The sequence below is a fragment of the Talpa europaea genome (assembly GCF_964194135.1).
Source record: "Talpa europaea genome assembly, chromosome: 12".
Taxonomy (NCBI): Eukaryota; Metazoa; Chordata; class Mammalia; order Eulipotyphla; family Talpidae; genus Talpa; species Talpa europaea.
In genome coordinates, this window is record NC_140079.1 from 33,851,718 (window position 1) to 34,428,433 (window position 576,716).

General features: G+C 37.8%; 1 protein-coding gene across 1 annotated transcript; it reads left to right on the plus strand.

The window, feature by feature from the left end:
• Positions 1-108,490: 108,490 nt before the first annotated feature.
• Positions 108,491-393,184, plus strand: GUCY1A2 (guanylate cyclase 1 soluble subunit alpha 2; the record flags this gene model as incomplete). The annotated part of the gene is made up of 8 exons (XM_084249569.1): positions 108,491-108,781; positions 139,703-139,764; positions 153,849-153,970; positions 185,022-185,740; positions 293,457-293,942; positions 316,140-316,283; positions 374,472-374,626; positions 392,847-393,184. 8 exons carry the CDS (start codon positions 108,491-108,493, stop codon positions 393,052-393,054), a joined length of 2,187 nt encoding a protein of 728 aa, XP_084105695.1. The 3' UTR covers positions 393,055-393,184.
• Between the last annotated feature and the right edge of the window lie 183,532 nt (positions 393,185-576,716).

A 576,716-nucleotide genomic window follows, 5' to 3' on the forward strand; every position in this document is an offset into this window, starting at 1 on the left:
CCTTTACATACATTTTTTATCACATATCCTGATAATCAGAAGACATATGGTGCTAATGTTTCCTTGGCATTTTATGAATAGAAGCAGCTGGTAAGCAGAATGAAATTTTTAAAAAAGGAACAAGTGAGCCTAAGAGAATTGAAGTTGTTATCAATCAGTCCTGAATTTTTCAGGCTTCAGTCATGTTTTGAACTAGCCAGAGTGGGTGGAGAGCGGACACAGAACTGGCTCTACTTTGAAGAGCCTGGCTAGTCAGGTGTCATCTATTAACAGGAACAGATATGAGCTTCTCTGGTCCATGGACCTCCCTTGTGACAATAGGTGGGTTTTGGCAGGGGGTGGTAGAGAGTCGTAGTGGGTGTAGGGGCTAATATGACTGTCCTTATATTGCTCTCTTCCCAGAAACAACTCTCATTGCATTTTGTTAAAACTATGATGACTAAACTTGGAACAAGTTAAGTGAACCAACTTAAATGATTCACAATTTTACTGGGAGTTAATTTCTCAACTTAGTTCAAATTATTAGGCTCCATTTTTGTACCTTGTTTTGTCTCCTCTATTAATAAAGTTCCCAAGAATTTCTGGGACCATCTCTATTCCATTTGAAATCCATACTAGAATAAACATTTTTATTCAATGGTGATCTTATACTACGTGCTGTGGTAGGTGCACTGCATTCATCATCTAATTTGAGTCTTGTAAAGAACATGTTGCTCTTTGAGAAATAAGGAAATGAAAGTTCATTTAAGCAACCTAACTGTAGCCAAATGAGTAGTTCAGCTAGATTAAACCCCAGGTTTTGATTCAAAGCCATCCTCTGACTCTTGCCATTTTCATTTTCGGAGGAATTGTAATTGCTGTGGTCATGTGATCTTAAACAAAGATTGCCAGAAGCAGTGTGTTCCAGTGTTGAGAAAGGGGAGGATACACTTTATAAAGTATTATGTAATTCTCAAAGGATTCAGAGCATAGGCATCACCCTGAACTTTGCATCTTTGGCAGGAGAGGCTGAGAGATGGATGGAACATACCTTAACATAATGAATGTCATCTGTGACAAACCCACAGCTAACATTATACTCAATAGTGCAAGACTGAAAGCTTTTCCTCTAAGATTTGGTACAAGATGAGGATGAGCACTTTTACCATTACTATTCATTTAATTTTGAGTGTCCTTGATAGAGAAGTTAGATAAAATAATTGTTTTAAAAGTGTTATAAAAGAAATCCAAATTGGAAAAGAAGTTAAACAGTCTCTATTTGATAATATACAGAGAAAATCCTAAAAACTTCATTAAAAATATAATTGAAATAATAAATCAATGCAGAAAAGTGGTAGGGTACAAAATAAATTTACAAATAAAATAAACAAAATCAGTTGCTTATATACAATGAGTGAGAAGAGAAAGAAATCAAGAAAAAAAACCCTTTTACTAATGAATCAAAAAGAATATGTGTTAGTAAAATTTACAAAAGGATATGACGTACCTATAAAATGAAAACTAGGACATTCTGAAAAGAAATGGAAGCTATGAAGAAATGGAAAGATAGTCCCTGTTCAGGGATTGGAAGAATTATCATTGTTAAAATGGCCATTTTACCCAAAGCCATATACAGATTCAGTGTAATCCCCATCAAAGCTCTAATGGTATTTTCCAAAGAAATAGAACAGATATTACTGAAATTCATATGAAATGCCCAAAGACCCTGAATAGCTAAAACAATCCTAATAAAACAGGAAGAGTGTGGTAATCACACACCCAGACTTAAAATTATGTTACAAAGCCATAGTAGTTAAAATAGCATGGTACTAGGGTATGCATGCATGTACACACATACACACCTAGAGATACTGACCAATGTAATAAAACTGAGAGCCACACATCTATGGCCAGTCATTCTACAATAGAAGAGCCAAAAATATGCACTAGAGAGAGTCTCTTTAACAAATGGTGGTGGGAAACTAGACAGATGCAAAAGAATGAACCTAAACCACCATCTCCCACCTTACACAAATAATGAACTCAAAATGGATTAAAAACATGGATGCAAACCCAAAATCTTGAAATACATTGAAGAAAACAGGCAAAACACATTACGTTGGCTTCAGTATGTCTTTGTACATTTGTCTCCAACAACAAAAGAAACAAAAGTGAATATAAATGAATGGGACTATATCAGGCTGAAAAGCTACAGCACAGCGAAAGAAATCAGCCAAACAAAAAATATATCCTATTAAATGGACGAAAATATTTGCATATCATACATTGGACAAAGGGCTTATATCCAAGATATATGAAAAACTCATAAGATTCAACAAAAAGAAAATAAATGACCAGTTAAAAATGGACAGAAGAGCTAAATAGATGCTTCTCCAAAGACAGCATGCAGATGATCATTGGACACATGAATAAATGTTCATCATTATTTATCAGGGAAATTAATTCAAAACCACAATGAGATACCATTTCACACCTGTGAGGATGGCCCATATCAAAAAGATAGAAACGACAAGTGTTGATGCAGATGTGGAGAGAAATGACCTTGTATACAGTTGGGAATGTAGACTGGTTTGGTTCTTTTAGAAAATATTGTGGAAGCTTCTCAAAATATCAAAAATAGATCTACATTACTTAGAAAATTTACTCCTAAGTATCTACCCAGAGAATTAAAAAATGCTAATTCAAAGTGATATGTGCGCTCCAATGTTCCTTGTAGCACTATCTACTATTGTCAAGTTATGGAAACAACCTAAATGCCCAAGGGTAGATGAGTGGATTAGAAAATTGTAGTGTGTATACACAATGGAATACTTTTCAGCCATAAAAAAGACAAAACTTTGCCACCTGTGACAACATGAATGGAAGTGGAGGGAAGGATGCTAAGTGAAATAAGTTGGAAGAAGAAAGAATAATACCTGATGATCTCATAAATATGTGGACTATAAAGAAAGCAAAGGAACAGACAAAACCAAACCATAACAAACCCTATAAATGTCACTGTAAAATTGTGGCTACAAGATGGAGAGGGGGAAAAGTGATGAAAGTGATGAGGAAACAATGGATTATGGTGGAAGATTGTGGATGCTTAGGAGGTGGGTGTGGTGAAGTACCTCCGAGGTGATGTGATCTTGTGCCTCTGAGTCACATCTAGTGTTGTAAACCAGTGTTACCTCAAAAAAGAAAAGAAAAAAAAAACAAAAACAATGATCCAGCTCCTACTGGCTCTGTAAAATTACGCTTCTTCAATGTTCCCTTTTCCTCCACAGCTATTTTTTTAAAACAGGTGAGCAGTTCTAAAAGGGATGGTAGGCAATGATTCTTCTAAAGGAATGAAGATTTCAACATCTCTTGACAAAATTGCTCCATTAAGTTGCTAAAATAAATAAAATGGTCAGCCAATTTTTTTATAAATTGTCCAAGACTGCTGCCAACCTGTTCCTCTCCCTCTAAATTCCACACAAGGAGCTCTTTCTGTTTGCATCTCCTTGTCCTTCCTGCAAGGGGAGGTTTTGAGGCCTGGTGCCTGAAGGAGATAAGTCTTCCAAACCCCGTCTGCAAAGCACAGGTTTTGTTCTGTAGACTCTGCCTTTCCTGGTACTTGGCTTTGAGAACAGGTCATCTGCTGACCATGTCTGATACATGTTCATTCACACAAGTGACCAGAAGGCTTTGCACATGCGGAAGGTCCAGCTTCCTCCAGTGACTAATGTCTCACACCTTCATACTATTTTTTGAAATGTTTTGAAACCCCCCACAGTGATTCTGTGAGGTAGGAATATTCTCAGGTGATGAAATGAAGGCTCAAAGTTACAGAGCTTGTAAGCTGAAGAGCTGGAATGCAGACTTAGGATGCTTTGACCCCAACGCCTGTGCTCTTAAGATAATACCACACTGGCTTTTACAGACATGAAAATGGCCTTGGAGAGGTGAGGCAGCCGGTAACCAGATGCATAATGACTTTTCTTCACTGTCACACTTTTGTCTCTTAAAAAAGAAAGTGGTATTTTATAATTACTCATTTCTTTTAAACACTTTTTAGTTTTCAATATTCAGAAAAATTGTAGAGATGGTAGAGAGTTCCTATATACCTTTCATCCATATTTCATATTTCCCATTACTAACATTTTGCATTGGTGTGCCATATTTTTTTTTTACCATACACTGGGAATTAATTAACAAATGTTAATTAATATTTTATTTTTTAATTAAACTATTTTATTGTAGCTTTGATTTATAGCACTGTGTATGTTTTGGGGGTATAGGATCACACCTCTTCAATATATGTTATCACACCACATATATGATACTATACCTACCGGATAGCCCCTCCTACCTCCTACCCCTGTAGCCCCACTTCAGTTACCATCCCTACCCTCTCCTCCTTGTAGCCTCAGTTTTGCAATCAGATATCAATGGTTTATTTGGGTTTTGTTTTGTCTGTTCCTTTGCTTTGTTGCTTTACAATCCATGTATGAATGAGATCATCTATTTGTCTTTCTTCTGGCTTATTTCACTTAGCATAATTCCCTCCATTTCCATTCACGTTGTAGAGGACAAGATTTATATATATATATGTATATATATATATGTATATATATTATAGTATAATGGCATCCTACTGTGTAGATACTACACGTCTTTATCTACTCATCTGTTGTTGGACATTAAGGTTGTTTCCATAACTTGGTTATTGTAGCTAGTGCTGCAATAAACATAGAGGTTTTTTTTTTTTAAATTAGTGTTTGATATTCTTTGTAGAGATACCTAAAAGTGGTATGTAGACCTATTTTTAATATTCTGAGAAACTTTCATACTGTTTTCTATAGGGGCTGGACCAGTCTATCTTCCCATTAATGGTGCACACAGTTCCTTTTTCTCCACTTCCTCATCAACACTTGTTGTTTCTGGTCATTCTCACAGGTGTGAGATGGCATCTCTGTGGTTTTGATTTGCATTTTCCTGATACATGGTGATAAGCAGTTTTTTTTCATGTATCTGTTGATGATTTGTTTGGCCTTGGTGAAGTGTATTTAACTCTTGTGCCCATCTTTTGATTGGGCTGTTTGCATTCCTATTGTTGAGTTGTTAGTTCTTTGTAGATCTTAAATATTAGTCCCTTGTCTGATATATGATGTGCAAAAATCTTCCCATTATTGTTTATTTTTGTTTTTGTTTCCTTTACCATTTAGTTAATTCCCCCAACACATCACTGAAGTAATCTTGTAAAGTGTCTTAACTGTATGTTTTGCTATATAGTTTATTCTTTCAGTTCTTACATTCAAGTCTTTAATCCATATTGAGTTAATTTTCATGCATGGTGTCAGATAAATTTCTAGTTTCCTTTTTTTACATGTGGGTGTCCAGTTTTCCCAACACCATTTGTTGAAGAGAGTTTCCTTTCTCCATTGTATACTTTTAGCTGTCCATACAAATATGGATTTACTTCTGTACTCTAATTGTAGTCCATTGATCTGTGTGTCTGTTTTTATTCAAGTACTGCAGTATTTTGATACTATTGCTTCATTGTATAGTTTCATTTTGCCTCTTCATTTTTGGATCGGTGTTACTTTGGCTCTTCTAGTCTTTTGTAGTTTTGTATATATTTCAGTAATATTTGCTCTGTTTGGAAGAATGCCTTTGAAATTTTGATAGGGATTGCATTAGCTCCATATATTGCTTTGGGTAAGATGACTATTTTCAGCTCTCAAAAACTCTCCTGATCCAAATTTTAGCCTGAGTTTTTCTTCAGTTTCACTTCATAGGATAGAAACATAAAGGAACTAGTGTCCAATAATAATGCCTTAAACTTGTTAATTTCTTCATTCAAAAATTTCACTTAAAATTACCAAAATTCTCAGTCATTTTCAATAGATTCATCCCAGATTCCGAATGGTCAATTGCAAATACTTCTATTGCCATTCATGGGATGAGAGGAGACTCCATCTTCTTCATCATGATGTGGATGTGGTCACGTTCACATGGTCACACAACCATTTAGCTGCCGCTTCCCCTGACAATTTTGTATTCTCTGCATCTACTGAATCTTTGGCTTTGTCATCGTAATGTATAGTACACCAGGCCCGGCAGTCATTGAACTTCTCTTACTCACTGGCCACAGGGCCTGGGCTTGAACCAGGGGTATGGCGATGTACAATGTTCTGTTGTACCTGCTGCAGGAACATGAGACCCTTCATTTTCCAGATATTTTCTCTCTCCAGATTCTTTGTCTTGAAATCCACTGCCTCCTGTACCTGGAGCTGCTGCAGCACCTCCAAGGGGACTCTGTACTACACTACACTCTGCTGGTGCCCCTGTTTGAATAATAGTTACATTTTATTCAGATTCCCCTAGGTTTTTTTTTTTTTTTAAGATGTATTTATTTATTTATTTATTCATTCATTCATTCATTCATTCAAGTACTGGGTACAGTCAGAAGTGCGGGAGGGTGAGAGAATTCACCAGAGCCAGAGCGGGGAGCAGAGCAGGCAGACTGATGAAGTACACTGCTGAGGGGAGCAGTTGGCGGCAGGAGAGGTCTGCACACCATGTGGGACCCTCGCCCGTTGGCTGGGATTGAACTGGTGCTGCAGAGGCTGCAGGCAGCTTCGCAACCCAGCACTCAGTGGCTGTGCCACCGGGGAGGCCCTGGATTCCCTTAGTTTTTAACCTACTATCCTTTTTTCTTTTCCAGGATCCCATCCAAGATACCACATTACCTTCAGTTGTCATGTCTCCTTAAGCTTCTTTTGCTGTGACAGTTTCTCAGACTTTCCTTGGCTTTGGTGACCTTGACAGCTTTGAAGAGTGCTAGTCAGGTATGTTTTGGGTAGTTCTTCTATTGGCATTTGTCTGATGTATTTCTTATGAGAGGTCCATTAAGGATTTTTAGGCAGAAGATCACTTAAGTGCCATATTCACTTAGCAAATGTTTGCTGTTGATGTTGAATTTCATCACCTTACTGAGGAAGTCTATGTTAGCTTTCTCCATTGTAGATTTTTTTTTTAATTTTATTTTCATCCTGTACTCTTTGGGAGGTAGTCAATGTGCAACCCCATTTGAAGAAATGAAGAGCTAAGTTCCATTTTCTTGCAGGCCAAATATCTACATAAATAATTTGGAATCTTTGTGCACGAATTTGTCTGTTTCCCTCTTAAATTTGCTGATTTTTATCACTATGTATTTGTGGGCATTTATTTTTTGCATTAAAGGTTATCCAATCTGTTGGAACAATAAGAAAGAAGGGAAAGGGAAGTGGATGAGTAAACTCGGCAAAAGGTGTCACTTGTATGATGAAGTATGGAAACTATAGACTTTTGGTGACAAACATAATGTAGTTTATGCAGATGTTGATTTATAATGTAAACCAGTGTTACTGCAATAAAAATGTTTTTTAAAAATAAAAAAGTGACAACTGGTAGAGTCCCACTTACTCCAGTTAGTAGTAGAAGTTTTCTGCTTATTGTGAAGAGAAAGTGTTACTTCTAAGTGTATATAACCTTTCTATGGGCTATTCATTGACTCATGGAATATTGCCACTAGAAAGTGTGCTTCGCATCCTGTGTTTTACTGATGAGGAGATGTAGTCACAGTTATTAAGACCCCTGGCTCAGTTCATTGTGCACCTGCTCAACCTCTCCCCAGTGCCTCCATCTGGCCAGATACTGAGGAAGCCCAGTAGCTTCTGTGTGTCTCAGAGAGCTGTGGCATTTCCTGACTGGAATTAAGACAAGCAGCTGATCTCTCACGCTTTTATCTTTTCAATGTCATGAAGAACATCAAGCCATGCTCTTTCTTTTGACCACACAGAAGGAGAGCCCAGGTAATCTTTAATGTGTTGAAGCTCTTCTTGGGATGACAAGAATGTGATGTTTTTGCTTTCCCTTAAGTGCCTATTGTATTATGTGGGAACTGTTTTGGCAAGAAATAGCCAAATATATCTGGGCAGTAATTTTAGTGTTACTTGTGCATAATTTCAATTTAAATTATAAGATCTCGGGATTCATACTAGCCTAGTATGGGAGAAACCAATTAGTAATTTTTGGAAGCAAGAGTAGAATCTTAGCCACCACCCATGCTGTCCCTGTGAACTATCTGTGCTGAATGAAGGTCTCCTCAGCACCCCTTGGCCCTTGACAGAATGGCGTGTGTAGAAATGTAACAGAGACTGATGTGGAGCCTGTTGCCTAAGATAAACAGGACAGTATTTACAGCAGGGGAAAAAACCAGTTGAATAAAATTGATGTGGAAGACCCATTACAAGACTGGTCAGGGAAAGAGGAGGCTCAGAGTTTCTGTCTCACAGGTGTTGGGTTCTTCATGCTGCTGAATGGGTTGTGTGTTCATTTTCATGGGGGGGGGTTAGCATGTGCTCCTTTGGGGATCTGGAGAGTTTGACATTTAAGGTTACTCCTGGTGCTCTCTCTTCTCCTGGGATTTGCACATGCGCCTTGAACAGAGCTGCTCCATAACCCATTAGAACCTGCTTCAACCAGGTCAGACTCAGCTGACCCTGCAAAAACAGCTGGCAAAAACATGTGGAAAAGAGGGGGGGATGCTTGGGGAGAGCATGCTTTGGCAGCTCCTTGTGTTATGGGCTTGAACATGGCAAAGCAGTTTTGAGGTGTGAGGGCTCTCACCTTCCCTTTAGGCATGTGTGAAGAACCAGAGATATCCTGCCTCCCAGCTGGAAAATCCCATACAGCCCTAATTCTTTAAAGAATTATCTTGTCTTTCAAGTGTCATCATTTGGCTAAGATCACTGTGCTGATCCCAAGGGCTCAGCAATTACCAACCTATTTGCTTTCTTGTCTGGGCTGCTCCTTGACCAAAATTGTTTTGTTTATTTCAGAGACATAGCTCCCTTTCTGGGACACAGTAAGTGTTGGTTCAGTGATGCAGATCATCCTGCAGAGGCAGAAGGCTGCCAAATAGTTCTTGGCTTGTTGGAAGGCTGACCTTCAAAGAGTGATGTGCCAGTCTGCCCATGGGGAGTTACAGGTTCTACCTAATACTTCTGGCAGACAGCACAGACTGTGGGGGAACCACTGGCATGCATGTAAGAGAGATTGAGTTGTAATCCTGCTCTGTCCTCCCTTATTAATCAAGTAAGTGACTTTGGGCATTTAACCCTTGTGAACTCTGTCTGCTCATCCGTGAATTACACTCAGAAAAACCTCCTTTATGGGATTTCTGTATGGATTAAATGAGACAAGGTACATAGAGAGTCCAGAATCTAATAGGAACTCCATAAATGATAATAGTTACCACTCTCATTGCCAAATTCAGATGGTTTTGTTGCATGGGGGTGGAAAGGAAAGGAGGCTCTTGACCTCCCAGCTTTGCACGGATCTGAATTATAGTAACAGGTAGAGTGGACTTCCTGATGGAATGTCTCTGATTCTGCAGGGGGTTCATTAACTTCCATCATCTTGGGGTAGTTCCTTTTACCTGTTTTTTCCCAAAGGCAATACAAGTTCATTTATCCTTACTAATCATTTGTGGTGGAATGTGGTTAAAGCTGCTCTGAAGTCTTGACTGATATATGACCAGAGACCCTCAAACCTCACTGAAGCCTCACAAGTCCTCTGTCCTTGCTCGCTCTGCAGGAATCCTGGAACATTTGTGCATAAGTTGTGTCATGCTTTTGCCTTTCAATTGGGTGGGGCTAAAGCAATATAAGTGTCTACTTGCCTTAAAAATGTTTTTGATTTTCATCCAACACATTTCTTAGCAACCTCTCCATATGCCTGATGGAACCCCCATGCTATCCTATTTATATCTTTTCTGAGCTTCTCAAGAGAGTGGACACTTTGCACATTCACTCCTTACCCTGCACTCCACATCTTGTCTCTACCACCATTTAAAGTTACCCCTTGGCGGGGGGGGGGGTCACACATTTTTGGTAATATGAGTGTTTTAACAAATTATATTCCCTAAATTCCATCATCCCTCCTGCTGTATCTGACCCTTGGCATCACCTTTGTCTTTTGGCTGTGCTTTCTGACTTCTAATATTTGATACTATTTGGATTCTCTTGCTACTTGTCAGATTATTCATCTGTCTGCTAGGCTGGTTTTTCCTTCTTCGCCCACCTTAGAAATGTAGGCATTCCCAAAAGACCTATTCTTATCTGCATTCTTTCATCTTCCTGCCCACTCATTTTCTCACTCATCTCATCCACTACCAGGGCTTCAAATATCACCTTCTTACAGATAACTTAGAAATCTTTATCCAGATCTTCACTCTTTCCTCATCTCCTGTTCTCTTTTCAGTTGATGGCTGAACCTTTTCACCTCTTGATAGCTCAAAAACAATTTATCTCAATTTCAGTCTATCATTCATCTCAATGGTTTTCAAAATGTGTGTTCCAGATCCCTAAGTTTTATGAAAATGCCTTAAATGCTAGTTAGTGGAGGGACTGATGGGCATGAGAATGAGGGCACTAATCCTCTACTTCAACTCTCTGGAGCTTTTCTATTTTATATTAAATCTTTGAGTAAGATTTCATTTTTCTTAAGAATTGCAAAAATCTTTGGAAACCACTGAGTTACCCAAGTTTTCCTGAACTAGTTCCTTCTACTTTTGACTTTGATTTCAATTATTGTTAGCAGGAATCAGGAACTCACATGCCTACAGGGCCTAGGAAAGACATATAAATAAGTAAATTGTTGTAAGACAAAAGAGAAGCATGACAAGTGTGGTGTATTTAAGATAACAAACCACTTCAGGTACAAGGCCTTCAGCTGAAAAAGTTAACTCAGCGTGTGAGCCATAAATCCATTTCTGCAAGCTTTATCTTCCTGAGTTAAAATTTTTTATTTTTTAATCTCTGGGTAGCCGCAGTATCCTAATTACCCAGGCTGGAAACCTCAGAGAGGTTTTATTCCCTCCTTTTCCCTTCCTGTCATTGGTTTTCTTCCTTACCATTCATTAGGGGCTAAAAACTAATACTTCTTTTAAATTTATTTTCTTACATTGTTGTTCATTTTTGTACAGTAATTGGCTTCTCCCCTCAGGTGTAGTTCCCATATTTCTCCCACCACCATATCACCCATGAATCATCACCGTAATCCCTTGTGCTCTTCTCTCCCCTGTTTGACCCTTCTTCCTCCCTCTCCCTTGCTGTATGTCTCAGATCTATGGTCAAAAGCTAAGGGGTTCTTCCTTCTCAATGATTCCTTCATCTTTTCATCTCTTCCTTCCATTCATTTCTTACTAATTCAGGTTTACATTCTTTACTAGGTTGTTCATGGAATTTCTCTTTGCTCTTCCCTGTCTGAGCTTTTGCACCCTTTATGCAAAAAGTGTCCACATTGTTTGTGATGATAAGTCAATTACCAAGCTTGGGTTTCAAGGTCACTTACCTTTCTGCCTTATCTTTGCGTTTCCACAGAATATAATTACAATCATCCTGTATTTGCTACCTTTTGTATCTTCTGTCTTATAATTGCTAATATGCTTGTCTCATCTATCCTCTTACGTTGTGAACTTCTGTTTCATTTAATGTAAGTACACACTTCTTAGCACCTATCTTCCCTAACAGGTGTTCTTATAGGTGCTTTAGACAGTCTTTGTTCTTAAAGAGGTGAGTCATGAAGATAATCATGCAAACAAATCATTACAACATTAAATAGTGAAGACTTATACTAGAGATACATACAAAATACTCTGTGAATACAAAAAGTAAGTAATTAGTTCTGAACTGGTTCTAGAGTGTGTGACAGGTCAAGGAAGGGAGGTCTCCTTGGTGTATAGGTTCGCCAGGATGTAAGAAAGAGAAGGGAAATAACTATAGGCATTCCAGATGGATAAAACTGAACCTTTGAAATAATGTTACATAAGGAAAGATGGAAAGTATTGGGACTCTTTGTGTGAAGAATGGATAATATGTTTGAAGAGAAAACGGACTGTCCCTTAGTTAATAATAAGACCAATATATGGAAATTACAGAGAGAAATTTTGGATTCCATAGAATGAAGATCTTTTCCTTAACTAAAGAGTCTAAACTTGGCCATGGGTTGGCCCAGTTGTCAATTCTGACTCTGAATGAGCATCAGGAACAGTAGCAGATGAATCTTGAAATGGAAAGTTTAGCCATAAAATACTTTGAAAATAAGTTTTAAGGGCGTTTTTGTATCAGCCAGTCTGACCGTCTTGGTCAAATCGATTAGAGCATTATCAGACTAATTAAATGTGTTGGTTCTATCTATACTGCTTAGCACAGGAAAGGCTCCCAATAACTGTGGAATTGAATCCAAGTGGGTGAATAAACTGTCTGTAATCAATAGACTGGTTTCTGAATAGGAGCTTTGTAGAATATTTTCAATTATTCTGCTTTCAAATCTCTCTGCAGGGAATCAGGAAATGGGCACTTTCATCCCCTGCTGGTGGGGAATATAAATTAGCACAACCTTTCAGAAGGGCAATTTGGCTTCACAGATAAATAGCTTCAGCACATTCATATATTTCAACCTAATAATTTTATGGGCAGTAACTACTCTTAAGGCATACATTGTCAAAATTTTATCTATAAAGATGCTAATCACAGAAATAGTAATAAGAAAAATTAGAAATAATAACATCATTAATATGTAATTGGTTAAATAAATTTTGGTACATCTGTGCCATGAAATAGTATTCAATGACTAAAAATAACATCATAAAACAACACGGGCATACTTAACATACTTAATATGGGCAGCATGTTCATGACCTGCTGTTGCCTTGAAAAAACCAGTTTCCTAAGTGCTGTACGTCTACTCATGTCTTGTATACCCATTTGATTTCTCAGTTGTATGATTATGGGTGATTTTAATTTTTCCTTCTTATTTGTAGTATTTGTCTATAATATATAATGCTTTTTTAAAAATTGAAAATGCTATTAAAAAATCCCTAAAACCTATCTACACTGCTGCTCACTTGTTAGAGCCACCACTTCTACCCTTTGGGGAGCCAGGGAGGTATGGAAATTGCAGCCAGGCCAAGCTGGAAGAACAGTGAGGTCTGAGGATGAGCTCAGTCTCCAGGGCTGGTCGGGCTTCCCTCTCTTTGGCAGAAGGGCTATTTTCCTCCTCTGTATTGAACTGGTCACATATTCATATAAGGAATTTTCCTTTCTTTTTAGCTTTTTCCCCCCTAATGACTCAAGCCACTCTGCTTTTCTTCCTCTTTCTCCTCCTCTTCACTCAAGCCCTACTGTCACCTTCATGCCTCATGTCACCTGTTGATGCACAGACCGTGGAAGTTGGTCCTCTGTGGAGGAAACAGGGAATAATTCATGTGTTCCCTTGGATGGGCTGCCACAGCTTTTGCTACTGAAGTGGGCCCACTGGTGACCATTCCTTGACTATCTGCTTCCTCACCGAAGTAAGAAGGGAGCAGGACTCTGCAGCAGTGTACATCTGTAAGGAGCCAAGCACCTGCAACCTGGAGTCTCACTTCACTAGGCCTGTACGGCAATGTGACAAGGGGAGTGGGGTGCTGGGCTAGGTAAGAAGGCTTCATTCTTGTTCTAGTGACTGGGACGTAGACTAAATGATTTCCCTATCCTGAGTGGATGTGATTTTATTGTCATTGTGTTCTTTTCTCCCTTACTAGGAACAGAGATCACCCTCAATATAGACCAGTTTCTTTTAACTGTAACAGTAGATTTAGTGAGAGACATTTCCCTTGTACTTGTTCTAGCTGAAGTGAGAAACTCTGAGTTGTAGGCCACATTCATTTTATTTTTTCCATCAAGATGTGAACCATAGTACATGCATTATGCTGGGGCAGCCCCCCAAAGCTCAGTTGCTACATAGCACCTTTCCTATGTAGCAACTGTTCCACATTTATTCAACAAAAATATACAGCCACTTTGGTTCCATGGGTGCACAAAGAAGATGGAGCCATAATTTCTGTTCTTAAGTTCAAGAAATAGACTTTTCAGGTAATTCCAGATTATGACAGTCTGTGTCACACAAGGGCATAGGTGTACACAGAGGTTGGAGCACTGTGAGGAGGGGCTGGTACTGGGTGAGGGTAGGACTTAGGAGCCAGGTAAAACTGGAATTGAATCTTTAAGGAGGTCAGGAGGTAAGCAAAGATAGAAGAATGTGGTAGATGATGTTCCAGAAAAACAGAGAGCATGAACAGAGGCATGGAGGTGGGGAAGTCCATGATGTGTCAGTGAATGAGAACTTGATGTGAGCAGGCTTTGGCAAGGAGAGGAGGCTGTGGCATAATCACATCTTGGGGGATCTGTGTACTTCATTGATGTTATTGGACTTACCCTGTAGGTAATGGGGAGCCATTTAGGAATTTAAGCAGGAATGCTTCGCTTTCCCGTTTGAGTTGGGGAAGGTCATTGGTGGAAATGGTATTGAATGGAAGGACTGATTTAAGGGGCCACTGGGAAGCAATTGTGACAGCTTGGGGGGAGGGTGGACAATACTTTAACGAAAACAAATGGGATTAGTAGTTTGGAAAAATATTTAGGAGATGAAATTAATAGGATTTGAAGATTAATTGGATATGTATGTTAGAGAAGATAAAATTTGAAAATCAAAGCCTGGATTACTGGCAACTGGAGCTGGATGTAATGAAGGTAACATTTTCTTCTGGGTTCCGTGTTACCAGGAGCAGTTACCATGGACAGAGTTTTGGGTATCAGTCTGTTTGACTTAGCATTAGGATAATCTGGTTGAAGGCGTTTTTTTATTTTATTTTTTTTTATTAAAAGAACATGAGACAAACATTTTTCATCTGAACCTTCTTTTTAAAAAGAGGGCTGGGGAATATAAAAAAGGAAGAAAACAACCCTAACTAATTTGATACCACCTGGTATCAAAGCCCTAGGCATTAATGTCCCAAATCTGTTTTAACTTTGGATGTGAAGAATAAAATGCTGGCAAGCACCATATCTGTTATGAAAGGAGTAATTTGAATGCCTATATAGGTAAAACCCAAGGTAGTTAATTAGACTAAGTGCTGCTGTGGAAGGCTCTCCTTTGGAGTATTGCCAGGAGAGATAATTAAGGATTTAGAAAAATTAATTTTGCATCCAGAGAAAGGTGAAAGACACCCAGTGATTCATTCAGTGGCTGTTAAGGACATTTTGGCATCAGAGCTATAAAATAAAATGCTGTCTTTGTGTGAATTGTTTCCCTGATTGTTTCCTGGTAGAGGCTGCTGGGCACAGGACTCACTTTTTCTACATGTGTCTTCTGGGGCATGGTGAGGGGAGTGAGGGCAGAAGCAGAGGTTGTTGGAGGGAAAAATGATGGGTATGTGGTAAAAAAATTGAAGGAGTTGTACTTCTTTGGGGGACCCCTTTTCTGCACAGGGTGCTTCCATCATGGTGTAATCATGTTCCTGTACATACTCATCTTTCTCCTTTTTTCTTTGCTTTCATCTCTTTCTTTCTCTTCTGCTCCAATCTCTTCTCCATCTATTTCCTTACTAACCTATAAACTATTTAATGAATTCAACATGTTAAACAATACAAAACCAATTTATTTTACAATTAGGCAAAGAAAAGAGGCACAATCTGCAATCTTTTGCTCAAGAGTCATATTAAGTATGCACCTTTTCAGTGAGATACTTTTTTTTCCTCTTCAGGGAATACTGATAGTAGTCTTTCACTGCTAACCCCAAATGTCTCTGTGGGTATCTGTGTAAAATACTAACTTCACAAAAATATTGGTGAGTACCCTGAAGGGTGAACTTTTATTTATAATATATCTTCTTACTGTAAAAATAGTCATACCACTTATCTATTTGAAGTTCTTTTGTATTCAGAGTAATTTCTCTAAGTAATGTGGTTAGATAATTATAATAACATGCTGACAGGACAATAGGTCTTTGAGTTAAAAAAAATGGCAACAGCATGATGGTGTCGATGTTCAGTCCAAAAACATGTTTCTTATGGATCTAAATGCCAATTAATATGATGTAGGAATTGGTGACACAAATGAAGGGGGAGTGAATGTCAACATCATTAATTATCTCTAATTAGCTGCATCTCTGAAAACTCAGAATGTCCTAAAAATCCACTCACTGAATGTTTAATAAACTTTTAGTCCCCCGTTTTGATTTAGCAGTAGAACTGTCAGTGAAAAGACATGATAACACACACATGAACAGAAATTTTATTATGTTCTTTTTGGACCCAACGGGTCACTTTTTTGATGACAATCATACATTTCCTTTACCTAAAAGCATCCTAGCTTATCTTGGGGGAAATAACCTCTTTCTCATTGAGTACAATTGATTGAAATATATACTCTGACCTTCCTAGCCAAGAGGCACACATTTCACAAATGTCAGCCAATTGGATGATTCTTCATTGAAAAAAAATTTTCAATTAAGACTTAAATTTTCATGAGCATTTTTTGATTGGATTTTTTTCTTTGTTGTTGCTGAGTCTCATCAGCTTTTTGCAGGTTTTTGTGATCAGTCCTTTATCATTAGTGTTGGGTGCAAAAATGTTCTCCCAGTTGGTGGGGTTTCTCTTTGTTTTTGTTATTGTCTCTTTTGCTGTGCAGAAGCTCTTTAATTTGATGTAGTCCCAGCTGTTTATCTTTGTCTTCACTATCATTGCTTTGGGTGATGTGTCTGTAAAGATGTCTTTGATGTGCAAATCCCGTAGTGTTTCGCCTATATTTCCTTCTATGTATTTTATGGTTTCAGGTCTTATGTCTAGTTCTTTAATCCATTTTGAGTTGATTTTTGTGTATGGTGTGAGGTAGTGGTCAAGCTTCATTCTTTTGCATGTAGCGACCCAGTTTTCCCAGCACCATTTATTGAACAAACTTTCTTTGCTCCAATGCATAGTCTTTGCTCCTTTGTCAAAGATTAGTTGACCATAAATCTGTGGGTTTATTTCTGGATTTTCTATTCGATTCCATTGGTCTGTATGTCTGTTCTTATTCCAATACCATGCAGTTTTGATGATTATGGCTTTGTAGTATAGTTTGAAGTCTGGGAGTGTGATGCCTCCATTTCCTTCTTTTTTTTTCAGTAGAGCTTTGGCTATTCAGGGTTTTTTTGTGATTCCATATGAATTTCATCAATAATTGTTCTATTTCTTTGAAGAATGTCATTGAGATTTTGATTGGAATAACATTGAATCTGTATATTGCTTTTGGTAGGATGGCCATTTTGATAATGTTTATTCTTCCAATCCATGAGCAGGGGATGTCTTTGCATTTCTTTGTGTCTTCTTCTATTTCTTTTAACAGTGTTTTATAGTTTTCTTTGTATAGGTCCTTTACCTCTTTTGTTAGATTTATTCCCAAATATTTGATTTTTTTTGTTTCAATAATAAAAGGGGTGTTTTTTTTTATTTCTTCTTCTTCAGATTTATTGTTTGTGTATAGGAAGGCTAGCGTGTTGACTCTCTGAAGAGGAAATGCAAATGGCCAACAGACATATGAAAAAATGTTCAACATCACTTGTAATCAGGGAAATGCAAATCAAAACTACCATGAGATACCATCTCACACCAGTGAGAATGGCACATATTAAAAAAACTAGCAACAACAAATGTTGGCGAGGGTGTGGAGAAAAAGGAACTCTTCTGCACTGTTGGTGGGAGTGCAAACTGGTCCAACCACTATGGAGAGCTGTGTGGAGATTTCTGGACCTACTAAACATAGAGCTTCCATATGATCCAGCAATTCCACTCCTAGGTATTTACCCAAAGGACACAGAAACATCAATTCCAAAGAGCACCTGCACCCCTATGTTTATAGCAGCACTGTTTACAATAGCTAAGCTTTGGAAACAACCCAAATGCCCAAAAATAGATGACTGGATCAAGAAGATGTGGTACATATACACCATGGAATATTACTCAGCATTCAAAAAAGATGAACACATGCAATTTGCAGCAACATGGATGGCGCTGGAAGGGATCATGCTCAGCGAAATAAGCCAAAAAGAAAAAGAAAAATACCGGATGGTCTCACTCATAGCAGGAATCTAGAAAACTTAAATAAGGGACCAGGAAAATGAATATAAGAAAGTGAAAATCAAAATCAACAAAAAACTATGAACCAGAGATACTTTTTGGGGGGCGGGAGGGGAAGGATTGGGGTCAGAATGGGGCGTTTGCAATTGTATGGGGGAATATAAAAATAAAATTTATTATTTTAAAAAAAGTAAATTTCATATTCTACCTGTTCGTTGCTGTTATATATGAAAGCAGTTGAATTTTGTATATTACCTTTTTATTCTGAAACTTTGTTATAATTGCTTATTAGATATAGGAGTATTGTTTTTGGTTATTAGATCTGGGAGGGTTTTTTTTTTTTTTTGGTCAAGTCTTAGGTTTTCTACATAAATGATCTTGTCATTTACAAACAAAGATAGTTTTATGTCTTCCTTCCCAGTAATGTATCTTTTATTTCCTTTCCTTGGTGAATTAGCTAGAACTTCCGGAACTGTGTTGAACAGGAATGATGAAGGGGACATTTTTGCCTTGCATTTGATATTTCAGGCAAGTCTCTCATCATTAATAATGTCAGCTATATGATTTTTGTAAATTTTCTAAAGTTTAATTTCCCCTCTATTCCAAGCTCACTGAGAATTTTTATCCTGAGTGGTTATTAGATTTTACCAAATGATTTTTTTTTATTTAAATATTTTATTTTATAAAATTTTTACATCTTTTTTCATCTTTGCACAATATAACGTTTTGGTTATATTCCCCGTACAATTGCACCTCCCCTTTTATTTTGACTCTAGTCCTTCTTTTCCCCGCCCCTCCCTTCTCTCCTACCCCCCGTAGTGTGTCTCTGGTTTATAGTTGCTTGTTGATTTTGATTTTCACTTTGTATTGATTAGTCTTTTTCCTGGTCTCTTATTTAGGTTTTCTAAATTCCTGTTATGAGTGAGACCATCCGGTATTTTTCTTTTACTTTCTGACTTATTTCGCTGAGCATGATCCCTTGTAGCTCCATCCATGTTGCTGCAAACTGCATGTGTTTATCTTTTGTGATTGCTGGGTAATATTCCAGTGTGTATAGGTACCACATCTTCTTGATCCAGTCATCTATTTTTGTGCATTTTACCAAATGATTTTCTACCTCTATTGTTATAGTCATGTAATTTTTGTTTTTAACCTATTGATGTGCTGGATTATATTAATTGATCTTCAAATGTTGCATCAGTTTGGCATGCCTGGGATAAATCCATTCCACTTGGTGGTGGTGCTGTCTTATCCTTTTAATAAATTTTCCCTTCTTTTCCTTTATATGAAGTTTGTTTCTGTTTCTTACAGTCAAAAACCCTTAATCAACAGAGTTAGCTTGTGTCAATAATAACTTTGAATTTTCATAATTAAACTACTTTGGGTGATGTCTAATGTGGACCTTATAAAACCAGTGAAATAGCAATGTTCATCATATTTTTAATATATTGGATTCAATGATTAAACAACTGAAGCTTATTCCTGTCATTTGAATTATATTATTTCCCATTAGATTAGGAAAATTTCTCTGGTGACATGTCAGTAAGTAGAACTTATAGAGGGACTGGTAATTTGTGTGTGTGTGTGTGTGTGTGTGTGTGTGTATGAATTTGAATACCAGAAGTATTTCTACAGTTTCCATTCATTACTCCAGTTGAAACTTTTGCTTAACAATAACAATGATGATGACTTTATAGGAAGTATGACATGTTCCATTGCAACTGGAAAAATCGCTAATAAGACTTCTGAAATGGTAGGCACCATGTGTGGGAGACTAAAGACCCCAAAATATATGACAAGTCTTTTCTACCTATTTATGACCACATGCTGTACATGTTATTCTGCAGTTGCAGCAACAGAAAGATTTTTCAGTGTTTCCTCATCTGTTTCTGGATATAGCACCATTGCTTGAGATAATTCAGTTCCTTTTGGAGCTGCCTGCAACTCGGCTTTTGAGCCAACCTTATGTTATAGAGACCTTCAGGTATGCTGTGTTGAATAAAATGGGAGATATAGTTCAAGCTGTCACTAAGTTGTGCTGGAAATATCCCTGGTCAACAGCTTCCATGGCACCCAGTTGTCATTTGTTTCCACCCCCTTACCAGTCCATTCTCAGTCTATAAAATGGCTCTTATTATATGAAATGGATGGAAAGTAAAGAGGGTGTGACACTTATCTTGGACAGGGAGAACATACTGAGAAAATGATAGTGCTGGCAAAAATCTCTTTGAACATTTCTTTTACTTCCACCAGAATAGAACTTCAGGTGGAGCAAAAATTCAACCAACATACAATAATGGGCTCTGACCTATTTCTCTGGGAACACTACTAATGTGTGAGAGGGAGGGGGAGATTGCAGGAGCAACCTTCTTGAGAAGGTCATAGAGAATTGACTTCTAGCCCAGGTGGAAGGGGGACTGAGATAGCAGCATGCACCCCATGCACAGTGATGGCTAGAAAAGCAGAGAATGTGGGTGTGGATACCCAAAGGTGACAAGAAGAGGGTGTGTCTGTCTGATTTTAAATTTCTTTTGATAAAATTTGAGGCAAGATTGTCAACTGAGTGTGGTGCATGACAGCAAAGAGAAGTATCAGAGGAGAGTGTGAAAGAAGCACTTGGGAGAGTAGGGGAGTGGTAGGGTAAATGTTTTTTCAGGCTTTTCTGCCCTCCCACCATTAGGATTGCCCTGCCTGATAGGGCACCTACAGTTGTTACATTGTTGCAGGCTGACTTGGGTACTTCTGTGGGCCATGGGAGGACTATTGAGATAGTCACCAAGAGAAGAGAAGCAGGTGAGCGCAGGAGAGAGAAGGGGAGAAAAGAAACGAGAGAAGCCCAGAGTGAAGACTTGCTGGGGGCCTGGAGGCCTGCAGGCCTTCTGGCACCCCTGCCTGTTGTGTACCTGTTTGCCACACTACATGTAAAGCTCAATAAAAGCCTAAGAAAGCCACTGAGGGCTCTAGGACTCTCCTTTACCCATCTGCTGGATCATAGATAACCTGCCCTGTGCCCATCCTGCCCCTACAGGAGCCCATGTGTTAGGGAGGGTTATAGAGTGCTGGTCCATGACAGGTGCCCATTTGAAATTGTTGGTCATACATTCATATAAAATCAGTTAGAACACTTGTGTTATTTTTCATCCACGCTTAGCTACTTGAATAATGACTCAGAGAAAGTAATATTTGAGTTTTAGAAAAACTGAGATTTTTTTTTTCAAGTTAGGATAAGAAGAGGAAGAGAAATGAGCGTGGTTAGGCAGATGGATTGTGTCAGGTGGAAATAAGAAAGAGAGGTGATGGATAATGAAAAAGAAGTCAGGGTCAATGTTTAAGATGTCTTGATGAGAATAGGAAGTAATGATCACAGAGTGTGAAGCTTAGAATCTCAATTATAGACACGAACCAGTTACTGGAAATGACAAGGTCAAACATTTAACTGTAAAATTGGGTGGCTGAGGAAAATTGTATAAACAGTGAAGTCTTGATGAGCATATACATGCATGCATAGTAAATCTTAAATAGCAGTAAGAAGTAAACTTCTTCCTATATTTTATTTCTGTTAGCCATCCAGTGATGTAATTAGGTACAATGAGAGCCCTGCATCAATCAAGCAAACTCCTGATCACAGATTCAGGACTCTCTAGAATTGAACTTGCTTCTACATTTAGAAGTAAATGTCCACTCCAGTATCAGCTAACCCCTTTCTAAATCTGTGCAATGAGCTATATAAAGTAGAAGGGTATATTTTGTATATACTTACCTGTGTGTGTGTATGTGTGTGTGTGTACATGTACATTTACATTCTCTTCTAACAAATTTCAATCATAAATATTAAAGTGACACAGGAAATTACGGTCATCAAACCCTCTGAGTCTGTGCACTGTCATGTCTGGAACATGTTACATGTTATTATTTCTTTGGTAGAGAAGATTGTTGTCTACTGTAGAAATGAAAAAGAAAGTGGATGTTTCCATCGACAGCACTTCCTTGGATGAAAAATGATTTCTGTTTGCTTTGGCCCTGTTTTCATCTTGGAGCACCTGCTTTATACTACTATTATATATGAGGCATTACCATAAGCATGGGACATACCAAAAAGGATGTATATGTATGTGCATGTATTTGTGCATTTAATTTTTATATAAAACAAATATTTTTTGAAAATCTAGTATTTGACTGACCATAGATTAGGTATTATTGATAGGGGGAAGAATTCAAATTCCCTTCCCTAAGAAGAATGTGAGTCAGTGGGGAGAGAGACATACCAACCAATTGTTACAGTATAATAATGGCTATAATCAAAGTTATTGTCAAGAGTAGTAGAAACATTAGGGAAGGAGAGTCTGTCTCTGGAGGAATCAAGGACTTCTTCCTATCATATACTGCTTTGTTGCTGACTTTTTCAGGAGTTAGCATTTGAGAGTTTAGTTTCAGAGGTAACCGTGGGTTTACATAGTAAGGTGCTATATAAGTTCATATGCAAAAACAGTTTATTTTGCCTGAGTAAGGATCAGAGAAATGTATAGACAACTACCACTGAAGCTGGGCTTGGAAGGATGAGGGGATGTGTTGTATTGGCAATACTGCACTGACCAGTGGGAGTCGTGGAACAGGATACACAATGCAGAATCCAGGCCTTTCATTGATAGAATAATCATACAGCATCAATTGTGTGGGGTGGGAGAACAAAGGGGAAGGGTGTGTGAAAACTGAAAAGGTACTTGTCTCATTAAGGGCTTCGGGGGCTGGCGAGGCTACTGACCATGTATTGATAATCTGGTGTTGTAATGGAAATTTTATCCCAGACTCCACCTGTGGTTCCAGTCTTATCAAGGTGTGCCACTGATCAGTCTCTGGGGTGTAAGGTCATACATCAGTCCCCGGCTCACCAGGCGTTCCCAGCCATACCTCATGATGCATGTGCATCGTCCCAGGATGATCCAGCATCCTGCTCTTGTTTAATTCAAAAGGAGCCTTCTAAGGTCTGGTATACCACATTCTTTTAGGTCAGATAACTAATTGAGCAGGCTGTTCTGATCTTGTATGGGAGGGTAGAATTGCATGTTACTAAGATGATGGCTGAGAGACCATTTAAGTCTAGCAGACCCACAAGAATGGAAGATGAGTATAACCCTATGGCCACTTACCCATGGAGTACAAGCCAGCAGTGACATCACTGATAGACAGCTTCCCTCACCAGGGAGTGATTTTCCAGTCCATCATCTTGAACAATCATAAATTACTATTCCTTCCTGTGGCTTGGTCTTTAGGTTTATTTTTGGCATCATGGCATTCTGGGGAATCTTCTTAGACCCACTTTTCAAGACTTCAAGTATTAAATGAAAACCATTACTGAGATTGACATGACTTTTTCCCCATTGAAACTAAACAAACATGCGCGTACACACACACACACACACACACACACACACACCTCCCATCCTCACATACAAGAACTTGTAATATTCATTGGATATAACATTTTTGCAGTGCCATCTAAAATGTCATTATTCAACCTTTCTGGGAAGATTAATTCAAAGATGAAAATGGGTGGACACATGAGTGAACAAAAGCAGATGATGGAATGCGGCAATCTATGCATTCATGCATGAGTGTGATAACTAGGGAGTGCTGTAGTGGGTCTTGTAAACACATTTTAATACGAGAACAATGTAGGACTCATCAAGATGGGAAAGGAAAAAAATGTACTTTCTTTTCTCATGCTTGAGAAAATCCTCATCTAGAGATGATTTACTCAGGTAAATAGTTAAGGGCACTGCATGTGGCATTGCATTGTTTGCCAGATGAGAACACTGTGTAATTTTTGAAGTTTTAAAAAGCTCCCACAGCAGGTATGTGTTGTGCAAAGGTCTCTCCCTTGCATAACTTTTGAGGGTTACTTGGAAGCGGTGAGATTTTATTTTCAGTGAGCACAGACTTATTTCTAACCATTTTGTCTTGAGGAGGTTCATAAGCAGGGTTTTTGGCAGTGTTATTTGTTGCTTTTATTATCATTTTAAAAAGGATTTTTTATTTTTATTCATACAAGAACTGGGGTACAGGCCAGAGGTATGGGAGGGTGAGAGGATTCACCAGAGACAGAGTGGGGAGCAGAACAGGCAGATCCACTGAAATACACCGCTGAGGGGAGCAGCAGGCGAGACAGGAGAGGCCCGCTGTGCCATGTGGGTATCTCCAGATTTTATTATGATTTTTGTAATTGGTTAGAACTTGAGCTCCTGAGCAACCAAAGGCTTCCACTTGAGATGGAGGCTCATGTTTGAAGTTAGGCGTTGGAGAGGACTCTTAAAACTACCACTACATGACAAGGTGCTGAAGAAACTGCTCTTGACTCCCGCCAGGGCTGTTGCTGCTACAGTTGAAGGTGTCTGAGGCAGGGGAGGTGGGCATGGTTTCTTTGTAAGAATCTGAACAGAGGCATTTGTGGCCTATGGCTTGGTCTACCATTTTCTCAGTGTATCATGGGGCTGATATCTTAAAAAGCCCACTAAAGACATCAGTGGCCCATGATGTCAGGTTTGTGGCTGGAAAGAGTGGAAGAGGGGAGGAAAGAAAGGGAATGTGGTAAGCAAGTGGACAAAAACCCTTCCCACTCAGAATGAGACTGAAGATGAGGATTGCTGAAATCAAAAAGGCAATCAGCAAAGACACTGAAATGAGTCCAGGTGAAATCAATACTATATAGCCTGACAAAAATATTCAGGGTAAGTGTTTTCAGAGATCTAAATGAAGGCATGACTTCATTAAAAAGGAACTGGAAAGTTTGAAACAAGATACAAACGAAGCAAGAACAAGGTGTATGAAAGAAAGTTTTTGAAATAAAAAATAAAAATGCAGTCAATGGGATAAATTCTAACCACAATATAGAATTTGCCCATAGTGTAATTTCTAGAGAGGAGGAAGCTAGCTATCATAATATACTTTCTAGATAAGAGGAAGCTAACTATCATAATGTAATTTCTAGATAGAAGGAAGCTAATTATAAAAGGAAAATAAATTGGGAGGCTTTGTATCACTTAAGCATTACCATTTAACCAATCACCCCAAAACTTAGTAGCTCAAGACAACATTAATACCTTTGCAGCGCAGCACTCAACCGCTGTGCCACTGGGGAGGCCCAGTGCTGAAACTTTAATGCCTGCACCATCAGGGATACCGTCTCTGTTCGTTTTCTTAACAAGGTCTTTTGAAACAATATTTTAAGTTTTGATAAATTTTTTTGATCTTTTTCTTTTATAGTTTTTGCTTTTATGTAATTTTAAAGAACTCCTTGCCAAATCCAAATTAACTATGATTTTCTCTCATTTTTATTCTAGAAATTTATAGTTTTAGGTCTCATTATGTATGATCCATTTTGAGTTAAAATTTGTTAGAGTATGAATCAAGAGTCCGTGATGATTACAGTTCTTGCACAATTAGTTGAAATTAGTTTATTTTTTGCCATTGAAATGCCTTGTCAAAAATCTATTGACCATTCAACTCATCAATCAGTTCAGTAAAGTGGCAGGATACAAAATCAACATGCAAAAGTCAGTAGCCTTCCTATACACAAACAATAAATCTGAAGAAGAAGAAATCAAAAAAACCATCCCTTTTGTTATTGAAACAAAAAAAATCAAATATTTGGGAATAAATCTAACAAAAGAGGTAAAGGACCTATACAAAGAAAACTATAAGACACTGTTAAAAGAAATAGAAGAAGACACAAAGAAATGGAGAGACATCCCCTGCTCATGGATTGGAAGAATAAACATTATTAAAATGGCCATCCTTCCAAAAGCAATATACAGATTCAATGCTATTCCAATCAAAATTTCAATGTCATTCTTCAAAGAAATAGAACAATTATTGATGAAATTCATATGGAATCACAAAAAACCCTGAATAGCCAAAGCTCTTCTGAAAAAAAAAGAAGGGAATGGAGGCATCACACTCCCAGACTTCAAACTATACTACAAAGCCATAATCATCAAAACTGCATGGTATTGGAACAAGAACAGACATACAGACCAATGGAATCGAATAGAAAATCCAGAAATAAACCCACAGATTTATGGTCAACTAATCTTTGACAAAGGAGCAAAGACTATGCATTGGAGCAAAGAAAGTTTGTTCAATAAATGGTGCTGGGAAAACTGGGTCGCTACATGCAAAAGAATGAAGCTTGACCACTACCTCACACCATACACAAAAATCAACTCAAAATGGATTAAAGAACTAGACATAAGACCTGAAACCATAAAATATATAGAAGGAAATATAGGCAAAACACTACGTGATCTGCACATCAAAGACATCTTTACAGACACATCACCCAAAGCAGTGATAGTGAAGGCAAAGATAAACAGCTGGGACTACATCAAATTAAAGAGCTTCTGCACAGCAAAAGAGACAATAACAAAAACAAAGAGAAACCCTACCAACTGGGAGAACATTTTTGCACCCAACACTAATGATAAAGGACTGATCACAAAAATCTGCAAAGAGCTGATGAGACTCAACAACAACAAAGAAAATAATCCAGTCAAAAAATGGGCAGAAGAGCTAAAAAGAAACTTCTCTGAAGAGGAAATGCAAATGGCCAACAGGCATATGAAAAAATGTTCAACATCACTTGCCATCAGGGAAATGCAAATCAAAACTACCATGAGATACCATCTTACACCAGTGAGAATGGCACATATTAAAAAAACTAGCAACAACAAATGCTGGCGAGGGTGTGGAGAAAAAGGAACTCTTCTGCACTGTTGGTGGGAGTGCAAACTGGTCCAACCACTGTGGAGAGCTGTGTGGAGATTTCTGGACCTACTAAACATAGAGCTTCCATATGATCCAGCAATTCCACTCCTAGGTATTTACCCAAAGGACACAGAAACATCAATTCCAAAGAACACCTGCACCCCTATGTTTATAGCAGCACTGTTTACAATAGCTAAGCTTTGGAAACAACCCAAATGCCCAAAAATAGATGACTGGATCAAGAAGATGTGGTACATATATACCATGGAATATTACTCAGCATTCAAAAAAGATAAACACATGCAATCTGCAGCAACATGGATGGCGCTGGAAGGGATCATGCTCAGCGAAATAAGCCAAAAAGAAAAAGAAAAATACCGGATGGTCTCACTCATAGCAGGAATCTAGAAAACTTAAATAAGGGACCAGGAAAATGAATAACTATAAGAAAGTGAAAATCAAAATCAACAGAAAACTATGAACCAGAGACACTTTTAGGGGGGCGGGGGCGGGAGGGGAGGGATTGGGGTCAGAATGGGGGGGCTGCAATTGTATGGGGAATATAACAATAAAATTTATTAAAAAAAAAAGATATCAAAAAAAAAAAAAGATGGAGATTGAAACAACAACAAAAAAAAATCTATTGACCATAAGGTACAGGTTCATTTCTGGGCTCCTTAATGTGTTCTGTTGTTTGATTCTATCAGTACCGCACTGTTTCAGTGAGTGTGACTTTATGGTAATCTTAAAATGTAGCAGAGTAAAATTTTCAAGTTTGTTCCTCTTTTCCAGAGTTGTTTTGGCTTTTAAAGATCTTTCACATTTTCACATAAATTATGGTATCAGTTTTTTGATTTCCACAAAGCTCCTGCTGGCACCATCATTTAACATTGTTTTGAATTTATAGATTACTTTATAATCATTATCTTGTCAATGCCAACAAATTTTCTGTTTCATGATATGTTGTATCACTATATTTATCTAATCCCTCTAATTTCACTTCGCAGTTTTTCAGTTTTCAGTATGCAAGTCTTGCAGATCTTTTGTAAGATTTATCCATAAATATTATTTATTTTTGATGTTTTTATAAGCATTTAGTTTCAGTTTCTGATTGTTTGTTATATAGTTATATAGTATATAGACATACATTAAATGGATATGATCTTGCATCCTGAAATTTTGTTAAATTTGTCTATTAAGTCCTCATAGCTTCCTTTTTAGATTCTATCGAATATTTTATATAAACCTAATATAATATTAAGTTTCTGCTCTATTCTTCATATCTTTATTTATTTTTCTGATTGAACATCCAGAAATTCCAGTTTCGTGTTGATTAGGAGTGGTGAATCGGCCATGCTTGTTTTATTCCTGATCTCAAAATGAAAGCATTTTGTCCCACCATTGAGTGTTCTGTAAGCTGTTGGTTATTTATAAATGGCTTTCATCAGGGTGAAGGAAGTCTCTTTATATTCCTGGTTTGCAAAGAGATTTTATGAGGGATAGATGTTATATTTTCTCAAATGCTTTTTTCTGTATTTACTGATATGATCATACATTTATTTTTTAGTTAATATGGCAGAATAACCAAAAAAAAATTGGTTATTTCATCTGTTTTTAAATATATAGGCACAATATTAGTATTCTTTTAATTTTTGTAGAATCTGTAGTAATGTCACCTTTTTCATTCTTGTTATTTGTCATTGTCTTTTTTTCCTGATCAGCATGGCTGGAAGTTTATCAATGTTACTGATTTTTTTTCAAAGAACCAGCTGTGGTTTTGTTGATTTTCTGTAAAGTTTTTCTTTTTCATTAATTTCCATTGTTATCTGTATTGTTATGTTTTCTTCTTTCTTGGGTGTAGTTTGCTTCTCTTTTTCTACTTTCTTATGGTGAAAGTTGGGGTGATTAGATTTTTTAAAAAATTCTTGTTTCTACCTAATTGTTTAAGCATAAGGAATGGACTTATCACAATTGTTTACTGTCATTGTCTGCTATTCCTAACATCAGTGACAGTGCCTGGAGTTTTTAATTAATCAGTTTTTCTAATTATGAACCATGTTTTCCGGCCTCTTTGCATGTCTGGCAAAATTTGACTGGAAGTCAAACATTGTGAATTTTACTTTGTTGGTTGATGGGTACTTTTGAGTTCTCATAAATATATTAAATCTTTGTTCTATTATGCAGGTAATTTATTTGGAAACTGTTTGATTATTTGGTGTCTTTCTTTCACAGTGATTTGTTCAGACACTCTGGAGAAGTATTCAGGCTAGGACTAATACTCCTTACCACTGAGGCGAGACGTTCCCAAGGATACCACAAATACCCACTGAATGATGGAATTTTTTCTAGTTTTGCTGTTGAAACAAGGACTATTCAGTGTTCCATCTAACCACTGTTCTCTAAATACTTTTTGATATTGTCCCTGGATGTCAGGCAGTTTCCTCACACAAATGCACTGTCTGTACCTTGCTGAATAACATTAGAAAAGGGCTTTACTACAGATGACTGGGGTTCTCCATGCAGCAATTTTTCCTTTAGGTCTTTGTGCATGTCAGTTACCTTAATCTCCTTGTACTCTCTACTCTGTCTCCTTAACATGGGTATCTATCTTCAGGGCTCCATTCATGTTGTCACTCCCTGCATTATGTCTGTACTTTTTTAGACTAATGTGGATTTGTTTTTTTATTTTACTTTCTCTCAGGTATCATTGTACTTCACTGCTTGATGTCCAATGACATGAAACCCATTTTTCATATATTTTTTCTTTTTTGCTTTTTGTTCCCCAAAGAAGAAATTCAGTCTCTGTTATTTCATTTTGGGCATATGTCATCACCAAAACTTTTTATATTTGTTTTTCAGTTCATATTTTGGATGGCTGAATTTCATAACTAAGTAATTTTTAAAAGAATGTCACAACAGAACATTTCCTGAATCCTGGAATGTTACTGCCTTTAAAGTAAAAAGGAACATTTTGGTTTATTTTATTTGAGATTTTTTTTTTAAGATTCATTTTATTTGTGTATGCATGCAAGAACTGGGTATAGGCCAGAGGTGCAGGGGTATGAGAGGATTCACCAGAGACAGAGTGGGGAGCAGAACAGGTAGATTGAAATACACTGCTGAGGGAAGCAACGGGTGAGACAGGAGAGGTCTGCTGTGCCGTGTGGGTCACCTCCCTGGCTGGGGATCGAACTCATGCTGCAGTGGCTACTGCAGATAACTTCATAATGCTGCATCTTAACCCCTTGCACCACCAGGGAAGCCCCTTTTATCTGAGATTTTAAAGACATTCTTTCATAGTCTTCTTGCTTTTATGTTGCTAAGAAGTTTCATGCCAATTAGAATTTTTCCTGATTGCCTAAATACTGCATTTTAATACTGAAGTCCAATAACTTTCTTTACCCATAAGTATCTTTCTATATATTTTCTATATAATATATAGAAATATATATTTTTTTCAATATGCTCACTATATATTTTTCAGTATGATAATACCCCTCCTACATTAGACATAGTCTGTCAGTTACATCTCTCTTTGGTGTAACCTGGAGATCAGGCTGGCTAATGGTGAAACTGTGCCTGTCAATAGTTGTTAACATGAGACCCTAGCACTGACTTCTCTATCCACCATAGAACTTTGAAATATAGCAGGTCAGAATGAGTCCTATTAAAAAAAAAAATTTGCATTGAGGTAACTGCACTGGTTTATAACATTATGTGGATTTCAGGTGTACAACATTATATAACATTATAATTGGACCTCTGTGTATGCTGTGTTGTCATCATCATCAAAAGTCTAATTTCCATCCACTAATCAATTCAGTCCTTTTATTCATTTTACTAACCTCAAGCCCCTTTCTCTCTGGTAACTACCAATTTCTTCTCTGTATCTAAGAGTTTGTTTTGTTTGTTCATTAGCTTTGTTTCTTTATATTTCATATATAAATGAAATCATCAGGAATTGTCTTTGTCTGACATATTTCACTTAGCATAATACCCTAACGTCCACCCATGTTTTTGCAAATGGCAAGATTTATCTTTTTTTATAGCTGAGAAATATTCTGTTGTCTGTCAGTATCTGTCTATCTATGTGTATCAATCATATCTTTCTCCATCATCCATCAGTAGACACATAGGTTATTTCCATATCTTGGTGATTGTAAATAATGCTGCAATGAATACAGAGGCATGTATTTTATAAATGGGGAGTATTCAGTTGTATATCTATACCACATCTTCGTTATTCATTCATCTGTTGAAAATACTAATTAAAAAGATATCTCCTCCCCTTCATTCATGGCAGCATTACTTAGAATAACTAAAACATGGAAGCAGCTTAAGTGTCCATCATCTCTAATCCGTGTTCTACCTCATGACTCAATGATCTTCCTGTGCCCAGGAACAGGGCACCTTGATCTTGCTGCATCATACAGTGTATCAGTGATTTGTTATATCAGTGTTGCCATATATATTGGGTGGATTTGGGAGCTATTGGAGTTCTATAGAAAAATGTTTTTGTTTGGTTTGAGTTTGGTTCAAACTGTACTGTACTTGAGCATTTTGTCCTTCATAGATTGTGATTTGGAGTTGTAGCTATTTGAGTTGTATCACAGGTGAGGTAGGATTTTTTTATTTCTCTTTTAGAGAGAAACAAAATTCATTTTAGAAATTGTAAAAGGAAAAAATCTACTAATTATACAAAACCTTTGTTATTTTCTGTAGTTACCTTTAAGGTGTTAAAACCACCTGTCAATCCTTTTCTGTTCCTACCTGGGTCAGTGTTGGACTGAGGAGAAAGGGGAGTAATGAGGTGGAGAAAGGACTTTGCAATGTATCTGACATGAGCTTTCTCAGTACGAATCCCATTTGTGTCCTGCAAAGATCACCCAAACACGCTGCCTTATCAAACTGCTTCTTACTAAGCCAGCTAAGGTAAAAATGACTGCAAAAATCCCAGTACACATGCAGAAAGTTATAATTGACTTAGCAGTATCCTAGAACCTCATTATTGCAGTTATGTATGGCAATCCAATGTCCATTCTACCTATGTCATCTCTGGCTCAGTTTTTCAAGTCCTAATTCCTTGGTACGGATCTGGTGCAGTTTTGCTCCCTGGTTGTTTGTCCAAGCACCTGAGATTTTTTTTTTTATATACAATGTGAAGAAACTGTGAAGTTCAGAGAGTTTCAGTGAGATATTTAAAGATACTAATTTAGACATTTTAGAACCAAGCTCTGTGTCCATCTTTTTTGATTCCTAGTGCTTTTATTTAAAGAAATCATCTCTGTTTTTGGGATCAAGAGGATGTGGTATGTATATACAGTGGGGTACTATTCAGCAATCAAAAAAGATAAACTCATGCCATTAGCACCAACATGGATGGAACTAGAAGGGATTATGCTCACTGAAATAAGTCAAGGAAAAAGAAAAAATATCGGATGGTTTCACTTATAGGAGGAACATGGAAATGGAAAAAGGGTAAAAAAAAAAAGTCATACAACAGGGGAGGGGAACTGAGATGAGTTAGAATAGGGGAGGGAAGAACACAAGGGACTATGGTGATGGTTCATGGGTGATGTGGTGATGGGAGATTTAGGGGACTACACCTAAGCGGAGAAATCAAATTTTGTACAAAAATAAACAACAATGTAAGAAAATTAAGGAGTTTATTATTATTATTTTTTTTACATTAACCTTTTATAATACATAATTTGTAAATAAAGGAGTTTAATTAAAAAAGTCATCTCCAATAACTGTCCTGGGAGGATTTTTATATATCTATATATATCTATATATGTATCTATCTATCTATCTATCTATCTATCTATCTATATTTATTTTTTTTTAATAAAGAGATTTTTTTTAAAAGATTATTTATGCAAGAACTGGGGTACAGGTCAGAGGCGCGGGAGGTTGAGGGACTTTACCAGAGACAGAGTGGGGAGCAGAACAGGCAGACCAACTAAAGACACTGCTTCGGGGAGCAGCGGGCGAGGCAGGAGAGGTCTGCTGTGCCATGTGGGAATCTCCCTCGCTGTCCTGGAATCAAGCCCACACTGCAGAGGCCCGGGAGGATTATATTGTATCTGTAGTAACTGAATCAGAATTTAATTCACTTGCCTAAGGTAATGTAGATGATGATGTGCTAAGACTCAGATGTGACTCACAGCCTGGGCACCTTCCATGCTCACGGCTGCAACCTGACCAGCACTCTTCTCTCTCAGCCCCACAGCTCCAGTCACACCTCCTAAGCTTTGCTCTTGTACATTTAAGTCTTAAATATTCCTTATGTTTCCTTTGAGTCCTCATATTGTGTCCCCAGGCTCTGGAGCATTGATTGTGCCCTCTGAGAAAGTTTAAAACATTTCCATCCTTTTTGTTCCATACCAATTCATTTCAGATTTTGAAGGAAGTCAGTGGGAGGGAAATCCATGCTTATTATTAAACTCTATGTTGCTAACTGCTCTAAAAAGTCACCAAAGGAATAGGGATTTGGAAGTTTCCCTCTATAACTAGGCTATCTAGCCATGAGATGCTAAGTTAGACGTTCTAGAAGCTAATAGATTTGCATTGTAAAGACTGCAACCTGAGTTTTATTTTCTTGCTTTAGTTTTACCCTACCTTGAACACAACTGGGCTGCTTTGCTATCTGGGATGGCAGAATTTCCACAATTTATCTGAAATATTAGACCATGTCAGGTAGGTAGCAAAATTATTTTCCTGATCTCTTTCAAGGTGTCTTGAAAGATATATACCTGCATTTAGAAGTATTTATTAGGTTTCTTAACAGTTCCTGAAAATCAGCTGTTGTGACATCAGTGCATGGGACAGTACTCAAACTGCAGGGGCAGGCATTTGAGGGAATGTGGGGTGAAGGGGTTTAAGTAGATGTCTTAAACCAAATCCTTACATATTTAATTACATAAAACTTGAATCTTTCCTATCTAAGATTTTTATATCTAAAGAAATTTCAAACCGAAGGGAAGTGTTTTTTTTTTCTTACAGTTTTCTGATTGCAATATCATTTGATTTAGAATATTACTTTTTACAAAGGGAATCTAGATGTTAATAGTAACTAAAGAATTTAAAACCTGTAACAACTACATGGTGGGTATAATCTGAGTATTACGTTCTTTCTCTTCTTATCTAAACAAACTGGTTTCTAAGAGGGAATGTGCTACTGTCAAAGACAAAATTCTAAGATTCATAAGTTTTTTTGGTTTGTTTTAATTTTGTCAAATCCACATTGCCTCACTTAATGAGATGTATTTCTGTCCTTTCTAGTATTCTAGATTTACATGCTGCCTTTTCAGTAATTTCTAGTTTAGTAATGTCTAAGGAGCTTTGACTGTCTCTCTAAAACTGATTACATGTAAATGATAATCAGTCACCAGTGAATGATATTTGATTTCTAAGATATGAGATATAAAACTGGCTGCATCAGATTTTTTCATTTTAGTTTCCATACTGGACAACTCATGGAATTGCAATTGTCTGTCATGTCACAATTCCCTTTTAAAGAAATGTTTATTTGAAAAAATAACCCCAGGTAGTTCAGTCTTCAGAAATTGTTAGGCTTTGCGGCACGAGATCCTGTTATCTTGGCCATAACACATTTATTGGTGGATCTGTACCCTAGTCAAAGTAAACATCTATGAGTGATTCCTAGCCTGAGGTCTGTAAATGGATTTTAGGAACATTTCACATTTCCTTTGAAATTTCTTTGAGAGAGTCTATAGTTTTATTGAATTTTCTAAGGCAGCATTTGTTAAAATGTGGCTAATGCAGCACTCAGAGTCCCTCTAAGGCTATAGAATACTCAGCAGGCTTTTGGCAATTTTAGAAGAAAAATTGATGAAATAACTCCACACAAAAGCATTATACATTTGAAACGTAAGGTTGATTATATTTTCAGGAAATATAGTACTCTCTTTTAATCACTGTATCTTTAAAGATGGAATGATTTAGGATTGTATTCATCAGTCCTTTTTAATATTCAGTAATTAAGTTGAAGTTTAAATTGGCTAACCTGTCTTTACATTATTTGTATGCTGTTGTACTTGCTGACTTTACCTTTTTGTTGTTGCACTGTGAATTGCATTACATAAACAACTCACAAAAGATGAATATATACCTAAAAATGATAGTAATTTAAATACAATGACTCTAAAATAGATATGTGAACAAGACCCCATTGCTAATAAAAAATGTGAAAAGTTTGTTGGCTTGGATAACAATACAAAGTGTGATAACTTTCATAAAGATCCAAAAATAATAAAGAATACAAAAAAGGATTATCTAAAAGTATACATTTATAAATAAACTATCTGAATGTATATGTCCCTAGATCTGTCTTTTTTTTTTTTTATGCACACAAGAACTGGGGTACAGGCCAGAGGTGCAGGGAGTGAGAGGATTCACCAGAGACAGAGTGGGGAACAGACAGATTGACTGAAATACACTGCTGAGGGGAGCAGCAAGCAAGACAGGAGAGGTCTGCTGTGCCATGTGGGTTACCCCTCTGGCTGGGGATGGAACTTGTACTGCAGTAACTGCGGATAGCTTCATGGTGCTGCACCTTAACCCCTTGCACCACCAGGGAGGCCTAGATCTGTCTCACAAAGATTTGAAAAACATAACAGGAACTCCTAGAGGTTTTCATGTCAATTTCAAACAAAGCACAGTGATCGTTCCGGTATAATTGAATTTTTCCAAACTAAGCATAATATATTACTTTTCAATATGAAATCGACACATTTTGATATTAAAAGCAGAGAAGAAGTCAAAACAAAACAGTTCATCATAAAAAGTTATACTCTGGATAGCTAAAATTAAGACAATATAGTGGTCTGGTGTGACCAAGAAACTTGTAAAAATCAGTTGCAATCTTAAGTAAAATGATTTCCCCAATATAGCCTACTAAAGTTATATTCTATTTGATGGCACTATCAACTTCATTTTTAAAAAATAAACTGGAAGAAAGCTCCACATCACATCCTTGGAAGCTGAAGTGTAAATGTGTTTTTATTTACCTGCATAAGAAGTACAGTTCTCTCTTGTTTAATCACTGTATTCTTAAAGATGGAATGATTCTAATGGAGGGTAGAAAAAAGTCATCCTTACAAAATCAACCACCCATCCAAACCTATGGAGGGAAGCAGTATAGTTTAAGTTTAAACATACACAAGTATAATAAGTTGAGAAATAATGTAAAATTACTCTGATGAGACGTCCTCATTTGGCTAAGATGGAGTAACTGAGAACAAATTTACTGTCTATCTGAAATGTTTAAAAAACAGACAAACGTGGGAAACAAAGACTTTAAAGACATTGGGCATTAGGCATAAGAATATCAATCCTTAGAGATGGAAAGAAATTAATTGAGCCCTATGATTATTATCTAGAGAAAACCCCTGGAAAGTCTCTGGGAGGGGGAAGCTCTTCCATGAGTTAAGGAAACCTGGAACTTTGTAAAGACTGATGCATCCGGGAGTTTGCAGAGGGTAAATTTAGTAACTAAGTGGCATTAAAAATTAATTATGACTATATTCCACATGTTCAGGAAGCCAGATGAAATGATTAAAAAACTTGAAGAGATGAAAAAAATAATTTCTGAGATAAAAATGTACTGGGTATGAATAATAGAATATTAGACAATAGAGCACAAAATATTAGTGAACTTGAATACTTTGCAATAGAAAGTATCTCCATAATGAAACATGGTGAGAAAAAAAATACTTAAAAATAAAGAGCATAAGTGAAATATGGACAAATTCCAGGAGTTTAATATGCAAATATTTTGAGTCCCCTGAGGAGAGAATAGAGGGCATTAAACATTGAAGAAAAAGATCTGAACAATTTCAAATGTGTTGAAAATTAACAAACATGCACATAAGAATTTCAGTGAATGTCATATACCAAAAAAAAAAAAAAATGAAGAAAATGATAACAAAGCACACAATCAAATTGCTTAAAAGCACTCATAAAAAGATCTTATAATCACTCAGGAAATACATGCATTATGTTCACAAGAAGACGCTATGGATGATGAGAGATTTCTTCTTGGAAACAATAGAAGCAAAGAAACAAAGGTATAGCATCTTTACAATGCTAGAAAAAAAAATCTGTCAGCTTAGAATTGTATACCCATCAAAAATACCATTCAAAGACGAAGGTTAAACCAAGACCTTTGTCTCAGACATACAAAAGCTGCAATAATTTTTCATGCAAAGTCTTAGATTATAAAACTTGTTAAGAGAAGTCCTTCAAGCAGAGCAAATTACATCAGATACAACAAAGAAAGAATAATGGAAATGGTGACTTCATGTGACTCCTTCTTTAAAATAATTTCCTTTAAAATTTTCTTGTAACTGCTGAAAGATTATGACCCTCTCAATTAAAGACTGAATTAAAAGTGGCTCTATGGAAGACCTATGCTCAATAGGGTGGAACCATAATGGTTGAAGACATTCTTACTCAAGATTCTGTTCTGGAAAGATGAAATCCACATGAAGGAACAGGGAGAATGAATCATAGGGGAATTAGGTAGTGGAAGTGAAAGCATGTAGAGGGAAAAAAACAAACTGAGGCTTAGATACACTAAAGACACAGAATATTTCTAGAGCTACTGTAGGGTAACAGAAGTGATATATGTGTACTGAGTGGTAAAGAACTGAGCCATGGCTGCTGAAATGGCTAGAAGTCTTAGTAGCTTCACTGGTGTGACTTTCTTAAATTAATATCTGTTAATTAGAGCCTCACGTTGCTGGATGGTGAGCCAGGATTCAATTAAAGATCACAAGGGAGTTGAAATAGAGAGGCCTGTTACTCTTAGGACCTGACCTGGAGGATCTCCATGACCTCATGGGAAGGTAAAGGCTGGGTGAGGCAGACAGAACAGTGCAGGACCTGGGGCACATACCTTCATTAGGTTGGGTGGTGTGCCTCGGAGTTTTGTGACGTTATTTATAATAAGAAAGATGTATATTTGGTCTTTATCCTTTTTCTGGCCCAGAGATACTAAAACCCTTAGGATTTCTTAAGTGAGAGAGTGGGAAATATGTCTCTTGTTATGTAAATGAAGTAACTTTTACACCATACTAAGAGTGGGGGCTAGGAGAACCAAGGGTGTAATTCAGGGTTAATTTCTTCAAAAACCCCCAACTTCCAGAAAGGGGATAGGGACTGGAGGATGAGCCAATCCTGAGTGTCCAATGATTTATTTAATCATGCCTATGAAATGAAGCCTCCTCTATAAAGAACCAAAGGAGGGCCTGTGGAGAGCTGCTGGGTTGGTGAACACTTGCAGATTTGGGGGAAGTGGCACATCTGGAGAGGGCGTGAAAGCTGTGTCTCTTCCCCATACCTTGCCCTTTGTGTCTGTTCTATCTGACTGAACCTGAGGCATATCCTTTTATAACATACTGGTGATCTAGTAAGTAAAATGTTTCTGAGTTCTGTAAGTTGCTCCAGCAAATTAATTTGAAGGGATAGGAAGAACATGGGGATCTCTGTTTTATAGGTGGCCAGTCAGAGGTACAGGTGACAACCTGTACCTGTGGCCGGTGTCTGTAATACATATTTGTGGAAACAATGTTATGAGACTGAGCTCTTTACCTGAGGAATTTGTTGTTATCTCTGAGTAGATAGTGTTGGAATTGAGTTAAATGTAGGATTCCCAGCTGGTGTTTAAAGAATTGCTTATTAATGTGGGGAAACTATTGCTGAACTAGATAGGGTTGTTCCTTGGATGTGCCCACATAGATCTGACCCAAGTTTTTCTTGGAGAAAGAGAAGTTTATGATTTGCAGATAAGAGAGTGTGAATTTCTACTTATACTATGTCACTGGGTAAGGTCTGGAAAGGGTATCTAAAGGGAAGAAGGGCAAAAGGGAGACTAAGGAGTTTTTTGGTGCTTGGATTTTGGGGGTATTTGGTGCTGCTGGTCATCTGGGCATGCCCACATGAATGGAATTCATGCTTCTACATGCTTCTGGTATTCAGAAAATGTTACTGCACTCCTCCCTGAATTTTAGGTCACAGATGGAAGAACTGCACATACCAACATGTGCTGTATTCTTTACACGTACTCACTTAAACCACTTAGGTAAGGTTAGAATTTAAGATTCAAATATATGGCTTAAACATTTTGCCTCTGAGTAAATAAAGTGATAGTAACTTAGAGACATTATCTTCCATCAGTAAACCTGTTGGAAACTCAAAGGACCCTTGAGGAGTGATTTCAACATCAACTAGTAACACATAGCATAGCCTCTCAAGTCACCTTGGCATCCTCAGTAACTTGATGTAAGTAAAAGACTGGGGTGGGGAGAATTCTTTTCTTTGCTAGTATTCTGAAACCCTAGAATTACCTGATTATCTTTCATAACCATTTGTTTCCTGGTTCTCTGAAGTCCTGATTTGACAATAAAACTTTCACACAGACATTGGAACCAGGAACCCTGAACTATTTCCTGGTCTAATGCAGGAGTGGTCAATACAAACCAAAGAGAAGGGTTTGGGTATGCTTCACGGGGGGCTTTTGATGTGTACCCCAGGGGAAGGCCCTGGATGGGACAGATGAAGAAATGCTTATCACAAGGGCCCTTGGGGAGGCCTACCAGGAAAGGACATTTATTTGTGAGTCTGGCAGCTGTTTCCTAGAACAATTGTTGAGGGGAGGGGTTGGTCTTGAGAAGGCCCCTTGAGCAGCCAAAATGGATACTGAGATAGTACTGTCATGCAATAGTTTAGCTAAATTCTCAAATTCATTCTTTTCTATCCCAATATTGCCATTACCTAAGGGTGACTGATCATTGCAATTAAACAGAACCTACCTACTCACTCTAATGCAGACCTCACTCTAATGCGAACCTCAAAATCATCATTTTGCAGTGAAGCAGTCTATATTTGCTACTTTCATTTTCTTTCCAGCTTTTACTATTTTCTTACTTTTTAACTTTTTAAAATTTTATGCTTTTTTTTTTTTTGCATAGAAGAACTGGGATATAAGCCATTGTGAGGGTTGAGAGGATTAACCAGAGACAGAATAGGGAGCAGAACAGGTAGATCGACTGAAATACATTGCTGAGGGGAGCAGCGGGCGAGACAGGAGAGATCTGCTGTGCCATCTGTGGGTAGGCTCCCTGGCTAGGGATTGAACTCAGGTTGTTGCAGTGATAGCACTGACACTTAACCCCTAGGCCACCAGAGAGGCCCTCATTTTCATTTAGTACAGAAATTTGCTTTTATCCAGTAGACCACTAAATAAATCAGTTGTCATTCTAGTGAGTCGAGTAGGTGCTAAATTTATTTAAAATTAAAGATTAGAGTTTGAGCCAAAGGCTGATGAATCTGAATCTAAAGGCGCTTTTGTATATATTAGTTTTATGAATTAGTGTTATGAATGAGTTATGAATTAGTTTGTGTTAAATTAACTACATTCATGTGAAAATTGCCCAAGGGCAGAAGGACAATCTCAAGATAAGAAAACATTTCTATTTATAACAATAAGTGTAATATTCTTTATGGAAGGAATTTAAGAGAGAGCGAGGTGCAATTGTCAGGACAGGAAAACTGAAAGAAAGGATTAAAACGTGACAGATTTACATCCTTTCTCTTTGTGAACTCAGATTGGCTATAACCTGCAGACACACTGCATTGCAATGTAAACACTATGTAAAAGGTCCCATTGCAGAGTAATTTGAGTTACAGTGGAGAAATGTTTTCTTTTTCTCAGCAAGATTGCCAGAAATACATTAAGCACAACAAAGCAGCCCACTAACCTTTGATGCTCTCCACAGATTGGGTTGTTTTGGAAAGGAGTCAAATGCTGTCTTCTCACGGAAGTCAGAAGCCAACATCTTATACACATATTCACATAGTCATCTTCTGGATTTAGATCAGGAGAAAGCACTTAGGGAAACCCTCACCCAAGATGAAAAGAAGATGAGAGGTAGGTGGTCAGAGCCCAGAAACAACTGTGGGTAAAAGGAGAATTTTGTCTTGTTTCATATGAAGTCTAAAAAGATAAATTCATGCCATTTGCAGCAACATGGATGGAGCTAGAAGGAATTATGCTCAGTGAAATAAGCCAGAAGGAAAAGGAAAAATAGCAGGAATGTAGGGGAACCAAATAAGACATCAGTGTAAAGAAAAATAACAACAATACAAAACATAGCAAAGCAAAACCAGACAATTATAAACCAGAGACATCCTGCAGGGGAGGAGGAGGGAGAGGGATCAGAGGGAGGGAGGGAGGAGCACAGGGGACTGAGGTGATGGTACACAGGTGCATTGGTGAAGGAAACTCTGTGGGACTACACCTGAGGGCGTGGGGGTAAGCAAATATTGTTTAAAAATGAACAATGATGTAAAAAATTAAAAAAAAAGAAAGTGTCAAACAAAGCTTGTGTTTACCAAAAATGTGGAAAATTCCTAGATTCTTAAGAATTTAAGGCACATCTCTAGAAAGAGAGCTTCTATTTTTGTTCACTTGCTATATCTCAGGCACTTTATGTACCCTGTAACATTTACTATGTAGATTCCCTGTTTTCCATAGGATGAGAGATAGCAACTTCGAACCTAGGTGACTTAATATCTTGTCTTCACAATGCACCAGAGACTTGTTGGTAACCACTATGTTGGAGACATCTCCTTAATAGGGGGAGGTACCGTGTCTTCTGCACCACTTAATGTTGGACAGAGCTGAGTGGTCAGATGAAGTTATACAACACAGGCAGGTTGGCTCTGGGGGAAAAGAAAGAGAAGAAGTCTGGTTCCTGAAGCCTGAAGTGAGGTTCCTGAATGGTGCCCTGGTACTGCTGGCAGGAATACAGGTAGAGGAGAGACATGGAGAGACATGTGGGGAGGCTGACAATGGCAGTGTTACCTTGATTTGCACATTAATTTTACTACCTTTGTCCCAACTTTGTGGGACCTGCTTCAGAGCCCCTTTTCTATGGTTCCCTGCCAGAAGGTCCCTTAGACTTGTAGCAAGCTTTTGGGCCTCAGTGGCCCCGCTTCAAGCCAAACCTCTCTGGCTGGGCATTTGCTCAAGAGGGGATTGGTAACTTTGGAGGTTTTTTTTGGAAACTTATTAGGTAATCCTCTCTTCTCTGTGTACACTAATTGTATAAAAGGTCTTTCATACTGAGTCTACATTGCCTTTGTGTGCTTGGATGACCAGATCCCATTATAGGGTGCAAGTTTGGGGATCCCTGGGTGCCCTTTGGTAGCATTAACATATGATTTTTATTTACCTGCTGGTCTTCTCTGCTGAACTGTTACTTTTACATGGTCAGGATCATGCCCTGTCTTTACTGTGGTGTTCAAGAGTTTTTCAGGCTGTCTAATGCAAAGTATTAACTTAGTAAATGTATGTTGAATGACTGAACAAACTGGAAAGCAATCTGGCCTCAGGTGCTTGATGTGTATCACTGGAATTGTATAAACAGTGCCTCTTCCCCAGCAGGCATGTGTGGGTCTACTGAGAGAGAAACCAGATTCCCTACTAAAATGCTTCACCACTATGACTAGGGAGATGCTTATCCCTCTTAGGTAGACAGTGAAACTGAATTGCAGAAGAGTAAGGCATTTTTCCTAGTTAACTTGTAAGTGATTGGACTGGTATTCAGTACCCAGACTTGGCTCCGAAACCTTCCCATACTCCTCTCCTACACTAAATACTAGAAAGTCTACCATTTTATTCGCTACTCTAGGTCATTGAGGTTTCGAGTGATCCTCCCTCTCAAGGAACTGTTTTCCAAAATGACTGTTGGTGTGTGTGTGGGGGGTGTCTGGCACTATTATCCCTGTTCTGTGTCAGGATAAACTCCACTAAGATCTTGGGGAACTGACTACCCGCAGGGAATATAACTCCTCTCTCAGCTCCTTATTGAGTATCAGCCCCTTTGATCAAGTTACACGTCTTTCTGCATTCTCTGAAGAGTTCTCATTTACCAAGAAAAAAAGAGGCTACACTGAAATCATATTTTTGGATTCAGAATTTGTTTTTCAAATGCCTTTGCCATCTCCCTCATCTCCTGACTCCCCAAATACATTTATGTTCTCTCTGCCTCCACTCTAAGTTAGGCTACCTCTACCTTGCATTTCCAGATTGAATTCTAATCCACAGTTGACTTTAAGTGGCAGCATTCTCTAGGCAGTCACCTGTGTACTCCAGCATCTCACAGTGTGAGAAGAAACATGTAGAATTTTTCTACATGTGTGGACACATGGTAAAGTTTCTGGAACTCCCCATTCCTGGTTTACCTGGCAAGGTGAGTACAGCCATCTTCATAGACTTAAGTCAGAACAGGATCCACACTGTGCAGGAAGCCACTGCATGAGGGTAAGCCAGCATTTCAGCCCACATTTAGATCAACGAGCCAGACAAAGACTATTGAACAATGGATACCCAGCATTGTATTTCCAGGGTATTCTTTAGAAGTCAGGAGTGTGCTGAAGCTCCAGCATTTGCCTTTCCTGCTCAAAGGATAACATTGACATCTTTACATTTTTAATGGCTCACTGTTCCTACCTACAAAAGTAAATTCAAACTAGTATTTGTTAGAAAGCAGTTCACACAGAGTAAAGTCTATGGAAGTGCTTCCCTGGTTCAAATCCTCATTCTTAATTCTTTAATAAATGCACTCATTTTTTTAATGCCCAAATTTATTTAAGTCTGTGGGTCTAACAAGTCTTGTCTCTTTCCTTTAGATATAACATGGACACAGTGAAATAACTATGTATGTAGGAAATTAAAAAAATACATATTGCCTTTTTATTAAAAGCTGTGATAGGTCTGTGTGTTGACCCAGGGGTTATTGATTGACCTTTCAAATCATGTATGAAGAAAATTTGTGGAGACATCTTCCTTAAGCAGATGGGGTAGAGGGTGAGAAATGGCATTATAGAGAAAGAGAGGAAGAAAGAGGAAAGAGGAGAAGTTTCTCCTCTCTCTCTCACACACACATACAATATTAAGCAGTCAAAATCTGGCACACTTAAATTTTTTGTTTCTCTGTGGACCTTCAGAGTAAACTTGGGTAACACCTACCGTTGAGTTCAATGGAATGGAATTTTCAAGTTAAATTAATTAGATGTTATTAATTAACAAAACGTTTATACTAGGTTTGTTTTTTACAAAATAGGAAATCTCAGTGGAGCTGAGGACTGGGACGATAAGAATGCTGGAGTCCTCTCTCATATCAAGTCTGTAACAGATGAGTGGAAATTCCTAATTTCAGATTTATGATGTAGGGAACAAAGTCTTCCTTTAATAAGCTTGCTCTTCAGACTGTAGATATCAATGCAAAATGGGAATTCAAATAGTTAACGTAAGTACAATGAGGGGAAATAAAGCAAACGTTAAAGGGGTGATGGGCCTCCCTGGTGGCTCAGGCAGTTGAGTGCAGCACTGCAAAGCTGCCTGCAGCCTCTGCAGCGCCGGTTCCATCCTTGCCAGCCTCGGAGCAACCCATATGGCGCAGCAGACCTCTCCTGTCTCGCCCGTTGCTCCCCTCAGCAGTGTATATCATCAGTCTGCCTGTTCTGTTCCCCACTCTGTCTCTAGTGAATCCTCTCATCCTCCCGCCTATCTGGCCTATACCCTGGCTCTTGTATAAATAAAAAATAAAAATCTTTAAAAAAACAAAAAACAAAAAAGGGGTGATGTAGTCCTCATTACTCAGTGGCTTTCAGAAAAGTGTTGCATTTGTAAGGAAGACTGAGGGGTATAACCTGATGTGTGGTAAAGGAAGTCAACATGTTGCAAGGACACACTAGGGGAGAAAACCCCTACTCCTTTGGAATGCAAAAGAATCCTGCCTTCTATTTTTGTTCTTACCCTTTTAGTTCTGGATGCTCTTTAAGTTTTTAGCAGAATTCTAAAATCAAATGGAGACATGACTTAGAAAAATTAAGAACACTGTTGCTGCATTATAAAATACAAATAGACTTAGAATGATACATTGTCAGTTTTGTTTACATTCTGCTATTAGTTATTTTCACTCTTTTAACATTCTGATGGGCCTTGAAACATCTACATATACAAAAAAATTAAGTGTAGGATTTAATAAGTTATAAAGCTTTTCATATCCAGATAAAATTTTGGTACGTGTGTGTTTGACTTGACTAAAATAAATACATATTGTTTGATGTTCTTTGAGGAATTTGAATTTGATTATTTTATTGCTAAAAATTATGTATCACAGCCAAAAATCTATCATCACCAAGACCAATGTCAGGCTTTTTTACCTATGTGTTCTTCTAGGAGTTGTACTGTTTCAGGTCTTACATTTAAGTCTTAAATCCTTTATTTTCCTTAAGCAGTTTTATAACTTTGAAAGTGGTTCGTTCTCATCCACATTGTAGATTTTTGAAAGTGCTGACAGATACATAGGTAACAAACATAGAGAGGTTGTTTGGTGAATCTTCATCCTTATGGTTTCTGGACAGTGGAAACCCTATGGGACATTCTTTATTCCTTTGGCCAAAAGAAAACATGGTTGAGTCTGGTGTCCGTGTGCATATGTGCAGTGCCCGTTTTCTTCATTGAAAATTTCTGAAACTCTTTTGGTGGTTGAGGGCACAACTTCTTTTTTTTTTAATATTAATTTATTTATTTGTACAAGCACTGGGTACAGTCAGAAGCGCAGGAGGGTGAGAGAATTCACCAGAGCCAGAGTGGGGGACAGAACAGGCTGACCAACGAAATACACTGATGAGGAGAGCAGCGGGCACGGCAGGAGAGGTCTGCGCACCTTGTGGGACCCTTGCTGGCAGCCGGGGATCGAACCGGCACTGCAGAGGCTGCAGGCAGCTTCGCAGCCCAGTGCTCAACCGCTGCGCCACCAGGGGAGGCCCGGGGGCACAACTTCTTGAACCCCACTCTGGATGGGATTGCGACTGTTCACATTATATTCTCAGGAAACTACCATGTTGATGACAGAACTGCCCTTCTTTGAATAATACCCTTTTTGCAGAAGCCATTCTGCCACTCCCAAAATAAAATGGAAGAAGCTGGTCTTTAATTCTTTTTTTAAAAATTATTTTTATATCATTTTTCATCTTTGCACAATGGATGCATTTTCTCCTTGGTTATATTCCCCACACAATTCCTACCCCCCTTATTTTGACCTTAATCCCTCTCCACCCTGTAGTGTGTCTCTTGTTTATAGTTGCTTGTTGATTTTTACTTTATTATAATTAGTCTTTTTCCAGGTCTCTCATTTTGGTTTTCTAAATTCCTGCTATGAGTGAGACCATCTGGTATTTTTCTTTTTCTTTCTGACTTATTTCACTGAGCATGATCCCTTCCAGCTCCATACATGTTGCTTCAAATTGCATGACTTTATTGATTGTTGAGTAATATTCCATTGTGTATATGTACCACATCTTCTTGATCCAATCATCTATTTTTGGGCATTTGGGTTGTTTCCATTGCTTAGCTATTGTAAACAGTGCTGCTATAAACATAGGGGTGCAGGTGCCCTTTCGAATTAATGATTCTGTGTCCTTTGGGTAAATACCTAGGAGTGGAATTGCTAGATGATATGGAAGCTCCATCTTTAGCAGGTTGAGGAATCTCCACACAACTTTCCATAGTGGTTGGACCAGTTTGCACTCCCACCAGCAGTGCAGAAGAGTTCTTTTTTCTCCACACCCTCACCAATATTTGTTGTAGCTAGTTTTTTTTTTTTTTAAAAGATTTATTTATTTATTTATTTGTTTGTTTATTTATTTATACAAGCACTGGGTATAGTCAGAAGTGCGGGAGGGTGAGAGAATTCACCAGAGACAGAGCAGATAGCAGAACAGGCAGATTGACGAAGTGCGCTGCTGAGGGGAGCAGCAGGCGGCAGGTGGGGGGGGTTCTGCGTGCCATGTGGGACCCTCACCCTGTGGCCGGGGATGGAACCAGTGCTGCAGAGGCTGTGGACAGCTTCATAGCCCAGCACTCAACTGCTGCGCCACCCGGGAGACCCGTAGCTAGTTTTTTTAATCTGTGCCATTCTCACTGGTATCTCATGGTAGTTTTGATTTGCATTTCCATGATTACAAGTGATGCTGAAAATTTTTTCATATGCCTGTTGGCCATTTGCAATTACCATTTCAATTTCACTGCTTGTAATTGGTCTGTGTAGGTGTTCTGTTTCTTCTTTATCTACCTTAGGGTGATTGTAGAGTTGTAGAAATTTGTCCATCTCTTCTAGATTGTTGAGTTTGTTTGCATATAACTGTTCACAGTAGTTTCTGATTATTCTTTTGATTTCTGCTGTGTCTGTTGTGATTTCTCCTCTTTCATTTGTGATCCTATTTATTTGTGTTTTCTCCTGTTTTTCCTTTGTAAGCCTGGCTAGGGGTTTGTCTGTTTTATTTATTTTTTTGAGGAACCAACTTTTGGTTTCATTGATCTTTTGGATCAATTTTTTTTTAGTTTCTATTTCATTTATTTCTGCTTTGATTTTTATTATTTCTTTTCTTCCACTGGCTTTAGGGTTTTTTTGAGTTTCTTTTTTTGTGTGTCTTTGAGTTCTTTCTTGTTTCTTGATGTGAGCCTCTATTGCTATATATTTTCCACTTATTGCTGCTTTTGCTGCAGTCAGTACATTTAGGAAATTGGTGTCCTTGTCATTCATCTCAAAGTATATTTTAATTTCTTCTTTGATCTCCTCATTAGTCCTGTGGTCTTCCAGTTGTGTGGGTTTCAATCTCCATGAGGTAGGAGGGTTCCTTGCCTTCTTTTTATGGTTTATTTATAGTTTGATGCCTTCATGGTCAGAGAAGATGGTTGGTATGATTTCCATCTTGGTGTATCTGTTGATGTTTGTCTTGTGTCCCAGTATGTTATTGATCCTGGAGAATGATTCATGTGTGCTTGAGAAAAATGATTCACACTTTTAGGGCTTAGTGTTCTGTAGATGTCTGTTAAGCCCATGAGCCCTAGATCCTTATTTAGAGCTTTAGTGTCCTTACTTATTTTTTGTCTCATTGATCTATCCAGTGTTGATAGTGGTGTGCTGAAGTCTCCTGCTACATAAGTGTTTTCTCTGATGTCTGTTTTTAGAGATGATAGTAGTTGTCTGATATATTTTGGTGCTCCTTCATTTGGTGAGTATATGTTAATGAGTGTTGTTTCTTCTTGAAGTATTGTCCCCTTGATCATAATGTAGTGACCGTTTGGGTCTCTTTTTACCTTTTTGAGTTTGAAATCTGTTTTATCTGATATAAATATAGCTATTCCTGCCTTCTTTTTTGGTCCATTTGCTTGTAGGATTGTTTTCCATCCTTTTACTTTCAGTTTATTTTTATCTTTTGTAGTTAAATGTGTTTCCTGGTGACAGCAAAAGGTTGGATTTTGTTTCTTAATCCAGCCTGCGATTCTGTGTCTTTTTATTGAAGAGTTTAGTCCATTTACATTTAGAGTTAATATTGATATGTTAACGTCTGTATTTGCCATTTTGTTTATTTTTTCTTTGGTTTTATTTATTTATTTTTAATTAATTTTTTGGTCTTGTTTCGTTGTTATTCATCCCTCTGTTGGTTCTGGCTTTTGGACTCCTAGTAGTACTTTTTGGAGTGGGGGTTTAGTCATAATGAAATTCCAGAGTTTCTGTTTGTCTGGGAAGGCCCTTATTCTTTCTTCATAGAGGAAGGAAATCTTTGTGGGTTAGAGTATTCTTGGTTGGCATTTGTTGTCTTGGAATCTGTTGACCATGTCCCTCCACTCTCTCCTTGCCCATAGTGTTTCTTTGGAGAAGTCTGATGTCACCCTGATTGGTTTTCCATTGTATGTTATCTGTTTCTTCCCTCTTGTCAGTTTCATTATTTTTTCCTTGTCGTGGATTCTTGGGAGCTTTACTATTAAGTGTCTTGCTGTACTTTTCCCTTCATCATGGAAGTTTGGTGTTCTTCTTGTTTCTTGTATGTCTATTTTCAGCTCCTTCTTCACGTTTGGGAAGTTCTCTTCAGTTATTTCCTGGAATATTTTCTCTGTTCCTACATCTCTCTCCTCTCCTTCTGGGATTCCTATAACTCTTATATTTCCTTTCTTCATGGAGTCAGATAGTTCCTGAAGTCTCTCTTTTGTCTTTTTCCTTCGTACTTCTCTTTCCTTTTCTGTTTTGGTTCTTTTTATTTCTGAATCTTTGGGAGTACTTATTCATTCTTCCATTTCATCTATTCTGCTTTCACTGCTTTTCCCAGAGTTCTTTAGTTCCTCCATTAGTGCTTTAATCTCCTGCATTTCTTTCACTTCTCTCTTTAGGGACTCAATTTCATTCTTCTGATCATTGATTATTTTTCCCATATCACTTTTTTTTCCTTTATGAATTCTGTCATTTTTTTAATCATGGCAATTTTAAATTCTCTATCTGGAAGGCTCAGAAATTCTTCCAAGTCATTGTTGTTATATTCTGGTGAGTGATTTTCTTTTTGTGGTGTGTCTTTTCCTTGAGGACTTGCTTGGTTGCTTGTAGTTTTTCTTCTCCCTGCTGCTTGTTTTCTAATTTGTCCTATGTATTGGGACAATGTGTCATTGGTACTGTCTGGCATCTTTTTGGTGTGCACTTTCTGGGATGTCAGAAACTGGTGGGCTAATCGAGTCAAAAACTTATGCTAGAGGTTCAGTAGGGCAGTGGTACTATGAATATGTTAGTGTTCACTGTCACAGACTATCTCCTCCTTCTGTATTTGTTTAATTCTAGAGGTGTGTCTTGTGATCCCACAGACTGCCCTGGCCATGGCTGGATTGCCCACTGGGCTCCAAATCACTGGATCACCCTCTGGACATCAACTGGCGGCCAGATGGGGCCTGGTTTGTGGGGAATTTTCACCTCACCTCTGGTTTGGGGGCAGCCCTTCCCCAGTTCCACATAGTCTAGGTGGGTTCTGGACGCAAAGATACCTGTTCTAAAATTGTCTTTAATTCTTTTTTAGCTATTTTTTTTTTTTTTGTATAATAGGTATCCGGTTTCATTCTTTTGCATGTGACTATCCAATTTTCCTAACACATTTATTTTTTTTTAATTTATTTATTTATGCATACAAGAGCTGGGGTACAGGCCAGAGGTGTGTGTGTGGGGGGGGGTGGGGTGGGATGAGAGGATTCACCAGAGACAGAGTGGGGAACAGAACAGGCAGATTGACCAAAGTACACTGCTGAAGGGAGCAGTGGGGCAAGTCAGGAGAGGTCTGCTGTGCCATGTGGGTTGCTCCCTGGCTGGCCTGGAGTCGAACTCCTGCTGCAGTGGCTTCAGACAGCTTCATAGGTTGCATTTTAACCCTTATGCCACCAGGGAGGCCCCCCTAACATTTATTGAAGAGATTCCTTTTCCCACTGACCATCCTTAATTCTCTTGTCAAATAATAATTGTTGTATATGTGGGAGTTTATTTCTGGACTCCTGATTCTGTCCCATTGGTCTGTGTGTTTTTCTGCTAGTACCATACTGTTTAGATTACTATTACTTTACAGTATAGTTTCAAATCAGGAAGGATGATGTCTCTGGCTTTGTTCTTGTGTTGATCAGGGATATTAGCCTATGGTGTCCTTATATTTGGTGTCCTTGGCTTTAGTGTCAGGTAATGTTGGCTTCATAAGATGAGTTTTAGAATATTTTCAGGTTTTCTTGTGGTGCATGAGATGGGTTGGTATAAATTCTATAAATGTAAGGAACAACTTTTTTAATAGTGGAAAGAAACTTGGAAAAACTGGATCATTAGACTCAATTTTATATTACAGACTGTTACTAGTGAATGTCCTTGGACCTCATAGAGCTGGCATGCTCTATGGTCTCAAGGTAAAAGGAAGAGGGTAACCAAAGAGAGATGGTGCAAAGGGATTTTGTGGTTGTGGTTCACTATCCTGACACATTTGTGTGGCCACCAACTTCATATTGTCAGTTTCTCTTCATTTTTTCTTTTTTTAAAGATTTTTAAAAAAATTTATGCATACAAGAACTGGGGTATAGGCCAGAGGTGTGGAGTGGTGTGGAGTGGGGTGGGTGTGTGAGAGGATTCACTAGAGACAGAGTGGGGACCAGAACAGGTAGCATAACTGAAATACACTGCTGAGGGGAGCAGTGGGTGAGTTAGGAGAGGTCTTCTGTGCCATGTGGGTAGCCCCCTGGCCTGGGCTTGAACTCGTGCTGCAGTGACTGCGGACAGTTTCATAGGCTGCATGTTAACATGTGCCACCAGGGAGGCTCCCCTCTTCATTTTTTCTTAAATCTTATCTTCACCAACCTTTCCTTTTTACCATTTCATGTAACTATCTTCTCATTTTCCCTTTTATATCCTCTTTCCATCCTGGCTTGTCCCAGGGATGCTGACCTGTAGCAACAGGCTTCTCTTCTGGCTACAAGTTGAATTTGGCTAATGGAGAATCACAGGGTCTAGAGGGTTAAAGTGGTTAAGATCAGGGCATTTATCAGCCTGATTCCCTCTGTTTAGGATCATCTTGGGCTTTTTACTTCTTCCTCAAATGAAGAAAGGCCATAGTGACTTTCTCCTGGCCTGCTCCACATAGTCCCTTTGCTTCTAAGTTCTAGACACTTTTACATTCCTCAGTTGTCAAACTCCAGGGTGAATGTAGTCATCATTCCATGTTATTTCTCTGATGCCTCCTCAAGCCTTGTAAATAACCCCCCTTTTAAAAAGATTTATTTATTAGGCATACAAGAACTGGGGTACAAGCCAGAGATGTGGGGGGGGGGGGCGTGAGAGGATTCACCAGAGACAGAGTGGGGAACAGAACAGGCAAACTGACTGAAACGCACTGCTGAGCAGAGCAGCGAGCAAGTGAGGAGGTTTGCTGTGCCCCATGGATAGCTCCCTAGTCGGGTGGGGGCGGTGTTGAACTCTTGCTGCAGTAGCTGCAGATAGCTTCATGGGTTGCCTCTTAACCCCTTGCGCCAACAAGGAGGCTCTAAATAACCCCTTTGTTAAACTCCCTTCAAATTACCCAATTTGAGTGTGCCAGCTGCTACTTACTGGGACCCTGACTGAGGTAATTGCTGTGCTCACCATCTTACTGTCTTCCTCGCTCTGTTATTCATTATTTGAAAGGAGCATGGATGAATGCCTTTCCCTTGCAACAAAGTATGCTAGTAGGATTCAGTTTTATTTTTGTTTTGTTTTGTTTTTAGGTTTCTTGGAACTGAGACATACTCATGCTACCTTCAGTAATAGGAGTTTATTGTGAGAACATCCACAGAAATAATAAGGCAGTAGTTTCTATCACAAGCTAGCCTTTACAGAAGAGCTGGTATTGCGCACAGCTTGATCCCAAGGGAACTTAGAAAGCAGTCCAATTTCTGTTAAGTTACAATCCTTTTTCACACTCTTGAAGAGCATCAAGGACTCTCATATATATTTTTCTAGGGTCATTCTTAATCTCAACTCTCCTTGGGAGGTGCAGGGATCCAAACAATACCACTTGAAATAAATTCAAGACCATGTTGTTAGTGGCTAGCTATTCTGGACCAAGCATCTAGAAGCCTTGTCTTGAATTTTGTCTTCACTTAGTGACAAAGTGTCTTTGGGCAAGTTGCTTAATATTTTCAAAGACTTATTACTCCACTTGTGAAAAGGGAATTATGACAATTCATTTTATTGTGTTATTTGGAAAAATTCAATCCATAAAAGTTGGGTTGGGTAAAGAAAAAATGCTCCATAAAGGTAAGGTAGTGCTACAATAGTTTTTACTGGAAGAGGAATTGTTTGGCAATGACTTAGGGTAAAATCAGTCAACAAAACCCCAGTCTTCTAGCCACCCAAGGAAGTAAGACCAGCCTCTGGTACTTACATGATGTCATGGTGGTACTGTGGACAACAACAGTGTGCATAATCAGGGTCAACATCAATTGTTGCTAGGATATCACAGGAGACTGATTGCAGCATCAGCTAACCAATGAGAACTGGTAAACAGTGTAGCTCAGTTGCTGATTAGAGCTTATGGACTCCATCATAGAGTTGGATTGGAGTAGATTCTCAGCTCTGGAGCTGACTTTCATTGTTAGGATCCCTCACTGTAGGGTTATCGTGTTCTCTCTGTTAGTATGATAACAACTTCTCGCACTGTCTCTGCTATATATTTTGGGTGTTGGAGTCTAGCTGCTAAGTCTTCAATTCTCCGCATCTTAAATTCAAACTCTCAGAGAAGTCTATATCTGGTGACTATCTTTCCTCTTGGGCAGGACTTTCCTCATTATTCACCCCATGGGCTGCAGGACACCTATAAACTGTCTGTCTTTGGGTCTGGAGTTCATTTCTTGTTGAATCAGCTAATTGCTGTTTTGAGTAGTGATGTGGCGGTAGCTTTGTGACTTATGTGAAAGTAGTTATGAAGCAGACTCACAGCAGAGGCCCCTTAGAAGGAGCTTTGCAAGTAATAGGTATTTCAGATTTGGCCCATGCTAGTAAAGGACATAAATTCATCCATCCAAATGAATTTTATGGCATGTAAATTCATGTGAATAAAGCCATTTGGTTAGGATAGAGCAGAGGAAATGCAAATGGCCAACAGGCCAATGAAAAAATGTTCAATATTACTCATAATCAGGGAAATGCAAATCAAAACCACAATGAGATACCATCTTACACCAGTGAGAATCGCACATATCAAAAAAACTAGCGCCAACAAATATTGATGAGGATGTGGAGAAAAAGGAACTCTCCTGCACTGCTGTTGGGAGTGGAAACTGGTCCAACCACTATGGAAAGCTCTCAGGAGGTTCTACTAAAAATGAAGCTTCCATATGATCCAGCAATTCCACTCCTAGGTCTCTAGCCAAAGGACACAAAAATATTAATTCAAAAGGGCACCTGCATGCCTATGTTTATTGAAGCACTGTTTACAATAAGTAAGCTATGGGAACAACCCAAATGCCCAAAAATAGAGGACTGGCTCAAGAAGCTGTGGTGTATAGACACAATAGAATATTACTCAGCAATCAAAAGGGATACAGTCATGCCATTTGCATTACCATGGATGGAGCTGGAAGGGATTATGCTCAGTGAAATAAACCAGAAAGAAAAAGAAAAATATTGGATGGTTTCACTTATAGGAGGAATGTAGAAGAACCAAATAAGGGATCAGGAAAAAAATAACTATAATAAAGTAAAAATCAAAATCAACAGACAACTATCAACCAGAGACATTCTGTAGGGGAGGAGGAAGGAGAGGGATCAGGATAGGGGTGAGAAGCGCACACGGGACTATGGTGATGGTGCACGGGTGAATTGGTGGTGAGAATTTCACAGGAAATCATACATTGTGCAAAAATGAAGGATGATGATGATGATGGTGTGTGTGTGTATATAAAAGATGAGAGCAGAAAGGATGAGTATTGAATAGAGTGTTCATAAAAATATTGGGGTCATTGTCCAACAACAGATATTTGTTGATACTTACCTGTGTAAATATCATACTAGCTATTGGATGTAGCATTGTAACTAGATAAATTCTCTACCTTGTTGAGATACTATATGGAATATTAAATCTATATTTCACTTCTTGGTAGAAGTACAGTATAGATGGCATTATAATATAGATTTTATTTCTCTGAGTCTGTGATAAAAAGTCATATTTCTGTATCTTGTCTACTAAGTATGAAAATCTTTATGGAGTGACAGAGTGTGTTGAGGAAAATTATGTTCCAGATCACGCAAACTTACTCTCTAGACTATTCTTTCAAATACTGAGGACAATTTTGGGGACTGGATGTCTAACTGACAACATAAAATAAGCTGTACATATTTTTTCATTTCCTGGACATGGCAGAGAGCTCTTGCCGTCCTGACAATGAACATACTCTTAAGTTACTACTCACATAGGTATATACAGTTTTTTCCATGGTCTTGTAGAAGTCTTTTAATTTATTGCTCTTCATGCTTGATGACTCTGAGTGTATATGTGTGTGTGTGTGTGTGTGTGTGTGTGTGTGTGTCTGAGTAGAAAATGGGTTAGAGAGAACATAACAGTCTAACAAGTCACTGGCTGTTTGGTTTTTCAAAGGAACATGTCTGTACTGCCTAGCAGATGGTAATTATTACTTTTTATTGAGGTATATGTAGTTGATCTTTCACCATGTTTACATATTATTCAGCAGACCTATTTTCACTATTTTGTGCCAGCCTGTGGTCTTGCTACTAAATATAATAATGCAAACTATGGCCCTTTAACCAAAAAAATCACTGCCCCCAAATGATAAGCAGTGTGATGCCTGTGGTATTCCCTTCACATTTGGGAAGTATCTGCATGTCATTATGTTTTATTTTTTTTTTTTTTACAGATTTATTTATTTATATAAGCACTGGGTACAGTCAGAACCGTGGGAGGGTGAGAGAATTCACCAGAGCCAGAGTGGGGAACAGAACAGGGAGATTGATGAAGTATACTGCTGAGGGGAGCAGCGGGTGGCAGTAGAGGTCTGGGTGCCATGTGGGACCCTCGCCTGTGGCCGGGGATGGAACCGGCATTGCAGAGGCTGCGGGCAGCTTCGCAGCCCAGCGCTCAACTGCTGCGCCCCCGGGGAGGCCCCATTGTGTTTTATTTTTTATTTTTAAGTACTTTTTTATTTTTAAAGATTTATTTATTTGTGCATACAAGAGCTGCGGTACAGGCCAGAGGTGTCTGGGGTGAGAGGACTCACCAGAGACAGAGCAGGGAACAGAACAGGCAGATTAACTGAAATACACTGCTGAGGGGAGCAGTGGGCAAGTCAGGAGAGGTCTGCTGCGCCATGTGGGCTGCTCCCTGGCCGGCTGGGGATCGAACTCATGCTGTAGAGGCTGTGGACGGCCTCATAGGTTGCATCCCAACCCCTGCGCCACTAGGGAGGCCCATGTCATTGTATTTTAAAACATACAGTGAAATAGTAGTTTGTGAAATAGTAGTGAAATAGTAGTTTGATTCACGAAATAAGTCACAGGCTCTATCATTCTCTTTTTTGGCATTTTCTTTTTCTAAATTTTTAAAAAAATTTTTTCATCACTATTCATTTTTAAACAATATTTGCTTTCCCCCCACCCCCTCAGGTATAGTCCCCATAGAGTTTCCTTCACCAATGCACCCATGCACCATCACCTCAGTCCCCTGTGCTCCTCCCACCTCCCTCCGAACCCTCTCCCTCCTCTTCCCCTGCAGATGTCTCTGATTTATAATTATCTGCTTTTGCTTTGTTGTGTTTTGTACTGTTACTATTTTTTTTTACACTATTTGATATCTTATTTGGTTCCCCTATATTCCTGCTATAAGTGAAACCATCTGATATTTTTCTTTCTCCTTCTGACTTACTTCACTGAGCATAATTCCTTCTAGCTCCATCCACGTTGCTGTGAATGGCATGAGTTTATGTTTTTGATTGCTGAATCCATGGTGTATATGTATCACATCTTCTTGATCCAGTCATCTATTTGTAGGCATTTGGGTTGTTTCCAGGTTTTACCTATTGTAAATAGTACTGCAATAAACATAGGGGTGCAGGTGTTCTTTTGAATCAATGTTTTTGTGTCCTTCGGGTAGATCCCTAGGAGTGAAATTGCTGGGTCACATGGTAACTCCATTTTAAGTAGACTGAGGAAACTCCAGACAGCTTTCCATAGTGGTTGGACCAGTTTGCACTCCCACCAGCAATGTAGGAGAGTTCCTTTTTCACCACATCCTCGCCAACATTTGTTGTTGCTTGTTTTTTTTGATATATGACTGGCTCTATCATTCTTTAGAAATGTGTGCTTGAGTTTACGCTGCAACACTTTTAGCTGTTAGCCCATTGTGGTCTTTTAGATATGGAATCTTGGGGACAAAAAATAGAGAGGGCCTCCCTGGTGGTGCAGGCAGTTGAGCGCCGCACTGTGAAGCTGTCCGCAGCTTCTGCCCCATGGGTTCGATCCCAGCCAGCTGGCGAGAATCCCACAAGGCGTGACAGATCTCTCCTATCTCACCTGCTGCTCCCTTCAGCAGTATTTTGTCAGTCTGCCTGTTCTTTTCCCTGCTCTGTCTCTGTAAATCCTCTCACCCTCCTGCACATCTGGTCTGTACCCCGGTTCTTGCTTAAATAAATATATTAAAAAAAAATAGAGAACCAGAAGTAACATGTGGATCTCTTCCCGTCTGAGCCATTGCTGAAGCCCCAGTGGCCAAAATGAAGTCAGTTACTTTGTGACTTCTGACTGGAACAAAAACAATAAAGGTCATGTGGGTATTTGCCCACATTCGTGGGAGGATTGTCTTCCTCTGTTTCAAAAGAACGGAGACAGTACAGTGTTTGATCTATGCCCACCCAGGAGGATGGTGAAGTTCAGCCTGTATGAGGACCCTAAAGAGGGCAGTAATTTGGCAAGGCAATCCAGATTTATGGGAAGAAGTATGTCATCTGCCTTGAGCAAGTGCAACAGGAGAAGGTGAATATAGCCCAGCTGTTCACGTGAGCTTCACACCAGAATGGTGGGTATCACTAGATTAAAAGTGGACAGAGACCACAAAAAGATCCTGGAACACAAAGCCAAATCTCACCAAGTAGGAAAGGAAAAGGGCAAATACAAGGAAGAAACAGTTGAGTGAATGCAGGAATAAAGTCATCTTATATACAACTTTCATTAAAAACTGCTAAAATGAAAAAAAAATCAGATTAAATGTTGGTAGATAATGTCAAACTACCTTCCAGAATTATTGTAATGACTTGCATTCTTACCTACAATGTTCAAAACTATACATCTTATATACTAGCCAATCTGTATATTACCAGTTTTACATGGCATTTTATTTTATTTTATTTTTTTTAATAATAAATTTTATTTTTATATTCCCCATACAATTGCAATCCCCCCCATTCTGACCCTAATCCTTCCCCTCCCGCCCCCCACCCCCCAAAAGGTGTCTCTGGTTCATAGTTTTTTGTTGATTTTGATTTTCACTTTCTTATAGTTATTCATTTTCCTGGTCCCTTATTTAAGTTTTCTAGATTCCTGCTATGAGTGAGACCATCTGGTATTTTTCTTTTTCTTTTTGGCTTATTTCGCTGAGCATGATCCCTTCCAGTGCCATCCATGTTGCTGCAAATTGCATGTGTTTATCTTTTTTGAATGCTGAGTAATATTCCATGGTATATATGTACCACATCTTCTTGATCCAGTCATCTATTTTTGGGCATTTGGGCTGTTTCTAAAGCTTAGCTATTGTAAACAGTGCTGCTATAAACATAGGGGTGCAGGTGTTCTTTGGAATTGATGTTTCTGTGTCCTTTGGGTAAATACCTAGGAGTGGAATTGCTGGATCATATGGAAGCTCTATGTTTAGTAGGTCCAGAAATCTTCACACAGCTCTCCATAGCGGTTGGACCAGTTTGCACTCCCACCAGCAGTGCAGAAGAGTTCCTTTTTCTCCACACCCTCGCCAACATTTGTTGTTGCTAGTTTTTTTAATATGTGCCATTCTCACTGGTGTAAGATGGTATCTCATGGTAATTTTGATTTGCATTTCCCTGATTACAAGTGATGTTGAACATTTTTTCATATGCCTGTTGGCCATTTGCATTTCCTCTTCAGAGAAGTTTCTTTTTAGCTCTTCTGCCCATTTTTGGACTGGATTATTTTCTTTGTTGCTGTTGAGTCTCATCAGCTCTTTGCAGATTTTTGTGATCAGTCCTTTATCATTAGTGTTGGGTGCAAAAATGTTCTCCCAGTTGGTGGGGTTTCTCTTTGTTTTTGTTATTGTCTCTTTTGCTGTGCAGAAGCTCTTTAATTTGATGTAGTCCCAGCTGTTTATCTTTGCCTTCACTATCACTGCTTTGGGTGATGTGTCTGTAAAGATGTCTTTGATGTGCAAATCATGTAGCGTTTCGCCTATATTTCCTTCTATATATTTTATGGTTTCAGGTCTTATGTCTAGTTCTTTAATCCATTTTGATTTGATTTTTGTGTATGGTGTGAGGTAGTGGTCAAGCTTCATTCTTTTGCATGTAGCAACCCAGTTTTCCCAGCACCATTTACTGAACAAACTTTCTTTGCTCCAATGCATAGTCTTTGCTCCTTTGTCAAAGATTAGTTGACCATAAATCTGTGGGTTTATTTCTGGATTTTCTATTCGATTCCATTGGTCTGTATGTCTGTTCTTGTTCCGATACCATGCAGTTTTGATGATTATGGCTTTGTAGTAGAGTTTGAAGTCTGGGAGTGTGATACCTCCATTCACTTCATTTTTTTTTCAGGAGAGCTTTGGCTATTCGGGGTTTTTTGTGATTTCATATGAATTTCATCAATAATTGTTCTATTTCTTTGAAGAATGACATTGAAATTTTGATTGGAATAGCATTGAATCTGTTTATTGCTTTTGGTAGGATGGCCATTTTAATAATGTTTATTCTTCCAATCCATGAGCAGGGGATGTCTTTCCACCTCTTTGTGTCTTCTTCTATTTCTTTTAACAGTGTTTTATAGTTTTCTTTGTATAGGTCCTTTACCTCTTTTGTTATATTTATTCCCAAATATTTGATTTTTTTTGTTTCAATAATAAAAGGGTTGGTTTTTTTGATTTCTTCTACTTCAGATTTATTGTTTGTGTATAGGAAGGCTACTGACTTTTGCGTGTTGATTTTGTATCCTGCCACTTTACTGAACTGATTGATGAGTTGAATTAGTTTTTGTGTGGAGTTTTTGGGGTTCTCTATGTATAATATCATATCGTCTGCAAATAGTGATAGTTTGACTTCTTCTTTTCCTATTTGGATTCCTTGGATGTCTTTCTCTTGTCTTATTGCTCTGGCTAGGACTTCCAGTATTATATTGAAAAGCAGTGGTGAGAGTGGACATCCTTGTCTTGTTCCAGATCTTAATGGAATTGCTTTCAGCTTTTCACCATTGAGAATGATACTGGCTGTTGGCTTGTCATAGATGGCCTTTATGATGTTGAGGTATGTTCCTTGTATCCCAAGAATTTCAAGGGCTTTTATCATGAATGGGTGTTGCACTTTGTCGAAAGCTTTCTCAGCATCTATTGATATTATCATATGGTTTTTATATTTCTTTTTTTTGATATGTTGGATAACGTTGATTGATTTTCAGATGTTAAACCATCCTTGTGTCCCTGGAATGAATCCTACTTGGTCGTGGTGAATTATCTTATGGATACATTGTTGGATTCTGATAGCTAAAATTTTATTGAGGATTTTTGCATCAGTGTTCATTAGGGAGATTGGCCTGTAGTTTTCCTTTTTTGTGTTGTCCTTGTTTGGTTTTGGTATTAGTGTAATGTTGGCTTCATAGAACGTGTTTGGTATTGTCCCTTCCTTCTCAATTTTTTGGAAGAGTTTGTGAAGGATAGGCACTAATTCATCTCTGAATGTTTGGTAGAATTCATTTGTAAATCCATCAGGTCCTGGGCTTTTGTTTTTGGGGAGGTTTTTGATTACCATTTCAATTTCGCTGCTTGAAATTGGTCTGTTTAGGTGTTCTATTTCTTCTTTATCTAGCTTTGGGTGATTGTAGAGTTGTAGGAATTTGTCCATCTCCTCTAGATTGTTGAACTTGTTTCCATATAACTGTTCATAGTAGTTACTGATTATTCTTTTTATTTCTGCTGTGTCGGTTGTGATTTCTCCTCTTTCATTTGTGATCCTGTTTATTTGTGCTTTCTCCCTCTTTTCCTTTGTGAGCCTGGCTAGGGGTTTATCTATTTTATTGATTTTTTTCAAAGAACCAGCTCTTGGTTTCATTGATCTTTTGGATTGTTTTTTTAGTTTCAATTTCATTTATTTCTGCTTTGGTTTTTATTATTTCTTTTCTTCTACTGGTTTTGGGTTTTTTTTGTTGTTCTTTTTCTTGATCTTTGAGCTTCGAGATTAGGTTGTTTCTTTGAGTTCTTTCTTATTTCTTCATGTGAGCTTCTATTGCTATATATTTTTCTCTTATTACTGCTTTTGCTGCATCCCATACATTTAGGATATTGGTGGCCTCCTTGTCATTCAATTCAAAGAATTTTTTAATTTCTTCTTTGATCTCCTCATTAGTCCAGTGGTCTTCCAGTAGTGTGTTTTTTAATCTCCATGAGGTAGGTATGTTCCTTGCCTTCTTTTTATGGTTTATTTCTAGTTTGATGCCTTCATGGTCAGAAAAGATGGTTGGTATGATTTCAGTCTTGGTGTATCTGTTGATGTTTGTCTTGTGCCCCAGTATGTGATAGATCCGGGAGAATGATCTGTGTGCACTTGAGAAAAATGTGTACTCCGTTTTTTTGGGGTTTCGTGTCCTATAGATGTCTGTTAAGCCCAAATGCTCTAGGTCCTTATTTAGAGCTTTGGTTTCTTTACTTATTTTTTGTCTTGTTGATCTATCCATTGTTGATAGTGGTGTGTTGAAGTCTCCCACTACGTATGTGTTTTCTCTGATGTCTGTTTTCAGAGAGGACAACAGTTGTCTGATATATTTTGGTGCTCCTTCGTTTGGTGAGTATATGTTAATGAGTGTTATTTCTTCTTGAAGTATTGTCCCCTTGATCATAATGTAGTGACCATTGGGGTCTCTTTTTATCTTTTTGAGTTTGAAATCTGTTTTATCTGATATAAGTATAGCTGTTCCTGCTTTCTTTTTTGGTCCATCTGCTTGTAGGATTGTTTTCCATCCTTTAACTTTGAGCCTATTTTTATCTTTTGCAGCTAAATGTGTTTCCTGGAGACAGCAAAAGGTTGGGTTTTGTTTCTTAATCCAGGCTGCAACTCTGTGTCTTTTTATTGAAGAGTTTAGTCCATTTACATTTAGAGTTAATATTGATATGTTAGCATCTGTATTTGCCATTGTGTTTGTCTTTCCTTTTATTTTATTTATTCTTTTAATAACTTTTTTTTTTGGCCTTCTTTCGTTGTTATTCATCCCTCTGAGGTTCTGGCTTTAGGACTCCTTGCAGTATTTTTTGGAGTGGGGGTTTAGTTGTAATGAAATTCTGGATTTTCTGTTTGTCTGGGAAGGTCCTTATTCTTTCTTCATAGAGGGAGGAGAGCTTTGCGGGATAGAGTATTCTTGGTTGGCATCTGTTTTCTTGGAGTCTGTTGACTATGTCCTTCCACTCTCTCCTTGCCCGTAGTGTTTCTTCGGAGAAGTCTGATGTCAGCCTGATTGGCTTTCCTTTGAATGTTATCTATTTCTTCCCTCTTGTCAGCTTCATTATTTTTTCCTTGTCCTGGATTCTTGGGAGCTTTACTATTATGTGTCTTGCTGTATTTTTCCTTTCGTCGTGGAAGTTTGGTGTTCTTCTTGCTTCCTGTATATCAATTTTCAGCTCCTTCTTCACATTTGGGAAGTTCTCTTCAATTATCTCTTTGAATATTTTCTCTGTTCCTACATCTCTCTCCTCTCCTTCTGGTATTCCTATAACTCTTATATTTCCTTTCCTCATGGAGTTAGATAGTTCCCGAAGTCTTTCTTCATTCTTTTTCCTTCGTACTTCTCTTTCCTTTTCTGTTTTGGTTCTTTTTATATCTATGTCTTCAAGAGAACTTATTCATTCTTCCATTTCATCTATTCTGCTTTCATTTCTTTTCCCAGAATTCTTTAGTTCTTCCATTAATTCTTTGATCTCCTGCATTTCTTTTACTTCCCTTTTTAGTGACTCAATTTCATTCTTCTGATCGTTGATTATTTTTCCCTTATCATTGTTTTCCTTTATGACTTCTGTCAGTTTTTTAATCATGGAAATTTTAAATTCTCTTTCTGGAAGGCTCAGAAGTTCTTCCAAGTTACTGTCGTTGCAATCTGGGGGCTGGTTTTCTTTTTGTGGTGTGCTTTTTCCCTGAGGAGTTGCTAGGTTGCGTGTGGTTCTTCTACTCCCTACTGTCTGTTTTCTAATTTGCCGTATGCGTTGGGACACTGTGTTGCTGGGGCTGGCCGGCATCTTGGGTGAGCTTCTCTGCTCCCCTCTGGCTCCTCCGGGAGCCATCTGTCAGTTTCAAGCAGTCTTTACTGAAGAAAGGTCCCTGATCTAAAATGCCGATTTGGGGACACACTCCCCTGTGTGCCTGGTCTGCCTCAGCGGTGGGTTCCCGCTCTCACTCTGGGCTTGGACTGCAGGCCAGAGGGGGTCTGGTGTGGGCGAACTTCCCCCGCTCACCTCTGGCTCCTGAGGAAGCCTTCTGCAGGCAGTCTTTACTGAAGAAATGTCCCTGTTCTAAAATGGCGATTTGGGACACACTCCCTGCGTGTCCGGTCTCAGGCACACTCTTCTGCGCGCCTGGTCTGCCCCGGCTGTGGGTGCTCGCTCCCTCTGTGGGCTCAGACTACTGGTCGGAAGGGGCCCGGCATGGGCTAACTCCCCAGCTGGCCACTGGCTCCTCCAGGAGCCTCTGCTGGTTTCAAGTCGCTAGGTGGCACCAGAGATCTCTCCTAGAGCCCTTGGGGAGCTGGTTTTTTTTTTATTTTTTTCACCCCGTGGGACAGGGAACAGAGTGGGAATGGTAGGGTAAACCTCAACGGCTTTTGGTTGCTGTGTCTGCCTTGTGCCCCACCATCGTGGAGAACCCACGCCCCGAATTTCATGCCCCGGGTCTCAGTTCCAAAGCTCTCAGGTCCAGGACGTGGGCTGTAGCCCAGTTCAGTGTCCACAGAATGACGTCTTTTGCACCCGCTCCCGTGCCTGGGTGCCTGGTTCCTGGTTACTCAGTGAGGGACTTTCACCTCAGTGAGGGTCTTCGTGCACATCTCCCTGCACGCCTAGGTCGCAGGCGCAGGGACCTGGGCAGCCGCGATCCCGATCTGCGCTTGCTTTTCAACTGCGCTGCTTTTCCGCGCCATCCCGATCCCGATCCGCGTTTGCTTTTCCAGCGAGCTGCTTTTCCGAGGAAGCTTACGGGGCTGCACGGGGCTTTGTGCTGGTCTGGGCCTCCTCCTGGGGGGCGGGGTCTCTGTTTAATGGCGCCTCGAGCTCAATTCTGTGGTGAATCCTGCAGGGTTCTCCACAGCTCCCGTTCATGGGGTGTGGTGGCTGCAATAGTTCCTTTCCACCCACAGTCCCGCTTGCTGCGTAGTTTGTTCTTGTTGGTCGTTTTGGTTTGTTGTTTTCCTCCTCTCTGCGGGTTGGAGAGTGCCGACTCTGTGGGTGGGGGAGGGGAGCAGGGTTCTGCACTTTCCTCCCTTCTAGTCCTCTTTTATGGCAACTTTCTTCTTCGGGTAGTTTGCTGGAGTCACCCGTTTATCTTCCGTGTCCCAGTTCTCACTGGGACCTGCCGCCTTTCCTCCCTATTAACTTTTTTTAATGGGAGATCTTACTTGCAGCGTCTCCTCGCTGCCATGTTGCTCCGCCCTCTCCCTCTTACATGGCATTTTAAACTAAACCCAATATGTAAAACAGATTAAAGCTGAGTTGCCTTGGTTGAAATGGTAGCCCACTTGGGGAGAGCTCTTAGCCTTGACTAGTTGGCTTCCCTGTGGGTTTGGTACCTGGTGCATCACTAAGGAATCCCAGGGCTCCATTAAATAGCTTGAAAATTGTGGTTTTCTAGTTTGTCTCTATGGCTGCAATAGGTTATTTCTCATGAGTAACAGTAATACATCTTTCCTGGCATTTGAAGCGAAGAAACTTAGCTCTCAGTTGAACGGTGTGTTTCTTTTGATTGTAGTGATATTTAAATATTTCTAGTTCTCCAGACATAAAATAAAAAGTCATTATATGCTTATGCATTGTTTTCAAAAGCTACTAACACAGATCTCAGTAGGATGCTAACATGAAGAGCTTTATATCTTCTGCGCTCAAATGCCCTCATTATTACAAATTTGGCCACGTATTTCCCATTAACTCCATCAGGCCACAGGAGAAACATTTAGCAAACTCCAAGGGCAACATCTCTAAATTGAATATATTAGTGTAGTCCATGGTGGTATGAAAAGCTTTCTGAGGGACTGAACTAATGTTTATGGAAATTTTCATGCTTAGGTTGGAAGATTTGTAAGTACCAAGGAATGCACAGGGCTCTAACTACACTGCATCAGGGTCAGGCCATGGGTAGAATTTGGGCAGTTATATCTGTGGCAATGGAGCTTTTAGATCATGCTCTTCACTTTATTTTTTAATGAAGGCATATCCTGAAATTGCACGTACCATATACTGGCTATCAAAGTAGTTTAAAGCAGTGCGATGTGCCTGCTAGATGTGAGCTCTCCTCCAAGATGACTGATTGGTTTCTAGTGTCTAACTAAGCAGCATTGTGCTGCCAACCCAGGACCTCAACAAAGCAGCCACCATCACACAGACATAAATGTATGTCAGTGACTGTGTGGTGGGGAGCCTCCAGTCACCCCCATCTCCTGGTATTCCTACTCCGTATCATTTCCTCCAGTGAGTGTGAACTGGACTGAATGATTTATAGTGACCTGTGTAGCAGAAGCAATGGGATGTGTCACTGAGATTAGGTTATGGGTAGACACACTTCAATCTTGGCTGCTCTCATTCTCTTAGATAATTTGTCCCATGGAGGGGTCCTCATGGCTGGAAACCAACGCTTCTCAACCACCACATGTATGGGATTGAAGGAAAGGAGAGGTGCGCTTTAAGAGAAACCCAGTGGAGCTGTGGGAAATGTATCAGTGCGTCCAGGGGTCAACAGAAGGCACACAGATACCATTTGCTCAGGTGATCTGATGCAGCTCTGCCAGTTATAAGGTAAAGTAAACTGCCAGCTACATCTCACTTAGCCTCTGGCTATTGCTACCTTATTGTGACCAAGGAGGAAGTTGTTAGGAATCTAAATATTCAAATCACTCACTTATATTATGGTTAGTCAAAAATATCAGTGATTGTTTTTGTAATTATTTCCCATTATAAAAGCAGTTACAATACATGAAATTTAATATACCTAATTATATTCCCCTGGGATTTATTATTTTTTTAAAGCATTGTGTATAAGGCAGAATTTGCATTGCTTCATTTAACACTGCTGAGGAAAGGAATAGATACTGAAATATTTTGAGGTGGAGTTTTACATAGACAAAGAGAACTTCAAATACTGATTGCTAATTATATTCACATTTTGCATTGAAAAAAAAATCAGGTGAAGTTGCAAGTACATTTGGCAAGAATCAAACTTTAGCATTGACTCCCTTATGGGGTAATAATTTTTTCAGCTTTTGGTGGGGGTTGGGGGTTGTAGAAAGAATCCCTGCAGGTGAATCCCACTCTGAGTGACTGCCTCAGGAGTTCTAGGAAATTTGTGGGATCAGTTGTGAGTCCTATTGGCATGAGGATATGCAGACATGACTCATGCAGGAAATAGAAAATTCAGGGGCTGATGTGGGGGAGGAAGAGTTAGCCTTGCAACCAGTGAGTAAACTTGCGAGAGTTGCCGTCCCTGTAAGCTTTTTCCTAGGATGCTAGTCTTGAATGAGACTTGGTTTTGTGTCCTTTAAAAGATAGTGCCTTCCATCTCTTATAGACCCCAGCCCAAAAGATTCACTGGAAACTGATGGAGGACAAGAATAGGAAAAAAAAAACAACCTGAAAAGGAGGTGCACCACTAGACCAGAAACCTGGCTCACACAAGAAGGTGGAGGTAGAAGAGATTAACATAGCCATTGACACAGCTATGGTGTAGGGCAGGAACAGACACGGTGCAGGTTTTCTAAAATCCAGCAGACTGGGTAAAGGAGGAGTCAGAGACCTCAGTGGTTTTTGCAGGTCTTTTATTGGGGTTCACCAGGCATATGGCAGGCAGGGGTGCTGGGGGGCCAGGAGGCTGGCAGGCCTCCCAGCCCCCAGCAAGTCTTCACTCTGTCTGGGCTCTCCGGCGTTCTCTGCTTCTCTCTCGGCTTCTGCTACTTCTTTCTCTACTTCTTTCTCGGCTTCTCTTTCGGCTTCTACTGGCGGCCCCGTGATGCCGCCCTTAAAAGCACAGTCTTAGTGCAGGTGTACTCACTTCAGGCATGCATTCAGGATAACAGGATTCCCTCATCTATCCTGATGGCGGGAGGGCAGAAAAGCCTGATACCTTTTACCTTACCCTACATATGGAAACCAAAATCCTCAGGTGCAGACATATAGTTGTGGAAACTAGTATCCTTAAGCATAGACTATGATCCTTAGGCCCGGAAGCCTAGATTACAAAGCATAACATCTGAGCAGGTATCAGGAGGCACATCCAAAGGTAAAGACATGGAGATTGAGCCCATTGTAGAATCTGTGGTCCCTTTCAAATTCTGCATAGTTATCCAAAATCAGCAACTGACCCAAAGGCTCACAAGGAGTGACCCCTCCCAAACAGAAGAGGACTGTATCAACGCTGTCTCTGCACAGGCTCAGGGCAGCAATCCCAATGCCCACCTGTGACTATGCAGGTGCTTCTTTTCACCAACTCTCCTCTGCAGGGCAGCATCTTCCTGCCTGCCAGAGACCTGTACCATGCTAGGGCTTCTCTTCACTGACCTCCCTCAGCTGAGGCCTCAAGGCCGCCCACCTGCGACCATGCAGGCCTCTCTCAGCAAACCTGTCTCTTCTGGGGCAGCTCTTCCTGCCTGCTTGTGTCTATGCAAGTGTGCTTTACTCTTCCGTCCCTTTCCCTAATAAACCTGCCTTTTAAATATAACTAACATCTCTGTCTTGTGGAGATGAACCCAAGGACCTCGGACTCCAAACCCACAGACTCCAAAAACGACAACAGAAAACACTAGGTGTAGTTGAACCAATGCAAGACTTTATTAGAGATTCATGCATGAGGGAGCAAGTGCTGGAAAGGAGAATTCAGCCTGACTCTTGAAGGGTAGTAGGAGGTGATACTGTAAGGGTGAGTTGGCAAGGGGGCTGGAGGAGAACGGTGCTATCATTTGTTCTGAGTTGGGCTCTGCCTGGGCGTGTGTGCATGGGTTGCATTCCAATGGACAACGCGGGCTCTCTGCCTTCTCCCTCCAGGAAATTGTAAGGTAAGCACTAATCAGGACCTAATACTTTTGTGTAGCATGGCGCCTTATGGCCAATGTGGTGGGCCAAGTTTGGACAGGATGTTGGGGTAGGGCTCAGCAGTCCATGATATAGTTCACCTGTGCAAACAGGAGTTGGGACAACTCTTATTTTACCAGCTTGCAATTTCTTTTCCTTAGGCTATCTTAATCTGCCCTGAAATTAAATTAGATGGTAAATTAAAGGGCCAGGATAGCTGTTTCTTTTGGAAGCCTGCTGTGATCCTTAGCTCACCTCTGACCCATGTACCACTATGATAGCTCTCTGCTTTGATTTTGTGGTATCAGTCTCCCTGGAAGGGTCAAACAGACTTTCCTCAATCTGTCCAGAGTAGCCCTTTTATTATCTTGCCCTAGGGGCCTCACGATTTAAAGAATGCATATTGCTCTGGGTTGAAACAAGTAAGGGCCCCCAGGACAAGGAGAAGCTTCTGTCCTTGCTTAATTCCTTTGCCATTCCCTCGTCAAAGAAAAAAATCCTCGCAACCTAAGCATGTGGTTCTTTACTTATTGGGAAATTACAAAATCACTGCCCCACCTTTTGTGATCTAGAGAGACATAGTTTGAGGTTCTCATCCAATTTTACATTTATCAGTAAACATATTTTCTCTAAGAATCTCATCTGAGAGTAAAGATGAGGTCACCCTTCCTCATCTGTCATGTGAAGTCTCCCTCCTCTATCTTTGATACCCCAGGTCCCAAAATGCATGATAAATATTCCTGGTCTGCTCCATTACACTTCAGAATTTACAACCATGTGACTTCTCCATATACATGTTATTTAATTGATTCCCTCTGCTCTGCTAAACTGTCTGATGCAGTTTTCATTACTGTCCCAGCCTGAGAAGAACCAGAGGGGTGTGGGATGATTTCTTCAGCATCCATACAATTTCTACCCTATCCCAGAGTCTTATAGAAGATATTTAAAAGCACCTCAGGATGAGGGAGGGGTTTCTTTTACAAATAGTACTTCAAATAAAACAGCTAAATATTTCGTTGCTTATTTCTTAGGGTCAAGTTAAAATGTAAGATCGTATCTGTATCAGGTTGTCTTATTGGTCATCATGTCCTGGAAGCTGCAGTGACTAAGAGGGCCTCTCCTAGCTCAATGTCGGGTTGCAGGGCGGCGCCAAGACAGCTCCCTGGTCTACAGGGAGTGTGCCCCATCATTTTGTTGTTGCCCATGAGCCTGCCAGCAACTCTCCCCTTACAGCCCTCCTCTGATATTACAGCACAAATTAGATTGACAGGGCCAGTGGAAGTGACTCTGGGCTTGGTAGAGGCCAGGGCTGTTGAGGTCAGGTATGAAAGCAACTAACATTTACTGATCATCCAATTTATGCTGGTGCTGTGCCAGTTGCTATTTGATTTCCACTTAGTCCCCACAAAACCCTCATGTGTTAGATAACACTGACCTCATTTGGAAAGCTAAAACACTCAAGGAAAAAGGGTACATAATCCTATGGTTGTTGTTTGAATCTGGTTTGAATTTGGGTTCATCTAGCACATGTTATTTTCTTGCAATTTTGTGAAGGGATATGTGTATTCCTTGAGATGTTTGGAGTTTCAGAAATAACACTTGTCAACCATCTTTTATTCTGTGTGTGAGTATGTGTGTTTGCATTCACGTGAGTGTGAGTATAATAGCTGAACGAAGGGATGGTCCTCCCGGGGATTGTGGAAGACTGAATTATTTAATATGATTGATCATGGTAGTTACATGACTAAAGCTTTACTGATTTATAATCCTTTCTGGCCAGGAAGTGGGAAGTAAAATTGATTCTCATTAATTTAGTTATCACAGTTTAGAGGGAACTTGGCAACCTGTTTAACTTTGATTCTGATTTCTGGGCAGATCCAATAAATCAGGGGTTGTTAAATGTGAAGGTCAACCCTAGAGGAAATGGGAAGAGGCACCACTCTTGATGAAACAGGAAGAGGAAGAGTAAAATGGAGGGGGGCAAGAGATCAGGAAACGACTTCTGCAAACAAGTTCTAGTATTCGTTTCTATTAATAATATTCCAGTATTTGTCTGTTTTGAGCTATCTCTTTTTCCTAGTGATATATTTAAGCCTTTCTCTTTATCAAATGGTCATCCATGCATTTTTCAATAATTTTTTTGATTGGTTGAATATATTTCTAAGTTAACCTGGCACTCTCCTATTTATCCTTGTGAACTTGGGAGAACTACTGTTCTCTCCTTTCTTTCTCCCAGTGTCCCTGTTTGAATAATCAACTGTATGGTCACTCTGTTGAGCACCTACTGTGTGCCAGGCACTGGCAAGAGACTCAAAAATGAACAAAAGAAACATGTTCCCTGTCCTCAAGGAGCTTATGCTATAGTGAAAGGTCCAGGGTCTCCCGCTAAGAAATTCACAAAAAAGAACAAACATAAGAATTACAGAGTATATATGAAAGAATCAAGCAGAGGGCCTCCCCGGTGGCGCAGCTGTTGAGCGCTGGGTTGCGAAGCTGCCCGTGGCCTCTGCAGCGCCGGTTCGATCCCCGGCCGCCAGGCGAGGGTCCCACATGGCGCGCAGACCTCTCCTGCTGCCAGCTGCTCCCCTCAGCAGTGTACTTCAGTCTGCCTGCTCTGCTCCCCGCTCTGGCTCTGGTGAGTTCTCTCACCCTCCCGTGCTTCTGACTGTGCCCAGTGCTTCTATAAATAAATAAATAAATCTTTAAAAAAAATCAAGCAGAGATAATATTTGGGGATGGGGAGCATGCTTAGTGTAACTGGGAGATTTTTGGCGGAGGTAACATTTAAACCAAGATGAAAGTGTAAGTAGTTAGCCATAAAGGAGGAGTATCTCTGGCTGAGAGTAGCAGATGCAAAGGCCCTTCGGCACTAGTATTAATGGTATATTTGAGAAACCAAAGACTACAGTGTGGAAGCTGTTTAATAGAGAAAAATGACATAAGGTCTAAGACAGGAATCTTGTGCAGGGCTGAGGATTCAGATAATGGCAAAAAGCTTGGTTGTTCATCCAAGAGTAATGGGGAATGACTGGAGATTTTTTTTCTTATATTTATTAATTTGCCCATCATTTACAAAACTTTGTATCTTTGGAGGGTACATTTTCATGCCTCCATATGTGCAAATATTTCACTCACCTGCCACCTACACTCTTATGCCAATGACCTGTCCCTTTCTTTCCCCTATGCTCTCATCTCTCCCCTCATTTGGGGATTCTGGTTAACCAGTATATTTTCACAGAGTCAAAGGATTAATTTTGCTGTGCTTTGACAGTTCATTTTCTTTGATTATTTACATTTCACAAATGAGTGAAACCATGACGTAACTGTCTCAATTTCTGACTAATTTCACTTAGCATCATCACCTCAAGGTCCATCCATCTTGTCCCAAAAGATACTGTTTCATCTTTTTAAATAGCTAAGTAGTAATTCATGGAGTATATATTCCAGAATCTCTTTATTCATGCATCTGTCATTAGGCGCTTAGGTTGCTCCCACAGCGTGGTGGTGGCTAATGCTGCTTCAAGAGTGCAGAGATTTCTTTGTATTAGAGTGTTCATATTCTTTGAGTAAATACTGGGGTGGTATTGCTGGATTATATGGGATTTCCATTTTTATTTCTTTGAGGACTCCATTGGAGATATTTGAGAACATTTTTTCTTGTCATTTCTAAGCCCAGATTTCTTTTTTAATTGTATAACATTTAGTTATTTTTAATACATAGAAGTGCAAAAATTAAATGATTCATAATCTTCCTGCCCAGAAAGGCTAGTGATATTTTTGATGAAAAAGTTTTGATTTTACACATGTAAGTACACAAATACACATTCCTATTTCTCTTTCTTACTTTGATGTGCCTGTCCTTTTCTCAGGGTAGTCAGTGCTAGCTTTTTGTATTTTCTTCAAAATCTTACACAAATGTTTACCAAAAAAAGTGATAATTTTTAGTCTGTTATGTACTTACCTTTTCACTTAATTACATTGGCCTTCACAAAATATCCTTATAAAAAGCTGCATAATATTCTATTTCATAGTATGATTTTAAAACCCATCACCTATTGATATTTTTACAGCTTTTCCTTTTCCATTTTTTGCCTATAAAAAACAATACTGCCAGACACATCTTTGATTTTAAATCTTGGGACATTTTTGCAAGTGTAATTATTGAGTAACATGACTGTGTTTTTAAATTTTTGAAAGATATTGATTTGTTCTTTCAGAATGATCTCCCCAATTTAAAACTGCTCCCTCTAATATATGGCAGTGACTGCTTTCCTGCACCCACGTGAGAATTGAATGTCATGAAATATTTTTGCCTGATTGGTTAGTAGGAAATGGTGCCTCAGTGTCATTTGAAATGACTATCAGTTGTGAATGGGATTGAATTTCTTTCCTTATATTTCTAATGTTTTTGTGTTTGTATCTTTTGTACTATTCATACATTTTAATCATTTATTCTACTGGGTTATTATTGTCATTGCTGATTTATATGAGTTCCTTGCAAAATGATTAATTAGTAATTAAGGAAAGTGTGCCTGGCAAGATAATAACAAATACGTTTCCCAGCTTGACACTTTGCTCTCTAGAGTTTGGTTTTTGCAGGTAGTCAGACCCACCAAGTTGTTCTTTGTGGTGCCAAGGTTTTCTGCTACGGTGATGAGACTTGTACCAGTCCCAGATTATAAATAACTCTATTTTCATCTTCTATTTTGACTTTCAGTTGTTTTAAGCAAGATGATGTTATGGTTTGGTTTGTATTTGAAAATCTTATTTTTTTTTTGGTGCTATGTAACATATAGGTTTGAGGAAAGTATGAATGAATATGGGGAGACTACACAGGTGGAAAGAGGGGTGAAACCTGGTTTATTAGGAAGCAGAGAAGTTCCAGAAAAACACTTTGGAGCCTGTGTGGGCAGGGTGGAATTATGTACTGGAGGGTACTGTGGGATGGGGTGAGAGGGTGTCCCAGTGTTTTCCTTCTGCGATTGGGTGAATGTCATGTTACTCACTGAGATGAAAGTTGGAGTTGGTGAGAGAAAACCTAGAATTCTAATTTAAACTTGTAACTTTTGACTTGTTTGAGAGACATATAATTGTAACTGTTTTTTTCAGGTTGGTAACCGAGTGTATTGATGTGGAGCTCAGAGGCAAAATATGATGTGGACAGTACTACAGTCATTGAAGTTAATCAGAAAAGAATATGAAAAACTCTGACACCAGTCAGGGTAAAGGAGAAAGCCAATAAAGGAGTCTGAGAAACAATGCCTAGAAAGATAGGTGGAAATCCTGGAGAGAGTGATATTGCTGAAGCCAAAGAGATTCTGAGGGAGGGTGAAATCAACTCATATACATAAAGTGCATATGAGAAACCACATAATATAAGAACTGGATTTCACCTTGGGCATCATTGGTGACCTTGACAGAAAAATCTCAGTGGGATTGTGGGGTAGAAGTCATATTTGATGGATTAAATTTGATGGTGTAGGCATATTTGTTGGTTTGTTCCCCATCCCCAATAGCCCAGCATCCTCATAACACTGCCTGCTTTGAGGTTCTCCATGAACGAGTCTCATGATGACCATCAGCAGGTATGCCTCCATTGGATCCCTGGCTCCCTATTGTCCCTCATGTCCCTTACAACTGTGCCTCTCCTGTTATAACCTCCTTCCCTTCCTCCTTTCTCTCTGCCCTCTGAAAATCAGTTCATTATTAACAAAATTCTGTAAATCCTAGCCATTTCTCGGAACTCCCCTTTCTCCTTGCTCCCACAGAAACCTGGCCATCCCTAGAGGACCCTGTAGCCACCCTAAGTGGGGCCTGTTTTAAGTCCCATTGCCCCTACCAGGTCTGGAAAGGGGATGGGTGCCTGTTTACTCCTCAGTGTTATGTTTTATACCTGGCTCACTCTTCCTTTTCTAAAAATTTCCACCTTTGACTCATTGTATTACTCAGTACCACTCATTGTTCTTTTCATCTTCACTCTGCGAGTTATTTCCTCTTGTTATCCCATCATTTTAGTTCCTGCCTATTTGGAACTCTTTACTACAACTTATCACAATTCCAATATTTTCAGTATACTTGAACCTTTTAACACCTGCACTGTCTTTCCTTGGCATTGTCTTCTCCAGGAGCCTCATGCTACATGCTCTCTGAGCAGGTCAGGCCCACTGAATATGCCACGTCTGGTCATAGCACTCCCTGCAGCTCTGCCAGTATTGCAGGGGTATCCTCTCAGCACACCAGTCCCAACAACTCATCAGTCCCTCTATTATCGATAATCTATGGATGAATTTCACCTCCTTTCCATAGGACTTAACCTTACGATAGCCTCTTCCTTCTTCACCCAGCTCCCATTTTATGGAAAATTATTATAATCCTTCTCTTATAAACTCTTTGGCTCTCTTGACCCTCTCATTAAATTCATATCCATGACCCCTACCATTCCCTAATGGTGTCAGGCATGCTAACTATATTTTTTGTAGTAAGTTCTCTCTCACACCCTCTAGAAAATTACTTCAGATCTTTCCTCACCTCAAATATCCAACATTGTCTTTCCCAACCTTCCCTAATCCTAAGAAACTTTTTACTTCACTGAGTAGTTGAAGAATTCCGACAAGATCTTACATTGATTACTATTCTGACGTTTATTTATCCACTAACACCCTCTGCCCACATTTTCATGTTTCTCTTTGTCTTCTCCTTCCACATTGTCTTACTTCAAGCCCATCTTACACTTTTTTTTAAATACTTCATGCAATATTTTATTTATTTATTTTTAATATTTTATTTTATCTAATTCTTGCTTCATTTTTCATTTTTGCACAATGTATGCATTTCATTTTGGTTATATTCCCCATACAATTGCACCCCCCCCTTATTTTGACCCTAGTCCTTCCTCTCCCCCCCTCCTCGCCCCCCCACCCCCATAGTGTGTCTCTGGTTTATAGTTGCTTGTTGATTTTGATTTTTACTTTGTATTTATTAGTCTTTTTTTAAAAGATTTATTTAATTAATTTATTTATTTATACAAGCATTGGGTACAGTCAGAAGCGTGGGAGGGTGAGAGAATTCACCAGAAACAGAGCCAGAGCGGGGAGCAGAGCAGGCAGAAGGACCGAAGTACACTGCTGACGGGAGCAGCTGGCGGCAGGAGAGGTCTGCACACCATGTGGGACCCTCGCCCGGCGGCCGGGGAGCAGCCGGGGATCAAACCGGCGCTGCAGAGGCTGCGGGCAGCTTTGCAACCCAGCGCTCAACTGCTGCGCCACCGGGGAGGCCCTTTATTAGTCTTTTTGCACTTCTTAACCAGTCACGTCTCTCCCTGCTCAAAGATAATGCTCTTTCCTGCAACAGAAGTCACAGAAAATACTGTGTTTAATAAAAATACAGATAAGGAAACAAATCAAGAACTTCCCTACAGACTTATTTGTTTGTGCCCCTTCCCAGGAACTCCTCATAAGAGTTGTGTACACTCAAATATTTTCACTGTTTCCACTTACTTTCTCTCTCAAGCCACTTTCATTCTCTCTACTTCATCTGACTTACTCTTGTCAGAGTAACCAAAGACCTCCTTGGTACTGAATTCACTAATCTATTCTCATTCCTCATCTTAATTGAATTCTCACCAGCATTTAGAGTTATTCACTCTCTTCATCTTGTACTTTCTTCATTTGGCCTCCAGGACATCCTGGTTTTCTTCCTACCTTATAAATCATTTCTATATAGACTCTTCTTGGTAATTCCTCTTTTACTCCTTGACCTCTTAATCTTGGAATATCTCAAGGCTCAGTCCTTTGTCTTCTATATATTTCTATATGTGCTCCTTTGGTGATCTCCTGATGACAGTTGTCCCATCTCCAGTGTGGCCCTTTCTCCCACACTTCAGACATACATATTGAGCTACCTACTTGGAGATACTCTTAGAGACCTTCAGCTTCAGTTCAGTATGTCCAAAACTGAATTCATTTTCCTTCCAAACCTGTTGCATCTTCATCTCTTCTCATTTTGATTGACATCATCACTGTTCTTTCATGTAGCTGTTTAACCCAAGTGGTGTTATTCATGACACTTTTCTTCCTCTCAATTCCCATATACAATCTCTCAGGAAGTCCTTTGATTCTACATTAAGATTACTTCAGGGGGCCTCCCCGGTGGCGCAGCACTTGAGCACTGGGTTTGCGAAGCTGCCCGCAGCCTCTGCAGCGCCGGTTCGATCCCTGGCTGCTCCCCGGCCACCAGAGGAGGGTCCCACATGGCGCGCAGCCCTCTCCTGCTGCCCGCTGCTCCCCTCAGCAGTGTACTTCGGTCCTTCTGCCTGCTCTGGTGACTTCTCTCACCCTCCCACGCTTCTGACTGTACCCAGTGCTTGTATAAATAAATAAATATTTTTAAAAAAATTAAAAAGAAAAAAGAATACATTCAGGAAGAGACCATGTCTCACTATCCCTAGTGCTATCATCACTGGGTTTCCTCAGATTGTTGAAGTAGCCTCCTAATAGATTTCCCTGTTTTCATTCTTCTCCTAACCCTACCTCCAGACCACCAGACCATTCTTTTTTTTCTTTCTTTCTTTCTTTTTTTTTTTTTTTGTGGGACCCTCGCCGGCGACTGGGGAACGAACCAGCACTACAGAGGCTGCAGGCAGCCTTGTAGCCCAGCGCTCAACCGCTGCACCACAAGGGGAGACCCCAGACCATTCTTAATGCAACAACCAGAGTGACCCTTTTAAACATTAGATTATGTCACTTCCCTGCTCAAAAATATGTAGTAACCTTTTCTGCTCTTGATTTACCCAAAGGGTAACTCTTGAAATGTCCTCTAAGACCCTATGTAATCTGTATACTCAACTTTCCACCTAACCTTTTTGACCTTCTTTCTTACTACTTGGCCTTTAGCTCAATCTGTTTTAGGAAATGACTTCCATGATGTTCTTTGAACTTTAAAATGGCTAGACCTCTCATCTCCTACATGGTTTTGTTCAAATGTTTGTAAGACCTAATAAACCAGTCAATTAAAAACGACAGTCCATTCATTTCACTATTTCTTTCACCATTATATTTTCTCTTCTTGTTACACTTAACACATCCTAACATGCTCTGCAGAGTTACTCATCTTTATATTATACCTATAGTTTATTTTCTCTCTCTTCCTGGTAGACTAGGAACTCACAAGGAAGGGAGCTTAGTTTTGTGCTTTGTTTTATCACAAATGTGCCTAACAAATTGTCAGTGCTAATTTCGAATGACTAAATGGTACTTTTGAGTAAGTGCATGAATACTTTCAAAGTCACCAGTTACTTGCAGAAATACGGGCACCATCCTGAAAGTGAGGTGCTATAGCTGGAGCTCATCCTTGGCCAGTTCCACTTACTTTCCAAGACTGTATTAGACTAATAACCTAGATGCTGCATGTTCAAAGGCGAAGGAAATTGACTCAGACACTTATTACTCCATAGACATGACCAAATGGGTCTACTTATCATTCATAAAATCTCTAAAAATCTGTTAGACTCTCTAGGGTCTGTTTACTAAAATCAATACTACAAACCATATTATTAAAGAATTATGATGGCAAAATTGAGTGCATGAGTGCTTTTGATATACAGCCAAAGATATATGCTAGTGAAGCCAAAAGAAAACTCACTGTCGCCTTTTAATCTTTATAGTTGGTTAAGTATGATTAGTGAATTTAGTTCTACCTAAAGTATTTTGCTAATAGGAAAGACAGAAAAATGAACAGTATCCAATATTATGAGTGTGTATTTAAACTAACTCTAATTGTTCTGGAAAGTAGGGTAAACTAGACAATACTTTTTGCTACCCTCTAAAAAAGTGATCATGATTATAATGACTGTATTATTAACATAGGTGATTATATTATTGATCTATAGGTGATGAAAGAGTAATTCAGTTCTGCCTTTTAGTTAGACATCAAGATAAAGTGGAATACATTTAAATATTTGAAGAGAGGCTATCTTTTCTTTCATAGTACCCTTGCCAATTTAGACATGGATTTGTTATTTTAGAAACAAGTTTGGCAACAATTAAGGAGTAGGAAAAAAATCTCTAAATTAATTCCTAAGGTTCTAATCCCCATTCTTCTAACAATGTGGGTGTGGATGTCTGTGCATGATGGAGGATGTGATATGTGGGTGGGTGATATTTGTTGAGAACAGAATATACTTGCTACTGTCCTTTTTCCAAAATACCTCATAACCCACTAATTAATATGTAAGAGTTCACATGCTCCTGTTGTGAAGGTTTTTATAGTTATTCACAATATAATTGTATCACATGCACACACATGTATGCATGTGCACATTTGTGTTTATTGGGGAAGAAATGTTGAAGATGTTTGCAACTTAGAACTCTTCAAGGAGAGCAAATCTGGAAGGAATTATATAAAAGAGGTCATTGTAATCCTCCAAATTAGCTGCTGGAGTTGGGAGTGCTGGTGATGGGAAGTTGGGAAAGGAAGTTGGGAGTTTTGGAAAAGGAAGAAAGGAGATGCCTTATAAGTAATCATAAATAAATAGAGAGTTTGTGTATTTATAAGAATGAGTGGTAGAACATTCTCTGAGTTCAAAGAGTGGTATTAAAATTATCTGATACATTCCACAGGGTATCTTTGGGTACATATTTCATAGACCACTTGTGACTGCAGTCTCTTTATTTTGGATGTGAGCAGAGCATTTTCAGAAGGGTTTTGCTTCTATTTCATACTCTCAGATCTACAGAAAACACTTAGCCTGTCCTAATGTCTTTTCCCTTAAGTTCTCTTTGTTAGCATCTGTAAACTTTTCTTTCTGACTTATAAGTTGAAGAGATTAGATAACCTAGACCTTGTAATTTTAAGTTGACCTTCCTATCAGGAGTCTGAAAGGAAGGTAAATTTAAAATTCATTGGTTTAAAAAAGTTGTTCTTTGTCTTTAGAAAATGTGATTTGGTCCTTTGAGACTAAAATATGGAATAACTTTAATCTTCATTCCTTTCTTGATATGGAAATGAAGAATGATGCTTCTGATTAATGTTTATGATATTATTATTTTGTCTGGATATAGCCATCCATCCACCCATCCACCCAGCCAGCCAGCCAGCCAGCCAGCTAGCTACTCCTCCATTTTTACCTCTATCTGTGACACAGTTGGGGTAGGGAGCAGAGATAAATTTCTAGGTTTATGCTGGAAGTAAGAACAACAACTAGCCTTAGTTAATTTCTTTCTTTACAAACCCCCAAAGTTGGGCTTTTCATCAAATGTTGATATGGTTGCATCTGGTCAGGACCCTTCATTTGAAGTAATCTGAGGGCACTATTCTGGGTAAAATGATGTGGAAGATTTGAACTTGAGTAAAGCTCTGTCAAATTCTGAAAAATCTATGGTTTACTTCAAAGCAGAAAATTTATGCATCCAGAATTCTATTGACTCCAGAACTATGGTATTTTATTTCTGTTGGAGTTACTGACATAGCTGCTTAAATAAGTCAGGTTTAAGTGTAAGTTTGAGGATCTTAAATCTGTTTTACAAAGCACCTTGAAGAAAGGATGTTTTTGTCAGGGTTCTCCAGAAAAATAGAGCCAGTAAAATGTGTGTGTATATGTGTGTGTGTTTACATATATAAAGAAATTTACTATAAAGAATTAGTTCATATGATTATGGAAACTGAGAAGTCCCAAGATCTGCAGTTGGAAAGCAGGAGACTCAAAAGAGCTGATGACCAAGTTCCAGTATGAAAGTGGGCAGATTCAAAACACAGGGAGTCTTAACATTTCACTTCAAGTCTGAAGACAGAAAGAAAAAAATCGGTGTCCCAGCAAAGGCAGGCATTTTGGTCTATTCAGGTCTTCAGTTGATTGGATGAGGCCCACCAATGTTACTGAGGTCAATCTGCTTAATGTGCACTCCAGCCCTAGTTAAATATTAAATTAATTCAAGACACCCTAATAGAAAACTTTGGGAGATGGTACATAGATAGACATATGGCCTTTTTGTTGGTGATGGTGTCATGGGTGTATGCTTACCCCCCAAACTCATTGAAGTATACATGTTATATATGTACAAATATTACGTCAGCCATACCTCAATAAAGTGGTTTTTTTTAAAAAAAAATTGTTTGACCAAATAGATGGGATACTCCATGGTCTCAGTCAAGTTGACACATAAAATTAACCTTTACAAGTCCACTGCTTTTCAGCTGTACACTTCTATGCATCTCCTAAAAAACATACTTAATCTCCACATGAAGATGATGCAAGGTTGTAATTCTGCCTAATGTGCTACCACAGTCCTGCATTTGGATGGAATATTAGAGTAAGTGTTCACGCCTCCCATTCTGCCACCCCTTACCAAATTAATGTTATACCTTGACCCCAGTTTGACTATTTGGAGATGTTAAGAAGGTATTGATGAAGTTAAGTGAGGTCATATAGTGGGTTCCAATCTGAAAATTGGCGTACTCCAAGAAAGAGATGCTAGAGTACTTTCTTGAGTTTTCTTTGTTCATTCACTGAGGAAAGGCCATTTGAGGACATAGAGTGAAGACACTGTCCATAAGCCAGGAGCCAAATAGGCCACAACCTTGATCTTCCACTTTCCCTCTTCAGAACTGTGAGAAATTAAATTTCCTTTATTTAAGTCACCCATTCCAAGGTATTTTGTTACCATAGCCTGAGTAGACTAAGACAAAGGGAAACTTGCTGAACAGAATGTACATCTAGTCCTCAGCCTTTTTGATATCAGGTATTTTTTTAAGTGCACGATTATTTTAAGCAGAAAATTTATGCAGGTTTCATGACACATTACTAAATGAGAAGTCTTTAAAGAATAACAGCGAGGAATAGAGAAACCTTTGTTGAAGAAGTGCTTCATTCCACACACTTACCAGAATGTTGTTGTAAAAAACTCTTGCATAAATAAACCATGTAAAATGAATATTGAGCTTTTATAGAGAAAATTCACTGAAAATTTTAAAGTTGTATTTACATGACTCAAAATAAGGACTTACTCCAAACTATTCTTGTCTGCCAGAGGTGGAGATTTTTATGGTTCATGTACTTAGTAGAGTCTTATGTCATAATCAAATATTATACTTATGAATGCCATTGGGGAAAACGTTTACCATATATATTAAAATATAAAATGTATTCTGTTATGCTTATATGAAATTATAAAGACCTTTTTATTTTATAGTAATTTTATATTAGTACTACATTTGCAATGCTGCTTAAAAATTAATATTTAATTAATGACAAAAGTGCCTCAAAGTTGCCCATATCTATCATGCTGTGAAGCCAGTCCTTTATCATCTTTGCATGGATTATAGATTCCTTTGCCTCAGCGAGCCAGATGGCATGCATACATCAGAGAAGTGAGCTTGACATCCATTTGATTCACACGAAATGTATGATTAGTTAAATATTTCACTACCTTCTGAAATCATTCTAATTAAATATCTTCTGTAAAGAGCACAACTTTCTTCTTTTCCTGTGCAGAAGCAAAAGTTATATTGAAGGAAAGGGAATAAGAATTAAAATGGTAAAAGTATAAAGGTGGGAGGAAAATTTGAAAAATTATAAGCCTATATTTGAAATCATAAACATCATTGTTAAAGGCATAGTAGTCCACTTTCGTATTGTATTAGTACATTTTAGCAAAAACCCACACATCCTCCATTCTTCCACGCTCATGCTTAGTTTTATGTGCTTCTACACGGCTCAGTTTGTTTTTAGGCTTTATTGACTATAATATTTAAAAGGGCATTCAAAGTCTTTTATTGCCATTTCCATCTCTTCCCACATTCCCTTTATGGTTGTTCCAACCGAGAGGTCACTGGGTGGCTGGATCACCTTCAAGCTACCTGTGCCACAGGAATCTTGGAGATGGAGCTTGGGGGCATGGTCTGGCTGTATGTGGACTTGGACTGGAGGTTCATAGAGGACATGATTTGACTTGTAATGCAAGTCCAGAAAGGTGAATGTCCCAAGACACATTTGTTTTATCTAATGCAAAATATTTTGTATACCAAAAAAGAAAGTCGGGATATCCCTGAAGGGAAAGGTAGATAACTTTTTTGTCTCAATGCTGAGAATTTCCATAATTCATACAAACTATTTGTCATTTTCATAGGTTTTTAATCTAATTATTTCTTTGGCAAACATGTCCGTGTCAGGAATATTCTCCTTCAGATATTTTGACCTTTTTTCTACCTGACTTTAAGGATGGGGAAGGGAGTGCCATGATGTTATTCTTCCTGGACATATCAGCCACTATGCCAGGCTCTTGACTCATTCACTCAATTGGTCATTGACTCAGAGCATTTAACAAGATTCACCCACCTGCCAATGCCAGGTTCTAGGCTAGCTCAGGGGAAATAGGCAAAAATCGCCCTTGAGGACCATTCATCTTTTCATGGATTACAGAATTTCATTGAAGCCTCATGACAGACCTTTAAGGTCATAGTTGTTATCCCTGTCTTATTAAGAGGACACCAAAACTATGAAAGATTAAGTGTCTTTAAGCAAGGTCATATAACTGAGGAGTCAGATTCAGTCCTTATTCTGAGTGTGGGGAAGTTGGAGGTCTTCCCTGCATTTGGCCTGCACTAAAGTGTTCACTGGCTGATATGCTAAAGATCTGTGTGGATGGCACCTTTCAAAGAGCTTGTACAGTAAACAATATCAATGAACTCATGCTTCAGTTCTTATTTCATAAGCATCTAATATGTTCCAGGCCCTTTTCTGGAGCTGGAGACACAGTGGTGTGCATGAAAGACAAGACCAGCTGGTGTGGGACATGCAAACATTAAACAAATGTTTAATATTATTTGTCATATAATTTCAGGTAGCGATGAAGGCTATAAAACTTAAGCATAGGAAAGGGATATTCATTGAAGGGGGGAGAGGATACTTTTATGTATGTGGTGACTGAGACATCTTTAAAAAAGACATATTTGGGCAGAGACCTGGATGAAGTATGAGACTAGGCCATAAAAATATCTCAGGGACAGGTAGGTGCATCAGGTAGGGATGATGAAGTCCTGAAATGTGAATGGTCTTCCCTTGTTTGGGGGCCAGCAAGGAAGCCAGAGTTGCTTGAATGGAGGGAATTTTGATGTGGGGTAGGCAGAAGGTTAAATAGGAAGGCAGGTAGAATAGTATAACCTGTGAATTTGGAGTTTGGGTTTTATTCTTCTAAGTGTAATGGGAAATCAAAATAAGATTTTAAGCAGGAATTATGTTAACCATATGTACGTTTTTCAGGGGGATCATCTGATAAAGAGGTTTTGCCACAGGAAATACTGACCAGCCCTGATTAAGTCTTTGCTAGATAACCATGACTTCCCCAAACTGCTTCCTGAAATTATCTGAAGGTATCAAATGTCAAACACTATTTGAAGGTTAGAAAAGGGAAGTAAACTAAAGAATTGGATAATAAAACTTAAGAAGAAGGACTTAGATTTTGGCTTCCCAATAATGGATGGTTTCCACAGAAGCACAGGTGAGGGACCTGGTAGAGAAGGTGGACTGTTCTTCGCCTGCTCATTACCTCATAGCCAGACTCTCAGCTTTGATAGAGAACTCCTGGCTGGTGCTACAGAAACTCTTTTAGCAAAGTGCTGTGAAATGTGGGTGAAGCTGTACTTCAGCCCACCTGGACAGTACTGGCATGGAGCTTCAGTGAATGAAGCAAACACAAGTGTGGTCATCTGAGGGCGCTTTTCAGGGGTGGGTTATTGCTCAGGCAGCTGGGGCTGCAGCTGCTAGAATCTGCATTACTTTGCACTGATGTGCTTTCATGTCAGACAGGTGAGTGAGGCCTAGGAACAATTAAGCAGAAGTCTGGTGCCCCCTCACTTCTGCTTGCTGTCACTTGTAAGGGGAACTACTTATGAAGTGGCAAGGTTACACAGAGATGTTGGCTGTTCACACTAATTTAGCAGACATCCTGATGCCAGGAACTGTAAAATGTGGAAGAAAAAAAGTTTCTTGGAATGAAGGAGATAAGATATATAGTATGTATCTATTAGACTCTAATATGGTATAGCAAATGTGATAATAAGTATATCTTACTGTATTGACATACAATGTATCACTTTCCAGCAATACTTTGGAATTAGAGATCTGAATTTGTGTGCTGACTCTTCAACAACTAAGTTACTTATTTAAAAAAAAATTGGAAACATTGGTTTATGACATCACACAGGTTTCAGGTGTAGAGACTTACGTATCCACATCTATATATACTACTTGCTTGTCACAGAAATTCTAGTTTAATGATTTATTTAGGTTTCTTGCACCTCACTTTTAGTCAATGAAGAGAGCAATGATCAAGTGAGCATCATAGGAGATAATACTCGTACAGCACTTAGCATGCTGGTCCCTCAAAAATGGTAGTAGTTTTTATTTTGTTTTTGTACTTTGGAAAAGTAAATTTAATAGGGACACAACTTAATAGAAACATATTAATGTAATAGAAACATCAACAGTTTGGAGAAGGATCTGTAGGCTGGGGACGGATCAATTACCAAATCATAAAAATAATTGGTGAAAAAGTAGAACAAGGCATAAAGTGGATTGGCAAGGAAAAATGTATACTTTTTATTATGATGTTATAAATTTCATTATTGAAAGGTATAATTGCAAAGTGAAGGACTGTTGTGTATGTAAAATGAGGAATGGATTTGTTATGTGACAATGTAGGTTTTTAGATGATAATTGTTCCATGCATTGATGAGCAGGAGTTTTAAAATGTGTCAAACTGGCTGCATTCTCACTCAAACCTGGTCACTGATGCTTTCCCAACCACACATACTGCTTCTCATTGTCCATTTTCAGCTTTGATCTGCGTGGAGATTGTAAAATTTCCAGAGGACAATGCCTTAGAAATTTCAAACAGTGATGGGTTAGTATGACTTAGCCCGATGACATCTTAGTGGCATTTAAAAGTCTTTATTTTTGATCTTTTATATAGTGGTGATATGGAAAGAAGTTAGTATCTTGTGGGAAGAAAAGATTGGTGACTGAAATGGTCTAAGTTTTTATTTCATTAATCACCATCAGTTGAAACATAGAAAATTACTTCTGATCTCTTGTGCTGTAGGCTCCTTCTCTGTAGAAAGAAATTAATACAGGTTTGGGACCTCAGGTAAAGAGGCTGCTTTCATCTTGGTCTTATCAGTTTGACTTGGTGCCAGATTTAGTGGCAGTTGAGTTCAGAGAATGAGTATTGTCATGGACAATACACTTGCTGTGGCCTTCAAAGTAGTAGTATTGGGCCTCCCTGGTGGCGCAGTGGTTGAGCGCTGGGTTGCGAAGCTGCCCGCAGCTTCTGCAACGCCGGTTCAATCCCCAGCCACCAGGTGAGGGTCCTACATGGCATGCAGACCTCTCCTGCTGCCCGCTGCTCCCCTCAGCAGTGTACTTTGTCAGTCTGCCTGCTCTGCTCTGCTCTGTGCTCTGCCTCTGGTGAATTCTCTCGCCCTCCCGCACTTCTGACTGTACCCAGTGCTTGTATAAATAAATAAAAAATAAAATCTTTAAAAAAACCCCAACAAAGTAGTAGTATCTCTTGATTGACAGCAGCACTGAATCTTACTCTTCAGGTGTGAACCATGGACCTGGCAAAGCCTATAGATGCTCACTGGCAAAACTCTTGTTTAGTCCATCTCTTTCATCAATGTGACCCATATGTGGCAGTAATGAAAGTCTCTGTGTGAACTGAGAGTGGTGTCCTTGTGTATCTCTCTCCATTGTATTGATGGCTGTGTTTGACTTTAACTAGTAAGTTGTAAGCTGGTGTCACATTCCTGTGATGGGAAGAGATACAAATTTAAGGAGCTTCTGGGAAAAAAAAGGCAAGCACTGAGACAGAAGAAAAGCATTACCACCATGATCCTGGAATTGGGAAGCTTCATTATGATTTGCTGTGCTGCTCCTGTGTTTTTGGCTATGTGAGTTTTATTGCTGCAGACAAGTAGGTAGATGAACCCATCGTCTGTTCCATTGCTGATCTGTCACATTTGCAACAGTATAAAGATGTGTACTGTGGATAAGGAGCTGAAGATGATTTTGTATGTGCCAGATGGGAGTGAGTGGTATGGTCTCCCTGGATGGTGGAAGTGCCTGGCTTAGAATGTTCTTGAGCTACAAAAGTGTCTCCTCAGTACTGTGTACAATTAATTACATGCCATGAGCTTATTGTTTGCTATAAATAGCACAGATTTGTCTTCATTTACATTCTGGAAGGCTTACTTGTTGCTCAACAAAGCATCTCTAGGATATTTTTCACAGGAATGTGTGCTAGAGAGAAATACAGATGCTGTGTCGCTAAATGAGAGGCTGCAAGCCCTGGCAGGACTATGGTGTATTTTTACAGTAGCTCTTGGTTCCGAAGAGTTTCTCCCCTGTTCATTAAGGATCTCTTTTATTCCTTTTCTCCACCAAGCATACCATGTTTTCAAAATTGTTGCCTATCAAACTGAATGGACTAAGTAAATTTTCTTACTGTTTTAATCAATAATTCAGAAGCTCTTAATAAAATTATAGCTAGAGGAAAGAAAAAAAATGCATGTTTTAGTTAGGCTTTTGTTGACTTTTACAGACATGATGTAATATACTTTAGTTATTCTTTAAGAAAGTGAAAAATAGTGCTACCACTTTTATTACTGCCTTTCTAATCCAGTAACATATCGGGCTCCCTAGACTAGGTAACTTAAAATTTCCAGTTTCTCAGCATCACGTAGCTGTTACATTTTTACTAATTATAATGACCATTATAATTTATATTTTTATAAGTAATTGTCTTATATTACCTTATGCAAGTCATCAGTATAATTTCTTTAGATAAAGATTCATTTCCATATAATGAAGAAACTTGTAGTCAGAGAAATACAAATGATTGATCCAATACCACATAGCTATTCACCTTTGAAATCAGGTTCTAAATTCCTTTGTCAAATATTTAATCATGTACATTCTGAAAGGTTTGAACAGCTCTCCAATCCTACATACTTAAAAAGAGGGTATGTAAAACTTTCCATTACAAGTTTAAATACTTTCAAACTAAAGTTTGTAGCATGTTCTAAATGTTTCCGTTTTTAACTTGAAAACTATTACATCAGTTTTTGACTGTATCCAGTATCATAAATGCAGTCATTTCCCTTTACAGAATACATGGTCAAGCTCTTCATGGTCAAGTTCTTCAACCACAAATTTGACATCACTTCTCCTTAGAGTTGTGTTTTTATTCCTTTTCCCCTCAAAGGATTTGTACCTAACCATTTTATTAGTCATATCACGTTTCTTTGCAATGAAAGTGCATTTGACCTCACTGTGTATTGATTCCATATTTGCAAATTAGCCTACTTACTAAAATTTAGTGGCTTTTTTTGGGGGGGGGTGGAGGGTGTAATTTGCAGACATACACAGAGAAGAGAAAAATTTGAGTCACCTCACATAGTTAAAATGTGTGTGCATTTGTGTGTGTTGTGAGAGAGCACTTAGGATCAGCCAGCTCTCTTAGCAAACATCAACTACACTGGTTTCATTAACAGGAGTTTTCACACTGTGCATTAGATTTTTCCGAATGACCATTCATTCATTGATTCATTTATCTATGGAAGTGATTGTCCGACAAGGCTATGAAGGATAAAATTTAATTATGTGAAATTTATAGAAATTATATCATCCAAAGGAAAAGAAGTATTAGAGATTTGTATTACTTTAAGAAATCCTGTGGAGGAAAATTAAATGCAGAAATCTGATAAAATAGAAAAAATACATGTATATTCTAAAATTATTCTTTTTACTAAAGAGTCGTTAGATGGGAACATCTTACAATATGGAGGTCTTAGTACATACATATGTCAACTTATCAGTTAAAGTGCCTGTAAAATAAATATACGACTTAATCTAGTATGAAAGTATTACCCAACCTCTAACCTACAAAGGAATTGGATCTATTTTAGGAACCTGTTTATTGCATTAAGTGAGAGTACCTCTGCTTCCACCAAGTTTTGTCATGTACATTAACTTCATCTTCTTCCATCCCAACTTAAATGGTAGCATAGGAAGAGGTTCTTGGACTGTGTGCAGTAAGTCAAGTATTTGACGTCCACTTATAGTTCACATTTGTCTTTGGGCTTTAATTTGCAGACCACCTTGACACAGACCTAAACATAAATATTTTTGAAATTACTGAGTATCTAATTCAATCAAATTCAGTTATATGGTCCTGTCTGGGTAATTCTCATTTTGATAATTATGAGTAATAGTGGTATTCAGAATCATACTATGTTTAACTACCTAAATTAGATAGAAAAAAATATCTGTTTTGGATTGCATAGAACAAGTTTCATCTAGTACTGAAAGGTCAGGCTAAAGACATTTCTAAATGGCACTTCCAAAAGCTACGCAGTGCTTTTCTTGCCAAAAGAAAGAAAAAAAATTCATTTCCCCACATAATTTTGAATGTAGAAAAAAGGAAATCAAAGAAATAAATTCTAGCTTCATCTTCAGCTGAATGTCACTGATCAGCATGAATCTTTGCCAAAATGTCTTCCTTAATAGCTTTATAAACTGCCATTTGCTCCAAAATTATAATGGTTGTTAAGATGGTAGAACGACATCATTCTGTTCTTTTTGAATGGTTCAGCTTTCCCTAGCTAGTTCCCAAAGATGTCTTTTGCGCTTCCTTGCTTTTGGCTTGTGGAATCAGAAGAGAAAATTTACTTGAAGACTTGTTTTATCTCGCACTGGTCTTCTTTGAAAACAACCTAGTGAGAGAATTAGTTTGAGGAATCTAGATAATTCATAAGTACTGTAGAATGTCTTTATTGTGCATCTAAAAAGTAGGCAGCTGTTCATTCATTGACCTTGACTTCCCCTTGACCCAGTGTATTTGTTCTTAAACATAGCTAGGAATAATGTCATTTATGCCTACAGTTTCAAAAACACAATAGGTCAGTGAGAACCTTTAGTCACAGCGACTTAGACTACCACAAGATGGGGCTAAATTATCAGTAGACAGTATTTTTTGTAGACTACAGAGGAAGCAGTTAGCTGATTACTTTTTCCCTATTGGCCCTTTTGTGAAGGGGGAAATGAGAGTGTAACAATATATAGCCAACAACTTCAACTAGTAAGTGAAATATATTAAAACAACTGGGGAAGAAATAATTCTCCTTTGAAAATGATTTTAGTGAGTGAATTTCTTCCCTTGCCAAATAGTACATTTGAGTTTTGCATTTACAGTATAGGTGCCCTGAATTATAGAACTGGTTGATTATGCATCTGCATATATGACATAAAATGGAACTTTTAAAGAGATTTTTATAGCCCTCCATAAGATGAAATACCTCTTCCTAGTCAGTTTCTTCCCCCATATTTCCCTCCCCCCTTCTTCCTCCTCCTCCTATCTTCTTTCCCATCTGTCTCCCATTTTTACCCAGATGACTAATATGCTAAGGGTGTTTTTCCATTTCCTATACCTCCTCCCACCACTGTGACTGGGGAAGGCTGAGCTAGCCAGGCTTAGCTAGAAATGAAGGAATTTTCTGGGTTGGAAAGAGTGTGTTCTTACTTTCTAAATACTGATTAAAAACCAAATTATGCTGATCATCAATAAACTATTCATTGAGTATTGACTCTGGGCTAGGTTCAAGTATGCATTGGTTAATAAAGCCCGCCCAAGTTCTTTCCCGCTCAAATTTTTATAAATTCACACCTAATACATTTTCATTATTATCTCACACATATATTTATCTATATGCTCACCACCCAAGTCAAGGTAGGACCTTTTCATCACCTGAAAAGTTCCCTTAACTCTACATTAACTCATTTCAGGTCTTTTCTCCCTGGCTATACCCTTTCCTAGCACTGTTGATGGTTGCATATCTGTCAGTGGAGATTAGTTATTATGAGGGTTTGCTGCCTTTAACTTCAATAGATGGATGTGCTTTCTTAAATGTCTGACTACTTTTCACTCAACACAGCATTTTTGAAGTTTATCCGTGATGTTGGATGCATTAATAGTGTGATTCTTTTAATTGCACTATTCTGTTATATAAATATACAATATTGTATAGATATGCTACCAATTGCTTGTCCATTCTATGGTTGACAGATGCTTCTGTTGCTGACAGTATTTAACTTTCATGAATAAACATTCTTGCATACCTATCTTTTTGAAGACACATGCTTTCATTTCCTTAGAGATATACCTAGAAACAGCATATCTGGGTTCCATTGTAGGTATATGTTTAACATTACAAGAATTTGCCAAACTGTTTTCTGAAATAAGGTTGTGCCATTTTATATTCCCAACAATAAGAAAATTCCAGATGCTTCACATAACTGACAGCATTTGGTATAGTCAGTTTTAATCCTAGCCATTCTAGTGGTATAAAGTGATATTTAATTGTGAGGCTATATACCTAACCCAGTTGTTAACAATACTACCAGAACCTTTGAAGAGATGATAAGAAAGCTTGAAAATGAGGGTCAGGAGTGCAAAGAGGAATCTTGGAAAGGGATGCCAAGGTAATTTGGGGAGGAGATTGTGGTGAGAGGGAACAGATGACCAGTCTTTCAGAGTGAGCCATTGTTTGGGGCGGGGAGAATCATGAAAAGTTCAGGTGTGGTCAGGGAGAGACCTCAGGTATGTGGTGTGTTTAGCTCTTGTAGCCCAATTAATAGTTGGCTTAAACTCTACTAGGTGTCCAGGTGATTGGAACCTTTGAACTATTATAGCCCAGAACCTCTTTTTGGTTTCCTTTTATGGTATTTTAAAGTACAGATCATATTCTGTCAGAGTATTTCAACTTGTTACAAAGACATTCCATTCTGAAGAGTATTCTAACATTAAATATACCTTTTATGCTTATCTTTATCCAGAATCATTTATAGATGAGATATTATGGTTTGAAACTTCCTTTTAATCAGTTGAAAAAGTTGTCTTCTGTGGGTCTTCTCATAGTATGATAAACAATGTATGCTGAAAGGGGGACGTAGAACTTATTCCTACCATAGGTTATTAAACCATTTTGGCAGGCTTAATGATCATAGATGTGATGGATCTACAATATTTTAATTTTATCAATAAAAAAAATCACTTATCCTTGTGGTTATATTTCACTATGTCAAACGTTAAATTCTGCCTTTTAAAATTAATCAACCAATTTTATAAAAAACACTTTATTTTGGGATAGCTTTAGGTTTATAGGAAATTGTGAAGATAATGTGGAGATCCCATATGCTCTTCACCCAGATTCCCTTACTGTTAAGAAATTGTATAATCACAGTACATTTGCTAAAACTAAGACATTAACATTATATGTTACTACTAACTTAAGATTTTATATGAACTTCATCAGGTTTTCCACAAATGTCCTCTTCCTGTTCCAGAATCCAGTCCAGGATACCACATTGCATTTAGTTGTCATGTATCCTTAGTCTCCCAGATGTGTGACGGTTTCTTAGTCTTGTTTTTCATGATCATAATGAAATACCAGATATTTGTGGAACATCCCTCAGTTTGGACTGTCCATTGCCTTATGTATGATTAAATTAGGGTTATGATTTTTAGGGACAAATACTGCAGAAGTAGAGTGCCCTTGTCATCACCTCATCTCAGGATACATGATTCAACATGAACTTCCACTGGTGATGTTGACCTTGCTCACTTGAATAAGGTGGTTTCAGCCAGCTGTCTCCATCTTGAGGCTGCTCTTTCCCTTTTCATACTCTACTTTTTTGGGAACTGGATCAGTAAATCTAGTTCATATTCAACACATGTGTGCCTCAGGTAGGGGCAAGGGAAGGTCAGAGATTAAGTTCCATGTCTTTGTGGTGACTGGGTGGGATGGGGGTAACAATATACATTATTTGGATTTTTTTCTCTAAGGAAATCTGTACTGTTCATTTATTATTTATCTGTCCAATACTTTATATCAGAATGGATTCATGGGTACTTATTTTATTCTTTGGGTTATAGTCCAATAATACATTATTGGTTCAAATTCTGGCCCTGCTCATTAGGAGAACTTTTAGGTTGTCTCCTGTTTCCTTTTGATATACACACTCCCTATATCTTGTTTGTTTGTTTTTTTTAAATGAAATTTTGCTGATGTATCATATTTATTTATACATACAAGAACTGGGGTACAGGTCAGAGGTGTGGGGGTGAGAGGATTCACCAGACACAGAGTGGGGAACAGAACAGGCAGATTAACTAAAATACATTGCTGAGGGGAACAGTGGGCGAGACAGGAGAGGTCTGCTGCACCATGTGGGTAGCTCCCTGGCCAGTGATCGAACTCATGCTGCAGTGGCTGAGTATAGCTTCATAGGTTGTGTCTTAACCCCTTGCACCACCAGGGAGGTCCTGATTTATCATTTTTGTATAAAACCATATCATTTTAGGGGTCCAACTTCATGCCACGGCCTGCAACGTGCTTCACCTACCCACTACCAAAAGCTCCAGGGTCACCACATGATCACATTGCCTCTCTGGCTCCTCCTGGCTTCCCCCACCCACCCCATCTTCTTTTGTAGCCACCATAATTTTCAGAATCTAAGAGTTTTTTTTTTGTTGTTGTTGTTGTGTTTTATCTGTTTGTTTTCTTTGGTTATTTAAGTCCCACAGATACATACAACCATCTCATAATTGTCTTTTACTTTCTGATTTATTGGAATTAGTATCCTCTCAGTTTCTGTCTTGTCAAAAGGGCAGCATAATTTTCTCTTTTATAATAGCTGCATAGGACGCCACAGAGTATATATTCCACAATTTCTTTATCCAGTTGTTGATGGGTATTTTGGTTGATTCCATGTTTTGGCTGGTATGAATTATGCTGCTATGAATATAGGGGTGCACAGGTAATTTTCTATTAGTGTTTTTATGTTTTTCAGATAAATTCCTAAAAGTGGTATTCCTGGTTCATGTGGTGTTTCCATTTGTAGCTTTCAAAGGGCTCTCCATACCAGTTCCACACAGGCTGTGCTCGTATACATGCCTATTAACAGTGTGTGGGTGTTCTTTTTTCTCCTTCTCTTTGCCAGCACTGTTGTTTTCAGTCTGTTTGAAACAGGCCATTCTCACAGGGCTAGGTAATATCTCTTTGTGGTTGTGATTTGCATTTCCCTTATACTAGGTGATGCTGTACAGTTTTCTCCACATGTCTGTGGGCCATTTGTATGTCATCGTTGGAAAAGCGTTTATTTAGGATTTTTGCTCATTTTTGATTGAGTTTTTGTTGTCACTGAGTTGTGTATATATATATATATATATATATATATATATATCTTGGAAATTAATCCCTTGTTGGCATGTGATGTGTAGATAATCTTCTACTGACTCATACTTTGCCTTTTTGTTTTGAGGTTGCTTCTTTCTTTTGTTTCGTTTTTTTAATTATTCTGACACTGAGGCTGTAATTAATGTGAAAGATCTCTTAGAACCAAAGGGTCTGAAAAGTACAAGCATCACCGACTCCTCGTCAGCAGCTTCAGTCAGTGAGAATGACTTTTAGCTCAATATACAGAAAAGGAGGTCTCTTTCTTGATGCTGAGTGTACATACTACATGGTAGACAGATTAAAACATGTTGTCTTTTAAATTTGAGTAAGTGTAACTGTTGGTTGAGCTAATAATTGAATAAATGCCCTGAAAGTAGTGCTGTGAATTTTGTAGATATTACATTAAACACTCCTTATAAGATATCTGTCCTACTTATCCAATAATGCCTTTACATCCAACTGCTAGATCCCCAGATTCTTTCTTAGAAGTCTCAGAACTAGGTTTGGGGAATCCTGGAACAAATCCAATTTTGTGGAGCCATCTTTAAACATAAAAAGATCCAACATTACAAATATAAAAGGGATCTATGCAAGTGAGGGTATCACTTTGCCTCATAGTAAGGCCCTGTCTATTCAGAACTGTAAGGTAGAAGTCACACCCTTGGAAAGGGCTGGCCGTGTGTATTGGTGATTTATTTTGGAGGTTTCTTTTTCTGTACAAAAAGCTTTTAGTTTGATATAGTCCCATTTGTTTATTTTTGCTTTTGTTTCCTTTGTTGTACACATCTCTGTGGCTGGTGTTCAAGAATGTGTCTTCTATGTTCTTTATGATTTCATGTCTTATGATATTAGTTCTTTATTTTCCCTTTTAGTGCTTCTTTACTTTCTGGCAGTAGAAAATGCTCTGGACTCTTCTCATAGTTTCCTTGTACCAGTCTAAGAATCAGTCACTTTTCCAAGGATTTCTAGTTCCTTTTGTTTGAATATTGTGTTTAGAAACCAAGTTCTGAATATTGGATGTGCTTATTACTGCTGCAGGGTATATTCTGTAGTTTCTCCAAGGACAGAACTAGGAAATACGTGTGCTGTGTGCTAAAATGACATCAACACCTGTCTATACCCTATCTATGTATAATCTGTCCATCCTAGACTTGATTTAGTAAGGATTTCTCTGACACTAATCAAGTAGCCTTCCTCCTGACTTAAGTTATAATTAATTTCTTCAACATTAAGAAACCTAGATCCTATTTATCTAGCATTTATCCACTTATTTTTTTTAATCCTAGTAAACATAAGGAGTAGTTTCATATAAAAAGTTTTTTTTTAATTGTCATTCCTTTGTTCAGTGGTATATGTTGTTACGGTATATAGGTACCCTCAATTTTTTAAACAAGTTTTAGTAGACTGTTTAGTTTAGTTGACTGTTTTTTTTTTTAATGTAACAAGTCCTGATGATTTCAACATTTGAAAAAAATCATTGAATACATCTATAAATAAAGCCTTACTTATATACTCAAAGCTGTCTTCCATTATCAGCCCTTGGACTCTCCATCTAGCAGAATAAACCAGATGTAGTTCCCCTGATCGTGTGCCAGTGCTGTCTTGCTTTATTCTAGAGTGCTCTTCAGTCTTCAAGACATTTCTTTTTTTTTTCTCCTTTTATGGTTAATTTTGGTTGTCCAGGTATCTTAGTCACTATCAATTAATTGCTGCTGCTGCTTCTATGCATTTCTCTATCCTGCAGGATTTTGTTCTTTATTTTTCTTTTTTCTCTTCTATAGATTTTTCGCCTGCACATGATAAAACTCCTAGAGCCTTTGTCTGGATACCCAGGACCTTTATTTGTTGATTGTCACTTTGAGTAGTTGGGGGTATATATTTATATTTTATATTTATATTCATAAATAAATCAGGGTACTGTTTACAATACTCTCTTCTCAATATCTCCATTTCCTCAATTTCACTTTGCTCGACTCTCTGCAAGTTGGCTTCGAGCCTCCACTAGAACTGATCTCTTTAAGTTTTCCCAAGACTTTTTCATTGCTAAATCCAATGAATATTGTTCATTTATCAAAGTTATTTTTGGACTACTCTGCCATGTCTGACTGTTGACTCCTCCACTCCTGCCATTCTGTGACAGGATACTCTTCATTCTAGTCTTGTCTTTCTTTCTGTACTCAGAGAATGTACTCATACAATCTCTGTATTATTGCTAAAGTAACAAATTCCCACAAACTTATTAGCCTAAAATAGTCATTCTCTTACAGATCTGCAGGTCAAATGCCCAAACTTAGTTTCACCGTACTGGACTAGATGTGTTGAGAGGGTTGGGGCTGGCTCCTTCTGGAGGCCCTGAGGGGGAGAATAAGTTTCTTATGTCTCTGTGTTTCTAGAGGCCACCTGCATTCCTTGACTTGTGGCCTCTTTCTCCATCTTCAGTTGCACCCCTTTATCTCTGATTCCATTACTTCATCATCTTCTCCTCTCTTTTCTCATGTATTCTTTTTACAAGAACTCCATGATTATGTTAGGTCACCCAGATAATCCAGAATAATTTGCCCATTTCAAGTTCCTTAACTTAATCACAACTACAGATTTCCTTTTGCCATATCAGGCAACATATTTACATATTCCAGGGAATCAGATGTAGATACCTTTGGGGGAGCCATTATTCAGCCTCCCACATTCTTGCAGATTTCCTTTATTCTTATCTACATGCTAATGATTTTCATATCTAAATCTCCTACCTGCCCTCACTCCTGCAATCAAGATCCATAAATCTAACTGCTTGATAGACATTTTTATTTGGATCTAATTCAATTATTATAGAATATATCTTATAATCTTCACTAGACCTTTTTTAGTCCTCTGATCTTAATATCAGTTGATGATCTCCAAAATTAAAACATGGTGTCATTCTTAAATCTTCTCCCTTGTTCAATTTCCATATTATCAGTCACCGTATCCTATCAACATCTATATTTGTCTAATCTGGTCCTTCTGATTCATCCTTATTCCAATGCTTAGTTTCCTCTTTCACAATGTGGGATGTTAGTGTATAATTTTGTAAGCATCATTATACTGACCTATAGCTAAAGAAATTGAAGGACAGGGTGATCAGGACCTTATGCCAAGTTGTGTAGGGAGAGAGAAATCCATGGGATTTAAACTTAGGATCTGGCTATTTCTGTTATTGTTAATTTTTTTTTGTCTCTTTCTCTGTTACTCAAACTGTTTTCCTTATAATTGTTACCCGTGATAATAGATTTGGCTCTTCAAGTCTATTCACATAGTCACATGGTAATTCTAATATGCAAATGACTCCTCAGTGAGATATACAAGTTTCTCTGAGTTCTGGGACCACTTTACCATTCATTACATCATGCTGAGCCCTGCTTTAACTTCATACTCTGGTAAATCTGTACTTCTTGTGTGTCTTGGTACATGTCTGTTCTCTTCAGTTTTATGCCTTTACTCTGGCAAACCCTCCACCTTGACTTCCTTTCCAGTAACTCTTCTGGCTTCAAAGTCCTGTTTGTTCTTTAAAACTTCAGCATATACATTTTTTACCCCAAGAAGGCATTTAAATTCCTTCTTTCTATGTTTGTCTTAGGTCCTTCTCTGTATCCTGTGTGTATCTCCATTATAAAACCATAAGCATATTACATATATGTGTGTGTATATATGTGTTTATGTGTCTTTTTCTCCTAAAACTTTATTTCCATTTATGTTTTAGCTCTGTTTTAGATTCTTAAGGAGAACCACAATATTTTTATGCTCCCCTCTCTCTCTGCAATACCACGTACAGTGCCTGGAACAAAATAACACACAAAAAATGCCTGTTGAAAGAAGGTCTGATTTAATGTATACGTGCTAGTTTTGTTATTTTTCTCAACCAAACTGGAAACATTCTTTATGTTTTCTGAATGAAAGCATTATCTCTAAGTGTTTAGACAATAATCATAGTAGTGACAATTACCATGCTGGAGAAAAGGGAATTAATTCTACCCTTGATATGGATTGGAGCATTCATAAGGAATTGCTTTACACAAGATAATGAAAACAAAACACAAAACTAGTGTTTAATAGAAAGAATGCTTTCATTACCACTAAGAAAACATTTTGTATTTTTCCCTTTTCAATATAAGTAATTGAAGATAAAATGAAGAGAAAATGTACAACCATTTATTCGTGCAAGTTAAGTTTCCCGTCACTAACTAGTGATAGAAGTGAAATCTTTTCTGTCCGTGTATATATATATCCATTCAGGCATGAAAGTACCAATATTTAGTTCTACATTGTCAATTTATTCATGAGGAATATGACTAGTTTGTACCTCAGAAACTGGGTACCAATAACTTGCAAAAATAAGGTTATTTTTCTTTGCAAAAGCAATGGATAGCTGTTTCAGAACATTGGATGTTGCCTCAATCTAATGTTAATTTTTCATTTATAGTTGTATTCCAATAAATTTGAGTAACAGTCTAGCTTTGACAATGCTCATGTTTACTTAACTCCCCAGTGTATGAGGATAGTATAATCTTTTTTATAAACTGGCACTATTTTTTAGTGATTAATATTGACTTCCTTTTAAATCTGGTGGGATTGCACAGAGATTATATTATGTCATTTGTATAATAAGAATAAGGTATTGTTTTCTGTTAATGGAAAACTACCAACTAAAAGCAAACAGCAAAAAAGCAGAAGTGTTCGTTTTTGAAATAGGACACCAAATAGAGCAGGGAACAACTGAGGAAGAAATTCTGCTAAAATAATTGGAAATCAAGGACACCAAGAATCTATGACCTCATCAGCCTGGAGACAATTAATTTTATTATGGTTCATTATATAACCTCCTGAAAATACAAGCACCATGTAAACTAAGAGAAATGAAGCAATGAGAACTGCGGATAGAGAACAAATTGAGCAGTTCCCTTTGGTGGCTTAATCCTATTTTCGTTTTGAAAATACTTTAGTTACCTTGTTAAAAAAACATTTTGGAAGTAATTAATTGTGATATTTGGATGGGCCATTTGTATTTATACTCTAATCTAATTATTTGAACTATATTTTGAAGGAGCTTTTAAAGTTGCAAATGGTGCTACTGTCTTACAAAATGGATAGTGTGCAGGGGAAATTTGGGGAATGACGGGGGATTTCAAATCTATTTTTTATTTGTTTTGTTAGAGACGAGCAGTGAGCACGCTTGTGCTGTCTCTGAACCAAGACCCCATTTGTTAAAATATTCATTAATATCTTAATGCTGTCCCCTAAGGTGCGCTCCTTCACAGTGTGCTCAGTTGATAGACTTTTCTCGCCATTGTTTCATCTTCATGCCAATCTAGTCATTTCAGATACTGCGTCTTGTCTTCTCTCCTGGTGAGCTGCCTTTGTTCTAACTGATACTGATATTTATTGCTGCTAATTTGATATCCCTGGATATGCTAATATGCTTCCTGGATACCCTGTCATCTGAACAAATCTCAATATTCTCAGCCTTTGTATGTGCTCTCTTCCCTCTCACCTTCTCTCCTCCACCCTCTGTGCCATTACCCTCCCCTCCTCTTCTCTCTGACTCTCCCAGCTGCCCTCCCCCTTCTCCTTTAAGCCTCTGGTCCTTCCTCAGCCTGACTGACAATCTTTTATCATGTACTTTTTTTTCTGAGAAGAAATTCCTGAGAGGCAGGCTTTTCCGTGTTTGTGTGGAACCTCTAAGCTAACGAACTCAAAAATCTTTCTCTGGTTGAAAAGGGAAATTTATTAGATGAATATAAGAACACAACATATTTACTGTGGGTTAGGGTAGACTAATTTCCTTGACCATTCTGGTTTAGATTCCTCTTCACTGAATCCACCAAGTTACTCTCTCAGGACACCAAATGAACAATGATTGGGTCTCTTTGTCAAGGATAAGACACACCAGTGACCCAAAAAACAAAATTTGCTATTTTTGGATTTTTTTAATAAGGTTTTTTTTTTTTAAGATTTATTTATTTATTTATACAAGCACTGGGTACAGTCAGAAGCACGGGAGGGTGAGAAAATTCACCAGAGCCAGAGCGGGGAGCAGAACAGGCAGACTGACAAAATACACTGCTGAGGGGAGTAGCAGGCAAGGCAGGAGAGGTCTGCGGCCATGTGGGACCTTTGCTGGAGGCGGGGGTGGGGGGGTGGGAAAGGTGGGGGGTGAACCTGTGCAGCAGAGGCTTCTGGCAGCTTCATAGCCCAGCGCTCAACTGAGCCACCAGGGGAGGCCCTATTTTTGGAATTTTTTTTCAGTTAAAAAAAAAAAATTTTTGTAAAGGGTAACTTTTCCTCCTGTTGGGTTATTAATGACTGATGTGCATTGTAAAATGGCCATTTTAGACAAATAGAAAGTTAAAGCAGGGAGGGAATGTTCTTTATTGACTTGGATTATATTCTTAGGCAATATCGTAGGCAGATCATATATAATAGATATACCCAGTATGAATAATGTAGAAAATGTTTATGTGTAGGTATGTGGGCACACATATGTTTATAAGTAGATGCCGCATACATTAGTTTTGTTGGTATGCAACTGACTTTCTGGACCACAGAGATAGTCTGTCTTGCTGGTTCACTTTGTTGGGGATACTGGACTGTATGTATAGATGAATGGGTAACTTTTCTTTAACCGTACAACATTTTCTTCATGTGTCTTCCCAGTCCAAAAAGTCAAAGTGATTTTTTTCCCTCAATGACTGACAAAGAAAGTCCATAGTAAGACCTTTCCATTCTTGTCCTTTTTAATTCTACTTTGCATTCGTCTCCCATATACTTTCTCTGATCCAATTTGGATTGCATACTTTGTATTTCCAATCAGAATTCTCCAGGCCCATTTTGGTCAGTTCCATCTATTCAAATTTTACTCATTCTTCAAAGGTCCATTGAAGTCTCATTCCATTCACGAGGAGGTGTTTAGAATTGGTCTTTTCCTCTTAAAGTATTACGATGCTTATTTTCCACATGGCATCTAATCTGATACTCTTTTATATGGTCATTTAACTTTTGATGTTATTTAACTTTTCCTTACATTTATTAGAGTATAAATTCTCCACAAGCAGAGACCATATTTTGTCTTTTTAATGTATGCTGTGCATGGTTTAATACTAAGTTTTCAGTTATTTGAATGTGTGTCAAGATGAATGAATATGGATGAATTATCTTAGCCCTAATGGGTATGTGCAACTTGATTAAAGCAAACCCTCTCTTATTACTTAAGAAGACAACTGAAATGATATTCTCTAGAAGTAATGAGTTAGACTTTTTTTCCTTCCCCAAGGGATAGTCTTTCTTAGAGACAGCTTTCTACAGTAGAACTATGAAATGAGATTTTGCAGTGCTAAGAGCTCTACCTATGATGAACTATGTGCCACCTGACCTTGGACAGGTCCTTCAATCTTGGGATGCCTTCGTTTCTCTATCAACAAACCGCAATAAAGAACCTTCTTTCCCCTGCTTGACAGTCGAAGTTATAGGGAATAATGAGTCCTTCCCTTGCCTTTCCTGTTCTTTTCAAATAATAGTTTCAAAAAATAGTTACCAGGATTCAGCATCAGTTTTTAAAAAGAAAATATTTAAAATATTTAAAAATATTTAAAAAATAAAAAAAATTAAAAAATTCTTAAATATTTAAAATTTAAATTCCAAAATATTTAAAAAATTCTTCTTGTGATAATATTCTACTAACTATCAGCATATACAGTCTTAGGTAAAAAGATCATTTGTCTAAAACATGCCAAAGGCAGATGTTTTTTCTATTTCCAAATTATTTAATCTCTTATTATATGTTCAAAGTTATTGTTAATATTAAATTTTAAATTATGGAATAATGTACTACACATAAATAACACTTTAATAGTCTTTACAGAAATTTTTAGAACAGATAGTGACATCAAAATACATAATTTTTATTTTACATTTTTAAGCTCTTATTGTTTCTTTACGATGTGTATGTAATCAAGATAAAAGATAAGCTTTTTCTGAGAAATTTGAAGGCCTGATAACAGTTCCCAAACTATGTGCCAGTCACAGTGGGATACTGTAGGGAATGCACAGGGGTGCTGAGGGATATTTCAGAACTTTGAGGGAAATACATGGATATTCAGCATCTGATAAACACTGAGCAGACAGTGAGCTTTCCCTGGCGGAGACATTGGTCCCATGGGGGGTCTTGGTGCATGGCACCTGGGCTTTAGAATGACCATCCACACAGTAACATGTTACTGATCTGGAAACAAGATTTCCTCTACTTATGTGGCCCTAGTAAGACCTGTTGTGAATTAAGAGAAATGGGACATTTTATATTTAGGTACAGATGTCTGTCCATTGTTTGTTTGCCAAAGGAGAAACTAATGCTCATTGTGCTCATTTTAAGGAGAACAATCAGAAAACATATCTTTTACTTCATTTTACATCTCTTGGAGAAATGTTTAGAATTATTTTAACACTAATTTGTTTTTAGATTTGAACTAATCTTTCCATTGCTACATCCACTCATTTCATTAATATCCACCATGAAATGTTTTCCAGAAATGATGAGTCTAAGTATAAATTGTCATTTTTTCCCTTAATTTCTTAAACAGAAGAAGTTTCCTATTAGTTTAAGGGGTTTAAGTGCATTGTCATTAATTCATTATTAGTAATATTATGCTAATGTTTCTTTATTTTACATCTAGTGACAATGGCATAACATTTCATTTTTAATGATAATACCGCCAAGATTTCTGGTATTTACAGTAAAACTGGATTTTTCAAATGGATAAATTTTCAAATAATTATTAAATAATAGATTGTATATTCATGACAAATTGGACATATTTAAGTAAATGTCTATTAACATTAACAAGGTTATGTCAAGACATTCTTATTGATAATTCATACTTATTGTTATTTGTCAAGCTTAATAAGTTGCAGACAGGAAGATCTGATTCCTTTCTATAATATAATAAGGCAGACAGAAGAATTAGGTTATAAAAGACAGGGAGATGGTGAACATCTAACCAAATGCAATTGAGTTGAAATTTTTCTTTTTTATTCATTTAGTCCTGTGGACCATGTTCATGGCAGCTTTGTATAAGAAGATCTTAGGTAGTTAAGCAAGGGGCTAGCATAGGAATTGCATTTTCAGAGAAGACATTATCGCGAGGAAAAAGAATAGCTAATCTTCTCATGTGTGAGGGGAAGTTTTTCTAGGCACAAGAACATCTGGAAAGAAAACAAATAACTCTACAACAGAAAAATTATAAATTATTGGTGTTTGAGGGTACTCTATAGGTTTTACCCAACCCTTTAAATTTAGGTATGAAGGGTCTGTGTCCTAGAGAGGTTAATCAACTTGCTTCTGGGGTTGCATGGCTAATTACTAGCTGAGAAGCTATTAGAAAATAGAACTTCTGCAGAGATCAGTGCTTTTCTATGATGTTATGTTCCAGGGAATAATTCCAGCAGGTTAATTGTATATGTGATGTTTATTTTTAATTCAATAAACCACTCACATTGTGATTTTAATTCAGCCAATTTGTTTTTCTCCATGTTTTTAGGACATTTGAGGACAAGTTATAAGGGGCAGGCAGGAAACTTATTTTAATTGAAATAAAATGGATTAGGAGTCAGGACTGGAATTCTGATTCTGTTATTAGTTCCACAAGCTTGGAGAAGACAGTTATAATCTCTATGTAAGAACTTTCTTATCTGTAATACTGGGGAAATATACCTCATAGTGGTATTGTAAAGATTAAATGAAGCAATACATAAATAGGGACTAAGTAATAGCTTTTCAATAAATATTAATTTGCCTCTAGTTAAGTCTGTTTGGTAAGCAAGGAGTTTGGGCATGGATACAAGTGGAAATATTTAGCAAAATGATTGAATGCTATACAGGACCACAATTGAATCACTTATCAACAAAATTCCACTCTCACTGGACATTGGACAATATTGTGTCCTACCAAAACTTACAGAGACAAACAATGATCTTGCAATGTAGTCTACAGTTGGTGCTTGAAAAAGATCCCAACTTAAATGTGTAGAGATCTAATGATGCACAGTTGAAAGAGTGGGATTTGTAGGAAGCCCTGGAGCTGATGCTTTTATTTGAAGTATTGAATTAGAGGGTCTCTCTCCAAAGGATGAAGACTTCCTTCAGTGCATCGTCTAATGGAGTGCATAGTCACTTGAAGCCACTTGAGGAAGAGGGTGCTGTCTGCCAGAGGCATCAAAAGATGCTTAGTCCTTTCCATCCTTCCTGCTTTCCTGGATATGGTGGCATCAAAACACAGCAGCTGTCACACTCATAAGCACCTTTTTTTCCTTTTATTATGAAGTTTATTGTAAAATGAAATACACATAGAAGTTAAATGATATTTTCTGTGTATCATCTGAAAAGTTTAGTCTCTTTTTATAACATCTGTCAGAAAAAGAAATATTTCTCTAAAACTAATCTCTTATTAGTGGCATATCCAGTCAATCTTATCAAATCTTTTTTAAAATTTTATATAGTTTTACATCATTTTTCATTTTTGCACAATGTATGCATTTTCATTTTGGTTATAGTCCCCATATAATTCCCACCCCCTTCATTTTGATCCTCATCCCTTCTCCCCCGCCGCCATAGTGTGTCTCTGGTTTATAGTTGCTGGTTGATTTTGATTTTATAGATTCTCCTAAGTGTTGTATTGACTTTATTGCTTTTCTCTATTTCTTCTCCTACTCTCCCTTCTCATTTGAGCAGCAAATGCCCTGTCCCTTCAGAATGGTTTTATGATACTATGGGTTGTATGGTCTTCCATGTGTCCCTTTATAGACAAAGCAGATGGGTCTTCTCATTTTGCTATTAGTCTTAGTATTTAGTTAGAAAGTTTTTCAAGAACATGAAACATAGTATCTCCACTTTTATTTGTCTACAATCTTTTAGGGAAGAAATGCATTTACCTCTTGTAAGAGAGAGTAAGAGAAAGTGTGGGGTATAGACAGCTCTCATTCAGGGAACATGTACATAGGGTAAACCTGCAGATGAAGTGTTTATTTGTGTTTCTGCCCATGTTTGTGTAACTTTCCAGGTTAGGGAAGCAGAAGAACATGTGCTAGTGAATTCACTATCTTCTATATTGCTTTATAGGACTTGCATTGAAGTTACATATACCATTCCTGTGCATTACCAGATGTATATAAAGTTTGACTAAGGGAGCAGTTTCCTCCAGTTTTCTGACATCAGGCACGAGCTCTGCTCCAGGGAAATTTTATGCAGATATTGTGGAGTTTCTTAATGTAGACTTAGATGGATGAAAAGAAGTTAAGAGAGTTTGGAGCTCTGAAATGCAAAGAATCTGGAGACTGAGGACTAATGACAGTTTTTATTTAAATTTGAGAGAGGTGATTTTTCTTTAACCACTTCTCTGGGAAGGATACAAATGAAAGTAAATGCAACAATATAAGTGAAGGGGATTTATAATTTGCAATGCTGTATGTGAAGCTGAGGCTTACACAACAGGAGCTGTTTTATGCTTAAGGGGGTAGTAGTGATCAATTAAGGTGGAGAACCTGCTTTTTCAGGACTCCTTCCTAGTGTTTAGTCAATCTAAAGTGAGTTCTTCGGTGTCCTCATCAAATTCACAAACAAACCAAGTAAATTCCTGCATTCTCCTTTCTCAACAGGACCTGGTACATCCAGTAGGGCTGGGGTTGTGAGCACAAGTGTCCTAAAATCAGAGCAGAAACTATTCATTTTCAGTGAACTACTCTTTCCTAACATATTTCAATTCCTTTTGCTAGCTCTTGGCATTTTTTTTTTAAAAGGTGAATAGGTTAAGCTTCTTTTTAAAAATATTAATTCAAACACAGAACATAGCACTCTTCATGTGGAGAGTTTTTGAACTCTGCCCCTGAATAGAAATACAAACTTGAAAGAATTGCAGATGATGTCCTGGCTACATCTAGGCCTTTCTTTGTTTATAGTTTAAAAATCAGTGAGAGAATCATGATCCAAGGCAGGGCAATTTATACAGAACATTGTAAGACCACTTCATCAGGCTAGGTTCTGTAAAGAATCTTTGATTCAGCTGTTTCACACCATGCAAAAATGTCCCATAGGTTCAGAGTTCTTCCTGGCAATAAACTTAGAGTGTAAACAAGAAGACTCTGGGCCTCTTGCACGTATTAGAAACAAATGATACTTGTTCGCATTCAGTCATTTTTACTGTGAGGCAAGAGTTGAGGTGATTAGTAAGAGTTATGGGTTTAAATTCAATGCAAAGTTTATTTATCATGGTAATAGTAGAACTTTCTTTGGTGGGCACAACAAAAGAATGTAAAAAAAAAGAATATGAAGGATATTTGCTATTTAATATCTTTCATAATCTCTCTAAAATTCTATGACTCTGAAGAACTTGATGATGACATCATCATTACTAACATAGAGAACAGGGAGCCCCCACCTATTATGCTGTGACCATATTGCACAGCAAGAATATTAAAGTGTCCCCAAAGTTGGAATAGTGTAATTTTCAAAAGCATCATCCATTTTATTTTTGGGAAAAAGGCCAGTGAAATTTCTTTGAAGAATTAATGACTAACCTTTTTGATAAAAAGTATAATTTGTGTCTAATTTCTAGTGTAAACAAACACATATAGAATTAAGTGAATTAATAGGGGACATCAATAGTAGTTCCATTGTACAATCATTTTGAGAGCGGCCTAAATTTCCTGCTAAGAGGAGAAACTATGCAAGTAGCAACTTAGCAGGCTGAGAAAGGTAATATAGTTATAAATGGAAATATGCAAGTGATAGTACACACTTTTCATTTCTTTCATACCTATTTGAGATATGGCGATGTGCATTTCTCTGAATCAATTTGAATGGATTTTTTCCAAAATATAAAAGGAAGATGCAAACAGCATTTATATTTATTTGGGTGCTCATAAAAAATTGGGAGTATTTAGAGTAAAAAGGATTTTTGTGTAGGGATATAGAACAGGTTTGTTTTTATTTTTAACTAATTTTAGAATTTCTCCCCCCCCACCCCTTTTTAAGCTGGGTGATGTTTGTTTATGAAACAGTATATGTTTTAGGATGACAGGTTCATGCCTCTTCAAATATATGTTACACTATACCCACCACCAAAGTACCCATAATCCTCCATCTCGTACATTGGGGTCCTTCCCTCCCTTACTCCCAGCCTCCCCCTAACCCCTGCAGTTCTTCAGTCAGAGTCCAAGGGTGGGTTTGAACTTGGTTTTCTGTTCCTTTGCTTTGTTTCTTTATATTCCACAAATAAGTGAAATCATCTGGTATTTGTTTCTATCCTCTGACTGACTTCACTGGCATAATCCCCTCCAGTTCCATTTGTGTTGTTGCAAATGGCATGATTTCATTTTTAAAAAATTGCTGCATAGTATTCCATTGTGTGTATATGTGCTGTATCTCATGTGTCTAATTATCCATTGTGGGGCTGTTAGATTGTTTGCACAGCTTGCCTGTTGTAAGTAGTGTTGTAATGGACATAGGGGTACACATGACTTTTTGAATTACTGTTTTCATATCTTTTACTTGGTTGTATAGGATTGAAATTGCTGCATCGTGTTTTGAGGGGCTGCTATAATGTTTTCCATAGAGGCTGAACCAGTTTTCAGTCCACCAATGTTCACTAGGGCTCATATTTTTCCCGCCACTCTTCCCACCATTACTTTCTAGTCTTCTTGCTATAGGAAATTCTCATTCATGTAAGCTGATATGTAATTGTGGTTTTGGTTTGCATTCCCCCCATCATAAGTGATAGCATTTCTGGTTTATTTTTATATAAACACAGCCCATAAACCTATCTGCCTTCACTTTGGAAGGACCAGTCTTCAAATGTTTTTTAAAAATTTTTGTTCTGTGGTGTTAGGGAACTAAAGCCCCAGCCCCTGAACTTTTCTTTCCCAGGAGGGGGAAGAAGTCGAGGTTGCTCATCTCCCTTGCTTCAGGGGGAAGAATCAGGCAGCCTGGAACCCCTCTTCCAGGACACTCTTGTTTGCCCCTTCTTCCTATTCCTTCTCTTAATGTCAGCACGAGTGGGAACTTTTTCTATAATAGTGCAGTGAGTGCAGGCATTGAGGGTTGCTGCTGCTAATAAGCCATGAGGCAAGCGTCACTGTGAACTCTCCACAAGGGATGTGCTTACGCTGAGTCTGTTCTGGGCTTGGAAACGCTTCCCTCCCTGTTTCCCCTTAGCTTTGCAAGCAGCATTTGAAGCGAAGTGCAAACAGACCGCTCTTTGGTGCAAAGAGCTGAGAGAGTGAGGTACGTGGGCTTGCGCCTGGGTCTTTGCAAATGTTGTCTGCCTAGAAACTGTCTTCCAGCCTGAGATCTGGCTATCACCGCTGCTAGTGGCAAGTGGAGCTGTCCAGCACTAGTGCAGAGCTGGCGGTAACCGGGAACCCTGAGCCTGGAGTGCTCCACCGGACTGATGCTGAGCAACAGGACTCTGGCCCTAGCCGGCGCTGTCCTCATTCAAGGCTCTGGGATCTCTCTGAGCCCACACAGCCTTTCCCCTAGTGGAGAACACTTGTCCCCCTGACCTGCTCCTGCAGGACTGGTGCCAACATATTGCCCCTTCTCTTCCCTTGTAAGCATCTCCCCTGGAACCAGTGGGCTGGACCACTTGGCTTTCCCCCTTGCTCAGAACTTCCTTAAAAAATCGGAGCAAGGCAGGGGAAGGACAAATAGGGACCCTAACTGCCCACTTTGAGCTTTCAGGCTTCCTGAAGTGGCCCTCCAAGGAGGTCTCCAGCTTCCAGTCCTGCGCCCTCTCCCTTCCTGTGTGCCTGCCTGGCTCTTCGGCTCCCCCAGCTGCCACTCCCGGGGAGGAAGGGAAGGGCATTTGGGGTTGGAGCCCTTTGATGCGATCTGAGCTTTGGGGCGCTCCTCCTCCTTGGAGGAGGGGGTGGTGGGAGCGGGGAGGGCGAGCAGAGGACGGCTAGGAAGTGTCCTCATTGCTCCTGAAACGTGGGGACAGGCAAGGCAGAGACTCCCAATGAGTATGATGGCGACACGTGATACCGGCGGAGGGAGAGCATGGGGGGGGGAGGCGGATACAGGCAGAAGGAGGGGGGCAGGCAGCAATGGGGGAGAGGCGGGAGGAGAGGGCGGGGGGAGAGGGAAGAGGGGCGAGTTAGGCGCGCAGGCGGCAGAAGCCTCAGCCTCCCAGAGCGCACGGGCCTCGGCCCTCCCCGCCCCGCCGGCCGCGGTCACACACTCGGAGCCTCCCCGTGCGCGCGAGCAGGAGCTCGGGCACCGATGCGCCGAGGCGGGCGCTGAAGCGGTGCAAGGAGCAGCGGAGAAGGCGGTGGCCCCCCCGCCCTGTGCCGCCGCCAAGCCCGGGCCCCAAGCAGCGCCGGCTCCCCAAGTTCCCACCATGAGCAGCCGGCGCCGGGGTCTCCGCAGCTGCAGGGGCTCCATCCCGGCCGAACGCAGCCGCCGCGCGCAGTGGCCCCAGCGAGCCTAAGGCGGCCGCTCCCGGTCCTGTCGCCGCCACCGGTCGGTCTCGTCCCCGCCGCTTCGCCGCCGCCACGCCGCCAGCAGCATGTCTCGAAGGAAGATTTCCTCCGAGTCCTTTAGCTCCCTCGGCTCCGACTACCTGGAGACCAGCCCCGAGGACGACGGGGACTGCCCCCTGTCTAGGCTCTGCTGGAACGGCAGCCGGAGCCCGCCCGGGCCGCCCGAGCCCCGCGCGCCGGCAGCCGCCACCGCCCCGGCCCCGGCTGCCTCCGCTGCGGCTGCCGCGGCCACGGCCGGGGCCAGGAGGGTGCAGCGCCGGAGGCGGGTCAATCTGGACTCGCTGGGTGAGAGCATCAGCCGCCTGACGGCGCCCTCGGTGAGCAGCGGGCGGGCGGAGGGCCGGTGTCTCGGGAGAGAGGACAGGGTCGGGAAAGTTGGCGCCAGGCTCACCCCCGCGTGTGTGTGCCTAGCCCGACCGCTGGGGGGCGGCCCGGCCCCGCCCGCCCGGCCGAGGGGTGGGGGTGGGGGTCTGCTGCAGAGCGACCGACCTCGCGGCTCTGGCAGAAGGGCGCTTTGGAGCCCGCCAAGGGGGTCAGACTTGAGCCTCCTGGGCCTCAGAATTGGGGGCTTGTGCGCCCCCTTCCAGCTTTGGCCCCACTTGGTAGAGCTCCCCCTGACAGCCTCCTGCTGCTACACACCCACCTGTTTTCTTTACCCCAAACTTTCCCAGGCTCTGTGCCTTCCACATTTACCGTTGCCAAGTCTCCAGCATCCCCAAAGGGCTCCTACCACTTTCAGGAAACCCTCATTTCCCACCCACCCTCACCCCCCCATGCACTTTTGCTCTTCAGCGTGACCTTCTCTGACATCATTGAATTCCACAGCTATGTGCATTCTCTGTTGCATCTTGAGAAATTGACTGTCAGATGCTTTTTTTGAGTTGCCTTCTTATCTCTTGTTTTCACTGGACCCCCCTTTTTTTTTTCTGGTTGACACTTCTTCTCTGGGTAAATTCAAATTCGGTGTTTGATTTTCTAAACCTCTGATCCTTGCTCCGGGTGGTCATCTTTCACTCTCTTTTCCTGGCTTCTTAAGTGCTTTCTCGCTCCTTTTTTTTTTGTCCTTGCCTTCTGTTAGGCCCTTCATAAATATCTGTTGCATGAATGAATGCCTTCCTAGCCTTCTCTAAACTTGTGATCATTAGGGAATATCTGTATCAGCCATTTCAGGGGTATCAGAAATCCCCCCAGCTTCTAGGCATCCTTTCAGAGCCCCTCTGTCTGATTCCTGCATGTGTATTCCAGCTACCCTTGACTTTTACCATCTGCAGGAATGCCAGACCTCTTCCCAGTCTTTCTCTTTCTGGAGGAGCTGTTTTGAAGGAATCTATACCAGCGGACAGAATCTGAAGGAGATTCAGTGTCAAACCACTATCACTTTTTATCCTCATGCTGACCTTGGGTTCAAGGACTTTGGCTTCTAACAGCATTTTATCCACCTACCCTGAGAACTTCTTTAAAGTTTCCAAAATAAGTCTGGACATGGGTCTTGTTTGCACAGTCCTGAGTTTCACTTTTGAAAGTACTCTTGCAATTGATGGTGTGAGAGACCTGAGAAGGTGTGGGTCCTGAAGGGCTTGGGACTGGTGACAGGCAGTCCTATAAATATTCCTGTGGTACTTACAATTATGGAGAATAACCTTTGCTGTTAGCACTAAAATGATTCTTTGGTCTTCTTCCTTTTCTTGTGTATTTTCCCTTCCTTCCACTTTCTTCCATTGATAAACTAGGAACTAAAACTCAAAATGGGCTGGGTTTTTTTTCTTCTGTATTTTACTGTAAATATTTCCCAGGAAGCATAACTTTAGGAACTATTTGATGTTGCAATTTTTTAAATATAAGTCTTTATGAGATGAGTCCAGTAGTTATATGCATCTGCAATTTTGTTTTAGTGCCTAAAACATTTGTGTGACACACTAATATCTGATATAACTTTGATTAATTTGGGAGAAGAATTATTTTTAGTTTTCTTTTGCCTAACAATCAGAATTTACAGAATTCTAAAAAGTAATGGTTGCATCTCTGGTGACACCAATTTAACTTAAGAAAATTCTCAACACCTTATGTGAGGAATACATAAGATAAACTTAAGTATGTATTGCCAAAATAAGAGAAAGGTAATTTTCACTTTTATAAATCAAATTCGAATAACCCTGGCTTTTTACTGGATAAGAAGCATGTGTCCAGATAATGGTTTTCAGGATAAGAAATTTGAAAATATTTCCCATGGTCAAATCTACACAACAGTGATATATGCTTTACATGAGTAATTCCTGTCTTTTGAAAAAATTACATCACATATAGTGAATATAATAGACATTTTTAATATCATAAGGCAGGTAGAAGCCAATTCTCAATGACCGCTCATCAATAGACTTAGTAACACCAAAAGAACAGGTTATATTTCAAAGAAGTGACTTAGTTCTGTGGTCTCCACTCACATTTTCTTTTATTTGGTGAGCTAGCGCACTGCTTCAAAAGTTACAGTAGACTCATTCTCTTGCATAGTCAAGATCCTAAACTTGGGGCCTCCCTGGTGGCGCAGGGGGTTAAGACATGAAGATATCCACAGCCACTGCAGCACGAGTTCAATCCCCAGCCAGGGAGGTGATCTACGTGGTGCAGCAGATCTCTCCTGTGTGCCCGCTGCTCCCCTCAGCCGTATATTTCAGTACATCTGCCTGTTCTGCTCACCCCTCTCTCTGGTGAATCCTCTCACCTCCCCCCCATATCCAACCCGCACCCCAGCTCTTGTATGCATACATAAATAAATATTTGAAAAAAAAGATCTTAAATTTCTCTGAAAATACTTAGGGAGATGGTTGTGTCCTGTCTACTCTTTTTCATTAGAATGAAGGTACTTTTATTTAAATTTCTGAAAATAGCTGTTATCAGAGAACTTTCTTTCCTGAGAATTTCTGATGGTTTTGCATGTTGTAAGCTTTCTTGCATTGTCCCACAGTTATACTTCAGGAGAAACTAGATGTGGAAGCTCCTGTTTTCTTAGTTTTCATCATGGAATATTGTCTCAATCACTGGAGATTGGTTCTTTATTCACAACAATTTGCAAGTAGGAAAATAGAAATGAACTTAATAAAAACTGGATATTGCTAAGTAAGTTAGTGATCTGATCAATGATCTAGCCAAACTGAGGCTTCTGATATTTTAAGTCATTTTCAGTGCATTGATGTTGACTGTAAAGATTATAAAACTTTACATGATTTTAATAATAAGTCAGTTGAATGAATGAAATTGAAACAATTCTAGAATATATGACACCTAGTTCCCATTCATTGTACCTTGGACATCTAAACACTCTTACATCTCCAGGCCCTTTAGTTTTAACTCCTCAGGGCACGTCTTGTCTGCAAGGCTTTATAATGAGGCTCCCTCCAATTCTGGGACCTTAAAAAGACATGTATAACATTGCCAAACTTTGGCTAAACTGTCAAAATAGCATTTAAAGAAAAGGAAGCACATATTAGGAGTTTTAAAACTTTGAGGAAAGTAGACTACTTTCTTAAGTAGGGGCGTCAAAGAACTATTTATACCACCCAATCATTACAAAGTATTTTAGGGTCTTCTATGTGGCAGATATTGCACCAAGTACTGGCAATGCAAATACAGACAAAACACTCCCAATCTTTGTTCTTTATTTATAGCCTTTATTTTAAGAGAACTGTATTGAGGGAAAATATAAGCTCTCCAACTATCCTGGACATATCCAGGGGAAGTTTTATTTATCATGCCTTTTGGATTGTTCACTCTGAATCTCTGGAACACAGACATAATAATGAAAACAACCCTAAAGACCTGACTGAAGATATATATCTTCAGTATATATCACTTATTATGTTACTTATTTTCAAGTGATTTAGTGCTTGGGAACACATATGGAGAAACAGCTGGGAGTTTCACATCATGATGAATTTAGTAACTCATTCATTTCTATTTTATTCGTAAAAATGAGAGTTGCTTGGAACCATAGTGCTTTGACATCAGGCTCAGGTTTGGTAATAACTGCCTGTGAGGAGGGTACTCTAAGAGACACCCCAAGAGCAAGGCTTCCCTGTGTTCCCTGTTAGGGCACCACTGGTGTATCAGCATTGCAGGTGGCTTGGAGAAAGAGGAACAGAACTACTGGAAGGTTCGAAAATAAGGGGAGGGAGCTCCAGACACAGTGATTATCTAGTACATTGAGAGAACAGTTAGGAAAGAGAATGGAAGGGAAGCCTGAATTCAAGTAGCCATAAAGCAAAAATTATTTATTTTGGGAGAGGAAATTATATTGAAACATTCCTGTAAAAAAAATGAAAGGACACTCAAAGTACAGGTTTTGCCTCTCCTGATGTTACATAAAATGAACTCTCTTACATGTGTAAGACATTACAGAAAATCTTAGAAAGTGTGAGAGTAGCTGTAATAATATGTAAATAATGAAAAAATTATTTGTGAATTTGGATAGTTGATGCATTTATATTTTGTAGTTGAATTTTTTTAAATTTCCCAAATTACAGTTGGGAAATTTGCTAAAATGTATTCTAGTAGTTGTAATGTTTTCATTGTTGTAGGATTTTGATGCCAATATCAGAAACCAGAACTTAATGGTCATTTGCTGCTTTTCTTTAATTCATCCCTAGTCACCATTAAGCAACATGTTTAGAGTTAAAAGAACAGGGTTTGGTGCTTGGAAGCCCTGGGTTTGACTATTCCTCTGCTGTGCCCTTACTAAACTTGAGAGTTTGGGAAAGTAAAAGCCTGCCTTCTGGGAACCTTGGGTTCCTAGTATGTAAAATTGGAATAAATACCATGTAGATTTGTTGTGATACCATGTAGATTTGTTTTTTGTTTATACTACTACATTTTATTTTGCATAATCTCATATAACAAAAAATACAGTAGACCACCTAATCACAGAAACACTGTACTTTGTTAATCTCAGAGCTTAACAGTAACCACTAGCATTTTTATAATATGTTATGGTTTCCAAAATGCTTTTACAAACATTGTGAATAAAATGATTCCAAAGATGTCCTTAAACTTTAGGTGGTAAAAATGTAAAAAAAAAAAAAAAAGTGACAGCGCATTGCCTTACATGCCTTACATTGCCTTACATTACATGCCTTACATTGCCTTACATAGCTCATCTTCTGCAGCCAGTTTTAAAATGATTTGACATCTTTGTAAAACTCCCTGAAACTCAATAAAGATGGTTTTAGGTCAAGACCCTTTAATTTCAATGAAACTTGAATGTCTGCAAATGATCTAAAATTTCTTTTTTTTTTTTGAATAATTACTGGCTACTAGTAGCCTTATTGAAAGAATTTATAGGTTAACTGATGTCTTGTTCCTAAAAATAATAAAAGTGATAAGGAGATTATTTCATTGGCACTTATCACTAGTCCATTAAAAAAGTGAAAACTGCAGTACCTTTTAGGCCCCCTGGCTGTGACTTGTGTATACACAAGCCTATGTAATCCTTGAAGATTCAGGCTTTTCTATCAAATTGCTGAGTGCAATGTAGAAATATTTTTTTTTATTGCTTTTACAAATTCTATAAAAGTACAAGGACATAGACACCTGGTAGATAGTGGATATTTTGTAACATACTAGTTTTCTTTTTTTTTTTCTTTTTTTTTTTTTAACATACTAGTTTTAAACTAGAAAATGAATCACATAGGTGATAGAGAATTTCAAGCTTTCCCCGCCCCTGCATTGTATGTGTATTTAGTTGTGAAGTGCAACAGTTACGCAGCTAATAGCACTTGTGTTCCATGTACAGCGTGCTATTTTGTTTGGCTACCAACTCAACTGTTAGGTCTTTATTTTGAAAATATATTTTGGGGCCTCCCTGGTGGCGCAAGGGGTTAAGATGCAACTTATGAAGCTAGCAGCAGCCACTGCAGCATGAGTTCGATCCCTGGCCAGGGAGCACAGCAGACCTCTCCTGGCTCACCCGCTGCTCCCTTCAGCAGTGTATTTCAGTCAGTCTGCCTGTTCTGTTCCCCACTCTGTCTCTGATGAATCCTCTCACCCCCCACAACTCTGGCCTGTACCCTAGTTCTTATATGCATAAATAAATAAATCTTTTAAAAAAACATATTTTGGCAGTAGGAGATGACATCAGTTGTTAGTTAACAGCTAGAGGTCATACATGACCTCTATATTCCTTCTTTAGTATATAATTTATCTACCCTCAAATGTGTGGAATGAACACTTGAGTGATGTTATATATTTTTTTCCCTTTGTATCATCATCGCTGTTTTTTCATTCACCTTGGTTTTGTCTTGTTGCCTCAGTCACAAGAAACTGAGCTAGCCCAAAAATTAAATTTGTATTTTGTTAAAAATGATAGTAAAGTCAATGCATTCTTTGTCTAAATCTATTTACTGTCTATCTACCTTGTTCGTAAATCCTTGAAAAGATATAGTTATCCACTTTAGATTTTCACACACATCTAGGAAGAAAAAACACTACATGGCTACTGAGGGGAATATTTGCAAGGGCTCTCTGGTGATGGGTGTTCTTAGCAGGTCCTTGTTTGATGCATGAGCTAGTGATTTAACTAGAAATTCAAAGTTCCGCTGTTTAATTTCTTTTTTTTTTAAATATTTATTTATGCATACAAGAACTGGGGTACAGGCTAGAGGTGTGGGGGATGAGAGGATTCATCAGAGACAGAGTGGGGAACAGAACAGACTGATTGAAATACACTGCTGAGGGGAGCAGTGAGCGATTCAGGAGAGGCCTGCTGTGCCATGTGGGTTTCTCCCTGGCCAGGGATCGAACTCATGCTGCAGTGGCTGCGGATAGCTTCATAGGTTGCTTGGATATTCAGTAAAATTCTCAGAATAATTGAATGCATATTCTTGTTTAATTGTTGATGATTATATTTCTTTTGTGTTTAATATTTTTGGTCTAATGGTTTGTGTTATCAAACAAAAATGCTTAGAATTTGCATCCATTCTGTGCAAGATGCAGTCAAGTATGCAAACCTGTTTGAATTTGACTTGCATGTACCATTTAAAGCAAAATTGTAGCATGAAGTTATGCTAAGAGAGAGCAAATGGGAAAGCGTCTTCCTCCTGGAGCTCTTTGAGTGGACTGTTCTATTTTAAGAAGTTAGGTAAATGTATGACTCTCCTCTCATATCCTGCATAAGTCTGCTTAGACTCTGCACAGTTTCTCTCAAATGAGAGAAATATTTGTTAGCAAGTAGACACCTGTTGCCAAAGATGCACTGCTAGGAGATGGAAGGACATATCACTTCAGGACAGTATTTGAAGACACAGAATCATGTGCTGCAAGCTTTTAGCCACTCATAAAATACAAAATCCCAGCCTAGTGTGATTCAGGAAGCAGGATCACTGGGATTATCTCTGAAGGTGCAAGATGTGCTATCCCTGTTGTACGGAATTGAGAAAGCGTTAATGTATTAGAACTAAAATAGGGAGCAATCACTGCCTGGGCAGGTTTTATTTGAGGCCTATTAAATAGTTCATTATTAGGCTTGTGACTATCAAACATTAGTGAACATAATATGTACCTGAAGTAAATTGAATGCAGATTCCGGAGCCTCTTCCTCAGAGGGTCTGATTGAATAGCTCTGGGAAGGTGTCTAAACTCTACATTTTAAAGTGGGTATGCTATAGGGCTGCATAAAGGTGATGGAATTCCAGTAATTCCAACCGTTGGGATCACTGATCTAGACTGTGAGTTGCACACACTGATTTTTGAGATAGAATCTGGAAATGACACTATTGGAATAAGTATATCACTGGAAATTCTTCCCTAAAAGAGAAGGAATAAAGAGGGTGAGTTGGGACCACATCCTATGTGGTATCTTTTGTGATCAAAATAATCTTGTTGCTTGTGTGGTAGATTTTTTTGTGGACTCTTACCCCATTTTTCTTAAGAATGTTTTGGTAGTTCCCCTAAATTTATGTCAGTAGATTGCATGCCTTTGTTATTTTAAGTGTCCTGTCACCTCATTCCTTAAAATGATGAAACAGCTATTCAAAAACTTTGGGAATAGTGAAGGGGCAGGGAGAAGCAGGACTGTTTTGAGGGGTCATTTTGACATAGGCATAAGCTTCTGTGTTTTCCAGAATAAAACTGATACAGTATTCTTCAAAAGCTCCATCTACTGGTTCATTTTGGAATGATAACTTGTTCACATGCCAATGAAAATTTTAGAAAGGGGTGGAGGAAGAAAGAACAGATCTTGGTGCCAGAAAAAAGTTTTTTTTTTCTTTTTAAAAATTAATTAATTTTTAATTGAAGTAATATTTGAATATTCCCATCGTGTTGCCACCACAACACCATCAGTTGTACCTGCCACCGAGTCACCAACAGTCCACTACCCTAGTCCATTGTGCTACCTTTGCTTTTTGTTTTTATTCCTCACCCAAACCCTCCTCTCCTCTGAGTGCTTCAGTTCTATAGTCAGCTCTCAAAGATTAGTTTTTAAGCTTGTCTTTATCTGACACTCACTGTAGTCACTCTCTATTCCACATATTAGTGACACTATCTGATATTTATTATTTTCTTCTGGCTTATTTCACGTAGCATTTTCCCTTCCTGCTCCATCCATATTGCTGGCAATGGCATGAATTTATCTTTCTTGATCACTGGGTCATATTCTATTGTGTATATATATATCACATCTTTTTGATCTACACATCTGTTTTGGGTCACTTAGGTTGTTTAGCTATAGTAATTTTTTTTTTTCTAGAAAGGAAGCCATCAGAGGTTCAGATATAGAACCACTCCTCAAACACTACCAAAATATCATCAATATAATAAGGTTCTATTAGCTGCCTCTTTAGCCAATTAGTCTTTCTTTCTTTCAGTGGCTCACTTGGGTGGCAGACTAGTTGAACTCTACAAATAAATAGTGAGCCAACATTTGAAGAAGTTTGCATTTTTATAGAGGTCTAGAGCCAATCTATCATGAGAGTGAGCTATTCATGTAGAGATCCTAATGTTACCTTAATTGCAAGTACTTGAAGGTCACTTGATTCTTTTTCCATTCATTGTATTGCATTTGTTATGTGTGAATCAACCTTCCTCAGTGGAAGGAATAAAACTATTGTAAGACATGCTTCCATTCCTTGTTGCTTTATGCTTGTGCTTGTTCATGCATTGACTCTCCAACTAAATATTAGGAGAGACTGATTGTTATGATTAATTGTATTCACATGCACACATACATATAGATGCACACATATCCATCCCATTTTCTTTCACTTTTTTTCCCCATCGAACATTAAGTTATTGTTCACATCTGAAGTATAGGAATTACTATAATGTCCTGTGGTTTTGGTTCATCCAGTCTCCTATGTATGTCTGTCCATGCCCTGCAAAAGATCTAATTGATAAAGGCAGTTAATATGTGTTTGCTAGGTGAATGAATAAATGATTGAATAAATCCTTGTGTACTTTTTGTTATAACTGGTTACGTTCTGTAGACTTCATGCTCTATTTTCATTCACTATTTTAGTTGATTATTTAACTATGTGCAATATTTTTATCAACATAAATAAGTGTATGTAGAGTTTCATAGAATGCCCTGCGATTTTCCAATCACTCACATTTGTATGTTTTATCGGAGCTTCACAGTAATCTAGATTTTAGGCTGATCATTTATAGTTGGATTAACACAATTATGTTAAAATGCCTGTAGACGCAGAAATTGATTAGGGGAGCAGATATACTGCCACTTACAAGTGTTTGTATTCTGTAAGTTAAATAGGTACAAAATAGGTACAGGTAGAGACATGGTATCTCTACCATGTTCTTTTGTTCATTTTTTATTTATTTATTTATTTATTTATTTTTTTGTGGGACCCTCGTCAGTGGCTGGGGATCGAACTACCACTGCAGAGGCTGTGGGCAGCCTCGCAACCCAGCGCTCAACTGCTGCGCCACCAGGGGAGGCCTGCTCATTTGTTCATTATTATCTCAATATGCAAGAAATTCTGTGCTATTAAACATTCTATTAAGAAAAATCTCTACAAACCAGCATATGCACAAATCTATCCTGCCCTAGTCGTGAACAGATAAAATAGCACAACACACATGGAGGGATAAAGTTCTAGAAAAAAGTGGCCAAGTAGAAGTCATTGATTTAGAAACAGGTAAACTGGTATTGGGTATTGTTTGAGGGCCCAGCTGATATTGGAGAGAATGAATTTGTAGCCTAAATTAAGAGGAGGAGTGTGACTTAGAGAGGCATAAAGTGGTAAAGGTTTTCCTTACAAATTAGAAGGCCTGTAGGTAACATTGAGCTCGAGGAGCTTGGGGACAGTCCATTGCAGCGGAGGCTGTGTTCTGGCAAGTCCCGTACATGGTTGTGAGGCACAGCAGACCTGCACCTTCAGTACCAACCTTCCTGGATTGGATACAGATATTTAGTGTACAGCTGGGCCTTTAATTCATTCTCTCATGGGGAGGCTGTTGAACAGAGGAAGGCAAATTAGGAGTTCTTAGGACTTTAACAAAAAGTTTTCCAAACTTTCAGCATTTGGTGTATAATTTAATTGATGTGTATGTCTTTTTTTTTTTTTTTTTTAAGATGCCTGTAAGCCTGTTTGTGTATTTGTGTGCCCCAGATGGATGGGTGCAGGTGAAGCAACTCAATAAATGTTACGTTTGGATTTTTTGCTTTAATCTGACTTTGGGGATGGAAATTTTCTGTCTCTTTCCATTTTTGAGATCACATAATGCCTACCTCTCACTGAAGGGTAAATATGTAATGAATTGTGAGCAGAGAATTAAAGACACTGCTTACTATCGTGCATCACTGTCAATGACTTCCTTGTGCTGCTTTGCTGCTGTCTTGAAGACCAAAACATCAGTGTTCAGATGCTTTCCCTCCTTTACTATGGTAAAGAACAGGTTTCCAAGTCAAACTCTAACCCCTGTTGTTACTTCAGGCATTCTTGGATAAGTTTCTCTGAAGCTCAGTTTCTTACCTATAAAATGTGGGTCATACTTATTATATAGGATTTGGAGATTAAAATTATGAATAACAAAGTATTTAGAATACTGTAAAGGGTCATTTAATTTTGGTGTCTTTTTCTAACTTCAGTTCTCTGTAGATATGCATTTTGGTGATATTGTCTGATATCTTCCGTTCCTCCAGCGACCATCTTTGGCAAAGCCTCTAGTTATTTTCTTCCTTTACAGTTTTTGCTTAGCACTTTCATGATTCTTGTAGGAAATATTCAACATTTCTGGGTATACAACATTTCAGGGTTATTCTCTAGGTCTAATATGCTTAGAAGTGGTATTTCCTCCCAGAAATCACAAATGTGATCATATTGGTTATGTATTTATCCACTCATTCACTTACCTCTCACTTCATTTTTTCAGATGGCATTTATTTACAAATGGGCACTTCCAGATTCACTCAGCATGGACTTGATATGTGTTAAACACATGCAAGAAGTGGGATACTCAGACAACATTGATATTTTCTGTTTGGATTTAAAAGATATAAAATCATATTAAAAAAGTCACAGGCTAAAGTATGTGACAGCTATTTTTGCACCTTCCTCTCCATTCTATTCCCACCTTTTCTTATTTGGCATGATGTAGAGGACATATAGACTGAAAGAAGGGTTTGTTTATTGAATCCTTATGTATCAGGCACTGTACTCTTAACACTTTATGTCATGAAATACAACAGTTTTTCTGGAGTGATGCATTACCATGGTCTAGGAAATAGCAAGAACCAGACCTCTCTGACTTGAGCTTGTGATACTCTAACTTCCACTCAAGGTTCTACTGAGCACTTCATGAACTGGCTCAGTAAGCTTCATCTTCCCCTGTGGCCTGTGTCCTAGTAGTACTCAGGATTGAAATACCCCCTTGCTCCACTTTTCCATGTGATCAGCCCTTTCATGACTTTCAGAGTTCAGCTCAGTATCACCTCCCCTGCCTACCATTCTCTTTCCCCACACTTTTATTTCCATCATAACTCTGATCATCAGAAGCTATCTTTTTATTTACATGTTTACCTGTGTATTATTGCCTTTCTTGTCTTGCTGAAATTTAAGCTCTGCAAGGGCAGAGAACTTGACTGGGTCCTCATGATGAACTTTCCCATACTTAGAATAGTCCTGGCTGGATTTAGGTTCTTAGTAAATCTTTACCTACTAAATAAATGTCATTTTGGAAGAAGTCTTAGAGTTGGAAAAGTAAGATTGTAGTTACAAAATCTGTAGGGTAGGAGAGGGAGAATTATCATGTAGTTGGTGACTATTTTGGACCCAGCAGCAGTGTTTTTAATATATGTTCATTGTTTTTATAATATGTATTAATGAATTAAAAAAATAGAAAATCTTGTGAGAAATTTGGAGACATTGAGTAACTTGCTTATGATCACAATTAATTACTGATAGAGATAAGATTACATCTTGGTGTGTTTATCCCCAGGCTTTGTATTCCTTCCACCATATTTTATGTGTCAAACCTCTGGGCATGGCAGACACTGCCATTCACTGCCTAGCTCATTAGGAAGGAAGTACTTCTTCCCCTAGATGTTGGGAATGTTGCTGAGAGTCACCTTGAACTGTCGCTGGTCTAAGAGAGCTGCCTTGTCCAAGGTCATGCCCTTTACTGGTGCCTTACTAACATGGAGGTATGAAAAAGTGTCCCCTTATCTTAATTGAGCCAACAATGAAGTTACAACCTTGTGTAGGGTCAGCTGATACCACTGTTGGAAGTGTGTCAGAATCCATCTTCTCCCTCATTCCAATTCTGCTTCGTTTGTTGCTCTTTCATGGTCATTGATCCCAAGAGTGCTCCATAATAAGCTTTCTGCTTGCTACTCTTCTCAGAATCTGCTCCCTAGGGAGCTCACCCTACAGTAGTGAGCTTGGAAGCTGTGATGGCATTAATAAAAGTGCAGAAGTCAGCAATGGGGAGGTGGCATTTGGAAGAAATATAATAAGCTTAGATTTGGATTTTTTGAATTTAGGGTATGAATGATTAGCTCTAGATTATAAACTTTTTGAGGGCTTAGGCTCATTTGTCTTAGCACAGTGTCTGCCCCAATGTAGGCAGTTGAGTCAGTAACTAGACCATTGTTAATTGGGTGTTGGAGTTTGGTTGAAAATTCATGGAGGTAAGAGCTAATATCATTGCACTAAAAGAGCTGCCTTGCCCAAGGTCATACTCTACCAGTACCTAATCACAAGCTCTCTGAAAAAGAAAAAGTAAGAGCAATAAAATATTGAGAGTGCCAGAAGAATAAATGCCTTATTTTTGTTTCTGGGGATGGGTGGTGTCTGGAGGCAACTGTGAGTAAAGGTGGTAGTGGCTGGTATTTGTAAAATAATGGCAAATGACTTGAGGGCGGTTCTGTCTAACCTTGTGTGAGAGAGAAAGTTGGTAGTCTTAGTAAATAAGTGTCAGTCCTCTACCTAAGGTAGAAACATGGCTTTAAGGAGGGAATATACAAGGAGTGAACACAGGATATTATGGGCATGAAATTTCTATCCAAGACATTTTGCCATAAAAGTAAAGAGAGAGAGTGGGCCTCCCCAGTGGCGCAGCGGTTGAGCGCTGGGTTGCGAAGCTGCCCGCGGCCTCTGCGGCACTGGTTTGATCCCCGGCTGCTCCCCGGCCACCAGAGGAGGGTCCCACATGGCGCGCAGACCTCTCCTGCCGCCCGCTGCTCCCCTCAGCAGTGTACTTCGGTCCTTCTGCCTGCTCTGCTCCCCAATCTGGCTCTGGTGAATTCTCTCACCCTCCCACGCTTCTGACTGTACTCAGTGCATGTATAAACAAAACAAACAAACAAACAAATAAATAAATAAAACATGCCTCTATTAAAAAAAAAAGTAAAGAGAGAGAGGTAGATGGCAGGTCTTGAGGCCTAATCAAAGTTTATTAAAGAAGTAGAGACATATTTGGAGGTAATAGACTGGCCATAAAAATTGGAGATGAATGAGATGAGTAGTCTTTGTGAAAAGATAGGGTTGACTTAGGGGCATTCTCTAGCCTGTAGAGTCAGGATACTTCTTTCTTTGTAATCAAAGGGAATGCCTCACGGCAGAATATGTAAGACAGCTGCCACATTTACACCTATTTTATAATTTATAACTGGTCAGTAATTTTGTATGTACTGTGGCTGTTAAATTTAAATTTCCTTGCTATTTGCAGTTTTCTATGTGTATCTTAATTACGGTAGCTGCAGTGACCTTGGGGTGTCAAATGGAATGTCACTAATTTAGCCTTCAGAAGTTATATATTCATGAAGCATACTTTTTTTTTCATTTGTAAATTCCACTGTGGATAACTTTTGCATTGCTTTATCAACCTGAAAACTTCAGATTTTCTCATCCTTTTAAAGAGAGGATTTTATAAATTGAACTTGTGGAAGGAACTGTTGTTTGGTTTGTGCTTATTTTCTCTGCTCTTTCTGTTTCAAAGTTAATTTGGGATATGTATTTTATATAGATAACCTCTGTTATTACCCCCTTTGTGTTTGATATGACTTTGTTTAGTGTTAGAGCTCTTTTTGACACTGAAGAAAAGGTCACTAATGGAAAGAACTCTCAAGATATAAGAAGCCAACTGAATAGGACTTAATTTTGTTGTTATATCAAAATAGCCTACACAGTTGAAAGGTGATATGAAAGGTGAAATAAGGTCAAGGAGGACACACACTATCAATTGTGGGTTCTTAGCTCACTCCCCTTCTCTTTCTGGGTAAATGTCACTCAGTTTTGTCAAGCATGTATTTTTGCCTACTTTGTATACCACCAGATCCTAAGTCTGGTAGTGCCTGGCACATAATAGTTGATCAGCAAATATTTGTTCAGTGAATAAGTTTAATGCGAATATGTTTGTCTACCCATGCCACACAAATGTTGTAAGAACAGAGTAAGATGATAAATGCAGATGTACTTTATTAAAATAAAATCAATACCAATAACAAAGAATCAGAAAATACAAATATAAGCAATTATAATGGCCTGTTATTTCTGTTCTTTCATCATAAATTTACTAGACACCCACTCTCTGTGTGTTAAGCCAGAGCACAAGCTCTATGGAATAGTCATTCTAGTTATTACCTGCAGAATTAAGGAACAAAGAAGTGCTAGATTTTCTGGAGATACTCTTATAACCTGTGATACCATTCAATTTACATTACATACTGGAGGGCGAGGGGATGGAGAATAAGTTTATTTCTACATGATCTAACTATATTAAAATTCAAAAGAGGTTCATTAAAAAGGTATTTATTGGCCTTTTATATGCCAGGAGTTTTTGAGATATCGTTTTAGGGGGGGAAAGTATTTATAATTCTTACTTCTCTCAATTTTTTCTTCTGTTTTTTTGTTTTGTTTTGGTAGCATTTCAGAGATGAAATTTCATAAGGATTTTATCCTTCTTTGAACTCTTTCTTGTGAAAAAAAAAAAAAATCTTCCCAAAGGAAAGCAAGGATCTATGGAAGAGAAATTCACATTAGCCCAACATCAGACTTGAGATCTGCAATCTGCATTAGCAGGAAGTCTGCCTTCTTCTTCTTCTTTTTTTTTTAAGATTTATTTATTTATGCAAACACAAACTGGGGTACAGGCCAGAGGTGTGGGGGGTTAGAGAATTCACTATAGACAGAGTGGGGAAGACTGTCTTCTTAATTCAGTTTCTGCAGACCTCTGCAGAAGGAAAAGTGTCTTGTTTCTTAACCAAATTCTTGCCGTGCAGGGTCACTCTGAGTCTGTTTTCCCAATTTTTTTTTTCCCTTCTGTGACTGGTTTAATTTTTGAATGAGCGATGTCTTGATTTTTGAACATTATCTTACCAAATCTTTGATTTTTAACTTAGGAAATTTTTGTAATGTTTTTATATTATAGAAAGGAAAGGATACAGAGATTCTTAAAATTGCGCTTTTATGATAATATTTACAGGCATAAATCTGAGTTCTTTCTTTGTATGTATATACATATCTCTACCTATCTCTGTGTATCTATATCACTATGTACCCCCACCCCCACTTCTCTCTCTCTCTCTTTCTGATTGATTATATAAATCAGAAGGGAAATGACTCTGTGATTGTATTCCAAATTTAAAAATGTCATTTAATAGAAACCTGGAATGGGTATAATTACACTCTTGTGTATAAGAATTTGCCACAAGTAATGAAAATGTCTTTTACCTCCTTAACAAAAGAATCTGCCTCTAAAGGCATTTATTGTAGGGAGTTATAATGAGATGATTGTGTTGTAATGGAACAGAGATGAGGGAAAGAGTCAATTTTAGCCATAGACTATTGTAATTGCATGTGAAGCTTCAGACATATGGGGGAGTTTCTTAGTGTGGATTCTGGAGAAGAAAGATTTATTGTTTCCTCCTGATATAAAGATCAATAAACGCTTTGTGGACCTGACAGTGTTTGGAAGCTATAAAGTCTCTTTCTCTCTCTCTCATGTTAACTTACTGCCTTTATAAACACATTTCAAAGAAAACCAGCTATCGCTTTTTTGTTCTGAATTAAAAATTTTTCTCCCCAAAGTTTGTTTCCAAAGTGCAAACCTGCCTTTCCTACTGAAGGACAATGAATGGGGTTACTTCACTGGTGCCAGAGGCTGCCAGTATGAATTGTGGTGTAAGAGGCTGCAGTCTGCTGGTCCTCAAGCACTGGGGCAGATTTCTCCTACTCAGCTATGTTCTTGAGATGGAGGTGGGGATGTTGGAGGAAATCAAACACTAAGTCAGTTGTGAAAGTAATTTTCCACCATTAGTCTTGCTTTCTTGACTGTTGGAAAAAAAAATCCAGGGAATCTAGGTATCAATACCTGGTTAACACAGATGCCCAGTGCTTTGATCATAGCAGTGGCCTTTATCACGTGAGTGGAGTCAGTGGTGACTGTAATGATAGACGTTGACAATCCCTCTGAACATGTAATTGTAAGAAGCATTTTACTATATCCTACCCCAATGGATATGACACTTTTTTATTTTATTTTATTATATATATTTACATTATTTTTCATTTATGCACAATGTATACATTTTCACCTTGGTTATAGTCCCCATACAATTCCCACCCCCTCGTTTCAATCCTAACTTTTTCAAAGAATTTATACTAGTAAGTCACTTTAAGTGAATCTATAAAAATATTACCATAGTATAAAGTATAGCATATGAGCTTACAAACATGGATCTAAAAATAAGAGCAAAACAAAAACTCCTGGCCATTAGATAGGTATTCAGCTACTTTATGTGCTTTATAAATCAAATCAAGATATGCTCACCAGGAAGCATCTTAAAAATCTAAAATAACAAAGCTTATTATTTTGCTCTTCCAGAGTATCTATTAAAAAAGGAAGTAAAGGTTACCAAGCAAAGCATATCAAAGCTTCTGCCTTGGCATTTACAAAAAATTGTGATTTATTTCTGGTAATCCTTAATCTCAATCTCTTTCTCAATTCCTATATCAAAACCTCATGCCACAGAAAGCTGCTCCCATGAGAAAAATTAAACTGTACATTATCAATAGCTTAACTTCTTAAACGATTAATTGATAAATGTCTCTCTTGATTTTATGCACCTATACAGGGGTGGAAAGTAACTTTTTGGCTGGCAGATTGGGGGTGGATGGATGTGGATAGGTCTCTTGGTGCTCCTAAAATTGAATCCCATGTCTCTTCCACAGCTCTGGCATATATTTATGGCTGTCTAGCATTGGGTACTTCTGTGTACTTTGTGACTGCTATCTGGAGATCTCTGTATCTCCAGTAAATAGTTTAATATTCTTGGTCTGTAGCAATAACAGATTTCTTTGGGAGGTAAATGTAAATTAAAAATACATAGCACCCTTGATGATCTGGCATTATACTTAACCATGCATCGTAAATTATTTCCTGTTACTTTAAAGAACAATTATTTCTCACTTAAGTGTTTATTTTTTTCCAGTTATGATTCTTTAATTGAAGTAACATTGCATTATAACAATATATATGTCTCAGGCATGCATCTTTGATAATTAGCATGTGTACCTGCTATGTGAAGTTCATGGCTAAACTTCCATTTCTGTCCTTTGCCACACCATCATACCATTTGTCCTGATTTATCCACTTCTCTTTGCCCTTCCCTTCTGATAGCCACTAAATGGTTCCATAGTATGAAAGTTTAGGTTTTATAAAGTTAATCTTTTTGTTTGTTTTTTCTGTTTACTACATATGAGTGAAATAATGTGGTGTTTGGCTTATTTCAAGAGTATATTTCCTTTTGTGCTCACCATGTTATTGTATATAGCAGGATTTCATCTTTTATATAGTTGTATAGTATTCCATTTGCATATTTTCCACACCTTCTTTATCCTTTCATCTGTTAATGGGCGCTTAGGTTTTTTTTTTCTAGCTCTTGGCTAGAAAGTGTATATCTAGATTATATGGAATCACTATTTTAATTTTTTTGTACTGCTTTCCATAATGACTGTACCATTTTACATTCCCATCAACAGTATAGAATGGCTTTTCACAGATGATTTGTCATTGTTGTTTTGGTTTGTATTTCTCTAATAATAAGAGATGATGAACATCATTGTCTTTGGAGAATGACTGTTCAGATTTTCTGCCTATTTTTTAATTGGGCTGTTTGTTTTTTTATTGTTGAAGTGTATGATTTCTTTCTATATTTTGGGTATTAACCCCCTGTTGGACATATGATGTACAAATACCTTCTTCCATTTAGTAGGATGTCTTTGTTTTGATACAAGTTTCATTCGCTATGCAGAAGATTTTTAGTTTGATATAGTCCCATTTGTTTATTTTTGCTTCTGTTTCTCTTGCTCATGGAGGTGAGCCTCCAGACACATATCTAAGGCTAATGTCAGGAAACATTCCCCCCTCCAATTTCTCTTTCTGCTAGTTAATTATTTGAACATATAAATGCAACATATTTTTATATATTAATTTTGTAACCTGCCACTTTACTATATTTGTTTATTATTTCTAAGAGCTTTTTACTAGAATATTTGGAGTTTTCTATATATATTTTGTCATCTGCAAATGGTTACAGTTTTACCTCTCCTATCCCAGTTTGGATACCTTTATACCCTTTTATCTAATTGCTCTTGCTAGGAGTTCCATAAGTATATTGAATTTTAATGGTGAGAGTAGATATCCTTGTTTCTTAGGAAAAGTTTTTAATTTTTTTGCCATTGAGTATGATGTTAGCTGTGGGCTTGTCATATATTGTTTTAATTGTGTAGAGGTACATTTCTATACACATTTTGTTGATTTTTTTTAATATCATAAAAGGCTGATGAATTGGGTCAAATGGTTTGTCTGTGTCTGTTGAGATGATCATATGAGTTTTGGCAGTGTTCATTTTAAATAAAGCTCACAGGACTTAATGGGGATGACTCTGTCCTTATGTTTGTAATGTTTAGAGGTTCCAGAGATTTTGCTACTTACATGAATAATTTATGAGTAGTATGTGGTGTGCCGATTATAGATACCCCTTAAATTCCAGTTAAGAGCCCTTATTCATGCAAGAAAATTAACATGTTTTTAGAAACTGGAAAACAATTAGTGATACCGAGTGAGTAGCATCTTCTTAAACATCATGTCATTACAGTTCTCTGCCATTTGGTGTGAATGGATGTATATGGCTTGTGTGGGTCATCATTTGACTGATATTTGTAAAACTGAATGGTATTCTAGAAAGAACTTGAAAATAATATACTGTGCTGGAGACACTTTTCTACTTTTGTAGGCAGCTGTTGCTCATATCCCTTTACTCACATCCTTTCACTGTCTCCTTTCTGTAGTTATTAAATTTCCATAAGTAATGAGACAAATGACTAAGAAATACAAGAGGGTTAAAAATCAGATTTGAAAGTGAACAAGTTCTGATGTATTTTGTTAGAGGTCTTCGAAAATATCCTCTATCACAATTCACATTGTGATGGCTATTTTTGTGAGAAATGGCTTATTTGGATTAGTTTTTAGTGCAGGCAGTTTGGAAGAGAATTTTGAACAACCAAGGCTTTCACCAACTCTGCTATTTCTTAACTCCTAAGAACAAAAGGTATTAGTGACATTATTTTTTCTTCTTAATTTTACCCACTTGGGGACTGTGAGGGAATGATATGTTGATGTATATTTCCCATACTAAAAAGCCACGTGCAATGAGTGACATTCATTTAGAGTTTACAAAGCATGTATAAAACACACGTCCTACTCTGGCTCACCCAGGAAATAAGTGAAATAGGCAGGGGCAAGGATTATTAGCTGGTTCAAGTTTAGGCTGATGACACTGAAGCTCAAAGAGAAACAGCAGTTTGTCCAAAGTCGAGAAGCTAATACACCTTAACTTCTAAGTCTAGCTCACCTGATCCTACACTCTTCCCACCCTGACATGTCTCTCATTATGTCCATGAATAGTTCCTTCCTCAACATTTAGTGTATAGTCCTGTTCAGCACAGAACTCTCCATTTCACTACATGTATGTTCTGTACTTTGTATACTGCTGTGGGGTGGCTAGTAGCAATTTTTGCTGGGTTCTGACCTGCTCTCACCAGTTCAGTTCTTGATCATGCTGAGTCCACATGACATAGAACTGTGTTAGAAATGACAAAGGACTCTCTCTTCATCAGGGTTCTGGCTCAAGGCTGACCTAGCTTGCCTGTCCACTGTCATGTTTGCGAGCTTCAGGCTCCCATGAGGCAGCACTGGCCAGAGTGACAAAGCCACTATCAACTGTTGAGCTTGATGCAGAGGAGTATGGGAGAGCAGTGGTATTACTTGTACTTTGATTTCCAAATATGAAGGAATGATTATCACCAAAACAGTTACATGTGTAAGGTGTATATTTGTCTATGTAGATTGTGTAAATAGCACAAAACCATACACATACCTTGGGGTAGTGGCATATGGATTAGAGGGAATGAGGAAGGAGTATAATAGTTATTGTATAATGGAGTGATATCTGGGTTAAAAAATGTGCTCATATAGAGTTAAATGGAAAAATAAACCACCTAAGACTTTTCATGTCATGCAGCATTAGTGCTTGCATGTTTGTTTATTTTTTTCCCACATGATGTGATTATTCTGTAACTCTAGCTCAGGAAAGCAGTGCATCACAAACAGGTGATCACCTGCCCAACACCTGCCTAGTAAACGTGGTTTCATGTCTGTTTGAATCATCAAATTGTCATCAACATGAGATCTGATTTTATTCAGACCCTTGTTGAATTTTCTTCTGCCAAGGTGGTAGGGCTGGACAGGACCCACCCTGGGTAGTATTTTGTCTTTATTTTTTTTTTAAAGATTTATTTATTTATGCATAAAAGAACTGGGGTACAGGCCAAAGGTGTGTGTGTGGGGGTGAGAGGATTCAACAGAAACAGAGTGGGGAGCAGAACAAGCAAACTGACTGAAATACATTGCTGAGGGGAGCAGCAGGCGAGACAGGAGAGGTCTGCTGCGCCACGTGGGTAGCTCCTTGGCCGGCCAGGGATCAAACTCCTGCTGCAGAGGCTGCAGATAGCTTTGTATGTTGCATCTTTTTTTTTTTTACATTTTATTTAAATTTTATTTTTTATATTCCCCGTACAATTACAACCCCCTTATTTTGACCCCAAGCCCTCCTTTCCCTGCCCCCCACCCGCCATAGACTGTATGTTACGTCTTAACCACTTGCACTATCCACAAAACTGGGTAGTATTTTGGTGGTTTCTTGATGTTTTGGCATCAGAGACTTTTAAACTCCTTGGACTTGCTCTTGTCATTGTCCTGAAATAATCAGGCTCTCAGCCACTGACTGGTTAAACAAAATCCCCAAGGCACTTGGGTTGGTATCTAAATGACAATTTACTTATTTATAATGGGATATAACTGTGAAATGAGGCTTATCATTTCAAGTCAGCACATTTCTTGCCTGTTCATGTGGCATCAAGTCATAGCATGCTGCCAACCATTTGAATGGTTAAGCAAAATGAATTTTATGCCAAATTCTTCAATCCAGTTTACGAAACTATATGGTTGTAGAGAAGACCTTCCCAGTGAGACCTGATGATCTGTTCATAAGACTTGTTAGGAATAATCTTTCTCCATGTTTAAGAGGCCCTCCACTCCCAGATGCTAGTTCTAGAGCATCATAAACTGTGCCCCCGCCCCCCCACTGTGTCCTCCTCACCTGTTCTCCCCATACCTCTGTTTTCATCTTCTTTAGCTCTGTTGCCTCCATTCTTCAGTGGCCTACTTTGCTTGAAGCTGCATGCTGGATGGTGATTGGACATAATTCTCTGCCACCCTTTTGTAAATTATTATTTAAATTGGTATGTGTAAGTGGTGAGAAAACATCTGCCTGTTTCATGTATTAACTGTTAGACAGAAGTATTATTTCTCTTATTTCCAGGCTCTTTTTAGGAGACACTGCACTGTAGCTCCCTAGAGCTGGAAACAATAGGGACTTCTTTGAAAGAGCTCATGTGGAGCTGCAAAGATGTTTCAAAAGGCTAGAAATGATTTCCTAACATGAACGCCATTGTAATCCAGTAGGATACTCCTGATTGGAAATGATGCTACTTAGCTTTGCGGCATTCTAATTGGCATCTCTGGGCTGTGAGACATGCCTGACAACAGTCTTCGATGTTAGATATGGTCAGTTTAGATCAATTGAAGTTTTGATTATTTCCTCATTGAGAGATTTCTGCATAGAATCATCATATAACATATACTTGTCTAATATGGTATAATTTTATTTCAGCTTGACCTTAAAATCACCCTGAGCAATAGTTATGCTAGGAATGTTCTTATTTCCTTAAAAAATGAAACTGAGATTCAGAAAAATCAATTTGATCTGGAAAATCACACAGTATAGCTAAAATATAATTCCTTGCAACACTAACCTTCTTTGCTTTGGTGAAGATAAAACAATGTATTTCATTTTAGAAGGGCAGATGAAAAGCTTGATTTTTGGAAACATCCAGACTTAGAGGAAACACTGACTTAGGCTCAGATACACTACCTAAGTGACTTTAGGTATATTTTTCAGTTTTCACATTTGTAAAATTGACCTAAAACATCTTTTCACTTATGATTTTTGTGAGGATTAAATGAGTTGTTGCCTATAACATATAGAACCCAGTGTTTATGGTTAGCCAGTGCTCAATCTGTGGTTGACTGCTAATCCTCTGTCTAATCCAGAAACTTACTCTTATTTTCTTTTATAGATGGAGACAGTCTTGTGCCCTCAGTGAGGCTGTGTTTGGTTTAAGGGTTCAAGAACTGGGGCCATGCCTCAAAGTTTTGATATACAGCAGAATTAATTTCTTAGACGATGTCCAGAAACAGTATCAGCTTGTCTCCTGGTCAGTATTTTTATTGACTATCAAATTGTTCAAGATGGTGACCAGTGCAGTGTGTTTCTCCTTATGGTTTCTCTAATAAGTTTAGTGATCCATACTGGGATGGCATAAAAAAACAGTAGAAATGTTGACACATTAGGGAAGCAGTTTTACAGCATCACTCTCATAGTCCCTAAAGAAAAACTAAAAGGAAATAAGGAATTTCAGTTACATACTTGGCAAAATTTCCTGACAGTCACTGAGGTGAAATGGGCTAGCAATGAAGGCAGCAGTTTGTGGGAGAAGCGGTTCAGGGGACCTACATGCTTGACTTGTCAGTGGCTCCCTCCCGCTGTGTAGCAAAACACTGACCTCTTAGAATCTGTTTTTTTCATCTTTAAAATGTGGATAATTATGTCTAAGACTCATGAAGTTGTTGTGTCTAATGAGTGAAGGAAAAGAAAGTGACTTGTAAACTGTGAAGTGTTAAACACACTGAAGATAGTGTTATTCTCTGGGGTTTGTTGAAAAGATCAAAAATTCTGGGATGTCTGAAATGTGCTCATTCCTGAAAGTACAAGGAGGATGAAATACATAACCCTTTGCATCTATTTCAGTTCAAGGAATACACATTTTCAGCTTAAGTTAATATTGATGGCATTAGGTCTTGAATCATATTGAAATTCCATGACTATTTTTGGAAAGGCATTAAAATAAAATAACAAAGGGGAAATACTTGGAGAACAAACATGCTTTGTAAAGAAAGATTTACTATCATATTGCTTATGTGTTAAGCATACTCAGTTACAATTAATAATTACAATGATAATGACTACTGTGTTTGCTAGTTAGAACCTACTTGTGAAAAAGTCAAGGTCATTACTCTGAATTCCTTTGTGATTCAGTAAGCATCATGTCAGCCTTCACCCTGGTTTCTCATGAGGTCATTCAGTTGTATTGTGGTGGTCACAAGATTGGACGAAGTCGTGCAGGTGTTCAACTGGTATGGGTCGAAGAGCTTTGTATAATCCAGCTCTAGCTTTTAGTTTTCCCTTTAACACCAGTCATTTTTGCTTTCTGTTTAGCCAATTACTAGTTTCCAAGTTTACTAGTTAAATTACCAGTTCCTTTGGACCTTATTATAAGTGCTAACTTTGTAATTTTTACTTCAAAATGACTCTGAGAACTAAGAATTTCTTATAAGAGTTTTTCAGATGGGAAAAGGGAGGCATTTTTTTCCCAAGGTTTCTTACTCCCAGGTGAAGAGATTTTAGCTAATTTTATAAAAAGGTCAGTAGAACAGCTGGGCTTGAAATACAGAGGTCCTGACTCAGAGTGCTATATTTAAAGTGCAGTCTATTTTTGGAGTAAGGTTGGGGAGGGAGGGGTTAATATGTAGTAAGTTCTGTCTGAGACTGGGAACATGGATATTATATCTGGATATTTAATAAGATTGATGATGACTACAATTACATCTTTTACAGAAGTAGTTAAGCTGGTTGTTTGAAGTCACTTATTTTGATTAGTTTTGTTAATAATATCAATCATATAATTTAACTATTGGTATCTACTGACCCATCTATTAATATGTGATCTAACATTATAATTGTAAACACTTTAAGTGATGGAATTTGGCATGTCATGTCCTGATAAGCAAAATGCTTTTTTTTTTTTTTTAATGTGGAGATAGTTGAGGTCTTTGTTTTGTGCTTTGCAGGAAAATGAGAAAGCTACATTGCCCCTTCCCCCCAATTTTTCTCCTTTGACAAATCTATTTACCAAGAAATACAAATTACATTCATAATGTAGGGAAGCATATCCAAATTCTTTAGTAAGGACTGAGAATCCAGCTTTTGAGGAAATGGAGTAAGGATCCTGCTGAACACTGAGATCAGTATAAAGAGATTTGAGATTTTGATGAAGGAAGGAAAGGGAATTTGCAACAAATGGTTTCTGGAGACCTGTTTTGGGAGTCAGAAAATGATAGTGATGGGGTTTAGCGTGTGAAAATGCAGCTTAAATACACTTGATGCCCAGAAGGTAGGGCAGAAGTGAACTCATGGAAAAGAAGATGCACTTATCAAGGGCATCTGAGACAAGACTTAATTCATGGTTCTGTCTACAGAGATTTAAGGAAGATTATGTGTGTTGTCAAGAAGCAAACACTTTGAATCCATGTGATTGTTTACTTTTTCACTGATGTTAAAAGTCTGCATTCTTATTGATGGTTTCTCTTAGGGGAGGAGACACTACTTGTAAAGTTCTTCTAATCTCTAATTTGGTTCTTTTTTTATTCAAGTGGTGATAATACCACTAGTCTAACTATTTTACTGGGTTGGTACAAGGTTCATTTGTGATCACATGTGTTTAAAAGTGGGAAAAGGTGGATAACCACTTTCTAAGTGTCAAGTACTATGTTCACTTGTAGGTTGAGGAATCCATGCTTGGATTCTGGAGCAGATTATGTGAATCTCAACCCTGGTTTTATTCCTTATTACCACTGTGATAGCTTAAAGGCAACTTAAACATTCTTTGTCTCAGTTTCCTCATCTGTAAAATAATCATACCTTTCTCATATTGTTGATGTGAAGAACAAAGTAGTTAATGCATGTCATGGGCTTGAAGTAGCCTTCCCATAGAGGAAGTACAGCAGTCACAGGAATTCTGGTGTTGTGATGTACATGTTAGTGCAGACCCAGGAACACCCCATGACCCTCAAACTTTCATGCCTAAAGGGGTCTGGCTATCTGTGCTCACAAAAGACAAGCATATTCTTGGTGTAAAAGAACTTTAATACAATTACTGTGCATAAAGAGGTAGACAGGATAATAGTTTCACAATAAAACACCCAAAGTTATACATGCTCTTGTGGGTAAATGCCCAGCCAGACAGCATTGGCCTGAAGTGGGGCCACAGCCCAAAAACTTAGTACAGGTCTAAGGCACTTTTTGGGGGACCATAGGAAGGGAATGAAAGGGGTCAGGCAAGTCTGGGACAATAGGAGCAAAATCAAAGTACAAATCAAGATAATGGCTGCCATTATCAACCTGCCTACATGTCTCTCACCCACTTGTCTCTGTCACTTGTCCCTACTTGTCTTTCTTCCATGTTTCCTCCAAGCCCCCTAAGTCCCTGGTGAGGAGAAGCAAGTGAGCCCTTCTCTGTATGTCTCCCCAAGCCCACCTGCCCCATGTTATATAGTTATACCTGGATGCTCAGCCCGGCCCTAGTTCCAGTAGCTAGTCCAAGGCTGCTGCATGTAAGTGGAGGTGGGAACATGGTACCTCCCCCTTTTACGGAGCTGCCTCTGTTATAGCAACAGCAATGGAGTGAAGAAATAAGTACAGGGAGTAAGTTGCTTGGAAATTGAAAAAAATCCTTGTGATATGCTTCAAGCAATATAGTTCTTTGTTTAACAAATTCATATTTGATCTTAAGCCATTAGTGACAGTTTATAAATGGAACTATATTGGATTTACCAGTGATGTGTGAACCTTTCTCAGAAGTTTACTACTTTTGATATTAGAATATGAAATTACTCTCATTAGTGTCTATTTGGGTAAAATTTATAGAGTATTGCTCTGAATCATCATATTTACACCATAACTGACAGGTAGGTGTTCCATCCTGAATATACATTAGAAGCAACTGGGTCCCTCAGACCAATTAAATTGGCAAATTTGGGATGAATCTCAGGTATTAGTATTTAAAAGACAAACTCCCCAGGTGATTTTATTGGGCAGAGTTGAAAACCACTGGAGCATTAATAGTTAAATATATATCTATATCACTTAGTTTCTGACATTGTTATATAATTTTTCATATTTAAGTAAATAAAACAATATGGGTAATTATGGGTGTTTCTTTAAAAGCAGATGCATTGTCTCCATTCTGTAACTTATTCAGCCTGTGTTACAAAGGAGAAATGAGTTTGTTTTTATCTGTAAATTTTTTGGTTTTGGCACGTGAAGTATTGTATATATCAAAAAAGAATATGAATTTCATTATATTAAGGAAGAGAGGGGCCCTCAAGGCATCTAGTAGAAAGAAAACACACTTTAAAGCCAGTGGTGTCTTGCTGTGACTGACTCGCTTACTAGCTGCGTGAGCTTACCAGACTTACTTAACCAGGCTGAGCCTCAACTTCTTTCTCTTTTGAAATTGAGATGAGCATGTGCTAAGTACTGTGATAGCTGCATTTCATGCTATGTCCATGCGTGCGTGCGTGTGCGTGTATGCGCGCACACACACACACAAACAGAACTTGACTCCCTGCCTCCTGCCTGCTCCCCACACCATCTGGTGCGGATATCCAGAGCAGGGACTGTGTGGGAGCCTCTGCGGGGCTGTCTGCGCTTGCAGGGCCAGCTGCTGGGAACTGCTTCCTCCCACTCCTCAGGGATCATTTCTCTGGCTCTTCTGGGACTGTGCATGGCTGGCTCTTTGGATCCCATGACCTTTCCTGAGCACGACATTTAGTGCAAAACTGCCCGCCAAGTGGTGAAGCCCCTAGTGAGACTGGAGATGAAGGTGGCTTCTTGTCACATGATGGAAGTTTTTGGGTGCCTTATTTGAGCCCAGACATTATATGTGTGGGGACACAGATGGCTGCTTTCACTTCCAACTGCCATCCTAGCCACTGCTTCTTTGTGTTGGGTGGGGGTCGATAAGACACCACACACTGTTTTTTCATTTGGGGGAAACAGAAAAATCAAAGATGTTTGATTTTTTTTTTTTTTTTTTTTTTTTTTTTTTAGTGAGGGAAACTTGGATTCTGTCTCCTTCCCTACCCTAATGGGTCCTGTCCTATGCTATACGGCACTAAAATTATTAGGCTACCCAGCTCTCCTGTTGCACATTCTTTGGGTCTTCAGAAGGAAGTTCATGGACTGTCTGTCATTAGTTGTAAAATATAATGTCTGGATTGGAATTTTAACTGTGTTGCTTCCATGCCCTTCCCACTTGCAGTCCTGACTTAAAGTCTGTCCTCATTTTTAATTGTGAGAATTCTGCTTTTGTAACCATCTCCCTGGACTGATATGAAGGTTTCATTGGCAGTGTTTACAAATTCAACAGCCTTGTCCCTGCTCTCCCTCTGTGTCCTGGACTTGGCATCATAATCACGTTGTTAGCAGGGGCACGATAGCTCTGTTGATATTTTAGGAGAAATGTGAGCTTGGGGGTGATTGAGTGCTCCTCCACTAGATCACAAGCCTTGTGAAGATAAAACCATGTTTTTCAGCAGACCATAGTTGTAACTGTTAGCGATTACGCACCTACTATGTGCTATAGACTTTGCTTTCATTATTTCAGTTCATTCTATAAAAATACTGTACACAAAGGAATCTTCTTTCAGAGAAATTAAGTCAACTACCCAGGGCCATCTAGTTAGTGAAACACAGAGCTGGATTTTGAACTGAGTTTGACCTTACGTCCTCTCTTCTAAATCATCTTTCTAAACTCTCAGAGCCATCTTTCTAAACACACACAAGAGAACTGGGGTCTTGACCTGTGGAAGGTTGGGTGGAACTGTGGACTAGCGTACAGGTTGGAGTTACAGTCTTAAAGAAGAGGAGCAAAGGTCCTTATGTCTTCAAATCCTTCCCTTTCTCACTGATTAACACTCACTACATGTCTTACGTGGACACCTAACAGAGAGTCCTACAATCCCCAAGGCAGATACCACCCCATGGAAGGCTTTGCCTCCAGGGGGTCCTCATTTCATGCTTTTTCAGGTCAGTGAGACCTGAGTTGATGTGAAGATGCCCCTCACAGATAAAGCCACAGGTTGAGCAGTCACTCACATTCTGAAGAAGATTGGCGTGAATTCAGGGTGAGGAGGCATTCTGAGGAGCAGGTAGATGGTGACATCGGCCGTGGCTCTCAGGTACAGGAGCTGCTGTCAGTCTTTCTCTTTGCAGGTTTGGCCCCCAGGACGTGTCCACTCATTTGGGATGGAAGAATTAGGAAGTATATTTGTTTTATGAAATTGAAGCTTTGTTGAATGTGTCCAGAGAATATTTTCCTTTTCATGTATTTGGAAACCATAAATTTATCTCCTGCTGGGGAGTAAAAGTAAATTGCTTCACAAAGAGAAAAGCTCTTAAAGCTCTTTAAAAGGCTTGACATCTTTCACAAACATGTGCTTTTTAATGACTGGGAAATTCCTGGTAGAGGGAAAAAATTGTCCTTTTGTACAAATGAGGTCATTCTGGCTCTGAGTATTCTGGTGCCTGCGCGCTGCTCCATGTTTTGTGACCAGAGGTTATTGGCAGGATAATTCCACTGTGGATATTCACTGCTTTTAGGGCATGTTGCCAAAGAGAAAGTTATCTTAGCTGAGAAACTGCCAAACCATTGCAAGAGGTCCATTTCTCCTGGGGCCTGAGCTGGTGACTGATAATGGCTGGGTTTAGGTTGGCTATGGTTGAGTTTTTGAAGTATGCTGTCCCGCTGCACCAGGACTGCTGTGTCTGCCTCGCCCTCGTTTACATCTCAACAGCTCCATTGCTTCTCCATTCAGGAATGATTTTCCTCTCCAGGCTTCCTTCTGTGTTCTCAGCTTTGATTCTCTCCTGATGAGCAGAAACATCTGTGCCACTTTGAGGCCTCACATTCATCTTTTCAACCTGGTATAAATGGAAAACAACTGTTGAGATAACTTGCCCTGTCCTACCTTTGAACACTTGGAGTCTGATTCCTTCTAAAATTAATTTCTGAATAGGATCAGCTGTAGAAAAGACAATATCTGAGGTCTTGGAATGGTCAGTGAAAGGGCTTTCCTCAGTGGTGAGATTGAGTAGGCCTCAGTGGATGCTAAGGGAAGCTCATTTTTCCTCTATCTTAAAAACAGCCATTTCCATGGAAACTTGGAAAAGGGCTAGGTAGGGAGATGGTTACTTCTATCCTGGAAGTTTTCACAAAGAGGTTGACTTGGAAGCAGCTCAGGAGCTCTGACAAATGACCTCTGTAGTCTCCTTTAAATTATTTATTTTAACGGCTATGTTGAGGGGTCAGGGATGGGAAATAAACTGAGAGTTATTAACTGATTTATAGGTAGCAGCACTGTGCTGGGCCCTTTAGCATATTGCCTTTTTAGACTTATCTTAGTTAATCAGTCCAACCATACTGCCTCACATCTTGATGGGTCTAAGCTGGAGTCATTAAATTTCCCCAATTCACCCATGTCTGTAATGCATCCATTTCTTGATAAAATTGTGTAGCTCTTACCCGTTTTTGATCAACTACAGGTTTTTATTATTTTAAAATTCATTTTCCTAATGCCGAGAATTTGGTTCTGAATCTGATTTGTTAAGAAAATACGTGTTCTGGCATTGTGAATTGATTCCATTGCTCCTTAGACCTGAAACTTCTGGCTTCAGGCTCTGTTGCCTAAATATGTGTAAGAATAATTTATTAAAAAACTATCTTTGGCCATCACAAAGAGAAGATAGTTATAAAATCTGGTCATAAGCTACTTAGGTATTTGCTGCAGATCACATTTCTTGCCCCAAAAAATATCACTTCTCTAAGAGATCCCAGAACCCTTGCTAGAAATCTCTCAGGCTTGACCATGACACATCCATATTCATTCACTGCTCCCCCACCTCCGTCCACAAAGCCTAGGTTTATCGGCAGTACCTATGAGTATTTTACTGAACCAAACAGCTGGTACAAAAGAACTGGAAAAATATGGCTAGGAAATGCTATCATACTTGAAATTGGGAAATTCTGGGTAATTGCTGAGTGCCTCTTATTAGTTCCTGTGGGGAAGATATATGGGAAAGTGCATACTGGGTTAATATTGTAAAAATGCCATGAGCTAAACCAGAAGTTATATATCTGCTGTGATGCTCACAATGGGAATGGCACTGATTTGCTGATAATGTTTTTATTATTATTATTATTATTATTCTGTAGCCTCAGACGATACAGCAGACTCTCAAGAGGACATTGCAGTATTATGAGCACCAAGTTATTGGGTAAGTAAAAGTGGATTTTGGTCATGATTGGGGGAAATTAAAGATATTTTCTCAAACTTTGCTGTTGAGCATATGGGTTTCTGCAGCCAGGTCAGCCTCCCTTCACAGAGTTTATGTTCATAGTCTGGCATTTTTGGACTGATTTCCTTTGGTTTATTTGTGATTAATCCTTTCTAAATGAAATTCCCTTTTGGTATTGCTTTTTTTTTTCCTGTTTTCTTGTCTTCTTACCCTCTCATTCTCATCCACTGCATCTCATAGTTTTGCGTTAGTAATATGGTGAGATTTATTGGTACAACCAAGAGGCTTTACATGGGATTATAGAATACTTCAGGGAAGTTGACTCAAAATCACTACAAGTTTAACAGTTGAACTAGGTGTTTCTTTGCCTGGCATCACATACTTCCCTTTATTATCCCCCTTTCTTGATGGATGTGATGAGGTGTAAAGTGAGATGACTTGAGGTCAGTTGAATTTACTTACCAGTACCTAATAACTTTTCTCTTTTGTAAAGGCTAATGATGATATTAATTAAATAATCAAGGATTAGGTTTATATGCAACAATTTCAATAAAAATATTGTAAACAGAAAGCTACAAATGAGTGTTGGTATACCTTTGATTGGCTCAGCAGAAAACAGTTGGCAAATATAGAAATTTAAATTACCAATTTGCTGCAATATAACTATTCAAATGAAATTCATTGACCTTAGAGACTGTACATATTTTTAATTCACTTTGTGGCTATTTTCTATGTGTTCCAATGACCAATCTATGTAAGATTTTAAGAACTGTTGAAACTCTTGAAATGCCATTGGAATCATTTAACATTTGTGGCTAAAAATCATTGATTTGGGGATCAGGAGTATGATTTTGGTTCTTAGGGTATAGTGTGATTCCCCCCCTACACACACAATACAGAAGGGAGGAAACTTAGTGGAAAATAATTCAGTACCTAGTATAATGCCATATACTTTTAGGTTCTTCATGATTATGTTAATTTTCATTTCAAAGGGAATGGCTTTGAAACTTTGTCATATCAGCCTCAAGAGTGTAGTACTCAGAAAGACATATTTTTAATTTTTTTATTTTTTTACATCATTTTTCATTTTTGACAATATTTGCTTCCTCCCACCCCCTCAGGTGTAGTCCCCATAGAGTTTCCTTCACCAATGCACCTGTGTGCCATCTTCTTAGTCCCCTGTTCTCCTCCCTTCCTCCCTCTGATCCCTCTCCCTCCTCCTCCCCTTCAATGTGTCTCTGATTTATAATTGTCCATTTTTGCTTTGTTGTGTTTTGTACTGTTACTGTTTTTTTACATTGATGTCTTATTTGGTTCCCCTATATTCCTGCTGTAAGTGAAACCATCTGATATTTTTCGTTCTCCTGGCTTATTTCACAGAGCATAGTTCCTTCTAGTTCCATCCACGTTGCTGCAAATGGCATGAGTTTATCTTTTTGATTGCTGTATAATATTCCATTATGTATATATGTCACATCTTCTTGATCCAGTCATCTATTTTTGGGCTGCAATAAATGTAGATGTACAGGTGTTCTTTTGAATCAATGTTTTGTGTTCTTTGGGTAGATCCCTAGGAGTGGAATTGCCAGGCAATATGGTAGCTCCATTTTCAGTAGACTGAGGAACCTCCAGACAGCTTTCCATAGTGGTTGGACCAGTTTGCACTCCCACCAGCAATGTAGGAGAGTTCCTTTTTCACTATATCCTTGCCAACATTTGTTGTTGCTTGGTTTTTTTTTTTGATACATGCCATTCTTACTGGTGCAAGGTAGTATTTCAGTGTGGTTTCAATTTGCATTTCCCTAATTATAAGGGATATTGAACATTTTTTCATATGCCTCTTTGTCATTTGCATTTCGTCTTTGGAGAAATGTCTTTTAGTTCTTCTGCCCATTTCTTGACTGGATTGATTATTTTGTTTTTGTTGAGCCGTGTGAGTTCTTTGTACATCTTTGTGATCAGTCCCTTATCAGTTGACTGGAGTGCAAAGACTTTTTCCCTATCAATGGAGTGTCTCTCTGTTTTGGTTAATGTCACTTTTGCTGTGCAGAAGCTTTCAGTTTGATGTACTCCCAGGTGTTTATTTTTTCCTTGACTTTCTTTGCTTTGGGTGATGAGTCCGTTATTGCGATACTAGGAAAAAGACTAATTAATACAAAGTAAAAATCAAAATCAACAAGCAACTATAAACTAGAGACACACTATGGTGGGGGCAGGGGCAGGGAGAGGAAGAATTAGGGTCAAAATAAGGGGGGGTACAATTGTATGGGGAATATAACCAAAATGAAAATGCATACATTGTGCAAAAATGAAAAATGATTTAAGAATTATATAAAATAAAATATTAAAAAAGGTTATTATGATGTATGTCTTGTAGTGTTTTACCTATATTTTCTTCTATATATTTTATGGTTTCAGGTCTTATGTCCAGTTCTTTTATCCATTTTGAGTTGATTTTTGTGCATGGTGAAAGGTGCATTTTGTTGCATGTGGCGGTCCAGTTTTCCCAGTGCCATTTATTGAACAAACTGTCCATGTTCCATTGCATATTCTTTGCTCCTTTGTTAAAGATCAGTTGTCCATATAAGTGTGGTTTTATTTCTGGGATCTCTATTCGGTTCCATTGGTCTGTGTATCTGTTTTTGTTCAATACCAAACTGTTTTAATTATTATGGCTTTGTAGTATAGCTTGAAGTTCGGAAGTATGATACCTCCTTTCTCCTTTGTTTTCATCAGTAGGGCTTTAGCTATTTGTGGTTTTTTGTGGTTCCATATGAATTTCATCAGTGTTTGTTCTATTTCTTTGAAGAATGTCATTGGGATTTTTATTGGAATAGCATTGAATCTGTATCCTGCTTTTGGGAGGATGGCCATTTTAATAATGTTGATTCTTCCAATCCATGAGCAGGGGATGTCTTTCCATTTCTTTGTGTCTTCTTCAATTTCTTTTATAATTTTCTTTGTTTTATAATTTTGTTTTATAATTTTTTTGTTTTATAATTTTCTTTGTATATGTCTTTCACCTCTTTTGTTAGGTTTATTCCCAAGTATTTGATTTTTTTTGTTTCAATTATAAAAGGGATTTTTTTTTTTATTTCTTCTTCTTCCGATTGACTGTGTACAGGAAGGCTACTGATTTTTGTGTGTTGATTTTGTATCCTGCTACTTTACTGAATTTATATTTTACTTATACTTTACTCAACTTATATGGTTGATTATTTTGAGTAGTTTTTCTGTGGCATTTTTGGATTCTCTATGTATATTATCATATCATCTGCAAATAGTGATAATTTTACTTTTCTTTCCCTATCTGGATTCCTTGTATGTCTGTCTCTTGTCTTGCCCTGGCTAGGATCTCCAGTATTATATTGAAGAGCAAGGGTGAGAGAGTGTATTCTTGTCTTCTTCCTGATCTTAAAGGAAAGGCCTTCAGCTTTTTGCCATTAAGAATAATATTGGCTGCGGGTTTGTTGTATATGGCTTTTATCATGTTAAGGTATGTTCCTTCTATCCCGAGAATTTCAAGGGCCTTCATCATAAATGGATGTTGGACTTTGTTGAATGCTTTCTCAGCATATGGTTTTAATTTTTCTTTTTGTTGATATGTTGGATTACACTGACCAATTTTCATATGTTGTGCCATCCTTGTGCCCCTGGGATGAATCCCACTTAATCATGGTGTATTATCCCTTTGATGCATTGTTGGATTCTGTTGGCAAGGATTTTGTTGAGGAGTTTTGCATCAGTGTTTATTAGGGAGATTGGCCTGTGATTTTCTTTTTTGTGCTGTCTTTGTTTGGTTTTGGTATTAGTGTAATGTTGGCTTCATAGAAGCCAACATTTGGTGGTACAACATTCGGTAGTATTCCTTCTTTTTCAATTTTTTGAAAGAGCTTTTGTAGGATAGGCAATAATTCACTGCTGAATGTTTGATAGAATTCATTTGTGAAGCTGTCTGGGCCTGGGCTTTTGTTTTTGTGGAGTGCTTTGATTACTGCCTCAATTTCACTGGTTGTAATTGGTCTGTTTAGGTGTTCTATTTCTTCTTTGTCCAGCTTTGGATGATTATATCATTCTAGGAATTTGTCCATCTCTTTTAGGTTGTTGAATTTGTTTGCATATAAGTATTCATAGTAATCTCTGATTATTCTTTTGATTTCTACTGAGTCTGTTGTGATTTCTTCTCTTTCATTTATAATCTATATAGGATTATATGTGTTTTCTATTTCTATTTATATGTGTTTTCTCCCATTTTTTCTTTGTAAGCCTGGCTAGAGTATTGTCTATTTTTCAAAAACCAACTTTTGGTTTCATTGATCTTTTGGATTGTTTTTTTAATTTCCATTTCGTTTATTTCTGCTTTGGTTTTTATTATTTACTTTTACTGGCTTTAGGGTTTTCTTGTTATTTTTCTAGCTCTTTGAGATGTGAGATTAGGTTTTTTCTTTGAGTTCTTTCTTGTCTGTTGATGCGAGCCTGTATTGCTGTATATTTTCCTCCTAGTAGAGCTTTTGCTGCATCCCATACATTCTGAAAGGTGGTGTCCTCCTTGTCTTTCAGCTCAAAGTATTTTTTAATTTCTTCTTTGATCTCCTCATTAGTCCAGTGGTCTTCCAGTAGTGTGGATTTCAATCTCCATGAAGTGGGAGGGTTCCTTGTTTTCTTTTCATGATTTATTTCTAGTTTGATGCCTTCATGATTGGAGAAGTTAGTTGAAATGGTTTTGATCTTTATGTATCTTTGGGATGTTTGTCTTGTGGCCCAGTATGTGATTAGTTCTGGAGAATGATCTGTGCGTGCTTGAGAAAAATGTGTACTTGGACTTTTTTTGGGTGCGTTGTCCTATAGATGTCAAGTTCATGAGTACTATTTCTTTTTTAGAGCTCTAGTGTCTTTGCTTATTTTTTGTCTCGTTGATCTGTCCATTGGTGAGAGTGGGGTGTTGAAGTCTTCCACTATATATGTATTTTCTTTAATGTCTGTTTTCAGAGCTGATAATAACTGTCTAATATATATTGGTGTTCCTTCATTTGGTGAGTATATGTTGATGAGTGTTATATCTTCCTGATGTATTGTATCCTTGATCATTATGTAGTGTCCATCTATGTCTCTTTTTACCTTTTTTAATTTGAAGTCTATTTCATCTGATGTAAGTATAGCTATTCCTGCCTTCTTTTTTGGTCCATTTGCTTGTAGGATTGTTTTCTAACCTTTTACTTTCAGTCTGTGTTTATCTTTTGTGGTTAAATGTGTTTCCTGGAGACAGCAGAATGATGGATTTTGTTTTTTAATCCAGCATGCTACTCTCTTTTTATTTGTGAGTTTAATCCATTTACATTTAGAGTTAATTTTGATATGTTGACATCTGTATTTGCCATTTTGTTTGTCTTTTTTGTGATTTTTATTTTATTTAATTTTTTAAGATTTATTTAATTTTTTAAAGATTTATTTATTTTTTAGACAAGAACCAGGGCTCAGGCCAGATCCGTGGGAGGGTGAGAGGATTCACCAGAGACAGCATGGAACAGAACAGGCAGACTGACGAAATACACTGCTGAGGGGAGCATCAAGAGAGACAGGAGAAGTCTGCCGTGCCTTGTGGGACCCTCGCTGGCCGGTGCTGCAGAGGCTGCAGACGGCTTCACAATGCTGCGCTCAACCACCTGCACCACCAGCGGAGGCTCTTTTTTGTGATATTATTCCTTGCTTTATTCTTTTCTTCTTGATCATTCCTCTGTTGGTTTTGGCTTCAGGATTTCTTGTAGAATTTTTTGGAGTGGGGTTTAGTTGTAATGAATTTCTGGAGTTTCTGTTTGTCTGAGAAGGTCCATATTTTTCCTTCATAGAGGAAGGAGAGCTTTGCGGGGTAAAGTATTCTTGGTTGGCATTTTCTGTCTTAAAGTTTGTTGAATATATTACTCTGTTTTCTTGCCCGAAGTGTTTCTTCGGAGAAGTCTGAGGTTAACCTGATTGATTTACCTTATAAGTTATCTGTTTCTTCCCTCTTGCCAGTTTCATTATTTTTTCTTTGTCTTGGACTCTTGCAAGCTTTACTATTATGTGTCTTGCTGTAGTTTTCATTGTGGTAATTGGGTGTTCTTCTCACTTCTTGTATGTATTCATCTCCTTTTTCATGGTTGGAATGTTTTCTTCAATTATCTAGGAAAAACTTATTATTTAAACTCATCAGATGGTTTTTTAGTTTGAGGCCATTAGTGAGTTTAAATGGTTTAGTCTAATGTGATGAAGAATGTCAAATTAATCTCTCCCCACATATTTTAAAATGAAACTTAATCACTCACATTGGATTTGCTTTAAAGTATGGTGTTTGGATTAACACAGTCAATATACTTAGCACAATTTCTGGCATGTGATGCCCATAACATACCTTTTTACTCTAAGGTTTATTGTTATGATTATTATTTTAATGATAATATCAGTAATAAAATACAGATAATTTTTTTTGAATTATGAATGCTCTCTCCATTTTGAAAACCAAATAGCTAATGAATTAATTTCACTTATGAACTAAACTTTGTCTGCAGAACAAATTGAAGTAGGAGTCTTATAAATGTGCTCCAGTTAGATAACTAAACTGTATTACCATAATCAGCAGAAAATTCTTTTTTCCATGACTAGGATGGAGTTCTCTTTTATCTAAAAAACTGCCTGAACTCTCCTCTTCTCTCCATCCATTTGGTCTTTGTTCACTGTTACATGATCATTTCCTGGTTCTGTTTATTGCAGACAAAGTACAAAAAAAGCAGACAGGAAACAGGACTCCAGTATAGGTATCTTAATGTCTGCCTGGTTCTATGTAGGCCTGTTAGTGTCATTTTGCTCAGGTGTTGTCTAGCTTCTGAGCCCTCGAAATACCTTTTTTGAAATACCTCAAAATACCTCACTGTCTTTATCCTCATGCTGAGGAGGTCAAAGGGGGAAAGATGGCAGCATACTTGAGTTTGTCTTCCCTTCTCCCTCAGTTGTGGTTTCTCTGTCCAACTCCCTCTTTTCGCTTTCTATTTCTTTTCAATACTGAAAAAGGAGTGCATCTGTTATCACTAACACTTGTATTAAGATGTGTTCACACCTAGTGTTATGCCTCTTAAGAGCACACAATTTAAAGCATTTTATCTTTAACTGTGAAGAGGGATGTGTTTCTTATAGTTAATGAGGTTTCACATGATTGAGAATACTTGCTACCAAGCATTACTTTACATATTCCTGGAAGGCAGGGAAAGAGTTGCTTTTCCAGATTTCCAGAATTGGCTTTGCCCAAGGCTGGTCTTGAGGTAATTTAACTTTCGTTGCCTTGGGATGGGCTGATGAATCAGATTGCACAATGGAGACTGTGCACTAACTCCCCCTTCATTTCTTATTTCAGCCTCTAACTACTAATGTTCTTATTTTCACCTTCTTCTCTAGAAGTCTGTCTTAGTCCTGCTTTATTTGCATTCCAGGATTGTGTAGTTATGCTCCCTGATGAATTCTGTGTTCAGTAGCCCATAGAAACTCTGAGGTTTTTTAGTCTTCAAGACCCAGAATGCAGGGTGCAAGGGTCACCCACATGGAGGATGGAAGGGAAGGAGCAGCTGAGGGAGCCTCTTGGTAGAATGTCAGATGTTCTCTGTGTCTCAGCAGTGTTATCTTTAAACATTTATTCTGCTCCTTAATGTTTCCATTCACTTGTTCACTTATTTATTCATAGAGATCATTCAGGTTGGGAAAATGAGTGCTATAATAATTTATTCATGCCTCACGATAAATCTTCTCTTCCTCTCTACTGTTGGCCATCCTCTCACACCTAGTGATGCCAGTCTTGTTCTCTGCTTTCTGCTCCTGCCCCTCAACATTATATTTCACCACAGCAAGGTGATTAAAACATTCAATCATGCCACTTTCTCGCTTTAAACCAAGCATTCTCAAAAGTTTAATGTGCATCAGAATTACCTGGCCATCTGTTAAACAGATCGTGGGCTCCACTCCCTAGGTTTCTGCCCAGGTATGTCCAGGTGGAGCTCAAACATTGCAATTTCTAACAAGTTCCCACATAATGTGATGCTGTTGGAAGAGGGACTACACTTTGAAATTCCTGCTTGAAACAAACAAACAAACAAAAACAATTTACTGTGATAAAATAAAATCTGAGCTCTTCCTGTGATCTGGCGATCTGGCTTCTGCTTACCCTTCTGATTTCATTTTCATCCACGCCCCCCTTTTCACACCATGCGGCCGCTCAGGTTCTGCCATGGCTTAGATTCTCTGCTGTACTAGACTGGCTCAGCCTCAGTGGAACACCCTGCTCCATTTTAATTTTCCAAGGATGCTCTCTCTCCAGATGTTTGTATGGATTGTGATTTTTATACATTTAGGTCTCTGTTTAAATGCCATATCTACCCCTTACCTTAATCGCTAACTCCAGCCATTTTCTATCATTCTCTATTATTTTTCTTTCTTTTTTGATTGAACTTTATTTTCTTACATTGTTGTTCATTTTTGTACAATATTTGATTTCTCCCCTTATTTTTATTTTTATTTTTTTTTATTTTTTATTTTTTCTAGTGGGGAACAGAACAGGCAGACCGACCGAAACACACTGCTGAGGGGAGCAGTAGGTGAGACAGGAGAGGTCTGCCATGCCATGTGGGTTACTCCCTGGCCAGCCGGGGATAGAACTTGTGCTGCAGAGGCTGTGGATTTCTTCATAGTGCAATGCTTAACCCCTTGAGCCACCAGGGAGGCCCCTTCATGTATTTTTTTTTTTTTGCCTAATTCTTTCTTTTTATTTTTTTTATTTTTTTTAATTAATAAATTTTATTTTTATATTCCCCATACAATTGCAATCCCCCCATTCTGACCCCAATCCCTCCCCTCCCGCCCCCCAGCCCCCAAAAAGTGTCTCTGGTTCATAGTTTTTGTTGATTTTGATTTTCACTTTCTTATAGTTATTCATTTTCCTGGTCCCTTATTTAAGTATTCTAGATTCCTGCTATGAGTGAGACCATCCGGTATTTTTCTTTTTCTTTTTGGCTTATTTCACTGAGTATGATCCCTTCCAGCGCCATCCATGTTGCTGCAAATGGCATGTGTTTATCTTTTTTGAATGCTGAGTAATATTCCATGGTGTATATGTACCACATCTTCTTGATCCAGTCATCTATTTTTGGGCATTTGGGCTGTTTCCAAAGCTTAGCTATTGTAAATAGTGCTGCTATAAACATAGGGGTGCAGGTGTTCTTTGGAATTGATGTTTCTGTGTTCTTTGGGTAAATACCTAGGAGTGGAATTGCTGGATCCTGTGGAAGCTCTATGTTTAGTAGGTCCAGAAATCTCCACACAGCTCTCATTCTTTCTTTTTTGATTGAACTTTATTTTCTTACATTGTTGTTCATTTTTGTACAATATTTGATTTCTCCCCTTATTTTTAGTCCCCATAATTCTCCTAACACCATATCACCCGTGAACCAACACAATAGTCCTTTGTGCTCTTCCTTCCCATTTTGACCCCTTCTTCTCCTCCCCCTCCTCTGCTTTATGCCTCGGATCTAAAGTTTGCCTTCAAGTTTTGTCTCTTTCACTCTCACTCTCTCTCTTTATTTTTTGACTCTTTGTTCAGTTTCCCTATATTCCACCTGTAAGTGAAACCATCCCATATTTTTGTTTTTCTTTCTGACGTATTTCACTGAGCATGATCTCTTCTAGCATCATCCATGTTACTGTGAATGGCATGAGTTTATCTTTTTTGATTGCTGAGTAGTATTCTCCATCCAGTCATCTGTTTTTGGGCATTTAGATTGTTTCCATATCTTGGCTATTGTAAATAGTGCTGCAATAAATATAGGAGTGCAGGTTTCCTTTTGATTTGTTGTTCTTGTGTCTTCTGGGGAGATTCTTAGGAGTGGAATTGCTGGGTCATATGGTACATGCATTTTTAGTGTATTGAGGAACCTCCACACAGCTTTCCATAGTGGTTGGACAAGTTTGCAGTTCTACCACAGATCTATTATTTCTTTTCATAGTGCTCATCATTAGCTTTTATTACCTTTTTTAATTTTTCTTGTTTGGTTATTTTATTTTGTTAATGTCACTATTCCTGTGCCTTTGTAAATGCTTATTTGTTGGAAGGACTAGCTTTTTTTGGGGGTAAGAGGGATCTTGAATAAATTGATAAATAGCACCCTGCAGATTTAAACACAGAGTTATATATCATATATTAAAGAGTAAATTTTGCTTGCAGAGTATAAAATGAGAAGTAAAAATTCTCCAGACTTCATTACATTTTTAAATCTAGACTTCTACTACCCAGGGCCATTTTCTTTAGGACATAAATTCTACTGACTTTTTGGGCATAGGTTTCCATTTGCTCTTAATTCCTGCCACTGTGTGTCAGATTGGCTTCGTGGTGAATTTTGATTCCTCTATAAAGACTGCACGTACATGCTGATGCGGAGAGTGCCTAATTCATATGGCACAGCTTCTTCCCTCAATCTAAAATGAAAAAAGTCAAACAGAGTGTACATCTGTTTGACGTTCTTTAATTCAAACTCCAGGAAATGGATGCGCTTTTGGGGCAGTGTAGGGTAGAAAGAATAATGAGAAAGGTAAGTAGGAGTTACCGTAAGAATTAAAGAGGTACGGGCCTCTCCGGTGGCTCAGCAGTTGAGCGCTGGGTTGCAAAGCTGCCCACAGCCTCTGCAGTGCCGGTTCGATCCCCGCTGCTCCCCGGCCACTGGAGGAGGGTCCCATATGGCGCGCAGACCTCTCCTGCCGCCCGCTGCTCCCCTCAGCAGTGTACTTCGATCCTTCTGCCTGCTGTGCTCCCCGCTCTGGCTCTGGTGAATTCTCTCACCCTCCAGTGCTTCTGACTCAACCCAGTGCTTGTATAAATTAAAAAAAAAATGAACTTAAAAAAAAAAAAGAATTAAAGAGGTAAGTAGGAGTTACCGTAAGAATTAAAAGGAACTCAGGATTGAGGAAAAACTGGGTTATGCTAACTTCTATTTTCTGATGTCATTGTTGTCATTATCTCATGCCCTTTCCTCTCTTTGTGAGTTTTTGTTGTGTAGTTCAGAGCACTGACTGAGAAAATACACTTTGGGAGTAGACATAATATATTAGTAGACTTAAAGTCAGGGTCTGCTTTTCTATGATCTTGGGCAGATGACCTAACCTCCCTGTAGCTCAATTTTATTATTTTTGAAATGGAAATAATAACAGGGTTGGGATAAATTTTAAATGAAATATTAAGGATAATGTGTGTTGTCAGTCACATAAACTAGTTAGCACAGCAGTTTATACACAAAGGTAATCAATGTTAGTTGAATTATTCACTGTTAATGCCTCACTCTTTTGCACTTTCAACAAAATCAGTTTTCCTCCTTACGATTTTAAAAACTTGGAATCAGTTATTTAGCATAGGACCTCCGTTCTTGTTCCAGGTATAGACTTCTTCCTATAGAGTTCAGATATTTTCAACCTAAGTTTCTACCTCTAGAGTGTCTGTTTATGCAACATGACTGCTGCTGCTCACAAAGTGGATTATGATGGCAGTGCAGATGAAACTGATTTATTTCAAACCAAGATTGGAAAACACAATAATCCATCCTTGTGAAATGTAATGTTCATTCATATTCTGTATTTTCAACACTAAAGAGTTTTATATTTAGAATTGTGCCATTCATTTATATTTTTCTCCAGAATAAAGCATCATTGTGCTAATAACCTGGGTAGCACTACTGCCAGCCTCATGTGAGTCTGGGAGACCATTTGCTAACGTCATCTAAAATTAAATTGTTATTACTTCGATGATCAGTGTGGACCCTATGTTTACTTTATACAGCCAACCTTCTGTTCTCCTTTAATTTTGACAATTGAATAGGGATTAAGTTAGAATAATTTCAGTAGAACATTAGAAGTGAAATTAGGAGTCAGTGAACCCTGTTTTTTTTGGGAAACAAACTTGAATGATATTACTCATGCTTCCTTGGTCAGACTTTGTGGCTATAAATTATTTTATCTAAAATGAGATCTAGTTTCTTTTTCATATATTTACTTAGAACAACTGTCTATTTTACTGAATAAAAACAATTTAGACGAAAGTTAGCACCTATTAATTGCTCCCTGTGCTTGAGGCAATATACTGGGTACTTTATATCGGTTCCTATATATAATCTTGATGCCTGTTTCATAGGGTCATTGCATTAAGCTCCTTTTACAGAGGAGGGCATTGAAGCTGTGAGAGAAAGTGTTTGTCAAAGGTCACTGATGGAAATGATAGCGCTTCATTTTAAAAATAACCCTGCATTTGTCTGTGTGAAGGGCTGTGCTCCCCATTCCACCTTTTCTTGAGTGATCCCTGCATCCTACAGACTGTAGCACTTTGTTAACTGCTTTATTGCAGTCTGGCCTCAGTGAAGTATACAAACATAGAACCATTTCATTTTTTCTCTCCAATCACCTCAAACATGCTAGGACCAGTCACCTCTGATTCTCGCTGGGCAGATGACTGTTTTCCAAATTCCTTCGTTGAGGATGAAGTCTACTGCAGACCAGTTCAGATCTTTAGTCTTGTATCCAGTCTCACTCTATCATCTTCTCTGCCTGAGTCAGCCTTGGCCAGAGGGACTTGCAGGCAATGCAGAGAAGGTGGATATGATCTTTGATTTTTTTTCCAAGCTACTGCTTTAAAGTCCCTTTCTCTTCTAATGTGTTCTATCAGGCAGGAAAGAAATAGAAAATGTCAAAAGTCTTTTTAAATTCATTGGTGATTGTAATAGCTCTCTGTGGTCCATGATGCCCTTGGGTGCATGTACAGGCTCCGCTCGGCAGCCTCAGATGCTGGGCTTTGGTCCTGAGCACTGCACTCTGTGGTCTTGCCTTTGGGGCTCTTGCTCTGGCCAACAGCCTCCAGTTTGGGAAAACAGCAGGATGGGACAAGTCAGCTTGCCTCTCTTCAGTGCCATCTCCCTAACCCACAGGGAAAATCATATTTTTTGCCTTGCCAAGTGATGGGGCTGTTGTCCCAAACTGGGGCCCCTCCCACTTTGACTGTAGTTCTTTTTCCTATTAATCACTTTCCCGCAACCTTCTTTCTTTACTCAGTCAGGTACATAAGCCTGGTAGGGAATCTATGGCCTTAGCAGAAGCTCACTGAGGAAGGAGACACCCAGCCCCCACTGTCTGTCAGAAGTGGACCTTTCTTTTATACCAAATGTACCTCTGCAGGGAACACACCTACTCCCCTTTTCACAGAGGAGGATACAGAAGACAGCGGCACTGTCTTCTGAGGCCAGTTGCTCACTCTTTTGAAATTATTTTTCTGTTTCTCTGCTCCTGTAAGCTGGTGGTGGGTGACAATGGCCAACTCATCATTTCTCAAGTTCTGAAGGAGATGCAGGTCATCTTGGCTATTCCTGTGGTACATGGGAGCATTGGACCTCCATTGTCTTCAGCTTAGGTCCCTTAACTGAAAGTCAGAGGCACCTGCCAGAGTTCTACCCGGCACCCTAGTACACAGTCCTCACAGGAGCTCCAGGGAGGAAAGTTAGACTAACAGAGGTTGAGTGCCTTGTCCAAAGTCCCAGAGATAGAAAATGGGAAGATCATGATTCAAATTCTGTCTGACTCCAAACAGCATGTTTGCTTATTATCCACACACCATCCTACTGTCATCGTGACTGTCCCAGCATTCAGCCGAGCGCCAGTGCATTGGATTAGTAGCTAATTTTTCTTTTCCTTTTTTTTGGGGGGGAGCAGCTTCCTTGGGGAAACATATTACTAGCAAGGATGAAGCATTAGCTATACAAAGCTGATATATTTTCTAGTTTTCCCCATTTATTTTTTCACACATAACTTTCTTATTAATGATTCCTCCAGTCTCAGGTGCACACTGCTAATACTAATGTGAATAGTGGGTCATGCCAGAAATCATGCCTGGAAGCTTCGGTTATTTGAAAATGTGATTACACTGTGGGCATAGACACGTATGCTTGTGTATATGCATATGATTGCATTGGTAGGTAAGTTGAAAATTTCCCCATATGCTAATTTTGTTTTCTTCTTAGTTATAGGGATGCAGAAAAGAATTTCCACAATATCTCTAACAGATGCGCCTATGCAGACCATTCCAGCAAAGAGGAAATTGAAGACATCTCAGGAATTCTCCAGTGCACTGCCAATGTACTCGGTATATATAAACTATATGTTTATATGGTTGCTAGAGAATAAAAGAGGGGGAAGGAGAAAAGTAAAGGTGCCAATGTTTCATTTTCTGTTATGAAAGGTTTGGAGGCTATGGCAAATTGAGACCAAGTCCTTGTGTTTATGTGACTTCGACACTCCCCAGGAGATCTGAGTAGAAATTGCATTCATGCCATTTATTGGAGATTGAAAAAACATTATAAAAATACATTCCAGGGAAACTTTTCTAAATATTCTTATGTTAGTGTTATTAACCTCATAGAATCCATATTTTTCTAGCTCTTACCTTCAGCTGATAATGGTGGGATTGCCCTTTCTTTCCAAAACCCATAATCTATAATTTCTGTTTATTATTATTATTGTTGTTGTTGTTTCTGGGAGGCCCTGGTTGAGGCTATTGGTGCCTCACAAATACTCATAGTGGACTCTGCAATTGGGGGGCAGTGAGAAAGGTCATCTCCTGAGGTCTCTGCCCCTTTCTTGGAGTGGGGTAGGTGTCCACCTTGAAAATACAAGTATGCCAGAGGGGCTGTTTTTGAATGCACCCAAATGGCTAAGGGGTACGGTGATACTGAATCATGTGGCCTCAAGGTACCATAAGTGAATTGTCTTACTATCTGACATCCTAGATGCCGCAGTGGGGATGTTCTTTGCTCTCATGTCTTGTCTAGACATTGGGAGTGTTTTAATGAAAAATGCACTTTTCAGGTTTTTTTTCTTGGAATCATCCTTTTCCCTTATGACTCAGAAAGGAATTCAGTGCTGGGGGAGGGCGGGAGAAGCAAGTCTTAGTTAGCAACTCCATACACGGAGCCCTCGGAGTCAAAAGATAGAGCCTGGGCAAAATGGTCTGCTGGGTTTTCTGTCCCTTTAGGACAGGCACTTGCCCAGGGGATATCTGAGTCCCTTCTGCAGATTCCAAGTGACCTCAACCTATGAGTCTACCAGATATTTTAAAAAACATATCTGACTCCCAGAGGTAGATTTGGCCTTTGCACATAAATTGGGACTCTAGCTAACCATTCCCAACATTTCACTCTAGGTAACTTCTGTAAACTTGGGATATTATACAAAGACACAGGCATTTTGTGGGGGGTAGATTCTTGGAGAAGATGAGGGATGAGAACGCAGGGCTTTGGTGTTGGGTAGTGCCCAGGAGCTGTTGGTAGTTTTCAAGGACTCTCCCCATTCAGAAACATTTATTTTCTTGAGACATTGTGCCTTTCAAGGGGTGGGATGAGATGATCCCCCACTTAGTAGGATGTATTAGAATCTTGGTAGGTGGTGGGGGGGGAGATTTGATATTTATAAAGCTTTGATATTAGAGAAAACTTCTCTAAATTTTTCTAAATGTTTTCTAAACATTTTCTAAATGTTTTATTTGCCCCTCATGTCTCCTTTCGTTATTTCTGAATATTCACTCAGAGGAAATGTAAGGGGTGTTCAAATCATGAACCTGAGAAATGCTGAAGGCATCTCAACTGTCACTGCAAATAGACATCCTTCCCAAAACAAACCTCTAGTTTGGGACATTTGAAGTGGTAACCATGAGATGATGCTGTTGACCCAGCACAGCTTAGTTAGTTGCCCTTCAGAAGTAGCCATGAGATGCAGATTAAAGTAGTGATTGAAAAGAGCAGTAAGCTGTACTACCTGATAATATTTGGGAAAGAGTGTTTTAAGTTGAGTGCTTGTAATTTAGAAGGTGACTGTTTTGATAGGGTTTGGATTTCCATCAATGTGAAATTGTTCTAGAAAATATTAGGTCTGTTTTTCCCCCTGTAAGTAAGTACATAAAAAGACTAATCAATGCAAAGTAATAATCAAAATCAACAAGCAACTATAAACCAGAGACACAACGGGAGGGAGGGTGTTAGGGAGGGCCAGGGAGAGGAAGAACTAGAGTCAAAATGGGGGTGTGTGTGCAATTGTATGGGGAATATAACCAAAAGGAAAATGTATACATTATACAAAGATGAAAAATGATGTAAGAATTATATAAAATAAAATATGTTAAAAAACATAATAAAATGTAATAAGCACAGTTTAGCAAAATTTAAATTTCTGAAGATTAAAATAAACTCCTGCCCCTTGGTAACTAGATTCTTCCACAGCTTCACAGCAGGTTTGTATGTGTCACAGATTAGCTGTTCTCCTTTGAATAATTACTCTAAATTTTTTGAGATACAGACTTTCTAAAGACAAAGATAATTTCTGATCACAGTCAATGAAAAATTTAAAGACATTTATATTGAATTAATGTTGGTTTACAGCCCTGTGTTGTGGGTATAGGATCACACCTCTTCAGGTGTATGTAATCACACCATCCCTACCACCAACGCAGCAGCAGTTCGCCACCATCATTCATTGGGCCCCTTTACCCCTATGCTCAGCCTATTGGCCCCTCCCCACCAGCCTCAATTCACAGTCAGATTTCAAGGGTTTGTTCTAGTTTGTTTTTGTCTCTTCCTCTGTTTTGTTTCTTTTTATTCCACATGTGTTTCATCATCTGGCATTTGTCTTTCTCCTTCTGACTTATTTTGCTGGGGATAACCCCAGTTACATGATGTGATTGGCAAGAGGTTTTTTTTTTTTTTAATAGCTGAATAGTATTCCATTGTGTGTATATATCACATCTTCCTAACTCATTCATCTGTTTTTGAGCAGTTAGGCTGTTTCCATAACTTGGCTATTGTAAATAGTCCTGCAATGAACGTAAGTGTGCAGCTAGCCCTTCAGATTACTATTTTTGCATTCTTCAGGAGTGAAATTGCTGGATCATATGGCAGATCTCTTTTTAATATTTTGAGAAATCTCCATCTTGTTTTCCATAGGGACTGGACCAGCCTATGTTTCAACCAAGAGTATGTAAGGGTTCCTTTTCCTCCATATTTTTACCAGCATTTGTTGTTTCTGGTATTTTTGATATGGGCCATTCTCAAAGGTGTGAAGTGGTATCTTCATGGAGTTTTTGTCTATTTTCTTCTATGTATTTTATGGTGAAATCTTTGCTTTTAACCATAAACACTAATCTTGACTTGCTTAATTTCATCTTTTTTTAAATTCCATTTTCTCCTGTGCAATCATTTGTAAGAATGCAAGAACTGATCAACTCATTGAACAGTAAAATATACAAGAAAGGAAGACCCCCCCCCCCTTATTTTTCAGGGAGGATTTGGTATGGCGAAATAGTTTCAGCCAGGTTAAGAGAATCCTTTTCTGTGGATGCTAGAGGACAGTTTTCTAATTCTAATTACTTATGATCTTTATTTGTCATCTTTGGGGAATATGGTTAGAATATGGTGGATTGGGATTGGGGAATACATAATTCTCTTACCTTTTTAACCTTAACTTCTTAAGGTAGAGACTGGAAATGTATTTGTTCATTAATTTGTATGTTATTTACACAACACATCATCAAAATGATTGAAAATCATTGGTCAGAAAATGTGATCAGTTAGCACATTTTTTCCTCCTTTCTAAATAACCATATATCTCAATATAAACTCCTCTACATAGTTTGGCCATTTACTGACTCCTCAGCTTGAAGTGATTTTTTAGTGGTTGGCATGTAATAAAATGGGAGCACCAGAGGGAGTGAATACTTCTGCAGAAGACCAGTTATGCCCCATTGCGTCGTCTTCTGTTACCTCTTCCTGGGACACCCTGAAGCATAGACTCTTTACAGAGTGGTTTGTGTGACTCTGGTCATGACAAAGAATGATTTCTGTATATCGACACCTTTTGCCATTTTTTCCTTTTGTTGACTTAGAGACTGATTATTGCTATTTTCTGTCTCATCACTTGCAAATCAGGGGTACAGACTGATCCTTGTCATCAACCCACCTCATTTTGGTGCTCTAGCTGTCAGAGTGGTGTCACGGTGCCCTGGTCTAAAGAGGGCTTCAAACCCTGAGAAAAGGAAGATAGTTGTGAACAATTCTCTCCCTGCTGGTGGCTTATAGTGTTACTGTTACTGCTTTATTTGACACGTGTCTTTTGCATACCAAAGTGAGCTTTTAATTTTAGTTGTCAGGAAAATGAAAACCTTTTTCTAGTCATAATCGGCAACAACCATTTTAAGCTTCAATTAAGTAGCACAGATGTATTTATACGCTTATGAGGTGCAATCTTGAGCACTTTCTTGGAAACTGTAAGATTGAATGGTACAAGGAAGCATCTGTGATGAGATGAGGCATTAACACATTCATACCACATTTATTGCAAAAGTGTTGCTTCCTAAGTCTGATCCTACATGTATTTAGATCATGTTGGGGCGGGGGGAGCAGAGTAAAAGTAGGGAGAGTCAAAGCAGAAGGATGATAAATTTCATTGTTCCTTGTGCTATAATTTCAGATAAATTAGGGTTATGACTTTTTGTGTTTTAACAGTCTTTAATACTATTACAAGGGTTGTGGGTGTTTTCAGTTGTAGTGTGTCCTGAACTGTAAGATGGGGAGATGATGTAGGAAAAAGCCTTTCGATAGTAGGGTAGAAATCAGACAGAGAGGAGAGCTCTTGGTACTTCATTTACTGATGATTCATAGGAGACTGAGTTGCTATTTTAATAAGCACCAATTATTTGCACTTAGAAATATTAACGAAGCATGGTTTTGTGCTGCCTTGGCTAAGTGTGCTTTCTCTCTAAACAATTGGGAAGGAGAGGAAAAGTGAAAGAATACTCATTTAAGTTTTCTCTTTTTAAAGCTTCTGTCAAACTGTGCTTTATCTTCTTGGAAAACATAGCACACTAAAGTCAAAATCAGAGTAGTGCCATAGGATTACTTTTTGGGGAAAACTGGTGATGGGGATAGAGGAAATGACCTTTAGAGTTTATACCTCACCATATATTTTTTTAAAATGGTATCCGGGATTCAGAAATATTGTGAAGTCAGAGTCCTCTGTAAGTGTCCGATTCCAGAATTGTTAGCTGGTATGGAGGTTTTTGGTATTGTTTGTTTTTTATAAATAAAATTTTGTTGCTTATATGTTAGCTTGTATTTTCTTTTGGTTTTGTGATTTGGAATGTGTCTGTAGGAACCTTTTAATTGGTAATAAAGCTATGAGGAGTTATTTAGCTTTACCTCGGGTTAATATTATCTGGGGATTTCTTAAAATAACTAATCTAAACCATACATTTTTTGAGCAAATTGGAATCTGTTTAACATAATCAGCATCTTGGAAAACTAGTTGATGCTATGCTACTTACCATTTTAATTGATGAGTTAAAATTTGTAGCAATAAAAAAAATTCTGCCAACATAGTTATTCTTACTGTAACTTGGTAGCTTAACAATTTCCTTTCGTTAAAAATAAATATTTTCAGCATTTTTGGAGGATGAATAGGAGTTATGTAGTTGGAAGGGAACTAATTTAACCTTGTTTTTATAATGTAGTTTAGCATGGAGACTAGAGCTGGTCCACCTGGGTTGCAGATGTACCTTAGCTATATACTAGCTATATGGACTAGAATGAGCTACTTAATCTTTCCATACTTCATATTATTGTAGTATTTAGATTAAATAAATGAATTTATACAAAGTACTTAGAACAGTCTGGGATATAATACATGCTATGTGTTTGGTCTTATTGAATACGTACAAAATAGTGTTTGCATGATACTTGAGAGGCTAACATTGCTTATGTTTTTAGGTGAGGAAACACTTAGAGGCATTAGCTTGTTAAGTATTGTCAGAATTGACAAGCCTCAGAAGCATTTTTCAACCCAGGTCAGTGTGATGTCACCCAGTGTTCTTGTACTGCTTCATGCTCTTTCCAGAGCCACTGGCCTGAGATTGTCTTTTGGTCCTGCCTCTAATGCTCATTACTTAAGTCTTTTCTTTCTTTCTTTCTTTTTTTTTTTTTTGAATGATGAGAATTGTGATTACATTTCCTTACTGTTTCTAAGTATACTTAGAGTACTTGCTTATCTGTGACAAGTAGTATCAGAAATTTTTTTAATCAATTTTTTTTAATTTGTCAGACTTTTGCTTGTTTGTGTAACTTCTGGGTTACATTTTTATTTCTTCATTTGTGCACATGCTTCACTCACCCTCCACCTCCACTCCCCTGACAATGCTCTGCCTCCTCCCTCCCATACCTCTCCTCTCTCCCCATTCCCTCTGGTGACCAGTATTTTTTTCACAAAGTCTTAAGATTTGTTTTTTTCTGTATTTTTTCAGTATGTTTTCTTATTTTTTTATTCTGAAAATGAGTGAAACCATCTGCTATCTTTCATTTTCTGACTTATTTCACTTAACATATTCATCTCAAGTGCCATCTGTTTTGTCCCAAGAGACACTGTTTCATCTTTTTAAACAGTTGTGTTATATTCCATTGAGTATATATTCCAAAATTTTTTTATCCAGTTTTCTGTTGTTAGTCACTTAGGTTGGTTCCATGATTTGGCAGTTTAGGAGCACATAAATCTTTTCATATTAGTATTTTCTTATTCTTTGGCTAAATATTTAGAGGGATATTATTGAATCATATGGGATTTCCATTTTTATTTTTTTAAGGTACTGTTCCATAGGAGCTGCACCAGACTCATTGCCACCAACAGTGAATAAGAGTTCCCTCTCTTCACATCCTTGCCAATATTTGTTGTTGTTCTTTTTTTTTTGATATGGGTCATCCTCACAGGGATGAGGTGATGTCTCTTTGTGGTTTTGATTTGCATTTCCCTTATGACAACTGGTTTTGAACAATTTTTCATGTGCCTATAGGCCATTTGAATGTCTCCTTTAGGAAACTGTCTATTTAGGTCTTTTGCCCATTTTTTTATTTTATTGGGTTGTCTTTTTTCTGGATCATCCCAACCTTTCCCCTTGCTTGTCTATAACCTCCTATACTAACAGTGAGAAACCTGGCTTCCTTTATCCATCCATCTATTTAATTGCTCAATTCCAGTGTGTACAGTTGTTTCAGAATTGTTAATTCATATACCCATGGGAAAAAACTTTATCGACTAGAGTACAGTGCTGAGGTGTAGAGTTGGAGTATGGAGTTGTAGGTGGAGTTTTACAGACCCTACTCATGCCAGGGCTACTTATATCAGTACATTTCTACTCCCTTGTCTTCAGTGAGGTTTCTCATACATTGTAATACAGTTATATGCTTTTATCACACTCTTCATTCTACCCTAGGATCCTTTGACTTCTTAATGTGAATACTAATATAAATATAAATGCAAATATATATGAGAATATATGTGCATGTTTTAAATTTGCATACATTAAGTTTCCCTTCTTATGCTGTAAAATGCTGTGGATTTTCATAACTACCAAGCAGCATGTATCCACCATTATAATATCCCCAATACTGTCACTGCCCTAAAATAAATACTATGTGTTTCACCGTCTCAGACCCCCTCCTGCCAAAAACACCCCTGGGAAATACTGATCTCCATGATTTGGCATTTTCTGGCATGGCATATAAATTTAGTCCTGTAGTATGCAGCCTTTCCACATTGGCTTCATTTACTTAGTGATGTGCATTTAAGATTAATTCATGTCTTTGTGTAGCTTGATTGCTCATCCCCTCCCCCCCTTTTTTTTCCTCTAAGTAGTCTCCATTCATGTATGGAAGGACATCTTAGTTGTTTCCATTTTTGGAAATTATGAATAAACCTGCTATAAACATTGACTTGGCGTACTTACTCAGATGTTAGATAAATACCTAGATGTGTGATGCTTCCTTTCTTTAACTTTACCAGAAACTTCCAGTGTGGCTGTACCATTTGTTCCTCATCCTTTCCAGAATTTGATATTGTGGGTTATTTTATTTTAGTCATGCTAATAGATTTGCCTTTTCTCCTGACATTTTAATAACAAAAACAGCACCTGCTCTCTCCTTACAATTTCAACATATATGAACTATAATTAAGAGTTTTGTTTTCCTGTTTTGTCATACTGAATGTTTTTCCAAGATTTCGTGCCTGAATTTAGAAACTACTTAAAACAGTCTTAGTCATTGTCCATGGTACTGAGAGGTAGAATCCTTCCCTTTGCTTTGGTAAAAATAAATCCTTGGAGAGGACTTAGCCAGCATAATAAAATCCTTTAGGAATTCAGGTGTGACTTTGAGATAATATTACTTGTAATCCTATTTGTTGAAGATTTTTGAAATATAAAACACAAGAACACAAGCTATCTTAGTTAAAATGCTTATGTTTCCAAGTCCCCAGCCTGCTGGGCCAGTGAGTCACACTCCTACCTCATTCTCATAAGCAGGTTTCTCGGATCTCTTTAAAAAAAATCTCTTGTTGCTCTTTTCTCAGAAGACAGTATCCATTTAATGTCTGTGAAATTCTTAATGGGGGAGAAATTTCTCTCTGACTTAGAGCATAAGAAATGGAAGCACAGGTTGTTCAGGTGGCTGGAATGGGGTCATACCTTTAGTTGAGGGGAAGGCAAGACTGTGAGGCTGACAGAAGAATCTGCTACACCATTTATTGACCCCTCAACTCCTTCCATTCCAAAAGAGCAGTAATTATTATTTTTTCCCGAGTTAGAAGTTTATTATTAACTGCTATCTCTGTTTTTATTGGTATATTAGGGAGAAAATTCATAGTAATTTGGCAGATTTCCTTTATTGGTCTAAAAAATATTTTTTGTCTGTTCCTTTTGAATCTTTTAGTTCAGATGGACATACCATCTCCCTGCCTCCCCTGTCCCCAGTTTTTTCCTTTTTGTTTGATTACTCTTAATAACTAAATTAATGTCTTAACTGTGGGTCTAATATTTTTTCCATTATGTTATATCTATGTTTTCACTGCTCTTTGTTAATACAATTTTTAGAACTCAACTCTAAATTTTAATAAAATGCTATTTAATCATCTTGGCATTTAGTGAAACTTTCTGGTAAGATTAGAGTTAAATTCAAACATCCTAGTTTCCATCTTAGTTGAGTTGTTAGTTTATGAACCTTAAGTTCAGATCTTAATTATTTTTCTGCAGCATTTCTGTTCCAATTTATTTAAACTAAAATTTGGTGAGTGTAATTTCCTGAGTCACAGTAAAAATGGTATTCAAATTAAGAGCTTTTATATATGATAAATTCCCTTAATTATCTCCATCAGTTTATTTTTCCAAAGCAAAAATATCAGTCTCTTCATTAATTTTCACAAATCTGCTCTGTTAAAATTTTCACAAATTTGCTCTGTTAAAATTACCATATGTTTTATTATGTATGTGGGAAGAATATGGGCAACTTTTTACTGTGGGTAGGTGACTTTTGTACCCACCTTGGAGTTCTCTCTATCATGTGACCTGTAATATTAGGTAGTTAAAGTAAGGTGAGATACATTTCAATCTAGTATGACAGTCCAATCTCCCAATCCCCGAACTATCATACTTTTTTATTTCTAATATTTTTATTTTCACTAATTTTGGTCTTCCTCTTAAGATGAGCAATGGTAATTTTTCTGTGTGAAGAAAGAGGATGTAGATTTGGAAAAACTAGTTAGAGACTTGCCCTGTGATATAAAGAAAGTTTCTTTTAGTCTTTGTTGCAGCTTTTAGAATTATTCAGCATCATTATGTCTTGGACTCAGTTGAGAGATAGAGAATGGTTGGGGCTGGGAAGGATTGAGCTTCACTGCTCATGTAGAACATGGGGGATTAGGGCCTCCCTGCTGGCACAGGGGTGAAAGTCTCAGCACTATGAAGCTATCGCCAGCTACTGTGGCATGAGTTCGATCCCTGGCCAGGGAGCTAACCCACATGGCACAGCAGACCTCCCCTGTCTCACCCACTGCTCCCCTCAGCAGTGTATTTCAGTAGATCTGCCTGTTCTGCTCCCTACTCTGTCTCTGAATCCTACCCCCCCCACTTCTGGCCTACACCCCAGTTCTTGTATGCATAAATAAAATAATTTTTTTTTTAAAAAAAGAAGATGGGGTTTTGAAGAACCACCTGTGTCCCACAGAAGCAATGAACCATTTGAAATAAGGGACCTGCTGGTGATGAATGTGAGAAGAAACCAAAATGCACCCATGTGGGCCAGTGGAAGAGAAAACAGATGTGGTTTTCCTAAGCAAAGCTCCTGAAGTAACTTCTGACTCATACTGGTCAGGATGGAACATTGTCCAGAGCTAGACAATGGCAAAGAAAAGAGGAAAATCCAATGCTGAAAATATTTGTTCTAACTTTTATGAATGCATGCTTTTGTCCTTCCTGGGGAGATATGATTTGAATCCTGATCTTGGAAGTGATTCTCTCCAGACTCTGGAACATTGGATTCCACTAGTGATTATATAGTAGGATCATCTGGAGACATAAATAAAGCCTTTATATCCAGATATTTTGCTTCCTGAATGTGAATGATTAAAATTAATGTCCCCAGATAATTCTAGTGTGTAACTGTGACTTGACACTTACTATCAAGGTGCTCTTGTCTTAAAAGTCATTGAGAATTTGAATTTGAATTAAACATTCATTGAGAATTTGGTACCAAATTACAATGACTGCTGCCTGTGCATGGTGCTTCAGATTTTCTTCTGTCTCTGCACAACTGAGAGTACCTAATTCTGGGTCAGTCCTGCTGTTTCTTCACCCTATATTAATAACCTTTCACAGATGTGTGCGGTAGGGTCAGAAAGTGTGGATCACAAATAGTTTTAGTAAAATGCCACTTTAGTAATATTTTACTCTCCAAATAGTGTTAGGATCAGAAATCCCATTAATCACCAGAGAACAAATTTAGCCTGGGGGAAATAAAGTGGGCAACAGTGTGGGCTTGAAGCTGCGAGGGAGGAAGGGAAGTCTCTACTTGCCCTTGAGCTTTCCTACAGATCTATCATTTAGGGTTTTTACAAATGAGAGGTCAAGAGGGATTTCAGCCAGAGAAGAAGAACAGTGACAAATGAACCTGATTCTTGAGATTTACTCCACTGATTAGTGCCTCGAAAATTTTTTGCTGAAACTACTCCTAATTGCCATCATTTTTTTCTATTTTCACTGTTTCCCCCGATTCTTTGTACTTCCCATCTTTCAAATTTTCATTCACATTTAATATTAGTTTATTACTTTTCCCCTATTTTTTGGCTTGTTTTCATAGCCTTTTTTTCAATTTCATCATTCTTAATCCTACATTTTTATAAAAAGTAGCATTGCAAATCTGTTCAACATTTAAAGGTTCGCGTCTCTTAATTATTAAGTTTTACTTTCATGCCATATTTGAGCTTAATATTGTATCAATATTAAGCTTAATATAGTATCAACAAACACTTAGTTTGTAAATCTACAAACATTCTTTAGTTTAAAGTTCTAAATGGCCATTGGGGTTTTAGCTGGGCTAAGGTGTATTGCATTATTAACTACAAGAAAGGGATTATTAATCCAGAGCTGTGTCTGTAGAATGCTTGCCCTGCTAAAGAGATAGTTTTCAAGTGTTTTGTTCTATCAATACAAATATTTGAGTTTTTTAAAATATTGTTTACTTTGATATGGAGCTTCATGAAAATTTTGGTTTCCTCTCTCAAGGAGGCAGTGATGCTGTCTCACTGTAGTTTGAGCTGGACGAGGTCCCAACTGGTAGTCAAGCACCCCACAAACAGTGGCCAAGTGCCTTCTATGAACCAGCCTATGGGAGCCTCACAGATCTGCAATAGGTGAGGGGTGCATAATCTCTGCTCTCCTGGCACTGTCAGTCTGCAAGCTCCTGGGATGGCCATGACAAAGAGAACTTCTCTGTGTAATGGACAGAAGGGAAGTCTGCTTGCATGACCCCAGAAAAAGAATTACCCCAAGGGAGTGGCTGCACCAGTGGCTAAGAATTTGAGATAAAATCTTTCTAATATAGTTTTGGGGAGGACCTTGTCAGAAAACAAAAATCCGCAAGTCAAATGCACCCTTAAATTTTCTATTGCTCTTACTCTCTCTCTGTTTCCCTCCACACACACACCAACTTTTATACATAAGTAACCTATATACACACATACACATATCAATTCTATAATGTTTTACTATTTATTAAAAGCTTTCACATGTGTTATTTTCTACCTTGTTAAACTCAATAGTTAACTGAAATTGCCTCATTTTGCAGATGAACTGAGACTCAGATTATAAGTGATTAATCCAAGATCACTTAGCAAATAAATGATTGATATTGGATTTGTATGTAGCTTTTTCAGCATAAGGAGTCCAATTCTTTTTTACCATATCAGCTTTTTCTCCTGAAAATAAATGGTAGTTATATTTTCCATGTTAAAGAACCATCCATGTTTAAGAATGTGTGTATTATATGTGTATATATTAAACTATTATTATATGTATTGTAATCTACATTAAGTCAACTCCTTGAATTTTTTTTAAGTAATTTTTTAAGTAAAACTTTTTTTTTTTTATTGAGGAAACATTGGTTGACAACACTGTATGAGATCAGATGTGTGTTACCACACAGCACCCACTACCAAAGTACCCCCAGCCAACTCCTGGAGTTATAAGATATTTTATAAATAACTTTTCTTAATGATGATTCTGGCTGTGGAAGTATTTTCCTAGCTCAAAGTAGGAGACAGGAAAAAAAAAAAAAGATGCAGGGAGCAAGGATTTGGAGCTGATAAAAATGGAAAGAACCCAGCTCACTCTGTCATTATGTAGCATTTCTTGGTGCACTTCCTAATAGCCTGCATGTCTTTCTCTTCAATTTGACTGTGGCTACCTAATGCCTCATGCCATGCTCAGTCCTTTGTAACTATAGCAGCCAGGCAGCACACCTAAAAAGGTCAGCATCTAGGAAATCAAGTGCAATGAGTGATCCTGTATGGATCCTGCATTAGGGCATAAGAACGCTTATAAAGGACAGTATTAGGATAATAGACAAAATTTGAGTATGAACTGTGGGTTAGATAATAATATTGAACCAGTGTTAACTTTCCTTGTCTTCATAGTTGTACTGTGATGATGTAAGGGAATTTCCTGGTCTCAAGAAATATACTCTGAAGTATGTAGGGATAAAGGGACATGATACCTACCACTCACTCTCAGATGGGTGTGTGTGTATGTGTATGAGAGAGAGAGCGAGAGAGAGAGAGCGAGTGCATGCACATATGCACATGAAGGAAAATAAGGGGTAAAAAGGATGGGGTCATTATATTAATAAATTGGTGAATCTTGATAAAAGAATGTGATAGGTTTTTGTACTATTCTTGGAACTTTCCTCTAAGTTACCAATTATGTCAAAATAAGCATTTTAAAAGCTGAATAAAGTTATGCTTTAAATAGATAAGTCCAAAGGGACTTTCTTTTTCTACTTGGTTTTAGCCTGAATTGAAATAAAGCCCAAACCAAATTAAAATAACAAACATAAGTGAGTTTAAGAGCTTGTTTTCTATTTGTATATGTAAGTATATTTAGTTTTTCCTAATATTACCCTAAATATTTCCTAAAAACACCAAATCCCATATAATCAGTTCCAGATTGGAGACCAGCTGTGGGGTTTATTTTCCTCAGGTTTTGTGGTGGTTACTTAAAACCTGATTTAGTGATGGGAGCCTGAATATAGACCACACTCTGTCTGTTTAATATTGTAAGACAATTGATAACCATCGAGGTGACGTGTTTCTCTGTATCTCATATCATTTTATTTTTGTCCACTTAGAAAAATACTGTGGTAGAATGAGAGCTCAAAGTCCAGAACAATTAAAAAAATTAAAGCCAAGGACTAGTTCTACTGCTTAAGTTACCCATTTTCTTGATACCACAATGACATCTATGTTATGACATATTCCTTCCTCCTGATAATCAGTCACTCTTACGTTATGGCATTTCTGGACATCCCAAATGCTTTCCCAGATTTCAAAAGCCTTATCAGTCATTGATATAATCTCTTCTGTAGACCCTGATTTTTTTATTGCTTTTCTGACATTTTAAATACCAGGGTAAATTGTTTTTCACAGTCTGTCATTAGTCATTAGATAATATTGCACAATACCATAAAGCATTTCTATCTTTGGTAACTGTGCTTTCTTCGTCTTCATAAAGCAGTGTATACAATTCATATCATGGAATCTTTACCTGATGTAGGACATCAACTAAGTAGCCATTTCATGTTTAAGTTGAGCTAAAAGGAGTTTAAAGTGAACTATTTCTAAGGTGATGAAAAACTCTGTCACTATAATTACATGTGGTTAAAATTATCACCATTGCCCAGATTTTCGTGTGAATAACAAGTTAGAACAGCCAACATATGTTAACTATTCATTTCTTCTCTTTCCAAAATAGACAAAATACCATTCAAAAATAGTGTTCATTTAAGATACATATTTGTTCTTTAAAACCTCCATTGTTATATAGAAATAATGGGGATTAAGGGAGTTACCTTCAAATTTCAAATTTAGGACTATCAGCAATCATATCTTAGCTGCTCTCCTTTTCCCTCCCCTCCCTGCATACACTCACTTGTAAACTTTCATGCATGTACCTCAGGTGGACCTCGCAATCCTGGTCCTTTGGGGACACACTTTAATTTAATCAAATGATGCAGTGAACCTAGTTGCTAATAGGAAGCAGGAATCTCAGTTATAGTTGTGTTCACAGAGCACTGTCCCTGCTTTCGCCTTTGTATAAATTTTAGGCAAATAGGAGGTATTTATGGAAGAGAGTAAATCTTTGTATTACTGCATAGGAGCTCGACTGTGCTTGACTTTATTTTTGTCTCATTTATGCAAGTCCTGAGACAGTTCTGATGAGTGTAACAGGGATGTTAGCAGTAAGCTTTCTGTAGCGCACATATAGCACACAACAGAATTTAAGTTTATTGGCTCATTGTTTGGAATTTGTCCACCATCTGAGATTTGCTTTTGGAATGAAGTTACCATGGTCACAAGGCTAAAAAAAAGTCTCCTATCTATTTGCCTTCTAGGGCACCAGGCCAACTGTTTCACTGTTAGTGGAATAGAAAAAAACAACCAGGTCGACCTTTGACATCCTTCTAGAAGCTGGAAAGGAAATAGCAGTGGCATTCTGACAAGGCTTGGGGATGGATTGAGGAGAGAAAAGCTAGCATTTTTTTTTTTACCACTTTTAATTATTCTTTTCTACAGCACACTAAAATGCTGGGAAGGCAGGCAGCATCATTTGTTGAATGTGATTCAAGTTCTTACTGCTTTGTAATATCTTTTTCCTGTCAAGTACTGGATTTGGTTGACCTTTTGCATATTGCACTTTTGTTTGCCTTGAAGTATTAAGAAAGATCTCTCATATAACCTTTTGTTTTCTCTAGGAGTTAAGGAGTGGTGGGGAAGTGATAAAAGTTGATGGGAAAAAGAAGAGCTCCAAATTCAGGCAGCCTTATTTTATATCTCTTTCAGGTCAGGTGGCCCAAAGCTTTCCTATGAAGATGTCTATAAGCAGAGAGGCAGCCTTGGTGCTGTTTGCTTCCTCCTGCTTCTGTGTTTTGAGTATCCCCTTGTTAATTATTTTCCTCTCCTTCTTCTCTCTGAGAAGTGTGTGCCCTCTGCTGGTGCCAGTCCAGTGGGGGCCCAGGAGAGGGATTGTGAGGGACAAGACAGGTTGGAATGAGTCAGGTGGACTCGCAGGGAATTGCAGAGCCAGGCTGGCTTGGGAATGATTCCTGTTGATGAGAAGGGGATGAGATTAAAGAGAGAGAAGGGGAATGATTCTCATGTCTACAGGATTCAATAGTGCCTCCCACGAGACAATCATGTCCATCTCAACCTCCTTCCTCATCTGCTCCAGATTTAAAGATTTGGACTTTCACTAACCTTCCCAGCTCTGACATTCCTTTCCATGAATGTGTGGTAGGTGTCCTGGTGTGACAATAACAAAACTTCACTCATTGTTTCCTGCTGGACCCTGAGTATACTTTCATCAGTGGATACTTAATTTTATTTCTCTTCAACTCTTTTCAGTTGGTCTGCTAGCTACATATCCACATAGGTCATCATTGTTACCAGCAGTGTCACTTTGTTTTGGAATAGGCACAGTTTTAGAATCTAAAGCCAAGGGTTTACCAGTATCCAGTCCATATATATATTTTTTTAAAGATTTATTTATTTATTTTACAAGCACTGGGTACAGTCAGAAGAATGGGAGGGTGAGAGAACTCACCAGAGCCATTGCGGGGAACAGAACAGGCAGATGGACCGAAATACATTGCTGAGGGGAGCAGTGGGCATGGCAGGAGAGGTCTGTGCGCCATGTGAGACCCTCGCCGGTGACTGGGGACCTAACCGGCAGCTTCGCAGCCCAGCGCCCAACCGCTGCACCACCAGGGGAGGCCCTCCAGTCCATATTTTTGACAATTTCTACATTTTCTACACATGTGCATTCATGAGTCCCCTTGAGTTTAAGTAAAATATAAAGTAACCTGAAAATCCATTTATTCAACCAATAGCACGTAATGGGTGCTGGCATTACGTAGGCTCCAATTTACTCAGCAAGCAGAGTGCTACATAGGCTAATGACAAACCATTCGTTTCCTTGTCAGACATCCTGTTCTGAATGTTGATAGGAGACACTATAAATGGGAAATGACCTGTCCTGACTCCCTAGTCTCCTGATAGCTATCTTACAGTTGGGTTTATGTTTACAATAGTATAATGTACAAAACCTTAAAACCTTCTTCATTTTGGTAATTTATAAATTTAGTAAAAAATCCAAAACAACAAGAAAACAAACAGTGGCTGGTTTGAATAATGCTTATTGAATATTCTGTATATTAACAAAATATAGGCAACAACCAACAGTCCAACTCTAAAGAAATGGTCAGTGAAATGATGTTAAATCTGCTTACAGCAACTCTGAACAGCTATTCAAGTGAGGATTGCTGGAGAGGTTATGCTATAGCATGGGAACTGTCTATGATTGGGCACAGCCCCGGTTCCCTAGGAAGCAGTCTCTGAGAGCAGAGCTGTGCTGAGAAGGATGCACCTGATCATTCCTGCATGGTCAGTGACCCAGCCAGGTCAACCCTGTTAGGGTCAAGGCTTCAGTATTGCCCTTAGTGGCTCACACCTGTACCCAGTGAGTCATCTCTTGTTTTCAAGAAAAGTAGAATGTGTTTGCAGCTTAATCATTTTAATAGATTTTCCATGAGGAAGTGACGAAAGTGAACCAGGACAGAAGGAGGGTTGGATACTATACAGATATGCACACAGTAGAAGTCTCAGCTGATCCCCCAGAAATGTCTTCAGTGAGGCACGGAAGCCTCTCTACCTCCAGACTAACCACCTCTGGGTGCAGGCTGCCCTGGGGAGGAGTAGGAATATGGCTAGGCAGCTCTCTTCCACTGAAGGGGATTCCCAGAGCAAGACTTAGTTGCAAACATGCCAGCATCCACTGGAGATGAAATACTTCACAAAAAGAATAAAGCCAAAACACAAAGTGTTTTGTGTACATTATACACATTGTGAATGCAACTGTGTAGAATGTGTGGGTATGTACAAAAATTGTAAAGGACACAGAAAAATGAATGCAGCTGTGTTATAAAAGTGAATGCTCATAAGAGCCTAATCCTTTTAGCAAATAAAGTATGAAAGCAAATAGAAGTTTCCTTTGCTATAATGGAATAGCTCTGGGATATATTGTGTCCCCTTTTATTCTGTATTTGTGGGATATGTCAGGTAGTCCTGTGTTCCTGCCAGAGTCACTGTGAGACAGTAACATGCACAAGCAGTTGCTTCTCTTAGGTGGTTAGCTTCTGCCATCCTGAGGGTGGCCATGCTGAGGAGGGAAGGGAGGTACTGGCAGGGTGTTCAGTCTTCAGTTGTGCTATAGGCACACTTTTACCACAGCCCTAAAGTGCTTTCCCCCCTCAGTCCAGTGTCTTTTCTCTCTCTTTTTTTTTTTAAATCTGTGTTTTAAAAGATTTTATTTATTCAAACATACAAGAACTAGGATACAGGTAAGATGCGTGGGAGGGTGAGAGGATTCACCAGAGACAGAGCAGGGAACAGAACAGGCAGACTGACTGAAATACACTGCTGAGAGGAGCAGCGGGTGAGACAGGAGAGGTCTGCTGTTCCATGTGGGATTCTTGCCCACTGGCCGAGATTGAACTGGCACTGCAGAGGCTGTGGACAGCTTCACAGCGCCGCTCAACCTCCTGTGCCACCAGGGGAGGCCCTCCAGTGTCTTTTCTATGCATAATCAAAAGTTAACTGTGTGTGAGAAATGTGAGTGGAGCAGTGTTGCATTAGCAACACCATGCTGATAAATGGGAGTTGTGGAGCAGGCTACACAATGCAGGATGCTGCCCAACAAGCAAGATCCTGGCCTTTTTATTAATAAAATAATCACATAGCATCAGTTATGTGGGGTAGGAGAAAAAGATGGGAAACTGAAAATGGGCTTCAGGGGAACATGAGAGTCTGTTGACCAGATAATTCTTACCTGCGTGATGATGAGGTGTTGTAATTGAAATCATACCCTGGATCCCCAGCCATGGTTTTAATCTTATCAGCAAGGCATTCCACTGATCAGCTTCTGGGGTACGTTGTCATACATCGGTCAATGGCCCCCCAGGCATTCCTGGTAATGCTTCGTGATGCACATACACTTCCTAGGGTGATCGAGCTTTTGGCTCTTGATAGGAAAGGCGCCTGCTAGGGTTGGGCTCTTATCACTGATTAACCAGGCAGTTCTAACCTTGTATAGGAATGCAGAACTGCAGGTAACAAAAATGGTAGCTGAATAGGCTGCTTAGAATTAGCAGACCCACAGAGCAGAGCAGATGAAGCAGTGGTGATATGGAAAGCATCTTCAAATATGTGTGTGCTCAAATGAGGAGTAAATACATTCATTAAGTCAGAGCCCAGAAGCTGTAACCCTGGTGAAAAGCTTCTCTCATAGTGCCTCTTACTGGAAATGCACCCCCTCTAACTCCACTGGCCACTGCTGCCAACTTTCCTTCCATTCATAACTAAGAATGTCCTTCTAAAACACACCATTTCTTCTATACTTTTTCTTCTGTATGCTCAATTTTTATATTTATTTAAAATAGTTCCAGAGACCAGTTTGCACTCTCACCAGCAGTGCAGGAGAGTTCCTTTTTCTCTACAACCTCGCCAACATTTGTGGTTGCTAGTTTTTTTCATATGTGCCATTCTCATTGGTGTGAGATGGTATTTTATTGTGGTTTTGATTTGCATTTCCCTGATTACAAGTGATGTTGAACATTTTTTCATATGCCTGTTGACCATTTGCATTTCCTCTTTGGAGAAGTTCTTTTTTAGCTATTTTGCCCATTTTTTGACTGGATTATTTATTTTGTTTTTGTTGAGTCTCATCAGCTCTGGTCCAACCACTATGGAAAGCTGTGTGGAGATTCCTCAACCTGCTGAAGATAGAGCTTCCATATGATCCAGAAATTCCACTCTTAGGTATTTACCCAAAGGACACAGATTCACAAGGGAAAATTCCAAAGGGCACCTGCACCCCTATGTTTGTAGCAGCACTGTTTACAATAGCTAAGCTTTGGAAACAACCCAAATGCCCAAAAACAGATGACTGGATCAAGAAGATGTGGTACATATACACAATGGAATATTACTCAGCAATCAAAAAAATAAACTCATGCCATTTGCAGCAACATGGATGGAGCTGGAAGGGATCATGCTCAGCAAAATAAGACAGAAAGAAAAAGAAAAATACTGGATGGTCTCACTCATAGCAGGAATTTAGAAAATCTAAATAAGGGACCAGGAAAAAGACTAATTATAATAAAGTAAAAATCAAAATCAACAAAAACTATAAACCAGAGACACACTACGGGGGAGGGGGGAGGGAGTAGGATCAAAAGAAGGGGGTGGGGATTGTGTGGGGACTATAACCAAGATGAAAATGCATACATTGTGCAAAAATGAAAAATGATGTAAAAAATGTATAAAATAAAAAAATGGGAAAAAAAATAGTTCCAGAGAACTGCCTTTAATGCATTTTGAATTCCTTGAAAAGACAAGAGAAGACAACAAAAGAGAAATGAGAGCTGTCTTCAGGTGCTTTAAAGGACTTCTGTGGGGAGAACTGGGAGATTTGTTTACAAAGGAACTCTTGGATTAAAGTTATAGGAATAGATTGTTCCTGAGTGGAAAATGAAGGAACCTTGTGATTCTAGAGATAGTGGGTGTTGTAAGAGGGGTCCATGAGTGTGGTGTTTGATAGAGGCAGGGTGACTGTCTATGTCGAACACTGTATTTTGAGGGTGATTGGAAGTTCCAGTGCTTTTCTTGACTTCATACTTCGACATTACGTGAAATGGCATGTCTATATATTTTCTTTGAAACAAACATGCGTAATTGAGTGCTGTTACCCCACAGAAATATGGGAGTATTAGGATTGCTTGCCTGTGCCTGCAAGGAGGGCTTTCTTGGGCTAGTGTAAGTGCTGTTGGGCACACCTGACAGTGCATTGATGCACTTAAAATCTGATGCTATTTAGCTAATGCAATACTAATTTTAGGTCTTCAGCTAAGCATTTATAAACTAACTTAATAGGTGACTTGAAAGAGTTTTCATATTCCCATCAGTTTCTAGCTCTTTACTGCAACTTTTATTCCAAAAGTTAATCCTTTCTGTACAAATTGGACAGAGGCCTCGGTCCCAAGGCTGGGCTGGAGCAATTGAGGAGGGTGAATCACAATTTAGTGATTGTAAAAAGCACAACAATTAAAGAGGCATTAGCAGTGATTAACAGCTCTGAGTAAGCCCTCTGAGGATCCAAATTATGTTCTCCTGCTGCCACAACTGTGGGGTCCAATTTGAACAGGGCCTCTCTTCCTCCACAGAAGCTGGAATCCATTCATTTGCATAGTAATTCCCTTCCCTACCTTCTCAGCCCTCAGATAAAAGACTGGCAAAAAGTGCAGGCATGAGAAACAGTGAGAGTCAATCTCCATAGGCAGATTCTGAAGCCTGTTAGCCGCTGCCACATTTCCCCAGAGTGGCAGATTGCATTTCAGAAGCCAGGGTCAGGTGTAGGTACTGGCAGAGACAGAGTCTGTGTGTTCTTTCAGTCTGCATCATACTGCTGCTGGGCTGCTGGGTAAGCGTCTGCAGCAATGTGCCAGGGGAGGGAGGCTGGGAAATGTGAGGGCCCCTCACCCATCTGTCAACAGCAAGCACAGAGCTTTGCTAAGAATGCTTGGTCACATAGATGCCACCCTGACTCTCCATGTCCGAGTTCTCACCGGTGGCTTTTCATTGACACTGGAACAAGAGTTCATCAAATAGCAAGTGTTCACACCATTCAGCAGTCACTTGGCATAACTTGCCCAGGCTTAGGGGAGTATTGAAGCATATCAAGGGCAGCAATGTGTAGCTGTTCTCTCATATAATGTATATATAGCATATAGATTATACATAGATGTATGGTAAGTTACATGCAGCCATATTTACTTGCTCATTCATTCATTTATTTTTTTATTTATTCATTGAAAAAAATGTTGCTTCAGAGAAGGCACTGTGCCTGGAATTAGGTTTGCAGTGGCAGTCTTTAGTTTCCTGAATGTTCCATGTGCATTTCCCTTGCCAGATCCTTTGTGTGTGTGTCTTCCTCTGGTCTATAATGGTCTTCCTCCTCCTTGACTGCCTGTTTGACTTTGATCTACCCTTCAAATGTGTTGCTTTTGAAAGAAATCTTTCTTTGGTCCTGTACATTTGTTAGGCTCTTGTTACATGCTCCATAGCATTGTGCACTTACCATCTTAACACTGACCTTCATGCAAGTCCTTTGTACAGTTGTTGGATTATGTATGTAATCATTGGATTAGTCTAGCTTTCATGTAGCTCAATAAGGATATTTCCCATATCTTTTCTGATCACTAGTGTTTTCTACGTGCTCCACACCGAGACCCATACAGAGGAGGCATTCTCTCTCCTATCTTGTAGCTATCTTGTGATCAATGTTAGGATTCCTGTCACAAGGTACTTTGGAAGCTGAAACAGTTAAGGCAAGACTAGTCTAAGCAAATAATTAGCTAAGTGGACACAAATTTCTAATGAAACACAAAATTAGCACACACAGGAGTCTTCACAAATTCAGGAAATCAAGTGTTTCATGTGGCCTGTGTAGAGGTGTGTGGTGAGGACATGAGAGAGTGAGGATGGGGCTACAGGGGAAGGCTGAATCAGGCCCTCTGAGTCTGGGCTTTATTCTCAGGGCAGTGGATAATCACTGGAGGACAGGACACAGAGAAATGATTTGATAAGATTTTATGATTTGTAAATGTTATATGGAGAATGGAGTGAAGAGAGGTTGGACAGGAGAGAAATTACTTAGGAGGCTGTTGAAATAATTTTAGACTATTGATCATGGTGTAAAATAAAGTACAGTTGATCCTTGAACAGTGTTGGAGTTAGGGTCACTGACCCCCACTTCCACCCCTGCATAGACCAAAATCCATCTATAACTTTAGACTTCCCTAGAAATGAACTAATAGTCTCCTATGGACTAAGAATATAAAGAGTTGATTAGCACATATTTTGTGTGTTAGATATATGATATACTGTATTTTTATAATATAGTAAGCCAGAGAAAAATGTTATTAAGAAAATTATGGAGAAAATACATTTATATTACTATACTATATTTATTTGTATTATGAGCTTAAATTATTTACAAGTTGCATTTTCTGTCATATATCAATATTTTTTACATGACACAAAACACTGTAGATATTATATGTACTATCATACTAGACATCAAAAATGAAAAGATAATGTGAAAAATAAATTCCTATTTACAGGCATACAATTTATGTTTTGATAGCAAAGAAATAGTAATATGATTGCTTTAGATAGCCTAAGCTATACACTACTAAATGAATCATTGTAAAATTTTGCTTTTGCAGCATACAGTATTTCAGTCCTATTCATACTAAAGTATTCATGACATACCTGACTTTTTTTTCAATATTTCTATGCTTGTGTGTTTGTGTTTTTTTAAACTATCACAAAACATTTTTCAACATTTTTATTGAAAAAAATCCAGGGCCTCCCCTGGTGTGCAGCGGTTGAGCGCGGGGCTGCAAAGCTGCCCGCAGTCTCTGCAGTGCTGGTTCCATCCCCGGCCGCCAGCGAGGGACCCACATGGTGCGCAGACCTCTCCTGCCATGCCCTCTGCTCCCCTCAGCAGTGTATTTCGTCAGTCTGCCTGTTCTGTTCCCCGCTCTGGCTCTGGTGAATTCTCTCACCCTTCCGCGCTTCTGACTATACCCAGTGCTTGTATAAATAAATAAATCTTTAAAAAAAAAAATCCACATGTAAGTGAATTCAGGTAGTTCCAGCCTATTTGCTTAAATATAAACTGTATTGGTATTCAGATTAGAGAGACTAACAAAATCTGAGTGTAGATGTACCATCTGCAAGTGGCACTCACATGTGTATATTCTTGCTAAAGTGAAATTGCAAAAAAATGCATCTATATATTATTTTGGCAGTTTCCACAGAGCATTATGACATACAAAATTAAATATGCCTTTATATCTTTTTTTGCAAAGTTTGCTGGTTTCAGTTAAGGCATATATAGATTCTCCTAGATTTTCTTCTAAAATGCTTATTGTTTTGTCTTTTACATTTTAAACTTTTAATTGATCTGAAATTTGATTTCATTTGTGCTGTGAGATAGGATTTAATTTTACTGTTTACCAGATGGCTAGTGCCTTTATTAAATAAACCATTTTGTCCCATTGAATTAAAATATGATTTTGTGGTATATTTATATTTCTCAGATGCACAGACTTACTTCTGAATTCTCTATTCCAGTAATACTTTTGTTTTCTCTCAAGGAAATAAAAATTTTAATTATACAGTATTTTTTTTATAATATCTGGTTCCTCCATAGTAATCTTTCTATTCAGGAATTTTTCTGACTCCTCTAGGTATTTATTCTTTCATATGAATCTTGAAGCCACCATATTGCCAAGAAGACTAGTTGAGGCTATAACTGGGAAAGCACTGAACATATATTAATTTGTGGAAACTAGATATTTTCATAAGATCTTTACATCCTAAAATATGGAATATTTTTCTGCTTCAGTTTTTATTTGTTAAGATATGTTTCTTAATATAAATCCTATGCCTTTCTGATTAGATATATTCCTATGATTTTATAGTTTGCATTGATACTTTTTATAGAATTTTTCACCATTTTTACTTTTAGATCCTTACTGCTAATATAGAGAAAAACTGTTGATATTTTCTATATTTCACCTTAGCTGTTTATCACAGTTTCTTACTAATTCTAGTATTTTCTTCTGTAAAATGTATGTTGTAATGTTTTGCATACCACACAAAAAAGGAAATCAAAAAAGAGCTTAAAATTAGAGGGCTTTCTAGGCTTTCTAAATATATAATCTTTATTAGCAAAAATAACCCTTCAGCATTTTCTAGGGTTTCCCCTGTTGTTGTGCTTAACAAATTGTTTGTTAGCTCAAAGATATAGAAACCTTGCTTTTTTCAACCTGAATATGTGTCTTGTTATCTTTAAGTATATAATAAAAATCTAAAAATATTAGGGACAATTAGTTTTAGCTTGTTTACACTTAAAAAGAAATACATGCCATATGCTGTTTTCTCTTTTGGAGAGGGACAGAGGCACCCCAAGTGCAGAAAAAGAGGCGCATTCTATGCCTCTAAAAATGATAGAAAATTACTTTTTAATACTTTATAGGTTAAGAACAAAACTGATAAGGCATTTTCTTTTCACTATTTATCCAAAACTATTACTTCTGAATTATAAAGTACTGTGAAGCTACAAAGCATTTATTTCATCACACCCAAGAGTCAAATGAAACTGTATTGATAAAGAGATTCAAAACAATCTCCCTTCAAATTATACTTTGGTCAGTGAAATTTCTTTCCACGTTCTTTCCCTTGTTATTATTTGGACATATCCACTTCTTTGTAGATGGTGTGACCCTAGAATAATAATTTTATAAAAATGTCACCTGGGCTTTAAACATAGTTCAAAAAGTGTTACAGTCTTGACAAATATTGTATGATGTCACTTACATGTGGAATTGGTATCAAAAAGCTGAACTCAGAGAAACAGAATAGAATGGTGTTACAAGGGTAAGGGATCGAGTGTATGGGAAAGATGCTGGTCAAAGAGTAAGAACTTCCAGTTAGCAGATAAGTAAGTTCTGCCCTAACACAGTGTGGTTATAGTTAGCAATAATGTGTTATACTCTTGAAAGTTGTTACCTGAGTAGATATTAGAAATGTTCTCTTCACAAAAACAAAGTGGTAATTGTGTGAGATGATAGTGGTATTAGCTCATATTAAGGTGGTGATCACTTTGCAATATAGAAATGTGTCAAATCAACATGTCAACTACATCTTAATAAAAGTGGGAAAATACCTTTCTCTAACAATCAGTTCCTTAAAATACTGAAATCTTTTTGCAGTTGGGTCTGGAGGTTTTGTTGTGCTTGAGTTACATAGATGCTATGTTGATCAAGCCTAAGTAATTGATAAGAATTTAATTGTGGAATGTCCACAGTGCACAAAAGTGAGTAGTTGCTAGTACTCAATTCTTCAGTTGAAGTTTAATTATCTTGAAGGTAGACCTTCTGTTTGGTAGTTTCCTCATTTAATGGAGACTGACATCCTTACTTGGTGGGAAGGATGATCTCTGGACTGGAAAGACACTAGTGTCCCTCTTTTATCCATTGATTTTCCCTCAGAGAATCCAAACCTCCAGAGGGTGTCATAACTTTTGCTCTTCATATGGTTCTCAGTAAAGGCAACATTACTCTGTCTAAGCACAGAGGTCAGATTTTTTTTATAATTCTATAAAATAACTAATTTTAGTCTCATTAAGTCAGTAAAAGAGTTTGTTTCTCAAGTTGACACATACCTTTCAAGCCATTGCATGCAGTCTTTTGCCCACTTTGCCTTCAGAAAATTGCTTTGTCAGAGATAACCCAAGTTCTGATTCATCCAGTTTTCTATCCTTATCCATCCAATTTTCTCTTACTTGACCTTACAGTGGTATTTGATAATTGTTGACTGCTCCTTATAACTCTTGTCAACTTTAGCAATACATTAATTCATTCAACTTCCACCTAATAGTTATTGTACATCTAGTAAATGTCAGGCAGAATGCTATGCATTGATGACATAACAATGAGCAAGACATGAATCTTGCTGCACCTCTGCCCCCCAACATGCAGACATTACACTCTATTGATAATATGCTTATTATATGAAGTTTAGTATTAGGTATACCTCTGTTATGGCCCAATCACAGTGTAAATTTAATTATAAAGTAGGGGCCCATGAGAAAAATAATGTGTCTAATTGTCTTGATAGCCTTAAGTATGGCACAGCTGTAGCTCTGTAAGCTTGATCATGTTTATGAAACATACTTAAATGAATGCTTGGTTTCTATGAGTGAATGCTTATTCTTCACGCAAGGCATGATGCTAGAGGTTGATGCATAGGTATCAATAGGACAAGGTTCTTGACCTCATGAAATGCACAATGTGAAGTTGGATGGAAAGCAGATGAGGCCGAAGACATGTCAGGAATAAACAGTTTCATTTACAGCTGATCAACATTAGCATATAGGTTATTCATTTTTTTTTTAAAGAGGTGAATTAGCAGTAAATTAAAATTCTGAATCTTAGCTGCTAATGAATGCAGTATTTTGTTATATGTCTCTTGAGGAAATGTATTCTTTCACATTCAGATGTCAAGCTGTCACAGAGCCTTGTGATAATCAGGAGATGAGCATTGTCTATATGTTTCAAGTGATTTACTCTAAGTAGAGGGTTTGCATCAATCGTAGGTGGAATCTTGCACCAATTATCTGAGCTGAATGACTTTCTTTGTGCTTTCTTTTGAGATTGTTTAAAAGGGAAGTCTTGGCTATTAATTCATAGCATATTTGCAAAAATTGAAGTGATCGTTCCCTAGTTTTAATTTTTCAAACTCTTAAGAATTTTTCTTCTTTGTAAAAATCTTGTATGGTTTAACAATTGTTAGGACAAATTTTTCTATTAGTTAATTGAATATTGTGGCTTGTGTAGATTTACATGTATGGCATTTGAGTATAATATTCAAAATAGTAAATTTATTAATAACATTTACCCTAACACCTGGTAGGCCTTAGTATCATGCTTTGAGAATTAACTATCATTGTGCCTTACAGTACAGAAGTGCTGCTTAAAGCAGTAAGAATTTCTAGTTGATAGAATGCTTTACCTACTGAGTTGTTTTTACTTGGTTGCCTCTGGTGAATTTACTTGGTTTTATTATCTGTTTTTTATAATTTTTAAAAATAAAGTAACTAGTTTATAACATTGTATATGAGTCAGAAATATGGATCCAACCTCTTTAGGTATATGCTGCCACCCCCACACCCACCACTAAAGTGCCCACAATCTTCCACCACAGTCCCTGGGGCCCGGGAACCCACCCCTTTCTTTTCTGGCCTCTCTCTCCTTACTCTAACCTAGATTCTGACATTGAAAGTAGAGCATAAGTTTACTGTATTATATGTATATCTATTTTCTTTACTTAATAGCCTGAGGGCACATTCCATTTTATGAAAAATGGAAGTTAGACAAAATTCTCATTTTTTTCTTCTGTGCATAAAGACCCTAAGTTCTTTTTAGATATGACTCTAAAGTAAAGAAGCACTCAGTAGGAAAATATCAATCAACACTGATATTGAAGGGCCATAAATTTAATCTGTATGTATTAGAATTTTTTATTTACTATGTAGTGATTTGAGTGAGGACAATCTCAGCTAGTAATCAAGCAAAGAGAGTAGAGTTTTATAAAAGCAAAGAGAGAAGGGTGACTGGGTGGGAGAGAGAAACAATAATGTTGAATTAAAGGGGAAATCACAAACAATGTTAGAGAGGATAGGGATAAGCACTCTATATTGGTTTAAGTACTTATAAAAGCAGTTTTAATGGAGCAGAAGTCAAGTTATAATGAATATCGTGTATCTTGCTTTCTCTCTTCCACTCTAGAGAACTGGGCAGAAAATGCTATCAATATCAAATTCAACTGGCATTATTGTTAGTGAATGCAGAGTATGTTGAATTGACAGTCTTTAACATGGAAATGTGAACTCAGTGGGGATGTTTTTATCTTAAGCAACTCAACTTGCCTTTAGCATCACATGTGTGAAACTAAAGTTAATATGAAATGTTTCCTTCTCATAAGGGACTTTGATTTTTTACTTTTCCTTTCAGATAGCTTTTTTTTTTTTTTTTAAGGTAACATAGGTTTACAATACTGTATATGATTTAGGTGGATAGGTTCACACCTCCTCAGATGTGTGTCACCACACCACACCCACCAACACAGAACACTGACCCCCTTCTCCCTTTGTTCCCATCTGCACTTCCTCTGGTAGCCTCAATTCGACAGATTTCTAAGGTTTGTTTGGTTTAATTTTCTCAGTTTGTTCTGTTTCTCTGTATCGCTCAGATGAGTGAAATCATCTGGTAAATTTCTTTCTCTTCTGACTTACTTCACGGGGCATCATCCCCTTGACTTCCATCCATGTTTCAACAGATGGCAAGAGTTCATCTTTTTGTAGCTGCGTAATACTCCATTGTCATTTAACATAGCTTGTAAGAACTTCTTTGGCAGACTGACCTCTTAACTTGGCTACTGGTGTGTTTAGTCTTCATAGTAAGCTTTCAAAATACTCAAAGTGCTTTGATGCTATTAAAAAATATGTTGACTCTTTTTTTTTCCCCTCACTTCTGGATGAGGAGAATCCTTAGGGAATAATAAAGATAGGAACAGCAACTAAGCCATAGACAGTCTAACCTGCTTATGCAGTCTAACAGGATACTAGCAAAGGGTCTATCTTTTTCTAGTCCTACCTGATCTTAAGTACCTCCTTATAAGGTGGAGTAGACTGGACGAGGAACATTGAATATGTAAATGACATGTATTGATTTTGCCCAAAGGAAAAACAATAGAATGATTCTGTGAAACTTTCTTTAATATATAGTCTCAAATCTTTTGTATTTGTTATATTCTTCATCTTTGGAGCACAAATTACCTCCATATTTATCTTCAGATTATCCTTACAGATGGAACTTATTAAGTCGCACGTGATTCTGGTTCGGATTAGTACATAATAAATTACGTGTGTATATATGTTTTATTATAATATCATTTTAAGATAGAGTTCCTATTGCCACAGCCTCTGTGAAAATAAACTGAGAAAAAAGACAAACTCTAGCTGGTCAGATTCCTACTCCACTCTTGGCTGTTCTTACTTTTGTGAGTGAATAAATGTAAGTTATTTCACCATTCTGACATTTTTAATTCTTTGTTAGGTCTCTCTCCCTGGTGTCTAATTTATTTGCATGACTTCCCCTGTTACTATCTTAAATCTTTCAGTTTATACCAGATAACCTCATACCTTTCCTCACTAATTTACCATAAATTCCTTCTCTGGTTGGTGTTTTCCATGTAAGATATGAATTGTGATAAGTTAGATGGTAATATTAGTTGGAGATAATGTAGACACAACTTTATAGTTGCCTCGATAAAGATTCTTTAGTAATGAGGGCAATCCCTAAGAAAAAGATAGTATTTGTGATAATGACAGTAGTGAATAGCTATATTAGCAGCATTAAAAAAGTCCATTCTCCAGGTGTTGGGGAAGAGAGGAATGAATAGGTGAAGCATAGATTTTTAGGGCAACAAAACTACTCTGGCCGATACTATAGTGGTAGACACATAATTATGTATCTGTCAGAACTTAAGGATATACAACACCAAGAGTCAACCCTAATGTTATGTATGGACTTCAGGTGATAATATGTCAGTGTAGTTCCTTGGATTGTAAGAGTTGGCAGGGGGTGCATGTGTAGGGACAAGGGTATATGGAAAATACCTTTACGTTCTACTCAGTTTTGCTGTGAACTTAAAACTGCTCTAAAAAATTGTCTGTTGAAAAAAGATAAACCAAAAAATGTATTCTCATCACATTTTAGAAGCATCTACAAGATGAACTGAAATTTACTTTCTTATCTCAAAATGAATGATTAACATACTTGGGTAACTTGTAGGCCCAATGGAACTATCACTTCTTTCACTCACCAGCTACCTCATTTGATGAGTATTAAAAAATTTACATTTGAGTTTTCTAGATTCCTGCTATGAGTGAGACCATCTGGTATTTTTCTTTTTGGCTTATTTCGCTGAGCATGATCCCTTCCAGCGCCATCCATGTTGCCGCAAATTGCATGTGTTTATCTTTTTTGAATGCTGAGTAATATTCCATGGTATATATGTACCACATCTTCTTGATCCAGTCATCTATTTTTGGGCATTTGGGTTGTTTCCAAAGCTTAGCTATTGTAAACAGTGCTGCTATAAACATAGGGGTGCAGGTGTTCTTTGGAATTGATGTTTCTGTGTCCTTTGGGTAAATACCTAGGAGTGGAATTGCTGGATCATATGGAAGCTCCATGTTTAGTAGGTCCAGAAATCTCCACACAGCTCTCCATAGTGGTTGGATCAGTTTGCACTCCCACCAACAGTGCAGAAGAGTTCCTTTTTCTCCACACCCTCGCCAACATTTGTTGTTGCTAGTTTTTTTAATATGTGCCATTCTCACTGGTGTGAGATGGTATCTCATGGTAGTTTTGATTTGCATTTCCCTGATTACAAGTGATGTTGAACATTTTTTCATATGTCTGTTGGCCATTTGCATTTCCTCTTCAGAGAAGTTTCTTTTTAGCTCTTCTGCCCATTTTTTGACTGGGTGATTTTCTTTGTTGTTGCTGAGTCTCATCAGCTCTTTGCAGATTTTTGTGATCAGTCCTTTATCATTAGTGTTGGGTGCAAAAATGTTCTCCCAGTTGGTAAATGAATATAAGAAAGTGAAAATCAAAATCAACAAAAAACTATGAACCAGAGACACTTTTTGGGGGGTGGGGGGTGGGAGGGGAAGGATTGGGGTCAGAATGGGGCGTTTGCAATTGTATGGGGGAATATAAAAATAAAATTTATTATTTAAAAAAATAATAAAAATTTACATTTGATTATTTTATACTATAGTTCACTAACATTGGCTTCCTATTTACCTCTAGGTTTGAAGTTTGAGGAAATTCAAGAGAGATTTGGTGAGGAGTTCTTTAATATATGCTTTGATGAGAATGAGCGAGTCCTTCGAGCTGTGGGTGGCACATTGCAGGACTTTTTTAACGGCTTTGATGCCCTGTTGGAGCACATTAGAACTTCTTTTGGAAAACAAGCCACTCTGGAGTCTCCGTCGTTCTTGTGCAAAGAGCTCCCCGAAGGTGCACTTCTGCTCCACTACTTCCACCCTCACCCTGTGGTGGGCTTTGCAATGCTGGGCATGATCAAGGCCGCAGGAAAGAAGATCTACCGGCTGGACCTGGAAGTGGAACAGGTTGCAAATGAGAAACTGTGTTCTGATGGGTCAAACCCAGGCAATTGTAACTGTCTGACTTTTCTTATCAAAGAATGCGAAAATAGTAATATCACGAAGAACCATCCCCGGGGGACCTCGCAGGTTCCCGCGGACCTCAGAATTAGCATCAACACCTTCTGCAGAGCCTTCCCTTTCCACTTGATGTTCGATCCCAACATGTCAGTCCTTCAGCTGGGGGAAGGCCTGCGGAAGCAACTCCGATGTGACACTCACAAAGTGCTCAAGTTTGAGGACTGCTTCGAAATTGTTTCTCCCAAGGTTAATGCCTCATTTGAAAGGGTCCTGCTCCGACTGTCCACCCCGTTTGTGATTAGAACCAAGCCCGAGGCTTCTGGTACTGAAAATAAAGACAAGGTAAGTGGTCATTGGTTTGAGATGGGTGAGGGAAGTGCATAGAAGGGTGTATAATTATTTCAGTAAATTGCATGCTGGCTGTACTTGTAATTATTTAGGCAAGAGAGCTTAAAGTGCCATTTAGGAAATTACTGGTCCCTGGATGTATGTAAAAAGATTTGGCCCTGTTCCCAGCCGTTTTGCTTAGTGTCTGCCTCTTTCATTAATTTATTTCAGCATATGAAAGGAAGATATTTATTAATGCTAGCCATAGTAATTATAAAATTGATAGAACTCACTAAAAACTTAATACTGTAAACCGTGAAAATTCCCACTGATTGATGTTGGACTGTCACAGAAATGTTGACACTGAGACTGATTTCAATACTTGCTTGCCTTATCCTGAAATAAATATAGATAAAAAGCTAGCTATGCTTTGAATATGTTCTTTTCCACATTTCATAACCTAGGAACAGCTGGTTTACATCCTATTTTTGTCTTAATATGGAGAATAATTTATTCCCTAAAAGTTGGAAATTAAGTTACTATTACAAGACTTCTCTTCACATTAAATTTTAGTATTGAACTATAGACTCTCATTTTTAGAACAGAGTTACTCCTTGAGAGAATACAATGAGCACTGTATGGTGAATTTCTTTGAAGCCCCTTTGGGAAAATATGGGTTATAAATTATGAATAAATGATGAAAAGATACCAGAATGCATTTTAAAATAGTTGAGTTTAAGCAAGTATTTTCCTTCTTTTTTTTTTTTGAAAAAAGTCTACATTAAACAATAAAATTGTAAGGAAAAGTTCAACCATGACAATTTTCAATTTAGTAATATACTTTTAGTGAATCAAGGGAAAAATAATTTTAATTTTGAGAGTAGACATTGGAATATATATTCAGTTTCCACTAGAACTTCTTTTCTGTATTTTAATCAAGATAAGTGAAGTTTTTTTTAGGTTATTCCATTTGTTTCCAAGAATTTTGGGGAAACGGTTGGCATTTAGAAATGAGCAGGTTGCTTGAGATTAAAGGAAGGAAGAGTAGCAGAAACCTTTGAGAGCTCAGTGAGGGAGACTCATCTATACGTATTCTGCAGTGTCTGTGGCAGCCAACGGGTGAGGCAATAGTCTCCTGAAAGCAGAGCTTATTTTTGAGGACTTTATATAACATTACTTTCAAAATTGACTATTTTGAAATTGAATGGAAAATTTTTAAAAGAAAAATCTGAGAAGGATGGAATGATGCACGTTTCTTCAGTATGACTGAATTCAGTGACTTAGGAGAACATTCCATAAGTTTTTATGACTTAAATTTAGTGCTATGAAAGCATCTTAGGATAAACCTGAAGATTCTAATGTGGCACAATTAGATATCTTAGTCTGAATGAATTACTGTATCCCTTCTTCCTTTCACAATGAAGTTTTAAATAATACTTTTACATATGTATTTAATATTTATTTAACAATATTTTAAAATTGTATATACATATTTAATAATTTAATAATTATTTAGTAATTGCCACCCATTTTGAAGTTTTTTAGAATGGAGTGAGTTGTTAAATGTGTTTTTGTCCATATCTGTAGGTGCTTTAAAAATGGAATTTCATCTACATTTTTAATTTAGAGAACATTAAAACTGTTGACTTTATTTTATAGAAGTGCAATATTTGGCTAGGAAGGTTCAAAGCATCTTTGGCACTTAGAATTGAAGGAAATATTCTTGAAAATGTACCTGAACTAGAGTATATTATTCCTAGCATTCATTGCCTTATATATTTTGCAGACTTGAGAAAAATTAATTCAATTTAAAATCACAGCCTCTGATTCTCCCTTGCCCCTTTATTTTTCATCTGGCTTGTATTTATGTTTGATTTATTACATACCAGGGTAAGAAATAGACATAATGAAATGATGACTCAAATGTCAAGGCCCCCTGCCAATTCCCGTAATAAGGAGCTGTCCTCATTGAGAAGATGCAATTATAATTTAAACATGTTAGTGGCAGTTTAAAAATATAGCATTAGGCAGGATTTTTAGTTAGAATAAAGATAGTAATCCTCCCAACCCTATATTTACGTATTTCTTTATTCACCTGGGTTTGCCAGGATGGGACATTTGGAGGCTGTAGTTGGCTTAAATTGAAGCTAATGTACATTAATAAAGAAAGTTATGACATGGTGTTTTAACCAGATGAATAGCATTTTTGAATTATTATGTGACCAATTTCCACATTTGTGGTTTCTTAAAACATGGAAAGAAAATTAAAAAAAAGTTTCTGCTGATAAATTTTATCTTCCTATTCATTATTTTCCCCACAATGTCTGTTCTTATTGATAAATAACTCCATGTAGTCTGCAATCTCTAATAATTTGGTAGGTTTTGATAAGAAACAGCTCTTTTCAGATAGTTTGGGCTATTTATCCTCACTCTAACAGTGAAGGCCTCGTGGTAATTTACTGTTTTGGTTATGTGCTTAATACTGATGAACCTCTATCCTGACATTCCCCCCCACTCACCGCCAAACATTCAAGAGTGAATGAGACATGTGTAAATTGCAGAATGCACTGTTGTGCTTTTGCCAAACCTTCATCTTTTCATTTTGTCTTGTTAGTCTATGGTTACATGTTTGAACAGAGGTAGGATAGGGCATGTTTTTGAGAATTGAATGTGATACTATCAAAATAGAAAGCTGTCATCCCATTTCTAAAGAATTTATGTTTTGATGCTGCGGTAATGAGTGTTCAAGATGTTGGGCTTGGTCACCAGAAATGTGGATGTCCCCGAGAGGCATCAGGTGCAGCTGTTGGTGGCACACTTCCATGCAAAGGTTTTGGGGTCAGCAGGAACTATTCCAGGTGGCTTGACCAACTTTGGTTCCTATTGCCTCATTCCTTTTGTAGTTCCAGGCAATCGCTCATGCCTGACATATTGATCATGTCCATTTTCTCTCTGATCAGATGTCAAGCCTTAAATAGCAAGAGATTACTTTATTTAAATAAAAACAAATTCAGCATCGGAAATTGAATGAATGGGGAGTCCATATTAACTGTGTCTCTCTTGGGAACTTCAAATCACATAGGTCTTTTGAGGCATTCTAGTGAGTTTGAGAAAAAAAATTGGTGGCAGCCCAGTGGGCAGCTTGGGGGTTCAAATTTAGTCATGTCAACCGACATCATTGACAGAGATTCCAAAGCTTCTTTGTATGGAAAGGACCATGTTTCTAGATAGAGCTCTTAGAAATTAGAGTATAATGGCACATGGTTCCCTTCTTTGTCTTGTAAAGTCGTGGTGTGTTAGGGAAAGTGGCAATAAAGTGGGTGAGAGCTGTCTCTGAAAACCACAATTTTAGTGAGTCCCTCAACTGAGCTTTAATTTCTTCTGGAAATTAAGGAAACTTGACTAATAATTAACATTTTTGCTTTTTTATATCCTTAATATACCTAAATTTATGTGAGATCAGTTGATCGTGAAGCTTTGTGTGATCCCTAGGATTCTGTCAATTCAGGTTCATTTTCTGCCTCTCTTTTCAAAGATAAGCAGAAGGGAATCTGACATTGCAACCATGAGGAGCTCATCTTGTTATCAAGACTAAGCTAAAAGAATTCCCCAACAGTTTAGGTTGCTACTTAAGAAAATTTCTTGTGAAAATTAAGTGATCTAATCCACATGAAATTTAGATCTTCAGTCACCAGATTAAGTATCTGAAAAATGTTCATTATTATTGTTTCTTCCTACTCATAACATTCTTCCTGACCCTCTCTCCTTCTCACTTCTTGCCTGATAGAAGAAAGTACCAGTGATCAGTAGGTACATTTTAGAGTATAGTAAACTCAGCAAACACCTTCACAAAATATGACCTGGGCCCTGCTTCTTGTCTTCTTCATAAAGGCTATAAGACCAATTGTCACAGATTCTGTAGAAGCTGTTTTTAGATTTGCTTTTTGTTTATGTAGTTTCATTGCTTTAAAATCTCTAGTTTTCTTCTCACATTCACTAAAGTTTGCCATCAAGATTTTATTACATTTATCTTCTAATATCTTTTATGCTCACTTATTGGAGGTTTTTCAGGGCCAGTGGCTTCCACATTAAAATGGTATGGTTAGTTTAGACACAGCCTGAAACGGTAAGAGGTCTTGAGAAACAATAAATAACATGAGTTCTTCTGACTTTTTTTTTTCTCAGTAGCAACGCTTCAAAGAACTTTAATAACATCGTGAAAGGAGTCCAGCATTTGAAATACATCATCCCTGGGCCAGAACAGTAGCATTGTTATTCATCCTCACTTTTGTTCTCAGGGCTGGAACTCATGAAAAACATAACAACAACACATCCCTTTTTCATTCCCCAGAAATATCCTCACATTTGTCTTATTCATTAGATGCTGCAAAACAAATGCTGGGAAAAAAAATTTGCAGAGAAAAAAGGATTTTTCTGTGGTCAAATCAGTTTCTCAAAAGCTCCTTTATCTTTTCTGGCTATGAGCCCATCTTTTGCTGACATGATTGAATGTTTTAGATACATTTATTAATCTTACCACACCGTAATGAAACTGTTGACAGACAAGTTTCATCTGGCTGTCAAGAGCATATGATTCCATTCGATTTTAATTCAATTTGGGAAAATGCGAGCATTTCTTCTCTCTTCAGAGCAGAAGAAATTAAACTGGATGCCCCAGAAAGGAATCCTAGCACAAGGAATGGTACTGAAATACTAGAGCAGTGATATGTGTGTGTGTGTATTATAGTCTCTCAATGACTAATGATGTTAACTTCTCTATTAAAGAATTTAAAATATTGAACATTAATATTAGTGATGAACAAAATGACATTAAGGGCTTTTGGTATAAATTAGCATTCTAGAACATAGATATACCTTCATTTAAAAGTTTTCTTTGTTCCTTGTAATTACCAATGAGATCTTTACTTATAACTTTTGTGTTTACATTTCTCTAGAACTGCTGCATGACAATAAACTGCCTTTTTAAAGTGGATTGTATGAATTGACGCTCTGATGTAGATATTACTGAGGTTTATACAGGTTTTATTTTTTCAAATGCATACAGTGCTATAAATTCTGTATAGATAATGTATTCTGTGTAGTCAGAAGGCATGATAGATAATTGCATGGTGAAATATATATTTCTCACAGTGATCTCCATATTTAAGTGAATGTAGTTCCATCTATTTTGTTAGCAGAAAGACCAAACTTACAAAAGAGGTGTTTCCTTTTGAAGACCAAACATTATTTAGTTCTTAGTTTACAGAATCTGAGGGAGGAAAATTAGTTCCTTTACTTAAAAATTTTGTGTGCAGAATCTTTCTTTTATTGCTCTTTCCATTTTTATTTTTATCTTAACTGGTAGGTTTTTTCTTCTTTTAACTGCGGTGACATTGGTTTACAAAATGAAAAAAAAAAATGAACTCTTACCAAATACGACATGTATGAAACTGGAGGGGATAATGCTAAGTGAAATAAGTCAGAAGAAGAAAAACAAATACTGGGTGGTATTGCTTATTTGTGGACTAAAGGGTCAGACAGAACCAAACCAATCACAAACCTTAACATGTAGCTTTAAGTCTCACTAAATTAAAAGCTGAAGAGTTGGTTTGAATTTATTGTCTATCCTCTCATTTTTAATGGTTCTCTCTGTATTCACATAAACTTTTTTTGGGGGGGTAACTATGTAGTGTAGTGATTTTTTTTTTTGTGTGTGTGTGTCTACACACATAATTGTTCACGTTTCACAGTAAAGCAATTTAAAAACACTTCACCACCCTTCAGTCTCCAGTGACCATTTACATTTAGTCTTGCTCATTCTCCTGACCCAGGTAACCACTGGTCTACTTTTAACTCTATGGATTTGTTCTTTGTAGACATACCTTATAAATGTAATCATATATAAACTTTTTTTTTCTGTCAAGCACAGTGTTTTTGAGGTTTATCCATGTTGTAGCATATCTCAGCAATTTATTCATTTTTAGTACTGAATAGTATTACATTGCAGTACCAGTTCACCCATTTGCCAGGTGATGTACTGTATGGTTTCCAGACTTTGGTTATTATAAATGATGATGCCATGAACATTTGCATATAAAAATTTGTGTTGAATATATTTCCATTACTCTTGAGCAGTATCCCAGGGCAGGGACTGCTGTGTTATATGATAAGAATGTTTAACTTATTAAGAAATTTCCATGCTGTTAAACAAAAAGGCCATGTCTTCCAGTTCATACATTTTGGCCATCAGTTTGTGAGGGTTCACATTTCTTCACATTCTCACCAATACTGGCATTGTCACTCTTTTTGATCATAAACATCCCAGTATAAAGTATCTTGGGTTTTAAATTACAGTCCCTCAATGATTAGTGATGTTAAGCATCATTCCTTGCACTAAGATTCCTTTCTGGAGCATCCAGTTTAATTTTTTCTTCCTTTTTTTTAAACCAACTTTTCTTCCCTTTAAAAAAACTAGAACTGTGTTTTTTTTTCCTTTGGCCTTTATGCATCCACTTTTAATATCTGTTATTGTTATTTCTTGTATTAAGTGTTTTTATTAGAAAACCATTCATATAAAATTTGGAAAATGCAGAACAAAAGGAAAAACATATATTTTTTTTATTTTTGATACACCAAAATACTGAATACATTTGCACCTATTTCACTTTTTTCCTATAAATGTCATTACCTATGTAGTTGTTGAAAATTAAAGACATCTTTTTTGATATAGAAGGAATATGTGCTAATTTAGTCTTTACAATTTTTTTTCAGATATTTGTAGTGGTTAGCTAACTTTTTTTCTGTGTCATGTTTTCTGATTGCTGAATAGCAGTCTTACATATTTTGGTACATCTACTATCCCTATTCTTGTTATTTCCTATCTAGTTTCTTATATAATATTCAATTTACTCTCCTATAAAAAACTATCTATGAAGAAACTGTTCAGAAACTTATGTAGAAATGTAAGTCTAGACTTTATCAGTCAGTCCTGTTTACATCTTTCAGTATCTCCTCTTACCATTACCATCATACTTTTTGTTCATAGCTTAGGTTGAAATGACAGATGTATCTGAGTATATTTCTTCAGTGTCCATGTGGTAACCAAGAAGATTCAGCTGAACCCCAAAGCCCATATGTACCTTTAGACTTCTTTTATTCTCTGAGCAACAACAGAATTCTGTGGGCCAATGTAGCACCTCCAAGGTTAGAATAACATCATTAGATGTCAGTGTTGTTATGACGACAGCACAAGATGCATGGTCTTAGAGAACACACAGCAGTTATCTTTAACAACCTTCTTCTTCTATTTTTCAAAGGAGGACTCTGGAGCCTGACAGTTACTTTATCAGTGTTTTAGAATAATAGCTGGGGAGGCTGTGGTTCTGTTTTCTGCCATATATATATATATATTAATTTTATTTTTTTCATTTTTTTACATCATTATTCATTTTTATTTTTTATAAAGATTTATTTATTTATGCATAGAAGAACTAGGGTACAGGCCAGAAGTGTGGGGGGTGAGAAGATTCACCAGAGGCAGAGTTGGGTACTGAACAGGTAGATTGACTGAAATACACTGCTGAGGGGAGCAGTGGGCGAGTCAGGAGAGGTCTGCTGTGCCATGTGGATATCTCCCTGGCCAGGGATCGAACTCTTGATGCAGTGGCTGTGGACAGCTTCATAGGTTGTGTCTTAACCCCTTGCACCACCAGGGAGGCCCCCTTGTTCATTTTTGAAAAATATTGGCTTCCCCCCATCAGGTGTAGTCCCCATATAATTTCCTTCACCAGTGCACCCGTGCACCATCACCACAGTCCCCTGTGCTCCTCCCTCCCTCCCTCTTATCTTTTTCCCTCCTCCTTCTGTGTATTTTGCCTTCTGTATACTTAAGACAGAAAAAAATACCAGAGATGTGGCAATATATACAATAGATATTCTCTTCTCTGTCTGCCCTATGATATTTTATTCTTCAGGGATTCTGAGATTGGGTATGATTGGGTTCCAGATGTCGGGTCACAACTTAGTTCTTGATTACTATCATTTTTAAATCATCACTTAATCCACATCATCTTTCTTTTTTTAAGGTGGGTTTTTTGATAGTGGCTAGTTATGATTCTTTTTTTTTTTGCCTTTTTTTTTTAGTTATTATAATTCTGATGGAGACATTTAGTTTCACATGAGTCTTGGTCAGCCCACTTTTCTTTCAAGCACGGAAGTAGTACTGTGTGTGATTAGTAGTGTGGTCTCTAGAGCAGAACTTCCCAACTTAAAACTAAAAGCTGAATGACTTGATGATCAGTTTAACATTTTAAAAGGCCGTGTTTAGGGATTCTCTCTTGCCCTTTCCATTTTCCTTGCACAAAAAACTACCATCGTCTTCTGTGTTTACTATTTCTTCTGTTTTACTACCAAACTTACTTAGGATCACGTGGGTTATTTTCCTTATTTTTTTTTTTTTTTGGTGGGACCCTCGCTAGTGGCCGGGGATCGAACTGGCACTGCAGAGGCTGTGGGCAGCCTCACAGCCCAGCACTCAACCACTGCACCACCAGGGGAAGTCCTTTCCTTATCTTTTATCCTTAGTTTCAGTTAAACCCTGTGCTATTTGTTTAAATTAATCATTCTTAATGTAGTTTAATACTTTTTTGTTTAAAGATTAATTTATTTATGCATACAAGAGCCTATCTGTAGGCCAGAGATGTGTGGGGTGGGGTGAGAGGATTCACCAGAGACAGAGTGGGGAGCAGAACAGGCAGATCTACTGAAATACACTATGAGGGGAGCAGCAGGCAAGACAGGAGAGGTTGCTGTGCCATGAGGGTTAGCTCCCTGGTGGGGGTACAAACTAGTGCTGCAGTGGCTGCCCATACTTTCATGGTACTGAGACTTAACCCCTTGCGCCATCAGGGATGCCCCAGTGTGGTTTAATGTTTAAGAAGTGTGTGTGTGTGTGTGTGTGTGTGTGTATGGAACTTTGAAAGATACAGCTTTTCAATATTTGAAGCACTGTACTAAGTGTCTTGCATGAAAATACTCATCAGGAAGACGTGGAAACTAATTTAAAATCTTTGAATAGCTATCAAATCAAAGAGGGTTACTTTGTATTCTATTTGGTTTCAGAAGAGAAGCTCAGGATCAAAGAATGTATTGATAAGGAAGTAGATTTGGTTTAGTATTAAGAGGAACTTTCCAGGAAATAGAGATTTTCAAAAAGGGGTGAACTGTTTCATGAGATTGTGAGCCATACCATATTTGGGCATTCAAAAAGATACTGTGAATAACAACAAGTTTTGCAAGAATCAGGATGGCCAAAAAGAATTATAGCTTTTAAAAACCTGTCCTATTCTAAAAAATTATAACCTTTTCAGATTAAACAAATCCACTATAAATATGAAACAATAATGAAATTTTTCCTCATAAATACACAGGAAATCTATAATATGGGTACTACTCTTATTCACTGAAGTCGAATTATAAATATAATGTGATCACTTACCTTTGGCCATCCTGATTCTTGCAAAACTTGTTGATTTGTGCCCTTCAAAATTCAACTCAAAATGTTTGCGATGTCACCTTATTGAGTTCCAAGTTCCATTGAACAAGTTCTGCTCTTTAAGACACAGTGAAAACTTGATTCTTGTGATCTATTATGACTAAATATAGTAAAGGCTGTCTTTAAAATATTTTCCACTTGCAGGAGTACCTTATTAAAAAGCTATTTTTATGCTTTTAGCATCAATGAAATTAAAGCTTTAGGAGAGGTTGAGATAGTGAATTGTTAATAGTGTTCTTTAGTTAATTAGTGTTCTTTAGTTGTTAGACAATATAAAGCCAGCATTTACACTTTGAGCGTATAAACTATAAAGCCAGCATTTACATTTTGAGCATATTGGTGATTAAAGACTTGAATTTGTTATTATATAGATGTTTCACTTGTCAAAAATATAATCTAGAACCTTTGGTGTTTCATTATTTTGTGAGGAAATGAGTAGAGTTCCCTACATTTTGTTTTTTTTTTTTTTGATAAGAATCAAAGTTTTTATTTAGAATGCTATGATGGACTTGGTGTTTTCACTTTTCCTTAGCTGAAGGTGGTGTGAATAGTTTTCATGAAGGTTCATGGGAGCACAAATATATTGGGGGAGACCAGCAGAGAAGGGTAGTCTGCTCTGTGCCTTTTAGGAACTTTTTCTGTACTGTGAATGTTGCAATTTAAAAATTAAAAAAAAAATTCTTACATTGTTTTTCATTTTTGTAGTTGTATTTGGTTTCTCCCCTCAGATGTAGTGCCCTCAGTTAGTTCTCCCACCATCATAACCCCTGTGAATCAGCACCTAGTCCCTTGTGTTCTTCTCTCTCCTGTTTTTACCCGTCTCACTCTCCCTCCCTTAATCTATGTATGCCTCTGATCTGTGATCAGCTTGCAAGCTTTTTCTTTCTTTTATGGGGGGGGGTTGTTTGGTTTCTTTATTGTGAATTTTTTGTGTGAAACTATATACATGCTATTTTATAAATAACATTTACATGCTATGTAAAGTCAAATAAAAGTCTTGTGACATTAGAGTCCTTAGTATCCCCATCTATTTATAGAAAGAAATAGCATCTACTAACTTTTACAATTTTTGTATTCTGTTTCTCTATTATTCTTCTGTTTCTATGGGAATATGTATTTCATAGATTTCCCATTCACAAATAGATACTTTTGGAAAGTTTTAATTTTTGTGATAAGATCACTCAATATAAGACCTACCCTGTAATAGATGTTAAAATGTAGCATAGAATATTGTTAATCAAGGAAATTGCTACATAGCAAATCTCTAGGACTTATTCATTTTGCTTTACTGAAAACTTATTCCTCTAGACATGACTTAACACTTGAATTCATAGGATTTTTTAAACTTGAATTTTACACTGCTAAATTACAGACGAGAATGAATAACTTTGTCTCCACATGAGAAAAAAATGACTCCAGTTATATATCCTTGACTGGGGTCACTGGACACTATAAAAATGTGTTTAATTTTCTTGAGATCATCTTGGATACTGTACATATAGTTTGGTCTATTTAGCTTTCACCAGACTACTTTGAAGAGAACACTGTTTACAGTGTGACCTTGTGAATGCTGCCAATATTCAGTTTATAAGACTCCTTCTCACCACTATCATATAACAATTTAAAGTAATTTAATTAAAAAAATCTGCTTGAGAGTTTTCTCAACATCTAAATATAGAGTGTAGCGGGTTGAACACAGTGGTTTGAATCTGTCTGCAGCCTCTGCAGCACTGGTTCGATTCCCGGCCAGCGAGGTAGATTCCCACATGGCGAGGCAGACCTCTCCTGTCTCTCCTGCTGCTCCCCTCAACAGTGTACTTTGGTCCTTCTGCCTGTTTTGCTCCCTGCTCTGTCTCTGGTGAATTCTCTAACTCTCCCACACCTCTGGCCGGTACCCCAGTGCTTGTATAAATAAATCTTTAAAAAAAAATAAAAAATATATAGAATGTATGTAGATCTGCATTGTTTCCCTTAACCACTAATTTGATAATTACAAAGGAAATAAATGATTAAGTGGGTCAGGTTTGAAATGTTTTTAATTTATTTATTTATGCATACAAGAACTGGGGTATAGGCCAGAGGTGTGGGAGGTGAGAGGATTCACCAGAGACAGAGTGGGGAACGGAACAGGCAGATTGACTGAAATATACTGCTGAGGGGAGCAGCGGGCAAGTCAGGAGAGGTCTGCTGTGCCATGTGGGTAGCTCCCTGGCCGGGGATCAAACTCGTACTACAGTGACTGCAGATAGCTTCATAGGTTGCGGCTTAACTCCTTGCACCACCAGGGAGACCCTTGAACTGTTCTTTATAATCTGAACAAGGATCTCATTTCATGTTTCCTTCAGGGGGGCAAGTATTCACCTTAATTTCCAAATGCTTTTGTTGTGTGTGCAGAAATTGGCTTAGTACTTTGTTGTTTTCCTCTCTTTACCCTTATTAATTCTGGACTCCTTATGCTTAAAACATGTTTCATTTTACCTCTCACACTGTTAAAAGTGTAAGGATTTCCTGCATTCAATTTGATTATATTCCCTTTACTCCCTGTCCCAGTTATTGTTATCACCAAAATTTATGGTTTATTTCAACCTTGAAATTTATTTCATTTGAAACAGTCAATTCCCTAGTTTTATCTTTCTCCATTATCATTGTGCTTAGTATTTGGTTTGGTTTTCTTGATTTGTCATAGTTGTGTTGATTAAAACACAATGTTTAGCCTACTTGAGTTGCAGTTTATTTTTCACAAGCACAATTTATGACTGAGAAGGAGCTTTGTGGTGTTGACAGCATATATTCTAAAAGTTGATTATCATTGCTTTGGTTTTGACTGACCCGTTGTTTTGTTTTTCTGTCTTCCACATATAATTGAGGCCATCCTGTATTTGTCTTTCTCCTTATGACTTATTTTACTTCACATTATTCTCTCCAGTTTCATCCATGTTGGTGCAAGTAGAAGTTCATCCTTTGTTATGAATGAGTATATATAGACCACACTTTTCTAGTCTAGCCCTCTGTCCTTGGGCACTTAGGTTGTTTTCAATAGCTTGGCTATATAAATAGTGCCCCAATGAACACAGGAGTGTATATATCTCTTTCTATTCATGTTTTTGTCTTCTTCAGGTAGATACCTAGGACTGGAATTACTGAGTTATATGGTAGATAATTTTTAATATTTTGAGGACCATATGTACTATTTTCCAAATGACTACAAAGCTGAGGCACCCGGGGTGGGGAGGATTATTGGGGCACTTGTGGTGGGCATGCTGTGCAAGCATGCATTTGTAGAGTTTGAACCTATAACCCTGGAGCAGATAGAGAGATATAAACCTTCTTTACCTTAATGAATGTAATTCAAAAAAAAGTGCATTATCAGACCAATCAATCACTGACTTATTTATAAACTACTATATGTACTGTAGTGTAGAAATATTTTTCCACTTTTGGCATAAAATGTCACATATCATTTAATTTATCACTCAAAAAATAGAGTAAAAATGTGATGATTACTTAATTATTTACCCCATTTATTTCCCACTAGACTTAATAAAAACACTTTGCACATCAAGATTCAAAAACACTGACACTACTACCCTTTCCAAACTAGGATAATTTAAAGCAAATTTCATTCTTCTTGATATATATAGAATTGACTAGCAGTAGAAGAGAGGAGAATGTACTGGTCCAGATGAATTCCCAAGAGTTCCTTCAAGGCTCAGACCCACATCTGTATAATCATACCATGGCCAAGTTGACATTCAACAGCTTAGATACAAAATTGTTGGAACCTTAAGAGAAATATGTGACAAAAAGATGCACTGGGAAGAACAGTTTTGAAGGTTTTCATTTTAGCAAATATTGAAATATAAAATGTGCTTGGTAACATGTACCTAATGTCCATTGAAGGAAAGAGGGAGAAAAAAAAAATCAACATGATTGACTTTCCAGTAGCAAAGTTTGTCATTATTTATACTTGCTCATAGGACAATCAAAAGAATTACCTAAATGTGATATTTAAAAAGAAATCTAGCTTAGCTCCAAAGAAAGAGCATCTTAAACTCAGAATGATACTACCAATCTAGAACTTGTTTGAGTCAGACTTGGCAGACTTTGCACAAAGCTTACCCCCAGCATTTCACCATTGTTCAGCATACATCAGGCACTCAACAAATGTTTGCTGAGGGAGAGACTGAATGATTTATAATTTATTCTGTTTCATTGTTAAAGCCAAAGCATGCGAATACATGTGACAGCATTTTGTAAAGTATTATTTAATTGAGGTATTATTAGATTAAATTCATTCATTCATTCATCAGTGGTCACAGTTAAATTGGCACTGTTAACGAGATTTTACTTAAACAATATTTCTCCAATTTACTTGTCATTATAACCTGCCTGGTATAAAATGAAAAGTCAAAAAAAAAAAGGATTACAAATAAAATCCTAATGGAGTAATTTTCTGATAATGGGTCCCCATTTATGGTTATTAGTCTAATTTCAATCATAACATAAGTAAGTTGTAAGTCACTTAAGTAATCCAATCTTACAAATATTCCTTCATTTCCTATAGTGCTTGGATAAAGTAAGCCTTCAATAGCTGATTGAATGAATAAACTCACACAAAGACTATCCTTTATGTTATAGGACCTCATGCATAATTTCAGTTCAAATTCTTGTACCTTAATGTTCGTAAGTGAAAGAATAGGTATTTGTTAGCCACACTGAGATAACAGGCCAGCGATAGAAATGATTTACCTTGTATTGTGGTGCTAAAAGTCTGTTTTTTTATATCTGTCACAGAATCGCTTTTATAAGGAAAACAGCTTATGCAAAAGTTAATTGTAGGAGTACTGAGAATTCAACATTTTTCCAGCTTTTATAAGTAATTCTTTTTTTTTTTCAGTTTAAGTTGATGTGTACCTGATGACACAAATCTACTTTGAAAAAGAAGCATCTTTCTTAATAAATTAAGCACCGTCTTTAGTTCTTGCGAACTTGCCTTGTGCGAGTCATTGTGTTGTGCTAGATGCTAAGGAAATTGGTGAATAAGGTACTTGTTCATGAACTTCTACCCTGGTGAGAGGCAAGGCCACTGTCTATATTACCCTGTGGTCTCAGATAGAACATGCAAGGGAGTTTGTTTGTTTTTTGCTTGATTGCTTAGTTACTGTTTATCAAGTGCTTACTATGGGTAAAAAGGAAATGGAGCTATGTATATTGTGTTAAGGGACCACCAATGAGTGCTCTTTGCAGAGAAATTAGAGAGGAAATCAGGACTAGGAGAACAGCATGATCTTGCTGGTTAATGAAGAGACCTAAACAATTTATTCAAAGGATAGTTTTAATAAAAGAGTGAGAGTTTTATTTTTTAAAAATCAGAATTATTTTAGTCTTTTCATCATCTTTGAAGCCTTTTTTGGATCTCATTTGGGCTTGAGGATCACATTTCTGGCATGAAGCCCTGGGAATATGAGGAAAGGACATCTTAGAATGTTCCAGTTGGCTGGAAGTGTGGAAACATCTGAGGGATTTTTCTGGTCAGGTCCAGTAGGAGCACAAACCGTGCTGCACATTCTGGTCTTGGAGCATTTCAGGATGTGGGAAGCTGAGTTCAATGAACATGGGAATAATGATGAGAAATCCAGAAACAACATTTAAAAATAGGTGACTGGGCCTCCTCGGTGGCGCAGCGGTTGAGCACTGGGTTGTGAAGCTGCCCGCAGCCTCTGCGGCGCCGGTTCGATCCCCGGCTGCTCCCTGGCCACCGGAGGAGGGTCCCACATGGAGCACAGACCTCTCCTGCTGCCTGCTGCTCCCCTCGGCAGTGTACTTCGGTCCTTCTGCCTGCTCTGCTCCCTGCTCTGGCTCTGGTGAATTTTCTCACTCTCCTGAGCTTCTGACTGTACCCAGTGCATGTATAAACAAAAAACAAACAAATAAATAAATAAAACATGCCTCTATTAAAAAAAAAAAAATAGGTGACTGCCAGGCCCTGTTCCTGGCTTTTCCCTTGGCGTTGTGTGAGGCCATTACATTGCATGTGGAAGGAGTAAGGCAGGGTGTAACAATTCAGCTTAATAACCCTGCACCTTTCATTGGCTTCATTGAAGTGATTACAAAATGTGAAAAGAAAAAGCAAAACTAGGCTCAATCGTAGGATTCTGTAGATAATAAAAATTTGGGGCCTCCTTAGCATTTTATGACCAGAATACCATTGCTTTCGCTATGTAATCAAGCACTAAAGTACCATTATTTGAAGTACTTGCAATAAGGACAGTTGGAAAGAGTTAGACTCATGGAATACAGACTTTTTAAAAAAAGATTTATATATTTATGCATGCAAAAACTGGGGTGTAGGCCAGAGAATTCACCAGACACAGAGTGGGGAACAGAACAGGCAGACTGACTGAAATACACTGCTGAGGGGAGCAGCGGGTGAGGCAGGAGAGGTCTGCTGTGCAATGTAGTTCAGTTCCCTGGCTGACCAGGGTTAGAACTCCTGCTGCAGTGACTGGCGATAGCTTGATAGCACTGTGTCTTTATCCCCTGCACCACCAGGAAGGCCTGAAATACAGATGTTTGAAAGAAAAATACAGTCTTGTCATAGTCAGTTAATTCTGTATTGTGAAAGAAATTAACAGCTTAATATTCAACTAGTCACTTGAACTGTTAACAAAGTGTTAATAAGAAGCACTTGTGGAACTTACTTGAATGACTTTAGAAGACTCATATGTGATGACATGATCCAAATGGCAAACAAAAGAAAATGTTCTAATCATTAAGTACAATTCAATTTCTTTCAATAGTTTACACTTTTAATGAGGCTTAGTAATTTTATGCTTCACCCTCATCAATGTATTACAAATTCTGAATTGGTGGAATATATTTTAATGACTGTTTCATTTATTTTCTGTTTTGGAAATAAAGCAATCATCCTAATTTTCTGCAGTTTAATTAAATCATTTTCAGCCTAATTCCTTGTCCACCTGTCTATTTGGAGTGTCCTGTCTAGTCCTGGGTGGCTATGGACAGCCTGACCTATTTTCAAGTGATCTGTTGAAAGGTCATGAGAGCAACTGTTTGGAACTAAGTCATTTATTTTCAAGATCAAGAATTATTGTTTTTTTAAGTTCCTGCTCATGTGATATGTTGTTTGAGATTGCATCGTCCAACTTGCCCTTCCTTGTATAAGATCTTACTTGCTACTTGAGTTGAATTCCATAATCTCGAGTTCTGGCTAGGAAGGACTGGGAGTACTTGGTGTGGAGACCAAACTTCACTATCTTTTTTATTCAGAAAATATATTAGGTTTTTGGCTCACATTGAGTGAGTGGTCAGTGACTATGCCTCGGTCATTTTGAAGTAAATATTTAAATGAGTTCCTCTGTTTACCTTTGCATTTTGTCATTGTATAAATGATTTATCATTATTAGATCTCATCTTCTTAGCTTTATCATGTTTCTTTAGTTATTGAAATAGAGTTGAACACATTCTGCCATAAGTATATTAGATACTCTTTCTAGAACACTTTGTTTTAGCATCCCTTCAAGAATGGAAAAGACATTGAGGAAAATAAAATAGGGAAATCTTATCAAAATATGTTATAGGATGCTCTTGTAAATGTGTTAATAATACTTGGTATTTTTATTCTATATATCTCACATTTTCACTATGGTAAAAAATTTTCACTGATATTTACATATGCTCTCAGAAGTAATTACTAACAACAATGTATCATAATTATACCATACATCTGCTCAAAGCATTGAAAACATCATTACTGAATATTTTTTATTTATACTGGGCTAACTTGTTTTCCTATTTTAATTATTTATAAAGATTTAATTATGAATTTAATAAGTGCAATTGTGTGATTGTTATCATGATTGAGACTTTAAGCCTCTTTTTAGTAATTATAATAATGATGGATTCCATAGTGTCTTTAGTTCTTTCCAAAAATACCCCTAAAATTATCAATAATTAATAAATCACCCTTTTTCTGTGTATTCTGTCATTACCTATACCCTTTGATGATTATTATTCTTTAACATCCTAGGATTTAGTCCTAGGGCCTTGATGTCTGTTTTGTGGTCTTGGGTGTTTCAGGGAAACGCACTGCCTCTCAGTGTGTCTCACGGTAAGTCACCACCCTTCTGTCTAGCTTCATTTGCGTCCCTCCAGGAAGCTTCCCTGACTCAGGTAAAACTGAACAAGGCTCTCTCAGGGCTCTGCTTTCATTGCTGACAGAATTCCTATGATACTTGCTTGTATTCCTTGAATTCCCTGGTTGTGCAGCAAAGCATAGCCATGTTTGTTTCGTGTACTTAGTGTGAGTGATGAGCATGTCACAGGCCTCTTTTTGTTGCAGTACAGAGCCCAGTGTCAGGTGTGAGGTCCTCCCCGCTCTCAGACCCCAATTCCTACTTCTCCTGGTCTACAACATGCCTAATTTTCACCCTTTTCTACTTAATCTCACTTCTTTCCAGTATCCATTTCCTTTTCTTGATAAATGTGAAAAAGGGAATTAATGGCTAAAATAAATGTTGGACTATTAGTAATTATTTAGTCAATAAAAATTTTTTCTCTTAAAAGGTTTACTTTTTTCCAAAATATTACTGGGTCAAGTAATTTTTAGTTGTTGTTTAGAAAAGCTGGGGTGTAGGCCAGATGTATGAGGGTGAGGAGAATGAGAGGATTCACCAGAGTGGGGAGCAGAACAGGCGGTTCTACTGAAATACACTGCTGAGGGGAGCAGCGGGCGAATCTGGAGAGGTCTGCTGCACCATGTGGGTCAGCTCCCTGGCCAGGGATCGGACTCAGACCGTAGTGTAGTGTTGATAGTTCTGAGACTTAACCCCTAGGCCACCAGGGAGGCCCTGGACTGTGTTTACAACAGTGAAGTTATTCTTTTTTTTTTTAATCTCTCATTTTTATTTTTTTTACATCATTGTTCATTTTTAAATAATATTTGCTTCTCCCACCCCCTCAGGTGTAGTCCCCATAGAGTTTCCTTCACCAGTGCACCTGTGCACCATCACCTCAGTCCCCTGTGCTCCTCCCTCCCTCCCTCTGATCCCTCTCCCTCCTCCTCCCCTGCCCTAAGCAAATAAATGCTGTGTAGGTAGGGGAAGATTCTGACCACATTGTCTTGCCTATAGCTAATTATTTTTTCATATAAAGGTACTTTTTACCTTTAACTATTTGAACTTTATAAACTTAAAAATGTTAATCTGCTGCACTTGTGTTATTTTAAAGGAAGTTTTTTTTAAAGATTTATTTATTTATTTGTACAGGAACTGGGGTACAGGCCAGATCGTGGGAGGGTGAGAGGATTCACCAGAGACAGAGCGGGGAACAGGACAGGCAGACTGACAAAACACACTGCTGAGGGGAGCAACGGGCGCGACAGGAGAGGTCTGCTGTGCCATGTGGGACTCTCGCTGGCTGGCTGGGATCAAACCGGCGCTGCAGAGGCTTCACAGTACTGCGCTCAACCTCCTGCGCCACCAGGGGAGACCCTAAAGAAATTTTTTTTTTGGTGATTTTTCAAGAGAAAGAGGGGGCTTCAAAGTTAGGAGTCAAGAGATTAGGAGCCTAGTCAACTGGTAGAAGAGAAGTGATGAGAATCTGCATGAGTGACTTCCTGAGACACACTCTTGCTGAGTAGGCAGGACTGGCACTGGGCAGGGAGGAATGAGCCCGAACTGGTAGCAGAGTAGGACATGGGGGAGCAGTGAGCCCGATGTTTCCTGGTTTTCCCAACACGCTCAGTAGCTCTGTGATGAACAGGTGCAGCAAATGGGCCATTGCCAGGGAGCCATAAAGACTGAGTTCACCCTGAGGCACTGTGGGAATGGTCATCCGGGGAGGTTTATGAATGAAGAGCCAAATTGTATGGCATGCTTCCTGCCCCAGCGAATAACCAGTGTTTGAATAAACTTTGTAGCAAGAAGTCTGGAAGTGGAAGGATGCAGCATAAATTAAAAGGAATAGAGGGAAAGGACCCTCCTAGGTCCTTTATTTATTCAACATGTAAGTGTCAAGAAATAATAGTTATGGCTAATTTAGTTATGAGAACAATGCTATGAAGTTTGAAATTTTTTCTCTACAGATGAAGAAAGAGGAAAACAGTGAACTAAATTTCCCTACGCCTCTGTCGACAGTAAACTGTAGAATCAGGTATTAGGACACTTCTCCTAGAGTCCTCATTCACTCAAATCATAGAAGAATTTGTGAGCATTAACACTTGTAATGGATTGCTTTCCTAATGCTAGAAGAAGAAAGCGGTAGTAAAAGTAGTGTATAGTTTCCTTTAAAGAGATATGGAGACACCCAGTCTTGGAAGATTGAGAGGTGCTTGCTCTTCCTAAGATCCATCAATATCACCAAGTGCTGCTCATTTCTAACAATGCAAGGAATCCTAATGTTATAGAAAAAAGGACCCCAAGGATATTGTTGGCTATTTTCATTCTTCTGCCAGTCAAAGGTCAATCCTTGTCAAAGGAAAAGGAAGAAATGTGAGAGGAGTCAGCTGTAATTGATGGGTCTAAAAACCAGGCCTTGTGTATTATGTCCTGTAGCTTGTGATATCCTCATATGCTCCCCTAGGAAGGATAGTGCAGCTTACACAGACTCCAAGGGTGTGTTTGTGGCATGTTTTAATACATACTGATACACATTTTATGGGTGATAAAATAGGAAATTTAATTCTTATTTCAATTTAATTGTTCCCATGAGTAACAACACCAATACCTAGATCTTTTGTGACTCAATGCATAAGTAAACTTTGTTTTTGGAAACATCTAAGAGAAATAGAAAACTAACAAACACATCAAAGAGAAATTAATCTCCTTGTAAACCAGTCAGTCAAAACATGAAAGTATTACAGATAAAATTAAAAATAGAGATAAAGTGATGGTTTCATGGGAATATACTCAAAACAACTTGGCCAGAAGATGCAACTGATGATTTCCTAACATAAATTTTTAAATTAAAGTGGAGCTAAGATAGATGAAGACACCTCAGTTTTCCAGCCGTCAGTTGATAGTCTATTGGCAATTTGACTGAAAGCGAAGCACATGATATAAATATTTTACTTGCTTTGATGAAAATTCCATCTTTGAGAACACATGTAAGAAATTATGGAAATTGGTGGATTAATTCTCCGGACATATTTCTTGCTAGCAAGGATGGTTGATTGTGGAAAGAGATAGCAGTCTTGTGAGAACATGATTGTCATGGACCTTGAGTTCATAACACCCACATCTGGGTAGAGTTAGACAAGACCCTGTCCTGTACAAAATTAGGAGCCAGTAGTTACAAAAAAGATTAAAGTATAATTTCATGGAGTAAGTTTCTAAGCTGCTATTGAATGGAAGACAGTGCTTCCTATGCAAACACACACACTCTCTCTCACACACATACTCTTTTATTTAAGGTGGGTTAAATATATTTTTTTTAAGATTTATTTATTTATTTATGCAAGCACTGGGTACAGTCAGAAGAGCAGTGGGTGAGAGAATTCACCAGAGCCAGAGCGGGGAACAGAACAGGCAGAGTGACTTAAATACACTGCTGAGGGGAGCAGCAAGCGGCAGGAGAGGTCTGCGCGCCATGTGGGACCCTCGCTGGAGGCTGAGGATGGAACCGGCTTTGCAGAGGCTGCAGGCAGCTTCGCAGCCCAGTGCTCAACCACTGCACCACCAGAGGAGGCCTGGTAGGTTAAATATTTAAAAGAAACGATAGTGAATAAAAAGAAATGACCAAAATACACTTGAAAGGTTCAAATACACTGTCTTATAATAATTGAACTGTCATTCATTAATTTTATCTGTATGTGGATGCTGGTCTTTTAAAAGTATTTGTAAAATAATAGATTACAGATTACTTGTAACCTATTCCATTTAGCATCCTCAAACTTTGAAATTCCAAGAGTCAGTCTAATTTAAAAATCCTAACATGTATGAACATACTGTCTTTAAGCTGACAATTATTTCAGAAGTTTTTCATTTCCCTTATTTTTGTGTGATTTGTACTTTGTCTACAGGTAGAAATCACTGTGTCAATTTTGTGAGGTTCTCCCCCACTCCTCCAACTTTAATACACTTTGTGTTTTAACAAGATGACCAAAATCTTTAATGTGAGAAATACGTTTTCCCTGAACACAGTTACATGCTATTAGAAGTGCTCTTTTTACCTATTGATATTTTATTAGGTAATATTCTGTACAGATAAGCAAATATAATCTATATATGATATAAATGCAATACAGGGAGCATAAAATAAAATAATAACATGTGACCCTTTATCTAATGTAATAGTGAAAATATTCCCAGTTTTCTACTGAGCTACTCCCTGCATCCACTGACCTCCCTCTTCCTCGGACCCTGCATGACAATGTGACAGAGAGACAGCCTGGGTTTGGTGTTCCCACTACCATCTGTGCTGGTTTGGTTTTGTTCTCAGTGGTCTTCAAATGATGTCTATATCTCTTCAAGTGCTTATTGTTTACTTGTCTCTGAACTTTATAAAAACTGTAACCATGTTAGAATGAGTTTAGAAACAAGCCAGCTCATCTAGGGTTCTCTAAGCAGGAGCTTAGATGGCATCTCAAATCACTTCCATAAAGTAACTCAGAGTTACGTGCTTTGAGGTATTGCATTTAATACAGCCATTGAACCAGATCGTTATTATCCTCTCTCTTTTATTTTACCAATGAGGGTTAAACAAAGTCAATAAATCAAAATTTATTTTAGATATATAGACTGATAATTTTGCAGCCATGGAATTTTTAATATTTAGTTTTTTGCTAATGAATACTTTCTCCCACATAACTTAAAACAGATAACAGGATTGATATAATAGCTGCTGTCATTGATTATTTGCAAAGTATTCTAAATTTAATATTTAACCTAAAAAAACACCATACTTTTGACTGAACTGTTGGATATATCTTTTTTCTTTTAAGCTTTATTTAATCCAAAAATGCTTCTTGTGATCAGTTTTGAGAAAACTATTTTTTATAAATATAGTTCAACTTAGTGCATTGATCTTAGTGCATTTTGATCATGGACCTTAGGCTATCTTATTCCCTGAGTGCCCTCATTTCCCTCCCAGTATTTTTTTTTTTTTTTTTTTTTTTTTTTTTTAGTGAGAGCAGTGTTAACCTTGGTAGATAAAAAAATGCTGTGTATGTAGAAACTCCTCATTTTCAGTTTAGGTTTCAGAAGTTTTTTTGTTTTTTTGTTTTTTTCCCGGTTGTTGACAAGTCCTAAGTTACTTTCAGTTTTTAATGCCAAAATGCATTTCCAATAAATAGGTGTGAGGCTTAAAATATCCAAATAGTATGAAATGTAAACTCATGCATGCTATATTGGAGGACGGGGTGGTTGATTTAGTCACATAGAGCAGAGGGGGTGTGAACTTACTCCCCTAAATCATACACAGTATTGTAAGTCACTGTTACCTCAAAAAAATGCAATCGGGCATAATCCTTTTTCATTTGATTTACCTGGCTCATCTGAATTGAAACTGGGTTGAAGCAAGAAACTCCCTTTTTTGGGGATGATCTCCAGAAGTGAGACTTGGAAATGTTTCACTGCCTACTGAATCTATAGCAAGATGGATTTATGTTTTCTTTATGTTCTTGAACAAGCTTTTGCCTTACCCAGGATTAACATTAGACCCACAAGTATGTGGTATTCTAGTCACACTTCCAAAAGATTTTTTCAGCTCTTGTTGATAAATTGTCTGTTGTATAAACACAGTGCTTTTCCTATTTGTTGTGACGTAATCTTTGGTTGCCTTTTGATTTTTCACTATTTATTTACAAATAGTAAGTTCACTTACCTGTAGAGCCTTGTAGCCGAACCTTCCTTGCTATCTCAGAATATTGCTGTCATTCATTTCATTATGTAGATGGTATAAAACATTGCTACTAGGGCCTCCCCGGTGGCGCAGCGGTTGAGCACTGGGTTGCGAAGCTGCCTGCAGCCTCTGTGGTGCTGGTTCGATCCCCGGCTGCTCCCCGGCCACTGGAGGAGGGTCCCACATGGCGCGCAGACCTCTCCTGCCGCCCGCTGCTCCCCTCAGCAGTGTACTTTGGTCCTTCTGCCTGCTCTGCTCCCCGCTTTGGCTCTGGCGAATTCTCTCACCCTCCTGCAATTTTGACTGTACCCAGTGCCTGTATACATAATAAATAAATAAATCTTTAAAAAAAAAAAAGACATCGCTACTATGATTACTTTCAACAAAGTTAAGGGTATGAAAAATAAGGTTTTTTTTTAATTTTAACTTTATTCTTTCCCTAGTGTTCTTACTTTCTCCAAATAGATCCAAGTTTCTTACCTGTATTATTTTCCTTCCTCCTCAAGAACTTTATTTATTTATTAATATTTTATTGTATATAATTCTTACATCATTTTTCATTTTTACACAATGTATGCATTTTCATTTTGGTTATATTCTCTATACAATTGCACCCCCCCTTATTTTGACCCTACTCCTTCCTCTCCTCCTGCCCCCACAGTGTGTCTCTGGTTTATAGTTGCTTGTTGATTTTGATTTTTACTTTGTATTAATTAGTCTTTTTCCTGGTCCCTTCTTTAGATTTTCTAAATTCCTGCTATGAGTGAGACCACCGGTATTTTTCTTTTTCCTTTCTGACTTATTTCGCTGAGCATGATCCCTTCTAGCTCCATCCATGTTGCTGCGAACTGCATGTGTTTATCTTTTTGATTGCTGAGTAATATTCCATTGTGTATATGTACCACTTCTTCTTGATCCAGTCATCTATTTTTGGGCATTTGGGTTGTTTCCATAGCTTAGCTATTGTAAATAGTACTGCTCTAAACATAGGGGTAGCAGGTGCTCTTTGGAAGACCTTTTATTTATTTTGTTTAAGATTTATTTATTTATTTATTTATTTATTTATTTATTTATTTATTTATTTATTTATTTATGCAAGCACTGGGTATAGTCAGAAGCGCGGGAGGGTGAGAGGATTCACTAGAGCCAGAGCTGGGAGCAGAGCAGGCAGACTGACAAAGTACACTGCTGAGAGGAGCAGTGGGTGGCAGGAGAGGTCTGCGCGCCCTGTGGGACCCTCAACTATGGCCAGGGATCGAACCAGCACTACAGAGGCTGCGGGCAGCTTCGCAGCCCAGTTGTCAACCACTGCGCCACCAGGGGAGGCCCAGAACTTTTATTTTTACAAGCTGTGTGTTTTATCACCATCTTCACTGTTTATTATTTTCCTCACTTCTTTTTCATTGAGGTAACAATGATGTCCAACATTGTTTGTGTTTCAGAAGAATAGGATCTTCCCTTTCAGGTGCTGTTTTCACACCAATAGTCCATTGTGCTCCTTGCCACAGTGTCACAAGGGAAAATGTAAAGGAAGTTCTTGAACACATGAGTGCATGTTTCCCTTTGAATTAATGTTTCATAATTCTTTAGGTAGATACCTAAGAGTGGAACTGCTGGATCATATGGTAGGACTTTTTTAATGTTTTGAGAAACCTCCTTATTCTTTTCCATAGGAAAACCAATAGCTTATAATCCCCATCAACAGTGTATAAGAGTGTTCTTCTTTTTGCCAGCATTCTGGTCAACACTTGTTATTTCTGGTCTTTTTGATAGGGGTCATTCTCACAAATTTGAGGTTTTTGTTTGCATTTCCCTGATAAGTGATAATGAACATTTTTTCATGTTCCTGTTGGCCACATGTATGTCTCCTTTGGAGAAGTGCCCATTTAGCTCTTCTGCCTATTTTATGATTGGGTTTAGTTGTTATTGCTTGTTAATTTGTATGAGTTCTTTGTAGATAGTGGATATTAGCCTGTGGTTAGATGCGTGGTTATAGATGTTGATTTTCAGTAGTGCACACCTGAGTTACTTAATCTTATAATGTAGTGGTTCCTTCAATTAAAAAAATAGAAAATGATAAAGAGAATGACTAAGCAATGACTATAGAATATAAATTTCTCTGGTTTTGGATTTATAATTTCTGTGGTTCTTTTTTTTTGAAATATATCTTTTTTTTTAAATTAATTTATTTATTTATATAAGCACTGGGTACAGTCAGAAGTGCGGGAGGGTGAGAGAATTCACCAGAGCCAGAGTGGGGAGCAGAACAGGCAGACTGGCAAAGTACACTACTGAGGGGAGCAGCAGGCGCTGCAGGAGTGGTCTGCGCACCATGTGGGACCCTCGCTGGCGGCCACAAACCAGCGCTGCAGAGGCTGGGGGAAGCTTTGCAGTCCAGCACTCAACTGTTCCGCCACCGGGGAGGCCCTTTCTTTGGTTCTTAACAAGAAACAAGAATTAAAAGAATACCAGTTCTTTTAAATACTTCCTGTAGGTTAAAGAATGAGAGCAATCAATCTGATGCAAGTGAGTAATTGAAATACTAGGAATATTAGATTATTTAGTTGTTTTCATGCAAAATGTAATCTAAATGATTATGCAGTATAGCTTAAACTTCTTAAACTTTTTTAGATACCTCTAAATTCACAAGCCAATTTTATATGTTTATTATGCATAGCTTTCAATAGTTTGCTAATAATAATAATAAAGCATAGTTCACATTTGTGTAAAAATATGATCATCTTGATAATAAACAAAATTATTAGACATTATATACACTACTCAGTATCATTTTGTGAAACCTCTAGGTCTTATAGCCCCTGGGATTTTCAAATTGTACTTTATTTACAGAATCAATGTTTGTACTTTTTAGGGATGATTATCAAATCTAAGGATCATCTAATCCTGTGCTTTTACTTTTGTTGCTGTTTATTGTCTATATCAGTGTTGATTTTTTTTTTCCAAGGAGGAAGAGGGAGAAGAAAAGGGAACTATAATGCAAATTACTTTATTTTATGACAATTGATTAGATTAGTTTAAGTAGGATTTAACATGATCTGTGGTTTTCAGACAGCTTATGTTTCCCTCTTTCCTAGATAGCCAAGAATTTGTTTCTTTTTCTTTAGATTTAGTTTCCTAGTAGTCTTCAAAGTAGCCATTTTGAGAACTTAAAAAATATTTTAATGGATTATCTATCTATCTCTCTATTTCTCTATCTATCTATCTATCTATCTATCTATCTATCTATCTATCTATCTATCTATCTGTCTATCTATCTATCTATCACTGCTGGCTAATAATTTTTTGGATTGTGCTGTTTGTTTCCAGTATGCTTCCCATTTTTCCTGGGTGCTTGTTTTCCTTAAGGTGCCTTTCCCCTTCCTTGGTCCCCTCCCTTCCTTCCTTCTTCAGCCAGGACTTAGGAATATCACCTCTGTACCAGACATAGATGTGAGCATGTCTCCATAAAGGATCTGCTGGAGGAGATCTCAGTTTTCATGGTCAACCAAGGACATGGGTCAGATAACTATCTTTGTGCCCCTATGCCTACTGACTGGCTCTTCCCTTGTATTAGCTCAGACAGGTATAACCCTCTAACAAAGTTTGGCTAATATGTGAGAGCACGAGCTACATTGGTTTTTCTCACTAACACTTCCTGCAGAATGTTCCAAATCAGGAGAATGGGGTTCTGTTCTAGTCATTGAGGAACCCAGACTGATTTGTAGTTTCTCAGATCTTTACCATTTCCACCTGTGAAAAGGGGAAAGAAGAATGGAATATTGTGTGGAAGAGGCTTGTGAATCAGAACTGGAGGCACTATTTGTGCTTTCCATTCACATTTTGTAATCTCATAGTCACATAACCACAAGGGAAACTGAGATATGGAATCTGGCTTTGTGCCAGAAAACTGGGGCATGGATTTCTATCACAGTTGTGGATGGCCACCTTGAGCACAACTCACCAGTGCTTTTCACAAACTGCACCCTATTTTAACTAATTTTCAATTTGAAAACCTTGAAAATGATCTTTGGCCTTTTATGTTCCTGTTTACAGAAAGTGCTCTTTGCTCTTTGTAGGATATGTGTTGCGTATATAAACCAGTGAGTGCTAAATCTGTTCCTAATCACATCTTTGGAGACAGTTGTCATAATGCTATTGTATTGCCTTCTAGAATTTTATATACATTTAAAAATATAATTGGGATCATATTACATGAAACGTGCTTTTGGATTTCTTTTTTTAGAATTAGTATTTTGAGCTTTTTCTCATTTGAATAACAATACTTGAAAACTTTTTTTTTGTTATGGCTTTATAGATTTTTATCACAAAAGCCACCATAATTTATTTAATCGTTCTCTTGAGAATATTTTCCTTTTTTAAGTATGTTTTTGATGAATAAATATCAAACATCAATACATGTCTACATGTCTAATTATTTATTTGCTAGGTTTGGTAACTCAAAGAGTATACTTATATTTAAGGTTCTTTTTTAAAAAAGATTTATGCATACAAGAACAGGAATATAGGCCAGGAGTGTGGCAGGTGAGAGGAGTCACCAGAGACAGAATGGGGAACAAAGCAGGTGGATTGACTGAAATATGTTGCTGAGGGGAGCAGTGGGAGAGTCAGGAGAGGTTGCTGTGCCATGTGGGTAGCTCCCTGGCCAGGGATCTAACTCATGCTGCAGTGGCTGCAGATAGCTTCACAGTGCTGTGTCTTAACCCTTTGCACCACCAGAGAGGCCCCTATTTAAGGTACTAAATACAGATTGTTAATTTTATTTTCAACAAGTTACAAGTATTTACCTTCCCAACAGTAAATGCATCCATAGTTTTGCCAAATGACTCTCCAAGTGCACCCTTGGCTGTTGTCCCAGAGGAAAAAAAAAAATATTTCTACATTTCTACATAAAAACCTATACAGGAATTTTCACAGAAGTTGTATCCATAATAGGTAAAAGCTGCAAACAACCCATATGTCTTTTTTTTTCAAATTGTAATTAATTTATTTTAAACACTGATAAGATACACATAACATAAAATTTTGCCACCCTGGTCCTTTTAAGATAAACTGTTTAGTGACATTCATATTATTGTGCATCCATAGCCATCATTCATTTCAGTAAGTCACTTCAGTGTGCAAAGTTGAACTCTGTATCCAATACATAACTTCCATTTCTCTCTCCACCCCTAGCCTTTAGCAACCACCACTGCACTTTCTGTGTCTGTGAGGTTGGCTTCTTTAGATTCCTCAGAAGCGTGAAATCATAGTGTTTTTCCTTTGGTGTCTTATGTTTTCACCTAGCATAATACCTTCATAGTTCATGCATGTTGTAGTTCATGTCAGAATTTCTTTCCCTTATAAGACTGATATCCCCCCGCCATATGTGTGTGTGTTCTATATATGCGCACACAAACACACACACACTTATATGCACCACATTTTTTTGTGCATGTCCTGATGGTTCTTTTTTTATATATTTTATTTTGTGTAATTTTTACATCATTTTTGCACAGTATATGCTTTTTCATCTTGGTTATAGTCCCAATACAATTCCCACCCCCCTTATTTTGACTGTAATCCCTCCTACCCACCCTCACCCCTGGTCCCTGTAGTATGTCTCTGACTAAGCTCTGGAAACAACCCAAATGCCCAAAAATAGATGACTGGATCAAGAAGATGTAGTACATATACATAATGGAATACTACTCAGCAATCAAAAAAGATAAACTCATGCAATTTGCAGCAACATGGATGGAGCTGGAAGTGCTCATGCTCAGCGAAATATGCCAGAAAGAAAAAGAAAAATACCAGATGGTCTCACTCATAGCAGGAATTTAGAAAATCTAAATAAGGGATCAGGAAAAAGACTAATTATAATAAAGTAAAAATCAACAAGCAACAAGCAACTAAAATCCATATGTCTTTTAATGGATGAATGGTTAAACCTGTGGAAAATCCACATTATGGAATACTACTCAGCAATTAAAAGGATGGAGCTATTGCTCCATGCAAAATTTGGAATGAGTCTCCAAAGAATTATGCTGAGTGAAAAGAAGACTATTGCAAAAATTAAAATGATGTGTGATTCCATTTATATAACATTTTTGAAATGAGAAAAATATGTGAAGAGAGGTTAGTTACTGCCATGGCTTAAGGTGTGGGAGGGGCAAGCCAGATGGTTGAGTGGTTATAAATGGTCAACACAAGAAATTCATGTGGGGATGAAGCTACTCTGCATCTTTTTTTTTTTTTTTTAAGATTTATCCATTCACCTATACAAGCACTAGGTGCAGTCAGAAACGCGGGAGGGTGAGAAAATTCACCAGAGCCAGAGTGGAGAGCAGAACAGGCAGACAGACGAAGTACACTGCTGAGGGGAGCAGCAGGTGGCAGAAGAGGACCGCGTGCCATGTGGGACCCTCGCTGGCGGCGGGGATCGAACAGGCGCTACAGAGGCTGCGGGCAGCCTCGCAACCCAGCTTTCAACCACTGCGCCACTGGGAAGGCCCTGCATCTTTTTTTTTTTAAGATTTATTTATTTTTATGAAAGAGCTGGGGTGCAGACCAGAGGTGCGGGAGGGTGAGAGGATTCACCAGAGACAGAGTGGGGAACAGAACAGGCAGACTGACTGAAATACTTTACTGAGGGGAGCAGAAGAGAAGTGGGCGAGACAGGAAGGTCTGCTGCGCCATGTGGGATTCTCACCCGCCAGCCAGTATCAAACCCGCACCGCAGAGGCTGCGGACAGCTTCACAGCGCAGCGCTCAACCCTACTCTGCATCTTAATGGGTGGTGGATGTGCAAGCCTACACATATGATAAGGTAGCACAGAACTAAACACACAGAGACACATACAGCCTGACGTGTGGGCAAATCAGAACAGGATTGGTGGTCGGTTGTACCAATGTCAATATTCAGTTTGTGACGGTGTTTTTGTAAGATGTTATCATTGGGAAAACAGAGAGCATAAAAAAAATCTGTGATTTCTGACAACTAAATATTAACCTACAATCATTTCAAAAGGATATTTTATTGAATGCAGTAATGCATGAAATATATCATGTAGCATTAGTACTTCCCATATCATTAATGACTATTAGCTTTCCTATAGTTGTAATTAGAAAACTATCCCTTTCTTGTGCATACACTACTATTCCTAGCCTGTAGTTAAACATTCAAAATATAGCTGAGACCTTTTCTTGTTTTTTGCTCCTGTTTTGTTTACTTTTTGGTAATTTTTATAATATATTAGCAGTTCCTGAAAATATTTCTTTATCCTCTAACCCTTTTGTTTGTACATATTAGCACATGTATTTCACCATTGAATATTTAGGGTAGCTCTGACTTGGGCCTGATTTAAAAATTTTAATTATTTTTTTTCTTTAGCTATGGAGTCATTGCCAAGGACTTCTGAGGACAGCACTGGTTGTTTTAATGCATGGTGAACTGACTTTACCTATTTATATTCTTTAGGACAATAAATGATGCTGTTCAATGTATTTTTATTTTATTAAAAAACCTGATTTATTCACTTTTTTACTTTTTAAAATTGCTCTAAGTAAGGTAATTGAGATAACACTGTTCCTTATATCCTCTGTACCTTTGCCATCATCACTGTGCAAAGTCCTCCTTTTTCATTCTCCAGTCATTCAGTTATCATTTCCTCTCTGTCTCTAGTGACCAGTCCCATACTCCAGGCCTCCCTCACATCAGCTTTCTCTTCTATGTGCATATGTAAAATGTGCAGTGTTTTGTGTGGATTTTACATTTTCATATATATTATTGTGCTATACATCTTATATCTTTTAAAACTTGCAGTTGTTTGTATGTTTCTATTATTCCCTGTACATTTGAGCATCAGTCTGTTGAATCTTGAAAATATTTAACTAGAATTTTGATTACAATTACACTGAATTTTTAGGTTAATTTGATAAGAATTGAGTTCATGTTTTGTGCATGCCTAGTAAAGTCTGAGTGAGAGAGAACTTGATACTTGGTAGTGTCTGTTTCCTTCTGCTGCTATGATTTTAATAAGGGAACCCCAGTCATTTGCTTAATATCTTTTGGATGATGTGTTAGTATTCAAGCTTGAAACATTTTTACTGCATTTTTTTGCTGCATATTGCTGTACACAAGCTAACATTTAGGTGGTTTTTATACTAACATGCAGGTTTCTGTTACAATGCTTGAAAATATCCCATTGTTATTGTATTGTGAATTTTATTTTTTAAAAAGATTTATTTTATTTATTTAGGAGTACATGATGGCTCCCTGCACCACTAGGGAGGCCCCTGTATTGTGAATTTTCAATTATAATGTCTGCCAAAGAATTTTAAATTCAATTTATACTTTCTTACTTGCATAAAGGTGTCACTCAAGCAGTCCTAGGCAAATGGGTTTGGATTATTTGACCTTCTTTGGCAGTGATGTGTGTATAGTCTCAGTGCTATGGGCTGAATTCTGCCTACAAGTATTCATAGAATGTATCCCTACTTTCTATAGTGATTATACAGGAGACAGGATCTTTCAAAGAGTTGATTAAGATTAAATGACATCATAAGTGTGGAGCCCTGACCCTTTAGAAGTAGTTTCTGTATAAGAACTAGGCACCAGACTCCAGTGCTCTCTCCATGGGAGGACACAGTGAGAAGGTGACTGTCTGCAACGCAGAAAGAGACCCTCCTGCCTGCACCACACCATGCTGGCACCCTGACCTCAGGCTTCCAGTCTGCAGAACTGTGCAAAAACAGTTTCTGTTGTATGATATCCAGTCTGCAGTATTTAGTTATGGCAGGTTGAGCTGTCTAAGACATTAAACCTGGCATCCTAGTGACTGCCATATGGGATAATCTGTAGCAGATAGAGTCATGACTTGGCTGTCCACTAGAAATCCTAAATCTGTCTTTGTTCTAGGGAATTTGGGTGTTAGATGAAGTGAATGAGCCATTGGGAGTCTTTTTCCATGATTGCTGACTCCTTGTGAACTACACAGAGTGACAACTACTTTTCCCATCATTTCAGTGCCTTATATCATAATAAAGCTTTATGCTTTATTCCGCATCATTCCTGATACTTAGCATATGGAATTATTTTGCTGTCTAATTCAATTAGGTGACCCGAGACCCTTTGTAAACTAGACTTCTGAAGTACAAAATAGCATGCATCTATGTGTGTGTGTTTAGAACAGGGGCTATTTCTACAGTCAGAGCCAACTGGAAAATTAGACAATTATACTGGCATTGTTTTTTATGTCATTTATTATAATTTTTTTTCCGCAAGGGGATCTTTCACAGCAATCTGATGTTTTCTCCTATTTGTTTTTGAAACCTCATTCTCAGATTGAATATATTAAATTTGTAGTAGATTTTTGGACCTCAAGAAAACATGAGCATAGTTATAAGAAATAATTTTTTTTCTTTAACATTCTTTAATACCTCAGTACTTAAAATGTATTAAAAGAATGGATAGATATTTGTTATATTAACAACTAAGAAAATTCCTTTTCATATCTAAATTAATTCATGTGAAAATTTGGAACCCCTTGAAACAGATTTCTAAAGTACTTCTCAAGGAATAAGTATGACAAACTCTTCCAGAGGGGCTCATGGAGACATATGTGTTACTGGGATGGAGACATTTACAAACTAGTTCATGATTACACATTATGTTTTTTTTAAGGTTTATTTATTTGTGCATATAAGAACTACTGACTGAAATACACTGCTGAGGGGAGCAGCGGGTGAGACAAGAGAGGTCTGCTATGCTATGTGGGTCAGCTCCCTGGTGAGGAATCAAACTCCTGTTGCAGTCACTGGTGATAGTGCTGACACTTAACCCCTTGAGCACCAGAGAGGCCCTGATTACACATTCTGAACATTTAGTCAACATAATGGAATATGGAAGCAACAAGATGAGTTTCAACACTGCTATTGGCATTGTGGGTAAGGAAAGCAGTGTAACTTGTAATAAACACCTTCAGAGAGTTACTTGTCCACATTGATGTGACACTCTGAGGCCCTGCAGTGCTCCACGCTGCCTAGGAGGAAGGGGCCGCTGCTGTGGTCTGAGCACCATGCCGGTCAAGTGCAGAATACTTTAACTTTCTTTTAAGCCTATTAATATCAGTAACTCTGACTTTGTGTCCACTCTCAAATAAGTTTGGTTGCTTAGAAAGAATTGGTGAAAATGCAGTACCAATGAGAGAATTGCTAATACTCTGTTTAGTGAAGCAGAGAACCATTTTGGTTACTTCAGTTTCCATTATTTAGCCAAATTTGTGATTTAAACTGGTTTAGAAGCAGAATTGGAAAAATGCCCTTAGCCTCTCAGAAAATGTTCCATTACAGCTCTGTCATCTTTATGGTACTGCCTGGAAGTTATGAGGTTTTATGTTGTGAATATTCTTATAGGAAGGAGATGCCAAAATTACAGACAATTTTGCTTGACTATACTTTGCTTGTAGTTTAGAACTATACTAGATAATATACTACACAGACAATATTTTGTCATTTTCTATTACCTTTTCTACTAACAATTTTTCTCATCTCTCTTCCTACTTAGGTAACAATAGATACTCAGGGTTTTTATTTTTAAAAAACCCAGCTCATTCGTTAATTCATCTGTTGCTGGGGTCGGGGGGGATGCAAAATGGCACAGCTCCCTTGGGAGACAGTTTGGTGGTTTCTTATAAATCTCACTATACTCTTACCATAGGATCCAGCAATCACACATCTTGGTATTTGCTCAAAGGATTTGAAAGTTATGCCCCTTCAAATCCATCACATGGATATTATATTTATAGCAGCTTTATTAATATTTGCCCATATTTGGAAACAACTGAGGTGCCCTCCATTAGGTAAATAAATACATAAACTGGTACATGCAGATGATGGAATATCATTCAGCTCTAAAAAGGAATGAGTTATGAGGCCGTAAAAAGAGATAGAAGAAACTTAAAGGTATATTACTAAGTGAAAAAAGCCTATATACTGTATAATTCCAACTATATGACATTCTGGAAAAAAGCATGAAAAAGATGGTAAAAATATTAGTGATTGCCAAGGGTCAGGGAGAAAAGAGGGATGAACATAGAGGATTTTAAGGCATTGAAAATTACTCTGTATGATACTGTAATGATGGACACATGTCATTGTGCATTTCCCACGTCTACAGGATGTACACTACCATGAATGAACAGTGAACTGTGGGCTTCAAGTGATGATCTAGTTTCATCAGTTGTAACAAATGGACTATCCTGGTAGGGATAGCTGGATATGTGTGGGGTCAGGGAGTAGATGGAAAATCTCTACCTCTCACTCAATTTTGATGTGAACCTAAAGCTGCTTAAAAAAAATCTCAGTAAGAAAGTCATGAATCTGCATTTAAGTGACATCTGGGAATTTCAAGCTAGGTAGCAAAGTCATGAAAACCTGACCTGCCTTTGGGTGTTAGTTACAGATTCTATCGGGGCCTGAGAACTGTAATAGTTTAAAGTAAACCTTGACTGAAGATTTATGGTTTTATCTGTAAAGGAAGTTTGGCTATGATTAAGATCAAATTGATTATGGGAAAATCACAGGAAACAAATCCTACTTTGGTGGGGTGAGCTGAAAGTTATAGGTCTCCAGGGGAAATTCTATAGGGTTTGGGTGGTCTGGTTTTTATTTTTTGATATAGTATTAATGCCATAATGGGTCATGTCAGACTGAAATGTAATATAAAGAAATTCCGTATCAGTGTTTGTCTGGAGACAGTTCAGCTGAAGGGTCAGTTATATTGGATCAAGATTAGGGAGGCAATGCAGTTGAACTGAGAAAATTTGATATGGACAAACAATGTCACAGAACAATAGAATGAAATCGACTGTGGCTGTCAAAAGCTAAAGAAAAAATTTTAAATGTATTTTTGGTGAATGTAATAATTGTTAATAATTGTTAAATAGCACACTCCTGTGTTGGGACTTAATTTTTATACCATGGAAGTTTATACTCTAAAGAATAAAATCAGAATTTGAGGATAGAGTTATGTCATTGAACCGTGTTTGACGTTGGATGAAAGTTTTTACATCCGAACAGTCTTTATAAGCCATCACCTCACAATGAGGTACATGTAGGTGGATTCAGGATTTTCTGGGCAACAAGCCCTGTGGACTTTGGGGTTGTTCAAGGCCACTACCTTGATTGTATTAGGTGTCAGTACTTTCAAACACCATTGCTTTTGCACAGCCTATGAAAATGTCCGTATAGTAGAAAAGGCAAATAGTGTCTTGGTATTGTTTTGAAAACAGTTTTGACCTTGTGGAGTCCGTGAAATGATTTCTAAAATTCATGGTGGTTTGAGTACTGCATTTTATGCATGGAGGTTTTGGATCTAGGATGTCCATGGAAAAAAAGTGGGCATGTTCTTTCTCTTCAGCTATTCCTCTTGTTTGATCTTGAAAGTGACACTCTCTCATTTGAAAAGCCCCTACATTCTAGAGCACGGGGAGTGTTACTTTAATGTTAAAACTTCCATTTTTTCCTATAGAAGTGATAAAGGCATATTGGAAAAATATTACCTATGCAATTTTTTGATTCAAGTGTAAGAATAAACAGTGTTTTAAAAAAAAATGATGATGAACATGTTTCATACATTTTATTAAAATGTAGTTTTTATCTGGGAATCTTGTGGGAGAATACAGAAAAATTGGATATGTTTTCAGGCAGCTCGTGTTTTCATTTTCATTTGTCTAGGTTTTTAAAATTTCTTCTTTGATTCCACATATTAGAGTTTTTCCCACTTTTTTTTGCATATACTTGAGGGAAGGAATCAAACACTGTCCAAAAATTCACAATGATATAGGGTAATAAATTACTTAAAATATTTATATCTCAAATAATAAAGTTAAGAAGCACTGTTCTAACCACCTTCTTTTTGATATCTCTATGATTTGGGAAAATACATTAGCAATTATTAAAAAAAAATATCCTTAGAAATGCCAAAGAGTATACTTCAAATGTATTATACATATTGTGTGTTTGAGTATAAATATTTTATTATTTCTTTGCCAAATGAGGCCATCAGTTATAGAAATTAGATTAATAAGTATGCTTAGTTTTTGTTAAAAAATTATAGCACTTACCAGATATGCATTGGTTATATATATATAGTAAAACCTTAGTCTGTGACATAACAGTTATATTTCAGGGGTTCCATGAAATTCCTGTATTAATAAGCAAATTTTGGTACATGATTACTTTGAGTGGGTGAAAGTATATCAGATAATTTCAAGATTTTCTTAGAAGTACTTCTGGTTTTTGTTTTTAAGGAAATGGCTAAAAATACTTTAATTCTATCAGGAGAAAAAGATGATTTTTAAACTCAGAATAGACTAAAGAACAGTTTGCCTGAAATTTCTCTTTGTAACTGTTGTTTTGGCATTATGTAGATAATACACAAGTCCTTTAATTATGTCTGAATTAATTTGCAATACATGAAATTCACCCACACTTGTTCTATTTATCTCTCCATGGAAACAGCATGCTTTGGGTTGCTACTGAATTTTCCACATGCAGTTTCCACTTTGGAATTTGACAAGATATTCTTTTTTTTTTAAGATATTTTTTTAATAATAAATTTTATTTTTATATTCCCCCATACAACTGCACATGCCCCATTCTGACCCCAATCCCTCCCCTCCCGGCCCCCACCCCCCAAAAAGTGTCTCTGGTTCATAGTTTTTTGTTGATTTTGATTTTCACTTTCTTATAGTTATTAATTTTCCTGGTCCCTTATTTAAGTTTTCTAGATTCCTGCTATGAGTGAGACCATCTGGTATTTTTCTTTTTCTTTTTGGCTTATTTCGCTGAGCATGATCCCTTCCAGCGCCATCCATGTTGCTGCAAATTGCATGTGTTTATCTTTTTTGAATGCTGAGTAATATTCCATGGTATATATGTACCACATCTTCTTGATCCAGTCATCTATTTTTGGGCATTTGGGCTGTTTCCAAAGCTTAGCTATTGTAAACAGTGCTGCTATACACATAGGGGTGCAGGTGTTCTTTGGAATTGATGTTTCTGTGTCCTTTGGGTAAATACCTAGGAGTGGAATTGCTGGATCATATGGAAGCTCTATGTTTAGTAGGTCCAGAAATCTCCACAGAGCTCTCCATAGTGGTTGGACCAGTTTGCATTCCCACCAACAGTGCAGAAGAGTTCCTTTTTCTCCACAACCTCGCCAACATTTGTTGTTGCTAGTTTTTTTAATATGTGCCATTCTCACTGGTGTAAGATGGTATCTCATGGTAGTTTTGATTTACATTTCCCTGATTGCAAGTGATGTTGAACATTTTTTCATATGTCTGTTGGCCATTTGCATTTCCTCTTCAGAGAAGTTTCTTTTTAGCTCTTCTGCCCATTTTTTGACTGGGTTATTTTCTTTGTTGTTGTTGAGTCTCATCAGCTCTTTGCAGAATTTTGTGATCAGTCCTTTATCATTAGTGTTGGGTGCAAAAATGTTCTCCCAGTTGGTGGGGTTTCTCTTTGTTTTTGTTATTGTCTCTTTTGCTGTGCAGAAGCTCTTTAATTTGATGTAGTCCCAGCTGTTTATCTTTGCCTTCACTATCACTGCTTTGGGTGATGTGTCTGTAAAGATGTCTTTGATATGCAAATCACGTAGTGTTTTACCTATATTTCCTTCTATGTATTTTATGGTTTCAGGTCTTATGTCTAGTTCTTTAATCCATTTTGAGTTGATTTTTGTGTATGGTGTGAGGTAGTGGTCAAGCTTCATTCTTTTGCATGTAGCAACCCAGTTTTCCCAGCACCATTTATTGAACAAACTTTCTTTGCTCCAATGCATAGTCTTTGCTCCTTTGTCAAAGATTAATTGACCATAAATCTGTGGGGTTATTTCTGGATTTTCTATTCGATTCCATTGGTCTGTATGTCTGTTCTTGTTCCTATACCATGCAGTTTTGATGATTATGGCTTTGTAGTATAATTTGAAGTCTGGGAGTGTGATGCCTCCATTTCCTTCCTTTTTTTTCAGTAGAGCTTTGGCTATTCGGGGTTTTTGGTGATTCCATATGAATTTCATCAATAATTGTTCTATTTCTTTGAAGAATGACATTGAAATTTTGATTGGAATAGCATTGAATCGGTATATTGCTTTTGGTAGGATGGCCATTTTAATAATGTTTATTCTTCCAATCCATGAGCAGGGGATGTCTTTCCATTTCTTTGTGTCTTCTTCTATTTCTTTTCACAGTGTTTTATAATTTTCTTTTTATAGGTCCTTTACCTCTTTTGTTAAATTTATTCCCAAATATTTGATTTTTTTTTTCGATAATAAAAGGGATGTTTTTTTTTATTTCTTCTTCAGATTTATTGTTTGTGTATAGGAAGGCTACTGACTTTTGCGTGTTGATTTTGTATCCTGCCACTTTACTGAATTGATTGATAAGTTGAATTAGTTTTTCTGTGGAGTTTTTGGGGTTCTCTATGTGTATTATCATATCATCTTCAAATAGTGATAGTTTGACTTCTTCTTTTCCTATTTGGATTCCTTGTATGTCTTTCTCTTGTCTTATTGCTCTGGCTAGGACTTGCAGTATTATATTGAAAAGCAGTGGTGAGAGTGGACATCCTTGTCTTGTTCCAGATCTTAATGGAATTGCTTTCAGCTTTCCACCATTGAGGATGATACTGGCTGTTGGCTTGTCATAGATGGCCGTTATGATGTTGAGGTATGTTCCTTGTATCCCAAGAATTTCAAGGGCTTTTATCATGAATGGGTGTTGCAGTTTGTCGAAAGCTTTCTCAGCATCTATTGATATTATCATATGTTTTTTATATTTCTTTTTGTTGATGTGTTGGATAACGTTGATTGATTTTCAGATGTTAAACCATCCTTGTGTCCCTGGAATGAATCCTACTTGGTCGTGGTGAATTATCTTATGGATACATTGTTGGATTCTGATAGCTAAAATTTTATTGAGGATTTTTGCATCAGTGTTCATTAGGGAGATTGGCCTGTAGTTTTCCTTTTTGTGTTGTCCTTATTCGGTTTTGGTATTAGTGTAATGTTGGCTTCATAGAACGTGTTTGGTATTATCCCTTCCTTCTCAATTTTTTGGAAGAGTTTGTGAAGGATAGGCACTAATTCATCTGTGAATGTTTGGTAGAATTCATTTGTAAATCCATCAGGTCCTGGGCTTTTGTTTTTGGGGAGGTTTTTGATTACCATTTCAATTTCGCTAATTGTAATTGGTCTGTTTAGGTGTTCTATTTCTTCTTTATCTAGCTTTGGGTGATTGTAGAGTTGTAGGAATTTGTCCATCTCCTCTAGATTGTTGAACTTGTTTCCATACAACTGTTCATAGTAGTTACTGATTATTCTTTTGATTTCTGCTGTGTCTGTTGTGATTTCTCCTCTTTCATTTGTGATCCTTTTTATTTGTGCTTTCTCCCTTTTTTCCTTTGTGAGCCTGGCTAGGGGTTTGTCTATTTTATTGATTTTTTCAAAGAACCAGCTCTTGGTTTCATTGATCTTTTGGATTGTTTTTTTAGTTTCAATTTCATTTATTTCTGCTTTGGTTTTTATTATTTCTTTTCTTCTACTGGTTTTGGGGTTTTTTTGTTGTTCTTTTTCTAGATCTTTGAGCTTCGAGATTAGGTTGTTTCTTTGACTTCTTTCTTGTTTTTTGATGTGAGCTTCTATTGCTATATATTTTCCTCTTATTACTGCTTTTGCTGCATCCCATACATTTAGGATATTAGTGTCCTCCTTGTCATTCCATTCAAAGAATTTTTTAATTTCTTCTTTGATCTCCTCGTTAGTCCAGTGGTCTCCCAGTAGTGTGGTTTTTAATCTCCATGAGGTAGGATAGATCCTTGCCTTCTTTTTATGGTTTATTTTTAGTTTGATGCCTTCATGGTCAGAAGAAATGTTTGGTATGATTTCAATCTTGGTGTATCTGTTGATGTTTGTCTTGTGCCCCAGTATGTGATCGATCCTGGAGAATGATCCGTGTGCGCTTGAGAAAAATGTGTACTCCGTTTTTTTTTGGGTTTAGTGTTCTATAGATGTCTGTTAAGCCCAAATGCTCTAGGTCCTCATTTAGAGCTTTAGTTTCTTTACTTATTTTTTGTCTTGTTGATCTATCCATTGTTGATAGTGGTGTGTTGAAGTCTCCCACTTCGTATGTGTTTTCTCTGATGTCTGTTTTCAGAGAGGACAACAGTTGTCTGATATATTTTGTTGCTCCTTTGTTTGGTGAGTATATGTTAATGAGTGTTATTTCTTCTTGAAGTATTGTCCCCTTGATCATAATGTAGTGACCATTGGGGTCTCTTTTTATTTTTTTGAGTTTGAAGTCTGTTTTATCTGATATAAGTATAGCTGTTCCTGCTTTCTTTTTTGGTCCATTTGCTTGTAGGATTGTTTTCCATCCTTTAGCTTTGAGCCTATTTTTATCTTTTGTAGCTAAATGTGTTTCCTGGAGACAGCAAAAGGTTGGGTTTTGTTTCTTAATCCAGGTTGCAACTCTGTGTCTTTTTATTGAAGAGTTTAGTCCATTTACATTTAGAGTTAATATTGATATGTTAGCATCTGTATTTGCCATTGTGTTTGTCTTTCCTTTGATTTTATTTATTTATTCTTTTAATAACTTTTTTTTTTTTGGTCTTCTTTCGTTGTTATTCGTCCCTCTGAGGTTCTGGCTTTAGGATTCCTTGTAGTATTTTTTGGAGTGGGGATTTATTCGTAATGAAATTCCGGAGTTTCTCTTTGTCTGGGAAGGTCCATATTCTTTCTTCATAGAGGAAGGAGAGCTTTGCGGGATAGAGTATTCTTGGTTGGCATCTGTTTTCTTGGAGTCTGTTGACTATGTCCCTCCACTCTCTCCTTGCCCGTAGTGTTTCTTCAGAGAAGTCTGATGTCAGCCTGATTGGTTTTCCTTTGAATGTTATCTGTTTCTTCCCTGTTGTCAGCTTCATTATTTTTTCCTTGTCCTGGATTCTTGGGAGCTTTACTATTATGTGTCTTGCTGTGTTTTTCCTTTCGTCGTGGAAGTTTGGTGTTCTTCTTGCTTCTTGTATATCAATTTTCAGCTCCTTTTTCGCATTTGGGAAGTTCTCTTCAATTATCTCCTGGAATATTTTCTCTGTTCCTACATCTCTCTCCTCTCCTTCTGGAATTCCTATAACTTTTATATTTCCTTTCCTCATGGAGTCAGATAGTTCCCGAAGTCTTTCTTCGTTCTTTTTCCTTCGTACTTCTCTTTCCTTTTCTGTTTTGGTTCTTTATATTTCTTTGTCTTCAAGAGTACTTATTCGTTCTTCCATTTCATCTATTGCTTTCATTGCTTTTCCCAGAGTTCTTTAGTTCCTCCATTAATTCTTTGATCTCTTGCATTTCTTTTACTTCCCTCTTTAGGGACTCAATTTCATTCTTCTGACCATTGTTTTCCCTCTTTAGGGACTCAATTTCATTCTTCTGACCATTGTTTTCCCTCTTTAGGGACTCAATTTCCTTCTTCTGATCATTGTTTTCCTTTATGACTTCTGTTCCTTTTTTAATCAGGGCAATTTTAAATTCTCTTTCTGGAAGGCTCAGAAGTTCTTCCAAGTTACTCTCGTTGCAATCTGGAGGGTGGTTTTCTTTTTGTGGTGTGCTTCTTTCCTGAGGTGTTGTTAGGTTGCGTGTGGTTCTTCTACTCCCTACTGTCTGTTTTCTAATTTGTCGTATGCATTGGGACACTGTGTTGCTCGGACTGGCCGTCATCTTGGGTGAACTTCTCCGCTCCCCTCTGGCTCCTCCAGGAACCATCTCTGGCTTCTGTGGGAGCTTTCTGCTGGTTTTAGGCAGTCTTTACTGAAGAAATGTCCCTGTTCTAAACTGGAGAAGTGGACGCAGTCCCTGCGCATCCGGTCTCAGGAACACTCTTCTGCGTGCCCGGTCTGCCCCGGACATGGGTGCCTGCTCCCTCTGTGGGCTCAGACTGCTGGTTGGAAGGGGCCTGGCGTGGGCTAACTTCCCAGCTGGCCACTGGGTCTTCCAGAAGCCTTCTGCCCTTTTCAAGAAGTCTTAAGAAATTTCCCTGTTCTATGGGGTGTTAGTGACTTTTTTTCTGGTCGCTAGGTGGTGCCAGAGATCTCTCCTATTGTCCTTGGGGGGCTGTTTTTCAACCCCCCCACCCCCATGGGACAGGGAACAGAGAGCAAGAATGGTAGGGTAAACCTCAACGGCTTTGGGGTGCTGTGTCTGCCTTGTGCCCCACCGTCGTGGAGAACCCACGCCCAGAATTTCATGCCCTGGGTCTCAGTTCAAAGCCCTCAGGTCCAGGATGCGGGCTGTAGCCCAGTGCAGTGGCGCAGGAATGGTGCCTTTTGCACCCAGCTCCCATGCCTGGGCGCCTGGTTCCTGCTTACTCAGTGAGGGACTTTCACCCCCGTGAGGGCCTCCGCGCGTCTCCCCGCAAGCCTAGTTCGCAGGCGCGGGGACCTGGGCAGCCGCGATCCCGGTCCGCGTTTGCTTTTCAAGCGCACCAAGCGCACCGCTTTTCTGCACAAGCTTACCGGCCTGCCCGGGGCTGTGTGAGCGTCTCCAGAGTCCCTTTGTTCTTCTCTAATGGCGCCCGGAGTCGTTCGCTCACCGCAGCGGCGAATCCTGCAGGATTCTCCACAGCTCCCGTTCACAGGGTGTGGTGGCTGCAATAGTTCCTTTCCACTCACAGTCCCTCTTGCTGAGTAGTTTGTTCTTGTTGGTCGTTTTAGTTTGTTGTTTTCCTCCTCTCTGCCGGTCGGAGAGTGCCGACTCTGATTTTTTTTTTTTTATTTATACAAGAATTGGGGTACAGGCCAGAGGCTTGGGAGGGGGGGAGAATTCACCAGAGACAAAGTGGGGAGCAGAACAGGCAGACAGACCTAAAGCACTGCTGAGGGAAGCAGCAGGCGAGACAGGAGAGGTCTGCTGCGCCATGTGGGTATCTCCCTTGCCAACTGAGAATCGAATCCATGCTGCAGAGTCTATGGACAGCTTCACAGCACTGTGTTCAACCCACTGCACCTCCAGGGAGGCCTGACAAGATATTGTTAAAGATTATATTGACTTTTTAAAACCCTTTCTGGAAAAGCAGTAAAGATTAATAATTTTTCAAAAAGGCATTTTTAATGAGGCAGTCTTTCATTGTGTAGATTTGATTTTCTTGTAATCTTTGACTATTGTCTGTTTTCTAATAATGTCTCATAGTGTGTTCTTAAAAAATCCTCATTAATGTAATTGAATTGAAAATTTCTTTTTTTTAAAAAAATGATTTATTTATTTATACAAGTACTGGGTACAGTCAGAAGCACAGGAGGGTGAGAGAATTCACCAGAGCCAGAGCAGGGAGCAGAACAGGCAGACTGACGAAATACACTGCTGAGGGGAGCAGCTGACCTGGCAGGAGAGGTCTGTGCGCCATGTGGGACCCTTGCCGTTGGCCAGGGATCTAACCGGTGCTGCAGAGGCTGCTGGCAGCTTCATAGCTCAGCGCTCTACTGCTGCACCACCAGGGAGACCTGAATTGAAAATTTCTTAATAGTGTTTTTAATGTACATATTTCATGATGTAATTTTTATTTTAATGATTATTGAGCTATCATTTACATATGATAAAATGAGCAAATCTTCAATATATGCCTTGCTGTAGTCTTTGTTAAAAAAAGATTATTTATTTATGCATATAAGAACTGGGATATAGGCCATAGGTGTGGGGTGGGGGTGAGAGGATTCACCAGAGATAGAATGGGGAGCAGAACAGAAGGATCTACTGAAATACACTGCTGAGGCAAACAGTGGGTGAGACAGGAGAGGTCTGCTGCGTCATTTGGGTTAGCTCCTGGCCGGGGATCGAACTCATTCTTCAGTGGCTGGTGATAGCTTGATAGCTCTGAGAATTTCACCCCTGCACCACCAGGGAGGCCCTTGTTATAGTCTTTAATAGATTTTTTTAAGAGCAGTTTTAAGTTCATAGCAAAACAGTGAAGAGTGCAGAGAATTGTCATATACCTCTTCTCTTTACACACATAACTCCCATTATCAACCTCCCCAACCACAGTGGTACAGTGGATGAATCTACGCTGACATATCATTTGTCCAAGCCCACAGTTTTCACTATGATTCAGTGTTGTACATTTTAGGGATTTTGACAAGTGTTTTTTCTGGTTCTAGAGAGAAGCATTTGGTAAGGTCTACCTTGGGAAAGCAAACTCATGTCAATTTAAAAATAAAAATAACAATTCTATAATTGTAGTCTTTAGTTGTCAGTCCCAAAAGCAAGACATGATTTTAAAAGTTTCTTTATAACCTTGCTAGGAAGATAAATGCAAATATACTACGAGACCAGAATATGAAAGAAATATTTGAAAATGAGAGAGAGCATTAGTCATGGGGAATTTTCCCTGAATTTGTAGTTGTTATTTACTGTGTTACCATGGACAATTCTCTGTGCTTTCAGCAAACCATTAGAAAATGAAATAACGATAAATAGTTTTTCAAATCCACTATTTTCAGTAGCATCAGATAATAAGTAGAAAAGACCTAGGATAGCTAGACATCTGTTATATCCTAGGATATAAATACATAGGAATAGTTCAATAAAAGAAGTCCCAGTCTCCTATACTCAAAACTACAAAATTTTGCTAGGAAAAATTAAGGAAGACTTACATAAATGGTGAAATATACCATGTTCATGGATTTGGGTTTTTTCTTTTTTTAAATTGAGGTAACATTGGTTTACAACACTATGCATGATTCAGAGGTATAAAATTACCCCTCTTTAGATGTATGTAACCAAACCATACTCACAACCAAGGCACCCCTAGCCCTTCACCACAATCCAGTTGGCCCCATCAACCTCTACTCTCTGCCCTCACCCTCTGGTTGACTCAAATCTATAATCAGATTCCTAGGATTTTTTTTTGATTTGCTTCTGTTTGACCTTCTTTTTTTCTGTTTTTTGTTTTTTAATTTTTTAAATTTTATTTTAACATTTATCATTTTTTACATTTTTTAGACAATATTTGCTTCGCCCCACTCCCTCAGATTGAGTCCCCATAGAATTTCCTTCCCCAAGCTACCCATGCACCATCACCACAGTCCCCTGTGCTCTTCCCTCCCTCCCTCTCACCCCTCTCCCTCCTCCTCCCCTGCAGTGTGTCTCTGGTTTATAATTGTCTGTATTTGCTTTGTAGTGTTTTGTACTGTTATTATTATTATTATTTAAAGATTTATTTATTTATTTATACAAGCACTGGGTACAGTCAGAAGCACGGGAGGGTGAGAGCCAGAGCCAGAGCGGGGAGCAGAACAGGCAGAAGGACCGAAGTACACTGCTGAGGGGAGCAGCGGGCATGGCAGGAGAGGTCTGCGCGCCATGTGGACCCTCGCCCGGCAGCTGGGGATTGAACCGGTGCTGCAGAGGCTGCGGGCAGCTTCGCAACACAGCGCTCAACTGCTGCGCCACCGGGAAGGCCCTTATTATTATTATTTTTACACTGATGTCTTAGTTGGTTCCCCTATATTCCTGTTATAAGTGAAACCATCCGATATTTTTCTTTTTCCTTCTGGCTTATTTCACTGAGCATAATTCCTTCTTGCTCCATCCACATTGCTGCAAATGGCATGAGTATCTTTTTTGATTGTGTATATATACCACATCTTCTTGATCCAGTCATCTATTTTTGGGCATTTGGGTTGTTTCCAGGTTTTCCCTATTGTAAATAGTGCTGCAATAAACATAGGTGTACAGGTGTTCTTTTGAATCACTGTTTTAGTGTCCTTTGGGTAGATCCCTAGTAGTGGAATTGCTGGACCATATGGTAGCTCGATTTTTAGTAGACTGAGGAGCCTCCAGACAACTTTCCACAGTGGTTGGACCAGTTTGCACTCCCACCAGCAATGTAGGAGAGTTCCTTTTTCACCACATACTCGCCAACATTTGTTGTTGCTTGTTTTTTTGATATGTGCCATTCTTACTGGTGTAAGGTCATATCTCAGTGTGGTTTTGATTTGCATTTCCTTGATTATAGGGAATGTTGAACATTTTTTCATATGCCTGTTGGCCGTTTGCATTTCCTCTTTGGAGAGAAATGTCTTTTGAGTTCTTCTGCCCATTTCTTGACTGGATTGTTTATTTTGTTTTTGTTGAGCCATGTGAGTTCTTTGTATATCTTTGTGATCAGTTGACTGGAGTGCAAAGATTTTTTTCCCAGTCGGTGGTGTGTCTCTCTGTTTTAGTTAATGTCTCTTTGGCTGCACAGAAGCTTTTCAGTTTGATGTAATCCCAGGTGTTTCTCTTTGCCTTCACTACCACTGCTTTGGGTGATGAGTCTTTAAAGATGTTTCTGAGATGTATGTCTTACAGTATTTTACCTATCCCCTTCTCATGGATTGGAAAAATCAACATTATTAAAATGGCCATCCTCCCAAAAGCAATATACAGATTCAATGCTATTCCAATTAAAATACCAATGACATTCTTCAAAAAAATAGAGCAAATACTGATGAAATTCATATGGAACCACAAAAAAAAAAAACATGAATAGCCAAAGCTCTACTCATGAAAATAAAGGAGAAAGGAGGTATCACATTTCCAAACTTCAGGCTATACTACAAAGCCATAATAATTAAAACAGTTTGGTATTGGAACAAAAACAGACACACAGACCAATGGAACTGAATAGAGAGCCCAGAAATAAAGCCACACTTATTTGAACAACTAATCTTTGATAAAGGAGCAAAGAATAAGCAATGGAACACGGACAGTTTCTTCAATAAATGGTGCTGGGAAACTGGACCTCCACATGCAAAAAATGAAACTAGACCACTACCTCTCACCGTGCACAAAAATCAACTCAAAATGGATAAAAGAACTGAACATTAGACCTGAAACCATAAAATATATAGATGAACCTTTGTTTTGTTTCTTTGTTTTCCATATTTAAAGTGAAACCATCTGATAATTGTCTTTCTTCTTCTGACTTATTTCACTTGGCATAACCACCCTCTCTCTAGTTACATTCATGGTGTTGCAAATTGCAAAATTCATGTTTCTTTTTAACAACTGCACCATATCCCATTAGTATATATATCAGCCTTCTTAATCCACTCATTTGTCCTTGGGAGTTTACATTGTTTCCACAACTTGGCTGTAGTAATTAGTACTATAGTTGAACACAGGAGTGTTTAATTAGAATATTCCTTCTAATTAGTGTGTTTTTGCATTGTTTCAGTAGATACCTCAGAATGGAATTGCATGTGGTAGATACATTTTTAATATCTTGAGAAAGCTCCCTATTGTTTTTCCATAAGGACTGGACCATCTACATTCCCACCAACAGTGTAAGAGTGTTCCTTTTTCTCCATACCCTTACCAACACCTGTTCTTTCTGATCTTTTTGATGTGGGCTCAAGTGTGAGGTGAAATTTCATTGTGATCTTATTTGAATTTCTTCTAGATTATTCAATTTATTACAGCTGACTGGGATTTACATAATAATCTCTTATGACTGTATTTCTGAGATGTCTGTTGAAAAGTCAGCACTTTAATTTCTGATTCAGTTTATTAAGATTTTTCTCCCTTTTTTCTTTGTGAGTCTAGCTAGAGGTTTGTCTATTTTATATATATAATGAAACAGAATTAAGATTCAAACATATATTTGATTTTTGACAGAGGCACCAAAGCAATTTAGTAAGGAGTAGAAAATTTTAAACTAAATGGTGTTATACTGACTGGATAGTTACAAAAATTTATTCAAGATGGATAATAAACATAAATGTAAAAGCTAAAATGATAAAAGTTCTAGAGTGGACCCAAACAAGTCCTCATGATCTTAGGGAAAATGAAGACTTCTTAAACAGGGCATATATATTATTTTTATGTTAACTTTTTTTTTTACATCATTGTTTATTTTTAAACAATATTTGCTTCCTCCCTGCCCTCTCAGGTCCCCATAGAGTTTCCTTCACCAATGCACCTGTGCACCATCACCTCAGTCCCCTGTGCTCCCCACTCCCTCCCACCCTCTGTTCCCTCTCCCTCTTCCTCCCCTGCAGGATGTCTCTGATTTATAATTGTAACAGGGCATATATATTAAACACTAAAACAACAAAAATGATTTAAATAGGAGTTCACTAAAGTTAAAAGCCTTTCAAAAGGTCTAAGTAACAGAACTATAGATTGAATATAAATACATCTGACAATAGCTTTCTATCTAAAATATCTTTTTTTAAATCATTTCTCTTAATAGACAGCTCTTATGGAAAAAGCCTTGCTGAAGCATTTTTATAAATGGACAAAAGCATAGAAAAAGATGCTTAGTTTTCTTGTCATTAGGCAAATGTAAATTAAGATCATAATAACATATCACTACAGAATGACTCATATTAGAATACCAAATGAGAAAAGAATAAGGAACAATTAGAATTCTCATATGTTGCTGTTGGAAGTTTATATGTATATATATTTCTTTTATTGAGATAACATTGGTTTAAAACATTGTATATGATTTAGGGGTATAGTTTCACACCTCTTCAGATGAACCTTATCACTTGTGTATTACACATTGGTGTAGGTTTAATTGACACAATACAAAACTTGACTATTCCTAATAATGTTAAACATACTCCTACGTTCTGATCTAAGAATTTCATTACTGGATGTATACTCTGTGAAATCAGTGCAGTGTTAATAAAAATATTTGCACAGGAATGTCTCTGGCAGCTTTATTAATGATTGCCCAAACATGGAAACCACCCAAATGTCTTTAATAGATTATATATAATGTTTTCTGTCTGTATTTTTCTAACATTTCTCTGTGATAGAACATAGTGGTTTCTAAGATTAAACTTAAAGGACCATCTTGATCAGAATTCTAATGTTCTTTTTAAAAAATTGTTCATTTTTAAACAATGTTTGCTTTTTTTCCCCTTAGGTGTAGTCCCCATAGAATTTCCTCCACCATTTCATGCGTGCACCACCACCACAGTCCCCTGTCCTTTTCCCTCTCTCCTTCTGATCCCTCTCCCTTCCCCTCCTCTGCAGGATGTCTCTGGTTTATAATTGTTTGTTTTTGTTTTGTTTTTTTTTGTGTTTTACATTGTTATTATTTTTTCCCCTGATGTCTTATTTGGTTCCCGTATAGTCTTCCTATAAGTGAAACCATCCTATATTTTTTTCCTTCTGATTCATTTCACTGAGTATAATTCCTTCTAGCTCTATCCATGTTGCTGCAAATGGCATGAGTTTATCTTTTTGATTGCTGAATAGTCCTCCATTGTTTATATAGATCACATCTTGATCCAGTCATCTATTTTTGGGCATTTGTTTTTTTTCCAGGTTTTACCTATTATAAATAGTGCTGCAATAAACATAGGGGTACAGGTGTTCTTTTGAATCAATGTTCTTTTTTTTTTTTTTTGAAGATTTATTTATTTTTATACAAGAACCAGGTTCCAGGCCAGATGCACAGGAGGGTGAGAGGATTCACCAGAGAGAGAGCGGGGATCAGAACAGGCAGACTGAGGAAATACACTGTTGAGGGGAGCATTGGGTGAGACAGGAGAGGTCTGCCATGCCATGTGGGATTCTCGCCAGCTGGCCGGGATTGAACCTGCACTGCAGAGTCTGCGGACAGCTTCAGAGTGCAGTGCTCAACTGCCTGCACCACCAGGGAGGCCCAGAATCAATGTTCTTCTAATGGTGCTTTATGTAGGTTTACACACAGAGTTGTGACTACAGTGACATGTGAGGTTGTGTCACATGTGACTTACATAGATGTGTAAAAGATGATTTAAAAGATGATTTAATAGCATAATATACAAGTGATAATATCTTGTGGCCAGAAAGAGAAATAGTGGTAAAGTGTGGGAGGTTAAGGACATGAACTATTACTTAAAAGAGTGAGGTCTTCGAACTACAGAATAAGTAGAAATTCACTGTGCTATAATGGCTGTTCACTTAGCCTTGAGGAGAACTCAAAGTATAGGTGGAAGGAGTGAAGAGGAGATAGCCAAAGAGCCAGTCTCAGCATTCTGAGAAGTGTCAGCAGAATAAAGTAGTGTTTTATTACTGGTGTCCTCACAGTATTGTTAGGTGTTAAGCAAAGAGGAGTTACTGGCTCTAGATAGGAAACATGCCAGTTTTGCAGAAATATGGCATTTAAGACCTAAAAACATTTAAAGGAGAGCTGGCTTTTAATGGAGTATATTTATTTGTTAGCCATAATAAATTTTTATATTTTTTTGAGTTTGTAGAGAGAAAATTATAAAACAGCAATTCAATGGTAATGTGGGTTTTTCCCTGGCAGTCTGGGGATGGAACTCTTGTTGCAGTGGTTGGTGATAACTTGATAGCACTGTTTTTAACCCCTGCACCACCAGGGAGGCCAGAAAGAAAAAGAAAAATACAGGATGGCCTCACTCATAGCAGGAATCTAGAAAACTTAAATAAGGGACCAGGAAAAAGAATAACTATAAGAAAGAAAATATCAAAATCAACAAATAACTATGAACAAGAGACACTCTATGGGGGGTTGGGGGGTGGGGAAAGGAGGGCTTGGGGTAAAAATAAGGGGGTTGTATTTGTATGGGGAATATAAAAATAAAATTTAAATTAAAAATAAATAAAATCAACCAAGAAAAAAAATTTCATTATGCTAAAAAAAAATAAAATGAAATCAGAAACTGGACTGGGACAGAAGAAGTTGACAAATTAGGTGATGATCTTAGAGTTACTATAAATAGAAAAGGAATGACATATAATTGGAAACACATCATTTTAGCAAAGTGAGGGTCTGAGATGTGAGATTCTTATTTACATATATTTTTATACTCTAAGATTCTTATTTTATATATATTTTTCTGCCTTTAATATCAATATCAAAGTTTCTCCAAGTATGTAATTTTTGGTAACTGCTTTTCTACTAATAAATAAAAATCCTCATTAAATAATACTCTGAAGACAATAACTTGCATAGTATTCCAAATTAATGTGCTTTGTTACACTGAAGAAAGTTTGGTTGGCCCTCAGACTTCTATTTCTTTCAATGGTTTTCAGCAAATACGTAAAAAATCATGTGTGTAAGATGTTGACTGATAAAGTAAAATGGCTGGAATTTTACTGGACAATAGGAGATAAAGCAGCCAAGATATATAATGATTTTGAAGACATGTCAAGAGATTTTGAAATTGAGAGGTAAAAGCATTTTAGCACTTGAGAAAAATAAAATCAAATGTCTGATCTTTGCTCTAAAATTTCCTCAGGCTTGAAAGGTCCTACAGTAAATGTGTTAATGCTGAGTATTTCCTTGCTGCAGAGGTAAAGTCTGAGACAGTAGGCTTAGGTTTTGAAATGCTGGATTGGAACTTTCCATATGGGTTGCATTTAGGCAGATTCTAGCTGAGGAAGCCAAGGTTGTACCTCTCCTCCGGAGTTTATGAAAATCTGTTCCATGACCAATTCCTTTGTTTTCTGTCATCTGACTCTGTGTCCTTTTAAGTTTCTTCCTGGGCCTTTTAAAACACATGGGATCTCATCATACAGAAAACAGTAAAAAAATAGTTTTTCTTTTTGACAGTCTAACTTTTCATGAAATGTATGATGTAACAATTTCTAAGGGGCAGGAGTTAAAATATATTTTACCATTGGAGTATTATTACATCAATTTAAATGATCCACAAGAATAAGGGATAGAAAATGCAAACTTAGAGGTATGCCTGTGAAAAGAATTTTGTGGGAGCTACTTTTAATTTATTTATTTATATTTAGTTTTTATTTTATATATTTTCACATCATTTTTCATTTTTGCACAATGTATGCATTTTCATCTTGGTTATAGTCCCCATACAATTCCCATCTCCCCTTGTTCTGATCCTACTCCCTCCTCCTACCACCCCCAAACCCCCCCACCCCCACATAGTGTATCTCTGGATTATAGTTGCTTGTTGATTTTGAGTTTTACTTTATTATAATTAGTCTTTCTCCTGGTCCCTTATTTAGGTTTTCTAAATTCCTGGTATGAGTGAGACCATCTGGTATTTTTCTTTTTCTTTCTGGCTTATTTCGCTGAGCATGATACCTTCCAGCACCATCCATGTTGCTGCAAATTGCATGAGTTTATCTTTTTTGATTGTTGAGTAATATTCCATTGTGTATATGCACCACATCTTCTTGATCCAGTCATCTATTTTTTTAAATTTATTTTTATTTTGTGAGGGATAGGTACAGTGCATTGCAAATCATTGATTTTTATTACATGGATTATGTTATTTTTTATTTACTGATTTTTTTAAAAGATTTATTTATTTATACAAGAACTGGGGTACAGGCCAGAGGCACGGGAGGATGAGAAGATTCACCAGAGACAGAGCGGGGAGCAGAACAGGCAGACGGACCAAAATACACTGCTGAGTGGAGCAGCGGGCAAGACAGGAGAGATCTGCCCCACCATGTGGGTATCTCCCTGGCTGGCCAGGAATCGAACACGTGCTGTGGAGGCTGTGGACAGATTTGCAGCACTGCGCTCAACCTGCTGTGCCACCGGGGATGCTTTCAGATGGACAATTTTAGAGGGTTCTTTTTTGCTAAATAAAGAGTACTGGACTAAAAGAGAGTTTCATAAGTTGCGTCTTTGAAGAGAATTTTTCTTGCTGTCTAAACTAGCTACTTTGTACTATCTATAGTTTCATCATATTCCTGTCCTCACTATCTTAAAAGAATTTGTTTTCTACAGTTAGGAATGGGCCAAGGAAGAGACTGCATCAAGATGCAAAATTGGAAGGGAAATCAATAGCTTTCCCAGTGATCAAAGAGAATACAATACCTAGAAAATGAGCTTTTCAGACCATTCAAATGGGACAAGCAAACAATGGCTGTTCCATCCATCCCCAGCACCCAGAACAATGAGTTAAATATTTAGTGAGTTATTCTACTATTTGTGGTACAAACACCTGTTGACTATAAAAGATACTTACAACCCTTCAAAGAAACCTAAATGTGAGGGAAATAAAAAACAATGGTGCTACTTTTCTCAGCAGTCTGTGTTGATGAATTTCTCATTCAAAACCTGTGGAAAAAATAAGTCGCTTACTCAGAATCAGTTTTAATTCTCAGTATTGTTAAAAGACTTTCAGACAACATACCCTTGGAACATAGTAGGTAGATACGCTGATTGTTCATATTTTCCCCTTGAAAATAGAGGACTTCTTTGGCAAGTTTTGAAATGACCTATCCAAGTAATCATGGTGGTAATAACTTTCAGAGACTGATGAACTTAGAGAACTAGATAGGACTCTGACCTTACTGGACAAAGAAGAAGCTATTTTAAATTGTAGCATTTAACAATCTGTAGTGGAAAAATAGAAATATTAGGCTGAATTACTTCTGAGTGAAGAGACCTAATTTTATTTAGCTAAAATTTTACTCAGTAATTCTGAAGAACGAGAGAAATGACCTACTTTAGTTTTGATACCTGCCATTTAACCTAATGTCCTCATCTCTGTCATAGCCTCCCCTATCGTCTCCAAGCAGCACTGAGCATTATAAATGGATAGGCAGTTTGTTCAGGTGTAATGAAAATTTGGGTAGGTGCGGTACAACATAAGGATGAGAGGAATGTGGGGTTTCACAGTGCAAGTAACTGAAATGATTGGCTTGAGATTCAAACTGTGTAGGTAAGGCAGACATACAGGTAGGGATTTGGTGTCTGGAGAAAAGCATAGGTGCTAACTTGTAGGTTTAGTGACTGAGACAATGGGAGAAGTTTTATGGATGAGAAAGATAGCTTTCAGATTTTGAAATTTCAGATGTCTTTGTCTCTGGGCAATACTGTGTAGGTAGAGGCCATGTAAATGCAGAGAGGGCAGTCAGTGAAATTGATGAGGTCATGTAACTGACAACAGGAGGCAGAATGGGTCACCTGTTGAACACTTGATAGGGCAGAGTCCCAATAACTAATTATTGAACATCTGTGCAGGGCTCTGAGAATGAAGGGAATGGAAGGCACACTGTTGCCCCTCAGACAGTGGGTGACATTGAAAAAAATCAATTTCATATATATGATGGTTATAATAGACACAGGTAATGACTGTTACTTAGTAGGTACATGGATTTTTGTTCAAAGAAGAAATACTTGCGTGAAGCCCTAAGGGAGCTTGAAGGAACTAACTACTAACTTAGCACAGGCAATGGGGTGGGGTGCAGGGAGGATGTGTGTGGATTAGTGTCCAGGGAAGACCTGAGGGGAGATGAGTTCTGAGCTGATCTTGAAGGATAGTAGACATCAGGGAGGTAGGTGCTTGAGTGTGGCATTCTTAGTAGAAGAGAAAGAAATGGTTGAGTGAGACATTCCTCACCATGCAAGAGCCGAGGAGCAAGGTGAGACTGGAGTACAGGGTTCATGCAGGAAGGGACTAAAGACATTCCTTGAAAAAGAGCCTAGATGACATACTATTTTTTTTATTTTTGTTTTTTAAAAGATTTATTTATTTATGTATACAAGAACTGGGGTACAGGCCAGAGGTGTGGGGGGTGAGAGGATTCACCAGAGACAGAGTGGGGAGTAGAACAGGTGGATTGACTGAAATACTGCTGAGGGGAGCAGTGGGTGAGACAGGAAAGGTCTGCTGCACCATGTGGGTAGCTCCCTGGCCAGGGATCGAACTCTCACCGCAGTGGCTGCAGACAGCCTCGTAGGCTGTATCCTAACCCCTTGTGCCACCAGGGAGGCCTGGCGCTCAATAAATATTACTGAAATTAACAAAAAAAAATTTTTAATGAAATAATGTAAGTCTCTACTCTCTTTTTTCTGAAGATGTAGGCTTGGAAGCACCCTGAAGATGGAAATTCAAAGCAGAGTGCTTAATTTGGTTTTACCCTGGATAAAACTGAGCTCAGCAGATTGTGAGATCAGACTAGGGGCTTGACATAGAAGTTCTTGCTAGGAAATGGACATTTTGTTTGGAATGTTCCCTGACTTCTTAGAATCCTCATTCTGGCAGTGGGAGCTAGGTGGGCACAAGTCACAGGTTCTATGGACCCTAAGAACCTTATTTAGTTGCAAGACAGCCTATAAAATATTATCTGTTCATGATGGTGATTAATCTTTTTAAAAGTGATGACTCTGTTGATGAGGAAGGAAGAAATACAGCATGAGATCTAGCAGTCCCTCCACATCCAAATGATTAACTATCCCTCACCCCTCCCACTTATAATTCTGTCTAGAGACTGTAAGTGTGTGTGTGCATAGTTGACGTGTTTTTAGACATTTTTCCACTTGGAGAAACATACAGTGTGATGTGGTAATAGGTTGCATTTTAGAGAGATTTCAAATTTTTTACAAAGTACATCTACATCTTTTCCTCATGTAATCTATATCGCATTTCTAAAGTAAATTGGATAGTGGTCTTATTTGCATTTTATTACTAGAGAAATGGGACTATATGGTTTGATGTTGAAACTGGGATTAGTGTTCATTGACCTCTACTCTAGGGCTACTGATGGAAGGGATACTGACATGAGTATCTGAGAAGATTATTTTCTCAGCAGAAAATTCTGAGAAGATTATTTTCTTAGAAAATAATTTAAATTTTAGTTTGAATAAATGTATGTCAGCAGACATGTTATTCTTTGCATTTGTTTAAAAACTTAACATATAAGAATCCATTTTTTTCCTCTCACTTACCTGAGCAATGATACCTTGCCTATGTCAGATCATACCATTTTGCCATAGGTGTGACTGTTTCAATCTCCCAAGAGGACATATCAGTTGTTAGGTGATGCTCAGTTAATGTAAAGATGATAAATGCATTTACTTGTCGATCACTTCCCACATACTTATTGTATAAAATAATTAGAGAATCGAACTCTCTTTGACTACAATATTGTTTGTTTGGGGAAAAAAACATATCTTTTTAATTAATGTTTCAAATCATAGTGTTTGAGCTGATGCCATACATAGCTCAGGAAGACATAGTTTCTAATTTCTTCTCTGCTGGACCTTCCAATTAGTGAAAAGTATTTTAGCATATATCTGTGGGAGTAAACTTTCTGAAGAAACCTTTGTTTTAAAAATAGCAAAGGAGAAAGAAAACTATTGAGTCATTGACTGGTCCAGGAGTTGAGCTCCCTCTTTTGTAAAGAGTGAAGTTTTAGTTAAAAACCAAAATGATACTGTTATAAGTACTCATTTTGTAAAATCCAAGCACTAGACCACTAAAAGAGGGCTAAAATAGGATTATGGGGCATGAAGATTATTTGTTTTGAATAAGGTCAGATACGAAAACGGTAGTAATACAGCCTTTTGCTAACATGAGTAATCACCATGGACATTTTTCAGTGTTCATCACACTGTCTGTTCAGTAACATTATTTTTAAATACTTTCTAGGTCTTGAAATGCTCCCTTCCTTTGGTTTTTTAAACTATGCTTTTTGCTCTTTCCAAGGATTTGCCTGTTCCTTCTTTATATATTTTTTGCAAACACATCCTTATCCACTGGCCATTGGGTTGAGTTGTTCCTAGTTACCCCTTCCCTTCCCTACCCGAGCTGTCTTTCGGTCTCTCTTTCTCACTTCAGAACAATTGTACTTTCAGTTCTTTCTGTCTGAAATATTCTCTCAAATCTTCATCAAGTTAGCTCCAGTTAGTCTATTAGCTCTAAATTTAATCATCACTTGTTTAGGGAAGCCTTCCTTGAACTGATTAGTAAAATTGCCTTTTATAGCTGTGATAGCTTCACTCAGCTCTTGCAAATATATAACATAGCAACATGTCCACGGTGACAAAACCTGTGCTGTTTTTCTCTTATCGTAATCCCCAATGTCTACTACTATTGTCACATACTAGATATGCAACAAATATGTGTGAATGAATGAATTGGTGCATTTTCATGCACACACATAACACACTATGAAAATAAAACGTGTGTAAGATATAAATGTGGAGATAAATAGATCCATAAGAATCCTAACTTGTTGGCTGAGCTGAGATTGAATCATAGTCATAAAGTGAAAGGCATAAAAGAAATAACAAATCATCAGATTTCCAGGGTAAAATGTGGGCTCTGTTCTCAGTGTTGTAGAACTTAAAAGATACAGTTTCAGGCACAGACAGAAAGAATATTATCGATTAGATAGTGTCAGTTTAGTACTCTTCAAAAATAATTTGGTTTCTCTTAATACTTTCAATATGCAATACCAAAGGCAAATATCACTTTTCTTTATCCATGTATTTATATACATGAGAAGATAACACAGAGATATTGAAAATTCTACCTGTTAGCTAAATGATGACTCTCAAAAATTTAGTTTTCATGGGTTTCTCTGATGAGAATCTGAATGATTGAATGAAAAATTACGTGATTTCTATCATAATTTCGTAGTTTGAGGGTCATAACTAATAAAATCTTAACATCACTTAATCCATAAGTTGATTTATTATTATTAATCCTTTCATTATCAAGCATATATATATATTTTCCTCTAGAAACTATTCTGGTTTGATGACCAAAAAAATCCATGTTTTTGACATGTATGATTTTCTGTGAAATGATTGTGGGAAAATTGTAGACACTGTCAAATGAGAGTAAACCCATGTTCAGACCTAGGTCCAGATAGTTTCCTCTGTGGATTAGATTAATAAAATATTAGGGGAAATGAATACTTTGTATCTGTTTTCACTAGATAGTTTTATAACACACATTTTTATCTTAACCTAGGTATTGGGAACCACTAACTTAGTGATTGTTCAAACAGTTTTTCCTCTTCCCTTTCCATACCCAATTTTCACTTGCTTATTATAAATCAGGGCTTTGTTAAATTATTACAAGAATATTTTAGAAGTAGAGCTATTAGGGAAAAGTAAAGTGCATACTTGGCAATCATCTCAAAAATTTGATTCATGTAAAATTCCATTTCGACCGATGCAAATACTATCCACTCACTGTGTCTTCTCTTTAGCAATTCTAATCTTCACGAATTATGTAATAACCTTGAGTAAATGCTTTGGCCTCTTGAAGGACAGTGATATACAATAAACCTCCATCTCTAAGTATTTTGTACTGAATTAGAGTGTGAAAAGATGTGTTCATTTAAAAAATCTAAATGGCATTGTTCTAAGCACTCATCTGGCAAAATCCAATTGTTGTTGCCTTTTGACAAACAAAATTATGAAATGAATAAATACAAAGAAAGAAAGGAAGAGGAACTTTGTGAAAATTTCCAGTGGGAGGGGGAATTACTCATGCCAGAGGCACTGATGTTGGTAGATCAGGGAAAATCTAGGCTGTTAAGGAGTTTCTGATGGATGTTCTTCTCATTTTCTGAGATGGCAATAGTATCATTTCTTTCTCATGTTCACATAAGTTATATAATACTATATAGCATATATAATCCTTACTAGTGATTAACATTTCAAAAATCCTGTAAAACAAAATGTGTCCACACAGAGACTATTTAAATCGGTAAGATTGATAAGTCAGAAATTATTCTGGGTAATTCTGTAGAATTGGTTGCAGTTGGTATTTTTTATTTCCTCCTGAAAAGTCCTGTGATTTACAACTGAAGAGAAAAGGAAAAATGGGAAGTGAGACCTAAAGAACTTTATCCATATTGGCAGTTTATTTCCTTAGATGAAAAATGGTTAAGTTGATATCTGTAGTCTTATTCATTTTCAAATTAATACATTTTTAATAAGAATATTGAACTATAAGGCAGACATAATGGTCCCTAGTTTTTAATTTGGGCAAGCAAGTAATGTAATCACTCTGGATATTAATGGGCTATGTGTGAAAGCAAAAAAATGAGAAGAATAGAGGTACGGCTGTTTTTTGAGGACTACTCCAGTTCTATAACCACTAGTTAGATTTGTAATTCAGTCATCCTTTCCTTTTATGGAATATGTTTACATATTAGACAGTTGATCCCACAAATAACTGCTTCATATTATTCAGTGTTAAAGTTACTATAAGACTTCAAATATTTTAGGTGTGATTCAATACCTCTGATTCATATATAGTGTTGTAAACCAAATGTTACTGCAGTGAAAAAAAATAATTAAAAAAATAAAAAAAACACAATTCCCATTCTATAGATCTCCTCAAAAATATAGTAAGGAAAAGACTGCTGCTATGAATAAGCATTATGTGCAAAGTAAGTAAACATAAGATAGAATAAAAATTAAGGGAGTTGTTGTTTCTAGAATCAAGTGTAATTGGAAGTGAAAGTATTAGTTGTTCATTGTCTAAACACAATCCAACCCACTGGACAATTAGATTGATTCAGGGAAAATAGAATCATAGAAGGTTAGAGCTGGAAGGAACCTCAGAGATGATCTAATTGAGCCCTGCGATTATAAATGGAAATATGAGTCTTTAGTCACACAGCTAGGTCGGGGAGGGCTGGCACTAAAACTAAGACTTCAAAGCTTCTTTCGCTGTTTCCTTTACACTATATTGGTATTGTCCAGTCTGTCATTTCCTAAATTTTTCATATGAGTGCAAAAAAATAAATAAGCTCACAAAGAAAAATAAAACCAAGACTTTGTGATGAAATAACTTTGGGAAATACTGCATGCTCTTTCCCCCTTCTGGAGTCACACTGCTTCGAAAAGACTCTAAGAAGCCAGCAATAAAGGAATCTGGAGCTGTTTATTCCACTTTTCACTTTTTTTTTTTTTTTTACGAGGAACACACTTGTATGAAACAGTAAATTTTGAGAAAGAAAGTTTGGATGACGCTATACAATAAACCAAATAACCAAATCACTTTTTCTTTCTTTTAAAAAATTATATAATTTATTTATATATATTTTACATGATTGTTCATTTTTGTACAATGTTCTCTCCTCTCAGGTGTAGTTACCGTAGAATTCCCACCACCAAGTCACTTGTGCGACATCACCAGAGTCCCTTGTGCTCTCCCCTCCCATGTTTTGATCCCTCTCTCTCCTCCTCCATGGCAGAATGTCTCTGATTTATTGTTGCCTGTTTATTTAAAAAAATTTTTTTTAAAGATTTATTTATTTATTTATACAAGCACTGGGTACAGTCAGAAGTGCGGGAGGGTGAGAGGATTCACCAGAGCAGGGAGCAGAACAGGCAGAGTGATGAAATACACTGCTGAGGGGAGCAGCGGACACAGCAGGAGAGGTCTGCGCGCCATGTGGGACCCTCGCCGGTGGCTGGGGATCGAACTGGCGCTGCAGAGGCAGTGTGCAGCTTCACAGCCCAGCGCTCAACCAAATTTATTATTATTATTTTTTCTTGATCTTTTATTTGGTTCCCCTATATTTCTCCCATAAGTGAAACCATCCGATATTTTTCTTTTTGCTTTTGACATACTTCACTGAGCAAAATCCCTTCCAGCTCCATCTGTGTTGCTGCAAATAGCATGAGTTTATCTTTTTTGATTGCTGAGTAATATTCCATTGTGTATATAGACCATATCTTCTTGATCCAGTCATCTATTTTGGGGCATTTGGGTTGATTCCATCTCTTAGCTATTATAAACTATGCTGTAATAAATGCTTTTTATTTTCTTGATCGAATAGATCAATTTTTTTTTTTAAATGGGTTAACTGATAGGGTCTATTGGAAAGAACCAGTGAGACTGGTGAATCCACAAGTAGATTGTTACCTTTACATTCCCACATGCATATGCTTTGCATAATGGAGAATTGACCCACTTCTCCAGGTTGTTTGGTGAAAGGCTGGAATTAGAATGGCGATTACAAAACTTTTTCGAGGTCAGTATTTTAGATGCTATCACTATTTGGAAAAGGTGTGGTGGTTCTTGTGACCGTGGCTCTGTCTGATGCAAGACTCTAGCTCAATGGTCAGTCGATGCCATTTCTTTGCTTCTTCGTCAGCTTTCAGTTTGCCTTAACATCAGTATTCCCATGCAGGTTATGAAAAGGCCATTCTTTTTCTCAGTTGGAGAAATCACTCCTGTGGAAGAGCCTTTATGTTCAGAATGATCAGGGGCCCCTTTTGACATTGTTACACATTTTCTTCACTGATTTTTATCTTTGTGACATTAGTTGATTATTCCATGGTAGAAGGGACTCATATTAAGACTAGATATTTACTTTAAATTCATCTTAGTTATAACTTTTTTTTTTTTGCTGTTACCTGGAAAGAGTCATAGTTAATTGAATAGGAAGGATTAACCTCTGTAATTGTAATGGAATAACTTCTATGATGTGGTATACTTGAACTGTCATGAAGTTTAGGAGTCCCAATTGTATTAAATACCAGTGTGAAGTGTCCACATTTGCTCTGGCACCAGTAGGGAAAGGAATGCAGACATGATAGGTATTTAGTTTTTTCTTACCTCGCATCCATCTTTTCAATCCATTGATAATATTTCCTCCGTTGCGTTCCCTTTTAAAAATCCATGACTTTTGTCCTTCCTTTAACCCCGCTCTTTTTTTTTTAATATTTATTTATTTATACAAGCACTGGGTAAGTCAGAAGCGCGGGAGGGTGAGAGCATTCACCAGAGCCAGAGTGGGGAGCAGAGCAGGCAGAAGGACCAAAGTACACTGCTGAGGGGAGCAGCGGGCGGCAGGAGAGGTCTGCGCCCCATGTGGAGGGTACCCTCCCCCTGCGGCCGGGGATGGAACCAACCGCTACAGAGTCTGCGGGCAGCTTCGTAACCCAGCGCTTAACCTCTGTGCCACAGGGGAGGCCCTCCTGCTCCTATTTTGATCCCTCTCTCTTCCCTCCCTGCTGAATGTCTCTGATTTATAGTTGCCTGCTAGTTTTCTCTCCCCCTGCCCCCATACCTTGTTTGGTTTCTCTGTGCTCCTCCTATAAGTAAAACCATCCAATATTTTTCTTTTTCCTTCATTCCTTACAGCCCCATTCATGTTGTTGCAAATGTCATGGGTTTATCTTTTTTGATTGTGAAATAGTATTCCACTGTGTATCTTCACCACATCTTCTTGATCCAGTCATCTGAAAGACAGATTCTGAAGTGCAAATTATTTACCAGGTGAGGACACAGATTTGATTGTTTGCTATTCAGCTATCTTCCCCAAATCCTCCTACTTACATTTGTAGTTCTTTTTCTCACAATCACAATGACAGTCCAGTATTTGAATGGCCACTAACACAGACTTAGAATCAGGAGAAACTGGTTTCTAGCATAATTAGGCTATATAACTGTAAGGGCAGGAGCAGAGCACTGAGCAGGTTTTCTGTTCCAGCAGACCAGGAAAAGGAGGAGTCAGAGTCCTCAGTAGCTTTTGCAGGTCTTTTATTTAGATTTACCAGGCATATGGCAGGCAGGGGTCCCAGCCCCCAGCAAATCCTCACCTATCTGGGCTTCTCTGGCATTCTCTATGCTTCTCTTCTTCTTCTCTTAGCTTCTGTTCGTTCTTGGCTTCTGCTGGCATCTCTGTGACGCCGCCCTTATAAACTCAGTCTCTTAGCCCAGGTGTACCCACTTCAGGTGCCCGCCATCAGGCATGCATTCAGGACCACAGGTTTCCCTCATCTATCCTAATGGTGGGAGGGCAGAAAAACCTGATACTTTTTCCTTACTCTACAATAACTTAGAGCAAGATATTTAATATTTCAGTTTTCTCATCAATAAAATGGAAATAATAATAGTTTTCTTTTAAGCTGACTTGAGTCACTGAGGGCTAGGCTGAGCACTTTTGCTAGAATTACTGGTAGCAAGAAGCTCCCAGTACCTACTGGGGTGGCTAAGCTAGTATAATCTTAAGTTTGGGACTGCTGATTGTGAGAGCACTTCCCTTATAATGAAACCAATACAGAGGAAAGCAAAGTCAGTAATAAGAAGAGCCTTAGTCCTGGTGAAATGAGTTGAGCCCTAGATCCAGCTGTAACTGAAGTTGGGATTCTTTTCTGCCCTTTCCTCTGTAAGCCAGCATATTTTCTTCATTATCTAAGCTGACTTCAATTGTCTGCCTATTATTTTCAATCAGGAGTCCCCTGTAATGTCCTTAAAACACCCAGAGCTTTCTGGTCTCTTCAAGGTCCTTCTCTGGCATGTTGATTTGAAGGTTTTCAGAGTGTTTGCTATAAGTTTCTTCACTTTGGGTCTCTCATTGGGCAAGAGTGGGAACTCCTCTCTATAGTCCAATAATTTGCATTTTTTTTTAAGAGGCATGTATTTATTTATTTATTTATTTGTTTATACATGCACTGGGTATAGTCAGAAGCACGGGAGGGTGAGAGAATTCACCAGAGCCAGAGCGGGGAGCAGAGCAGGCAGAAGGACCCAAGTACACTGCTGAGGGGAGCAGCGGGTGGCAGGAGAGGTCTGCGTGCCAGGTGGGACCCTCCTCCGGTGGCTGGGGAGCAGCCGGGGATCAAACCGTCACCGCAGAGGCCGCTGGCAGCTTTGCAACCCACCGCTCAACCGCTGCGCCACCGGGGAGGCCCCAATAATTTGCATTTCTGAAAAATAAATTTCCTTGTATTAGTGGGGTCTAGGACGTGATTGATGAATTCTTTTCTCATTTTTCTTTTTATAGAATTGGAAGAATGGGTAGTAGATGGCTTATTTTATCTGCTGCTTTGTGGATCATCTCCATATTTTAGCAATGCTGAGCTTTGTAGGAGTCCTGGGATAATTATGAAGAAAATAGTGACAGTTTTTGTAGAAGAATCTGAAAAGATTTGATTGAACACTTGATATCTGGCTTGATTCTCATCCAGTTTCTGCTTAGAAGTTTAACAGATTTTTAAAGATTAAATATTTTAATATTTTGCCATGTTTTCTTTATCTTAATAATTTTCCATAATCATCACTCAATATGATGAAGAAGACAGAGGGAGTAGTAGTGTTGTTAAGTCATCATCGGAACTGTACCTTTTTTTTGCTGATATTTTTCATGCCAGTAGTATTTTAGCATTCTGTCTTGAAAAAGTGGATTACCTAAATTTTAAGCAGAAGTGAGATACCTGGGAAGTAACATTGGTGTTCTAATTTTTTTTTGAATAACCAAAGTCACCAAGCAAAGCCACTGTGCAGTGTATTCACAATTATTCTACTTTGGGGTTCTTTGACAATAAAATAGAGGAAGAGATGATTCAGAATTTTCTTTTTTGTTAGACCTTTTAATTAATATTGAACTTCTTCATGGTTGCTGATTATTTTTTCCTCATCATTGGTATCTACTAGTTCTGTATTAATTCCTCCAGGACTTTGTTTCTGTATTTAATATTACTATGCACAGGCCACAGACTTTGAAATTTTAGAGTCCTTAAGGGTTATCCAACATGACATTCTGCTCAGCAGGAGAATGTACTTTATAACATTTAATCAGTAGATATTTCTTCATAGCCTATTAATTAGCAGACTCTGTGCTGGATCTCAGGGATGGGTGGGATCCAGAAACCTCTATCCTCCTTGGAAATTCAAAATCTAATGGAAAAGTTATGTGAACAGACCACTACAATTCCCTGTAATCAAGGGTGAAATAGATGTAATCAAGGGTGAAATAGATAAGAGGATATAGGCATCCTGGAGTAGAGTCCTAACACATATGCAGAAGCTGGAGAGGTCATTTTGGGAAGTAAATTCTAGCCAATCAATAGACATTGTTTCCAAACTATGATTTGAATATTTAATCACACTCAAGATTTCACAAAGCAGCCATTGTACTTTTGTATAGTGCTTATTGCCAGAGATTTTTGTCATTTTGCTGAGATCTGCCTTAATCTTAATAATTTTCCATAATCATCACTCCATATGATGAAGAAGACAGAGGGAGTAGTAGCATTAAGTCATCATAGACTTTTTATCCACTGTTCATGTCTCAGCTGTATAACCTAAAATTAGTCTAATTGCTCTTTAAGTGACCACCTTTCAGATATTTAAAGGTGTCTCTTCCTTACTTAAAATTCCAGTCATTTCACCTGCTCATCATGCTCTTCTGGGAACATCCTAGCCTTAAGGTGTGACTAGTTCAACTGATAAGTAGCCTAAGGTGTACGTCAGTGTCTGACCTCTCTTCTGGACCTGCAAATAGGTCTACAAGTGCCACTGTGATTGTATCACCAATATTTTGATTGTCGCTTTTTGTTACGTTATATTATTGGTATATATTGGCTTGAACTCATAGACTGGATTAATATGACCTTCTGTGTTGATTCCATCCAGTCTTATAATTGTGCAGATGGTTTTGATCTTAGAAACATGATTTGAGATTAGTTTTTCTTTAATTCATTTAAGTTTAATTTTGGTATAGCATAATTACATGTAGAGGTGCTTCAATACATAGTTTTGATAAAAGTGTACAATTTTGAAGGATAGCAGCAGAGCACTACCGACCATCCATCACGTGATAATATGCAAAATATATGCAATATGCACAGTGTTTTTGAGATTTGACTAATCAGTTCTGAATTCACATAAACCAGCTAATTTTTCTTTATGTATTCTTCTAATTCATATGACTATGCTAAATCCCTTTTTAAATCAAAGTACACTGTGTCTTTGGCATCATCCAGATCAAGCAGTGTAATAACCTTAAAGCAAATGGAACAGAGTTAGTTTGGCATCTCTTTTTTCTTAATGAACGTTTGTTGAGTCCCAGAAATTTCTATTTCTTCTTAATGAACATTTGTTGAGTCTCAGAAATTTCCATTTTCTTTCCATGTGAATGTAACCTTATTTGGAAATAGTTTTGCAGATGCAATCAAGTTAAGATGAGGTCATTAGAGTAAGCTCTAGACCTAGTCCATTATGACTGGTGTCCTTACAAAAGGAGAAAGACACAGACACAACTACACAGGAAGAATGCCATGTGGTGATGCAGCCAGAGACTTTGGGGTTCATCTATGTTGATAGGAATGTGGGCTTGATAGTGACCCCAAAAGCTAAGAAGAAGGCATGGAACAGATTTTCATCTAGAGCTTTTAAGAAAGCTTGGTCCTTGTTAACACCTTTATTTTGGTGCTTGTAGCATCTGGAACTACAAGAGAAGGAAGTTCAGTTGTAGTAAATCACCCAGTTTGTGTTACTGTAATGCTAGAGAACAAATACACCTGGCCTTGGATGTAAGTGTTCAGAATTCACTTGTACCCCCAATTAGGTCAGTATATGATCATGTTTATTTTTTTTGCCAATGTTTTGCTGTCCATGACTTTGTAAAGACTATTGAAGTCAGATTAATAATTACATTTTCAAGGTATTTTAGTAAATGAGACACAATTCTTTTAGTTTTACACAAATTTCAAGTAGGCTGATGCTTGTCATTTCACTGTCCATTTATTTAAAACTATCTTTAATTGCTTATGAAAACTTCCAGTGCCACACAATGGAAATATAGACAGTCATACACTTGAGGAGTTTATTGGTAAATGAGGATGATACAGCTGTTATAATATCAAGCACAACATTAGAGTATTGGTTAGGAATACCCATAGTTCTAGGAGAAAGCCAGAATAGGGTTGCATGGTGTAGGGTAAAGAAAATATCAGGCTTTTCTGCCCTTCCGCCATCAGGATAGATGATGGATCCTTGTCCTGAATGCATGCATGATGGCGGGCACCTGGAGTAGGGTGTGGGCATCGGTAGATGGGATTCAGCTGAGCTAAGACTGTGCTTTTAAGGGCGGCATCACGGGGGGACGCCAGCAGCAATAGCAGCAGCAGCAGAACCTGAAGGAGAAGCCGAAGCAGAAGCAGAGAACGCCGGAGAGCCCAGATAGAGTGAAGACTTGCTGGGGGCTGGGAGGTCTGCCAGCCTCCCAGCCCCCCAGCCAGCACCCCTGCCTGCCATATGCCTGGTGAACCCCAAATAAAAAACCTGCAAAACTACTGAGGACTCTGACTCCTCCTTTACCTGCTCTGCATGGGATCAGAAAACCTGCACTGTGCCCGTTCCTGCCTCCTATACATGGATAACTGACATACGTTGAACTTATGTGGTAAGATTTGTGGCAGGAGGCTTAGCCAAAAAATAAGCAAACTGGGAAAATCTAATACCAAAGGCAAAGGCAACAAAACCAAAAATAAATGGGACTCTATCAAACCATAAAACTTGTGGACAGTGAAGGAAGCCATCAACAAAATGAAAAGGCAGCCTACCAAATAGAAGAAAATATTATGGTAAGCAATGTTGAAACAGAATTTTAAAAGACTGTTTATAGTCATCATATTTATCTTTCAATGGCATCCTTGTTCTATGGGACCTCTGCTTGCTCTCAAACATGCAGAATTTATAATAAAGACTGCATTGTTACAGTACATGTGTGATGTGTAATTTTCCTTAATTGTAAAGCACCATTGCAATTATTTTACCTACCCAGGCTTGCCTTTTTCTAGTACATGCATGGCTTTGTAGCTTCCAGATTTCAGATTATGTCCCCTGACCTGGATTTTATTCAATATTTTATAATGGCTCTCATGAAATCAAGAGTACATTTGTGACTCATGTGAGAGACAGAACTTCCAGGAGTTTATTTGTTATGAGTAGCTATAACCAGAGCAATTTTTTGGGGTGTGGGATAGGGTAGGCAGAGTGATGTTAAGGACAAATAATTCCTGTGTAGATTCAAGGATAAATTTGGAATTCCTGTTATTCCTAATGCAGATTGATTTATAAATAATCCTTGTGTTTACTAGCACTGAGCTACCATAAGATAGACCGTAGAAATATTTTAAAATTCAATATTAAATTTGATTCCCTCCTATTCCTCCTCCTCCTTTTTCATGTCTAAATGTTACAAAAAAGTCATAACTACTCATGTTTTAAACATAAATAATTCATTCTAGAAAACCAACTATAATAAATATAGATAATTGTCTCTCCCTGAGGACCATCAGATATTTTATCTTCCTAAAGGAGTGGGCCCAGTAGCACTTTATTCTTTTTTTTTAAGATTTATTTATTTATACATACAAGACCTGAGGTGTTTACTAACACTGATACCATAAAATAGAACATAAAAATATTTCATTGATTCACCAGAGAAAGAGTGGGGAACAGGACAGGTGGATCCACTGAAATACACTGCTGAGGGGAGCAGTGGGAGAGGTCTGCTGCGCCATGTGGGTTACCTCCCTGGCCAGGGATCGAACTCATGCTGTAGTGGCTACTGATTGCTGCGTTTGAACCCCTTGTGCCACCAGGGAGGCCCCATCACTTTATTCTTAATTAACCAATAAATGAATTAATTTGGAGTAAACATTATTATGTGTGATGTCCATAGGAAGTAATTTAAAGAAAGGTTAGTTAACACACTTAAGGGAAGGTAGGATTAGGACTTGTGGAAATTTAGTGGGCAGATATGATCTGTGCTGTTTTAAAATGAATTTCACATGTTGAAAAAGATTTTACTACTTTCGTAGCAAACAAATTGATCACTGGAGGTTGTTACTTCAAGATAAGATTCTTGTTACCTGCATTTCAGAAAAGACTCTCCTGTGTTATTCCACGGAGCAGTACATGGCAATTATAAATCAATGAAGCACACACTACTGATACTGTGCATTTTAATTGACTGATTTGACTCTTCACCTTACAAATCACACAGAGTAGGAGCTGGATAGAAACTCAGGTTTAGCAAACACAGGGATAATTTTATTATAATCATTCATGCCAAACACAAAGACAAGTTGTGACTGTGTTGACTCAGCATAGCAGGATCTGCTTGCAGAATGACATGGGGGAATTTTCCCTGGGTCAGCCACATTCTCTTACTTGTATTTAGCTGGGCATGGAGAATTTCATTCTCCTCCAAATCCTTTTCAGTTCACCAAATTTCACCTTTATTTTTACAGTGACAATGACTTCCACATTCTCTCAAGGCCTGTATCAAAGTAATTGTTACCAGTATGGTTACTTAGGGAATCTTTTGTGATTTTCCATCTGTTAGAAGAAGCACCCTTGCTCTATCTCCTTTCTCTCCCTCTCCCACACTCTGTCTCCATCTCTTCCTCTCTCCTCCCCTCTCTCTTTCCACCTCCAATCTCTCCCTCTATTTCTGTCTTTCACTCACTCTGTCTCTCTATCCCTTCCTCATTTAGAACTTGAAGAATTAGACTTCCCTTCAGCTTTTTCATTTGAGGAAACTACAGCCAGGTGAGTCAGCAGTGCAGGAACTAGAACTCAACCCTAGATTTTCTTAATCCAGGTCTTGCACCATGCAAGCTGCCTCTTTATAATGTAATAAGACTGTAAGAAATGCTGTACCTCTTTGTGTGTAGCACATACATACCCACATTAGTAAATGTGTGTAAAAGTGCTCTGATAGATCTTATTGGGGAAACCAAGGTGAATGAAGCAGTTAGTTTGCATTCCACCAGGGAAAATAAGTTATATATATATATATATATATATATATATATATATATATATATGATAATTACCTTCAGAGTTAAAAAAAAATCCTTAGTAGGTAGGTTGTAGATAGGATTTAAATTCAGTTTCATCTTTCACTTCCCTCTATTTTTGTCTTTCTACATATCTCTTTAAGAACAAATTTATCTTTGAGGCCCAGCAAGGGGGTGGGGGGCATAGTTAGGGTCAGTCATGTCTGCCTCAGTCCCTGGTCACAGATGATTAAAAAATTCCCCAGAGTTGAAAAAAAAATCACTTAGTTTACAAAGTATATCATTTTTCATTAGAAGTCTTCTTTAGGAATCTTTAAAAATAGAGAAAACTTAAAGCTGCCTAAGTTTACAATGCCCAAGTTTTTTTGTCCTTAAGTATCTAAAGTTCCAGCCAAAGATCTGTTTGACCAGGGAAGATTACAGAGCACCCTCTCTGCCTCCTACTCTTAAATCCAACCCCCCGTAAGGAACCTAGAGAATTTCCTGCCACAAGTCCCTCCTTATCCCACTTGTGGTCAAGGAGAGGATTGGAACAAAATCTTCAGTGAGTCTATATAACTGTATAAAAGAGCATTCACTGCCTAAGAGAGAAGATAATTCCTCTTCTTCTCTGAGCATTCCCTAGCATATGAACAAAATGTCAAACATTTTTCTTCAGTGGGTACTGTTTCACCCAGTTCTCATACTAAAAAGGCTGTTTCTTCACAGAAGTTACAAAAAATTCAAGAACTGTTCAGAGGGGAGGAAGATGCTTCTGGCTAGAATGATGAGGATGGCTAGATGATGTTGGTGATAAATTAGCTACCATTTAATCCCCTTGCTGATCTCAGAAACAGGTCAATTGTCTATATCTTATTTAATCCACATAACAGTTATATGTTTGTAGTAGTAGTACCTCTGTTTTACAAATGAGATGCTAGGTAACTTGTACAAGGTCAGTAATAGGTCTTTGACTCAAACACAGATCTTCTCTGTCCTGAGTCCTTTCATACACACTCTTTCCACACAGTAGCATACCTTTCTTGAAAAACACAGCATTTTATTTATTTTATATATATATTATGAATTGTACATATATATTATATATATGTACAATATATGATTTCCTGTGAACTTCCCACCACCAATTCACCTGTGCACCATCACCACGGTCCCTTATAAAAGGCAACATTTTAAACCTGAGGTTGGATTGGGTTCGGCAACTGACGCTGTGTCCAGTTTGTCAAGTTTTGTTATTTTGCAGACAAGCTAGTATAGAAAAATGCTTTCTTGTATATGCCAAATGGTGAGTTTTACTATATGTAAATTGTACTTCAATTTTATGAAATGGAATAAAAGCTAATTTAAGATCACAATAAACATTGTTAAGAAAATAAAACAGTGAAATGAGATATAGCAATGAAAATGTAAAATGTTAAAGAATATGATTTTCCCATATTTGATTTTGAGATTTCGTTTTTAATAATTAGTTTGTTGAAGAAAACATTTTCAGTTACCATATCTTAAGCTTGAATATACAACATACAAAAACAAATGCCAGCTTAAATGATACTCTTTCACATATGTCTCTGCCTCAGGACTGGGCCTGTAGACCCTCAGGTCCTGCTCGCAGCCTGATTGCTTGTGGTTGTATTTGCATCTGAATCTGCTGGTGGTTGGGTTTGCATCTGAATCTGAAGCTCTGTGTTTTGGGAGGGGAATCATTTCAGGAGTGAGACTTGAGGAGGACATGGTTGAGAAGTGTATGGGTAAGCTTAAAGTTCTGCCCACAGAGAGCCCTCTGTACAACAATATGGAAAATAAAGGCATATGAATTTGTTGTTGGGTAAACACAACAGAATGCGTGCAAGTAGGTATGGAAGATGGAGGTAGCCAACCAGTGCTACAAAGTCAGGATGACATTCACGCAGAGTATGCAGTAAAGCAGAAGAAAATATAACTTCTCTTATATCCTCTGTTATAACACAGTCTAGATTAACTCTGAAGGTATATGATACATTTCAAGGGGTTTTAGGGCCTGCAACTGGGGAGACATTTTGAACTGTGAAACCAGATGCTGCGCTTACCTAGTCCCTGGAGAGATACATTTAATGTGTTAGAGTTAGGGGCCTCCCCGGTGGTGCAGCGGGTTGAGCGCAGGTTTGCGAAGCTGCCCGCAGCCTCTAGCGCCGGTTTGATCCCCGGCTGCCAGGCGAGTGTCCCACATGGCACGCACACCTCTCCTGCCATGCTTGCTGCTCCCTTCAGCAGTGTATTTCTTCAGTCTGCATGTTCTGTTCCCCACTCTGGCTCTGGTGAATTCTCTCACCCTCCTGCGCTTCTGACTGTACCCAGTGCTTGTATAAATAAATATTTAAAAAAAATGACTTAAAATGTATAAAAAAATAATGTATTAGAGTAAGATATAAGTAAGTTTTGTTTTCAAGGACATTCTTTCAAAAGTAGAAGAGAAGGCAACTGTTTCCCTTCTGTTTGTAAGCAACGAATATTCTTCTTCTCCACTCTTCCCCCCCTTTTTCTACCATTTCTTCGCATCCATCCTTCCACCCATCCACCTTTCCTTCCTTCCTTGCTTCCTTCCATCCTTCCTAACTCCTCGGACCCCTCCTTTTCCTTCTCCTCATCCTCTCTCTATCCTTCTTCTCTAAGGTGGCTGCTGCTACTCCTTTTTCTTCTACATTTGTTTTGTTGTCATCTTCATCTTTGTCTTTACAATAGGAAAGATGGAGCTTTATCTTTCAGATGCCATGCCTTGGACTGGAATATAACTGAAATAAGGGTGGACATGGGTAATTTTTTTAAGAAAAAAAAAAAAAGCAAAACCAAAATACCCACCTCTATCCCCTATAGTCCCTTTCCCTTGACCCCAGTCCCCATCCCCTTCAACTCTGGGGATCTCACTTTGGTTCTCAGTGCCCACTAGTTTATTTGGCCTGGGTATTTTTTAGCTGCCTTTGATGACATAATACATCCAGTGGTAGCAATAGAAGATGCACCCTTTTAATTTTCAATTTGTAAGTTTATTCAGCCATTACAACAATAAGTGCAATATAGACATGAACACTTTCTTTGTGGCATTGCAATATCTGACATCCTCAAGTTTTCTGAACCCAGTTAAGTATGAGAACAGGCAAAAAACTCTCAGATGCCAACATATAGACCACAAAATCCATGTCTCCCATGACTTTAAAAGAGTCCATTAAGGCCTCACTTACTGTCTTTGTACATAGTTTAATATGTTTGGTTTTGTGGTTTCTCAATCCACAACATGTTAGATATAGTGTGCTCAGTGCAGAAGGGATGGGAGGGTTATTCTACCAGCAGCAGTCCCTACAGAAGAAAGCCTGTTGCCAAAGGAGCTCAGAGGGAAAAATCCTATGATGTGGACTCTAATGGCTACCATTAAACTAAGTACTTTATTTATTTATTCAAAGATTTATTTATTTATTTATTTATACAAGCACTGGGTACAGTCACAATTACGGGAGGGTGAGAGAATTCACCAGAGCCAGAGCGGGAAACAGAACAGGCAGAAGGACCAAAGTGCACTGCTGAGGGGAGCAGCGGGTGGCAGGAGAGGTCTGCACGCCATGTGGGAGCCTCGCCCGGCGCCCGGGATCAAACCTGCGCTGCAGAGGCTGTGGGCAGCTTCGAAACCCAGTGTCAACAGCAGCGCCACCAGGGAGGCCCTAAACTAAGTACTTTATATGGTATGATATGTAAAGTGTGGGAAATATTGACTATTTCATATTCTTTCTTTTCTGAATGTGTTACTGTAGTATTTTGTGGCATGAAAATCTGTTCATAATTTTATGCTGAATTTTGAGAAGAGGTTTATGATCAGGGGAGCCTGGTGTAAAATATCAGAGCAGTGTCATGCTGGTAGTAAGCAACTTGTAATTTGAATGTTTAAATTGTATTTAATGATATATGCTTAAGTCACTCACAACTTTCAAGCATGTTGAATAAAAGTACTTTTGTTAAAAGCCAGTTAAGCTTTTTATAAGTGGCAGTTCAGGTTATTTCTGATAAATAAATCTCTTCTCATCAGAGCTAGATTATATCACCTATTAATATGATTATCATTATTTTTCATGTAGTCCTGTTTCTCTTTTTTTTTTTCAATAGTATCAACAAACTTTAATTAATTGAATTCATACAAGAGTTTACATCCAAATGGCAGATTCTGTAGTGCACATGGTACAATTAACAAGCTGTATCTTATTATTATTTTTTTTTATACCTGTTTCTCTTTTTAAGATGCAAGTTCCTTGAGGACAGGAATCAATCTAACAGTTGGATTTTGTTATCATGTGTTTGGCATAATAAACAGTAAACTTCTATGGCTGAATAATCATATTTATTATAAAATTCTATTAGTACTCTGTTGTTTACTTATAATTTATTTCCTTACAGGTTAGGCTAATATATGTATGAAATTCAGCAGAACAAATACATAAATTAAGAATGGAAGGTCAGTTCAAATTAAGTATGAGATAATATCTTTTATCCTCTATTGATTATAAATTACTGCCCTTTAAAGGAAGTTTAAAATTCATATTCTCCCTGCTCCCCCCATAAAACCCAAACCTTTAACTAAGACTTAATTCAGATTTAAAGCTATTGATTCAAAACAACCTTGGTTCACAATTGAGTGTTTCATAATCTAATTTTAGATATAAGAACATTATAACATTTGTAATATTTCATTTTAGTCTGAATTCTTAAGGAGATGTGGTTCCAATAGATCATTTTGAAAGTAGCTATTTGTAATTCAGATGGCAATTATTTATTCTGATGGCATACTTTATTAAGGGCACAGGTTACAAAGCCTGCTATCTAAGGAAGGCAGGCTGGGATTATACTCATCTAAGATTTTGGCCTCAGGAAGTTGGTGGGGGTAGGAATGGGGGGTAACTGTTATTATTTTGCTAGCTGTGACCTATATCATGGTCTAGACCAACATTTGATCTTAGTGAAACTTATCTGAGGAAGGGTTCCCATCTATTTGCTCTGTCTTTACCTATCTTGTAAGTCATAATGTTTCTTATCTTCAGTCTTAAGGTTGCCAGTATTCATGGAGGTTCAGACCTCTGATTCCTAGTTCAGGTAGACAGACATATGATCACTCTTGGCTCTGCCTCTGGATGATGTGGCCTTCTACAAGTTTTTTTTTTAATCTCCCTCGTGTCAAGGTTTTCATCTATAAAACAAAACTAATAATGGCACCTATTCTCTAGGTTTGTCACGAGGACTAAATGGAGTATCTTGTTTGGAGTTATGCCTAGAACATGCTAAGTATGTGATAATTGTTACATTATAGTGCCCTAAGCCCTTTATTGTGGTATCCTGCCAAATCTTTTCAACTTTATAAACTGCTTTTCATTCAAAATGATCTGCGTCTACTTTTTGTTTCCTGCCAAATAAAATTATTCTTTCAGAATAACTTAGAATTCATGTAGATGTTAGAAGGAAAGCAATTCATTATATTAACTTGTACTGAGATGTGAGTCACTGGTAGCCATAACTCTTGAAATATTATTCGTTTTTTTAAGAAGAGATTTTTTGTTTTCTGCCCTCTTAACTTTTGAAGATTTAGTCAACATGATAAATTGATGTGAGGATGGTAGGCACAGCTATTGCCATTCATGCTCATTGGCATTGCTCACAGATTTACCTTCAGCTTTAGCAACCAATACTTCACATTTCTTGGATTTTTTCCCCTTTTTTAAAGCTTATGTTCTCAAAAAATATGAATGTTTGGCAGAGGCAATGAGATCTGCAATAGAGGGAAGATCAGGATAAGGATGGGCTGGTTGGAGGCTTGGAAAATAGGATATGAGAAACAGTAGTGATTGCTCCGGTACAGTGTGTAAGGAGAAGGAAAGAATTTGTTCTCAGGTTTGCAGAAATTAATACATTGAATCATTTAATGCCACATTTGGACATAGAGTAGATATGTTGCAGCTCATTTAGGTAATTCTCTAGATAAGAAATAGTCCACTTTAGGAAAAACTTGCTAGTTACTTGGAGATTGGCTTTGTTTTCTTAACAGTGAAAAGCACTATGGGGACCGAGAGATGGCTGATTTTCTCATAAAGACAGTTCAGTTGGTAAGTAGGGAAATTGGCTGAGTTCTGATTTTTATTTTTGGCACTGTAGGCTTTAGAAGAAAGGACAATAAAAAGAAAAGGGAGCTAGGTAACACATTGCCACAGGTTCTCATTTCAGTACGGTGTACTCTGCGGGTGACATGATGCTTGCCCCAGGGACATAGATTAAAGTACCAGGATTGCTTCTCACACACTTAATGGAAATTTTGACAGTCTTCAGATAGAATTTTTCATAGTTTAGCCAAGAAATAATAAACATATTAGAGTGTACTGGGATGGCAGTTTTCTGGTTATAGAAAAATACACATACATAATGAATATATGTATGTAAAGGAAAGCTTATCTATACATACTTTCTCTTAATCTTTGGAAGTAATCCTTAAACATAGAAAGGATAGTTTTATCTCTAAATAACATACATGGACAATGAGATTTCCCAAAATCATAGAGTTTCTTAAAGCAGAATCAAGAAAAAAATAGGTTTCCTCTATTTTCTGTATTTCTTTCTATTATTATATTACTTTTGTAAAAACACTAAGAAACAAAATATTAGTCAAGGTTTACTGGCAAATTCTATTAAATAATCAAGAATTAATTATTTAATTCTATTAAATACTCACAAACACTTTCCAGAAATAGAAGAGGGAAAAGAAAGAAAAGTTTTTAAAAGAAACGTTTTTAAATATTCTATGAGACCAGCGTTACTACCCTGGTACCCGATTGAGACAGACATCACAAGAAAATAAAACCAAAGACCTATATATATCTCTTAGGAACATAGAGGCAAAATCTTCCACAAAATGTAAGTTAATTAAATGCAGCAACATTTTAAAATCATTATGCATTATGATCAAGAGTCATCACAGTAATGCAGAATTTACTTTACATCTGAAAATCAGTCAGTGTAGCACACCCTATAAAGACAAAACCTTTGTGATTGTCTCTATGAATTCCAAACAAGCATTTCACACACTGATACCCTTCATGATGTAAATGTTCAGTAAGCTAGCAGTGGAATGGCAATATTCTCAATCTTCTAAAAGGAATTTTGCAATCAGTCCTTTATCATTAGTGTTGTGTGCAAAAATGTTCTCCCAGTTGGTGGGGTTTCTCTTTGTTTTGGTTATTGTCTCTTTTGCTGTGCAGAAGCTCTTTAATTTGATGTAGTCCCAGCTGTTGATCTTTGCCTTCACTATCACTGCTTTGGGTGATGTGTCTGTAAAGATGTCTTTGATGTGCAAATCACGTAGTGTTTCACCTATATTTCCTTCTGTGTATTTTATGGTTTCAGGTCTTATGTTAGTTCTTTAATCCATTTTGAGTTGATTTTTGTGTATGGTGTGAGGTAGTGGTCAAGCTTCATTCTTTTGCATGTAGCAACCCAGTTTTCCCAGCACCATTTATTGAACAAACTTTCTTTGCTCCAATGCATAGTCTTTGCTCCTTTGTCAAATTTTAGTTGACCATAAATCTTTGGGTTTATTTCTGGATTTTCTATTCTATTCTATTGGTCTGTATGTCTGTTCTTGTTCCAATACCATGCAGTTTTGATGATTATGGCTTTGTAGTAGAGTTTGAAGTCTGGGAGTGTGATGCCTCCATTCCCTTCTTTTTTTTTCAGGAGAGCTTTGGCTATTTGGGGTTTTTTGTGATTCCATATGAATTTCATCAATAATTGTTCTATTTCTTTGAAGAATGACATTGAAATTTTGATTGGAATAGCATTGAATCTGTATATTGCTTTTGGTAGGAAGGCCATTTTAATAATGTTTATTCTCCCAATCCATGAGCAGGGGATGTTTTTCCATTTCTTTGTGTCTTCTTCTATTTCTTTTAACAGTGTTTTATAGTTTTCTTTGTATAGGTCCTTTACCTCTTTTGTTAGATTTATTCCCAAATATTTGATTTTTTTTGTTTCAATAATAAAAGGGATGGTTTTTTTGATTTCTTCTTCTTCAGATTTATTGTTTGTGTATAGGAAGGTTACTGACTTTTGCGTGTTGATTTTGTATCCTGCCATTTTACTGACCTGATTGATGAGTTGAATTAGTTTTTCTGTGGAGTTTTTGGGGTTCTCTACGTATAGTATCATATCATCTGCAAATAGTGATAGTTTGACTTCTTCTTTTCCTATTTGGATTCCTTGGATGTCTTTCTCTTGTCTTATTGCCCTGGCTAGGACTTGCAGTATTATATTGAAAAGCAGTGGTGAGAGTGGACATCCTTGTCTTGTTCCAGATCTTAATGGAATTGCTTTCAGCTTTTCACCATTGAGAATGATACCTTGTCATATATGGCCTTTATGATGTTGAGGTACATTCCTTGTATCCCAAGAATTTCAAATCTGCAAAGAGCTGATGATACTCAACAACAACAAAGAAAATAATCCAGTCAAAAAATGGGCAGAAGAGCTAAAAAGAAACTTCTCTGAAGAGGAAATGCGAATGGCCAACAAGCATATGAAAAAATGTTCAACATCACTTGCAATCAGGGAAATGCAAATCAAAACTACAACGAGATACCATCTTACACCAGTGAGAATGGCACATATTAAAAAAACTAGCAACAACAAATGTTGGCGAGGTTGTGGAGTAAAAGGAACTCTTCTGCACTGTTGGTGGGAGTGCAGACTGGTCCAACCACTATGGAGAGCTGTGTGGAGATTTCTGGACCTACTAAACATAGAGCTTCCATATGATCCAGCAATTCCACTCCTAGGTATTTACCCAAAGGACACAGAAACATCCATTCCAAAGAGCACCTGCACCCCTATGTTTATAGCAGCACTATTTACAATAGCTAAGCTTTGGAAACCGCCCAAATGCCCAAAAATAGATGACTGGATCAAGAAGATGTGGTACATATATACTATGGAATATTACTCAGCATTCAAAAAAGATAAACACATGCAATTTGCAGCAACATGGATGGTGCTGGAAGGGATCATGCTCAGTGAAATAAGCCAAAAAGAAAAAGAAAAATACCGGATGGTCTCACTCATAGCAGGAATCTAGAAAACTTAAATAAGGGACCAGGAAAATGAATAACTATAAGAAAGTAAAAATCAAAATCAACAAAAAACTATGAACCAGAGACACTTTTGGAGGTGGTGGGAGGGGAGGGATTGGGGTCAGAATGGGGGGGTTGCAATTTTATGGGGAATATAAAAATAAAATTTATTAATTAAAAAAAATAAAAGGAATCTTGCAACCTCCCCCCGCCCCGTGGCTAAAATAATCCTGCTCATTTCAGGTACCAGACTATCACGTCTGTTCCCACTTTCAACATTGCATGGGTCTAACTAGAGCAATTATGTAAGAAAAATATGAAAAAAATAAATGTATCTCTCAATTTCAAGTAATATTATCTCCATAAAAAACCCTAAGAGATATGCAAAATATATTACAGGTAGAAAACAACATTATCAAGATTACAAGTTTTAAGGTCACTATACAAAATTCAGTTGCATTTCTATACAATATCATTCAACAATCTGAAAATCAAATTAAGGAAATATTTTGACTTATAATAGCATCAAAATAAATACAAATGTGTCCACAAGATTCTAACTGGTGACTGAAGCCAAAGACTGTTACAGGTGGTGCCCCCTGGAGTGGGGGATGCTTGTAAGGCTAGATAGCCCCAGGGAAAATGCGAACAAAGTATCTGTGGTGTTGGAGACTCTGATAAGAAATATAAGGGACTGCAGAAGTGACCCTGAGGATTTCAGGATTGAGTATTCAGGATTCAGCATTCAGGATTTCAATGTTATAGGATCTTTAGGGATTCCGGGGTCAGCCATTTCTGCCCCTACCATGCTGATCTGGAAGAAGGCTGTTGCAACAGCCAACCTCAGAGAAGAAAAGTTTGGAGACTGCAGGTAGCCCAGCTCCTGTAACTGTTCCCAGCTTTGCTACTGTTACAGCCTGGAAGGGAAGGCAAAGGCCTGGAGGCAGGCGCCTCACTGAGCTGTGTGAGTGTGGCCATTTGTCAGGTCCATTGACTGCTGCAGCTGGTGTTTTGAGAGTTGATTGTCTGGTGCTGTGCTGGCACATTTCAACAGCTTCAGTGAGCATCGCCTGTTGTGTCTTTGCTATCTTTGTGAGTTGGAACCCGGGCCACATGCTCCAGGCCCTAGTGCCAGGAATATGCCATCTTGGGAGCATGGGCTTTTGTTAGGAATATTAGCTCTGTGTCCTCAGTGGCAGGAAGATGCCATCCTGGGAGCATTTGTGTTTAGGACTTTAACATACAGGACACTGCTTCTGGTGAGGTGAACAACCATTTGTGGTTGTTTGTTTAATGAATCCCATTATTGTTGTTGTCTGAACCTCAGTAGTCTTGAAATTGTACACACGGGTGAAGAACTTAGACAGTGATCAGTAAACTATTTGGGCACTGTCCTTGGCCAGCAGCCCCTTGCTGCTCTGTATCAAGAATACAAGACTTGCATACAAAAAGCTATAAAACACTGTTGAAAGAAGCTAAAGACTTAATAATGGAAAGGTATTAATGTACATAGATTACAAAATGGCAGTACTGTCCAAAGTGATCTGCAAATTCAATGTAATCCCTATTAAAATTCCTACTGCTTTTTTGGAGGGAAGAAATTGACAATTTGATCTTAAAATTCATATGAAAATGCAAGGGACCCAAACATCCAAAATACTCTTGAAATTTGGGTTCATACTTTTAAAGCTGATAATTTAAATTTTTTTTCACAGAAGTACCATTGGTTTACATTGTTACTAGTTTTTGGAAGCATAGGATCACCCCCTGCAGGTGTAGTTATGAAGCAACATTAATCAAGACTGTATGGTACTGGCATGAGGATAGACATGTAAACCAAAGGAATAATGTTGAGAGCCTGGAAATAACTCTTTTGTTTATGTTCAGATCATTTTTTTTTGACAATGATGCTGAGATCATTCAATGGAGAAAGAATAGCCTTTATTTATTTATTCATGATTTATATATTTTTTACTTTGCTGTTAATTCTCTCAGGTATAATCCAGTAAAATTACCACCACCAAGACACCCATGAACCATCTCCACAGTCTCTCGTGTTCTTCCCTCCCATTTTGATCCCTCCCCTCCCTCCCCTGCTGAATGTCTCTTATTTATAGTTGCCTGATAGTTTTGTCTCTTTTTTTCCCCTTGATCCTTTGTATAGTTTCCCATGTTCTTCATATAAGTGAAACCATCCAATATTCTTCTCTTTCCTTCTGACTTATTTCACTGAGCATAATTCCTTCCAACTTGAGTTTATCTTTTTGATTGCTGAGTAATATTCGATTGTGTATATATAGCACATCTTCTTGTTCCAGTCATCTGTTTTTTGGCATTTAGTTTGTGTCCACATCTAAGCTATTGTAAATAGTGCTGCAATAAACATAGGAGTGCAGGTTTTTTTTCGAATTAATGTTTTGTGAGCTTTGGGTGGATTCCTATGAGTAGAAATGCTGGATGATATAGTAGCCCCATTTTTAGTAGTTTGAGACAATAGCCTTTTTTTTTTTTTAAAAAAAAAGCAGTTTTGTAATATCTGGATATATACATGCAAATGAATGACTCTGGATAGTTACCTCACACCTTATGATAATAAATTAACTCAGTGGATTTTGAATCTGAGCATAAAAGCTAACAATAAAACTCTTAGAGGAAAACTTGGGAGTACAATTCCACTTATATGAAATGCCCAGAAGAGGCAAATAAGTGAAGACAGGAATTAGATTAGTAGTTATTTGGGGCTGAGGAGGAGGGGGAGAGGGAAGGGATGGCCTAATAATGAGTTTGAGTTTGCTTTTTGGAGTGATGCAAAGTTCTAAATTATTTTGTGGTAATGATTGCGAAACTTTGAAATCCATTGTAAAATTCACTGAATTGTACATTTTAAGTGGGTTGATTTTAAGATATGTGAAAAATAATAATACTGTTTAAAAAAAGATAAGGGAATATCCTTACTTGTATATCAGGTTTTCCTTTTATGTCTTTTGACCTAAATTTTCCCCATTATTATGCCAGTTGGGGTTGATTATTATTAGTTCTGCTTTTACTGAAATTATCAGATATACTTGGTTTACATCAGGTATTTCTCAAAGAGCCTTAAATGGGGGCTACCTTTTCCCTGGGAACATTATGAAATATTTCTAAACGTACTAAAATATTCCTAAACATCAATATTAAATCAAAGATTTAAAATGTAGTTTTGGGAATGACTAGCATAATAGATAAAACCACAAACCACTAATTGCTACCGCTTGTGAATTTCTACAGTGCTGCTTTTTCTCCTGGAATTTAATTAGCACCCATGCATTTCTATTGACAAATATACATATGTATTTTTATTATATATATACTGTATATTCAACTAAATTTACAAATTATAAAGCCTCTAGATGACAGAACTTATAAATTTTCATAAAAACTGAACAAGCTCCACATGTATATATACACATATATACAAACGTGTGTGTGTGTATAAACTAATCAATATGTGTTTCTAGTTGAATATGAAAGTTTCTATACCAGGATAGAGGGGTTGAGTATTAATGGATAATTCAGAAAATTATAAAAAGGTTTGAGATTAAGGATGCTTTCTTCTCTCTTAAAAGGCTCATATAAAATAGATACCTTTGTCCTGAAAATATAGTTCTTTGTAAAATACATTAACCTTAAAGACTATGACATCCTGGAATTCTAAATAAGATATACACAATGGAATATTACTCAGCAATCAAAAAGATAAACTCATGCAATTTGCAGCAACATGGATGGAGCTGGAAGGGATCATGCTCAGCGAAATAAGCCAGAAAGAAAAAGAAAAATACCAGATGGTCTCACTCATAGCAGGAATTTAGAAAACCTAAATAAGGGATCAGGAAAAAGACTAATTATAATAAAGTAAAAATCAAGATCAGTAAGCAACAATAAATCAGAGACACACTATGGTCGGGGGGGAGGGGAAGGGAGAGGAATTAGGGTCAAAATAAGGGGGATTGGAATTGTATGGGGACTATAGCCAGGACGGAAATGCATACATTGTGCAGATGGAAAAGCATTCTTGTACAAAAATGAAAAATGATGTAAAAATATATAAAATAAAAATAAAATAAATAAAATACTTGGAAGAGGTTAAAATATTCAAATTGCAATTCTTCCTACCATGAAAATTTATTTTATTTTTTATTAATTTTTTTAATTTTTTACATCATTGTCCATTTTTAAACAATGTTTGCTTCCCCCACCCCCTCAGGTGTAGTCCCCATAGAGTTTCCAATGCACCTGTGCACCATCACCTCAGTCCCCTGTGCTCCTCCTTCCCTCCCTATGATCCCTCTCCCTCTTCCTTCCCTGCAGTATGTCTGTGATTTATAATTGTCTGTTTTTGCTTTGTTGTGTTTTGTACTGTTATTTTTTTACACTGATGTCTTACTTGGTTTTCCTATATTCCTGCTATAAGTGAAACCCTCCAATATTTTTCTTTATTCTTCTGACTTATTTTACTGAGTCTCATTCCTTCCAGCTCCATCCATGTTGCTACAAATGGCATGACTTTATCTTTTTGATTGCTGAATAATATTCCATTGTGTGTATATGCCACATCTTCTTGATCCAGTCACCTATTTTGGGGCATTTGGGTTGTTTCCAGGTTTTCCCTATTGTAAATAGTGCTGCAATAAACATAGATGTACAGGTGTTCTTTTGAATCAATGTTTTTGTGTTCTTTGGGTAGATCCCTAGGAGTGGAATTGCCGGGTCGTATGGTAGCTCCATTTTTAGTAGACTGAGGAAACAGCTTTCCATAGTGGTTGGACCAGTTTGCACTCCTACCAGCAATGAAGGAGAGTTCCTTTTTCACCACATCCTCACCAACATTTGTTGTTGCTTGTTTTTTTTTTTTTTTTTTTTTTTTTATATGTGCCTCTGCTGGTGCAAGGTCATATCTCAGTGTGGTTTTAATTTGCATTTCCCGGATTATAAGGGATGTTGAACATTTTTTCATTTGCCTGTTGGCCATTTCCTCTTTGGAGAAATGTCTTTTGAGTTCTTCTGCCCATTTCTTGACTGGATTGTTTATTTTGTTTTTGTTGAGCAATGTGAGTTATTTGTGTATCTTTGTGATCAGTCCCTTATCAGTTGACTGGAGTGCAAAGATTTTTTCCCAATCAGTGGGGTGACTCTCTGTTTTGGTTAATGTCTCTTTTGCTGTGCAGAAGCTTTTCAGTTTGATGTGATTGCAGGTGTTTATCTTTTCCTTGACTTTCTTTGCTTTGGGTGATGAATCTTTAAAGATGTTATTGCAATGAATGTCTTGTATTGTTTTACCTATATTTTCTTCTATATATTTTATGGTTTCAGGTCTTATGTCTAGTTCTTTTATGCATTTTGAGTTGATTTTTGTGCATGGTGAATGTTAGTGGTCTAGTTTCATTTTTTTGCTGTGTTTTTTTTTTTTTTTTTTTTTTTTTTTTATAAATTTTATTGTTATATTCCCCATACAATTGCAGCCCCCCAATCTGACCCCAATCCCTCCCCTCCCGCGCCCGCCCCCCTAAAAGTGTCTCTGGTTCATAGTTTTTTGTTGATTTTGATTTTCACTTTCTTATAGTTATTCATTTTCCTGGTCCCTTATTTAAGTTTTCTAGATTCCTGCTATGAGTGAGACCATCCGGTATTTTTCTTTTTCTTTTTGGCTTATTTCGCTGAGCATGATCCCTTCCAGCGCCATCCATGTTGCAGCAAATTGCATGTGTTTATCTTTTTTGAATGCTGAGTAATATTCCATGGTATATATGTACCACATCTTCTTGATCCAGTCATCTATTTTTGGGCATTTGGGTTGTTTCCAAAGCTTAGCTATTGTAAACAGTGCTGCTATAAACATAGGGGTGCAGGTGTTCTTTGGAATTGATGTTTCTGTGTCCTTTGGGTAAATACCTAGGAGTGGAATTGCTGGGTCATATGGAAGCTCTATGTTTAGTAGGTCCAGAAATCTCCACACAGCTTTCCATAGTGGTTGGACCAGTTTGCACTCCCACCAACAGTGCAGAAGAGTTCCTTTTTCTCCACACCCTCGCCAACATTTGTTGTTGCTAGTTTTTTTAATATGTGCCATTCTCACTGGTGTAAGATGGTATCTCATGGTAGTTTTGATTTGCATTTCCCTGATGACAAGTGATGTTGAACATTTTTTCATATGCCTGTTGGCCATTTGCATTTCCTCTTCAGAGAAGTTTCTTTTAAGCTCTTCTGCCCATTTTTTGACTGGATTATTTTCTTTGTTGTTGTTGAGACTCATCAGCTCTTTGCAGATTTTTGTGATCAGTCCTTTATCATTAGTGTTGGGTGCAAAAATGTTCTCCCAGTTGGTGGGGTTTCTGTTTGTTTTTGTTATTGTCTCTTTTGCTGTGCAAAAGCTCTTTAATTTGATATAGTCCCAGCTGTTTATCTTTGCCTTCACTATCACTGCTTTGGGTGATGTGTCTGTAAAGATGTCTTTGATGTGCAAATCACGTAGTGTTTCGCCTATATTTCCTTCTATATATTTTATGGTTTCAGGTCTTATGTCTAGTTCTTTAATCCATTTTGAGTTGATTTTTTGTGTATGGTGTGAGGTGGTGGTCAAGCTTCATTCTTTTGCATGTAGCGACCCAGTTTTCCCAGCACCATTTATTGAACAAACTTTCTTTGCTCCAATGCATAGTCTTTGCTCCTTTGTCAAAGATTAGTTGACCATAAACCTGTGGGTTTATTTCTGGATTTTCTATTCGATTCCATTGGTCTGTATGTCTGTTCTTGTTCCAATACCATGCGGTTTTGATGATTATGGCTTTGTAGTATAGTTTGAAGTCTGGGAGTCTGATGCCTCCATTCCCTTCTTTTTTTTTCAGGAGAGCTTTGGCTATTCGGGGTTTTTTGTGATTCCATATGAATTTCATCAATAATTGTTCTATTTCTTTGAAGAATGACATTGAAATTTTGATTGGAATAGCATTGAATCTGTATATTGCTTTTGGAAGGATGGCCATTTTAATAATGTTTATTCTTCCAATCCATGAGCAGGGGATGTCTCTCCATTTCTTTGTGTCTTCTTCTATTTCTTTTAACAGTGTTTTATAGTTTTCTTTGTATAGGTCCTTTACCTCTTTTGTTAGATTTATTCCCAAATATTTGATTTTTTTTGTTTCAATAACAAAAGGGATGGTCTTTTTGATTTCTTCTTCTTCAGATTTATTGTTTGTGTATAGGAAGGCTACTGACTTTTGCATGTTGATTTTGTATCCTGCCACTTTACTGAACTGATTGATGAGTTGAATTAGCTTTTCTGTGGAGTTTTTGGGGTTCTCTATGTATAATATCATATCGTCTGCAAATAGTGATAGTTTGACTTCTTCTTTTCCTATTTGGATTCCTTGGATGTCTTTCTCTTGTCTTATTGCCCTGGCTAGGACTTCCAGTATTATATTGAAAAGCAATGGTGAGAGTGGACATCCTTGTCTTGTTCCAGATCTTAATGGAATTGCTTTCAGCTTTTCACCATTGAGAATGATACTGGCTGTTGGCTTGTCATAGATGGCCTTTATGATGTTGAGGTATGTTCCTTGTATCCCAAGAATTTCAAGGGCTTTTATCATGAATGGGTGTTGCACTTTGTCGAAAGCTTTCTCAGCATCTATTGATATTATCATATGGTTTTTATATTTCTTTTTGTTGATGTGTTGGATAACGTTGATTGATTTTCGGATGTTAAACCATCCTTGTGCCCCTGGAATGAATCCAACTTGGTCGTGGTGAATTATCTTATGGATACATTGTTGGATTCTGATAGCTAAAATTTTATTGAGGATTTTTGCATCAGTGTTCATTAGGGAGATTGGCCTGTAGTTTTCCTTTTTTGTGTTGTCCTTGTTCGGTTTTGGTATTAGTGTAATGTTGGCTTCATAGAACGTGTTTGGTATTGTCCCTTCCTTCTCAATTTTTTGGAAGAGTTTGTGAAGGATAGGCACTAATTCATCTCTGAATGTTTGGTAGAATTCATTTGTAAATCCATCAGGTCCTGGGCTTTTGTTTTTGGGGAGGTTTTTGATTACCATTTCAATTTCGCTAATTGTAATTGGTCTGTTTAGGTGTTCTATTTCTTCTTTATCTAGCTTTGGGTGATTGTAGAGATGTAGGAATTTGTCCATCTCCTCTAGATTGTTAAACTTGTCTCCATATAACTGTTCATAGTAGTTACTGATTATTCTTTTGATTTCTGCTGTGTCCGTTGTGATTTCTCCTCTTTCATTGATGATCCTGTTTATTTGTGCTGTCTCCCTTTTTTCCTTTGGGAGCCTGGCTAGGGGTTTGTCTATTTTATTGATTTTTTCAAAGAACCAGCTCTCGGTTTCATTGATCTTTTGGATTGTTTTTTTAGTTTCAATTTCATTTATTTCTGCTTTGGTTTTTATTATTTCTTTTCTTCTACTGGTTTTGGGGTTTTTTTGTTGTTCTTTTTCTAGATCTTTGAGCTTCGAGATTAGGTTGTTTCTTTGCGTTCTTTCTTGTTTCTTGATGTGAGCTTCTATTGCTATATATTTTCCTCTTATTACTGCTTTTGCTGCATCCCATACATTTAGGATATTGGTGTCCTCCTTGTCGTTCAATTCAAAAATTTTTTAATTTCTTCTTTGATCTCCTCATTAGTCCAATGGTCTTCCAGTAGTGTGGTTTTTAATCTCCATGAGGTAGGAAAGTTCCTTGCCTTCTTTTTATGGTTTATTTCTAGTTTGATGCCTTCATGGTCAGAAAAGATGGTTGATATGATTTCAATCTTGGTGTATCTGTTGATGTTTGTCTTGTGCCCCAGTATGTGATCGATCCTGGAGAATGATCCGTGTGCGCTTGAGAAAAATGTGTACTCCGTTTTTTTGGGGTTTAGTGTTCTATAGATGTCTGTTAAGCCCAATTGCTCTAGGTCTTTATTTAGAGCTTTGGTTTCTTTACTTATTTTTTGTCTTGTTGATCTATCCATTGTTGATAGTGGTGTGTTGAAGTCTCCCACTACGTATGTGTTTTCTCTGATGTCTGTTTTCAGAGAGGACAACAGTTGTCTGATATATTTTGGTGCTCCTTCGTTTGGTGAGTATATGTTAATGAGTGTTATTTCTTCTTGAAGTATTGTCCCCTTGATCATAATGTAGTGACCATTGGGGTCTCTTTTTATCTTTTTGAGTTTGAAATCTGTTTTATCTGATATAAGTATAGCTGTTCCTGCTTTCTTTTTTGGTCCATTTGCTTGTAGGATTGTTTTCCATCCTTTAACTTTGAGCCTATTTTTATCTTTTGTAGCTAAATGTGTTTCCTGGAGACAGCAAAAGGTTGGGTTTTGTTTCTTAATCCAGGCTGCAACTCTGTGTCTTTTTATTGAAGAGTTTAGTCCATTTACATTTAGAGTTAATATTGATATGTTAACATCTGTATTTGCCATTGTGTTTGTCTTTCCTTTGATTTTATTTATTTATTCTTTTAATAACTTTTTTTTTTTTTTTTGGCCTTCTTTCATTGTTATTCGTCGCTCTGAGGTTCTGGCTTTAGGACTCCTTGTAGTATTTTTTGGAGTGGGGGTTTAGTTGCAATGAAATTCCGGAGTTTCTGTTTGTCTGGGAAGGTCCATATTCTTTCTTCAAAGAGGAAGGAGAGCTTTGCGGGATAGAGTATTCTTGGTTGGCATCTGTTTTCTTGGAGTCTGTTGACTATGTCCCTCCACTCTCTCCTTGCCCGTAGTGTTTCTTCGGAGAAGTCTGATGTCAGCCTGATTGGTTTTCCTTTGAATGTTATCTGTTTCTTCCCTCTTGCCAGCTTCATTATTTTTTCCTTGTCCTGGATTCTTGGGAGCTTTACTATTATGTGTCTTGCTGTATTTTTCCTTTCGTCGTGGAAGTTTGGTGTTCTTCTTGCTTCTTGTATATCAATTTTCAGCTCCTTCTTCACATTTGGGAAGTTCTCTTCAATTATCTCTTTGAATATTTTCTCTGTTCCTACATCTCTCTCCTCTCCTTCTGGTATTCCTATAACTCTTATATTTCCTTTCCTCATGGAGTCAGATAGTTCCCGAAGTCTTTCTTCGTTCTTTTTCCTTCGTACTTCTCTTTCCTTTTCTGTTTTGGTTCTTTTTATTTCTGTGTCTTCAAGATTACTTATTCGTTCTTCCATTTCATCTATTCTGCTTTCATTGCTTTTCCCAGAATTCTTTAGTTCTTCCATTAATTCTTTGATCTCCTGCATTTCTTTTACTTCCCTCTTTAGGGATTCAATTTCTTTCTTCTGACCATTGTTTTCCCTCTCTAGGGACTCAATTGCATTCTTCTGATCGTTGATTATTTTTCCCTTATCATTGTTTTCCTTTATGACTTCTGTCAGTTTTTTAATCACGGCAATTTTAAATTCTCTTTCTGGAAGGCTCAGAAATTCTTCCAAGTTATTGTCGTTGCAATCTGGGGGCTGGCTTTCTTTTTGTGGTGTGCTTTTTCTCTGGAGAGTTGCTAGGTTGCGTGTGGTTCTTCTCCTCCCTACTGTCTGTTTTCTAATTTGCCGTATGCGTTGGGACACTGTGTTGTTGGGACTGGCCGGCATCTTGGGTGGGCTTCTCTGTTCCCCTCTGGTTCTTCCAGGAGTCATCTGTCAGTTTCAAGCAGCCTTTACTGGAGAAAGGTCCCTGTTCTAAAATGCCGATGTGGGGACACACTCCCCTGTGCACCTGGTCTGCCCCGGCGGTGGGTTCCTGCTCCCCTCTGGGCTTGGACTGCAGGCCAGAGGGGGTCTGGCGTGGGCGAACTTCCCCCGCTCACCTCTGGCTCCTGAGGAAGCCTTCTGCAGGTAGTCTTTACTGAAGAAATGTCCCTGTTCTAAAATGGTGATGTGGGACACACTCCCTGCGCTTCTGGTCTCAGGCACACTCTTCTGCGCGCCTGGTCTGCCCCGGCTGTGGGTGCTCGCTCTCCCTGTGGGCTCAGACTACTTGTTCAGAAGGGGCCCGGTGTGGGCTAACTCCCCAGCTGGCCACTAGCTCCTTCAGTAGCCTGTGCTGGGGTCAAGTCGCTAGGTGGCACCAGAGATCTCTCCTAGAGCCCTTGGGGAGCTGATTTTCCACCCCGTGGGACAGGGAGCAGAGCGGGGATGGTAGGGTACACCTCAACGGCTTTGGGGTGCTGTGTCTGCCTTGTGCCCCACCGTCGTGGGGAACCCACGCCCCTAATTTCGTGCCCCGGGTCTCAGTTCCAAAGCCCTCAGTTCCAGGACGCGGGCTGTAGCCCAGATCAGTGGCGCGGGAATGGCGCCTTTTGAATCCCACTCCCCTGCCTGGGCACCTTGTTCCTGCTCACTCAGGGAGGGCCTCCGCCGTCTCCCCGCGAGCCTAGGTCGCAGGCGCGGGGATCTGGGCAGCTGCAATCCGAGCACCGCTTTCGCGCAAGCTTACCGGGCGGGGCGGCCGGGGCTGTGTGCTGGTGCTGGTCTCCTCCTGGGGGGCGGGGCTCTCTTTAATGGCGCAGGGAGCTCACCTCCGCGGTGGATCCTGCAGGGTTCGCCTCAGCTCCCGTTCACGGGGTGTGGTGGCTGAAATAGTTCCTTTCCACTCACAGTCCCGCTTGCTGCATCCGTTTTTCTTGTTGGGCGTTTTGGTTTGTTGTTTCCCCTGTCTCTGCCGGTCGAAGAGTGCCGCCTCTGTGGGCGGGGGAGGGGAGCAGGGTTCTGAGCTTCCCTCCCTTCTGGTCCTCTTTTATGGCAACTTTCTTATTTGGGCAGTTTGCTGGAGTCGTCCGTTTATCTTCCGTGTCCCAGTTCTCACTGGGACCTGCCGCTTTTCCTCCCTATTAACTTTTTTTAATGGGAGATCTTACTCGCAGCGTCTCCTCGCCGCCATGTTGCTCCGCCCCTCCTTTTTGCTGTGTTGGTCCAGTTTTCCCGGCACCATTTATTGAACAAACTGTCCATGCATATTCTTTGTTCCTTTGTCAAAGATTAGTTGTCCATATAAGTGTGGTTTTATTTCTGGGCTCTCTATTTGGTTCCATTGGTCTGTGTGTCTAATACCAAACTGTTTTAATTATTATGGCTTTGTAGTATAGCTTGAAGTTTGGAAGTGTGATACCTCCTTTCTTCTTTGTTTTCATCAGTAGGGCTTTGGCCATTCATGGTTTTTTTGTGGTTCCATGTGAATTTCATCAGTATTTTTTCTATTTTTTTTTTTTTAAGAATGTCATTGAGATTTTTATTGGAATAGTGTTGAATCTGTATCTTGCTTTTGGGAGGATGGCCATTTTAATAATATTAATTCTTCCAATCCATGAGCAGGGGATGTCTTTCCATTTCTTTGTGTCTTCTTCTATTTCTTTTAACAGTGTTTTATAATTTTCTTTGTATAGATCTTTCACCTCTTTTGTTTGGTTTATTCCCAAGTATTTGATTTTTTTTTTTTTTTTGGTTTCAATTATAAAAGGGATGGTTTTCTTGATTTCTTCTTCTTCTGACTGATTGTTTGTGTATAGGAAAGCTACTGATTTTTGTGTGTTGATTTTGTATCCTGCTACTTTACTGACCTGGTTGATTATTTTGAGTAGTTTTTCTGTGGAGTTTTTGGGTTCTCTATGTATATTATTATATCATCTGCAAACAGTGATAATTTTACTTTTCTTTTCCTGTCTGGATTCCTTGTATGTCTTTCTCTTTTCTTATTACCCTGGCTAGGAATTCTAGTATTATATTGAAGAGCAGTGGTGAGAGAGGACATTCTTGTCTTGTTCCTGATCTTAAAGGAAAGGCTTTCAACTTTTGCCATTGAGACTAATATTGGCAGTGGGTTTGTCGTATATGGCATTTATCATGTTAAGGTGTGTTCCTTCTATCCCGAGAATTTCAAGGGCCTTCATCATAAATGGATGTTGGACTTTGTTGGATGCCTTCTCAGCATCTATTGATATGATCATATGGATTTTATTTTTCTTTTTGTTAAAGTGTTGAATTATGCTGATCGATTTTCGTATGTGGTACCATCCTTGTGCCCCCTGGGATGAATCCCACTTGATCATGGTGTATTATCCCTTTGATGCATTGTTGGATTCTGTTGGCAAGGATTTTGTTGAGGATTTTTGCATCAGTGTTCATTAGGGAGATTGGCCTTTAATTTTCTTTTTTTGTGCTGTCTTTGTTTGGTTTTGGTATTAGTGTAATGTTAGCTTCATAGAACGTATTTGCCTACCATGAAATTTTGAAAGGGAAAAGCAAATGCAGAAAATACTTCAGATTGCACAAGTATCCCATTTATACAAGATATAGTAATTAGATGGAATTTTCCATAAATACAATAATCAAACATTCAAATAAGCATCATTCATAGTAGATCCTGGGCAGGGAGCACAATTTCTTCACTGGTGGTGATATTATAAAAGCATTTTTGAGTTCTTTTGAGTTCTTCTTTTGGAATTTCTGACAAGGCCAAAGAACAAATTACATGAGTAAATGATCTTGGTATTTTTAATCATATCTGGTTTGTAACCAAAACTACATTGCTCATGTGAGCAACTGCTTTTTTCTAGATTTATCTCTAAATTATTTTAGGGTACATTCAAAATTATATTCACTCTTAGGGTTTAAATTTAGGGAGGAAACAAAATTATACCCTCTCTCAAGACAGGGGGTCATATGCCATGTATGGGTTTTCAACATGGGTTTTGTGCTTTGTAGTTTAACGTATATGTATCTGGCTCACTGACAGGTATATGTTGAACATTCAGTTAAATGTTGCTTGAATGAGTGGGTTAATGAATGGTATCATGTTTCTGTCCAACTTTGAAGAGACTGATATTTTTGACACTGCCTATGTTTCTCAAAAATGGGTTATTTGTATTCACATTATGCATATACTGATTCTATGGCTTATGCTCGCTGTTTGGACGCTTATGTTTTTTCTGCTTGTGAAACAGCTTTTGGCATTCATTCTATTTATCTACCTCTGCCTAATCATAGAAACAAAATCTAAACAAGAACTAGAAGAGAACTTGCTTTAGAATTCTCACCAGCCCTTCATGCCTCCTCTGGTAGAATTCTGAAGCCTTCAGCCCATTTCTAAACAAACATAATAAACATCATTGCATGGGCAGAGTCAAATGCATTTAATTAGTTTAAGCAGCCAGCTTCCAATTCCTTTCTTATTTTGTAGTGGTTTCCTGCACTCTTATTGCAAAGGCTGCTGTTCTGGTAATTAGATTAGAGTTGACCTTCATAGAGACAGAGTTAAAAGATATGGCTGAAAGTCTGTAATTTTCTAGAGTCATTTGTCATATTCTTGCCCTCCCATTTAATAACTTGGTGGAATTTCTCATTTTCTGAAGAGTTTATTTCTTTTAGTGCCTTTCAAAACTTGTTATTTATTGTTTTGCCTCTCCTTCCTTTTGCCTCTTATTCCATGAAAAATAGGCACAGTTGCTGAACAAGGGGAAACTACAATGGATTTATACAACTTTCAAAATTTTCTAGAGTTCTTTCTTTATAGACTTAAATTTTAGTTAACAGTTCATTTTTCTTTGCATGACTGAAATTCACTAAGGCCCTGTGGAATGAAACATTGCCTCTTGAAGAAGTCCCTGCTATTGGGGCTCAGCTGAAATGATCTATCTTTCTTTTGGAAACCCAGGTCTCACTCAGCTTTGTTTATTATTTTGCCTCATATTGCAGTTATGTTCGTGCAGGTCTTAGTTATCCTACATAATAAAAATATTAGCAATGACTATTATTGATTATGTGTTTCCTTTTGGACAGGCACTTTATATACAAGACAATAATAATTTCTAATAAGTATGTTACACATTTCATTTTATTTCATGTATATGTACATATAATTCATGTATAATTATCTGATATATGTTTGTATATGTAATTATATTAATATGTTTACACATGCATACATATACATCTATGTGCTGGCTATTTGATCTCTTATTTTCCACAATTATATGATTTTATAAAGATTATTTCTGCCCAAGAAAAGTCAAGTAAATTATTCTGACAAAACAATCTTGGGTCACCTTTCATTTTACCATCAAAACGTTTTTCCTGGCATCTAATACTCTTATAGAAATGTTTGAAATCAATGTTTTTTTTTATTTAAATGATTTGCTGTTTTATTCCTTGAAGAAGAAAATGTAAAATGTTTAGGTGCTGAATACATATTAGATTTTATAGGGAATATCATATCTATAGTTCAAGATAATTACTCATGGAAAGGTCAGAATGTTTGAGAAGTCAATCCAAAATGCTTTCCTAAGGATCTCTTTAACACGCATCAGCCATTATTCATTCTTTAAGGGTACAAATAAGAGAGTTCCTCTTCTTGTTTTTCTGTAAAAATATTAATACTCTAATTCTAAATCTAGATATTTTTCCCCACCAACTTTTCATTCTCAAAAGTTTCAAGCTAGAGTTATGGTCAACTTTCAAGAGTTGGTTTTAAAGTTTGTCTTTTGCTGGGTTCTTTGTAGTCCACATGTAAGTGAAACCATCTGGTATGTATCTTTCCCTTCTGGCTTATGTATCAAAGCTTATGCAAAAGTTGAAAACTAGCAAAATGGATTTTTAACATGTAGTTACACTAACATTTTAGTAATTGAAATGAAATTTCATCACATTACCCCTAAAATTTCAGCATTTATCTCCTAAAAACAAGATTCATCTCACAGTCAAACCCCCAATATTTAACTTTGAAAGTATATTCCCTAAAATGTAATTTATATTCAGATTTTCCTGCCTCAAAAATTTTATGTATGGCTTATCTCCTCTAGAATCCTGTTGCATATTACACATTACATTTAGTTTTCATGTTTTTGTAGTCAACTTTGTTCCAACCAGTTTCCTATTATTTTTTTAATGACATCAACATATATTTAGGAGCTCTGCAAACTGTTTTTCTGATTGTTTTCTAATGTCTAGGATTAGGTTAAAGGTTTGTGACAAGAATATCCGATACGTAATGCTGTGTGCCTCCTATTGTATTACATCAAGAGGCACACAATATCATTTTATCCCATTCTTCATAATATTAACTTTGACTTTTGGTAAAGCTGTTGGGTTCTAGATCACTCTACCATGAAAGTATTTTAATTTTTACTTGGAATTAACAAATTATCTGTGGAGAGACAGTTTATCATATGAACTTATCCTCTTATCCAACAGTCTTTCACTCTCTGGGTTCAGTATTCATTGATGATGCCTGATTAATTGTTACACTGGTGGTGGCACAATGGTGGGTTTCTAATTCTACCCCCTGGTGTATTTAAGCACAACATTTTAATCTCTCATTAAGAAGGATCTATTACTACCCTCAATGTACCAGACCTCTTTTTCACCTTTAGTGGATTGGAATTCTTTTTTTAAATATATATTTTTATTGTAGTACTATTGGTTTACATTGTTGTTAGTATTTTGGAATTATACTAACTCTTCAGTGTAGGAAAGAGGTGATTATTGACATCTTCAGCATAGGAAAGAGGAAACTACTGATAGGTGTGTGTTCAAAAGTAGGAAAACAGATGAAGTGTAGCTATATTAACTCATTCTGTAACTTCTTCCAGGATAGGAGGCGTATTCAACCAATGCATGAACAATGTGCCCCGGCACCACAAAGATAATTCATATGAGGTGTTTTTCTCCAGTGCTAAGCCCTTGGACATGTTTCTCTTCCTTCAAGTAAAAAGCAAAGAGACACTGAATTGCAGATATTAAAGCCATTTCAAAAGATAAAGAGGAGCAATACCCTAATGACTCAGAGATTGGTTTATTCCAGGAAAGTAGAGATTATTTTAGAAACTATCTCAAGGTTTTTAGGGTTTGCTGATTGTTTGTTTGATTTGCTCTCATATAAAAAGAGGGCACTGCCTCTGAAACACCAGCCAGTTGCTCTCTGGTTAACTTGGGCTGGGTAGGCACTGGCTGTCAGTATTTTAAATTCCCTCTAGGTGGTTCTGATATGTAGCCAGGGCTGAGGAGACTAAGAAGATGTAACTCTAGCTTATAAATGGGTAGAATTTGGACATGGGGTGACTGAGTGAAGTAACTCCAAGTGAAGGGAATATCAGGAGCAAGGGTTAACCTGTTGGTGGCAAAGGATTTGCTATTCTTTTTCCATGCAGACACTTTCTTCCTGGTATGTTTTACCTGAAAGACCCTGTAGTATTTTTTAGTTGCCAGCTGTTTACATAGCTTTATTATTTTATTATTTAGAGACTATTAATATACTATAATGTATAATTTGATACACATCAACATGTATAATGCCCTCTAGCTTACCATTTGCAATGCACAACCTTTCACTCCAGTCCTTAGATCCACTTGTATAAGGAAATTTTACCATTTGCTGGAATGCAAGATATTGTAAAACATAATATAAGTAAAACATTGTTTACTGAAAACATGTTCTCAGATAGCAGTGATATTGGAAAATAGCCAAACAATATAGATTTGTTTTTCATGTTTCCTCTTTAACTAGAGGCTTAAAAAGTCGATTTCAAGTTTATAAGTAATGGCTATGAGACATGAGAAGCCAGAAGTAAGTGTTTTGAAGGAATGGTAATCAGGAGTGGTGAGTCACAGACAGCTACCTGAGGTAGAGCATTAAGTGACGGTGTCAGGGCTTCAGATCAAAGTAAGGTTTCAATTTTGATGTCCACTGACAAATTTGATGTCCAAATTGAAAATGAATATGAATAAATATCAACTATTTGAACTATTGCATTTGTCTGGTGATAGACGTTTCTTTGCTCTGTACATTCTTCTAATCTAAAACTACATGCAAGATGGAAAAAGATGGAATGAAGCCCTTTGGAAATGTTTTCTATCCCTGCATTATATTTTCAGAAAAAAAAAATTCAGAAATTCAGGTAAGTAGGACAACAGGCAAAATAGCCTCCTGAGGCTAAAACAATTTATTTTTCCAGTGCTAGAATCCAGAGAAAAAGTAAAGCCAGTCAAATTTTGAAACATAACAATGTTAAGGTACATTGTAACACAAACAAATCCTCATTTTTCCTTGCATTTTAACACACTGCCTAGCAATTCTCTATAAGAAGATCGCTACTGAAAGAGTGCCTCCAACAGGTCAGCAGGTGGTGACCCAGTGTTTGAAAAGTTCTAGATGCCCTGGGATTGGTCCTGTTGTGCTAGGATTCAACAACCTTTCCTGAAGTAGTATTTTTCTCACATATTTCAGAGCCATGTGACATTTAAAAATAGATAGGGAGAAGGGAAGAAAACTGTGAGGAGCAGTAAAGCAGTAATACTGAACTGGTGTCCAGAACCCTTCCTTTAGTTGTCTTGGTCACTGACTTGGGTAAATTATCATACTGATTGACTTCAGTTGCAGAGGGAGTACAAGTATTTTAATAGTTCATAAATGTTTAAAGGAATAGAAGCTGTTCCTTCTCCTTGTTACCCCCTCCCCTCCACTAAATTAAATCTTACTTGGAATCATAATATGTGAAGCAGATGAAAGTAAAGATTCTTCAGGGACATCCTTGAGTGGTTCGAACCTCTTGGCCTTGCCCATGCTTTTGTGACACCCAAGGTTCTCTGTGCTCAGAGTGTGCTCTGGAACCAACAGCACCAGCCAGTTACAGAGTCTCATAAATTGGTTAGAAATGGAGACTCTCAAACCCCATTGGGACCTACTAAGTAAAAATCTGCCTCCTTAAGGATCTGCCTCTGATTTGTTACACATTAAAGTTTGAGCAGCCCTGCTCTCTAGAGGTTCATGAGGCATCATTTGAAAGCTAACTGCTGGAGTAGTTAACACACAGGGTTTGGTGGCCTTCATTTTGCCCTTTGACATACCTCACTGACTGATCTTCAGCTGGAAACCCCATGGGCAGGCAGAACAAGAAGGGGTGGCAGCTGTGTCATTTGTTGAGTTTTGGGAGCAAAAATGTACAATTTTATTTTATTTTACTGCACAGGTAGAGCACTGTTCAATCTGTTCTACAAGTCTCTGTCAAGGAGGGGCTACGTAAAGGTCTTCATGTGTGTTAGTGTAGCAGACAAGGGCTCAGTAGGAGCTGAATGTTATATTCAACACGCATCCTTAAAAAAATTTAATAGGGGACTCCCTGGTGGCGCAAGGAGTTAAGTCTCAGTACTGTGAAACTGTTAGCAGCCACTGCAGCATGAGTTTGATCCCTGGCCAGGGAGCAACCCACGTGGCACAGCAGACCTCTCCTGTCTCGCCCACTGCTCCCCTCAGTATTGTATTTCAGTAGATACTGAAATATGGGCCTGTTCTGCTCTCCACTCTGTCTCTGGTGAATCCTCTTACCCCCCTGTACCTCTAACTGCACCCCAGCTCTTTTATGCATAAATAAATAAAATTAATCTTTAAAAATAAAGACTTTAGCAGAGGGGATATTTACAGAGTTGTGGGCAAGGTCGAGGAAGCAGTAAGGAATGGTGACGCACCCATTCACTTACTAGCAGTGCAGAGAACTGTAAAAGCGCCTGACCTTGATGGAGCGAGGACAGGGAGATGCATTGGGAGGGTGTTGACTGAGGGGAGCACCCTCTGTGAATTCTTGTCTCAGGTGGACAGAAGTCACTGCATACCATACATGAGCAGGGAGCAATCCAGGAGGAGAGAGAAATCACATTTTCTCTCCTCTTCTGCTCTGATCACCTGCCACTGCCTGCTGTTAGCCAAACCCAGTTGGAATCCAGACTGTAAGGGTGCCAATTGACGTGGTCCAGATAAGTCATCCTCCTGGGGTGCAGAGGCGGGTTTAAAAAGTTGGAAGGTGATTCTGGAGAGCAAATTCAGAATATCTAACATAGGAAAATAAGACAATTGGATTTTTAAGTAGTATAACAGGTTATAAAGTAAAAGTTTAATGGAAAGTTATGTTGGCATATATGTTTATTATGTATACAATAGGACTGTTAAATGCATAAGTATAAAGCATGGTTTTCCTCATGGAGCTATGACAGATTAAAATAAAAAAATTAAAATGTAGACTGTACATATGGAATGGAATGATTTATTCAGCTGTATTCATTTAGGCAACATTTACTAAGTAACTGCTGTATATCAGGTGATGTTTTGGAACTAAAATTCACAAAAATAATGAGTCAAAAATGGTATGTTTCCTGTCCATGTACAATTTATAATCTTGTTGAGAAGAAAGACAGTAATTATAGTTTAAGTTTAATGAGTGTTTTGAAACGAGAAAGAAGGTTCTTCGGGAATTTATAACAGATACACCAAAGTTAGATTGGGGAATCCATAGAAGCCTCCTCGAGGCATCTGGGATCTGAAGTGTAAGTGGAAAGGTACCAGGTAATGGATGGTAGTTTAATTGAGGGCAGTGGAGGTGAGGATGTGTGCATATGTGGGTGCTGGAAGGAAGCAGGGTGGAGTTCTGAGGGCCAGAGAGGAGAGTTCAGGCCACATTTAACAAAGGAAACTGTTATATCTGGAACAGAAAGCTATTGAAATACCTTAAGTAGTTAATCACTTGATCAAATAAAAACTTTGGGATTATTAATCATTGAACTCCTACCATTACCACTTCAGCTAAAACATTTCTGTTTACCTCTGAAGTTTTTCTGATAAATGAGCACAAAGGCATTTCAATAAAAACTTTCCATGGGTTTTATTTTTATTGTGCCCTCTAATGTGTTGGAATAACTGCATTGTTCTGAATTTTTGGTCATATTTTGTTGTTTATCAAAATAATCTTATCTTTTAAATATTTTTTAAATTTTTAAATATTTATTCTCTAAGTTATTTTTATTGAGACAACATTGGTTTACACAATTGTATATGATTTAGAGAGTTAGCATCTCCCCCTTCAGGAGGTGTTTCCATACCCACTACCATGCCAGGAAATTCATGTATTTTTTATGAATATTCTTTATGAACAGCCATGTACAGATAAAACCATGTTTAATTTATTGTTGAGAAAAGTAGGGTGCAAACAGTATCATAAAACCATGTTGATAATTAGAAAGTGAATACCATGCCTGTCTGTCCGAGCCTGTGTCTGTATTGTGTTTATAATGCTAACACTCCTTGACTCCTTGCTGACACTTCCCTTCAGGTCCCTCTATCTGCTGTCCAGCCAATTGGGATTTCTGGTAAAATGCAGTCCTTCTGCCTTTCTGGAGGGAAGTAGCTCACAACCAATATGTACTCTCCTGAATGGTAGCCAAGTGAAAAGGACATTCAGGGTCTTTTTCACTAGAACCATTGATGCAGACACTATTACTTCATGTAAAAGTTGTTTGTAAAAATCCATCACAAGAGCCCTGTCAGAAGTGTTGGAGATCCTGCCAATCAGCTGTTTCTCCACATTATTATTTTCCAAGTGCCTTTTTTCACCTCTGTGCTAGGCCTGATGGATAATGACACAGGAAAATGAATTGCACAATCATCAGTGCTTTATTTTCTCCTGTCCCAGCACTGTCATTATTGGTGTGGATGAAACGTTACACCTTATTTCTCTGACATGTGTCTCTACATGGATGACAGGTTTGAAGAAATAATTTTAACCAGTTTACAAGTATCCCATTTTCATATTTTATGGATTCAGTGGCACGTTTTAAATTATTTTAAAGCAGGTGCTTTTCAAATGATGGAGTAGACAGGAAAATTTGTATATTACAGGCTCTCATCTTGCCAAATGTGAGATTACTCTCATACAGTTGTTCATGGTCTCTGGTTGCTTGTAAAAATTAAATCTCCATATTTTATTGGTGAATATATATACAGTATATATATATATACACACTATATATATATATATATATATATAAATACATGATTATGTAATTTTTAGGTAGTTTGGAAATGATCAAGCACTCACAAAGTGTCCTGAAATTTTATTTGTTTCAGTAATGTTTTCCATTTCATTTGTTGATTTTTTTCATTCCTGCATTAATTAATTCCACAAATGTTTATTGAAATTCCACTGTATAGAAAGTCCTATGCTAGGCCCTCATTTTAAAGTTGACTCTTAAACAAGACTTGCTTTCAAAGGGCTTGGATTCTATTACTAGTAGGGATATGACATGAAGAAAAATTATAGGAGAGAGGATGCTAAGCCCCCACGGAGAGGCTCAAGCAAAACCTTGTGCTGCTTGTGAGGGAAGAGAAGTTATTTCTACTTCAGAGCAGGGGGTTGGAGGTCAGAAATGAATCTTAAAAGAAGTGACATTTGGAAAGCATCTCTCAGAATGGATAGGGCAGAGCATGGTAGGATTGGAGAAGAACACATTTCTGTCAATGAATAAAATATTAACGGATAATACATGCTCAGAACAGAGTGGCTTGGTTCTGGTAGGAGCATATCATGGGGGAGGATGTAAAGTGTGGAATAAGATTTGTTCCTGAAAGGCTTGGATTGGTGACGACTGCATGTTCTACAACTGGCAGATAACCTAAAGCCATTATTCCACAGAAATAGGAAAGGTACCCTCTTCAAGAAGGAACTTGATAATGCTCTAGAAATTATTTATTTGTTTAGGAATAAGAGAACTGCAATATAGCAGTGACCACAGATTCACATGCTAATATTTCACTGTATTTTTCTCATAATGATAATTTATCTTTTTTAAACCTTTGTATGGTTTATAAAACTTTTGCCATTACTGTTTCTTAAACCCACTCAATAAAAATATTATCTGGGATACTTATAAAAAGGCATGCTACACTTGCTATTAATGTTATATCGTACTTCATGGGTCAGGATTTATGTACATTTACCTACATTTTTCCTCCTTCCATATTATATTCTAGGCTTTCCTGGGTTAATTTTCCTTTATTTCAATAATACATTTTTGAAAGTTTCTTTTGTATTAGTTTACTGGTAGTTAATGCTTGGTTTGTGTTTATAACAGCAGCATTTTTAAAAGATGAGTGAACTATTCCATGATGACAGTTATTATTTCTCAGACCATCAACGATACTACTTCTTGGTCTCTGACTTCCGTTGTTGCTATTGCTGTCAGTCTGTCATTTGAAGGTGATCTGGTCTTTCTGTCCTGTGATCGTTGTTGAAGTTGGGTATTCTTAGACTCACTGTACATGTCTAGTTCTGGAGTTATTTCCTGTTAGATGTCTGGTATTGTTCAGTATTATGGCTTCACAGTTCCCATTAGTTCAGGAAGAGTCACAATCATTAATGCTTCAAACATTTCCTTATATGTATTAGTTTTTTTGTTGATTATGGATATGCTTATTTTAAATGTATAATATTTCATTTAATATTTAAATATTATAATATATAATATGTAATAGTACACATATACATATTTATCCTCATTCTAACAACTCCCTGAGGGCAGATATTATGCCTTCATGACTGTCTTAAACTTAACCTATCCTCAGTACTGAGTCAAGTTTCTGGACATATTTTCTTAAGCCTCTCTGTGACATTGTTAACAATGCCAAAAAAAATCTGCATGACCCAAATATTAATGCATTTCTTACCCACAAACAAATGAAAAATAATGACTTGATCAAATGAGGAGTTGAATATTGGGACCACAAATCCTACTTCAGAGCTGTGCTCTTGGGTGCATCAGCCAGTACCCACATATGCCTACACATGTTTTCATTTAAATTTATATATTCAAATAAAATTTAAAATTCAATTCTTTAGTATCACTAACCATGCCCCCACTGTTATGTAAAGATATTGTGGATCACAATCCTCTGTGAAAAACTACAGTCCTCTCTATAAAAGTAGATTCTGCCATTCTTATCTCCATAGTCACTTTATATGCTCTAAACAATTGCCCTATTTATTGCATTAGAAAATGCCTTCTGCGCTCTACTATTCTTTTTTAAATTCTTTTATTTTCTTCTATTTATTTTTACATCCTTTTTCATTTTTGTACAGTCTATTCTTAATTCTGCTTATCCAGCAGCTGGGATTTTTGCTATGTAATAATGGGTTTTGCCAAACTGGAACTAAACACAAATCTAGCTATTTCTTTTCAATATTTAATACAATTGAGTCAAAATGCAAAAACACTTTTTTAAAAAATTAGGAAGCAATAGATTAGTCACCCCTGATCACTTACAATACTCCTTAATATGGGAATGAAACAAGGTATGAGAAGTATTCATAGTAAATTGTAAGTACATACACAATGCACATAAATAATATATGTAATTTGATAATTCACAGTTAAGTTTTGGATTTTTTTAGGCTTTGTCAGTCTCTTGTCATGTTAAATTGGCTGGGTCAGAATGGCCAATTTTTTTTTTTTTTTTTACTTGTGGACTTGCTCTTGTTTATGCTGTGGAGGCTTCATTTTCTCTTATGTAACAATGTGCCAGTATTTTGGACAGTATCACTTCTCTAACACTTCCATGAAGGGAGTATAAAATTTTCTTGTCTTCATATATTATCTTAGTGGTATGCCAACAATATATCATAACTTTTTGAAGGTGCAGTTTTAGCAGCTAGATAAGTAGAAATATGGACTAAGCCCCCAGTGGGATATGTGAGTGACAGTGTGTGACGGGGAACCCCAACGTGCAGGTGAGCTGCAGTGGTAAGACAGGAGGACTCCCCAGGCTGTCTATCATTGTATGTGATGTCGTTACAGGCCAAAGTGATGAAAAATCAAACTATTCAGGTACTTAGGCAAAAAGGTAATCTGTGTGTGCAAAGTTTTTAAAAAAATCAATTTATGTTCCTTCCTATAGTGTGAAATTTTAGTGCTTGTTAAATAAAAAATGAATAAAGAACATAAAAGAAAAACAAACATTTCACATTTTTAATATTTGCCCAACAGAATGCCAAAACATTTGCTGATGTAATTCTTTAAACTGTAAAGCATAAACCTGTTTCCTTTAAGTATTATATGACTCCTGCTGTGATTTAAAAAAGAAAAGAGACATCAAATCATGGAACATTAAAATGACTTTGTTATGTGAGAATGAATTTCTGAAATATAAAGAGTAGCAATGGAAGTAGATCCAAATATGGGAAAAACAAAGCAAGCACAGAAAGATAAAAAATCAGAAGGGGTAGGTTTTAGTTCTTTTTTTTCTTATTTCATCAATAAATTATGAGCTGTATTGATCTCATCTCAACAAGGTCAACGTTTCGATCTATAGAATAAATGATAATATAATTAGCCTCACATATAAATTTCCCTCAGTTACATTCCTGTTTTACTATTGCCTTTGCTGTTTAGTGGAACAGCAAAGATGTTCTTTTAAGCTGCATGTTTAAAGTGCTTAGCATAGTGCTAGCAGGTCTTAGAACTGAGATGTATGCAGATTTTACAGTTACGAGTATGTCATATGGTTATTGATTTATAGTTTTATTCCATGTATTTATAGTACATATTCTGTATAATTTCTATCTTAAAAACTTTTGATTGTTTTTCTTCTATGTTGGAGGGATGGATGGTCCTATATATATCAATTAGTTCCTATTTGTTTCCTTTGTGGTTCTAATTTATATCAGTTTCCTGTGGCTACTGTAACAAATCACCACAAACTTGGTAGTATAAAGCAACAGAAGCCAGGAGAATCAAGGAATAGATCCCTCTAGACAGAGGAGCGCTCTACATACATTCTGACTTCAGATTCTGTTCCCCAGGACTGTGGACGAATAAAATTCTCAAAATAAGTCCAAACTCTTTTCTTTCTTTCTTTTTTTAGAGTTAACAGTGGTTTAAACACTGTGTGTGATTCATTGGCCTACATTTATAATTATAATTGCACAAAGACAATTCAAGAAAAATAATTTGTTATTTTCCAATTAGAAATGCATTTATGACAGAGACACAAATACACCATTGAATTTACCCATTCATTAAATAAGGGAAAATATTCGTTGGTGAAAAGGAAGTTATTTACTGGAGCCTTTTCCTGGGCTGTTTTTCTGTAGTGTAGGAGAAGCAATTTTTTCTCTTGAGGTCAGCTGATTCAGAGATTTCAAAAGATCAGCTAATGGCCATGTATAAATAAAGAAACTATTTCTGTTTCATATTTTTTTTAATAGAGGCATGCTTTATTTATTTGTTTGTTTGTTTGTTTGTTAATACATGCACTGGGTACAGTCAGAAGCGCGGGAGGGTGAGAGAATTCACCAGAGCCAGAGCAGGGAGCAGAGCAGGCAGAAGGACCGAAGTACACTGCTGAGGGGAGCAGCGGGCGGCAGGAGAGGTCTGCGCGCCATGTGGGACCCTCCTCCGGTGGCCGGGGAGCAGCCGGGGATCGAACGGGAGCCGCAGAGGCCGCGGGTAGCTTCGCAACCCAGAGCTCAACCGCTGCACCACCGGGGAGGCCCCTGTTTCATATTTTTGAGATAGGAATATCATATCTTTAGTTTGCCACCTTTGTAAGCTAAAGAATGCATTTATTACATACAGCAAATAACATGTATTACTTATATTAATATATGTATCCTCCTTCCATACTTAAAGAGATAGAAGCAATAGCAAAGGGGAGTTGTAATGGCAAAGGTAGAATTTGATGCACAGCAAGAAAAGAGAAAGGAGAAGAAAAAGGAAGAACCAGTGAGGAAAATTAGGGAGAATGGAGTGCAAGGACTGAGAGAAACAGGCAACAGGAGAAATAGGAGCAAATAAATAAGGGGTAGATGAAAAGAATAGTGAATAAAGAAAAAGTCCACAGGACAAAAGGGAGAAGCAAGCAAGCTGGGGGCAAAAGGAGAATACTGAGAAAGAAGGGGGCCTTATCAGATTGGCACTTAACTCTATTAGCATCAGTGTTGTTTTTATTTTAAATCATAAGGAAACTTTAACATTCATTTTTTTTTAACTTGGAGTTTTTACATTATGTGGCTGCTCATGACTATAACTTTAATTGGAAAACTATATGCCATTAGCAGCATATCTTCCCCCTACAGCATATGAACCATATGAAAAACAATCTGGGAATATTTTCCAGAATAGTAATCTTTATATTCAATATTCCATAGCCTGTAGTCGTTTGCGAGCCCACCTTAAAACACGTGCTCTCTTTATTCTCTGTTTAGATTTGATTCTCCCACATTTTGACATCTTTAAAGAGGACACAACTTATTTAATCTCTTTTATGCTTGCCTCCCACAGCAGTGTTAATAAATAGAAAACAATAAATATTTCAATGAATAACTGAGAGTATTATGTATAAAAAATGAAGTGCTCAACACTAGCAGAAATGTGACATATGATAAAGTGGACATCTCATCTCACAAAAATGACATTGTCAATCAAGTATTCAATTTTCTTTCTATTCTATAATAAACTAAATCTTGGTATAGGTGCAGGGGAAACAAAGTAAAACATAGTTCCAGGCTTAAAAATTCAAATCCCTGTAGTTTCACCTCTTTTTTGTTCTGTGCCTCTAACTTCATCAACTAGCTAACTACTTCATGCTCTGAATAGCAAAGGAAATAAATTTATTGTACATATATTCTATGTTATGGTAGAAAGTGAGAAAGTGACATAGATGAGACTGATGGACAGTCTCAGCAGGTTAACTAGGTTGTTCATTCCAGGTATTATGTGCTCCTTCTTCTCCAGGTGTGCTGATATGCCTTGCTCTAACTCAAATAATTATATTTGAATAGCTGTGTGCCTGAGCCCACCTTTCTTTTCTACTGGTATTCACCCATCTGAGTGTTTTTTTGTGGCATCAAATTAAGAAAGCATAAGGCTGTGTTCTCTAAATTTTCCTACAGACATCAAGTCCTGAAATTTTCCATCAAAGGGCACAAAAAAGAAAGGATATATTTAAATTGCTACACCATCAGAGTCTTTATCTTATTACTGAATTCCTATCCTGAATTGTGGGGTTTATTTTTAACTGATACTATACATGGTAGTTAAGCAGTATTTTCTGATAACATTGACATGTTAATATCTAGCTTGACTTTCTAAGATCAACTGCATTATCCACTAGTCAGTGCAAACACAACTACATTTTTATTTTTTTAATTTTTTAATTTTTTAATTTTTTTGTTTTTAATACCAAATGTATTTTATTTATATATATATAACTTTGTTTTTTAATTTTTTAAATTTTTTTACATCATTCTTCTTTTTTATTTAAATATTTTATATAATTCTTACATCTTTTTTCATCTTTGCACAATGTAAGCATTTTCATTTTGGTTATATTCCCCATACAATTGCACCTCCCCCCTTATTTTGACTCTAGTCCTTCCTTTCCCTGCCTTCCCTCCCCCGCCACCTCCATAGTGTGTCTCTGGTTTATAATTGCTTGTTGATTTTGATTTTTACTTTGTATTGATTAAGTCTTTTTCCTGGTCTCTTATTTAGGTTTTCTAAATCCCTGCTATGAGTGAGACTATCCAATATTTACATTTTTAAAGGCTTGTGGCTGGGTTGATAAATGACTTACCTAAGGCCAATTATTTTGATTTGTTTTAATCTCCTGGATTTATGGCCTGAGTGTCATTTCAATGACAGTTAAATGTAGTTATTTTGACAGATGAGTTTATCCCAATTTCTGTTATTATTAAGTAGTTCAAAGTTTTTGAACTGGCTCATTTGTCAGTTTTATGATGTACCTGGGTGTAATTTCATTTTGAATTAAGAATGCTTTCCTGCTTCATTTCCCATTGATCTCAGGTTCCATTTCATTACTGTCTTTAGAATGTAGCCAAGTGGGAGAGGTTAAGAAATGTTTCAGTTTAGAACCATAAATTTACACTGACTGTCATATTTAAATTTGCTTATATAAATACAGAACATCTGTGTAGCTAGTCAAATATTTATTTTTTCCTCTTCATCAGATGAGAAGAGAATATTTGCAAGCCTAGTGTGTGAAAAACACTGATCAACATTCTGTGTTAATTTTACAGGTGATGGAAGTCAAAGGGCAAATGATCCATGTCCCAGAATCTAACTCAGTTTTATTCCTGGGCTCTCCGTGTGTGGACAAGTTAGATGAACTTATGGGGCGAGGGCTGCATCTTTCCGACATTCCGATCCACGATGCCACCCGAGATGTCATTTTGGTTGGTGAACAGGCAAAAGCCCAAGACGGCTTGAAGAAGAGGATGGATAAATTAAAGGCAACTTTAGAAAGAACTCACCAGGCCCTGGAAGAAGAGAAAAAGAAAACTGTCGATCTTCTATATTCCATCTTCCCGGGCGACGTAGCCCAGCAGTTGTGGCAGGGACAGCAGGTGCAGGCTAGAAAGTTTGATGACGTCACCATGCTCTTCTCGGACATCGTGGGCTTCACGGCCATATGTGCCCAGTGCACCCCTATGCAGGTGATCAGCATGCTGAATGAACTGTACACCAGATTTGATCACCAGTGTGGATTTTTGGATATTTATAAGGTAAATGAGTTTATTTATTCTATATAAATACTTTATTTATTTTATTTTTAACATCATTATTCATTTTTAAACAATATTTGCTTCCCCCCACCCCCTCAGGTGTAGTCCCCATAGAATTTCCTTCACCAATACACCCGTGCACCATCACCTCAGTACCCTGTGCTCCTCCCTCCCTCCCCCTGATCCCTCTCCCTCCTCCTCCCCTGCTGGATGTCTCTGATATATAATTGTCTGTTTTTGATTTGTTGTGTTTTGTACTGTTATTATTTTTAAACTGATGTCTTATTTGGTTCCCCTATATGCCTGCTATAAATGAAGCCATCCAATATTTTTCTTTTTTCTTCTGACTTATTTCACTGATCATAATTCCTTCTAGCTCCATCCATGTTGCTGTGAATGGCATGAGTTTTTCTTTTTGATTGCTGAATAATATTCCATTGTGTATATGTACTTTTTGATAGTAAATATTGATCTTAATTAAATTGCAAGGATACAATTATTTTAGACTTCCTAGTAAAACATAGATAGCTCTCAATTGAGAAATTTTATATGTAGAATACAGATGTTTATGCTTTATGAATAAACTTGTATTACAATTGATTTATAAGATGAACATAGGTAACTGAATCATGACATTGCTCACTAAGAAAAAATTCTGTACAACTGGGCCTCTGAATTCATTGTCAAAATGTTAAACTGGCTCAAGTCTAAGTAAAATTTAACCATGTAATAATTTTTTTTTAGAGATCAGGTTTCTAATGTAAACTAAGAATTTTATGTTAACAGTTAAAAAGAAGTGTTATGTTAAAAATGGATAGTTGAATCATGGTTAATCAGTATTTTGCACTGTATTGTTAACTAAGTGAATTCCCTTTAATTCCAAGTGAAAAAAAGTAAATATTCTAGTTATTGCCCAAATAATGATTTTTTTTAGTGAAAACACTTTAATTTTCCAACTGCATAATGAAAGATCTTTGAAAATGATTAATAGTCAACATTGTTGGGTCAGAGTTGCTGAACTACTTATTCATTTCTTGTTAAAATAAGCAATATTTTGAGTAATTCAGTCTCAGTCTCTACCTAATGAATAACTCTAACCTTACATAGAATTCCATATGGATTGCAGTATCCTTTTTAATATGAAGGGCACCAGGTACTTTTAGTGTAAACAGTAGAGAACTGTAGCTTTTAATTTTCTTCTTTATTAATCCATCTAGAACACTACATTTTAATATGATCATAAACTGATTTGGATGTTCCACCTTATTATCCAGAGGGGTTTTCATTAAGGTGTATCTCCTTTAGTGAGAGGAGACCCTATTATGTATATAGTACATAGCCATTGTTGATTAATTTAATGAGTCTCTTTTGAGGGGTGAACATTCAATGTGAAGTATATGTGTGTTGCTTTATTATATACAAAGCAAGTTTTCTTGTAAGTTATATTTTATAAGATTGGTAGAGGTAACTACATATCCTAAACCAGAGGAACACTACAGTGAGTCAATCACAGTTATACCCAGTTATTTCCAGAAAAGCAAGAAGATTGGCTTGAATTTGCCAGCACTCCAATTCCTCAGGCTCCAGCACAGCTGCACTAATCTGCCTGATCGCCCCTCTCCTGACCCTAACCTCTGACCTGCTTTTTTAGCTCCCTCCAGCTCAAGTGGTCTCAAGTTGGTTTTATCCTGAGTTCATACAAACTAAATGAGAATTACAAATAGGTAAGCAGATTCTTCTTTTGAAAAATAGGGGAATGTCTAATTTAAATATAAGCATCAGTTAGGTTTTAAGAAATAGAGAAAATTCATGTCTTCTGAGGTTACCAAAAAACAATTTCAAGGTTTAAAACTTTAATTACATTTCACAGGCATCCCTTCCCTTGAGATAAGCTCAAAGTGAAAAAGAGAAAATCTGTGGGAATATCTCGCATGATCTTCATTTTCCTATATGTTATTAAACCAGCAGTATTTTACAATTATTTAGAAGTTTTAATGTCCAAAATGATCTTTTTCTTTTAACAGTACCCAAGATCATGCTTTCTATCTTTTGCACGTGTGTGTGTGTGTGTGTGTGTGTGTGTAATATTGAAAAATAAACAAAACAACTTTGAGTCAGAAATTCTCTTAAACTTGCTTACAGAGTTTGAGCAATAGTTATAAAGTAATATGATTTTAGAGCAAAAGATTTTAAACTTTGATGCCAGTGTTTATGTGGATGTGTTTGGGCTAGGCATATAGGACAGTTAATATTAAGTAAAAAGTCAACATAAATAATGTACTCTATATAATAGTTTGCTTATGAGGTTTTATAGGGTATAGTGAATGAACAAAATAAAGAAGCAGTGACTCTGACTTTATAAGCCAGTGGAGATAATAGGAGTAGAGATGAGTAGTAGTGGTGGTAGTAGTAATGATGGCATTGGCTATTAAGGTAAGCAATAAGGGCTTGGCCTTACTTTATATTTTTGCCTCTTCAACCCCATCATTTAAAAATAAGGGGGAAGCATGTAAAGGAGGAGTCCTCCCTGTTCTCCCCATTCCTTTCAGCCAAGGTGGTGTCAGTGCTATCTTAAATACACTCCTTAGTCTTTGTTTTCTCACCTTTAACTACTTTCTCACTTTACTCCAGTTCTTTAACCTATGAAAAGAATATACTAAATGTACCTACCTCACAGTGCTATTGCAAGCATTTCAGTGATATGCAAAGAGCTTAAGTTAACACCTGGTAGATAATAGTAAATGTAAACATAAGCTTCCATTGTTATTTCTAAGCCAGGTATATCTAGGAATATGGGAATGTATGTGTAATGTGATTATTTGGTATATATGAAAATAACTGTAGTGTGCCCAGTGCTTATTAGGAAAGAATAAAATATGATCTTATTTACTTGTCATGACTAACATGTGGAATTGTTGTTACACTATCTCTGTTTTCAGATAAAGAAACTGAGTTTCAGAAAGGTTAAATAACCCAGATCGTATAGGTTATAAATCATAATTTGAATCAATATATGTCTCATTATAAAACCTAAGCTTTCCCACAAAATAATGAAACAACAACAGTTCTTTTTTTTTTTTTTTTAATCACCTTGCTTGTGTAACTCTAGAAAATGTTAGTGATAAAATACTTTCCTCTGTAAGGGTGGGAGAAGCAAGGCATGCCATGGCAAGTTTCATTCTTGGTTTTCAAACATCAATGTAATTCAACATTGAATATCAGAATTAGGTTTGGAGAAAAGGGGAGAAAGGCAAAATGGGGGAACCAGAAATGCTGAGACCATCATTCTGTTAGATCAGACAATCTGATGCTGAGAATCTGAACAATATGAAGTTCCTATTCATAAGGAAGTTAAGTATTCTTGTCCTTGTGCAAAAGCTGAGTCCTGCAAAGTAAGAATGAACAGGAATGCAGAGTCACTCTAGGGCAAGATGAGGTGGTCAGAAATACCAGGACCAGACTTAGGGAAAGAGGATACATAGAAACCCTCTAAAGTGTAAGGGGAACCGAGTAACAACCTCATCAAAAGATATAGAGATGGCCACTGAATTTTTATCAGCTAATACAGGAGTTAGACTCACAGAGATGAGAAAGTTAGCAGGTTAGTCCTAATTCCTTCTTGAAAATAAATATATTTGGGACTTATTTTTGTCATTGATAAAATCTGAAAATTGATAGTATTTGAAAAGTACTACATTCCTTGCATTCTTTTGGAAATCTCAGAAAACCAATGGGAACACTGTGTTGATTTTTATAAGCTCCAAATCTACATAAATTAAAAGGGCTGGAATAACCCTCCAATTAAAAGGGTTAGAATAACCATTAAGATCATTATGTTTTACTGAATACATATAAATAAATTGTTCTGCTTTAGTGTCCTAGTAAGTATTGGCTCTTACTAACTATTGCTCTTTAAGTACTTTGTGGAGGGAAAAACCTAAATACCCATGGTAACCAGGTTTATATGAAAAATGACCAATTGCTTTTTTAAAGTTTATTTTATGTATTTTTTACATCATTTCTCATTTTTGTACAATGTATGCATTTTCATCTTGGTTATCATCCCTGTAAAATTCCCACCCCCTTTGTTTTGATCCTACTCCCTTCTCCTCTCCCCCCCCTGTAGTGTATCTCTGCTTTATAGTTGTCTGTTGATTTTGATTTTTGATTAGTGTTATTATAATTAGTCTTTTTCCTGATCCCTTATTTAGGTTTTCTAAATTCCTGCTATGAGTGAGACCATCTGGTATTTTTCTTTTTCTTTCTGGCTTATTTCACTGCACATGATCCCTTCCATCTCCATCCATGTTGCTGCAAATGGCATGAGTTTATCTTTTTGATTGCTGAGTAATATTCCATTATTTATATGTACCACGTCTTCTTGATCCAATCATCTATTTTTGGGCATTTGGGTTGTTTCCATAGCTTACTTATTATAAATAGTGCTGCAGTAAACATAGGTGTGCTGGTGTCCTTTTGAATTCACGCAAAGCAGTGATAGTGAAGAAAAAGATAAACAGCTGGGCCTACATCAAATTAAAGAGCTTCTGTACAGTAAAAGAGACAGTAACCAAAACAAAGAGAGACCCTACTGATTGGGAGAAAATTTTTCACACAGCACTAATGACAAAGGACTGATCACAAAAATCTACAAAGAGCTGATGAGACTCAACAAAAACAAAGAAAATAACCCAGTCAATAAATGGGCAGAAGAGCTAAAAAGAAACTTCTCTAAAGAGGAAATGCAAATGGCCAACAGGTATATGAAAAAAATGTTCAGCATCACTTGTAATCAGGGAAATGCAAATCAAAACCACAGTGAGATACCATCTTACACCAGTGAGAATGGCACATATTAAAAAAACTAGCAACAACAAATGTTGGTGAGGATGTGGAGAAAAAGGAACTCCCACCTGCAGTGCTGGTGGGAGTGCAAACTGGTCCAGCAGCTGTGGAAAGCTGTGTGGAGGTTCCTCAATCTGCTGAAAATGGAACTTCCATATGATTCAGCCATCCCACTCCTAGGTATTACCCAAAGGACCAATTACTTTAATGTCCCAGAGAAGCTGAGAGCAGGCCAGCCCTTCTGATGCAGATGTCTGGGTGAGCATGCTCTAGACTGTACTGACATGCTGTGCTCAAAGTTTGAAAATTAGTTAGGGAGCTTTATCAGACTTGAATCTTCATCCTTAACATCCTTGGGAAGAGTGGAAAGCAGATGTTTCTCACATAAAGTTAAAAGGCTACAGAAATCTCTACTGCAAGAAGTTTGATTTGCCTTGTCATTTGACAATATGCAATGCCAAAGCGAGGCTTCAGAAAATTGACAGAATCTCAAGGATATCACTCCAATATAAACTGAATAAAAAAAAAATAGCTTCCTTTCATCCCACTGTTTTGTCTTATAATAATTGCTTAAAATACTTAGTTATTAGGTTTTTCTTGGAATTTTATAAATATTTACATATCATTATACTCAGTTTTCTAGCACTGACAGTAGCATGTAGTGAGGAGCCACTGATTAATTCCCCCCCCCAAGATTTACCTGTTTTTTTGCTTTAATAATCAGTGTATACACTCTCAAAGTCGAAAACTACTGGAGATTTATACTAGCTCTTTTTAGTGGTTACAGTCAACATTGATGCCATTTGCTTTTGACTGGAAATGAAATGACAGTGTCAACTGTAAGTCAAGAGAAGGGGAATTTCTATGGTAAAAAGATTATTCAGTTAATTCATTCACTCATTCAATAAACATTGTGACTGAATTGATAACAGGGCTTGATGCCCAGAGAAATTTACGAAATGTTATGGAAATTTGTGTGTATTTTTAGCACAACTTTAATGAGTAGAAAAGAACAAATTTATATGCTTTAGGAGGTACAGTGAAAGTCACAGATAAGCATTATGTTCTGATACCTTTTCTACTGGGGGGGATTATATTGTCACTTTCAAAATACCACATTGTTCTAAAAATTACCTGATGAGGCTTTTACCTCACTTATATTATTGCCTTTGGCAAGGACGTAGGCTGGAAATAAAGGAGAAACAAGGGAAAGGAATATCTTTTTCCCTGTTTGTTCTTTCCTTTCAGCCTAAGCTGTTGAATTCTTTTGCTGTCTTAAGTGCAGAGCTGGGATTCCTCGTATTTCCACCTCTAACCATTTGTTTTCCCTCACTGCTTCAGTTTCACCACCTATAAATAAAGATTAATTGTATGTACCTCAGATTTTATGAACTTTTAAATGAAACATGTACAAAAAGTTTAACAAGATCTGGTTTACTGCGAGATCTGGGTTATGGTAGTAAATATAAATGTTAGCTGAGGCTTCTCAAGGTGTATCTGGGCATATATGGGATGTGTGTGTGTGTGTGTGTGTGTGTGTGTGTGTGTGTGAAAGAGAGAGAGAGAGAAAGGTACATGCTTGAGTGTGCATGAGTATTGTGTATCCAGTGCTTCTTAGAAATAGAATGCTTATTTGCTTGAGTTAGTTATTTCAGGTTATCAGAAGGCATTTTATGCTGAAGACTATGAAGAAAGAAGGGTAGGGAGAGGGTAAAAGTAGGGACAAGAGAGGTAGCTGTTTGAAATATGTTGTTTCCTTTCATTGGGTCCTCATATCAATAGATCCTCTTCCTTGTATTTCTTGTCTTCATGGGTGATTTTTATCTGAGCAGCTTGAATTGCAATATGGAACTTATAAAGAAGTAAGTGTTTATTAAAGTGGCATTGACTTGTGCAATGTCTATGACCATCACTATGAAACTGAACCTGGAATGTTGATTTTTTTTAATATTCTAATATGAAACTCCAGCTTCTTTTCCTTCTGTATTCAGTTACATCTTTTAATATTGTAGCAAACTCAAAGGCAGTTAAATGGGTCAATTAATTTGGATTGCCAAGCAGAAATAAAAAAATTGATGAAGTGTCTTGCTGAATTTATGAAGTAAAGTACTTGGGGTTGTTTTTATCCATATTGATTTTAAATTTACCAAGACTGTTGCAAGTGCAGAGTGATACTTTTTATTTTTTATTATCAACTATTATGATATGTCCTCTCCAACTTCATTTTCGAAGGCATGACCTCTGACATGAAGGAATTTGAGGTGCAGCCTTTGGAAGGGTAATGAGGTTTAGTTGAGATTAGAAGGAAGAGACCCCAGGATTGTATCTCTGCATTATAAGGAGAGCAGAGTTCTCTCTCTCTGCCATGTGAGTTCTCTCTCTCTCAGGGAGTAGGTGGGCATTTGCAAGCCTAGAAAGGAGCCCCTATTGGCAAACCAGATCAACCTGGACCTTGATATTGGAGTTCCCAGCCTCTAAATCCATGAGAAAGGAATTCCTGTTATTAAAACTCTATTCCATCCATGCTATTTTGTTATTGCAGCCAGAATGGAATAAGGCATCTGGGAAATAGATATAAATTCTTAAAACAGTCTGAAAATTTATGATATAAATTTCTAGCAAGCTTTCTGCGTATACAAGGACCATGTTGCTAGAATTTTCTCTATCTCTAAGGATAAATGTTACCCCAGGATGTACGTGAAAAAGTTTTCACTAGCTTTACAGTGTTTGTGTCATTAACTGATCTCTCTTTAGTATTTCAATAAATTGTAAACATTTTGAACTCAATGTTTTCCTCGTCACAAACACCTTTATCAAAACAGTACAAGAGGTGCAGCAGACCCCTCCTGTCATGCCCGCTGCTCCCCTCAGCAGTATATTTCATCAGTCTGCCTGTTCTGTTCCCTGCTCTGTCTCTGGTGAATACTCTCACCCTCCCGCACACCTGGCCTGTACCCCGGTTCTTGTATAAATAAATAATAAATTAAAAAAAACCAGTATGAGAAACTTTTAGTTTGTATGCATATTGCAATTTTAAGTTTTACTCCAATAAGTTTATTTTAAAAATTCACTTAAAATATCAAGTTTTCTTCATAAAGAATTAATGCCATCAGATAATCACTTTTATTAACCTGAGGTCATTTAGCAAAGGATTTATGGCAAGCTTTACAATATGAATATGTTAGTTAGGGTCCATCAAGGTTTGTTTTTAAATTTTTAAAATTATTTTTATTATAAATTATTTCCCTCCTTACATTGTTGTAGTCTCCATAGGTCTCCTACCATTGTATCACCCGTGAACCATCACCATCTTCCCTTGTGTTCATCTCACCCCTGTTTTGCTCCTCTCATTCCCTCCTTTGCTGCATGCCTCAGTTCTATAGGATCAGCTTGCTAGTTTTGACTTTTTCTTGACCATTTGTTTGGTTTCTCTATATTCCACATGTAAGTGTGACCATCTGGTATTTATCTTTTTCCTTGTAATTTTGGTTAGCATAATCCCTTCCAGCTCCACCATGTTGTTGTAAATGGCATGAGCTTGTCTTTTTGATTGCTGAGTAATATTGCATTGTGTAAATATACCACAACTTTTTGATCCCTTTGTCTACTTTAGGGCATTTGGGATGTTTCCATCTCTTGGCTGCAATAAACATAGGAGTAAAAGTTTCCTTTCAAAGTGTGTTTCTGTGTCCTTTGGGTAGATTCCTAGGTGTGGAATCACTGCCTCTAGGGTAGATCCCTTTTTAGTGTTCTGAGGCACCTCCACACAGCATAGTGTGGCTTGGCCCATCAAGGTTTGTAATACCTGGGTATTGGATTAGTTTACTAAAATGGTAATTGATCTTCCAAACAGGACAGTTATCTCTCATTTATCTGAGTCTCCATGCAAACTTCAAATCTTATGAGTTGGAGTGTTTCCATTACCTTTTTCAATAAGCCTTATGTAGCAGAAATACAAAATAATTCTCCCACTATTTACCACCATGCAGATGTAATTTTAAAAAGTGAAAATTTCTTAAAGTGGATATAAAATGATGGAATTCGCATTTACTACTTGCAAACTGTGTTCCAGACACAGTGTTAGATGCCTTACTTGCGATAGTTTACTTAATTCCCAGAAGAACCATCCCTTTTGAAGTTGAATTTAGTAAGTGGCAGAGATGCTATTTGAATTTATTTCTGATTGAGCCCCAAACCCATATTTTAGGACACAGTGGTTGAAATCATTTATGTATCAGATGGCTAGTATTCCTAATTAATTAGATGCAGAAATATTACCAAAGATTCTTTTAGCATGCATATTTGTATATTTCATAAATTAGTGTCCTATGTCCTGTGCCTTTGGCAATCACAGGCAAATTTCATACCTTTAAAATGAGAACAACCAAAAAATTCGAACAATTATAAGTGACAGGACTGTTCAGAGTATAAAATGATCTTATAGTAAAATACTTTTGTGAGGAAGATGAGGGCCCTTGACATGTCATTTCAAAAATAAATTTGAATTTTTAGACTGCGGTTTGAATTTCTGCTAGAATTAAGAATATAATCTAGGTCTTTTTAAGGGCTTTCAAAACTGCACCATTTTTAATTGTATTATTTTTTACTGAGGTAACGTTGGTTTGACCAACATTGGTATCATTCAGAGGTACAGATTCACACCTGTTCAGATGCATGTTACTGCACTATTTCCATAATCCTCCACCATAGTCCTTTGGTCTCCTTTTGACTTAATTCATTTAGTGTAATCTCCCCCAGCCCCATCATGTTGTCACACATGACAATATTTCATCATTTTTTAATTTTGTAACTGAGTAGTATTCCATTGTGTACATACCAGATCTTTTTAATCCACTCATATATCACTATATACTTAGTTTCCATAACTTAGTTATTATAAACAACACTGCAATGCACATAGGACTGTACATATCCCTTCAAATCAGTGTTTTTGCATTCTTTGTATAGATTCCTAGGAGTAGAATTGTTAGATCGTATTGAAAATAGGTCTATCATAATTTTAGAAATATCTATATTTTTCCACAGGGACTGGGTTGTTCTCCATTCCCAACAACAGTGTACAAGGGATCCTTGCTTTCCACGCTTCTCAGTAGTTAATTGTTGCTTCTGGTATTTTTGAGGTGGCTCATTTTCACAGGGGTGAGGTTAGCTATCTTATTGTAGTTTTGATTTGCATTTCCCTGATAAGTAATGAAATATGTGCTATTATTAAGTGTGTTTGAACTTTGTAAAGAATTTTTCTCTTTTGCCCTAGGAAGCTAAAGAGAATCTCTGTAAAGAAATTAAAAACTAATTTTACTCACTAGAAGAGCCTTATGAAAGTCATTGTTTCCAACAATGAAATAGATTGCCTAAATCATACACTCTGGTTACTGGAGTGATTCAAGCACAAGCTCTAGTTTGCTTTATAAAAATGACCTTAATAACAGTGTGGTGTAAAGATTTGATGAGAAGGTGGGATTAGTGGACAAAGTAGAACATAAAATTGGTATTGCCATGATTCTAGTAAGAGATGGTGATAGTATTACCTTGACTAATAGGTGTGTACAGGGACTTAAGTCAATGTTGGAGCCCTACAGTATACTTAATGAAGACTGCCATTCCATCATTCAAGCAAATACTACCACTTGAGAATTTCTTATTTTGCCTCATGTATGCTCAAACTGAGTTGATTGAGTAGACACATTGGGAGATATGTAACAATAATTTTCATTTTGAAAGGTAATTTACACATTATGTATATTGACCTAGCTCTTACAGAGATGTTTATAATACAATTTGACTCAGTCATCATTCTGTATCTAATAACACTATGAAGCCCCTGTAGGACTTAAATAGACAACTAAGATGCTGCTCTTGCCTTTAAAGCTAAATGGCTATGCAATCTATACAGGAGGATAGGAGAAAAAGTATGAACACAAATAGCCACAGTGTAAGGGATGTATAAGCCCAGTTTTATTGTGTTTTGAAAGAAACAAAGATGATATCCTACTGAAGGAAAAGTAAGAAAAGATGACATGAAAGTTGGACTTGGGAGCACCTAACAAATTTGACTCATGGAAGAAGGCTTGAGGAAGACATATTTCCTAAAACTATACTTACTCTGTGAGAATAGAAGATAGTAGTTCCATGGATACATGAAACTAATAGGATTTGTGGAGGTTAGATTGTCTTCCTTCAAAAAAATCATTAATAAAATAATTCTACTTGATTTGCTAAGTTGGCTGCACTATTAACTTAAAAATATATTTTAGAGGAGTTACAGGTTTACAGTGAAATTGAGAGGAAAGTGTATAGAGAGGATTGTTCCCATTATGAATATCACTCACCAGAATTGTGCATTTTTAGTAAGGGTAAGCCTTTATTGACATATCATAATCACCTAAAGCCCATAGTTTACCTAGGGCTTACTCTCATGTTTTTGCTTTCTGTGGGTTTGAGCAAATGTATAATGATTTATATCCATGATTATAATATCATATAGAGTATTTTTACTAATTTTAACATCCTCCTTGCTCTCTCTTATTGCTCCCTCCACCTTTACCCCAACCACTGATTTTTTTTTAAGATTTATTTATCTATGCATACAAGAGCTGGGGTACAAGCCAGAGATGTGGGGGGTGAGAGGATTCACCAGAGACAGAGCAAGGAACAGAACAGGCAGACTGACTGAAATACACTGCTGAGGGGAGCAGCAGGCAGGTCAGGAGAGGTCGGCTAAGCCATGTGGGTTGCTCCCTGGCTGGCCGGGGATCGAACGCGTGCTGCAGAGGCTGAGGATTGCTTCATAGTGTGATGCTTAACCCCTTGTGCCACCAGGGAGGCCCACCAACCACTGATCTTTTTCGTATCTCCATAGTGTTGTCTATGTAGCTGTAATCACACAGTAGTTTGCTTTTTCAGATTGATGTCTTTATACTTTTCCTTTTATTAATTTTTAATTTTTTTTTACATTGTTGTTCATTTCCTTGCAGTACTTGATTTATTTTCTCAGGTAGAGTCCCTGTAGTTCTCTCACCACCACATCACCTGTGATCCATCACCATGGCCTCTTGTGCTCTTCCCTCCCGTTTTGATCCCTTTTTCACCCCATCCCCTGCTCTAAGCCTCAGATCTAAGGTTGCCTACAAGTTTTGCCTCTTTTTTTTTTTTTTGACCCTTTGTTCACTCTCCCTATATTCCTCCTATAAGTGATACCATCCAATATTTTTCTTTTTCCTTCTGTCTTAATGTATTTCACTGAGCATAATCCCTCAGCTCTGTCCATGTTGTTGTGAATGGCATAAGTTTATCTTTTTTAATTGCTGAGAAGTATTCTATTGTATATGTATACCATATTTTCTTGATTCAATCATCTATTTTTGGGCATTTAGGTCGTTGCTGGTGAGAGTGCAGACTGTCCAACCACTAAGGAAAGCTGCGTACAGGACCCTCAAATTATTAAAGATGGCTATACCTTATGACCCATCAATTCCACTCTTAGGCATTTACCCAAAGGACACAAAAACTAATTCGAAATGAAACCTACTCTCCTATGTTTGTTTGCAACACTATTTGCAACAGCTAAGATTGGCTTCTTTAAATTAGTGATATGCATTTAAATCTTCATGTCTTATCATGGCTGGCTCACTTTTTTTCTTTTTGGTGCAGAAGAGTATTGCATTGTCTGGCTATATCACAATATATTTACCCATTTATTTGCTAAAGGGTATCTTGGTTACCTCCAAGTTTTGGCAGCTATGAATAGAGCTGCTATAAACATCCTTGTATATATTTTTGCATGGGCATACATGTTCAACTCCTTTTGGGTAAATTCCAAGGAACAATATTGCTGGATCAATTAAAACATGCATATACATGTTTTAGTACCGTAAGAAACCACCAAAATATCAGAGGCTGTATTATTTTGGATTCCCAACAGCAATGCATGAGAATTCCCATTGTTCCACATCCTTGCCAGCATTTGGTGTTATTGGTGTTCTGCATTTTCACCATTGTAGTAGATATGTAGAGGAGCTAAGTGTTTTAATTTGCATTTCCCTGATGACATGTGCAGCTTCTTTTCATATGTTAATTTTCCATCTGTATATTTTCTTTGTGAGTGGTCTTATTAAGGTCTTTGGTTCATTCTTTAATTGCATAGTTTGTTTTCTTATTATTTTAGTTTTTAGGAGTTCCTTTTTATATGGTTTATTTTTTGGCAAGTATTTCTCCCAGTCTATGGTGTGTCTTAAAATTTTCCTGATATTGTCTTTAACAGAGCAGATGTTTTACATTTTTATGAAGTTCAGTTTATCAATCCTTTCATATACTTCTTTTCAAATCAATTCTTTCTTTTAATTACAGATAGTCTTGTATACCCTTTTTAGGGTATACCCCTAAAATCTCCATACCCACAGTCATTTAGGTTTTCTCTGATGTCATTTTCTAGTGGTTTTATGTTTTTGAATTTTACATTTATGTCTATGACCCATTTTGAATCAGTAGATCTCTTAGGTGGTTTAAAGTATAAGGTCGATCTGGTATTTTTCTTTTTCTTTCTGGCTTATTTTGCTGAGCATGATCCCTTCCAGCTCCACCCATTTTGCTGCAAATTGCATGAGTTTATCTTTTTTGATTGCTGAGTAATATTCCATTGTGTACCACATCTTCTTGATCCAGTCATCTATTTTTGGGCATTTGGGTTGTTTCCATAGCTTAGTTATTATAAATAGTGTTGCTATGAACACAGGGGTGCAGGTGCCCTTTTTGAATTAATGATTCTGTGTCCTTTGGGTAAATACCTAGGAGTGGAATTACTGGATCATATGGAAGCTCCATCTTTAGCAGGTTGAGGAATCTGCACACAGCTTTCCATAGTGGTTGGACCAGTTTGCACTCCCACCAGTAGTGCTGGAGAGTTCCTTTTTTCTCCATGTCCTCGCCAACATTTGTTGTTGCTAGGGTTTTTAATATGTGCCATTCTCACTGATGCAAGATGGTATCTCACTGTGGTTTTGATTTGCATTTCCCTGATTACAAGTGATGTTGAACATTTTTTCATTTGCATTTCCTCTTTGGAGAAATTCCTTTTTAGCTCTTCTGCCCATGGTCTCACTCATAGCAGGAATTTAGAAAACCTAAATAAGGGATCAGGAAAAAGACTAATTATAATAAAATTAAAAATCAAAATCAACAAGCAACTATAAACCAGAGACACACTATGGGGTGGGGGGTACGAGGGATTATGGTCAAAATAAGGGGGGTGGAGATTGTATGGGGACTATAACCAAGATGACAATGCACACCTTGTGCAAAAATGAAAAATGATGTAAAAAATATATAAAATAAAAAATATACAGTTTAGGTCTGTAATTCATTCTTTTCCATGTGAAAGTCCAGTTGTTCCAGCACTATTTGTGAAAGAGATTTCCTTTGCCCACTGCATTGCTTTTGCTCCTTTATCCAAGATCAGTTGACTATATTCATGGGACTCTATTTATGTAACTCTGTTCTGTTCCACTGATCTGTTTATTCTTTCACCATTATTGTACTGCTTTAATTATTATAGTTTTGAATAAGCCTTGAAACTATTCACTTTTATGGGTGATTCTAATATTTATTTAGCACTCTATAGGTTTACTGAACTTATAGTGGGTACTTACTCTTCTTTGGGGAATCTATTTAAAATTCTGGTAAATCAGGAATCCCTGGAAAACTTTTCTTGAAAATAATAGACTCATAATTACCTTATAAAACATGAATAGATGGGCTCCAGGTATAACAGAAGCTCTGAGGCTCTGAGTATAAACGTGATGGTTGGTGGTACAGAGAGTTTGCCAAGAATACTGAAGGATTCATTTTGATTGGAGCATGAATTTGATTGGAGTGAATTAGGTAATGGTAGGTGAATGCAGGAGATTTGAAGATATTATTGAAGGTCTTACAGGATATAGTCTGTTGTACAGTAAAAAGAAATTTTTAGTTGCCCTCATTTAACTTGGGAATTTAGAAAGAAATTTCAACTGGGATTTTGATGTACTTTTTCATGCTAACATGCCTTAGAGTTCTAAAACCTTTATGACAGATGGGGCAAGGTAATAGATATTTCCTTGGGATTGAGATTTCTGAGCAGGAACTGGAATTCACATTGATAGACCAGGAGAAGAGCTTTCTTTGATAGGTAGTCATTTGGAATCCATTTTCCCTCACTTGGGAGTAGTCCCTAGGCCAAATCACTGTGCTATTTATATACATGACCTCCTTTTTAGTTCTGTATCAGCTGAGCATATAGAGATATCCTTAAGGAAATAGTATTTAGGTCAGAAACATCAACCAAAATTAGTGTAATTAGAGTTTTTGAAAGAATGAAGGGAATTTTTGAGGCAAATTTATCAGTAAGCCCTTAGTTAAACTTGTTTCCATTTGAATTGCTAAACTATTATGCACAATGTATTTAATTGAACTTAAACAAACTTTCTTTTGATCATTGAATACCTACTGTGCCAGAAAATTCTCAGCATCTGGGGTGTGTGTATGTATGGGAGAGAGAGGTAGTGGGAGGGGGAGGAGGAGGGAGAGAGGTAGGGAGGAGAGAACAAGTGTGTGTGTGTGTGTATGAATGTGTGTGTATGTGTGTGTGTGTGTATCTGGGCTAGGAGTTGGAGGCCAAAGTTCTGACAATAAGGTAATGTCTGGAGAAGCTTATTGTTCTCTGGATAGAAGGAGGCTATGGGAATGAATGGGGTTCAGGGTAGAAGTGCTCTTCTCCTTTCTGAACACTCATTAACTCCTTAAAAAAGGTGACTATCTGAATGAATCTGTAGTATTTCTAATTCACATCATATACCAGAAGTCTTTAGACTTGAAAATCTAAAAATATACCTGGGAACATGTGTAAGTGCAGATAGCTGAACCCTAATACAAATTTGGATTTGGCAGCTCTAGGTAGGACCTGAGGATCTAATTTTTAACAAGTACCCAATGGATGAGTCTCATGCAGACGATCTTGAATTTTGCATGTGAAAAATTTGCAAAGGGGGCAGTTCCAATCCCTAAACGTAGAGGATGCTTGCAATTTAAGGACTTAAAAGTCTTACTGGGCAGACTGATATGGTGCTTGGGTCCAAGGGTATAAAGCTGAGTAAATATGTAGGAGGAGAGCATAGACACGTTCCAACACAATACACACTGTGCTGGAGACAGAAATTTGTCCGTCAGGTTTGTGTGTAAGAAAGCTGCAGACCCTGAAATAGGGAATGTGAACTTGGAAAAAAAAAAAAAAAAACAAAAAAACGAGGGCTCAGAATGAGACAGACTTGACCTGGTTTGTCATATTGTTTGGGATGTGCCTGAGAGGTCTGTGTTTGCAGTGAGGTAGAAATAGTTTTTCTTCCTCTTTGAGATGTCTCTTTTCAAAATAGTGAGTGCATCCATGAGGTTTTTTCATGGTTCTGTTTAACCAGAAGAAATGAACCTCTTTTCAATCCACCCTCAGAGTCAGCTTCTCTGAGAATGATCAAGCTGGGAATTTAAACCTTCCCAGGGCAGAACAACTGCCCAGATGCAAGATGACAATGACGCCAAACAGCAGGGGGCCTGTCATTTGCCTGAGACCACGAAAGGAGTGTGTGCCTTTGTCCAGAAGCTACTCTGTCTGATGTTCCAGTCCAGGTTAATGACAGTGCCAGACTGAGGGGAGGGGACGGGGTCTTCCCAATCATTATACAGCAAGGCAGGAACACCCACAGAATGCTGAAGTATTACAAGGTTATTTGAATGACTCACTGTATCTCGGTTCTTATTATCCATGATTTCACATTAATGCCTTTTGCAACATTAATATCATTAGTAAATCAAAATTATTCCCAGGATATCAACCTTTAGCATTTATAAATGGGTTCCTATTGTGAAGATGCTAATATTGAAAGGCTACAAGATTTCTTAGAAAAATTGAAAAGAACAGCTTAATAATAATTTTGCATTTTGGTAATCATGTTTTACAGGGAAGGAAAAATTGAGGGGGGGTGGATTCTCAATACAGGGTATATGCCAGTTGCTAAAGAGGTGGAGACTGCTTTTTTGGTTCCCCAGGAGAGATGGAGCCTCTTCTGGCTCACTGTTCTATCCCAGCACGTAGGACACAGTCTGCCTTCTCCTTTAGAAAGGAGTGGCAGCCACTGCCTGTGCTGCTTCAGTTTCCCCCAGCTAATGTTGACTTTAGAAAGCCAAGAAAATGATACTACACCACTGGTGCCCTGTCTGTGCAGGCCTTCCTACCTCCTGCTTTTCATGTAGGTACTTATGCATCATATTTGAAGAGAATCAGTGTATCCCCAGGTCTAGAACCTTAAGACAGTGAAAGCTATGTGCATGCTGGCTAACTGGCAAGTTGCTCCCCTGAAAGTGTGTCCCGTGGGCATCCCAGGGGTCTGCTTCAACTGGGTTTTTGTCTGCCTGCAGGGGTGCATTTCACTTCTCTGCTGAGTGTCTGGAACAACAGGCACATAAACAACAGCAAAGCCCTAAGTGTGTAGGAGGGAGACAGCAGAAAGTCAGGGGCCTCTAAATCTACCCCAGGCCACACTTTCCTTCTCTGTTGCTCCTGGTGTGTCTTTATGAAGGCCTTTGGTGCTCCGCCTTTTCTGGCTGGTCAATTGGAGAGTCTGTTTCTAGAACCATCCACCTCTCTGCTTGATCTATCAAGGAGGACCTCCAGAACTGCCTGTTTACTTGGGCTCCCTGCCAGTCACTGGAAACCCCCCACCCAAACCCCCCTCCGTCACCTTCTGGAGCCATCTGCAGGCAGGCAGCTGTGGCTCTGTCCTCCCAGTGTGGGCAAGCATGGCATCTTTTCTGAGAACCAAGTGTTCTTACATGCCACAAGCCCAGGAATAAGGCAGCATATTCGTCAGCTCCATTACACTCACTTGAATGACCATCACCAGGCGACCGAGTACCTGTGCCTGTGAGAGCCTAGACTAGAAAGAAGGCACTTTTGATTTTTAGGTTTCATCGTCTGTCTGAGTTTATTCTCATACCTCCCCTTCTCTGTGGCCTCTTTCCCTTTCTGTCTGTTTTTTAAAAGCATTAGAGGCCAAAACCAAAAAGCAAAGCAACTATAAAAGCAGATTTTTCAAGGGTGCTTCTCCTCTTGATTGGTCCAGAGGGAGAGAGTGAGGTGGCCCAGTACTGCCCACTGCCCGTAGGTGCTCACCCTTCCCCATAAGTGCCCTCCTCAGACTGCCTTTCTCAAGTCTTAGTGCAAAGGAAGACAGACCCAGAACCGTGGGACCTGTGGACTGAGGTGGGCATGAGCCTCATGGGACAGGGACATCCACTTGCCTGATTGTGTGCAGTGTTGTTTTAGGCTAATCCTTGCCCCAGCATCATCCCTGCAGCACGCACACTCCTCCCTCCATGAGTGACTGCATCTCCGAGAAGCCTCTCACACACTTCTGTGCATTAGTCTGGAGGGAGGGCGAAGAATATTATGAGAATGAGATTCTTTTAGGAGCTAAAACAAATTCTTTTAAATGATTAATTTGAAACAAAAAATAAAGTAACTAAAAGGTAAATGCATAGCTCGAAGAAATTTATTTATATCACCTTTATTTCTGGAGCGATGTGAGGATTTTGATTATAAAGTGTTGAGAAGACATATTGAGATAGGTTAATTCTTAAAGTTTGATATAATATGTGGGACATCAGTTGTACATAATATTTTTAGTCCTTAAACCTCCTCTTCTGTGTTCAGAAAAAATGATGTAAGGTTTTTCAGATATTTGCATAAGCTCTATCCTTTCCATGCCCAGTTTCGCCATCTTTATTCTTATCTAATGTCATTCAAGAACAGGTTGTTAATGCTAATAATAAATGATGTGCACTATTTGAAATGGTGTTTGTTGTATTTGAAATTATGTTGCTCTGAGGCAATTTTGAAGGATTTCAGAACATAGTCAAATTTGGGGAGTTTCTTGTGACATTGTCCACTTGTTTACCTTTGGCTAAGTTCAGGAAGAATTTCAAAAATAACTGAAATTGATACCAATGTTTTCACTTTCCCAGCTCCTCATGATGCAAAGTTGATTATCTAGATGAAGGGGTAACAAAAGAGGACTGGGGTTGTAGCAGAAAGCTGCATTACCAAGGAGGTATTGTTCCTGCCCAGATTTTCAGGTTAAGATGCTGAATGTATCTGCAAGGGAAGAAAAGCACCTCTCAGATTATTACCTGTTCTTTGCAGGTAAGATATAAGGTGTGTACTTTCCAGACCTCTGGGGGCTTTCTGGCTGGGATTCTTGAACATCACCCTTGAGGGGAGGGATGCTCTTCACCAACTATTTTTCTTGGTGGGCACAAGTGGGTTGTATTATCCTCTTCCCTTTGTGTTAAGCATAGCCATAGCACTTGTACTGGTGCAGGAATCCAGAGAAGTTCCATATGGTGCATCTGGGAAAAAGCTTTAAAAGCTAGTGTTCAGTTTGTCGGAACCTCATTTCCTCTGCCATAGCAACCAGCTGCAGATGAGGAGGTTCTACTAGGCTTCTTCCTGGAGTGAAGGGAGCTGACACAGTGTCTGTCTCTCCTACCCCAGGCCCTTAACCCATACGAATAGATAGCATGAATCAGAAAGACGTCTTTGTTGCTTCAGGGCATTAAGATTTGGAGGGCATGTTGTTACTGTCACATGTCTAGCCTGGCATGATGGAAACAGCTTTTTATCCCCTTTATGTTGAATATTTATTAATAATTGTGTGAAACCCACACATTATCATGGTTTATTGCTTTTTGTTGCCGTTCTTTATTCTTATTGATCCTATTATTTCTGATAGCTGATATAACTTCAACTATTTGGAAACTAAACACCACAAAATCTTACAGTGCCAGGCAAGAATTTTAATGGGAATGTATTATATTTATGTTGTACACATGATTCTTGCACTTCATTGGGTTTATGTGTTATAGTTCATCCTCTATCAGTCTGTCCTCTTCATACTATTCCATTACACAGTCCTAAGGAGTAAAATGCAACATATAACTAATCTTTGCATATTCTTGTGGTAAATTCTAGCAGTACACATTGCATGGAAACCATTGAGCAGTCTGCTGAAATGCTAATGCTGAGGAGGAGGAGGACAAAGATTTCAAGGGGTCATGCTCCAGGAGCATACATGCCCAGCGTCACTGTAAAGCTGTTCAGTTAAGACAAATAATTTACCTGCCTCTGTGAATATCTGAAAATCAGAAGTGAGATTCAAACTACATAGTTAACAGCATTCTAGATTTTAAAACTGTGAAGACATCCAAAAGGATGAGATAAATGTGGAGATGATCAAATAACATGTTTTTAGGGGTCAAATGGTTAAGTGACCTCATTTTAGACATGTATTATTTGCTGGTGTTTTCCTTGGGAATTTTTTGGGGAAGTATATATTGATCTTTGGAATAAAACCCTTGCCAGCTTACACTACATTGTTTTTGTGTTACCATCTGATTTTTTCTGTTTTGTTTTATAGACTCCAATGTTCATTTTTTAATTGAGAGTACATTTATAATATTGTATGTGGTTCAGAGGCATGGATGTGAGCACACTTGCTCAGATGTCTGTCACCACACCCACCACCCAGGCACCATAGTCCTTGTACCCCCTCCACACCATGTTTCCACCCCCACTCTTGTAGCCTTGATTCTGCATAGGGCTGGTTAATAAAACAAAAAAAAAAGTCATAAAATCATCTGATTTTATTTCCATTTTTGTAGCATCCGAAAATGGTTCTTGAAGAAATGATTTTGAACTTTCTGATAGATGGAAGGCTATTTGCATCATATTTGATGTATACACCCTGATAACATTCTGATAATCAAATTACAATTTTGGCATTTCTAATCTCATGAGTTTCTTTTTTTTAATAATAAATTTTATTTTTATATTCCCCCATACAACTGCACATGCCCCATTCTTAATTGTTCTTGTCATATTCCCTAAATTAATGCTCAAAGAATTTAAAGTAGTACATATTTTTAATACTATAAGATTAGAATGTATTCACACAAAATTTAAGTATTGCCATTAAGTCTTAATATTTTTATATTTTTCTTGTTTATTATAGAAGCATATCCTGTCATTTAAAGACAGTTTACTCCTACACACATCTCTTTATGACACATAGACCTTTGTTCATTCATTCATTTAGGAGATACTTAATAAACAGCTATATTAGATACTATGATAAGCACTATTAATACAGAAATGGAAACTACATAGCCCCAGTCTTAAAGAGCACATATTTTATTTGTGTGTGCATTTGATTATTTGTAGGTGCATTTTAGTTATACCTTATTTTGAAATCACAACAGGGAAGTGTGGTAGAAAATTCCATTGAAACAGTAGAAGAAAGGATTTATCTAGAACTGATAAAAGGACCATGAAGATCTTCACAAAGGTGATACTGGAATGAGGCATTTAATGAAATAGTTTACCACTTTGTTCAGTAAAAATATTAGAACCGTTGAGGAGCTTACCAGCATGTTTATTTTTGGGTAATTGGAGCACATTTCTCTGCAAATAGGGTGGCTCTAGCATTTATGCCATATTCTATCCTCTGGGAATTTGGCGATTATAACCTGGGTGATATTATAAAATATGCGCAAGGCAATAGCCATTCACAGTGGATCTGACAACAGAATTAGATGAAAGTCTGTTTAGACTAACAGTACCTTTTGACTCTTTAATTGTAGGACATATGCACATCAATTTCCCATCTCTCAAATATAACTACTACTAATTTCTTCCAATTAAGGTTAAATGAGATAGTGCTTTTAATGTGGTCAGTGCAATTAATGGCACAGAGCATGAATTCAAGAAATGATAAAAATTAAGATTATTCATAGTAATTAAGAATAGTCTTGACAATAAATTATAGATGTTAAAAAGCGTGGCACAATTGGGAAGGTAGAAAAATTGGGAAAAATGGCTTTTCAGTGAATGACTTTCTACTTGAAAGTTTGAAGGAGATGAGAGGGTCACTTTGTAAAAGGTTGTAATTCGAAATTTTTTTGGCAAATTACTGATAATTCCATTTGTGGGGAATAATGATTTTCTATTCTGGTGTTCTGATATCAGTGATCATCTATGGTGATAATGTTGTCGAACAGTCCTCGAGTGAGATGTCAGCATTTGACTATGATTGTTTGCAAACCCTGCTGTGATTACACTCAGTTGTCTAATTGCTTAATTTATTGATGTTGTGTTGACATGTTTTTCAACAGCAGTTGTGATTGCAGATAACTAATCATTGCTATTCTGGCTCATTATCTCACATTTGCTTTCGATCTGTCTGATTGCTGCAGGTGGAAACAATAGGTGATGCCTACTGTGTTGCCGCAGGACTGCACAGGAAGAGCCTCTGCCATGCCAAGCCCATTGCCCTGATGGCCCTGAAGATGATGGAACTTTCAGAAGAGGTGCTGACACCTGACGGAAGACCAATTCAGGTAGCCTTCTCAGCTATCTAGTTTGAGTAATAATGTACCTTTTACTCAAGGAGCAAGAAATTCCCTCTAGAATTCTCACTAACTTACAGCTCTAGACAAATCAGGTACCCAAGGAGGATGACTGGTATCTAGAGATTAGTCAGAGATCCAGGAAAAGAGCAAATGGAAGTGATCCCAAGTGGGAAAAGGTATGTGGAGGACACAGAGCCACAGAGAAAGGAAAGCTGAGGGGTTGGACCAAGGAGAAAACTTATTCTCATTCATCGCATCATCAATACCAAACAGAAATGATGACAGTCAGAGTCAGAGAAACAATCATAAAAAGAGAAATTAAGCAGCAAAGATGAGAACCTGGGCAATTGCCTGAGAGTATTCTTGCAAAACCTCAGTCCTTGGTCATTTCTGCAGTATTTTTTTTAATGTGGCAGAACTTGAAGGTTGAAGACTAGTAAGTGAGGAAATTTGAAAAGTGGGTAGAAATTTAGGCTTTGGTGACTTGAACTCTCTTTGGTACTAACAGCTTTCTGCAGCCTGGGGTCTACCTCTGGGAATTGATAAGGGCACTAGCTGTTTCTCTGCCAGAGTCCAGTAGATCCCAGAAGTGTTATAACTATGACTCCTTATAAACTAGATATCTTGTGTTCAAAAATTTTACCTTAAATCTAACTTAGTCCTCTCATAATACCTCACCAATACTAGGTTAAAAATAATACAGAAAAATAAAAAGGCTTCAAATGTGGATGTGTTTTTATTTCTGGCATTGCAGCAAATAAACACCCCAAGTGAGCCCTTTGATAAATACTTTTGAAATGTAAGTTAACCATTTTTAAAATATTTCTTAAAATATTAAGCACATCACTGGACTCAGGAAAGAGAGAAATGTGCCTGTCATGTTATGTGTATAGATTGAACAAATTGTAGGGGGTGTATTTAACTTAAGTTGTTGTCAGCGATAGCAGGAACAAAAAACACTATCCCTCCATGGTTAAAGAATTTCCTATGGTTAAAGAATTTCCAAGAGTAGAGTGCTCTGGAGAAGGAGTAGCTAATAATGAAAACCAAATCAAACAAAAAGTACCTCCCCTGCCCCGCCTTCTACAAGCACAGAGGAAAACTAAGTACTATGGGTAAAAACCAATAGAAATTAATGGATGAGAAAAGCAGATCCAAAGTGTCAGATAGCAACTTTTCAGTCATGCTTTAAGTGTTATTGCTTAACATAATTTAAATAGAAGAGAAGCTTAAACATGTGAGACAGGGCTATAGATTTGCAATCAGAAAAATCCTAATTCTCACTAGGCATCTGTAGGGTAAGGTAAAAGGTATCAGGCTTTTCTGCCCTCCCACCATTAGGATAGATGATGGAACCCTGCGGTCCTGAGTGCGTGCCTGATGGCTGGCACCTGGAGTAGGGTGTGGGCATGCGTAGGTGGGTACACCTGCGCTAAGAGACTGATTTATAAGGGTGGTGCAGCAGAGTGCGGTGTGGTGGTAGTGCGGTGTTAAGGGTGGAGGAGTGGAGTGTATAGAGGAGTACAGCGACTACAAACAACGGCGAAGAGCATGTGACTGCTAGAACCATTCATAAACCTGCCCGGAATGGGTTGGTTGCTTTACAGTATATATAAAACCATATTAGACACAACTGACACAAAAATTAGTACACTGGAAGTTAGAACTAAAGAAATTATAGTTAAATCCAGGAAATTAAAAATGGGAAAATATGAATAAGAGAATGTAAAATGTAAAAGACGCAGGCAACATGGAAGTCAGAGTGGAAAGATATAATTCATGCTCAGTGGGCTGCCAGTGGAGATAATGGAGGGAATGCAAAAATGGGATTTTTTTTTTTTGGTACTGTTAAACGATTGTAAAATGTTCTCAGTCAAAGTAATCCTCAATAATCACCAGTAGAAAAATCACAGGAACCCAACATTAAACATATTTTAATGAGACTGCAGGATATCAGAGAAAAAGAGGACTTGGTAAATGACAAAGGAGATACTAATCAGTGGAGAAAAGATGGCTGTTCAATAGTTTACAAGACAGTTGGTTATCCTTGTGGAAGAATAATTGGCTCTCTATTATGTAAGTCTTCTCGTAAATCAACTCCAGGTGGGCTAAATGTGAAAGATACACTTTAACACTTACAATATTATAATTAGGAATTTTGATTTAGAGTAGAGAAGAATTTTTTTTGTAAACATCAGCTCAAAATTTTCAAATGTATGTAAGAGAATTTCAAATTCTCTACATTAACAGTTAAACCATCCTGTTTTTCTAAGAACACTGAAAGAGAATAAAATCAACTACAATTTAGGAGAACTTTAAACAAGACTTTTAGCAAAAGTACCCCAGTAACCTTATTATTTATAAGATTAATATGTATTAATAATATTATGATAAACCCTTAGATTTCCCCACCTCCTACTTTGAAAATCTGACAGTGTCAATATTGGTAAGGATCTGGTTTATCAGGAAAACTCACACATAGATGGTGAGAGTATAATGTTATAATTGACTTATCATTAACTATAAAACTTTACCTTGTGCCTTTCCTATAATCAAGTAATCCCTTTCCTAAGTGTTTTCCCCAGGTTGGTACTTGTGCTTGTCTAGCAGAAGTCGCATCCAAACCATTCACAGCAATTCTTTGCTAATAGCTTCACGCTGGAGATAACTTGAACCTCTAGCAATAATAGAATGGTTATAAACTGATATATTTATATATTGGCATGACATACAGTTGGGAAAAGGAATGACTTTAGCTATTGACATCAGTGTGAATGGATATGAAAAACAGATTATTGAGCAAAAGAATTCTATGACTTTATACTTGAATGCTATCATACTCCATTTACTTAGAATTCAAAACTGGAAACATTGAAAAGAATACTCTATTTAAAAATTTCTGCATTGATAGAAGTATAAAGGGAAAAAAAGGGAGTGATATAATACAAAATTTGTGGTAGTGTTTACCTCCAAGAAAGGAGGTGATGAGGAGAGGATACATAGAGAAAGTGAACATAAGGATATAGTGCAAAATTACCCATTTTATTACTTTAATGTCCACATGTTATTTTATTATACAGTTTTAGAAAGTGGAGAGTTTTCAAATCACTCCCACCAGAGGTGGCTACAGAGAAGTGTGGAGCATTACCAAAAATAAAAAGGAGTTTAAGTCCCCTTTGGACATAATTATCAAGTTATTCATGTACATGAATCATACTTCTACCACCACAAGGAAAAATACACAGACAAAAAGAATTGTGCCTCAGGTCTCCTGCAAACTGCAAATACACGAATTTCAGATTAAATTGACTTCAAGTCTTAAATGCTCAAGACTACCAGCTGGGAAGTTTTGTCATTGGGATTGTTTTCTATGTGGAGATACATACATACATACCTGCCTATGTATACACACACACATGTGTAAATGATTAGAATTGAAGCTACCAAAGGAGTAGGGCAGGGGGCCCAGTGCACTGTGGATGAGTTGGTGGTGGGTGTGATGTAGTCACATAAGTCTGAGGAAGTGTGAATTACTGAATCAAAAATAGTGCTGTAAACAGGTTTAACCTCAATAAAGAGAAAGAAAAATTCACAGTGGTAACTGGTTATTTTGATCAAAGTGTGCTGAAAGTACTAGTAAAGATTTTCCTTTCAGCAACAAAAACTACTCAGATTACTTTTGCAAGATTGGTTTCACAAGATTAAAGGAGAGCATAAAATTACACAGTTTTCTAGTGAAATCACAATATAGCTATCTCAAACACAGTACAAAATAAGTATGATTTTATTTCAATTGTCTATTGTACAGAATATAAGAAAATCAGATTTCCTTTATGAAGGAAAAAAAAGGAATAGAGCTATGCTAGCATTTCCATATAATTAGCCAGCAGAATAAGCATTGTATTGATAAAGCATAAAAAATTAAAATTTTACTTTATTGAGGAAATATTGTTTTATTGCATTGTAGGTGAGTCAGGGTTAAATAATCACACCCACTCCCACCACCAAGGCACTCATAATTCTCTACCGTAGTCCCATGGGTCTTCTCCACTCCCCCTACTACCTGTGGTAGCTTTACTTTACCAACAAATTTTTAAGGTTTATTTTGGTTTAGTTTTGTCCATTTGGTTTATTTCTCTATATTCCACATGTGTAAGTGAAACCATTATTTGTTTTTCTCCTTCTCACTTATTTCACTTAGCATAATCCTCCAGTTCCATCCATGTTGTTGCTAGTGGCAAACTTTTGTCTATTTTTCATAGCTGAGTAGTATTCCATTGTATGTTTATCCTACATGTTCTTATTTTTTAAAAGAAATCTTGGTAGGCAAAGTGAAGTTGAGTTGAGGATTGACTAGAGAATATAATTAAAGATTATGCCTAGTGAAATAAGACAGAGAAGCAAAGTTCTGTTATGGTCTCACATGTGAAATCTAAAAACAGTCAAGTAAACAAATATAAATGATACCCATGAATGCAAAGCACATATCTGTTGTTGCAAGACATGTGGAGTGGGGAGTCAGCAAATGTGTAAAGGAGGTCAAAAAATCCTACTTCCACTAATAAAATAAGTCCTGGGAATGTTGTATACAGCATGGTGACCAAAGCTGATAGCACGGTATAGCATATATGAAAGTTACTAAGAAAATAGATCTTTTTTTTTTTAAGATTTATTTATTTATTTATTTATTTATTTATTTATTTATTTATTTATTTATTTAAGCACTGGGTACAGTCAGAAGTGCGGGAGGGTGAGAGAATTCACCAGAGCCAGAGCAGGGAACAGAATAGGCAGACTGACGAAACTCACTGCTGAGGGGAGCAGCGGGTGCGGCAGGAGAGGTCTGCGTGCCATGTGGGATCCTCGCTGGTGGCCGGGGTTCGAATTGGCGCTGCAGAGGCCTTGGGCAGCTTCGCAGCCCAGCACTCAACTGCTGTGCCACCAGGGGAGGCCCAGAAAATAGATCTTTAGAGTCATCATCACAAGAAAAAAAATTGTATGTATGGTGATTTACATTAACACTGGACTTCATGTGCTGATTATTTTGCAATATGTGCAGACACTGGATCATTATGTTGTATACCCAAAACTAACATGTCAATTATATTTCAATTTTAAAAATGATATATTAGAAAGATAGGTAGTATTTCTATGATTTATGGCCTTTGAGGATTGAGTTAGAGTCCCAATATCTATTTCTGAACTTCAGTAAAAAAATTTTTTCCTTGAATTTCATCCCATCAATGTATAAATTCAAATACTCTTCAGTATCAGAGAACAGTACATTTTATATTATGAGGTTATTATAGAGAGATTGTGAAATAGACTTAAAAAGGAATATGTAATCTTGTAATACTAATGTGTTAAGCAATCTCAATTGCAAATCAGGCAAATGCTATGAATTTCTTCTAGCTCCATAGTCCAAAGGAAGGAATATTAATATGTAATTTACATGTACTGTAATATATTAAATTGTAGCTTAAGCTTCAACTTCTAATTAGTTTACAGGATTGTTTAAGATTATGAAGTAATTATTTTCTAATTAATTTTAAATAGTTGTTGTTATTTACCAAGTAAACCTGCTACTGCTATTTTAATATTTAGAGACTTGCTCCTTGCAAATATTGCAGTTTAATTAACCTTGTGAGATTACAGCCCAAGATAGTATTTAGAAAGAAGAAAAACTATTTGATAACTTGATTGATTCTCTGTCATTTGTTAATTATTTACTTATAAAGTTCTAATTAGTGCTTTTCATCATCACATGTCTATTCTTTTTTGAAATGTTTGGTCTCTAAAATCTTTATTTAAGGAGAAATACCTAAAGTATTAGAAGGAGCTACATAAGTATCATATAAAAGCATTGGTAGACAGTGAATCACCTTATTCCTACTTCTGGTATTTATCCAGTAGGCACATTTTCATTTACTTTTAATCTGCCAGATAATGTGCACAGTGTCAGTTTTAGTAAATTATTGTCTTATTGTAGCAATAATATACAAAAATATTAAACAAAACTAGCCCATAGCATTACTGCTGAAATGTATGGCTAAACGTATAGATAAGTTTCTAACTGATTCTGTCTGTAGTATAATTCCTTTCTTATATCAGAGCTTCAGTCTGTATACATTCTTCAGAACTCACTAAAGTTCCCCTCATTTGGCTGTAAAGAACATTCTTTAAATCCATCCATCCACTAAACACTAATTACAACAGTAAAGTTTTTTTAAGTTGCCATGTATCTAACAAAAATTTCCTGTTTATATTTACTTGAATATATTAGTCATACTTATTTTCAACTTGTTGCTTAACAAGTCCATTCTCAAAAGCCCCTGTGGTCTACATTGTCTTTTCTTTCACTTAAATTTTAGTCATCTTACTTGTTTCCTGTGTGACTTACCATTATCAAGTCCTGGAAATTTACATAAGCAATTATAGAATTATAGGATGATGTTACCTTCCTGTAGGGAAGTTGTAGCTGTGTGTCTGGCAGAAAGGAATGCTGGGAGTTCTAGCAATCCCGAAGCAGAGGATTTAACTCTGGGTGTTGGTCTCAGTGATGGCCAGTCTATTCCTGATTCATCCTAGTGTTTTCAGTAATGCCCTTATATGCATGGTGTCACCTGCGAGGGTCTCATCTCAAAAATGCGGAGGCTTTATTAAATTCTCCCCCTTGGCAAGCCTTTTATGGCAGTCCTTGTCTTCTTCATCCTGCAAAGCTGTTGAAAGTACTGCTCTCAACTCTTCTGGAATCACAAGGTGCCCACAGTGGAAAAGCACCTTCAAATGTAGTGCTCACCAATCCTCAGGTTTATCTCTCCCCAACTCTTCCCCAACATCTCCATAAGGTATTTTTTTGTTGCTTCATGAAGGGACCTGCAGAGAGGCGTTCAAGATACATCATCTGCGATTATAGAAATGGAAGTACAAAGTAATGTATATTTTATAGGAGTTTTATTTTAATGATAATGATTCATCCTTACTGCGTTTGTGCCTGTTTTCAACCCAACTCAGAGATGAAATTAACTTTAAGTAGAAAAGATAGAATCATGTAACTGTATTTAAACTAGCTACTACAGAATCACAACAAATAACATCCATTGCACTGCTTCCAGGAAGTCACTGTTCCAAGTACTTCCCACATAAATGCTCTTCTACATTTCATAGTAATTCAGTAAGGGAAGCATTGCTATGATTTCCATTTTATTTATTTATTTTTTTAAAGATTTATTTACTTATTTATAAAAGCACTGGGTACAGTCAGAAGCGTGGAAGGGTGAGAAAATTCACCAGAGCCAGAGTGGGGAGCAGAACAGGCATTCTGATGAAGTACACTGCTGATGGGAGCAGCGGGTGTGGTAGGAGAGGTCTGCATGCCATGCGGGACCCTTGCTGTAGCTGGGGATCAAACAGGCGCTGCAGAGGCCTTGGGCAGCTTTGCAGCCTAGCACTCAACTGCTGCACCACCTGGGGAGGCCCTGATTTCCATTTTATAAGTGAAGAAAAAAATAAAAAAGTTATCCAGAGCTCTTCATCACTAGACTCTCTAGACTTAACTAAATGTGAGTGTTAAACAAATTTCATGTGGCTCAGTTTTTCCTGTTATGTTGAGTATTCTGTTATCTAATAAGTTAGACTTTTCATGGTGTTAGTCTTTAAGAAAATTTGAATTTATACTAGTTGTCCTTTTTAAGGGAATGGAAGTCATTTATTTTAAATTTGTTCCATCTAAAATGATTAATTTTTTAATGTAGAAAGTAAGGGAGTGAGATTCAATTTTGTTTTGGGGGCAGGGGCAACAGATGTTATTTTATCTTCATTTTGAAAACTCTAATCACCGGCCAGATTGAGTGGGGACATCTCTTAGCTGTCTTACAATATTTTTTTTTTCTATTCGTTTCCCCTTTGTTTATTGTTTATTATGAATTGTAATGCAGAAGTTACATAGTTTAAAATATTTGTGTATTTCCATAGGGTATTTTCTGAATGTAGAATTAGTTTATTATAATCGATCGCTTCTTAGAATTGGTTGCTTCTGCATACTAAAACAATAGCTGTTTGTCATAGAATTACTCCCTGGTGTGGTGTGGTGCTGTAGCACTGAGCTGCAGTGGCTGGACTGTAGTATTGAGATAGTCTTTCCATAAGATGTTGACATAGTAACTTAATACACAAAATTGAATATGCAGGACCTCCCCGGTGGCACAGTGCATTGAGCACAGCGCTGTGAAGCTGTCTGCAGCCTCTGCAGTGCGGGTTCAATTCCCGGCCAGCCGGGGAGATTCCCACATGGCACAGCAGTCCTCTCCTGTCGCTTCCGCTGCTCCCCTCAGCAGTGCTTTCAGTCCATCTGCCTGTTCTGCTCCCACTCTGTCTCAGGTGAATCCTCTCACCCTCCCATGCCTCTGGCCTGTACCCCAGCTATTGTATGAATTAAAAAAAAATAAAAAAATTAAATATGCAAAGTGTATATCAATGAGATAGAATCTATTGCAGGTTTATTTGTTTTAGCTTTTATCTTTAATTATCACTGATTCCAACGTTAAATAGTCACAGACTTTTAATCATGTTCAATCTATGCAAAAAATAGTATTTGGGGCACACATTTCTAAAAATGCTGATCTTGTTGCAGTTTTATTATATTTGTCAAAAAGACTTTCCAAGCAGTCCTTTCATGAATTTTCAGTGTGAGAAAAAGTAATACATGAGTGAAAGCAAACATAAAACCAAGCAATGGGGGAAAAACTAAATTGTAAATTAATTTTCAGGAAACTGCATATAAAATACAAAATTTCACAGTCTCATTTCCACATTTTTCTGAACAGAATGCATTTTTTAGTGAAAACATTTATAAATATTTTATAAATTTACTCAAATTATATCGCGATCAGGTAAATACTCCTAAAGAAGTTAACATCTGTTTCATTGATTTTAGCCTCTCTCAAGAGAGGGTCCCTTCCAAGATACTGGACTAATATCCTAAAAGGCTAAAAAAATATTAGTAAGGCATCATTTTTATTTGATTTTGTGTGGTGTGCTTTAAAAGTATGACACTTCCAGCAGTTAGGTAGCTCATGTTTTTATCTGCTTTTTTGTGAAGATTAAACATCTGTCTGCCAATTCTCCCCCCTCAAAAGACATTAAGATGTGATTTCACCAGCCCATTTTGGAGGTGGGTTAGCCCATCTGTCTTTCAGAATGTGGTGTCTTTCTTCACCATTATTGTACTAGAGACCCTTTAACTTCAACCAGTTGAAATAAATCTCTTTTAAATCTAATTGTTATGGGCATGTATATTGATATTAGCAACTTAAATCTTACAATACTAAAAGGCATCAAAATAGCACAGTAGGATAATACACAAGACAGTAATGTGTGTGTGCATGATCTCCGCACTGCTCAAGGGATGTTCTTGATTTGTTATTTTGTCTCATGATTTTATCTCTTGTTCCAAGTAAAAGTTTAGAGACAAAATCCAAAAGTGATTTATTAGTTTTCTGAAATTACAGAAAGTAACATGGCTTCTGAAAAGTAGTACATAGAAGATAGTCAAGATTACCTGTAGTTTACCATCCAACCATAACCACATTTTGACTTGCTGTACATTCTGAAAAATGGCTTCATTTTTTCTCTGTAAATATACAAACACATAGAAATGGAATATACAGACTTAAAAAGTAATTCTTTTAATACCTGAAGGGACTTCACTCTTATAAGGGAAGACATGAAACACAATGCATCAAAGATATGCCTGCATCCCTGGTGTGCAGGAGACCAGGTCAGCCCTCAGAAGCAACTTCCATTATTACTGCTTCACATCCATCTTGTGTTTTCCTCCTCCTACAATTGATTGATTGAGTCATTGAAAGGCAACCCTTTAATATCCTGTGCTGCAAACACAATATGAACAATTCAGTGTCACAAGAGCTTTTAAATATCTGTTCTGCTTTGTGTTGATGTCATGTCGAGCACGTGGTAATTGTCTGGGTCACCACTGTAATATGCTTTATTTGGAATGTGGTCTCCTAGCAACTCTTTCTTTTTTACTAATGGATGAATTGATTTCTGCACACTTGGGATGCTTCCTACCACATGTGAAATTTTCACCTTGTGTGCAAATATAAAATGATCAGATTTACATGTAGACTTAATTCTAAGAAATTATTCAAATTTATCACTTGCCTTTAATGTATTATTCCAGAGGTTAAACTGACCATCAGGTATATTTAGTAAAACCTCATTTATTCAGACCTCATTTTGGGGATATACAGTAGATTTGGCAACAATGTCTGAAATGTCTCCTGGTGGGAGACGTGTTGAAGTAGCAGAGTAATTTTGATGATCAAGTGACCTTGTAGTCTTGATGGTGTAGGGACATGGCCTGGACTGTGCACTGAATGTCCACAGATGCAGTTTTCTGTTTTGACCCACATGAAACCCCATTCTTGTGATCCTGGCTGGAGCCATAGTAGGAGAAACTCACTCTTCCTTCAACAAATCTTTTCTATTTGTTAAAATACTATTTTCTAGACAGTTGGTTAGGGACTAGGGATGTAGGGATAAGCAAATAGCATATGACTTTCACCTTCCCAGAAATTACAGTATGTGGAACCAATACCTGTACAGGACAGACTTGATTAGCAAGTAGAAATTAACACTTGGTGTTTTCTCAATACTATTTCCATTTTGATGTGGAGAAATTTTTGGAAAGATGTGGCAAAGACTAAATTCTTAAAGAAAATATTTGAGATGTTGTTATACATCAAACCTATGTCATTTTGGTGTCTGTGTAGATTTTCTATAGATCTAGGGAGGTGGTGTTGACATATATTGAAAACCAACTCTTTGCTAGTAGTTGGCTTGGAGGTTTATATGTAATGTTATTAAATCTATACAAATGTCATAGGAAAGACACATGTGCAGTTTTTGTATATTTTAAAGATCAAGAGGCAGGACACAGGTTTTAAAGAATATGTGTACGATGATGGAAAGTAATATATTTATAATGCATCTTGTATATGTCGGACTTGTGCAGGTGTTTCATATACTTTATCTCTTTTCATCCTCCCTTGCCACAAAACCCTGCAAAATAAGTTTTGGACATCTTATTTTACATTTAAAGAATTTAACAAGTTTATATCACTTGACCTCTATTAGGGAGGTAGTCATTGCAGAACTAAAATTTGAACACAGATAAATCTGCTTCAAGCAAAAATCTTTGATTTTTCCTTATACCAAGATGGTGAATACCTCACCAAAAAGCCCAGAATAAATTCTGTTATCTGAATACTGAGCCTGCGTTGCCTCTCACACATCATTATGCCTATGATGAGCTGGGTATTTTGTTTACCTGGAGTGTTTGTGTGTTCTCTCACTTGCTCCCTCACATGTTTTCTCTGTGTATGCATACAGACATACTCACACATGTGAGCATAATTTAACCTTTATGTGTATGAAGCATATTTCTGTATTTGCAAAATACACATATGGTGTGTATGTGTGTATATGTATATGATAATATATGATACTGTCATCTAAGTCTTAAAACAATTATGGACCATGGGTCAGATAATATTATCCTTTAAAAAAAACTAATGGGAAAACCAAGAGTCAGAGAGTTTGAGGGACTTAATATCAAGCAAGAGTAAATAAGACAGATTAAGAGTAGATTTTGTACTGGAATTCAAGTGTGTTTGACTTGAATTAGGCAGGTAGTCATTGCAGACCAAAAATTTGAACACAGATAAATCTGCGTCAAGCAAAAATCTTTGATTGTTCCTTATACTAAGATGGTGAATACCTCACCAGAAAGTCCATGCCCTTTGCCATTACCTTACCCTGCCTCACATAATATAATTAGAATATATAGTTTCTAATCTTCTAAGCTAATAACCGTCATCTTGCTTAAAAAAAAGTTATTGCTTTTATCTTTCCCTAAGAAAGAAATGTTCAGGTGCAATCACAATGTAATGACTTGAAGGCATTCTAATTTGAGGGCAAATTCTATTGACTATAACTACATGAAGATGTTGAAATAATGAGGATAATTATGTCCACATTTAATATAAGGAATCAAAGTTGGTGGTTCTGTAAAATTTCAAAATCTCTGAAGAAAAAATTAAGTTGGGAATAATATTGAAATATAAACTTCTGTAATATTAGCTGCTCATAAAATAATAGAAGATATGTGGCAGTATAATAATCCAAACTAGGAAAGCAGATATCTAAAACCATAATAGACACTCCAAAATGAGTATTTGTGCCTTACTACATATTATTTTCCAGATGGTATCAGTTGATCCTTTTGTATATTAAGTTATCCAAGAGTACTTTTCCATTTACAATTGGAAGTGAAAAACATAGTAGAATGGTTTGATCAGTCAGCCAGCAAGTATTTACTGAATTTCTCTCATGTGCAAAACCACTGATTAAGTTGCAGACTGCACGGCAGGAGTGCCAAGCACTAATCTGCAGCTTTTTTCTTGGCTCTCATTAAGTCAAAACTCTGTCTACACAATACCAAAACATCTGGTCACTTAAACCCATTCAGTCAAAAACTCAATCAGCCATCCAGATTTTCAGATTCCAGGAACCATTCAACTTGTTTGCCTTAATTATTCGTTTATCTGAAAGTCATGTCAAGTAGGCAGTTAGTTGCCTAAGCTTGGTTATTTCAGCAGTGCTTGGCATCTTTGCTAAGAGAAGGTGCAGACATAGAAGAGAGACAACTTGAGACTGTGGCTCTGGAGCCCTCAGTTAAGTGTTTCCACATACCTGGCTTAGTTACCTATCTCCTGCTTACCTTTCCCTCTGAGTTTCTTTCCATATTCATAGCTCACCCTACTCCAATCCCCCTCATGCCCCCTTTCTCCGTTTCATAAAAGTGCTTGTCATTTTTCTATGGGTTACCTGAGAATTGTGTCAATGAACTAATATTGTTATCAATAATACCCATAAATGGAGATGACTATAAATTTCAGCAGACATTAGAAGTCATTGTATTTACTTGGATACCATGGAAATGACCTGGGAATAACTTGGCAAATATAAACGGAATTGATTTGCATCTCAAAGGATCAGAGAGGGAAAACTATATACATGTGAAGATAGACTAGCTATCGGTGTCATAGAAACTCCATAGAGTTCTCCACTTTGTCCTACTACTTGGTAAAATTTAATTAAATATATTACACGTGCATATCTAGAACATCAAATAATTCCTTTGACTACTAAAAGTTATGGCTTGAAACATTTGGACCCTATCAAAGGACTATAAAGATTGAATGTGGACATTTATCAATGCTGAAGAATTATCACGAAGAAATTAATTCCTCGATCTGTTTTCTACATAATGCAGTTAAGCTAATTCTGATATTTTACATTTCCAGTTGTGTTCCTCTGGAAATATTTTAATTGGAACCAATCCTTTCCCATTTAAATTTTACAATGATGATTAATGACTCATTAATCAGAAATTTGCTCATATTAATTTCTGCCAGGATAATTTTGTTTTATGACCATTATTTCTACCAACCCTAATTTTCCTGGCAAAATGCTTTATAGCACAATTTTGTCAAAAATATTTGATAGACCAATTGTTAGCCAACAAAATATTTTGCCCTGTTCGCTTTACTAATTTGGCTATGTTATTATTACAAGTTGTACCCAAACATTATTATCTATAATTTTTCTTTCTTCTTAACTCTAGTTTGTGAAAAATGCTCATCTTATGATTAAATAGTCATACCCATAGAAGCTAGAATCAGGCCATATTTTTAAAATACACATTCAGAGAGCTAAGCATAATATATCAACCATAAACAATCATAGCAAAACTTCCCAATAAAGGCTGTAATTTCAAGAATTGTTTATCCCTTAAAATTTTTGCTTCAAAATGACTAATCTTATTTTAATTTGGAAAAGTTCTTAGTGTGTTGAAGTAGATGGATATTTTGATTTGAAAAATTACCTCATGCAAATACCCAACTCCATGGTGTTGTGTGGATGACAAATTAATGCCAGACCCTAAAGGCAAATGTATTTGTTTGCATATTCCAGATGCTTTCTAACTTGTTTGTTGCTCCTTTCTGATAAGGCAATGCAACTGCAATGTTAAATTCAGTCTCAGGCTTCAATGAGCTGAGGCTAAAATGCCTTCCTTTATTTTCTTAGGGTATTGCTTAGCCAGAACTAGATCAGAGATAATTTACTAAAGGGTGATGATATAGGACCTTAGGAAATTCATTTGTGAATACAATTACCAGTAGTTGGTGATTGTAAAGTTAAAAGTCAGAAAATTTGGAGTACAACTCTCTCATTCCACATGCAATAAAAGAGGTATAGATGATGTAACTAGTTAGTATTGGAATCTCAACATTTGAATTTTATCAAGAAAGCAACTGATGAAAATAAATCAAGCTATAAAAAATGAAAAAGTAATTTTGGAGTTTTTGGTTTTTCTAACAAATGTTCATTGTGACAGAAGAAATGTCTTTAGGAAAAGCTTTTTTTGAGGTCTTTAAAAGAAATGGGAAACTTCACAAATACACAACAGGAAGTTCCAATTTGTTTGACCTCTTAAGTGTCATTTGCCTGTCAGCAGTGAATGCCATTTTCACTGTTTTGCTTTAATTCTTTTAAACACTATTGCATTTCCCCTCGTATTTCAGAATTTTTCATTTTGCTGAAGCATCTCATCATTTGGGAGCAAGTATTCACATAGAATTTGGTTAAAGGTGACAAGTAGGTTTTTCCTTTAACCCTTAGTATTTCCACAGTTCTGAAGGGCTAGTTATTTATTAGCTTGCTAAAAGAGGAAAAACAATATTTGTTTTTTAAAATATTTATTTATGCATCCAAGAGCTGGGGTACAGGTCAGAGATGTGGGGGTGAGAATATCTACCAGAGACAGAGTGGTGAACAGAACAGGCAGACTGACCAAAATACACTGCTGAGGGGAGCAATGGGTGAGACAGGAGAGGTCTGCCTTGCCATGTGGGTTGCTCCCTGGCTGGCCGGGGATCGAACTCGTGCTGCAGAGGCTGCAGATTGCTTCATAGTGTGGTGTTACCAGGAGGTGCCACCAGGGAGGCCCGGAAAAACAGTATTTGAATCCCCACACCTCTTCCATCTCAAACAACATATTTTTGAAAGTAGTGTGGTTGTGTGTCTTCAGATATAAATGTACTACTAAGAAACATTATTTCTTATGTGTTGGCATGTTCAAATATGTCAAAGAAATTAGAGTATTTATAATGTTTGCCCAAATATCAAGTTAAAAATCCTATTAACTTATCCTTAAGAAGTTGTTCTAAAGAAAAATTACGATCATTTAAAAAAAATATGCTCACATAAATGATAGTGTTATAGGACAGGGAGAGGGGCAGCCCAAACCCCACAAACCTGCCTATTCTAAATGGGTTCTGCCATCCGCCGCATCAACACAAAACATAGGAGACTTTAATGGGAAGGAACTTTAATAAAACTAGGAAACAATACAGGTAAGGCCAAGAGTCTAGTTTCTAAATGAAGCACCCAAAGTTACCCGTCCCCTCGTGGGTAAAAGTCCATCCAAATGGGATTGGCCCAGAACAAGGCCCCAAGGCCTGCCACAAGTCTAAAGCATCTTCCAGTGGGGACCCACAGAAAAGGATCAGAAACTACCAGACAAGCCCGGAAGGAAAAGAGCAAAATCAACATCAAGATAAAAGCTGCCGTTGTCACCTCCCCATGGGTCTCACCCACATCTGTGTCACCCAGTCCACAACCAAAAGACAAGCGCAGTTTCTTCACGTGTCTCTAGGCTCCATGCGCCTCCTCCAGGTCTCCTGGCTCCATCCTGCTTCCTTCCTCAGTCTCTTCTGCAGCTTCTCCTCTTCCTGCTCAGCTCCACGCTCCCTTGGGTGGGGCAGGGAACCTCCCCCTTTCCTGGGGACCACCCTGTTGCAATAGCATGTTGATAAAACCCCTTTCAGAAATTCTCACACAGCCATGCCTCAGAACTCATCATCACTTAAAACTGTTCCAGTTCTGGGATCTTAATGCCAAATGTTCTTCCCTGTCACAAATTCTTGTTCTTCTGTCATTTCCTTATCTATTCTTCCTGCTGATCTCCCCTAGTCTTTTTCCATTCTCAGTTTTCTTATGTCTGTTAATTTACTTTTTGGCTATCCTTGCCTTTGGCTATATTGCTATGGCTGCCAGGAACTTGGTGGCATAGGACACCACACATCTGCATTGCCTCAGGGTCCTGGAGGCTAGTAGTCTGAGAGCAAGACCCTGGGTGGGTCCTGAAGTCCCTCTGTAGGTGCTGGAGAAAGATCTGTTCCAAGTCTCTCTCCGAGATCCTGATAGTTTCTTAGTTTGTGAGAGAAAAACTTGTTTTCACACGGCTTTCTCACTGTGCCTGTCTCTATGCAAATTTCTCCTTTCTTTTTTTTTTTTTTTTTGTATAGAGGCATGCTTTATTTATTTGTTTGCTGGTCTGTTTGTTTGTTTTGTTTATACATGCACTGGGTACAGTCAGAAGCGCGGGAGGGTGAGAGAATTCACCAGAGCCAGAGCGGGGAGCAGAGCAGGCAGAAGGACCGAAGTACACTGCTGAGGGGAGCAGCGGGCAGCAGGAGAGGTCTGCGCGCCATGTGGGACCCTCCTCCGGTGGCCGGGGAGCAGCCGGGGATCGAACCGGCGCCGCAGAGGCCGCGGGCAGCTTCGCAACCCAGCGCTCAACCGCTGCGCCACCGGGGAGGCCCTATTTCTCCTTTCTTTAAGGGTACTAGTAAGATTAAATTAGGGGGTCCACTCTACGCTAGTATGACCATCTTAATTTAACAGATTCCATCTACAGTGACCCCACTTCCAAATACAGTTACATCCTGAAGTACTGGGGAGTAAGAGTTCAACTCATAAATGGAAGGGTGGAAGAGGCAACAAACTAACCTGTCACTCCTCACTACCCACTATCTTTTTGTCTCCGAGCTCTCCTTTATCGTCTATCATACTGAATTACAAAGTAGAAAATTCTTGGTTTGGAATTAATGAGCATTATTAGAGAAAATGACATAATTGTGGTAATTAAATATCCATTAAAAATACATATCTTTTGAACTCAAATAGTCCCTAATAAATAAATCCACAGAGATGTCAATTTACCATCCCCTAATTGTGACTTTTACAGTTATTTTTCACTGTCTTAGTTTGTCTCTTAACCTTATTATTTCACTATCAACAGACCCTTCCTTTCTTATTTAAATGCAATGACAGAAGACATCAACATGAGCAATCTCAACTTTTCTTCACCATACCCCTCTCCAACAGAGTACTTTGCCCCTCCCTTTTTTCCCCTTCAAGTAACTTCTCTGTGTCAACAAAACTGACTATCATCCACACAAAATCTTTGTCTTTGAATGTGTTCTCCTCTACCAGTGCTGTGTTGTGCATCTCTGCTTATGAACAAAACACAGCAGGCCGGTCACTCTGCTGGTCTCCACTGCCTATGAAATAAGGACTAACCTGCTCAGTACATCTATCCTGTCCCCAAGCAACCTTTTCAAACTTACATCCAATTAAATAATGTCCCACCATAAAATTAGAGCATGTAACATCCTGACTAATTGCTATTCTATGCATTACTGCCTCTTTACTTCCGTCATACTGTTGTTTTGATTGTTGTGTTTGTCTTATGTTGCTTGTTTTCCTATTCTGTCTATTCTTCTTGATCCAGTTCAACTTCCCCTCCCCAACACTCACATTCTCTTTAATGGCAATTATTTGCTGCTGCTTCTTTAGGAAATTCATAACTTGTGTCAAACTTAACCACTGATATGTCATACCTTGCAAATAAGTAGTTGTGTATATTCCTAGGTTTTATGAGCTAGACTGTAAAAACTACCCTTCATGGGGCCATGTCTTGTTCATATCTGTACATTATAGTGCAAACAATCAATATTTATCAATATTTTTTGAATTAAAACTGATGTACTAGTACAGAATATTCATTCTGACACATATGTAAATGATATCCTGCAATACAGTTATTCATTTCTTTTCTATCTAAAATTACAATATTCTCTGTGCTTGACCTTAGATACTCAATAGGTCTAGAAAGCTTCAGTTTATAATTTCATTCCATAAATAAGCCCAGTATGATGGGATTTGGGAACTATAATATTGACTTTATATTTAGGTTAAAAATTTTATTTTTAAAAATAAATCAGGAAACTATTGTGGGTGTCTGAAGTGGTCTTTTAAGAACCATAGCTCAGGTTTCTGGGTTGTGACATAGCACTATCTCTGTCAGTCATTGAACTCACTGGAAGCCAGGGTGTTGCTTCAGATCCTACAGAAGGAAACACTAAGAGGACAGGTATGTGATGTTGTCTATTGAGTAGATGAGTGACAGTAACCAAGGGAGAATGAAACTTCAGAAGAGAGTCTTCATTCCCTGGGGTAAACAAGCTGACCATGTCCAATTTTTCAGTACATCCTCAACTATCCAAGCTGACCAAGCCCTAGGAATAAAGAGTAGATTTTTCCTTCTTGTAACTGTACATTTAATATCTTGAATCTAGAGACTACTTCCCAAGTTCCCTGAAGTCACCAAAGATTGAATAACTAACCCTTTCAGACATTAAATTAGAATCAACTATTTGCGGTGAAAAGTAGAAAATGCACCAATAATGGGGCTGTTTAGGTATTGTATATAATGTATCCTTTTATCCCCAAATTGCATTGTTTGAGGTTAAGTAGGTTTACATCTTCCTATCTCCTCCAGGGTTTATAAGTTCAAACTCTACAAATGTGCACTGTCACACCCTGCTCACCACCAGTGTCCAGACAATCCTCCATCATGCTCAACGGGTGCTTCCCTTTCCTCAGCCCCACCCCACCAGCCTCCTTTGGCTGCCTCAGTTTTACACTCAGATGTTAAGAGTTATCAGTTTTGGCTGGCCCTTTGTTATGTTTCACTATATTCCACATGCAAATGAGACCATCTGTTATTTGTCTTTCTCCTTCTGACTTATTTCACTTAGCATCATCCTCCCCAGTATCCTTAAAGAGGAGATGTGAATTAATATGCAGTGGCACATAGAGAGAATTAACCAGGCATCATCTTCATTTAAGAAATTCTCCCATGATTAAATTCCAAAGCTAAAAATTCACCCTTGAAAGTTAAACTTTAGCAGAGTAACCAATTTTATTTTATAGCTGTCAACTTGATTGACAAGTGTGACCCATCAAGTATATTTCTATTCTTATAATTCAGGGATACCTTGAAAATATTTCACAAGAGGAAAGAAAGGAGTATATGAGAGGAGAAAAAGGAATCCATCTTCTGATTAAGAAATATTTAAGATAAAAATTAGATAAATTTGTACAATCATTATGGTACTAAAACCACTGTACTGTAAATGCCTTGATTGTGCAGGGACTGGTTAAATCAAGTACCTCCATCTTATTTACTGACCATTTATAGTTTGTGTAATTCATTTCATTTCAGTATTGTCCTTCTGTATTTTTATGCAATTTGAATTGGCACTATATTTTGTAATTATAGCAAGGGTTTATCATTCCTGTGTAAGAATTTAAAATTTTAGCTTTGTAATGACTTGTGAAAATATGCAGTGTTTTATTATTATGTAGTTTTTACTGGAACATTCTGAGCCAGATGTTTACATGTGGCTCTGCTATTTTTGGTATCATCTAAGTCCTTTGAGTAGACGTGGTTTTCATCACTACCTCCCACAGTGAGATTGACAAATAGGCAGAACTACAGCTCTGGTCTTTTAATTCCATGTGGCATTTTACTGTTTCATGTCCTTCTGTTATGGAATCAAAAAGATTCTGAAACTTCAATACCATATTTTTTAAAGTAAGATTTAATTAGCATACCATAAAGTTCATCTTTTTAAAGTATATAATTTTGTGATTTTTAGTATGAAATTCTGAATGTTCATCACTACTGTCTAAATGTGGAATATTTACATCACCCCCCCAAAAAAAAATTCTATGTGCCCACTAACAATCATACCCCAGTCTTCACCCCCAACCTCTAGCATCTCACAACCACTAATTTTTCTGTCTCTGTGTTTTGCCAGTTATAGATATGTCATATGAATGGACTCGTATAGTATATGGTCCTATGTGACTGATTTCTTTCTCTTAGCATGATGTTTTCAAGATTTGTTCATGTTGTAGCATCAATACTTCCTCTCTGCGGAAGAACAGTATTCCCTTATATGTCATCACACATTTTGTTTACTCATCAATTGATAGATATTTTTGGCTGCTACAGCTGTGGCTTCCATGAACATCCATTTATAAGCTTCTATGTGACCATGTATTTTCTCTTGGGTACATACCTAGGAATATAATTGCTGATTCACTTGTTAATAACTTTTTGAGAAATTGCCAAATTGTTTTCTACAGCAATTACAAATTTTATATTTCAACCATTTCAACCCTGACTGAGGGTTTCAATATTTATCCTCTCTGACATTTGTCATTGTCTATTTTCTATAAATTTAATATTTCATCCATGTAGATTTTGAGGAATTCCTAACTTTATGTAGAATAAACTTCTCTTAGAGATTATATTTAATTGGTATATATTTTTTCAGTTCATTTGGAATATAATACCACTTTAAAAATAATATGGCATGCAGTATCTTATGTCAAAAATTTTGAAGAAAGGCGTTTTGTGCATTATTTAAGATCAATACTTGATGGTTCTATGAACAGTTAAACAGGTAAAATTGATGAGAACATTCCACTCTTTACAAATACTGAAATTTCCCTGCCTGCCCTTGTGTAAATAAAGTCAGCTGATTGTATAAGTGTAATTCTAGTTTCTCAATCTTCCCTCTCCCACAGCTGTGAAACTGGATTAAAACACTTAATTTCCAAACAAAGGAACAGAAATCCTAGACCTTCTTTCTTTGTTGTTTCTACCCATTAATGACAATTATAGGTAGGGCTTCCTAAAATATTCTCATAAAAAACTAAGCTGCATGATAAATATTTGATGACTACCATACATGGTTCTTTCAGACATTTTAGAAATGTTTACTACGAAAGGTTGGTGCAGCCATCAGAACTGTGAATGTTAATTGAAAACACAGCTCTTCCTGAGTAAAATAGGAGACCTTTTATCAGAAAAGTTAATTCAAGCTGAATTCTAGAAATAGATGACTTACAAGTTTAATAATTCTAAGTGTCAATATTAGGGTATGAGTTCTTTGAAAGAAGACTCTGAGATCAGGTGGAATACAGGAAAGCGATGCCAGGTGTCAGGATTGAGAATGGAGAGTGAGGCAGGAGGAAGATAAGAGAACTTCATGGTGCCTTTTGAATGTCACATGCCTATGAACTACGTGGTTTTGATTCCATTTCAGTTTTCTCCACGGATCCTCAGAGAATCTCTCTTTTGTTTTCCCCCAGAGTATCTTTTTTAATTTTTTAATTTTATTTTTTAGTCTCATTTTATTTTTTATTTTTTTATTTTAACATTTATCATTTTTTTACATTTTTAGACAATATTTGCTTCCCTCCACCCCCTCAGATTGAGTCCCCATAGAATTTCCTTTCCCAAGGCACCCATGCACCATCACCACAGTCCCCTGTGCTCCTCCCTCCCTCCCTCTGATCCCTCTCCCTCCTCCTCCCCTGCAGGATGTCTCTGGTTTATAATTGTCTGTTTTTGCTTTGTTGTGTTCTGTACTGTTACTATTTTTTTACACTGATGTCTTATTTGGTTTTCCTATATTCCTGTTATAAGTGAAACTATCCGATATTTTTCTTTTTCCTTCTGGCTTATTTCACTGAGCATAATTCCTTCTAGTTCCATCCATGTTGCTGCTGATGGCATGAGTTTATCTTTTTTGATTGTTGAATAATACTCCATTGTGTATATGTACCACATCTCCTTGATCTTGTCATCTATTTTGGGGCATTTGGGTTGTTTTTATTGAGTTACCATTGGTTTGCCACACTGTGTATGTTTTAGGAGTAAGCTCACAGCTCTTCAAATGTGTGATCCCACAACACTACCCAAACTCTAATAACCCTGCACCACCATTCAGTCCACCCCCACTATCCATATCTCTCACTCCACCCCCTTCCACTCTGTGGTTAAAATCCAAGGGCTTGTTTTAGTTTTGCATGTTTTTGCCTTTATATTCCACATATAAATGAAATCATACTTTATTTGTCTTTCTCTTTCTGACTTTTTTTTTAATATAACTTAATCTGCTAATGTTTTATCCATGTTGGTACAAATGGCAGGAGTTCATCTTTATTTTTTTATTTTATTTTTTTTTTAGAGACATGTTTTTATTTATTTGTTTGTTTTTGTTTTTTTTTTTTTATACACGCACTGGGTACAGTCAGAAGCGCGGGAGTGTGAGAGAATTCACCAGAGCCAGAGCAGGGAGCAGAACAGGCAGAAGGACCGAAGTACACTGCTGAGGGGAGCAGCGGGCGGCAGGAGAGGTCTGCGCGCCATGTGGGACCCTCCTCTGGTGGCCGGGGAGCAGCCGGGGATCGAACCGGCGCCGCAGAGGCTGCGGGCAGCTTCGCAACCCAGTGCTCAACCGCTGCGCCACTGGGAAGGCCCCCATCTTTATTTTTTTTTTACAGATTTATTTATGCATACAAGAACTGGGGTGCAGGCCAGAGGTGTGGGGGGGTGAGAGGTTTCACCAGAGACAGAGTGAGGAGCAGAACAGACCGATCCACTGAAATCCACTGCTGAGGGGAGCAGCGGGAGAGACAGGAGAGGTCTACTGCACCATGTGGGTAGCTCCCTGGCCAGCCGAGGATCAAACTTGTGCTGCAGAAACTGCGGACAGCTTCACAGTGCTGTGCTTAACCCCTTGTGCCACCGGGGAGGCCCATCTTTATTTTTTTAATAACTAAATCACCTCTTCTTTCTGTAGTCATTCATTGATGGGCAGCTAGGTTGTTTCCACATCTTGATTATTGTGAACAGTGCTGCAGTGTACAGGGACAGATGTCTTTTCAAATAGGGACAGATGTCTTTTCAAATTCATGAGAATGCCTCTTAAATTTGGTCTAGAGACATACAAGAGCATATATCCACTTTCTCTATAGGGGTTGAAGTTGCCCCAAGGTATTGTCCCTCTCACTTCTAGGAAGCTACTGGAACTCACCCTAGTGGACTCCTCAGTATTGGAGAAACCCACAGTAAAATGTGAAAAAAAAAATAGAAACAAATCAACCATGGATGAGCTTGAAATAAGAGGTTATCCATACAGAGCCAGTGTAGGAGCTTCTCAAATTGCACCATAACATGGGCTGAAGTTCGAGGTATAAAGTGTGAGGCAGGACAAGAATCTGTCACATCAAGCACAGGGCATGTAACATGATCAATCACACAGCACATGTGAAAACTCAACACCCAAATAGCACCTACAACAATAGACTCAATTTTTTTTTTCTTATGAACAACAGTAACAAAAAATAAATCATGATTCTATGGAGAAACAGATAAAAATTCATCAAACAGTATTTGTCTTTATATGTGCAAAGCTATCTGATATTTTCTCCACTACACTCTGCTGTGTTATTCCATTCCTCTCTGCTCTGCTCTCCTTAATTGAAAAAAAATGTTGTTTGTACCTCCCTAAATTAATTTCAAAACCCATAGTTTGGAAAACGCTGGCTGAGAAGATAAATTAATTTACTACAGAGAGCTATTCATAGGACTAAACTCATGTGACCCAGAGCCAGAGATACTGACAGTTTTAGAGACAAAGGTCATATTGAGACCTTAACTCAAGGTCAGTTAAGAGAGTAGATGGAATTCCTAAGAAATTAGAAATAAAGGTTGCTTAGGTTTATGGTCCATGGTTCTAGGTTTCTTCTGTCAGTGTTTCAGGATCTATAAATGGGTAAAGAACATCCAGCCTCCCTGAGAGGAGGAAGAGGGTGGGGACACAGAGGGCTGGATAATGAGCTGCTTGGCTTCCTGCTGTCCTGTCTGCAGTACCCTGGCCAGGGCTGTGAGCATCCTGCACAGGCACCTGCGCACACACACAGCCACTGCACATGCTCTGTGGTGAGGGTTGGTAGTGTATTGTCTCAGAATCCTAGTGCATTTTATGTTTGTTTCAGGTTTATTGTTTTGACAGCTGTCATTCTGATGTTTTTTTCTCCTTTGATAGAGAAAGAGCTTTTAGTCTCCTAAGAGCAGAGCTCTATTATCATAATCACCTTTCAGAAAAGAGCAAATTACCTGTAATTTTTATGCTCTGAAGGTGTATCATAATAACTCAACCACCCACCTTACCCTTAAAAGCAAAGGGTGAGTTTTTTTTTTTTAATGACTTATTCTTTCCTATTTCTTCATTTCTTTGGAGGAAATGAGAGCTTAAGATTCTGGGAAATCCCACCAAGACTATGAGACTTTGGCTGTGTCTTCCTCCTGTTACCTGGCGTGTTAAGGATTCCTCTGCTGTGGGGATCCACACACACTCTGGTGGTGGTCTGTTTTAATAAATGAGCAGTGCAAAAGGGGAAGTGAAATAGTAAGAGGATAGTAACCCTAAATCAGCCATCACCTTTCCATCACTTCTTTCGCTTGTAGGAACACCCCCTTTGCTGGTGTATAACAACCCTTTCTGGAAGTGCACTGCTATGAACCTGTCTCCTGGGAAGATAACACATGTTGCAGGACCCCCTGCCCCCAACCTATGCATATCACTAAGTCTACAGGTTAGCTACTAGTTACTAAGATCTCACAAAATCCCGACTTCATTTAATCATCTTCTGATTCTGTAGAACAAAACAAAGAGACTGGTGGAGAGGGAAGGGAGCAAAAACCCAGAAAGTCATTAACCTTTTGCCATCTGTTGCTGAATGTCTTCTGTAAGTGGGTTCACATGTGTCAGTAATCTTGAGGCAGTTGCTTTCTCCACACTACAATGGACCTTCCAGTCCAGCAGTCCTAAAACTGACCTCATGTGATGTTCATGGGTGTCATGTGAGGAAGTAAGGAAGTAACTTTGGGGAGTGCCACTTACATGAGATTTCTCCACGTATGTTAACATTTTAAAGATTCTCAAAAGTCTCAGGTTCAGGCATTTGACTGTTCTAATCTATCATTTCCCAAACATACTATTTCATAAAACATCTTTTGACCCCTTGAAATACAGTCATTATTTGCACTACATATATGGAAAATGGTTTTAACCCACCTGCCGTTTTGTTTCTTCTGTGTCCTTCACATTTCCTTTTCTCTGATTTTTTTTCACCCTTTAAGTTACCTTGGAAAACTCTCTTTTCTCTTAAAATAACAAGCCTTCATTTCCTAGATATTTTCTTTATTGTGCCACCACACTCAACTTCAGTGATAATTAGCTATAAACCACACAATCATGGCCATTTGTATGTGCAAATGAAAAATGCCACAATATCGATCCTTCATCATTGTCTTTGGCTCATTTGACATATCTTTGTGAGTTTTCAGGCTCTCCTTTCCTGCCTCTATCCAGCAGTTTTTGGATCAATGTTAAAGCTAACCATTGGAAAGGTGAAGAACTTCATGTGTAGGGAGAAGGGAAACAGAGAATGTAGACATGCATTTTGGCTATTTATATCTCTGATTATAATATTCACTCATTCATGAAACATCATCATGATATTATAAGCAGTAGTTTGTTGAGTGTTTCCTTCATGTCAAGTAGTATGTTAGAGTACATGTAAGTGTTAATTTTTTTAGTTCTCAGGGCAACGTTACAAAGTACTCCTTGCTTTCCTCACTTTAGAAATAAAAGGGGCTCAAATAAATAAAGTGACCTGCCCCATAATACACGGCAGAGTCAGAAATCAAACCTAGGTCTTCTTGGTACAAAGCTTCCCTCCCTCAACCCCCCCCCCTTGCGTCCATAACCTGCCACTTTTCATTACCAATCATCTTTTAGGTGCCAGGCAATGAAGTGATACCAGATTACAGTGATGTTTACTTTATCCAGATCTGTGTTTGATCTTTAGTGAAAGAGAAAACACTTTTATTCACATATCCTTAAAGTGTGATGAAAGATGGATACTCTGCAGCACTATTTGCAATAGGTAGGACATGGAAGCAGTCTAAATGCCCATCAGTAGATGAATGGGTCAAGAAGATGTGGTCTGTCCTAACTGTGGAGTACTATTCAGCTATAAGGAAAGATGCAGCACTCCCATTTACAGCACAGGAGGGGAGTTCAGGGGACTGGTGTGCAGTAAAACAAGTTAGGACGACAAAGATGAATACTAGACATTTACATAGCAAATACTTATACAAATAGAGGACACCAATAACTGAGGTGAGCGTTCTGAGGTTAGGAGAGAGGAGGGAGGGAAAGGAACAAGGAGATGTATGGGACTTTGGGGAAGGAGTGGAAATAAAGATGGAAACCCGCTATGTGTTTCTATGACATATTGACAATGGTTTTCAAAATAACTGACAATGTATAAGTTTGAACACAAAAGTCTAATAAAAAGGCATAAACTGAAGTTTTAGTAAACATGTTTTCTGGGCTTAGAATATATCATTTGGCTATCAGTGCTGCAGAGCCACAGTGGGATTTAATGAATGCTTGAAGAATTTATTGGAAAGAGACAGAATGTGTTACCCAGATGCATGCATCACAGTGATCACAAGGGGCCAAGTTTGCAAGTATAGTTTATTCTGAGAGTAGCTTGTTGCATATTAGTATAGTCATTACATGCAGTTAGTCATTGTTTATTGGCTGTCTACTGTGTACAGATGGGTGAGTGGTTAAGGAAGTATCCATTAGCTCTTGTTGCTATGGAATAAACAGATTAGTGTTTATGCCATGACATAAAAAACATTTTAATATTAAACTCTCAATCTACTGAAATACTAATACGTAGCAGCAAATTGTAATTACAATAAATATTTGATAGGGTTTTATTGCTTAAAAATGGGATGCAGTTTAATGAGGGATATAATGCAGAGTGATAAAATGGCTAATAAATAACTATCTACTTTTTGAAGAATTCAAAAACCAATTGGACAGGACATTCCTTATTTATTTTTTTTAAGAGAGAGAGAGAGTGTGTGTGTGTGTCTTCGTGTGTGTACACACACAGTTGCTATACTTTCCCCAAGAATTTTTGTGCAGTTTAGTACACTTAAGTACACATGACATTAAATAAAGTACAAGAGCTAAATGATTCTTATTCTGAATATTGTGATCTAGTAACTGTTAGTTGAATTGACTTGCCAGCTGTTTACAAGGGAATGAGTCTATGCCAAACAGTTTGATCCTTCCTTTTCTTTTTATAAGTCTATTTTATCATGGTGAATTAAACTTTTTTCTTTCCTAACTCTAATAATTTTTGTTTCCTTGATCAATGTTTTAGAGAGCATTTTACATTTTAGTTTATACTTGAGAGCTTAAAAAGCAATAGTATATTTAGTTAGACAATAATTTTGGAAATGTCAAAGTGGAAACATACTTTAAGATATAGCAGTTTTAGAGGTTAGTCTTTATCCACTTTTGAAATACGTTTTTTTATGAAGTATATAATTAGCTGCTTTTGCATGGACCATAAATTGAGTCCAGCCTCTATCCCTACCTCATCATTCTCTGATGGAAAACTATGATTTTCAAATGTTAGGGAAGTCCCACACAAGTAATGTAAGTTATAAATTGTTCTTTGAACATCTCCCAAAACAAGCACTTTGTGGTACAACAAGCTGCTGCTTCTTGCTTACTACCTTTCACAGTTAAACCTTCCAGAGACACCTAAGAGAATGTAAGGTGAAATGTGGGAAAAGTGTGGACAAGACACTCTTCATCAAGAAAGTACTATTTCTAACATTTAAAGAAAACATTTATTTTCAGAGTATACAGGAAGATGTTGCTCTAATGGAACTTTCCAAAGGGGTCATCTGTTGTTCATCTTGCTTCTTTTCAGTGCCCTTTTCAGTCTGAATGACAGCAGCCTGCATTCCCTTCACTTGATGCAGTAATGGCTGGTGGGAAGGTATATTCCTAATTTAATAATGATGCCTACTGCACATCCACAGTTTTCTTGGTAGTTCATTCCTGACCTGCTTTCTAAATTAGAGCATGATTCATCTATGATCAGGGTGAATTCTTCAACTAGAGTCTTACAAAACTTGAAGCCTTTTAGTTTTCAGAATATTTTATTAAACTCTGGAATTTTGTTTGCAACTCTGGGCATGTTCATAGATTTCATTCATTTTGACGAACATTTATGGAGTGTTTCCTATGTGTGAAACCTATAGAATAGGCTTAAGTTCTCCAGTAAAAACCCTGGCATATGCTATATTAGGTGAGGAACTAAAGATTTGAAAAATTACTGTGTCACCTCCAACACACACGCCAGTTAATGGGAGAGACAGATCTATGAACACATCAATATATGTAAGTGAAAAATTAGAATATGGATAACACTGAAGGTCAAGGAGGCCCCACTCCTTGCCTGTGGTCATGAACAGTACGTGTTCCGTATAATCCAGAATCAATAGGGGTAACCAAGGGCATGGAGTGAGAAAGCTTTGTGCTTAGACTAAGGAGCGTGGGTTTTTTTAAGAGGGAAAAGACCATTCTGGTAGAATGGTCAGACTCCCATTCTAATCTACTAATGTAGATTATAAATGTGAAGGGACCAGCTTGGGAGCAGAAAGATCAGCTAGGCGGTTACTGGGGGAAGTCCTATGAGGAATGGGGAAAGCCTGAACTAAGGAGCACTAGGAGAAATGCTGAAGCAGCTGAAAATGACATGAGAATCTGAATGGACATAGGTGATTGGATGATTAGACCAGGGGCAGCTCCCAGAGAAGCTGGACAGCTCCCAGAGCCTTGCTTGGATAGGAGTTACATAGCAGTGTGATCCTGTGACTTTAATGAGAACCTATCAAACATCAAAATAATATGTTTAAACTCTAACTTACTTTTCCTTATTGAAACCTAAAAAAAACCCTTCAGATTGATAAATACCAAACAAAACCAAAATTCATGAAAGCAAGCACTGCTGAAGTTCAGAACATCAAAAGTATCCCTATCTATTGAGAAGTCATCCATTTGACGTTCCATGTGCCCCTTCCCCCTCCACTTATTATTTGATATTGTTAAAAAATTTGTTGTACTTAGTGGCCTCCCTGGTGGCGCAGCGGTTGAGCGCTGGGTTGCAAAGCTGCCCGCAGCCTCCACAGCGCCAGTTCGATCCCCGGCTGCTAGGCAAGGGTCCCACATGGCGCGCAGACCTCTCCTGTCACGCCCGCTGCTCCCCTTAGCAGTGTATCATCAGTCTGCCTGTTCTGTTCCCTGCTCTGGCTCTGGTGAATTCTCTCACCGTCCCACACTTTTGACTGTACCCAGTGCTTGCATAAATAAATAAATCTTTTAAAAAAATTGTTGTACTTTGATAACAATATGAATTGTGATAAAATAACTCAAATGGCATTAACTGAAAGGCAGTAATTGCTAAGAAAGTAATAGTAAGTAGGTATTGTGGGGTCATTTCTTTTTATCAAATGAGAAATCTGTTAGTCTGAGTGAAGGAAAATGAGCAGCTGTTTTACATATTCAAATGTCATAACTTTATTCAAAGTTGTCTATTTAGCTATATGCACTATGTAGAAATGAATTCTAGTCAAATTCATGAAGCAGTTATCTAGATTAAGAACTAAAAGGATTCTGTGCACTTGAATGTGACATTTTATTTTACAGTGAAATCTATCATATTTGTGGCAATTGCTTGTGTCTGAAGAGTGAAGGGAGGTTCGTGGATTTGTTGTCTCATCATCATCACCATCATATGTACCTACCTGTGGGTGGTACTAGAGGAACTGCCACACTTCTGTTAAAAACCTGGCAAGAAGCCTTTAGAATCATCCAACACTGGTAAAAAAATGTATCACAAAATTTGAATCCCGGGCCTCCCCTGGTGGTGCAGCAGTTGAGCACTGGGTTGCAAAGCTGCCCGCAGCCTCTGCAGTGCTGGTTCAATCCCCGGCCACCGGTGAGGGTCCCACATGGTGCGCAGACCTCTCCTGTCGCTCGCTGCTCCCCTCAGCAGTGTATTTCATCAGTCTGGCTGTTCTGTTCCCCTCTCTGGCTCTGGTTAATTCTCTCACCCTCCCACGCTTCTGACTGTACCCAATGCTTGTATAAATAAATAAATAAATAAATAAATAAATAAATAAATCTAAAAAAAAAATGAATCCCCCTGTTTCCAATAATTTTTACTGCTTCAACTAACAAACACCATTTCGGATGCTTGGAAGTTCAGTGCCTTTAACTGTTTTCTGTTTTTTCCTTCCCTCCCCATGATATTCATCATCACACCTTGCTGATCCTTTCATTGCACTGCTGTCTCACATCTAAACATGTGAGATCCCTATGCTTAGTCAAGCCTCAGTGTGCAGCTCTGCATCTACATCGTTCAATATAATAGCCCCAACCTTGGGTAGCCAGTCAGCACTTTAGCCATGACAAGCCCAAAGTGAGATGTGGTGACAATGAAAAGCACTATCTCATCTCTAAAAACAATTTAAAAATCCCTGTCCTCTTCTGTTGACTAGTTTGAAATGGTAATATTTTGGATAAATGAGGTTAAAGTGTTTTTAAATTCCATCTGTTTATTTCTAACATTCCAATAGGAAAGAACTGTAAATTTCATGTGTGGCTGGTGTCTGTGGCTTGCATTATATTTCTGTTGTCCAGAACTGCAGTAAAGGGTGTCAGAATCAAGGAAGACATGCTTTTTGCACTGAGGTCCTGAAGCTGGACATGAAGGTGACTTGGTGTCATGATGGGATGGGATCCAGGAGCTGTAAAGAGAAGAGCAAGTAATCATTTCTGACAGAGCATGTGAGGAAGGACCCAAGGAAGACAGGCTAAGGGACCATAACAGGAGGAGGATGGGAATCATTAGCATTTCCGGTAGAGCAAATAGAGCTAAGTGAAAGTCTGGTGACAAGAAAGTCTCCTTGAAGATTATTTAATCAAGGCTCTTTCCTATGGGCAACCCTAAAAGAAAGTTTCTTAGGAAACTTTCAAACCCCTTTCCAGTTCTCCTCCAAAGCATGTGTCCTTGCCTGGCCTAATTCTATCTAGGAAGCCAAGTCTCACCAAAGATGAGATGGGGTGCAGGGGGTGCCTTGCCGTGGAGTAGAGGGGTGCTAGCTGAGCTGTTCTGGGAGAGCATTTGAGGAGCCAGGTTTTGGTGGTGGTCACTGAAGTGAAAAGCAAGAGGTAGCTCACCTGACACTCACGAGTAACTAATAAGGCAAGCAGAAAGAGAAGAGTAGACTTTCTAATACGGTGTCTCCGAAGATCAGGATATCTTCTTGTTGACCATAAACTGTTTGATGAGTGAGTAGACATGAACACAAGAAAAAAAGGAAAGACTGGGAGGGAGGGAGGAAAGAAGTTAGGAAGTTAGGAAGTAGGAAGGAAGTTGGAAGTTGGAAGGAAGGAAGGAAGGAAGGAAGGAAGTTGGGAAGAGGAGTGGTGGAAATTAGTATGCAAAAGAAACATGTTACAGGTAGAGATAAGCACAAAGGGAATTAAGGACAGAGTGAGGATCACAGAGGAGGCAGGGAAGTGTCTGGGGAGGGTTTGAATAAGGGTTGGCTTATGTTGTGGGCAAGTCGCTTTTCAGTTTCCTGACCTGTAAAAAGTATAAAAAAACTTCCATGCAGAGTTGTAAGAATTAGAAATAATGTAAAGCATAATGCCTGGTAGCTTGGTGTGTTCAAAAAGTGTTCACTATTATGTGTGACCACCCTTAGTTAAATGAATATTTATCTACTTAAGTAAACCAGAGTATGTCTTACAGTTGGTAGCGTTATACAGAAGTTAGGCGGAGGAAGTTACTGTCTGTGCATCTGTAAAGCTATTCTTTCTGGTGGCATGTGTGTACAAACACAGCCCTACCTGTTTCAATCTGTACACCAATTAAGGATTGTTTGAAGAAAGACTGAGTCCTAGTGATTGTGAGCAAACATGGTTTTGCTTGTTTTCTGGGGGAAAAAAATAACCCAGAAATTTCAGTATCTAAACTTATCAAAGAGTAGAGCCTCTTCAGCTGTCACAAAATATAACAGAGGTAGGAAAGCAGGGATTATAATAACTCCAACTTCAGAAATGATTCCTAATACTTAGCCTGTACATGAGGAACCTTTACAAATGACACCACCTAGTTGTCTTGCTTATATTTTTCTTTTTATGGGAACACGGAGTGAATATTATAAAACAAAAACTATTGAAATAAATCTAAAAGAAATATTTTATTAATTGTTATAGGAAATTCTAAGAAATATGAAACAGACATTATGATATAATTGTGTTTTTCCATTCTTGGAGGCACATACAATAATCATGCATCTAAGTTTATAAAGTCTTAGATTCTATGCGATATAGCATTTTTTCCCTATTTATTATAAAAGAGAAGAAATAAAAAAAATAGTCCAGAATAATATCCTTAGGTTTACAGGATATTCTTATTATGTCCTAAGAGTAGTTTTTAGGTTTGTGAACTTGTGTAAGTCTTACTGCCTTTGAGTTTTCTCTGGGGATAATAATATACCTGCTTTATGTTCTTTGGAAGGTGACTAGTTTAAAAGCATTGAAAAACACTATATCATATATATATATATATATATATATATATATGATACAGTTACTATTAAAGTCTTTTTTCTTTTTTTTCCAGACAAAAATGGAACCCCTATGTATATGTATTTGTCTAGAGGAGATAGGGTGAAGGTAATAAGTAACTAACACATTGTTACCTATTCATACCCACAAACATACAGTATGATTGTATTGTTGCCCTGACGTATTATTATCCTCATTTTACATGTAGCCAAAATATTTCAGTCTTCAGCAGACAGAGGAATATTCCTTGAGGAGGAGCTGGTGATGATATTTCTAAGAGACACTTCCTAATTTCCTTTGATATTCAAGTTTGGGCATCTTGATGACAGGACTCCTCCTTTTCCAAGTCCACAGTTCTCACTTTTTCCTACTAGAAAATGAGGCTGAGATTCCCTCTCTAAGCCCCACCTGCAGATAAATGAATCAGGGACAGAAAAGATACTGTTTTTTTTTGAAAATCAAATCTGTATGTAATTGCCATCTTGTTTCTGCTGTCTTATCTGGTCTTGGCCTTTCTTATCACCTAATTTTGGTTAAGGAATGATTTCTGCATCCATTTACCTTGTTTGTAAATGAGTCACTGTCTTTTCATTTCATGTAGTGAGACAAACTGTCCTAAAGACAGAGCTTGAAGAATTTTCTCTTCCTAATGTAGGTCTTTTTACTAAATCTAATCCTACTAGATATTTTATTTTTAGGGATACTACTTTGTTTTCCTTCAAGTAAATGCTTCTTTCTTTTTCTTTCCTCCCTTCTCTACCTCCTCCTCCTCCTAGTAATAATAGACAAGTTACCACCAGTTTTCTCTTCCTTAACTTCAAGTAATGGTACATCAGTATTAAAAAATAATACATGTAAAATATGCTAAAAGGAAATGTAAGCACCATAAAAGCAGAGATCTCATCTGTTGTATGTATTCCTATGATCTCAACACACAGAACAATATGTGCCATAAACTAAGAACTCAACAAATATTTGGTGATTGAATAAGTGATGTAAATCAATAATGAATAAAGGAAAACATTTCCTCTAGCAGTCATACTTTTGGAATATAAATAGGATAAATAGGCAGAGATCACCTGTCATTCTTCTCAAAAGCAGGGGAAAAATAAAGCTACATTTTGTGATTGTAGATGAATCAGGTATCTGGTTCATTTATTCATTTAATATTTATTGAACATCTATTATTTGCCATGCAAAGAAAAATGAACATAATGTCTTCTTTCAAGAAATAGAGATTTAAATGAGGTGGCAAATATACACACAAATAAGTACTGTAATGCAATTTTGCTGTAAGATTATAAATCATAAAATTTACATTCTCAGTCTCAGCTATTTGCAAGTGAGCACAGAGTAGTTATACATAGTAGATATATTTTTGCCAAGACATGCATATAAATCACCCATGCTTCAAGGCTTGGATAGGGAGCTATTCGATGAGCTGAGATTGCTGTTCACCATCTGCACATCCACATGGCTTCTGTTCTTTCACTCATAGACAAACATTTTTGGGGAGACATTATTTGATGCTGTAGCATTGTGAATTTAAGGATTTTCTAAAATTTGTTTGGATTTCCAAAGAGATATCCTCTTCATCTCTTCAATAGAAATTCAAGAGTCTGCCATTATGTATACATGCTAAAAGGGATGAATGCATGTGAAATCAAGATAGATGGGATGGGATGATAAACTGTGCCTGGTCAAGGGTATGAGGAGGCAAGAAGATAGGAAGGCTTTTACTGAGAGGGACTGTGAAGTTGTGTTGAAGATCAATAGATGGAGTAGGAATTACTCAGGTAATCAAGGTTGGGAGGACAGGACAGACAGAAGAAAGAGCATGTACAAAATCCCAAAAGTGTGAAATTTCTCAGTGAATTTAGAAAACAACAAAGCAGTTTGTGTTTTAAGAGCAAAAATTACAGAGGCAGGAGTGGTGTCTGCTGAAGTGGCACATTTGCTAGGGGCCAGGCCATTAAGAATTATGAATTCTTGTGAAAGGTCTGGCTGTTACTCAGTGGGAGTTAGGAGTCATTGAAAGAACTGGGGAGAATTCTATTCAAATGAGTGCTTTACAGTGTATCATCTGGCAACTCTGTATGGGAGGATTAGAAAGGAACTGAGACAGGCAGACAAGCTAGGAGTTTAGCACAGTGGTCCAGGTGGTCCAGGTAGGAGGATGCGTCTTAGCTAAGGTGGGAACAGTTGGAGTGAAGAAGAGAAACAATTAGAGAGATTTAGCAGGTAGAATAGATAGGACATTCCCTCAGTGATTTCAGTGTACAAAGTCTTGTTTCTGAATATGTGTTGTTTTCTTTTTAAGAAATCTGTGATATTTTTTCCATAAGTGTTACAAGTTTGTTTTTTTTTTCCTCTGTGTTGAATTCTTTTTAAATGACTGGGGCAAAGGAATAATTAAAAAATGTGACCTTAGTGCTGTGCTTAGTACTTTGAAAATTCTTCAGAGGCTTAAGAAATCAAGGATGTTTGTGGTTTCTTTCCAAGATTAAAAGACCAAGGTCATCTAACTGAGAAGCTCATGTCACCCATTGCATGTTCTCATCCTGCAGATGTGGAAAAATGCCAGTGGCTGGATTCTGTTCACCAGATTCAGTGAGACTGGTTCATGCAGGGATACTCCATATGGACTGCCTGTCTTGGGATAGCTCTCGAATTTGGTCTTCTGTTGTCACAATGAGCTCCTGATTCTTTCCTAACCATGATGTAGATATCCTTCTAGCCTGCCTCCTTTCCCCAGATCTTAGGCAGGTTTTGCTAAGAATTCACTTTTGTCCTAATAAGTTTTCGTGACTATCAAGGTTGCCTCAAACTTCATCCCTGGATTTCTCATGAACCCGCTGATTTATCCCTCCAGTTTGTGCTGATCCTCAAACCTCCTGTCCTGAAATTTCAGACTCTTGACATGGCTTCAGATTCTAGGTTTTAATGTTTTTTTTAAATAAAATTTTCTTGATTTACCATTGATCTAAAGTACTATATAAGTTTTGAGAGCCCAGCTTCACATCTTAATGTGTGTAGAAGCCTCACCTCACCCACCACCAAAATTCTAGTGCCCCTCACTATCAGTTTGACTCCCCCCCACTACCCTTTCCTTCCAGCCCCACCGCCTCTGGTAATTACCATATTTTTTACAGTCTGAATTATTTTTGTTATGATTTGTTACACATTTGCTTTGGTTATTTATATCCCACATATGAGAGAAACCATCTGGTAATTGTATTTCACTTTCTAACTTACTTTGTTTGGCATAATCATCTCAAGTTCCATCTATATTGCTGCAAGAGGCAAGATTTCAGCTTTTTTAATAGCCAAGTTGTATTCCATTCAAAAAATATATATTTTATATGTATTTATATATTGAAAATATATAAACATACAATGCATATGTGTGTGCACATATGTATACTCATATGTGCATATATATACACATATATGTACATATATACATGCACACATTATATGTATATGTATATATATGTATCAACAACTTTATCCTCTCATCCATTGATGGACACTTAGGTTGTTTCTATGACTTGGCTACTGTGGACTCACACTGTAGTGAACACAGGGGTGCAGCTATCTTTTCAAATTAGTGTTTGTATATTCTTTGTATGAATCTTGGTTTTAAATTTAATTTGAATTCTTTATATATTCATTTTCCATAAATTTATTCATCCAGTTCTTTTCCACCAATCTACTTACCTGCTCTATCCTATCAGTGGCTTCTACAACCACTTCTAAAGCCAATTCTTCCCAATTCAAATTAACTCACATTTAACTGTCCCTTCAAAATTAACTCACAATCCCAGAAGAATGTGTTCTTTCTCCTTTATCCTTTATATCAATCCTAGACTCCCAGCACACTGTTGCAGAGTTTTGGGTTTCTTCCTTTCTCTTTTATTCTTTACATCTAGGCAGTTACCAAGTCTTATCAGCTGGTAAGATTTACTTTTATTGGCCTTTCTCCCCCTAAGAGGACTCCACAGTCCATGGGTGGGTCTGTAAAGTAGAGGAAAACCATCTAGTGTAAGAGGCGAGGGTCCAGGGCTGTCATAGCGATAGTCACGTGAGAGCCCGGCATTTAATTAAACCTGCACATGTCTCTTACCAGCTAGTATTTTTTTTTTTTTGCATCTAATTGGCTCTATGAACAATTCATAAATGGGACAGCATCCTGCCTCATTAGTAGAAGGGAGCTCCCTGCCACTGACAGCATTTTAAATTCGAAAATTGATGTCTTACGATTTCTAACACCTGGTTCTCAGTACTCTGAAACAGTGCTAACTCCTTTCAGTAAGAGCTTATCTTTAAATTAATATTGTGAAAGATAGTAGCATATTGAAATGTATGACTTTATACTGAAAATGATATTCTACCAAGGCTTGATTTTTGACAATACACTTTTATTGAAATAAAATTACACATACACACACATATTAAGTATTTGGTGTAGTTCTGGTAATTTTAGAATATAGGTGAACTATATGCATGTATCCTATCTTAATGGTCACGCTTTTTTCATGGGGCAGACATGAGCATGCTTGCACTCACTTAAACTGATTTAGCTTGTTTTGTCTGTTCATGTGCAAAAATGAATGGAGGAATACTTAGGCACATTTCTGGCCAATTAGTCTTAAATTCATTTTTTTTTTGCAACTTTCCTTTATAAGGAGGAATCATTGAAGAAAACAAAATGCATTTCAAATATTTCAAAAGGCATAGTAATTTACATTCTGAGACTTTTGAAGGAGTAGAAATTTTAAGTTCATATGTCACTTCAGTTTTCATTGAGTAAGTATTCTGTGCAGAAAGATTCTGGTAGGTGCTGGGCATGTAACAGTGAGTAAGACAGATGCTATCCTTGTATTCCCAGAGCATAGTGCCAAGGAGAAGGCAGAACATGGGGGGAACAAATGAAAAGTGTCGCAACTGTTAGAAGAGAGGAAATAGAGTGAATATATTTCATACCAAGATCTAGCTTCCTGGTAGCAGGCTTCCTGGAAGTCACTTCTCATCTATGGTGTCAAAGGTTAGAAGACTAAACCCCCAAAAAACAGAGTACACATTTTTCTCAAGCGCACATGGATCATTCTCCAGGATTGATCACATACTGGGCCACAAGACAAACATCAACAGATACACCAAGATTGAAATCATATCAACCATCTTTTCTGACCATGAAGGCATCAAACTAGAAATAAACCATAAAAAGAAGGCAAGGAACTTTCCTACCTCATGGAGATTAAAAACCACACTACTGGAAGACCACTGGACTAATGAGGAGATCAAAGAAGAAATTAAAAAATTCTTTGAATTGAATGACAAGGAGGACACCAATATCCTAAATGTATGGGATGCAGCAAAAGCAGTAATAAGAGGAAAATATATAGCAATAGAAGCTCACATCAAGAAACAAGAAAGAACTCAAAGAAACAACCTAATCTTGAAGCTCAAAGATCTAGAAAAAGAACAACAAAAAAACCCCAAAACCGGTCGAAGAAAAGAAATAATAAAAACCAAAGCAGAAATAAATGAAATTGAAACTAAAAAAACAATCCAAAAGATCAATGAAACCAAGAGCTGGTTCTTTGAAAAAATAAATAAAATAGAAAAACGCCTAGCCAGGCTCACAAAGGAAAAAAGGGAGAAAGCACAAATAAACAGGATCACAAATGAAAGAGGAGAAATCACGACAAACACAGCAGAAATCAAAAGAATAATCAGTAACTACTATGAACAGTTGTATGGAAACAAGTTTAACAATCTAGAGGAGATGGACAAATTCCTACAACTCTACAATCACCCAAAGCTAGATAAAGAAGAAATAGAACACCTAAACAGACCAATTACAATTAGCGAAATTGAAATGGTAATCAAAAACCTCCCCAAAAACAAAAGCCCAGGACCTGATAGATTTACAAATGAATTCTACCAAACATTCAGAGATGAATTAGTGCCTATCCTTCACAAAGTCTTCCAAAAAATTGAGAAGGAAGGGACAATACCAAACACGTTCTATGAAGCCAACATTACACTAATACCAAAACCGAACAAGGACAACACAAAAAAGGAAAACTATAGGCCAATCTCCCTAATGAACACTTATGCAAAAATCCTCTATAAAATTTTAGCTATCAGAATCCAACAATGTATCCATAAGATAATTCACCACGACCAAGTAGGATTCATTCCAGGGACACAAGGATGGTTCAACATCCGAAAATCAATCAACGTTATCCAACACATCAACAAAACGAAATATAAAAACCATATGATAATATCAATAGATGCTGAGAAAGCTTTCGACAAAGTGCAACACGCATTCATGAAAAAGCCCTTGAATTCTTGGGATACAAGGAACATACCTCAACATCATAAAGGCCATCTATGACAAGCCAACAGCCATTATCATTCTCAATGGTGAAAAGCAAAAAGCAATTCCATTAAGATCTGGAACAAGACAAGGATGTCCACTCTCACCATTGCTCTTCAATATAATACTGGAAGTCCTAGCCAGAGCAATAAGACAAGAGAAAGACATCCAAGGAATCCAAATAGGAAAAGAAGAAGTCAAACTATCACTATTTGCAGATGATATGATAATATACATAGAGAACCCCAAAAACTCCACAGAAAAACTAATTCAACTCATCAATCAGTTCAGTAAAGTGGCAGGATACAAAATCAACACGCAAAATTCAGTAGCCTTCCTATACACAAACAATAAATCTGAAGAAGAAGAAATAAAAAAAAAAAACATCCCTTTTATTATTGAAACAAAAAAAATCAAATATTTGGGAATAAATCTAACAAAAGAGGTAAAGGACCTATACAAAGAAAACTATAAAACACTGTTAAAAGAAATAGAAGAAGACACAAAGAGGTGGAAAGACATCCCCTGCTCATGGATTGGAAGAATAAACATTATTAAAATGGCCATCCTACCAAAAGCAATATACAGATTCAATGCTATTCCAATCAAAATTTCAATGTCATTCTTCAAAGAAATAGAACAATTATTAATGAAATTCAAATGGAATCACAAAAAACCCCAAATAGCCAAAGCTCTGCTGAAAAAAAAAGAAGGGAATGGAGGCTTCACACTCCCAGACTTCAAACTATACTACAAAGCCCTAATCATCAAAACTGCATGGTATTGGAACAAGAACAGACACACAGACCAATGAAATCGAATAGAAAATCCAGAAATAAACCCACAGATTTATGGTCAACTAATCTTTGACAAAGGAGCAAAGACTATGCATTGGAGAAAAGAAAGTTTGTTCAATAAATGGTGCTGGGAAAACTGGGTCGCTACATGCAAAAGAATGAAGCTTGACCACTACCTCGCACCATACACAAAAATCAACTCAAAATGGATTAAAGAACTAGACATAAGACCTGAAACCATAAAATATATAGAAGGAAATATAGGCAAAACACTACGTGATTTGCACATCAAAGACATCTTTACAGACACATCACCCAAAGCAGTGATAGTGAAGGCAAAGATCAACAGCTGGGACTACATCAAATTAAAGAGCTTCTGCACAGCAAAAGAGACAATAACAAAAACAAAGAGAAACCCCACCAACTGGGAGAACATTTTTGCACACAACACTAATGATAAAGGACTGATCACAAAAATCTGCAAAGAGCTGATGAGACTCAACAACAACAAAGAAAATAATCCCGTCAAAAAATGGGCAGAAGAGCTAAAAAGAAACTTCTCTGAAGAGGAAATGCAAATGGCCAACAGACATATGAAAAAATGTTCAACATCACTTGTAATCAGGGAAATGCAAATCAAAACTACCATGAGATACCATCTTACACCAGTGAGAATGGCACATATTAAAAAAACTAGCAACAACAAATGTTGGTGTGGGTGTGGAGAAAAAGGAACTCTTCTGCACTTTTGGTGGGAGTGCAAACTGGTCCAACCACTATGGAGAGCTGTGTGGAGATTTCTGGACCTACTAAAGATAGAGCTTCCATATGATCCAGCAATTCCACTCCTAGGTCTTTACCCAAAGGACACAGAAACATCCATTCCAAAGAACACCTGCACCCCTATGTTTATAGCAGCACTATTTACAATAGCTAAGCTTTGGAAACAGCCCAAATGCCCAAAAATAGATGACTGGATCAAGAAGATGTGGTACATATATACCATGGAATATTACTCAGCATTCAAAAAGATAAACACATGCAATTTGCAGCAACATGGATGGCGCTGGAAGGGATCATGCTCAGCGAAATAAGCCAAAAAAAAAAAAAGAAAAATACAGGATGGTCTCACTCATAGCAGGAATCTAGAAAACTTAAATAAGGGACCAGGAAAATGAATAACTATAAGAAAGTGAAAATCAAAATCAACAAAAAACTATGAACCAGAGACACTTTTTGGGGGGTGAGGGGTGGGAGGGGGGGATTGGGGTCAGAATGGGGGGGCTGCAGTTGTATGGGGAAAATAAAAATAAAATTTACTATTTAAAAATAAAATGAATTGAGGGGAAAGAAGGAACAACTTCTGTACAGGTATGCAGCAGAAATGATGGCTTATCTGAGTCTCTAAAGATGATGGGAACTAGGGTCTCCCTGGTGGTGCAAGGAGTTAAGCACAGCACTGTGAAGCAATCCGCAGCCTCTGCAGCATGAGTTCTATCCTCGGCTGGCCAGGGAGAAAACCACATGGCACAGCAGACCTCTCCTGTCTTGCCCCCTGCTCCTCTCAGCAGTGTATTTCAGTCAGTCTGTCTGTTCTGGTCCCCACTCTGTCTCTGGTGAATCTTCTCACCCCACCCCCTCACCTCTGGCCTGTACCCCAGTTCTTGTATGCATAAATAAATAAATCTTTAAAAAAAGATAATGGGAACTAGCCCACAGAAGTTGGAGAAGGCATTCAAAGCAGATAAACGGCAACAATAAAGATTCTGAGGAGCAAAACAGTTGGCATGTTTAGGGACTGAAACATTATTAGGTGGTGACATAATAAAGTAGATCAAAATAACTATTTTGATAATCTTATAAAGTCCTATGCTAACAAACACAAAATAATAATTAGAAATTCATAATTAGAAATTCAAACAAAGAGTTTGTTTTCATTAAAACTACAAATTTCTTGTGAATTTGAGTGTCTGGGATAGGAGTGGAGGTCAAAGCAGAAGAAATCAGTGTGCAGTGACTCTTCTAGGAATTCTGTGTGCAAAGAGGAGTCTTAAATTTGACATTGTGGGCAACACACACACACACGTACACACACACATAATTGGTATTTGAGTACTACTTTGTGTAATTTCTTCATTTATTATTCCCTTTTTGCCTTTTTGATAAAGAATGTTCCTTATATTTTTTTCTTTTTACTTGGCTGGGATCAGTGGCATGCTAATTATGAATAAATACTACAAAGCTTTTCATTTCAAATGTCAGAGCTCTTTCTCAAAAAGGTGAAAAGCAGTGAGTGCCCTAGTTAAATCAGATGACTTCTTCTCGTCCATGAAGTCATTGATTTGTGAAAATCTATTATTCTTTTATTTTGTACTAGAGGACACCATCAAAATAAAAATGCCACAGTTGGATGCTGTATTGAAGCAGCACTGAAAAAACAGTTGTGAATTGTGCATAGTGACTTTAATGCCAGTTACTATTATCTGTTCGCAGTCACTAACTAGTTTCTTCTAATTTTTAGCTGGCTGTGGAGGATCTAAAGATACCATTTTATAGGGTGTGGACAGAGGTTACTTCATTGTTTATTGAACTAATGTGACAAGGAGAAGTAGGATTGGATATAAAATATAGATTCAAGTTCCCTTGTTTAAAATGTGCTTTTTATTTTTAGTTTGCAAATGTAGATGAAAAATACAAAGTTGAATGAATATTCAGTGATTTGAGCAGAAAAAAAAAAAACATACTGCCATAAGTATTTAGAAAGAGAAAAGGGTGACTTTGGGCCTAGCATAGAATTTTCTTTCTTTCATTCTTCTGATCATTAATCCCCTTACTTATTATTTATTCATTCAAGTTTCTTAAGATTGTCTACTAAATACAGATAAAGTGACAGATGTCGAAGTTACAGAAATTATTTGAAACTGAAAAGGATCTTAAAGTAATGGGCCCCCAATAATGGAGAGCCCAGAGACTCCTCTGAAAAGCTGACAAACACAGCTGCAGACAACACACAGAAATTCAGGGAGTCTGTGGATACCTGAAATTTACCATTTGATCTCTTGGAATATATGAATCGTGCATAACTATGTCTTATTGTCTAATGTTGTTCACTGTTTAAATTTTGCCACGCAACCGAAGCCTTTCTAAACCTGATCTTGATTGAGGTTGACTTCGTTTTCCTGATTTACTGGTAACATTAACATTGGGTAGGGTCTTTGGGACACATCTCCAGCTGATAGATCTAGTGCTGACATCAAGGAGTCAATCAGATCAGTAAAACAAGCATGAGTGCCATCTAATGCCAAAACAGAGTAAATGTTGGTAATAGCAGGAATGCACACCAGGATTAGGGTGTGTAGTAGAAGAATTAGGGTTGTTGCTAGTTGGTTGGTTGATTGTTTCATTTCTTTTCAAGATTTGTAAATTATTTTTTTTATGATCACACTCAACTATTCTATATCATAATCTCTTGAGTTAGCTGTTGTCTAAATTTAAGGATAGGAAACATTGGCAAATTTGTCTTTTTATTGGTAGGGGAGTATATGATTTGTAGTTTTGTGGGTTTTTTTTTAAGATTTATTTATTTATTTATGCATAGAAGAACTGAGATATAGGCCAGAGGTGCAAGGCATAAGAAGATTCACCAGAGACAGAGTGGGAAGCAGAACACATAGATCTACTGCAATACAATGCTGAGGGGAGCAGTGGGTGAGACAGGAGAGGTCTGTGGTGCCATATGTGGGTTAGCTCCCTGGCTGGGGATTGAACTCAGGTCTTAGTGGTGATGGGACTGAGACTTAACCCTTATGCCACCAAGGAGACCCTGATTTGTAGTTTTAAGTAAACTTTATTTTATAATAGTTTTAGCTTTTCAGAATAATTGTGAGATAGTTCAGTGAGTCCCCAAATATCCCACATCTAGTTTTCTCTAAACACTAGTGTGGTACTATTATAATTAATGAACCAAAATTGATATATTGCTGTTAAAGTCTATATTCAGATTTCTCAGTTTCACCCAATGTCCTCTTTCTCTCTTGAGATCCCATGGAGAGTTCCAAATTACATTTGATAGTCTTGTTTCCTTAGGTTTGATTTATGTCTGATGTTAGGTATATTTGAACTTTACTGTGATTTTTCAAATTCTTTTAAAAAATGAATTTTCAGAAAATTATTTTCTTCTGTTCTTTTGAAATTGCTACATAACCATTAAAACAAATTTTATAGTGATTTGTGTAAATATAAATTATCATTAGGCTTTTCCATCTCTGATAATGAAAACAAAGGGAGCTAGAGAGAGAACTGCAGAGATACAATGATAGAAAGACCAGTTCAGTGGAAAACATGAGAATTATATTTCTGTTTGGACTCTAATCCTCCCTAGCTGCATGTTCTTTAGCAAGACATTTGCACTTTGTTTTTTAGTTTCCACATCTATGGAATAAAGTGTCTGAACCAGTAAATTGCCCAGCCTTTGTTATATCAAGAGAAGATAAATAAAATTGACTACTCTTTCCCTGGTAAAAGTTAGAGGTCATAATATTTTTGTATTGGACAGGAGTCAGAGCTACTATGTACCCAAGTTGATAGTTGTACTTCTGCATTTTAGATGATGAGTTTAGAAGAGTAGTTGGTCCAGGATCATACAGGAAACAGTGATAGGTCAGATTCTGAAACCTAGCACAGTGTCCAAAGAGACAAAAGCTCTTTCAGCATTCAGAAGCCCCTCAAACACTCTCCTTTCCAGCTGCTGTGTGTTGTTGCTAGGGCTCCTATCCTCACCAGGACCCCAAAATGAAGAGGTTTTCTTTGTGTTCCCATTGAACTTAGGCACAACACACCATAGAAGATGCTCTAGATAAAAAGAGTTGATTGCTCCTTACTCCAAACAGATGTTCTGAAGTCACAAGGAAACCTGTGTACACCCACGGAAATGCAGCAGGCATATCAGCAGGTCTCTCTTCTACCCAGTGTGTTAATATCTTAATATTTGTATTGCTTCTAAATGTCGTCAAGAGATATATAGGGATATAGTGTCTCGTGGGAGCAGGATAGACTGTTGTGCTTCCTTCTCAAAGCTGAAAGGCAGTAAGTATGGTGTCATGTATGTGGGGAATTTTCACAATCCTGGCTATAAGAACATGAGTAGGAGAGGACAGCTACTCAGGTCCTGCAGTATTAGTCATTTATAAACATAGCTGTGAAACATAGACAGTTTTCTACACTTGTGGTTCTTAATTTTGGACGTACATTAGAAGCCCTAGAGAGAGCTAAAGCTTCCTGTGCCAAGGCTCATTCCAAACTCATTCAATCAGAATGTCCGCAAATGATATCCAAACAGCAATTCCAGCATTAAAGAGCCCAGCTCACTCTAAGGTGGAGCCAGGAGTCCTGCGCTGGCACTCATCAGTTCAGGATGGTAGTGTTGTCACTTTGGGGGTAGAACTTGTCTGTGCTGTTTATTCTTATAAACTAAAAGAAAAACATGTATGACTTAACAAATGAAGATAATGATTATTAATGTTTAATAAACGTATTCATTTTTCTTATACTGTCATCAAATACATTATTTTCTGTTTAACATATAGAACTTTGTAGATGTCAGATAACTTTTTTCGCTAAAATTCAGTTATCAGTAGTAAGCATGGACCTCATTATAATATATGCAGTTTTCCCCTAGAGCAACTATTATTTTCATTAAGTAGTCTCTAAATAGAAAAAATCATATTTTTAGTTTTTTTTTTTATAATAAATTTTATTTTTATATTCCCCATACAATTTCAACCCCCCCATTTTGACCCCAATCCCTCCCCTACCTCCACCCACCCCCCCCAAAAGTGTCTCTGGTTCATAGTTTTTTGTTGATTTTGATTTTCACTTTCTTATAGTTATTCATTTTTCTGGTCCCTTATTTAAGTTTTCTAGATTCCTGCTATGAGTGAGAGCATCCGGTATTTTTCTTTTTCTTTCTAGCTTATTTCGCTGAGCATGATCGCTTCCAACGCTATCCATGTTGCTGCAAATTGCATGTGTTTATCTTTTTTGAATGCTGAGTAATATTCCATGGTATATATGTACCACATCTTCTTGATCCAGTCATCTATTTTTGGGCATTTGGGCTGTTTCCAAAGCTTAGCTACTGTAAATAGTGCTGCTATAAACATAGGGGTGCAGGTGTTCTTTGGAATGGATGTTTCTGTGTCCTTTGGGTAAAGACCTAGGAGTGGAATTGCTGGATCATATGGAAGCTCTATGTTTAGTAGGTCCAGAAATCTCCACACAGCTCTCCATAGTGGTTGGACCAGTTTGCACTCCCACCAACAGTGCAGAAGAGAAATAAGCCATAAAAAGAAGGCAAGGTACTCTCCTACCTCGTGGAGATTGAAACCCACACTACTGGAAGTCCACTGGACTAACGAGGAGATAAAAGAAGAAATTAAAAAATTCTTTGAATTGAATGACAAGGAGGACACCAATTTCCTAAATGTATGGGATGCAGCAAAAGCAGTAATAAGAGGAATATATATAGCAATAGATGCTCACATCAAGAAACAAGAAAGAACTCAAAGAAACAACCTAATCTCGAAGCTCAAAGATCTAGAAAAAGAACAACAAAAAAACCCCAAAACCAGTAGAAGAAAAGAAATAATAAAAACCAAAGCAGAAATAAATGAAATCGAAACTAAAAAAACAATCCAAAAGATCAATGAAACCAAGAGCTGTTTCTTCGAAAAAATAAATAAAATAGATAAACCCCTAGCCAGGCTCACAAGGGCATATTTTTAGTTTTTATAAAACGTTAAACTAATAATTTCAATATCTACAATTTTGGAACTGATATTTGCTGTCTCTGTGTGTGTGTGTGTGTGTGTGTATTTTAAGGAGTAAGATTTTTGTGTTTGCTTTGTAAGATTTCTCTTCCTTGTGGGAAGAGAATAAAATGTGTCTTTCCTTAGTATCATCCACAATACGTTACAAGTTTTTGGGGTTGAATTATTATGCATTGAAGAATGCATAAAAAGTGAAAAGCAAACAAGTTCACACATTTTGTAATTTACATTTTTTCTGCATCAAATAGCAGATGTTTTCTGATTTTTGTAATGTATTATTTCCCAGGTTATTATATAGAACAGGGCTCAAATGTAGGGAGGTTTTTTGAAAGGAAAGTTACTCTGTTGGTTGATTTTGGTCCTTGATCTTAAGAAAAACTTTCAGATAAACTTCTGCTAGGTTAGATGGAAATACTTATAAATTTAGTACATATATACTCCATGTTGATAGAATTTTTTTCTTAGATATCTTATCTCTTTTCCAAGGATTTCATTTCTATATATTTAAGATTTTTAAATCAGATATTCAGATCTACAGTTTTTTGTTACTTTTGTACTAGAGATTTGTTCAGATGATCTGTTAAGATCTGATTTTTGACAGATAGTATTTCTATCATTTAACAGAGAGGATAAGTCAGTAGCAGTATTTTCTAGTGGTGTTCTTGAAATAGAAATTTCTAAGAGCTTTGACGTTTTAGCAGTTAACAGACTTTGTAAAAAATAAGAACGTTTACAAGGAATTCCTTCATGATTTTAATAAGAAGTAGGTTTCAATCTGTGCAATTAAACAATAAGGATATATCTAATAGACTAAAATACCCCACAGTGATTTGACTAACATCATAGGCAGGAAGAAGTAGAATAAGCTTTTCCTTTGTTGGTTAAGTAGCCAATGACTGGATGTCAGAGCAGTCTAATTCTTTTCTAAGTATCAGAATGAACATCAAATGCTGACAGAAAGTAGCATCAATCATTTTGTGAAATCCATAAATCTTTGTCATGTTCTAATAAGCAGGGCCATATATCTTTAGAATATATTGCTAAATGATATACTGTTAATATCAACTGTACATACCTTAGCACAGAATGGGTACTTTTTCAACTGCTCAATTATGCACTGGTTAGTTCTAAATACATGCAAACAATGTAGGTATCTCAATCACTTTAAATCATTTTCTTATCTTGAAAATCAAGTCTTTTTTTTTTTAAGGTTTATTTATTTATTTATACAAGCACTGGGTACAGTCAGAAGCGCAGGAGGGTGAGAGAATTCACCAGAGACAGAGCAGGGAACAGAACAGGCAGACTGACTGAAATACACTGCTGAGGGGAGCAGCGGGTGAGACAGGAGAGGTCTGTTGCACCATGTGGGACCCTTGCCCAGCGGCTGGGGATCGAACCAGTGCTGTAGAGGCTGTGGGCAGCTTTGCAGCCCAGCGCTCAACCACTGTGCCACCAGGGGAGGCCCAAAAATCAATCTTTAGCATTTTTTTCTGCATAAAGATATATCTCAGATTCAGCTTATAGGCCTTGGTAATAACACTCCAACAAGTTGGGTCAAGTTTAAATCTTATCCTTAGGTGTCAGTTGTATTTAAGTAATCACACACACATTATTGAGTGCTTTATAAGAAGGTCTTGGTGAAGGGGACTATATTGTCATGTCCCCTTAGCAGTATCTGATGCTGTCTTCAGTGTTGTCTGCCACGTAAGTCCCAGCACACCTTTTTAACCATCTATTGTAGGTTCTCTCCTTTCCTGTCAAAAAAAAAAAAAAAAAAAAAGATTGCAAACTCACTTTCTCCCTAATCTAAAGTACCAGTTACTTACAATTTCACTCTTTTTATTTTATAAAAGTCACTACATCTCTTACTGTTTCTGAAATTTTATGTTACCAGACCAGTAAGGAGAACCATTTTTGGAGGGGTTAAATATTTCCTGTAAAGTGAAATCTGCTTATGAATGGTACTTTTGTAATGTTCAGCATAAACACAGTAAAACATTTGCTCAAAGTGTTATTTGGGCAAGTGTTAATGTCTGCACATATTACTTGAGAATGTGACATAGTGAAACCAGTAGATCAGAGGCCAAGTCCCCTGATAAAGGAAAAATAACATATCTACAGAGATTATTTCTCCCTGTTGTTTTGTACATTGAGGGAACAAGGAGAAATTGGGAGGCTAACATAGATCAGGTGAATTGATTGCATTCTTGTAAAACATCTCAAGCTTTTGGAATTAGATTTTATTTTCTTTTTTTATTAATTTAAAAAAAAATTTTACATCATTGCTCATTTTTAAATAATGTTTTCTTACCCCTACCCCCTCAGGTGTAGTCCCCATAGAATTTCCTTCACCAATGTACTTGTGCACCATCACCTTAGCACAGGGCACTGAAATTAGGTTTTAAAACATTGATTGCTTCTTGTTGAGGAAATGTTAGTTATTATGGAAAGAAAGTTTTATTGGTAGAAAGACTTTTTTATGATGCATCTTTTTTTCTTTTTTTTTTTAAAGATTTATTTATTTTTATACAAGAGCTGTGGTATAGGCCAGAGGCATGGGAGTGTGAGAGGATTCACCAGAGGCAGAGCAGGGAGCAGAACAGGCAGATGACAAAAATAAACTGCCGAGGGGAGCAGTGGGCAAGACAGGAGAGGTCTGCTGCACCATGTGGGATTCTCCCTGGCAGGCCAGGATTGAACCTATGCTGCAGAGGCTGCAGACAGCTTCACAGCACGGCGCTCAACCTGCTGCGCCACCGGGGATGACCCTGATACAACTTTTTAATACATATTAACAAATATTTCTAAAGAAAGAAGGACTTGTGTCCCTCACTGCTGACTAGCAATGTGAATGGCAATTTTAATCACATTAGTGTTAAAATGGAAAATATTTTAAAAGCTTAAAATTTTAATCACATAAATCTAAAACAATAGTTAAATACAAGGATGAGTAAATAGCAGATCTTTTCTAGTAGAAATCTTTCTTACGATAGACCTATTTTAATCTAGACATTTTGTCTCACTCACATAGTATTATTTCAATATAAATTGGTATTTTCTAATTCTATAATGCTAATTCATAATGTTTATAAGCATTTCAGTCTGACTTGGACACTTGGATTTGATAAATATGTCCCAAATTATAAGTGGGTCTGCATGTTCTTGGCACCATAAACATTGCAACGAGTACCATCAGGTGTTGGAAAGAAACTAATATTTTTTTTGAGTGTGCACTATAGGCCTATAGTTTATCTCATTTTGGTCTGCTAACGGCCCCACCAAGAGGGTGGTGTGGTGATTATTTTACAAATAAAAGCATCACTGAGGTTAGTGACCTAAGTTCACATAGCTAGTGAAAAAATGGATTTGAGTTTTTCTTTTGCAAGGGATAGAAAAACAAGATCACAAACAATTAAAGGAATTTATTGACTCAAATAGCTGAAAAGCCCTGGGGTATAACTAGCTTCAAATGAGCTTAGAGAGAACTGCAAAACTGCTATGACTGTGAATCTGGCTTCCTTTATGTTGTCTTTGGTTTGTCTACCTAACATTGCTTTCCTCCTCGAGCTGCACAGAGTTCCAAGCCCTTTGGCTCCCCCTTCATGGTTTATCAGAACTGTTCACTGGAACATTCTACATTGTTTATAAATGTTTGCGCATTGAACACTGCTCTGTTCACAAAAAAGTACTACAAACTGAGGAAGAGAGAGGGGCACTTCTTACCTCACTTCATTCCTAAAATTTGCCCTCTCACTGGCTTACATTGGATCCTTTCCTTCCTACTTTAATTGCTAACTGCCGGGGACTGGCACAGCCTTACCAGTTTGGACCTAATCTTGTTCTTGGAAGTGGAGCCAGTCCCCACAAAACTGCGGGACTGAGAATAGGTGCCCATGAATTCCCTAAAAAAGAATAGTGTTATTGCCTGGAGAAACCGCCTGCCATTAAGTACATAGTAGAATCAGACTTGAATATAAAATTTGTACCCTATGGGCTAGGCAAGAAAACTTCCAAAATATAGTCTCTTCGTTCTGTCTGCAGTTGGCATTTGGTGGATAGAGGCCAGGGACACTAAATAAACATACTACCATGCTTAATACTGTTCCCCACAAAAAAGGAATTAACCAATTCAAAGTGTCTACAACACCAAGACTGAGAATTCTACTGTCAGTGATCTGATGGGCATCTCCTTCAGCCTTAGTCCTGCCACTCCCCTCCTTTTATTTTTATTAGCCACCAGCTCCCTTGATTATTGTCCCTCAGTTTTCAATACACCAGAGCTCTTTTTTTTTTTTAAGATTTGTTTATTTATGCATACAAGAGCTGGGGTACAGGCCAGAGGTGAGTGGTTGGGGTGAGAATATTCACCAGAGACAGAATGGGGAGCAGAACAGGCAGACTGACTGAAATACACTGCTGAGGGGAGCAGCAGGAGAGGCAGGAGAGGTCTGCTGCGCCATGTGGGTTGCTTCCTGGCCGGCCAGGGATCGAACTTGTGCTGCAGTGGCTGCTGATTGCTTCATAGTGCAGTGCTTAACCTCTTGCACTACTAGGGAGGCCCACACCAGAGCTCTTGAGGCTTCAGGATCTTGGTGTGTGATTTTCACTCCACCTGGATGCTCTCTGCCCAACCCAAACCAGTGCTACTCTAGCCTGAGCTTAGGCTGCACTCACTGGTGTCCGTTCCTTGGCCAGCCCCTACCCTGCCTTGCCTGGTTCTTCCCTCTTTTACACTTTCAACTTTTTAGCATATTGATGAGCTGCTCTAGCTTTTACATGAGATAAAATTCCACTAGGACAGGTCACATACAGCTTTCATTCCCTTTTATAGGCTGAGCACTCAGGGCAGAATATGACTGGGGCTGCATGGGAGACCAGTAAGGGCACAGAAGCATATGTTTGTTGGGCTTTTTTTTTTTGGGGGGGGGGTGGCGCATAGGCCAGTAAGGAGATATTTATTTATTTTTATTTTATATATATATTTACATCATTCTTCCTTTTTTATACAAAGTGTCCTTTCTCAGGTCTAGTCCCTTAACACTCCCACCGCCAATTCATGTACCATCTCCATAGTCCCTCATGCTCTTTCCTCCCATTTTGATCCCTCTCCTTCCCACTCCCCTGCAGAATATCTCTGATTTATAATTGCCTATTAATTGTTTTTTGATTTATTATAATTATTTTTTTCCTGATCCCTTATTTGGTTCCCCTATATTCCACCTATAAGTGAAACCAACCAATATTTTTCTTTTTCTTTCTGGATTATTTCCATGATCCCTTCCAGCTCTAGCTATGTTGCTGTGAATGGCATGAGTTTATATTTTTGGTTGCTAAGTAATATTCATTGTGTATATGTACCACATCTTCTTGATCCAGTCATCTCTTTTGGGGCATTTGTTTCCATATCTTAGCTATTATAAATAGTGCTGCAATAAACATAGGGGTACAGGTATCCCATTTTGAATTAATGTTTTTGTGTCCTTTGGGTAGATCCCTAGGAGTGGAATTGATGGGTCATCTGGTAGCTCCATTTTTAGTAATCTGAGGAACATCCACACAGCTTTCCATAGTGGTTGGACCAGTTTGCATTCCCATCGCAGGGTAGGAGAGTTCCTTTTTCTCCACATGCTGGCCAACATTTGTTGTTTCCTGTTTTCTTAGTTTGAGTCATTCTTACTGGTGTAAGGTGGTATTTCATTGTGGTTTTGATTTACATTTCTCTGATTACAAGTGATGTTGAACATTTTTTCATGTATCTGTTGGCCATTTGCATTTCTTCTTGGAGAAATGTCTTTTTAGCTCTTCTGCCCATTTTTAACATGGGATATCATGAACAATAGGCTGGAAAAGGGATGGATGGCTTCTGATGTTGGATTTAATTAATATAAGACTTGTTCTTTTCTGGATTTTAATTGGGAAGTGCTAGCCCTTCTATGTACATAAAGTAGGGAAAGCAGATTAAATCTGATTTTTTTTTAATTGTCTGACTTAATTGGATGGACCTTTCAGAAACAGTCGAATGCATCAATTCAGAAAAGGCCTTTTATTGAGTGTTGAACACAGAGCCAGGTGACCAGGGATAGATCTACCATTTTCTCTCTCCATTGTGCTCCTCTGCATTTCAGTTTGAGAGAGCTGGACGAATGGATCTGTGCTGCCCTCCCGACCGACCCTCACATTCCTTCTTTACTGAATCACAGCTTTGGCTGACTGAAGTCAAAGTACATAAGCCTTCTATTTTTAGGATTTGTAGGAGGAATGTTATCTAAAAATGCAGCTGTTTATGAGCCTGAGCTAATAAATAATAAGAAGGATATTACAGGAATAACTGAATCCTTTGATAATTGGGAACTTTGATGTGTACCAGAGTTTTGCATTATTTCATATGCTCCATAGATAGAGAAGAATGGGTAAAAGATAACTAACCTCGGGATATGTAAAGATACTGTGTTTTTCAATAAATCGCTAGGACAAACTTTATTTTTTTCCATAAACTTTATCTAAAAATAAAAGGGAATTCCAGTGTTATCCATCAGAACTTTGATATTTAATTTTTGGTTTTTACTAAAATCTTTTATTTTTTTATGTGTTGGTTTACTAAATATTTGTAGTTTGCTGGAGGTCCATTTAGTGTGGGGTTTCCAACCTTGGTGTTAATATCAATTGATATTTTGAACTAAATTTTTTTTTGTGGTCAGGAAACTGTTCTCAGGATGTCTAGTTCTACTGAACAGATGCCAGTAGCAGCTCTTTATCCTAGCAGTTAACATCCAAAGTGTCTCAAGAGATGGCCAGTGTCCACTTAGTGGCATAAATAACCCAAATTGACAACTGGCTTAGTGCAAAACAACCCTCTTTACTTAGGGCACACTTGTCAGATGGATGCAAGTAGTAACTGCTTGATTAACCCATTTAAATAAAAAATGTTGTCCAAATGAAACTCAACCCCTCATTGAGAGTTAAATATCTCTATTTTCTCTGACTTGGATGTTCTTGTCATATACTGAATCAGACAAACTGACTTTCTATCTAGAACTTCCCTGGGAAATGTCAGTAAGTTATTGTCAGAAGAAATACAAAAGAAAAGGCCTGTTGATTCCATCATTCCCAGTGTTATCTCCTTACTCTCAAGACCAAATAGCTCTGAGTCCTGTTCTGTTTGTTGTGGGAGTTACAGTAGTGGCCATTTGTGCTGCATTTGTGGAGGTTGAGATTCTTGTGCATTTTTAGGTGGCTTTCTAAGAGATAAGGATTTTTTTTTTAAATGACCATTAAAGTTTTTTTTTTTTTTTTAATGACTATTCCTCTTTCTTCCCCTTTAAGCTTATCATGGGATTTATCTGGAAATTGGTTTGAAAAGAAACAGTTTTAGTTCTTTCAACAGGAGGCATAGGTGGAGCTAAATTAATCCTCTATATAGTTAGTGTGTGGTGTGGTGTCTTTTCCTCCATCAGAAAGCACAGAGTAAAGGGCCTGTGAAATATGTTAATGTGATAGTCCCTTCTGCTCTCCTCCCGTGTAGAAAAGATCACAGGTCCAAACTGATCATCTCAGCACCTACGGTCTGGGTGTTTTTAGCTGAGCCTATATTATACAAGGCAATTCAGTATAAAAAGGCCTTCTGAAAGCAAAGAGAAACCCAAAGGAATATAATAATATTACAGAATGTTCTGCTTGTTTTAGAGAAAGATGCTTTATTTTTTTTTTAAGATTTATTTATTTATTTATACAAGCACTGGGTACAGTCAGAAGCGTGGGAGGGTGAGAGAATTCACCAGAGCCAAAGTGGGGAGCAGAACAGGCAGAAGGACCGAGGCACACTGCTGAGGGGAGCAGCAGGCGCAGCCGGAGAGGTCTGAGTGCCATGTGAGACCCTCACCATTGGCCAGGGATTGAACTGGCGCTGCAGAGGCTGCGCTCAGCTTCGCAGCCCAGCGTTCAACCACTGCGCCACTGGGGAGGCCCGAGAAAGATACTTTATATTTACCCTGTTTAAAAGGAATATTAATATTCAGCAGTTTTTTATTAATATATTTTATTTTATATAATTCTTACATAATTTTTCATTTTTGCACAATGTATGCATTTTCATTTTGGTTATATTCCCCAATCAATTCCCACCCCCCCTTATTTTTACCTTAATCCCTCCTCCCCCCTTCACCCCCATAGTGTGTCTCTGGTTTATAGTTGTTTGTTGATTGTGATTTTTTTCTTCATTATAATTAATTTTTTTCCTGGTCCCTTATTTAGGTTTTCCAAATTCCTGCTATGAGTGAAACTAGAGCTTCCATATGATCCTAGCAATTCCACTCCTAGGTATTTACCCAAAGGACACAGAAACATTAATTCAAATGGGCACCTGCACCCCTATATTTATGGTAGCACTATTTACAATAGCTAATCTATGGAAACAATCCAAATTCTCAGCAGGTTTTTGCCTTTAAATCCAAATAGAAAATATCTCATCATAAAAAGACTTAAATTTTTTCAGATCATTTCCTTTTGAAAGAATTGGTCTCACTCTGCTTCCAGTCATTATGGAGTAAAATGCCCACTTTAAACAATTGAAAATGAAACACCATCCCAGAATTGCCTTGCATGTATATATACAAACAAGTCTGTCTGGGAGAGACAGATTGTTTCCATGTAACTTAACTTCATCCCAGTACAAAGCTCAAGAATATAAAAATGCCCATCAAATTCATTCTCTCTGAAATCTAACCCCAAATCACTAGACATACAGAAAAGCTGACAAAAATGACCTATCATTTTTGTAAGAAAAATCCATCAAAAATTGATTCAAAAATGAAACAATTTTAGAATTTGCAGACAAAAGTATTAAAATAATAATTTTAACTGGCTTACCTATGTTCAAATTTTATTCAATATTGGAGTTGAAAAAATCCCAAGTTGAACTTCTAGAGAGGAAAGTCTGAGATGAATGTGATTAATAAGAGATTACACATTATTAAAAAAGTAAATATGAAGATACTGCAATGGAGGCTATACCAAATAAACAGGGAGAAAAATATTTTAAATGAATGGATCATTAGTGAGCTGTGGAAATATTTCAGGCAACCTCATACATATGTAATTAGAGTCTTGGAGAGCAGGGGATGAATGGAAAAACTATTTGAAGAAATAATAAAATTTTACCAAATTTGGTGAAAACTATAAAACTCACAGATCCAAGAGTCTCAACAAACCCACACACAAGAAATAGGAAGAAACTATCAAAGGAAACTACCACTACATTTTTCAAAACCAGTGATAAAAAGAGAAAGCACCCAGAAGATGGAAAAAAATGTTACAAGTGGAAGAATTAAGATGATCACAAATTTCCCATAGGAAACAGTAAAACCTTTTTCTTTCTTTCTTTCTTTTTTTTTTTAAGATTTCTTTATTTATTTTTACAAGCACAGGGTATAGTCAGAAGCGTGGGAGGGTGAGAAAATTCACCAGAGCCAAAGTGGGGAGCAGAACAGGCGGAAGGACTGAGGCACACTGCTGAGGGGAGCAGCAGGCGCAGCAGGAGAGGTCTGTCATGCCATGTGGGATCCTCGCCAGTGGCAGGGGATTGAACCAGTACTACAGAGGCTGTGGGCAGCTTTGCAGCTCAGCGCTCAACCGCTGCGCCACCAGGGGAGGCCCATACAGTAAAACCTTTTTCAAACGAAGAAGTCACCAGTAGACCTGCAGGACATCTCTGTCTGTCTATCTAGCTGTAGATACCAAAAAGGAAATCTCTTAGGCAGAAGGAAAATGGTAGCAGATGGAAATCTGGGTCTATACCTAGGAATGAAGTCACCGGACCCTCCATTGGACATCTGCTCAGTATCTTGTTACATCCTGAGTCAGAGCATTAGTGTACTCCTGCTTCAGCTTCGAGTTTTCTAGCAAGGAGTATGTCACAGGGTAGGAGGGAGTGCAGCGTGAGAAAGACTTAGTCCCTGGTGGGGACCAAAGGGACAGGACTGCCTGATAGCCAGGCCATTTATCTAGCAACTGTTATCACTGAGAGATTAATGAAGTCCACCCATTGTGTATTTTGGGCTTTTGTTGATATTACAGATTGATCTTTGGCTTAATGAAAACAATTATTTTTAAAGCCGTAAAGTTTTTAATGACTTCTACATTAAGATCTAATCTACTTGGAATTTATTTTTCCACATGAAAACAGTTGGTCTGGAGAATTCTAAATGGAAATGCCATCTCTTTCTCACTAATCTTCAAAGCTAACTGTCAGTCATGGAAGCCTTTCTGTGCTCTCTGCTTATTTAGCTATGTACCAGATTATGATACCTAGATATATTTATATTAAATTTGTTAACTGGTAGGGAAGATATTCTATATTATTTCTCCTTTCTTAAATGTATATTGACTCTTCCCCGCATGTCAAATTACCAAAAAGTTTTAGAATCAGTTTTTAAATAGTAAATGATGAGGTTACTAGAAGCTGCAGTTAGATCATGCTGTTTCAACTTCTGTTGTTTTGGGTTGATGTATGCAGAAGTCTCCATTTCTGCATGAGGGTGATTCTAAGGAAGGCTCTTCATCCTCACAGCTCTGACAGGCAGACATGGTAGTGAGGGGTGATTCTTTGTGTCTCTAGAGGGCATTTCGAGACAAGATCATTTCCCATTCTCCCAGAGTCACACATATTGCCCTGGAACTAAGGATGTCGTCTCTCACTTGCTCACCATTAGCCTTAGTTATTTTGGTACAGACCATGTTGGTATAACTTCATCCTTGTGATCACATTTATTATCATTACTATATCAAGTGCATATTCCCTGTGTGTTGAAGGTTTTCTTAGAGGCATGAACCGGACTAATACATACCAGATTGGCAGAACATAAAACAGCATTAATTTACTTCTCAGTGTTTTCAGTTGATGTTCCTTGACTGTGTCAAGGGTTGAAGTCTCTGTAATCTCTATTTTAATGCCATGTAGGGGAATTTAGGAAATATATTCAATATTCATTACTTACTATTGAGTGCCTGCTTTGGTCTAGGTTACAGTATTAAGTGCTGAATATTCAGCAGTAAGGAAATGTATGTATGGAACTTTCTCTCATGGGGGATTTCAGCATTTAAACAAAACAAGCAAATATGTAAATATTTAATTTATAATTGTGCTAAGTGCTACAATGGGAAAATATAGTTTTATGTGAGAACAACTGAAAGGAAAATAATATGCTTTCTAGGTGCTAGAGCACATTATACACAAATGAAACTAATTTAACTTGTAATATAACCAGATTTATATATCAGATTAAATGGACTTTATAATTAATCCATTCATTCATTCCACAGCATCTATGTTCACTGGCACTAGAGTGGTGCAGATAGTTGGCTCACAGAAATGACAAGACCCAGACTATCTTTGAGGAACTCATAGTTTAATGTTTACATAATTAACAGGTATCTCTCATTTAAATAATTGCAAACTGAGTAAAGACTTAAATATATTATTTTCTTCTTTTGTTCTTTTTCAGATGAGGATAGGCATTCACTCGGGCTCCGTGCTGGCTGGCGTCGTGGGGGTGAGGATGCCCAGATACTGCCTTTTTGGAAACAATGTCACACTGGCGAGCAAATTCGAATCTGGAAGTCACCCTCGGCGCATCAATGTCAGTCCTACCACTTACCAGTAAGTGCCCCCTGGCCTCTTCCAGTCTTAAGCATTGCTCTGAGTGGCTGTTATGTTCCTGGGAGACTCTGTTCTTTGTCTTGATCCTATCACCCACCCCCCCACCCTCCAGCCAGGATAGCGTGAGTAGATCTGCCCCCTTAAAAAATTGAGCTGGTGACAAACTTTGATTTGCACCCTCAGAGAGTGACTTGACTGAGAGGTAAGTGCCACTTTGTCATTTCCCACAATCTCTGTCCTTGTGAGGTTTAAAATATAGGAGTGCAAATGTTAAAGGGCTGCATTACACTAGAACTCTAATATTTGCAGAAGGTCCCTTGGTGTTTAGAAAAAATCAAGGAATAAGGCAGGAAAGAGGGTTTGTTTGTTTTTATTCATTTGAAAAATGAATATAAATAAGGATTCTCTAGAGTTAAATAAATACAGGGTACAAAGAAAACTTTAAATTTATCTTACAGGTCATATTTGACAACTCTACATACTTTGACAGCTGAACTTGTCCTTATTTTGTGCTTGATAGATGACATCCGTCTGTTTCCTAAAAATTAAACTCCAAATGGGCAGGAACCATATCTATGCAGCCTCATTGTCATATCCCCAAAGCTTGCAAAAAAATGTTTAGCACAACATAAGCATTCTATGAATATTTATTGCATAAACAAAAGCATCAACAAGACAAACTCATCTAGAATAAGAAAACAGCATGAGTCTTTTTTTTACCCTGTTGACCTTGGCTTTACTCTAGGTGTTGTTGTGCAAATTATTTAATTAATTCCATGATTGAGATGACTTTAGAGATCATATTAAAAAGCAATCAAGTCAAAATATTGACCATTATTTTTATTAACATGACTACAGAAAACCTTTAAGTAGAAACTTTAAATTACAGAGATAACAAAAGTTGATTATAATAAAAAAAATGGTAATACTTTGAAGCTTTTGACACCACAAATATATAATCAAGAAAAGATAAAGTCTTTCAAAGAGAAGTATTTCCAGATTCATGAGAAAGTGGTGAGAAAGGGGACTGAATTTGCGAATATAAAATCAAGGAGAAGTTGCTTAAGAATCACATCATATTTTGGGTTTTTACATATTTTTTTTCCTCTTACAGTTCTTCCAATTTCCCTTACAAAATTCTGGATGTAGATGCTGTAGTCATAATTTCCATATTAAACTGAATTTTGGAAACATCCTAGAACAGTGATGATGACAGTCTGTCCTCTAGACCATAGAACGAGGAGGACAAGATCCTACCAACCCCCTCACCTCCATGCTGTTACCATGGCTACATTTTTCCCCAATATAGAGCTAATACTTATGGTCTGTGTTTGTGTAACTTGGTGTAGATTTACATCTGCTGGAAATTCCATTTAAAAATTGTGTATAAAGAATGGATCGACTGTGTGAGGAGTTCTGTAGCTTACTTTGCTTACATATGACCAAAAAAAAAAAAAAAAAGAAAACAGAAGAATCCCCCTCACACACACATACCACCCAAGGCCAGTGCATTTGGGTACTCTGAGTCTTTATAATCTTTTTCATAATCATTGGGTTTATGATGATGCCAGTGATGTATAAGTTCTGACAGACTGAGTTATTTCCGCCACTGCTTGTGTCAAAATTGTGTTCTGTTGCTGTTTTCCTGAAAACAAATAAGCAAGCAACAAATGGAGGCATGGGTGGGGACATTGAATTGCCATGTGGGTAGATTCTTAAAGAATCTGGCCTCAAATCATGTCATTCATACTAATACTTTATAAAAATATTTTTACATTTAGTCTATACTCACATAACCCTTTTCCTTCCTTTTTGCTGTCTTCCTTCCCACCATATTGGTTGACCAGGTGATAGGCACTAATGTGATAAGCATGACCAGCATAACTAGGATCTTTGCTCTTGTGGATGAGACTGCAGATGAGGAGTTGGATGTATCTGAGTAGTCGACAACTACAGCAGACCAGGGCCAAGGTCCTGATTAGAGTATTAGAGCAACAGGAGGAAGGGGCTAAAATGAGGACAAAGAAACTGAAGTCAAATTAGAGAAAGTGGTAAATCATATAAAGGAGTTTTGAATTAATTCCAAAAACAGTGAAGAGCACTAAAGAGTTCTAAGCAAATGAGTAATGTGATTAGATTTGTGCTTTAAAGAGATCGCCACACTTGTAAACTGGAGAATAAGTTAGGTTGTGAGAGAGGCAGCCAGCCAGTGATTGACAGCAGGCAATCAATCTCTATTTCCTGCATGGAAATGCAGCTGATTTCTCAAATCTAAGAGTCCCATCTTCCCATGCTTCTGAATAGTGATTGGACTCTGACCACTGACATCCATTTTAATCTGGGGTACCATTAAAGCAAATGCACCTTGGTTCCTTATAAGTTTTTAGCATCTTAAAATCAGGTCTATGAGCTCTGCATACCTGGGTTTTCAGATTCTGGATCTGTTGTGGCTAAGTACTTTGTGTTGGTTTCCTGTCCTCCATTCTGCACAGTTCAGCTGCTGCGTGTATACCTGTTCTGTTCCACACTGCAAGGGTGATTTATGAACCAACAGGTGTAGTGTGTACTACCCCAGGACACCCAAAGTGAAATGTCAGGATTGATGGCACAGAGATATTCTCAATAAGGAGGTAATATTGCATTTTCTTAGAGTAAATAGGAATTTATGAAATGAAACTCACTCATGCAAGCTTGAAATCTTGAGTTTTCCTTTCTGACATCCTTCATCATGTCCAATGTGTTCTGACTATCTTAAAATATTCAGAGAGGGGCCTCCCCGGTGGCGCAGCGGTTGAGCGCTGGGTTGCGAAGTTGCCCGCGGCCTCTGTGGCGCCGGTTCGATCCCCGGCTGCTCCCCGGCCACCAGAGGAGGGTCCCACATGGCGCGCAGACCTCTCCTGCCGCCCGCTGCTCCCCTCAGCAGTGTACTTCGGTCCTTCTGCCTGCTCTGCTCCCCACTCTGGCTCTGGTGAATTCTCACCCTCCCGCGCTTCTGACTGTACCCAGTGCTTGTATAAACAAACAAACAAAAAAAAAAATTCAGAGAGATTTCTATTCAATTTATTTTTAATAAGGACTTAATCATCATGATCTTTGAATAGAGTAGTTGAATACAATAATTTAATTTTCTAAATAATTCATTTCAAATACATTTTGACTGAAATACTTAAATAATTGATTCAAAAAATACTTTTGTAAATACTTTAAAGTACTAAAGTTAAAAGAAATAATAAAATACCTATATATTTATTACTTTATTATATTTGACTCAGATATTATTGAATAGAAGTAAAACATTTTCTTTGGATTTTTCTTTTTCATTGTGATGCACACTCTATTTAGTGTGTTTCAAAGTCCAGTGTTTTATACATTAACTTGCTCATATGTATGTAGACATTAATAATAGATTTTTATTTTACATGTTTTAATTGGCATGTGTGATATTTCACCATAAGTCTTTCTCATTTTATTCTTATGATCTATTCATGTAAAGTATATAGCTTTAATATACTATACAACATCCCAATATATGGCTGCACCCCATATTTAATTTTCATTCATCTGTTTTTATATTGATGAACACTTAAGTTTTATCTAATTTTTGTGATAAGATGTGCTCTCATGAATATTTATCTACCTATCAATGTATCAGCTAGGCTACTTGACTTTTCATATTACAGAAATAATTGGGTTGCCTGTAGGTTGCTAGAATTGGAATGATCAGTGTTGTTTATCTGAAAATTCATCTGGACATAGGAATAAAGATTTTTGGAATCAGGGCCATAATTTATATATAATAGTCTTCATTTTTTAGACAGAGTGACTCATCTCCTTGCTGGCAGCGATGCCCACTATCATTTCCTCTTCAACCTACAGCACTTTATCGCTAGTTTTATTACTGGACAAAAAGAACTGCTTAATGAGTTTTGAGTTTTCAGTGTTAGATGCTTTTATTTTTCTCCAGTAAGTGTGATGTTTACACCCATTTTTGTCCCATACTTACCCAATTAAAAATAATGTGCACATTACAATTATCTTTTAACACATGCTACTGATCTGTGAAACTGAAATAATTGCTTATATTAGGATGGTTTCAGCAAATTTTGAAATGGCATGAATAATCTAATGATTTGCCAGAGCAGAATTGTTTACCTTGTTACGTACAAACTAAAAAAGTACAAAACATTTTAATATTTTCTTTAAACGTTTTTCTTTTCCTGATTTACAACTGATCTGGTTCTGAGCTTCAGACTGCCCACTTTTCATTCATTGATAAAGGCCCCTGAAAATGAAGTAGCCTTGGGATCAGGGCTGTATAATCAGCTCATCCTGCCTGCGCATGTTCACGGGACAGGAGAGAGTCTGGGGTCAGTGCTCAGAGTCAGAGCACAAAGCTTGGCATCCAGGCTCAATGACGAGTTATTGTGTTTCATGATTCAGGAAATGAATTTAGCAACTTTATTTCTTTGGGTTCTATTTTTCTCATCTTTACATTATTTGAGAAGATTACTGTTAGGATTAAATATGATGTTTATACAGATCTTAATACTTGAAATACAGTGGGTATTCATGTATTGCTTCATCTTAGCCTTTCCATGAAGGAATAAATCATATTATTTCTATTTTATTCTTATATTTTATAAATTTAGCCATGTTAAATGATTTATGGTAATTACAGTCCTCATCTGGCAGTCCCAAGGAAACAATCGATTTTATAATTTAGACAAAGGCATTCTGAGCTATGACTCAGAACTGAGTGAGTAATCAGTTTAGTCCTACAAATTTTTTGTTTCGTTTTTCTGTAGTTTTGTAATTCAGGTAATAGGAGCTTACAATGTTGTGTGGGATCCAGAAGTACAAATTCTCTTTCTACACTCACCACCAACCATCCATCTCTATCCCTTCCCCACCTCCCTCTCTGGTAACCACATTCTGATGTCAGAGTCTAAAGATTGGATTTTGTTTTCCTCCCCCGCCCCTTATATTGCACAAATGAGTAAAATCATATTGTATTTGTCTTTCTCCTTCTTCATTCATCAAGCATCATCCCTTTAAGGTTTATCCTTGTTATCAGGAGTGGCAAGATTTCACTGTTTTATGACTAATATTCTTGTGTGTACCATGTCGTCTTTACCCATTCATACCTTTCAGTACTTGGCATGTTTCGATATATTTGCTAGTATGAATAGGGCAGTGAGGAACATAGCAATGCACATATTTTTTTGGAATAGTGTTTTCATATTCTTTGGGTAAATGCCCAGATGTAGAATTACTGGATCATTTGGCAGTTCATTTTTTAATTTTTTGAGGAACATCCACACTGTTTTTCTTAGTACCTTTACCAATTTACATTATTATCAGCAGTACATGGGGGTTCCTTTTTCTCCATATTCTCCCCAGCACTTTTAATTTTTTGACTTTTTGATAATAACCATTTGGACTGGTATAAAGTGGTTTGCATTGTCATAATGATAAATGATGTAGAACATCTTTTCATTTGTCTGTTAGCTCTCTGTGTGTCTCCTTTGATGAAATGCCTATTTATATCCTCTGCCTATATTTTAATTGAGTACATTATTTTGTTTTTGAGTCGTATGAGTTGTTTATATGTTTAGGATATTAACCCCATGTCCAATGCATGATTTACAAATATCTTCTATGCAATAGGCTGTCTTTTTAAACAATGGTTTCTTTTCTATGCTTTTCTATTCTTTTCTATGATGATTTTTGGTTTGATGTAACCCTGTTGTTTCTCGTGCCTTCAGAGATTAATCCAAAAGACACAACTGAGACTAATATTAAAGAACTGTCACCTCTGTTATCATCCACATATTTTATGGCTTGCTGGAGTTTTTCTCTGTTCCTTTTTTTCCCTTCCCTTGAGGCTTGCTGTTTTACCTAGTGTGTCTAAGTTGCCTTTTCACCATCTTTTGTGTTTTCACTGTAGGTTTTTGCTTTGTGGTTACTGTGAGGTTCAGATATGAAATCATATGTATATATTGATCTGCACTGAGCTGATAACTACTTATATTTGAAAACAGTCCATTCTGTGTATTTTTTACTACCCCTGCAACACTGCACTTTGGCTGGGTTTGGTTTCCATTCCAGACTAAGGTGTGCTCAGCGCAGGTGCTGTGGGTCTAGCCTTGGTGTGTGTCTGGCTGGAGTTGCTGCAGACCCCACTTGGTATTTCTGTGTGGTCTGCCATGTCGTTGTCACCTGGTGGTGTCACCATTGTGGCTAGTTGCTGGAGCTGGGCTCTCACATGGCTAGATTGCAGGAGGTGCTCTGGGGTAACTGGGCTATTGGTGGTAGAAACTGCACTATGTGCCTGTTTGAAGTCTGGAGGTGGCAACTTGCATGCGTGACTTGGAGAAAAAAGAGTGGAGTTTTAGAAGTGGCTGAGAGTGCCTGACTGGGGCTTTGCAGGGCTGTGGACCCGGCCACTGCTTAACTGAGGTGCACCCAGGCTGGGATCTTGCAGGGATCAGGCTGAGCTTGGGCTGACAGTGGATTGAGGCTGAGGGTAGAGTCCAGTTGCTAGTTGGGTATGTTTGAGCGTGATTTTAGGTACTTGTGAATAGGCAGGGGTGTCCACCAGGGGCCTTTCCTTGTTTATCTACCAAGAGTAGACCCTCTTGATTCTTGTTTCTTGGTCTTAGCCTGCATGGCTACTCCAGGGAGTGGATGGAGCTCTCCTCAGGGATTCACTTTAGGGTCTGATAGTGTGGAAGCTGAGTTTCAGATGACACCCACCTTGCCAACAGCAATGTCAAGGGTTGCCAAAATACTGCCAGCTGGTGACCTCTTTCCTGGATCATTCCCTAGGGCTCCTTACCTCCCCAGCCAACACTATGGTATATGGTATTCGTTCACCTATGGAGAGAGCAAGGCAAATGAATCTCTTGCTGGCTTATTAACACCTGGTTCTCACTGTCTGCTTCCCTCAGTGCAGGGTCTCCTGGAGCTCATCTCAAATTAGGGTCATAGGGTTGGGCTGATGAGTGTCAGAGGTCGCCCTCTCCCTGATCCCCAGGGAAAAGTTCTGCACCTTAGACACATTTTTTCTGACTGTGCCGCCTGCCCTGTGATGGGCTTTCTTCTTGGCTAAACATCCCTCTGACTCATCTGGGTATTGCCTTTTTTTCCTTGGTTGTGGAAACTATTCAGCCAGCAGGTTTCTGCTGTGTAGATTAGTACATAGTTAGGTGTAGATGCTGTGATCATGAGAGGAGGGAAGCATGAGTCCTCCCTCTTCCACCATCTTGGGGCTACCTCTCTCCCTACCCAATTTTATTTGCAAAGGCATCTAATTGATGACTAAGTCATAGTCATGTGATAAAAAATGTTTATTTCCTTGGCACATGCAGCAGTTCCATCTTATCTGTGGTTGTACTTCCCACAGCTTCATACGCCAGGTCAGCTGCATCTGAAAATAATAAGTACATTATGTTTTGAGAGGAGTGACAAAATTCACATAATATATATTGTTATTATTACGGTATAGTGTATAATATATATCATTATCATTATAATTCTATTATTGTTTCTAACCTCTTACTGTGCCTAAATTAAACTTTGTCATAGATATCTATGTATTGGAATAAACATTACTCATACAGGGTTAACTGTCTGAAATTCAGGCATCCACTGGGGCGCTTGAACTGTATCTTCTGCAGAGAAGTAGAGACTACTGTTGAGACAGATAAGCTAATTAGATTACCACCACATTTGTGGCTTAAATTATACAAATTCATGATCTTAGTTCTGTGAGACAGAAGACTGACATGGGACAAAACCAAGGTGTCATCCAGGCTGCATTCTTTTCTGGGAGTTGGACAAGACACTGGCTTTTTGCCTTGTTCAACTCTAGAAGCCACATCATTCTTTGGTTCATGGCTCCATCCTCCATCATAAAGTGGGTGATACAGCTTCTCTTAATGCTGCATTCTTTGTCACATCTGCATTTCCAACTCTTCCCTTCTTCTACTTTATATATAAGATTTATTTATTTACGCATACAAGAGCTGGGGTACGGACCAGAGGTGTGTGTGGGGGTGGTGAGAGGATTCACTAGAGACAGAGTGAGGAGCAGAACAGGTAGACTGACTGATGTACACTGCTGAGGGGAGCAGCAGGTGAGGTGGGAGAGGTCTGCTGTGCCATGTGGGCTGTGCCATGTGGGGATCAAACTTATGCTGTAGAGGCTGCGGACAGCTTCGTAGGTTGCATCTTAACCCTTTGTGCCACCAGGGAGGCCCGTCTCTCTTTTACTTTTAAGAACCCTTGTGATTACACTGGGTCCATTGGAGGGTCCTTTTTTTTTTTAAAGTCAGCTAACTTGCAACCTTAGTTCATCTTTGCCCTGTATCCTAACATAGTTGCCGATTCTTTGGGCTGGGACATGAACATTTGGACTTTTGGGGGAAGAGGATGATTATTCTGCTTACAATAAGGGGGAACCTCAGGGATGAAATCTCCCTGTAGCTGTAGCCTTGATCCTTCCTTGTCCATGAGAAAAAAATTTAAATCAATTATGATAAAATATCTGGTGAAGAAAAAGAATTGTGCAATATGAGGTTTCTGGCTTCTAAATGGTTTTTACTGGAATTTGAGATTTCTGAAGAGTGAAACCTATTACAGGGTGACTAAGAAGCAACAGAAATTTCTCACAATTTTGGAGGTGGAAGTCCAAGGTCATGTTACTGTCATAGCCCAGGTTCTGGGAAGAGTGGCTTGCAGATGTCTGAGTTCCTGACTTCTTGTTTCCTCATATCAGGGGGAGAAGCAAGCTCTTTTGTGATTCTTAGAAAGGTAATCACCTCATTCCTGATTTCATTTCACCCTGTTCCTTTAGGGGAATACCTAAATACCATCACCTTTAGGGGAAGAGTTTCAGCAAATGAAAACTGGGATGACAGAAACATTCGGTCCTATTGTTAAGAAGTAGATTTGCTGACTTAAGGAGGAATTGTCCTAAGAAATGGAAATTTTTTTAAAGATTTGTTTATTTATGCATACAAGAACTGGGGTGTAAGCCAGAGGGGGGGGCGGTGAGAGGGTTCACTAGAGACAGAGTGGGAGAGTGGGGAGCAGAACAGGAAGATCTACGAAATACACTGCCAAGGGGAGCAGCGGGCGAGACAGGAAAGGTCTGCTGCACCATGTGGGTCAGCTCCTTGGCTGGCCAGGGATAGAACTCTTGCTGAAGTGGCTGGTGATAGCTTGATGGCACTGTCTTTAACCCCTGCACCACCAGGGAGGCCCAAGAAATTGGATTTTTACAAAGATGCCTGAGCCTTCTCTCCACAATATGCCCTCAGACATAGCTATCCCTTGTATAATTTGTAAAATAGCTGGGCTTTAAGAAGTTGCAATACCCCACAAACCTAAAGTTAGGCTGAAGTTTGGGATAGTGAGTACTTTCCTAGCTCAGGTATCAGAACTGAATCATAGCGCAGATATTACCTTGCTGTGTGATTTCTGGCACACCAGGTAATATGTGTGGCTTGATCTCCCCTCTGCAATGAGAGGGATGATTTCTAAAACATCCTTTAGCTTTAAAATGAGATGTTAATACCGCTAGCTAATGTTTATGGAATTACTTAGTCTCTCTCCAAGCTTGGAGACATGAGACTTAGGTGAAATAAGTGTGGGTGCCAGAACTCAAAGAGCTGACTTACCTGAAGGCTGAGGTCTATTTCCATAGCTAATGGTAAGAAACAGTGATTTCTGAAGATAGCTTGCATGGATGGGAGGACAATGAGGAAGACAATAGGAAGCGAGCTGGAATCAGGAGAGGAGATTGAATTCCTTCCCTCTGTACATGTAAATATGCTCTCCTGTCCAGCAGTCCTTTCCATACCATGGATGATAAAGAGGAGGTGTGTTCTTTCTTATATGGTGTTTCCGTATTTCCAACCATAACAGTATCTCTAAATCTGGATCTGAACATGAGTTACATATGTCAATGTTATAGAAAATAGACACTTCTAGCCATCTTTTGTTTCTGTGAGGCTAAAACAGTTTGTGGGATTGTGTCTCTAAAGCATGTAAGAAAAGTCACCAGGAATATGGGCTTGCTATGTAGGATTTTACTTTAGGTAATGTGGAAGAATGCATCTTTTTAGTATAGCAAAACATGTATGGAATAATTGAAAAAAAGACGTTTTGGTTAAAAGTTAATAGTTGTTGGGCCTCCCTGGTGGCACAGTGGGTTGAGTGCAGTGCAGTGAAGTTGTCCACAGCCTCCACAGCATAGGTTCGATTCCCAGCCTGCCAGGGAGATACCCACATGGCGCAGCAGACCTCTCCTGGCTCACCCGCTGCTCCCCTCAGCAGTGTATTTCAATAGATCTGCCTGCTCTGCTCCCCACTCTGTCTCTGGTGAATTCTCTCACCCTCCCGCACCTCTGGCCTGTACCCCAGTTCTTGTATAAATAAAAATAAATCTTAAAAAAATTTAATAGTTGAGCTTAAAAACTCCTTTTTTTAAGATTTTTAAAAATTTATTTATGCATAGACAAACTGGGGTGTAGTACAGAGGTGCAAGGGTTGAGAAGATTTAGCAGAGACAGAGTGGGGAGCAGAGCAGGTGGATCTACTGAAATACAATGCTGAGGGGTGCAGGAGAGGTCTGCTGCACCATGTGTGGGTCATCTCCCTAGATGGGGATCAAACTCAGATCTCAGCAGTGGTAGTGCTGAGACTTAACCCCTAGGCCACCAGGGATTATAATTATATTCTTTAGTCAATATAATTATTACATCATAGTGATATGCTTTCTATAACTGGTTATTCTTCTTTTGTTAGACATAACATGAGGATAGAAATACAAACTGCTTCAGGAAAATTCATGTCTAGGAGTTTGTAAAGGATCCTTAAAAAAAATCAAAATGTTCATCTATACTAGTAAGTTGATTTTCAAAGAAAAAAATATTGGGACTGGCATTACTGTCCTCTCAGTCTTTTAAATGACTTTATTGATCATATTATTTATAGAAGCCCCCAAAGAGTAAATACTGTATTTTACAAAAGAAAAATAATCAGTAAGGACAGACACTTAATAATTTTCCCCCAAAGTAAAACTTGAGTTGTGCCTCAAGAGTTGTATTTAGATTCGCCTAATTATAGAGAGCAACAGTAATGTTACCTAAATATGCCAGTAAGTCATATCTAGCAAAATTGAGTGATTAAATTCTACTCATTTAGACATTTTTATTTTGCTTTTAAATATAGAAACATTTGAAAACTGGTGATTTTTTGTTTGTTTGTTTCATTGCTCATTTGGTATAGGCTTTGTGTGTATGATTAGGTTCAAGATTGAATGTAGATAATTTGTTTTGTCTTCAACTCTCAAAAATTTAGTGGTTACTAGAGAGGGAGGGGAAGGAGGCTAGGAGGGCCATCAGCAGTGGGCACAAGACTTTTGGTGGTGGGTGAGGAAAGGCGTATACACAGAGGAAGGTGTACCCCCAATTTTGTATAGTTTTTTATAAGTGGTAAATCAATAACATTTTATTAAATTAAAAATGCTGAAATATTTTTTTATTTATTAAATTAAAAAAATGCCTGATATAGCTGGGCCTATATTAGGACCCATTCCTTACTATAGAAAGGGTATTTCTCTTTTCCCAGGACAGTAATGCCAATAAGTCATTTACCCTAGTTCTAGGGTTCAGAATTTAGAGGAATATCTATTAATTTCCATAGAAAATGAGTTTCTGTGAAGTATAAATGATAGTTATTTTGTTGGTCATAAATGTTTACAAATAATTCCAAGTTTAATTCTTCACTTTATCTAAATTCTGTAAAATGAAAATTATGAAGATAATTGAGCACAATTTAAAATATAGGAGAAAATTATTCCAAATGTTCCTTTTCTCTCCCCCCCCCACATTAAACTGGTCACTGTTTATCCTTTGTTGATTGCAAAATAAAGGGGTTCCTTATGAATTTTCTTTGCTGTTAACATTTTAGCTAAAAAGTTCAAATAGAAAAGTGTTTTTTAAACATTTGTTGGCTGTGGAAGAAATTCAGATAAAATCTGTTTTATAAATCCAAGATAGAGCCTAGATAGAAATCATGTTGTTGGTCAGTCTTAGGGTTAGTATGTTTAGAAACTTCCTGAAATATACTCACATGTGTACTTTTCTAGAAAGATTTTTTTTCTAACACACATCAGATTTCCAAAGTGATGCATAATTCAGGAAATATTAAGAACAGCCAATGACTGATTAAATAAGTGTATGAGTAAAGGAAACTTTATCAGGAGACTAAAGTTCTTTCTATTCTGGTACTTCTGGCCCATGACTGTGGATCAGTCCCACAAATGATCTCATCCTAAATTTTCCCAAAATAATTAGGCTTATATTATTTCCAAAATTTTTACACTGAAAACTGGAAAAAGACATTAGTGGGGAAAACAGAAATCCAAACAAAGTCTGTAATTGAGTTAATAATGCAATTTTTTTGTTTGTTTCAGCAAAGGTGCCAGGGTTATGTATTATGTTAGCATAGGGGAAACTGAGTAAATCATGTTGGCAAACTCACTATATTAACTGGCAGCACTCCTATAAATCTAAGTCATTTCAAAGTGAAATATTTGAAAACTGACTCCACTTCAAATATGGCATGAGACTGAGAATCTATTTTTAACTAAGGTGACAGTGGATCTTCTATGCCATTACAGACCCACTGGATGTTTTAGAGCCTGGGAACAGCATTATCAAGGGAAAGTTGCTAGGCAGTGAGGTGCTGCAGGTAGTGGATGGGTGGCAGAGGAGAGTGAGGGCTAGTGGGAGACCAATGTGGTTCAGGTCTGAGCTGTGCCATGAGCAAGGACTGCTGTAGGGGTGGAGGGTGTGTACGAGTCTGAACACCTTAAATTGTTATAGGCTGAGGGCAAAAAAGCACAACCACTCCATGTTATGTTTCAACACTGGACTTGGAACGAACTGGAAAGCCATTTTAACTCACATTTAAAAACAATGCCTCACAAACCTACTGTTAAAGTCCTTACATTCAGGTTTAGCACTAAATCAGAGTTCTAGATGAATTCCCCATCCTTCTTTTTTCTCATTTATTCACATTACTTTTTAAAGGAAATGGAAAATTTTATATTATGTTGGATTGTTCATGTATTGTATCGGTATGTTAAGTAAATGGGTAATTTTAATTCTCTTCAGAACAAAGCAGTCTACTGTCCCCAAAACATGATCATGAATTTATTATGGGAATGCATTTTAATAGGCAACAAGATTGGGTATGGTTGGAGAAGTCGTTTGCAAACCAGAAAATTGAAACTTGTCTTCTCTGTTGGTAGTCAGCTACTTTACTTTGTTTTATGCGTAACACTTTGTGGAGAAATCTTTCAGTAGAAATCTGATTGTTCTCAATGCTGTGCTCAAGAATCCTTTTCATGGTTCAGATTAAAGTGCAAAAACCCTCATGCATTAGTCACATTAGTCACAGAATCACAATTGCTCTGTAAACACCTTTTATGATATTGGCCAACATGGCAGTATTTTTTCTCTGGTGGTCTCACTTGGGACGACCAGCCCGGCAAGTCTAAAACTAACGCTTTTCACCATGTGGCTTTATGTGACTCCCTATCTAAATAATTCTCAAGCTCTTCAAGATGTTAGAACCATAAATAATCTTTGATTTTGTTGTGGATAAAGATTTTGATCTAATTTAATTATTTCAAAGACCAGAGCATTTAAATGACGTTGCCTGAGCTACCCTTATGGGGACATCAGATTTACAGTTTACCACAACCTTTTCCCATGTCTCATCCCTGTTTACTCCCGTCCCATAGTTTCTCCCCATGACTATTAGTATTTCTGAAAAGTAGCACTTCAGGGGAAGTTGCAAGGAATGTTGATTACAAGACATTGTTAAAAAAGAGATAGGTTGGGCCTCCCCTGGTGGTGCAGACTGTTGAGTGCTGTGCTGTGCTGTCAGCAGCCTCTATAGGGCTGGTTTGATCCCTGCTGGCTGGCAAGGGTCCCACATGTCGCGTGGCAGACCTCTTCTGTCTCGCCTGCTGCTCCCCTCAGCAGTGTATTTAGTCAGTCTGCCTGTTCAGTTCCCCACTCTGTCTCTGGTGAATCCTCTTACCCTCCCGCGCATCTGGCCTGTACTCCGGTTCTTGTATAAGTAAATAAATGAATCTTTAAAAAAAATAAAATAAAAGATAGGTTGAACTCTCAAAGAGAAGGAAAACAGTTTGCTCTTTCTGGTGCCTAAATATTCTCATCCATTAAAAAAAAAGTGATCCATTTTCTTGTTTCCATTTCATCTCTGTCTTTCACACAGAAAGGGTGGCATCGTGATGAACTTGTTTTTAAGAAGAATTTTTATCAGAAAAGTGAAAAAAGTAAGGGAGTTTTTTAATTTATAAGAACTTATTAGAATTGTCTCTGTAAAGGCTTCAGCTAGATATAAAATTTTGGGATATTTTGAATTTTGATTCTCTTTAGCAGTTACACTGTTAAGAGTCAAAATGGACGAAGTCCATGGGATAGAATCATTTTTAGGTACAGAGCATCTAAAACTCTAGGATTTAAGAGGTATTTGCTTTTCCATAAATAGGGAATATGTATACTCCCTAGCAAGCCCCAGGAATGCAGACTATGGAATCCATAGTAAGCCTTTGCCATCAGTTCTTAACTGGGGGGACGAAGTTGGGGGAGGGTTGCAAAAAGGAATGAGCTGAGTGTCACAGTAGTGCCTCTCAAAGACTCAGCCTTATACTTTTAAGAGAACACATAGAGACCACCCCTTTTTTGAGAACTGATCCATTAACCTAAATTTCAAAACCCACAAATGGATACTCTTGTAAAATTGCCACAAAAATCTGTTAAATTCAAAATATTTGTAACCTTAAAGTATATACAAATTTGGTGAGAATCTTCTTTTGCTCTATTTTCATAGTGAGCTAGATTCTTTCCTTATTTGGACAGGCATGTTACTTCCAGAGAATGAATCACTGAATTTCACGGGATTTCGGGCTGTCTAGCTGACTCAGTAACTGTGGTTTCAGTGGGCCTATCTTCAAACTGCATCAGATCTTGGAGCAGTGAAGCATAAAGCAGAAACACAGAACACAGCATCTTTTCTTCAACTCAGATGAAAAGAAGGTGGTGAACAGAGAAATTTCAAGAGTTACAGAACACTTTAAAAATCATAAGAAATCTCATTTTTATCTTCATTTTTCAAACTAGCATTCTTCTCCAGAACACAAAGTGTTCTAATGACATCATAATACAGTCCAAATGCATTTCTTAGCAAAAAGATAGTAGAAGAATAATTAGCAACAGAAATTTGCAATTTAATACAGCAGATTGAAAACCAGAATCTGTCTTATCTTTCTTAAAACAATAATGAAATGGTAGTAACTCTTATATGTAAATGTTATCCCAGCATATACATACACAGGATGAAAAAGGACCTAACAAGGGAAGAATAAGATGGAAATTCTGCAAGAGTAAACTCTCAGCTTATACAGCAACAGCTTAGGTATATGACTTGGTACAGAGAAGCAGCTACCACATTTACTCTAGTAGTAGCTAGAGAGAGGGGAACACTAACTAGAGGATTAAACTACAGGACCCAACATGTGCCCCAAAGTCATTTTAGGAAAAGCAGAAGTAGAAATCACCTAGATATATGCAAGGAATGATGAGCTTACAGTTAATGCAAAAGATAAAAAAAAATTATAGCTGGCAATCTTCCAATGACACCCCTAAAAATATAAAGTTGACCAGTTAGGCTAGCTCCTACCTCCGTACTAAGCAAAAGACTCAGAATATAGAATTGGAGAAAAGGATGTAAGAATAAAAGACCAGAATCTGACCTCAGCTTTATAGATGACCAAACTGTTCTTTCTTTATCTATGCCAATTGAAGAACGAGAGAAAGACATTAAACCTCAGGATAGAATGCCTGAAAGATCATTGTTAAAATTCAATTCCTTTTTAAAAACCGAGTTTTGCATTTAGGTCATTTGCAGCCCAGTGTGAATAAGTTCCAGGTTCTTTTCAAGGCAGTAAATAGGACAGAACACAAATCGTGGTAAAAGTGGAAAAATGGGAAGGTAAACAGCAGCCAAGTGAGTTAAGGGAGCAGCCCTGTGAGCCTCCCTGCTCACAGCTTTGCTGACATGTGTGGGGGGCCACAAGTTGACCCAAAGTAGCATGTCTTTTTACTTCCAATGAAAATTGAAGCAATTTGTTAAAAAAAAAAAATCTGTGGAGAGGAGGAAGGGTGGTAGCAGGTAAACTAGGATTTGTGTGACTTTCCTAAATGCTTAGTAACCATCTTGTTAAAACTCCCAGGTTGTATAGCTATCAAGTGGGGCTTATTTTAGATTTATGCAGAATCTAAGCTATCATTTAAGTCCTGAGTTACTGAAGAAAGAGATTATTAGAGCCAGCCCAGGGAGTTGGACTTAATAAAGCATTTCAGAGGGGATCAGTGGTTCGGGGGTGATCAGTGCCTAAATTCATAATTCCCGTATACACATTTGATCATTAATTTGGCACCATAACTCATCATCACCAGGCATGCTATGTTAGATGAGTCTCCTGACATCCTGCCCAAACCCAGCCGTAAATCATTCAAAATGTACTGCTGGAAATCATCTGCATATTGTGCAACAGAATTCATATATAAAGGCCACTAAATCTAGGATATCAAGGAGCTTGGATCAATGTATCCTATGTGTTCTCTTATTTTTATTATTGACATTTAAAACTCTACTGACATCAAAATTTTTACTTGTAAATGAATAAAACCTCATAACAGCTGTGTCTCTGTGGTTTTTAGCATGGTATATATGAGATGTGTTTAAAATATCTAGAGATCAATTCATTGTGAAGCGTTTCCTCCCAGCCAGAGTGTGGTAAATTATTTAAAAGCCCTGGCATCCAAAGCAGCTTGCACACTCTGCTTTCATTCATTTACAAATGCTTTCAGAGATAAGCCCAAATTTTAATTTTTACTGTCAAAAATCTTAATTATGGCAAAATGTAAACACTTTGGTGAAGCAAGCAAACCCTGCAAGAGTGAAATTAGAGTACTTAAAGTATGGGGAGAGAGGAATGAAGCTCATGGTGATTTCTTATTTGTTGATTATAAGGCTTTAAGGAAATGTGTTGGAATCAGTTTATGGCTGTATTTTAAACTTAATTGCTCTGATTCTTGACTTTTGTACTACAGTTATCATTGTTCCCTTTTCCATACAGATTTTCTTCCTTTGGATTGCCTCACATATGTTTTGTATTACTAATTTGCTTTTATGAGAAATTCTTGCCTTTTAATTTTTGTATTAACTTTTTCTGTACATTTCCATTTACTCTCCATCCAGAGGGCTATATTAGCATGCCAAAAGCACTCAATAATGTTTGATCGATACCTACTTGTGGCACATTTATGACTATTTCTGAGATAAGCAGAATCATAAATTGAAATCTTACCTAGCATCTGTTCTGATCATGGTGGTATGAAACTAGATATAAACTAGAAAATACCCAAACATGAGGAAACTAAGCAAAACGCTTCTGAATAACTTCATCAACACAGAAATCAAAGGAGAAATAAATATTTTGGAAATCAACTAAAATTAAGAGACAAGCCACAGGATCCTATGGCATGCAACAAAAACAGTATGAGGTTCGTGCCCTTATAAGCCCACATAAATAAGAACCTTCTCAAATAACCTAATCCAAAGCACTTTACATATTCAACACAATACCTATTAGAATTCTTTGAGAAAAATCTCTCAAAGAAATAATATAAACGATTCTAAAATTTGTAAAGGGCCACAAAAGATTGAGTAGACAAAGGAATTTTGAGAGACAATAAGACTATTAGGATATCACGATGCCCCCTGATTTCAAAAAAAAGCTGTAGTAATCAAAATAGTAGGCTCTGAAATAAAACAAAAACTGACCAATGGAATAGAATTGAGAGCCCAGAAATAAACCCACATATGCATGGAAAATTGATCTATGAGAAAGGAGTCAAGAGCATATCAGAGTAAGGAAAGCTCTTCAATAAAAGGTATTGGGTTACTTAACTCTACACAAAACTTCAAAATGGATGAAAGACTTGAATATAAGACCTGAAGTCATAAAGTTCATATAAGCCTTTACATTTTTTGTACATTTAGACTCATTTCCCCTCTCTTTCTGATCCACATTATATTTTCCTTTTAGATTGCTAAAGCGGGAAGAAAGTTTCACATTCATTCCTCGGTCCCGTGAAGAGCTTCCAGACAACTTTCCAAAAGAAATCCCTGGAATCTGCTATTTCCTGGAGGTAAGGACTGGTCCAAAGCAGCCCAAGCCTTCCCTTTCATCATCCAGAATAAAAAAGGTTTCCTACAACATTGGCACCATGTTCCTCCGGGAGACAAGCCTCTGAGACCTGCTGCAGATCAAAGACTTCTCCTAAAAGCACAAGCCCAGAGCCTGGGTCACGGCAGGAGAGTGCAAAGAGATTCTCTTTCACTGCTTTGTTGTGACAAGTGGTGGAATTTCTGTGTTCTGTCAGGCAATAATCCTAGCAAAAGGTGGGCGAGGATACCAATAGAACAGCGGAGGGCATGGGGAACTAAGGTGTGTCCATCCATGTGAGTGTTGCTGGTCATATATATATATTTTAATTACTGCTATGGGCCCCCTTTCAAAACTAACCACTAAATAGATTCTATGTTTTGATGTTTGTCACACATACAGTTACATTTCCCTGTATATATGTATCACTTTTGAGACAGTTTTGATTCTCTATTCCCACATTTAGTGAGTTGGTATGTGAGGAATATTTTCTAATTTTGTTTTTCTGAACAGACATTTCATACATATATCATGGCCGTGTGGTAAACTTCCCAGCAGGAAGAACTGTAACTCAGCAAAATATTTTAGGGATATTACCTATTTTTATACATATCTCTTCTAGATAATTACATTTCACACACCACTATTAGATTTTCAGAATCTGCTACTGTATAGTTGGTATATTATGTAACGCTAACCTATTAATCTAATATATGTGTGTCTGCTTAGTAAATATATCTTTTCGATTTTATTAATGTAGCATGGAATCCAGAGGGAATGGGATTTCCTAATAGCAGATATGCCTGTAACTAAGATTAAGGAAAGATCTTTGTGTCATCTTCTAACAAATATTAGTGCATATCAAATGAAATGCTCTGCTCCTTTGGACCCTTTTGAACTGAGCACTTATAAGTGTAGTTTTGGCCACATGCTAAACTGCATTCTAATAAACAGCATCTACCAAATGACAGGTTAGTAATATCTCCCCTTTCCACGCCCCCATGGCTGTCTCCTAAGGACTAACTAGCACTCAGGAGCAGACAATGCTGGCATTAGGCAGAAAGAGGTAAAGAACACTTTCCCAGGAAGGCTGTTTATTCTTGTATAATTAAAAGGAAAAACCTTCATGCACACTGAAGTAGGTCTAACCTTCAGACCTAGTCATCACCATAGTTACAGATAGGCTTTCATCGCATGTTGTGCTAAAATGAAGACCTGCTCCTGACTAACACTGCATGAAAATATTATTACAGACTTACCCTGAAATTAGGAGCACAGTGCATCGAGAGTTTTCTGATTTTGGAACAAATATAAAACGAAGTTTCCATTGAGGCCATTGAATCGGAAGCATTTGTTGCCTTGAAATCGTGAGGTGGCCCTTTTCTGCTCCAATTTATAGTCAGTCTATTCATTGCTTGCTTATGTCTACTGAAGGCAATATGGTTCTTTTTCTGGTCAGAGATTTTTGCTGTGTTACGATGTGGTCATTGCATAACTCTACTGGCCGATGTCGTCTGAGGCTTAATTTGTGTTTTCAAGTTCTCTAAGTGTGTGACTAGAAAACATTTACAGATCTGCAAAGTGTTTGTCATATGGTGATGACTCCCTCTGTCCTCTCCCTGAGGCAACGCTCTGCATATGGAGGAGAGAGGACCTGGACCCTGACAGCTCCAAATTCCTATCTGCCTCTCTCTTCCTGGGTCTACATCTCTGTTTTTTCACCACACACAGAATGAGAAGACCAGGGTGCTTAGGTGGAGGGCTTGCAGGCTGAGGACAGGGAATAATGACACACAAAGGAATCTCTTCATGAAAGTGGGAGATTAACCCACTTCCTTCACAAGGGGACACAGGGGAGTCTTACAGTCAGTGTGGACAGAACAGGCCAGAAGCAACTCAATTCTCATGCCGAGAATAAGAAAGGCTTTTAATGTGCTGATGGCCTCTTTCAAGCAGGGTATGTGGGGAGAGAACGAAGTGCACAGAAATTGTTGTTACCTGACAGTACCTTGAGCTTAAATGATACAGTATATCAAATATTTTGGTGGTAAAAATGTGTTTTATAGCATAAGCTGAAAGGGACTTGAAGGACTCATCCAATCTTTCTCTGCTTTTTGTAAAATTTTGTCTAAGCAATTGTAATCATATGGTTATTTGCTCTATACTTAAGAATATATATGGGAAGCATATTGTAAAAGTATCATTGAAAATCCACATCAGTATCTGGTAGTTGGTAATAGGACACAAAATAAGAATTGTATATACATTCAATTTGTCAGAAGAATCACAAACTCTCAGATTACATGATTTTACATAGAAAAGAAGTAACCACTTTTACATACAGGTATCATGATGAGGAACATGTCAGAGATCAGATGGGATGTGAGCTGCTTCTGTCCAACAACATAGGAGGCAGTCTCTCCTCTGTACCATTAGCCAACCTAGTATAGTTGATTATTACAGTTATTCTGTTGCTATATTTGTTTGCAAGGTACTATATAAAATAGCTATTATTCTAGCTGCAGCATAGAATTTAGCAGCTATGGAAAAGCACTGTATTTTTATTTGTCCCAAATAGTCTCGCTATCTTCTACTGGAATTGTGACTCCAAGTGTGGGTGGTAGCTGGGATCTCATTTGATGAATATCTATATGGTATTTTTACTTCCAGTTATAGATATCATATATTTTAGTGCTAGCAATTTAAAACCTATATTCTAATGGATGTCCCATTAGATACCAAATGGTATTAAAATTGGGAAAATGATTTTAACCCACTCTACAAGGGATACTCCAATTGGCACATATAGCTCCTCTGTCTTAATGTTCTTTTAAGCAGCTACTCTGAAGTTGCTTTTTTACTACCTGTCAGTACCAAAGCTGCCCATTGGCATCGGCATCATTTTGATGGACACAATGTCACCATTTGCGAATACATCCATTCCCTCTCCAGACATACCCCAAAACACACTACTGTCATGTGCTCGTGAGACTGATGTGCTGTCTTCTGTGCTAATGAAGCCTCTTGTGAACCTTAATCCCTACACCTCATGGTATAGCAGAAAGAACAACACTCAGTGCCTGGAGAACATAGTGCCTGGGGTCTGTCGACAGTGCAGTGTGGTGTGAAGGGAGAAGGAAGATAGGGTTTCTAAGTAACAGTACCCAACTCTGTTTAACCCCCCCTCAAGCTCATCTCTTCTTTTAGGCTCTAACTTTTTTGGGCTTTCCTTTTGGTCCCTGGGTCTGTGGAGCCCAGTGAGCTGGGGCCGGTGGAGACTCTGACACTGGTCAGTGGCTCTGTAGTCCAGGCTGCACAAGTGAGCTCTCGCAGTCTACACTGTTCCTCCCATGAGTGACAGTGGCATCAGGAACAGCATGTTTGAGTGTGTGTCCACATGGGTGTCCCTCCAGAAAAAAAAAAAAAAACAGGAAAGTAGGACAGCAGCATGAAATCTCACTCACAACTCTAGCAAGGCTTTTCATTTTGCAAATTCCTCTATTGAGTTCCAGCAATGAAGCAAAATTAAACTGTCAGAGACAAAAGGTAAAGCACAGGGAATTTGGAAAACCACCAGTCTCAGTATATTTTGCAGAATCCTGTTGTTATTAATTGAAAGAGTGTATTTGAGGTTGTCAGGTATAAGAAGGAACTTAAGATTATGACCTTCATTAAGATAAATTTGATGTTGTAGATCACAGGACAAGGAATAAAACTTCTCCATGTAGGGTTCTGCCTTGTCCTGCCTTTTGAGCTCTACTTCATTCATGCCCAGACCTGCTTTTCCTCCACACTCACTGGAAACCACCTCAGCCCCTCAAGCTTGGTACCACCAAACATCATCCCCTCTGTGCCTCTGAGGGGGTGGCCACAGAAAGAGTTGCTGAGGCCTACTTCAGGCAGTTAGGAAGACCCGCACCTTTCCAGGCCCTGGTAACAAGTACACTTCTGCAGTGGACTAACCATTCTCTGTTGTGCAGGGGGCATTGCTGACACAGACACAGACTCCCACCACCTTTTCTTCAAAATACACTCTGACTCTAGACACTAGGTGCAACCTCATTGAACTTTCCTTCTAAACCAATTATGTGTGATGGAACCGGCTTTGGGGTAGCACCAGATGCCTTTCAGTCAATGATATCTAGAAACATCAGTCCAGAGACCCAGCATTAGATCAGAGTCTGGGTATTCCTATTATTAGATTATGTCTGAACTACAAAAAATTGTCATTTCAGAGACTTCTGTGGCGTATCTTATAAGAAAAAGCCTGAAAAACATGATGCATGAGACTGAATTATTAAAATTTAATATATTCCAGTCCAAATGATGATTCTGTATGGGTAGCTCTTGATTTGAATATACTTAACTCACAACCGGCTGATTTAACACACACATAAATTGTGTTAACATGACTGAACATTTTACAGATAAGTGAATAAATTGACCCCAGCTGTGGACTCAACTTCAGGATCCTTGTGGTGAATAAAGAATAGAGATTATATAAAGATTAACATAAACCCTGACAGAGTATACTAAGATAGTGTGCAAAATTCCTTCCTCACACTTGATTCAAATAATTGAAATCTAAGTAGTAGTACTGTCCTCTACCTTTCTGTTACCTTTCTTCTTCCTTTCATTAGGGGGGGAAAAGCCATCTGTACATTTATTATACTGGGAGAATCACAACCATTTGCAATCTTATGTTGTAAAATAGTTTAATTTTACAGTGTCTTGAATGTTCTTAGTTGGTATGCGTATGTTTGTTGAATGTAGATGTTCCAGTGGCATTTTGGAAGGACTTGGGATGTAGCAAAATGATGTAGCAAAATGATGTTTGTATCTTTATTTCTAATATGTCGTGAATAGACCACAATTTTAGTCAAGTGCCTAGTGGCTATATGGTCTTTACTGAGCTGTGACCCTGCTCATCAACTCATCAGCTTGGCTTTGTAAGAATTACCTAGGCAACTTTTAGGCATACAAATTACTGGGCTTTGCATGCCTGGATTTGCATTCAGTAGGTCTCAGGAGAATCCCAGAGATCTGTATTTAGAAAATCACTCTAGGTACTAACATCCACTCAGATTTGAGAAACATTGGAGTATATTCAAATAATCCCAATTACTAGGAATAAATACAAGTTAAGATAACCATACCTTACTTCACTTGTGGTTATTTTGAAAAGTTAAATGTTTCTGGCTTCGTGCCATTATTTCTTTCACAACTTATTTGTGCTTTGGTTTCAAATGTGTGGTCTGTTTTCTGAACATGTGGCTTTAAATTTATTAGAAACAGAAGTCAACACTGATAAGCATGAGGGATGAATATTGCTCACTATAGGGCTATTAGGCATACTAGACATGGTACCGTTTCCTTGGTTACTGCCAGAGCAGTTCGTCACAGAATTTACTGATCCTCACCACTGAGATATAAACTAGGGACAGAGAAGCAAATGTCAAAATGACAGTCTTATTTCTGAATGCTTTGGTTTTTATGTTATGAAAAATCGCCAACTTAATACTTAGTCTCACTGTACTTTTCACATTGAATTGTACAGTCATCTAAAAATGATTTCCAGCAATACCTTATAGCAACCTTTCAAGCAATAATTTAAGCCATGGTGATGATGTCATATGAAACTTGCACTTTGGGGCACTTCATAGAATCTTTAGGGAAATACACACTTGTTTTTTATAAGCAATAATAATAGCTGGTGTGGAATTTTCAAAGATATTCATCATTCTACTATAGCAAAGCAAGCAGCAAGTGATCCAGATTAAAAAAATCTGACCAAATGACGTGCTTACTCTATCTCAAAAGTCATTCATTTGCAAGCATGCTATAAAGTAATATGTTCTCATCAGATTATTTCTGTTGCTTAATTTTAAATACCTGTCATGATTTCTGTTTCTCTCAAGAGAATTGTGGGTATCTGTAATACCGCCCAGATTTTCAGGTGTTTATAGTGTATAATAGAAAGGGGTAGTTAATGATGGGTACATGACTAGACGTAGGACACAGTTTGGATGAATTGATTGAAAGTAGGCTTCGCCAAAATATGGCAGGGTCTTAAGACAAGCTAGTTAATTCAGATGTTGTTTGATAAGATTAAATATTAAAAAAAGCTCATTATCACTGTTTTCTGTGATGGCAAATGTTTAGTAACTATATAGTTCTTTTAGCTACAGCATATGACTGGCTGAAAGTTATCTGTAGCGTAATCAATGCTGAAAACAATTAGTCATATTGAAAATAACCTGCCCTTCTCGGTTATTTTGTCCAATTTACAGATTCCAAAATGAGAAATATTTTTCTCTTACTTCATAAAATACAATTTTGATCATATGTGGCATAGTCATTAATAGTCCTCTCGTATATGCCGTCACTTATAATAATGTATTAGGATAGCTAAAAGCATCTGAGCATCTTCTAAGCATTAGATGATTACTTAGCAAAGTCATATATGCTTAGGATCCATTCCTTAGCCTCTAAATAAGATTATAGCTCCTATTATTGACAGTTGGGTAAATTCCTTTCTCATTATGAGTCTGAACACAATTGGAATGATGGTTGGGCTTGCTGGTATTTTACCTTCTTGTCACCCATAGCAAAGTTTAATTTAGCATCCTTTTACTCGCAATTTAGATTTCCCTATGAAATCAAGCAGGAGTATTGAATCACTGAGAAAGTTTTTGATAATTACCTTTTTGTATATAATTAAATGCTAAAAACCCTTAATAAGCATGCTTTTGATTAATAATGGAAAACATTTAATTTTATCCATTAAATTCATTCACATAGCTAAACTCATCTAGTTGCTGATCAGAGAATTCATAACATTAGGCTTTATTGCTCTTGCTCATTATTTGAAAGTAGAAGAGACAAGGGAAACTTACTGGCAAGTCCAAGTAATGTCTCACTTCTGATTCTTTTGATATATAATTTAAAAACAAAGGAATCAGTTTATATATAGCCTTCCTCTCTGGCCTTTTTACCATTGATCCTGTGGGAGAGATAAAGAAGAATTTATACCAAACACATTTTTACTATGGTCTATTAAATGTCATTTAATATAAGTAGGACAGTAATGTAGTTAATTGGGGTAAATCAGAAATGTGCAAAATTTCTTCTTTGAACACCTCACTTTTTAAGGGAAATTCCTTCTGTTTTTCTGCCTAGCAAGGTGTGTGAGAGACTCAGGATACAGGGGTAGGTGGAGGGAGTGGCACAGGCTAGAGCTTTCAATGAGGTTGAGCAGAGAAGTTATTTTTTTTTTTTTTTCCTTCCTGAGGCACACTCTTAAGGGAGAGGCAGTTTCCTAACAGACAACCCTGGTTTGATGAAAACCAAATAACTTCTATGACTCAGGTCACTTTTGTTCTAAAAAGAGATGAAAAAGCCCTTCAGAATTCATTTTCAGATTCCTCAGAAGGTGGTGTCAACCTCTCTGCAGTTGCCCGTATTGGTGAAACTGGTGTGAGGAACTCACAGAGCTGTAGAGAGGAACTCTCTGAAGATGGCAGACAAAGCTAGTCTTTGTTACAATGATGAAGGTAAATGAAAGTGTCAGAACATCTGGACTGAAGTAAAACGGACAAATACCAACTCTGCCATATGTCACAGGAAAGCGTGCTAAAATTGGCACAAAAAAACAGACTATCAAGCGATATTGAAACAAAACACTTACTCCCTTTCATAACATGCCAGTGAGAAGAATGCAGTTTGATTTTATACATTTTTGTTGTTGTTAGGACATTACAGAAATGACATCTTTCCATAGTTGGGAAATTTAATTTCAGAGAATGGGAAACAGTTGTTCTGTGTCCTAAAATCTGTAGAATCTTTTGGTGGGGAAATACTATTTTCCAAAGTCTTCATACTATTCTCAAATCAGGCCTTTGCTTGCTAGCAAAAGAAATGCTCAACTTTAGAAAATAGCCTTCATGACCTCAGGTCCACCCATCTCATCTGGGGGTGCTCCAGAACTTGGAGCATCACCCCAGAGAATTTGGGGATGTTCTGTGGGAGAAATGAAAATTCATGCTGTTTCCTAAAATTAAAAGTGATTAGGTCACCTCTTAAGACTGATAGATGTTTCACTTCCATGTAGCTACTTAATTCAAGTTTGCTTAAATCAGAGTTTGTTTAGAATGAAAATTTTAAAAAGAGGGACCTAACTAACAATTTCAATCAGAATTATCAGGTAAAAAAAAAAAATATTTAGGACAAAGATCTGCTGTCTTGAGAGAGTAAACTAACATTAAAAAGTCAGAATGCTACAGACTCTCTCAAGTTTCCTAAATGTATCTGAGAAAGAAAAATACCATAGTTGCTGGATTTCTTAAGATTTTAGTCCCTAGAGATAACGTGAGTATGAATTACATTTAATTTTTTTCCTTCATGTTTTCCATTTGTTACAGGAAAAAAATAATGTTGTAAGTCAGTCAAATGTCAATTTGACATTGAGACACATGAACGTTTGCAAATTTGGCAACATTCTTTTACTTAAAATCATAAGCTGGTTTTAGTAATGCCAAGGTTAATGCCAAGGTTAAGGATAGCAGTCAGTACTATATTCAGACTGTTCACAGTGGATTACAAAGCAAACCATCTCAACTTCCAAGAATAAAATCTAAGTCAAAGCCGATGTATGATCCAAATCATTTGAGGAAAAAATATATGTATTTCCATCACCCGTGACTAACAAGAAACTACTCATTTCCATTCCTAATGAAACCTTAATTCCTACGGCAGTTCTACTTATTTTGCCTCCCCATGCATGATCTGGGATCAATATATTTGTGTATAGCCACGTAAACCATTTTTTTTTCTTGTTTGAATTTTTATAGCATTTTAATTTCAAATCCATAGTTAAAGTGAAAGAAAATACTGCAGTGGTCAGATAATTAATCAACAACAACATTTTGATTAACATAATTAATCAAAATCTGCCTCCAGATTTTATTGGTGCAAATTACCATGTTGATATCAAAGCCTAACCCTGGCATAGAGTCTCAGATAAATGGCTTTCATACTATTTGATTAGAAACATTATTAGACTCTTATAGATCTCATACCAGCTGAGGTTTAGATAAAAAGAAGAGTGTATAATTGAAGTAATTCAGGAAGATTTTTAAAAATTTGTGAATTTTTGTTCTTGGTGTGCTAAGATCAGTATTAGTGGGTGGCAGCCAAAATTACTATTCTTGTTTTCATTTGTTTCAAGTGTGTCACTGGGCACTTCTAAAATCTATCCTTTTTATTTATGTAACAATCTGACCTGGAATAGCGGGCACTCATTGTTTTTGCTTTTGATCCTTAAAAACAATTTTCTTCCTATCTAAAAGAATAGCTCCTACTTATGCAAATGAATATTTGATTATACAGGTGTCCCATTTTACAAGCAGACATGAAATGTTTTAGTTGGATTCAGCTGGACTTGCAAGCAGAGAAAGATAGGACACCACTAGGGAAGATGAAAAATGACAAAAATAAAACTTTGCCTACATTTAAAAACATCTGTAACACAACCCTGTTAACTTAGAGCACAAATGAAAATAAATGGTAAGCCTGATTATAGATTTTTAGACACAGTATTCATGTTTAATGGAATGTTATAAAATTCAGCATGTCAAAACTTTGATAAAACAATTAATAAATTTAAAACTATTCTAAAAAGTATCTTGTATTATATATGTCCACCAAAGCAGAATTTATTCTCTCTTGGGAAATTTTGGTACTATGTATTTTATCAAGATTTGTAGGTGTGATCTAATTAAACATCAATATATTCTTTTTTTAAAATATTTTATTTTATATATATTCTTTAGGCTAATAAAAAAACATGCAAGAATCCAAACATCAATGTTTGCTATTATTTCTGAAGAAGACTCTTGTTGAATGTAAAATGAATGAGCTAGCTATAGGTTTGAGGGATTATCTGTGAAAACTAGGTCCTTAAAATTTCTAAATCCTCTTTTTGTTCCATTCCTTCTGTCTGTCTCTTCTTCCAAATTTCATGAGGGATAGGAAATAGTTTACTATTCTTCCTGGTGCCTCCCTTCTTAACTTTCACATGTTAGAACACTATGGATATATGAGGAAAGGAAAACAAGGGAAGAATTTAGATGTAGATTATTTGAGGAGAGGAGGAACTGAGAGAATTTAGACTTTGGCTTCTAGAGGCTTTATAAGTGAAGACAAATGTGGGTGTATACATGTTTTTCTCCACTGAATTTAAACACTTTCTCAAGAAGCATCAGGGTTAACCTATTTGGACAACCTTATATTTTTGCCCCTACAAACATCTTAATTTAGAAAAATCCTTGTATTTTTCAAATAGTCAATAATTACTTCAGTACCACACTGCTGAAGATTAAAGTAGAAAAGAAGTTTCTTTTATTTGTAGGGAAATAATTTATAAAAACCATTTCCCAATTAAGCAAATATACCAAATGCTGGCTCTTTACTGATACAGAAGGCTGTGTTCCTAGGGGCTATCTTTGAAAACATTTGCCATCAATTCTTTAAGTCTACTGTACTAAAAAAGCAATATACAATGAATTATATATTTCTTAGCTCTAAGTCTTTGAGATTTTAGCATCTTTAGAATAGCTGTTTATACTTATGTCAAATATTTATTAAAAAGAGTAAAATTAGGAAGATAGAAGGGTATGTTCTTCCATTTGGGCTTTTAAGTACTCTATTCTCCCAAACTGAAAATTTCCTTCTTTTCATGTTTTTTTATGTATTCATTGAGTAACATAGTCATACTACTTAAGCTGTCTTCATGACATGTTTGTCATGACATGTTCACTAATATTGTGTAGAAATAATATAACTTTGTCCTCTCTGGAGAGAAATGCTTCAGTAAGTCAACTAGCCTTGAATTTTGAGTCATATTATTTGAACTTCTTTGTTAAGACACCTCAGCAGCCTCTCATAACAGAACAAGTTGTTAAAGGAACGGATATGAAACATTTATTAAAATTAAAAATTTCAAAAGGGAGGAATGTTTGGGCCAATTTACTTATAATTTCATGGGTCTGAATTTTTTATTTGGCTTGCAATGTTAATAATATTTCTCTGTTAATGACTTTTCTTTATTCCACACTGACTAATTTGCTTTGATATTTTAAGAGACAGGCAGGTGCCATATGAATTGACACCTATAAAAATACAGATTTCTTTCTGTGATTTTTCATTGTTAAGAAAGCCTTTGTCTTGAAATTATGGGCAGCCTTAGTACTCTATCAAATGAAGAAATATGACCTTCAACACCTTTACTATTTCATTTCTCGAGGGAAACATAAAAACAGAAGAAATGTGGTTGAGAAAAACAGAAGTCAGGATCAAATTTGAACAACTGTGATCCACAAATCCCAATTTCTTCTTCTATTTAGTTGCCTTCTGCTAAATCCATAGTTCATATTGGCAAAGTTTATAACCATTTCCTTTTAAAAAAAAATTGGAGTTAAGCAAGCATTATTCCAAATGTGTGGAAATGGTTTTTCTTTCACATGGTCATGGCAGGTGATGACTACAGGGATGTGAGGTTGGGTTCAGGTAGGAAAAAATGACCCATGAAGAGAAGTACTTTCTGATTTTTCCTGGAGTTGGATGAACAACTTTTTCTTTAAAACAAAAGTCTTTTTGGGAGTTTTGCCTTGGAAAAACTCTTAACATTCTGTAACAACTGCCTGTGACAACATTATATAATTTTAGGAATCAAGGGACAAAACTGTCTCATTATGCTTTCAAAATATACCAATTAAGTGCATTCCAGAAATACATATCATTCCTCATTTCAAAATCAACCTACCTGAATTCTGACTCTTCAACTGTGAGTAGCCATTTTACAAAACCAAAGGGTCTCATTTCCCAAACATTAATTTAGATTTTAAAAACTTGCCTGCTCCTTACAACTCCTAAGATAATCAGTACACTTCCATCAAATACTCTGGCACTAGATAATAAAAAAAAAAAAATAGGCTCCCAACTCACTTAATAAAAACACAGTTAAAATGTGCTAGCCTTCATTCACTTCCTCTGCATGAGGTAGGTTTTTCTTAAACAGATACCTGAATTATTTTCATGTTTGGGCCAATTCATTTGTTGTAATTTCAAGGGTCTAAATTTTCGGTTTGGCTTGCAGTGTAAATAATATTGTATACCTGCTAATTTGCTATTATCCTTTGTGAATCATTTCTTTGGAAAATACAGTTATCACAGTTAAATTACAGTGTCAACAAATAATACCAGGTAAATATACTAGTATATCTGTAGGGCATGGTTAAATTGCATATATTTTGAAATGTCAAGCTATTTTTTCCTGATTTTTTAAAGATGAATGCATCTCTTAAACCTGTACCATTAATTTAAAAAAAGTTTCATTTGGTGTTTCAGATTATATTTTAAAATATTTTCCTTTATCTAGTAGTACAGGTTTAGAGAATCTTTTTTCTGACTGAAATAAAATATGCCTCATTTCACTAGAATTTTAAGAGTACTAGAACATGTAAATGTATGTAAGCACTTCTAGGATTATAAACATACATTGTATCTTTGCTTTTTAATGCAACACCACTTTTTACTCATTTGATTATGTTTATTTGTAACTATTCTAAGTCACACACAATGTAAATAGCATGTTTCATTAAGCAAATGTCTTTGTATTTACAGACTGCAGAACAAGAAAAATTTGTATATGAAAAAATGAGTGATGAAAACCTGGAATTCTTATAAAACAAAGTGGAAATGACAGTTACATGTTTGATTTACATAATTCATTACAAAACTATCTGTTTAAGTCATGCATTTATTTATCTTATAAGTCCAAACTGTCACTTATAAAATATTTAAATCAATAAATAACACCAAAAATAAGTATAGAGTCTTTTTAGCCTATTTTTTCAAACTGTGAATGACAATAACTGAGACTATGAAGGCTTAATAACTCAAAGAATGGGGAACAAATAAATCAATGAATGGAGTATTTTCAATGCATTATTACTATGTCTAAAGATGAGTCTACAGTAATAGGCATACCCAATTTTAAATTAATTTTGTAATATGCAATCTACCCTTATAAAATCAAACAGCACAGGTCACAGTATGTGTTGTTTCATTTACTCTGAATAAACAGATATCCCTTGTATTACAGTGTAGTTATATCTCAATAAAGCCATCCTAAATTGAAAATATTTTAAGCTGAAAATGCTCTTATTACACATAACCGACTAACATCATATATTATCCAAGCTTAACCATGTTTAGAACATTTACATTAACTTACAGATGGGTAAAATCACCTTACACAAAGCCTGTTTTACAATAAAGTATGAAATAGCTCATATAATTTACTGTACACTGTTCTGAAAATGAAAACAATGGTTGCATGCATCCCACCATTAACACACACCTCTCAAACACACAGGGCCTGAAGAATATTTGACCACTGACTAAAGTTCATTGTCAGACGATGGGGATGCCACAGCTACAGGCTCATCGATTGCACTGTGGAGCACTGGTTGTTTATTTTCACAATTGCTTGGCTGATGGGGAGATATGTCTTGCTGGCCCGCCCAGCATCACAAGAAGAAATGCAAATGGCCAATAGGCATATGAAAAAATGTTCAACATCCCTTATCATCAGGGAAATGCAAATCAATACCACACTGAGTACCACCTTACACCAGTAAGAATGGCACATATCAAAAAAACCAGCAACAACAAATGTTGGCGAGGTTGTGGTGAAAAAGGAACTCTCCTATATTCCTAGTGGGAGTGCAAACTGGTCCAACCACTTTGAAAAGCAGTCTGGAGGTTCCTCAGTCTACTAAAAATGGAGTTACCATATGACCCAGCAATTCTACTCCTAGGGATCTACCGAGAGGACACAAAAACATTGATTCAAAAGAACACCTGCACCCCTATATTTATTACAACACAATTTACAATAGGTAAAACCTTGAAACAACCCAAATGCTCAAAAATAGATGACTGGATCAAGAAGATGTGGTATATACACATAATGGAATATTACTCTGCGATCAAAAAAGATAAACTCATGCCATTTGCAGCAATGGAGATGGAGCTAGATGGAATTATGCTCGGTGAAATAAGTCAGAAGGAATAAGAAAAAATATCGGATGGTTTCACTTATAGGAGGAATATAGGAGAACCAAATAAGACATCAGTGTAAAAAAATAATAATATACAACACAACAAAACAAAAACAGACAATTATAAATCAGAGACATCCTGCAGGGGAGGAGGAGGGAGAGGGATCAGAGGGAGGGAGGGAAGAGCATAGGGGATTGTGATGATGGTTTATGGGTGAATTGGTGAAGAGGAAATTCTATGGGGACTACAAGTGGGGTGAGGGGGGGAAGCAAGTATTGTTTAAAAATGAACAATGATGTAAAAAATAAAAAAGGAAAAACTAAAAAAAAAAAAAAAAGAGTATCACCCTATATCTTATTAGTCCAGGAAAAGCTGAAAACTGGAAGTATGTTTTCTTCCAAATGCATATTTGACACCATTGTAAAGTCAAAAATTCATAAATCAAACCAATATAAGCCTATAGATCACACAGGAAACGGGTTATTTTGCTGCCATTATTTATTGCAAATTGAAATCCCACTGAATACCTGTCAGTACTCCATCCAATAGTAGCACATCCTTATAAGGAGAAGACTGTTTTAATCCAATGTTCCCAGACTGCAACAGTGAATATATGCAAAATTAAATCATCTTTGTTATTTTTATGGCCCTATCTCCCAAGCTGCTTGGTCGCAACCATACAAATCTATTTCTAGCTCTTTTTAGCAGTTTCCAAGGGAGTCTCCCCTCTGTGTTCATGAACAGAGCTGCTCTTATCTTTTTTTTTAATTTATATATTTTTTACATAATTATTCATTTTTAAACAGTTTGCTTTCTCCCCCAACTCAGGTGTAGTCCCATAAATCTCCCACCACCAATTCACCCATGCACCATCATCACAGTCCCCTGTGCTCCTCCCTCCATCCCTCTGATCTCATCTTTTGTCTTTATCTTCTTATTGCTATCAGCTACCCTGCAGTCAACCCACTCCTGAGAACTATTTCCTAGCTATAAGAGAAATGTGACACTGTGAAGGTAAAAAAAGTAGAGACCGTATGTATACAAACACATACACAGAGGCAAGATAATTACAGTGAAAACTCTCCTTAGAAAATAGAAGAGAGAAAAGACATTACAGTTCACTGAGGTCATTTATTTAGCATGGCGAGCAGCTATATAAAGCCTCTGTTCTGGTTTATCTGAAGAAAGCACTGGGAAATACACCCTACTTGGGAGCTTTACAGCCCTCACTGCCCACCCCTGCTATATCTCTTTGTACATGGAAGCATGAAATTAAACTCAAAGATTTCTTCAGGGCTGGGTTATATTCATCTTTGCTATTGGACAAAATAATCCCAAACTTTAGAAGGCTCGAGGAGTCTGGCAAGATGGCAGAAGAGTAAAGAATCTGAGCTCATGTCCTCCACATATTTATCACATTATAAGTAAATAAAGACAACGGTCTCTGGATGAACAGCTGACTATCATATGCATTAAGAGGAACACGTGGCAGATGGAGTAGGAAAAAATGGCCATTGCATTGCGTTGGGAGCATCATGGGGCAGAGAAAAGCAAAAGTTGGTGAAGTAACTGCTAGAGATCAAACAGTTCAACAGGTTTCAATTATAGGCAATCACATACAAACCTCAGCATAACCTTCAAACAAAAATTGATAGAAATAACGCATAAGACAATGGAAAAGAAAGCTCAAAAAAAAACATAAAAGGAAGGTTTCAAAACATAAACAAACTATAAAAAAACAACAACAAAGCCCCATAACAAATAGAGGGAGGCAGATAGGGTATGGACACAAGTGATTTGATGGAGGGTGAATGGAACACGTGCACATAGGGAGAAAAAAAAAGATAGTGGTATTACTCTACTACTAGTATGATATTCTTATATACTAATGATATTCTAACATGTATATTAGAAAAGCCAAAACCTCCCCCCATAAAACCCCAAATAACAAAAATGGCATTAAATACATGTTTCAAAAATCACCCTTAATTGTTACATGGCTTGAGTGGGTTTCAAAACAAAGCCCAGCCTTTTAGTTTCTAGAAAACCTGCCATATATCACAAACCCACAGCTAGCAGTATACTTAACAGAGAAAAACTGAAAGATTTTCTTTTAAGATCAGGAACAAGACAAAGCAATCCACTGTCACCACTCATGTTTGATATTAGAGATTTCAGCTAGAACAATCAAGACACAAAAGGAATCCTGATTGGGAAAGTGAAATTACCACTATATGCAGAAGATATGATACCTGATATAGAAATACCCTGAAGATGCCACCAAAAAGCTATTAGAAACAATAAATGAATAAACCAAAGTGACAGGTTAAAAGCTCAACATGCAAAATCTGTTGCAGTTATAGATATAATGAGCAAGAAGAGATGTAATGAGCAAAAAGAAATTAAGAAAATAATTCCATTCACAATCATATTTAAAATAATCAAATACCCAGGAATTAACCTAACCAATGATGTAAAGGACTTACAGAATGGAAACTATAAAACTATAGTAAAGGATACCAAATATGATATAAAGGGATGGAGATGCATTCCATGTTCATGGATATGGAGAACTGAAACAGTCACAATGACTATTCTACCAAAAGTAATATGTAAATTTCAAGAAGCAATATGTCATACCATTAAAATCCCACTGATATTATTTGAGAAATAGAACAAAAATGTAAAATTTATATACCATAAAAGACCTCAAATAGCTAAAGCAATCCTGAGGGAAAAAAAAGGAAATTGCAGGCATTCATGTTACCTGACTTTATACTACAAAACAGCAGTAATTAAAACAATGTGGTAATAAATAAAGCCACATGAATCAACAGACCATCACTGAAAGCCCAGAAATAAACCCACATATATATCAACACTTAATTCATGATAAAGGAGTGTCTTTAACAAGTGAGAGAATTATGGGGACTACACCTAAAAGGATAAACCAATTACTGTGCAAAAATAAACAATGTAAGAAAATAAAATGAAAAGCAAATGGTGCTGGGAAACTATTACCACATGTAGAGGAATGAAGTTGGTTCATTCCCTAACTCCATATACAAAATCAAATTCAAAATGGACTTAGATGTAGAACTGCAACAATAAAATATATTGAAGAAAACATTTGGAATATATTTCATTACATCAGTTACAAAGATGTTTTTTGGAGACTTGACTCCTACAGTAAAGGAAATAAAAACAAAAATAAACTACTAGGATTACTTCAAATTAAAAAGCTTTTACACAGTGAGAGGAAATATAACTAGATTAAAGAGACATCCTACTGAATGAGAGAAGATATATATTTATACATTCTATGACCAAGGGGATAATATCCAAGATATACAAATACACTAGATAAACAATTTAACAGTAAATGTAATATAAATTTTATTTTTCACAAAAATAAAAAAAAATCAATAAATGGGCAGCAGATATAAGTAGACAATTTGCCAAAGAACCTATCCAGATATCTAACAGTTATATGGAAAAATGTTCTCCTTTGCTTTTTTTTTAAGATTTATTCATTTATTTATTTATACAAGCACTGAGTACAGCCAGAAGTGCAGGAGGGTGAGAGAACTCACCAGAGCCAGAGCGGGGAACAGAACAGGCAGATTTACCAAAACACACTGCTGAGGGGAGCAGCGGGCGCTGGCAGGAGAGGTCTGTGCGCCATGTGGGACCCCCACCTGAGGCCGGGGATTGAACCGGTGCTGCAGAGGCTGCGGGCAGCCCCGCAGCCCAGCGCTCAACTGCTGCGCCACCAGGGGAGGCCCTCCTTTGCTTTTAATAAAGAAGATGCAGGTCAAAACTACAAAGAGGTATCTCACACCCATAAAAATGACATATTAAAAAGAGAACCCACGGGCCTCCCCGGTGGCGCAGCAGTTGAGCGCTGGGTTGCGAAGCTGCCCGCAGCCTCTGCAACACCGGTTCGATCCCCGGCTGCTCCCCGGCCACCAGAGAGGGCCCCACATGGCGCACAGACCTCTCCTGCCGCCCGCTGCTCCCCTCAGCAGTGTACTTCTGTCCTTGTGCCTGCTCTGCTCCCGGTTCTGGCTCTGGTGAGTTCTCTCACCCTCCTGCACTTCTGACGGTACCCAGTGCTTGTATAAATAAATAAAATCTTTAAAATAAATAAATAAATAAAAATAAAAAGAGTACCCAACAGGTACTGGAAAGTATGCAGAGAAAGGGCAACCCTATCACACTGTTGATGGAAATGTAAATTGGTGTAGTCATTTTGGAAAACAACCTGGATTCACCTTTAATAGCTAAAAATAGAAACGCCAGGTGAACCAGCAATCCATTTAAGCATCTATTCAAAGAATATGAATCATCTAAAAAAATATCCTCCACAAAATACAGAAGTTATATAGAAGCAATTCACCAAATTTTTATATAAATGTGTCCATTTTTTTCCATGGCACTTAACATCTAATATGCTATGTAATTTACTTCATTATGTTTATTTTTCATTATTATCTGCTTCTCCCTGTTAGAATACGAGCCTTACAGTGGAAACAAATTTTGTCTGATTTCCAATGACATTTTTATTCTTACTGTTGATAATTAATAACCACTCACACATTCTGAGGAAGTATTACATGTCAGGGATTATGCTAAACTCCCCTTTTTCATTAACTTACCTAATACTCATGTGGCATTATTCATATTTTACAGATGAAATAAATTTTAAGACAGTTCAATAACTCACCACAGCTGGCACAACTATTAGGTGGCCACATAGACTTCAAAGCTTTTCTCTCTGGGCATATGAGCCTATACTTCTCCGCCTGGCAGTAGACCTGTCAGCAGGATTGACCCACTACTTTCACTGTTTATAGTTTCCAGCTGAGATGTATGTCTAAGGTGTATATCATGTGTGTCTAGATGATCACCATCCTAGGCAACCCTGGAATATCCAGTTCTTGAGTATTTCGAACTCTGCCTGGACCTTCATTTTCATTCTTAGCCACTTCAAAGACAAGTAGGAAAATTTTTGATTCCCTTCATCCATTTCACCCACTTTCCCTACTATACAGGCACAAATTTATGCCTTTTAGTTGAAGGTTACGATTACAGAAATATGTGTGCAAAGAAGCAAGTACGGTTGTTACTGGTTAAGTATATGGTAATTGAAGTTATATAGACTTGGGATCAATCCCAGCTATGTGATTTACATTTAAGTAACTGAAAGAAAATACTTCTATCCCATCTGACCGATGAGCTTCTGTCAGTGCAGATTTCCAGTGGAGGAAAACTACCATCACTCTTGCTAAACTTCAACATAAGGAGATGAACTTGGGTCTCTCTTTAAAACAAAATGAAACTCTTTTAGAAGTTATTAATTTATTTATTTTAGCATGGAATTGATATGATGTTCTTACTTCAAAGCAGGTCATGGCTTATATTTTCAAACATTCTCTGATGGTGGATCTGAGACCAGTAAGATCGCCTCTCAATGCTGAGTGCTTGAAGGGTCAATTGAAAATCACACATGAAAGGAAGGGAGTTTTTAAATCATAAGCAAATGGGAAGAAGTCTGTTGATTTTAAGTGAATTCTGTACAAACCCCAACATTAATATTTCAGATGTCCTCAGTCTCAGTCTCCTCATTAAATTGTTGTTACAAAGAGCTAACAGTGCAAGCAAGTCTAGGCCAATTATATCTCCTTCTGAAGGTGCAGTTTACAACATTGACTGTCTTTAGTGATCATCTCCAAGATTTATTTATGTGGTTCCCTTTATGTTACTAAGTTTTGGTCAGTAGAATTAACTGGGAGTGCATGCATCAGAATACTGCTGCATCTTACTGCTTCATTCTGCTCTATCTTATAGGCATCTGGCTCCCTCTCTAAATCAAAATGAGAATATATTAATCTACACACCATCTCACTGTGTTGTGGGCTCTAATATATGATATTCAATACCTTCTATTGGAGATATGCAAAATAGCTAATTTCTTGATTACATTAAGTGGGCCACAGAGTATCCCAGCTTAGCAAGCAGAAACTGGGTAAATCAACCTGGCTGATTATTTTATTCTTCTGATAAAGAAAAGGAAATAGATGTAGGTGGGTGCTAAGAGGCAAGAGTGATGAAAATTGGAAAATGAGAAAACAATAGGTTATCTGCTCCCTAGCCTGTCCCAAGGGAATGCATATAAGTTCTTAGAGGAAGAACTCCAAGATGTCTAAGCTGAAGGAGGAGTTCTGCTCACAACCCATTTTCCTGTACCACCAAGGGTGCTGCTTGACAATCCAGTTGATGAATTTGACACAAACTTGTGGGAAGGGATGCCCTCATCATTTTACTCACAAAGACCTGTTCAAATTTTTGAGGAAAGGATTAAATTCAAAATGTCACTGAGTTTAAAGAGATGAAGTTCCATGAGATAAATCAGTGGTATCATTCACTGGTATTTTCTATCACCAAATCTTGAAGTATCTGCTTCAGATCATTCTCCAGTTTTGCCAAAAGATCTCTGTTTTTGCCTTATAGCTACTGCAGATGTCACCGGCTCTTATCGAGACAATCACTGATCCAGGATCAGCACATGTCTGTAAAAAGATTTCTCTGTACAAGAATATTTAAAAAGTTTTCATAAAGCTAAATAAATTCTATTTGAAAACGTTTTAAATATATACATTAACTGGTAGGAACTAATTTAACTATATTGTGGGATATTGTTGACAATAGGCTTTTTTTCCTTTTAAAAGATTTTACTTTTGAAGAATACTTGCTTCTTGTTCTGACCTACTCAGAGAATGTTTCTTCATTCTTTACAGTGACCCCTTATCTCTTTCTTTATGGAATCTCCCTATCTTCTTCCCAATATCTTTTGCTGCCACTCTGGGGTCTTATTTAATAAGGTTATTCCAGCCTTACTAATCTAAAACAGAGCCATTATTCACTAATAAGCAATACTTGAAAAGCAAGTTCTGTGTTTTAAAATTGGTTTCATGGCAAGTAATAGGAAACCCAAACTCAAGCAACATTTTTCAAGGTAAAGAAACAGGCTCAGGAAACCTAGAATTCAGGCTTCAGGTGTGGTAAACACAGACTCTATCTGCCATTCCACCCTCTGTGCATTAGCTTGGTTCTCAGAGTACCTGCCCTCAGGGAAACAAATTAGCTTTGGCCATACTTTTGTTTAGGAAGTTCCATTTGTCAAAGGAAGAACTGATCCTCACTCCTCCTCTAGATGATGTTGTGCGTGGACATAAAGCCTGAAACAAATCTAAAGTCATTGCTTGGACTGAGGAATACTGTGCCCTACTGTGCTTTTAACCCACCAGAGTTTAAAGAGGCAGTTAATCATACTGTTTACTGATAGCAAGAAGGAGCACCAAGCACCAGCTTCTCAAGGGATGTTCTCCAGGGTGGGAGAGTGGAGTGATCCAGGTTGGTAGCCCTAGAAAAACATCTCATCTCACTATGGGCCACTTTGAATGTGAAACCTATTCTACCCACATCTACCATGGTACAGGCAATTCAATGTGTTAGAAATATATGTATCTGCATTTTCAAAGTAGAAACCAATTTCTATCCAGTGAAATGCCAGGTAGAAAATAAGGTCTCAGGATGAAGGTTGGCTCCTGGTGTCCTGTAAGTCACACCTTTCAGGTAGCCTTTTGCTCTCTGTGTGCACAAAACCACTCTGTGAACAGACAAAATGGGATATGAAATTTCCCATATTATCCCTCTGTTAAATTGACCATGTTGAGGGTATTTGAGCCATGGGAAAAGGTAATAACATCTTAAGCAGATTTTTCAAAATGCCCTATTTCTTCCTTCTGTTCTTCATCTTTCACCTGTGTGCTTGCTGTCTGGAGGGAAGTTCACGTTCATTGTAAATACTGACTTTGTGGGAACTCTGTCCCCATACAGAGGCTGAATTTTTCCCCTCAGGATCACAACTGAATCACCTTGCTATCAAGATGCTTCATTACGAGAACTGAGTGCTAATGTGAGAGAGTGAGAAGTGATTTAAACACCAGATACTGATGGAGAAATGCTTTTAAATATAGAACAAGCTTTCCAGCAAGTTTATTTTTTTAATTAAAAAAATATTTATTTATGCATACAAGAGCTGGGTTGCAGGCCAGAGGTGTGGGGTGGGGGAGTGGGGGCACGTGTGAGGATTCACCAGAGACAGAGTGGGAAGCAGAACAAGTAGATCTACTGAAATACACTGCTGATGGTAGCAGCAGGCAAGATAGGAGAGGTCTGCTGAACCATGTGGGTTAGCTTCCTGGCCAGATCGAACTTGTGCTGTGGTAGCTGCAGATAGCTTCATAGTGCTGAGACTTAACCACCCACCCACTACCAGTGAGGCACCTCCAGCAAGTTTAAAGAGTGAAATCTTGAAAGAATCTTTGCTGTTCTCCCGATATGTGCACTTAACTAAGAGTCAAATGTAAGGAAAGATATAAATGGCCACATAATCTACCCCACACCTCAAATCAGGAAGGTTGGAACCCACTAAACATAATCCAGTGGGCCCACCAGCAGGACTTCAGAAGTTGCACCCCAGCAACTTGGTCCAAACTTGCACACCTTTACACTCAGGAGGATTTGTTAGGCGAGTTTCATTTTTTTTTTTTTATAAATTTTATTGTTATATTCCCCATACAATTGCAGCCCCCCATTCTGACCCCAATCCCTCCCCTCCCGCCCCCGCCCCACTAAAAGTGTCTCTGGTTCATAGTTTTTTGTTGATTTTGATTTTCACTTTCTTTTTTTTTTTTCTTTTTTTTTTTTTTACCATGCCTATTTTTTTTTTTATAAATTTTATTGTTATATTCCCCATACAATTGCAGCCCCCCATTCTGACCCCAATCCCTCCCCTCCCGCCCCCGCCCCCCTAAAAGTGTCTCTGGTTCATAGTTTTTTGTTGATTTTGATTTTCACTTTCTTATAGTTATTCATTTTCCTGGTCCCTTATTTAAGTTTTCTAGATTCCTGCTATGAGTGAGACCATCCGGTATTTTTCTTTTTCTTTTTGGCTTATTTCGCTGAGCATGATCCCTTCCAGCGCCATCCATGTTGCAGCAAATTGCATGTGTTTATCTTTTTTGAATGCTGAGTAATATTCCATGGTATATATGTACCACATCTTCTTGATCCAGTCATCTATTTTTGGGCATTTGGGTTGTTTCCAAAGCTTAGCTATTGTAAACAGTGCTGCTATAAACATAGGGGTGCAGGTGTTCTTTGGAATTGATGTTTCTGTGTCCTTTGGGTAAATACCTAGGAGTGGAATTGCTGGATCATATGGAAGCTCTATGTTTAGTAGGTCCAGAAATCTCCACACAGCTTTCCACAGTGGTTGGACCAGTTTGCACTCCCACCAACAGTGCAGAAGAGTTCCTTTTTCTCCACACCCTCGCCAACATTTGTTGTTGCTAGTTTTTTTAATATGTGCCATTCTCACTGGTGTAAGATGGTATCTCATGGTAGTTTTGATTTGCATTTCCCTGATGACAAGTGATGTTGAACATTTTTTCATATGCCTGTTGGCCATTTGCATTTCCTCTTCAGAGAAGTTTCTTTTAAGCTCTTCTGCCCATTTTTTGACTGGATTATTTTCTTTGTTGTTGTTGAGTCTCATCAGCTCTTTGCAGATTTTTGTGATCAGTCCTTTATCATTAGTTTTGGGTGCAAAAATGTTCTCCCAGTTGGTGGGGTTTCTCTTTGTTTTTGTTATTGTCTCTTTTGCTGTGCAAAAGCTCTTTAATTTGATGTAGTCCCAGCTGTTTATCTTTGCCTTCACTATCACTGCTTTGGGTGATGTGTCTGTAAAGATGTCTTTGATGTGCAAATCACGTAGTGTTTCGCCTATATTTCCTTCTATATATTTTATGGTTTCAGGTCTTATGTCTAGTTCTTTAATCCATTTTGAGTTGATTTTTGTGTATGGTGTGAGGTGGTGGTCAAGCTTCATTCTTTTGCATGTAGCGACCCAGTTTTCCCAGCACCATTTATTGAACAAACTTTCTTTGCTCCAATGCATATTCTTTGCTCCTTTGTCAAAGATTAGTTGACCATAAATCTGTGGGTTTATTTCTGGATTTTCTATTCGATTCCATTGGTCTGTATGTCTGTTCTTGTTCCAATACCATGCAGTTTTGATGATTATGGCTTTGTAGTATAGTTTGAAGTCTGGGAGTGTGATGCCTCCATTCCCTTCTTTTTTTTTCAGGAGAGCTTTGGCTATTCGGGGTTTTTTGTGATTCCATATGAATTTCATCAATAATTGTTCTATTTCTTTGAAGAATGACATTGAAATTTTGATTGGAATAGCATTGAATCTGTATATTGCTTTTGGAAGGATGGCCATTTTAATAATGTTTATTCTTCCAATCCATGAGCAGGGGATGTCTCTCCATTTCTTTGTGTCTTCTTCTATTTCTTTTAACAGTGTTTTATAGTTTTCTTTGTATAGGTCCTTTACCTCTTTTGTTAGATTTATTCCCAAATATTTGATTTTTTTTGTTTCAATAACAAAAGGGATGGTCTTTTTGATTTCTTCTTCTTCAGATTTATTGTTTGTGTATAGGAAGGCTACTGACTTTTGCGTGTTGATTTTGTATCCTGCCACTTTACTGAACTGATCGATGAGTTGAATTAGCTTTTCTGTGGAGTTTTTGGGGTTCTCTATGTATAATATCATATCGTCTGCAAATAGTGATAGTTTGACTTCTTCTTTTCCTATTTGGATTCCTTGGATGTCTTTCTCTTGTCTTATTGCCCTGGCTAGGACTTCCAGTATTATATTGAAAAGCAATGGTGAGAGTGGACATCCTTGTCTTGTTCCAGATCTTAATGGAATTGCTTTCAGCTTTTCACCATTGAGAATGATACTGGCTGTTGGCTTGTCATAGATGGCCTTTATGATGTTGAGGTATGTTCCTTGTATCCCAAGAATTTCAAGGGCTTTTATCATGAATGGGTGTTGCACTTTGTCGAAAGCTTTCTCAGCATCTATTGATATTATCATATGGTTTTTATATTTCTTTTTGTTGATGTGTTGGATAACGTTGATTGATTTTCGGATGTTAAACCATCCTTGTGCCCCTGGAATGAATCCAACTTGGTCGTGGTGAATTTTCTTATGGATACATTGTTGGATTCTGATAGCTAAAATTTTATTGAGGATTTTTGCATCAGTGTTCATTAGGGAGATTGGCCTGTAGTTTTCCTTTTTTGTGTTGTCACTAGAAATAAACCATAAAAAGAAGGCAAGGAACTTTCCTACCTCATGGAGATTAAAAACCACACTACTGGAAGACCATTGGACTAATGAGGAGATCAAAGAAGAAATTAAAAAATTTTTTGAATTGAACGACAAGGAGGACACCAATATCCTAAATGTATGGGATGCAGCAAAAGCAGTAATAAGAGGAAAATATATAGCAATAGAAGCTCACATCAAGAAACAAGAAAGAACGCAAAGAAACAACCTAATCTCGAAGCTCAAAGATCTAGAAAAAGAACAACAAAAAAACCCCAAAACCAGTAGAAGAAAAGAAATAATAAAAACCAAAGCAGAAATAAATGAAATTGACACTAAAAAAACAATCCAAAAGATCAATGAAACCAAGAGCTGGTTCTTTGAAAAAATCAATAAAATAGACAAACCCCTAGCCAGGCTCACACGGAAAAAAGGGAGAAAGCACAAATAAACAGGATCATCAATGAAAGAGGAGAAATCACAACGGACACAGCAGAAATCAAAAGAATAATCAGTAACTACTATGAACAGTTATATGGAAACAAGTTTAACAATCTAGAGGAGATGGACAAATTCCTACAACTCTACAATCACCCAAAGCTAGATAAAGAAGAAATAGAACACCTAAACAGACCAATTACAATTAGCGAAATTGAAATGGTAATCAAAAACCTCCCCAAAAACAAAAGCCCAGGACCTGATGGATTTACAAATGAATTCTACCAAACATTCAGAGACGAATTAGTGCCTATCCTTCACAAACTCTTCCAAAAAATTGAGAAGGAAGGGACAATACCAAACACGTTCTATGAAGCCAACATTACACTAATACCAAAACCGAACGAGAGTTTCATTTTTTCATCCAAGTGAGTCCCCCTTTATAGTTTCCAGGTGAAGTAGAGATATGGTTATTGGTATATCTGGAGGATGCACTGAATTCCATTTTATAATCTTAATTTTACTTAGTCTCATAACAACCTTACCAGGTAAGCATTATCATCTGCAATTTAAAAAAGTAGAGGATCAGCAATATTTTCAAAATTACTTGATAAGCTACAGAGCTAACCATCAAATTCAGCACTTTCTCCTGTTTTTCTTCAACATTTACATAAAAGCACTGTCTCTCCTTTTGGTACTTGTCTTTGTCTTAAAATCAACTCCAATTTGTTTTCATCTTACATTCCAGAATCTATATTCCAAAACTTGAAAGATTCAGGTTAATTTTTCACAGCCCTTCTCCAGGTTCTCCATATTCATTCACTCATCAAATATTCTATGAAATAAACTCTGGGCCTGGAACTAATTGTGCTAGATTCTGGGACAATTATGAGTAGGCAAACTATGTGTTTCATCCCCTAATGGATTTCAATAAATTGTGGGGAGACACAGATTAATCATAATTGTGCAATAATTACAAATGGTAAATAATCAGAAAAGGGAAACTTACAAAGTACTGTGTTTGCAGATAATAGGGATGAAGAAAGGCTTTACCATGGTTGTAATTTCTGAGCTGAGATCAGAAGGGTTAGCCCTAATTCTATGGAATTATGAGGGGAAGGCCTCTATTTCCAGCACTGTGATAGAGGAGAAAACCTTAAAACCTTTCTGATAAAATGAACTAGAAATGAAGCATGAAATGAATGGCTTAGTGTACAAGAAAGTCAGGGCAACTAGAAGCCAAACTCAAAAGGAAAATGTGGGTTGATGCTGCAGGAACCTTGTGCTGATTTGGGGATGGGGAGATAAGGAGTTAGTTATTAGTTTCATTTAAACAGAGGACTTGACTACTCCAAAGACACAAGAGAATAGACCCTAGGGAATTGCATGTTCTCTGTGCTTGTATATAAAGCACTACCAACTATTAGCTCACAATCTCCAATTTTAAAACACAGAAGCAGCAGGAAACCACATCGAGGGAAATAAAATTAAACAAACAATCAGGGAAGAACATGGAGAGGAGTTATTGATCCCAGGAGACATAATAGAGCAGACGTTGGAAGCAACCTATGGGGACAGACAGATTTCCTACAATGGAATAAAAGACAAACAGCAGGCTTCTCAGCAGCCATAATATAAGCCAGAAAGCAGTTGGCACATTTTAGTGTGCTGAGAGAAAAGGATTGTAAGTTTAGAATTAAAGAATTAGGACAGATGACAACATTCTTACATAAAGATGAGCTTATCAAAAGAAATACTTAAGAACATACTTCTGGAAGAAAAGAAAGAATCTCAGAAAGACTTTGTGAGATGCAAGAAGAATAAGGAGCAGAGACAACAACACAGAGGTTGGTAAACTCAAATAACTGATTATATAAATAAATAAATAACCCCAATGCTAACTTTGGGGGGAAAAAACCAGGTGGATATAATATAAATACTGGCATTGAAGATGGGAGTAAATGACCACAATACCTTAAGGTAGTAAAGTGACAGGATAGACCTCAGAGAAAGGGGAGGTTCCAGGTTCCCTGCCCCACCCAAGGAAGGGTGGAGCTGAGTAAGGAGAAGAGCTGGAGTGAAGATTGGGAAAAAGAAGATCAAGAAGACCTGGAGGAGGCATATAGAGCAGAGAGACATGTGAAGAAGCTGCACTTGTTTCTTGGCCTTGGAATTGTACAAGAAACCTGTGGGGCATGGAAAGAGACACTTGAAACAGATGTGGGTGAGACACCTATGGGGAGGCTGACAATGGCAGCCTTTATCTTGATATTGATTTTGCTCTTTTCCTTCCAGACATGTCTGACTCCTTCTGACCCTTTCCTATCGTTCTATGGGTCCCCACCAGAAGGTACCTTAGGCTAGTGGCAAGCTTTTGGGCCTTAGTGGCCTGTTTTGGCTGGGCATTTATGCACAAGGGGATGGGTAAGTTTGGATGTTTCATGTGGAAACTATTTTATCTATTCTTTCCCTTCTCTTTATTGCACACTAATTTTATTAACTTTCTTTTCTATTGAAGGTCATATGCAGTAGAGTATGTTTTGTCTTGATGCAGCAGATGGCAGAACATATTTAAAGCAGGCAGTTTTGGGGTCTGGAGATGCCCCTCATTCTGCCTGCTAACAGTAGGTTTTTGAGAGGATATTAAGTGTTGATAATATTAGACTTTTGACATCAGTTATGCCTATTAAAATTAAGAGTCTACTCAAAGGAGACAGGAATAATTGTAAAACTGATGAATATAGAAAGAGAAGAAAAAAGGTAAGGGGCACAAAAGAAATCTTAATCACCAGAAATGGGCAGGAAAAGCAAATTATAAAACATGGTCAAGAATAAATTACAAACTAGAGTACAGATGAATCCAACTATATGAGTAATGAAAATAATGCAAATCAGTAGAGCCAGTTCAGAGAATGAGATTTTTACCTTAACTATTAAAGAAAAATATGTCATTCAATTTCCAGAAATATGGCAATTGAGGTATCTGGGCCCCCATGTACAGAACTAAAAATAGTTATTAAGATCAGATTCTTATACATAGCTAACTTCCCTCTTGAATACTTTGCTATGCCCAGTGAAAGCCTGCATTTGTGAGTTGAGGACTCAGATCATCAGATAACAGAAGATAAATTCAGGACTTTGCCTTTGCTCCATCAACTCTCAGACCATAGAGAGTCAACCTTTTGATAGAGAGGTAGATGAAAATAAAAATAGGATTTCATCCTCCTGCTCTATTCCACTACCCAGAAAATAGCAAAAAATCTTCTTGTCTCATTCCTGAGACTGAAGGATGAAATAAAAATCACCTGTGAGCAATTCTAACCACTATGATGGTAATGTGAGTTTGGGGACACACTGGGATGTAAGTAACCTCAAACCGAATTATTCTGAATCATCTGAGACTGGTTGCAGCCCAAACACTGAAGAAATGGACAGAAAGCTTTCTGAAGAAATGTAACTTTGCCCTGACCATAAAAACATTTGCTCAGGTAAGTTTCAAGGGGAGGAAGTGTTTCACAGATGAGAAAACAAAATGTATAATAAAGCAAGCATTATGAGAAAACAGCAGCTGAAAGAATGGCAGAATTGATGTAAAATATCCCAGATTTTGGACTGAAAGAAACACATTTATAATGTGAGTATATTTAATGTTGAAAGAATTTTAAAGCAGCTTTACAATGAGAATAGATAACAAGCAGAATTTAAATAAAGTTAAGCAAAATTTACACATGGGCATAAAATCCATTTTAAGGTCTAACTTTACTTCTGACAGCAGATTAAATACAATTAAAAAGAATAGTGAAAAGAGGACAAAATTTAAAAAAAAATTCAAGGAAGACAGACAAGAGAAGCAAAGAGATGGGAATATAAAGACTAATAAGCATGGAGGATCATGTTATGAGTTAAGCCTTGCTGGATGGAAAGCTACAAAACCAATGCCTACAGATGGTGGTAAAGAATGGGGCAGAGCAATATTTGAATAAAGGCTTAGACTTTCTAGACTACTTAAAAGCCAACTGTACTAAAGAACAAATAGGAAGGAACACAGAGCCAAATATGGCATAATATCATTTGAAAACAATGATTTTACATTTATATACAATGACTTTTACCTAAAAATAAGATACAACTAAGTATTAAGCCTTCAGGCAGTCTCTCTGGCAACTGCTCAATTCATTTCATGGAGCAGGAAAGCAAGCATATCATTGGTACTATGCAAAAAAATGGGCAGGATTGTATTCCAATTTATTTACAAAATACTTGCCACTCTTGAGTTAGAGACTTAATGTAAATTTTTTGAAGCGTCATATTTACCAGGTGGTTTCTGTTACCACATTCACAATGGAGAATAGAGAGCAGAAGGGATTTAAATTAGACACAGAGGAAAGTATCCTGATTGTAAAAGAGAGCATAGGAAATAAGGTTTTTATTAAGTCACTACTTTGTGACAAGCTCCTTGGGCATATTTCCGCACAGATCTTCACTGGTGAATGGGGATATTATTATCCTCAAGTTAGATTCAGAGATACTGCTTGGGCAATTTAAGCTACTTGAATAAGGTCACACAACAATCAAGGCACAGAGCCTGGATTCAAACCCAGGTGTTCTGACCTAATTCTCATGCCCTTTACTTCCATGTCTCATTCTACTCAATATGAATAGCAATTGCAATATGAAATCATTCTTCTTTTTAAAAAGTTGCTGAAAATAGTCACCTCAGCCTGGATTTTTGTGATCTAGTAGGAGTACCATAAGGAGGGAACTTTATAGCAGATGTCAACAGTATAAATCAACATTTTATCATCATTTTCTTGAAATTATGTTAGGGCACTGAGAGGTTTTTTGGAGGGTAGGAGTTAAGATACGTCTGGAAGCTTCCAAGATCAACATGGCAGGCTGGGCCTTTAATTGCTAATTCTGCCCATAGTTATTTACTGAGAACACATAATGTGCCTTGTCTTGTTCCATGTGAAGACAGTGCGGTGCGGTGGAAGAGAACAGATGAGATCCTGCTCTCACAGTTTAACAGTCTAGTGCAAGATACAGTCAAACAAATAAGCAAATGAAATAAACCAAAAGGCTCATGTAAAGTAGGAATCAACTTTAAAAATACATAGCGAGACAGAGTGTGTGTGTGTGTGTGGGAAAAAAGGTGATAAGATAGGTATCATTAAATACTGAATGAGACATTTGAAGACAGGCTTAAATCATAAGAAACTAGTCATGAAAATATCCTCCCCAGATGTCCTCAGGGAGAAGGAACATGAGGACAAAAACTTTAATAGAATTTAGAATGAAGCCCATCGATGTTTCCCGTTAGCTTTTCTTGTCAATTTGTGAATATAAACTGACAACTCAACATAAGCTCTTATTTGAGAAAAGATCACAAGATGAAAGAAAAATAACGGACATGAGGGAAAAAAGAGAACATGAGAAAAATAAGAATTCAGGGTACTTTAAATGAAAGGAACACAAAGGAGCATCTTTAGACAAAATGACATTACACACCAAGAACAAGATGGTAGGTCACAAAACCATTGGTACAAGAGCTCCTGAAATGACTGCACCAGAGCAAGGGTGTCAGGAGAAAACTAGAGCAGAAACAGAAATGCTGAACAAAGAGGGTGTTCCAGTTTTCAACTTGTTCACGATAGTTGTCGAGTTTTTTGAGAAAATAATATTTGAACAAAAAGACTTGAAGGAAGTACAAGATTTAAGATGGCAAGGAAGGCAATCAGATACATGAACTTGGTATTTGGGAGAAATACATCTGAGAAGTAAATTTGGGATCTTTCACCATGTAAATGACACCAGATGAAATCCCCAAGGGTCTGGTGTCTCAATGCTGAAACTGACTAGTCAGGTATGTTATTTAACTTCTCTGTGTCTCAGTTTCTTTACCAATATAATGAAATGTTGGGATCCTATTGGTAAAGATTAAACAAGTTAATCTGTACATTTATTTAGGGCATAACTATAGAAAAGAATAGGCACTATATAAATAGGGCTTATTATCTGGTAGGATAATTTCCGTTTTGTTTATTGCTATCTTTCTAGCACCATGGAGAGTTCACAGTCTAGCGTTGGCACTTTAATAGTGGTTAAGTGAATTTTTGGACATACACTACAGTGATTAAATCTAGACAACTGGTGATTTAAGGTGATTGAAGAAAAAGAATTCCTTAAAATATATTTTTATTTTAAAAGTAAAATCATTAGTTTCTAGATGAAAATTTACTTCTAAGTTAGCAGTAAGGAAAAGAGAAGAGTCACAACACCAACTTGAAGGGATATACGCAGCCCTATGTTCCCTGCAGCTCTGTTTACAAAGCCATGCCATGGAAACAGCCAAAGTGCCAACAGCAGGAGTAGATTAAGAAGTTGTGGCACATATGCACAATGGAATACTCACATATAAAAAAAAAAGAATGACATTTTGCCATTTGCAACATGGGTGGAACTGTAGGGGATTGTGTTTAGTGAAATAAGTCAGAAGGAGAAAAATATCGGATGGTTATCAGTCAAATGTGGAATATAGCATTGAGAAACAAAACAAAGGGACAGACAAAGCTAAACCACAGGGCCTCCCTGGTGGCACAGCGGGTTAAGTGCCGTGCTGTGAAGCTGTCCGCAGCCTTTGCAGCACAGGTTCGATTCCTGGCCGGCCATGGAGAAACCCATATGGTGCAGCAGACCTCTCTTGTCTTGCCCGCTGCTCCCTTCAGCCGTGTCTTCCGTCCGTCTGCCTGTTCTGCTCCCCACTCTGTCTCTGGTGAATTCTCTCACCCTCCCGTGCCTCTGACTTGTACCCCAGTTCTTGTATAAATAAATAAAATCTTAAAAAAAAAAAAACAACTAAACCACAGCAGACCCTAGAATCTAGAATCTGACTTGAGAATTGATTCTACAAGAGAGATAGGGTGGGGACTAGGAACAAACAGGGGAGGAGAGGATTATGGGTGCTTTGGTGGTGGGTGGGTGGGTTGAGAAATCTAAAGAAGGGTGAGCCTATACCCCTAAATCAGAGGTAGTGTTGCATACCAATGGTCCCTCCAAAAACAATGAAAAGTCACATCAGCTTTGAATTTGTGAACAAACTAAACAGGGAAATGAGTGAATTCAGAACACAGGATTGTAGAGTATTTAGTTCTAATTCTTATTTAATTCTCATTAGGAATCTCAATTTAAGGAAATTCTCTATTCCTCTGCTCACTGATGGGATGCCTCTTTAAGAAGTAGATGTGCTATTTTACTTTTTGTTGCCACAGGCATGATATTAACTATTTTCCACTTTGCATGCCTTAATCTTTGTTTTATTTGTGAATAAGATACCCTCTAGATGAAATGTATAGTAATCCCTATAATGAAGTTATAATAAATGTCCTGTGTAATCCAAGATTTGTAAAATGAATTGGGAACTGAATTGATCTTAATAATGATTGGAATCTGCAGGCTGGGACAAATGTGTGTTGAGCTTGTATTGCCAGCAAGTCTGCTGAGAGGTCATTGATCCTAGTTTTAGGGACTGAAAGGTGAAGTTTGAGGCTGTACCCAGAATTGTAGGTGTGAAATTATTAGCTTTTGAATGAGAACCAAATGGATTGGTGCCTCTGCCTCAACAAAGAATGGCAATCATTACTTCACTAATCTCACCATCTCCTCTGCTTTAGCTAACACCTTTTTGGCATGTTTCTTTAATATCAAGTAGTCAATTAAGCTACATCACATTGGCATCCAAATCTTAATTTCATTTAAGGAGCAAAATATTAAAGAGCCAAAACTCTGAAGCACACCTGGCATCATTTGAAACAACCTATGTCACTAATCACCACAGGTGAGCAAGCTCAGCAGCTGGCACTGAAGTCGCTGATGAAGTACAGGAATATGTCCAGTAGTTCCCTTTGGTGTTTGGCTGTTTGGAGAAAAGATTTAAGTGTTTACCCAATAAAGTTTGTTTCAGCACTGATATTATGAGTACAGCTATGGCAATGCCATTTCTGAGGGCCCTGGTAGGGAAAAAACAAGACAAAGAAGCAAGATGCCTGGATTCTAGACCTGGATTTGCCATTAGGATTTTTTTTTTTATTAGGTTTGAATTTATTTTAATCTTATGCAATAGTTATTTCAGAATAGTTACATAAAAATAATGTTTGAAATACTATTAAAGTTTTCATTGTTTACCAACTATTTAAATCTTTTTTTTTTTTATAAATTTTATTGTTATATTCCCCATACAATTGCAACCCCCATTCTGACCCCAATCCCTCCCCTCCCGCCTCCGCCCCCCTAAAAGTGTCTCTGGTTCATAGTTTTTTGTTGATTTTGATTTTCACTTTCTTATAGTTATTCATTTTCCTGGTCCCTTATTTAAGTTTTCTAGATTCCTGCTATGAGTGAGACCATCCGGTATTTTTCTTTTTCTTTTTGGCTTATTTCGCTGAGCATGATCCCTTCCAGCGCCATCCATGTTGCAGCAAATTGCATGTGTTTATCTTTTTTGAATGCTGAGTAATATTCCATGGTATATATGTACCACATCTTCTTGATCCAGTCATCTATTTTTGGGCATTTGGGTTGTTTCCAAAGCTTAGCTATTGTAAACAGTGCTGCTATAAACATAGGGGTGCAGGTGTTCTTTGGAATTGATGTTTCTGTGTCCTTTGGGTAAATACCTAGGAGTGGAATTGCTGGATCATATGGAAGCTCTATGTTTAGTAGGTCCAGAAATCTCCACACAGCTTTCCACAGTGGTTGGACCAGTTTGCACTCCCACCAACAGTGCAGAAGAGTTCCTTTTTCTCCACACCCTCGCCAACATTTGTTGTTGCTAGTTTTTTTAATATGTGCCATTCTCACTGGTGTAAGATGGTATCTCATGGTAGTTTTGATTTGCATTTCCCTGATGGCAAGTGATGTTGAACATTTTTTCATATGCCTGTTGGCCATTTGCATTTCCTCTTCAGAGAAGTTTCTTTTTAGCTCTTCTGCCCATTTTTTGACTGGATTATTTTCTTTGTTGTTGTTGAGTCTCATCAGCTCTTTGCAGATTTTTGTGATCAGTCCTTTATCATTAGTGTTGGGTGCAAAAATGTTCTCCCAGTTGGTGGGGTTTCTCTTTGTTTTTGTTATTGTCTCTTTTGCTGTGCAAAAGCTCTTTAATTTGATGTAGTCCCAGCTGTTTATCTTTGCCTTCACTATCACTGCTTTGGGTGATGTGTCTGTAAAGATGTCTTTGATGTGCAAATCACGTAGTGTTTCGCCTATATTTCCTTCTATATATTTTATGGTTTCAGGTCTTATGTCTAGTTCTTTAATCCATTTTGAGTTGATTTTAATGAAGTTACTCCACCATCTCTAGGACATCAAATGAGGAGGAGACTAGCTCCTCTATAAAGAGTTCTAGACAAAATCTACATCTATACTCTCATGTCCAAGTTTCATTTACATTAAATTCTAAAATAGCAAAACAAATCTTTGGTTGAAAGAAATAAGAACAGGCCTTACCTCTGGGAGAAGCATAGGGACTGATGGGGCAGATGGGACTGTTTTTGAAGGGAGAGCAATGTTGCATAATTTGCCAAAGGTTAAGCAAACAAACACCTGTCACATCTTAGCAACTGCACATTTAAGATTCATGCATTTGATTGTACATAAGTGTTAGCTCAAAAGTAAAACTATTAAGTATTGAACTCTGATGGCTAATAAGCATACTGATAAAAAAAATAAGGTGGCAAATGTGATGAAATTGACTTTGAAATGAATCCATAAATGGAGTGGACAGAGGAATGGGTGAACGGACCGACTGATATATAGCAAAGCATGTTTTAAAAAAAGTCAATGGTGGGGTGGGCCTCCCTGGTGGCGCAAGGAGTTAAGATGCAGCCTATGGAGCTATCCGCAGGCAGTGAAGCATGAGTTCGATCCCCAGCCAGGGAGGAGACCCACATGCTGCAGCAGACCACTTCTTACTCTCCCACTGCTCCCCTCAGCAGTGTATTTCAGTCAATCTGCCTGTTCTGCTCCCCATTCTGTCTCTGGTAAATCCTCTCACACCCTTGTACCTCTGGCCTGTACCCCAGTTCTTGTATGCATAATAAATAAAAAAAAAATCTTGAGAAGGGAGGGAAGCTCAGAACCCTGCTCCCCTCCCCCGCCCACAAAGTCGGCACTCTCCGACCGGCAGAGAGGAGGGAAACAACAAACCAAAACGGCCAACAAGAAAAACGGACGCAGCAAGTGGGACTGTGAGTGGAAAGGAACTATTTCAGCCACCACACCCCGTGAACGGGAGCTGTGGAGAACCCTGCAGGATCCACCGCGGAGGTGAGCTCCAGGCGCCATTAAAGAGAGCCCCGCCCCCCAGGAGGAGACCAGCACCAGCACACAGCCCCGGCCGCCCGGTAAGCTTGCACAGAAAGCAGCACGCTGATCCCCATCTGATCGCAGCTGCCCAGGTCCCCGCGCCTGCCACCTAAGCTTGCGGGGAGACCGCGGAGGCCCTCCCTGAGTGAGCAGGAACAAGGCGCCCAGGCAGGGAAGCGGGATTCAAAAGGCGCCATTCCCGCTCCACTGATCTGGGCTACAGCCCGCGTCCTGGAACTGAGGGCTTTGGAACTGAGACCCGGGGCACGAAATTAGGGGCGTGGGTTCCCCACGACGGTGGGGCACAAGGCAGACACAGCACCCCAAAGCCGTTGAGGTGTACCCTACCATCCCCGCTCTGCTCCCTGTCCCACGGGGTGGAAAATCAGCTCCCCAAGGGCTCTAGGAGAGATCTCTGGTGCCACCTAGCGACTTGAAGCCAGCAGAGGCTCCTGAAGGAGCTAGTGGCCAGCTGGGGAGTTAGCCCACACCGGGCCCCTTCCGAACAAGTAGTCTGAGCCCACAGGGAGAGCGAGCACCCACAGCTGGGGCAGACCAGGCGCGCAGAAGAGTGTGCCTGAGACCAGACGCGCAGGGAGTGTGTCCCACATCACCATTTTAGAACAGGGACATTTCTTCAGTAAAGACTACCTGCAGAAGGCTTCCTCAGGAGCCAGAGGTGAGCGGGGGAAGTTCGCCCACGCCAGACCCCCTCTGGCCTGCAGTCCAAGCCCAGAGGGGGAGCAGGAACCCACCGACGGGGCAGACCAGGCGCACAGGGGAGTGTGTCCCCACATCGGCATTTTAGAACAGGGACCTTTCTCCAGTAAAGACTGCTTGAAACTGACAGATGACTCCTGGAGGAACCAGAGGGGAGCAGAGAAGCCCACCCAAGATGCCGGCCAGTCCCAACAACACAGTGTCCCAACGCATACGGCAAATTAGAAAACAGACAGTAGGGAGGAGAAGAACCACACGCAACCTAGCAACTCTCCAGAGAAAAAGCACACCACAAAAAGAAAACCAGCCCCCAGATTGCAACGACAATAACTTGGAAGAATTTCTGAGCTTTCCAGAAAGAGAATTTAAAATTGCCATGATTAAAAAACTGACAGAAGTCATAAAGGAAAACAATGATAAGGGAAAAATTATCAACGATCAGAAGAATGCAATTGAGTCCCTAGAGAGGGAAAACAATGGTCAGAAGAAAGAAATTGAGTCCCTAAAGAGGGAAGTAAAAGAAATGCAGGAGATCAAAGAATTAATGGAAGAACTAAAGAATTCTGGGAAAAGCAATGAAAGCAGAATAGATGAAATGGAAGAACGAATAAGTAATCTTGAAGACACAGAAATAAAAAGAACCAAAACAGAAAAGGAAAGAGAAGTACGAAGGAAAAAGAACGAGGAAAGAATTTGGGAACTATCTGACTCCATGAGGAAAGGAAATATAAGAGTTATAGGAATACCAGAAGGAGAGGAGAGAGATGTAGGAACAGAGAAAATATTCAAAGAGATAATTGAAGAGAACTTCCCAAATGTGAAGAAGGAGCTGAAAATTGATATACAAGAAGCAAGAAGAACACCAAACTTCCACGACGAAAGGAAAAATACAGCAAGACACATAATAGTAAAGCTCCCAAGAATCCAGGACAAGGAAAAAATAATGAAGCTGGCAAGAGGGAAGAAACAGATAACATTCAAAGGAAAACCAAACAGGCTGACATCAGACTTCTCCGAAGAAACACTACGGGCAAGGAGAGAGTGGAGGGACATAGTCAACAGACTCCAAGAAAACAGATGCCAACCAAGAATACTCTATCCCGCAAAGCTCTCCTTCCTCTTTGAAGAAAGAATATGGACCTTCCTAGACAAACAGAAACTCCGGAATTTCATTGCAACTAAACCCCCACTCCAAAAAATACTACAAGGAGTCCTAAAGCCAGAACCTCAGAGGGACGAATAACAATGAAATAAGGCCAAAAAAAAAAAGTTATTAAAAGAATAAATAAATAAAATCAAAGGAAAGACAAACACAATGGCAAATACAGATGTTAACATATCAATATTAACTCTAAATGTAAATGGACTAAACTCTTCAATAAAAAGACACAGAGTTGCAGCCTGCATTAAGAAACAAAACCCAACCTTTTGCTGTCTCCAGGAAACACATTTAGCTACAAAAGATAAAAATAGGCTCAAAGTTAAAGGATGGAAAACAATCCTACAAGCAAATGGACCAAAAAAGAAAGCAGGAACAGCTATACTTATATCAGATAAAACAGATTTCAAACTCAAAAAGATAAAAAGAGACCCCAATGGTCACTACATTATGATCAAGAGGACAATACTTCAAGAAGAAATAACACTCATTAACATATACTCACCAAACGAAGGAGCACCAAAATATATCAGACAACTGTTGTCCTCTCTGAAAACAGACATCAGAGAAAACACATACGTAGTGGGAGACTTCAACACACCACTATCAACAATGGATAAATCAACAAGACAAAAAATAAGTAAAGAAACCAAAGCTCTAAATAAGGACCTAGAGCAATTGGGCTTAGCAGACATCTATAGAACACTAAACCCCAAAAAAACGGAGTACACATTTTTCTCAAGCGCACACGGATCGTTCTCCAGTATCGATCACATACTGGGGCACAAGACAAACATCAACAGATATACCAAGATTGAAATCATATCAACCATCTTTTCTGACCATGAAGGCATCAAACTAGAAATAAACCATAAAAAGAAGGCAAGGAACTTTCCTACCTCATGGAGATTAAAAACCACACTACTGGAAGACCATTGGACTAATGAGGAGATCAAAGAATAAATTAAAAAATTTTTTGAATTGAACGACAAGGAGGACACCAATATCCTAAATGTATGGGATGCAGCAAAAGCAGTAATAAGAGGAAAATATATAGCAATAGAAGCTCACATCAAGAAACAAGAAAGAACGCAAAGAAACAACCTAATCTCGAAGCTCAAAGATCTAGAAAAAGAACAACAAAAAAACCCCAAAACCAGTAGAAGAAAAGAAATAATAAAAACCAAAGCAGAAATAAATGAAATTGAGGGCCTCCCAGGTGGCGCAGCGGTTGAGCGCTGGGTTGCGAAGCTGGCCGCAGCCTCTGCAGCGCCGGTTCGATTCCTGGCTGCTCCCTGGCCACCATAGGAGGGTCCCACATGGCACGCAGACCTCTCCTGCCGCCCGCTGCTCCCCTCAGCAGTGTACTTCGGTCCTTCTGCCTGCTCTGCTCCCCGCTCTGGCTCTGGTGATTTCTCTCACCCTCCCGCGCTTCTGACTGTACCCAGTGCATGTATAAACGAAACAAACGAACAAACAAACAAATAAATAAAAACATGCCTCTATAAAAAAAAAGAAAAAAAATTAAAAAAAAAAAAAGAAAGAAATGAAATTGAAACTAAAAAAACAATCCAAAAGATCAATGAAACCAAGAGCTGGTTCTTTGAAAAAATCAATAAAATAGACAAACCCCTAGCCAGGCTCACACGGAAAAAAGGGAGAAAGCACAAATAAACAGGATCATCAATGAAAGAGGAAAAATCACAACGAACACAGCAGAAATCAAAAGAATAATCAGTAACTACTATGAACAGTTATATGGAAACAAGTTTAACAATCTAGAGGAGATGGACAAATTCCTACAACTCTACAATCACCCAAAGCTAGATAAAGAAGAAATAGAACACCTAAACAGACCAATTACAATTAGCGAAATTGAAATGGTAATCAAAAACCTCCCCAAAAACAAAAGCCCAGGACCTGATGGATTTACAAATGAATTCTACCAAACATTCAGAGACGAATTAGTGCCTATCCTTCACAAACTCTTCCAAAAAATTGAGAAGGAAGGGACAATACCAAACACGTTTTATGAAGCCAACATTACACTAATACCAAAACCGAACAAGGACAACACAAAAAAGGAAAACTACAGGCCAATCTCCTTAATGAACACTGATGCAAAAATCCTCAATAAAATTTTAGCTATCAGAATCCAACAATGTATCCATAAGATAATTCACCACGACCAAGTAGGATTCATTCCAGGGACACAAGGATGGTTTAACATCCGAAAATCAATCAACGTTATCCAACACATCAACAAAAAGAAATATAAAAACCATATGATAATATCAATAGATGCTGAGAAAGCTTTCGACAAAGTGCAACACCCATTCATGATAAAAGCCCTTGAAATTCTTGGGATACAAGGAACATACCTCAACATCATAAAGGCCATCTATGACAAGCCAACAGCCAGTATCATTCTCAATGGTGAAAAGCTGAAAGAAATTCCATTAAGATCTGGAACAAGACAAGGATGTCCACTCTCACCACTGCTTTTCAATATAATACTGGAAGTCCTAGCCAGGGCAATAAGACAAGAGAAAGACATCCAAGGAATCCAAATAGGAAAAGAAGAAGTCAAACTATCACTATTTGCAGACGATATGATATTATACATAGAGAACCCCAAAAACTCCACAGAAAAGCTAATTCAACTCATCAATCAGTTCAGTAAAGTGGCAGGATACAAAATCAACACACAAAAGTCAGTAGCCTTCCTATACACAAACAATAAATCTGAAGAAAAAGAAATCAAAAAAACCATCCCTTTTGTTATTGAAACAAAAAAAATCAAATATTTGGGAATAAATCTAACAAAAGAGGTAAAGGACCTATACAAAGAAAACTATAATACACTGTTAAAAGAAATAGAAGAAGACACAAAGAAATGGAAAGGCATCCCCTGCTCATGGATTGGAAGAATAAACATTATTAAAATGGCCATCCTACCAAAAGCAATATACAGATTCAATGCTATTCCAATCAAAATTTCAATGTCATTCTTCAAAGAAATAGAACAATTATTGATGAAATTCATATGGAATCACAAAAAACCCCGAATAGCCAAAGCTCTCCTGAAAAAAAAAGAAGGGAATGGAGGCATCACACTCCCAGACTTCAAACTATACTACAAAGCCATAATCATCAAAACTGCATGGTATTGGAACAAGAACAGACATACAGACCAATGGAATCGAATAGAAAATCCAGAAATAAACCCACAGATTTATGGTCAACTAATCTTTGACAAAGGAGCAAAGAATATGCATTGGAGCAAAGAAAGTTTGTTCAATAAATGGTGCTGGGAAAACTGGGTCGCTACATGCAAAAGAATGAAGCTTGACCACTACCTCACACCATACACAAAAATCAACTCAAAATGGATTAAAGAACTAGACATAAGACCTGAAACCATAAAATATATAGAAGGAAATATAGGCAAAACACTACGTGATTTGCACATCAAAGACATCTTTACAGACACATCACCCAAAGCAGTGATAGTGAAGGCAAAGATAAACAGCTGGGACTACATCAAATTAAAGAGCTTCTGCACAGCAAAAGAGACAATAACAAAAACAAAGAGAAACCCCACCAACTGGGAGAACATTTTTGCACCCAACACTAATGATAAAGGACTGATCACAAAAATCTGCAAAGAGCTGATGAGACTCAACAACAACAAAGAAAATAATCCAGTCAAAAAATGGGCAGAAGAGCTAAAAAGAAACTTCTCTGAAGAGGAAATGCAAATGGCCAACAGGCATATGAAAAAATGTTCAACATCACTTGTCATCAGGGAAATGCAAATCAAAACTACCATGAGATACCATCTTACACCAGTGAGAATGGCACATATTAAAAAAACTAGCAACAACAAATGTTGGCGAGGGTGTGGAGAAAAAGGAACTCTTCTGCACTGTTGGTGGGAGTGCAAACTGGTCCAACCACTGTGGAAAGCTGTGTGGAGATTTCTGGACCTACTAAACATAGAGCTTCCATATGATCCAGCAATTCCACTCCTAGGTCTTTACCCAAAGGACACAGAAACATCCATTCCAAAGAACACCTGCACCCCTATGTTTATAGCAGCACTGTTTACAATAGCTAAGCTTTGGAAACAACCCAAATGCCCAAAAATAGATGACTGGATCAAGAAGATGTGGTACATATATACTATGGAATATTACTCAGCATTCAAAAAAGATAAACACATGCAATTTGCAGCAACATGGATGGCGCTGGAAGGTATCATGCTCAGCGAAATAAGCCAAAAAGAAAAAGAAAAATACCGGATGGTCTCACTCATAGCAGGAATCTAGAAAACTTAAATAAGGGACCAGGAAAATGAATATAAGAAAGTGAAAATCAAAATCAACAAAAAACTATGAACCAGAGACACTTTTAGGGGGGCGGGGGCGGGGGCGGGAGGGGAGGGATTGGGGTCAGAATGGGGGGGCTGCAATTGTATGGGGAATATAACAATAAAATTTATTAAAAAAATAAAAATAAATAAAAGAAAAAAAAATATGGAAACAAACAAAAATAAATAAATGAAGATCTTAAAAAAAAATAAAAAAAAATCTTTTAAAAAAAGCCAATGGTAATGTTTAACTGGTGTATATATGTATGCTCACTTTAATATTCTTTCAGTGTTGCTGTTTGTTAGAAAATACTATATAAGTTATTAGCTACATATTTTCAAGGTCCTCTTGAATTCATTGTGACTTTTTATTCATTGTGACTTTTGCAACAAACTCTTTTCTAATATCCTTGTCACCAATATCAACCTTCTCTAATCCATGTTCATAGTGGTGCCAGTCTTCTAACTAAAAAAGAAAGAATCATGCAATTAACTTTTTTGAGGATCTCTGAGCTTATGTATTTTGTTTTATTAAGGTAACATTGGCTCATAACACAGTATATTATTTTGAGGTACAGTATCACTACCTTTAAGTACACGTTACCACATGCACCTACCACCCAAGACACCCATAGTCCTCCACACTTTGCATTCCTCCAACTCTCTCCTCCTTCAGTAGCCCCAATTCTAGAGTCAGATTTCTTGGGTTTGTTACTTGTTTTCATACCATTACTTTACCTGGAAATGAAAGGTCCTTCACAATCTAATTCCTTTTGAATCCCTAACTTTATACTTATTCTACCACATATACAACGTACATCAGTCTGATTAAACTTCAGCAGTTTTGAACAGTAATTCACATTATAAAGAATTTTTATGAAATAATACGAAATGTGGAATTTGAAGTGAGCTTTTGGGACATACACACTCTTTTCTGAAGGCTGTTGGTATTGAATGTGTCCCATAGACATTTGGGCTGTGCCCAGTTAAGATCTGCCTTCCCCTCTTGAGAACAAACCTTTTCTGGCTGTCTCTCCAGTGTCTACAGAAGATATTCATTTTGAAGTCTTCGGACTCAACATTTTGCAGACTAGAACAGAAGCCATTTCAACCCTTGCCACCATTAATGTGTCAAAGATGAATAAAACTCACATATGGGGATTGTTGATTCATCTTTAAAGGTTGTTAAGTGAGTTTTCAGAGATGGCACTTTTGTTGTGAGATTAAAATAAGACAGCCCAGAAGGCAGCTTGGGAAATACATGCAAATTTCTCTACCCTTCCCTTCACCAGACATTATGGCACAGATTTGTTATGAGGATGAGCCAATCAGACACAGGAAGAACTGATAGACTTAAAGTACCCCATGTAGAGTGTCTTCCAAAGAAGTGCATTTCTTATTCCCTAGAATTTTTAGGTAGTTACCTTGCATGACAAGAGATAGTAAGGAGTCTTAAAATGGGAGATTGTCCAAATTATATGAGGGTCTAATGTAATCATGAGGGTCTTTACAAGGGGAAGACCCTTTAGAAGGATCTTTACAAGGAGATTGGAGCCATGGAATTAAATCCAGTGTGCCAACAGGGATAAAGATCAGAGGAATAGGAATCCAGGAGTCAAGGAATGCAGCTCTAGAAGCTAGAAAAGATGAGATTGTCCCCAAACATAACTCTTCTCATTTTATTCTGATGATTCTGACTTTGGACCTTGACCTCCAGAATTTCAAGATGACAAATTTGTTTTATTTTAAGTCACAACATTTGTGGTAACTTAGAGCAGCAATAGGGAGATGATAAATCTGTCCAAAGCAGTTTTTTTTTTAATAAGATTGAGTGATCTTACTGCTTTATATATTAGCAGGCATAGAATTAACCCCAGGCCTGAAGCACTATCAGGAATTCAAGCTTTAAGTCCAATCTCAGTGCTATAAAGCTGAATACATATCCAGGCAAGAAAAATAAATGTGGTAGAAATCTCTACCAGAGTTCTCAGCTATCATCCAAATGGGAGCATATTTGGGCAAGTCATTCATTTAGATCTCACTGGAAAATGTGGGGGGTTAGATTAAAATTATTTTTAATGGAAAATCTAGTACATTCATTTCTTTATCAAAAGCAAGGCAAATTATTTTCCCACATGTATGACAACTGACTGGGAGAATAATATGTGAAATGTTTGATCTAAATACCTCAAAGTTCTGCTGTTTAGTGGTAAATAAACATTACAGATTCCCTAGTTCATCAGGGGTAAAAAAGGAAAATATTCAGGATGCTCCTCAGTATCATTATAGAAAATAAAAATAAGCTTACAAAACTTCAGAGAAAAGCTAAATTGATTTTGACATTACCCCCACATAATAAAAACAATCTTAGGTGAAAAGAGAAATCAGATATTTTAATGCAATGAAATATTAATGCCCATCATCCTATATTATATTCTTATTCTGATGCAAACCATCCTCCATCCAGCAAATCATAGTTCTTGTTTATGGTAGAAAAATATAAGAAATAAAACAAAGGGATGATGTTTCTGAGAAAGCAAATTTTAAGCCCATATTCTTAAGATAAGGAGGTCAAGAGCTGATCTAGGGGACTAGATAGTCAGGCAGGGAGCAGGGGTCCTAAGCACTCTAGAACTACAGAGGACTGGAGTCTAGTGAAGGACAGGTGGAGTGGCACAGTCAGAGGTTCACGGGAGATCAGGAGGGCCTGACATACCATATAGGCCAATGCTTTTCAAATTTCATGGAGCCTATGGCAGGTCTGGAGATGTTAAAAAACAGAAAGTGCTTCAGAAGGCCTGCAGTGGGACCTGTGATTCTACTTCTGGGTAGAATAATGCAGATCTTGACAAAGAGTGAATATAAAATTCCAAGTGTCATTGAATCCACAGAAGAGTTTAGGTGTTAAGTGATATCATTTACTTTTCAAAAAATCTGGGGTGAGGGTTTTTACTTGGGAAAGAGGAAAGCATGAGATGAAATAGAGATTGGATGATAGAAGAAACCAAAGCTCAAAGATCAGTCATTCTCTAATTGCAAATGGCCAACAAACATATGAAAAATGTTCAACAACCCTTATAATCAGGGGAAAGCAAATCAAAACCACAATGAGACACCACCTTACACCAGTAAGAATGGCATATATCAGGATGGCATATATGAGGATGTGGTGAAAAAGGAACTCTCCTGCATTGCCGGTGGGAGTGCAAACTGGTCTAGCCACTATGAAAATCTGTATGGATGTCCCTCATTCTACTGAAAATGGAGCTACCTTATGACCCAATAATTCCACTCCTAGGAATCTACCCAAAGGACGCAAAAACATTGATCAAAAGAACACCTGTACCACTGTATTTACTGCAGCACTATTTACAATAGGTAAAACCTGGAAACATCCCAAATGCCCAAAAATAGATGACTGGATCAAGAAGATGTTGTATATATACACAATGGAATACTATTCAGCAATCAAAAAAGATAAACTAATGTCACACACAGCAACATGGATGGAGCTAGAAGGCATTATGTTCAGTGAAATAAGTCAGAAGGAAAAAGAAAAACATTGGATGGTTTCACTTATAGCAGGAATATAGGGGAAACAAATAAGGGATCGGGGGAAAATAATAACAATACAAAACACAAGAAAACAAAATAAAACAAAAACAAGCACACAATTATAAACCAGAGAAGTCCTGCTGGGGAGGACGATGGGGAGGGATCAGAGGGAAGGTGGGAGGAGCACAGGGGGCTGTGGTGATGGTGCATGGGTGAACTGGTGAAGGAAATTCTATGGGGACTACACCTGAGGGGGGAAAGCAAACACTGTTTAAAAATGAACAATGATGTAAGATATATATATATATATATATATATATATATAAATAGAAAAAAAAATTGCTACTTGAAAAGAAAAAAAAGATCGGTCATTTTCTAAGACCTTTCTGTAGATTCCCAATGCACATGTGTCTCTCTGACCCAAAGTCTGGGGTCCTTGATGCACAGGTCATGGCTTTTCTACTCTGGATCTTACATTAGAAGATGCACACTCACGCAGGTAAGCAGCCTTAGACAGATGGAGGCATTGGCTTCACCAGGAGCATTTTTTTTTAAAGATTATCTACAAATAATTTTTGTAATTTTGTAATTTTGGTACCCCCACCCCACCACCACTTTATTTGCATCTTACTAGAGGTGGACAACCTTCTTACAGTTCCGAAACGTGTCTTGGATGGTTGAACTGCTTGCTTCTTTATTGCCATTAGCACACAGTGGGAATGAAACCCACACAGAACCAGAGGGAGCTTTCACAACGGCTGAGCTGCTGACCTAGGTAGGGGAGACGTGGCTGGAGCAGGCTCTCAGGTACTTGGAAATCAGCACAAGGAAAGATGAGCAGGTGCTTAATTGTGTGTGCTGTCACAAGTAATGAGTCTCACGTTCCTACTGCAGAAGAAGCTCCCAGATGTTTGACTTCTTGTACAGCTTGGCACAAAGCTCCTCCAAGGCATGTTCATGGACTATAAAGCTATCTATTTATTCCATGAATCCAGCTACAGAATTAGCATGTGCCTTTCATGTGGGAAACAATCTGATACCTTTTCTAGTGATGCCTATATTGCTACTTTCTTTTATTTGCCTTTTTAACTTCCTTCAAGTAGTGCAGAACAACAAAAAAATTATATATATAAATTTTTTTAATTCCATTTTGGGTTCCCCAAATGGTTTGCTAGCTGGTATGGTTAATAATAGCTAACAGTCATGTAGCCGTCACTTTGTGCCAAGCACTGAGCAAAGCACACTGACATGTTATTAAGTTTTACAGGCGCCCAGAAAAGGGTCAAGCTCTGCCCATCCTATAACTGAGGAAACAGAAAAGTCCACGGATTGCAGCAAACTGCCTGAGTCCTCACGGTGGAGAGTGAAAAGCTGAAGATTTCACCCTCCATCTGTTGCTACTCCAAAACTAGCTTTTGCTTCTCTAGGTGACCCTTCAAGAGCATTCAGCTGTCTGCAGCACAAACTAGGGACCTAATAGAAATGTAGATGCTCTAGTCCTACCCCAGACCTCCTGAGTCAGAATCTGAGAAAACCCTGTAGATGATTCTGGCCCAGGATAAAATTGGGTAACTAATCTGAACCGAGGGTCTGCAAACTAGTTGGAAAATCCATGATCACTTAGGCTGGGGCCCTGAACTGAGATTGGTTTTTACATTCATTCATTTATTCTTTCATTCATTCATTTATTTTTATTGAGGTAATAATGGTTTATAATACTGTACATGGTTTAAAGGTAGAGGATCTCCCTCTTCAAGTATAGTTACCACACTACACCCACCACCAAGACAACCATAGTTCTCCACCCTAGTCCATTGTGCTCCCTGTCCAGATTTCCCTGACCTTCAGATTTCTCAAAAATTTAAAAATAGATCTGCCACATGACCCAGCAATTCCACTCCTAGGTCTCTACCAAAAGAATGCAAAAACATTGGGCCTCCCCGGTGGCGCAGCGGTTGAGCTCTGGGTTGCGAAGCTGCCAGCAGCCTCTGCAGCGCCGGTTTAATCCCCGGCCACCAGGTGAGGGTCCCACATGGTGCTCAGACCTTTCCTGCCACCCGCTGCTTCCCTCAGCAGTGTACTTCGTCCATCTGCTTGTTCTGCTCCCTGCTCTGGCTCTGGTGAATTCTCTCACCCTCCCGCACTTCTGACTGTACCCAGTGCTTGTATAAATAAATAAATAAATAAATCTTAAAAAAAAAAAAAGTGCAAAAACATTGATTGCAAGGGACATTATGCACTCCTGTGATCACGGCAACACAATTAATAATAGTCAAGCTATAAAATAACCTAAGTTCCCAATGACAAAGAAGCAGCATGAGGTGGTGCATATGCACAGTGGATCTGACTGTAGAATTAAGGTTTGACTGCCTTTTTAAAAAAATGGTCAAAAATAAAACAAGGGTATGTGACAGAGAATTTAGGTGGTGAGCAAAGCCTAAAATACTCGCCACCTGTATTTCCACAGAAAGATGCTGTTAACCCCAGCTCTCTACAATGCCTTTCAGAGGAACCTGAGGACTTGGACTTGCCCTACCATGTGTTCCCCAAGCCACAGATTATAAGGATTGACTCCCCCACACTGCCTCCCTCAGATTCTTTCTCTTTGGAACTTGTGGATATAAGCACACTCCATCTACTTCCAACTGTTGTGTTGAGACTTCTAGGTGAAAATTAAACAGCCTGAACTACAATTACTAAAAAAGAACAGTAGACATCTGCTGATAGTGACTATAGATCCTTACACTGGAACCTTCTGTATGGGGACTTTGCCCACTAATCAAATACCTAATTCTTTTGTTTTTAAGATTTGTATATTTATTTTTATACAAGAACTGGGGTACAGGCCAGAGGTGCAGGAGGGTGAGAGTATTCACCAGAGACAGAGAGGGGAGCAGAACAGGCAGATGGACCAAAATACACTGCTGAGGGGAGCAGCAGGCAAGACAGGAGAGGACTGCCTCACCATGTGGGAATCTCCCTGGCTGGCCGGGAATCAAACTTGTGCTGCAGAGGCTGCAGACAGCTTCACAGCACTACACTCAACCCGCTGCACCACTGGGGAGGCTCCCTAATTATTCTTCACAAATGTCATGGTCATAAAAAACAAGGAAAGACTGAGAAAAGAGTTGAGAGGAGCCTGGGAAGATGTGAAAAATCAATGGGAGGTCGTATCCTGGACGGGATTATTGAACAGAACAAGAACTTTTGTTAAATAATAAGATAATTGAAATGAAGTATGAACTTTAGTTAATAGTGATGTAAAAAAGAACCAATCCAAAGTTTCATACAGATGACTTAAACTCAGACCGTTTCCCTGCCTGAACCTTTATTTTTAAAAATTATTTGTATTGAGGTAATGTTGGTTTCTAACAGTGTATATGATTTAGATACATGTTACCACACCACACCCACCACCAGTTCTGCAGTCAGCTTTTAAGGGTTTGAGTATTTTTGTTTTTTCCTTTGCTCTAGTTTTTTAATTCCCTATGAGTGAAATCCTCCAGTATTTATCTTTTATCCTTTTTTTTTTATACACATTTTAAAAGGACAGGTTTATTAGGAAAAGGAGACAGAAAAAGAGAGGCGCCTGCATGGTCCCAGGCGGGTAGGGGAACTTTCACCTCCTGACTTAATTTAACTAATTCCCTCCAGTTCCATCCATTTTGTTCCAAATGGTAAGAGTTCATGTGTTTTCTCTCTCTAGCTCAGTGCTCTCCCACCGTGCACATGTAGCACATCTTATCCACTCAGCTGTTGCTGGCTCTTAGGTTGAGTCCGCAGCCTGACTACTGTAAACTGTGCTGCAGTGAACAGAGGAGAGCGTATGTAGGGGTCCTTTAGTGGCCCCTCCCCACCCTGGTGCTGTTGCTCGTTGTGGACCCAGATCATAATTCTTATTCTCAAACAAACACCTTGTGCATTATACAATAGCCTGCTTATTTCTCTCAAGTCAACACTCTCCTGACTAGTATTTTTTCATCCCATTATTTTTAGTGTGGTGTTGGCATGATTCCCCCTTTATACTGGCATTATTTTACAGACTGGTTTGCAGGACACATTTGAGAGTTTGTTCGCTTCCTTTGGGACACTTTGCTTTCAAGACTCAGCTCCTTGAAGGGGTGGGGAGTGTTTTCTTACAGTCTTTCTCTCCAACGAATCTCCCAGAGTACTTCTTAGTATACTTCAGGGTGTATGTATTTTTCCTTATGTGGATATATCCTTTTAGACAGTAAGTCGTCTTTTAATTGACTAACACAGATTTTTAGGGTACATTTTTAAACCTGCAGCAGGAGCTGGGCTACAGGCATTCCTATTTCTAGATTATGAACACAGTCAATACTATTTTGTTGAGTTTAATTGCTATTTGAAGTCCACTGAAAGATTATGTGATATTTCAGAAGAGAAAAAAAAAGTTTTTCTTAATTCAAAGAACAATTCCACTTTTTTCCTCTGGCAAAACCACAATCAATGCCTCACAGGATCAATGAAAGGAAGATACTTGTGAGTATATGACCCTGTGCTCCATCTGTGTGTAAAGCATGCAAAAGCAGTGACTGGCTGGTGCTTGCTATGATCACAGTTAAAGTCAAGATCCTTAGAATAGATGAAAGAAATTTCTAAGCTCTAAGAGGTTTGCAATGTCATGTGCCACACAAGATGTTTATAACGCATTCTGCCATATTTTATTTGGCAGACTTTTTGTCTTTTTTTTTTTCAGTGGTTCATAAAATAACAGTGGGTTGTGCAATCTAAACAAGGGTAGTTCTGGTTGTTTATAACTCTAGGAATAGAAATCTCTACAACCTGTTTCTTTTTTTTTTTTTAGAGGCATGTTTTATTTATTTGTTTGTTTGTTTGTTTTGTTTATACATGCACTGGGTACAGTCAGAAGCGCGGGAGGGTGAGAGAATTCACTAGAGCCAGAGCGGGGAGCAGAGCAGGCAGAAAGACCGAAGCACACTGCTGAGGGGAGCAGCGGGCGGCAGGAGAGGTCTGCGCGCCATGTGGGACCCTCCTCAGGTGGGCGGGGAGCAGCCGGGGATCGAACCGGCGCCGCAGAGGTCGCCGGCAGCTTCGCAACCCAGCGCTCAACCACTGCGCCACCGGGGAGGCCCTCTACAACCTGTTTCATCTTCTAGGTTCCAAATATCAGGAAACAGTCTTGAACAGTGTATTAAAGAGAATTGTTAAACATTGTATACATACATGCTAATTAAATAACTGAAATGAATAATATCAGTTTTGAAAATGCCAGTATCTGGATGTTTCTTAGTCTATGCACCTATATGGATGCCAACAGGACTGCTCACTTTACCTGCTTTTCTCCTAACATAATGACAGCTTTTCCCAACTTACCCTAAATCTGTTAAACTGAGGTTAAAAAAAGCCAAGATGCTCTTAAGTCTATGTCAAACTAATGTAGATTGCTTGTTTTTATTTTATTTTGATTTACATCTTTTAACCACCTGTCCACAACCTAAAGAAAGGCTCAGATGTCTTTTTCAGAGAAACCATTTCCAGTCAGCTTCACTAGCAGAAATGAAAAAGATTACTTGTTGTCATGAATGCCCTGTCCATGATCATGTATTTCAAATTAAATATAAATGAGGTAGATTTCTACTCTCACCATCCCCCTGACTTTGCTAGAAAGCATCATTGTTTCACCTTCTTGAATAGCATTCCTCTCCTTTCAAGTCATAACAGAGTGACCTTGAAACCTTGCTTAGCATTAAGAAAAAACAAAAGCAAGTTGATGGTTAAAATCTAACAATTTATGCATATTTGAATGGAGTGTGCATTTTAAAAATTACAGTTGACCCCTGACCAACATGGTGGTTAAGGGCACTGGCCTCCATGTAGTTGAAAATCTGCAAATAACTTTTGACTCCCCCTGAACTTAACTACTAATGGCTTGCCTTTGACCAGACATCTTATGGCTAACAGTCAATCAACACTTATTTTACATGTTACATGTATCGTATACTACATACTTATAACACGTTAAGCCACAGAAAAGAAGGTGTATTAATACAATTTTCAGTGGATCATCATGAAGGTCTTCAATCATATCATCTTAGCATTGAGTAAGCTGAGGAGGAGGGGCTGAAAAAAATGTGACAATATATGGACCCACAAAGTTCAAAGCTTCACTATACAGTTGAAGTTCAAGAGTTAAGTATACAATATAAGGGTTCAAGGATTAAGTATACAATATAATGTATAATGCAATAATAACAGTAACAGTTGACCTCACAACTTGTGTCCACTGCCTGAATCAAGAAAAATGTAAAACTCCTTTCCAACTCAGCTCCCCAAATCACGATAATGTGAACTGTGCAATGATTGGTAATAATTTAAGATTCAAGAGCTTTCCTGACTGATAATGATCTAGCACCTCGTGAGTGGTTCTAGGTGATGAAAGAACTCGCAATTACAAAGATAAGTGGCACTTGAATTTTGCAAGTGGAAGACTGACATTGGCAAACCCACGGCATTTTACATTTAGCTCATAACCCTGAATTTCACTGAAGAGAGTACTTTGTAATAAAAGTTGTCTTGATGAAATTGTAACCTGCGGCACCAGTGATGCAGAAAGAAGTAACTGAACACTACTTGAAGCACAGCTTGAATGGATGAAACCAAAGCATTTCACTGCTAAGCATCATCCCCATGAAAATAGAAAAATTATAGCTTTGCCTGATTCAGGTACCTCTTCACTGTCTAACGAAAGCTATGTGAGGGAGGTCAGTTCTTGGTTTAGTTTCTTTAATGTAAATTCTCTATTTTGAGGAAAATTGTGACCCTTTGGATGAGGCTGCCTTCTGAAGTTTTTGGATTCAACTTTACACTATAATGAAACAGAAAAATCTTGAACTGTTCTTTATTTTTTCCATTGTATGGAAGCAATAAAATACTTGCTCAGGACTTAAAAAATATTGTAAGGTTCCCTTAATTGTTTTTTCCTGAATAAGCTCAATGGCCAGTTGGCAGTTAGATGAAATCTTGCCTGACCATTTGTGTCTGCAGAGTACCTGACATAACACACGTAATAAAGTGCTAACAGGAAAGCTGAAAGCGTAAATTGGAAGACATGGGATGAAAGGGAGAGGGGAAGGGACAAAAGGAAGAAAAAGAGGAAGGAAAGAAAAAAAGAAAAGAGAAGGGTGGGAGGGGAGAAAGTGCTAAGATTATTTATAGTGTGCTGAAAAAATACTAAAAAATTTGGCTGATTTTCCCAAATATAACACATAGTGTATATGCCAGTCTCAGTCAGTCAGTCTCTCTCTCTCTCTCTCTCTCTCTCTCTATATATATATATAATTTATATATATAAAATATATAACATTATATATAGATATTGATACATATATGCACTCAAATATGCACATATATATAATCAATATGTGATTAAAAGAGTTCACTTAGACTACTTTAATGATTAATTCTGGATGAGAAACAGACTTGCGATGCTGATTTCTAGCAGACACATGGGAACTACAAAACAAAACACATTATGAAAAGGCACACACACAAAATAAACACTGGGAGGTGAAGGAGTCCTTTGGTCTAACTTTAATTAAACATTCTAATTTTGTGTTCAAACATTATGAGCATGTTCAGAAGCTATTAAGAAGGACACACATCTTTAATTGACAGGGCCCACTCAATTCGAAATTATATAGGAAGTGAGACCAGGATTATTTTTTTGCCTTGAACAAAACAAAAAATTGAAAGCTTGATTTTTCTGTTTGGCTTGTCAGGGAATCTGTGGGTGGCAACTGGCAGGGGTAGGCCCACAGATTAGGGTTCTCAAAGGGAGGTCTGCCAGTGCCAGAGCTACCAGGAGCAGCTGGAAGGAGATAGGACCCTTCAGTACCCTGCCCCTGCTCCCCTTTCTGCCAGTTTGAACAAGTGTGTTGACTGAACCAGAGGACATACTCAAGTGCCGTGGAAGCTTCCCTAACCACCACAATTCTTTGAACTCTCTTGATGTAAAGTACAATACATCAATTCAGTTTTCTCTATTTCTGAAGTCTAATAAAGACAGCAATGCTAATAGTTACTTGTTATTAAAAATACACAGGACAAATTGCTATCAGTTTTTTGCTTTCACATTAAATGTTCATGGGGTTTGCTCAAAACAGAACTGGCAATGACAAAGAGGAAAATACGAAGAAGAAACTGTCCAGTATGAGGGGAGCTCATGAAAGAAATACTAAGTCTAACAAAACAATTCATTTTCTTATATTAAAAAAATTATTTATTTTTAAATCATTGAAACTTGAGGATTTATCTGTATTTAACAGTTAGAACTGCCTTTTCAAAATTTACTTACTTGCGGTAACATTGGTTTACATCACCGTATATGATTTAGAGGAATAGGTTTATTTTTCCTCAAATGGGCATTAGTCCACTCCACTCACCCTAGAGTACCCATTTCCCTTTATCATGTCACTCTGTGTCCCCCTCCTGACTTGGTCTCTTCCTGCTGTCTCCCCCATCACAGCCAGTGGCCTCAATTCTGTAGTCATTTCTAGGTTTGGTTTTGGTTTTGTCTGTTCCTTTGTTTTGTTTCTCTATATTCCACACATTAGTGAAATCATCCAGTATTTGTCTTTCTCTCTGTTGCTTATTTCATTTAATAAGCCCTTCCAATTCCATTCATGTTTTCACAAAAGACAGGAGGTTTAAAAAAATATTTTTAAAAGGCCATACAGTAACTACTTGTTGAGCTGATTAAAATTGCTAATGGAGGGCCTCCCTGGTGGTGCATGGGGTTAAGCACAGCACTGTGAAGCTATCCACAGCTACTACAGCACAAGTTTGATCTCTGGGCGGCCAGGAAGCTACACACATGGTGCAGCAGACCTCTCCTGACTCTCCTGCTGCTCCCCTCAGCAGTGTATTTCAGTCTGTCTGCCTGTTCTGCTCCCCACTCTCTGGTGAATCCTCTCACCCAGCACCCCCACCTCTGACCAGTACCCCAGTTCTTGTATGCAAAAATAAAAAATCTTTAAAAAATAATAATAGATAAAATTCCTAATAGAATCCTCAGATCATCCCTATTTCACACAAAGTGAGCAGTGGGTAAAATCTGCCATCTGAACATTAGAACCTCCCCATTATTGGTAAGTGTTTATTTTTTTTTTTAAGATTTATTTATTTATTTATACAAGCACTGGGTATAGTCAGAAGCACAGGAGGGTGAGAGGATTCACCAGAACCAGAGCAGGGAACAGAACAGGCAGACTGACGAAATACACTGCTGAGGGGAGCAGCAGGCGTGGCAGGAGAGGTTTGTGGCACCATGTGGGACCTTCGCTGGGGATCGGGATTGAACCAGCGCTGCAGAGGCTGCAAGCAGCTTTGCAGCCCAGCGCTCAACCGATGCACCACCAGAGGAGGCCCTATTGGTAAGTGTTTAAATGGGTGCTTCCACCTATTTTTCTTTCTTGAAAATCTGTTTCAGTATATATGGTTTTCTTAGTCCTGATTGTATCCACAGTCTGCATATCAATGTCCAGTCTATCCGGAAATCTGTAAGTATACTATAAATTCCAAAATACTAGGGTTTTTTTGTTTTCTTTTTTTTTAAGATTTATTTATTCATACATAAAAGAGCTGGGGCACAGGTTAGAGATATGGGGGAGTGATAGGATCCACCAGAGACAGAGTGGGAAACAGAACAGGCAGATTGACTGAAGTACACTGCCGAGGGGAGCAGCGGGCGAGACAGGAGAGGTCTGCCTCACCATGTGGGTCTCTCCCTGGCTGGCTGGGGATCAAACTCATGCTGCAGAGGCTGTGGACTGCTTCATAGTGAGGTACTTAACCCCTTGCGCCACCAGGGAGGCCCTAGGTTTTTTTTTTTTTTTTCTGCTTGAACTTATATGACTCACATAAACGAGAATTTGAAGAATCACTGACATTTACAAAGTTCACATGTGAAAATGACACGCACTATCCGTAGCCTTCCTAATTCTACAAAGCAGGTTTGTGTTGTCTCCTTTTACTGACAATACCTGACTTGGGATACAAGCGGAATCTGAAGCCTCAGAGACCCAGCGTCACATCCTAGTTCTTCTCCCTACCTATGATGATCGAATGCCTCTCTTTCCTTTCCTCATTCATAAAATGGTGAAAAAAACTACTTTTGGACACAGAAGATCTTGCACAGATTTTCTGAGTCAGCTGTAATGAATCCTGAAAGACGTGGCTGTGAAGACCCTGAACTTTTGCCAACTATTATTTATTCTAGCGCCCCCAAACCCCAGGTTATGGTTAACATTACCACACCCACATACCCACATGCCCACAAGACACATACAGACACTCTTTATGATACATTTCATATCCTAGTTCTTGCATTTCTCACTCATAGATTGCATCTACCAGCAGAGATAATGATCCTCTGAATGCAAACTGTGTATTTCCCTCTACACAATTATGTTAGGATATTACCACATCCCCACATTTGGAACAAACATTTTGTTACATTAAAGTGATTTTATATTGTATCCATGCTCATCTGTCACCACAATATATAAACGGAATTCTACTTTTGGAAGGATGGGAAGCAACTGATGAGAACTCTGTCTGCATCAGTGTGCTTCCTCTGGCCTCCTCCTCATCTTTGGCTCTGAAAATAAAGGTCCTTTCTCACTACACGGTGATTATTGTTTTTAATAGACAGTTGAGAAATGTACTGTAAGAGTCAAATTAGAAATGCATGGGCCTGAAGTTAGTCCCTAAAACATCATACCTTTTTTTACGCTAATATGTCTTAGATAAAATCATAGAACTAGTGAACAGATCAGAGCCTAGCAAACATGAAAATGGAAGTCACATTTTCTATTACATCATGCCACTCACAAATCATCAAAAAGGATATTTCAAATATATTTAGAGTGTGCAGTTAGTAATGCATAAGTTCACCCGTTTTGAATTTAGAGTTGCAGAAAATAGATTTTCTATGTACCTAGTTCTGTATTAGATTTCTAAAAAATTGTATGATTACCTCACTATCAATTTATCCATGGCCATATCTCCCTGCAGTGCTAATAATCAGCTAATGGGAAGGGTTATTGAGGGCCACCTGCAGATTCTCAAACATTCCATGAACTCTGGTCGTCTCTCACTGATGTTTGACTTTCCTGCTGCCTTTTTTTAATCTCCCAGTTCTCAATATTTAGCTTCTGCATTATTTCTACTTAAAGTCATTTCTGACCATTCTATATAAAGCTGAATATTCCCTTCTTTACATGCTTGTTTAATGCCACACATATTTCTACTTAGCACCTAGAATGTTTTATTGTACTTATTTTTGCTTGTCTCTTCTCTAACTGCACTGTGAATTAATTACTTTCTCACAGAGCAACTAGAAACCAAATTTAATGAAATTAAATCTCTCTCTCCTCCCTCCCTCCAGCCCCAGTTCTACCTTCCAGAAGTAATAAGTAATAAATTCATGTACATGCAACCAGAAATTTTCTATGCATATGCATTTATATTTATAATACTTAGATTTCTGTAAACATTTACATACCTGAAATAGCATATAATTGGTCTGGGGTTTACTTTTCAATATATTTAATACCAATATGGATTTTTTTCATAGCAACACATCATTTTGAATAGTTCTATGATATTCTGTTAGGCCAAAATATCTTAATCTTATTTAAAGAGAGGGATTATACCTTACTCATTTGTGTCTGCTTCCTTAGTATAGAGAACACAACTAACAAGTGTTATAGGAACAGATGGTATTATCCAAGCAAAAACACACAGCCTTTTCTTTTCCAAAAAAGCTGGCCTTTGGCTTGAACGAAATCAGTTTGCCACTGACTTTATCTGTATTCTTCTTTCCAATTCCTGACATTTGCAGAAAATACCTTTGACCTGCATAGTCATGACTTTATCCTAAGAATGTCTGCTTAGGTCTGCTCCTACCCCCTTTGAAAAGAGCATCATCTGAACAGAAGCAGAATGCCTGCTTCAGGCACTTACCTTTAAGATATTTTGATTTCAATCATACCACCATTTCATTGCTGTCCCTGTGAAACTGGAGTGTGCCAGGGAGCAGGCAACACCTCACCCTGACCCACATTTGGTGCTCTAGTCGAGAAGTGAAGATTTAGGTTTGATGGATGTGTGAGCTCAGGCTGCCCTCACAGGATGCCATAGACTGAGTGACTTAAGTATCAGAAATTTATTTACTCACAGTTCTTGGGATCAGAAGTCCAAAGTCAAGGTGCTAAGTTGTTTTTTTCTGGTGAGACCTCTCTTCCTGACTTGTAGAAAGTTCCTTCTCATTGTGTCTTCCTACATACAACTTTTCCTCTGGGCACACCTGGAGAGAAAGAGAGAGAGAAAGATCTATGGTTTCTCTTCATCTTTTCATAAGAAAACCCCTTTTATTAAAGCAGGGCTTCAACTTTATAGCCTCATTTGACCTTAAATATCTCCCCTTAAATATTCTGTTTTCAAATACAGTTAATTTGGAGAGTAAGGCTTCAGTATATGAATTGGGGGAAAGAGAGGACATGATCTACCTGAAATAATTTTTTTTAAAGAAACCAGGTCTTTTTTTTTAAGATTTATCTATCTATCTATCTATCTATCTATCTATCTATCTATCTATCTATCTATTTATTTATTTAAACAAGAACCAGGGTACAGGTCAGATGCACGGGAGGGTAAGAGGATTCACCAGAGACAGAGAGGGGAACAGAACAGGCAGACTGACAAAATACACTGCTGAGGGGAGCAGCGGGTGCAGCAGGAGAGGTCTGCCATGATCGAACCAGCACTGCAGAGGCTATGGACAGCTTCACAGCACTGCGCTCAACTGCCTGCACCATCAGTGGAGGCCCTACATCAAATGTTAATACAATTAGGGCAGTTATATGTCCTGCTTTGCTCAAGATATTGCCAGGAGTGTGTCAGTTATCATGCTGCCCATTCAGCTAGCACTCCCCTTATCTAGCGGTCATACTAAGCCTCCTGTCTGCTCCATAGACCTTGCTTTCTTGCTGGCTGGACTAGTGAGACACTGGCCCACAGCAGAAGCATGATTGTGATTCTTACTCAGTTGCCTCTTTGGTATAAAATATATCAGTCAAATCTACAAAGATGACTTTTAAAGCAGATTTCATTGTTGTCTATGCCTCATGTGTTGTCTCTTTCAGTCAAGCTTCTCATCATTTGCTATTCCTGACACCCTTTGGTCTTGAGAGTTGATGTGGCCTTTTCACTCTTTTTCACTTTCTTACTCTCAGAAAGAGCTGTCTTGCAGTAACAATGTCTATCAGTGGGTCTTTGTAAGCTAACAGTAAGACAAGAAATCTGCTTACTTTCTGGAATTTTTTCATAACATGATCCCCAACATCTCTGTAAAACTTGAGCTTCTGGAATGGATTATTACTTGTAGAAATGGTTTCCTCAATCTTTTAAAATTTTTTCTTCTTTATATGTTTTTTATATATATATATATATATAAAAAATGGAATTCTATTCAGCAATCAAAAGGGATAAACTCATGCCATTTGTAGCAACATGGACGGAGCTAGTAGGGATTATGCTCAGTGAAATAAGTCAGAAGGAAAAAGAAAAATATCAATGGTTTCACTTATAGGACAAATATAGGGGAACCAATCAGGAAAAAAAGACAAAATTAGCAGGCAAATATAGATCTGAGACATATAGCAAGAGGTGGGGAGGGAGAGGGGTGGGAAGAGCACAAGAGACTATGGCGATGGTTCGCAGGTGACCTGGTGGTCAGAATATTACAGCAGTAAACCTGAGAGGAGAAATCAAACATTGTACAAAAATGAGCAATGATCATATATATACAATTAAAAACATATATTAGAAAGTGAGATAAAATTTTTCTTCCTTTGTTTCCTTCCTTTCATCCTCCAGCTTTACCTCCTCTTTCTTCTCCTCTACTTCTTACTTGGTAGCTTATATGCTCCATGATTTTGAGCAATGTTTTCCCACTTCCGTCACTCTGATTTCTCCTTCTCTCCCTCCCTCCCACACTCTCCCTCCTCTGTCTCTCTTTCCTTCTTTTCTCTCTAGGTACTGGACTGACTTCTAGTCCCTTTCTCTTCACTACACTCTGCTTCACCTATCAGTTTTGTGAATTAATTGCCCTGGAGCTTTCTTTTCTCTGTTTATATCACTTAGTCTGAGCCTTACCATAAGGCAGAAATATACCTCCTGGTCTCAACTGACAGGATGGAATACCTTCAGCATAGACCCTGCTATCATTGAGAACACCTTTTTTCTGGACTACAAAGTGATTTTATGGGCTATAAGCAGCTGTTGAAGACAGTCTTTTCTTAATACCAATAAAATTCAACAAAGTGCTATTTTCAACTCTGAATATAGATAAGACCATCCTAAACTGAACAAAGCATATACATATATGCCAATGGAAACTATTAGTTTTGACAAAATATTATCTTATCAGTTCAATACAATATATATTGAAATTTGGTTTATTTTTTCAATACATATTTATTGGGCACCTACTGCAGTACACCTGCTGGTGAGCCACAGGTAAAATAAGGACAATTTTTGTCCTAAAGGAGCTTAAAGTAAGTCAAGAAGAATAAAAATGAAATCCATTATTAGAGCATAGAGACAGACATAAATGCTTTCAAAGGGATAAGCACTGTGCATTATGGGATCACCAAATAAAGGCATTTAATTCAACATGGGGGAGGAGTAAAGATGGCTCAATCTAGTACAAGTCTATACCCCTGCACTGCTCTATGGCTTAAAGAATGGGGAGCCCTCAAGAACCAAGCATGGGAGCGAAAGGGAAGTATCTCTTCCTCTCTCCAACAGAGCAGCACCACTCATGTTCACTATTAGGCATTTGAAACATGGTTAGTGCTCCTGGAAGACTGAATTTCTATTTTGTTTCTTTTTAGCATATGTCAAGTTAAATTTAAAAAATAACATTATGAACTATTTCAAATTAAGTACAACTTTACCATTTCAATAGGGTCCTACTTTCCTTAAACTGTAAGGATTTTACCATTTGCATTGAGATGTGCTGTCCATGTTAGGTACACACCAGATTTCCAATGTTGGAAAAAGAATATTGTTGATCTAACTATAGTGTTCATTTTTCTATCTATTACACATCAAAAAAGATAAACTATTGGATTAAATAAAGTATATTACTGAGATTAAATTTTCCCTTTTAAACTTTTAAAAATGTGTATTCACTGGAATAACTGGATGTGAAAAGAACTCACCATCCCAAGTGCCAACACCAACCAAGCAAAGCACCTGAACCTCACATCCTGTTGGTAAGAACAGAACATGGTGTGGCCATTTGGGAAACAGTTTGAAAATTTGTCATGAGATCAAATATAACACTTTCCTTATGATCCACCATTCCTACTTTTAGGTATTATCAAAAGGAAATTAAGATTTATATTCATATCAAATTCTGTATGAAAATGACTTTAGCAAATTTATTCATAACCACCCAAAGAAGAAATGACTCAAATATCCATTACAGGTGAAATGAAAAGCTCTATGCTGTCCCACACATAGAATAAAAAGGTATGAACTACTGACCTTCATCACAATCACAAACCTCAGAAACATTATGCTAAATGACAGTGGCCATATTCAAAAGGTTACCTGTTGTGACTGACAACAAAGCCAACAAAAGAGTATCCAGAATAACTACATGTATAAAGATAAAAAATAGATTCATGATTTCTTACAGTGGGGATGCAAGGTTGGGTGAATTAGGAGAGGGAATACAAATTGGCATGGGATCACCAAATCGTATAAAAAACTGATTACAGTGATGGTTAAAAAACTCTGAGAATAAAATAAGAAGCGCTGAATTGTATACTTTAAGTAGGTGAGTTGTAGAGTATGTGAATTATATATCAATGAAGCTGTTAAAAAACAAATTTATAAAAAAGTAAATAAATGTGACTAGTAGAAAATTTATAATCCTATATGTGACTTCTATTATGCTTCTATTATGCTTCTACTGGACATATGAGTCTAATATTTATTCAGTACTAGGGTAGACCCTGGGAGTAGGAAAAGATCATGGTGGTAATAATCTGACATTTTTGCAACTTTCTGGGAGACCTCAATGCTCATCAGTATTCTCCCCTATACTTTAGAGAATGAGATTCCTTGAGAGTCCAGATAGGCCACATAGATTAAGTCACTGAATGACCAAATGAGCCATTTATGAGGACTCTTTATCCTATTTAAAAAAAATAAAAGAGTTAAATCACAAAAGAATCAGAAATGCAGACTACCATTTAAAATAGTGTCAACTGCTAAAATGTTCAATTTCTAAAGAGGAGAAGTAAGACTGATTTAAAACTACCCTAAAAAACTATTTGGACTTCATATGTACTAAATCACAGGAAAATGAGCTAACTGATAATTTACTTAGGTCATCATTGAATATAGGAATTGTGGCCACCATTCACTCAGAACTCTCTGCTCCTGGTAAACATTACAGATAGCATGTAATTTAATACTTACAGCCATCTTCCGAAGGAAATGCCTCTTGACTTAGAGAATTCAATAAGCACAAGGACTAATGCCTGCTGGGGGAGCCAATGGTCATCACACCCACACATCTTATTCCACAGGATTTGAGCTCTTCAACCAGTATGTGTAGCACACAGGCAGCCTGGACACTATAAAAAGTGAAAATCAGAGCATGTGGTTCAAGAGCTACTAATACCAGGTAAGTGAGCAAGAAGTCAAGTGCCTTCAGCGAGGTCTAGATATAGGTAGCAAGAAGTTACTAAAGGTAATCCAAGATCCTTATCCAAGATTCAGGATGCAGGAAATAGGCAAAGGGCTGAAGAAGCAAGTAGTCTGCTCTAGGGGTCTGGAAGTAAGAACACAGAGAGCCAAGCAAGACTGTTGAGTGTATATGAAAGAATTTCATAGTCAAAGAAATGGAAGTATAGACAACCCTTGCCAGAGCCATGACGTTCATCTCCAAAACCTAACCTTGAAATAAATATGTTAAAAGTAATTTCTTCTATAAGAGAAGATAGTGAAAGACTGTATTATGTAATTTCTAAGATAGTAGCTACAGGAGCAACTAACGTGACTCATCCTAGACCTCATCCACCCCGGGCAGTCATTAACACATATTAGATTCAATTACCCTCCTATTACTCTGCTTCCTGTCACATACAAATATCACAAACACATCAAGTCTATGAGAGATGCCTCTACTTCTTTACCTTTAGTCACGCAAATATGGATTCTACCACGCTATTATATCCAAACTGTTCTCCCAATGGTTACTGATGACCTTTGTATTCCCAAATTTAATGGATGATCTTTATTTTTTAGTATTCCAGCAATGTTCAGCACCATTGACTAGTATTATTCCACTTACATATTTTCTTTTCTAGACCTCCCTAATATCACATAGTTCTGAAAACAAATCTCTAATCAATTTGGACTCCTCCTACACCAAACTCAATTTGTAGGGGTACTCAGGATTTGGTTCTTGCTCTTTTTTTCTATCTACATACTTGCTCTAGATGATCTCATTCACATATGTAACTGCAAATCTTTTAATGCTAATAATATCTGGACTTTTATCTGCATCTTTGCTCACTCTGAGCCCCAGACCTGTTCTATCAACTAATCCAATCCATCTCAACTACAGGCTCCCATAATAAAATACCAGGCTGGTGACTTAGACAAAAGAAATTTATTTCTCACAGTTCTGGAGTCTAGAAGTTCAAGAACATCTCAACAAGTTTGGCTTCTGAGGGTTCTCTTCCTAGATGTCCAGGAACCTGCTGGGTCCTTACATGGTATAGTCCTTCTTCTAAGGGCACTAGCCTTATTAGAGTAGGATCCCCTCCAATTACTTCATTTAACCTTTATTACATGCTCACAAGGCACTGTCTCTACCTCTAATGGAGGTTAGGACTTCAACACAAGAACTGAGTGGTGGGAGGTACAATTCAGTCCATAGCACCCTCTCCATCCTTTCTTCCCCACACCACCAAATTACATTACAATACAACCAACTGTTTAAACACACATCATGGGTTAGTACTTGCCGGAAGCTAGTATACATCTTCTCAAGATGGCTTACATCTATTCACTTTCCTACTTTCACTGCCTCCACTCTAATATTTTTTAAGCTGGTAGTTACTTTTTTTTCTTTATTTTTTCCTTATTTACATATTTTTTACATAATTGTTCATTTTTAAACAATGTTTGCTTCCCCCACCTCAGGTATAGTCCCCATAGAATTTCCTTCACCAATGGGCTCGTGCACCATCACCTCACTAACTTTAAGTCAGCTTACTAGAATTTCACCCTTAACCTTCTCCATTCCATTCCAGTGGTATTTTTTAAAATAAATGACATTATGTCATTCTGGCTCAGAACATGTGATTTGTTTTCTATTGTACTGAGCATGAGGCTGCAAATATAACATGGTTTGTTAGCCCAGACTTCAGTGACCTGCCTACACCCTTGGTCTTTTTTGAGTCATTTTACCCAAAACTTTCTATCAACCAGGAACTCTGCATTTTCAGTTGCTGAATATTTTTTTCTTCTCATCTCACAATTTTTAAGCTTGACTAACTCTCACTTTACATTCATTTCTTTGCTTAAATGTTATTTCCACATAAAAGCATCCCATGATTCCCAATCTCAGTTGTGTCCTCCTCATATATTCTTACAGCTCCATATAACTCCTTCAGAGGAACATTATTTGAGTTTATTCAAAGATCTTACATAAGTTTGAGGAGAGTCCTTATTACTTTAATTTCCTTTCATATTCATGATCCTAGCAGAGTGCTTGGTACAACTGGGTGTTCCATAAATACTTTTAAAATAAACATTTGCTGCTTAATTGAGTGATTGGCTGAATAAAATAATGAATGAAACTGTGTATCTCAACCTGCTGCTCATTTTTTTTTAAAAAAATGGCTTAGTAGTTGATATCTGCTTGCGTGTCGACTGCCTTGGATGGTCAAGCAACAAGAGCAGGTTGTACAGCCAAGGGACACACAGTGGGTGCAGGCTCCACTGTGAGGCCAAGGTTTTTCCATGCCCAGAGCTTAGTGAAAAGAGATTGACCAGGGAAGCATCTTCTGACTGTAGAGAAACTAACAGAAAGATTTTGCCACATTACCCACCTCATCTCACTTCATGAACTTTTTGAGGAAAAAGTCCAAATGGTTAAAAATACACATATACATTGCTCGATTACGTTTTATTGCACTCATAACTGGTGACAATTATACTCTGACAAGCCTCAAACATTTAAATGAGAATTATATAGATTAAGAAATTCTGGGGCCTTCCTGGTGGCGCCAGGGTTAAGAAGCAACCTATGTAGCTATCCACAGCCACTGCAGCACGATGAGTTCGATTCCCGGCCAGCAACCCACAGGGCGTAGCAGACCTCTCCTGACTCGCCCGCTGTTCCCCTCAGCAGTATATTTCAGTCAAACTGCCTGTTCTGTTCCCCACTCTGTCTCTGGTGAATCCTCTCACCCCCATGCTTCTGGCCTGTACCCCTGCTCTTGTATGCATAAATAAATAAATCTTAAAAAAAGGAAATTCTAAGGTATTAGGCAACCCCATCTTCCAGCTATTGCAAATCAAAGAAAATATGTCATATGAAAAGTGGGACATGTAATTTTTTCATTGCCTTGTCGACTTTCCTTGATCTTCCTTGAATCCATTAAGAAAAGAGTTTGTCCTTCCCAGAAATAAATCAGATATGTCCTTTGTAATTCTCCAGTAGTAAGCAGAGGTCAGAATATATAAATTTTGCAATAATTATTTTTAAGTGATAGAAAAAAATAACTAATATTTGTATTATTTTAAGTGAGTAAATAAAATGAATAATCTAAATTTGGAGAAAATTAGTTAAAATCTGAGATCAAAGCTATAGAAAAATAGGGGAACCAAACTTTAAGATTTCCACTATTCCACTGGTTCTTAAAATGTTTTCTTGGAGTCACAGTAAATCATGTTTTGGAAATCTTGTCATTTTCTGTCAAGATACAAATACATTCTTGTTAGAAATGTAGTATATAGGAAAATTTCCACTTTGGATTTAGGGGAAAGAGTGTTAAACAGAAACATGTCAGACAAGTGTAAACCTTCATTAGGGAACAGGAACAAACAAACCCAGAGGCTTTTTGAGAACAGAAAGACTGTTGAAGACATTCAGTTTTTCAAAAAAAAAATACATTTCCTTTTCAGGATACTGAAAACTCTTAAGTGACTTCACTGTCATTTGAAAGTTGGTTAGATATTTCCTATTGATCTAGAAGAAAAGGGAAGAACAGCTAACATTTTGGGCATGCATATACACAGGTCCATCCAGGATATAATAATTTTAACTAATTTGCATAAACTCCTGATAGTAGATATTTGGGGAGCGCCCATCCAGCTGCACCACCTTCTCTAGCATGTACCCATTCATACCCCTTTTTATAGGAAGCAGTTCTTCAGCACCAGCTGACTTGGCTAGGGTTGAATGTTAACATAACAATCACCAGGGCACAGAGATAGCTGAGCTAATTAGACTTTTCTTGAGAAATTCCACTAGGAGACCACAGGGACTATCTAGGTGATAGTGGACATTTGCATAGAAATGTCAGGACAAGCAGAGGTATGTGGAACTGCATGAAACCAAAGAGGAAAAGAAGCAGAGATGATGGAGAATATCTTGCTTTAGAAACACAGAATGATCATGTAACTGATTTTTCTGTTCTTGTGTGTCCTCAAGTGGCTTGGCTTGATTTCATTTCTTACCTTTATATGGCTGGGACATTGCATATTTTAGCCTAAACTTTTCCCTTAACTTGAGCTAGCTTAAATGGCCTTTAGTTCCTTGCTATCAGTGATCCTAGGCTGAGATTATTTTATAAAAAGCTTTGTGGCTGAAGTTGACCAGCTTCCCTCTTCAATTCAGTCTTCATGTGAGGACATAGCTTTTGAAAGTATGTAAGTGGACTCTTGGCTCCTCCACAACTTTGACCAATCCTTACACATTTAAACTGACAATTGCTCAAAACAGAAATTTCCAGGGACAAACTCTCATCCTATTTCTCCTTCTGAAATTCAAGCAGCATCATTTAGATGCAGACTGGAGGGAGTCTTTGCATTTGGGGGTTCAGATTCTCAGTGTCAGTTTCTTAGCAGAGGTAAGGTCTCTGAAGCTCCATCTTAACATGGCAATGCTCTAAAATAGCTCACTCAGACATGGAGATGGATTCACAACTGTCTGCAAAAGAAATCTCCTACTGACGTCAATCAGAGTTTATCCTGAGGGCCTATGAATTAGGTGATTATTAATAAATTTTGCTGAGTTCTTTCAATCTCATCTGAAAGATTTAACTTTTTCCTTCCCAAGAGTGGGTTGGAGAAGAGGAGGATGTGACTATGTGGGAACATTTTAATGTCGCTGGTGTTTTACTGGTAGATTTTACTGCAGAAGTTCAAGAAAGAAAAAACTTAGCACAGGTTTCGATTCCTCTTTGCACGCTGACTCTCCCTCTCTGACCTCTTTTTCATCTTCTTTCACATCTCCTGCATGATTTCAATTTCCACTGATTACCAGAAAAACTTCAGAAAATGACATTGAGATTTAAAAGCAGATGGCACTGCAGATGTTGAATATTTAATCATTATGTTTGGGGGGGTTTGGTGCATGTGCTCTTTTTTCATTGTTGCTCTTAAGAAATCACTTTTTTGCAGGGTATGTAGAAGCACTCAGAGTGATTAATTTCAGTAGAAAATTAAATTACACAAAATCTTTTAGATGTGAAGAAAGGGGATAAGCTTGTAGCAAAGATAAAATGCTAATGTTGACTGACCCAGTCCTTGTGGAAAGCAGTGTAGGGGTTTCTCAAAAGACTGAACATGGATCTGCCATACCATCCGGCAATTCTATACCGTGGTATCTACCAAAAATAAAAAATACTATAATGCTAATTTGAAAAGAAACATGCACTCCCATGTTTACTGTAGCACTATTTACTATAGCCAAAATATGGAAACAACCTAAATACCTCCAAACATTTAAGCTATTTGCAGTAACATGGATGGAGATGGAAAGTTTTATATGAAATGAAATAGGCCAGGGGAGAAAAGTAAGTACTGGATGGTATCATTTATATGCAAAATATAGAAAAATCAAACGAAGGGTCAAAGACAAACTTTAAAACCAACCCTTGAACACTGATCATAGATCTTCATCATTCAGAGGGGGAGAAAAAGGGATGGACACAGGGGGATGGGGGTAGGACACAATGAACTTTGGTGGAGGACTTTGGGTGCTTTGGTGGTGGTGTGCTATGGTGACTGCTCCCTGGAGTGGGGGATTCCTATAATTCCAAACACTAGGAAGGATGTAAAGTAATGGTACTTCAGAAACAATAAAAAATAAATTAAAAAAACAAATTAAAATACATAGTAAGAAAAAAAGAGAAATGCTATGCCATTGGAAATGCATGCTTGATTTTTTTTTCAGTCTTTAAACCATATATATATATATATGAAGAAGTCATTGTGCATTTTCCCTTTTGGGAATTCTTGTACACATTAAAATTAGTCTCTGGAAATCATTTTTCTAATAATACAAGTACTTAACAATAGAATGCTAAAAATAGATTCGTAAATTTTGTCCAAGTCAAGACACTTTAAAATTGAAAGGGCACTATTAATAATGACACAGGACATTCAGCCTGAACAGATAGATCTCACACATAAGGTCCCCCTTACCACCATTTTCTCCTAAGAGCTCAAAATTATTATTTTAGTTTCCCAAACACACCATTTCAAATCCTTTCTACTCAGTTCACAGAATTGACTTGAATTGTTTCCCTCACAACAGACAATTTGAGATTCATCTTGTTTCACTTTCAGTTACTCTGCCTCCTTGCTTTTGTTGTTTAATATTGTTTATTTTCTTGTGGAATTTTATAGACATATAGAAAGTACATAAAGTCAGAATATAATGAAATTATTATAAAGGGACACCCAGAAAACAATCGGCCAAGTCAGAGGTGAAACAGAGATCTTACCTCAAAACTCTCCAGAGGGTACTTTCCAATAGAATACTTTCTCATTCCCAGATGAAACCCTTGTCCACATTACAGCAGTTACCTGATTTTTAGATCTTTAATTCTTGTATGAATTCCTAACAAAAATCTTTTAGTCTTGTCCAATGTGCTTGAAATTCATACAGGTGAAATCTCATTGTGTATGTTTTGTGTGTGTGTATCTGGTTCCTTTGCACAGCATCCTGCTTTAATTGTTGTGTTTAGAGGTGCTTGTTCATTATTATTGCTGAAGGTTCTTTCATGTCTGAACATGCCACTACTTGCCTTGTCATTTTATTGCTGGTAGGTAACAAAAATAACATTGCTAAAAAATAGTCTGATACATGTCTCTTGGTACATAAAAATATGCATTTCTGTAGGGGAAGTGTGAGAACAGAAGCTGGGTGGGGTATGCATAACTTTAACAGTTAATACCAAGCACTTTCCCAAAGTAATCCTCTAGAATACAATTCACAGTTTGTATTATTAGCATCACCTGGGGACTTGTCCCAGCTATAAATTCTCAGCCTCTCTCCAGACCACTTGAATCCAGAAACTCTGGGAGAAAACATATCAATCCTTGTCTTATCTAGTCCTATAGGTTGTTCTGATGTTTGTGCAAAGTCACTAGTTTTGAAATTTTGCTGCAAATTTAAAAAATTTTGGAATCTACAAAAAATATACCAATTCCTACCTTCCTTGCTCTACATCTTCTCATTTAGTTGGTCTAGAACATGACCTGGGCCCTGGGTACCAGGTTAAGACCCTGAGAACCCTAAAAAGAAAGAAAAAAATCTGTCCCACACAGAGACTTTGATATAACTGACTTTGGGGAACGAAGAGTTTAGACATTATATTTTTGTTGTTGTTGTATTTTTTTTGTTGTTGTTATATTGTTTTGTTTCATTTTCAAATAACTCCTTTGGTAGTTTTACTAACAGCAAGACGTAGATACCTGCTTTAGAATTGTGAATGACAACATTCTAAGTGCCCTGTTTCAATAATTTCTCATTTCTCCACTACCTTCCCACAACCTGCATTCACTGTCTTTAATTCGGTTCAACTAGAAATAAAGAAATTTGATCCAACTAAATCATACAAATGTGTGAACAATGAATAGTCTCAGAGTCCCTGAGTTCAGAGTAAATTATCTAAGTTGAATCTCTAATTGGCAGAATTTCTAGTAAGTAAAAAACTGAGATAAAGGATGAATTGAAATAGAAAGAATGAGTCAGGAGTTCATAAGCCGTGTGGAGGATATTCCATTTAAGAATGTGATAACTTGTTTTCCTTTAGTGTCTACTTCTAGCTTGTTCTGAAGTCTGGTGGAGATTATTTTACCTTTGACTCATCTGTTTCCCATTGAAGGTTGTCCCTACAAGGAAATGCAAATCAAGCCCACAATGAGATACCACCTCACATCAGTGAGAATGACCCATATTAAAAGAAAAAACAGAAACAAGTGCTGGTGAGGGTGTGGAGAGAAAGGACCCCTCATACATTGCTGGTGGGTCTATAGACTTCTCTAGGCCCTGTGAAAGCAGTGTGGAGGCTCTTCAAAACACTAAAAAAAAATGCATCTGCCATATGACCCAGCAATAAAAATGCATCTGCCATGTGATCCAACAATTCCACTCCTAGATCTCTAGCCAAAGAACACAAAAACATGAATTCAAAAGGAAACCTGTGCTTGTATGTTTATTGCAGCATTTTTTACAATAGCCTAGATATGGAAACAATATAAATATGCAAAAACAGATGAGTGGAAAAAGATGATGTTTAAAAATGCATGATGGAATACTACTTAGTGATCAAAAAAGATAAACTTGTGGCATTTGCAACAACACAGATGGAGCTGGAAGGGATTATACTAAGTGAAGTTAGCCAAAGGAAAAAGATAAATACTGGATGGTATCATTTATAGGTGGAAATAGAGAAACCAAACAAGGGGTCTGTAGGGTAAAGAAAATGTCAGGCTTTTCTGCCCTTCCGCCATCAGGATAGATGATGGATCCTTGTCCTGAATGCATGCCTGATGGCGGGCACCTGGAATAGGGTGTAGGCATAGGTAGATGGGATTCACCTGGGCTAAGACTGTGCTTTTAAGGGCGGCGTCACGGGGGGACGCCAGCAGCAGCAGTAGCAGCAGCAGCAACAGCAGTAGAAGCCGAAGCAGAAGCCGAAAGAGAAGCCTAGAAGCAGCAGAACGAACGCTAGCGAGCCCAGATAGAGTAAAGATTGCTGGGGGCTGGGAGGCTGGCAGGCCTCCCAGCCCCCCAGCCAGCACCCCTGCCTGCCATATGCCTGGTGAACCCCAAATAAAAAAACCTGCAAAACTACTGAGGACTCCGACTCCTCCTTTACCCGGTCTGCATGGGATCAGAGAACCTGCACCGCGTCCAGTCCGGCCCCTTACAGGGTCAAAGGCAAACTTTAAAGCCAACCCGAAAGTTGAACATGGATCTGAGGCATCCTGGAAGGGAGGGGGAGGAGAGGTAGACAAGGGAGGGGTGTGGAGAGCACAAGGGACTATGTTGGAGGATTATGGGTGCTTTGGTGGTGGTAGAGGTGACTACAGCTGAGGCGAGAAATCCTATAATGTTAAAATATTAACACGAATGTAAAGCAATGCTATGCAAATAATAAAAATAATAATAAAAAACTAAAAGTGATATTGATGGAACACTTGAGCATCTCGTAAAGTACTTTGCTATGTTACTAGGTAATAATGTTAATTGAATTTATTTCCAGGAGATGAATTGGTATCAATCTTCAGCCATTTCATTTGAATCCTAAGTAATTCTTTTATTTTTGAAATTTACTTTATTTTTATTTTATTTTTTAACTGAAGTACCATTGGTTTATGTCCTTGTTGGTGTTTTGGAAGTATAGGATCTCCCTACTTCAAGTAGTCACCTTACTGCACCCATGGCCAAATCACCCACAGCTCTCCACGATAGTCCATTATACTCTCTCCCCACCCTTTTCTTGCCTCTCCTTCTCTCCTTCCTCCAAGTAATTCTTTTTAAAGAAAGAATTAGAAATAAAACCAACCAAACCAAGTTTTCATAAAGGCCAAAAAATTATTTAGTATTTGACTTGTCATTCAAGTAATTCCTATGGCCTCCCTGGTGGTGCAGGTGATTGAGTGCGGCCCTATGAGGCTGTCCTCAGCCTCTGCAGAGCTGGTTCGATCCCCGCCAGCCACGGAGATGCCCACAGGCTGGACCAGACCTCACCTGTCTCACCCGCTGCTCCCCTCAGCAGTGTGTTTTGGTCAGTCTGCCTGTTCTGTTTCCTGCTCTGTCTCTGGTGAATTCTCTCACCCTCCTGCATATCTGACCTGTACCTCGGTTCTTATATAAATAAATAAATCTTAAAAAAAAGTAATTCCTAAATTCAAAACACTTTATCCTATTTTGACCACCCCATGCTCCATGTAATGTGTGAAACTAAAGAAACAGAGTTCTCGTTTGTTCTAACAATATTGTGATCTTAGATGTTCAATACTTGTGAATTATGTTACCTCACAACAAAGACAGACAAAATGTTAGCTGATTGACTACAAATAAGACTAATTACATAACACAGTCATGTGGGATTTACCCCAGATGTGCAAGGCTGGCTAATATTGGAAAATCAATTAATGTGCTCCATCACAGCCACAGACAGAAAAAAGAAAAAATCTCAAATGATCCATAGATGCAGAAAGAGCATTTGAAAAAAATCCAACATCCACTCATGATATGGACTCCAATAATCTAGAACTTCTGCCTTCAGGTATAAAACAGAATGTTTCCCCTTACTGCTGCTTTTCAATATCATATTGGAAGTTCTAGCTAATATAATAAGACAGGAAAAGGAACAAAAATTGTATATACTGGAAGGGAAGAAATGAAACACTCTCTGTTCACAGACTACATGATCATCTAGAAACTCCAAAAGAATTAAACAAAAAAAAAATCCTAGAAATAATAAGCAATTATAGTAAGGTCACAGAGCACAAGTTTAATAATATAAAAATCAATGCTATTCCTCTGAACTAGAAATAGGAAAAAAAAGATTTTAAATAAAAAATGTCATAATATTTGCATAGCATCCCCCCCCAGTTATGGAAACACTTAGCTATAAGTGTAGCACATAGGAACTAGATTTTTTATGAGGAAAATAAAAGTTTGATGAAAAAAATCAAAGAGGAGTTAAATAAAAGATAATATTGTCCAGGACCATGGAAAGACTCAATATTGTTGAGATATCAGTTCTTCCCAATTTAATTCATAGATTCAATGTAATCACAATAAAAATCATGAAAATTCCAGCAAGTTATTTGGTGAACAATCACAAACTCATTCTCAAGTGTACGTGGAGGCAAAGACTCAAAATAGCCAACAAAATATTGTAGGGGAAGAAAAAGTGGGAGCAATGATTCTACTGACTTCAAGACTTACTGTGAATCTACAGGAATTAAGATGATAGGCACAAGTGAAAGAATTCACAAATAAATCAATGAAACAGATAGAATGCCCAGAAACACCCTCATGCAAATGCAGTCAGCCAATCTTCAACAAAGGAGGGAATACAATGGAGCAAAGATTGAAAAAAAAATTCTAATAAAGTAAAAATCAAAATCAACAGGCAACTATAAACCAGAGACATTCTGCAGGGAGAGAGAAGGGAGTTGGATCAAAACAGGGGTGGGAAGAGCACAAGGGACTACGGTGATGGTACATGGGTGAATAGGTGGTGGGAATTTCACAGGGACTATAACTGAGATGAGAAAGCATACATTGCAAAAAAATAAAGAAATATGATGTAAAAAATGCATTAAACAATAAAAAATTAAAAATAACAAAAACCCAAATGCTACTGGAACCACCAAACAGCCACATGCAAAAAGTGACTCTAGACACACCTTTCACAGAACTCAAAATGGATCACAGGCTTATATGAAAAGTGAAAAACTATGAAACTCCTAGAAGATAACAGAAGTAAATTTAGGAATGACCATGCTCAGAATGGTGATGACTCTTTAGCAGTAGCAGATGTAGGAGCCATGAAACAAAGAGTCAATAAACTGAAGTCACTAGAAAGGAGAAAGTTCTGTGAATGACAACATCAAGGGATGGAGATGACAAGCCACCGACAGGGAGAAAGTGTTAGTAAAACACATCTGAATAAAGACTGTTTCATCAAGTTTTCAACTGCTTGCTGGCCATTCATACATGTACTCTGAAGAAATAGCAATTCAAGTCTTTTGCTCTTTTTTTATTTTATTTTATTTATTTATTTATTAGATTTAAATTTTATTTTTATATTCCCCATACAATTACAACCCCCTTATTTTTACTCCAATCCCTCCTTTCCCCACCCCCCACCCCCCATAGAGTGTCTCTGGTTCATAGTTGTTTGTTGATTTTGATATTTTCTTTCTTATAGTTATTCTTTTTCCTGGTCCCTTATTTAAGTTTTCTAGATTCCTGCTATGAGTGAGACCATCCAGTATTTTTCTTTTTCTTTAAGTCCTTTGCTCTTTTAAAAGGCTCTTTTAAAAGGCTGTTTTGTGGTGATTGTTGCTGTATTAATGTATTAAACCTACAGAGACAGTGGCACAGAGGGCTTCCCTTTAACTTCAACCTTCTGTGCTTCTGAATGACACAACATGCAGGAAAAACGATCTCTAACATGCCCTCACCCCAAACATACTTAATAAAACACTATTATCTTAGCCTACTGTATTTTTTATGATACATGAAAGTTTACTATGTATTTATCTGATAATATGTTCACTGTCTTGTTTTCTATATAAAATGCAAACTGCAAGGGTCTCCCTGGTGGCGCAGCGGTTGAGTGCTGGACTGTGAAGCTGCCTGCAGCCTCTGCAGCGCAGGTTTGATCCCTGGCTGCTGGTGAGGGTCCCTCATGGTGCACAGACCTCTCCTGCCACGCCCGCTGCTCGCCTCAGCAGTGTACTTCGGTCCTTCTGCCTGTTCTGCTCCCCGCTCTGGCTCTGGTGAATTCTCTCACCCTCCCGCACTTCTGACTATACCCAGTGCTTGCACAAACAAATAAATAAATCTTTTAAAAATAAATAAATAAATGCAAACTGCAAGATGGCAGGGACTCTGTCTTGTTGAGCATGGTGGCATCTGTCCCCAGCACAGGGCAGGGAGGTTCTCCACTAAATAAACAGAGATCGGGCCTGCCTGGTGGCCTAGGGAATAAGTCTCAGTGCTACCATCACTGCTGCCTGAGCTTGATCACCAACCAGGGAGGTGTCACACATGGTGCAGCAGACCTCTCCTGTCTTGCCTGCTGCTCCCCTCAGCAGTGTATTTCAGTCAGTCTGCCTGTTCTGCTCCCCACTCTGGTGAATCTTCTCAGTCCCCACACTCCTGGCCTACACCCCGGTTCTTTTATGCAAAAATAAAAATGACAAGCCCCCAAACATTACCATTTGGTATTGTCAAGGGAGTGGTCAGGGGAGGTACTCAGTTAGTAGCCAGGCAAGGGCGGATGCCAGAGGCCAGTGTCCATCTGAATGACTATTAAAAGGGAGATAGGCTGACATTTCTCCATCATGGCACACACTGCGTGTCTCCTGGGCTGGGAGCTGTCCTCTCCCTGCAGCAGGGCCACGGTGGCTGCTCATGAATGCCTGCTAAGTCTAGGCTGCTGCTGCAGCTACATTTTCAATCTGAATGAAGGAATGTATGATTTACCCTCAGTTGAAATAGTCCAATCATTTATTTCCTTCTCAATAAATTGCATTTCCTGAGGGCCACTGTTCCCAAGTTCTTTCTGCTGCTTCATTTTGGTCTTTCCAGCCCCTCACCACCTTCAAATTCTGGGATTACCTCGAGCAGCTGTACAACCCATGGGTGGATAGAGTCTCGCTCTCCCCAGCTATGCTGGAGGGCAAAGTTTTGATTTTTTCTGACAACCCGAGTTTATTTTTAGAGATATCAGGATGACTCACCTCTCTTGACATTTGTTTCTATAAAAACTAACTTTCAAATGTCACACTTCCAATTCTGTACAAAGAGCAGTAGAAAAGCTGCAAAAGCAATTGAACCTGAAGAGGACTCCACCAGAGAGTTCCTTTCATCCGCTGTCTTGCGGGTCCTGCCTCCCTTTGGCTTCCCCACACTGATAGACCTCCGCCCACCGCCCCTCACTAGCCCCCCAGAGCCGCGTCCTGCAGGTGCCTGTGCGGGTGCTGACTGGACAACGGACCTCTGGAGGCTGTGGCTGGTCACAGATCAAAGGAAATCAAGCTGCTGTTTGCATCTCTGCCTCAACCTAGGAATTACTGGCTGCAATGCCAGCAACAGTTAAGGTAACACAGGCTTCACGCAATGCCAAAGAAATGTTAAATATATTTGCTTGACGGATGTACCAAAACACAGAAAATATTTCCAATCTAATATTCAGTGCACTGAACCACTGAATCCTCTCAGGGGAAGGTGACAGACTCGAAAACAAAGAATAGGAGGCAACTGGTAAGTGTTTCTAATGTGAAGTGGAAAAAAAAAAAGTAGATTCCAAAACGGTTGGTAATAAGGGTGGACAGCACAACATATCGCAAAATGCAAAGTTTATGTCAAGCAGGGATTATAAGGATTTTCTTTTCCTTGTCAAAAATTTATAATTTCCATGTATTACTTTTAAAATGAACAAAAGTAAACATAATAAATGAGAAATGCTATTTCATTAATCTTCTGTACGTGAATATGTGTATATTGAAGATGTATGCACTTTTAATGTTTGTGGATTCCTAGATTGTTTACCTAAAGGATTCAAAGCAGGCAGTAACCAGATGGTATAAATAAATAGAAATCTACCCTGTGGCTGAGCTGCCAAAGGGATACTGAGTATAGGAGCCAGTGGGGGAGAGAAGGAGAATGGGGTCTGGCTAGCAGACAGATGCAAGCAAAGTCTGAGATTGCCAAGAAAGGACTTCTCATATATCCTAATTAGCTAGAGAATAAGAGAAATGCAGGGAGAGCTCTAATCTGGAATCTTGACCCTACTTACCCACAGATGTGAAATATCTACAGATGCATTTGTCATGCACTGAGTGCCCATATATGAGCAAGGGTCTGTAAGAGAAACACAAAAGATATAACATGTGCCAGTTTTTAAGGTGCATGCAACCTAGGAGTAGTAAAAGACTACAGAGAGGCACTGTTCAAGGCTTACAAGATGTGAGCAATGGCATATGCAAAGGGAACTTACGTAAGGGAAAGCAGGTGGAAATTTGGAAAACTCTGGGTAATGAAAGGAGTTTGGCCGAGTCTTGAGGGATGAGTGGGAGAAGAGGGAAGAGGATCAGAGGTGGGAATATAAGTCTTCCTGGTTACAAATGGACCACCAGAACCCAGCGATAAGCTGCATTTCAGTGTTTCCAAAGATAGTCACAGATTGCCAGTAAATACTGTATTGTCAAGGAACACATGGATAAGCAGGTGAGTGGATGAGTGAACTATGAGGGCAACTTACAGACCAATATACATTTTAAGATGTGGTGGGGTTGGAACTTGTGTGCAGCCTGATCCTGATTCTTTCCCCACTTTCTGCAGGATCATGTCCTGAGTATTAGAGCCTCTTTCTCTTTATCTACCCCTAGGATCATTAACTTCTCAAGTCCCTGTTCACCAGCATCTAATTCAAAAGAAAGCTCCATTTTGTTCATTTTAATTGCCTCCCTACCTTTCTATTCTTTGCTATGCTTACTTGGTTTGTGAGCAGGCCAACTCATTTGGGGAAACAAACTCATTTTCCACTCTGTCCAGCGTGGTCCTCCACCTGGAATTCCCCTTGGGCACTGCTTTCAATGACTTTCCCACTGATGCTACAAAAATGGGGTGGGGGCAGGCTTCTAGACTGAACCTCATGGTCTTAGCTGGAAAGGGGTTTAGGAATAGAGATAGGAGTCAATCCCCTAAAGTTGGATTAGGGCAACTGTGGTAGAGGCTGGATTCTAGTTACGTTTAACCTGTTCTAAACCTTTATAATTATGTTGAATGAGCTAGATATAATCTCTGTGCTCATAAAATTTACATTTCAATGATGGGACAGGATAATAAGTTTGGAGTTAAATGAAAGAAGTCACTGAAAGATACTGGGTTCCATAATGATCTGATCCCATTTATGTGTTAAAGATTCCTCTTGCTACTGTGTGTGGGAGAGGGCTGAGGGGACTGGGGAGGAGAGGACAGTAGGCGGTCAATTAGGTGACATTAAGTAAATCAAAGGAGAAAAAGAGGTAGTTGTGGAAGCAGAGAAGTGGGTGTGCTGAAGATGTGTTGGGCAGGTGGATTTGACAAGACTTGTTGCAATGGGTTTGAATGAAAGAAGGCAAGGATAAGTCATTATGCAGAATTTTGGGGAACCACTGGCATCTCAGGGTTCTACTGGCTTTGTATTGAAATTGACTTACAGGAGAGCATAAAAAAAACAAAAACACAAGACAAAACCCCTGAATATTAATACTACGACCAATCTGCCTCAATTTAGCAAGTTTTTTGGTCTCACTCATTGTCCTAATAGAAGTTATCCAGCTCTCACATCTCTGTCACCTGGCAGTACTTACATGAGAAGTTTGTCCAAAGCTGTGAACCTACAGTGCCCGGATTCAAGCCCATCTGTTGGGTGAGAGACAGCTTGTTCAGAAGCACATCCAGATTTAGCAGCGGCCCGCTGCCAAACACAGATGAGACAATTACAAACCAAAGGAAGGAGTTGGTGTTTTCCTGAAAGAGATGGTTTTTGAGAAAAGGTCATGGACATTCTTACTCTAATTATTTTCTCTGGTGACTTAAAAGTAAAACAATTACAGCTGTGTGGAGGTTCCTCAAGCTACTAAAAATGGAGCTTCCCTATGATCTAGCAATTCCACTCCTAGGAATCTACCCAAAGAACACAAAAATATTTATTTAAAAGGACATCGGGGGCCTCCCTTGTGGCGCAGCGTTTGAGCGCTGGATTGTGAAGCTGCCCGCAGCCTATGCAGCACCGGTTCGATCCCCGGCTGCTCCCCGGCCACCGGAGGAGGGTCCCACATGGCCCGCAGACCTCTCCTGCCGCCCGCTGCTACCCTCAGCAGTGTACTTCGGTCCTTCTGCCTGCTCTGCTTCCTGCTTTGTCTCTAGTGAATTCTCTCACCCTCCCGCACTTCTGACTGTACCCAGTGCTTGTATAAATAAATAAAATAAATAAATCTTTTAAAAAAAGGACATCAGCATCCCTATGTTTATTGCAGTGCTTTTTACAATAGGTAAGCTATGGAAACAACCCAAATGCCCAAAAAATAGATGACTGGATCAAGAAGATGTGGTACATTTACACAATGGAATATTACTCAGCAATCAAAAAAGATAAACTCATGCCATTCACAACAACATGGATGGAGCTGGAAGGGACTATGCTCAGTAAAATAAGCCAGAAAGAAAAAGAAAAAATATTGGATGATTTCACTTATAAGAGGAATGTAGAGGAAATAAATAAGGGATCAGGGGGGAAAATAATCATTTTAGAAAACCTAAATAAGGGACCAGGAAAAAACCTAATTATAATAAAGTAAAAATCAAAATCAACAAGCAACTATAAGCCAGAGACATACTAAGGGGTGGTGGGGGAGGAAGAGGGACTAGAATCAAAAAAGGGGGGATGGGAATTGTATGGGGTCTACAACCAAGATGAAAATGCATACATTGTGCAAAAATGAAAAAATAATGTAAACATGTATAAAATAAAAATAAATAAATAAATAAACAGGCAACTATAAATCAGAGACATTCTGCAGGGGAGGAGTGGGGTGAAGGATCAAAATGGGTGGGAAAAAACAAGGGACTATGGTGATGGTTCTTGGGTGAATTGGTGGTAGATATTCCACAGAGACTACATCTGAGAGGAGAAAGCATACATCGTACAAGAACAATGTAAATATATATGTAAAATAAATGGCTACCAGCTTTCTGTGATCATCAAAAAACAAAAACAAAAACAAAAACAAAAAAAAAAAAACAATTACAGGAAGCACCTTAGGATGGCAGGAAGTGTGCCATCTGTCTTGGTCTCTGAAAGTATTTTGGCAACCTGGTTGCCTTTGCCCACCTGTCAAAGCTGTCATCTCCAGGACATCACTTCTTCTGAGAGTGCCACCAGGCTCAACCATGCCTGTGCGCTGGCCTCCCTGTCAGAACTTCAGCCTCAGGACTATGACAGTACTAAAAAAATTCCTGGGCCTCCCTGGTGGCACAACGGGTTAAGTCGCTGCACTGTGAAGCTATCTGCAGACACTGCAGCACTGCATGAGTTTGATCCCTGGCCAGCCAGGGAGCTGACCCACATGGAACAGCAGATCTCTCCTGTCTCACCCTCTGCTACCCTCAGCAGTGTATTTCAGTAGATCTGCCTGTTCTGCTCCCCAATCTGTCTCCAGTGAATCCTTCCACTCCTACCCCACACACCTCTGGCCTGTACCCTAGTTCTTGTATGCATGAATAAATAAATCTTTAAAAATATTTCCCTGTGTGCAATGGGTCATAAAGATGCCATTTACTGGGGCAGCAATTGAGCGCTGGGCTGCGAAGTTGCGTGCAGCCTCTGCAGTGCCAGTTCGATCCCCGGCCCCTGGGCGAGGGTCCCACATGGCGCGCAGACCTCTCCTGCTGCCCACTGCTCCCCTCAGCAGTGTACTTCGGTCCTTCTGCCTGCTCTGCTCTCCCCTCTGACTTTGGTAAATTCTCTCACCCTTCCACCCTTCTGACTGTACCCAGTGCTTGTATAAATAAATCTTAAAAAAAAAATTAGACTATTTCCAATAACTGTGAAGTTTTAAAAAAATAAAAGATGCCATTTATTTAACATCTGAGGAAAGTGCTCTTCAGTATACTTGGTCTATGTTGGCAAAGCCACACATGCATTCTCTGCTAGTCTCATCAGAAGTGCTAAAGAATACTAAAAAAAATGAGAACATTTAAACCCCTCCAGTTGCAAATTGCTCCTCCACCACACACACACACACACACACACACACACACACACACACACACATAGAGTTCCTGTTTCTTTTTGAAATTATTTTGATAGTACTCATGAAACAGCTTCAGACTGAGCGGCAATGACACCAGTACACTGGTGGGCCAAGGTGGAAGTGATTTATATATCCTCAGTGAGTATATCCTCAGCTATATACTGAGGATAACTACTACTTCTATTACAGAGTGTCTGCTAAGCCCTAGGTTCTTTTAGCGACTTTACATCTTTTCTTTTTTATTTAAACTTCATGGTGATTCCCATAAAAATCATTGCTGTCCCTATGTTACTAAATGGAAATTTAAGAGTCAAATCACCCTATGAATCCAAAGAGTGAAGAAGGAAGAAGTTACTCTGAGTTATGTGAAAGAGAAATATATTTATGAAACTGCAACATGAAATAAAATCCAGGGTGAACATTGATTGTTCTTTCTTGCCCCAGGTGATCCCAAGATGTTGTCTGAGTGAATATGACTCCCTGCAGTTTCCTGTCTCTGAGGAACTATGCCCCTGAGGTCTCTATCACTCAGGCACTAAAGATAATATGAACAACACACTGGAATTATTTTATTCTCTCCATCTATTTGCTCAGCATACAGTAATTGGATTAGTATAGTCTTCTTTCCTTTCCTGGATATGAAAGATCAAGTTTGTTACCACAACATTGTCTGCAGGTTTTAAAAAAAAATTATGCTTCACTAGATAAATATTTAATATTATTTAAAGTGTCACTAGTGCCCAAGACAGAAAGAAATCTACAGAAGTATGATTTTTGAGAGATTAAAGACTCCAACTTACCAAGGGTATTTTCCATTTGGAATTTATCTAGATAAAAACTATAGTTAAAATCTGATACCTTGGAAATTTCTCAAACCAGAAAATATGTAATAGTTTTAAACATCTTGACTCAAATTAGTTTTACTAAAGGAAATAGATGTCCATGATGGGGAGAAGGGGCCCAGAAGTTAGTATGAAGGCACAAAGGAGAGCGAGGCAGAGGGGAAGGGAGGGAGGGGGGAGGGGAGAGGAAAGGAGAAGAGGGAGAGTGAATAGAGGTAATAAGAGGGAGAGAGAGAGCAGAGAGGGGAGCAAAGAGCAGGGAGGAGGGATGGAGGTAGAAAGAGGGAAGGGAGGAGGGAGGACAGTAAGGGAGAGGAGAGAAGGGCAGGGCAGGAGGTGAGGACGATGCAGTAAGGCCACTGGGTACAAGACAAGACGTGTCTGCCTCAAAAGTTTGATGGACACAACCAGTGTACAAATGCGCTGAGACTTGATTCTTGAACTCACTGGGGTTGCAATTCTGCTCTCTTCTTAACTGGCGTGGCATCACCACGGTGTTCTTTTGAAGGGTGTATAACATTAGCAAGAATTCAATCTGAAAATGTACCATAATGGAGATTAATTCAGGTGCTGGAGATTCAAGAGATTTTTTTCCTTGGAAATGTCATTAGTTACTCTTGAAACTGGATGTTGCCTTTGCAGAGTAATGCGCAAGGAGAAGAGGAGGAAACAGAAGGAATAATCGTTAAGGCGCCCAGGTTTATCTTAAGTGATCCGGGTGGTCCAATTTCCAGGATTTCCAAGGCTGATGAGTAAAAGCTTTCTCTCCAATGATCTATAACCTGGAAAGACAATAGTCACAAGTGACAGGGTTCCAGTAGAGACAGCTTTTTCTGCCTTGTGGTTTTTAATATTCTGCTGGGAAAAATGTGCTATTTCTTGAGATTGCCAAAGCCTTGGAGACCTAACTGTGCTGTCATGGGTTTCCAGGCTCACTGAAATGTGTCTTATTGTTCTTGCCTCACCTCAAGCAGAACTAAGAGTTCTCTTCAACAAATGTTTATCTACTGTCACCAAATGTCAAGTAGAAGATTCAGTGCTGAGGCTAAAATAACCCATAAGGCACAATTCCTGCTTTTGAGGTATTCAGGTAATTATATTTGATATTTAAGGTTTGCCTCAACCCCAAGACCTGTGAAAGTTTGTCAATTTATACACTAGTTATTTTCATGCAGCTATTTCACCTGTAGTTGACCCATGGTTCGTGTGTCAATGGTGCTACCTTAATGATTTGGGCACATGGACTGAGTAACAAAACCTGAGCTCTTGACTGCTGCTCAACAGTTTCAGTCCCCACTGGTGGCCCTGAGCCCCATCTTCCCAGCTTGTAGGTCTCTAGATCAATGTGTATTAATACAATCATGAGTCCCAGCTCCCAGGAGCAGGAATAGGAACCTGATCACTTCTATCCATCATTGTGTATCAATCCAGGTCCAAATAGGCTATAACTATGCTTTATTGATGTAAGATTAAAATAAAGATATCTACTTAATAAGTGATATGGTTTTCACTATTAATTCCTCAAGGTGCCATTTTAAAATGAGGTTTGTAGGGGCCTCCCTGGTGGTGCAGGGGTTAAAGTCTCAGCACTATCAAGCTATGGCCAGCCACTGCTGTATGGCACAAGTTCGATCCCCAGCCAGCACACTAAACCACAAGCTGCAACAGACCTCTCCTATCTCCCCAGCTGCTCCCTTCAGCAGTGCTTTTCAATAGATCTACCTGTTTTTCTCCCCACTCTCTGATGAACCCTTTCAGCCCCCCACACCTCTGGCCTACACCCCATTTCTTGTATGCATAAATAAGCCTTAAAAAATAAGAGAAAATTTTTACTTGCACAAATGTCCTATCTTCAGATACTGCTTTGTGTTCAAAGGCCCAGGTACTCTTACATGTAAATAGCAGTTCACTTAGCAGTAATAACACGTACAACCTCATCTACCAATTTAAACCAGTAAGATGACATGTATTTAATTTAGGTATTTACTGTCAAGTGTGAAAGCAGTTACTGCATCACCCAGGAGCATCTAGAAATTTAGAATCTTATGTTTCACGCTAGACTTCCTAAATCAGAATTTGCACTTTTAACAAGATCCCCAGGTGAGACAAGCACCCCTAAAGTTAGAGAAGCTCTGCAGATGCCCAAGAATGTACATCTCTGTCACCCTTAAAAAATATACAAATGGAACTACATCAAGCGAAAAAGTTTGTTTCTATACAATGAAAGAAATGATCATTAAAACACAGACACCCTACTGAATGGGAGAAAATATTTGTACATCATACCTCTGACAAGAGGCTAATATCCAAGATCCACAAAGAATTCATACAACTCAACAAAAAGAAAACAAAGGACCAATCAAAGAATGGGCATATGAGCTGAGTGAATAGTTTTCTATAGAAGATAAGCAGATGGCCACCAAACACATGAAAAAAGGGTTAATTATCACTTGTTATCAGGGAAATGGAGATCAAAATGACAATGCCATACTGCCTCACTCCATGAATGGCCCATATTAAATAAACCAGAAACAGCAAATATTGGTGAGGGCATAGAGAAAAAGGAACATTCTCACATTGTTGGGGTGATATAGACTGGTCCAGTTCCTATGGAAAATAGTACGGAAGGTCCTCAAAATAGGACTTCCATATGATCTAACAGTTTTACTCTTAGGAGTTTACCCATAGAATGCAAAATCACTAATTTGAAGAGATATATGCATTCCTATGTTCACTGCAGCACTATTTATAATAGCCAAGTTATAGAAACAATCTATAAGTGCCTGATGACAGAGCAGTGGATTAAGATATAAAGTGATCTCTCTCTCTTTGTCCACACACACACACACACACACACACACACGCGCGCGCGCGCGCGCGCGCGCGAATCGTGGAATATTATTTGGTTATAAAACAAAGATGAACTCTTGTTATTTGTGACAACATAGGTGGAATTATGGAGGGGGTTATGCTAAGTAAAGTAAGTCAGAGAGAGGAAGACAAACACCAGATGATTTCACTCATGTATGGAACAGACAGAAACAAAACAAAGGAACTGAAAAAACTAAACCAAGACAAAGCATAGAGATATTACTGCAGAGTGAAGGCTACTAGAAGGGGAAAGGAAGCAGGGGTGGAAACCTAGGGGAGAGGGGGACCAATGGCTCATGACAAAGAAATATGGGTGCTTTGGTGCTGTGTGTGATATGGTACATACATCTGAGAAGATGTGAACTAAAAATATTAACAGGCAATTTTGATAAAAAGTCAGGATTGGAATGACTAATCTTAGGGAGTGACTTTATAGTGATGTAACAGGGTGGTCCCCAGGAAAGGGGGAGGTTCCCTGCCCCACCCAAGGGAGGGTGGAGCTGAGCAGGAAGAGGAGAAGCTGCAGAAGAGACTGAGGAAAGAAGGAAGCAGGATGGAGCCAGAAGGAGACCTGGAGGAGGCGCATGGAGCCTAGAGACACGTGAAGAGACTGCGCTTGTCTTTTGGTTGTGGACTGGGTGACACAGATGTGGGTGAGACCCGTGGAGAGGTGACCATGGCAGCTTTTATCTTGATGTTGATTTTGCTCTTTTCCTTCCGGGCTTGTCTGGTTGTTTCTGACTCTTTTCTGTGGGTCCCCACTGGAAGATGCTTTAGACTTGTGACAGGCTTTGGGGCCTTGCTCTGGGCCGATCCCATTTGGATGGACTTTTACCCACGAGGGGATGGGTAACTTTGGGTGCTTGATTTAGAAACTAGATTCTTCGCCTTACCTGTATTGTTTCCTAGTTTTATTAAAGTTCCTTCCCATTAAAGTCTCCTATGTTTTGTGTTGATGCGGCGGATGGCAGAACCCATTTAGAATAGGCAGGTTTGCGGGGTTTGGGCTGCCCCTCTCCTTGCCCTATAACAGTGACACAGAGATTTACCTCACCCTAATTTGCTAAATCATTTGTGGATACTTTAGAAAAGTTGACTTTGAAAAAATAAAAATAGATACCGTGTGCTCCCACAGGGAACAGTACAAACATAGATAATATCTCAGTAGGGTGAAATGTTATTTAAAATCAATATTTGTGTAAACAGTTGAATATTAATAATCTTTTTTGGAAGAATAAATAAAGAATCCTTGGTTGCTGAATAGTGAGAAATCCAATGGACTCAAATTTTAATAGACTATGTAGGAAGATGGGTTAGAATTGACTAAAAATGTATAGCAAAGTAACACAAACTTGTAAGAACACAAAATGAATACAAAGACCAGGAATCTGTCCAGATATTTAGTCTTTATTTTTGTCTCCTCTACTTATTCTGACAAATGCTGTGTTTTTGTGAATGCATCCAGTGTGTGGAATTGGATGCAATGAGCTGAGACGGAAAAATGTAAATGCTACATATACAGCTCTTCTCCAGCTACGTGCAGGTCACTGAGAGGTGGATGCCTCAGGAAAAGCTATAATTTTAACAAATGACTGAGTAAGCAGAACGATCCATCCCTTGTTTTGGTTTTCTCTTCTCTGCCATTAAGAACAATATGCTAATAGGAAAAGAACAAACATTATATAAAAAGAATTAAAACTCAAGAGGGAAATAAATGATTAAGAGAACACATAGCTATAAATTTTCATGCCTCAAAATTATTTGCCAGTATGAGGCAACAGCTTGCAGGTGTGTTCCCAGAAATACTGCTGGTGTGGGGAATTCTCCCAACATCTGACACCTGCCTTGGGGTTTGGTTCCCAATGCTTTGCCTTTCCCACTGCCCCAGGATATCCCTACAGCCAACATTCTTCAACTGAATGTGCTCAACCCTTCCTTTTGCTACAAACAGCACAAAATGGCTTTTAACTAGCTGTTCTAAAAGCATTATTCACAATTAAAGGAGGCAGCTTATAAGGCCTTAAGTATGTTAAATTTGGGGTTATGTTCAGTGGTACCTGGAGTTACTACTGAAGTTTCAGTAGATCCTTTTGTTTGTCACACTGGGTTCAGCAACATACCCTCTGGTGGCTTGAAATTAGGCATGGTGGGTGTATTTACCCCTTGGAAATGAGAAAATGCTACAAACCAAGTTCTTTTTTTTTTTTTTTTTTTTTTTTGTAAAAGCTGACATGGATATCCTTGATAAGTGTATTAAGAACTATAAAAATGCGGGCCTCCCCTGGTGGCTCAGTGGGTTGAGCGCTGGGCTGCAGGGCTACCCGCAGCCGCTGCTGCGCTGGTTTGTTCCCTGGCCGCCTGCGAGGGTCCCACAGAAAAAAACAAACAAACAAAAAAAAAAACTATAAAAATGCAATGCAAAAATGAAAATGCAGTAAACCTAGAAGTTTTTATTTTCATCGTTTTTTGTAAATTCCAGTTCTCTTTCCTGTATAGTGACTAATTCTTAAAAAAAATGTATACTTGTTCTGGATAATTCTTATAACTTCATGAATTAACTATGGTTTAAAGTGGTTGTGAACATTTTATGCATGGATTCATTTATGCTAGATTCTTCTATGTCTGTCATCTTTTGTTCAATGTTATGCCTCATTAATCTAAAGTTTAGTTTCATGGCTATGTGTGTACCCCCGATAGTAGACTACCTTTTTGCAGATATTTGGATTGTGTCCTCCTTGGGGTTATTATAACTGCACATATATATGCACTTCTGTTGGATATACCTAGGGCTGATATATCTGCATCAAAGAATATGTGGATGTTCAACTTTAGCAAACCCTACTGAAGAGTTTTCCAAAGAGACTGTAAAAATTTATATTCCCATCAGCAATGTATGAGAGTTGTGTCTCTAAAATTCTCATCAAGACTCAGTAATGCCCATCTTCTTAACTTGAGCCATTCTCGTGTGTGTGTGTGTGTGTGTGTGTGGTGGATTCTCACTGTGGCTCTAATTTGTGTTTCTTTGAAGAACAAGGACTTTAAGCATCATTTCAATGCTTACTGGTAATTTGCACTTGTATGTTTTTGAAGTAACACTTCAAGGTGTTTTGGTCTCTTTTTCTAATTTTCTACTGATTTGTTATTTTCCATTGACTTATAGGGGTTTTTTCTCACTTTTGGAAATGAGTCCTTTTCTACTGAGAGTCAAATGAGCCCTGAACTATTGAGAATATGTCTAACTTTTAGATTTGCCTTTTCTCTCTCTTAATGGATATTTTCATTATTAACAGATACATTTCTATTTTAATATGGTCAAATCAGTAGCTTTTTGTGTTCAGCTTTAAACAATATTAAAATTATATTTTATGTTTTACTATCAGTGTTGAGATCTAACTTTAACTGGAATTATTTATGTAAGTATGAACTAGAGGTCAGATTTCCACCATCTTCACCAAAGATAATAGTTCTTATCATATTTTTTAAATACACAGTCTTTCATCAAATCCTAAAACATGAATACACTAAATCACTACTCTATTTGTCTGTCGTTACACAAATAATGCTTGACATAATTCATACTGTCTTCATATATTATAGTGCACCTTCCTTACATTTTCATCAAGATTGTATTTACTGTTGAACTTTCAGTTTACATATACATCTTAGAAATTACTTCCCTATTTACAGATGTACATATATTAAAATTTTCAAAGTGATCATATTACATATATTGTGTTGTCCTTTTTATACTTATCAGATTTCTGCATCAAGATTACACAGAGGGGGCCTCCCAGTGTCGCAGCAGGTTGAGTGCCACACTGCAAGGCTGTCTGTGGCCTCTGCAGTACGGGTTCAATTCTCGGCCGGCCAGGGAGAGACCCATATGGCATGGCGGACCTCTCCTACCTTTCCTGCTGCCCCCCTCAGCAGTGTCTTCAGTCTGTCTGCCTATTCTGCTCCCTGCTCTGTCCTTGGTGAATTCTCTCACCTTCCTACATCTCTGACCTGTATCCCAGTTCTTGTATAAATAAATAAAAATAAATAAGTCTTTAAAAAAGATTACATGGTGGGGTCTCCCTGGTGGCTCAAGGGATTAAGACACAGCCGATGAAGCTATCCTACCCACATGGCACAGCAAACCTCTGGTGACTCGCCAGCTGCTCCCCTCAGTAGTGTATTACAGGTCAATCCACCTGTTCTGTTCCCCACTCTGTCACTGGTGAATCCTCTCAGCCCCCCACCCACACCTATGGCCTGCACCCTTGTTCTTGTATGCATAAATAAATAAATATTTTAAAAAAAAGATTACACAGAGGGCCTCTATGGTGGCCTAGGGGTTAAGTCTCAGTGCAATCACTGCGGGAGAGTGAGTTCAATTCCTGGCCATGGAGCTAACCTACATGGTGCAGCAGATCTCTCCTGTGTCTCACCTTCCGCTCCCCTTAGCAGTGTATTTCAGTGGATTCACCTGTCCTGCTCCCCGCTCTGTCTCTAGTAAATCCTCTCACCCCCATCCATACCCCCCTTCACATTTCTGTTCTACACCACAGTACTTCTATGCAAAAAAAAAAAAAAAAAAAAAAAAACCAAAGAAAATTACACACATCTTATGAAACATTTTGGTAAGTGTTCCATTCCTGTTCACTCTCCTCAAAGATTTTTAGTAAGACTAATAGCAGTGCTTTAACTGTCTGTTAAAAATCATCAAACATGTGGTAGAATTATTTGGACTTCGAGCTTTTTAATTGGGGCAAGGTTTTCAACAGTAAGAAGTACAATCTATTTCATAGATGCAAGACTAATTTCATTTTCTTGAGTGGGGCGGTTGGCAAGTTGTATTTTTCTAGTATTTTATCCTTTCCATTAAAATGTGCAGCCATGACATGATTTACTTTATTCTGATAGGATCATCTTCAGTTTATTTATTTTAAGATTTATTTATTTATTTATATGAGCACAGTGTACAGTCAGAAGCACAGGAAGGTGAGAGAATTCACCAGAGCCAGAATGGGGAACAGATCAGGCAGATGAAGTACACTGCTGAGGGGAGCAGTAAGCATGGCACAAGAGGTCTGCTGCGCTATGTGGGACCCTCACCAGCAGCCGGGAATTGAACTGGTGCTGCAGAGGCTGCGGAAAGCTTCGCAGCCCAGTGCTCAACCGCTGCACCACTGGGGAGGAGGCCCTCATTTTCAGTTTATGTATTTACTATCTTATTTTCTTTCCCCTATTTTGGTGTGTTAATTTTCTTTCCTTTCCCTAAATTCTTGATACAGACATATCAATAGTTTGTTGTAATTTATAAGACACACATTTAAACTTGTAAGTACTGTTCTCTATTCTATATATTTTCTGACCTTCTGGATGTGGCCCATTGTTCATATCCATTATTAAAACTTGTTGTATGACCTTTTATATTGGCAAACCATTAAATGACACATGTGCATAAAAAAAGAGAATATTCTAGAGCTTTATCTACAGTGTTGTGTACAGTGAATGAGGTCTAGTTTGTTACAAATGGTCTTCAAGTGTCCTATGGTCCTGGTCTTCAAGTGTCCTATGGTTCTTGTCTATTAGTTATGATATACACTCCACATTCCATTATGAATATGGACTTGTATCACTTAATTTTTCTTTGTATTTATTCATTTGTTTTAGTACTACAAATCTCATTTTAAAGATTTATTTTTATTTATTTATGAAAAGAAAAACTGAGGTATAGGCCAGAGGTATGGGTGGTGAGTAGATTCACCAGAGACAGAGTGGGGAACAGAACAGGCAGATCTATTGAATATACTGCTGAGGGCAGCAGTGGGTGAGACAAGAGAGGTCTGCTGTGCCATATATGGATTAGCTCCCTGACCAGAGATTGAACTCAGGCCAAAGTGGAGATAGCACTGAGACTTAACCCGTAGGCCACCAAGGAGGCCGTGGTTTTTCTCTGTTTAAAAATTCTCAAGAAAACAGTCAGATGTGGGTGAAGGGATAGTTACGCTAATGCTTTCAGTTATGTTGAATGTAAACAAACATTTATGGAATGTTTCAGGGTCCTGGCTTCATTTAGATAGTTTAATATAACTTATTACCACTCAGTGGTCTTAGGGATGTCACTAAGGCAGTCAGGTTTTTCCTTTAGAAAATTAATTTTGCTTATTGCAAACAATTCATTGATATGCAATGACTGTTAAGCAAACTTTGGAGAGCACTAATTTTTTTCCACTAGGGGAGGCAAAAAATATATATAAGGCAGTCCCTGTGCTGTTGGGGGAAGTCAGGGACCCCTACAATCACCCTATGAATCTGAGAGAGGGAAGACCCCGAAACAGGGGTCAGCAGGGAAGTGCATACAGAGAAAAGCTGCTGCAGGCCTCTAGTGCCTGCCTGAGCTTTGGGACCGAGTAGAACTGGGATGTGGGATCCATTATCAAAGTGAACTGGAGGCACCACACCAGGAGGGCACAACCCCTGAGCCACAGTTGGAAGTCAAAGACCCACACAATCACCCTCTGGATCTGAGAGAGGGTAGACCCTGAAACAGGGGTCAGTAAGGAAATGTGCATGGAGTAAAGCTACTGCAGGCCTCTGGTGCCTGCCTGAGCTTTGGAACTGCCTTGCACTGGGGTACAGGATCCTCCATCAAAGTAAACTGTGGGCACCAGGAAAGCATAGCTCCTGCACCATTGTTGGAAGACAAGGACTCCACGACCTCCTTTGGGAACTGAGAGAGGAACTACTCCTCAAACTAAGTCAGAGACCCCAAGATTCCCTTGTGGAACTGAGTAAACACAGAGGGAGAGGATCTTCAGGGATAGCACCCACCAGCATACTCACAGCATCACTACCCTTGTGGAGTTTTGACATAACAGTGCTGGACTCAGTCTGGTCACCAAATTCCAACATCACAGAAGTGATACTTGCCATACCAGTAGCAGTGTCCCAACACATAGGATAAATGAGAAAATAAACAACAGTAATATATAAATAAAACCAGCCACCAGGACTCAACAACAATGACATGGAAGAACTCCTCTGGCTGCCAGATACAGAATTTAAAATTATCATGATTAAAAATCACAAAGAAGACAAAAAAGAAAAGAATGATATGAGAAAAATAATTGATGAACTGAAGAATGTAATTGAATCCCTTAAAAAGGAAATGAAAGAAATGCAGGAGATCAAAAGATTAGTGGAGGAGCTAAGGAACTATGGGAAAAGCAACGAAAACAGAATTGATGAAACGGAAGAATGAATCAGTACTCTTGAAGATACAGAAATAAAAAGAATCAAAAAGGAAAAGGAAAGAGAAGTACAAAGGAAAAAGAATGAAGAAACACTTTGAGAACTATCTAACACCATGAGGAAAGGAAATATAAGAGTTACAGGAATCCCAGAAGGTGAGGTGAGAGACCAAGGAACTGAAAAACTATTCAAGGAGATAATTGAAGAGAACTTTCCAAGCATGAAGGAGGAGATGAATAAATAGACATATAAGAAACAAGTAGAACACCAAATTACCACAATGAAAGGAAAACTACAGCAAGACATATACAAGTAAAGCTTTCACACATCAAAGACAAATAAAACATAATGAAGCTGACAAGGGGGAAGAAACAGATAACCTATAAAGGAAAACTAATCAGGCTGATATCAGATTGCTCTAAAGAAACACTATGGGCAAGAAGAGAATGGGGTGATGTGTTCAACAAACTCCAAACAACAAATTCCAACCAAGAATAATTTACCCTGCAAAGTTCTCCTTCCTCTATGAAGAATAAATAGGGACCTCTCAGACAAACAATCTCTAGAAATTCATTACAATACTCCCACTCCAAAAAAATACTACAGGAAGTCCTAATGTTAAAACCAACAGAGGAAAGAATAAGAACACAAAAGGCAAGGAATAAAACCACAAAAAGACAAACAAAATGGCAAATACAGCCACCAATGTATCAATATTAACTCTACATGTAAATGGACTAAACACATCAATAAAAAGACACAGAGTAACAAGCTGGATTAGAAAAAAAAATCCAATATTTTGCTGTCTACAAGTAATGCATTTAACTACAAAAGATAAGCATAGACTGAAAGTAAAGGTTGGAAAAGAATCCTATAAGTAAATGGATCAAAAAAGAAGGCAGGAAAAGTTAGCTATACCTATATCAGATGAAATAGACTTCCAACTAAAAAAGGTAAAAAGAGACAAAGCTGGTCAATACATTATGATAAAGGGGACAATACATCAGGAAAATATAGCACTCACCAACATATACTCACCAATGAAGGAGCATCAAAAGATGTAAGACAACTATTATCAGCTCTGAAAAGAGACATTAGAGAAAATACATAAACAGTAGGAGACTTCAACACCCCACTCTCACCAATGCACAGACCAACAAGACAAAAGATAAACAAAGACACTAGAGTCCTATATAAAGACCTAGACCTCATGGACTTAGCAAACATCTATAGAACATTGCATCCAAAAAAATCTGAATACACATTCTCCTCAAGCGCACACAGAACATTCTTCAGAATCAATCACATATTGGGCCACAAGACAAACATCAACAAATACATTATGATCAAAATCATTCCAACAATCTTCTCTGATCGTAAAGGCATCCAACTACAAATAAACTATAAAAAGAAAGCAAGGAACCCTCCCATGTCATGGAGATTGAAATCTACAATACTGGAAAACCATTGGATTAAAGAGGAGACCAAAGATGAAATAAAAAAAAAAAACTTTGATTTGAATGACAAATGAGGACACCACTTTCCAGAATGTATGGGACAGGGCAAAAGCAGTAATAAGAGGAAAGTGTGTGGCAATACAGGCTCACATCAAGAAACAAGAAAGATCTCAAAGAAACAACCTAATCTCATATCTCAAAGAGCTATAAAAAGAACAACAAAATAACCTAAAAGCCAGTAGAAGGAAATACTAAAAATGAAAACAGAAATAAACAAAATAGAAATTTAAAAAAAAATGCAAAAGATCAATGAAACCAAAAAATAGTTATTTGAAAAAATAAAATAGACAAACCTCTAGCCAGGCTCACAAAGAAAAAAATGGGAGAAAACACAAATAAATGAAAAAAAAAAAACACAAATAAAAAGGATCATAAACAAAAGAGGAGAAATTACAACAGACTCAGTAGAAATCAAAAGAACAATCAGAGATTTCTATGAACATTTATATGCAAACAAGTTCAACAATTTAGAAGATACAAATTCCTAGAATGATATAATCATCCAAAGCTAGATAAAGAAGAAATATAACACCTAAATAGACCAATTACAAGTAGTGAAATTGAAACAGTAATCAAAACACTCCCAAAAACAAAAGCCTGGAACCAGAGAGCTTCACAAATGAATTCAACCAAATGATCAGAAATGAATTAGTACACAAACTCTTTCAAAAAACTGAAAAGGAAGGAATTCACCATATACATTCTATGATACAATTATACTAATGCCAATGCCAAACAAATACAACACACAAAAAAAGAGAACTACAGGCTATTTTCCCTAATGAACACTGATGCAAAAATCCTCAACAAAATCCTTGCCAACAGAATCCAAGTATGCATCAAAGGATAATACACTGTGATCAAATGGGATTTATTACAGGAGCACGACAATGGTTCAACATGTGACAATCAATGTAATCCAACATATCAACAAAAAGAAATAAAAACCATAAGATCATATCAATAGATGCTGAGAAAGCATATGTCAAAGTTCAAAATCCTTTTAAGAGGAAGCCCCTGAAATTCTTGGGATAGTAGGAACATATCTTAATATGATAAAAGCATATACAACAAACCCACAGCCAATATTATTCTCAATGGTGAAAAGCTTAAAGCCTTTCCTTTAAGGTCAGGAACAAGATAAGGATGTCCTCTCTCACCACTGCTATTCAATATAATACGTTAGGTCCTAGCCAGGGCAATAGGACAAAAGACATACCAGGAATACAAATAGGGAAAGAAGAAGTAAAACTATCACTATTTGCTGATAATATGATAATATAGATAGAGAACCCTAAAAACTCCATAGAAAAACTAATCAAAAACAATCAACAAGTTTAGTAAAGTACCAGGATACAAAATCAACACAGAAACAATCAATCTGAAGAAGAAATCAAGAACATCATCCCTTTAATAAATGAAATTAAAAAATCAAATACTTTGGAATAAACCTAACAAAAGAGGTGAAGGATCTCTACGAAGAAAATTATAAAACATTGTTAAAAGAAATAGAAGACACAAAGAAATGGAAAGACATCCCCTGCTCATAGAATGGAAGAATCAACATTATTAAAATGTCCATCCTACCAAAAGAAATTTACATATTCAATGCTATTACAATAAAAATTTCAAGACATTCTTCACAGAAATAGAGCAAACATTGATGGAATTTGTATGGAGCCACAAAAAAATCTCAAATAGCCAAAGTTCTTCTGACAAAATAAAGGAGAATAGAGGTCTCACACTCCCAGACTTCAAATTATACTATAAAGCCATAATAATTAAAACAGTATGCTATTGAAACAAAAACAGACACATAGACCAATGGAACCAAATAGAAAGCCCAGAAATAAAGCTGCATGTATATGGACAAATAATCTTTGATAAAGGAGCAAAGAATTTGTAATGGAACAAGGACAGTTTGTTCAATAAACGGTGCTGGGAAAACTGGACCACCATAAACAAAAGAATGAAATGCGACCACTACCTCACACCATGCACAAATAACAACTCAAAATGGATAATGATCTGAACATAAGACCTGAAAGCATAAAATATACAGAAGAAAATACAGGTAAAACACTACAAGACATACATTTCAATGACATCTTTAAAGTCTCATTCCCCAGTGCAAAGAAAGTGAAGGCAAAGATAAACAGCTGGGATTACATCAAACTAAAAAGCTTCTGTATAGAAAAAGAGACATTAACCTAAACAGAGAGACATCCTATTGATTGGGAGAAAATTTTTGCACAACATACAACTGATAAGAGACTGATCACAAAGATATACAAAGAACACAAACGACTGAACAAAAGCAAAGTAAACAATCCAGTCAAAAAATGGGCAGAACTTAAAAGACACTTCTCCAAAGAGGAAATGCAAATGACCAATAGGCATATGAAAAATGTTCAATATCTCTCATAATCAGGGAAACGCAAATCAAAACCACAATGAGATATCACCTTACACCAGTGAGAATGGCACATGTTAAAAAAACTAGCAACAACAAATGTTGGCAAAGAGGTGGTGAAAAAGGAACTCTCCTGCACTGCTGGTAGGAATGCAAACTGGTCCAACCATTATAGAAAGCTGTGTGGAGGTTCCTAGGACTACTAAAAATGGAGCTACCATTTGACCCACCAATTCCATTCCTAGGGATATACCCAAAGGACACAAAAACATTAATTTAAAAGAATACCTTACCCCTATGCTTATGGCAACACTGTTTGTCATAGGTAAAACCTGAAAACAAGCCAAATGCCCCAAAATAGATGACTGGATCAAGAAGATGTGGTATATTTACACAGTGGAATACTTTTCAGCAATCAAAACAAAAACTAATGCCTTTCACAGCAACATGTTTGGAGCTAGATGGGATTATGCTCAGTGAAGTAAGTCACAAAGAAAAAGAAAAATATCAGATGTCTTCACTAATACAATGAATACAGGGGAACCAAATAAGACATTAGGGAAAAATAATAACAATAAAAAACATAACAAAACAAAACAAAAATAGACAGCTATAAATCAAATACATTCTGCAGGGGAGGGAAGAGCACAAGGGACTATGGTGATGGTGCATGGGTGAACTGGTAGTGAAAATCTATGGGGACTACCCTGAAAAAAGAAGGCAAATTTAAAAAAAAAATGATGTAAAATATATATAAATAAAAAAATGGAAGAAAAAAAAGAAAAATTATAAGAGGCCAAAAATGAACAATTTCTCAGAATTTAAATAGCACCAGTGAAAATCATAAGAAAAAGAATTTGTAATTATTTACTAATTGTCTCAGTTGAAAGCATAATTAGAGGTGATTACTGGAAGTAATAATATGATAGAGGGTGTTGAAAAAGTTTTCCTGTTTTCTGCCAGCAACTTGCAGATGATGAATTAGAGCTGGACAGAGTGGGGAGGGCAGGGAAGGAACAATCTCTAAGTCACGTAGGTTGTAGCATATAACTTAGAAACTTAGAGGTAGGAATAATTCACACCTGGAGCTCCTACTGGAAAAAAATCTGTGTGTGTGGTGGGGGGCATCATGTTATCTTTTATTCTTGACATCCAGAGCACTCAGTTATAGACAGTGAATTTGTGATATATTTCTAGAGAACTGGACCAGTAATTAACAATCAAATGCATTTAGCTTTAATTTGTCTACCAGACGTAATCAGCAGTAAGAACAGCTAACAATTATTGGCAGTTCATGGTGTATCAGGCTGTGCATTAATGCTTTGCATTTATTATCATTTTCAATTCCTTTTAAGTCCCTAATGAGATTGCGGGGGGGGGGAGTGTCAGGAGCATCCTTGGTGAAAGGGCAAAACCACAGAAAGGGGGTCTACTGTGGGGACAGCTGGAGATTGAGACATTTCTTTTCTCTCAGAAAACCCCATCATCCATACATCGTCTCCCAGAAAACATCAATCCTGATTTCTTTTCCCAGATAAGGATGCGTTCACCTGGTGGCTCAAGTAGCAAGAGGCTTGTGGAAACTATTTTATGTCTTTTAATTTCTAATTTCCTTCTGCCTGGACAGTTCTGGAAGTCTCCTTAGTGACGGTAATTCTGAACTTTAGTTGAGCCCTGTAATCCTGGAAAACTGATTGTTAAAGGAATCAACTTCCACTGGAGTTCCAGGAAATGGTGTTACTGTAAAGAGCCAAGATTCTGAGGTGACTGAAGTCTGATTAATGAGAAACAACCACTAGTTCACCTGACATGGCCAGACACGGACCCTCCAGTCATTAGCTGCGAGGTTTGTCCCCCATCAGTCAACCAGAACAAATGTGAATTTGACTTGACCCAACTTTGAGCTTCCCTCCTTGCCTCCAGGCCCTCACTTGACCCAGGTCTGGTCTACCGGCATAATACAGAGCTGCTCCTTAGGACCCCTTCCTTACATCACCTGATCTTAGGACAGCATTCTCCTCCTAGCCCCTACTCCTGGCTCTTTCCAGCCCTGGCTACACCGCCCCACACATGAGACATCCCTTCCTGTTTGAGTTTTGAGAGATGTGCAGATCTCACATCGAGTGTACGTCCTATTACAATAGTCTTCAAGTAAAGTCTCTTCTTAGTCAAATTTAGATTTCTTTTCATTTTTCCAGGAACACGTCTCCAATCCATGCTCCACCAGCAGGACTCCCCTGTTAACCAGCTTGCAGAGGTGGCCAGTTACCAGGCAGTGGGAGTAAAAGGCCTCCCTGGACTGCGCAGGTGTAATGTCTGTGTTTGCTGATCTTGGCCAGAGGAGTGGGCATTGAATGCCAGGCTGACAATTTTACTGTCCTGCTTAAAATACATTAATGACCCTGAAGTCTCAGTTAGGAAAACCTCCAAACTCCATGACTTAACACACAGGGACTTCAACCATTTTGTTTCCACTAGTTCCTCCCATTTTGTTGATTCATCTCCCCACTTTCCCTAGGTGACTTTCAGCAATCTCAGGATTCATCATTCTCAGTTGATTCTCTCTGCTTAAAATGTCTGTTCCTTCATTTTTTTTAAGTATTTTTTTTTAATTTTCTTACACTGTTGCTCATTTTTGTGCAATATTTGTTTTCTCCCCTCAGGTGTGGTCCCATAATTCTTCCACCACCACGTCACCCATGAACCATCACATTGTCCCTTCTGCTTTTCCTTCCCTCATTTTGACCCATGTTGCTTCCCCTAGCCTGCTGTATGCCTCAGATTTATGGTTTGCCTGCAAACTTTGTCTTCTTCTTGACCCTCTTTTCAGTTTCCCTGTATTCCACCTAAAAGTGAAACCAAGTGATAATTTTCTTTTTCTTTCTGGTTTATTTCCCTGAGCATGATCCCTTCCAGCTCCATCCATGTTGCTGTAAATGGCATGAGCTTGTCTTTTTGATTGCTGAGTAGTATTCCATTGTGTATATGTACCATATCTTCTTGATCCAGTCATCTGTTCCCTCATTTCTAACAGGTTCACTCCTACTCATCACTAAAATTAGATGTGTCACTGTCAATGGGACATTTTTCTCATCCTCTCTCTGACTTGCAATCGGAATGTAGCATACCCTTCACATGACTGACTGCTTCAGGACAGTGAAATGGAATCATTACTATTATAAATCATTGAATTCAGCAGTGTTACTGGCTACCCACTTATGAATTGAGGGTTTTTAAAAACTTTATTTATGCATACAAGAGCTGGGGTGTAAGCCAGAAGGGCATGGGGTGAGAAGACTCACCAGAGCAAGTGGGGAGCAGAACAGGCAGATCTACTGAAATACATTGCTGAGGGGAGCAGCAGGTGAGACAGGAGAGGTCTGCCTTGCCATGTAGGTTAGCTCCATGGCCAGCTGGGGATCAAACTCATGCTGCAGTGGCTGGAAATAGCTTGACAGAGTTGTCTTTAACCCCTGCACCACCAGGGAGTCCCTGAATTGAGTTTTTATATGCCAGCAAAAATTAAATAGAAAACTTTCGAAAGATACAATTTATGATAACATTAAAAAGCATCTGATAGGAATTAGGAAACTCAAATTAGGAATAAATACATTTCATATAAGACTTCTACACAGAAATCTTCAAAAGCAATTGAGAGATAATAAAGACTATAAATGGCTAAAAGATTGGAAGTAATATCTGTGATATCTTAAAAAGAAAGCCAAAATACCAGTTCTGCAGAAATGAAATGCAATAGGTGCTGAGAGGAGGGAAACATGGGGAGATGTAGGGCACAAACATTCAGTCACAACAATAGTCCTGAGGCTCTAACAGCATGGTGGCTATAGTTAGTAATGCAGAATTTATACTGAACTCCCTGAAAAGTATATCATGAGCATTGTCAAAAGAGTAACAAAATTGGGGCCTCCCTGGTGGTGCAAGGGTTTAAGATGCAGCACTGTGAAGCTATCCTCAGCCACTGAAGCATGAATTCAATCCCCGGCCAGGGAGGTGACCCATATGGCGCAGCAGACTCCTCCTGACTCTCCTGCTGTTCCCCTCAGCAGTGTACTTCAGTCAATCTGCCTGTTCTGTTCCTGCTCTGTCTCTGGTGAATCCTCTCACGCCCCACCACCTCTGGCCTGTACCCCAGTTCTCGTATGCATAAATAAATAAATCTTAAAAAAAGAGCAACAAAATCACAGTTAACTTGTGAGGTGATGAAATGTGTTAATTATCTTGATTTTGGTAATCATTTCATAATGTATATGTTTAGCAAATTCCATAATATATATGTATAGCAAAAATAATCATATACATTTGAAGTTTGCACTGATTCCACAACAGCATTGGGCAAAAAAACAAAAACAAAAACAAAACAAAACTGGAGGGCCTCCCCAGTGGCGCAGCAGTTGAGCCCTGAGCTGCGAAGCTGACCACAGCCTCTGCAGTGCCGGTTTGATTCCCAGCCCCCGGAAAGGGTCCTACATGGCGTGCAGACCTCTCCTGCCAAGCCCACTGCTCCCCTCAGCAGTGTACTTTGTCAGTCTACCTGTTCTGTTCCCCGCTCTGGCTCTGGTGAATTCTCTCACCCTCCCACTCTTCTGACTGTACCCAGTGCTTATATAAATAAATAAATAAATCTTTAAAAAAAAAAGAGTTGCTTAAAAAAAAGAAAACTGGAGACAATATATAACACAGATATTGGGCAGTGCAAGGTTATGAACCCTGAGAGAAAAGAAACTTGTTATGGTGCATAGTTGCAAAATAAATTATGCACACACATTAGCAGCTGACCTACAGCCTTGCAGTAACAGGAGAGTTAAATACTTGTGTTTTCCATAATCAAAAACACTATTTATTCTATGCTGTCAAATGGAAAGACTGGCAGTGTTGCCTAAAGTTAGACACAGCTCACCTAGCAATTCTACACTGGAATAAAGTCGGAGGATGGGGTGGTGTGTGTGTGTCTGTGTGTGTGTGTTTTCACCAAAAGACATGTACTAGAATGTTAATGAAAGCACAATACCCCCATTGAAAAAACTAAAATGCCTGGGAATAGCAGAATGGACAAATGAGTAAACTGCTATCCAGCAATGAAAATCATCTTCTACAACAACCAACAAGAAAGACCCTTCACACAAACACTGAACAACAGAAGCCTGACACCAACAGAGTGGATGTGATTTGATTTCATTTATGAAGGAAAAAATTGGCAAAGTAATTAGGAAATTCCAATAGAGACTATCCATGATAACAGAATGAGAAGGAAATAGAACAGAAAACCTTAATGTTTGAAATATTTTGATTTTGGAGCTGAACATTGGTCTACTCAAATTGATTGAGCTGTACATTTTTTTAAATTTTATATATTTTTATGTCATTTTTCATATTTGTACAATGTATGCATTTTCATCTTGGTTATAGTCCCTGTAAAATCCCCACCACCTTTGTTTTGATCCTACTCCGTTCTCCTGCCCTATAGTGTCTCTCTGGTTTATAGTTGCCTGTTAATTTTGATTTTTACTTTTTTATAATTAGAACTGTACATTTTTATATGACCTTTCCCATATTAAAATTTACTTCAATATTATTTTTAAAAATACGTAAGTAGTTCTCCACACAGATTGCTTGTTAGCATTTGCTCTGGGAAATTTAATAACAATTTAAATAATTACACTGTAATATTTCTTAAACTTTGAGAGCATGAAATTAACAACTGCCTGCCTCACAATCCTGAAGGCTGACAAGGATTTGATATCGGTGCCCAGTGAAGAATAAGAGAAATAATTTCTTATGTGTCATAAATTCATTAACTTTTTTCATCTTTTTATCCTGGTGGAATGCTTAGCCTAGAGAATTCCAAATTGCACTGAGCTCATAGCATATGTTTCTGTTCACAAGACTCGCCTAGTTTGGAGCTTTTGTCCCAGGGCATACATTCCTTCTTCCAGAAACATCTCCATCTTTTGGGGAGCTCATCCTGCCTCTCTACCAAACTGATAATAGAGAGAAGGACTGATAATCCCAAGTGTCAGTGAGATGTAATGAACTAAACTTTCACACACTGTGATGGGAAAGGAAGCTTAGGAGAGCGTGAATACCCCGGAGGAGTCTACAAGAACTTTATAGTGAATGCTTGAATTATCTTGAGTTTACATTTTTGAAGAAATGGATAAACAATATAAGAAAAAATACAAACCTTGATCCATGGAAATAAATGCTAAATCTGAAAAACATGGAAAAATTATAATAAATGTTATGCTCTTGCGGGGATATTGATAATGGGGAGGGTATGCCTGTGGGGAATGGGAGAGGAGGTATGTGGGCAATCTCTGTACCTTCACTTAATTTTGCTGTGAATCTAAAACTACTCTAAAAATAGTCTTTTACACACACATACACACACACACAGGGCTAGGTATGTAGGACTTTAAAATATGGACAAAAATGACTTTGATGAGGTGACTGTAAAAAGCAGAGGTGGCGAGGGAGTGAGCCTTGTGGATACTAGTAGGGAGGAGAGTAAGGGTAAAGGCTTTATTATTTTGTTGTTCTACATGTCTCATGTCTCAGATAGGACAATGCCTGGGGTTTTCAAGGGCTAACAAAGAGGTGAATGTTGCAGAATAGAATGAAGAGTTCTCTAAGATTTCAGGGCTGAGGAGGGGCTAACAGGAGAACTGGCGGTACAGGGATTTGTAAGTGTTATGAAAATGATTTGCGTTTTCTGCAAAGAAGCTGAGACACATTGGAGAATTTTCAGCAAAGAGGTGATATAATATAGAAATGCATTTCAGTATTCTGGCTACTCTGTTGAAAACATAGTATGGTCAGAACCAGGAAGACTATTTAGAGAGCTAATGCAGAAATTCAGATGAGATATTTATAGACAATGGTGGGTTGGTGCAAGGGCCTAGCAGAGTCACAGTAATAAAGGCAATGTTAGATGGAAAAATAATTGATATTTTTTTGAAAATTAATTATACTCATCCACATAATAACTATATCTGACAATCTTCATTACTCTGTGTAACTATAAATTTCTGTATATTTTTTCTTCTACCTAAAGATTTCTTTAATCATTCTTAAGACAGTAATCTAATAGATATGAATTGTCTCAGCTACAGTTTGTGAAAGGTATTTTCATAATAGAAAAATATAAGTAGGCTATTTTTCTCCTTTGATATTTAAAACTGTCTTTTCATGGTGTTCTGGTTTGCATGGATTCTGAATCCAGTCAACAGTAATTTTTAGTTCTTTTATGTGTATTTTGTCTTTTTTCTAGCTCCTTTATAAATTTCTCTTTCATTAATTCAACAACTTGATTATAATATATATTGATTTAGTTTTCACTGTGATGCTAGAGAGTTGCTGAAAATTTCAAGTCTTGTATTTATAGTTTTCATGGACTTTAGAAAATTTTTGTCCATTTTTTTTCAGTTCCACCCTCCTGGGATTCAAACTACACATATATTAGACAGAATAGCTCAATACTACTCTGTTAACATTTTTTTTCCAGGTTTTCCTCTCTTCCCTGTGCTTTATTTTGAATAGTTTATTGGTATATCTTTAACTTCACCAAACTTTTCTCTGCATTCTCTAATTGGTGTAAATTCCTTACCTTTACATCATGCAAAATGACCTAATAAATTTCCTCCCTGCAATTTCTATTACTTGGAATGAAAATTGTGTTAGGTGGCTTAAAATTCTAAAATATATTTTCAGCATAGCTACTAGAATAAAGTGCATGTCTCCCTAAAGTGCATGTCTAAGCATAAGACCCTACATGATCTTGCCTCACGTTCCTTCTCTAATTTATCTCCTCTCCACCTCACTTGTTCTACTCTATCCTTACAGTTCTCCTGGCTTTCCCTGGCTGGCCAGGCACTGTCAGGCTATTTGCAGTGACTAGAGAGAAAAACCCTTCTTGGAGAGTCTCCACAATACTTGCCAGATACACTCCCTCATCTCCCTTACATTTTGTTCAAACATCATTCTTTAGTGAAATACCCTGTTCAAACTGTAGGACACTCTTCACCAGCACTTCTACCTTTCCTCATCCAAGCAAATTCCTCTTCCGAAAACATGTATCACTTCTAATACTTTACACATTTGCTATAATTCTTGTTATTATCAGCCTGTTTCTAACAAAATATAAATTCCTTATGGGATTTATTATTGTTAGTTTTTTTTTTAACTACTAATACATTCACAGTACCAAGAATAATATCCAGAACACAGCTGTTTCTTAATAAGTATTTGTTGTGGTGAATGAATTCATTCCTCTATGGATAATCCTTCAGTGGTTCTTTGTGACCAACAGAACATTAATGTTCGAGATCATTAGCAGGTCATACAAAGTCTTTGAACAAATCCCTACTGATCTCTTATACCTGACCTCTGCCACAACTTCTTCACTCTTTAAAATTACATCATGCTACATATCACTTTCTGCACATATAATGTTGGTTCATGCTTCTTAGATAATGGGGTTACTTTAATTTCACTTTTGGGGTATCTTGTTTCACTTTTGGCTTGTTCCCAGTTGTCCTTATGTCCAAAGCTCTTCATAAATGAATTGATATAATTTTTACTTATTGTACTTGTGATATAGAATTGAATTATCTTACTATTTTTCTTTTTTTTTTTTCACTCATACAACAAATATTTATCCAACATAAATCTTGCTAATCCCTCCAGGTGCTGTTGATATAGGGATAAATAAACCAACAATTATAGTTCAAAGAGTTGTGGTAAGGCATTCAAAGGCTCCCAAATCATTAGGATAAGCTCAAATCCTTTGTCCAAAATAAAAAAAAAATAAAAACAAAAAACCAAAAATCACACTTTGTGTTCTCAGCCTGGTCTCCTCCCTCCTCAGGTACATTGCTATAGACCAGGTGCCCGTCAGCACTATGATTCAAAATCATCTACCTTTCCTTGTCTCAGATCTCTGTACCTTTACTAGTGTTGGTCATGCTCAAATCTCTTTGTATAAAAATAAATCGAATCTCTTTGTATAAAAATAAATTGAATAAAACTTTAGCTCCAGTTAAAGGTTTGTACGTATGATGGTGGTTGTGAGAAGGTAGTAATGCAAAATGTTGAGAATAGTCAGCAGAAAATTTTTTTTAAGATCTTTTGTTCCGGCTGTTTTAATGTCTTTCATTCTCCAGATGCTTCTTTCTGCTTCCTCCTCTTCTTCCTCTGAAAATTTTCTTTGTTTAATCTTGGTTTCTGATCTCAGAGCATGTTGATTCTCATAGAACATTGGGTCACTTCCTTCTCTCTGGTCTGCTTTGGTCTCAGCATGACATGACCTACCAGAGCAGCAAAACATCACTGCACATAAACCATAGTGAGGATAAGCATTTATATTTGTGTCCTACCTCAGTTCTGCCTGTTAATAGGTTCATCGTGGATCAGGTCAGCTGTAGTTCGCCGTAGGGAAGCTGTTTTAAGAGTTTAAGTGAAGCAGTTTAAATGAGGCAGAGAAGTCTTGCACCCATGGCAAAATGTGAATACACTGCACCCTAAACTTGTCTGCTTCATTTGGCTTATTGAAAGGAACATGGGTATGAGAAATTGGGCATAGACCATGATCTTAGTTCTGGTGTTCATTTTCCTGGTTACCTTGGCCAATTTTTCTGAGTTCCTGCTTCTTCATATGTAAATATGGATAATAATACAAATGGTTACTGTGAAGTTTAAATGAGAAAAGCAATCATCAAGTACCATGTAGATCACCTGACTCATCATGAGCATCCCTGAAATACTAAATTCCTTTCTTTTATACATAAATTTTAGCTCTAATATATGCTTTTATTAATCTCCTGAATTTACTTTCCATTTCCACAAGAACTTTAAGTCATTCCCTTGTATAGGCTATTCTAAAATTATTTATCTTATTATATTAAATTAATTTAGTAAATATTAATTGCATATTTATAATTTCTGAAGTTTTGCTTTCTATCACAGTGAAGCAATTTGAGCCAGTGACCTTTTCTTATTTATCCTTTTATCTATAATGCCAAATGCATTGCTTAGCGTAGAGTAGAATTTTTTTTTATATATTTATACAAGAACCAGGGTATAGGCCAGATGCACGGGAGGGTGAGAGGTTTAACCAGAGACAGAGCGGGGAAAATACACTGCTGAGGGGAGCAGCGGGAGAGACAGGAGAGGTCTGCCACGCCATGTGTGACCCTCGCTGGCCGGGATCGAACCTGTGCTGCAGAGGCTGCAGACAGCTTCACAGCGTGGTGCTCAACCGCCTGTGCCACCAGGGGAGGCCCGGCGTAGAGTAGAAATTTAACAAATGTTTTTTAAACATATGGATGAACAGATGGAAATGAATGAATGGGTGACAATGGAATAAAATCAATCACCTTATAAAGTAATGCCATTGCTCACAAATAAGGTTAACAAATCTCTTCCACCATCTCTTAAAATAAAGCAACTCAAAGCATCAGGCCAGAGTCCCAGTTCACAAACAGAAGCACTCCTGTGTACTAATTGTATCACATTCCACTTGAAAATATTTTTCTTGCAAATGTAATCCTGGGAGAAAAAATTCTAAGTAAAAAGATCCTTAGGCTATGAAGAAAAAATGGAAACTTGGAGTCATGAACTAAGTCCCTTTTCAACTTTAGATAAAACACTTAGCTAGACTTTCTATACTCAAGAGGGAGGGAATTTTAAAAACCCGTAGGCTCTAAGAGTGTGAACATCATCTTTTTATATTTTAAGAATCTTTTAATCCACCAGTGGTTTTCATGTTTTTTTCCCTAAGAATTTGCTGAAATCCCATTCTATCTAAATCTTTTTAGTGTCCTACTTCAGACTAGAGAGATATAAATTAATGCATTTATTTTCATGACTGAAAATCTTCAAGTGAAGACAAGTCACCGCTCCCAGACCAGATTTCTTAATCAGCACTACAGACACTGGTGCTGGAGAACCCTTTGTGGTGGTATTTGCCTGTGTAGGACCCATGCCCGCTATGCCCTAGATGCCAGCAGAATCCTCCATCCAGTCATAACAAACAGATGTCACCAGACAGCTCCAGATCTCTTGTACAAATTTTCCCTCTATGGGGAATCACTGCACAGGGTATTTGAGCAGCAATTATTTAGGAACTTAATCTTTCTTGTTCTCAGTTTACCAAGAAATTTTTTTGTGCAAAAAAACCCCTCTTGAGATGGCATCTAGTCACTCATCCTTACTTTCCAGGGAGCTTACATCTCCACCATTTCAGTCTGTAGCTTTGGCTATGTTATGGAAGAACATTTAAGGATTTCAATAGAATTCATGTTTGATACAGTGATGGGGCAGGGGGCATGGATCCTAAACCCTCAAGGAACAGAGGTTATACAAGGCCAGTAGATCACGAAACAAGGAAGATTGTGGGTAGCATTTTTTAATGACTGAAATTCAAATCCAGTTTGTTGTAAGGAAAAAGGCAGGAGAATGAGGTGAGTGAGGCAGTGAGAAAACTCCACCTCCAGGTCTAACAGGAAGCGGGCTATGGGAGAGGAAAGATTGCCCCTAGAGAGGACTGATGGGATGCATTCCTTAAGGGAGAGGCAGGTTTAAGTTCGACAACAAAAATGATGATGTTGAGTACATGGAAAATTTTACTGGTAACTTATTCTGAGATCTAGAGAGTATGGTGAACACAATTCAGAAGATACATAAATGTGAAGGATTTGGTGTCAGAAAAATCCATGTGCAGACTAATATGGAGATTATGGTCTGGAAGACAGTGGAGGGTTAGGGAATCCTAAGATGTGAGCAGGAAGAGGGCATGGTTAGTCCTAATGTTTACAAGGCAGTCAGATATAGAGTCTGGCCAGGAACATACAATGTTCTGGGGATCCTTTCATTCCCTGGCTGATGATTGTCTTCCCTGGGGAAGAGAGCTTTTGGAATCCCTGCTGATGTCTACTGACATCAACATATTAATTTTAATGGTGCACACCTAAAACATACAAAAAGTTATAATGCAATGTCCCTTTGATTGAAAAATAGAAGGATCAGGAGAAGTTCCTATACATTCTTATCATCACATCCACCCCCCCCCCCCCGGCCACTTGTACCCCTAGATTCTACTTCTTTTTCTATGGATATAGTATGAGTGATCATGTGCATTTTAGCACTAGGTCATATCTGCTTTCCTCTACTCAAGGCTATTGCCCCAGGAATTCTTTTCCATGCATCATTAGTCCATCTTTACTGGATCCTTCTTTTCAGGCATAGACATGCTCTTACTACTTGTGTCTTTAAAAAATTCTGATTTTCACTTCCCCTTTTAGCTGTGCTCCACTTCTTCTCTTACAGCAAAAATCCTTCAAGAGCTTTTCCACACTCACTATTTCCAATTTCCTCCTCTCATTCTATCTTAAATCCATTCTAATCAGCTTTGTCTTGTAACACTTCAGTCAAACTTATTTTATCAAGGTCACTAATTACTTCTAGAGCTAAATTTAAGAGCAAATTTGCAATACTCGCTGTACTTTACCTAGCTATAGCATTTGACATGGCTGATTACTCCCTGCTTCCTGTTCATGAAACTTGCTTCACTTGTCTGACAGAAATCTCTGGTGGATTTCCTATATCTTTAGCTACTCATTCTTAGTCTCGTTAACTGGTTCCCTCTAATTCGTCAACTTGTGGATGTCAATATATGCCAGCATTTAGCACTTGTACTTCTCTTCTTAATATATATCCATTTCCTTGGTGACCTCTTTCAGAATCACGTCTCCAAATATTATCTATTTCGTGAAAACTTTCAAATTTCTATCTCTGGCCTGTATCACACCTCTCAACGTGGCTCATATAGCCATCTATCTAATCAACATCAACTACTAAATGTCTCAAACTTAACCTGACCAAATATTTCGTTTTGATTCATTTTTCTGTCTTAGCAAATGACTACTTCTTTTTTCCGGTCATTTGGAAGACAACCTTGAATCCTCCAATACCCTTTATCAAGTGCATTAGCATTTCCAGATTCCTACCAAATTCTCACCATTGTCATCACTAACATTTTTAATCAGACCATTATAATCTCTTACTAAATATTTCAACAGCACCCTAACCAGTCCCCTTCATCCTACCCCTTACCATCTGCAGTCTATCCTCAAACAAGTCTCAATTTGGCTACTGTAGTGAAAATATAATAGACTTAAATAACAAACACTATTTGTCAAGATCCAAGGACTGAGAAGATCCTGTGTTTGCTGAGGATCCACTTCTTGGTTTGTAGGTGCCACTTTCCAGTAGTGTCCTAAGTGGCTAAGAGCAGAGAGGGAGGAAGCAATCTCTCAAATCTCTTATCAGGTCACTTAACCCCATCATGAAAGTTCCACCTTCCTGACATAACAACCTTGCAAAGGCCCTTTCTCCATATATTATCATACTGGGGATTAGGGTTTGACTGATGAATTTGGGGAAATACAAATATTCAGTTCATAGCAAAACCTACATCAGGTCATATCACTTCTCTGCTCACTACTTATACCCCCAGCAGATATTAAACTCATTGTGCTAAGGAAGTCTAAATTCTTTAAATTTTAAAAAATATTTTAATTTTTTTTACATTGTTGTTCATTTTTAAACAATATTTTCTTCCTCCCACCCCCTCAGGTGTAGTCCCCATAGAGTTTCCTTCATCAGTGCACCCGTGCACCAACCTCAGTCCCCTATACTCCTCCCTCCCTTCCTTTAATCCTTCTCCCCCCTTCTCCTCTGCAGGATTTCTCTGGTTTATAATTGTTTTTGCTTTGTTGTGTTTTGTACTGTTATTATTTTTTTACACTGATGTCATATTTGACTCCTCTATATTCCTGCTATAAGTGAAACTGTCCAATATTTTCCTTTTTCCTTCTGGCTTATTTCACTGAGCATAATTCCTTCTAGCTCCATCCACATTGCTCCAAGAGGCATGAGTTTATTTTTTTGATTGCTGAATAGTATTCCATTGTGTATCTATACCACATCTTCTTGATCCAGTCATCTATTTGTGGGCATTTGGGTTGTTTCCAGGTTTTACCTATTGTAAATAGTACTGCAATAAACATAGGGGTGCAGGTGTTCTTTTGAATCAATGTTTTTGTGTCCTTTGGGTAGATCCCTAGGAATGGAATTGCTGGGTCATATGGTAGCTGCATTTTTAGGGCAAGCTGGTCTAACCACTATGGAAAGCTATCTGGAGGGTCCTCAGTCTACTAAAAAAGAAAGCCCAAATTCTTTACCAAGGCCTGAAAGGCTTATGCAACTCCTCCCTCCTTTTCCTACTATTCTCTAAATTACTTACCTCCACTGCAGAGGCTCCCTGCTGTCTTTCAAGTGTGCCCAGCAAGGCCCCCACCTTCGAACTTACTGCTCCCACCCATTGTTCACTGCTTCTCCCATCAATACAAAATTCCTTTTGACCATTTGCATTAAGGTTATCCCTAACCACACTCACTCAAATTGCCCTCTCCTAAAAAACAGTTCCTATATTTTTTAAATTATTTTTTTAAATTTTATATATTTTTTACATAATTTTTCATTTTTGCTCAATGTATGCATTTTCATCCTGGTTAGAGTCCCCATACAATTCCCACTTCCCACCTTGTTTTAATCCTGCTCCCTCCTCCCCCCATCCCCTGTAGTGTGTCTCTGGTTTATAGTTGCTTATTGGTTTTGATTTTTACTTTATTATAATTAGTTTTTTTCCTGGTCCCTTATTTAGGTTTTCTATATTCCTGCTATAAGTGGTATTTTTCTTTCTCTTTCTGGTTTACTTTGCTGAGCATGATCCCTTCCAGCTCCATCCATGTTACTGCAAATTGCATGAACTTATCTTTTTTGATTGTTGAGTAATATTACATTGTGTATATGCAGCAAAAGAGATAGCAACCAAACCAAAGAGACACCCCATTGATTGGGAGAAAATTTTTGCACACAACACTAATGATAAAGGACTGATCACAAAAATCTACAAAGAGCTGATGAGATACAACAAAAACAAAGTAAATAATCCAGTCAAAAAATGGGCAGAAGAGCTAAAAAGGAACTTCTCCAGAGATGAAATGCAAATGGCCAACAGGCATATGAAAAAATGTTCAACATCACTTGTAATCAGGGACATTCCTATGTTTTTCTGCTTTAATTTTCTCTTTATCATTTGTCATAATCTTTCTACAATGCATTTATTTTTTCCTCTAGAATGCTAAATGAACAGTACTGCCCTCCAATATACATTTTGCTTAGTTTAGGTGATTATTTTTTACAGTAATAGAAAGTGCCCTAAAAGGGAAAGCCATTATTGCTGGTAAACTAAGAAAAAAAGCATCCATTTATGTTGCCAATATTTTCAGTTCGCCATCAATAATCTCAACTGCAAATTCTACTTACAAACATCATTGTGAGTGTAATCATGTGTAGGTTTATTTCATAAGTGAGTTATGCTGTCACTTTATTAGTAGTATGGCAAAGTAGAATACAGGATGAAACCATAAAGAAAAAGACACATTTGGAATTGCAGACTAATAAAAAAGATGAATTTTCAGTTAAAGTTAAATAAAACAAAGTAAAACAGAAAGAAACAACAAAAGAGGAAAGATATATGCTTCATGTGACATGAACCTTGTAAAAATAAAACAAGTAGTAGATTTTATTTTTTTTTAGAGGCATGTTTTTTATTTATTTATTTGTTTGCTTGTTTGTTTGTTTTGTTTATGCATGCACTGGGTACAGTCAGAAGCGCGGGAGGGTGAGAGAATTTACCAGAGCCAGAGCGGGGAGCAGAACAGGCAGAAGGACCGAAGTACACTGCTGAGGGGAGCAGTGGGCGGCAGGAGAGGTCTGTGCACCATGTGGGACCCTTCTCCGGTGTCCGGGGAGCAGCCGGGGATCAAACGGGCGCCGCAGAGGCCGCGGGCAGCTTCACAACCCAGCGCTCAACCGCTGTGCCACTGGGGAGGCCCAAGTAGTAGATTTTAAAATGCTTTAGAGTCAGTAGGACCTGGAATAAATTGATCTAGTTCAAATTATTGCATTATATTCTTAAATACAAGAAATTTGTATAAATAGCTAATAGAAGAATTACCAGTTCAGTAGTAGACTGCTATAGTGATTTATCAAATGTATACACGGAATCCCATGTAACTAACTAAAAGGGAAACTAAAATTGTTATTTTCATGTTTTTTGTATATTTTCCTGTGTTTTACATTATAAAATATATAATGGATGCTATAAAAAGAGACAGTTCAAGAAGACAGATGCTATAAAGAGAAATAGTTCAAGAAGTACTTTCAGTGCTTACAACAGATGCTGAGAGTTATGGCAAAAAATATTCTGACTTCAAAATGATAATAAAATCATTAGGAAATGGAGTGAGCAAAGGGTAGTGATATAAACAAACATGAAAACTTCTGAGCCTTGAAATTGACCCCAAGTGGTTGAGGAGTAAAGAGAAACAGACTGAAAAAGATCATGAAGACCAAGTTAGAAAAACGGAATTTTTGTGACTTTGATAATACACAATTTTAGTGAAATTATAATAGTTAAAAGTCAGATTAGACTGGGATTCAAGGAAGGATATTGGAGAAAATGAGTTTACATGAAGGAGAGTAGAGTGGTGAATGAGAAAGGAATCATCAAAGTTTTTTTTTTTTTTTTTTTAAATTGGAGTCATAAAAGCAGATCTGTAAGTTAAATACAATAGGACTGAAAAAATGCAGAAGGTTAAAAGGAGAATTTCTGGGGCAATGTTCATGAATAGGAGGGGAATCAGTGTGATCTACTGTACAAATAAGAGAGCTTGACATTTTCTTACGTTATTGGGAGAGAATTCATAGTAAGAAAAGAGAAGGCAAAGTGAGCACAGAAAGAGGAAGTTGATATAATCAAGGAATTTTGCAAATTTTTAAAATAATTTTCTTGATTCTCCTCTAAGAAGATATTATTTGTCATATCTCATGAGTACTGTTAGTATGACTTCCAATATCTCGATGATGTATTCTGTCATATTTATGTGCTTTTATATGCGCATTTGTATTTTCCACATTAATAAGGAAGTCCCTTGAAAATTTTCCCATTTTATTTCCTCTTTTTAGTTAATAGGATTATAGAATTTGAAACACAGAATGTGATTTTTTAATTTGCATTAAATGTGTGATTCCAAAACAGAATATCAGTAAGTATTATTTATGTCCTCATAAATCTCTGATATATAATAAATGGAGAGCCTGTTGTTGGGAGAGGTCAGACACTGATCTCCAGAAGACCATTACTTAAGGAAGATGGCAGGAGATAAAATGACTGCTCAGCTAGCTGGCCTAAAATAGTACTGAATCTAAGGGGCTAAAATAATCAAATTCCAAAATCTGTGACTTTGTTTCTGGAGAAGATAGAATAGTTGTGACTGATTTTACCTTTCCATTTGAAAATAAGGTAAATGAACTGAAGAAGCTATGTGAAACAATGAATTTCAAGACACTGGAGCTCCACAAAGAAAAGACAATTATCCCTGAGAAAAGTGAAACATATGAGATATGTCCCAAGAAAATGTCTAGGTGTGATTGCAGGTGGGTAGTAAGGTGGGGGGTATAGTTGAGAAGGAGGAACCAGTGGGACCTGGATAGGCTGCAAGCATTGAGACAAAGCCGTTCATCTGAAGAAGCCACAGCGGCCAGCTCACAGGACATTCGACTGGATGTGAAAACAACAGAGTGGTGGCCAGAAATAGACTCAGGGTCATCCTAATGCTGAAGTGGAAGTTACTATGGGCTGCTGAACACCTTGCCTACAATAATGGTTGCGGTTATGATGACCCCCTTCTGGTGTTCTGAAAAGTTCCTGATAAACTCAAACTGGCAAAAACTACCTCATATCCCATGCTGCCAGCTGTCACTCAAGCATAGAAAGTCTCCACATACAAACTATAAAACCTTGCCATTTCTGCTATTCAGGGCTCAGTCTTTTGGGAGCTAACCCACTGAGTCTGCCAGTGTGACAAATAAATCTCCCTCTCTCCACCTCTCTGAGTGCCTTTTGGTTTCTCTGAAAAATTGCTGTAACAATGCCTCAGCTGAGAACGTGTTAAATACAACCTTGTGAGGAAACTTTCAAAACCAGGGAAAGAACTATGTGATAGGATGGCTAGGAAAGGACATTTAAATATTCCTATGGTTAAGAAACGAGGCAAGACTGAGTTTGCTGAACAGAGACAGGAAATATATTTTGAAAGATGTAAGTAAAACTTGTATAGATTAAAAACTAGGGTATCCCTCATGGCACAAGGGGTAAAATGTTGGCACTATGAAGCTATAGGCAGCCATTGCAGCAGGAGTTTAATCCCCAACCAGGGAGCAACCCACATGGCACAGCATCTCCTGTCTCACCTCCAGCTCCCCTCAACAGTGTATTTTGGTCAATCTGCCTGTTCTGCTCCCCACTCTGTCTCTGGTGAGTCCTCTCAGCCCCTGCAACTCTGGTCTGTACCCCAGTTCTTGTATGCATAAATAAATCTTTTCTTTTTAAAAAAGAGATTAAAAATGACATTATGATGAAAAATAGACTAGATGTACAGATTGGAAATTGTAGTAAAGGTAGTGTAAAAAATTAATGAACCCAAAGACATAGCAATAGAAAAATGCAAAAGGAAATACATAGTGGAAAAAGACTGAGGAGAAATGAAAAGTGGATTAGTGAGGAAATGTCAAACAGCCTAATACATATGTATTTGGGGCACTTAAAGGGGAAAGGGAAGATATAAAGTTATTTAAAGTATTTTAAAGAGGCGGAACATTTTTTAAATTTGAAGAAAATTTGAAATGCACAGGTCCATGAAACATAACTAACTCTAACCTCAGGAAACATAAAAAGAAAAACATCAAGACCCATCTTCATAAAATTACTCAAAATCAGTCAGAGAACCTTAAAATCTACTACAAGAAAAAAATACATTACAGAGGTAAAAAGAATGATAGATTTCTTATCAGAAACAAGCAAGCTAGAAGGTAGTAGACACACATTTCTGAGGTAAGGAAAAGTTTTAAAAAGTCAACTAGTTTTTTTGGCATTTGGATTGTTTCCAAAGCTTAGCTATTATAAATTGTGCTGCTATAAACCTAGGGGTGCAGGTGCTCTTTTGAATTAATGTTTCTGTGTCTTTTGGGTAAATACCTAGGAGTGGAATTGCTGGATCATATGGAAACTCTATCTTAAGTAGGTTGAGGAATCTCCACACAGCTTTCCATAGTGGTTGGACCAGTTTGCACTCCCACCAGCAGTGCAGGAGAGTTCCTTTCTCTCCAAATCCTCGCTAACATTTGTTGTTGCTAGTTTTTAATATGTGCCATTCTCACTGGTGTGAGATGGTATCTCATTGTAGTTTTGATTTGCATTTCCCTGATTGCAAGTGACGTTGAACATTTTTTTCATATGCCTGGTGGCCATTTGTATTTCCTCTTTGGAGAAGTTTCTTTTTAGCTCTTCTGCCCATTTTTTGACTGAATTATTTTCTTTGTTTTATTGAGTCTCATCGGCTCATAGATGACCAGATCAAGAAGATGTGGTACATATACAAATGGAATATTACTCAGCATTCAAAAAAGATAAACACATGCAATTTGCAGCAACATGGATGGAGCTGGAAGGGAACATGCTCAGCAAAATAAGCCAGAGAGAAAAAGAAAAATACCGGATGGCCTCACTCATAAGAGGAATCTAGAAAACCTAAATAAGGGACCAGGAAAAAGAGTAACTATAAGAAAGAAAAAAAAAATCAAAATCAACAAACAACTATGAACCAGAGACACGCTTTTGGGGGGGGGCGGGGAAAGGAGGGTTTGGGGTCAAAATCAGGGGGTTGCAATTGTGTGGGGAATATAAAAATAAAAAAAAATCAACTAGAATTTTATACTCAATAAAAATCTCTTTTAAAAATTCTATTGGGCCTCCCCTGGTGGCGCAGCGTTTGAGCACTGGGCAGCAAAGCTGCCCGCAGCCTCTGCAGCGCAGGTTCAATCCCCGGCCACCAGGGAGGGTCCCACATGGCACGTAGACCTCTCCTGCCGCCTGCTGCTACCCTCAGCAGTGTATTTCGTCTGTCTGCCTGTTCTGTTCCCCGCTCTGGCTTTGGTGAACTCTCTCACCCTTCCACGCTTCTGACTGTACCCAGTGCTGTATAAGTAAATAAATCTTAAAAAAATAAATAAATAAAAATACTATTGAAAAGGAACAGGCAAAACCAAAATGAACTCTAGTACTCAGCAAAAACCTGAGGTTACCTGTGGGAGAGGGTAGTGGTAGGGCAGCCAAAAGGAAAGAGGCCCAATGGATTGCATGCTTTGGTGGAGGACCCGGTATGTTATTATATTTGAAGAGGTGTAGTGTGTGTGAGAGTGTGTGTGTGTACATGCACGCATAGTCATATATCATATTGCAAAGTAATGTTTACATATACAGTATTGCAAACCATATATAATGTTGTAAACCTTAATCACATAATGCTGCAAACTAATACTATCTCAATTCAAAATAATACAACAAATTAATAAAGCTGAAATAAAGATTTTCAAACATAGAAAAGCTAAATAAATTTATCACCAGCAGACTTGCACTATACAAATGCCAAGGGAATTTCTTAAACAAGAAAAATACAGAATAAAACCTGTATCTAAAAGGAATATAAAAGTACAAAATGGGTAAATGTAAAGAACACCTTTAAATTTGTTAATTTAGATAAAAATTACAAATTTCTTGAAAGAAACTAAAGTACTGAGGTTCATTTAAGGAAAAATAGATTATGCCAATCACCCAATATCTATTTTGAAAATTGAAGTTGTACCCAAAATTCTTTCCAAGGATTCACTTTAAAAGAACTCACATGTTTACTGGTCAACTTAATCAAACATTTAATGGAGAAATAATAATTGTACAAAAAGTCTTCCAGTAAATTGTAAAGAAAAATTTTTCATCCTGAATCTAAAATTCATTTTTTTAATTAAACCACAGGTTTAAAATTTTTATTATTTTTATTTTTCTCTTCTATGAAGTTTATTTTTTAAAATTAAGCTAATACTGGTTTGCAACACTGTATATTATTCACAAATATAGGATCCCATCTTTTCATATATATATATATATATATATATATATATATATATACTACCATACTACCCCCAACACAAAGATACCAATAGGCTACCACCATGATCTATTACAAAGGACTAAAATAGTCAAAACAACTTTGAGAAAGAACAAAGTTGGAAAATTTATACTATTTTACCTCAAGATCTATCAAAAAGCAACATTAATCAACAAAAGAAAGGCATTGGCATCAAAGATAGGTAAACAGATCAATGAAAGAGAATAAGCAGCCTAAAAAAAGGACACATGTATATCAGTAATTGATATTTTATGTAGTTGGAAGCTAGCATAGTGTATAGTCATATAAAAAATGGTCTTTGACCCATACCTTGTACCAAGTATAGTAACCAGTTGGAAATAGACCTTAGTCTTAAATATACCACCAAAACAAAGACACTTCTAGAAGAGAAAATCTCTGTGACCTTGGGTTAGACAAAGAAGTCATCAATTCAACACCAAAATGACCCATAAAGAAAAAATATAAGCTTGACTGCATCAAAATCAATAATTTCTGTTTTTCAAAAGATATTGAGAAGATGAGAATACTTTGTGTATCTCCCCAAAGAATATGAAACCATCAACACAATAAAAACCCTGTGTTCTACAATGTTCACAGCAGCACTATTTACAATAGCCAGGACTTGCAAATAGCCTAAATGTCATCAGTAGATGAGCAGACCAAGAAGATGTGCTATATTCACACCAGGGAATGCTTTCAGCAACAATGAAAGATGAAATGCAGCTGTTTTCATCAAAATGGGGGGAGTTTGAGAGAATCATGTGTAGTGAAGCAAGTCGTAATGAATACTGGACATTTACATAATAGACTTTAGTAAATACTTATAAAAGTAGTGACTATCGGGCCTCCCCGGTGGCTCAGCGGTTGAGCACTGGCTTGCGAAGCTGCCCGCGGACTCTGCGGCACCGGTTCGATCCCCGGCTGCTCCCCGGCCACCGGAGGAGGGTCGCAGATGGTGTGCAGACCTCTCCTGCCGCCCTCTGCTCCCCTCAGCAGTGTACTTCGGTCCTTCTGCCTGTTCTGCTCCCTGCTCTGGCTCTGGTGAATTCTCTCACCCTCCCGCGCTTCTTACTGTACCCAGTGCATGTATAAACAAACAAACAAACAAACAAATAAATAAATAAAACATGCCTCTATTAAAAAAAAAAAATGTAGTGACTATCAGTAAATACCAAGGGAGCATTGAGGTTGAAATGAAGTGTAAATGGTGGAGAGAACAAATAAAAAAAGTCAAATCTAGGGCCTCCCTGGTGGCACAAGAGGTTAAGATGCAACCTATGAAGCTATCCATGGCCACTGCTGCACGAGTTCGATCCCTGGCCAGGGAAAAACACACATGGCACGGCAGAACTCTCCTGACTCATCCACTGCTCCCCTCAGCAGTGTATTTTAGTCAATCTGCCTGTTCTGTTCCCCACTCTGTCTCTGGTGAATCCTCTCACCCCCCGCACCTCTGGCCTGTACCCCAGTTCTTGTATGCAAAAATAAAATCTTTGGGAAAAAATTAAAAAAAAAACAAATCTATAAGAAAAGATAAAAATAAAGGAATTGTTGAATATATTGCAAATTTGATAAAGAACTGTATCAAAAAATAAAACTATCAAAATACTCAGCAAACAACTCCACAAAAATGGATAAAGATTTGAATACTTTATCAGACAAATTTCTTAAAATGTCACATACACAACTATCATGTGATACAACAATTCTAGGTATGCATCCGAAAGAAATGAAAGCTCATTATGTTCAAACGAAGACACATGTATGTTCATGGCAATTTTATTTGTAAAATTCCCTAAAGACTAGATAAAAATGAAAGTCTTTCATGAGATGAATGGATAAAGATGTTTGGTGTATTTATACCATGGGCTACTATTCAGCAATAACAAGGAATGAAACATCAATATACAGAGCAAGTACATTGTTTCTCAGTACAGTTTTATCACATGAAACAGAAGGACAAGATGATGGGAGCCTAAGGACAGGAAAGGGGACAAGTAGGTTCACAAAGCCACAAACTAGAGATGGGGAAGAGAAAGAGAACAGCATCTAGAACAACTGATCACAAAAATGCTGAAGCTAAGGCAAAGGGAAGAAGTTGAAAATGAGCAATGTGGCAAAACCAAAAAAAAAAAAAAAAACAAAACAGAAAAAAAACAAACAAACCCCTCTTGGAAAATTCCACTAGAAGGATATTAAACCCTACCCCAGTCTCTGGGTAGGGAAGCTCTTGCCCTATAGACTGCTCTGTTGGCTTTTGTCCATGCAAGCACCATTTTCTCAATAAATGTTTTGTGTGTGCTGCTGAACAGATAATGTGTTCAATTATTTTTGGGAGAAGTCCTAATTCCTCAGGAGTCTGCAAGCTGAGAGCTGCCATCACAAGACAGGATATATACTTTGTGATTCCATTATATTGAATTCTACATAGTATAAACTAATTTACAGTGACAGAAAGCAGATTGATGATTGCTAGGTAATCAAAGAACAGATTATGGCAGGTGGAGGTATTACCAAATGCCATGAGGAACTTTTTGGTGATGATATATATAGGTTTCTGATGTTTTTTCCCCATGGGGGTATACATGTGTCAAAGTGTCTTATATTGTACACTCTAAATATGCACTGTAGACTGCATATCAAGTCTCGATAAGGCTATTAAAATAAATTATAAAATCCCAACACAACATAGTGTGTGCACACATGAGTACACAGATATACTTAAATCAAAATAGAGCAAAAAATAGGATGACCTTAAAACTGTGACCTTAAAACCACACTACATAGTAAAGGAAATTTGAATCAGTAAGATTTTCTTTAAGCTGACCACAATTTTGCTGAGAAGGGACCATCTAAAACACAGATTAAACTAACCTAATTTGTTGGTCTAACTCAAGATTTGTCAGCTTTTACACTATTGATATTTGTGGCTGAATAACTAATCCCTTATTGTAAGAAGAAGTTGTGTGCGCTTTAGGAAGTTTAACATCTTTGGTTTTTATGCACTAAATACCAGTAGTACTGCCCAACTGAGACACAGCAAATGTACTCAAATATCCCCAATGGGGACAAAATTGCTTCCATTTTGAAAACTACCGTTCTAGCTCTAGTCCACTGCATGATGATGGAAACCTGGTGGCTGTTCAATACATGCTTTGCTTTTTTTCTTTGAATGAAGAAAAAGATATCATTTGTTCAAAAACATTGGGTAAAAGACAAGAATATGCAATGTAGTTCATTCCAGAACATGCATTTTGCTTAATACCATCCTGTTCGATGGCAACGGGAACCCAGGGCAGGTGATATTTTAAACACTTTTACGCATAATCTTTTATTTGGGAAAAGATCAACTTCCCTGTTACCTGGAGTCTGTTGCCTTTTCTATCAAAAGGAGAGTATGAATGAAGTGACAGTCTTTTTTTTTTTTTTTCTCTTTGCTAGACTCACAGTTCTTCTTTGATTAAGAGCTTACTGAGTTTATCCAGTTTTTCAGCTGAGAAGTAAAATCAGCTCTCAGTGTCCTCAGTATGGAGCTGATAATATAAGACCATGTTCACATTAACTTCCTTGACTTTTCTGCTCTCAATTATTCTAGCTCCCCTGAGTAAGTCACTTGAAAAGAATCCCCAGTTCCTTAGCCTGTGGCTTAACTTCTCCCAAGAGACAGCAGAGGAAGGACACAGATGTGGTTTGGGCCAAAAAAGGGCCAGTTTAAATTAGTGAGTAGGCAGAGAACATGGAGAACTACCTGAAATTATATTGGGTCCTAGGAAAGTTCATTTGCTTGAAAATGTGACTTTTTTTCTTCCTCAATCCAGTTATAATATCATTCAACTCTATGGATTGAGGCATTCTGTGAGCCAGGCACTGAGCTGGGCTTTGGATTACTGACATACACAGGAAAATGCAGTCTCTGCTACTAGGCCAGTCACAGACCTCCCTGAAAATCCAAGATCTATCTCAGTGCCACAAATGAAGAAATGTGGGGTGGCAAGGGAGTGTGTGTATGGAAATTCTGCCTTCAGGCACCTGGGGAAACTTTCCTGAGAAAGTGAAGTTTAAGCTGAAACATGATGGTAGATTAGGTTAAGCGATTTTAGGTGAAATTGGCACATGCAAAGGCTTTGATGTGATAAAAAGTGAAGGCTTTTTTAAGAAGGAATTGGACAGGGCATCCATGACTAGATATTGAAGGGATTTCTTAGCTCTGGTAAGGATTTTTTCCTCCAAGTCTTAATTTTTATGTAATCTTTTCTTTTATTGAGGTTACATGGCTTTACGACACTGTGTATGATTTAGGGTATAGGGTCACATTTTAACCTTTATGCTAAAGCTTCTGAAGAGTTGTTGCTACTTCTAAAACAAATTTATTAAAGCATACTTTACATTTAGTAGATTAATTTTCAGTTTACATAATTTGGTGAGTTTTCTCCTATGTATATATACATTCAACAATCACTATAATTAGGACAATGAGCATTTTTTATCAACTGCACAAATGTTCTCATATTTCCTTGTAATTCTTTCCTTCTACACCAACTTGTCTCTTCCTACCCCCAATCAATCATTGAACTTTTTGTCACTGTAGATTAGTACAAAATTTAATTATGTTTGTGTGTATGTGTGTATATAGGTATATATACCTTCCATATATATTTGGAATAACAAGTGTGTGCTATAATTTTTCCAATTTATTTTTGATGCACTTATCTTTTATGCATTAATTTCCATTCCTTTTGCAACTAGATTGTATTCCATATGATTAGGGAACAGTTTATCCATTAACCTTTTGACAAACATTTGCTTTGTTTTCAGTTTTGGGTTATTATATTTAGCTTTATTTGACTGTATTTAAAGGTGCAATGAATATTTGTGGTTAAGTATTAATATGAATATATACTTTCCTTTTTCTTAAATTCCTTGGACTGGTGTCTTTTCTCCAATAGTTAGAAATACCCCATGCCACAATTGGGCAATTTGTTTTGTCTCTCAGATATCACTCTCTTTTGTTGCTTGATATCCAATATTTAGAAAGCTGTTGTTTTAACATTTTTAGTTGTTCCAAGAGTAAGGTAAATCTGTTCTCTGCTATTCCCTCCTGGGAAGAAGTGTAAAGAATCTCAGGAAAGAGGGTTTATGATAAAATACACATTTAAAAATATGATTGGAAATGGAGGGTTTGTGGTTAGGAAGACTTAAAAAAGTCAAAGCAACATAACGGGCTAGGATGTTATCTGTGGGTTTGAATCAATTGGGGAGCTATTTCAGCATGATAATTTATAAAATTTGATAACTGATAGTGTAACAGGGTGGTCTCCTGGAAAAGGGGAGGTTCCAGGTTCTCTGCCAAGGCAGGATGGAGCTGAGCAGGGAGAAGAGGAAGCTGGAGAGGAGACTGAGGAAGGAAGGAAGCAGGATGGAGAGCCAGAAGGAGACCTGGAGGAGGCATGAGGAGCAGAGAGACATGTGAAGAAGCTGCACTTGCTTCTTGGTCCTGGACTGGTTGAAACAGATGCAGGTGAGAGACCTGTGGGGAAGTTAACAATGGCTGTTTTTATCTTGATTTTGATTTTGCTCTTTTCCTCCCAGACTTGTCCAGCTATTTCTGACCCTTTTCTATGGGACCCTGCTGGAAGTTGCTTTAGACTTGAGGCAGATTTTTGGGCCTTGCTTTGGGTCAATCCTGTTTGGCTAGACATTTACCTACGAGGGGATCGATAAATTTGGGTGCTTGATTTGGAATCTATATTCTTTGTCTTGTCTGTATTGCACACTAAATGTATTAAAGTTCCTTTCCATTAAAGGTCTAATATGTTTTGTCTTGATGCAGCAGATGGCAGAAACTATTTAGAGCCAGCAGGTTTGGGGGTTCTGTGGTGTCCCTCTCCCTGCCTGTAACAATCGTTCAAAGAGGGAAATTTCTAGCTTTGAGCAAGTGGATGAATGGTAATGCTTTTATTTGAAGACTCAAATGTCACAAGAGGAACCAGCATGGGGGCTCTCAAGTTGGATGAGGGAAATGACTTATTAAATTTTAGCTTTGTTAATTGTAAGGCAACCATAAGAAAGCCAAATGGAGGCATTCCGAAATAGCTGTCAATGTGCATGAGAAGCTCAAGTGAAAGGAGTAAGACAAACTGATTGGAGATGAGGATGTAAATGGTTTCTTCAGCCCTAAGAAATGATAAAATAAAATGAGCAGAGCTGTATGGGCAAAAGTCAAAAGGGCTTAAGAATATCAACACATACAATTAATAGAAGATGGGGAGCCAGAAAAAGGGGCGGAGATGAAACAGAGAAGAGTTAGGAAGGAAAGGGGGCTTGATGATATCATAAGGGAGGAATTACCAAGTGTTCCTTTAGTTAGTGAAGGAGTAAATGACCCAAGGAAGCAATTGGTACAGTGATGTTAATATAAATCTTGATGTACTCTTCATTCAAACAAATGCAATAAAATTCCAAAAATTCAATCTCATAATAACCAAATGTTTAACAAAAAAATTTTTGTTAAATTAGCAAATATTCAAAAAATATTTTAAAAATACACAGTTTTAGAAATAGCATATGAATACTTATTTGAAATGGAGCCTGGTACAATTTTTGTAATTAGTAATTTCATAATGCAATTTGACTAATTTCTACATATCTTAGGAAGATAAAGCTCTTCAAAATTTCATACAGAGAGATGTTTAGTATTAGAGTACTATGAATTTAAAAATTTAGAAACAATTGAAAGTTCCACAGGAAAAGGGAATCCCTAAATAAAGTAATCCTCACATGTCATGAGTAAGTAAATTTGGGAACTCACCAAGTTAGGAAAATAGTTTTCCTCTAGAATAGACACATGAGGCCTCCCTGGTGGTGCAGGTGTTAAACACAGTGCTCTCAAGCCATTGCCAGCCATTGCAGCATGAGTCTGATCTCTGGCTGCCCAGGGAGCAACACACATGGTGCAGCAGACCTCTCCTGTCTCACCCGCTGCTCCCCTCAGCAGTGCATTTCAGTAGATCTACTTTTTCTGCTCCCCACTCTGTCTCTGTTGAATCCTCTCTCCCACTCCCCCAGCACCTCTGGTCTACACCCCAGTTGTTATGTGCATAAATAAATAAAACTTAAAAAAAAATAAACTCATGCCATTTGCAGCAACATGGATGGAGCTGGAAGGGATCATACTGCCAGAAAGAAAAAGAAAAATACCGGATGGTCTCACTCATAGCAGGAATTTAGAAAACCTAAATAAGGGATCAGGAAAAAAGACTAATTATAATAAAGTAAAAAATCAAAATCAGCAGGCAACTATAAACAGAGACACACTACAGGTGGGGAGACAGGAGTTTGATCCAAACAAGGGTGGTGGGAATTGTATGGGGACTATAACTAAGATGAAAATGTATACATTGTACAAAAATGAAAAATGTAAAAAATATGTAAAATAAAAATAAAATAAAATAGGTACAATATAGCTGAGAGCTTACCTAACTTAAAGAAGTTTTCATATTTGTGCAAATGGTAACCGACACATCATTTCTAAGAATGGCAACAAAAAGTGAGGCCCTGAGAAAGGGAAGGAGAAGGGCTGATGCTGATGGACCCATTTCCCTGGCTCTTATATAAATTTTAGACTTTAACTGTGACTGAAAAGATTAGCAAGGAGTTGAGAAACATATATTAAAGTAAATAAATCAAAGCCCTGGAGTATTTCTAAAATATGCAAAGTTGATGAAAAGTTAATTATTCACTAGGCTAAAATGTGATGCATCAAAGGGCTGAGTTAAAATTGGATATTTAATAGCTGTAGTATAGACTCATATCAACTGTAAAGGTCAAATTCGTCCTTCTAATCTTCAGCGCATACAGTGAAGACTGTTTTAATACTGTAGCTGATATGTGTCAGCAAAATATGCACTTTAACTAAGTGCAAAGATAAGAATTTTATGCTATGGAATGAAACAGAAATAAATTCTGACTATAGTCCTAAAGTAAGTTTATTTTTAATTTTATATTGAACTAATTTGTATCATGTACATAAGCACATACTGTATATCAAAAAGTGTCCTAAACTCTGGGGATTATTCTGGAAAATCAAAGAGCCCATGACAGAGAGACAAAGACAAACATAAAGATAGATACCTTCACAGAAGTGTGTGTGCAGGAGCGAAATAAGCCAAAAAGAAAAAGAAAAATACCAGATGGTCTCACTCATAGCAGGAATCTAGAAAACTTAAATAAGGGACCAGGAAAATGAATATAAGAAAGTGAAAATCAAAATCAATAAAAAACAATGAACCAGAGACACTTTTTGGGGGGTGGGGGGCGGGAGGGGAAGGATTGGGGTCAGAATGGGGCGTTTGCAATTGTATGGGGGAATATAAAAATAAAATTTAATATTAAAAAATAAATAAAATAAAAGGCCAAATCAGAAAAAAAAATAATAATAATAATTTGAAAAAAAAAAAAAAGAAATACACAAGAGCGGCACTTGTTGAAAGCTGGAAATAAAAGGAGAGGAGCCATCAGAAGCACCTCCAGAATTTACGCTACGGGAATGGAGCTTATAAAGAATAATATTTACCCAGGTAATGATGGAAAAAGGGCAGACAGAGGAGACAATCAGCAAAAGAAGCAGAAAAAGAAAAAAGCATTTGGGACTTTGAAGGTAGCAGTGGGATCAAAGTCATTTTTTTGTGGTATTATTATTATTAATCCCAGGTGTTTTATGTCAAAAAATTATTTTTGTGTGTGTATGAAAATACATCCAAGCAGGTGATGAATAAAACATATTTTCAAGTGATCCATCCTGCATTCTCTGTGGTGGAATTTAGTGTATAGCTCAAATTTAGGTTGCTTCAATACTTCTGGATACTATGAGGTCTCCACTTTATACCTATGTTTTCTCTAGTTTGGCTTGTAACTGATTGGAAAAGTTATCTTCTACCCTGTCATCATCCCAATTATCCCCCCAGACAGGTGCATCTTCATTTTCATCTAAACCAGCCCAGTCATCTGCAGGGAAGTCCTTGAACTGGTCATCTTCCTCCAGGAAGCCCAAATCTACCAGCAATTTTCTCTCTGAGATCGCAAACCTCTAATCCAAGATCCTTGCAGGTCCATATAAAAGAGTGAATCCACCTAATTTTAGCGTTTAATCTTGGGGCAAGGGCTGAATTCATGAACATGCAACCTGTGCAATGACATAAACTCCACATTTAGCAGGACATTATCCTTGTATTCCAGTTGCACATACCATACACGAGTGACACAGCCCTACCCATGTGATGTGATCACCGAAACTGTAAATGATCCTCTTCCTCCGATGTACCCCAAAGATGTGGAAGATTGCAGGTGCCATTATTAATCAGTATTGTGGGGTCAAGACAATTGGAAAATTTACTTCTTTGTTTAATAAGGTAGCTCTTCAGGGAATGGATTTTTGATACAAGGGACCACTTAAAATTTCTTTAAAATTATGCAGTAGACAAATCATGTGAAATCATATACAATGCAAGCAGGAAATTTGACTTCAGCCTTTTTTTTTTTAGGAAGTTTGTTCTTAGCTTTGATTCTAACATAAAACCTTAAGTATTTAAATACCAAATCTTATTTGAAGATGGAAGTGAATTATAAACATTGAGTTGAGGATTTAAATAATTTAGAAAAGCATCCTGTTGGGGAAAAGGTAACAATATATACACTATGAATCTTAGTCACAAAAACACATACATTCATTAAAAAGCCACTTCCTTGGAGAGGATGTCATGGGGAATAAAACAAGAATACTGTAGAATAATAATAAAACAACAAGGCAGAAAAAAGAAAACACAGGAAAATATGATATTGATCTTATAGGTACTAAAATTGAATATAGGAATTTCAGTGAAATAGAACAAAGCCATTTAAAGGGAGCAAATTAACAAAATAATGAAGGAGAAATTTCTAGGACTGAAGGTCATCCATCAAAATGGATGAGAAAAGACACACAGCAACATAATCATCATGAAATTTAAGATCACTGTACACAAAGAGTGGACCCTTAAAATTAAAACATACAGGAAAATACACATGGTATGGTAACTGACATACATTTGAAGATGTATGATTCTATAGCCAAGAACATATACAGTGTGATAAACCAATGTCACCTCCCCAAAAGAAATATACATAAATATACATGAGAAGGACTGAGAGAAGAAGAGGCAAAAAGGAGGAGAGAGTGCAAGGAGGAGGGAGGCAGAGGCACACGTGCACACACACGCATGTGCACACACACACATATACACATGGAGAAGGGGGCTAGAAAGAAATATTCTATGTACAAAATGTCAGAATTAGAACATGCTAGATTTATTTGTGGTAACTTTCAATTTTTGAGGTAACACTGGTTTACAACACTGTATACAGTTTAGGGGTGTAGGCTCACACCTCTTCAGGTTTATGTTACCATGCCACACCCACCACCAAAGCACCCATAGTCACTTACCCTGGATCACTAGGTCCCCTCGTAACTCCCCCCCATGTTCTACCCCTTCTAGTAGCTTCAATTCTGCAGTCATATTTCTAGGGTTTGTTTTGCTCTAGTTTTGTCAGTTCCTTTACTTTGTTTCTTATATAATGGTAAAAGTGGAAGCTAAAACAATATGGTATCATGCCCTCAAACTTCTAAGGAGAATTTATTTACAAAACAGGTTTCTACATAGCCTGAATCATCAAGGGTAAGGTAGAAGAAGGTATTTCCTATCTGAAGCGTGCTTTATATTTTACTATCCATGCAGTCTTGAGTAGCTACTCTAGTAAATGGATAGACAGTGGCTGTGATGCTGGAGATAGGGAAAGAAAATCCAATAACATGGTAAAGATGTCCCAGATGACAGGATTGCCACAGTTTTAAGAAATGGTCTTTAGGCACTGCAAGGATAAGGGAAGTCTGCAGAAGGAATGTTTCAAAGAGAAAGAGGACAAACATACATTATTCAATATGTTTAAGCATATCAGGAAGATTTACATTTATGGTAGAGACATAATCGTACATAAGTTATAAAGCAACTAAGAATCAATTATTAACTTTGGGAAGAAGGAAAGATTATACAAAAATTAAATGTGCACTCTGTGGTTTAGTTGTAAGCAGCATTTACATTGCCATGATAATGTGCATACTTAATAAATATATAAACTACTATATCTTGAAGACATGGAAAAGAGGGAAATTGGAAGTAGATATGGGAAGAAGCTCTCATAATGGGAGGTCAGTAAGTATGTGTCAATCTGAAAAAAGCAAAAAGCAAAATGGAAGCAAAAATATTTTATTTGGTAACATGGATGTAAATATTAAAAAAGCAGTCACAGGAGTTGAACATAGTTGCCTCTAAGAAAAAGGAAGGAGATGTGGAGAGGTAAGAGACAATTTGTTTTTTAAAGTTATCCGTTGAACCTCACTGATAGAAATTAACATTTTAAAATGAGCAGCTGATAGGAAAGCTAAGAATGTGGTCTCCCTGCACTGGGAACAATATGAGCAGAGGCAAAAAAGTATGAAGACTGGGCCTCCCCTGTAGCGCAGCAGTTGAGCACTGGGCTGCGAAGCTGCCCACAGCCTCTGCAGTGCCAGTTCGATCCCCGGCCGCCAGGCGAGGGTCCCACATGGCGTGCAGACCTCTCCTGCCGTGCCTGCTGCTCCCCTCAGCAGTGTACTTCGTCAGTCTGCCTGTTCTGCTCCCTGCTCTGGCTGTGGTGAATTCTCTCACCTTCCCGCGCTTTTGACTGTACCCAGTGCTTGTATAAATAAATAAAATATTTTTTTACAAAAAACAACTTGTTAAAGAAAAAGTATGAAGGCAAATGGTATCATTAGTCATTTTCATGTCATACAATATGACCCAAAAAAGGTCTAGAGAAGTTAAAACAAGCAGCAAAACTTGGATTAAAAAGGTAAGCTGAGAGCAGATCACTGAGATCTGTCTCTGGTCATGTCTGGTGCTTCTCTTGGAGTCACCCGCCAGCCTCAGGAGAGGACTCCAGGAAGCCATATTCCTAACAATTACCATGTGGCCATCATTGAATGCAGAAAAGGGGACAGACCTCACCCTGTTTTTGGTGAACTTATTCTGTGTTAAGAATTCAATATTTTGGGCCTCCCCGGTGGCACAGCGGTTGAGCTCTGGGTTGCCAAGCTGTCTGCAGTCTCTGCAGCGCTGGTTCCTTCCCCGGCTGCTCCCCAGCCACTGGAGGAGGGTCCCACATGGCGCACAGACCTCTCCTGTCCCCCGCTGCTCCCCTCAGCAGTGTACTTGGGTCTTTCTGCCTGCTCTGCTCCCCGCTCTGGCTCTGGTGAATTCTCTCACCTTCCTGCACTTCTGACTGTACCCAGTGCTTGTATAAATAAATAAATAAATCTTAAAAAAAAAAAGTCTTCTTAAAAAAAAAAAAGAATTCAATATTTTAATTTCAGAAACACAGGGGTAGGAGTTATGGTAACTGGGTAACATTTCTTACAGCATTTAGAGGAACATTTACAAAATCACCCACCACTGCATATCCAGGACTCCTCTGATTCCTGTTTGCCACAAATATGGTGCTGGGCTTTGTGAGACAAAGAAGTACTCCATCAAAACATTCCACTGTGTGCTTTAGCTCTTGGAGAACACTATTGTCCTTCACAATAAAAGATGAATATTGGACACAATTGGTAATGATTTTCCATCCAGGGCTAGTAACTCCTTAGGAGGACATTAGACCCTTCCAATAAGCCCTCTGTCACTGGAGGTATTCATGTTTGAAACAGGATGACCACTTGTCAGGAATGCTGGAGTTATTCAGAAGTAAATTCCTTCTAAGTCTCCTCAGACATCGTTCAGCACTTGAATGGAGGAACGATGCCTGAGCTCCCAAGACTTACACATTTCCCTGAATTATTCCATGTGATGATGAGCTCCTTCCAACAATGGATCCTGACATAAGAATCCTTTCTTTCCAAGGTAGGTAAAAAGCCCAGTCCTTTCTTTCTTCTCAAGATCACTTCTCACAGGTTATGGCCATTTATATTTCAAAGGTTTTAGGGCTTTTCATGTCCACTTCCCTTCAAAGAGAAATATCTCCACCTAGGGCACCCCTTAAGGGGCAGTGACCACATGTCCCTACCTAACATCGTGGAGACTTAGTCATGGCTATCGGACAAAGGGTGGACACTGGACCCAAGTACAATTAGCCAGCTGAGAGCCAACAAATTACATATGATCTGTAATTTTAAATCCACCCTCAGGTGTAAAAAGATGTATGAAGGCAATCTGAATTCCCTAGGAATTCTTTGAGCAAGGCTTTAGAGAAGGCAAAATTTGTATTAGAGGATCCCATGAGCAAGAGTCTAGAGCAAGATAAAACTGAAATTTTGCAGAGTAACAATTTTTGAAAGTGTAAAAAATCCTGAATTGTTATCAGTGGTGCCTAGATCAGATTCAGAGAATAAAGCTGAGAAGCTAAAAGGATGCCCTGTAATAACAGAGAGAAAGTGAAGAGTCCCTAGGGCAAGCCTTAGTCCCTGTTAATGTTTAGTTTCCTGTTCATTGGTATTTGTAGAATAAACTATCCTTTTTTTGACCTCGTGTGAGAAGATGTTTGTTCGCTACAAACAAATCAGCTATCAACTTTAAGCAACCAAAGATTCTACTAGGTTTTAATGTAACCTTTGCTCATATTCAGGCCGGCAGCAGAGTGGTTAGGGATGATGGATATTGTTTTGTTTGGAGTTAAGGGCTCATTAATGGAAAAGTTAAAGACAGGTTTGTATAACAATAGATTGTTCAAAACAACTAGCTAATGCAATCAGAGTTCATATTCTTAAATCATCCCATTTCAGGAAAATTACCCAATGAAGTAAACGCCTGAACCAATTAAAGAAACAGAAAACAAAAACAAGAAAGCTTTATTCTACTGGACAGAGTAAAAGGAAAAAAAAAAAAAAAAGAACATTAGACAGGGTAAAGAAAGCACAATCAAAAAACAAAATCAATTATTTTAGTCTGGGAATGGGGAAGTCAAACTAAAATTAGACATCTAAAGTCTGGGTTTTGTAAATAAAATAAATGTATTCAGATGTGTAGTCTTAAAAACTCTACATCTTACTCATATTTGGAATGGGCTTGGATTAGAAATTTCATAAATTATTTGTTTCTGAGACACCGAATGCAAATGCTTTGGTAAAATCTAGCTAAAGTATTACTAGGTTATAGGAGGGTGGAAAAACTGCAAAGAACAAAGCCCTAAAGTATCCAGAAACAAGACTGACTTATTTTGCTGCTGAGATACTGAGTTATCTGTTTTAATGTGTACCAGGACAGAAAAGAACCTAAGGTGGAAGTACCAACATAGCTTTCTATTTTCAGTTCCCATTAACTTTCCACTCTAGCAGAGCTTGATTGTGAACTGTCCAGTATCATTGGCTGTTTAGTGTTTTTCCCATATTCTTCTGTGTGAAATAAATTCTCCCTTTTTTTATTTTCAACATCAAGAACAAATTTCTGTGACCCCCTTCCTGATCCTCTGGGATTAAATGCAGTATATCCACTTCTAAATCTTAGAGAACTTACAACTCTGAGCTGTTTGAAAATTTTATTCCTACATTTCTAATTTTGTTGGGTTTAAAAGTACCTTATGTGTTAACTTTGTATATCTGACATTTTCATATGACCAGGTTTGTTTAATCTATATGGTATATTTTAAGCTCCCTATATGTTATTAGGTTTTAATGTGGGATCTAGCCCAATGTCTACTAATAGTTGATTCAGAGTCACTACTATGAAAGAAGGTGAGACACCATTTTTGACACTCCATCCTAACTCTGCAACTTGTTTCATTGTAATTCCCAGTCTACTAAGAAAAGTTCTCAGGTTACAGAAAAGGTGCTTAAATCTGTGATCCTGTGGGACATCAGTCAACATCTGCTTCTATTACTTATGTAGGCAGTTATTAGCTAAATACTTGAGCTTGTCTCAATGGCTTCTGATGCTTCTTTTGAAAAAGAACACTCTCTAAATAGTCTGTTCATTGACTGAAGTGGCTATAGTGGTACTTGTCCTCATTTTGGTAATTTTGGTGCAACTTTCCCTGAAATCATTCTTACTACTCAAATATCAAACTTACCATGATAATGACTTTCAGAGCTTTCAGTTCAATTTAACTTGAATTAATTGAAATTAATATAATTGTAAGAATGGAACCCATCTCCCCACCACCACACCAAAGTAAGCACAAGAACAGCATCTAATGTGGGTCATAATTGGGTTTTCACAAATGACAATTTTAAAACTATGCCAAAAACTATATATGGATACGGAATAGGTTGTTAAACGGTATGTGGCTCATGAATGAGACTACTCATTATTTTTAGTATGGCTAATAAGACATGCTTTGAACCAAGATATTCCCAAAGAGAAGCAACTACCAATACTGAATTATAATATAAAGAGCCAATTTACAAAAAGTAGAAGCTCAATTGCAATTTCAAATGCATTAGAGATATTTCTCTTCCTCAATAGACAATGATATGGTGAAGTATTCATGTTAATTCTTGGGAGGAAGTATGTGAGTGTGAGTGAGCATGCAAGTGTGTGTATGTACCTATGACTGTTCTACTCAGTCATGGAGAAATGCGCTACTATAAAGATACAATCAACTTACCAAAAGATTGCTGGAATTTTATAAAATAGACATTAGAATAAAAATTAGAGAGACATTATCTCTTGTCATTCCATTTCATTTCTCTTCCCTTTACCTAGTCACTATGTTTGATGTAACAGTACAACCTGGTGTGGCAGTGGGTTGACAAAAATGATGGGTAAGAAGAGACTCATGGGTTGTCCATATTAACTCTTAGTCCACAGCCAGCAGCAATGAGACAATGGTGGCACATGACACAGAGCAGAAGTTTGGGAAATGTAGAGAAACAGTGTAGAGACAACCTACAGAATCCTCACCCTGCATGGATACCTTCAACAATCATCAATGTTTTGGCAAAATGTTTCATTTATCTCCCTCCTATTTGAACTGAATACTTTGAACCAATTTTGAGACATTGTGTCTTTCACTCATAGTAGAACTTATCCAACTAGTCCCCAACATACCTTTTTCACATGAATTTACTTGAATCATGATTTTTCAAAAGTCTCTCCGAAGCCTGTTTTAATTTCTTTTAGCCCTGTTTTAGGCTCTTCTAAACCGAGAACTTCCCTGTGGTATATAATTTCATTGGCTTCCCATGATCTGTATTTCCCTTGACTGGAGAACAGATCAGGTGAGACTGGAGCTTGGCCTCAGACAGGGCTGAATTCTTCATATTGCTTCATGCCTTGAAGCATTTAATGTTTGACTGTCTTATTTTTGTCTGTTGAAATTGATCTGTGAATTCAGACATCAGCAGCCTGATCTCATCATTGTCAGGTTCCCCAATACAGAATCACCTACCTGCGTTTGTCTGCACCTGTTTATGCCTACTCTCTTCGCATAAATATTAACAATGCCCCTCTCACTCACAAAATGTTTCTGATTAGACAACAAATTACCCATCAACTTTACATGGAATCATTTTATCATCATGGATAATGGCTTTCTAATTTGAATTCTTTTCTAATTGCATCATTCCCTCTGCATTTATTTACTGGAATACTTCTATTTGAAACTCTTTCCCACAGCCAAAAGAATTATGAATTCTCTATAATACATCTGATGTCACAGTCATGAGGTAAATCCTATTTCTTTCTCTTCAGTTTCTAATTTTCAGAATGTTGAATTGGTTCCCAATCTCTAATGGATGTGCAATGAGTTTTGGGTTGTTTCGCTCTTTTTAAAACATCATCATGAAGGCATAGCCTTTTGTATAGAGTTTTAATCCATCATAGTTATTCTTGATGTGCAAATTGTTGCATCTTTGGACAGTGAATGTGCCCTGAAGTGGCCCAAATGTTCTTGTGTCAATATCCCTTTCATGGTTTTCTTACTTTCTGGCACATGTTGTTCCAGGCTTATCTTCCATTATTTCTTCTCTTAGATCTGAAATAAGTATTTCATAAGAACAATGACTAAGTGGGTACTTACAAGTGAACTTCAAGCAATCTCTCCCTACCCTTTCCAAAATTTTAGCAGAAAATAGTCCATAATAATAGTCCTTAGGGAAAAAGAAAAGGCTGGCACTTGAGTTATACCACCACTTGACAAACTCTGTATACTAAATTGTAAAACAGAGGTACAATCAAAATAGACATGGTCGCTGTCTTTAAGAAGTTTATAGGTTAAAAGGGAGATCAAACTGATTCCAGTAATTATCAGTGAATTTGGTGTTTTATAAGCTTTCTAACACTTCAAAATTGGAAAAGTTCTGCTTCATGCCAATGGTTATAAGTTGCATACCCAATGTATTGATTCTCTACTCATTTAATAAAATATACTGCTAAACACATGGTTTCAATGCTTCCCTGGCAGAATAACTTGGTAGAGGATTACAGTCTTGTCTTTAATCAGATGAGGAGATGCATATAATCATTTCCTTTCCTTATGACTTTTCTAATACCTATAAATATTTTCAAAGATACCAGTTCACATAGAAAATGTCAGAGGTCTTAGCCTACTTAGAAAAATAAATAGCTGTCTCTCATTACCTTTAAAACCACTACAACAACAGGAATTTCACCCACCATGCTTGTCCCTCTGACAGTGAGCTCAAAACCTCAGATGAAAAACCCCAGAAATGAGTGCTATTTAGCAGTTAGAAAAATGAGGAAACAGTTCGCTCTCCAGTCAATTTTCAGTTACAATGACTAGGAGTGATGTCACTACCAAGGTCTTGGTATGATGGTGGGAAAAAAAAAATCTGCTAAGCATCTCGGAATGGCTTCAACTTGTTAAGAGTTCAAACATGCTCTGGAGTTTGACACTTGAATTGATCAGACTTTGAGCCCTGGACTCCCCTCTTTAAAGGCAAAAGAATTTAGCTTGCTCTAGCAGAAAGAATGTGAATAACTGAGATTATTACAAGACTAGTTTCTCTTCTCACTGTTAAATGCCAGCTGTTTTATGTTCAATCTGTGCCATTTTTCCTATCATTTCTTAGATATTTTTCAATGTCTATATTTCTCAGTATAGACATTATAACCAACATGTGTCACATAGAGAATAAAAGAGATAATCATAGAAAAATATGATTGCCCTCATGTAGGTAACTTACAGTTACCTACCCCAAATCAGACAAATTTTTGCTCAATTTCCTCTCATCCACACATACAGCTTGCCATATCCACTTAACAAAATAATTATAACTTCAGTAAGTTGCACCAGATGCTACATTTGACATTCAGAATAGAAAGCTTCATAATACTTGATTCCTATCCTTGAGGTGCTCAGAGACACGTGTGAGATGGCCTTACAAATAATTAGAGCAGAACCCAGAAAGCAGCCATATTTTTAAGAATCATGGTGGAACTCTCTTTAGGAAAGCCAAGGAAGGATGTTAGCTACATGTAAAGGGGAGAAGCCACAGAAAAAAAAGGAGAGCAGGCATTTGGAAAACAGAAACAGCAAATATCAAGTTATTTATGAAGCAGAGTGACAGGACATGCCTGATGTTTCCCTGGAAATTCTTCATTTCAAATACTTGAAACTATGATCTGATAAGTCTCAGACCACATGTTCTTATATGGTCTGAAAAAAAAAGTCAGTTAATGGTTAACTGAACAAGGGAGAGAGAAAAGCATGTTTTCCCTTTTACATTTATTTATTTATTTATTTATTTATTTATTTATTTATTTATTTATTTTAAATTTTATTTTTATATTCCCCATATAATTACAACCCCCTTATTTTTACCCCAAGCTCTCCCCTGCCCCCACCCCCCATAGAGTGTCTCTTGTTCATAGTTATTTGTTGATTTTGATATTTTCTTTCTTATAGTTATTCTTTTTCCTGGTCCCTTATTTAAGTTTTCTAGATTCCTGTTATGAGTGAGACCATCCGGTACTTTTCTTTTTCTTTCTGGCTTATTTTGCTGAGCATGATCCCTTCCAGTGCCATCCATGTTGCTGCAAATTGCATGTGTTTATCTTTTTTGAATGCTGAGTAATATTCCATGGTATATATGTACCACATCTTCTTGATCCAGTCATCTATTTTTGGGCATTTGGGTTGTTTCCACATCTTAGCTATTGAAAATAGCACTTCCTTTTACATTTTTTTTAATCAACAGGAGAAATCTTCAATATAATATTCAACTTAGAAATACTAAGGTACATCTTATTTTATTTATTTTTTTAAATATTTATTTATTTATACAAGCCCTGGGTACAGTCAGAAGCACAGGAGGGTGAGAGAATTCACCAGAACCAGAGGGGAGCAGTGGTCGGCAGGAGAGGTCTGTGCGCCATGTGGGACCCTCGCCCGGTGGCCGGGGATCCAACTGGTGTTGCAGAGACTACGGCAGCTTCACAAACCAGCGCTCAACCGCTGTGCCACCAGGGGAGGCCCACTAAGGTACATTTTATTATAGAAAATATAAACTTAGGCAATTTAATACTCCTTTCACTAAGTGCTATTTTAAATTATAATCTCTGTTTTGCTTTTCCTTAGTAAAAAACAAAAACAAAAACAAAAAGAAGGTATCACTTATAGCTCAAATCTGGGTCCTTTCCTAATATATTTTCCAGGAGTTTCTCTCAGCTCCACATCAAATGAGAGAAATAAAAGAAACAGAATAGAAACTGTTTTTCCCCCAGAAACAGTTCATAAAGAGAACTATGAGATAATTCCACTTTCTCATCTTTTTTTAAGTTTAACCATATTTGTTAGTCTGGGTATCGTGGTAGCCCAGGAGTAAAGTTTTGTCTGCTTACTAAGAACTTGAAATCTGTTTATGAATTCTATTTCTTTAATAGGTGGAATTTTTTCTTACAATGCTGGCAATCATGAGCAACTTTGTAAAGTGTGGGTTTGCTCCTTTTTAACTTTTCTTAGAACTTGAAATCTGCATTTAGTGGTTTATGTAGTAACAAGTATGGTTTGACCAGTTGCATCTAGATTGAAATTTATGCAAAATATCATTTCTGGAAATCATCATTATTTTATTCCAGAATGTCATTTAAAATAAAGACGTCAGTGGGCATTAGATTACATTAAAATAATTTAAACATGATTTGCCTTTAAAACACAAACTTCTAATATCAGGACTGAAGTGATAATTTTGAAAATAACTTCAAAATTGCTTTGAGTAATGACAACATTAAAAAATATAATTTTCAGAATTATATTTGAAAGGGTACTGTTTAATATTTGAATGGTGAAGTGTGACTGTTTATATATAGTCCATAAGGATGGAGTCTAACTTTCATTCAAACCAATTCCTTAACTCTTTGACAGTTATTTATCCTACAAATTAGGGAAAAATATAATAGCTTTATTAACACAAAATCATTCTATAAATGAAGTGGATTTTGGTAAAGTAGACAAAAGCATCACTGAATGAAAAGGACATAAATGATGGACCTAGCAGTCCTGGGATTGGATACTCTTTCTACACTTAATACATTTGCCTCTGTTTCTTCTGCACAGTTCAAATGCATGTTATTCAAGGTTCATTTTTAGTATGCCCTTCAATTTTGTTTATTGAGGAAATATTGCTTTTCAAAACTATTTGTATGATTTATGGGTTTAGGTTCACACCTCTGCAAATGTATGTTCTACCACTCCCACCAACCAAAGCCTCAGTCACTGTAGTATTATTTATACTGGACATCCACCCCCCACAACTTCTATTAACTAACATCTAGCCCCTCTTTGAAATATTCCTTTATGGCATAAGTGCCCTTGAGGACCAGAGACTTGACACACAACATAAGCTCAGTTAATCAACCATCTTGCCAAAGATTTTGAATCTTGTTTAAAAAAACTCAAGAGCAAAAAGTTTGGTTACAATTTATTCATACTAATGCTGTCCTGGGGCAGAATGTCCTGCTGCCTAACCTCTAGGTAAAACCCCTTTGGGTTTTTTTGTTTGTTTTGTTTTGTTTTTACCATTTTCTAAAACTGGCATTCAAATATCTAATCAAGTATGAGTTTCTGATATCATCCTGCAATAGATTTCTACTATTTTAAGATAACTGGAATCAACTGGCTACTCAAAGTCATCAAATCTTCATTCCGGAAATTGTAAATATTGCTTTATTTGGAAAAAGCATTTTTGCAGGTGCAATAAAGGGTTGAGGATACTGAAATGAAGGGGTGACAAGTGTCTGTCCATGAGAGAGACAGAAAATGACACTTACAGGGCAGAAGACCAGAGAAGAATGAGACAGAAACTGGCTGATGCAGACACCAGCCAAGAAATCATGCAGCTAAAATAGATCAGGAATGGAATCTCCTCCAAACTTGCCCTCCAGCCCTGCCACTACATTAATGTTGGATTCCATACTCACAAAATGGCTAGAGAAAGAATTTCTGCTGTTATCAGCCTAAACTCAAATAGTGGTAACTGTAGACAGAGTTTCTAGGATTTGACTCAAAGCCTCTTAGACTCCATAGATAAAAATTCTTTTCACTCTAGATTTTGGTCCTGCAAGTCTAGCAATATGATGGACTTTGGAAGTTTGAGAGGAAACTGGTGATTAAACAGAAGAGGTGAAATGAGAAGCCAGGGTGTTTGAAACCTCACTAACACTTCCAAGAAAGCATGCCAGATAGAATGTGTGAGTTCATCTGATTTCTTTCCTAAAAATCCTACTAACTAAAGTAGTAGTAAATGAATATAAAAATGATAAATTGTGTCACCGGGTGTCCTCCGTGTGTTTGGATGTTGAGTCTGTGCCGTTTCCTAAACTGGCTACTGAGAACATGAAGCCCAGCCTCTCAGATTGCTTTTGGCAGCAGCTCTTGATAATTATTTATGCTTTAGAACATTTTTCAGCTCTTAAAACCTGTCCATTTCAGTTTGAATTTCTTAGTTTGAACAATATGCATATTCTCTTCTCCCTTGTCAGGGCCTTCTCACCACCACCATTTTGTTTTTTAATGTTCTGTAGTTCTATACAAGATAAGACTTAGCTTTGGGTACTTTTTGCTAAAGCTTTAATGCTTTGTAAATAAAATCGGATGTTTATTAAAAATATGATAAATCGTATAGATCAATGAGGAAAAAAGTAAGTAAAATGTTTTTGGTATGGAAATTATATTTATGAATGGTAATGTTTGGGCTAAGAATGTGCAACCTAAGTAACTGTGGATGTGTGGAGACAGGGGTTAGCTAAGTGGGTAAGATGAGAGAACTGAACCTGAAGGGATTTTTCAATCCACCAAACCAGAAAGGTCCAGAAAATGGTGGCCCTAGGTAGCTATTAAGATTGAGGTTTCAAGTGGGCTGAAACAGCTAGTCCTCCCATTTCTTCTCTTCTTACTAGAGATGTTTAAATCCATCCTGGCAGAAGATGGAAGTTTGCTGCCTAGACAAGTTGAATCAGACGGAGCTGACTCAGGGAAACCAGACAGAAACAGCTGTGGATGAGGATTAATAGTCAAAACAAGGAGATTTTGGGGAATTTTCACACAGAATAACAGGAAATTCACCTTTCTGCAATTCCCAGAGTACAGGGATTTCATTCTCAGTGTTCAATGAAATAGCATAGTCTTGTGGAGATGGACAGATTAGTACCTGGTGGAAGTTTTTCTTTTTGCAGCATTTTTTCTCAATGAAATATATGAGCCAAGACTAAATAAACTGAAAGGGATGAGTCATGGTGATAAAGTTTTAGAAAAGGGAATATGTGAAATAGTTGTTTGATAACTGGAAGTAAGAACATAGGGTAGAAAAGGAAAGGGTGATTTGTGGTAAGGAAGTAGTAGATCAGTGGAGTCTAAAGTCCTCAGGAGCGACCCAGATCTTGGTTCTAACACCAACCACAATCAAAGGAAACAGGCTCCTTGGAGAAATAGCCAATTCTAGAAATGGGACAGGAAGATGTCTGATGAGTCTGGAGCATCTTTCAGCACCAGAAAGTAAGGAAGAGTTAAAAAGGAAAATAGAATGATGTGAGGCATGTCAAAGGACTCAGGGAAGCCAACTGAAAGAGCTTAGAATGAACAAAGCTGGAACAATTTGAACAACAGAATATGTACTTTGAATTATAACTCAAAGTATAAAATTACTATCTGTGGGCTTATGCTGATATAAAAAAAATGATTGGCTAGATAGGAAAGCAAGCACGTAAAGAGGGAAAAGAAACAATTCCAGTGCAGATAATTTCAAATAATTTCAAATAATTTATACAGCTGACTCCATCCTTGAGGAGACTGAGTATAATTCCTCACTCCTTACAACTGGGTTTCACATAGTAGAAAGGGGAAAAAAGTAAATTTATGATAGAAAAAATAAGGATCAAAGTTAACATCATCAGGTGTAAGTCATGTTGATATTAAGTATTCTTGATACAATGTGATGTGAACTATATTTTACCTCTGCAGTTTTCCTCCCCCAAACCTGTAACCTCAGTCTAATCATGAGAAATATATCATATGGGCCCTACATTCTATTAAATACTAGACTAGTATTCCCCAAAACTGTTAAGGAAAGTCTGGGAACTGTCAAAACCAAATGTAGTCTACAGAAGTCTCAACTTTTGCTAATAATGTGTTAATATTGGTTCATTAACTGTGATAAATATACCATAGTGACATAAGTGATTAGTTAATAATGGGGAAACAAGGTGTTAAAATCTAAAATTTAAAATTTATTTAAAAATAAACAAAGAAAAAGAATCTCCAGAGAGTGAATACTTGCTGGAATAGGACCAAAAAACTAGGAAAAGTAGGAAGGAAAGGCATCGGTGTTTGGAGAAGTCAATATTCTAGAAACAACGTGGTTTGGGGATGACAATATCAAGAATATGAGCAGTGGAGGGGGGTGCATGGGGAGGTGAGTGCGGAAAAGATGAAAAGCCAAGGTCTGATTAGACAGCACGCTCATGATTTGAAGCCATCTACCATGGACTCAGAAGTCTTGGACAAATCTGCAGGTGTCCTTGCTTAATTGAAGAAAGTTCTCAGAGCAGCTCTTTGGTGGCCATACATAAAATCTATGAAGGTTAGCTCTTGCCCCTAATGAAATGCTAATTCTCAATTAAAACTAATCCATAAAAAGAATGGATCTCTTTTTAAGTAACTTCAGTCAGCTTTCAAAGAAGCGGTAACATCTAGTTTCATGAGAGTAAAAAATAATGAAAAAATAGGAGTGAAGTCAGCTGTTTTTCTGCATATGGGATGCTTAAACAGGAGCATATGTCAGAATCTGATATTCAGTTTTCTGCAATATGGCAACAAATTCAAGCTCTAGTGAGCCAGATAAAAACGCTGGGTTTTTTTTTTTTGTTGGTTTTTTTTTTTTTTGTAATTATTTACAGAAGTGGAATTATAGCTCAAAGGCCCTTTGAAATATTTCTTCTAACTTTCTGCTTTGGAGCATGGAGAAGTAACAGAGTGACAGAGAAAAGTGGCAAGTTAAATTTTTGCCAACAATTTCAGCTATAATTTGCTGACATATGTTTAATCACTTTTTAATGGTGCCTCAATTTTAAACATTTTGCCATTTTCCTGGGTCTGATATGTAACACTTATCTGAAGTAGAAAGAATGTATACTATTCCAATTTTCCTAATGTGAAAACAGAAACTGAGAAGAATAAAATCACTTTTCCAATATCGGCACAGTTAGTGATAGTGCAGATTCAAACCCAGAACACACATCTGCTGATTTTAATCTAGTTTTTCTCCCCATTAAACTATAAACTTCTCACTACTGCTGACTCAAAATTCTCCACCTTATAAATTTTTCATTTACAGTGTCTTAATGTATTTTTCATGGAAAATATTACAAATTTTAAGCATTTGGATGTATTTATAAAACTTTCATTTTTAAATCAATATCACATAATACATATGTATCCTTTAATATCAAGAACAAGATTTTGCTTACTATTCAATCTCCAGGGTGAGCCCTGTACTTGTACACAGCAGGAACTCAGCAAATATTGAATCACAAACACATTTTCTAAGTACTTTTTTAACCCTTGACTATTCAACAACAGTAATAAGGCCTTGACTATTTTGAGGTTATGTATTTCCATTCCAGGGAAAATGGAGTTTAAGTTCAGAACATAGGTTTCATAATTTTTCTGTTTTCTCATCTAACAAATCTTTAACATCCTTGGCATTACTGAGCAAAACAGGGAGTATATTTTGATTTCACCCATATTTGTTGTAGATGAAATTATTGACCCTAATTCTATACCCCTCAAAACACCTATTTTCTTTGTCACATTACAACAGGGCAATAGATTTGGTGGGATAAAAATTTAAAGGGGGGGTTGTAACAGGGTGGTCCCCAGGAAAAGGAGAGGTTCCTGGTTCCCAGCCCCACCTAAGGGAGGTTGGAGCTGAGAGAGGCTGGAGCAGGGAGAAAAGAAGCTAGAGAAGAGACTGGGGAAGGGAGCAAGAAGGATGGAGAGCAAGAAGGAGACCTGGAGGAGGCACATGGAGACATGTATTTGTCTGTACTTGCTTTTTGGTCCTGGACTGGTTGAAGCAGATGTGTGCGAGAGACCCATGGGGAGGTTAGCAATGGCAGCTATTATCTTGGTTTTGATTTGGTTCTTTTCATCACAGACTTGTCTGGCTGTTTCTGACCCTTTTCTATGTGTCCCTGCTGGAAGTTGCTTTAGACTTGTGCCAGGCTTTCAGGCCCTGCTTTGGGCCAATCCTTTTTAGCTGGACATTTATCCACAAGGGGATGGGCAACTTTGGGCACTTGATTTGGAAATTATATTCTTTGTCTTTTCTGTATTGTACACTAATTGTATTAAAGTTCCTTCCCATTAACAGTCTTACATGTTTTGTCTTGATGTGGTGGATGGTAGAAGCTATTTAGAGCCAGCAGGTTTGGGGACCCTGGGGTGCCCCTCTCCTTGCCCTGTAATAACTTCACTTGATACCTGTTCCCTGAAAAGGCTCATGGATGTGAACTCAAGCAAATGACCTGCTCTGGCTGATGGGACACAGCAGACCTGGCCCCAACACAGCATTGACACTGGCTTGCAGGCACACGTGCCCTCCTGTGCAGCTACCACCCTCACAAGGTTATGTGAGGCTGGCCTCAGAGAAAGACCTGCTTACCTGTAAGAGAAATAGATGCTGATGCTCTTTGCTACTGAGATTTTAAAGCTTTTCCTCTGCAGCAATATCTACTAGTAACATGTTCTATCCTATCCAATTAAAAAGACCATTCTCTATCACAAAGATTCAGAGAAGAAAAAATTAGGAGTCCAGAGTTGCTTTTTACATGTTCTTTTTTTTTTTTTTTAAGTATTTATTTATACAAGAATAGGGGTATAGGTTAGAGGCACGGGAGGGTGAGAGAATTCACCAAGGAGAGCAGGGAGCAGAATAGGCTTATGGGCTGAAGACACTGCTGAGGGGAGCAGCAGGCAAGGGAGAAGAGGTCTGCCATGCCATGTGGGTCTCTCCCTGGCTGGCCGGGAATCAAGCCCGAGCTGCAGAGGCTGCAGACAGCCTTACAGCGCAGTGCTCAACCCGCTGTGCCACTGGGGAAACCCTGCTTTTTACCTGTTCTTTAACATTCTTCTATCCACCCCAAGCATTGAATCTTTGGTTCATGCAAACCTTAGCTATCCTCATGGTCTTGCCGCTGTCCTTGTTTAAAATATCCTCCCTTCCAAACTAGGTAAAACCCCTTTGAAAATGTAACTTTGAGGGCTTCTTTACAAGTTTCCTATTTTCTTCCTCCTCAGAATCCAGTTTGTCAATCTCCCATTCCTCCAGAGCTACCTTGCTTTCACAGCTATGTTGTCCTATGCACTTTTTAATATGTGTTACTCTACTATCTTAGATGTCTGTTTCAAATCCCATTGAACACAAGACTGACCTAGAAGATTATTCAAGTTCAGAATCTTGGGCTACCCAAGATCTGGGAAACTGATTCTGAAAATTTCTCCTGTAAGGATTCCTGTACTATAAATTTCTCAATTTTCTTTCTCTTGGCTATTAAAATTAAAGAATGCCATGACCCTTTTCCCCCTAAGGTTGTCAATCATTGTTCTATACAAGGTTGGTGACATATTCCTACTTTCTTTTTAAATTAGAAAATTATTACCCATATTTTCTCTCTAATCAGGCATTGAAATATCCTTCCTGGTTACTTTTTATTTTTACTGTTTCTATTCTCTAATTGATAGGTTTCCAAAAAGAATTTTCCCCAGGACTACTCCTACCTATATTACTCCATTTAACCTTTGAAAATGTTCACTGAAGTAAAGAGAAATTAGTCCCAATTTATAGATGGGGACACTGAGAGTGATGATTAGTTGCTTGCTCAATGTCATGCACAGAGATAAATGGCATAACTAGGTCTAAATCAAATCCTGTTTTATTGCAAAAGACCATGATCTTTTTACCATAGCACACCACCTGTAACTAAATCAAGTTAAGCTGAAAGCACAGAGGGCCTCCCTCGTGGCCTAGGGATTATATATCAGTGCTGTCACCTCTATGGCCTGGATTTGATCCTCTTCCAGGGAGCGAACTCACATGGTGCACCAGACCTCTCCTATCTCACTTCCTGATCCCCTCAGCAGTATAGCTCAGTGGATCTGTCTGTTCTGCTTTCCATTCTGTCTCTGGTGGGTTGTGTCTATCTCTGGTGGGTCTGGCCTGCACCCCAGTTCTTCTATGCAAAACAATAAATTAAAATTAAATAAACTGAAAGCACATTTGAATTATCTTCTTTGTTCCCAAGATGAATGGTTTGCTTTTAAATGTTTATGTACATATACATACATACATACATACATACATACATATAATGCAATAATAATTCCATGATTAATAGGAAACCATTCATTAGAATCTTCCAGCCAAAATGTAAAAAGAAGTTTGGAAAAATGCAGCCTGCAAATAAAGGCTATTAACAAAATCTCAGAAGTAAGATGATTCTTTACATAGTCCCTTTACCTTTTAGTCACCCTCACTATTTAATTATTGAAGCACAGCCTCAGGTGTCTATCTGGCTATTTGACATGGTTGCTATTTATGTTAACAATCCAGATGAATGGCTGGTAGACCTAAATGTAGCAAACAAGATATCCTTGGAAATTTCAAGCTCCTGCTTCTCCTGAAGGAGAAACTGCTCTGAGTTTCTAGTATTGAGAAACTATTACTTTAATTCAGAGGAGGATCTGAATGAATAAAGACAAATTTTCTAAAATTGTGAGGGTCTATTCCTCTGGATTTGTTCTTTGTTAAAGAATAGCAGAGACCCCAATAAAAATATTTGTTGTTTAGAAATATACTAAGAGCTCATTAATGTGGGTCAGGCATTATCATTCCAGTGGATTATTTGTCTGCCAAACAATTCATGCATTTAGTTTCCCTGTCTGCTTGATTCTCTCTACCTTTGGTTCATTACGCACCTCATTAAAATTTCCATCAAGGACAGGACACCTAATTCAATCCCATCACTTGTTAACTGCTTTTGCAGAAGCTGCATGTGTTGGCAAATTAACAGCAATGGCTAAGGTGTGAGTTGAGCCTATCTTCTATTTTCATTATCAGCTAAGGAGCAGCAAGTACTTTTTAAGTGAGCTTTGTATTCAAGATGGTCTAGTAAAAAAACAACAACATCTGAATATCCAGATCACTCAGTCCATATGAGGAGATCATGATAAAGGATAGAGAACACTGGATTTTATGCACAGGACAATCAAAAGGAGACAGACATAACAATAGATGTGCTACAATGTGCATTTAAATGTTCTGCTTACAAGTAAAAAGACTGTCAGACTAATGCACTTGCATCAAGATGGATACACTTAGAAAATAACGTGGTACTAGCAATGCAAATAGAGATGTTGATCCTATCAAAGCAAAGACAGACAAAGAAGATTTCAAGAAAAAGGTGGGAGAGATGGTAAATGAATTGAAAACTACTACCAGGCTAGGGTTGCTTGTAAGTATGGTCACTGGGTCAAGGAAGGGTTGGATAGTTTTAAGAAATAGAACCCTGCGGCTGATTTCCCCTGATAAGCCCACAGGGCCTTCTTGTCTTCAGGGGTTTTAAACACACATTTAATGGTATCTGGGAGCAAAGAGAAGGAAACACAATCACCAAATTACATGAACACTTATTTAACCAAAAAATAGAATCTGAAATAAGAAAGGACTCTGGAACTTATCTAGACCCAAATCCTACCAATTAGGAAACAAATGCCTGTATCATGAAGAAACTGGCTAAGTTTCCCTCAGTTCTTCATGCCACCCCTCAACAGGACATGAAAAACTTTCACAACTGTTACTGAAGTACTGTTTTAGTCATCTCTGAGATATATCCATGAGTGATATATCCAGTCAGAGACTGGAGTTAGAGATTGTTTTGTTCCAGAGAATTTGATATTGATCAATGCCTAGTCAGTTCTAAAAGCAGTGACCCAAGATAACAGGCTCAAGATGAATTCACTAAATACAATTCAGCCAAACTAACCTTTTTTATCTCCCAAATTTATTACAGTAATGTAACAAAAGGTTACCAAATAAAGACTACGTGGCCTTTATCAGATTTGTAATTTACTAGTATTTCCTTTCAATCTGTGGCTTATAGTTCATTCTCTTGACAGTCTTATGGAGAAGTTCTTTTATTTTGATAAAGACCAATTTACTTACTCTTTCCTTCATGGGATATCTTTTCCATGGCATTAGGACATCTTTGTCAGGATTGTAAATATTTTCTATCAGGTTTTCTTTTATCAATTATATAAATTCTCAGTTTCATATTCTAACACTGCATTTTCATTTTTTTCCCAAATATTTATTTATCTATGCACACAAGAGCTGGGGCACAGGCCAGAGACACAGGAGGGTGAGAGGACTCACCACAGACAGAGCAGGTAATAGAACAGGCAGACTGACCGAAACACACTGCCGAGTGGAGCAGTGGGCAAGACAGGAGAGGTCTGCCTCACCATGTGGGTTGTTCCCTAGCCAGCTGGGGATCGAACCCGTGCAGCAGAGGCTGCACACTGCTCCATAGTGTGGTGATCAACCCCTTGCACCACCAGGGAGGCCCTGTATTTTCATTTTGAAGAGTTTTGGGGGGCTAGATAATTCTAGGTTGATAGTTTGTAAACTTTAGTTCTTCAGGGATACCACCCCATTCTCACTGTTCGTTATTTCTCAAAAGAAGTCTTCTGTTCTCCTTATATATCTTGGGTTGTTGCATAAATTTACTCCACGCGAGTTAAGTTTTTGATATATGACATACAGATTCTTTTTTCATTTTTTTTGCATGTGGATATGCAATTATCCCTACGCTATTGGTTGAAAAGATTATTCTTTCTTCACAAAATTGCTTTTGCATCTTTTTCAAAAATTAGTTGACCAATTGTGTTATGTTAATCAGCTCAGGCTGCCATCCTAAAGTATCATGAACTGGGTGGCTTAAAAACAGTAATTTAGAAGTTCAGAGGTTAAAAGATCAAATTCCCAGATGACTGGGTTTATGGTTCCAGCTCACTTTCTGGTTTGCACACAGCTGCCTTTGGGCTCTCTAATGTTTCCACTTAGGACACTAATCCTATTGAATTGGGGTCATAGACTTATGGTATAATTAACCTTAATTAAATCATTGTAGACCCCCATCTCAAAATACTGCCACATTGGCGGTTAGGAATATAACGTATAAAGTTGTCTGCTAGGGTCGTTCAAGTCTTCTATTACTTTATTATTTTTTTCCTACCAATTATTGGTGGGGATGTACATTTTTCTTTATGTCTTGCTTTATTTATGATATTGTTGTTCTTGTATGTTTCTCATTTTTTTAAGTTCTGCTATTAGGTGAATATAAGTTTAAGATTTTAATGTTCATTTTATGAATACCTTGATCTTCATGAAATTACTTTGTTTGATTCTGATCATTTTTTTTACTCTGAAATCTATTGGGTTAATTTTGGTTGTAGCTGCAACAAATGACCACAAAATTAATGACTTAAACATTATAAATATTTTACCATGGGACTACAGAGCTAAATCAAGGTGTCAGAAAGGCTGTGCTAATTTCTGGAAGCTCCAGAGTACAATCAATTTCCTGTCTTTTTCCAGCTTCTAGACCCTCATTCCTTGGCTCACAGTCACTGGAAGCCAGTGATGAGTACAGCTCTCTGATCATTCTTTCATGACTGCATTTCTGTCTGGTGTCCTTCTGTCTCCCTCTGCCACATTTAAGAGCCCTTGTGATTACATTGGAACTGCCCAAATACAGTATTGCATCTGAAAACTTAATTTGCCTCTGCCATGTAACCTAATGTGTCCTCCTGATCTTGTTACCTCTATATATAATGTACAACATGTTGGTTTTGCTCCAACTGCTGTTAAGAAATTTTCTTTGTCACTGAATTTAATTAGAGTATATCATCTCGGTATATTTTTCTTCTTGTTTCTTGTGCTAGGGTTTGGTTTTTTTTTTTTTTTTGACTTCTTAGATCTTTAAGCTTGTTTCAAATAAATTTGGTATATTTTCAGCATTATTTTTTCAAATTATTTATCTGACCTCCTTAAATGTTTTAATACTGTTTCAATTTGAATGATGTCTTTTGATAAGTACCATTCTACAATATCTAATATGATATTAATATTAGTCAATGTATTTTCATCTAATTTTAATTTCTATTTCTAGATAGTTGGGTTGGGTCATATTTATATCATTCATGTCAATATTATCAAGTTCACTTATTCCTCTAGCTTCTTGAACATAAGGAGCATTATACAAAATATAACAAATATGTTAATGTCTTATCTACTAATTCTAACAACTGAGTCATTTCTCAGTTTCAATTCATATTTTTTTTCATACAGGTTAAATTTCTAGCTCCATTGCATGACAATTACTTTTTTATTGAATGTCAGATATTATGAGTACAATCTTGGGTGCTAATCAGTTTTATGTTTCTATACATGTTCCTGAACTCTGGTCTGAGACTGGGTTAAACCACTTGAAAACAGGGCCTCCTCGGTGGCACAATGGTTGAGCGCTGTGCTGCGAAGCTGCCTGCAGCCTCTGCAGTGCTGGTTCTATCCCCGGTTCAATCCCCTTCCGCTGGCGAGGGTCCCACATGTCGCGCAGACCTCTCCTGCCGTGCCCACTGCTCCCTTCAGCAGTGTACTTCAGTCCTTCTGCCTGTTCTGCTCCCTGCTCTGGCTCTGGTGAATTCTCTCACCCTCCTGTGCTTCTGACTGTACCCAGCACTTGTATAAATAAATAAATAAATCTTTAAAATCTTTAAAAAAAAAACCTTGAAAACAATGTGATCCTTTTAGGTCTTGCTTTTGATCTCTGTTAGAGGGGACCAGATCTCTGCCTAGCAAGGTTACTTTTCCTTCAATACTTAATATAATCTTTCCTTTTTCTTTAACTAATACACTATGAATTATGTCACTCTAGTCCATCAATCTAATATAAAGTTTTCAGAATTATTGCACACTGAAAAATAAGAAGGGCTACACAACTGTAAAGGAAGGAACACATTTTCCACCCTCAACTTCCAATTTCACTTCAATCTGGGGAGCACAGTGTTTTTTTTAAAGATTCATTTATTTATGCATAAAAGAGCTGAAGTACAGACCAGAGATGTGGTGGTAGGGGGCACAGTGAGAGGATTCACCAGAGACAGAGTGGGAAACAGAACAGGCAGATTGACCAAAGTACACTGCTGAGGGGAGCAGTGGGTGAGACAGGAGAGGTCTGCTGCGCCAAGTGGGTTGCTCCCTGGCCAGCAGGGGATCAAACTCATGCCACAGAGACTGTGGACTGCTCCATAATGTGATGCTTAACCCTTCTGCCACCAGGGAGGCTCAAGGGAACACAGTTTTTAATTGTTTTTATATGCTGACTTTCTTAGGAAGAATCAAACAGTTTGGAGAAAGAGTTGCAAGAATAAATTCTGAGATGTAATTCTATGGGCTTACCTTCTGATTCTTTAGTTAGCAATAATTCTGAAACTTTTTATGTTGGAATGACAAAAACCTGCAAAACCAGAAAGTTAATTTATTTTGGAATCATTTCTAGATTGGAACTAAATAAAAATGTCACACCATTTAAAAGCTTAAATGGTACAATTCATATAGTACAATGAATTCAATTGTATGGTGGCATTTTCAAGAAGAATCCTTTGTCCCCAATTCAGAGTAGGAAGTGAAGGATAATTTTTCCATTTTACCTCTATTACAGCATTTTTTGAAGTCCTACAAAAATGTCTATGAAAGAAAGAAATGCAGTGATTCAGGTAAGTTCAGAGATGGTACAGATAAGATCTGAACTGAATCCAGGGTTGTGAAGTGAAAAATAATGCTCCTGAGACATAGTAACCTGGTCCAGTTTAGAGATGACACAGTGCAGCTCAGCAAGGGTATGTGTCAGAAATGGTTGGGCACTGACTCAGCAAGTACACCCTCAACAGGCACTGCTGGCTACTGTTTTCTTGGCTTTTGCTTTTCCTTTTACCTAGTCTGTTCTCTCCCCCAGAGGTTTTGTCACATTCATCAATAGATAAATTTGTGAAGGCCTATAGGTGCTGTGATGTTGGGTGTGGTGGCAGACATCTGAAGAAGTGTCAATCTATATCCCCAAATAACATCCAGTCTTGTATACCAACTTTACATCAATAAAAAATACATTTAAAATAATTAAATTATCTTGTCAGCAATGCATTGTGAGGTAATGGCAAACCTAGATTTGCCATTTTCAGTTCTGTGACTCATTTGGAATGCAATATACATATAAGGGACATAATTTTACATTTCTGAAGGTCAGTTTCTCAATCTCTGAACATTTTGAGATTTATAAAGATGAAAATACACAGGAAATAATGTTTTAAAGTTTCTAGCACTGTGATTATTAATGAATTGTTTATTATTCTCATCTGCTTGAAATTCAAGAACTAATGTTTCTAACATTTTAATCTTTGAGATCTCTACTTGCTTCTTTGACATAATGAATGCACTTTGTATTTATTTTAGGCTGCTAATAGCCAGTTTAGGATGCCCTCAAATATAACCATTATACTATTAAGTTCAAAATTGCAAAATTATAAGTAATATGTGTACCTCTATCTTATTTTCAGTATTTTACCCTCTCCATTTCAGGTAGTTACTCCATGACTCCAAAACACATTGAATTGAGACTTGTAGATAAATTTGACCTATTATTCCAATTATCTCCTTTCTGTATAATAGTAAATATGCTTTTACTATTACTTATATTAACTGCCCTGACATATGCCAACAGAATTTGAATAACATAATATTCGTTTATGATATTATCTTTCCAAACCTATTTAGATACTTACAGAGAATTTCTGAGAATCGATATATATATATATTGCATTTTTGGAAAATACTTTGAATTATAGGAGGAAAAAGCACAAAAAATAAACCAGCCTCTTCATTTTAAAATACAACTGTATCTAGGGAGGAGCAGAAGCTCTGCTTCTCCAAGGATAGAGTTCCAAAAAAAGTCTGAGAACTATCAAAGTGTGAAATGCAATGATGGAAGCAGATGACACTGGAGAGCTATGGACACAACACTATGGAGTTTGAATCTGATAACAAAGTAAATGAAACCACTGAAGGATTCCAAGAAGGAATAGAGTCTTATCAGATTTCCATTTTTGAAAGCTCACCTAGGCAATAGTGTAGAAGACAGATTAGAGACAGGCAACAGGTAAAGTCATGACAGTAATTAGGATTGAAATGATGAAGATGTGCTCTAGTAGTGGAGGGAGCTTAAAAGAGAGTAAACTCAAGGATTAGTTAGATACTTTCTTAAAAGAACTTGAAAAAGAGAGAATCAAAAATGATGGGCTACTATGTATTATAATTGATTTAAATTGGAAATATAGGACAAGGAAGAATTTTGAAATAGTGAAAGAAATTATGAATTTAGGTTTTAACATGCTGGATTTGATATTCTCCTGGAAACCTTAAATTACGAATGTCCTAGAAGTAATCTTTTTAGATGAATCTGGCTTTTATATGAGGGTTTTAGTCATCAATGCAGAGCCAAGAGGAACAGGATCACTCAAGAGAGAGTCAGGTGGAAAAGACTTCAGATATTTTGGAAGACTACTAATGTTAGAAGAGTGTAGAGTCCAGGAAATACATCTGAGGAATGACTACAGAAACAGATACTGGGGGCTTCCCTGGTGGTGAAGGGGTTATAAACAGTGCTATCGTGCTATGGCCAGCCACTGCAGTACGAGTTTGATCCCTAGTCAGCCAGGCAGATACCCACATGGCACAGCAGACCTCTCCTGCCTTGCCCACTGCTCCCCTCAGCAGTGACTTTGTTCCATCTGCCTGTTCTGCTCCCTGCTCTCTCTGGTGAATTCTCTCTCACACATACACCTGCCACCTACCTCTGGCCTACACCCAGAGTTCTTGGATGCATAAATAAATGAATCTTTAAAAATAAAAAAAAGAAATGGATACCATGGAAGAATCCCCATACCAAAGGATAGAATACCAAAGGACAGAATTTCCAGGAGAGAATAATCTTCTCTAAGATGTCAAGTGAGATAAGGAAAGTTCATTATACTCCACTGTGAGCTGGCATTTGGCCACTTTTGTGAGAGTGTTGACAACAGTGTCAAGGGGGAAAGAGCCCAGAGAACAGAGAGAGAAGAGCAATGGTCCCTAGTCCAGGGAAGAGGGGATGATTCCCCTGCAGAAAAGTACATAGCAGAGAGGAAGTTGTGAATTAATGTACAGATTATTTAGGGATTGAATGAATAACAACAACAAAAATCTTTGTCTTGGAGAGGTTTTGAAAGGAATGAGATGGAAGACAGATGTATTTCAAAGGAAAAGAAGATGCCATAAGTTTGAAGCTGAATTTCTGTGAGAGATGAGACACTTTAACTGACATATGACACTTCTGGGTTTTTTATTTTCTGAATTTTCCCTTCCCCTCACTTTACAGCAACTTCCAAGATACTATCCCATCCTCAGACACTCCACTGGCATCTTCCCCACAGAGGCACATAGTGTTTCCTGACATGATACGGGACAGGAATATATAACCTTTATTATTAGCATCTCTCATGGTTTTTACCATGAGAGGAAATCAAAGGCAATTTTTTAAAGCAATTGATTTATTATTAAGTTTATTTATTTTCTTACATCATTGTTCATTTTTGTACAGTATTTGCTTTCTTCTCTCAGGTGTAGCCCTTATAGTTCTTCCACCACCATAGCACCCATGATCCATCATGAAGCCAACATTACACTATACCAAAACAAAGATAACACAAAAAGAAAACTACAACCTCTGTAATAAACACAGATGCTAAAATCCTCAACAAGATCTAGCAAACCAAACCCAACAATGCATCAAAAGGATAATATACCATGGCCAAACGGGACTTATTCCAGGGATACAAGGATGGTTCAACATCCAAAAATCAATTAATGTAATTCACCACATCAACAAAAAGAAAAATAAAAACCACATGATCATAGCAATTCTCTTTAAAAGATAAAAGGAAAAAGCAGTCAGCAGTCTCTGGTTAGGTCTTGATATATGAGATTGCTTTACAGTCTAGTGAAGGTCTTCCTGCCAAAAAATACCAAGCCCTAAGCCAGAACACTGGTGAGGGCACCTGGTCCAGTTCTGGGAAAACCCATTCTTCCTTATCATTCCTTCCCAGTCTTGGGCAGTATCATACGGCAAATACCTACATACTCCAAAGCTTTTCTTTCTTGATATAAGTGGAGGGTAGGGGTAGGAAGTGTGGAGATTGCATTTCCTGGTGTCATCTGTAGAAAGTGTGACAGTGACAGAAGTAATAGAACTTATATATTAAATATCTTCTATCATTGCTATTCTTTGAGTGGGGATTAAGGGAGAATAAAATAGTACTCCATGGGCAAAAGATGATTTCTCATTTATAATTTGTTGCAGTTTTCTTAATGATAGCAAATTTATATTAAAATAAGCAAGTCACTGTTTTATTAGAGACTTAAACAAATGAAATCATTAAAAATGGATCTACCATATAATCCAGCGATTCCACTCCTAGGAATCTACTCAAAGAACACAAAAACACTAACTCGAAAGGAAGACTACATGTCTATGTTTATTGCAGCACTATTTACAATAGCCAAGATATGGAAGCAACCCATGTGCCCCAAAATAGACAAATGGATCAAAAATATGATTTACACGATGGCATATTAGTGATCAGAAAAGACAAACTCATGCCACTTGTGGAAACATGGATGGAGCTGGAAGGGATTAGGGTAGCTAAAATTTGTCAGAAGGAAAAAAATGCCGGGTGGTGTCACTGATATATGTGGAATATAGAGAAATCAAGAAAAAAGTCAAAACTAGAAAACTGACTATAGATCTGAGGCACACAGTAGGGAAGGAGGTGGAAGGGGATCAAAACAGGGGAGGCAAGAACACAAGGGAATATGGTGATGGTTCCCTGGTGATAAGGTGGCAGAACTATGGGGACTACAATGTAAGAAAAAAATTAATACAAAAGTAGATAAAATTCCTTGAACAATGTCTGGCCATACAGATGCTCCATGCAGCTAGCTCCTTTCCATTTTGGACATGTCCCTTCTGGACTGGGTTGGAGACTAACTGGACAGGGTAGTATTTTAATATACTATTGCTGAGATTATCTACCAATGCAATGAGTCCTTTCTCACCTATACTAGGGGCAGGTGCTGCTTAAATTCATATTGACTTCTGTAAGTGTATGTGTATACCATCCTGCTCAGTGTTTAGCCCTGATTTTAATCTCATCCTGTTATCATCTTTCTCATTAAAAAGAGCTGCCACTGTCCTCCTTCTGGGCAGTGAAGCAGAGAAAGCAGTGAGGACAGGAATCTATTCAAGGGAGTACATGAGATACATCTGAATTTGAAAAGTTGAATGACCTTGTGTTATTCTGGAAGCCTGACCCACAGGATAAACACTTAGTATCTATGTTTTAGAAGGATGGGCAATAGAGGGAAGAGATGGAACTCTTGGGCTGTACTGCTATGCATTTAATATCTGTCTCTTGGACTAACTAGGTGACCTCAGGGATGCCACTTAACTATTTTGAGACTCAGTGTTCACATTTGCCAAAAATGAATACAACAACTATTTTAAAAGGGAAGTTGCCGGGAGAAGGTGCTTGAATAGAATATATACAGGACTTCTCGGCCCAAATGCAGCAAAAGTTACCAAGAGTTCAATCCCTGCAGGGATCCCCGGAGCCAGGTCCAAAGAGATCCACAGGTGACAAGTCAGCAGAGCCCGGCTCGCAGGGCATGCCTTCCGGGAGCTAAATATTTTTCCTGGAGCGTGGCCTCTGCAGAAGTACTGTCTGAATTGAGAGAAGGATGAAGACAGCTGTTCAGCTGGGAATTGCATCAAGCTGCTGCTGGGTAAGAACCTGAATTTGAGATGTTCCAAAAGAAGAAAGTTCCCAAACACTGTAGGAATACTTATTTTCAACTAGGGACAGTGTATTGGTGTCGGCAACCAAGATATTACCCAATATGAAACAAAATTAGGAAAAAAGGAGAGGAAAAAGCAAAAAAAAAACACCTTCACTCAAGGTCCATGAAGAAAACCAACCACAAGTATAATCAACAAAGTCCATAAATGGTGAAGTTTTAGTAAAATTCTTCTTGGAATATGCTCTCAAGATACAGATTATTTTGTTATTTACCTATTAAAGAAAATTGGTTAAATTCCTTTTCCCCAGATATAGAATAGCATCCAAAATACAGAATAGTATCTACTGATAGAGTTATATTAAATATGTTTGTATTAAAAAAGTACTTAAAACAGTATATTGCTTATGGAAAGTGCTTCAGAAAAACTAGTATATTATTATTATTTCACTTGAAGAAATTCACTCTAGCGTACTATTTAGTGTTTTTATTTATGTACATAATTTTATATATGCTTATATACCATGTATTTATGAGAAACTTAAAATTAATCTTTGATATTCTCACAGGAAAGACTGAAACTGTAAGAAAAAAGTAAATATAAATATAATAATTATTATTATTGATCCAAACGAAGGAAGAAAATGAGAAAAAAGACAAATGGGAAAAATACAAAATAGCAAGATGGTAGATTTAAACCTAGTAATACTAGTAATCACATAAAATAGAAATGGTCTAAAACCCCAAGTAAAAGACAAATTATTTTCTAACTAGATTAAAAAATCCAATTATATCATGCACAAATGAAGATATATATAATATTGTTAGTTCAATTGTTTGCTCAGAAATATATTAGCACACATAATCAAACATAGGATTTCAAATACTAGCTTCCTGTTCTTCCAAATTATTTGGAAACTTAATGAAAGAACAATTGATAATAAACTAGGATCAAGAACAAGTCTCTGTGCCAAGAAAGGTACTGTCAATACTTTGTCAAAACCTTTTACCCACTGTTTGAGTGTGCAAAAATACTTTCTTGTGGATATCTTCCCTCTATGTGATGATTTCAGTATTTCTGCTCCTTTCATTATAATCAAACTGATTACAAATAATCAGTCAAAATAAGGGGCTTGTAAGCTTTGGGATTTAGTTGAACAAGGAAATGCCCTTTTCCTCTTTATCTTTCTCCTTTGCAATATGAATTTAGCAATTTAGAGATTTGAAAGTTCATAGTCTATTTGACCCAGTGTTGTCGTCTGTGATTTCACGGTGCTCAGTAACATCACTGTACATTCCAGGCACATCCACATGACCTAGTTAATGTGTGCCCTGAAAGCTCTCACTAGATTTATGCTGATGATATGCTTTCTTCAAGCCAGAGCACAGGATGAGGCCCAAGAAGGGCTCATTTCTCTCATGGCTGATGATTTGCTATGTAAACTTGAACATTATCTTTAGTTTCCTAAACTTTAACCCCTCCCATGCAAACAGAGCAATGATTATCAGAAGAAGGATGGGATAGTTCTCATGCAAAATAATGACAAAAATGATGTACTCTTGGGCCTCCCTGGTGGCGTAGTGGTTGAGCGCTGGGCTGGGAAGCTGCCTGCAGCCTCTGCAGCACCAGTTTGATCCCCGGCGGCCAGAGAGGGTCCCACATGGTGCACAGACCTCTCCTGCAGCGCCCACTGCTCCCCTCAGCAGTGTATTTCCTTGGTCTGTCTGTTCTGTTCCCCGCTCTGGCTCTGGTGAATTCTCTCACCCTCCCATGCTTCTGACTGTACCCAGTGCTTGTATAAATTAAAAAAAAAAAAAATTACTCTTTAAAAAAAAATGATGTACTCTTTAAAATATTTGAAATGTATCATTGTTTACCCAACTGAATTAATTAGCATAGTAGTTCCAATAGGTCACCTCATCTATCCTAGATGCAGAGTAGGTGTGACCATCCTGATTAGTGCAAATACACTCTGATGGCAGCACAATGAAATTGCCTAACCACGCATTTCTTAGAATCCATCCCTGTTGGTAAGCACTTGACAGTATTATTGATACATGGGTGTGATCTGCAAATACAAACACCTTTTCAAGCCAACAAGAATGACAGCTTTTAAAGCTGACAGACCATCACTGAAAGAAGTCTAAAAGGTGCAAGAGCAAGGAAGTGAACTCAAAGGAAAACTTGGATTTCAAGAGCAATTCATTAGTCTGCCAGGACTCTAATTTTTACCCGTAAGATGCCATCAATTCATCTATTTTTAGCAGAATTTAAAGTATTTTAAAACATTTTATTCTTAGTTATTTTACAATTTTTACTCTGAGTTAGAGTATTTGGTATTAAGTAAAACAGTAAAGATTCATAAAAGACTTTAAGAGTTTATCACTTGTGATTCTCAGTCTTTCCCCATAGGCCCAACACCTTGGAAATTTAATGACTCCCTGAGCTACTACCACTGAAGCCACTTAGGTGACTGAAATTCATCTACTTATTAATTTTTATTCTAAGTATCTTTTATAAAAGTCAGAGTACCAATGATCCCAGAGAAAGTATCCTAATGCCAAAAGATAGAGGTGGCATTACAATAAAAGATAGAATACCTGGTTTAAGTGTCCCTTCAGCAGACTTCACAGGAGATGGAATAAATACATAAGAAAATGCTCTGTTTATGTCCTGGGATATCACCACGCCAAGAGTCATGTTAAGTAATATCTTACAGAAATTCAGGGATGTTGCGGGATCCCTGGACCATAGCCCGACAGGAAGTCAACTAGGCATTAAGCATGATAACAAGAGACCTAAATTCTCTTAACGCCTCCTCGACCCATGGTTTCAGATAGTCAGACAAGGAACAGTGCAAGAAAGTACATTTACACCATCTATTCTAATTTCTTTTTTCCTAACTTTGTTTCACGTCATAGCTGGGGGTGACCTTTATAAAATGCCAAGTATTAGAATGGACATTTGTATTTATGCCTTGTTCTCTGTTAGTTTAGCTCTTTAGAGGGCTAAACTTATGGCAGATGATAGCAAAAAAACTTAAGGTATATTCACCGAAAAGAGGGAGGGGTATTAAAAGGATTGTCATAAAAACAAGAAAAAAATTCAAAGACAAGAACACACCCAGCTAGGTGTAATGATCAATGAGTCAAACTCTCTGACAGCAACCACCCAATCAATTTCCTGTTGCCTATGACCTTCCAGGTTAGAGCATATTTACAGAGCGAACTCAAATGACAGGTTGCACTTTAACTTTTCACTCAGTGCTCTCCTCTAGAGTGACCACAGAGTATAAATAAATAAATATTGGCTGCAGTCCTATAATTAGGCAATCTAGCTGCCAGATTTTTCCAACAGTGGTGATACTTTGTGTAACCAGAGGCTGAGTCTAAGCTTTGACTAGCTTTACACACTAAATCCTGATGGGTTTCTATAGAGGTCTGCCAGAGGCCAACTACTTTCTGATTCTGGTGTGCAGTGATATAATATGTATTTTACAGAGACTGTGACCAGAGGGAAAATCCGGGACAGCATGGGGAATCCAACAGAAACCAAGACATTCTCAGTCTGTCTCTCCCCCACCACCTGCTTCCCTTCTCCTCTCCCCTCTCCCATCTCCCATTTTTCTCAGCTTCCCTAGGTATATCCATGTCTTCTCATTGGGATGGCCAGTTTCTTCTGCTCCTTCTGCCCACAGATGATGATAGCCCCTACATTTGAATGCATATGTTGTCAGTTTCAGTAATTAGTCCATGTGCAAATTTCTTAGAGAAAGAATATCACTGGGTTTGTTCATTCAAGTGTTCATCCCATTCAATGAACTTTGGTTCTGGACAGCAGGGAAACACACTGTGTGTGTCTCCTGAGGGGAAAGGGAGCAGTTGGAGGGAAAGAACATGGCTGCATCTTAGAGAGACACTGCTCACTGCACCATCCCCAAACGTGCCCACACCTGTTGTGTTATCTTAATGAGTTTTAATCAGATTGAACTCAAGACAAAGCATCATTTCTACTCTGCTATTTTCTCTACTCTGCATTTCATACTCTACTATCCTCTCCATATAATCAATCACTCAATTTTGTCAATTCTGCATCTTTAATATTTTTCAACTTCTTAAAATGTAAGCAAAATCAATCAATAATTATGTGTAAATCAATTACAGAAAACCTTTGCTAAGGCAGCATTTCTTCTCACTCTCCCCTACTGGCCAGAGGTCCTCACGATTAACAATTCAGGAACCAAAGCTAGGATATGACTAAACTGTGGGAGAAGCTTTTGATGTCTAATAAAATTTGTTTTTCTTTAGCCATAGAATTCCCTGTTTCAGACTTTTGTAGTACCCCATTGCACCATGTATAGAAATATAACAAACATCATTATATACATAATTAACATTAACTTTAAGAACTTTTATTGTGACATGGGAAATCATTTATACTCTCTAGGTCAATTTCTTCACCCAAATCTAATAGTTTGTCCACTGTTCAAAAAAAAAAAAAAAAAAACAAGTGTTGAAATGTCACTTCACTGTTAAATAATTCCTATCCATAATCTGGGCACAGTTATGACAATAGCAGAAAGTGATAAAAGTCTACAAAATTAGTTCATGGAATTTTTGGAAGGTTTAAATAACTGAACCATTTCCAGAAGGCACATACATCTTGCAAATTCCACCACAGAGAGAAACACTATGCCAACTCAAACGATCTTTGGTCAGGGGCCTCCTCTGAGCCAGTGGTATGCAGTGTAACTGGAGGAGGTCCCACAAACATTTATTTGTTTTTAAGATTTATTTATTTATTTATACAAGTACTGGGTACAGTCAGAAGCATGGGAGGGTGAGAAAATTCACCAGAGCCAGAATGGGGAACAGAATAGGCAGACTGACGGAGCACACTGCTGAGGGGAGCAGCGGGCAGCAGGAGAGGTCTGTGCGCCATGTGGGACCCTTGCTGGTGGCCGGGGATCGAACGGGCGCTGCAGAGGCTGTGGGCAGCTTCACAGCCCAAGCGCTCAACTGCTGCACCACCAGGGGAGGCCCGATCCCACAAAAATTTAGCAAGTTCTGAAATAGCTATGTGGACAGAGGGGTCCTTTCAGTGATGTGAGGAATGCATTCTGGGCAGACAACTTATACTGTATTCTTCAATGTGAGTTCTGGCAAGTATTCTAGGTTCCAAATCATAAGATCCACAAAAATAGAATCTCCAGTACATCTCCTTAACGCACAGTTCAGGTCCTTCAGAAGGTAGGGAAATAGAACTACAATGTATGGCTTTTGTTCTGTATTTTCATGCACTTCAAAAATATTACATATTTGTATTCACAATACTATGAAGAAGATAAGCTTTTCTCTCTCTCTCTAAATGAAGAAACTGAAAATTATAGAAAGAAAATATAACCAGAGGCCTTAGAAATTGGAACCAAGTTTGTCTTATTGCAACGCCTGTTCTCTAACTTTCCCTTATCAGGTTCCATGAATTCATGGACACTTGAATGCTTCTGATGTGGGTATAAAATGAAACAAAATTTGCATAAGCATCAGCTGCTGAGTCACCCAGACAGCCAAGGGTGATGATGAGTAGCTCCTGAAGATCAAGTGTTTATGCCCACAAGGATGAGGTTAGAAGCCTATGTTGTGGAATTTACAGAGAAAGAGCTCAGTAAATTCATGTCAAGTGACTATTGAATACCTACCTATAGCTAACACTATCTGTTCCATTCAAGTTTATGGCACTCCACTGCTGACTATCTGAGATTTATTCAAGCTTCTTTGAGCTAAGGAAACCCTAATGCAATACTCCATTTTATCATTAATATCTTTCATGCTAAAGCACTGTGATAAAATAAATGGCTGGTATGATAAATGTTCATGAAAACTCCGGTAGAACTAAAGATATTCTTGAATTTTAAAAGTTATCTATTAATCAAGAACAATATTGTTTATTAAAGGACTGGCAAATTTACTTCTACAGTCATAAATTATTTCTGACATATGTAATTTAAAAGTCAACACAAATGTCTCAATCAATATGAACATGAACAATGAATAAAATCCATATTTAGTAATGATAATGCAGTTCTAGATTTTTTCACTTGGAAAATGATTCACACTATGAAAAACACTTTTTTCATTAGATATCTGCATATTTAATATAACAACCACAATTATTTTACATATAAGAAGCTGCTGCTATTAAAGAATATTAGACTTGTTCCCCATTCAACATTTTCATTCAGCAAAATTGTAGAGTGACTTATAAGGTAATAAACCCCATGGATCTCAAAGTGCTACAATTCTATGACTTCACAAGTCTTTGATTCAACAACATGCATTTTTTTCCTACAATACTAAAATCCAAGACACTATCAAAATATACCATTTAAATTGAGGTTTAATATTTACCCATTTTAATGTACAATCACATGAGCTTTGAGTCACACATAGTTCCATAAGAACCACCACCATAATTAAGTTACTAAACATGGGCCTCCTGTGGTGGCGCAGGCGGTTGAGTGCCACGCTGTGAAGCCGTCCGAAGCCTCTGTAGCACCAGATCCATCCCAGCCAGCCGGCAATGGTCCCACATGGCGCGCAGACCTCTCCTGGCGTGCCCGCTGCTCCCCTCAGCAGTGCACTTCGTCAGTCTGCCTGTTCTGTTCCCCACTCTGTCTCTCGTGAATCCTCTCACCCTTCCACGAATCTGTCCTGTACCCCAGTTCTTGTATAAATAAATAAATAAATCTTTAAAAATAATAATAAACATTTCCATGAGTTCAAAGTCTCCATATGTCACTACTCCAGACTCTGCAAAACACCTGTTAGCTTTTTCTTTCTATAAATGTATTTGCTCCACAATGTAACAGAACTAGAATCATATAAACTTTGAGTGAGTTAATTTGCCTTACAAAGTTTTAAAGATTTATTCACATTGTAACATGCACCAACATGCAGCCATTTCATTGCTATTATGCCTGTGGACTATATACTTCCCTATCTATTTGCTAGTGGACAAACATTTCAGTCTGGTGCAATCATGAATTAAACGCCTGTAAACATTTCTGTGGAAGTCTTTGTATGGACATATTTTTATTTCATTTGAGTCACTACCCAGAAGTGGGATTGCTGGGTAATTTCCTCTATAAGAAATTGTACTATTTTCTAAGTTGCTGTGTGATTTTCCATCTCCCAACTAATGTATGGGAGTTTTTTTTTTTTTCCCTGTATCCTCAACAGATTTATTTTTAAGCCATCCTAAGGTTATCTAAGTTGTAAGTGGTGTTTCATTTTGGTTATAAGTTACATTTCCTTAATGTCTAATAATATTGAAGTTCTTTTCATATGCTTATTTGTCTTCTCAATATCTACTTGGTGAAGAATCTGTTCAAATCTTTTATCTAATTTGTATGGGTTTATTTTGTTTCTCATAATTGAGCTTTCAAACTCTCAGTCTATTATTTGTCTTTTTATTCTCAACTATGAGAAACCAAAGGTTTAGATTTTGAAAAAGTCAAAATATATCAATTGGCTGTACATCAGAGCTTAATCCAAGGTGATTAAGATTTTCCATGTTTTCTTTAATAAGTTTTATAGTTTTGGATTTTCACCTAGGTATAATTCGATTCTGAATGAAATTTTGTATATGATGTGACATATAAATTGAGGTTATTTTTTCACATACAGGTAGTGTCAACTATTGAAAAGATTATTCTTTCTGCATTGATTTATATTTATACAACTTTATCAAAATCAACTGGTTTTATATGTGTGGAACTATTTCTAGACTTTGTGCTGTTTTCCACTCATGTATGTGCTTATCCTTTTGCCAACAGTCTTGATTATAATAGCTTCATTTTGGGCCTCTCCTGGTGGCGCAGCAGTTGAATACTGGGTTGCAAGGCTGCCTGCAGCCTCTGCAGTGCCAGTTCTATCCCCAACCACCAGCGAGGGTCCCACAAAAAAAATAATAAAATAATAGCTTTATTTTAAGCTACCAGTGGTGTGAATGCCTCAATTTTCTGTCCTTTTGAAAAATATTTATTTATTTATGCATATAAGAACTGGGGTATAGACTAGAGGTGTAGCGGGTAGAGGATTCACCAGAGACAGAGTGGGGAGCAGAACAGTCAGATCTACTGAAATACACTGCTGAGGGGAGCAGAGGGTAAGACAGCAGTGGTCTGTTGCACCATGTGGGTCAGCTTCCTGGCTAGCTGGGGGAATCAAATTTGTGCTATAGTGGCTGGCAGTGTCTTTAACCCCTGCACCACCAGGGAGTCCCTCAACTTTCTGCTTTTTTTCAATTTTTACTTGGTTATTTTACATTCTTAAAAAAAAAAACTTTCTACTTTTTAAATTTATTTTTAATTGAGGTATTATTTGGATACCCCCATCACCAGCATACAGCACCCACTGCCAAACACCCATAATAGATTAACTTTAGAATTGGTTTGTTAATTCCCATTAAAGGTTCTGTTGACATTTTGATTGGGACTACATCTATAGGTCAGTTTAGAAAGAACTGATATCTTAGCAATATTTAGTAGTACAGTCCATGAACACTGTACATGTCTCCATTTACTTAGGTCTTAGATTCTTTAATTCATATATTGTAGCCATAAACAAACAGATCTTGTCTTTCTGAATACTTGGGTTTAGATTCCCATTTCTGGGAATGTGGATAGATCCACTTTTTCCTGTTTCATCTCACCACACACAAATAAAACCCTGTACACTATATGTAAAATAAACATAAGATAGTTGAAGAGAGAGAGAAGGCAGATTAGCAAGGGGATTTAAAAGCCAAGGATTAATATAGGGGTTAGTTTCTTGGTTTTCTTCTCGCTTCATATCTCAGACCTGAAGAAAGCAGCAAACTGGAGACTCTAGTAGGCAGACACATGCACAAGAAGCCCAAATAAAGCCTGCTAGCTCTAGCTAAAGATTCAGAAGAAGAGCCTCATTGCAAGACAGAAAATATTTAGATAATAATTGTTGTACTCCAGTCAAACCCCACAGTGAGGAGGGGGAAACAGCAGTCCTACTCCGACCCATGACAACAAAGTCAAGTGGGAAGCCTAGATTTTCATCGCTACCAGGCTGTCAGGAGGCACTTCTATCTCCCCTGGAATGTGATGCCAGAGAAGTGCAAATAGGTAGCCAGGACTTTTATGCTGTGAGCTAACAACTTCCCCTTCACTCCATATTATCAATATTGATGATTGGGGGAGCTTGATTCCCATCCCTTTGTGATGTAATAGGATGATCCACTCCTTACCACTCAGGTGGTGTCAGAGGAAATCTACTCAGGAGGTAGGACTTTCACCACAACTCAACAATACTAAGCCCACCTACTACCTGCAGTAATAAAGTTACTAGTGCCAGGAGAGATTCAGTGGAGAACATGGATCTGAAACAGGGGTGGAGAGTGGCTCCTTTCAACTGAAACAGGGGCAGAGAGGGCCTCAAGAGACCACAGGGTCTCTGAGACCAGAGAGCCACCAAAAAGACCCAAAAGGCCAAAAACCAAAACCAAGGGCTATAGCCTAACAAAGGACAGTGCCCGATAAGAGGACAGGTCACGGTGGGGTCTCACCCGTGCGCACAATTGCAAGAGACCTCAGGCTCCAGGAACAACAGCCATGGGGATTATTTACAAACAGGGGAAATAACAAGCTCACTGTACCCACAAGTGGCGGCTGCCTCACCCAGGCAGCATCAGTGATAGTCGCCACCGGTCACCAGGAGTGCAGGGCAGCACCAGTCAGTAGTGATGGGCACTGCTGGTCCTGCAGAGGGGCGTCAGAGACACCCAGAGTTAACAGCTCTTTGTGAGTTTCTGGGTCATCCCAACAACAAACAGCTCTTTGAGGCACCAGGCCCAGGGCCTTTGGTGCTCCTGTCAGGCAACATCAGAGGCAGCCCGAGGCCCAGTCCTTGACACAGTCTTTCGGCTTCTCTCCCTCCTCAGAGGGCAGCTGCTGGATGCGTCTTTTCCTCTTTCTTTGGAGGCTGGAACCGTCTTCTTTTCTTCAGGGGCTGGAGTCTTCTCTCTTCCTTCTTTGGGGGCTCCGGGTTGTCACATTTTCTGAGGCCTCCTTGGCTTCCGCCAACCCTGTCTTATATCCTCTTTCACCCCAAAGTCTGATTGGACCACTTAGCACCAATCAGCTCACAGCTCGCCCCTGATTGGTCCATTAAAAATGGCAGTTACTGGGCTCTGAGGAGCAACTGCCACAACCGACTTGTGGGGGAGCAGCAGGGGGAGAGGACGCCACTGGCCTGCCGGCTCCCACCCTTGAGGTGGCTGGGTGCCCGTGACAGATCCTCCCTCATTTAGCAGAAGAAGGCTGTGCTTTCCCAATGGAATGTCAGGGAAAGGCAGCTGAAACAGAAAATTAAATAAGATCCAGAGGATCATAATATAATAACTAAAACTTGAAGGATTCGATCAATAACACTCATTATGCCAAGAACCAGAAGAGCTCAAAATGAATACAAAATTGAAATCAATAGATGTCAGCAATAAGACGACGGAACTATTAGAACTATCTGAAAAAGATTTAAAGCAGCCATCACAAAAAAACGTTTCGGTATGGAATTATGAACACATCTGAAACAAATGAAAAATCTAAATGGTAAATACATGGAGCACCACAAAAAAAGCAGTAACTGACATTTTAAAGCTCAGAGGGACTCAACAGAAAAAATGGAGGTAACAAAGGAAGGAATCAGTAACTGACCTGGACAACAGAGCAAAGAAATCTGAACAAAAAGACAGAGAAAACATGGGAAAATTAAGCAGAATCTTAGAAATCTGTAGAACTATTTTAAAAAGAAATATGACATTAGTGTCATCAGATTCCTTGAAGGACAGGCGAAAAATTGGAGCTGAAAAGGCACTTGACAAAATGATGACTGAAATTTTACTAAATTGGACAAAATACATTACTTACAAAATTAATAAACTCAGAAAATCCTCCAACAGGATAAGCCTACAGAAACACAAATCACTGTAAAATCTCAGGAAATTCAAAACAAAATTCTTAAAAGCAGCAAAACAGAAACAATTATTTACCTATAAGGAAAAAAAAAACAACAAATAACTGAATTTCTCAGTTTCTCTTCAGCAAATATGTAGTGAGGTCAAGAGACAGCCAGAATGCTTTTCCAGTGCTGAGTGAAAAGAACTATAAAGCAAGAGTTGTATGTGCAGGGGAAGATAAATGGTTAATTCCTTAAGTCAAAGAGAAATCAAGATTCTCAAAGGAATAAAAATTATGCAAGTTTGTCGCCAAGCAGACAGACACTAAAAGAACAGCTGAAGAAAGTTCTCTTGACTGAGAGTTCTCTGCACAAAAAACTTTATACAGAACATTCTGTTCTGTATAAATCAGGAAGATAAATGAACAAATACAGTGCAAACGTTTTCCTCCTCTTCAGGTTTTCAAACCGGTTAATGGTCGACACAGAAATTAGAACATTATGTTGAAGTCATTCTATATGTATGTAGAATATTTAGGATAATTACTTTATAAATAGTGTAGAGTACAGAGATGTACAAAGGTCAAGTCTTTATTTAAATCAGCAAATGTTGATAGCAGTCTGCAATAAATTCGGCATATGCAATACCTAGAGCAATCACTAAAAAAGGCATACAAAGAGACAGAATCAAAAGCACTATAAATAACTCAAACTGGAATGCAAAAAAAAAATTAAGTTATCCATAGAAAGTCAAGGTAAGGAAAGCAGAGAAGCAAAAACCAGAATTCAAATGTGAACATAAAAATGAAGATGACAAGTGTAACTGAACTAAATACAACTAGGAAAAATGCTATTAAAATACATAGCATACATAAATATTCTAGCCATTGCTTTCTGCTTTTTTCTTTAATTTTCTTTTGTATCTTCACCAAGTAATGGACATCTTTATCACATTGACACTAACCAAGAGAAGGTTAAGACCAGTGTGGAAACAGCAATGAGTCACCTAGAAGCATTTAATACAACAAACATGTTCTGAGTATCTGTCATTGTACTATGTCTTGGGGACATAAAAGTCAGATATGGAAAATGCTCTTAAGGAGTTCCTGTTTATTAGGGATATAAATTCCCTGCTACAAGCCAGACTGTCATTTAGTTTTAAACTAAAAAACACTTAAGCAAAAGGCTAAGGAAAGTTGAGGAGGCATAAATTTTAACTGCAAACTTTGGAGATTTTTGAAAGGAGAAGCTGTAGAAACTTGACTTTTAGGCCAAAACAATATTTGGTAGGTGAACAACTGATGTAAAGATGAGGAGGAGGGGGATGAAGAAACCTGACAGCCAGAACTAACTGGGGTCCAGATGCTGTTTTGCCCATACATCCTCTCATCTCACCTTCACCATGGGTTACAGAGGGGGGCTATTATTGCTTTAGTTTTACGTAAGAGGAAACTGAAATCTCGCACTATCAGGTGAGTCATTCTAGGTCACACAGCACATATGAGGAGAAATTCAGATCAAATTGAACATATTCTCGGGCTGATATCTCAATAGTTATTCAACTGGCAGGGGAACAGATGCACAAAATACACAGAAAAACCACTTCTTATATACAATTCGGTTCAATCATATTCACAAATTAAAAAGAAATAGAGGAAGAGTCCTTCTGAGAAAGCCCAAAAAACCTGTCATTTTTACCTGCTAAATCCTGCTGTCATTTTTACCTGCTAAATCCTGTCTCCCCTCCCTGACATTTGAAGCACAGGAAGTGGTGAGGTTTAACATTTTAAAGTGGTCCTACTATTGACAGTCACAAATTCTTGTTTCCCTCCACGATTAAGGCCCTCCACTGAAATGAAATGTGTTCTGAGATTTCAAGGATCTTCAGAATGAGCACAAAGATTTCCCAGTTGAAGCTAACCCAGAGTGCCTCCTCCTGTGCTTTCTTCAAATTGAGTGATTAGTAATGTTTGACAGACCTTTAATGTTTCCACACGATTAAAAATTTCCTCATAAATGAACTAATGCTTAGATACCAAGTTCAAGGCTGTTAAATATCTAAACAAATAGGTATTCATTGGATGTGCCTCAGTTTTAAACCACACATTTGTAAATCTTTATGCTCAGTCTGAACACAAAACTAGCAGTTTTATAGAGACATGCTGGACCAGAAGTCTGTGAGCTAAGCCACGCCTAAGACAGATCCCTCACTTTATTTCCTGTACCGTCAGTGCGTCTCCCAAAGTGACCTGTGAAATTCCTGAGTAAAGCATAAGGCTGTCAGGCCCTGCGCACTGGCTGCCTGTAGGAAACCTGGGTTCTTTGCTCAGCTTTTTTACAAATTCTCACTCTGGCTGCTCCTGGTTGTCAATAATTTGGGCCCTGAAATCTCCCACTTTCATTGGATTTTCAGGGGAACAAAACAGCCAGTAACTCTATGAATCTCTTGCTGAGTAGGAAATGGCCCACCTTTTCCCCCACTTGCCTTATGTGATTCTGCCTCTCTACTGCAGGAGCAGATGACTCATCAATATTAGGCACGGCTATTCCCAGTTGGAGTCTTGTTATAAATAGGCTAGTGGTTGTGTTAAATTGGAAAGATTTTTTTAAAATATTTGCCAAAAATCAGTAAACAGAAACAAGCAAAGCTTAGAAAATGTAAAATGAAAGGAAAACACAAGGCTTTTCTTTTCGCTTAAATGGAGAACTCTGTCTGCTACTGGGGTGGGCTCACAGTCAGCCACACTTGTCTGCTTCGCTGTGACTCATCACCATTTATTCTGCACTTAGGGCAGGACATCAGGATCTGGCACCCACCAGCTGTGTTGTTTACCCAGTGATTCCCAGCCTGGGCTATTGTGCCTTTACTGGGAGCTTTAAAAAATACTCCAGCAGCTGTTCTGGACATCCATCCTGAAGTTGCAATGAGCAAAATAAGCAGGGTAGATAAGTACCACAAACTCAATAGACCAGGAATTTCATGCAAATAAGGAGAATTTTTCAAAGTCACAAATAAGGATACTGTCATTAAAAATAAACAAAAACCAAAAAACATGCAGCCCTCTTGAGTTGTCTATTAGTTTTTATCATTAGAGAAATGTGAATACAAAAACAGTACTCTCCTCAGCAAAATTACATGGCAAGTGTTCACTGTCAATGACAAATGATGCTGGCTTTCACGATAGAAATACAATAGGAAATGAGAATCATGAAAAGCTGGAGGGCACCAGACCAAAGGCGCTCAGGCCATGCCGTACAGTGCCGTCCTGTGCTGGGTTACATTGAAGATAATCTCCAACTCATGTTTTCCAGAGAGGACCGAGGTCATATCCCACGCTATTCTAAAGTATGCTGGAAATTTAAAAATACATGTAGGTATAAATTAGCTTGATTTTTAAATATTAGTAATTAACAGGGAAAGAAACTATCATTAAACCAAAAAAAAAAAAAATCACCCTACTAAATAGGAGAACATTTTTGCACATTACCCATCCAACCAGGGGCTAATGTCCAAGATCTACAAAGAACTTATAGAACATGTATACAAAGAAACAAATAGCCCAATCAAAAGAAGGGGAGGAAAATCTAAATAAATACTTATCTAAAGACAACATACAGATGGCCAATTAGGACATTTAAAAAAAAATGTTCATTATCACTAATCAGGGGAATGAAAACCACAGTGAGATTTCACCTCACACCTGTGAGAATGGCCTACATCAACAAGACCAGAAACAAGTATTAGTGAGGGTATGGAGAGAAAGGAATCTTTGTACACTGTTGGTGGGAATGTAGACCAGTCCAGCCTCTATGTAAAATAGTATGAGGTTTCTGAAACATTAATAGATGGAGTAATTCCACTCCTAGGTATCTACCCAAAGAATACAGAAACACAACTTCAAAGGGATATATGCCCTCCTCTGTTGATTATAGCACTATTTACAATAGCCAAGTTACAGGAACAACCTAAGTGCCCAATAGCAAATCAATGGATCCAGAAGATGTGGTATATATACATAATGGATTACTACTCAGTGACAAAAAATGATGAACTCTTGTCATGTGTGGCAACATAGATGGAATGGAAGGGCAATGTGCCTTCCAGGTCAGTCAGAAGGACAAAGATGAATATTGGCTCACCTCAATTATATGGGGAATACAAAAAAAAAAATCAAAGGAACAGACAAAAACAAGCCAAAATTAAACCTTGACTATGGAAGTGAGGGTACCAGAGAGGAGTGGGACAAGATGGCAGCAAAGTGGGAGGGGACTGAATCAGATATGGTGGAGGATTATTGGTGCTTTGATGGTAGATATGGTGCGAAAACATATTTGAAGAGGTTGTGAATCATTACTCAAATCTCAAAAATAAATAATAAAATGTTAGTTATTGACAAAATTAAAACATCATGTGGGCCCATATAAGGCCAGCAAAATATATAAGCTTAGCCTTATTGTGACTTGTGGGATACCAAAACTCAGCAGACCTCTCCTGCCTCACCCGGCTCCTCCTCCTCCTCCAGCAGTGTATTTCAGTCCATCTGCCTGTTCTGCTCCCCCCACTCTCTGATAAATCCTCTCACCCCTATCCCCCGCACCTCTGGATTATTTACTAGTTCTTATATGGATAAATAAATAAATCTTAAAAATAAAAAATTTAAAAGCCCCAGCTCTATCAGTTACTGGCCAAGGCCCATCAAGTGGTAAATAATGATTAAATGTAATAATATTGTCTTCATTCTTTTCTAGAAATCTATGTCCCTTTCTTAATTAAGATTTTAAAAAATTTTTATTTATACAAGAGCTGGGGTACAGGCCAGAGTCACAGGAGGGTGAGAGGATTCACCAGAGACAGAGAGGGATGCAGAACAGGCTGATGACTGAAACACACTGCTAAGGGGGCCTGCGGGTGAGACAGGAGAGGTCTGCCGCGCCATGTGGGACTCTCCCTGGCCAGCCGGAATCGAACTGGCACTGCAGAGGCTGTGGAAAGCTCCACAGCACGGAGCTCAACCCGCTGCACCACTGGGGAGGCCCCCCTTTCTTGATTTTCTTACCTTTATTAGTTTCTTAATATATACCTAGAATCTAAGCTACTGGAAAATAAAAAGAAATAGATGTGTCTGTTTTATGTATTCTACTCATGATTTTTATGAAAGGGCAGTAGCCAGGATTTACTGAAACCAACCTCTTGCAAGGTAGGTGTTAGTAGAGATCCCTCATTCCGAACTCTCATTCCTTTGACATCTATAATCCTAAGAAGTAGTGTTTATAATAATGACTGTTGCTTCTATAAGGCTCAATATATTTTATTTTAATTTTAGTGAAGTGTCATTGCATTATAATTTTCAGGTGTTCACCATTGAGAATCTACATGCATATACAATACCTTAAGTTCACCATTAAAAGTCCAAACCTGTTCTCTACTTTACCATTGTTCAATTCAAAACAGTAAATAATGCTAAGTATTTTACAGTTAAATGTATTTGTTGTGTTCTAATAGCTTGACATCAATTTTTCTGTTGCAAAATACTTGATTAAATAAGCAAGTAGTCCCCAAACCTTAAAGTAGAAACTTACACATTCTAATTTTTAAAAGTATAATTTATTTTAAAGCCAAAACAAATATGACTGCAGAATTGAGGCTATTGGAGGGGGGGATGGGGGTAGGTATATATTAAAGGGGGCAGGGGGTCCAACGGATTAGGGTGGAGGATTGTGGCTTCTTTGGTGATGGGCGTGATGTGGTGACATGTGTCTGGGGAGGTGGAAACCTGTACCCCTAAATCATAAAGTGCTGTTAACCAATGTGATCTCAAAAAAGGTGGGGCAGTTTTTCTATAGTGGCTTCTCTGAAGAAGCTGCCATGGCACAGTTTTCCTTGTACATCAGGTTTCCTTCCTTCCTAAAGTTAACAAGAGATGTAGGAAAGGTCCAAGGGAAACAGTCAAGTCATTCTGAACCTTTACTCTTCATCCTGGCTGAGAACTGGAAATGGTTTGAAGTCTGAAGATGAAGGAACCATCATAATGAAGAGGCCCTAAATCTTAGAATTAAATGAATAGCTTCACACACGAGTGGGGCAGGGGTGGCTCATGCAGTGTGGTCTCACTCCCTCCCTAAATCAAGCACCTAGATTTTTCTCCGCCCCCATGACATCACTCTCTTCCCATCTCTTGCTCAAGTTATTTAATCAATCTCCCTTTTTATCCCTGGACCCACTCTTGCCTACTCATTTGCTATACGGTAATCAGAGCAACCCTTCTAAAACACAATCTCCTCAATCGACCACTGTGCTAGAAAATCCTTCAAAACTCTCCATCAGGGCCTCCCTGGTGGTGCAAGGGATTAAGACACAACCTATGCTAAGCTTTGGAAACAACCCAAATGCCCAAAAATAGATGACTGGGTCAAGAAGATGTGGTACATATACACCATGGAATATTACTCAGCATTCAAAGAAGATAAACTCCTGTAATTTGCAGCAACATGGATGGTGCTGGAAGGGATCATGCTCAGCGAAATAAGCCAGAAAGAAAAAGAAAAATACCGGATGGTCTCACTCATAGCAGGAATCTAGAAAACCTAAATAAGGGACCAGGAAAATGAATAACTATAAGAAAGTTAAAATCAAAATCAACAAAAAACTATGAACCAGAGACACTCTATGGGGGGTAGGGGACGGGAGGGGAGAGATTGGGGTCAAAATAAGGGGGTTCCAATTGTATGGGGAATATAAAAATAAAATTTATTATTAAAAAAAATCTATAGTGATAAAAAAAAGACACAAACTATGAAGCTGTCTGTAGTCTCTGCAGCATGAGTTTGATTCCCCGGCTGGCCAGGGAGCAACCCACATGGTGCAGCAGACCATTCCTGACACACCCGTTGTTCCCCTCAGCAGTGTACTTCAATCTGTGTGTTCTATTCCCCACTCTGTCTCTGGTGAATCCTCTCACCTGCATCCCCACCTCTCGCCTATACCCCAGCTCTTGTATGCATAAATAAAACTTAAAAAAAAACCTCTTCATCAAACACACAATGGAGTTGAAACACCTTCACATCCTGGCTCCAATGTAGCTCCCCCAATAGCTCACCTCCAAGCTATTCCCTGTCTCCACACTGAGTTCCTAATATCTACATTTTCTATTTTCCTCACAAACTCTCTTATCTCTCCGGGTTTAGAAAAGCATTCTCTTCCCTACTCTTTGACCTCATTATTGCTATAGACAGTTCTGGTCCTGGAACATATTTCCTTCGAAAGATGGCTTCCCATACAGTCCCTGGAGTACCTGGTACTTCTCCCAGCACTATCCCTGCCACAGCACTTACTCCTGTGACTGCTATCCCCAGCCCCTCCTTCTCCACCAGATATCAAGCTGGAGACAGTGACTGTGCTTATGTTATTTGCCCATTGTCAGCCCCAGAGTCTGGCAAAGAGAGCTACTTAATGTCTATTTGCTGAACAAACGTGGAACATCAACCTTCTCCGCAGGCAGGGCCATATGAGAGGGGGGCTTGTGTATGACGCAACGTTTAGTTTACAGGGTATAGGGCTTAATATCTAGATTATATCCTAAAAAAAAAAAAAACCTTTTATGGACAGAGAGTTTACAATTTTCCAAGTGTTTTCTTTGTTGTATATTTCTCAGAAACCCTGAAAGCAAGTTAGGGTTGTTGCTCTTATCCCTTACTAGGTAGTTGAGGAAACTGAGGTTCAAAGAAACCTTGTGACTTAATCAAGGGAATTCAAGTTGTAAAGCTGGGGCTAAAACTCAGATTTTATGTTTCTAAGACCAGCTTTTTTTTTTTCTCACTGCAATGTGTGGAATTTCCCCAGCTCATTATTTTTGTTTGTTTGTTCATTTGGGAGATTCATGCATCTGCACCAGTAGCAGCTCATCTCTCTTCTCAATTATGTCAGCTTAACTGATATTAAAATGAGTGTTCAGAGAACACATATCAACTCAGAGGCAAGCCAGGCCATCAAGCCATGTCTTCTACCCTGGAATCTTAGCTGGCCACAGAATTCTAAAGCAGGTGAGTCATGCACACCAACATTCTGAAATGAACCTCATCCCCCTAAAGAGTCTTGTGTAAGCCTCTTCCCTCAGGATTTTGTGACAGTGCATTTTTATAACGCCCTAAAGTTTTACAACACCTGTTGGTCTACCTGATACTCATTTATCTATTTGACCAATATTTATATAAATATTTCTGTATTCATTGAATATTAGTACACCCTATTCAAAAGAGGTCAGGAGGCTAGAGAGGGTGCCCCAATCTGTGTGAATCTCAAGCCTTTGGACCCAACATGCCAGGCACCCATGGGCAGCAATACCTCAGGGGAAACAGAAAGGAGGTCCTCCTGAGGTCACATGGGGTTGTCAGCCGTGGATACAGGAGGTGCATTCAGAGCTTGCCACAGACACACTTTCTGGGGTGCCCTATCCTCTAGTTTCTTTTGTGATAAAATAAATTATTCCCACTTTGTTGAGGGAATAACTGGTTGCTTTTGTCTGAGGTCAATCGTTTGAACTGGGGATATACATAGACAAGTGAGGTAGCTCCTGTCTTTGGGAGGTCATATCCTTGTGTGGGAGGTGGACGATAGTAAAAGGAATTATGGACAGCAATAGTTGTGGGCTGGTAAATGCCGAGGTCACCATGGTTCAGAGCAGGGTGGAATGTTCTCATGAGGAGGGGTGAAAGGAGAACATCTATGTGGAAACCTTGCAATGAAAAGAAAGCTGGTGAGGAAGATGAAAGGAGACATTGTTGGTAGATGGAAGAACAGGTGAAGAGAAATGATGGAGAAAAGAGTAATTTAGCTTTTCTTTGTACACCACAATGATGGTTTAAGTACCAGGAAAGGGCAAGAGAAAAAGACAGTTCTCCCTTATACTGTAGAAGCAACTTATTTCCTGGCAGGGATAGTGAGGAACCTGTGGTCTTCTTCCTATTTCATCTTCCAGTGTCCCTCCACATTAAGTTACTTGGGGAAGTACTCAATACTTACCCACAATTTAAACAGAGTGTGTGCTTCATATATTGAACTTGGTTTCAGAAACCACAAGGAAACTTGCCAGTTAGATGAATAAAAGGAAAAACCAGTAATTTTATATTAAAACTCCATGCAGACTAGGCTCTTATAATATAGTCAAATTCCTTAGGAGCTCTGACCCTTCTGTTTTAATGCCGTGCAAGTGAGGACATCCTAGGAGAGAGCTTTCCTTACCCATGAGTTGATTTCCGAGGACATGAGCTATAAGGCAACAGAGAAGCTCACATAGTCTCCTCACAGGTGAGTTGGGACAACCAAGAGCTCAGACTTCCTGCATCTATTAAGGCCAAAAGAATACTAATATCTCAAAGTTCATTTTCAGAAGTGAAATATGCAGACTTCACAAGACAACATCATCTGAATTATTTACTCAAATAAATTTCACTTCTAAGTAAACAGACAACCAGAAGTGACAAGTGTTAGTGTTGTACTTGGTTACAAAAAGCTACAAATTCAAACTCCTGCTCCCTAAAGAGACTTATTGTTCCTGGTCCCTTATTTAGGTTTTCTAAATTCCTGCTATGAGTGAGACCATCCGGTATTTTTCTTTTACTTTCTGGCTTATTTCGCTGAGCCTGATCCCTTCCAGTTCCATCCATGTTCCTGCAAATTGTATGAGTTTATCTTTTTTGATTGCTGAGTAATATTCCATTGTGCATATATACCACATCTTCTTGATCCAGTCATCTATATTTGGGCATTTGGGTTGTTTCCATACCAGGAAAAAACCTAATTATAATAAAGTAAAAATCAAAATCAACAAGCAACTATAAACCAGAGACACACTATGGGGGAGGAGGGAGGAGGAAGGAGTAGGATCAAAACAAGGGGGGTAGGAATTATATGGGGAATATAACCAAGATGAAAATGCATACATTGTGCAAAAATGAAAAATGATGTAAAAAATGAATAAAAAAATAAATAGGTATCAAAAAAAAGAGAGACTTGTCAGTGTCATTCCTTATTTTTTTAAAAAAATATTTCTGCATACAAGAACTGGGGTACAGGCCAGAGATGTGGGGTGTGAGAGGATTAACCAGAGATAGAGTGGGGAACAGAACAGGTGGACTGACTGAAATCCACTGCTGAGGGGAGCAGCGGGTGAGACAGGAGAGGTCTACTGCACCATGTGTGTTAGCTCCCTGCCCGGGGATTGAACTCGTGCTTCAGTGACTGTGGCTAGCTTCATAGTGTTGCGTCTTAAACCCTTGTACTACCAGGGAGGCCCCTTCATTCCTTGCTTAAGAGAGCCATTTGTAATACCATAGTCTTGACTGGCCAGGAAGGCTATTCTAATGCTGTATATACAAATGTTTAGGAAAGTCAGTGATCTGTCAACCTCCTACTGAGTTTAATCATATTCACTTCAAGAAACTATTTCCTTGGGACTGCTCAGTTTGTTATGAAGCTATAATTCATCATATGAAGCAAAGCATTTAAACACTGCCAGAAAATCCTCCAAGAAAAAAATAATGAGATAAATATTGTATTGTTTTCAAATCTAAGTCAACATTTTTATCATTTACAAGACTGCAAAATTCAAGATTAAAAATGCAGAAAACCTTAGATATAAAACAAAATTGGAAGTGCCTGTTATACGTAATTCTTTTTTTTTAAAGATTCTTTCTTTATTTATTTGTTCATTTATTTATTTATTTGTTTGTTTGTTTGTTTGTTTATTTATTTATACAAGCACTGGGTACAGTCAGAAGCGCGGGAGGGTGAGAGAATTCACCAGAGCCAGAGCGGGGAGCAGAGCAGGCAGAAGGACCGAAGCACACTGCTGAGGGGAGCAGCGGGCGGCAGGAGAAGTCTGTGCGCCGTGTGGGACCTTCCTCTGGTGGCCGGGGAGCAGCTGGGGATCGAACCGGCACTGCAGAGGCCACGCGCAGCTTCGCAACCTGGCGCTCAACCGCTTTGCCACCGGGGAGGCCCAGTTATACTTCATTCTTAATTAACAATTCTGTTCACTTGACTCTTAAAATAATCTTGCAAAGTAGGTATTATTATCCTATGTTACAGAAAGAGAAACTGACTGCAGGAGATTTTTAGCACAGTGCCAAAGAAATAGACTATACTTAATCCCAATACTACAAATAGTTTATAATGCAAATAGGGAAGAAAATGCCTAATAAATAAATCATGTGTCAGCAAATATAAAAATAATTTTAATATGAGTAAGGGTGAAGAGAGTCATAGATCTCTATCTACTTCCCTGAGAGTGAAGAACTTTGAAAAAAATATTATTCTTTGGGAAACCCTAAGTAGTCATAGGTCCATGGGGATGTCCCTTAGCAAATTTCACTCTCAGGACTAGTAATATTATGTTAGTTGCAGAAGATAACTGCCAATTAGGGCTCCTGCCTCCTGGAACACAGAAAGTCCTTACCAGGCATTTTATTTATCTAATGTGCTCCTCATCCAGCTTAGTAGTGTAATAGAACAAGCATTTCATTATTTCTTATGGGTCTTTGGATTGACTAGGCTCAGTTGGATGGTTCTTCTTTTCCATGGGATTTTAGTCATGGATTTATTTAACTGTAATGCTAAGGGAATTGGCAGTAGATGCTGGTTCTCAGCTAGAAGTTCATTTAAAGATATCAACTGGAGTAACATCCCCTGCTTTCTACTCAGCTAGTACAGAATTAGGAAGAAGGAAATAAACTCTGCCCCTTGATGTGATCATAAACATCGACATTAAGAGAGGAAATTTTCGGATGACATCTTTGGCATCAAATTTCCCAACAAGGGCCTCCCCGGTGGCGCAGCGGTTGAGCGCTGGGTTGCAAAGCTGCCTGCAGCCTCTGCAGCGCCGGTTCGATCCCCGGCTGCTCCCCGGCCACGGGAGGAGGGTCCCACATGGCGCGCAGACCTCTCCTGCCACCCGCTGCTCCCCTCAGCAGTGTCCTTTGGTCCTTCTGCCTGCTCTGCTCCCTGCTCTGGCTCTGGTGAATTCTCTCACCCTCCCACGCTTCTGACTGTACCCAGTGCTTGTACAAATAAATAAATAAATAATAAATCTTATAAAAAAAAAAATTCCCAACAAAAGTCATATCTTTGGTAAGTAGAAGATCCATAGATACGACTATTTAAGAACACCCCCTTCCACTCCCACCACACACACACATACACACCTTCTCAATAGGGGACACTTGGTAGGTAACATATTCATTGAATGTAAAAGTGCCCTGATAATATAGAACCAAAAACTATAGGAAACAAGAATTTTTGAAAGAGGTGAGTTTTTGAGTCTGATTTGACTGAGATGGTATATACTGATTGAACAATTTCAGCAATATAATATTTAGCTTATGCTTATATAATACAAGTAAGTTAGACTGTAATCTACAATAGTGGTATCTGCCCACATTGATGTGTTGAGCATAGAAAAAGCAGCATGTCTGTGTGTCTGAGTTTTATTGCAAAAATAATCTGTAGCAAACTAGGCAGACTGTATTTTAAGGTTGTGTGCTAAGGTTGATTCTTACATAATACTATGAATGAATCTAAATCAAGGCTTTAATGATAACCAAAAAACATATTAGTGACAGATGGTAGACCAGATGACTGAATGTGCATTACATTGGGTCCCTGCCAAATAACTTCTTAAATACACAGCCTGTTGAACAATTGAAAATGAACATTGGATTTATGGAGTACATTATTTTTACAATAAAATAAAACTAAGACAGAGCTATAGATGCCCAAAAAGTATCTTTTATGGTGGAAATTTTTTCAACAACGCAAAATAACATATATCCTCATAGCAAATTCCTACAGTTATTTAAAAGTCAACACCTGAGGCTACAGTCAGCACACTGTTAGCATTCTGATAAGATGGGACAGAGCTGGAATACCAAGCAGGTGTAAGGCAAGTATGGCTGCCGAAACAGCCACAGAGAGGGGAAAAAGAGGAAAAAAGGAAATGAATAAAATTACCCAGGGTAGATACACGCAAGAAGATTCAATTTCAAGCCCACTTTAGAAGCCAAAGGCTGTGTATATAGAAAGTGTAGAAAATTTCATGTTTTAAATACTTGATATATTAAAAAAAACAACGTTGAAATGCTTGGAATAGGAAGGGGGCAAATTCCCTAAAATCTTATCCTAAAAGAAACCTCATCATTCTTATAATTCAGACTTTAGTTGTGACATACTCATTAATTTATTAGAATATGACTCAATTTTCTAAAAAGTCCAACAAAATGGAATTTATTATTAGAATTATTACTCTTTTGTTAAATACCAGGTGGGATTAGAAAGTGACAAATGCTTTTGGTGGAAGGAGCACCTAACTAGATTTTACAGTTTCAGTGCGATGCAGTTGATTACACATCCCTTTAGACATTGTATACTGGGGAGAGGAGCTGGAGAGAGGAGTTGGTTACTTATCTGTAGGAAACCCCTACACAAAATAGGTCCTTCCAGAACTCCTGGTGATGTAGCTCTGTCTCCTCCAGCATTTAAGACCACCAGATGACATTCCTTTAATTCCTTTCCACCCCAAACCCTCCCCCAACATCCCCTGCTCTGCCAAGAAACTGTGCAAGCCAAGAGCAGATCAGTATCTGAGGCTGAGAGACACCCTGGTTTGGCTACGGAAAGTCAGCATTTAACTGGGAACGTTATAGGGCACAGTCTTACTGTAAGCTTTCAGGTTTCCCAGGAACACTGGGTCACTTTCCCTATGCCATTTTGATGCTCTTAAATGCTATATGAGTCTTCAGATAAATGAAAGACCAGCTTGCATTCAGCAACACCAACATATCACTACCCACTCAGCTTACAGCTCTGGGCAAACACCTAGTCCAGTGGGTAGCTGTGAAGCCAGTTTCATCAACTCCTCCTTTACAGAATTCCAGGTTCATTATAGCCATAAAATCAGAGGAACATGTTTGTGAGTTTGGTGAGATAGACACGTGGTCTGTTTCCACATACACACTGAGGATAGGAGCCCCAAATCAAGGTTATTTCAGTGACTAGCAGTTAGCATGATTTTATGACCACAGAACCTTGAGGTTGCACTTTGTGGGGAAAATGAAGCAGGTAGTAGGGACAATCCAGACTTAGCCAGAGAAAACCTTTACAAATAATGTGCTTTGGTATGAAAGTTCTTCATTTCTACTCTTCCTGTGGAGTGTCTGGGAGCAAACCACATCCCATGCCCTTCCACCCCAGGTATTGGCCATGTCTGTCAGTAAGGGAAACTGGCAGCTAACTGGAGCACCTGAGTCTGCTGGGGATGAAACCCACCAGCTCCTCAGTGAAAGAAGCTAACAACAGAAGACTCAGAGAGAACAGCAGGGAGAATGAAAAAGGAAGCGATACCAAATCAGCACAAAATGGAGTGTTTGCCACTCAAATTGGCATATAGTTTTGATTTTAATGCAGGACTGAGTGACATGGAGACTCAAGCACTCAAACTCAGGTCATCAGTTCCCTTGGCATGGGTCTCTGAACGTTGACCAACCAGATAACAGTCAAGGAATGCCCCCTGAGAGAGTGGGACTTTCATAAACAAGCCAAACTTTTACTCACTGCTTCCACAAGAGAAAGTCTTAACCCTGGACATCAGTATGCATTCACTTTCAGAAATCTCCTTTGGAGGTAAGTTTGTGGTTCCTGTTTGGCAGCTGAGGGGAACTGAAAAAGGGAGAGATAATAAGACTTGCAATCAAGCTTCAGAATTTCAGGCCCCTGGTTAGTCTATAGTTCCAGAGAGGTTTTCCAACCCTTTACTCTAAAATAAATCCCCCCTAAAATGAAGAAAAAAAACATAAAGTCCCTCCTTTCAAGAGAAATTTGAAACTGATGTTTTTCAATTAAAATGGTAAATTAAGCATTACACACATATTAAAGTTAAATAAACTATCTCCCTCCCCAGGCTATCAAAATCATTTTCTTCCCAGTACATCAAACATTTAATATGTTCTTGATCAGGTGTTTGTTATTTCCTTCCATTAAACATATGTCAAAGTAATAGTGCCCCTCTCTGTCTTTTTCATGGCTTTTTTCTAAGTCCTAGAACAGGACTTGGAACAAACTCAACATTCAAGATATATTTTTTGTGTATTTTTCTTCTACTTTCTACTGCATATATTTTTATGTATGTACAATTATTCTGTATATGTAAATTTCATGTTTTTTTCTCCTAAATATTGTAAGCACGTAGCCGTCAACCTTTATAATAATGAGTACTTCTATTTCTGCACATCTAATTTATTTCCATTTTGTTTATCATTACACCAAAATTTATAGTTAACATAATTTAACATAATTTAATTTGACCATTATTTTAACCTTCTTTGGTAGCATTTCTTTAGCATAAATCACATGATTAAATCAATGGATATAAACATTTTTAAGATCCTTGTTTCATAGCAACCCACTCCTTTCAAAAAGTTGCACTGATTCAACTGACTGAAGACATGACATGGGATTTTTTTCCCATAGTATTCATAACTCAGTAGATGGTTTTATTTCTTCAGCCCTCAAAATTATCTCCAACTATGATGGATGGCAGAGAGCATCTTTTTTCATTATTCCATGAGATAATTAACAAGGGAACCACAACAACTATACTAAGTAGCTATACTAAGTACTTCTATACAAGTAGCTCTTAGAAGTACAAAATGACTTTCAAATGGAAATACCATCTTTAAGTTTTATTCTTATTTTTTCAATAACTAGGTTTCAGATATTCAGATTGATGAAGGATATTAATGTTCTAAAATACTAAGAGAAATACTAAAACCTCAACTTATTGTAGATAAAACTTTTCCTGCTTTTTTAGGTTGAATATCAAAAATGAGTCCAATTAAACTTTATTTCAGCATGTCAGCACAATTTAAAAAAGTCCATTATTATACAGTAGAGCTTCATTTGACAGAGAAAAGTCAGTTATTTCAAAAGAAACCTTTTAATTATAGTAGTTGTGTTGATTTCATAATCTTTTCTTCTTTTACTCCTTAGTCCCTCTCATTCCTAATTCCCTTGTACCTTTTTAAGAGTTTCATATATTATTGGTTAAATCACTCAAGATATAAGTTGAGTAGGAAAAAACTCATTGTTTCTACATGAACAAACAGAGAGTCTCAAATTAACTTTGAACTCCCAGGAAGAAGCTCATTCTTCCCAAACCCTACACTAGAGACAGGGACAACTATCATGCATCCCTCATGAAAAAAACAGCTCAATGAGCAGGCAAAGATCTGAGGACAGTGAGCTGAGTCCAGGAAGGATGGAAAGCAGGTGGACTTTCCTGATTTTTGCTGAATATTCTCTGACACATGGTAAGGATGGTACTGAATGCCCAGAAGACAAAACAGAAGGAGAAGATGTGAAACTATACCTCCCTTGGTTTAATGTGAGCCTGGTAACAGTGAGTAAACAATTTTTACGACCATTGAGCAAGAATATTCTACTTTTCCAGGCAGTAACAAAATTAGTTCTATAAAATAATGAGCCCAAAACTAAATGTACTGGAAGGGGATATTTCTAGCACAGTGTGTGACTATTCTTTTTAAACTTTCCTCCTAATTATTAGCATTTCATATTACCTCTGCAAACACATGTGGGAATAATTCTACTTTTGGAGCTAGTTAGGCACAGCTGTTTTGTACCCAAAGAACCATCTACTTATAGCAGTTATCAGCACTGATTCCACAATTGTTTAATCACTCACTCACACTCAACTCCAAGGTTTTGGGGTTTTGGGGAAGAGGAACCATCTTTTCTCATATTTACTGCCAAATTTACTGCTGAGCACTATAGATCAGCAAAATGTTTCAATAAATAGAAAATTTAATAAATGAGTAAATACATAGTTGAAAGGATAGCCCATGTCTCAAATATTTTCATACAATATTGTTCTGTCACACAAACAGGGGTGAAGATACATTGACACACAAAATAAACCTGCCATATTTAGTCTCATTTGTAATGTGATTTGCAAATGTATTAACTTTTATCCTATGTTGTCCTTAATTAAAACAAATAGTTGCTCCC